At 36.1% G+C, this 482,500-nt stretch overlaps 5 protein-coding genes and 1 long non-coding RNA gene across 12 annotated transcripts in view; 2 read left to right on the forward strand and 4 right to left on the reverse strand.

Moving 5' to 3' along the window:
* Positions 1-14,782, reverse strand: part of LOC127967964 (transcriptional adapter 3) — a 16,352-nt gene extending 1,570 nt beyond the window's left edge. The window contains exon 1 of the mRNA XM_052568730.1: positions 14,742-14,782. Within this exon, the coding sequence (XP_052424690.1) occupies positions 14,742-14,782 (41 nt within the window). The remainder of the gene's footprint in view (positions 1-14,741) is intronic.
* A 43,820-nt stretch (positions 14,783-58,602) lies between these two features.
* LOC127968017 (F-box-like/WD repeat-containing protein TBL1XR1) lies at positions 58,603-112,789 on the forward strand. Of its 2 annotated transcripts, XM_052568852.1 has the most exons (17): positions 58,603-58,923; positions 78,705-78,761; positions 89,877-89,942; positions 101,363-101,465; positions 101,874-102,019; positions 102,729-102,948; positions 103,151-103,283; positions 104,616-104,757; positions 104,833-104,896; positions 104,980-105,077; positions 107,662-107,717; positions 107,828-107,954; positions 108,040-108,114; positions 108,242-108,369; positions 110,525-110,690; positions 110,778-110,879; positions 110,964-112,789. In XM_052568852.1, exons 4-17 carry the CDS (start codon positions 101,408-101,410, stop codon positions 110,988-110,990), a joined length of 1,542 nt encoding a protein of 513 aa, XP_052424812.1. In that variant the 5' UTR covers positions 58,603-58,923; positions 78,705-78,761; positions 89,877-89,942; positions 101,363-101,407; the 3' UTR covers positions 110,991-112,789. The 2 variants fall into 2 exon arrangements, with proteins under 2 accessions (XP_052424812.1, XP_052424813.1); XM_052568853.1 differs by lacking the exon at positions 78,705-78,761.
* si:ch211-51h4.2 (uncharacterized) lies at positions 90,116-200,147 on the reverse strand. 3 transcript variants are annotated; one of them, XM_052568849.1, is made up of 20 exons: positions 199,974-200,147; positions 192,737-192,778; positions 192,034-192,107; positions 190,795-190,863; positions 190,345-190,447; positions 178,072-178,207; positions 173,364-173,429; positions 168,746-168,869; positions 153,272-153,371; positions 151,085-151,143; positions 150,920-150,984; positions 140,419-140,559; positions 136,208-136,250; positions 121,517-121,631; positions 116,200-116,302; positions 115,952-116,021; positions 115,713-115,859; positions 114,341-114,444; positions 114,091-114,270; positions 90,116-95,218 (listed from the first exon to the last, which is right to left on the reverse strand). In XM_052568849.1, exons 1-19 carry the CDS (start codon positions 200,089-200,091, stop codon positions 114,108-114,110), a joined length of 1,842 nt encoding a protein of 613 aa, XP_052424809.1. In that variant the 5' UTR covers positions 200,092-200,147; the 3' UTR covers positions 90,116-95,218; positions 114,091-114,107. The 3 variants fall into 3 exon arrangements, with proteins under 3 accessions (XP_052424809.1, XP_052424810.1, XP_052424811.1); XM_052568850.1 differs by lacking the exon at positions 90,116-95,218 and having other exon boundaries at positions 113,583-114,270; XM_052568851.1 differs by lacking the exons at positions 90,116-95,218; positions 115,713-115,859 and having other exon boundaries at positions 113,583-114,270.
* A 1,072-nt stretch (positions 200,148-201,219) lies between these two features.
* Positions 201,220-415,485, reverse strand: LOC127968018 (inactive N-acetylated-alpha-linked acidic dipeptidase-like protein 2). Its single transcript, XM_052568855.1, has 14 exons — positions 415,290-415,485; positions 343,809-344,307; positions 308,550-308,811; positions 303,376-303,495; positions 296,841-296,979; positions 280,473-280,610; positions 266,196-266,288; positions 259,626-259,831; positions 258,447-258,575; positions 242,383-242,526; positions 232,327-232,422; positions 216,052-216,145; positions 212,907-213,105; positions 201,220-205,204 (listed from the first exon to the last, which is right to left on the reverse strand). The coding sequence occupies exons 1-14, from the start codon at positions 415,330-415,332 to the stop codon at positions 205,018-205,020; spliced, it is 2,349 nt and encodes a 782-aa protein (XP_052424815.1). The 5' UTR covers positions 415,333-415,485; the 3' UTR covers positions 201,220-205,017.
* Positions 372,753-374,950, forward strand: LOC127968019 (uncharacterized). 2 transcript variants are annotated; one of them, XR_008155876.1, is made up of 4 exons: positions 372,753-372,791; positions 372,907-372,984; positions 373,097-373,191; positions 374,828-374,950. It is a non-coding gene; the product is annotated as an uncharacterized LOC127968019 (long non-coding RNA). The 2 variants fall into 2 exon arrangements; XR_008155875.1 differs by having other exon boundaries at positions 372,770-372,984.
* Positions 415,486-455,877: 40,392 nt separating the features above from the next.
* The window catches only part of nlgn1 (neuroligin 1), a 258,323-nt gene continuing 231,700 nt past the window's right edge, over positions 455,878-482,500 (reverse strand). For all 3 annotated transcript variants that reach the window (XM_052568856.1, XM_052568858.1, XM_052568857.1), the window contains 3 exons: positions 463,373-463,585; positions 460,586-461,375; positions 455,878-459,881 (listed from right to left, as the gene is read on the reverse strand). In XM_052568856.1, the coding sequence (XP_052424816.1) occupies positions 459,047-459,881; positions 460,586-461,375; positions 463,373-463,585 (1,838 nt within the window). In that variant the 3' untranslated portion in view covers positions 455,878-459,046. The remainder of the gene's footprint in view (positions 459,882-460,585; positions 461,376-463,372; positions 463,586-482,500) is intronic.

Raw genomic sequence — 482,500 nt, forward strand, 5'->3', positions numbered from 1 at the left:
GCACAGTTTTTTTCTGTTTTTATTATTATACATATATTTTTATTAGTTTCATTTACAGTGAAATGTAACAAAAAAACAAAAAAAAAAAAACAAACAAAAAAAACTTTCATGAAAGTGTAGTAATGCAGACTACTGGTTAAGTTCAATTATCAATGTCAAAACAGGTTTGATTCTCAGCAAACAAACCACTAAAATGTGTGCATAAATATACCTAGAAAACTGCAATAAATGTAAGTGCATTACTGCCAGTTTCAGCTGCTACTGTTCTCTTAATGAATCAGTGGGAATCACAGATGGTACCATTTTCAACAGCCTTAAAGGGACACTGAATTTCCATTTTTGGGTGAACTATCCTTTTAAGTCTAAATAATGGTCCATTTTAATAGAAAAGTTATATTATTCATCTTAAGAGCACACCTTTTTTATATTTTTAGCCCCAAAATGATATTTAATTCTCTGATAGCTTTTAGCCAAAGATGGTGAAATGAAATACCTAAGTGCTCTTAACTTTTTTATGTTTTATAACTCTTAACGGAAAAATATTCAATATGTCATGAATTCCAATTGTGACCGAAATAATGATAATACCAGTCCAAATAGTAGAAAGGACAGTCAGATGTGTTTCCATTCTTCAGTTCCCATGGTGCCTAATGCTTTGTGTGCCTTAGTTACTGAGAGAGAGAGAAGAAGAAAAAAAAACCAGCAGGATCAATATCACTCAGAGCTCTTTTATGATAGCAGGAAAATGCCCTGGATCTGCCATGTGCAATTATATCAGATCTGGGGCCATGCATGCATGCAGATTCCCAGACACTCCATGCACCTGTCCCCCATCTCCATCCCTGAGGGCTGTTTCTGGATAAAAGCAACCGATGAATATCTGAATACTTGCAGTAATCTTACAGGTAAATGTCACATTTGGATGTCAGTCTACAAGTACTACGTTTCAATGTACACAACTCCAAAAAAATGTATTTACTTAAAATTTATTTAATTCATTTACTCACCCCAGGTCATTTTTTACCTGTATTATTATGTGAGAGTTTTTGCATAATTTAAATTCATTAAATCTCCAGTCCAATTGCCTCACAGATGAAAGAGCCCTTAGTAAGGTTCTTCATTGGCTGGATGGTGTTTGCACCTCTAACAGCTTGTGAAAATAGGAGCTACAGTATAAGGAATGAATTCTGCCTTCATTTCTTTTTACCCTCGGTGATAACAGATTCCTGCTAATTTTAGATCTTCCTCATCTCACTTGCCTCATTATATGTGTCATATTTTATCTGAAGCTGTGGCGTTTTCTCACATGTAATGAAATACGAGAGGTGGCAGCCGTTGAGGTAATATCCTGATGCCGTGCAGCGCTGAGCTAAAAATACTTTATTCATTTTCATTTGGTGATTGTAGCAAATGCAGCACTCAGATCAGTAAACATGTCAATCGAAAGCTAATATTAAGTTACTCCTGTCTTAATAAGGCTGACAGAACCCAGAAGAAAATGTCATTGTTTAAAGGTTGGTCCTTCATCTGTGAAGATGATCTCAGATGGTCTTTTCTTACTGATGTTTCTCTTATGTTTTGAGACATTAAAATAGATGATGTTTGAAATAAACTAAGTGTACTTCCTTTACCTATACAAAACTGGATTTTTAGTGTTGCAATGCAATTAATCAGGTCAAAGGAGCACATCACCAATTTGTTTAATGTGTTTATTGTGAATTGTCATTTCAGTGGTTTGGCATATTCCCAGATCAGAGCACAGTGTGTGGTTTTCAAATAAATTTAAAAGAATCCTTCTTAAAAGTTGAAGGTAAATATATACAGTACACTACCTTTCAAACATTTAGTGTGTGATCAAAATAGTCAAACAGTAACATTGTGAAATATTATTACAATTTAAAATAGCTTTTCTGTTTGGATATATTTTAAAATGTACATATATACATATATATGAATAATATATACATTTCCTATAATATATAAATTAAGTGACTATTATTATTATTATAAAAAAAGGAAAAAAAAAATTCCAGATGTTTTATAGTAATTATTTTAGTAAAAATAATGTTTTTTTTTAAATATATTTTATTACTTTTTATTATTTTTCCTCTTAAAACTATATACAAAATATTTGCTTGGTGTTAGATGCGAGTGCCAGTAGAATGAAATAGCTGTTCATTTATTATTTCTGATCTCATAAAATAATTTATAACCCAAGGAAGCAGAATAAAAATAGGTGCAAATTAACTTTGACAACTATAAAAGCACAATTTGTAAATTTAAACACTTCCATGCGAGCCTTGTTTAAAAAACCCTGCTAAAGACTCTAGTTGTTGTCTAGGAGAAACATCTGAGCTATCTAGAAAGATCTTGTGTGATTTGTCTGTCCTTTTGGGGGAATGTTTGACTTCAGCTGGCTGGTGTTTTGTGAATACCTCAACAGCAGGATGGCGAGCTCTGAGGTTGGAAAGACATCCTGGGAACGGTTAATCGTTAGGTGAGCACCTACCACCTGTCGGGGGTCGAACTTGAGAGAGGGATGAGAAAGAATGACCACCAGCAGACAGTTGTGCAGACTGTGTGTGAGTTAAAGTATATCAGTGCTGACCTGAAAAAAAAAGGCGTACTGACCCTAGAGGCGTACTATGTCTTAGATTGCTTGTGTGTGACGTTTAAACTCTGATCTGGAGTCACTCTGTGCTCTCTGCTCCTCTCAGGCATACATCTCAGCCCCCTGCAGAACTATCAATAACCCATTTGGCTGGAAATCAAGAGGTGTGGCTGATGTAATGCAATGAAACATCCTTTTTAGCCAAAGGTTATTGAGAAATTTGACTTTTAATGAGGTAAGACAATGTGGAGAGTCAGTATCTGAACTGTTTGTTTGCAGCACGTTGTTTACTACCAAACACACACGCACACATTTTCATTTAAATGAGCATTTAAACGTCCTGATTTCTAGATAAACGTCGTTTAAAAGATGCTTGTAATACATTAACAGTTTGTTAATGCTGAGAACTGGTGTAAAATAAAAAGTGTGACTGGATATTTTTTTTATAAAAATGTAATGCGAGTCTATTTTTTTGTTGTACTTTTTTTTTTTTCACTTGCTGTAAGCATTAACAATAAAAAGCAGGGGAAGACAATCTGCCAATAAAGTTTGCGGGTCTTTCAGTGTAGTTGGATTTTTCTTGGCTCCTGCTCTGAATGTCAAACTGAAGAATTTTAACACTGCAGAATATTTCAAACTTCTATTTAGCGGTATGTGGCCGCATAGTGAAACAAACAGGACACAGAACAGCTTGTTCAATGCAGTAATGTGCCTTTAAGTTAAAGTATGAGTAAAATGGAAGTGTTTTTTTTTAACTACAGAACAAATGTTATGGATTTTTGCACATCTTATTTTATTTATTTTTATTTTTACTTAAAATGTGCAACTAAACCTGAAGCGATCAAACAGCTTTGGTCTTTATAAGACCAACAGGGGTTCATATCTGAAATACTCAGACACAAAAGCATGCACTAATTTCCTCTCTAATATCTAGGATCTGGTCGCACAATCCACTTCATAACATTCATGGATTGAAACCCAGAGTAGCATATTTAACAGAGGCAGTCTACCAAAAAAAAAAAAAAAATGCATATGAACCCATATGTTCGTTTTTTTCCTTTACTCATTAAGCTCATGCTATAATTTTATATGAGGGTAACTCAATAACTATTCCTTTAACTTCTTTAACAGGAAAGAACTCACTGGTGATTATATAATCTCGCATTATAATCACTCAAACGTGAAGAGGGTCTAATGTGCTGTGTAATAACATCTTCTGGCCCTTTCTTGTTGTTTTTGGAGCTTGAATAAGAGTATCAGTCGGAGTAACAGACCTCAGCGGAGTCCTCTGTCCCTCAGATTTCACACACCTACTAACAAAATGAATATATTTGTGGGAATGACACTCAGCACACATTGCCATTACATTCCAAGAGCTGAAGATTTAGTTTTAAGACCCTGGCTCCACAAAATTAGCCTTGATATTTGGCAAAAACAAGGAGTCCAATTTTTATAAAAGATTTAACGAGGATGGAAAAAGGCCACAGTCAGCCAAACCACTGTGGCTTTTACTGAAGCGTGTGCTGCAGTAATGCAGGCTTGAGGAGGTATTCAGCTTTCACTGAATCACTTTTAATGCAGAGCAGTGGGAATGTAGCTCTCCTCAACGTTTGGCAACAGCCTCATCCTTGGCTCGATTGTTTTAGCAGAGCCTTGGGCTGGATTTTAATTGGGAGAGGACATTGAATAACCTTGTGGTGTCCACAGAATGCTCTTCAGGGACACAATACTTCAGCTTGACACTGGGGAAACCTTGATGGCTTTATCGAATGTTGCATTTCATATCAAATGCCATTTTAAATGGGATGTGAGGTCAAATGTCATCTATTTATGTATAAAGACCAATCATGTTTTGCTATGATTTATTGAATTATTCTTTAGCTTTTCTCTGTGGCCTAGACATATTGTTGAAAACTAAATATACAACATACTATTCTACTGATTAATTAAATTAATTGTTTTTCTAAAGGCATTTGAAACTGTTGTCATAGCAACAATTCCATAAGTTCAAAGTCATTTGATGTAAATAGGATTAGATCACAATGGAGGTGACCTCAGATGATGTCAACCCTGAAACTACATACAGAACTAAACAAATTAGGCTATAAGTTTGATTGTAACATATAATAATTGCTGTTAATATTGTTTGATAATCTGTTTGATTAAATTTTTTATAGATTTTTACTGATTCTTATATTTACTGACAGTCACTGCTGATAAGCTAATGCTAAATATTTTGTAGAAACATATATTGTACAGCTGCTTTGCAATGATTTGTGTCATGAAATGCGCTATACAAATAAACTTGAATTGAATTCTAATGTATAACAAAGGCCTCAATGTAATTATTGAATAAAAACAAAAAAGTAAAAAAATAATAATAATAATATTAAAAGCATTTATTTATATAAATATAAATATATATATATATATATATTTAGCATTATTAAATTCTTTATTTTAATCAATGTAATATGTCCTTGCTGAATAAAAGCATCTATATGATCTCAAATGTATTGGGTTATTATAATTTAGTCTGATACTTCATAAACCATAAAATAATAGGATAATAATATTAAATAGTGCAGAATTTTAAATATCACTTATTCTCAATTCAATTCAATTCAAGTTTATTTGTATAGCGCTTTTTACAAAACAAATCGTTACAAAGCAACTTTACAGAAAATTATGTTTCTACAATATTTAGTAGTAGCTAGTAGTTTGTGCACATTTGACAGGAAAAAAATAAAAATAATAATAATAATAATACAAGACGTAGTCAGCTAGACGATGAACTATCAATATTATTAATTAAGTTATTATATGATTCAGTCACACATATAGCAATAATTGTTAGTTCTGTTTGTTGATTCAAGGTTAGCATCATCTGAGGTCCTCTGAGGGTCAGCATCATCTCTTCTCAGGTGTTCTGGATCCAGACTGGAGCTTGTATAAATCCTAGTTACCATGGGATATAAATCCCGTGGCGAAACATAGAAACAAAATACAGACATCATTAGCATAGCTGCTGATCCAACAAAGTAAAATTAGTTTAACCCAAGCTAATGAATAAAAATGCACCTTTGATCAGATGCAACTACACTCACAATTAAAAAGATACATTATTCGAATGCTTGGCGAAAGAGATGTGTTTTTAATCTAGATTTAAACAGAAATTTTATTCTAAAACGGTTAAATGTATCAACTCTTTTGTGTGTGTGTGTATATATATATATATATAGTATTTTTTCTTATTTTTCAGAGTATATAACATTGTAACATAATGTGTCTCAGCTATGCATTGATATTCGTGGTTTGAGTAATGATACGTAGATGTTTCTGTAAGATCTCTTTCCTGAAAACACATTTAGCCCATAAAAAGGAGGGTAACTGCACTGAACAGTTTAAGAGGTAGTAAATAATCGGAGTGTTGGCTGGTTTGGGCAGACTTCTTATTCATTCCACTGACTGCACCTTTCATTTTCCCTGACGGTTATCCGGGCTCTACTCCTCTGGAGTCATATTTTATATGTTTAATATGGTAATGTTCTTTCTTCACCTTGCAGATGCTGAAAACCCCTCTGTGCATCAATGTCTTAAAACAGTCATTAGCCACCTACCATTTTAAAGCACATAAGCTCTCAATGATTCCCGTAGATCATTGTCGGTGCCTGGGGCTCAGAATAAAACCGGCAGGACATCTCTCAGGTACCAAGGACCTGTTAATCAGGACTGCTGATGTCTATAGGCCACGTGCAGTCTGGAATTACCTGGATTTCTTTTTAATGTATATTAACAACGAAATTACTGCATCAGGGAAAATGTATCTTTAGAAATTGTGATTATTAAGCAACACACAAAAAAAAAATCAACACTGCTAATCAGAAATGTTTCTTGAGCTCTAAATCAACATTTTGATTTCTGAAAGATCATGTGACACTGAAGATTGGGGTAATAATGCTGACAATTCAAAGGAAGAAATTACATTTTATATATATATATATATATATATATATATATATATATATATATATTTAATAGTATATAAAAGTATAAAAGTTATTTTAATCCTTCTAAACAAATTAAGCCAATAATGTCAAATTTTACATAAATGTGTTAAATAATTGTGATGTCATTAAACAAGTGTAATTAAATTATTTGATTTAATACAAAAAAAAGCAACCTGTTAATTCAATCCACTAGAACCACACTTTATGCATAAAATACCTATGATCACTCATTGTAATATGACACTACATTAACAGTGATGTACCCAAAAATCTGGTGAGGGAGTCAATGACAACTCTGTAGGAGCTACAGTGCAAGCCTCAGTGACTGAGACTGGAGAGACTGTGTGTGTGTAGAACATCTGTTGCCCGGTTTGCTTTACCAGTGACAGCTTCATGCCACAGTGGTAAAGAATAGCCAAAGTCAAAAAACAAAGGGAACACTAGCTACTGAAAAAAAGTAGAGTCTGCTAGAAGGCATGCGGGAGGCCAGCTGGAAGGACGTTCTATGATCTGATGAGACCAAAAATGAGTGTTTTGCCATCAGAGTAAATAACATGCTTGGTGAAAACCAAAGGCTGTGTATCATCAGAAACACATCATCCCTATAGTAAAGCATGGCGGCAGCATGCCATACGAAGGTTTTTGAGAGCAGAGGGCAAAATTAATTCAACAAAATCCCGATGAAATCTACAAGACACCAGATATTTGTAAGATTTGTTTTCTAGCATGACAATGACCCTCAACCAAAAGCTAAAGGTACCCTGAAAACAATTTTTTTTTCTCCATAAAGGAGTCCAGATCTCAACCGATTGAGAATTAATTTGACTTTTTAAAATCCTTTAAAGTCTGTGGTTGGTTGTTCATAAACATGTAAAGAATATATTTCTAAAGGTGGGGGTGAAAACTTTAGCACCATGAGTCTGTGTTTGTCATACCTGAGTCGATTTCGAGATGAATGATGATGCCACATCAGCTACAAAGCTTTCCCTCACAACCAATGTAAATCCCCCATGATTATAGCTTTTTCCATGTCATATTTGGAGCAGAATTTTTATCAGAATTTATAATTCTTCTATTTGTTTTGAGATCCGTCATTATATAAACACTGTACCCTCCCACTTACTGACACACAATCACTAACTAAACTCACATAAACACAAACGCTATAAACCAACCAATGCAAAAAAAATCTGGCTTAAACACCGTGTTTACACATATTCTTTTGCCAGACGCTTCCTTACCAAAGTGACATACAAGAATGTGCATGTGTGTCAGTCAGCAAAAAGAACGGGGTTTGGCTCTGTTTCCAGAAAATGTCTATTCAAATTTTTTTTAGCTTGCATATTTGGGTTTCAAAGCAGATAGGCTTGAATGCAAAGTCAGAATAATAAGTTCACTGTCTGCATATTCTTTGGCAGTAAGCATTTCTCTTTGGTCCATCTGAGTGTTTTTACATGTTGCTGCAGGGTCTGTCAATTAAATCACAGTTAATCAAATATATTATTTGACGAAAAAAGCCCCAAATTAAGATATCTGATAGACATTTTGCTATGGTGCAGACGAATAAATCATTGAACAGCATGACAAAAAGTGGCTTTAGAATCATGCATGAGTTTTCAAGTCTTGTGGGCAGAAGAGGTGTGGTCTTATTAACCTAATTTGCATACCGATTTGTGTCAATGAAAACAACTGTTTTGTTATAATTTCAATAGTATATCATTTTGCTTGAAGGGACAGTTCACCCACAAATAAGGAAATCTATAATTTTTCATATATATGTGACCCTGGAGCACAAAACCAGTCTTAAGTCGCTGGGGTATATTTTTTGCAATAGCCAAAAAAACATTGTATGTGTCAAAATTATAGATTTTTCTTTTAATGCCAAAAATTCTTTAGAATATTAAGTAAAGATCATGTTCCATGAAGATATTTTGTAAATTTCTTACTGTAAATATAAAGCTTATTTCAGCTTTCAGATGATGTATGAATCTCAGTTTTGAAAAATTGACACTTAAGACTGGTTTTGTGGTCCAGGGTCACATATATTCATTTCATGAGTCTTTTTATGTACATTTGAAATGGCTGATTAATTTTCCCTGGTGGTACTTTTTGCCCACTCTTCATGCCCACCTCACAAAGCCACTGATTCATGTTAGGTATGAGGCACACATGACATGTTATTGAGCTTCCTGAACAAATGTATTCTAGGAGGTGTGAGAATCAATGTGCTGCCTGTCATCTCCCTGCCACAAAGTCTCATCAATCAGCACAGATGTGACCGTCATCTCGGATAACACTTTTACTTTGACCTTTGGATCTGTCAGAGTCAGTCATTGTCAACTAGAAAAGGGTCATTTAAGGCTAAAATGATTGCAACAAAAATGCATGACTGCAAAGTTGGTATATAAAGCACATTTTATGAACAGTTTATTCGATAGTTTCTGTCGGCAATATTAGTGATTTAATGTAAATCCATTCCATTATACAGTACTGCTCAAAAGTTGGTCAAGTTTTTTTTGTTTGTTTTTTTTTCTGTAATATTGTGAAAATTAAATACTTGATTAAGTTTTAAATTGTATGTTATTCCCATGCTGCAAAGCTGCCATTAATTGTGTGTCACATGATCCTTCAGAAATCATTCTAATATACCAATTTGGTGCTCAAGAAACATTTCTTATTATTATCATTTTTAAAAACAGTTGTGCTGCTTAATATTTTTATAGAAACATTTTTTTTTTCTTAAGTTCAAAAGTACAAGATTTTTTTTATCTTTTTTTTGTAGCATTTGTAACATTCCTTAAAAAATTAAAAATAATAATAATAATGTTACTGACCCAAACTTTTTAACAGTAATGTATATTGTATCATACATATAACACAGCAAGCATTTAGGGTACTATTCTTCATCCTGATCATTAAAGTACCTCCTTGGGCCTCTTAAAATAAAGTACAACTTCTTTGTAGCATGAAATAAAGATGAAATATGTCCATGTTTGGTCCAAGCACTATACTTTTGGTGTTTTGAGACCCTGCGTGCTTAGAATTACAGTACATACACTTGTGTGGCAGCTGAACTGAAGAGCCCCTTTGGCTCAGTGGTCCCATAGAGAAGTACTGTTGGCCAAGTCAAACATGTGCTCCATATTCCCCAGCTGCAGGAAAGGTTTGAGAATTGAGCAGACAGTATGTGAAACAGCTCTTTAGTGGGCTCCTCGGAAACCTTTCTGACATTATGGTGTCAAGAGGGAGCAAAAAAGCGATTTTTCACACCCGCTAAGTGTTTGATTCTATTATGAGCACCTGTGTTCTGTGCGTTGTCAGTTAGTTCAGATTCGGTGGGAAATTAACTGGTTCTGCTCCATCTGTCTTTAAAATAGCATAACAAGAAACGACTGAAGGAAAAGGAATAGAGATAATGAATATACAGGTTCCTGCGTGGTTCCCTTGTAGCATGCTGATTTGGAAACATTTCGGGACTAAGGACCAAAAATAGAAGAAAGTATGATTCACAATATAGAGTCTATAGGAAGAAATTAATCGATTTGATTGATTCTGGTTCTGGAAATTGTTTCTGGTTCAATTATGACAGTGTGTTTTATTGCACCTGTTTTCGGTTGCATTGCATTGCAGCATAACACTCTTACGACCAATTCAAATGGTTGTCACATTTTATTTATTTTCTTAATTTTTTCCCCTTATACATGTTCTTGAAACATATGGAAATTTCAGTCTTTCCACCCATTCCTTCTCCCATATTTCTGAAGGTATTATTTATGGAGGAACTGGGCCAGCATGTTGCATTTGTCATGTTCAACAAATTAATGATGTATATCATAAAAATAATACTGATATATCTGTTCTTAAGAGTAAACTGTGTTTTGCAGTGGGAAGAAATGATTGAATTTTATGCCTACTCATGCTTTCTATTTCATTCTGTTGAGCGCCTTCCACCAGCATTTAATACCACATTATTAAGTTTTGATAGATTTATGGTTCTAGTTAGACTTTGTGTGGTGTCTATGCTAGATGAACAAGTAGAATTTTTACTGCCAAATTTGCACATTCTAGCTTGGTCTTTTTTTTTTTTCTTTCTTTTTTTTTTTTTTTTTTTTAAATTGAATTTCTCAAGAAGAGGTGTGTTTGATTTTACATAGAGTATAAATTACATAGTTATTATGCAAGAATATGAATTCTAATACAGTGAAATATCTGTTCAGTTTCAGAGGAAGAATTCTGGGATGCATTTTCTCATTAGATGCTTATGCAATGGTGATCTCATATTGCTGCAGTCCACACAGCTGCTAGATGTTGTAGCATCTGATTTTTGTACTCATGTATTGCCTTCCACAAGGCTTATGCAATGTAGTTTTAAGCAAGAAACACTGGCACAACAAATAAAACACAATTGACTTTCTATGCATAACAGACAGAATGGGGGAAGATAAATAAGAGAGGAGGGAAAGATAGAGTGATCTACATTCAGAAGGCAATCAGCCACATTGTAATGGCAGATTAGAGTTTATCTTTTTTTTTTTTTTTTTTTTTCTATGATGTCAGCAGTGTTCCTGCTTGACTTTTGCCCATTTCCTCAGCTAAAAATAGCCCTCCTGAGCACACACTTCAAATCTGCCGGTAAGTATGCTGAAGGTCTCTCTCTTCCTTTCCCTCTGTTCTTTTTCTTTCTATCAGGCCAACCCCCACCCTCATGATATAATCACATGCAGCAGGGGCTCTCAACATTTTGGGGTCTACAAAACATTTGTGTTGGATCTTACAGGCATGGATTTCATGCCTGTCTCAATGACTTTTTCCCCATTCAATGGAAGTCAATGGTAACTAAAACTGGTCCCCAACATTAAAAAATGTACAAAAGGGTGCAAAAAGATGTCACTGTAGAACTTTGTCCCTTACTTACCCCTAAATGGTGATATTGGTACCTTAAAGGTGCATATTAGTACCTGAATGGTACATATTTTTACCTTTTTTTCTGAAAGTTTAAATGATGACAGAATTTCTATTTTTGAACGACCTATCCCTGAATAATAACATACTGTATTTGGTCAAATGGGTTTGTGTGCCATACTGCAGCTTATCAAAGTCCAGCAAAATAGTTATTCATATTCTATTTTTATAAGCATATTATAAGCATTCATCTAATATTTTTGGCTGGTTAAATGAAATTAAGTGCAAACAAGTGCTAATATACCTTATTTTGTCGAATATATATATATATATATATATATATATATATATATATATATATATATATATATATATATATATATAGTTTAGATCAACAAGACAGCCACTATCTATGTATTGTATAAGTGCCAGTCCCTAGAAACATGGATCATTTCCTTGTTATGTTTTTTTTTTCTTTGTGCAATTTAACCAAGCAAGGATAAATAGAGGGATTGTTATGGCATTTTTTTATGTTCTGTGTAGTTATAAGATCCACATAACTACAAATTACAGCCTATTCTGCCTAAGAACATTAAAAAACACTCAAACGAAACTTCTGATTCTGTAACCCTTGGCTTCTCTGACACAATTTCCCGGCTATTTTAGGTGAATAAAAGTTTGCGGTCAAACCCACATTGTTATACACTCATTAACTGGTTTATATGTACAGAGCTGAATCTCAGAGGCTTTATAAAAGATGCATGCACTTTAATACATCTACTATATCAAGTGTGAAGCTCAGTTTATCATTGGAGGTTGCCAGGTCGATGTACAGGATTTAGTGCCCTAACATTATTGGTGTGCTGCCCATAGCGCTTGAAACTGCTCACAACTGGGATGCCAGGGATGAAAAAATTCTCATAAAATTTAATTATTACAATATCTAACATTAATTAGAAAACAGAAAATAATAAAATTACTTAACAACTCGACTAAACTTAACAACTAGCTATTAATAAGCACCAAAATAGGAGTTTATTGAGGTGAAAACTCTATCTGCTCCCTATTCTAAAGTGTTACCATTCACTTATTGAGGAAGAGCTGTTTTTGCAGACCTCTGATGTACTTGAGACTTAAGTGGACTCCAGACTATGTGTGTTTGTGCTCACAGGGGCCTCTTCCTGTTGTCATTTCAGCAGACATCTGAGAAGCACCACATTTCATGCTGACTCCACTTCAAGTTGCAGAGCGGTAAATCAGCACAATCTGTCTCCATTTGAAAATCATTGCCAGTAATATGTACAGTTATACTAAATCTAGAGCTCTCATTTGAGTGCTTTCATTATACAGCTCTTCTTTCAATCACTAACAGTCTACTGGAAGAGAGGAGGTGACATCACACAGATAGGAAAATAGTGCTTTATGATTTTGGCCATCGTTTTGACATCTGGGACAAATTTGCGGAATTGTAAATGATTTCTGTCTTCATCGGGCCAAACTGACAATCTTGGATCTGCTGTCACTCCCAATTCAAAGTGATTTCAATGGGTTTGACATTTCTTTACTTTTTTCTAGATTTGTGATCCATTTTTTGCCGTTCTTATTCTTTAAGTTAAGAGACTGTAATCACAGTTTCACATTCTGTATGCCATGTGCTTGATAGTGGGTCCGTGACATAAGAATTTCAAACATCAGTGGCGTGTCCCCCTTCTTCTCATCTCTGTTTCTCTCTCCACCTGTTTTGCTCTCTGAATTTCAATGTTGTGTTACAAATATCGATCTATCATGCCATTGCGAATTGATTTCTTTTACTCTCAGCGTTCAGTTAGCTTGAAGCTGCAATGACCTCCATGCCAAGGTCACTTCTGATCACTGCATCAGATACATGTAAAGAGAGACAATGTTTTGTATCTATTTTGGAATGAATATATCTTTACTTTTCAGCACTACATTGTAAAATGTTCGGAATGGATTGAAAGTAAATGTAAAATTATTATTAAATTAAAACGTTTTGAAAAAATGACGTTTGAAAGCGTCATTACAGTGTAAATTGATGGACAGACAGAGTCATACGTGAAACAGAAAAATAAAAAATACAGTAATATTCCCTCCTCACTGTGGGCTTCCACACAGACACATGCACACGTCCACGGATCTTCCGCCGGAGAAGAGTTTCTTTGACGCGGGAATGGTGTGGTCTCAAAATTAAAGGTGAACAATGCAACATAACGGCAGTTGGGTCACTCATACCTCATTCCATAAATAACAAACAGTTAATTTTGCATCAATGGGTTTGTTGCAATATTTTTGATTGTTTATGTTGCAAAGGGTGGTTGCTAAGGGTGCTACGCAGTGAACCGTTGGGTGAAGCAGTCATACCTGTGCTTTCTCGTGAATACATTAATTTAATTAAATAGTTATAAAACTGGCCTTAAGTAAAAATGCCCATATTGCCCATTAACAGAAAAGTTTTATGATTAAAAAAAACTAGCTACTCATTATTTGAGCATTTTGTACTCTTACTCAAGTAAATATTAAGATTATTACTTATACTATTATTTGTGTAATTACTTGTACTTTTACTTTTTTCGATACGCTACCCATGAAGAGAACATTCTGCCAGCTTATCCCAGCCATTTTGAGAGTCAATTATTTTGTCTATAAAGGAAGACATTTGTCAACGTTCACTTTTTTTTAGGTCCATGACAGGCCATTTTGGCTTCTAAATTGCAGGTCTCCTCCAACGGCTAAATATCAAGCCACTTCCACATTACCACAAAATGTATGTTCTAGGATATTTTTGGAGTGCGGCTCCAAAGTACAGAGCAAAGCTTTTAGGATAAAGCTGTAAATGGGGAAGGTAAGAATAGATCCTGCAAAGATAAATCCATTTTGTCTTCAACCATGTCTTCTCTAAAATGGAAATACTTTTGTGTCTGCAAAATTATGTTATTCTTATCTTTTTATAACACTTGAGAGAAATTTGTGCATATTCACCCATAAGCAAATGCTTGTTTATGATATCAACACTTGTGGGCGGGGCCACAAATGTGTAAGGCCCAAATGATGATTGATACTTTTTTTGTTTAAAAATACCTTTTAGATTAAAGGATCTTTTGAAAATAGCAACATTTTAATGATTTAGAACTGTGACTCACACTGTTTACCATTATTATACAAAGAGAAAATGTAATCTTTGTTTTAAGGCCGGGACACACCTAGCCGTCTTCGAAGAACTAGCGGCGATGAAAGCCGACATTGTCGCCTCGCGTCGGCAGCGTCGGACCAAAAAGCTGCGCTGGAACACATCGCACAGACTACAGTCGACGGCAAATTAACACATCCATTCTGCGTATGCCTGAGAGGAATGAGCTGTTCATATCAGCAGCTAGTATATTTTCGTCAATCAAAAGGAGAAACCGAAACAAAGATATTCGAGATAAACGCCAATATACGTAATGTAAACAAAGTAGCGCTTGCTTACCATTATGAATATCAGTAACGTTAATAACTTTAATCATTTTAAGCAGCTCATGTTATTATGAAAACATTCGCATATTAGAATGACTGGGAAAGATCACGTAACACTTAAACAGCCTGATGTCTGTACCGCCTTCATTGACATGCATGTTTTCATCACTTTTGCTCTAATTCTCTCTACTGACTAGTTCACTAAACTGAACATCCAATCAGAGCTCTAACTCTCGCCGATTCGTCGGCCCAACGATGACAAATGGCCAATTGTCGGCTTGGTGTCTCCTGGGCTTTAGGACTTAAAAAAAAAATCTGGTCTAAACATGAAAATCTGCTTGGCATGATAGAACATTTTTTTGCTTTCTCTGCCTGTCTGTTTTGCATTAAACATGGTCTGCTTTATTCGTGCAAATGGCAACAAGCAAATTACTTTAAGATGTGCTGAAATTTATTTCATTTTTTAAGCTTTTTAGAGCAGCGTGGCTTCGGTTTCAATTTAAAGCAGCTCAGGTCTTCTGTGGTTTCAGTGCTGATCTGCTCTCAGACATTATGTAGTGCATTTAGACTTTGAACAAATCTCTGAGTAGTATAATGGGGGTGTTTTATTTTGGTGGTGCGTGAAACCCGGGCTGTTATACAGTGTTTTAGACATTAAGGCTACTATAATCAAAGCAGACATTTTGGTTTTTACCATATGTCCACTGAAAATAAGAATGGAGAGATTTATGTTTGTCCTTTAAAAGGTTAATCATCTCATCTCTGCTGCTCATCTACCATATAATCGAACATCTAGCACTTTACTCTTCAGTGTAAGCCAATTATCTGCTTACAGGTAATATGTTCAACCTTTGCCCTGCTAAAAGTGTATGTGAGTAATGCTTTGTTTGTGTTTGTGTGTGGCCATTGTGAGTGTGTGTCTTCCTCAAACCTTTATTCTCTTTTCCCCATCATGAGCTCATGAAGTATTCATGCTCAGCACTGTTCTAATTCAGTTCTCTTTCGCTCCTGCGGTGGACAGTGGACAGTTCAATATCACCTCTCATCCATCTTTGTGTCGTTCGTCTGAATTGCTCTTATTTCACAGTGACTCTCACTCTCACGGGTACAAATCAAAGTGATTAAAATAATCTCTCGAAATTTCATGATTTCACTCTTGGGTTGATCTGAAGAGTGGCCATTTATTCAAGTTCTTGATATAAAATAGGCTGATATACCCAGTCTTGCTATTTATTAAAGGGAGAGTTCACCCAAAAATGAAAATTCTGTCCTTAATTATTCACCCTCAAGTCATAATCTGTTCATCTTTGGAACACACATTAAGATATTTTTGATGAAATCAGTACAGGGACAGTAACTCTACATTGGTACCCTATCGATACCTTAGACAACAAAAACATTTCTTAAGTGCACTGATGAAATGAGACTAGCTTTCAGTAGTTTCATTAATTGAAATTCAATTAACAAATCTAATGGGCAAGAATTGGTTTTTTTGGAAGTCATTTGACATATGATAGACATTGGATACTTATATTTTTGCTGCTGCAGCCATCTGATGGTCTTCTCATTAATATTTGTACAAAATGCAATATTTTTACTTCACTGATCATTATATTTCACCCAAAATAGTGATTATACTTTTGTTAAATATTCCATTTTGATATGTGTTTAATAGATGAATCACAGAATAAAACGTTTATCATATTCGCTGAACATATTGATAAATGTCATGCATGAATATAATAACTTTTGCTGTTTATCAGCACCACATTATCATCCAGGTTAACGGTTATCAACCGCTTATCAAAAGGTTATAAAATTTTTTATCATATATCCTACAGCATTATACTTTTTTAGTATCATCTGCACACCTCATAGGCAGATTGGATTTGTTAACACCTACTTTCATTAAATAATTTACTACTTGGCAAACTTATGCAATTTATATGAATGAGAAATATAGATTTATATTGTATGCTAATTTGCTTCTTTCACAAAAAAAGTGTTTGTCATATGACATGATTTTACAGCCCCATTGATTAAATAAATAAGGTTTTTTCAATAACTGATGCCATTAATTTAAACGGCTTCCTCTGGGTGGTCATTAAGGGTCCTCAGAGTACTAAGTGAGTGAGTATCAAATGAGGTCAAACAAACTGAAACTATCATGGGTTTTCTCCCTGCTTTGACCCTGTCCTCTAGCACTGCTGAGCTGAAGGGCAAACTCCCTGCCAACACTGTGTTTGCTGCAGTATTTAGCTCTGGGAGAAAATCCCAATCCAATCTTCTTTTTATTAGAGTCACGTTTCCTTCACTCTACCATAGTGCAGGCTGACACTGGCCACATGCGGTATATCCTCAAATACTGAACATTCATAGGAAGAAAATGGAGATTAAAGAAATATTTCAGGTCCAATACAAGTTAAACTTAATTGACAAAATAATAATTCTATCTTGTTCCTTGTTATCTTTAAAAAATAAATAAAAAGTCAAAATCAAGGTTACAGTGAGGCACTCACAATTTGAGTCATGTTTTGGAGAATTTAAATACAAAAATTTGAAACGTACAATATTGTAAAAACACTTTTATTAATGCTTTTGTCTAAACATTAATTAAGCTATGTGGCTGTTTGAGGCAGTTCGAATTTTTACAACCATGTAGTGGTTTTTAAACCAAGATTTTGTTAGACAGGTGCACTAACTGAAATGGTAATTTATGATATGTTAGTTCACGAATTGTTATCACTATATCATAAAATATAATAATGAAAAATATAATATACTGTATGTGTGTGTGTGTGTGTATATATATATATATATATATATATATATATATACATATACATATATGGTGCTAAGATATAATACATTGTATTACATTTTTCTGCTGATTTGGGGATTTATGGTATTATATTTTCATGGCAAAGTTGTTGTAAAATATAAATTAATAGAAAAGGTCAATAAGTCATTTTTCAGTTCTCAAACTGAAATCATGTTCACATGCTGTTTAGATCTTGTGGCTGTACTATTCCATTGCCAGTCCCACACTTCAACCCATGTTTCTACTTTCGTTAAGAAAAGAATGGAAATTTACTTTCACGGTAATCAACATTATTCCAACAAATGCTTCCGACTGAGCTTAACTTGTGTTGAATCTGGAACATGCCTTTTAACACGACCAGAAATTGGATTGAAAATGCCACAGTTCCAATTCATTCCTCTAATATGCAGCCAAAACAAATAAAAAACCTCTTCCTCCCTGAATCCGCCTCTCACTTTAATGGCTCATAGAAGAATCTTGTATAAAAAGCACACGTCTCACGGTGACCTGACTTACAAGAGCTTCGTACTGAGTTATTGCCGGTGCCATTTCACACAAAAAGCCTATAAGCAGCACTCAGAAAGGAAGAGGGGACATACAGAACTATCTGACTTATTTATGTAAGCATCCAATGGATGGTCATGCTGCATGCATAATACTGGCAAGCTAAGGTACCAGCCTATAGAGACAGAGTGCCCTCTGATAACCTCCACATAGTCACAATTCATTATTCCCCCTCACTGAGCACAAAGAGCTCATTCTTTCTCCCCTCCCCTCTCTCACTCTCTCTGTCTCTCTCTTTCTCTGTTGTGCTCTTTCTTTTCCTTTACTCTCTGTCTTGCTCTGTTGTTTGCTGTTTATCCCTCCTCCCCCTTAGTAACAGTTGCTACCTTGTGTATTTGTGAGCTCTGTCTCTGCCTGCTGTGTTGGTCATAATCATTCTAAGTGCATTTTCTCTGCCAAGTAATATCCATCGCCAGGGGCTCAAACTTAAGTGTTGCGTAAAATACTGGAATCAAGCCAAGATGTCAACAGTCAGTTTTCTTACAGTAAATCTCCATACAGCAGTGCTAAAACTCAGTCACTTTGGATAAAAGTGTATGCAAAATGACTGAATGTAAAATGTAAACGTAGAACATAAGAACTGGTTCCCTTTCAGTTCGTAAGTTTGAACCAGAATTCCAGTTTTTACACCCCACAGGGAGTTGAATTGGAATTTGAATTGGAATGACAGGAAGAGAAATGTACCGTATTGCAATACGAAGAAATTTAAGAAAGTCACTCTACAGAAGAATTTCATTAGTCACCTTCTGGCACATTGAAAAACATGCCTGTACACCTACCTTTTTTGAAGAAGTCCAAAAATGTACCTATACATGCAATTTCACGGCAGTTCCCAGTTGAAATCAACACTACAGGTGGTAAAACACCAACAACTTTTATTCCTTCTCACACAAATTATGATTACAGTGCACTAGTGCAGATTATCAATGAATAAAGATTTATTTTCACATGGTTAAATATTTCATACTATGAAATCAAAACTATTTTAACGTAGTGCATGATTTGTAAACTAAAACACTTTTATGTTTGCATCACATAACCATTTCCATATAAAAGGCTTTCCTATCAAGAGGAGAGTGAAATGTAAACTTGCTCGGTAGCTCACCTGATACAGATGCAGACACTCTGGGATTCCTGTGAATTGTGTCACAATAAAAGATTTGTAGAAGCAAATTGAAATGGCGTAGAAATGGTATCAGTTAGGTTTAGTGTAGGTGGTGCATTATTTGCAAATGCATTACACTTTTAATGCTGGACACTTCATTTCCAAAGTGGTGCAATACAACTGCCAGTGAATACAGAAAATATATAATATTGTATGTGTGCTACTCACATCATTGACGCTAAATAAATGAAAGCTTAAATAAATAAATAAAGTTACTAATCTCTGTTGCAAACTCGGTTGAGATGTTAATACACTAGAGGTTAGTCTACTGTCACAACTGTTGTGAGGTAGTGGTTAATTCTAATGATCTTATTGGTCAATTCAAATGTCTCGGGTTTTGCTGAGTCAGATGCTTCAAAGAAAGGATCGTAGGGTTTTAACTTATTCTAATCTCTTTGTTTTTTTCTGCTCCTCTTCTTCTTCTTCACCTAAACTTATTTATGACACTGTGTTTTGAGACAGGTAGTATTTCACATGCATACTGTTTCACAAATGGTTTGTATGTAATGACTTTGTCGTCTGTTTTGCAACTATTTCAAGTATGTGACCTTTAAATACGGTCAAATTGATAAAACCTCAGTTCTGTAGATTATGTAGAGATAAATGCCATTTGCTTTTCAATATGGAATTAATGAAATAGTTTCAGCAAAATATGTCAAGTGCTAATTTAACTCTAACCATCATTTTCCATAATGAGATTGATAACTGACAGCAAAACAATAACAGCATAGAAAATTCTTAAATCAGCGATATGAAGGGAAGAAAATCTAATCTTACTCTGAGACATGGAGCGTAACAGAGCAGTGGAGGGAGAGAGAGATTCTGCAGGTGTACGGAAAAAAAAAATGTCTGCCAGGAAAAACCGGAGTGTGGTTTGGACACATGCCGCAACTTTGTCACAGCAGCTGTTCTAGACAAACGGAGAAAGAGTAAAATCCTTCTTAAAGGCGCAGTGTGTGATTTGTTTGAATGTTTTCATTTGCACCAGATGTGTCTCACAAGGTTATACCATTAGAAGTTGTAGTCTTTCTTCAGCCATAATAACCGTTTGCAAATAATAAAGGAGCAAACAAACCATTTAAAGGCTCTGGATATGCTTCCACATGTAACTGACCATCAGCGATAATTGGCAAGAAGTATATACATATGAATTCAAAAGGGAGAGATGAGAATTCACCAACGGCCTCCCAGGAAAACAAATCAAGGGTTTAGAATCACAGTATGCCTCATTACCAAGACATTTTATGACTTAATATTGATGTAGCTCTGGAAATTACAGAGGCGAGAATTCTTTGAATCACGCTACAGCAGAACCATTGTGACATGTGCGGTGGTCTCGGCAGACCCGGCTAGCTGCCGGTTGTTTTGCGGCTATTTGGGTCTAGACAATAGAATGGGCCCCTGAGGGGGAATAAATGCTGACTCACACCATCCTTGTTAGTGTGTAGGGACACAGGCAGTGCCCTAATCTCTCCATCCATCACCCGCCCTGTGATTCCATAATGACCTGCTTTACCGCCTCTGTCAGGTCTGTGGAGCCATGGTCTCCATGCCAGGTCCTCCACACAGATGGCCAGAAATAACATGCTTTGTCATAGTCACTCAAGAAGTCCATTTTTCACAGGTTATTATGGTGCTTGTGGACCTACTCAAGGTTGATGATGAAATCTGCAGTCAATGGTTGCCTAACGCTTGCAGTATTTAAATGGCATTAACTGGGGAAACCCTTTTTAGGATACTGGTTGTGTGTTTATTGGTGTATGTGAAGGCAACTTATGTCAATATGCCATCAAATAAAAAAAATAAAATAAATAATAATGGCATTAGATATCAAGTTGTTGTATGTAATATATACACTGATAAAAGTAAACAGCCACTGGTGTTTTAGCTGATAGGTTTATAGTATTATTTAATTACATGTCTCTTTTGAATCTTTGAACAAACACTAATGGCGATGTGACTAGTGTGAATGTCAGCCTGTTGTGAGGTGCAACAAAACTAATCAGAACATTTGATTTTTAATATAAGCTGTTTATGTGAAGCAAGATTTTGGACCATTAAGATCTGACAGTGGGCGCTGCATAATGCTGCAGAAATAGAAACCAAGAAATCAAAGGAAATTTCCTATTATTATTATTATTGTAAACTACAAGAAACTAAACTAAACTAAAAATAATAATAATAATAATAATAATAATAATAACAAATAAATATTTGAAATAAAATAAACTTTAACTGAAAATATGTATAAAAATAATTTTATTTGTTTAAATTTGTACTATTTTTCTTTCATTTTTATTTAATGTTAAGTGCGGAAATGCTAAAACTGAAATACAGTTAAGAAAAACTGGACCCACTTTATATTAAGTGGCCTTAACTACTATGTACTTACATTTTAGTTAATAATTTAGTACAATGTACTTATTGTGTACATACATGTTTTTACATTGTACTTATATTTAAAAAAAAAACGACGTAATTAAATCTGTATTTAATTTCTGTAATTACATTTATAATTACACTGTTGACCCATACTTTACACCTTAACCCACCCTTAAACTTACCCATACCTCCAACCCTCTCCCTAACCTTACCCCTATCCCACCTCAATGGTAGCAAAAGTGTTTTACAATACAATATGAACACAATAAGTACATTGTACTTATTTTTTATGTAAGTACATAGTAGTTAAGGCCACATAATATAAAGTGGGACTGAAAAACTATAAACGCAGTTTAAAAAATAGTAAAAATGACAAAACACACAGCAACATTACCAAAACATTAAATCAATTTGAAAAGAAAATTGAAAATATAAAAACATAAACTAATCTAAATTATGAATGAAAATTGTAATAGGATCTCTATGATAGAGAGTCTAGTTGTTTTATATATATATATATATATAAAACAATATATTACAAATTTGAGAATAAACATTTTGTGTGACAGCATTATAAAACAGTAGATATATTTATGCAAACAACAAGTAAATCTAAAAAGCAACATTTATTTTTAATGTAGGCCTATATTTATATTTATTTATATTTTTAACTCATTTAGAAGAAATGCAATATTTATTAAAAATAAGTATTTAGTATTTTCTGCATAAAAAATATTAATTCATTGCAAGGCTTGAAACAAACCAATGAATCATTTATCACTTTATTTTGTTATGTAATTCCTAATATTTCTTACAAATAAACATCGTTAATTTCCAGTTGTCAGTTTAATAAATGATGAATAAATGCAAACAAACAAAACAAAGCATTTGGTAATATTGTTTTGTGTTGGCGCTTTCCTGTTAGTGGTTATATTAATGGAGAGATCTGGCTACTGCATCGACTCATCTCTCATGTACCGAAAAGTGGTTATGGTTTCCATGGCAACTGTTTATTTTGCTTCATAAATTAGGAGACTAGCTAATGCATAGCATTCGGAAGGGCACCTACTACACTATTAAAGCATATGAGAAAGTGATAAATCAAACATCAAAGAATAAATAGAGTGATCCTAGACTTTATTCAGACTTTTATGGACAGAGCAATGGCAATCACAGTGTTTTGAACCTTTTGGTTATTTTGAGGCAGGGTTCGACTGGACAGGCACGCATGTGTACGTGTTTTGAATAAGCAGCCCGCACAGATGGACGAGCAGTATGCGATTTACGAAGCACTCAAACATCACAGCGATCACGGCCCTGCTCCGCCTCATGCTGCACAGCCACATTAAGCAGGCTTAGCCGAATGTAGGTGAAAGGGCTTTCTGTCTCTTTCGCTTCCCGAAGCAGCTCCCCACAGAGGAAGGAAAGAGTGGGGGAGGGGAACATGTGGTATTCTGAGGAAAAGCGGGAAGAAAAGATCATGGTGATTTTAGTTCTTACTGAAGGCAACTTGACAGGTTTGTCTGCACAAGGTGAGTCACGGCGCACGGCCCGCGCTCCAACAAAGGAAATCACTCTTTCAGGAATCCCCACACATAAAACGGCAAAGTAAAATGTCACGCCGTTAATGTCAGACTACATTTAATATAAGGAACAAGCCCTGATAGAACAAGGAAGAAGAGATTGCGTCATCCGAAAGCTTGCCGATTAAAATCCACCCTTGGGTTGTGTAAACGGAACGAACGCCGGATTGCCTGTGTCTGCGATAGCAATGTAATCGATCAAACATTTGTGTTGCCTGTAACAGATCGTGACACCACAATCAAGAATGTTTATCCGTGTTGATCATAATGCAAACATCCCTCATGATTAATGACTGTCTACAATGTCCTAAAGCACTGCGCTTTTTTCCCACACTTTTCCATGAATCATCAAGCATCATATTAAAAGAATTTAAGCCGAATCCCTTCCTTGTAATTTAATCTTTTGTGTTAAGTTTCATAAATGTATAACGTCATAATGTGTGTGTCACTAATTTGCAATAATTAAACGTCATTATACATATGTTATGGAAATTCTAAAATATTTAGAATTTTGAGTAAAGGCCCGTTCATACCCAGTACAGTATAACTATATCAAAAACTATAATGACACGGAAGAACAATATTGTTGAACTATTTGTTTCCAGCTGATAAACAATAAAAACATTATAACCATTTAGAATCGACCTGACTTTAAAGAGCTGGAGTATGTTAAGTGGCAAGCATCATAAACAATATTTATAATATGCTCATAATGTAATAACAATGTGTGGCTGCTAATAAAGTCAATATAGTTATTGAGGACATAGTTTATAGAATGTTTGAAAAAAATGACAAAAATTAATGAAAATGACATTTCGCTAGCAAGTGCACCTTTAGTGTCGCCACCTATAGGTCTCGCCAATTAGTGCAGTCAATTCCATGCATATCTTGTTGATGACAAAAATTATGTAGCTGCCCCTAATTCTCTTTACTTTGACACCTCTTTACAGCAGTTAAGATCACCAAGTGCCATTTGCTCAGTAGAGCTAAAATCAGTTTGGCTCCATCCTTCACTTAAGTCAATTATTATTGCTTTTCACTGACAGCGTGTTTCAACAGGAACCAGTTTGAGACAGCACAAACATACCTGGCTTGTCATTTACTTCAATAGGCTAGGCCACTTCACAGCTTTTCATTTAATGGGTGTCCTGTCCACACTACTAGATGCGAGGGGAAAAACATGCTTTGTTCAGTCGCCTGCCAATTTTGATTGTTATTGTTGCATGCTGGGAGCTAATTAGATGTTTGGTTTAAGTTTTTTCCAGATTTGAGTGACATTTGGAAATGAACAATGAATGGTTTCTCTTTTTGCAAAACTTTCCTATGCTCCTGATTTTCACGAGAATGAATCATATTATTTAGAATGAGCTCTGACACTGTTGCTAAGGAAACCATGGCTCTGGTTTTGATTGGCTGAGCTGTATCTAGGCAGTGAGACACGATTGCTGCTCTTTACAACATCACAATGAGCAGAGTGCCGCACAGAGAGCCCAGCTCCTTTGATGTTTTCATTAGAATGTTTTGATGTTGTTGCTATTTATTGACTTTTTTATCACATATGGGACAGATGTGTAAGATTGGAGTTCGAATGATTTAAAGCAGTGGTTTTATTTCAGGGCCTATGTGGACCCTTTTCCCATTTCTGGCATCCTCTGAAGTTTAAGTCTTGATAGTTGGGTAAATCTCTATGGTGATGAACAAAAACTACAACAAATATATTCTTTGTGGTTTCATTTGCCTCAGTAGGAAAAAATAACATTACTATGACTTTCCATAAAATCATATAAATATAGAGACTGATTACGTTGGTCAGAAGTGGGGGAAATGTCAAATTTGCTGTTGCTTCTTCAGCCATTGAGAAACATTGGCTTTTTAGTTTTCTTTAATATATTCCCAAAGTAAATGTACATTAATTAAATTAAAATATATAAAAAACTGCTAGATTACCAATGCTATGATGTTTACAATAACATGTTAACAGAACAGACAGGTCACGACCCACCAGTTGAGAACCACTGATACAAATTGACAGCGTATGCCATCACCTCTCGATAAACATGATCCCTTTTCTATATTTACAGCATGGCCAAGAACAGAATATATGGATTTGTGGTCTCAACCAAGACTTTTCAGGGTAATGATCAGAGGATATTTCAGGACAGTCTTCACCTCACAGCACCTCCAGGCTTTCATATCTCTGTCCAAACAGAGCATCCAAGTAGTCTAGCATTGACGTATTATTTTTGCTCGTTTAGAAAGATCTCAAGTCCTCGCTCAAGGCTGCAATGTCGGGATTCATAGACATAAGAGCTAAGAGGAACTGAAATAGCTTTTCATGTCAACTTCTGCTTATGGACAGCACTGCACACAGCTTTGTGTAGCGTCTGTACATGGAGGAATGCTAACCAGTATGGCTTTGTTACTTCTGTAGGAAACAAATAAGGTACTTTGAAGAATGTTTGAATTGTTTTTGTCCAAAAACCTCTTGTCCAGCTGTGTCTCAATGAGTTAGTGAGTAAAGTTGCAGAGGAAAAAGCACTCCCACTCCGAGGTGCCTCACATCTTCTGCTCAGGGTCTCGCCACAGATTCAGGCGAATTTGAAGAGATGTTCTAACCCGTCCTCCATCCAGGTCTGGCAGCACACCCACGCTTTCTGTGGGCTGTCTGCGTGCATATTTATGTTCCAGTAATGCCTGAGAAGAAACATGAGTCAGGAGAGGGGGAGAAAGAATATAAATGTGGCACGGTAGCCCACACTATCAGTCTTGTTACAAAATAGAATACAGTACTTTGGATTATTTCAGTATTTGGGTAGACTCTGAAGGCATGGTTCACCCAAGACATTTTTCAGCCTCATGCCATTTCAAACCTGCATGACCTTCGTTCTTCTGCGGAAAACAAAAATATGATATTTTGAGGAATACTGGTAACCAAACAGTTATTGACTTTCAATGGGCCAAAAAAACTAAACAAAAAAACACTGAGGCATTTCTATTAGAAAAATAGCATTTAACTCAACTCATGACTGCATTAAGGACTAAATGAAAAATCCTTAATCCTACTGGTGCCTATTTACAATGTTATTAATATTCATGAGTGAAAGAGTTTTATGAATATACTGTACCTCCTAGATCATAGGTGAATACATACATAATATTAAGCAGCAACATATGGTTTTCAGTTTATTGTGCTGCAAACGGGTATTTAAAAGAAAGCAAAACTCTCTGAGAAAATGTAAAGAATGAAGAGTAAAAAGAGAGAACCTTGCACATATTGATGGTTTAGTCTCCAAATCTAATTCAACTAAAGTGATAAGATCCATCAGGAACCGATTCCTCACACTAGGCCCTCAGACAGAGGCTGTCAGCGGGCCGCCTGCAACCCTTAGCAGGAACTAAAAAAGGGTGACTTACCTACGGATTTCTACCACCTTTAAAAGTGTGTGAATGGGAGTCTCAGACTTGTTCACAATCTCAAGGTCAAGGATGAGAGGCGTGTGCTTTCTCCCCCCACTAGTGAGTCAGCCTCCATTAAACACACACACACCCACACACACTTCCTACAGGGTGACAGAGGCGTGTGTCATTTGCCAAAGCACGTAGTATGATGAGCCTGGCCAAACGCTTGTCTAAGTGCACCGAAAAACACAAGAGGATGTGCACTGAGGCAATTCTGCCTGTCTCAGCATAGCACCACGAATTGGACTAATAATTTTTTCACCGTTTTAACATTGCCATCATATTTTCTCTTCCCTTTGCTTTGAATCTCGTTTACACTTTTACTCTCACTTCATACCCAGACAATTTGTCCTCTATTTCCAAAAGACACCTCACCGTGAGATCAAAAATAAGCAGCGCTCGCTGATCTTCATTAGATTTCACCCCAAAATATTTTGATTCTGAGCGCCTGCTCTCATTTGATTAACCACGGTTCTGTGTTCCCACCTTCCAGTGGTCCGGAAAGATATCGTAGACTTGTTTTTCCAACAGAGTAACTAGGGAATGTGGGCTGCTGTTACTGTCTGACTAGATAGACTTTGTGCTCTGTTGCAGGAAAATGTGCTGATAAGTCTATTTTCCTTTTCCCCCCTTCAAGACAATACTCCCATTGAAGCCTGCCAGAGAAGATCCATATCATACATGGTTACTCAGAAAACAGAGCATAATTTTGCTGAAGGAAATGGCTGGGGAAGAGGTGGAGGTGGTTAGAGTGGTGGATGTAAAAACATTAGGGAGCGCAAAAACACGCGTCTTATTTGGGAAACCTCCAGCAACCCAAGGCGTGTATGTTTTCTATCGATCATAGCAGCAGTAATTCAACAAATGATGATCAAATGATGGGGGAAAGCATCATGGCTGGCCATATATCTGGATGTGAGATGTAGAGAACCATTTTTCACCTGGATAATTGTTGATTAGGAGTCTATTCAGGTCTGGATCAGAGAAGACAAATAAACCAATATCGATGTGCTAACAAAATAACTGAAGCAAAACAATCAAGAAACCACATCTATTAAATTAAGCACTTTTAAAAAAAGTGTACTTCATGTTCATTTTATTATGTAGCAAATATACCAACATCAATGTACTATATTAGTCTAGTAGTATAGTACAACTTGTATTTATAGTAGTATACTTTATCAATACTTCTTGGGATTTTTAGTTTTTAAAAGTAGTATACTTTTAAGTGTACTTTACATGTAACAATACATTTTAAGTTTAATAGGTTTCTCTTGGGAAACACTGTTTTATTTGCATTTCATACACAAAGGACTTCGCTAAGTACCATTTCCAGTTAGTGTTTGCTATCTGAAAGCTTTGGCACTAATAGATTAAATTGCCTGAGCTAGCTATCAGTCACTCACACTGATTTATTTCCAGGATGAAGCCTGATCTCTCAGTAGAGACGAACGGGGCTAAAACTCTTCTAAGGAGGCTAACATAAATGCCGACATATCAAAAACCTGTGTTTTTCCGGATTCGTTCCTCGCAGACAGACTGTTTCATCTTCCTTCTTTTCAGCTTTTGGGAACTATGAGAGGAATTTGGGTCAGCGAAAAGCCTGCTGTACCTTAAGATGGAGGTTCCCCCGCCTTTTCTCTAACGGGAGCTTTAAAATATAGATGATGTATTACCGTTGCGAGCTCCCGGAGGCTGCCAAGACTAGCGCTAGCGTGGGGGAGGGGAGATGGGGAAAAAAACCTTGTGCTTTGAAGCTTAGCTCTGTGTATTCACTGTTCATCTCAGTAATATACGGCTAAATGAGACGGTACAAAAACGATAACTAAATGGAGTCAAGCCCTTGGAGTCTGTGATATGGATGTTGTGTGAACCAGCTGCTTTATTGGCACAAAAACATCAGGGTGGATTGAGAATCCTGCAAGAGCATAGGGGATTTTAATTTGCTTATTAAACTTAATTTGCCGAGCTTATTAGCTACTGCTGTACACTGTAAAATCATAATTAGATGACTGATATCAATGTCTTGCTTGTCTTATATGGTTTACTTGGTGGAATTGTCTTGTGCAATGCAATATAAATTAGCTTTTTATGGGGTAAGTGTGTAATTTATCTGTCACTAATGTAAACCAAATGAAAAAGTAAATATAATGACTGTTTTCAAACTGGTTTCCAAGCAGTTCAAACTGGTTCCTATACTGAGTGTTCACACTTCTCTATGTAGCAGAAAGGGAGCTAAATGTGCTAACGCCAATAGCAACACATCAGGTACATTTGAATGATGATTTCTTGATATGTCAGCTTCAATGTTGTAAAATAAATAAAGTTCAGTGCTTTAATTATTACGTTTTTTTAAGCATTTTGTACCTGAAAACTGGTTTAAAGGGTTGGTTCACCCAAAAATGAAAATTAAGCCATAAATTACTCACCCTGAAGTCATCCTAGGTGAATGTGGCTTTATTCTTTCAGACGAATCCAGAGTTATTGAAAAAAAAATAGTCTTTGATCTTTTTAATGGATCCTCCTTTTATTAAACTTCTATTGGACTGATGCAGTGCAACACCCTCTGAGTGGCATCAAATAGCTTGAAATATCAAAGACTATTTTTTTAATAACTCAGACTTGATTCATCTAAAAGAAAAAAGTCCTAAACATATAGGATGACTTCAGGGTGAGTAATTTATGGCCTAATTAATTTTTTTTGGGTGAACTAACCCTTTAAGACAAACGTTTTGACTAAAACTGGCAAAAATGTTTTGAGAATTGTTTGTTTACTTTTTTATTTATAGTCATCTCAGCATATTAATGTAGTACACTACTGTTAAAAAAATTTGGGGTCAGTGCTTCTTTCTCTTTTTTGAAGAAATGAATACTTATATTCAGCAAGGATGCAATAAATTGTTCAAAAGTGTCAGTAAAGACAGTAATAAGTACAGGCCTGGTGAGCGTAAGAGACTTAAAAAAATAGTAAAAGCAAAAACAAATAATAATAATAATAATTACAACTTTTGAACAGTAGCGTACTGAATATAAATAAAGTATTTATTTAAAAAAATTTTTTATCAAATTACATTAAACTTTCAAACAAGTCTATGTGATTGATTTTTATAAGCTATTTGAGTAAAACTGAACAGTTTGCGCACACTGAATCATTTACTATACAGTGTTTGTGGTAATACACTACGATTGAATGGAAATACTCTTATATCTTTAAATGCCAAAACTTTCCCTGGGTTTTTGTTTTAAGAAAACATAACCTGTTTATCCTTCTGAATTCAACTGAACTGAGAGGAGACAGTTCAGGGAGGTCATTCAAGGAGCTCTGCCAGCTTATGACAGCAAAAATTCCATTGTGAATGGAAGAACGTCCAAATAAAACCTTCTGGATGGCTTCATCACTCACAACAGATAGAACAAGATATAAATTGTGCCAAAAAAAAAAAATACTAGCCTATTACCTTTTCTGAAGAGAATTTGTTAAACTCGTCACTTGATTCTCATGAGTTAACCAACTGTGGGCATCATATCCCCACACCAGCTCACTCCACTGTAACACAATACAGGATTTGCTTTCATAAGTCACTGATCAAGAATGTTCTTCATAGGGTCATTAGATTATGCCCTTAATTGGTAAAAGAAAAAGAGTCCTAAGTGCACTTGGTATCACTATAAAAGGCCTGCTTGTGAGTCATTGTCAGAGCTTGACTACTTAGTGTGGGTTTGAACTCCAAAAATTGGATAAAGCCTATATCAAATGTGAAATATAAGAAGGCTACATATTTCCATGTATATGTTAGTGTTTTGAAAACTTCTGACGTAAACAGCATACAAATAAATATACCTAATAATATTGATTTCTATTACAAAGTCTTGTGACTTTATCAGCTCTTCTCTGTGTCTTTGTAGTAGTTTGCATGTTTTATGTAATATTTATGTTAATTTATGGTGGTAAATTCATGGTTTTCAGCATAGGTGATTAGTTCATTTGTGGGTGGTGAAGTGCTTTGAGCACGCTCGGATGTGTTATTTGACTGAATGAGTAATCTAGTGCTGTATCTTGTATGCGATGTGCGCGTGGGTAGTTTTGGGAGATGATTTTATGTGTGTGTGTTTGTGTGTGTGTGTGTGTGTGTGTGTGTGTGTGTGTGTGCGTGTGTGTGTGTGTGTGTGTTTGTGTATCTGTGTGTCATACTGCAGTATTTTTTTATTTCTTCTTCTGGCTTCGTTTTGACTTTGTTTTTTTTTTCTCTCCCTGGGCATCAACACATGACTGCACTGTTAAAACTCCATCTTATGTGACATTTCCTCTCCTTGCAAGGTTTAAAAATAAATGAGCCACTGTGTGCAAGGAAGTTGATAAAGCTAAAAACAAACATGCTGTGAACTCTAGCCTTCTCATCATGAGATATTAATTCTATATTTACCATTCGATGTGTGAACCCATTTACACAGCCATTTACACACAGAGTGTGTGTGTTTCCACCAACCCATCAACATGGCATATGCTAGTATAGGGTGGATGCCAAGTACCTCACAGAGAGAAACATGCCTGCACAGGCAGAGAGAACACGATGCCTTGTGTAACCACATACACACACCCACAGACTTTCATTTCTATTTTGTTATTGATAAAACTTACTGGGATCTGCCTAGTGTAATTGCACTGTTACTGCTCACAGGCAATAATACCTACAGTGGCATGTGAAAGTTTGGGAAGCACCACCAGAATCTTTGAAAATGTGAATTTTAACAAAGAGAGATCATACAAAAAGGGTGTTTGTTTTTGTTTTGTTTTCTTTTTTAGTACTGTCCTTAATAAGATAGATGAAAAAGTAAAAGATCTACATCTACATCCGGTCCACAAGCTAAAAAAAAAAAAAAAAAATTGTTCAAACAACCCCCTTCAAAAGTCTTTTGCATATTTGAACCCTTTCCAGCAGTGACTGTATGATTTCGAGATCCATCTTTTCACACTGAGGACAATTGAAGGACTCAAACACAACTATTAAAAAAGGTTCAAACATTCACTGATGCTCCAGAAGGAACCAGAATGCATGACAATCCGGGGGTGAAAACTTTTGAAAAGGATGAAAATATATATATATATTTTTTTTTTTTTTGTACTGCCCTTTGGAAGCAACAGGAGATACTTGCATGTTTCCGGAAGACAAATTAAGTACAATTTACCTTGAAATTCAAATTCAAAAAGTTTTCACCCCTGGCTCATCATGTTTCCTTGTGGAGTATCAGTGAATGTTTGAACCTTTTCCAACAGTTGTGTTTGAGTCCCTCATTTGTCCTCAGTGTGAAAAGATGGAGCTCAAAATCATTCACTGCAAGAAAGGGTCAAATACAGTGATGTTCAGAACAAACAAGGAACTCATGAACAACCATGACAAAACAAAAAAACAGTCTTGGATAATCCAGTTAACCACACACAGTATTAAGAACCATTTTGAAGGGGGTTATTTTAAAAATTTCAGCATTGTTTGTTGTCTTGTGGACTATATGTGTACATCTTTTATTTAAAATAGCTTGCTCTACTCAGTTATAAATAAAAAATACACAGAGTTCCAATGAAACTTTCATGAAACTCTAGATGGCACAGTCCAATAGATCTAACTCAGTCTGACCTAATGACATCATCACATGGCACAGCTGATTTTCTGGTAACCGAAGAGCACACTACTCAGTATTCAAATATCTGGCTTTTGTTTGCTGTAGCAGTCCTCAGTGCACTTCAGAAAAAATCCACCTTCCCCAGCTCCACCTGTATAGATCTGCTATAAGGTGATTCATGTATGCTATAAAGGTTATTCATATGTATTATATGTGCAGCAGCAGTATTTATTACTTGCTTACAGCAGCATGTTGTGGATGTATTGGCAGTAGCAAGTCACTGTACTTAGCAGATCTATTCTGCCAAGACTAACTACATTAACATTGTCATGCATATTAACATCCTAATCCCTCCAACCTGCAAGGACATTTTGCTGTTAAAATTGTGTTTTATGTGTCCCATACCTAATTTATAACATTCATTTAGTGAATCAGATACTAAAACAATGCAGACAGTCTGTGCAAGTAAGTGTGAATCTTAGTGAATTCCCTGCTCAGTGAAATAATGTTTTGTCTTCCTCCATCCTCTTCCACTCCACCCCTATGAAACAGTCTTAAGGATTTCATCCAGCGAACTCAAAGCTCTTTTAGGAACTCGGGCTTTTCAAGGCAGCACAAACATCACACATCAACTGCCTTTGATGATTTGGAAGCAATAAGAGCTTCACTGAAATCCAGGAGGCCATAGAAGAATAGGAACATGAAACACCCCTACCAGCAACCAAACATGAAATTATAAACAGAAGCTACAGACGATAGTTAACTTGCACCTGAGAGCCTCATATAATGTAATATATTGTAGAAACTTAATTTTATGTAAAGTTGCTTTGCAATGATTTATATTGTAAAAAGCGCTATACAAATAAACTTGAACTGAATTGAACTGAATTGAATTGAATAGTTCCATGTATATAGTTTATAGTCAAGAACTATATAGGTTCCTGTCTGAACGGTTTCAGCTTCAGTATTTGAAATTTGTCAGACATGTATTATGTTGTTAAGGAATACACACCATTAAATGTATAACTCAACTCTAATAAAAAAAAAACCTCCCCAAAAGGAAGTAATATTATTTGACATGGATCATACTTAATAAAACCACATGTTTTGTCTGCACTCACTTATTATGATGATATAATGATTATGACTATGGATTATTTTTATATTCTTTCACAAAAAGGCTATGTGGTGCTGGTGAAACTCGGCCCTGTTAAAAAAAAATTATAATATATAATATATAATAATATATATAATAAAATTGTAGTTGTGCTTTGGACATTAAAATCAACCGTTTTTGACTTATCAGGATTTGGATCCATTTATACTTGTGGTCATTTGTCCTGATTTGCAGATAATGACACAAATAGTAAGTCCAAATGTAACCCTTGACCACAAAACCAGTCTTAAGTCTGGTTAAGGATCATGTTTCATGAAGATATTTCCGTAAATATATAAAAACATAATTTTTGATTAATAATATGCATTGCTAAGAACTTCATTTGGACAACTTTAAAGGCGATTTTCTCAGTATTTAGATTTTTTTTTTTTGCACCCTCAGATTACAGATATTAAAATAGTTGTATCTCGGCCAAATGTTGTCCTATCCGAACAAACCATACATCAATGGAAAGCCTATTTGTTCAGCTTTCTGGTTATTTATATATGTCAATTTAAAAAAAATGACACTTAAGACCACTTTTTGTGGTCCAGGGTCACAAATGGTTTTGGTCATTTTACGCTCAATTTGGAAGAAAAGCCAATCAAAAACTTTTCCAAGATGGTTTAAAAAAAAACAAAAACAAAAACGTACGTATAGCATATAAAAATATAAAACATGAACTCTCTTCACCATGCAAGTGTCCTTTATTTAGTCATTTCTCCGAAATCCTTGTGCAACATCAGAGCTCCTGTGGTGTACAAACAGAGTGCCAGTGCTTTTCATGTGTCTGTGCACAACATCTGAGGCACAAAACCCGATCTCCACAGCGCCTCGAGAAGACCTGGAGAGGAGCCGCCACCTTACCACAATCAAAATGGCGAGTCAAATGGATTTGTTGATTAGGCATTTGAAAGTGGCACAGATGAGGGCGGAGATAATTGCAAGGGAAGATCAAAGCCAGCGTGGTGAGCCCAGAGACGTTGAGCCCCATGCTGGATTTATCTTTGAGATGCCAGAGCGGAACACCCCTCTAAAGGCTGTGCATATTTTTTAGCAGGAAAGCACTTCCTCTGAACTGCTGCTGACTGTTAGGGCTCAGAGACATCTTCTGAAGCTATTTGATGCAAAGATATGACTGAAATTATCAATATTTTTTTTTACAACACTGCTTGAGATGCTTTTAATTTCATCACTGCTGTATTTTTAGTGAGTAAAAACATTCATTATGTTTTCTGAATTAATGCAGTCTTATTTTTTTATTTAATTTATGAATGTACACATTTAAATTGAAGCCATTGATTGTTGTAAAGCAAAATGGGGAAAAAGCTTTCCTTCAAACTATGAGAGTAAAATGAGAGCTTTTTAAAATTTTGATTCGTATCACCAGTGATGATAACACCACTGACAAACTATCAAAAAAAAAAAAAAAATTCTAAAACAGTTTTAATATAAACTCAAAACAAACAACACTGATCAGACCAAAAAAAAAAAAAAGTTATAAATAAAACAAATATTATTAGAGTACATTTTTACTATAAATACAAAAACGTTATTGCTAAATTACACCCCCACCCACCCCCCACCCCCCACCCCATTTCGTAGATTTAAATGATGCAATTATTGCATTGGTGCATATTTGTTCAATATTTCACTAAAACTTAACTGTGGAAAATATGGAAATGAAAAAAAAAATGATTCAATGTAACACATATTCAAACTATTTTTATTTATTTTTTTCAGTTCAGTTAGAAAGTTGTTTACCAGGTGAGAAGTTTAGCTTCTTTGGGAGTAACATTGCATCCAAATAATAAATTAGATATAAGTCGACTCATTGCTAACTTCCTCTCTTTTGAAAAGCACCAGCCGTCACTGGTTCCAGTTAAAAGACCCACAGATTGCGTACAGATAAATCAGATATAGTGTTATGGCAATATGGATAAATGTTTAGATAATGCTGATCCTGTAATTGCAGCGCTGAAATAAGTGATGTAGGATTTAGTCACTTTGTAAATGCTTATGTGTGATTGCGGAATATTGAAAGCTCTCGAGATAAATCAACAGATGAATGTGAATGATGCGGATTCCTATCCTCTCTTTCAATTTAGTCCTCCTTAATAGATACACTCAATATCCTCTCAGTGAGCCTCTTAAGAATTTACCTAAAAATCATAAAGTTGGTGGCTACTCTTTTGGAACTACTCAGGGAGCACAACCTGCACAAGTATCTCTTGTAATTACATTGTGTTTTAATGAATGATGTTATGGAAACAAAATGTATAATTAATAGTTTATCACATGGTTAAACTCTCACCTTGTGATTAATATATAATTACAAAAAACTTAACCCACTGTGATTTGGTCTCAGGAAACAGAGAATAGATGATTCAGTGCTCTTGTTTTCCTGTTGAATTCGGAGATGGAAGCACATTAAGGAGCTGGACCAAAATATTACATTTCTCGGGGACTGACTGAAATTTTTCTTTCTAAATTGTTCACGTTATTTATTTGGTTTTAAATGCTTCATGTTTTCTTAGATGGTATGGAAGCCCAAAAGATTTTCTCATTTTTCTTTGTGTTTTTTCTTTTCACATAACAAAAAACAAATGCTTTGGTAAATCATAGTTATGACATAAAAATATTTTTTATAATTATCTGATAAAAATAATGACATTATGAGATGATGTCATAACTCTGAGATAAAAGATCATGAATGTTTAAAAGAAAGGGCATAATTATTACATAAAAGGGCATGTAATCGCCATCAAAGGGCATAATTACATAAAATTGTCATAATTATGACAAAAGTCGAAAATGTCAAATCAAATTTATTTGTTAATTTTTCAGATTTTTGTCATTATTATGACTTTTTATCTCATAATTAAGATTGTTATGCCAGTTTTAGAGTGTTGTTATATGATTTATCAAAATATATATTTTTCCCTTATGTGTCAAAAGACAAACACACAAAGAAATATTAAATTTAGTTTAGTTTAGAAGCTATTGAAATGAACTACTATATATATATATATATATATATATATATTTGAACTTAAAATAAATGTGTCAGTCCAGCTCACCTGCTTGTTGGTTTGACCTAAATAAACAAGCTAAGAATAAATAAATAAATAATAAAAGTATTTTAGCTCTTGTGAGTTGCAAAAATGAAAACACAAAGAAATCTTAATGAAACCAAAAAAGAAAAGAAAAAAAAAAGGCTAAATTATACCGATTTTATAGAGTGAACACTAGCATCGACTTCAGGCTTCAACTCAGAGATAAACCTAGTTTGAAAAACTAGTTTGAAAAAAATATGACATTAACTTTTTTTTTTTCATAAAGACTGTCAGGTTTTCCACTTGTCAAGGCAGAAATCCCAGACTTTGAAACCTTAAGCTGCTGTGTTTGCTGAATACATCCACACATTGGAGGAAAACATTTCTGTTGAATCTCAAACTGGCTCTCAGCTGCTAGAGCAATTGAATCCGTATTGCATTATTTGAGTATATCCCATCAGACAAGAATGTATGCTGATGATAAAATGCTCCATATTTATACATCCCTTTTGTAAACCGAGACAAAACAGCAGATTGTGTCACTTACAGCCGCTAGTCTAACAGATCTCAAACTGCTCAACCGACAGTGGGCCAGACCCCACAAACTATTTCCCTCATCCTCCATGAGAGGCTTTATCAGGCTCATGTCAAGAGGGATTTTTTTCCTCTAATCACTGTAGTTAAAGCAAACCACCGCGATGTGAGCTTAGTACACACTTTCTCTTTCTAGAATCCCAGAGCTTTCGATTCCAGACCTTTCTCCCTGCGCCGCACTGCACAACGTATTTTTCTGTCAAAAGCATCAAGGATGGATTAGTAGGAAGACAACTGCTTAAATTAGAGTCACTGTCCCACTGCAGAATCGGGCGGCTTGTCATCATTCCCCTAATGAGCTCGTGTCTTTCTGGAAGCCGGCATTATCTGTTAAAGCCACACTCAGCTCCACTTACCAGAATTCAGATAATTTGACTTTTCATAAACAAAAAGCATTCGTGTGGGGAGAGCGATGACAGCTCTGAGAGAGCCACGGGACGCCCACACTGATTCAGCAAAACGATTGGTGCAATGTGCCGTGCCACCTGCTGTGAGCCGTACACATTCACAACATCTCTGCCGTCCGTTTGGGTCTTTGAGCGCTGGAGTGAATTAGCCTGTTGGATGTTCAGGATGGGAGTGAGTGTGCTGGGCAGTAAGTGTGAGTCACAGATGTTTCGGGCCGCAGGGACAGGCCTTGCCTGTGGTCGTTATCTCAGCTTAGGTCACTGAGTCAAAACCCTGCTGGTTGGGAGAACAACACACACACACACACAAAAACATCTCAGATTTAAACTTCTTTGAGTTTGCACACTGTTTTCATTTGTATAAATCTTATATTTATTTGAATAGGAACAAACTCTGTAAACAGTAGCCTTTGATATATATAGGCCTATATGTGTGTGTGTGTGTGTGTGTGTGTGTGTGTGTGTGTGTGTGTGTGTGTTTTGGATGGCTGATTTATCTTGCATATGCAGTTCATGTTTTAGCTAATTATCTCACTTGCAAAGCTTGTTCTGCTCAATCCCCAAATATAGCCTACTATAATTTGTTTATTTCCATAAAGACTTTCTTTCTATTTTTCTACTTCTAATCACTCATTTCCTGTGGGGATTGACTGAAAATAGTTCTCTGCATCACAGTAGACATGAAAAACTAAACAAAAAGCAAAAATACAGTACTAATCATGCTCTGGTAAATCATTGTTACATAAACTTTATTTAAACCTTATTAAATTATGACATAACTTAAGTTATTAAGTAATTACGGAAAAAGTCAAAGTTGACAACAAAAAAACATAACCTAACGATAAAGTATAAACATATTTTGAAGAATGTACAGAACAAACAGCTGACAGAAGCCACTGACTTACACAGTATATTTCCATACAATGGAAGTCAATGGCTATCATGAACTGTTTTGCTTCTTTTTCTTCTTTTGTGTTCAATTGAAGCAAGAAGCTCATACAGGTTTGGGACAACCTGATTGGTTCCTCCTGGTAGCTTCTCTACCACTGAGGTAATCTGATGGCAACAGATCTTGTTCCATTGGTAGCAGACAATTTAGTGCTGTAGGAAAGACTTAATTAGATTGAGGTTTCCTGATTTCACATCAAGTCAGAACAACTGGAAGAACTGGCTGAGAAGCTCTCGATGAGGCCGTCTCTCTGCTAGAGTGAATTAACACTAAACCACATGATCAGGATCTTTTCCCTTATTTCCTTTAATACTGTTGTTCTTCTTTATTTACTTCAAAAACATCTGCCGGAGTCTGGATGACATTTTAAAGTTAAAGAGGATCAGATGTCTAGCCCTTCTCAACCTTCTCCCACCAGATCTACACCATCACCCGCAATATATTAATTAAAAACAGTGCACTTACTCTTCTGTGTGCCTGTGTGTGTGTGTGTGTGTTGGGAGACTTTAGGGAGACATCAAAGACTCAATGACTGGAAAAGTCACGTCAGGTTTCCTCAGCTTGTCTCCAGACCCCTTACGAGACACAGATCCCAACCTGTCTCCAGCTCTCTTCTTGCAATAATGAAAAATTGACCTGTTAAGAGCATCTAACCACAGAGGTCTCTCTCCATTACAGTCAATTTATGTATCTCACAATAGCAGTAGCAGACCAGTGTAAGCTTTCTAAAGACAGTAATGAAGATCCATTAGATGCTAGGAATGTTCTGCAGGAGAAAGAGAAGAAGATGTGTATGGAGCATTAATACACTGCGTTTCATTCAACTTCTCCTTATCCTCTCCAGGGTCTTCTAACTTATTGAAATGATAATGCTGAGAAGTGCAAAGGAGACACAATGAGAACCAGCTGTAATCAGTGGAAAACACCGAACTTCAAGTGTGGAGCAATGCACATTCCATTTAAAGTCATTTTTACCATCTCCAAATTTAGAACTCACAAGCACTGCATTTTAAGTACCACGTAAAAATAAAATAAAGTGTCCAGTTATAATTTTACTAATAATTTCTAATAATTTAAGACATGAAAATCTAAATAAATGAAGTACTTTTCAAAATAGATAGACATATTTAAATCAGTTAAATGTCAAAATATAGTTGATTGTTATTAATGTATGAAAATATAGTTAATTGAATAAATAAATAATGAACTGGTGTGAACAAGAAAAATGCAGACTAAAACTTCAGTTATTAATTTATTATTTTATTTTTACATTAAAGTAACATTCTAAACATTAATTAAATGTCTATTTATTTACACTTGAAACATTCATTTATTGTCTATTTATTTGTCAATTTGTACAATTTTTTTATAAAAATCTATTTTGCGCTCTAACTGTATTTTATATATGCGAATTAAACAGGTTTGTGCTTACATATTTCAGTTCATTTTACGATTTTATTTATTAATAAATGTCAAATAAAATAAAATAGCATAAATAAAATTTACATGATATTAATTTATAATTAATTGATTATTAATTGATAAAATTATAAAGGATCTTTTTTTGTCTTATGTACAAATGTGGATGTATCAGGCAAAAATATGGCAAACATTAGTCCTGTAGTTGTTCGGTTCTCATTAAAAAAAAATAATAATAAAAAATAAACTTATTTGTGGAGCATAAACAACATATCCATGTTTGGGGGCGTTTTGACCGATAGTTTTCTAACATGGGAAATGGTTTATGTTGGTCATTAGGTGGTCCAAGCTGATCATTTGAACTTTCGGCTACCTAGCTGGCATTTTAAAGCATCAGTGTGTTTCTGAAGCAAACGTGTAAGTCCCATACACTCATAAAAACAAACACTCTTTATTGGCATCTATGGTTCAGTGAAGATCCTATAACATCCACTGGACCTTTCCATTGCACAAAAGGTTCTTCATAAAGGTTCTTTCATTTATTAAAATGTTCTTCACAATAAGAAAAAAAAATTCTGAAAGGGGGGAACTTAAAATTATTTTTTCTATTGCATCCCCCTTTTGCAACCTTTATATTTAAGAGTTTATAATGGAAGTTATGCTGCCTTGTTAGACACCCCAGTTTGACCAAATTCTAAGGCAACATTTCATATATATTTCACACATAAAGCAATCAGCGAATTGAATGCTCAGCGAGGAGGCAAATGTTTTGTTTGTTTGTTTTTGTTTTTCCCAGTAAGATGTGTTTAACATTCGTCTTTAATATTCCAAGATGAATTGAGCACAGAGTAAGGCTGAGATAATAAGCACACAATGTTAATTTTATGTTCTGAAGCACTTCTGTTTAAAGCATTTGACCCACATTCCTGCTCAAAGCCGGGCAGAACAATCTCAAAAGGCTTGTCATGTATTAAATTCCTATTTTCATGGCTAAATGTAAATCTCTTTGAAGTTCTATGAATCCTAATTCACCATAAATGTGCAATCTGCTTCTTTATTTCCTTTCATTTGCGTGTTGTGATCTATTTTTACAGTCTTGCTACTGCTTCCACGGTTGTGTTATGAAATATATATGCTGAAATCAGTTTTGGTGGAAGAATGCAGATGTTTATTGTTGCTGTATCTGATTCATTGTGACTTTTTTTTTTTTTTTTTACCTCCACCCATGTTCTATATTAAAAGCAAATGTTTTCTCTTTGCTATCTTGGGGCACTCCCATATTTTCCTTTTTTTTTCTTCTTTTTTTTCAATCTTGCATCAGGCCACAGGAAACTTGGCACATCTCTCAAAGTTCCACCCATCTCTTGTCAGACAAAAAAACGTCTCGCTGATGTTGAAACGAAGAAATGCTGCTTGATTTTCTCAAAGAAGGGGAAAACTGTTTTTTTTTTGTTGGCTAACATGCAGCTGAATTAAAGTCACCGCCTTTGCCTCAGAAATAAAAGCTTATGTCTGTGCTTGATTTCAGCTGTTTACTCATTAAAATCTGGAGGGAAAAAAATGTGGGCAAGGCAACCTGGAAAAATAGTTTAATGCTTGTTCTGCCAAAAACGTCTGTCTCCATTCTACTCAATCCAAGGCAAAACATGGTTGTGGAACATTTTACTCATCCATCCATTCCATCAGACAACAGACATGTGCATAGGCCAAAAATACTAAAGCGATGACACTGTAAGCATGTATACAGTCGTATTGCAATAAAATGCAATTAGCTGAAAATTCAGTGACCTGAGGGTTGTACCCCATTTTCTATCCCCCTGTGATTCTGTGTGCTCTGCTTTTAGCAGTAAGACATCTCACCTTTCTCACTTCTCCATTTGCCCCAGGGGTGCACTCAACATGTTTGCTTGTGACTGTGTCTCAACCCTGGATTCCTTCACGGTTCAGTGTCACCGCCTTTATTTTGAAAGTGCAGGGTTAATCCACCGAAAGGACTTTGATTTACCTCTGACCTAAATGTGATTTTCATGTTAACAGTGGCTTGTTTTGTCTGAGTCTTATACTTCTATATGTCGTGTATAAACATATTATCTTTGTTATGAATCCTGCAGCCTACTTAGACAACATTTTAAGCCATCACCTATGCGTTTCTTATGCAAAAGCATTCATTTATGTATAGAATTGTATAGAATGTTTTAAAAACATATAAAGCAGTCCAAAAACATCAGAGTAATAACTATTTTAATTATTTTTTTAATTTTTGTATTACTTGCACTAAATTAACTTGTTAAATTTACAACACTATTTTATGAGGTTAATATAATTTATTAGGTTTAGTTTTTTTTTTTTTTTATAACTAATTGCACTGAATTAACATCTTTAACAGCCAACTTAACTGAACTGAAAAATAAACTGAAAAAAAAATCAGATGTAGTATTTTGTTGTAATATGGTCACTGTTTGTTTTATTATTTATATTTATTTAATTTTTAATATTTTGATTAAATTTTTTTAAAATAACATAGATAAGAACAAAGATAATATGGTTTTATTATTTCATGTTTTAATGAGGTCATTGGGATTTTTTTGTTCTATTTTTTATAGCCCTGATAAAAACTGAAAAATAAACCTTTAAATTTTCTATTTCATGTTGGTGCAAGGTTTTTAATGATATATGTTTGAGCTGCTAAATATTACCTCTTTTATTTTTTTTCATGGGCTGCTTCTGTAATGATTGCCAATCAGTCTACTGTATCAGCCAGCACACATTACACTGTTTACATTGTGTAAATATCATCCCTTATGAATTGTTTACAAATGTTTGTGACAGTTGCATAACAGCGCATGGAGTCATGATTACATGAAGCATGGTTTGTTTCATAGAGTTTATATTAGCAGAGAAGGGAATTGAAGCTTGCCTAGACTCTTTTATGAACACGTGTTCAATATTGGTATTTCTTAACTTCTGTATAAAGCCTTGAATCTGCGCATTGGGTTTTTGTACTTTCCCCAGAGTGAAAAAATATGAGGTTATGTTGTTACCCAAGGCAATAATAATGCTGAGATACAATGTAGAGATTGAGAAAAATATGGCTTTAATTATTTTCCATTAACCCTGGTTTATTTCACAGCTAATTGAATGCAGATTCAGAAATAGAACATGCTGGAGGCTAAACTAAAGCCTCGCTATATCTCCTCAACACAAATAATTCAATACGCCTCACTGTGTTGTCTCCTACAAGCGTTCAGACAAGGCCAAGTAATAATGCAACCAAGAACCACTCTCACTTACAAGACTCATAACTTGCATCAGTGAAAACCAAATGTGTGCCAATTATTTCATAATGTGAGATGTAAAAAATAGAAGTATGCTCTTTTGGTGCATACTTTTCAAAAAGGTTGGCTTAGTAAATACCTCTCACAAAAATTAACCATGGTTTTATTATAGAAAAAGTGTAGTAACTGTTGTACCATTTATTTTTATTTTATTTTTTGGTAGTAAAACCATGGTTAATTTTTGTAAGGGACAAAGTAGTTTTATGTAACATCACACTTTCATTGAAAGTATACAGTTTGTGTATTTTCACTCTTATGGTGTGTGCACACATAAAGCAAATTTAATAGTTTGCGTATGTAGATTACAGCTGCAAAAACTTGAATAGACATGAATTTGCACTGGGCGACACAAATTGGGTGAAGCGAAAATTAAAGTTCACAAGAAGCATTGTCGCGCAAACTAATCAACCTGTTGTATCAGAAAATGGAGGAGAGCATTTCGCAATGTTTTTATTCACACAAGTGACACAAAAAACATCCTGCGAGTATTCAGAGTGATAACGCGATGCAAATATTTGCTTTTCGTGTGCACACACCAAAACATTGAAAATGCCTATGCATACACCATAACAATGAAATTCTCTTTGCGTTATATACTAAATATGAATGCCATTTAAAGAAATTTTGCACAAACACACCTTTAAGCAAAACATATATACTATATAATATAACTTTTAACTTTTTTTGCATTCACATATAGTTCCACCATCTACCACCAGGGGAAACATGACCCTCTTATTTTGTGTTTTTCTGTATTTGACATTTTAACTTTTTAACATTAAAACAATTACAAAACAATGTTACTTTTTATGTAAATGAATACCTTAAGAGTGCTTTTGAAAAAAAAATTTCCCTCACCAGTTGAACCTGTGAGCTCCAGGACAGAATTTTCTCCTCTACATAAAAACAAATACAACTAAGATTTATTCTCGTTTATCAGCAGCGTTTTGCAGCTTCGGAAGCAAAAACTAAAAAAAACTAAAAACTTGCAGTCTGTACGTTACTGATAATCATAAAACACGCACACACACACACACACTAGTCTAGCATTACCCATAATGCTTTGGAAACTTTAAATATACTCCTTTCTCTACCAACATTAGAAGATAGAGGTAACACTTTTGTTATTTGAAAAAGTTACTCTGACATTATGGTCTAAATCTAAAATGTTACTACTCATTACTCAATAATAGTTATCTGATTATGTAACATACTTCTGGATTGCAAACATCCGTGGATTCAGCTCCACCCTCTGCCCCTTAAAAGCCAGCAAATAAATACACACAAAGAGGCTCAATCTGCCAGGCTTTGCATATAGAGTCAATTATTCAGACTGAAAGGTCTGACATGGCGGCACATGCCTTCCCTTTTGTTTTTTCCTGCACGCAACATGAGACAAGTAGGGTATTTTTATCCTGCTTTGGATCTTTCCTCTGGAGCAGATGAGGCTCCATCTATAATTCATACACAGCCTGCAGATGAAACAGAATCATCCCTAGTTTTGAGGTCACACATTGTTCCTTCATGCACATTGTTGCAGAGGAGAAATCAAGACCTGGTCTAACAATATACCAGGGATAGTTTGACGTCCGGTTCGGTTCCGGACAATGTCACGAGCATAGATTTTTCATCGTTGCTTGCTTCGGCTTGCTTGTTTTTGTTTCTGACTTGAATACATTACTTTTGTCTATGGCTTTGGAGAGATGGTGCGGATAGAGTGTGGAGACATTGAAGACATGTGAAAGACCGTCAGTATATATTTGATGCTCCTGTCTCACAGCTCAACAGGGGTTCTGTCTATCTTCACATTCTCATCTCCTTTACACTCTCAAGATAAGTGATGCCCAGTTCCTCTCAGGGTGACATAAATCAACTTGAAGAAAGCACTCTGGGAGCTGGACGTGGTACACACTCTTTAGATGAGACTGCCTCCTGACAGTTGGTACCGCTACAGTTGGAAATGTTGACTATATTGTGTTTTTATTCGACTTGAAAGCTGTAAGAGAGCTTAAATGTGTCTCCTTGTTTAGCATGCAGACAGTGTGCAAATTATGCAATTTTCAGGGGAATAAACAAGGATGCTTATGTACAGTATATATGTGTGTGTGTGTGTGTGTGTGTGTGTGTACTGAATAAAAGTGTTTAAACTAGTCTGTCTATTCACCTAAGAGCTTCTGTATTGTTATTATAACCACAAAGCAACTTGTTGTAACACATTTGCATAACAAAAACTGTTACAAAGCAGCACAGTTTGAGGATTATGCAAATTAAAATTTATATTTAAGCCTATATACAAACACTCTATATAGTTTATCCTGTTCATATATAGTTTTGTCATTACATTCATTGCTGAAATGTAGTTCATAGTTGTCTAATTATTGTCTTTCCACAAGCTCTCTTTCACAAACACACACACACACAGAAAGTTACAGCCTTGGAAGGAAAGTAGTCAGAGGATGGTTTTTAATTGAGAAGCCACAAGGGAGCTCACACACACACTTTCAGATCCTGTTTAACTAGGTCAGTGCACAAATGCCATCTGTGGAGATTTCAGTTTGCATATGACGACTCGTAGCCCATTACAGTTCTGCTGTCATTGAGTAAAGAGTATAGGCTACTTTACATAACTGTGCAGGCTATGACCTGTTAAGCAAGAAAATGTTTGTTGTCCAGTGCATTCACACTGCAGAATCCATATTATGTATTCATATTGCCGTCTGAGGTTTCCTCCGCATTTGAAGCATGCCGTGCCGTCATCACGATGTCTTCGCAAATCCCTGCCAGAGCTGTTGCAGCAGTCAATGTTTATCTGGGCTTATTTTTGTGGCCTCCAAACCTAAGTATGCAAACAGCAAGTAGTCTGAATCCTTCAGCCATGAAATTACCAGCCTTTCCTCATGTAGCTTACTCAGCAGCTAACTGAAAATGGTCTCTGTAATATAAATGCTTCATTTTAAAGCCAGGCTGCCGTGGTCACTGTTGCGATAGATATTGTGTGAGCTGCTGCCAAGGCTTAATGAAAAATGAATGACAGTATGATCAAATAACAGGGCTTCAAACTGTATCATTATTAATATAGAGCAAGATGCAGTGGATCTTTCTCAGCAGCTTTGCCCCAAAAGCAATACAATGCAGAAACAAACATAATTTAAGAACTGAATCACTTTCAGATTATACGTTTGAATTTAAACTCAATTTTGTTACGCTTCACAGGATGTTGAAATGGAATTTGAAATGACTGGAAGGGGAATTTAGTGAATTGCTGAAATTCAAAGAATTTTAAATGTCGCACAACAGAGACATTTACCGTATTTTTCGGACTATAAGTCGCATCAGTCGAAAAATACGTCATGATGAGGAAAAAAGCATATATAAGTCGCACTGGACTATAAGTCGCATTTATTCAGAACCAAGAACCAAGAGAAAACATTACCGTCTACAGCCGCGAGAGGGCGCTCTATGTCTTCAATGTAGAATAAGTCGCACCTGACTATAAGTCGCAGCACCAGCCAAAGTATGAAAAAAAGTGTGACTTATAGTCCGGAAAATATGGTTATTGTTTTATTTGTTTGGTAATAAAACAAACACCTCTACTGCTAATTTTGTCTTCAGCACTGTCAAAAAATTTGCACAGTTAGAAATAGAAATAATATTGCAGTCAAACTGGCATTACACCAGTAGTTGACGACAAGTGCCTGTTTTTAGTATCTGATCCAATCATTCATTCAACCAATTCTTTCAAACACTGATTTCTTCAGAAATCACTCAAGTGATTGGCTGCATCTGAACATGCATACTTCCCTTCTATATTATAGTAGGCAAAAACATTATGCAAAAGCAAGATTCAGCAAGATTCTGAAGTGTGCATCCAATAGGCACTTTACTATCCCATGAGGGCATGGGAGAGGATTTGTGAATGGCAATATGGCACAACTAATGCTGGTTGGTCTTCATATAGATTACATTCATATTATTTTTTGAATCATTCACTCATCTGATTCAAAACACAGTTCATTGCTTGCTTGACATTTGCTGATGTTGCTTTGACTTTGATTGGAACTCTTTTTCTTGGCATAGCAAAAACTGACCAAATTAACTGTCAATGTTGTGTCTAAAATGTAAGTTACTTGATATTAACTCCTTGTTAGTTCAGCTGTTGTTTAAAACTATTATCACATATGCATTTGTGCCGATGGTATGAATATTAGCAAGTCTGTGTGAAATTATTTGTTTCACTCTCCAATTTAAATTCTCTTAAATTCCTGCATTTTACATCCTTTCAAATTCAAGAATTAAATTGTAATTTAAATGGCTTTCTCCAGCTTTCTCCATTCTATACTTAATCATTCACTGCTAAAATTTAAAGCTTTTCAGAGGACTATATGCACAGTTTACAATATGCTAGAAGGATATACGCACACACTGACCTACACAAGAAGTAGCCTCATCTCATTATGGCCAGAGCTGGCAGCCTGCCAGCAGAGTGCTCCTCTTCAATCTTCATCCTCCATCTCCTCTGTGATGGACAAGGAGGGCAAGACAAGAGATGATGGGAGCAGGGAGAATAAGAAGTGTTCCCCTTCTCTCCAAAACTCATGCATCACGCTTTCCCAACAATGCCCCATTCTGCATAATCGCAAGAAGCCCTTTGATAGATTTTGTTTGTGTAGCCACGCTTGGTGCTTTAGACAGGGATGCATGAAATCTGATCCACAAGTCAATGACATCCCCATCCCACCGAAAGTCCCCTCCGGGTTGCCCTGTTTAAACATGCAAAACAGGCTTCTTCCTGCCAAATGGCCTGTCACACAAATTTCTGCCTGTGTTTGTATTTTCATACCATTAAGTCTGGAAGTGTGCAACATTTGCTTGTTTAAGTTGCCGGTTCCCTCAGGGTGGGAAGTAGCAGTCCTCAAACAATACCAAGCGCTTTAGGGTCAGAGAATATGTTTTATAATGAGTAGAATGCGTATTTTAGTATTTTGTTGGAATGGATTTGAAAGCAACCCACTCATTTCTGTTCATGATGCATATTGAGATAATACTGGCAATTATCCAGTAGCTAAACAATATTGTCATTTCCTATACTCTCCAGTTAGTATGCACCATTTTCACTGCATAATGTGAAAACACGTGTGGGTCTAATGAAGGAGCTGGGCAAAAAAAGCATCTAGATGAGAAGACTCTTAACTATTGATTGGCTACTGCGACCTAATGAATCAATAGTTTGTTTCTTCACTGTACATTATGCAAAACAACTTCCTCATTCTTGATGAGTACCATTAGTATGGAAATCATTCAGCAGTTTGAAATTAACACATTGCTTGTCTAATATTAAGGTTAAAAGTAACACTGGCTATACAGTTCAAATTATTAAAATCAGCTAATGCAATAGGTATCCTTAACTAACTTTAACAACGCTTTTACTGCATTTTTCAATCAAAGTTAATATTAATGTTAATATATACATTTACAATCAATCATAAACTGGCATTAATGTATTATGTTCGGTGTCGAGAGTAATGCATTACAAGTAACACGAGTTACGCGAAGGCTTTTACATTTGTAAAATAATAACTTTACTATATTAAAAACAGACAATCAAGACCTTTTTAGTTTTAAAAAGTAACTAAAAAGTAAAGTAACACATTACTTTCCATAAAAAGTGACTAACATAATTAGTTTTTTAGGGAGTGACACAATATTGTTATTTCTTTTAAAAGCAACTTTTCCCAACACTGATTATGTACAACATGAATTAACAATAAACAATGTTTATATGTTAGCATTAACCTAAATTAATTTATTTAATGTTAATTTAATGTTTTTGAGAGTAGTCTCTTATCAAGCCTGATTTTATTTGATCAAGAATACAATGAAAAAAGTAATATTATGAAATATCATTACAATTTAAAATAACCGTTTTCTATTTGAATATATTTTAAAATGTAATTACCTCAGTTTTCAGTGACTTTTCCAGTGACTTTTTTTCAGAAAAATGTCTTATTATGTAATAGAAGTGTTAAAAACAGTTGTGCTTCTCAAATTTATTTGTGAAAACAATGATACATTTCTTCCAAGATATTTACTCTCACTTTTGAACAATTTAATCCATCTTTGCTGAATTAAATAAAAAGAAACAAAAATAAAAAAAGGAAGCTTTTATAAAGTTTTACCAAAGTTTCTAAATATTTTAAATGACGAGGTAAGAGAATCAAGAAAGAAAAAATATAATGAAAGAGTGCTTTCTTTCTTTTTTCATCTTCAAATGCATGCAATGCCTTTTTTAATTTCACAGCCATTTCTCATGCTTCCCAATGGTCAGCATCACATCACCGTTTCCAGATTAGCCCAGCCTGGTTTGACAGACTTTAAGGTGAGCTTTGAAAGACAATTAGCAATTGCAACCGCACCCTCACACAAAAAGAAATAAAAGGTGGTTTCCACAGGATTAAATATAGCTTTAAACAGGTGTTCCTGAGACTGGGGCCTCTTGATGTATTGGTGTCTGGCAGGTTTGAGAGGATAAGACTCCCCTGTTAGCTGCTGGAGTGAGAAAACAACCCCAAAAGACTGGAATGTTGAGCCCCACTGTGCCTAATTGATTGGAATTCTGTTGACCATGTGTGTCTACACTGGGCCGGCTGAAATAAGCTGTGTTAAATCACATTCCAGGGGCTATGTCAGCCCTCGGCTTTGTACAGGCAATAGCATCTGGAACCGAGCATTGACGATGCTCAAGAAGAGACTCCGTTTTAAAGATTCAGCTGGCATGAAGATGGATTGGATCAGCTGAACTGGTGATGTCAAAGAACACAGGAGACTACAGGTGAACTATTCATGCTGCCAGGGTAAATAGGCTGCTCATATTGGAAGGATTTCTATGTGTTTGTTTTTTTGTTTTTTTTTTAAATGCAGCTGCAGTTTTTTTTAAGGGAGAAGATTTGCTATTCTCTGGAGCCCCAGACTCAACCATTTCCTCTTTGTTTTCAGTACTATAATATATAAGCAAGTCAGTAGATAGATAGATAGATAGATAGATAGATAGATAGATAGATAGATAGATAGATAGATAGATAGATAGATAGATAGATAGATAGATAGATAGATAGATAGATGTACACAAAGAAAACAGTTGTGTATTCACAAAACCAGACTGTGGATTCAAGCCGACTTCCACAAAACATCTTTCACAAAGACTCCTCTGCTCATGCACATAGTAGATGTGTTGTAAAATTGTAAAGTATTAAAGCAGTGGGCACAAATGACCTTCTGTAGGGCTCCCTGTTGCACCTCGGTTAGATCAGCCTACAGCTAAACGTGCTCTTCATTCCAACAGACGTTATGGAGGAGGTAGGAGCAGGTCTGTTGTAATCAAATATTGTACATCCAAATGTAATGTAAGGAATACAGTATGGATGGAATGTATCTGAAGAGTGCATGGCATTAGTGTTGCACATATGTACACGTTTCACAATAGTACTTTATTTTGAATCTGAAAGCTAACAAAGGAGCTGTACATATTGATGAAGCAATCTCTTGCGTAAAATATTGCCTCAGATTGTCTTCTTCTTTAAACACAAGTCTCTTTGTGTTGTATCCTACCATAGCAGAATAAAATATAGAACAGGTAACCATGAAACAACTTTAAAATAATAAATCAGCTAGCCATGTTATTAGATAAAAAGTCACATTTGACCATTCTCAAATAGCTTGATTGACAGGCGTTCTGCCCAACAAATAAATCAGACAGGAGAGTAGATTAATTTCGGTGGACTTAAACTTGAAGAATTGTAATTAAAATAAAATATGTTATGATGTTCATTCATGTTTATTGTTTATTTATTAGTGCTTTAAGTAAATATGAAAAGACGATCGGTTCACATGCCTCTAGAACTAAGGCACTACAGTGATCTCTCATGACACATTAAAGAGCCAAAAAATTATATTTATTGTTTGAATTTCTTAAAAAAAGGACACAATTTTAAAACTGAGACTTTGTTTAATTTCACTATCTTGTCTGTTGGCATGTTGTCAGTTTTTTCTTTGCTCCGAGATGTATTTTTCACTGCGTGAGAACATGGTGTGTAGTGTGAGAGAGGCATGGCTTGTCAGACATTGCAACTGTAACTAAGGAGGGCAGGTTTTCGCAAAGTTTCGAAATGTTTTTTAAATACAATTGAATTTTTTTTAAGTCTCTTATGCTCGCCAAAGCTGTATTTATTTGATGGAAAAATGCAGTGATATTGAGAAATATTCAAATTTTAAACAATTGTTCTGTTTTAATTTATTTTAAGACGTAACTTATTTCTATGAAGGCAGAACTGAATTTCCAGCATCAGTATTCAGTGTCAGACGATTCTTCAGAAATCATTCTAATGTGCTGATTTCCTGCTGAAGAAACATTTCTTCTTCTTATTATTAATAGCGAAAATAGTTGTGGTGCTTAATATTTTTGTGAAATCCATGTTACATTAACTTTGACCTATGACTCCATGACCTATTTGTATTAGCCTCCAAACAGCGCCCCCTTTCCCATGGTGCCTTTTAAGTCTGCAAACATGCTTTTAGAATCAAAATCTCCACTGAGATGGTTACCTAACTGCCAAACTCTGTTCACTTTACACATAATATCATGTACATGTAACAAATATGGCCTTCAATATACTATTTGCTCTGCCAATCAAATTTGAGAACCGGAACTTACTGTTGTGTATTAAAATCATATGCTCAGTTCAATAATAAGAACATTAAAATTATTTAAACATTATGTTTTATCTGAAACTTTCAATACTACTGTACTGTAGAGGACATAAAACATAACCGAGAAGTCTGCTGTTTCATTAACATGTCTCGCAGCAAAATATACGTAAAACCCCCCTCCCCCATCCTGGCTGCTGTTACAGGAATTGAAAAACAAATGTAAAAGAAACTGTCATGGCTAAATAATTCACTAATCAGAAGTCTAGCCTTTGTTCATCCCAGCATTCTTTGCATTTAGGTTACAGCATTACATAAACAAGCTCGCCAATTCAATTCTGTCCACGATTATAAAAGTAGGTCAGTGACAATCTTGCTCTTGTTATGACACAACATATTTCCTGTGGCCATGATAATGCTAGTTCAAGCCAAGAATATATCACAGAAACATTGTTTATTGATGCAAACAGTTCCTTTATTCACAACGTCCCATCGTATTTCAAAGTGATGCAATGCACTTTTGTGAAACTTCAAGGTCTGTGTTTGTGTCCATAACTAAGCTGCATGTCACATGGGGGTTGATAAAACCTACTGACGTTTTTATCTTCAAATTATGGTTGCTATAAAGTAACTGATCTTGCACCCCAAGGCAATGCACCCGCCACAGGATTATTGGACCAGTCAAAATGATACCACATGTAAAATGTGAAGGTCAGGAATTAAGTCCACAGACAGCTCACTGAAACAAAAGCTTCACGCTTTTCCTGTTTCTGCTCATTTTTTTGCAGGAACTGTTCCTTAAACAAAGGTGATCTGCTTTTAGTAGATTGCTGGTCTGAGAGCACCAGAGTAATATACAAACCAATGATGATGTCAGCTTGTTATTGACTTTCCAAGTCTGAATGACTGAGCAAAGGAGAGGGGGGTGGGGTGGAATCTATTGCAGGCAATGCCCAGCCAGGCAAAAATGAGTTGACAAGCCAGTGTGGGGGATGGGTGGGATTCTGCAGAGTCTCACAGCCCCAGACATCATCTCTAACTGTAGCTGTGCTGCATTTCTCTAGTTTACAATGCTCTCACCCCATTTTTCTCATGTAAACTCAATTAGGACGGCAAAGAAAGGCTGCTATCGCCGTCGACAGGGGATAGGATTGCGTTTTCACTGTCAGAAGTACGTTTTGACTTCAAGAATGTGCAGTGTTTGAATTTGAAGGGCGATCATAAAGAAAGTAGGGGGGTAGAGGGGCCAAATCTGGATTTGAAAAGTGGTTTTTGAACAGGAAATACTTTTCAGTGTCTGCCAAAACCGCAGGCCTGCCTTAGACAGTATAAATAACAGGAGGGAAGGGGTGGGGAAGATTTTACATTTGTGCCCAGCCCCCACCACACACACACACACACACACAGAGAAATACGCATACACCTCAGCTAATGGTGCTCTGTAAAATATTACACACAGCAGCCATTATGAGGAACTTATGGCTGATGGGGGTGTAATTCTTACTGTAATATTAATGCGATATATCTGGGAAATGGGACATGTGAGTGTTTGAGTGGATTTTTTCTTTTTCTTTTTTTTATGACACTGTATTTGTGCTACTGCCATTTGGGGGGGGGGGGGGGGGACTGCAGTGGCTTTTGCAGGAACAGCATGTGTTAAAACATTGAAAATAACTATTATAGGGAATACAAAATTTAAATATGTAATTGTGTAGTTGATAGAAATAAAAATAGATTCATGCAAATAATTTTTATATTAATAATTTGCTTTTGTTTAGTGTGTTGACAGGAATTTATATATATATATATATATTTATATATATATCATTTACTCGCCCTCATGTCATTCCAAACCTGTATGAGTTGCTTTATTATGTTGAACATAAAATAAGATATTTTGAAGATTGCTGGCAATCAAACCATAGTATTTTTTTTCTGTAGAAGTCAATGGGAACCTCCAACTGTAAAGATGGGTTTTCAATGGGAATAAACAATGTTTGTAATGACCACACTGTGTTTTGTGTGATGAATTATCGGTTGCAGAGAGCATGAAGCCAAAATTTAACCTTTAGAAAGTAAATGTTTCTTTAAATTTCAGATTTTCATTTAAGATATTGTTAGATCTCACGCAGTTCATAGTATAATAATATTACTTAGACATTTTTGTTTACTTACGTGCAATAAATCAGTTTGGTACTGTCTGTGCTGAATCACCATTTGTCCTCTGTAAAATCTGGATCCTGAAACAAAACCGGTTTAACACCACTGAATTATGCTTTCATTAGTTTCATTAAAAGCTAATTGCCTTTAGAACTACTAGAGAATGGCTCTTGTAATCTTATCTCTGTTAGTGTTTTATTTTCCATGATAATAAACCATAATTTTCAAAACAACAGTGTATGCCATCTTATTCTCAGCATGTTCTTTTGTCTTAATGTGCTTACATGAGTTTATGCTATCTCCGTCGTACAATTTTGCAATGCCTTTTAGTATTTCAAAATTGTATATTTGCCTTTTTATATTTGCTAACCTTTTGATTAGCATGATCTTGGAAAAAAATTTGCTTTTTGTTTCATCCGGTGGATTTTAGCCATATAGAGTAGTATTTCTGTTGTGAAACCTTCAATAAACCTGTCAGGGTGCTTTTGAGACATTGACAGGCTACAAAATTGTCAAATTCTGACTTTTGGCACCTTCTCTAAACCCCTAATCGGGCTTGTGCGAGGAGCCTTTTTGTTCCAGTGTGACAAGCATTCATTGCTTTCATTGCATTTCCACTGAGCAGCAACTAGTTGGCGGGGGAGAGAACATACCACGCACACACCTTTAACCAAAACAGCCTTTCTGGTCCAAACATGCATTTTAATTATAGATGCTCCTGGGCAGCACACCCACACAAACAGATTTGTTTAATATTCACTAATCTCTCCTGCCTTTGCCTCCCACGTTGTATACACTAATGGCCACTGAAGCCTGCAGTCCCTGAGCCAGAGCCCTACACTAAACACTGACACCCATCCTCTCCCTGCTTTGTTTCCAACAGCTCACCGCGGATTTTCTTTTGTGCCATGCTCCGAACAATCGCGCTGGATCTGGCCTCCCTGTCTTTCTCTCTTCCTGGATCATGTGAAATTTATCAGTGTCCCTTGTGAGGGAGGACCAGATGGCTGCACTGCTCTTGATTTCAAGGCTTCGGATACAGCTTTGTTTGTTAGCACAGCCACTGAAACCTCAGCCATGGGAGAGAGTCCCAGTCTCCATCTTGCTGTCTGCAGTTCCACAGCTGGATCCATGATTGACTAATTAATTTTTATAATGGCGAAAATACATGCATTTCTTTAGAATTATTATTATTATTTTTTTACATCTGTATTGAAAAATTTACCACTATACTATGAATTGGAAGCCTTGCTTTCTTTTGGAAGACGAAACTTGTATTTTGTTCTCATTGTTTTAGTATTATTTATACTGTTGTTTTTTTAAATCACTATGAGATTTTGGTATTATCGCTTTGATATTATTTATTCAATTTTTTTATGTAATGTGAAATTACAAGGTATTTAATTAACTTTTTGGGAGACTAAATGATTTTGTTTTTATTGTTTTAGTATCATTATTAGTATTATTTATATCTTTTATACAGTGAAATTTTGATATTATTGCATTGGTGCTTTGGTATTATTTATACTATTGTCTTTTAATGAACAGTGAAATTACACTAAATTATTTAGTTTTTGTTGTTTCAGTATTATATTTAGTATTATTTATACAGTCATTTTTTTTCCTTTGGTATCATTGAAACTGAAATTGAAATTAAAAGGAATTTCATTTATTTTTCTGGAAGACTAAACTATTGTCTTATGTTTTAGTAATATTTATAATGTTGCTCTTTGAATTTTCTGTGAAATTACAAGAAATGTAATTTATTTTTGTGACCATTATTATTTTATTTTAGTATTATTTATTAATTGTTATTATTATGTTTTTGAATGTTGTGTAAAATTTTGCTATTCATTTTCTATTATTGTTTCTGTGAAATGACAACTAGTTTAAATTTTTTTTGCCATTTTTGGTCCATTTTTATATGATTTATTGAGTTATCAGTGTTTATTAATAAAAAAAGTTGGATTAAAGTAATGAATATCTCAAGTTGACGTGCACATTGATGGATGGATGGTTGAAGTGACCCCCAACCCTTTAAAATGAAAATGTGCTGGGTATTTAGTAGTGGTGTAGGGGGAAAATCAATGTTTTAAAGTATTGCAATATCTGTTAGTAGATAATTTATTTAAATAACCTAATTTCCCCATCTAGTGATTTATTTATTATTTATTTTGTGAGGCATAACCGAATAAACACTTCGAGGTTTGATAAGATTACAGCCAAACAGACACAAACCCTCCACCCTGAACACTGCGATTGTGAAGGAGAGTAAGAAACGAGTGTCAGCAGGGAAAAAGAATGTATCAAAATGTATTTTTGCCCATTAAAGGACTTAACAGACAGCGTGTTTGCGTATAAGTTCAGACACGCTTCTGTGGTACATATAGTAATCTCCAACAAATACAGTTAAGATGTCAAAAAAAAGTCTTTTTACATATATATTTATTACACACACATCACAAAACTGACTAGATGAAGGGAAATTCATTTTTCACATGATTAATCAAATAATTATATAATCATAATATTTAGCATTTATTTCGGAGGCAACAGTACCCCTCGCCCGCCCCATACCAAGAATTAATGCTGCGTTCATATCTTGAATTACTGTAATTACGAGATTCTACTCAGAGCTGTTCATGTCGTCAGATTCAGAAATCATTTGTTACTATGGCAACAGTCATAACGTTAAAATGGATCCATGTGCTTCTTTGTTGTTGATGGCAGCAAAATATTTATTCATTACATTAATTTGTTGTTCACCTCTAAATGTTTGTGTAACATGTTTTAGAATAAAAAAAATAACACGAGGTAATAGAGGCTATAATAAAATAGAATCAGACAGAAATATGTGTCGAGGTACCAAGCAATCCCTAACTGTTAAGACAGTCGCCATTTTACTAGATGTCACAATCCATGTAATTATATGAGTTCAGTGAAAACTGATTTATTTATTTTACATATAAATACAGTAATTCTGAAATGACGTGAACACACCATAATGCTGCCTTCACATGCTTGCAAGATTAATGCAAATTCAAGTTAACTACTGAAATTGTACATGAGCATCACCTCAGGACGTAATAATTTTGATATCACACTTACACAGTTGAGATGACACATAAACTTTTTACATAGTGAAGAAGAGGATAGTTTTTAGTATATATTTTTTTTTTCTAAATGAATACTTCTCTTGATACATGTTGCACTACTGTTGGGCAATATGCTCTATAGTCATATCATCTTATCGTTAGCATGTGAGATAACCGATACACAACATAATCAAGCTAATTTATTTAATTATATACTTAGTTTTTATTGCCAGGGAGTGTAAGCATAAGGCTAAAAGCAACCGAATGGTAGTGTAATTTATTAATTTATTACACTATATGATGATTGAATCTCTTAAACTTACATCGCATGTAGTTTATGATGAGAGAATTTGCGAGAGAGTATTATTCAGTCAGGGATCGCACTGAACTACAAAACTCTGGTGTTTTGACTCATCTGTCTGACTCTGATTGGCTATTGCATTCATAAACTCAACAGAATACTCTGTAAAAAAAAAAAATATAATAATAAATATATATATATATATATATATATATATATATATATATATATATATATATATATATATACATACATACATACAAACATAAAAAAGCCATATCTCTGACTATAGTCCATCAGCTATTTGCACTTTCATACAATGTAAATATGTAACCGACTGTTGCATACTGTGCTTTTTTACATTTTATTATTATATAACATTAACATATTATTACAAACTATAATTGTAACAAATACATGAAAACAAAGAATATTGTAATTACGACAAGCAAATTGGTACATTAAGGTGGAATAATATGTTAAAATATTTAAGTCAAATAATAAAAACCAAAGTATTCAGTTTTAAATATAAACAATTACATTTAGCAATGTTGTGCTTCTTTTAGCAAACAATAATCAAAATTTATGACCTTATAAAAAAAAATTCAAAAAGGTAAATCTTAACTTATCACAATAATGTTTGATAGAATCTCTTTTTAATGTAATTTTACAATATATAAATATCTCCATTTATGTGTCATAAACAGTCCCATAGTTTAAATTATACACCTGCGCCACAGTTTATGGTAAAACGCCGATTAAGATGAAACGAACAGGCATGTAATTGCGATATACCTCCTTCAGTTTTAACAAAGCTGCAGAGACAACCGCCCAGGCCTCCCCCATTTTCGCCTGGAAGGTCACCTCTCCAGTGTTTGAGTGTCTGAAGCCGTTGGCTGCTCCTGAACCGTTTGGCTCTTTCTCCACTAGCAAACAGCCCCACAATGTACCTCAATCGCTCTTAAATCTATTTTTAAACGGTTTTATTCCGCTTCACGCCGATGCGAACGGGACCGGACTCTTGTTTGGGAATTTAGCTGACGATCTGCCGCCTCAAAGCGGCTTTATAACGTTTGTTTGAGCACTATTTGACAAAATAATCGAGGTGGAGGAAATTCCACACAAGCAGTGAAAGGCAGCCCTCGCGCTCATCCGGGTATTAAAGTGAGTGTTTTCTTAATTTTACTCTTTATATCGATAATATATCATCTTATGTGCCTTGATGTACCTCTGTGTGTTTTTAATTACGATATATAGCGATGTATAATTTGGCAAGGGCATTTCTTTTGGAGGATCTGGCTGGGTGGGGGATGGGCAGCAGTGTGTGTGAGTGTGTGTATATGTGTGTGTGCACGCGCGACCGCGTAAATGCAGCACCACTTCAGATTGTTTGGTAGTTTAGGTGTGTGCAAAACATAATTTCATTAGACATTAGTATCTAATGCTGACACTGTTTTTAGTCAATTATGGATTAAATTGACTTCCTTGCACCTGATTGTATACTAATTATTGGTATTTTAATATTAGGAAGTTTATTTTAACATTTACTCTAATATGCATCATAAAATTTACTCAATTTGATGTTTTTACATAAATACTGTTCTTTTCTTTTATTCTATATAAATTATACACCTCTTGAAAACACTGGTGTTTATTTGAGTTGCACTCATTTATTCCTTATATAAGTAAATCTAATATTTTTTGGAACATTGTGTGAATTATAATCAGTGTTTATAATCATACTGTAAATGAAGATGAGCTGGAGCACATGACAGTGTTGTGGGCAATGCACTCAACTCTATGAGAGTGGGGGAGGGGAGCTCAACACACATTCAGTGTTTGGGCAAACAAGTGTGTGTGGAATGACAGGATCATGAATTTATAATTATTTACACCTGAAGTGATATTTCTTAGTATGCACACTAGTTATATACACTGCTATTGTCAGATCATGCAATGCATACGATTACATTTGACACTAACACAAACTACTACTACTGCTACTTGTGGCTTATTTTATATTTCACAGTCATTTAGAGAGTACAGTTGTATTATTAGTGTAAAATCTACTATATAAGATGAATGTGTGTGAGATATTTGGATTATAGTGCTTAGTCTACTGTGGGGGTGGGGAGCTCTGTACTGTGTGTGTGTGTGTGCGTAATTTGAAGGCCATGTGTGTTGGGAAACTCCCATTGTAATGGCTCACATGTAACCTATTTAGTTCACAATCCTTAAATTAATTTACTATTGGGGTTAGGTTAACCTAGCTCATTTTTACACAACTCCCCTCCGAAATTAGGCCTATAATAATACACCCTAAAAATACAAACAAAGCATTTTTAATTCTAAATACAGCCTGTCTTGGATTCTGTGAGTAGATGATTTGAGTCTCTGAGTCTTTGTTTGAAATCTGCATCTCTCTCTAAGTGGAAGAGTGGCACGGTTATGTAACTAGTGCCTGAGAGTGGATTGAAGCGAGATGTGGGGGATGGGACAGACAGATCCGATCCATTGCGCTTTTTCCCTCTTTTTGCTCCCCCTGCCACCCCTTTCCTTCATTGAGCAGAATCACAGCGAGCCAGTCGACATGTTGACGTTTGAGTATGTGCTCTGTTACGGTGCGGTGTCGTTTTTGTTGAGCCTCAAGGTTGAGATGAGATGGGCAGATGGTGGCGTGAGCTTGAAAATGCCTGCCATGGTCTATGCTTTCTTGAACAAGGCCTGTGTTATTTCCTGCAAGGTCATTCACGAACACTGTTGCTGTAACTTGTCTAGTTGTGCAATTCGATACAGTATAACACATGTAATATGTAAAGTAGATTTTTAGTCGTCCTCGGAAAGCAGCAATAATTTTTTTAAAGAAAGTAAACCTTTTTAAAATAACTGGACGCGAGTGATATCGGATGCCTTGCACATTCAGTTTAAAAATGGCATGTTTTTACATTAAAATTAAAGGTAGATACTGTAGAATGCAAACATTTTTGTAATGGTAAACAAATTAGTAGGTCATACGTGTATTACATGTGTACAGGACATTTGACCTTTTATTTACAGTGGAGTTGTCTTTTGGTAGTGGATAGTTTTTTTGTAGTGGGGGGAATTTTTGTGAAACCACCAAAACGTTTCAGGAATAAAAGGCCGTTTCGTCTTTAATGTCATACATTATATTTTCAAGAGAGCGAGAGAAAAAAGGTAGCTAATACTTGTCAGTTATAAAATTATTTCCACTTTGCTGAAAATATATTTAAATATAGGTTTTAAAAACACAATGGTTCAATGGTTTTAACATTCATCCCCTTTAAAGTGCTGTTTTTACATCCACACATTCAAATGAGTGTCGTGCTCTTGCATCTTGTCTCACAATGTTACAAATGGTATAAATAAAAAAATAATAAAAAAAACTAGTTGTTTGTAGTAGATGTGCTACATATAATACGTAGATAATGTCTAAAATGATTGCAAAAATGACTGTTTTCAAACAGGTTTCTGTATATTATCCCGTCTTTCACTGTTTGTACAAACAGAACTTCAGCCATCGAGTGGTGTATTTACAGTAAGAATATGGAGCTTGTATAGAAGGAAGTATTTTAGCATACAAAAAATGGCATCACTTTCAAATTAAGCTTGGCTTACTGTATGTGAAATTTGACACCTAATCAGATGAATCCTTTTTCAGCACCTCGTCTATCTGGGTTATCGTGGCTCATGTTATGGACCTGTGTGTGTGTGTTTGGGGTGGGGGGAGAGGCATCCCGCTGTAGATGAGCAGGACGATCCCTGGTGTAATTGACTTCACCATGGTCAGCTTCCCTCTGTGAATGATTCCCAGAAACTGCTAGCTGACTAAATTTAGGTATCAGTTGCAGCAAGGCCCCTTTCACACTGCCATTCCGGCAAATACAGTGGTAAAGTGTTCCTGTAATTGTTTCCTGGTCGCTAGATTTGGCACTTTCACACTGCCAGTGATGACCCGGTATATGTGCGTGCTTTCACACACAACCCTTGAAGATCCCGTAACGACACGTGACATCAGCGTGTGACGTGTAATGTACGAGTCGACAAAGCTTGGCACGTTATACTTTAACTGAAGCAAGCAAACGATCTCAGTGTCAGCGCGGAAAGTGAGGAACTAACTGATCTCTGCTTCATTACAGTTTGCACATATGTTTTCGTTGCGAATGTTGATCTTCCTTCAAAACAGCCGGTAAAAAAGTCGCGCGATAACGCGCGTCATCACTTCGATACCGAATTAGATCTGGCTTTTGTTCACACAGCGCTCGTTCCGGATCGATTACCGCAATGTTACTATGTCCCCGACCCGGGTTCGATTCGGTAATCAATTCCGGGACGTGGTTGCTTTCACACAGAAGGCGACCAGGCAATGTTACGGGAATATTGCGGGTCCGACGTGCAGTGTGAAAGGGGCTCAAGTTCAGATGTGCTGTTATACATAGTTTTGCAGTGTTGTGAAAGCATAAAAAATAGCACATCACTGTGTGGGGGACAAAATTCAGGTTGAGGAGAGATACGACCTGAAGTATAAATTTAATGGGGCTGCAACAAAAAAATCGATACAGAATCGATTCGTGGCTCAATTCTGAGATTTCCGAATGCATCGCTTATCTCTCTGGAATCGATTCTGAGTTTATATTTTAACAGCAGATGGCGCTCTTATCTAGTTTTTAATCTGTATACTCAAATGCTCATGAAGAAGTCTGTAATTTCACCCCGGCTCACAATGTTATTTTGACGCCAGTTGTAATAAACACAGGGTGTAATTCACTTAAACCTTTTCGAATTTTGTGAATGATTATTTTAGGTTCAGTTTGGGTAAGGATTTGGAAACGGCTAGTACGGCTGTTTTTAAAGCCTGCAGCGCCATCTGCTGTTCAAAACTATGCTTCGAATCGACTCGCAATGCTTTCGGGAAATTTCAAAATCGATGCTGAATAATTTTTCATTTCGCGATGCATCGATTTATTTTCACAGCCCTAAAAAGTAATAAATGACAAATATGGCTGTTTATTAAATATATAGTGAAAATCATTTACGGGCAAAATTGCATATGAATAGTAATATTATTAGAATGATTTTCAAGGTATTTCAAGATGCTGTACAAGAGATAGAATTAACAAAAAGAAAGTTTGGGCGGGACTATCAGTGTATGACCAATGGAATATCCTAGGGTTAAAGTATGGGAAACATGTTTGGACACAGTCAGTGTTTACACAATTGGTGGCACTGAAATTGCGCAACTTACCTTAAAGAAATCATAAATATCAGTCAACTATTTAGGAACTCTAAAATGATGACTCATTTATTAACCAGCACAAATATAAGGCAGTAAAGCAGATTCAAACTTTAAGGCATTGTTTTACCGAACTAGAATGCGAATCTTGTCTCATTATGTTGTCTGACCTCAGGCTGTTTACCTTTTGTCTATGTTGACTCGGGTTCTTTGAAACACAGATATGACCGTAAGTGGAAGAAAAACTTGAGAAAGCAACTTCCCCTTCTCTTTGCCAATGAGTAACACCGGTTACTGGTTTTCTCATAACAGATCTGTTTTTTAGATCATTTGAATGATCACCAGAATGTGTGATATACTGTGTGTTTATCATTCTTCAAACAGGTCCAAGGGGCAGTCATATATCACATCATGTTGGTTTTAATTCCCAGATTAAAGGTAATATACATGAGAGAGAGTTTAAACTTGCAGACTGGTTGTTCATGTGCTCCGCTGCAGTGGTTTTTGGGGGATGGGCAGATTTGTGACCTGTGCTTTAGCTGTTCGTTTGTCTCTTCCTGCTCTCTGACAGACTAATGAAACCCCTGTAGCGCCCCTCCCCCCATCCACGCGGTTGCATGCTTTTGTTTTGTGACCTGAAGGTCAAGTTCAACGTGTAAATCTACAGCGGTACCAAGTGCTCTAAAGGGCACATTTTGTTTGAGAAATAAGGAAATGTTTAAAGGCAGAGAGTTTTATGAGGAACTTGCAGTTCACCTTATGTGACATTGGTGGCTATTTGTGAATATTCAACAGTTTTCAGCAACATGATGTAATACATTTTTCGAATCAGCAATAAGAAAAATATATAAATTTGCAACCCTCTACAGACACCTTGGCAACTGAATCGCCATTGGCTTAGTTTACTCACCAGACTGGTGTGTGTGTATATGTATGTATGTATGTATGTATGCATGTATGTATATATAAATAAATAAATAAATATTAGGGCTGTACAAAAAATCGAATGCGATTTTCATGCACATCTAATCAGTGAATTAGAAGTATATCTCCAGCACGTGCGTTCAAATGCTCCCCAGCTGCTTCTCAAAACTAGCCCAATCACGTTTATAGGAGTTTCCCCGATAAAAATTGCTTCCCGGGGTTAAAATATAATTTTTTTGGCAGGGTTGCCATGGTAAAATTCTCATTTTAGGGCCAAATGTCACGTTATTTGTATTGTCGCTTCGACCTACAGACATGAAAAACAACTGCAGACTTAGCAACACCTGTTTTAAATACCTTTATATTTAATGGAGTGGAGGTGCGCTCAGCATATTGGTTATTAAGGTAGCCACTCAAAGCAGTCATGCATATGCTCTGGAACAGAGTAATATCACGTCCATGTCACAACGCGATTGTGATTCGATTTCGATTAACCACACAGCCCTGGTTTAAAACGCCACACAGTTATGAAATGACTGTCAAATGTTTAGTACGTAAAGTATGAAAAGTACATGGAGTGTCTCTCTTTCCCCCCACGCATGCACACACGATATTATTGTGAATAGGTGATCTCCTGGGCTGGCGATATGACGATTTGAAAAAATTACCATATCACCCAACACTAGTTGATTGATTATCATTAATGACAACAGCAGTATTTATTGGCTGCTGTCCCTTTATATCTATGCTGGGTTTGATGGCCCAGTATATTGAAAATAAAAGAAAAATACAGCCCTAATTTCAAACATTCGCCGCTCTCATACTCCTGACTTCAGAATGTGCAGGCACAGCTGGGCCAGCCGAAGAAAAGGAAACGACAAGATGTCCCAACTCGTTGGAACAGCACGTATTGTATGCTGTCAAGTCTTATGGAGCAGAAGCATGCTTTGGGGGCATATGCTGCAGACTACAAATTACCTGTAACCCTCACTTCGTACCAAATGTGTCTAATCGAGAACATATTGACTCTTCTTGCACCATTTGAGGAGCTTACAAAAGAGATCAGCTCTTCCACTGCGACTGCAACAGATGTCATTCCCTCATTCGTTGCACTGAAACGTCTCCTAAAAAAACGCAGAAATGGATCATGGCGTTAAAACTCAAATCCACTCTTTTATAAGAGATTGAGAAAAGGTTCAGGGACGTTGACATGGAGCCCTTGTACTGTCTGGGTATTGTCCTCGATCTAAGGTAATGGCAACAATATAATAATAATTATAATAAGGCTCGTAATAACAGGCTGCAATCTGTCATTTTTGTCTGTTTAATAAAAAGGTACAATGATCTATATTTCTCCAACGCAGTCTAACACACAGTACGAGAAATACTTCAAAAGGTGTTCCAAACAGAAACAGGAGAACTGAGGGAAGAGAAAAGATATGCTGATGGGAATGAAGAGTGCAGAAAAAATACCACGCAGAGCAAGCTCACTGTTGGTGATGCACAATGAGATATTGGAAGAAAAATCTAAAGTGATTAAGGATACGGCAACTGTATGCACTAGAAATGCAGAGCTACCTGTCTGAGGCACAGATACCAAAAAGCAAACAGCCGTTGTTGTACTGGCGCACAAATAAGCTGAGCTGCTTTCCTGTGCTCGCTGAAGTTGCGTGAGCGTACCTGTCCGTGCCCTGCACAAGCGTAGACGGTGAACATTTGTTCAGCTCAGCTTCGCGTGTACTAGATGAGAAACTAAACATACTAACTTGAGGCAAAGCTGAAAGAACTCACATGCACTTTTGAAAAGCCAGAAGTAAACGTCAGTTCTGTAGGCTATAGGATAAATATTTTTTTTATTTTACCTTAAAATTACATTGACTTAATTTGATTTAAAAAGCACCTGCTGTAGCATCTTTGTTTTACTCTGTGCTCTAAACATTTTTTGGAATAATTTTATTATATAGCCTACTGTGGTTTTATTCTTAAATAACTTTTTTCTTTACACCAAATTTAAAAACGAAACAAATGTTGAATGCTGATTAAGTAAAATCTTTGTATGGAGTGTTCCATGTGTTTTGATTGTGTTGTTTGGATTGTGGAACTGTGCAGTTGTTGACTTTAAAATTACATGGTTACAGTTAATGTTTTCATTTAACGTTTTTAAACCAATTTAAAAACAAAAGCTAAATGCTTTTGTCAGTAGGCCTACCTATGTTTGTATTGGATGTAGCCTACTTACTGCGCAGTTACTGCTGTTAATTTCAGATGGTTACAGTTACAGTTTTCAATAGCCAAAACTGTTAAATACCAAATAAACATCAAATATTTGTATCGGAATCAGCCAGTTAGCTTGGTTGGGAAGTCGTGGCTTAGTGGTTAGAGAGTTTGACTCCTAACCCTAAGTTTGTGGGTTCGAATCTCGGGCTGGCAATACCACGACTTAGGTGCCCTTGAGCAAGGCATCGAACCCCAAAAACTGCTCCCCTGATGCCTCAGCATAAATGGCTGCCCACTGCTCCGGGTGTGTGTTCACAGTGTGTGCGTGTGTGTTCACTGCTCTGTGTATGTGCACTTTGGATGGGTTAAATGCAGAGCACGAATTCTGAGTATGTGTCACCATACTTGGCTGAATGTCACTTTCACTTCACTTAAAAAATCGTTATCGGAGTCGGTCATAAAAAAATCATGATTGTGCACATGGCTCTAGACTAACATGTTGCACTGGTAACTTGGTAAGGTAACTTAACTGAAAAAGTGGTGGTGCTAAAAGTGCTTCACTGAGCTGAAATTTAAACTTAAAACATCTAAATATAAATTAAATAAAAAGAAAATCTAAATGAAGAGTTTTAAGGGCTTCAAACTATTCTACTAGCAAAGTGATCATATTTTGCTTAGTTTTTTAAAGTTTATTTAGAAAAACATTTGGAGCACTTTTTGTTTGTTAAATATAAGTTGTAGTTTTTTTTCTTAAAGTAACGACCAAGCTGCCAGCGGCAGACAGTGAGCCTATATTTGATAAATTTAGCCTTCTCAAATCATCACGACTTGCCTAAAATAAAATCTATATTTCAATATAAATATGAAACGGTTCAAGCATATAACAATGTTTAAATGTTAGACCTAGATAAATGTGCGCTATATGCAATAGTTTGTGTAGAGACGCTTTGCAGGACTGTAGCATTGTTTTTCAGATAAACATGTATGGTAACTTAGCATGTTTCTTAAATATCTGCAAAACTTTTCTTCAATGCCCATCGCAAACTCATCCAAGCCCATTTTTGCCTTAAAGCATTAGTTCTATACAGGACTTTATCAAATGTAGAAGTCCAGCAGTTGACACATTTCTATTTTTAGAGTGTCTGGCATGTGTGTTCATGCATGTTTTCAAGTAATACAGAAGTGCCCAACACTCTTGCGGTCCGAGGTGCTACTTACATTAGCTCTGGGAAACTTATGCATGCTTTTGCAGCCTAGGTGCTACAGAGGCCCCCCACCTCCCAATATTATTTTGAACTTTCAATGCCTCTGTGCATTTATATCGACTGTGACAATTAAAGATAAATTTCCCATTCTACAACCTGCAGAAAAGTTCATTATGGATACATTGTATAACAGCCAAAAAAGGGGTGTTCCAGATGTCGCGAGAACCAATACTATGGTACCCAGTTTGTATAAACATTTTAAAATCCTGTCGCTACTTGATTTTCTTCAGTAGAGTAAGTGCTGATCGACTGGAAGGAAGTGTTTCAGTTGGTCCTTGAAGGGTAGAGAAGAAAAAATGCCTTCAAGCACAAAAGAACTACATGTGGAAGACGGCGATGATATATTTTGAATGTGATTGTGTGAGATTTAAATGAAAGCAAGAAGCTCTGAAAGAACGGCTGCTGCGCATGGTCACCCACACACATGAGTTTACTGACGGTCTGACAGCTTACAGCTTCTTCATTCGTTCATTCACATAATTTATCTTTATTCCACACCACTCTGTCCCTTCTATGAAGTCCCTCCCTCAGAAATATGCAGTGGGCTCAGATTGGTTAGCTAGCCCAGTGTGTTGTGATTGGCTAAACCACCTCAAGTGGACGTCTAAATGTCCCACCCCTCGCCTCAGCAGCATGTTCTCAGGTTGTATTGTAAACAATGGCTTTGTCAATATTGCGTATCAGTTTTAGCCCGATTGAGACCTAGAGAATATTAGTGAAGAGGATCCACAGAACCTGTGCAAGCACGGCTCTTAATGGTGTGTTTTTTTGTTTGTTGTTGTCTCATACTTTTAGATATGCTGTTATAAATGTTGTAAATGCTACTGCTTCTGTTAGCTTTTAATATATGGTTTTATCCCGATTAAAGCTTTAATACAGTACGGCAGCCTGGTGCAGGTCCATGTATTACGCTTCTCATAGCTATGTGAAAATAAGCATATAAATGGAACAATTCATTGTTGGAGATGAGCTGATGATCTGAATGAGAGAGAGATGCATATGTGCAGAATAGAGACACGAGGAACTTGATTGACGACTACTGGTTTAGAACACTGATTTCGAGTAATCGAGTTTTCTACCAAAAATTACAATGATTAATCGAGTAATTGGATAAAATGTGTTTTTGCTAAAAGTGCAATATTAATTATGCAAGGGAAAATAAGACTTCTGGGTCTCTTAAAATAAACAACTATGGTTTTTTTTCTTTCTTTTTTTTTTTTTTTAAATGCATAGAATGCAATGCATACATCAAAAATAAACATGTAATTATTACCCATTGTTTCTCTGTCTGTACTTGTACTGTGAACAATGACAATAAAGTTCACAGATGAATTAAGTGCCATTGTGTAGGGGTTTTAAATAAAGCATTTTCTGAGATGCACATTAAACATTAAACACATAAAACATTAATTTAGTTTATTTTTTAATTATTGAAAATTAAGCAAACTTTACTTTTTGGTAAACAAAGGGGATTTACTATTAAAAATAAAACATGGAAGAAATGTTGTGTGATTAAACCTTAAAAAAAATAAGTTTTTTTTTTTTCTGTAGTAGGCTATGTACATTCTTCTGAACAATAGTATATCTGGCAAATACTTGTCTTACCGGACGTTTATTTTGACGGGTTGACGTACCTTTACAGTTCTGTGTATGTGATGTGATTAATTAATTCAAAATTTGGCAAATTCCATGCCATATCACGTTAAACTGTAAATTAAGTTTTTATGACTGGATTCCGCGATTCCCTCCGTGTTTTCTGCATCCCGGAAATCGCATCATAGACTGCAGTATCACATACACAGAACTGTAACGGTAAACCCGTCAAAATAAAAGTATTTGCCAGAAATCTATTACTATTGTTCAGCAGAATGTACATAGCCCACTACTACTACAATTAAAATGAAACGAACATAATTTAAGGAATAATCACACAAATTTTTTTCCATGTTTTATTTTTAATAGTAAATCCCCTTTGTTTACCAAAAAATAAGTTTGTTTAATTTTAAATAATAAAGAGATAAATTGAATGAATGTTTTATGCCTTCATTTGATAACCAGAAAAATCTTTAAAAACCAGCAGTTCAGTCCAGTAAGCTCAGACATCCCTTAAATGGTTCTGTAATTTATTGAAATCCTTTAGTGTGCAACCCAGCATTTTCCTCAAAGATTTCATCTGATACAACCTCAGTAAGGCGGTTCTTGCATGTGTTTTTATCATGTTAGGTTTTTATCAGTAAACATTATGAAAGGAGATTATTTTCTGGCACACACAGACAGACAGACTGACAAAAATGCTGTATTGTACGTCTGCTTCTTGTTTCAAGTAAACATTTTTTTATTTGCTTTTTCCACTGTCAAGATATTCCTTCCAGTAGATCACTCATGTTGGCTAGCCCATTATCTGTCGCAAAGCCATGTGGTCTAGACCACTGTCTTTTGGACTTGCAGATAATATGCATTTAACAGTTGTGAAGAAAGACCCCTGTCACTTAGCCTAATTACATTTGGCCATTACACCAATGCTTGGACAAAGAAGGCCAGGCTGTATAATAGGGTGTTTGTGATCGGTGTATGGAATGAGAAACCTAGCCTTACTAAGCTGAGATCATGGTATCTGTTGGCTGAGTGTAAAAGGGCCTAGTGCATCAGTCACTTGGCATTTGAATGGAGGAATTATATTTTTGCTGCTGAAGGTTAGAGAGCATGGTGTCAGGTTTTTCAAGGTTCTTCATTTTTTTAATTGTGAAATTGTATCTGTGGTTAGCAGTGATGCGCGGGTCAATGTATTAATAACCTGCACCCGACCGACATTTTCAACTAACCCGCCCGCAACTCGAACCATTAAAAAAAGGAAAAGAAAATATTATACCCTACTCGCTTCCTGACCAGCATTTTCTAGTAAATGCTCATCATAGCATTTGGCCATAGACGTAGGAACTAGGAAAAAAAAAATCCTTATATTCTAATTTTGTCAATAAGCTCATAATTTTTTTTCTAAAATAGTCTAGTCTGGCTATGTCTATTTTGATGTCTCTGTTCAGCAGACAGTGAGGTTTGGGTTTGTTCCGATCAGAGCTCGTGAGCAGAGAGTGCATTTCTCCATATATTATGCGCTCCGCTCACTCATTCCGTGGGGTCTCACTCAACCCAGAATGGTCTGCTGGTTCGAAAATATGCAAAGAGACATTTAATTGTTTAGTAATAAATTGGTGTTTTCTGTGTCGCCAGAGAGAAATGCACATTTCATATGGATTACATAATTAGAGAGTTATTTTGGTTTTATTATTTTCATTTAAAAGTAGACATTTCAAGCTTTATGTAATATATAGCCTATATTTCTCAAATCTGTGAGGCACAAGCTGAGTTTCGGCGCCCTGCAGTTTACATGCAATGCAAGTGATCCTGCCGGCACCTCATTACATTGTCTGCTATATATTTGCTTCTTATTGATAAAATACGGGCAATTGATTGATAAAACATTGATCAAAATTAAAATACAATTTATACAAAACGATTGTTTTCTATAAAACAAAACTTAATGAAGTCGTCAAAATCATGTTTTACCTAAAACAAAGGTCTTCACCTTTTTTCTTGCCGCCTCCATCTCTTCCTGCAGACTGAGCTCGAGCATAATCTTTGCACCAGTTATTCAGCCAATAAAGTGTAGGCCTATGTATTTCAAAATTGTGTCTAGTACTATATTAATTACAAAGGTTTGATTGGCATCTTCATTTCAAACGACCCGACCGTCCGCGACCCGAATATAATTAAAAATATTTTTGGATGACTCGTAACCGCAGGCAACTGCGGGTGACCGCAGGCACCCGCTCATTTTGGATCAACCCGCGCATCACTGGTGGTTAGGCCTACATAGTGAAGGTGTGGTCACATTAGAGAATTTTGACTAAGTTTTATATGCAGAAAGTCAATACTGTAGTGATGTACACTGTAAAATTTATTTTTGAGAAGTCATAAATAAAACAGGTTATTGGAGTTTCACAAGAAAATACTATTTCCATTTCCTACTTTTTTTGTTTGTTTAATTCAGTGCGTTACTTGCTGTTTCAGTGTAATTGTGTATGAAATTTACTTGCAATTTTCTGATTGAAAATTGTTTTATGTTGGAAGCACAGCTCATAACAGAAGTCAAATCCGCATGACCAATTGCTAAATCTGCATGGGCTGGGTATCAATTCACATGTCGCGAATCAATTCTTTTTTGATTTGAAAGCTCTCGATTCGATAAGATTCTAGGTTCGATTCTAGTTTTTATTTATGTATTTTTGATTACGATCAGTGAATATAATAAAAATGCTATTGATATTTGATAAAATGAACAGTAAACATCCCAATCAAATGATAAACCCTTTTATTTTTTGGGCAAACAAAGTGCTGCACAACAGGTTCATTAAAATAAATAAAAAAAGCAATAGGGCTGCACGATAAATCATATGCGCAAAACAATAATATTTTGCACATGTTTTGCGCAGCTTTTCAGTGAGCAATGGCTCTGTGTAGTAGATGCTGCTCCATGTGAAAGCACCCACATGATGGAGATTTACTGTTGATTATAGAACTGGCTTTACTGACAAGTAGTGCTGCAACGACGTGTCGACGTCATCAATTACGTTGACTACAAAAATACATCGACGTGCATGAAATGCGTCGACGCGTCACACTGTTTACATCTCGCCTAAAGGCGGCTTCTGCTCCTGGGAATGGAAAAAGTTGCATTCTATCACAAAAACAGAGACCATGGTTATCCAAAGTATGGAAATTCTTTAAACAGAGGCCAAATAAAATGGTCCTTTGTTCCCTTTGCAAAAACATATATGGTGTACCACAGCAGCACAAAAAAGCACTGAATGACTGACGAGATTACCGTGGTATAAACACTAATAAAAAGACTAATAAAAAGATTCATATTAATCAAATCTTGTTTTAAATTTTTTGCTGAAAAAATTAATGGAAAAGATCAATTTGCGGCTTTTGAATCTTTGAGAATCAAATCGCCCTCATTTAAAAAACAACAACAACAATTTAGATATTTTTGCCCAGCCCTAGTAACACTTTTGCCCACACAAATTTTCAGTCACAATTCACCTAACAACAGTAAGTGTGGCCATACTTCAAGAAAAAGAGCACTTTGATGTCAATTTACCGACAGCCTAACAGTTTTTGTAAATTATTGTCAAAAGTTGGTGAATGGTTTTTCAGAAATGGTGCTTTAGTGATGGGAAAAGTTGTTGAAATCTTTTAACTGATCATCTTGAAAGCTTCAACCACAAAAAAAATTTTCTACAAAAGTTAGATTAACTAACAGGGGTGTCCAATTCTGCTCTTGGTAGGACACCATCCAATAAATTCAATTTAATACACTTGAAACAGCAAATTGAGGTCTTTATGATTAGGCCATCCTTAAAAATATTCTTGTTTGCCGTAACCTGACCGACCCTGTCAATTAAGGACAGACTCAATTTTTTAAAATATTTTTTGCTTTAAGTCCGACCGACTTGCCGGTTGTAAATTTGGGTTTAGACCGACCAAGTTTTTTTTACTCTTCAAACAACTAATACAAAAGCAATACAATAATTATATTTTAGTAAGTACTGTAAATATATAAACTGGCTAGGCCTACATACAAACGAAGGTCTTTCTTAAAAAAACCTGTGACGTCATCTATGTTTACACGGATGTCACACTATGGCCTGTGCGTTCGCTTCGTCTCATACTCTCATTCATTGTCAGAGTCAATGGTTTACGCTTGGTAATGATTGCTGCGGCTGCAGTAAACAAAATGTTTGCGGTCACTGTTCAAAGTCATACGGTTTTGGGCACCATAATACATCTAAAAAATTATTTCAAACAGCTCGACACTGCTTTAACTGAAAAACTGTGCCCAGATCTTTGCCCATCCCTTCTCCCGTCTAGTCTAAAACCATGACCGTGTCGACTGTCACTTTATGTTCGAAAATCTATTGCACGAATCGATTGAACGAACCAACACAAGTTTCGAAACAAAAATAGAAAATAGATTTTAACAACCTTCTCTCGGAGCATGTCCAGGGTTTTTTTTTTTTTTTTTTTTGGAACACGCGTCACACAGCAACTGCAGCTTCGGACACACGCACAACAGCAAATAATACTTCTGCACAATGTTTCTCTTTTTACAACAGGAATGTGAAGTCTGCTGGTATTCAGACAGTCTCATGCATACAGAAACAGATTCGGGCTAGAATCACCAATGCGATTTTTTTTGTTGTTGTTGAAATTTTGAATCATAAACACAACCATATTAGTGCAACAAGCCTGCACTAAATGTTTTGCATTATGGCTGTCCACTTTGCTTATTGTTTATCAAGAATGTTGCACTCCTGTTTAACGTGTTAGTTTATGCCCAATATTAGTGTTAAACTGTTGGACTTTAAATGAAATTACTATTGATTTCACGGTTGACTGATTATGCAGAACATTTAGACTAATAACTTCCGTGCGCAGATGCGGCAAATTTGTCACAAATTTATCACTATGACAGTTGCATCCGACTATATATGAACTAGCTGTTTTAAATATAGTATTTTTATATTTAACGTTAGTTTATCAGTATGTTTTAAAGTATATTTTTTTGATTATTGGTGATTCCATACGCTCTATCGCGCACCTGCACAGTTTAAAACACCAGAACAAAGAGTCTTTCTCTTGCTCCACCCATGTACGATAAGATAGTGTATTGTCGATCTCATGGGCTGACGATATGACGATTTGAAAAATGACCATATCGCCCAACACTAGTTATGTGTTTTTGTTTGATTTACTTTCTGTGACAATGCCTACAAAATCCACAATTATTCTAGAATTAATTATTTCATTTTTGACTTGTTTTCATAATTTTGACTTGAATTTTGAAGTTTTTTAATGATACATTATTATAGATAAAAATGGATTAAAAAGAGAAACTTTTGATAAAAAAAAAAAAAAAGAGTATTTGGAGTACAGCCTGTATCAGTAAGAAAGAAGAAGTCCACATCCACATGAAGCCAGAGCTTTCACTCAGTGTTCATGTTTTTTGCCGTTACGTGATATAGCGGTGTCTGACTAGGTTTGAGAAGTGGGTTGATGACATCATTTCACAAAATGCTCCCAAAATGCATATTGGCATTTCTGGATGAAATGCCAATATGATACAATTATAAACGTGTCTCCTTTTGGACAGGGCCTTAAATTTTTATTATTATTATTATATATTTTTTTTTATAACAACTTATAGCTGGAAGAGCTTGTTTGTACTTCTCCAAAAAAAAAACACAAAAAAAAGACATGGGCTTTCAAGGACATCATTTGAATTTATGAAAAAAAAACAACCTCTTTAGTTTCAGTGCAAACGTACGGCTCATTCACAGACTAACAGCCATTATTCTGATCATGGTCTTTTGTTAAATGTGTAGGTGGACTAACACGTCTCTTCATCTCGAAACTAGCTTTATGTAGGGCAGCTATACTTCTGCCTCCCTGCTCTTGATAAATACCAACACGTGGTTTGGAGCTAAAACCATATATTCTCCGAATGGCTTCCTTAAACGTAACTTATCTCTCTCCAAGATTCAGCAGCTTCCTTAGGCTAATCCAAATGGCTCAGTTCCCTAGTAAACAAGGTATCTGATTGAGATCGACCATAGCTTGGTATTTCTCCACTGCATAATAGTTGCAAGCACACATTGGAGACAGGGTGTCAGTACAGGCTGCATGTTTTCAATCAAGTGTTTGTGTGTTGGTATAACATGGGAAATCAATAATCTTTAATCAGTAAAATGAAAGACTGCCATTAGTTGTAAATTCATAAAGTCTTTTGGCTTCATGCTGACAATTTTAATTGTGCAGGTTTATTCTGATGATGTTAGACATTCCCTGTTTTGCCTCTCAGGAAACATTTAAAAATGTTAAAAATAGTTGTGGTGCTTATTTTTGGGGAAACCTGTCACAATTTTGTTTTCAGCATTCTTTGTTAAATAGAAAGTTTAATGAATAGCATTTATTTAAATTTGTCATAGTTTGTAACATTTATAAATGTCTTTACAGACACTTTTGATAAATTTAAAATGTGTCCTTTCTGAATAAAGTTTTGTTTAAAACAAATCTTGCTCCAAACTTTGAATGATAGTGTATCATGGCTTCTACAAAAGAATATTAAACAGAAAAAAAACAGTTTTCAATATTTATAACAAAAATAAATGCTTCTTAAGCACCAAAACAGCAAATTAGAATGATTTCCGAAGGATCATGTGACACTGAAGACTAGAGCATGTGTAATCAAATAAATGCAGCCTCGGTATAAGAGTATAAGAGATTTTTCCAATACATACCAACAGTATAGTTTCATTTATTTGATTGGTATCACACTTTACTTACACATGTGCAGCTTAAAATGTTTAATATATAAAACATTTGGGAATCCTTATTTTCACACATAAAAACGAGCCAAACCCAAGAGGTGTCATGCAGTTTTGCATTGCAGCCCTCACGCTCTGATATATAATTTCACACGCTGAATCCAATTAGTTGCAATAATTATGTCCTCAGCTCTCTTTTCAGGCCTTTTGTTCGCTCCTGTCCAACCTTTCGACCATTGTGCCTTCTCTACTCTTTTTCCTTCTGATAAGCAGTTTTTAGCGTGTGCAACCTTATCGAGTTTTGCCTCCGTTGACCTTCATCAGTCCCACACGTCTTTTCTGCCGGTCTCAGATGACCCAATTAAACTCTTTCTCTAATTCTGCACCGTCGTTCTCACCGGATTCACTCTGGACCGCTAAAAGGGTGAGAGTCAAGGTTCAGGAAAGGGCATCTCCATGGTGAAACACTGATGTGTGAGAAAAATATGCTGTAATGATAGTCTAGCCAGAAAGTAAACGGAGACACTGCCTTATGAATCAGTCATACCGTTGTAAATGGGCAGCAGGAAGAGAATTTGATAGAGGATTCCTTTTAGATGCGTTTCTCCTCAATCCAGATCCCCCAGGATGAGGCTGAAAGAGATCCCTTTGTCTAATATTAATAAGACACTTGTGCTCCTCTTAGAGAAAATGTTTAAAATTAAAGTTTTGAAATGTTTAATTTGATAAGAATATAAGAGAGTTTTATATTCCTTTTGGAGCTCTGTATATGCTTAATAGTATCATTACTGCTTTTTGCAATGGATTCAAATGATTACGTTTTTCCAGAGGTGTTTTTCTGTTTTCAATTCACTGCTGAGACTGAATCAGAATGCAGGCAGTACATTTTGACAGCAGAATTGACAAGAAGTGTACAAAGAAAGAAATACATTTGGGCTACAGACCTGTCAATTCACAAATACAGGAGCAGTGGATTGTAAATGTATGTTTTTGACAGTTATAAAAAAACATTATCAATCAAAAGTAATTGCTTCTGTCATTCCTGTGAAGCCAGTAAGTTGTTAGAGAATCACAAGGTTATATTTTCATGTCATACTCTGCAAAAATACTTTTTGGTTTTGGACTTCCAAGTCAGCACTTCATTTTTCATTCAAGCAGCAGCAAAGCTTTAGGTGCACCAGAGTAAAATTAGCTTAAAAGATGGATTTAAATTTGCCTTGATGATAATTTTACAGTGCAGATCACCTTTAGCTATTGCTTTGGTATTCTTTTACCTTGATAAATAAAACTGGCAAGCTGATGGAAACTGGTTCACACTGACTTCCGGATGGCTGACCAGTCAAATTGGAATCAATGAGACTTGGACAAACATTCTGTAAGAGATCCACGAGTGGTTAAGTCTGATGCTGTACTTCAACAGTGAAACTGATGGCCCCTGAGCTTGTTTACTGATAGGTCCTGTTTCCACCTCTTTGTAGATGTATTTTTTTTGTGATTAGGTCAGGGGCGAGAATAGGCAGAGCTGTGCTGTGTTTCTGGACTCATTTGGGATTGATAGTGTTTTCACATCTGTTATTTAGTCACTTGCATTTTTGACTACCTTCATATGCTTTCAGTGATTTGATCGGAAAGGATGACAAAACAGATTTTGTATGTTTGCTTTATTTTTATAAAATCACACATCTTCTTTTTTTTATTGTGAGTGTGCAAAAATAGAAGTGATTTTTTTTGCGGATTATATCTTACTCCAAAAAAATTTAATAAAATAAAAAATAAAAAAATGATTCAGCTGTTCGATCGCACTAGCGCCTTGCGCGCACTGCCCCCGCCCCCCACATATTCTAGTAATTCAAACTTTCATTGCAGTCTGTTCATTATCAAAATAAAATAGTCAACCAAACATATAAAAGGTTACACTGGTCAGTTTAATTAGGCTGTAGTATAACGGTCCACTCTGCTGTGATGATCTTTACCGTCTATATGCAAATGCTTATGATGTACAAGCCTAGTTTACATTATAAATAGTAGTTTAAGATGCAAATACATTGGAAATATGAAAACATTTGGATTTGTGCCGAATAAGACGTGAGCAATAACCTCTAACTTCTATCCAAACCCGCGCCTGTTCCGTCTCGCACGCACATGTCACGATCTAATGCCAATTTTTTTTTTTATCAAATAGGCCTACCAGAACGCAAAAATGTACACGGGTCATAATACTCACATAAATATTTTTCATGTGAGCAACAGTTTGTTTTGCAGCAGTGCTGATGGAAGCCATAATGTCAATTAAAAACACTGCAATTGTGTTTTAAAATACTACGACGAGCACCACGAAGCCATTTAACAGGCATGTTTAGCAGTATCCATGATGGGATTGGAAAGTGTCAGCATAGTATCATTTTATCAAATGATCATAATAATAACATCTATTAATTTTATAATCCTGCTACTAACATTTTATTCATACTAAAACCCCTTTATTTCATGTGAGAGTGTTTGAGAGTAGCTTTTGCACATCCTCTCATGCCGGTGAATGCATGCCGCTGAAATAAACTTATTTAGCAGCATTAAGGTTAACGATTAATCGATTAATTAAACGTTAATTTAAATGACGATCGATCATGGAAATTAGCGAAAAATGACATTTAAAAAAAAAAAAGATTACTCTTTCCATTTTTATTTTAATAAACCTAAATGTCACCTTAACTCAACAGGATGATGATCTCATGATGAATTGAAACCAGTGTCTCATGTTATGCATTTGGACAAACAGTTGCTTATTTTTTCAGGAGAAATGGAAAGTTACTCACATGTTTACAATCCAAACATGATTTATTTATTGACCCTTCATTGCTACATGGCACCAAGTAACAGTTTTTGTTTCCTCTTTATGTCCAGACTGTAGAGACTCCTCCACTGCTAAGGGTTCACATTGGAGCAAGACCTGATCACATGGTAAGCCAAGAAAAGATCTCTTGTTCTTTTCTAGACTGCAGCTATTTGTTTTGGTCAACTTCAAGGCACCTTGAACCCATACACATGTAGTCTCGTGACCCATGGACGGCTGTGACTGAATTATGGAATGCCTGAGTGTTGAATTTGATAGTCATTCATCTTTTTATTTTATTTTAGAAGTAACAGACTGTGCAGAAATTTAGGTTGAGCACAGTGATGTTGTACCAAATACTGTACAGCAGCTTCAAAAAGCAGTTGCACAATATATATGGCCCCATGCACATTATTCCCATGTCCAATTAGATTCTATTTTCCATCACTCAAAACACTTAGTTTAATACTATTAAATATAATCATTAGCAAATGAGTAGTTATCTATTTTGTCATGTTGTCAAATCTAAATTCACTTGTTGCATTTAAAATTATTTACTTTAGTTTTCTTTTTTTCAAGTAGCATTTATGTATTTATGCATGTATTTTTTTTAAAAATAGGAATTTTATAAAATATTTTTTTAAATATTAAAATATTTATTTTTTAATTTGAAGTAGCATTTAAAATTGTTGTATTTTTTATTTTTTAAGTAGCATTTAAAATGCTTTATTTCAGTTTTGCATATTTGCATAATATTTTAAATGGTTGACTTTAGTTTTTATTTTAAATTAAAAATAGTATTTAAAATGTTTGACTTCAAGTTTATTTTATTTTAAAATTGATAATTTAGCTAGCTTTTTTTGATATATTTATGGGCCTTTTATTTTGAGAGGAGAGTGGAGAGATGACTGGAAAGTCAAAGGACCTTGAGGTTAGAGATGTTCCGATACCCTTTTTCTCTTCCCGATACCGATTCCGATACCTGGGCTCAGGGTATCGGCCGATACCGAGTACTGATCCGATACCTGGGTGTATATCTGTATATACAGCTGTATATACTACTAGCCCTGTGTAAATTGCTAGAATTTTTTTATGGTGTGCTTCAGACAGATCCCTCAATAAAACATGAACAAATACATGGTGAACTACTGTATTTATTACAGTATTTTTATTATCTAACATGAATTTGACAGTATTATTTATTTTCTTATGCAAAAAAGAACTTCAAATGCAGCCAAAAATCTAACACCGCAAACTAAAAAAGGTATTTAAGTTTTACAATATAACTGTATAAAAAAACTGCAACAAATAAGTCTAGGAATATAAAAAAAGATCTATTAATCAGATAATCTCTAACAAGTAAAAAACAAGTAAAAAACAAGCAACCATCTAGGCATAATTATTATTATTATAGAGATGTATTATTATTACTGTAGGCTACAACAGTAGCTTTATATATTGTCAATTTACTCATGTAAACCAAACATTTATTTTAATGGGCTGCCATGAAGATCTTTGAGTGTCTGTGTTTATGATATGACAGTATTCTCAAATGAAACGGTAAATTCTCATGAAGTGACGGTTTATGCGTTCGTGTGCTCATGACACACAGCAGAGACTACAAAACAGCGAGCTCTCGCGCATCTGTGCCAGTCACCCACAGAGATGTAGATTTTGCGGGAGTAATATTTAAATAGTATTTTGCAGTTTAATATTCACAGACACTAGTATATATTCGGCTACTGTCTGGAGCCCTGCGTTTTGACTTACACGGAAGCGACTGAACGCAGCTGCCGGTACTGAATATACTCGAGAGTCTGTAACTACCGGTACTACAGAGACATACTGCTAACCACTGATCTATAATATAGTAGCGGCTTCACTGTGTTTTGGCAGTTTAGAATGTGATGAGTGATCCAGTCATATATAGATAAGGGCTGCTAACGCGTTTTCATTTCTTCTTCGCTGCTCTAAACAGGGGTTGCTTGTGGCAACACAGCACAACTTCCTGTGTTTTCAATGCATTTTGAGCAGCGAAGAAGAACCGTGCAGCGGTTAGGCAAAGCTTGCGGTCATAACTAGGTCTTTTTTAAGAAAATGGTATCGGATCGGTATATGGGTTCATGTACTCGCCGATGCCGATGCCAGAATTTGTTGTGGTATCGGAGATATTTCCGATACTAGTATCGGAATCGGAACAACTCTACTTGAGGTGGGAATCGAACTCTGGTGCTCTGAGCGCAGTTGCACTATATGTCGGCGCAGGCAGCTTTTTTAAAGTACAATTTTATAATTTATTTTTACCCTAACGGTAATATTAAGATGATTGAGATTTTAGTAGCATTTATAAATGATTAACTTCCATTTTTATTTTTAATTTCAACAAAATACTATAAAATCGTGAAAAAAAAAAATCTCTTTGTGTCTTCTCTGTGCAACACAGTTGTAATATAAGGGCCTTTTGTACCGCCGGAATCTTTTTATAGTACCAGCACTAATCGTGGAACAAATGTGGAATAGTACCGCCGGAACTAGGTGTGATTTTAGTACTTGACTGCCTTTTTCGGGAACCAAATTAGCTCCTACTCCAGAGCAGGGTCTGACCTGCACAACTGGTACTACCTGTGACGTAAGTAGACATTGATTGGCCAGATGCATTCAAAAATGCCCTCACCCGCCATGATTTAAAACGCTGTGTAACATACTGTAAACATTGTGTCAACTTATTTTGCAAGTATGGTGATCAGCAATAAATAAGACCTCCTTTCCATTCATTCAGTGGCTTTATGTATACTTCGACATTCCATGTCTATTATTGTGAAACCCGCGAGACACAACATCCTCCTGTTGTTAATATTGTTTTTCTTTGTTTATGTTGTTGCTGTCACCGGCTTACGTCACATCCTAGTACACACTGTCAGGTGCCAATGCAACCCTTCAAGTTGGCGCAAAATCGTTCCAGTACTTTAGTGCTGTACATTTAGCTCTTTAGTTCTACATTTAGCATCCCTAGTTAAACTAACTCCCTAGGTGCTGTTGCGTAACCAAAAGTATGTCAAATTAACATGTTCATGTTCCATAGTTATTCATTTTGTTCAGTCAAGACAAATACAGGCTAATTATCTGTAAACATGGAGAATAGCCTTTTTGCATCATGCACTACATAAATAGCTCTACTCAAGCTCGCCTTTATATTGTTTCCGAAATGTTCTGCTTGAAATGTGTTTCTGTAACAAAGTGAGTTCGGAGCTTGTCATGCATAGTTTGAAAACTAATTATGAATGGTAATTAACGTGAGTTCTTGAGTGCTTGCCATTTAAGGGACAGCAGTTTTGACTGCCTCTTTTTGAAGCTGAAATTACCTGTAATTTACTCGAGTAGTGGCAGTTCAACCTGTCAATCTGAACCACTTCACAAACCCCCAGAGACCCCTAAACCCTTCACAAGAATTGCCTCTCAGTTTGCCTGTTGACTATTCTCTTGATAGTTCCTCTCCAACAGGGTGTATTGTTTCAGGTATCAAGGTGCGTGAGTTTTGAGCGCTTCATTGAATTGTAGCAGGATGGTTTGATCAAGTTTGATCAATCTCCGCTAAAGCAATTTTGGCAGTGAAATGGTTTATTCTTTTGGTCTTATTATGGTTGCTTCTGAAATCACTAAATTCTATATATAATTTTGAACCACTATAAATGCTATTTTTCACTCCAGATCTTTTTGTCACTTTCTTGAGAGTGTTGCCATAGAAACACTGAGAATAGAGCGGCTAGTATTGGGGCAGAGATTGGTTTGGCTCTAAGCTGGTGGAGACTGAAAGAAAATCGAGACCTAATAAACCTCTTAACTCCTGTATTGGTTACAGGCCTTTTACAACATCATGGGCTAAAATGACAACTTAAGGTCTGGCGATGCGGGTGAGTGAGATTCAGGGCTTTCATGTATAATCATACCCATTTTTGGACATGTTCATCATGTGGCTATCCAGAGCTTGTCTGAAAATATCTGAAATGTAACAAAAGCCAATATATTGCACTTAGAAAGAAAAGATACACATCTGTTGCGAGTTGTGAAGGTGCTGTGCAGGACTGGAGACAGGGGAGTTTGCTTTGGTGTAGCCTCAATCCATCATGTAATCTGTGGCCACAATTCCTTTACTAGAGCTGTATAAAAATATTGAATTTCCATGTTTTGGCTTCAGGCAAAAAAACGTACCTTGTATGGTTACGACACCAGCTTTAGAAAACAATGTCAGCCTTACCTCTGTCTAGGTTGTTTTTACGAGATCAATCTTTTAGAGATTTAACCGTGAAAGGGGTGCCTAGGTGATACTTTAAGACCCGCTGCTTTTATAGAAACACAGCCTTGCTCACTTTCATGAACTATTTATTATGTTTATTAAATGTGAAAATACCTACATTATTAAAATGCAGATGAAAGTTTATAGCTTAATCCAGTTTGGCACTTATCAATAAAACATCAACAAATCAATTTCAATCAAGTGCTAAGGGTGTTCTAGGGATAGAAAAATGTACGTTTATATTCAAACTCGACTAATGGAGGGCCGGGATTTTCTGAAAAACTATTTGACTAACTGACTTATTGATATTTACTGTATAATTAGGTCTGGGAACAGGGATTTTTCAGATGTGGTTTAACTGTTTTTATATTTTACATCCAGTCTTAAAGGTCCTATGATATGAAAATTTCACTTTCTGAGGTTTTTTAACATTAATATTAGTTCCCCTAGCCTGTATATGGTCCCCAAGTTTCTAGAAATTTGAATCGGTGTAAATCGAGATTTTTCCATCTTTCTCTGCCTTCTCAAACGGGCTGATCTTGAATCTCCTCGTTGTGACGTTGCAAGGAGAATTGTTACCTCCCCTTTCTCTGCTTTACCCGTCCAAATATTTACATATAATTCAGTCGCAATGTCAGCACAGGCGTTACAAACAGACTTTTATGATATGGATTCGACAGCACCGGCACAAACGGTGAGTAACAGTGTTCATTAATGCCTGATCTGTGATCAGTGATTTCTGATGTGTAGCTAATCATTCAAGTTCACACAGACTTTCTTTCTAAATCGTTTAATATTGTTTATGCATCAGTGAATCAAGCATTGACTAAACGATCAACTTCACGTTGTTTCTCTTAGTAGCATGAAACAAATCTGTTATTTAAATTGTGATTTAACTACAGAGAACGATCAAAGAAAGCTCACTTTTTTTCTGGAGCTGTTACACATCGCGAGTATATCTGCACACTTGCCCAAACTGCCGTTACAATGAATGACGCTATTATGCTGCACAACAAAGCTCTTACTGTATTCATGTGTTTGCTGTTAGCTGTGGTGAAAGCATTTTGTGAGATAATGTGTTGCAATAATGACGAGATCACTGCATCCGCGCGATAAACAGACTCTGTCTACTCAATACTCATCACTGCAGCCTTTCATGTGATGGGAAAAGATCGAAAAAATAATTATATAATCCACACTTCCACGATTCGTTAATCTCGACAGCTGTAATAGTAAAAAAAAAAAATACATATATATATATATATATTTGAGAGGGGTTCCACATGAACGCATTTCGAATGCAACGATGTCAGCCAATCACAACAGTTGTGGTCTCACAGCAGACCCGCCCCTTCAAACAGAGCATTCAAGCCAGAGGGCTAATACCAGGATCTAAAAATTCTAAATTTTAAATGTAAAAATCATACTAACAATATAAGTACACCTAAGGAAACATTAAAACGCATTTAAAGAAAAGGAAATAATCCATGTCATGGGACCTTTAAAGTATAGCGTGACGCATGATTAAAAAAAAATGCAATCCATAAACGAAAAGGGTTTCATAGTGACAGTGGTTTGCTATGCCAGATCGAATCAGTTCAGCATCGGTAAGCATAGCTTGATAAGATGCATCTTTCAAAAACATTTTACAGACCCCAAACTTTTAAATTGTAGTTTTGTCATACAGTCTTACAAGCATGACTGTTGATGTCACACAATCTGTCTTTGACTTGACGAAGATCTCATTGGGATCATATCGTACAAACTGACATGCAACTAACACAAAATAATTAAACCATGAGAACTGGCTAAAAAAAAGTCAGAAGAAATGTAGATCGTCTTGCCAACTGTTCTCATTACTCAACCATCTTGACCACCTCTAGTTTATCATTTTGCTTTTGCTTGCTTCATAAAGCCCAGTCCTTGATGCTATCACCTCCCCAGATTATTTGCCATTAATGTTAACGCAACTGTCATTTAGTGATGAATATGCAAAATGTAACCTTTGTGCCTGAGCTGCTGTAGCTCCATCTGAATCACACGATGGACTTTTTTATATCTGCCTGCTTCCTGTCTGATGTAAGATCCTCAGAACAATAGAGAAGGTGTTTTGCTTATCAAGCAGGTGCATCAACAGTTGTTAACGAACACCCCCCCCCCATTACCTTATTTCAACGCATGGGGGATGGGAAGCATCTGTTGGAGCCTATGTCTCTCTTTACGAGAGAGAGAGAGAGATGAGGAAACAGCCTCCCATACGCCACTGAATTGTGAATTGTCCCTTTGGTGTGTAGGAGGAAAGACTTACTGCTCTTTGAAAGGAAACAGTGACATCTGTTTCCTTTTAGCTAGGTAGCATTATGAAGATTGACAAAAATGTTGTGTGTGCTCAAGTACGTGAAGTTTCAGTTTCGCTAGGTAGACTTTCTGAAGAAAGGGGGGGGGGGTTCTTTTAGCTCATTTTCAGTGTGAATCTTGGTCCCCTGCTTACAACTGTATCACAGATAACAAACAGTTTCCTTTCACTTGGGAAAAAAAAAAGTTTTTATTATAGTGTGCACTTGAGTTATCAGGGCAAAGCAGATTGTATTGAGGTCTGTCGGTCGAAGGTTGCACTCAGTAAAGTATTGGACCCGGTATTGTTGGTTTAAACAAAGGACCCGCTTAAAAGCTTAGAATAAGACAATAATTGCTAACCTGAGCTAAACCCGAGAAGATAAGTTCAACAGCACAATGTAGATGTTGCCAAGATAATCATACAGTTGCACGATAACCTATTGTAATCTTCTTTGTAACTCTTGTTGATGCATTATCTGCTCTAACAATAGTTGACCTGAAAGACAAAACTTGATATTGTCACCACATCTTTATGGTGTCTCATAGTAGGATACCAGCTAAAGCATCATGAAACCTTGATAAATTGTGTGAAAAATAAAACGTGAGATATAATAGCAAAATCAGCATGAGAAGCTTCCGTACTGGTTGTGGTGGACTTCAGTGAAGGCCATTATTACAAGGGCTTTTGACATGAATGTGACACACAGCCAAGTATGGTGACCCATACTCAGAATATGTGCTCTGTATTTAACCCATCCAAAGCGCACACACACACACACTGTGAACACACGCACGGAGCAGTTGGCAGCCATTTATTCTGCGGTGCCCGAGGAGCAGCTGGGGGTTCGGTGCATTGCTCAAGGGCACCTCAGTTGTGGTATTGCCGGCCCAAGACTCGAACCCACAACCTTAGGGTTAGGAGTCAAACTTTCTAACCATTAAGTCATGACTTTCCAGACTTTCACAACTTTTAATTATTCAGAAATGGTGTAGTTTTAAATATATGTAGGAATTTTTGTCAGATAAAAATGGTGGATTAATGTTAAAAAAAACTGGTGTTTGGTGATATATCTGGATTTGGAAAAAAAAAATCTTTAATACAGTTTTTCTTGTTTTTTTTTTTTTTAAATGAAGAGAGACTTTGTAAATCCAAACATAGGCCTAACATTTGGATGACATTTGAAGTTTACCATAAAATTATTTCAGTTGCAAATCTTCAATAATGAATGTATTACAGAAGGTTCTAATGCTGCTGTTGATTTCGCCTTTATATAGTGTGCACTATTTTCAGTTGTTTTTATGTGGAGATGCACCAGATGGATGTTTTTTCCTGTTAAATGTCTGTGGTTTCGCTTTATAAGATGCCGTTAGATTAAAAATTAATCTTTCAATTTAATCGTTATTTAATTCTGTGACAGTTTGCCTTGCATCTTGTGTGAATGGCATTTGAAGAACTAGCATTAAATGTTGTGGTATTTTGAGGCTTGGACATTGCGATACTTCTGTAGCACCGGTACACTGTACAATCCTAATTAGTATTAGTTTTGCTTTACACTAATTTTTGTTATAGCGCTTGTGGCAGTGTGCTTGAGTTGTGTTATTAATTGCAAATCTCTTACACATTTTGTAACACAGCACAGTAAATTGAGATTGTGTACTTGGGTATGAGAATGTTTCTAATGGATTGGATGTGCTTCCCCAATTATTTTCACATTTTATATGAATTGGCAATTTAATTAAATTGATTTCAAACTAAATCAGTCCCCAAGTTGGTTTTTAACAAATCTTGGCCATCCCTTTTTTCACAGATCAGACATTCTTTGGCTTAACACCGTAATGACACCTGCTTCTTCGCTTAGCAAATGCAGGCCAATTATCTGAGTTATCTGGATCGTCGCTGCTCTGGAAAACAGATAGATTTAGCAGGTGCAACTGCACAAAGAAGTCTCAGAGACCCGCGAGACATGGGCTGGGAGCAGGCGGCCTGAAGGAAGTAGTTTCCACCCATCTCTGTTTAAGCTTAACCTTGGTAGACAAGAGACCACTGAAACCCGCCAATAGCTGTAACTTAACAGCCATGTCAATACATGCGTTTCATTACTCGGCTGTGGAAACTACCACATGCACACTCAGGGTGAGCCCAAGATGGTGATTTATGAATGCAGAAATTAATTCCAGACCTAGGCTTAATCTGCGCCTGGGAATACTGCCCTGGATGATATGATTTTTTATTTTATTAGTATTATTATTATTTTTTTTTAAATGTGGGTATATGGCAGGGCAAAATTGTAACTTAGGTTACTTTGTATAAATGCTTACTTAAAAGTGCCTGTTTAAAATTTTTATTTTTTTCCAGGCAAAACTATTTTACAAAACCATTTGACATTTCATTTTTTTCTGAGTTATGACATATTTTTTCTTTTGTTATTCTTTCAAGAAGCTGTTGGGTCATTAGAAAACCTCACCAATGATGTATGTAGGTTAAAAGCAATAAACAAAGTAGGTCAATCAGCTTTACCTGATGGTGGTGGAACCTGTTTTGTCTCTGTTGAAAGTTTAGCTAGGTATGCCCTTATCTTAAAATTTCCAAATGTATATATCATCTACATAGTAATTCTAGGGATGTAACAAGTCACCCAACTCATAATGCGAAACAAATCAGAATACTTATCTCACAATACGATTTTCTCAGTTTTTTTAAGCCATATTGTAAATCGAAAAGGTGTCCTTTTATTATTTCTCGGACAAAATGTTGCACTTTTCTTTGTGAAATTGAAATGTCAAATACAGAACTAAATCGAAATTTTACAACACAACTCAACTCATATTAATAAATAAAAATTAATGTTTTTATATGAACAAGGCTTTGAATGTGCTCTTTCCATTCATAAATTAGCGGCAACCACTGCATTTTTATCATGATAAAAAACAAATCATGCATGCAGTATGAGCAGTTTTTGATTTCCTTTAGGTTGTATGATTTCAATTTTTTTTTATCAAAAACAGAATGGTCCTAGTTTTGTGGAACTATACTATATCAAACTAACAAAAGGAAACAAAAACTGCAGATGGGCTGAATTAGAATGCTAATTTACTCTCTGACAGCAGGTGGCGTTTATGGAACAGCAGAAACACATTTTTGTCCTTGGTCACCACTGTAAACTAGGACGGGGCGATTTTTCAGATTTTATCGATTAATTTGAATTTAATGTTTTGACACAATTTTATATTTTAGAATTCGAGGAATCGTGATTTTTAATAGAAATATTACCAAACATTAGAATTAGACACTTTGACAATATGCCAATGATAACAGTAAAGAGAAAAGAACGATTCAACAGGATTTTGGTGCATGTGATTAACCGCTCATGTGTGACGCACTCAAATGGCTAGGCGACATTCACACAGAATGCCCTTTTGTGTTGACAAAAATGCGACGTGGCAGTGGAATAAGAAAAATATGCAAGGAGATGGGAGTGGACTTCTTTTAAATTGAGTGCCACATATTTAGAAGGCCATTTCATGCACGAGACACTGCAAGAGATACGAGTGCAGCAGTCAATGTGCAGTGTCCATGTTTACATAGAAAAAAAAACTATGGAAAAACAGGCTAAAGTGAACTGTAGGCTAACTATTACTGTATGCCTGATATTTCATGTTTGCATCGTGGTGACAGGCTATAAGCTGCTGTTGTTTTTACAGAACATTTATAGTTAATAATAGTCTACTGGTATTATACTTTCAGTTATTTAAAAATTACGATATTTTAGAGATTCGTTTTTTTTTTTTTAAAGCATTTTCTCTGTATTATTTCTGGGCATATATGTATAAGAAAAGTTTGTACAAGATGTAGTTTGTGCATCTTTTCTGCAAAGATATTTAACAAGTGATTTTTGTAACATTTACATCATGTTGACTACTTTGTGTGTGGTGCCCTGTTAGAAAGTTTTAAATCTAGTTAAAAAAAAATAGTAAAAAAAAAAATAGGTCAAAACGGCCAAACATTCTGAAAAAAATAGAGATCTACATTTTTTGCCATATCGCCCACAAGTGGCAATGCATTTAATATGAATTATACAGAGGCAAGGTGAACCGTTACATACAAGTAATGTTGACATTTTCACAAACATTAGTGAAATCCATTTTCTGTAATGTCAATTGACTTATGCTTTCAGCCATTTGTCCAAATACCACACATACAAGTCAGTGTGGAGGGTTTGTTTTCAAGAAATTGTGTCTGGTGTTTTTTTTGTTTTGTTTTTTTTTTTGCCATGAAAAATATAAGTGGCAACCTAAAGAAATTTATAGGGTGACATTAAGATTTATTGGACATTTTAAGAAAGTCCATAGAGACACTCATTCAGTCTGTTACCTTACCCAGGAGAGATAGAAAACAATAGAGAGAGAGGCTCTCAGCAGAACGATGGGGAAAGATAAGAAATTTTCCATCTAAACTGCAATATCCACAAAAAGGCTTTCTTTGACCTCAGATAGGTTGGTTTAATTGGGGCGTGCATAGCAGGTGTTTTTTTTTCTTCTTCTTTTTTGTTTTTCATGTCTAGATGCTTGAAAAATTCTGCTTCATTCACCCTTTTCTGTAATATTATTGCAGGTGCTGAGACACTTGGGTTGGATCCTTAAAAAGCGTTTGCCTGGTGAAAATAAAGCTGATAGTGTGGTGAGTATAAATGCATGTTGTTGCTAAGATGGCTTTTTTTTTCCTTTAATGAAATCTATATATATGTAGTGTGTGTGTGTGTCTATATATATATATATATATATATATATATATATATATATATATATATATATATATATATATATATATATATATATAAAAAAAAAGCTGGGCTCTGTTTTTTGAAAGGACAAGATTCAGAGTCTGTAGCACGAATATTCAAGGCAAACTGTTCCCTCTGATATATACACCATTGTTTTAACTAATTCATTTATTTATTTTTTGAATGTTGTATGAAATGTCCAGTGTCACTCTTTCATATGACAGGGAGGAGGGGAGTTCAGTGAGAATCCTGGAATCATTAAAGTGATTGATAATCTAGGCATTACAAGTAGTAAATACTGGTAGATGTAGAGACCGACAAAATAGACTTAAGGCTTAAGAACACTGTATACACCACTGTTCAAAAGGTTTGTGTCTGTAAGATACTTTTTTGTGAAAAATACAAGGAAAAAAATCAATTAAAAACCAATAGAATTGTGAAATATTAATGCAGTTTGAAATAACTGTTTTCTGTTTGAATGAATATATATACCAGATATATATAAAGACCAAAATTCTTTCACAACCACCAAACCTGTCCCTAACTTTACCCGTATTCCACCTCAATAGCAGCAAAAGTGTTTTACAATAAAATAAGAACACAATAAGTACATTTTTTTTATGTTAGTACATAGTAGGTTAAGGCCACCTAATATAAATTGGGAACAAAATAAATAAATCTGTCTAAATAGGACTGCCTTCATATTTCGAATATTCAAAATTTTTTACTTATTTCTATGTAGTTTTTTTATTGGTATGTTTAAGGGTGGGTTAGGGTGTAAGGGATGGGTTCAACATGTGATTCAACGTGTAATTCAATTCAGAGAAATTCAAAATTACGGTAATTAACTTCCATAAAGGTCAAGGGGTCATTATACACCTTGACAGTGACAGCACAACATTTTTTATAGTGTGTAATGTGATCATAAAGCTACTATCTTCAGACTTCCTACTCCAAATCATGATGGCATTACAATGTTTTAGGGTATAGTAGTAATCATGCATTGGAAAATTTGAAAACAATCCAAAGCAGGATAAATCATTGTGTGTCTCAGAGCAATACGGAGTGATACAGACTTAGCCATTCAAATTAAAAAGTCCTACTGCTAGTCATTTATTTTGTAAAAATGTAGTGTTTTGAAGTCAGTGTTCTCTACAAAAACATTTATTAGCTTCAAATTAGCTTCAGTCATGATTCATTAACTGATACACCACCAAACGCAGAGTTTCCCACTGATAATTACAGCATTGTAGTAGTGTTAATGTGAAAGCAACCATTATCGTATGCACCCGACTGTCATCAGATCACAAACTTAGATGGTGCTTAGGCTGTAATTTATAAATTTAACAATCTGCTATTTATAATTGGCCAGAGGTGACAACTTTATCCCAAGTTGCCTTTATTGGTAAATATTATGTTTAATGTATTCGCGAATGCTAATGCACTCCGATAAGAACAATGAATGAGTCTGTGTGTACTGGCGCTCTGGCTCTAGCTATAGTAAGTGATTTTGGCAGGTGGTGATATGATGTAACCCTTCTGAACAGCTCCAGCGAGATCATGTTCCAGCAGACCTTTAGGCAGTGCTTGTTCCACATGTTCCAGAAACACCCCATCCTAAGGGTTTACATGTGTAAAAAACACAGCAGCAGAACTGGGTCGAAGGGTAGTTACCTCTATAATTCCTTTATGGCTGTAGATAAGATGCCTTCCCTGTTAACCGGGTCTCAACAGACCTTGAATATGTTACTTATTAGTAATTTCTGCTGTCTGAGTTGCGTTATAGTGAGTTCCTGGAAACGCTGTCAGTGCACTCAGTTCACATGGAGATGAATAACTCTCCTAACTGACCGGGAGTGGTTAAACCAATCTGCTTTTAATTATTGAGCTCCAGCATTGAATATGGTCTTTTCTTTGCCTGGTCACATTAAACCAAACACATTTGAGGTTACATCATTGCTATTCTGACAATATGTCAGATCATATGTTACCCCAGTGTCAAAAGAGGGAAAATTATTTCTATAACTTATTACCTATACACTAGGGATGCACCGATCATGATTTTTCATGACCGATACCAATTTTGTTTACAAGCAAACTGGCTGATTCCAATACCGATTTCCTTTTTTTTTTTTTGTAAGCAACAAACAAGAAAGAAGGAAAGTATGCATAAAAAAGATGTTTATTTGGTATTTAATAGGGCAAACTGACTTTTGGCTATTGAGAACCATAACTGTAAACATCTGAAATGAATAGCAGTAACTGCACAGTAAGAAGCCTACATTCAATACAAACATAGATGGTACAAACATTAGCATTTAGCTTTTGTTTTTGAATTGGGTTGAAACTACATAGAACTGGCCTTTAATTTCACATGGTTACAGTTAAGTTTTCATTTAAGGCAACAACTGCATAAATTCAATAAGATGTTTCTTAATCAGCATGCAGTATTTGTTTCAGTTTTTAAGTTTGCTTTTACATTTAAAAAAGTTCTTTACCAGTGAAACTAAATAAGAGTATGCTGTATAAAAAATTATTCTAAAATGTTAAAATCAAATAATGTTGGTGCGAATAAAACAAAGATGCAATGTGTTTCATTCATCCAATTAAAAAAAAAGTAATGATAAATTCATATCTATATATATATTTTTTTACTTGAGCCAATGAATCGGCCCCTTTTTTCATTATGCTACAGCAGGTGATTTTTAAATGTATGCAAGTTCTTTACAAAAAAAAAAAAGTATTGTCACAGTTTAGTCCGTCTGTTCGCTTCCTGGTATCTGTGACTCAGACTTGTAGCTCCAGTTCCGGTCAACCAGTGCATCCCTACTATACACATTTTTTTTTTTTGCCATGAATACAGTAAATTGATCAAAAGTGAACTTTTTTTAATGTGTCTGACACTCCCTTTGAGTTAAAATAAACCAATATCCTGGAATATGAACTGCTGTGAAGAGAGAGCTGAAGATAAAATCCGAGCTGAGCCAGATAACGAATTAAAGATTGACTCGTTCTCGAGTCAAGAACCGGTTGCATCGGTTTTCGGATCACCGGTAGTGATGGGAAGTTCGGTTCTTTTCCGCAAACCGGTTCTTTCGGACAGTTCCATTCAATAAACTGGTTGAAGAAAACGGTTCACTGGTTCTTTTGCGCTCAATGTAATGACGTCATTGTCAATGATTGCCCTTGATTCAAGCCTTCGGTTTACCCGTGCTCATAACATTAGCACAGAATCACCAAAAGAATCAGTTCGGTTCAGACGCAATGTGTGTCAGTCTGCTTCACACTGAATCACGCATGCGCAGCATCATCAGCTCCTCGTTTCTCGAATCGGACGCGTCCGACAGAAACGGTTCTTGAATCGAGAACGAGTCAATCTTTTGTTCGTTATCTGGCTTGGCTCGGTGTTCATCTTCTGTTCTCTCTTCACAGCAGTTCAGTCAGTGTACTGTTTGAGTAAATGAATTACTCCCAGATATTCGTTTGTTTTAGCTCAGAGGGAGAGTCAGCCACATTAAAAAAGTTCACAGCTGAAGTCATTTGTGGATTAATGCTTATTGGAGACGCGGACCGTTTTAAACGATTCAGTTCGATTCTGTGAACTTATTCGTTCACGAACCTGATATCACTACACCACTTGAACGCGCTCACAACAGACCCAGAAGAGAAGACAATGCTGACTAAAGTCATATTTTTTGTTTATTTTTGAACCAAAATGTATTTTCGATGCTTCAACAAATTCTAACTGACATGGACCGTATACCGTACACACCGTATACCGGACAGAAAGCTCTCGGACTTAATCTAAAATATCTTAAACTGTGTTCCAAAGATTAACAGGGGTTTTACCGGTTTGGAACGACATGAGGGTGAGTCATTAATGACACAATTTTCATTTTGGGGTGAACTATCCCTTTAAACTAATTAGGACAAGCTGATTTGTTTATGCTGCATACGCAGCCAATGAGCTTGCTGCTTTACATTCAAATGGTTAGCTTTCACTAGAGCATTTCGCAGTGTACTTTCAGAGTTCCTTTGAAATCTTCTACCTCCCCAGCTCCACCTGTATAGATCTGCTTGTTTAGTCTTAAATACTCGCAACACCTTCCCCAGCTTAAATAGTATTAAATACTCACAGCACTGTGTAGGCGTATGTATTAGCAGTAGCAAATTCATGTACTTGATTTGCAGTAGCAATAACCAACAGCAGCAATTTAAGAGCAGCAGCATAGCAGATCTATTCCGCCATGACCAAATACTGTACATTAACATAGTCTTATCCATTACCGTGCTAAAATCTCCTGAGAGATGTCATGATAGAAATAACATAATTATTCAAATAATTCTAATTTCTTTTGTATTTATGGAAAAATATGTTCTGGAAAGGTTTTCTAAGATTCAAGCCTTGAGGTGCTGCAGTGCATTCTGCTTTTCACTTAGCTCATAACACATTTGTCCTTTGACCTACACTTCAATGCCTCACCTTCCAACATGGTGTTTAATTTAGTGATTCATACTACAGAAAAACTGTGTAGGCTGTAGGGTCAGCTTCAGCTGCTTTACTCATAGTTTAGCTCTTTAGCTGCTGGCAATCAAGCCACACTTAGTGTCACTCGTTAGCAGAGGCAAATAAGTTCATTAAACAAGCTCAGCAGGTCTGTGTCTGTGCTGCAGCACATGAAATAAGCTCCAGGATTGTTCAGTTACAGGATGGTTTCATTTTCACATAGATTCAAAGACAACAGGCTGTTGATTAATTAAGCAATAACAGAGGACTAATTAATGCTGAGTGGGTACATGTTGGTATGTTAATTAGCATAAAAATTATTTAGAAACAAACAGTCAATATTGATAATTATTCTTTTTTAGTAGAATCAATTCTAGAAAGGAGACTGTTTTTTTTTTTTGGTAACCCTTTTAAAAAAATTTTTTTTTTTTTTTTTTTTTAATGCTTCCTTTTTCTGTAAAAAACAAGTCACATTGTTGTTTTTCTAAATGACATGCATAGAGTTCTCAAAGAGCCGGAGGAAGGTAAAAACGTTATGCAATCCCCATGATCCTCCAGGAATCCAGGCAGTTTAGATCTTGTCCTCATGTTACCTCCCATTCTTGTTGTCCTCTGTCAAGTCCTGGTTTGGAGCAGCGCATCGCCTCCCTTTCCAGCGACTCCCACCTGTGAGCCAAAGATAAAATCGTTGATATGAGTCAACATTTCATTACAAAAATGCTGTGAACAGCCACCTCAGACAGAAAAGTGACAGCCGCGCTCACCCAGAAGCAGTGTCACAACATATGCAGATAACCTTCCCCGTCTCTGATATGTCCTTCTGTTACATCAGCCACAAGCTTGACTGTTTTCAGAAGTTGCCATGTGGTGTTTACTTTGAGCTGTTGGGCTCAGGATTTGACACCTTCAAAGATTTAAAATTAGGTTTACAAAAATTAGCCATGCAACAGCATAAAAATGGAGGTTTCAACATTGTATTTGTCAAAAGATGCAGGCTGTTTGTTTGTTAATGAAATGCCATCAGATCCACCTTAATCGTTGTGATATTTAATAATCACCAAAAAAATTACTTTTCAGTTTGTAAAATATAATTTCTTGTTTATTTCTTTAAAATATGACTTCTACATGATATATCTGCAATCATCTTTACTTTTGATTGTGAACGAGAGCCAACTTTCAAGCGTTCAATACATGTGCAAAGCAGCGTGTCTGTAAATGTGCAATTCTGTGGCATTTTCATACTGATTTGTAAGCTAGTTTAAGTTACAAACCATAGTAGCAAATTGATTCTGGTATGAGAGTTTAAAAAAAATGTTTTAATCACTTTACAAGTGAGCCATTGCAAACAATCTCAGAAAATCGAAAATATAAAAAAAACATTAATCAAGGATTTTTTTAAAACCGAGTGTATAGAGGTAATCTTTCATTTGCATTAAAATGTGTTTATTTAAAAGTCATACATTTCAACTCCATGATGTTCTTTTTTGTGATTTTGAAGAAGGCTGGCTGCTTAAACACTGTTGGAAATGCAATTGGCTTTAAATGCTTTAGAGTCTTTTGTCCTTTACAGAATGACTTAAACTCAACTTGGAACCGAAACAAGACTGTTTAATGATCCCATAGTGTCTGTGGTTACATGCTTTTATAGGAAATGAGCTGGATGTTAAAATACATTCTCTTGTGTGCAGAGATGACTATATTTAAGCTATACGATGACATACTGAAGAGTGCAAACACTGTGTTTGTAACTGATGGATCCATTATGGCAGAGCTGTCATCTGCAGGGCAGCGGTTAAAGGATTCTTAATAAAATGCACTTTGAGGCCTATGGTGGATGTATACGTTTTCGACCACAGCCAGTGTGATCCATTGACCTGCTTCTAGGACAATTCACACAAAAGAAGAAGAGTAGGGCGATCCATTTATGCTCCTGATGTGTCATATTTCCCCCACCCCTCCATGTTCAGACAGACACTGATGGATCCAGATCCTAAAGTAGGTCAGGTGAGGTTACGCGTTAATCTCGCTGGTCCAGTTTGATTTGATTTTTCGCCCTTCGGAGAGTAGGTTGCATCACAAGCAGTTTAGTCCATCATTTGTCCTAATCGCTTGTGACAGCATTCGCTAGCGTATGGCATCTAATAAGCAAAGGTCATGGTTCCTGCCGGATTGACTGGCTTGCTTTGCCTTTGGACTCGACCTGATTGTTAGATGCTGATGGAGGGATGCGAACCATATGCCGATTTCTCCAAAAGCGTCTGGTGGAAATGGTGTTGACATAATTGCCTTGAAAAGAGGAAGAAAAATGGTACTATTGTCTGGATGCAGGGTGACGTTAGCATGTCTGCTTCAGAGCTGCTCTGTTATTTGCTGTGACATTGCTTTGGTTTACAAGTGTTTGATGAGGAATATAATATAAACACAATTAAAATTGTATGAAATTATTATATAGTACGTTATATTGTATTTTATTTATATATATATATATATATATATATATATATATATATATATATATATATATATATATATATATATATATATATATATATATATCCCTAACGTGTGTGTTTGTGGGTGTATATGTATGTATGTATGCATATTTACACTACTGTTCAAAAGTTTAGGATCTGAACGATTTTGTTTGTTTCCAAAGGAGTTTCTTGTGCTCATCAAGTCTTCATTTATTTGATCAAAAATATAAGAAATTTTTTTGTGAAAATACTATTTTGATGTTTTTCATTCAAATATTAAAATGTAATTTATTCCTGAGAGGCAATGCTAAATTTTCATTATCATTACTCCAGTCTTCAGTGTCGAACAATCCTTTAGAAATCATTCTAATATGCTTTGTGTGTGTGTGTATATGTGCATACAGTGTAATTTATATAAGATAATAATAAGAATAGCATAGTTTTTTTAATTAATAAAGTAGTGTTTTATGACTTGCCCTATTATTACAATACATGGTTGCATTTAATATTTTTATTCATATATTAAATATTTTCTAATTTATTTTGTCGTTAACATCAACATCATTTTTATATATTTGTTGTTGTTATTCTTTAAATATGAAGCAATGTTTACAGAATTGATGCACAGTACTTTATGGCTACATACCATTTTGTGTAATTCATTTGTAAATACAGTTTCTAATATTAATAATTTCTAATAATCTTTTTAATATTTGTTGTTTCTTATTTTTTTTATGAAGTCATTCATATTTTAGCATATGTAACGGATGAATTAAATATAACTATATTTAAATGTTTATCTCAAGTGCTGACACTTTAGAATCAACTATAACGTAAAAGCAACTATAAGCGAAGGTGTGCACTGGAGTGCTTTTAAAACATTGCTCCGCGCTCGACCAGCCTGACACCAGAGTATAGGCACCAGCAATAATCTGAGATTGGGCCAGAACTATATGTTGGTCCTTTTTTCCTCCCACATCTACTTAAACATGCTTTGATTGTGTGAATTTTAGGAGTAATCATTTGTTCATTTGTAATCAGTTGTTTATCTGTCTGTATTATTGCTTGGAAAGCAGGTCAAACATAATCTCCTCAATTCATGGCACTCTTGAGACAGATTCTTAGTGCTTAGGCTTTGGGATATTTTCTTTTGTGCTTAATTGGTGGAAGTGGAACACTGACTGTGACGAGTGTCTTGAGGAATTTGCGTCCAACGGTCAGTGTTACACAAGAACACAAGCTCTCCAAGCTTCTCATTGTTCACTGAGGCCCTCAGAGGTTTGAGAGGATCAAGTTCACTGTTGTCAAGGGAGTCGTGTGAAAAGCCCAGAGTACCACTGCCACACATACCGAAAGGTGTAATCAGCCTCTTCTAAATAGTTAAGTGTGTAGGTTTTCAATGCTAAAATACTTTCTCCTTTCAGTTCAATGAGACTACTGTTAGTCATTCAGCTGGATGTTGACATAAGGAAGAGTGTAAACACTGGCTTTGTGGTGCTTTCAAAATATTACTGTTTGCATCATCAGCCTGACATTCTTCAGGCTGGTTTATACTTCTGCATCAGACCTATGCCTTAGCTTCTACGCCGTAGGCTGTGCATCAGTTTTCATTTATACTTCTGCATCATTGTCCACGTCAACGTGCAGATCACATGCAAACCGCTAGTCTGCCGTGACCATGGGCATGTTTCTTGTGTAACCTGCAGTACTACGGCAAAAGCAGAAAAAGAAGCTGCTTGTCGGAGAAGCATTATAGCCGTGACTGCTGCAAAAAAATATCAAAGAGCATGATTTAGAGATGATGACAGAACAGGAGATGGTGGCATTCTTTCAGTCTCCACAAGGACTTGTACCATGGCAGAACAACTGTTTGTTGTGGACAACAACGTGATGTAATGCTATGTTTCATAATAAATAAGGTTGTTCTTTGCGATGTTTTATTTTAAAATAAGATGCTGAAATACAGTTGGCTAAATTGGCACAGTGGGCGGGTTTTACAAACCAAAACAAAGACTGACATTCCGGCCCGGATCGCACTTTTTTTTAGATTAAATTAATTTTTACAAAAATATATTCATGCATTTAGACGCTTTCATCCAAAGCTACTTACAGTGCATTCAGGCTAACATTTTTTGCCTAACAGATAAACAAATACGTTAACCTTAGCATGTTTCTTAAATATCTGTAAACATATTAGGGTATTTTATGCTTTAGTAGAGTCATAATTTTACATACAGCACCTTTAAATTTACTTAAAACCCTTTTCTCTTGAAAAAGTAAGATGTGTACAAAACATTTATTTGGTTACAGTACCTGATAATGGATTTAATTACTTTTTTATTTTATATTAAAACCAAAATATATGTGTTAATTTAAAGAGTATTCTTTTATTATTTATATTATTTTATTTCGAAAGATACTCTTATTCGCCACTTGACCGCATTTAATCCGTCTGAAGCTGGAGGAAAATGACTTCATCACCGTTTCTGATTAGCAGACTCTATTCTGCATGGCCTTCTTTGACATTATGGCTATAAACTGGGCTGTTATCAGTCCGTAACTCGATAGCCATATGTTATACCTTTCACCCAAACCAGTTAAAAAGCATTTCCTCTCAGACTTCCCCACAGCCTTGAATAACAGTACAAACTCCTTCACCCCAAGTGCATGCGCTCCACTGTTATGCAACCCACGCCGCCTTTGATTATACAATGAAGATTACGCTACACACCAAGCATCCTCCAGCACACCAAAATGTCGTCCAAGGCAGAGATCTTATTGTGATATTTGCATTCCTGAAGGCGATTTATGAGGCTCACATGGCAATATATCTCATGGAGGTCCGTGACCCATTTCAATAAAAGCTCTTTCTTGTTTCATGTCTACAAGGGAATTTCCCCACCCGTGGTTTCTTTACTTGAACTAATGTTGCCCACTGTAAATGCCAGGAGTTCCCTGCTCTGTTTTACTAGCTAGGTGGTCCTGAATAGCAGGGGTGATTCATTGGAAGGTAGCGTTCCTCCTCAGTATCGACTCAAGCCACTCGATAATATAGATGAACACTCTGCACTTTTGCAGGGATTTAATTTGGCTATGCTGTGAGATAAAACGCATTGATCCAGTGGCACCGTTCTACCTGATTTGATTGGACGCCACAGTATCTCTGTTATCTGATTGGCGTGGACACACAGCCTTTTGATGATGTTCCTATTTGCATGCTTTTGCATATTTTATGAAGGGAACCCAAGACGAGCAACTCTAATGTTTGAGAAGTTCAGCCAGCTAATTAAGCATTCGTCGGCAGGCTAAGTGTTACTCAAAAACAAGCTGTAGTTGGTTAAGAAGAGAGCAGGTAGGTGTTATGTCACACGATGGCACAGTCTACAAACAGAACGAAACCCCATCGCTCAAAAAAACAATTTGCGAAAAAAACCTGAGGAGGCAGCTAAAACCATCCCTTTCGCAAGCAAACCACATCCTATGACTAAACGCAGGGCAATGGGGGAACACTTTCCACTTCACTGCTCTGTATAAATAAGGATGCGATCTGGAATGGCGGACACCAAGGTCATGAGGAAATGGGTCACTTTTCAGAATAAGCCCACTTGTGGTTCTGCAGCATCTCGATGTGGAACTGAAAATATGTTTGTGCTCGGAGATGCTCTTTTCTGGAGGAAGTCCAATGCTGAGCGGACGTCTTGAAATTGTGGCGAAATATAGAGCGAGCATGAAATATTATTTGAATAAACAACCCTAAACTGTATGTAAACAAAATACCTTAATAGTGTAATGTGTTGCTTGTCTGCTTTAAATCACAATTTAACCAGTATTTAGAGAGTGTCAAATCTAGGTCATGTTTAATTTCAAGTAAATGTTCCTGCGCTTAAAAAATCAACACATCTGTTAGAGCTAACGGACATTTTGGCAGCTCTGTAAAGCCAAAGTCACAATGAATCCATGTGTCAAACTCAAGTAAACAGAAGTATTTTGTAGTAGCCCTCATGTAAACACTTTCAGTGGCAGATGATTTTACTGCTCCGTAGTCTTGGTGCAACAGCGCCCCCACTATGCAATGTCCATTTTTGGTACTACAATCTGTTATTCAGCCATGCAGGGCTGTGAAGCCTTTGGTAACCTCTGGCAGCATAGTACACGCTCAGGTTTGGGCTGACAAAGAGAGCTTTTACCCCCTTATTGCACTGTAAAAGAGGCTTTTTATACACGCTATGAGTGGAAGGCAGAGAGCCTTGCAATATCCATATCTTTTCCGATGTCGTTTTTACCGTATATTATTTGAGCTGGATTTTTGATGTTGTTTTTGTCTTTTCTCTCTCAGGTTAGTGTCCTGTGTGCTGACCTCATGGTGTAAGCAGGTGTGAAGATGAGTATTAGCAGCGATGAGGTCAATTTCCTGGTGTATAGATACCTGCAGGAGTCAGGTAGGTGCTGCTTAATTCAAGACAGCCCAAATCAACACCCCAGAACTATAACTGTTTCGCAGCTTTTGCTTTTTAACAGTTATAATTAATAAAACCAAAAAACACAGTCTACATGTCTTCTGGATCCACATGAAAAAATGCCCATCAGATAATTACTTTCACTCTTTATTGGAAATAACTCACAGATATGTAAACATCTAATAATAGTAATATGTACTATTAACGTTGATTACAGTAAAACACTGTTCTCAGTCAGGTTGTTCTTTGAGTTAGCATGCACACACACACACACACACACACACACACACACACACACACACGATACCCTCCACATTGCTGTGAGCTTGGAGAGAAAGTTGATTCAGCAAGCGTCACACTAAAAGAAGTCTTTATCATTCCCTCTGGCAGGGTTTTCCCACTCGGCCTTCACATTCGGCATTGAGAGCCACATCAGTCAGTCTAACATCAACGGCGCCCTAGTGCCCCCTGCTGCCCTGATCTCCATCATCCAGAAGGGCCTGCAGTACGTGGAGGCTGAAGTCAGCATCAATGAGGTGAGAGAGCACAGCTTCATTTACAAAATCAGTCGTTACTTATCTGCAACAAGGATTTTTTTTAAATTAACAATCACATTTGCTAATTTAATACTTAAAATTAGAATAATAATTTAGTAACACATGCACACATATTTTTTGTCATTTTAAATTAAGTTTTTGTATTTTTTTTTAAATATCTGTGCAACATATATAATTAGTAAAGACACACACACACATATATATATATATATATATATAGTTTTTATGCATTTTCTTTCTCAGTGCAACAAGTTAAACTAAATAAAAAATGTTTCCTTGAAAACTAGCTGAAATTAAATTTAAGATATTTATATAATATTTAATTTCAGTTTAATAAAATATTGTTTGATTAGGTAATAAATATTGTAATTAAATATTTTACATTTAAATTATTGTAATTATGTGTTATTCTTAATATACATACACACGCGCACACACACACACATACATATATCATTTGCTTTGTGATATTATGGACAAATGTCTTAGTGGTTTCAAAAAAAATAGGCTTCATATTTTTTAAGCCAAATAATAATAATTTTTTTTATTCTTTTGATTATACTTGATGAAATGCATCCCCTTGAGATGTTTCAGTGAGATTGACCTAGATTGTGATATTTATTATGATGCACTAAATCCTGTCAACGTTAAATGAGAGACTGACTGATGCTTTGATTTCTGTCTGTAGGATGGCACACTGTTCGATGGGCGGCCAATTGAATCTCTGTCACTGATCGACGCGGTGATGCCTGATGTCGTACAGACTCGGCAGCAGGCGTACAGAGACAAACTGGCCCAGCAACAGGCCGCCGCAGCTCCTTCTACAACCAGTACCAACATGCAGGGGAACGCCAAAAACGGAGAAAGCACCGCAAACGGAGAGGAGAATGGAGCACACGCCTTACCTAGTGAGTCATCAAATGAATCTGAATCACCTTACGCTGTTCATCATTGTTTTCTTTCACATTTCACATAATGGTGTAAATGTTTTTGCTTTCGGTTATGTACTGCGGCTGTAAATCAGAGAGCTGTTGCATTTTCTCTCAGTGACGGATGTCATGTGATGTCTTCTGGGTCTATGTTAGTCCTCATGACCCTCTGTCTTTACAGATAACCATGCAGACATGATGGACGTGGACGTAGATGTGGAGATCCCTCAGAATAAAGCCATGGTGCTGAGAGGTCACGAATCAGAGGTCTTCATCTGTGCCTGGAACCCTGTCAGTGACCTGCTTGCCTCCGGGTCAGTTATTCAGTCTGCTTGTCTTCTGAATCTTTGCATCACACATTCAGTTGTTCATCCATGCTGAGTCCACAGTAGGGATGCACCAATCCGATACCTAGATCAGTAACTACGCTAATACTGGCATTTTAAAATGGATTGGTATCTTTCAATCATAGAGTTAGACATGGGCGTCACTGTCAATCTACAGAAAAAAGCACAGGAGTATCCGAAAATTTTCTGTGGCATTCAATGTAAATTTGTAAATACACATTGTAATTTTTATTATGAGTTAATTCCAAAGAGTGTGGTATAAGAATGTTTTGAAAATATCTCTTGTCTAAAAATGATTTGTGGCATGCTTCCCACCCAAATAATTGCAATAAACTTTGTGCTTTGTTACTTGTTTAATATCACTAACCATTTATTTTTGTTATTATAATACATATTGACTTGAGTGCAATATATTCGTATACAAGTCAGTTGTTAATTTTAAACTTTAAAAATAAAGTATCAACTGACAGTATAGTTTGAGGTTTTTTCCTCTTGAGAAAAATCTACCTGATATTTATCCAAATTAATTGACATAGAATCAAAATTAAGATCAAAGTTTAAAGGGATAATTCGCACAAAAATAACAATTTTGTCATTAATTACTCATCCTCATGTCATTCCAAACCCCTAAGACCTTGGTTCATAATTGGGACACAAATTTAGATATTTTTGATGAAATCCAAGAGCTTTCTGACCCTGCATAGACAGAAATGCAACTACCACATTCAAGGACCAGAAAATTGTCCATGTGACATCAGTGATTCAACTGTGATGTTGTAAACTTTTTGTGTGCAAAGAAAACTAAATAATGACTTTATTCAACAATTTTTGCTAGTTTTCGTAGCTTCTTAAAATTAAGGTTGAATTACTGATGTCACATGGATTATTTTAACAATGTCCTTACTTCCTTTCTGGGCCTTTAATATGGTAGTTGCATTGGAGTCAATGCAGGGATAGCTCTCGGATCTTATCAAAAATATCTAAATTTGTGTTCCAATTATGAACCAAGGTCTTAGGGGTTTGGAATGACATGAGGATGAGTAATTAATAACAGAATTTTCATTTTTGGGTTAACTATCCCTTTAATCTAATCACAAGCTTGTGAATAAAAATATAATCTTAAAATGAATGTAAATACCCAGCCTTAGTGTGGAATATGTATTATAAACAGATGAAGACCTAAAGCTGGCAGTGGATTGCTTAAGTATCGATATTCGGAAAGAAAGAGTGCGACTGGTGTATCTGTAGAAGTTAAAAGTCAGCGAATGCAGAGTTATTTGATCCTCTGGCTCTCTGTAGGTCTGGAGACTCAACGGCGCGCATCTGGAATCTGAGCGAGAACAGCAGTAGTAGCTCTACACAGCTTGTCCTGAGGCACTGCATACGGGAAGGTGGCCAAGACGTGCCCAGCAACAAAGACGTCACGTCGTTAGACTGGAATGTGAGTTCAGCTATGACTCTGTTCTAAAACTCTGTGCATTATGAAAGACTTACATTTCCTCTTTGTGTTTCTTAGAGTGAAGGTACACTGTTAGCCACAGGCTCCTATGACGGCTTTGCAAGAATATGGACTAAAGATGGTAAGCTGTTGACAGTTGCCTTCTGTGCCAACATGCTGTGTTCTTTCATTCCATTCAGCAGACTGATAACTGTTCATTCACAGGTAATTTGGCCAGTACCCTTGGTCAACATAAAGGTCCAATATTCGCATTAAAATGGAACAAAAAAGGAAACTTTATCCTTAGCGCTGGTGTTGATAAGGTAAGAACAGTAACTACATTTTGTAAAGTGTAGTAAGAAAGTGCCAAGAACGATAGCAACGTGCTAACATCCTGACAATCATCTAGAACAGGGCAGTGTTATTTTATGATCAGTGTTAATTTTGGCAGGCATTTTTGATTTAGTCTTGGTCTTAGTCTTGAGACGAAAATGCTTAATAGTCTTAGGGTGCTTTCACACCTGCCTCATTTAGTTCGGTTGAATCGTACCAGAGTTTGTTTCCCCGTTTGCTGCGGTTTGTTTGGGCAGGTGAGAAAGCAGCAATCGCACTCGGGTGCGCACCAAAAGCGGACCAAACAAGCGTACCGAGACCTGCTTGAAGAGGTGGTCTCGTTACGCTTTCAAGCGAACTCTGGAGCGGTTTGCTTGTGGTGAGAATGTGATCCGACCTCGAACAGACCCAACTGAAAAAAGTACTGATCATTTTTGGACTAAACCAGCTGCCGTAGTCAGCTGCCCTGTGCATTATAGGATGAGGAAGTGTTTGTTGACAGTTTGCACTTTAGCATGGCAGCTCCTGGACAAACTTGGAGTAGTGAGGAGGTGCGGAGCCTCATAGAAATTTGGTCAGATGACCATGAGCATGTCAGAGTTAAGAAGAATTAATGCATGCCTCCGCTTGAAGTTACGAGCGATTCCCGCTCGTCGTTTGCAGTGCATTAGAACGTTGGTTTCAAGCCATATCCGCGCTTCATTATAGAAATGTATTTTTTGCATATTGTAGTGTATACAAACAATGTAATAGATTATGGCCAGGGACAAAACCAGTCCGCGCAGTCGTCTCTCCATAGTTGTGTTGTCTCCGTGTTGTTTGCTGGCTTTTCCTCTTATGTTGGAATTTTCCTGCACGTAAATTCTGACCAATCGAAAAGCAGTTTAGGAAATACGTCATGGCCAATGAGTGATTGTGGATGTTGTCATGTGACTGCATTTTGGTTCGTTTCAACTGGTACGGACCAAAGCAATCAGTGTGGTGTCAAAAGAAACTAAAAAAGCTGAAAAATGCTACAATGTATAGTTGTTTGCCCTTGGTTAGGGCCAAATGAATCGAACTAGAGATGTGAAAGCACCCTGAGTCACATTTGAGTCATTTAAGTCTTTCATAGTTTTTGAAAAGTCATTGCATTTTTGTTAACTTTTAGTCACTACTTTTAGTCAATAGTTTTAGCTAAACTGTAGTTAGCAAAATGTATTTTGGTTGCTATTTTAAAAATAATCATTAATTCTTTTCTCTTTAGACCAAATCAATTAAGCTTATGAGAAATTTAAATTAAGGACTGAATTTGGAAAATCTTTAAAAAAAAAATGGACATTTATGACATAAATTATGCCAATTTTCATTTTTGGGTGAACTATCCCTTTAACCGAAGTGAAAAAGGAGCAACTTATATATATATATATATATATATATATATATATATATAATTATTTTTTATTTAAAGAAGCACAATAAGACAAATACAATAGACACACAAATTAAACTCATTTTCCAGGTACTGTAGGTTTTACTTAACATGTATACATTTAACATTTTTTGTTGGTTAAAATTAATGACAGATAGGTATTTATTTGGAATGCTGTCCTTTTAAGATGGAAGGCATGCATGAAATACTGACACACGTTCACTTAATCCATAACCTACTGTATTTACGTGAGATACTCTACACAATAAACGTTTTGACTGTTGTGTGTGTATTTGAGCGTTGAGAACTGATCATGCGCTGTTTATGAGAACGTAGGAAGTGGAGCGTGCGCTCGCGCGCGCGTGAGAGAGAGAGCACTTCTATCAGCAAGATTTCACCTATCCCGCCTTAACTAACTTTGTTAATCGACAATGAATTGGGACTCCCAGGAAAAACGGGATGTCTGGTTACCTTATCCCTACTCCTTCAGGTGCTGAGGCCATTGTTTCAGATTGCTAGTTCACGTTTTATTAGTCTATCCATCCACTGTGGCTGCAATACTGACTAGAAATGTGAATGGTTCTTATCCGATCGCAATCCAATGACAGGGATGTCTTGACGGACAATAGCCTATAGGATGCATTTTGAATGTCCAGTATTCCTCAAATAACATTATAGTCCAGTCTCATCTAGTTAACGAAGACGCAGCATTAATTTCGTCATCAGATATTATTTTTAGCTCGTCAACGTCTCGTCTTAGTCACAGAAAAAATTTAGTTAACTAATATTTTTCGTCGTCGTCTTCGTTACCGAAATTAACACGGTTTCTGACATATTAGTATTAAATAAAATATAAAAATAATGTTTAACTTTAATTTAAACTTTTTTTTCTTTTTGTAATTGTTCTTCATTTTTAAACAGCAACAACAAAAACTATATATATAAATTTTTATTTATTATAGTTTTAGTACTTTGTTAAACTAAATGAAATTGAGAACTATCTGATAATTAATAAATATCCTTATCAGTTAATACATGTTGCGAGTGGAACATAAATAATATAAATATAATGTATAATGTATATAATAATATAATGTAACCTTTAAATATAATGTATATTTTACCCCGTCACAGATTATTTAATATTTCCTTCTCTTCTTCAGACAACAATCATTTGGGATGCTCACACAGGGGAAGCCAAACAGCAGTTCCCGTTTCACTCAGGTTCACACAGATTCCAGTTTAAATTGAATTGTTCACCATATCAGAAATATTATTGACTGTTTTGGGGGAAAGAGCTCTTATGCTGTAGCCTTTTCTCCCTCTCACCTCAGCACCCGCTCTGGACGTGGACTGGCAGAGTAACAACACGTTTGCCTCCTGTAGCACAGACATGTGCATCCATGTGTGCAAACTAGGCCAGGACCGACCCATTAAGACATTCCAAGGACACACAGTAAGACCTGTCTGCTTGTCCTGTCTTTCCTACATGTCCAGTCTTCCAAAAGGATCAATATCAAACTCTTTCTCTCTGTCTCCAGAATGAAGTTAATGCAATCAAATGGGATCCGACTGGTAACCTGCTGGCGTCGTGTTCTGATGATATGACTCTTAAGGTAAGACTCCATCTAATGCTATTTATGAATTCAGATTCATTTTTTCATACTGTGCTACTAAGCCGTTGTTTTGATAATGCAAGTGCTGTCCTGGTGGTCTAAATAATTGCTTCTTCCATCATCCTAGATCTGGAGTATGAAACAGGACACTTGTGTTCATGATTTGCAAGCTCACAGCAAAGAAATCTACACTATCAAATGGAGCCCCACAGGTCCAGGAACCAACAACCCTAATGCCAATCTAATGCTGGCCAGGTAGAGTAGTACACACTCAGTAGTACACTTACAGTACACATTCAAAATTAAACCAGATCCAGTTCAGTTAAAGGAAACAGACTTTTAGAAAGATTTGCTTCGGAGATTTTCATATTAATTAAAGTTTGGGGAAAGCTATTGTTGCACATTTGCTACTGTGAGTAGTTATTGACTGGTATATTTTATATCAGACAATATTTTTTTTGGGTTATTTACCACACACACACACACACACCTGTTAATGAACATCATTTTCCAACCGTTTTCTTAAAAAAAAAAAAAAAAAAAGTGCATCGGCACCCCACTCTGTCGATCCTACTTCACTTACTGTATGTTCTACTATCATATACAGTATTGTTCAAAATAATAGCAGTACAATGTGACTAACCAGAATAATCAAGGTTTTTCGTATATTTTTTTATTGCTACGTGGCAAACAAGTTACCAGTAGGTTCAGTAGATTCTCAGAAAACAAATGAGACCCAGCATTCATGATATGCACGCTCTTAAGGCTGTGCAATTGGGCAATTAGTTGAATTAGTTGAAAGGGGTGTTCAAAAAAATAGCAGTGTGGCATTCAATCACTGAGGTCAGCAATTTTGTGAAGAAACAGGTGTGAATCAGGTGGCCCCTATTTAAGGATGAAGCCAACACTTGTTGAACATGCATTTGAAAGCTGAGGAAAATGGGTCGTTCAAGACATTGTTCAGAAGAACAGCGTACTTTGATTAAAAAGTTGATTAGAGAGGGGAAAACCTATAAAGAGGTGCAAAAAATGATAGGCTGTTCAGCTAAAATGATCTCCAATGCCTTAAAATGGAGAGCAAAACCAGAGAGACGTGGAAGAAAACGGAAGACAACCATCAAAATGGATAGAAGAATAACCAGAATGGCAAAGGCTCAGCCAATGATCACCTCCAGGATGATCAAAGACAGTCTGGAGTTACCTGTAAGTACTGTGACAGTTAGAAGACGTCTGTGTGAAGCTAATCTATTTTCAAGAATCCCCCGCAAAGTCCCTCTGTTAAAAAAAAGGCATGTGCAGAAGAGGTTACAATTTGCCAAAGAACACATCAACTGGCCTAAAGAGAAATGGAGGAACATTTTGTGGACTGATGAGAGTAAAATTGTTCTTTTTGGGTCCAAGGGCCACAGGCAGTTTGTGAGACGACCCCCAAACTCTGAATTCAAGCCACAGTACACAGTGAAGACAGTGAAGCATGGAGGTGCAAGCATCATGATATGGGCATGTTTCTCCTACTATGGTGTTGGGCCTATTTATCGCATACCAGGGATCATGGATCAGTTTGCATATGTTAAAATACTTGAAAAGGTCATGTTGCCCTATGCTGAAGAGGACATGCCCTTGAAATGGTTGTTTCAACAAGACAATGACCCAAAACACACTAGTAAACGGGCAAAGTCTTGGTTCCAAACCAACAAAATTAATGTTATGGAGTGGCCAGCCCAATCTCCAGACCTTAATCCAATTGAGAACTTGTGGGGTGATATCAAAAATGCTGTTTCTGAAGCAAAACCAAGAAATGTGAATGAATTGTGGAATGTTGTTAAAGAATCATGGAGTGGAATAACAGCTGAGAGGTGCCACAAGTTGGTTGACTCCATGCCACACAGATGTCAAGCAGTTTTAAAAAACTGTGGTCATACAACTAAATATTAGTTTAGTGATTCACAGGATTGCTAAATCCCAGAAAAAAAAAATGTTTGTACAAAATAGTTTTGAGTTTGTACAGTCAAAGGTAGACACTGCTATTTTTTTGAACACACCCCTTTCAACTAATTGCCCAATTGCACAGCCTTAAGAGCGTGCATATCATGAATGCTGGGTCTTGTTTGTTTTCTGACAATCTACTGAACCTACTGGTAACTTGTTTGCCACGTAGCAATAAAAAATATACTAAAAACCTTGATTATTCTGGTTAGTCACATTGTACTGCTATTATTTTGAACAATACTGTATATATATACACATACATACATACTCATTGACATGGCGGTAACAAGCTACTGTGGTTTTAAGTCATAAAATTATTAAAATAATATTTTCTGTATTTTTTGGTGTTACAGCCCTAATAAAATGTGTGGTGTTCAATAAAACTAATACATTTTATTTTTTTCTCCTCTGACACATCTAGTGCTTCCTTTGACTCCACTGTTCGGCTTTGGGATGTAGATCGAGGCATCTGCATCCACACACTAACCAAACACCAGGAGCCCGTGTACAGCGTGGCCTTCAGCCCTGACGGACGCCATCTAGCCAGCGGCTCTTTTGACAAATGTGTCCACATCTGGAACACACAGGTAAGACCAGAGGAGCTCTGATCCATCCCATCCAGAGAATGCCCAAATGCAGCTGGATCTGAACTCTTATTGCTCTCATTTCCACAGACTGGTGCTTTAGTCCATAGCTACAGGGGGACGGGGGGCATTTTTGAAGTTTGCTGGAATGCAGCAGGAGACAAAGTAGGAGCAAGTGCGTCGGACGGCTCTGTAAGTACAAGTTTAGTGCTCTGCACCACAAATAAAGGTAACTGATAATGCCTATACTAAATATTTTCCTGCTTTCATTTGTAGGTTTGTGTATTAGATCTGCGGAAATAGCGCTGCTTGCTGGAAGCCATGGACCGACTATGAATGTGTACATAGCCAAAATGACTGTCCCTGACCCTCAAACTGCTACAGTCCCTGAACCATGGCCAGCCACTACAGACAAACACAAGCACGCTGACGCCACAAGCCGAGCGGAGAGGATGTGATTCCAACCCGAGACATTCAAATGACTTTTGTAAGGTGAAAAAAAAAACAATATAACAGAGGAAGAAAGAAAGAAAGACAAGAAGACTGTATATGTACCAAATTTGGAAGATATTTTACTATTTGTTCTTCAAAACCAATCTCATCGAAATAAACGAACGAAAGGATTTTAATTTTTGTTGGTAGTTTCCGTTTCAGTGTGCAGACATACCGTTTTCTTTTCCTCCCCCCCCCCTCTTTCTTTCGCACATTTGATTTGACGTCACAGCTGCATGATTCCAAGACTCACGGTTTCCTCCGTTTAACACAAGTACAGATATTTAGTCTTTTTGGTACTGGATGTTTTGTGATTTCAACAGTGTGGGGACATGAGAAAAAAAAAAATCAATATTTTCCTTGTTCTTTGGTTTTCCTTTTTATGCTATTGTGTAACTGTAATCTTCTCTTCCCCTCGAACCCTGCTTTCCCCCCAAATGAGAGATACATTAACCACCACAACAACAAAAACAGGCATGCACATCACAGAAAATGCATCCGTTCACTCATACTACTGTATTTAGTTGGTAGACGTTCCCTTAAAAACACCAACAAATTTTGTTTGGCAATCGTAGACGTGGTGTTCGAATTACAGAAGTTTGACATACATGTGGGTTGAAAACAGAAAAACTTGCTTTAGATTTGAAATATTTTAAATTAAACCCATCAGCGTAATTTGTACTTTGTTTTAATAATTGGATTATTTACTCAATTCATTTTGTCTTTCAGTTCCAGTATTTTTTTTTGTTCTCTATTATGCTAAATATAAAATTTAAGCATTTTTTGTTGGAGAACCCAAAACCTATAGCAAGTCTGTTGACAGAACATTGAGCAAACGTTGGAGAGACATTATTTTAGTGCTTTTGGGGTTCTCTGCACTGACATTTAATGGGATGCTGATGTTCATTTACAGTAATGGCCTGCATGAGGACAGTCTGTACTAATGTGCTTTGTTTTTCTCCGTGTTTAGACATCCAGGGGGAAAAAAAAGTCACAGACCCCAAGAGTGCAAAAGTCTCTCTCTGAATTTTTTTTTTTGTCCCTCACAGAGATATTTTAGGCTATAACCTTGCATTTAAACCAAGGTGTCGTATTTAAAGATTTGAAACTGATTAAAAAAAAAAAGTGGAAAAACATCTGAACACTATTTATTACAGCCTATGACAACAGAAGGGTGTTTGAGTCGTCCCTTTGTCCCAGCGTCTGCCTGCTCACAACAACCTTCAGTTCCTCTGTCGTTTCGAATCATTATTCTTACTGCATCTGTGTCTCCTGGACTTTTTGTACTCTTTTAAAAAAAAAACTTTTGTAATGCATATTTCTTTGTAGCTATATATATATATATATAAAAATAAAATAAAAAGAGTAAATACGCAAAAAAAAAAAAAGAGGGAGAAAAAAGAAAACCCCGACAAACTACTGGAGGTGGGTTTGAGGGTGTACAGCTTAGACCTCAGTTCTGCTCACTCTTGAGTTCTCAGATGTCCCCACACCTGATCTTTGTTTCCCCAGTCTAATGTTTTTGGTTGCAAAAATTCCCCCTGCATTGCATTGATCTGTTGTCATTTAAATCAGATCTGGAGTCCAAAATAAAGTATATTTTGATATTATGGCTGTGTTTTTTTAATTCTCCTGGTCTGACTATTTAATATTAAGTGATGGTGCCAATTAAACAGCTATAGTTACTTAAAACGGAACCAGACTACCTAAAGAAAGAAAATCCATTATTTATGCCTACTAATGTCACTTGTGTTTTTGTCATTATTCCAGACTGTAACATCATTGGTTAATATTGCTTGATTTTGCTTTGCTTTGTCATTTAAAAGTCCATTTAATTAGGCAGATAAGACATTGCTATTGTTTTTCCACTGTAAGTTTAAAAACTTTTCTTATATACAACTTTGGGGTTCGGGGTTTTTTATATAAAGAAATCTCATGCTCTGCAAACCTGCATCAGAAATACAGTAAAAACAGTTACACAGTAAAATATTACAATTTAAAATATCTGTTTTATATTTTAATATATTAAAAAAAAAAATTATTTGCAAATCATTCAAGAAATATAATTTGTGTTCAAAACCGGGTAATATTTTTGCGGAAAGTTTTTTTTTTTTTTTTTTGAATTAATGAATAGAAAGTTGAAAAGAACGGCATTTATCTGAAATATAATCTTTTGTAACACGTTTTTACTCTCACTTTTGATAAATTTAATGCATCCGTGTTGAATAGAAGTATTATTTATAAAAAAAAAAAAAACAACAACTTCCAGACCTCAAGCTAAATATTATAATTTACGTTTTAGATTATTTTATGTATGTTCTTGTCAACATAATTCCCATTTTTTTGGTTGAACCATTTCCATAATTGAATAGCAGCCATATTAAACATAATCTTGCCAAGAAAGTATTTCAATCATTTATTACATAATATCAATCCGTGCAGTTTTAAAACCGAATGATGTGATCTAGACATACATAAACAACTCCAACCTCTTGAATCAAATCACTGTATTTCATGCTGTTGTCTTGTGGTTTCTTCCTCGTCAAAGCACTCCAGCCTGCTCGTTAAATCACTAATTATATACTGGATACAATAACAGCCCATGATTTACTTCAAGTTCTTTTTGTAGCAGCTCTTCTTGGAACGTTGCTGTGGTTTGATGACACGACTGCAGATTTAATCACCGAGTATTGTTGAGGAAATCAAAATATGTTTCCTAACTTAAATTGAACTGGGAGGATATCAAAATAGTCTTAGCTTGTGAGAACTAGGGGCCTTTTTTACCTGCGGTACTGTGAACGACGTTTGGGCTGGTTCTGTGATCAGTGTGTGTATCCTCCGGAGTTGTGTGTGTTGTGTGAGGTAATAACTGTCCGTTCCTGAGAGACCTCAGCAGCATATGTTGTCCCACCTGATATCCAGTCGTTCTCATCCAAGAGAAGAGTTGGTGTGGAGGACCAGCGCCATGTTCTCAGTGATCTCCAGGATGCTCTGGAAGACGTCGTAAGCTACGGCGAACAGGAAGTAGATGGGCAGCAGCCAGTGGAGCCTGAAGAGTCTCTCGCTCGCCGGCAGAGTCACCGTCAGATGCCTGGAAACAGAAGGGAGGAGTGAAACAGGAGGACGGATGGGGATATGGATGAACAAATGCTTTTACTCACTTGAAACGCTGGGATCTGGAGGCTCTCAGCATGAGGAAGATGAACAAGCCCACCTCCGTGTTCAAGGAGAAGGAGACCACTTTGTCAAGCATCACAACAAATCCCTACACAATGGATAACCAGATGGAAAACATAGCCTTTATACTCAATTAGTCTGTGATTTTTTAATATTTTCATTTTTAGTTTAGTAACTTTAACTTTTGCTTTAAAAATTATATATATTTTTTTAGTTTGCAATGTTATAATGTAATGTGATTTTAACCCCTTTTCTGAACATAATATATGCCTATATTCTTCCATTCACTTTATTTGTTTAATCCAAATACGATATATAGGCTATCGTATACCGCAAATCAGCCAAAAAATACAGAGATATTAATTTTTGCTCACATTGCCCAGCCCTATACAGAAGTGTCCTGGAGTTGTAAACAGTTTTTATTTTTTATTTTTTATAGCATAAATAATAAAAATAGCAAAAATTTACTAAACCGTTATGGTAAACAATAAAAAACTGTAAAAAGCAATCAAATGGATAATTAAAAAAATGTAAAATGAAACATTGACTAAAATAGGTTTATGCTAAAGTGATAAATAAAATATATACAAATAAATAATAATACTAAAATAACTCTGATAATTCAAGTGTTGTGATGCATTTTAAGCCTAATCTATTATTTTAATATCCCTATGCAACAGATAATTAGATGGGAAAACTTTAATAGTTTTTTTAATAATTAATATTTCTAATTATATCTATTAAACATTTTTGGTAGTAGAAATCAGTGTTATTTTAGTATCATTAATATTTTGAGTTTATATATATATGTGTGTGTGTGTGTGTGTGTATAATTTTCACTTTGTGTTTTTTGTCATTTTTTATTTGTCTAAATTGTTATTTAATTAATAAAATGATTTTTTTTATATATATTTAGATTTAGTTATTCCAGTTATTCAAGTTCAAATAAAAGAAAATGACAAATGTTATCTTAGCATCTAGCGAAAGTAAAACATTTTAACAGGTTATTTCATTTGAGTTAATGTTTATTTTGTTTATTACGTATTAAGGAATTTAGTTTTAGTATATATCTTTTTAGTTATTTATTTTAGTTTTCATTAACAATAATTAGATGGAAAATGAAGAACAGTTTTAATGAAAAAAAATCAACTGCCTAAAATAATTGTAAACTGAAACTAAAACTAAAATAGACTAAAGCTAAATATAATATACATATAATAATACAATACTAAAATAACACTGATAATTAAAGTGCTGCATGTTGCATTTTAAGCCTAATCTATAATTTATTTGAATACTGTATTTTTTGTTTAATGCATATTTGCACTTTTGGCAAAAGAATAACTGGCAGTCCACCTGTTGAAGCTTTTTATCAATGCAAAACCTTCCAGCAGTGGCTGAACCTGGGGAATCAATGCATTCTACTTCCTCTGTAATCACTAGTGGCTGCTCGATGTTATATTTATTCTGTGCACATCCTTCCTCTAATGAGATGTACTGCAGCTGTATAAAAGAAGAAATATGTGAACCTAATCCACATGAATCATCACATTATTAGCATAAACTCCAAACATCAGCTTCTAATGAGTACTGACCTTCGGATCACAAGCTGAAACGACAAAAATGAGGCCGAAAGCCAAAAAGGACATGAAAGTGCTGAAGAACCTGGAAGAAGGGAAAGCGGAAGTTATTGCGATTTATCAAAGCCAGTGTTTTTAATGCAGCAAAAGCCTTTCTTATTAGCAGGGTAAAGGAATGTGCTGGCTGTGTGTGCGCTGATGGGCTGTAAAGCTGTAAGAAATGGTGTGTGAAATGATCTGTCAGGGCTGAATCCAGAGTTTACCGTCTGCAGTGCTGGAAGCTCTGGCCTGATGTCCTCCACTGTGAGCTGATCCTGGCCATCCGTTCAGCGTTCTCCGTCCAGTGTGAGGAGACGAGGCCATCGACTGAAAGCAGAAGCACGTTAGCTCATGAAAATAGTGCTGCGGGAATCTGATGGCTACATTGTAAAGAGACAATCATGAAATGCCTTATTAGCGAGGTTTCTTTAAGGCCACAGATAGGAAAAAATATCACATTCATGTACACACACACAAACTATATATATATATACATACATACATACATACATATACACATATATACAGTATTGTTCAAAATAATAGCAGTACAATGTGACTAACCAGAATAATCAAGGTTTTTCGTATATTTTTTTATTGCTACGTGGCAAACAAGTTACCAGTAGGTTCAGTAGATTGTCAGAAAACAAATGAGACCCAGCAATCATGATATGCACGCTCTTAAGGCTGTGCAATTGGGCAATTAGTTGAATTAGTTGAAAGGGGTGTGTTCAAAAAAATAGCAGTGTGGCATTCAATCACTGAGGTCATCAATTTTGTGAAGAAACAGGTGTGAATCAGGTGGCCCCTATTTAAGGATGAAGCCAACACTTGTTGAACATGCATTTGAAAGCTGAGGAAAATGGGTCGTTCAAGACATTGTTCAGAAGAACAGCGTACTTTGATTAAAAAGTTGATTAGAGAGGGGAAAACCTATAAAGAGGTGCAAAAAATGATAGGCTGTTCAGCTAAAATGATCTCCAATGCCTTAAAATGGAGAGCAAAACCAGAGAGACGTGGAAGAAAACGGAAGACAACCATCAAAATGGATAGAAGAATAACCAGAATGGCAAAGGCTCAGCCAATGATCACCTCCAGGATGATCAAAGACAGTCTGGAGTTACCTGTAAGTACTGTGACAGTTAGAAGACGTCTGTGTGAAGCTAATCTATTTTCAAGAATCCCCCGCAAAGTCCCTCTGTTAAAAAAAAGGCATGTGCAGAAGAGGTTACAATTTGCCAAAAAGAGAAATGGAGGAACATTTTGTGGACTGATGAGAGTAAAATTGTTCTTTTTGGGTCCAAGGGCCACAGGCAGTTTGTGAGACGACCCCCAAACTCTGAATTCAAGCCACAGTACACAGTGAAGACAGTGAAGCATGGAGGTGCAAGCATCATGATATGGGCATGTTTCTCCTACTATGGTGTTGGGCCTATTTATCGCATACCAGGGATCATGGATCAGTTTGCATATGTTAAAATACTTGAAGAGGTCATGTTGCCCTATGCTGAAGAGGACATGCCCTTGAAATGGTTGTTTCAACAAGACAATGACCCAAAACACACTAGTAAACGGGCAAAGTCTTGGTTCCAAACCAACAAAATTAATGTTATGGAGTGGCCAGCCCAATCTCCAGACCTTAATCCAATTGAGAACTTGTGGGGTGATATCAAAAATGCTGTTTCTGAAGCAAAACCAAGAAATGTGAATGAATTGTGGAATGTTGTTAAAGAATCATGGAGTGGAATAACAGCTGAGAGGTGCCACAAGTTGGTTGACTCCATGCCACACAGATGTCAAGCAGTTTTAAAAAACTGTGGTCATACAACTAAATATTAGTTTAGTGATTCACAGGATTGCTAAATCCCAGAAAAAAAAAATGTTTGTACAAAATAGTTTTGAGTTTGTACAGTCAAAGGTAGACACTGCTATTTTTTTGAACACACCCCTTTCAACTAATTGCCCAATTGCACAGCCTTAAGAGCGTGCATATCATGAATGCTGGGTCTTGTTTGTTTTCTGAGAATCTACTGAACCTACTGGTAACTTGTTTGCCACGTAGCAATAAAAAATATACTAAAAACCTTGATTATTCTGGTTAGTCACATTGTACTGCTATTATTTTGAACAATACTGTACATATATACATACATACATACATATATACATATATACATACACACATATACATATATATATATATATATATATATATATATATATATATATATATATATATAAATATATATATATATATATATATAGTTTTTTTTTTGTTAACTGCAGTGAAAATCAGTGTTCACATTTTATATATTTTTACAAATATTTTTATATTCACTTAAATTTTTTACGCTTTTATTGATTTTTCGGTCAATATAGTTTTTTTTTTTTATAGTTCAATATAGACTTTTTTGTCTATATAGACCAATTGGTTTATATATAATATTAAATATATACAATATTTAACAATAATTATTTTTTTATGTATTTTTATTTACTTTAGTACTTCAAGTACTACACATGCACTGTTCAAAATTGACAGATTTATTATTATTATTTTTTGTAAAAGCATTAAAGTTATTATTTCAAATAACTTAAAAAAAAAAAAAAAAATCACCATTTCCACAAAAATACGTGACCCTGGAGCACAGAAGCAGTCTAGGGATGTATACACCATATGAAAACTTTCCATTGGAGTATGGTTTGTTATGACAGGACAAGATTTGGCTGAGAAACAACTATTTATACTATTTATACAACTATTCTGTACTGCGTTTAAGCTAACTGAGACTTGTTATAGCACTTATATCATTGCTCTTTTGTTGTTTTTGATTGCTTCCACTGTCCTCATTTGTAAGTCGCTTTGGATGAAAGCGTCTTCTAAATGAATAAATGTAAATGTAAATATTAGTAGAACCTGGAGTCTGAGGGTGCAAAACAATTCAAATACTGAGAAAATCACCTTTAAAGTTTCCATATGAAGTCCTTAGCAATGCATATCACTAATCAATAATTATGTTTTGATATATTTATGGTAGCAAATGTACAAAATATGGAACATGAACTTAACTTAATATCCTAATAAGTTTTGGTATAAAAGTGAAATCTAGAATTTTGAACCATACAGTGTATTTTTGCCTATTACTGTAAATATACCCATGCTACTTATGACTGATTTTGTGGTCCAGGGACACATATTAAGCTTTAGTTTCTGCTTCATCATTACATGAATAAATTACATTTTAAAATGTTTACATATTACATTTACATTATATATACATGTACATACTCTGTTCACCTTTAAAAGAAGACTGTTTGGAATATTTGTTCCGAGTTCTGACTATGGGATGTTTTGTGTCTGAAAACAAGATTCCAAGTAATAATTAATCCATGGCTATCTCTCTCTCTGACATTAATCTTCTTATTCAATTTAAGAATAATTAGTCTTTTCAATTAACCTGCTCTGCAGCATCATAGTAACTTCATACAGTCTCTTCCTACACAATACTGTTTCACACTAGCAACTAGCAGCCAGATGCGAGATCACACTCACTCAGCATTAACAGATGGAATGTGTCACATGCAACTCACTGTAATGTGTTACAGAGGCTATTTGAATTCATACGCTGGTGAGCCATGGGTTGGACATAATTCACACCGACACCCTCTGCTGAGAGCTTGGCTGGACTGGCTTCAGCCTCTGTGATAGATGCAGCAGGCAGTGTAAGAGAGCCAAGAGCAGTCAGAGTCAGAACCTCGGAGGAGGCCTTGATCATGTGTAGGACACACTGATGAGTCCACTGGCAGACCGGTGAGGAATACTCTTCGAAATCTGGGTTTGCTACTGCATGGCGACTGATCAACTCTTTTACAGTTTATTATATATATATTTTTTATCTTTATTTTCAATTTTTTTATATTAGGAGGAGATATTTCATATATATATATATATATATATATATTATATATATGAAGATTTCAGATGCAAAAGCCTCTAAATGTCATCTGAAATTTTCATAAAAAATTAGGACTTTTATCAGGCTCCTATATTTTATTTATGGTCAGTTATTTCACTTTAAAAGGACCTGTACATTGCCATTAAAGTAAAATGACTCAACCTAAGCATAGGAGCTTGATAAAAATCCTAATTTTAGATGAAAATCTCAGATGGCATTCAGAGGCTTTTGCATCTGAACTCTTCATATATATATAAAAATATAAAAACATATAAGACATAATAAAAAATTAAGACTATATATAAGGCTGAAAGTACACACACACAATATATACCTGATATATATATTATATATATATATATATATATATATATATATATATATTATATTATATATATATATATATATATATTATATATATATATATATATATATATATATATATATATATATATATATATATATATATATATATATATATATATATATTATATATATATATATATATATATATATATATATATATATCAGGTGTGTTTCAGGGGTGAGGCAAGGGAGGCAGTGTCTCCTCAAAAAATTTGATGAGAAAAAAATCAATATTACATAAATTAAACAATGCAAATATCACTAATAAATATGACATTTAAAAGCATGTTTTTTTTATAAAAGAAACACTGCCCAACAGCGACACCTGCAGCTAGGATACTTGCAGAGGCTTGCCTCCCTTCAGCCCATTGACTTACAACAGAGACCCCTTAGTGTGCTGTGGTTTTAGTGAGGGGTAACTGAGAATGAATGGGGGAAAGTCACGTGAGAGGAGGCAATGCCTCCATCATGATATAACTGGATATGATCGGTTATGATTGGATGTGATTGGTTCATGCTTTAAATGTTTTTGTGCCAGGTGTCGGCCTGAATGAAGAAAATGATGGCATTATTGACTAAGTGAACAACTGACCCACTTAGATATCATGGCTATGCATGGGCTTATATTGTCCCTATAAGGTGACATCCATTTAATAATTTGAATTAAAATTATATATGTTAGAATTGCAAACTGTTTTTGTGTTTTAAAATGTTCTACAATACAAGGTGCAGATAATTGCCACTATTTGAAATTAGTATATACAGCAGAAAATCCTGCTATTTTAACATCCTGTAGTTATTTTCACTTAGTGTAAATAGTATCTAAGATTCATAAATGCTGTAGAAGTGTTGTTCATTGTTAGTTCATGTTAACTAATGTTCAAACTGTTACTGCCTTTCATTATTATTTTGGAATAAATGTAAAAATGCATAAAAACACTATGAAATGTATAATTATTATTTAAAATAATAAATAAATGTTAATAAAATACCAAACTGAATTTATTTTTTATCTTTTTATGTAATGTTTTTTTAACCAAGAAAATGCCAAAACATTACGTATAATGGAATTTATATAAGATATATTAAAGTTTGTTTGATTAACATAGGCATCACATGGCCAACAGAGTGATGATGGGATATATATATATATTTTTTTACAAATTCTAATACATGCATGATGAAGCACTTAGAGCATAATAATAAAAAAAAAACTCACTGGTGTGCTTCATGGCTGTGCCCATCACGAGGAAGCTCACGGTTATACTGATGGTGGTGAAGATCTGGATCAGCTCTGCCACCCATGAGAAGCGGCTGTACTTCTGTGTTATGATCTGAGGAATAGCACACAGCCTCGTCAGATTACCAGCCAGCAGATTTCAGATTTGAAATAATGCACACAGTGAAGAATGTGTGTGTTGCAGCTGTTATACCACCAGGTCACCACTAGATGTCACCATTTGTCTTTCTGAGCACAACTGAACTGGTAAGTTGACTTCAAGGGACCGCATTGAGAATCTAGCAGCTCATCTGCACTATGAAGTTTGTATGTTTGACTAAAATAAAATATAGATAAAAAAATGTGGTCCACAATCCCACTAGAAACAACCATAGGTTAGATATATCTGATCAAGAGCAAAACTATTGCCATTTTAAAACCTCTGTCTTCTTCTCACCTTTCCAGAAGAATCAGTTCAGAGGAGCTGCTCATGTGCTGGAGGTCACACTTACTGTAGAGGTCAAGTTTTAAAGGCCAGCACTGCCTTAAACAGATCATTATGCCATATTTTTGGGCTAACAGAACACAACTGTTTTTATCCAGAAAAAAGATGAACTTTGAGCTCAAAAGGGCTTTGAGCTCCGGGCAAATGCACTGCACATTGAAAAATGCAACTTGTCAAAAACATTTTGATTTGAAAAGTCCTTTTCACCCCATCAATAAAACAGGATTTAACTCATAACACGCTGTGTGTGTGGGCTAGGAAATTTGGGTCTTTCCAAGTATAGCCTTTCTGTCTTCTGTTCTCATTCGTGTGCGAGTGCCATGATCTCTTTGTGGTTGGCGGGTCTGACTCATATCTGACATTTCAATCTTTCAGCCCTGTCTCTGGAATTTCAGCCCTGCACACCATCCCTGGGCTCTTTCATGCACTTTTCTCTCTCGCCTCTGCATGCCGAGAAATATTTTGGTATTTTTGCTCTGATATGCCAAATCTGGTTCTCCGGACTCATATGACTTTGATAATAATGAAACAGGCACAGCAGTAGGGCGGAGCAATAAAACATTTATTTTAAAAGCTGATTAAGCCTTTTATTCAATGCATGTATTGTTTAACAAATAACCAGACAGACAGACAGATAGATATATAGATAGAGGAACTGATTCATGAAAATTAATTTAATAAGTGCATTTTGTGTTATCTGCATGATATTCTAGGTCAGGACCCACTTTAACATCAAACATCTCCACTATGCCAGGAAATGCCAAAGGCCTGTCCATTCTTTAGAAGGGCTCTGCTGCCCTGGGTCAACTGCTCTGGAAAAGTTTTGAGTGGCTGGTCAGTAAAAAAAAAAAAAAAAAAAAGAGCAAATGGATTGGTATAGGGAGCCAAAAGTCCGCAGAGAGGAGACTCAACGCCTCACTGCCCCTAAATTAGATCACAAATTCTCGCTCATGGCACAGTCTCACCATTGGCCCCTGAGGCAAAAGACTGCACATTATTGTTTAATACTTTGCCTCTGTTCTGCTGCCACCGAATACTCAAACACACAGGAAATACAGCACATTCACAGCAGAATTAAAGGGCCATACGCTAATCACATCTGAAGTTAAGAATTACAACAGCAGACACTGAGTGACATCACAGCCATAATAATTCATGCATCCTCATGTTTTTTCAAACCTGCATGGCTTTGTTTCTTTAGTTAAACTCAAAAGGAGATATTTAGTAGCCGGTGTGAATAGGCAAATTACAAAATATTAGTATGGACTGCTTTAATATTGCTTTTTTGGTAACTCTCTGCTGTTGCTGTTTGGGCATTCTGCACAATATACTGATCAAAGAAATTAAGACTTCTATACAGCAAGAATGCACTAAATTTATTAATAGTGAGAGTAGAAACATTTATAAAGTTACAAAAGATTTCAATTTCAAATAACCTCTATTTATTAGAAAGAGAGAGTTGGGTGGCATCAGGAAAAGTCCCTTTAGCCGGGATTCGAACTTGGGATGTTTGCAATGCAACGCAGTAATATGTCAGCCCACTGCCCACTAGGCTATCGCCGACAAATTGCCATCATTAGACAAACCATTCAGTAAAGCCTGAATGGCTGCTGTTATTAGCTTCTTTGATTCAGATGAGCACCTGGTAACAGAACCAATGATGGATGGATGATCTGTTGGACGTTATCTTTGAATCCACGAATGTCGTAATCTAATATGTCAAAAACAGATGTAAATAAAACATGATCTACATTAAAAAAAAAAACATCCAGCTTAAGGCAATTTGCAAGCTTATCTAATTTAAAGAAAATTCTGAACCGCGTTAAAGAAATATAACATCACCGCATCATAAATTTGAGATGTTTCGATGCAAATTAGGATTCTAAAGTTCTCTTCATCTCGCTCCTTGGAGAAGAGACTTTATTTATATCTTCGCTGCATTGCATATGAAATTGTCAGCTTGATACACTCGGTCTCAGGCAACCCATGAAACGTGCTTATCTACATATAAATAGAAACAAGCAGCTACAAGACCGCTGGCACTGTGCTCCTCTGAACGTGATCACAACTTTTTCTCAAATTCTCTGTAAACTCTGCTGAAGTTTACAAACAACAGCCATGTCTTTCATCATGACTAAACTGTCGGGCTTCACAGAACACAGTTTGTGCTTATATACTGTATGTATTTCATATATTTTTAATTTGGGTGTTCTTTCATATTAAAGGGATAGTTCACCCAAAAATGAAAATTTGATGTTTATCTGCTTTCCCCAGAGCATCCAAGATGTAGGTGACATTGTTCCTTTTGTAGGGCCCTATGAAATCCATTTTATTTTTTCCCAAATTCAGTTTTATTTTTATTTTTTCAAAGTCCGTTTTTTCTGTTATTATTTTTCTGGATTCCATTTTTTTTCCATTTTAATTTTTCTCAACTCATTTTTAATGGTTAAATCTAATTTGTATTAATCAAACATCAAGTCTAATTAATAAAAATCATAACACTTATACATTTACACAACAATGTATTAACAGTTTAACTTTATTTTTTGGTAAACAAAGGGGATTTACTATTAAAAATGAAACATGAGGAAATGTTGTGTGTTTATTCCTTAAAAAAAAAAAAAAAAAAGTTTGTTTCATTTTAGTAGTAGTAGTAGGCTATGTGCAGTCTCCTGAACAATATTAATACATTTCTGGCAAATACTTGTCTTTAAATTAAACCAGACTTTTATTTTGACGGGTTACCGGGAATACCTTTACAGTTCTGTGTGATATGACAGTAGTTTTACGCAAATCAAACCGTCAAATGCTCATGAAGTATCTCTGTCAGAGCAGCTCTGGAGTTGTTCCTCATGTGTTTGCGTCCTTACCTAGTGAGACGACAGAAGCTGAAATCACGACGAGCGCCACGCGCGCTTCAGTGAGTGTAATAAACTAAGTCGCGCTTCCGCGTCTGCGCCATTCAACACAGACACGCAGGATCCATATTTAAATAGACTTTTCCGGTTTAATATTTACAGATATTAGTCCATATCGCGATTTGATGTAAGTGCTATGACCTAATTTTGATTAATTCATTCAAAATTGGACAAATTTCATGACATTCCATACATGTAAATTACGTTTTTATGACTGGATTCCGCGATTCCATCCGCATTTTCTGCATTGCGGAAATCATAGAGCCCTACTTCTGTAGATCACAAACTGAAAATTTTAAGAACTCTCCTAAGCACATTCTCAGCAGTAGGTGCGTGAGGCATCTTCTTTCTTTTTGGAGGATCGCAGACATATAAGTGCATTAGCGCCACCTATCTCTCAAATGTACCACTGACACTTTATCTACAATCTCAATTAGGTCCACTTGAGAGATTGGTAGCGGTAATGTACTTGTAATGCACTTGTGCACAATGTCTAACTGCTGTAAAGCAAGAAGAAGAAGAAGCCTCCTCCCGCGCCTGCTTGAGACGCGCTCAGGAGGATGTATTTAGAGTTCGAACAGTTTGCACATTGCGTGAATCAGAGGTAAAAAACTATATAAATACTGTTCAGTTTCTTGCACAGACTTATCGTTTTGTGTCTTTACACATCAATGTATCATCATGAGACGCAGGGTTTCATTTGATTTCGTTTGTGTTTGTTTTGTTTTAATGTATGTTTTAGATGTGATTCCCATCCACTTACATTATAAGACTGACAGACTGCAACAGTTTCAGTTAAAAATCTCAGTTTGTGTTCTACTGAAGAAACAAAGTCACCTACATCTTGGATGCCCTGGGGATAAGCAGATAAACATCAAATTTTCATTTTTGGTTGAACTATCCCTTTAACCTCATGTCTGGAGCTCAAATCCTCCAGTGAACTTTCTACTATAAACTTGTTAATTCCCCTCAAACTAGTCAGTACTGCCGATACCTTACATATGGTTTTAAAGGAATAGCTCATCTAAAAAATGATGAACTGACTCTCAAGTGATACACGAAAATGGTACATGGTTTTCAAAAAAGCTGCAGAGGCATCGAAAAGTGGTCTATACTGTATATGCCCTATATTTAAAGCCTTCTCAAGTCATGTGATAGTCATACTGTATTTACATGTATGAGGTACAGATTTGTAGGTTAATCATTTATACATTACTCAAGAGTTATTTGAACTTGACAACCTAATCGGTTTGATTAATGAATGAACTGGATCAATTCACTCATTAAAAGATTCAAATTTAAAATAATACATGGACAAAAATATTTTGCTACTTCTCTCAAGATCTCGAATGTAAGCATGCATATTTATGAGTGGGATGATTTTTATTAACAATTTTTGACTGTTTTTTACAGTCAAATATATTTGGAATATAATACTTAAGCTTTTTGGATTGTTACCACTATGCTTTTCTGTTCTTGTGAAGCTTGAATGCTTCAGTTTTTCTTTTATTTCAATTGCATATAAAACTGACTAATAAAATATTCAAATATTTTTCTTTTGTGTTGCATGGAAGAAAGTAAGTCACACAGGTTTGGAACGGCTTGAGTAAATACTGACCTTTTGCAGTACATGACCTTTTTATGAATGCAAGGAAGATTTCTTATTTAAGGGTCTGTAAAAATCTCAAGAGCCTCGTATGGATGCAGAAAAATGTAGCAAAAGCTCCGTTACAAATGTGCATAATAGTGAAGATAACATTTAAAATTAAATCAGCAATAGCAGAACACATTTTCACTGTTCCGGCGCAAATTTTTGAATTACAGAGAACTGAAGTGTATCTGATCTCTCCATGACTCAAAGGAAATGCCACCCTGTTGGGCTTCGGTGAAGAAAATTTTTACCAGCAGCTGCAGAAATCAACACCATTTCCTTAACAAGCATGAGATGACCTTTAGATTAAAAGAAGCATGTCCTGTTGACAGAAACCTTTATCATGAATCACTCTGTTTGAAATTTCCATTAAACAGTCATCATTTACATGCCATCCATCCTTATCACTTTTGTTTAAACACATTCAAACGACATCTTAAAGGTTTTAGTTCAGAACCAAACTCAAGGTCAACTCAAGCTTTGAAGTTGTGATTGATGGCAGCTGTGAGGTCAGAGCCAGCTCATCATTATGCTAATCATCTCTAAGACAAAAGATTCCCACCATTGATCCTCTGTTCAAACACAGCGGTGGACACTGATTGGACAAATTTACACTGTAGATGTAAATGACCTGGCGAGATATGTGCATGTATCTCAGCTACAGTACCCTACATTTTTATACCTCAGAACTAAAAAAAAATTAATAAATTGTGATAGACTTTTGTGCATACAGACAGAAAGACAGACAGATAGATGCTCTCAGTGGACACACAAGCCTGTCAGAAGCTCTCCGGCAGGTGCAGAGGAACAACGGAGCATGTGTCCCGACAGAGAACCTGGGAGCGCAGAGTTACAGCATAATGCTAAACAGCCCTGTGTGTCCCAAACGCCTGCAGCAGAGCCTGAATAATTGATGAAGTGCTGGGAATGTCAAGACCCAGCGAAATCTCTGTATTTGTTCCGTGATCAATGAGAGAGCCCATATTTCTTGACACCCAACTTATCATGTTTACATTAAGAGTCTCAACTACAGCTAATGCTGTTTGATGTTGCTCAGCAAAATCATCTGCTTCAATGGTTGCCTCAGACTTAAGGAGCTTCAGTTCCAGGATGTGAATGTAAAGTGGTCACAGCAAACCTTTTAAATGTATATTCCCCCAAGATTGCATGCCACAGGACCCGTAGCAGGGCGCACTGTCAACGCAAGCAAGAAAAAGCAGGATTATAAAGAATTGATGATATAGGTGATATACCCCTGGGATTTATTAGTCTATTTCATTTGATTAGACATTGCTGTATAAGCAAGCTATTCAATTAAGAAACAAAGATTCAGCACTGTAAAAAAATATTTTATCATTATGTTGTATAAGCAATGTTTTCTCTAAAGCAGTACATACCAATGCACTTCTAATGGGGCCCCATGCAGAGGAGTCCATCTGCATCCATTGTATTTTTATTTTTATTTTTATTAATTATACAACTGAAGATAAGAGAAAAGTTTGTAAATATGCAGCGCTGATTAATTTGCTACAAATAAGCATACTTGGACACTATGGAGATTTCAATTACATAGTGGCATTCACACAGAAGCCAACAGAGGAAATGTGTTATTATTTTTCTCTCTTGCTCTGTGATCTCTACAAAATGTACCTCACTGTCTGAAAAAATGCTTAGATTTTTGGGGGGGAAATCAAGACAGAAAACTGCACATAAAGTATATAAATAACTTATTTAAATATTCCATTACAACTGTATTCATGCGCCATAATTCATTTAATGTATTGATAAAAATTTGTTTATTATTAATGATCGAATAAACATTAATAAAAAAAGAATTCCTTTCAAAAATCCAAAATTACTTTGAAATATAAAGTAATCAAATATGAAATTAATTAATACAATTATTATTGCACACACACACACACACATATATATAATTATACACATTTAACTTTATTCAGTGTGTTTGTGGTAGTGTATAAAGCATGTCTCTGCTTTGTTTTCATCCTGATAAATCTGAAACAATACAGTATTTTTTTTAACTGTCCATGGTGCTGAAGTTGAGCAAATTTAATAATATTACTCTGCCTGCGAAACTGACTGCTGTGAGAGGTTATTTCATATACATAATTCTGGAAGATAAAAGCTTTAAAATAATTTCATTACATATTTGAAGATCCATGCCCAAATATAAAGAACCCCTGTTTGTGTTTTTGTGAAGAATATGTTCCAGGGGTAAATTCAGTCTTGTCAGCTTATACTGACCAGGTCTGACAACTTCCTTTCGAACATGTTCATCTGGCTGCCCTGTCAGCTGTTTTTTAAAAGGATGAAAAACGTGTTACAGCTCCCTCGCTTTCCTAATGCTATCATGTTTTGTTTTCTGTCAGTTTCTCCTCCACCTGTCTTGCCATACCCGGGCTGCCATAATTTTATTTCCAGATGCCTTCAGCTGTAGGGATTCATTGGCTCACCAGTCTCATCTGCATAATCCTTGCCCAAACCGTGCAGCTCGAGAAAGACGAGCTTCCCAAATTACATCAATCTCAAGCTGGCCGGCACTGGCTCAAAAACATTACCTGTTATGAGTCTGTGTGTTAACCAGTATGTAAATGAGCACATCAAAGCTTGCCCAACACGTCCGGTCCACAAAAACAGGGTTACAGGGAGGCTGACCTGCTGTCTCGTCTATACAGTTCCTTCTAACATCCCATGAGAAGGATCTAATATATTCCTTATGATGAATGCTGCTGAAGCAAATAGTGCTGAGTCAACCACCTGCTTCAAAAGACCGGTGCTCTGCAGATTCTTATTTGAATGAGGAACAAAAGTTCACGGGAAAGTACTTCAAAAGTTTCCTTTTCAGTTTTCCTAAGGTTGAAGATTTTGAAAGCCGTTTACACTTTAAATATAAAGATGGACGAAGCTGATTGAGAAGAGAGAATTTCATCAAGCCTGGAAAATGTATTCTAGGAAATTGTGAAAGATGAAGAAAATGGGTGATTTTTGTTATAGCAAAAAAATTCAGACGTATATTATGGCATAAATATCAAAATATGGGAGTGTTTTCAAAGCAGAAAATACAGACTGCACAGTCGATCACATGAAATGTCCAAGTGTTTCACCCAAGCATCTGCAATGGATCTGTGCTGTAACCAGTTTTATAACCCAAAACCTATAGAAAACATAATAAATAATGGACAGATAATTGTGAAAATAGATTTTCCTAGTGAACCACTTCTTTTTTCCCAATTGCACTAAGAACAGCCTCATCTTTGGTCTCAACTCTAATATGATTTATTTTCTACCCATGGTACTGGATTTAGACCATTTTTTCTTGGAAGAAACTCTTTTTTTTTCCCTACTCTGATCGATATCAGCATCGACTCATTCCCCCTCTTATAATGTGCATCCTCCCAAAATGTTCACCTTTTCTCCACTGTACAGTGGCGCCCGAGCTCTTTACCTCATCTCAAACCGAATCGGACTCGAAAGCAAAGGTGTCGCCGTATTGATATCTGGCTCCTCTCACATAGTTCATCTCCACCAATGTCTATTCATATTTCCTCTGCCTGTCACCTCAAACCCAATAATAAAGCAGGCAGGTCAGGTCTCACATATCCATCCACTTCAACAGACATCTCCCACTCGTCTACCCCTGGACTCTGGCATTCAACGTTACCTCTGAATAATAAATGGATCTCAGCTGTTTTAACCAGTGCTCAAATGGTTCTGACAAATATTGACCCAGAGTAATACATAGAGAATTCCTAATACATCCTGATTGGCAGACTCACGCCTTCCATCACAGTCAAGCCTCCAACGGCTGAATTACACCATCAGACAGAACGCTTGAAGAGGAAAAAATAACTCATGTCAGGTTATATATATTATCTCGACCTTTGAAATATGGAAAGATAAGATCAATGTTTTAAGCTAAAATTATGCTCAATGATATGTAATGAATGTTACACAGTCTCTGCAAACAGCACATGAATGCTCTCTACTGGATCTATTCAAAGATGTTGAACTACACTATAAGGCTTATTGGATTTTCCACTGTTGACATTTAGTTAGTCAGATAGAGGTAGCAATTAGAGCTTTAGATGAATAAACTGCTTGCTTCCTTCAGCACAAATGGAAGAATTCACTTGTTTCTGAACTGTTTTCATTGAAAGTGAAGGAACTTGTGATGATTGTTATTGACTTTTGCAAAGGCTCTTCTGGCAACCCAGCTCTTTTAAGCCAATATACAGTATAATGCAGAACAAAATAAAACAATTTAACAAAGCAGATAGAACTGTATTCAATTAAAAATTGTACAAATCGATGTTAAATTGTGCAATAGCACCATAAAGATTAGAAAAAGGCAACTGTATCTAAAATTGCTCACCATTTCATACACTGTATAATGTCCAATAAGAGATGTTTTCAGAGTGAATATCTTAATTCTTTACATTGTCTTGTATACCCATAATGCACTCTGATAACACTACATTTAAAAGTATTCAAAAGGGTTAGTACGATTTTTTTTGTCCCACTTTATTTTAAGGTCTTATTCTCGCTATTAACAAACCATAAACTACAACTTCTACCTCAATAAACTTCTAATTTGCTGCTAATTACAGTTCGTATAAGGCAGTCGATAAGTTAAGGTATTGGGTAGGATTAGGGATGTAGAATATGAATAGCCAATATGTGTATAACCGGCATGCTAATAAGCAGCTAGTTAATAGTGAGAATTGGTTCCTATAGTAAAGTGTATATATGAATTATATTGATGCATATTATTGACAATTTATTTTGAACATTACTGTACAATTACTACAAAGTAAAGTTGTTATCATAGTTAACTCTCTGATTAAGGATATTTATGTCAGCATCCAAATAGTTCCAGTAATTATGTTCACTCCACCTCTATTTAGTGCACAATGCACATTCACTATATTGGGATCAGTCAATGAGTGAGCAATTTTGGATGCAACAATTACAACTTCATTGTTGGTTAAACAAATCTCTCCGGTCCATTTCTATACAACGGACTGATGAATTAGTCTAATTCATGACCTGATGGAACGGCGTGTTCATTAAAACGACTGTGCAGGATAATTGTGTCGTTCCGTACCAGTGTTCGTGCTCTTGAATGTTGTTTTGGCCACGGAGACAACGTGCGACTGTCATCAGTTCTGACTCATTTTACCGTTCAAGCATACATAATATGTAACACGATTAAAAGTGAGAAAAATAATCTGAATATCTGTGCTGCGTTTTAAGTAACCACCTACACGACCACCTCCTCAATGAATGTGCTGCCATCGGCTGCTCTGATAAAAAAACTTTATCCAACCTAACAGCCATCACTAAATATTTGAGAATTTTTTTTCACTGAATAAAGAGCACTGAACTGTCATTGAACTGTTTGTATTTTGTTTATATATGTTTTTTGTTTTTATATATATATATATATATATATATATATATATATATATATATATATATATATATATATATGGCAGTCGTGGCCTGCAGGAACATTAGAAGTGGCCAAATCAACAGTTTGATACATTCTGAGAGAGAAAAAGAATGCACTGGTGAGCTCAGCAACATAAAAATGCCTAGATTTCCATGGAGGACAACAGTGGTGGATGATTGGAGGATCCTCTCCATAAAGAAACCTTTCACAACATCCAGCCAAGAGAAGAACACTCTCCAGGAGGCAGACGTGTCACTAAGACTACAAGCAAGAAAAGATTTCACAAGAGAAAATACAGAGGGTTCACCACAAGGTGCAAACGAAGCCAGATTAGACTTTGCCTAAACACATCTAAAATAGCCAGACCAGTTCTGGAAAAGCGTTCTTTGGACAGATGAAATTTAGGTCAAACTGTACCAGAAGTAAAAAGTATGGAGAAGGCTTGGATCCAAAGCATACAACATAATCTGTGATACATGGTGGAGCAGTGTGTCCGTGAGCATGCATGGCTTCCAGTGGCACTAGTTTACTGGTGTTTAGTATATAACTGTAAAATTAAATTGTAAAATGGTTGTAATATATATATATATATTTTGTAGTATTGTTATTAATTTCCAAACATTTTTTTTAAACTACTATCTCTTTGGGCAACATTGCTATCATATGCTTTCAGCGACAGTGCTGGGCTCCTGTTGGTGGCTTGCAGGTAAGCATCTGTTGCTAGTTGAGGAAGTGGAGAAACACCTGTCAATCATGTCACTATCTAGTGAGTACAGTGACTGACTCCCTGCGGTAGGGCACTTTTGTAGCAGCACACACACAAACACTCCGTGGTGTATAATAAATACACCGCATGAGAGGGATTAGAGGCAGGCTAATTATAGACTGTGTATAGCGCACTGGCACTCCTCTGGTAAAGTAGGCCCGCCGCAGGAGGGGAAGCCCACACTGGGTGTGTCAATCACCTGTCTGGATTGCTCACTGCTTCAAAACCTCCTCGCTTTACCTGTCTGGGTGACAAGTAAGCTGTTGTACAGAGATCACAATCATTCTTACATTACTGGCGGCTGCTTTCTCATAAAAAATGCTTGTTGTGTTGGTAATGATTACTTCAGCAGATTTAATATAAATTAAGTGTCATCTGAGACTGTAGATACTGAAATGCCATGCATTTGGTATCAGCAATATTTATGAACACCTGTTAAGTCTCCGTACTCCGTACAAGGGTGAAATGAATGTACAAACATGATTTTGTTTAAAAATAAAATGTATATAATAAAACTACACAAATTTGTTTCACTCTTTTTAAAAATTAGAAATTTTCACTCGTCGTCAGGTTTTGTGAAATCACAAAAAAATGCCCAAAATTTTAGAAAAATCGGTGCTCGTTCACACAAATGACAAATGATAAAGTGTGAATCATTAAAGACCTGATCTGAGAGAATAGTCTCAAAATCCAGCTGTGTGGAATGAGTTCTGATTGAAAAATACATAGTGATAATCTACAGTAGGGCTGGACGAGTCAAAATGTGCTGAAAAGGGCAAATAGGAAAAGTAAGGGTAAACACTGGCAGTGTTCTTATAAGATGAGAGGAATTTAACGCCAAAGTTGCTTCTCAAAAGCTAAGCTAAACACAAGTTCTTGCCACAAATGTTAGCTCTTAAATGTCAAGCCTCATATAAAACTGTAAGATACTGTGATGCACGAGTAGCACCGAAACTGCATACTTAACCTTTAAAGCATATTTTCACTGCAGTTAACCATTGTTAAATTAAACATGTGATGCATCTCACTGTCAATTTTTTTTTTTAAAGGCGACAAAACTACTTAGAAGGTATTCATGCTAATAAAAACAGAAGGTGCTTTGGAGGTGATATCCAGCACATGAACAGCCAGCCACTAGATCTTGTACATTTTCATAACAAGCAGAGCTGAAGTCTTTCCTCACAAAGCCTTCTTGTAATACAGCACATCTCTGTGAGGCGAAGCATGAAGGTTGCACCCTGTGCAATGCAAATGTCACAGGGAAAGCGGGGACGTCAGAGCTTGAAAACGTCCTCAAACGAGCGTGTGTTCTGCCTACCCAAACGTGACAGCATAAAAAGAGCAATGTTTACTAACTAGGGTGATGAACCCCCTGTTGGGCCCCCTCTCCTACTCAAACGGCAGGAGCTGATGACAAACACATTTCTGAACCCCGCTTTGTTTATTTCATTTTTTACCTACTGTTTTGAGAATGAATGATACGAATGAGGTAATCATTACAGTCATCATACTCCAAATAGGAAAGATTGATTGGAATGCAGCCAGTGAAGCGTATACAGCGTCGTGAGAGGTGGAAATGCAGTAACTACGCAAACAAACATCCAGCTCACGTACCTGTGAAAAACATCACAGCTGAATGCATTGGGCCAGAGACGCTTGTTATAGTTGTTATGACGTACGTGCACATTACTCAAAACACCACACGGGAAGCTTCTGAGAACGTCTTGAGCTCAGGCTGGGATCTTTGTATGCTAAAAGATTGGAATGGAAATATTTAGCCTCATTACAAGATTGGTAAGACTCAAGCAAACCAAGAGGAGCGCCAAGATACAAGAGTGCGCTTGAAAATATTTAGTCATGCATTATTCATTATTGTGATTCCTTTCCTGCCTCGAAGCTCATTTCCAGAGTACCGACCATAGTCACGAGACAAAGAAGAATGATTTTCACACTCGAGTTGCCACAGAATTGCCAAACACTGTTCACACAAAAAGGGTTTCTCCCAAATGGGAAGGGTTGAGTCTTTAAGTCGGTTGCAGTATTTAAAGAAGTAGTTCACCACGAAATTAAAATTCTGCCATTACTCATCCTTATGTTGTTTAGAACCTGCATGCATTTTCTTCAATGACATACAAAGGAATAGAATTTTAAGCTTTAATAGATTTTTAAGAGAGAGAGAGAGAGAGAGAGAGAGAGAGAGGGAGAGAGAGTGAGAGAGAAAATAAACAACTGAACATGTTTTTTTGCAGAATAAAAAATTAGAAAATATCAACTTTTGTTCCATAGACAAAATAAAAACATTTGGATTTCAAATAACAGGGTGATTTTAAATAGCAATTTGATAGAAAAATCATAGAAAGAAGAAGTGTGCTGGACATATTTTACCTCAAAAGTAAAAAAAAAAAAATGTAATTCCGCTTAATAGTCACTGCATTCTGATATTATTTTCAAGATAATTCCATTAATTTTTAAAATTACATTTTAAAGTATTTATTTATCAAGTTATATATTATATTGTGAAAATAATTATTATATTAATAAAACTCATTTAAAAAAATCTATATATGAATTATTATAAATACTAGTTAAATACAGACGCATCACAATAAAACGTGTGTATTTGATAATATCACAAACCGAAGAAATTCCTAATGCAACCTAAAAATAGATTACATTTCTTTATGCAAAATAGGACTTTTCTTTTGGTTTCTGGGCTGAAATGTGACACGTTTGATACGTTTGAACAATAACAGCATTTTAATATTTATGTGAAGCTGGATTATCCAGTTAATATTATATTAAACTGCTGTGGGTTTGTTTTTATGTTTTACGCTCCATACATATAGATGTTCAACAAGAAAATTGCCTTGGAGCTACTCTGTTTTAAAGTGACAGAATGATCCTGAAAAGGGAGTCCAAAACAAACAGCTTTAACAAATCAAGATGTCAGCTGCAGACGCAATAATGATCTGTGGTTCAGACATGGAGTCTTCACACACACACACACACACACACACACACACACACACACACACACACACACACACACACACACACACACACACACACACACACACACACACACACACACACACACACATCTGATTAGAGCATCTCAAGCCATGTACGAGCCTCTCGGAGTTGAAAAACACTTGACCTTTGAAAGTCAAAAAGCACTTTATAGTATACATTATATCAGAAACCCCTTGCACTCCAATGCTTAAACATAGGAGAAGCATCTTAATATTTACTTATTCTTGGTCTGTCACACATTCAAAGCACTACAGACATTCAAAGGCTCTCTCTGGAGACAATTTGCATTTGAGAAGCATTGGACACTGAGTAAAACATAAAAACATATAAACACATGGCATTTACCTTGGTTAGAGGTATTGTTGCTATCTCCCCTGCCTTTTCAGACCTGCAAAAAAATTAAAGAAAAAAAGAAATAAAAAACATGCATAAGTGACTACATGTGTAGTACAGCGTATTACTCTCAAATGAGAGATAGTTTAACTCTATGACACTAAAATCCAGTTCTTTTATTACTCCAGCCACACTGAAGAACATTCTAGTTAAGCGGTCAAAAGCCTAAAGGCAAGGCCAAAAGGTTGCTGCATGTGGAGCATGAATTGAATCTGTTACAAGCCTCCGTAAAAACTTTTCTAGGTTTGGTCCACAGGGTAAAATGTACCTCCGATCTTTCAAACAGTCACCCCTCTGGGAATGTGTGGACTGATTCTCCATTCCATTTTCATTCACTGTTGTGTCTTATAAAGTCCTTGCTTTTGGCTCAGTCCCTGCGTCTTTGAAATTCAAATAATTTTTTGTGGCTTTGTAGCTAGAGGGCTGTATTTCAGAGCTGCTAATCTGCTTTTGGAAAGAGGAAGCCTGCAGTAATACTTGATGTCTGGCCAGTTTCAAATCATCTAGGAGGTTATGTCTGAAAGCTAATCAACGGAGGAGATTTGACCACATACATGGCAAAAACTGGAGAACTAACCTTAAATACATTGTTTTGTTCCTCGTTGGCCAGAAAAGAATTTGAATTTGACTTTCATTTAATCTCAGTCATATTTTAACTTCAACCAAAGGGGTGATATAAGTCAACTAACACAGTAACTCACTGCTCTGTCCTTCCATACGTCACAACTAATGAGGTCTGGAATTTAATTTAAATTAAAATTAAATAAAATTTATGCATTTAGCAGACGCTTTTATCCAAAGCGACTTACACTGGATTCAGGCTAACAATTTTTACCTATCATGTGTTTCATGGGAATCGAACCCCCAACATTGCACTTGATAACACAATGCTCTACCAATTGAGCTACAGGAACACTTTTTAATGATATATAATAAAACTTAAACCTTTACCTTTACAAACCCCCTTCAAATAAATAAAAATCTTTGTCTATTCTATTATTAACATATTGGCTATTTATTAATACTTATAAAGCTCATATTCTACATCCCCAATCCTAACCAAAACCTAAACTTAACCACCTTACTATTATGCAGCTAATGAGCAGTTTGAGGCAAGAGTTGCAGTTAATGGTTTCTTAATGTCAAGAATTGGACCTTAAAATAATGTGTCCGTTTTAAAAGCAATTCAAAAATCAATGAATCAATCAATCTGGTATTGAATGGCTACAAATGGAGAAAGCTAATGGGTCGTGCTATCCAGCTAAACCTCATAAATAAATATTCTGTATTTGCGGATTTTATTAATACCCTTTTAATTACCCTACACACCCCATGTTCTTCGACTAAATAAACCGGCACACAAGCATCCAGAGTAAAGACAGCAGATCAATATCAACAATGGCATTATCAAATTCAGTCCAAAAATAATAAATAATTACAGAAAATACCTCTGCTCCAGTTGTAAAAAAGGCTTAACGATTGTAGACAAATCAGTCGCACGGCTGACAATATAATTGCCTGCGTGGAAGAAATATTGAATAGCTCCACTACAGTGCTTTAAATGAATAGAAAAAGCAAAGCTCTGAGTCAGTGCTTAGAATCCATCAGCTGTATATAATCAATGAATCCAGAGGTTATCAAACGCAAGGCAATGTCTGAAGCAGGCTGACCCTCTAGCTGTGGGGTAATGCCTCTGCCTGCTAAAGTATATCTCGTTTTCAATAATGGAGGCCGCCAGATGAGAGGCAGTCAGGCCTTTAAAATATTTAACCCTGGCTTTTGTAAAAGAGACGCATAATGCAGTGGAAATGACATTCTCTGTAACTGTGGCGCAAATGAATTTCTCTTGGCTTTAATTATTTCTTTCCTCCCACTCCCCTGGAGTCCTCCTCTCTGCAGCCAGAGGACTGTGCGCAACGTTTCGTGTCTGACCTCCATTTTTAAACATTTCAACAATTCTGCCGGGAGACCGAACGCCCTACATTTCCCACCGAATCCCTTGCGTCTGCACACCCAGGTGTGGACCGCATTGTCCCTAGGTCTTGATGGTGCAAGCAAAAAAAAACTAGAGAACTGTGTGCACATTTAAATAAGCCGACGGAGTCAAACTGCTGTTAGGGGAACACATGAAACGGCTAATTGAATTGAATGGGCAAATGAAAGCCTAAACTGAATGTAAAGCAAATTATGAGATGAAATCTACCACTACAGCGTTTGGAGAGCCTCTAGAGAGTCTCACTACACATGGCGGCCCTGAGGGGAGGTTTTTACTCATTAGCGAGTTGTAGATCTGATGCTGAGAGTGAGAATGACAGTGAGCAAGAGAGAAAGACGGCCACAGTAAAGAAAGACAGATGATGAATGAGGTGCTTATTCTGGGATCAACTCATAAACATGTACTTGAAACCTGTAAACAAACAGCAACATATTGATTTATATATAATTGCAAGTTTGATGACATGCATTCACGGATGCGGCTTGTACTACGTGCGTAACAATGCACTCACACGCAAACAGTGCTTTACGACCTCGAACACATTTGCAGTGAACCTCAGCAGATTTTATTTTCGAGGTGTTTATGCACCTGATAATGGAGTTAGGCTCATGCAGTTGGTCGTTTAACCTCCAGGGGTCCCTGTTGTTCTGCGGATCCCTCACTCAGAGTCTTATCATTCCCTCTCTTAACTACCTCCGACACCTGTCATCATCAAGAAAACATTCACATATTCAAAAAGCAGGGGTGTGCAGACAGCTAAATTAAATTATTGTCAAAATACTGACATGAAGATCTGTTTCACTGCGAATATAAAGGAAATATTTTGTGTAAAAAAAGAATTAATCAAGTGGAGGGCATTTAAGAGCAAGCCTTAAATTTTCCCCTCAATGTAGTATTTTCTAAATTAGTCCTGATACGGCACCTTTAGATACTGTTTGAATAGTTAGAACAGCATAAGTCTTCACCATTTATTCTTTTAAGAGCGCCAACAATGGCTTTCAAAGTAAATTACAGAGTAGAAGGGCCTTGGAGTAAAATTGGAGTCTAGTAAAGCTTTACTTAAAAAAAAAAATGATATGTAAAAAAAAAAAATCCACAGATGAGTGAACAGAGTTCACTGAATTCCCTTGTCAGAGTTACATCAAATGCGCACCCAAAACGCACTTTCATTTTATTCCAGAAATCCATTTCCCTAACTCCATCTTTCCGCTAGTTTGGAGCTGGCTGGATTACCTCGACAAACCCTGCTGATATAAACCGGATGAGAGGGAATGCAAACAGCAGAACTCTGCGATCTCCAGGTAGCAGAATCCATCCGCAGAGAGCTCGAGGTGGAGGGAGGGGCCTAAAACGAGACCGTTTCTGAGGGGAAAAGCTTATTTACAGGGTCCTCACCTGCTTAAGTGCTGCTTAGTCAATCATACAGCGCTCGAGTTGTGTACCGGGGTAAAAATGGCTGCGTGAGGAAGCATCTGGGACCGAAGAAACCGCTGACTGACGTGTCTAATCATGCTACACTATCCACAGTCACACAAACAACTCTGAATCATTAGGGCCAGAAATTTATCTGCTTGTATTACACATGACACTGATCCGAACGGAGCTCATTTAAATATTAACACAAGCCTCATACATAAACACGTACTGTAATGTATAAAGTCCTAAAAAAAGATTCCTGCCTAGGATGTTCTCCATTTCCCCCGTCACTGATAGAGCCAAGGAGACAACGATTGAAAGAGCCCGAGTGGTGTTCGGATTCAGTCTCACTTGCGTTGTCATTCATTGTGCGACTTGTTTCATTCAGCTGTAATTCTTTGTGACTAGAATCGAACGCGCTCTAATTCGTTATCTGTCATTATGCATTATAATATAGAATGAAGATATGGTTTAAACGCAGACGTATAACACCAGAATACAACAGTGCACAGAGCAAAACTAAAGTGGCACATCTAACCTCCCAGTTGTTTTTTCACACAAAAAAATAGAACCGGCATTTGTTAGAGAAGACTTTGGCCCATGAAAAACAACACCTGGTAGGCTACACTAAGGCAATCATGACAGCAACCTTCGACTATCATGTCTCCCGAGGCATCTTTACAATTGTTGTACAAGAACCTCAGTGCATGCTGATATAAATGTATATGTTCGCGTGCATGTATGCACTCACTCCTCTAGGGAGATGTTGGAGTAGATAAATGTGTGTGCTGTACGAGTCGTCTCTGTTTGTCCTGCGCTGCTATTTAAGAGTTTCTCCTCCAGCAGTGACTCCACGGCCATCTGGGGAACAATCTCTAAAACTGCCCAACACCTGCGAGAAGGAGAGAGAGAAAACAAAAGGTAGATTTTCAAATGATTCATATGGTACAAAACACAATAAATGTATTATACAACATAAATATATGATACAAAGGTATCACTACAGATATAAATACATAAAGCACATATATAATGTATTACTGTTAAATATATATAACATAAAATATTAAATGCCACATGCATAATTCATTGCATGTTACAGTACGTGATGAATTATGAAAAACATACATTGCTGTTCATGTTCATATACTACCAAAAAAAAAAAAAATCTACAAAATACATAAAAAAATAAATTACCCATCAAAAAAAAAAATTACAATTAATTTTTTTTACTGTTTGGGGTCAGTCAAAATCTATCATGATTTCCACAAAAATATTAAGCAGCACATCTGTTTTCCACATTGTTAATAATAAGAATGTTTATTGAGCAGCAAATTAGCACATTAGAATGAGAATGATTATAGAGATGATATTAGATGATTCTGAAGGATCATGTGATACTGAAGACTGGAGTAATGATGGTGCAAATTCAGTTTTGCCATAATAAATACAAATCTCACACACGCACACACACACACACACACACACACACACACACACACACACACACACATATATATATATATATATATATATATATATATATATATATATAAACACTGTAATATTACTTCATAATATTTTACTGTATTTTTGCTCAAGTTTGAAAACATTCAAAGACAATCAAATGAAATATATTTTTTTTCCCCAAAGGAGATATATTCATTTTGCATGTTTTCTTGCCTCATATACATATTACATGCTAGTGGGAGAAAACCAAGTCCAGACATCATGCAGGAAGACGTCTCTACAGCAGAAAGAACATCTTTCCCTCAAAGCTTTGATAATTAATGCTAAAGTACTTCAACACACTCTTCAGAAAAAGCTCTGTGCTGAAACAGTCTGTGCCTCCAGTGTGTTTCCACAATCTAACTGAAGGTTTGGGAGGCGCATGTTCATCTAACCCTGCCAATCATGACGCAGGTGTACGCATAAATTAATTGCTCGCACTTGTGAAAATTTATGCAGCATCCCTCCACCCCACCTGTAATACATTTTTAAGCATTCTTGAGCCCTCCATCATAGGCCACAAGCCAAATCTGTCTGTCCTTATTCCACTTAAAGATTATATTAACGTGAATATCTTGACACTTTACATATGCACCAAATCACACTGCACCCTCCATTCTTACAACCTGTGAATCTCATGAATACTATTGAAGTTCTGTTCCATCATGTGATGTCCTGCTATTGGCACATTTCCTATGCGGGCCACATTTGTTGCAGGGGGACCTGGTTTAAATGTGCAATGACTTCGGATTTTGTCGTTATCAGTTTTAGAGGACGGACAGACAAGTATTTCTGAACTCCTGTAGCTCTCCTAATCAAAAGTGTGCCGGACAAAGTGGAAGTTATTATCTCTAGATATGAGTGCTTGTGTTTTCAAGCAGACCCCCCTGTACCTGGGTGCTCCACGCAAAGCCGATTATGTGCAGGTCTGCGTCTCTCTCACACCGTGAACCTTGCGGTGATATTTCAGCGAGAAAATGGGTCAATGCCAAGCATCAGCAGGCTGCTGTTGCATATTAATGATGAAGCTTGGCTGTGACAGATGAGATTGGCCCACAAGAGTCCTCTCTCTCTCTCTTTCTTATACACACATGCACTCTCATTCTCTTTGACTACTCTGTTACGAAACCTAGTGAGCTGCCTCAATGTCTACTGCCTAGGCAGCAGTCTTATAAAGTGGCATACTAACTGACATGGAAACACATATGCAACTGATTTGAAACACTCTACATGCTGGTCACATAAATAATAAAAAAACACACGGGAGACGCGACTCACAATTGAAAGTGGAAACACTTCAGGAACTTTGAAGCCATCATCAGATTGGTTGAATTCTACAGGATTTCTGCGAGATGCATGTGTCGCGTTCTTTAACGTTCCACCGGGAAATAAAGATACCATGGCGCCAAACCCTCTCACGAAAGAAGAAAGCCGTCGTGTTTACAACTGTGACAACCAGGGCCGTGCAGAGACCTTTGGAGGGGCAGGTGTTCAAAGTATAAATACAGCAATATATTGTGATGCATTCCTTGCTGATTCACTGATATCAATATGGATGATTATGTATTGATATGGCAGCAAATGCTGTGATGCAGTTTTGAAAAATAAACAGATTAGAAAAGACAATTTTAAATTTAAAAGTAAAAAAATATATTTTCTTTCCACCTAAAAATAACTCTGGGATTAGAAACTGAAATGTGTTAAATTGTCCCAACCTGATGGCTTTTTCTTCTCTGTTCTACAGAATAATTAAGAACAGCGGTTATAGTAAAAACTATAGAAAACATTTTCCTCTTTCTCACCAGCCTCTGTCTCCTGGCTTGCTGTTCCCTGCTCTCTTTCTGTCACGTGTGCCTCTACATTTCCCTCTTTTTCTTCCTCTATCTCCATCTCCTAATCTGATCTATTACTTTCCACTCTCTGTCCATCTAGGAACAAGGCTCAATTTACTATTTCAGCATTAATCTATTATTTTAACCATCACTACTACTCTTGCACCTAATCAATAAGTCCACCTTAAATATTGATACAAAACATAAAAAAAGATTTTACAGAGAGTAAAGAACATTTACATTATCAAAGAACATTGTCATTCAGTCTAGCCAGAGTTCAGGCACTCTCAAAAACTCCCATTAAAATCACTGAAGCACTTTACATTACATTATGCACATCGTACTTTTTGTTGATTCTGGTGAGAGAATTCGCTAAATAATTCAGCCAACTAGCAAGTGAACAAAACACCGCGTTTCAGTGATGACTCTTCTGCACGTCTCTGATTGGCCATTGCATTCATAAGCGCAACAGAATAGTTTCTAGCCAGCGAACGCATATTTGAATTTAGAAGCTGATGTTGTGCACTGAACTATCTTATCACACCGCTGTGATTGCATAAAATATATTACAAATATTACTCGGTTTGGAAGCTGCATTTAAAATCCACTTGGCTCAGAAATCTGAGGGGGCACGTGCTCACTCACTTTGCATGGGCATGACGCCTCTGCCCTCGATGCCTGTGAAACGTTTCTCCCTCAAACAGCACTCTGACGTTACTTCTACACTACAGGCTACACACAGCAATATAAACAACCTATCTGCATGTTCTCACATCACATCGTTCTTTTAAAAAAATAATAATAAATAAATAAACATCAAAATCACTTCGCTGAGAATGAAACACCTCTTACCAGCTTGTTGAAAATATCCTCTGGCAATTAAAAATTGCGCGTGCGCGTGACGAATCGTCCACCAAGGCACCAAGGGTAAAAGGGGCACCTGTCCCCCAACACCCCCACACGTGCCTGGTGACAACGAGTGATTATCAGGATCAACTAAACGCTGGATTTTCAAAAGTATGTGAAATATTTAAAGTTTGCGGCATAGAATCTTCAAAATATGTCTTACACTACACACCGGTCTGTTTTTGTGGCGACATTTCCACGCTTAGTAACGTGACGATGAACGAAACGAACTGTGATTGGTTGTTTAACATGTCGGTCAAACGAGTTCATGGGCGGGCCTTGGCCAGTATGTGAATTCCAGACCTTGAGTCTGAAGTTCTGGCTACCCGAGACAAGTTAACTGCAACCCATTGTTAGTGTCACATTATTTATGTATATGCTAAAACACGGTATCTTCTTTAATTAGAAAAGACCTAAAATGTTGGGTCCAATAATATTTTTTTAAATAACTTTTTTAAAGCAAGGACACATCATTCAAAGGGTGACATGATGGTTTTTCTACGTTCATGCAAGCAATTATACTTAAAACAACAATGACATTTTTTGTTCTTTTAAACTTTCTATACATCAAAACTCATCATGTGACACTGAAGTCTGGGGAAATTGCTGTTGAAAATACAGTTTTGCCATCAAAGGAATTAAATGAATTTTCCCCCCATTATTTACATATTACAAAAATATTTTCCAATTTTACTGTTATTATTTAGTGTTAATCAAATAAATGCAGCCTTTTTCCACTTAATTATTTATTTTTTTTGCACAAAGCAAAAAAAAAAATAAACATTTAATTATAAATTTAGCCTAAATATATCTTAAGAAGCATGTAATGGAACACACTTGTCACCCAGGATGCCTTAAAATGCTGTCTACATAGGCAGCTCACAAGGATTTTGAAAAAAGAGTATACATTCCTTTATCTTGCTTTATATTTTCCTTTTGCTTGGGCTGTATTTATTCTCTTTTCCCTTTATTGTAGTCTTTTTTCCTCCTCCAAATCCATTTCTCATTTTATGTATGTCATACTGGCATTCCCTTTCTATCATCTGGTTCTCTTTCTGTCTCATTCTCCATTTCAGTTTCCTTCAACTCCATGCCTGCTCTTTCTTTCCCTCTCTGTCCCGCTCTTCTGGGGTCTCAAGAGAATAAACATAAGATCGACTCCGCTGGCTGAATGTACAGAGAGGCTTTTGGAGTCGGTTCAGAAGGAGACCTTGCTATGACTGAGAAGAATGATAGCACACAGTATAAAGCCATGGTGGCTGCTACGCTTTCAATCGTGCCAGCTTTACAGGACTATCCGCCTCTGTGCAGAGTTCAAGGATGGGGTCAGGCCATGGATCGATATCACCACACCGTCTGAAATAAACTATACCTTGTGTGTTTCAGTCAAGACCTGTGATGAGTAAAAACAGGTTAATGGAGTTTGAAATGTTAAAATGTAGTATTAAATATCACACATCTTTAATTATGTAAAGCCTTCCTGCTTCCGTTAATTTTCTTTGTAAGGAGAGGTTGTAGACTGATTTAGCTTGTATAAAGCATCAAAAGAAAACTAGTTGTTTAAGTATACCAGATTAGTATACTAAAAGTACAACTGCAGGATATTTTTATGTATTTGTAGTATTTTGAGCATTAAATAAATGTATTTCAAATACATTTTAGAATTTTTATTTTTCACTAGGGTGATATAAATTAGTATGATTGCATTCATACATTTTCATAAGATCTGCATACGGCCCAGTGATGGTTAGGTTTGACGTGGGGACCCTAATGCTTTCAGTTTTTCTATAAAATGTACATTTCTGTATGATCTGCATTGTATGAACTCATTCAAAATAGGTGCCTTGTAAAATAGTTATGTTTCTGATGATATCTGGTTGGTTTACACTCTTACTGCCACAGTTTCTAATCTGACATATTTGTATGTGGTGGGTTAAAAAAAAGTAACATAAACTTCTTAAAATTAGAAACAAAAATGTAAATCATTATTGAAAAAAATAAAATAATAATGATAAAAAAGTATATTTTTGTATACAACAGCCTAACCAATTTAATCATAATTCAGGACCAGCAAAAACTAGATTTAAAAATCCAAAATAGAATATGTAAAGGTTTTAATTTAATTTAATTGAACATTAAACTAAAAAAATAAAAAGAAAAAGAAAAAAAGAAAAGTACATTCTAAACCAGGTATAGGTGGTTTCTTCAGCAAGGTAGTCAGACAATTTTTTAAATAAATAAATAAAAGTGGTGGGGGAATGCACGAATATTCTTTTTTTTTTATTATTAGTAAAAACAAGAAATTAAGATGTAAAGAAAATGAGAACATGTATCAGCTTTCCCAAAGCAAAGTAAAACAATCTCTCGCTCTTTGAGACACTGTAACAGGCAGGTTTGTGATAAAGAAGAAACTCTGAGAAACTCACAGTATCTCATCTGGCCCTCTGAGAAAGACAGAGTGAGTGAGTAACCTGATAGTGAAGTAGTCTGTCAAACATGGAGTCTAGATTGCCAACACAGCCACTCAGGGTTAATGACACTCCATGAGTTTAGGATGATTTAGAAAGTCCTTACGCTCTACACGACCAGAAATGATTACAAGCCACGGCTTACTCTAACGAGCGTTAATAATGACACCGGCGTCATTCATCCCCCTCGTACTTCCATCAGGACTATGCTGGCGTTTACGTGGCAATGCATTCATATCAATCGCGTTGTCGCTTTTCAAACATCGTCCGATTTATGGCACTCCTCAGACGAGATGCGTCACAGCTTGATGGTTCTGAGCTTGTTTTGAAGACTCAATCATTTGACAAACAGGCTGCGTGACGTTCTTGATGCTCTGTCGTACAGGAGTCAGGATGGGGTGGGGATCTCATTTTGGTGACAAATCTAGCATGGCGGGATCCACCAGAAATCACTCATCAGTCACCGTCATCCTGGCCCAGAATGCACTGGCTGCAGGGTTCATTAATGCTGTGCCCGCAGGCCGCTCAGTCACTGATGACTCAATTACGATAGGACAGCAGCCACCCAAAGCAAACTAAATCAGAAGCAGGAGACATTAGCAGCGCAGTTCCTCAGAGATGACAATAGAGTGACTTGTTAAATGTCAGAATGGCGATATGTAACACATTGCCTGACAGGAGCGGCGCTGCGGTGGTGATGTATACCTTCAGTGGGTCTTATCGCAGAGAATGACATCAGCGGCTGAGTGAAACAACTGTTCCACGAGGAGATATCCGCTCTGAGGTTTAAATTGGGACTGTGGCATCCATGACTAGAGGTGAAAGTCAATTATTCTGTACTGTATGCGTTGACGTATACAACCTGTTATATAAATTAGCCTACAAAAATGAGAATGAAAAGATACTAATTGCATTTGCTGTACTTGTAAAACATCAGCTGCAATGCAAAACTCTATTCCAGACAAAATAATGGCATGAAGGCTGGGCACAGCAATGAACTGCAGATGATATAGATGGGTTGAAAGACAGCTTAAATGCCTAAAAAATACCCCGATTCATACTACCAAACAAATTTTGGGGTTGGTAAATGATTAAATGTTTTTTTTTTTTTTTTTTTTTGAAAAACGTCTTTTATGCTCACCTGCATTGATTAAAAATACACTAAAACAGTAATGTTTTGAAATATTACAACAATTTACACGTAAAAAAAAAAAAAAAAAACTAAATATCCCAAAGTTTAAAAGGTATTATTATATTATAGAATATTATATTATATTAGTATATTATTGTAATTATTATAAGATTAATTACAATTATTAATTTGAATTTAGTAGTAGTTTGAACCATTGCATCACTAGTTTTTATCTTTGAAAGACCCTCTTTCCCTGAAGTCTGCTAAAGTATCGCCTTGGGACAGATGGACTCTTGGTTATGAATCAGTGCTCTACAAAACTACATTTATAAGTCAAGTAAAACTAGGTTGATATTGTGATTGTAGATAAAAAGGGAACAGATAAAAGATTCTGAAACAAAGACTTGAAAAAAGTTGACAAAAATCAAAGGAAAAGCATCTGCTTTAAAAGGCAGCAGACAACTTCATAAAACTGTTTTCCTCACTCTGCAGCAGCCACCGGAGATTTATCTTCTAATCTGTACAAGCTACGCTTCAGAAGATCTCAATGCAAACCAGCGAAGCTCTCCTCCTCTGCTCTCTCAATAGAGGACATGAAATAAAATTATGCTCAGTTTGATAATTAGATATTAAAATTATGAGTTGGCAAACTAAAAAAAAAGAAAAGAAAAAAAGAAAATCACTCTGCAGTCGACAGGTCGAGTTGAGAGCACTGATGCAAAGTGCTTATAAAAGTACATTAAATATTGCATATTTCCCTGTCAATGAGTCTATGGGAGTTGCATTTCATTGGAAAATCTTGAAGATGCTACCGATATTAAGGTAAATTATGCTGAAATGGATCTACTTAGTGGAGGCCAAGTCATCTATTGTTTCACAATCAGATCAGAACAAAATCTGTACAATTGATTTACAATAGCAGTGCATGATAAACAATGGCAAAAGTGAATGCAATGTGCTAGTTGAAATTAGGATTAGCTAATTATTTATGCAGTCTAAAAAAAAACCATGTAGATTTATTGCATCATAACATCCCATTTAAAGATGAAGTCACTTATTTACTAATAACAACTAATGAAGTTTGGAATAAAAAACAAAGAAATAAATAATAAAGACTGTGAACAAGCAAATTTCCCAAACACTGTCATCTGCCATTGGTCAGTCAGACAAGATAGTCACGCCCCCCAAACTTATGATACTGGTTGAGCCAATGTGGCTTTCTTAGACTGGGCAGCATGGTTAAGAAATGAGAAATATTTTTCTTTGAGTAAAAATACCTAACCCTTAATACAAGATTTACTAAACTAATTCACAAAAAGACAAAATGTGTTAATGTGGTAAGAAAAGTATTAAGCGTGATTAAAGATTCTCTGAAAGAAATGGATATCATGCAATTCCACTTAAATCACAAATATTTATTTTTAAGAATATTTTAAGATATTTATTTCAGAATAAGTAATGTTTAGTTTGCACTATAGTTTAAAATCAATCAAAATAATAATACAATTCTAATAATAATAATATTTGCTTCTCAATATTTTTACACAAACAAGATTAAAAAAAAGTAACTGTCATTTACCATCTCACTGGAATCAGACTACAAATTAGTGTCTCTGCATATTAAACTGGGATAACAGAAAGTATTTTAACATCACAAATCACACACTTGAGCTTTAAGATACTAAACTATCCGTTCTTGATCTGACAGTTATATCAGCACCTGTTTAGAAAAAGAAACATCTAATGCTGATAGAAGGATGTTATGTTTGGTAGCTGTCTAATATCTCTAAAGAAAGACCACATGATGCCAAATTGAGCCATAAAGAAGGAGGGCTGCATCTGTCATGCTTTAGAAGAAAGTGGATATGACGGATAGCGAAAAAAAACAACAACATTCCCAGCAGATGCATGGTGCTGTAACATGGGCGTTAATCGTGTCTGGCCAGAAATTATGGCATAGAGTTCAGTTGGTTAAACTGGGTGAAACCAAATGCATTTACATACAATTTTTTTTTATATGGCTAGCTGTGAAACAAGTTAAAATATATTAATTAAAATATATTATATTAAAACAAACATGAATAAATACCCCTGGTTATTGTGCATTTAAAACACGTAGTTTATTAGTACTGTTACAGAAATCGTGCCTGTTTCATATGTCGAATATGTATCATATTGTATAGGTTAGTAGTTTGTTTATACTAAAACGGTGTAATCCAAATGTTTGACAAATTTATATGCAATTTAGATAAATAAATCTTACATTTAAGTGTAAATATTTTTCTGAGAGTCATGTCAACAAGAGCTAAATTATCAGTGATTCTTTATTAAGGCGATTAAGTGGACTGCCTTGTCTCTGATGTGTGATAATGTATCAACAAAAGTCTTCCGATAACAATCAATTCGACCGGAATGGAAAGCTGATGCGAGTCCATTGTCAAATACTGTCAGCCATTAGCGGAGCAGGGTAACCCGCAGTGACTTGAGGGAAAGACAGTGTTCTGCCATAGTGGCAGGGATGCAGCAGTGCATTCTGGGTCTCCGAAGAGGCTGGCATGAGATCTCATCTCCTGTAGCTGACTCCTTTCATCTCATCTGCTCCAACATAATTGCTTTGGGTCTCCTGAGTAACATAGTGCTGATTGGTAACTCAATAACTTCTTTACAGATGATTAGATGAAACGTCAGATTTTTTCAGGGTGTGCTAAAATCAGACAGACATCAGGGACAGATGACAATCGGGCAGCTCAGGAGGGAGACGGACAGCAGACGTCTCCGTCTTTCTCTGGCCTGCATGTACATCAGATGGAAGTCGTTCAGCTCAGCTCTTTCTGGGTCATTTTAAAAACAGCGAGTGCTTTTGCTGTGACAAATGAACAGGGAGGACTTTGCATTGTTAACTTTGAACTTGACATTAGTTTTACATTTATATTCAACTGAAGGACACCCAAGTAACAAATGATAACCTAGCTGACTCCATCTATTGTAGTTAATGTTCCTTACTCAGTTCCTCACACAAAATTATTGTATGACTTCAGATGAATTTGAATATAGTCCACAAATGTTTCTTTTGTTTTTGTTTTGGTATTTACATGCAAACATTTCTCCACTTTCAAAATCCATTTGTAGAATATAAAGGTTCCGTGAATGTTAAAGGTTCTTCATGGAACCAGATGCCAATAAAGAACTTTAATTTTTATGACTTACATCGAATGGAACAAATGTCAACATTCCTTTTGTGTAAAGAAATTAAGTCATAAATGTGTGCAATGACATGAGGGTGAACAAATGGTGAAATAATTTTCATTTTGGGTTTATCACTTCTTATATTATAAAAAAAGCAATTATTTTCCAAATTTAAAATTTCATATTCACCAAAATCATAATCTAAACATTTAAACTTACCATAATATATTTAAAATTGTGCATGTAGCAAGTCCTCCAAGTACAGCTCTTCTGAACCATAAAACCTGTCCAAAACAATTTTATTGCAACACAGAATTCTCATGACACATAGTTAATTGCACAAGAAAATAGTTTTGATTATGATATTAATTAAAGTAATGTTACCTGTGTTTTAACATGGGAGATTTCTGAAAATAAAAAAGGCATGACGTTGACAATCCCACCTGTTTGGAAGAAACAAATATTAGTCAAGATAATACTGTCAAGCTTACTCAACGACCTTTACTTGATCTTTCCCTTAAAAATGTTCTTTGATCGTGTTACCCAACCTATTGATCTAAGTTGATTCAGACATATTAATGATTCATTTGTATAAACACATGTTTAAAAAAAGGGTTAATTTTGATATCACACCATGAAACATTTGGTTATCTAACATACCATGTTTACAGTGATTTATCAAATTATTTTAATGGCTTAAACGTGTTAACATACAGTATCTAATAAAGTAGTCTCCCATCAACAATGTTCATTAGACTAACTAAAGGCTGTTTACAGTTGCCATACAGCAACTTGCTACATTAATATAAAAAGCGTGGTCACATTTGTCAGTTAACTGCCATTTTAAAACTGCTTCGAATGAGGCTCATACAATCAGAATTAGTCGGAGTCCATTTTACAAGTTTACTCTCAGTTTTAGCAATTGTTAATAAAAAAACTGGGAATTTAGTGCAGCTCTATAAATGTTCTCTTAAAAGTGCTGACAGTCACAATTGCATTTTCTCTTGGACCAAATGAAAATCATCAGTAAGATAAATACGAACGAGGAGCAGGGGACTAAACCCAGTACATTACAACAGATGGCGCACAGCGAAAGGTAAGAGCCCTTGTAATTGCAGATGCTCCCAAGAGCCCGGAGCTGGATTTCAAGTAAACCAAACGGTAGGCCCTTGTGAGATTGCTCCACTTTTTGCACCTTTTCTACAGCATCTGCATTAACCAAGCAGTAACTAACAACCTTGCGACTGCCGAGCAGTATGCTGACATGTGCATTATAAACACTTTGGCGGGTTTTTTTTTTTTGTTTTGTAATAAAATACACTTGTTTTGACACCGGGCCAGCTCATTCCCTTCTTGTCAGCTGGACCGGAGACAGATAGACTCCCCCTGCTGTCACTGTAAACAAAACCTGGCCTTGTGACTCCTTAAAAGCAGACGCCCATTAGGTGCCTGGAGGTTCCACAGGGGCGTATGCTAGGCCCTTTAAAAAAGCCGTCGAGCAAACAGCTGTCTATTCAAAGGTGTCACAGTGGCTTTGGCTGTAAATGATAGCAAGGCAATGTGTGAGACTCTTGCGGGCGGATTTTGTTTGTTCTGTTGACAGAAGCCTCCTGCGGGCCAGCGAGGTTTGGCTGCCTCAGGACCTTACAGCTCTGAGTGTGGCAGCCAATTAACAGGATTAGAAAAAGGGACAGAGAGAGAATTCCCTGGACTCCTGGCTAACATCTACATTGTCACAGTGATAAGGTTTGAGAGGTACTTTCATTAACTGCTCAGCACACCAGCTGCGATGAACACACACTGGTGTCTCTGTAGGGTCCAGATCTCTTCACTCCATTTCACTAAACCCAAACGTCACCGTAGCGCCATTTTGGAGAGTATCCACTGAACGCACAAAGAACAGCATACATTGTTTGCGTTCAGGAGATACTCTACCAAATGGCGCTACGGAGGATACAAATTGTTGAATTAAGTCATTTTTTTTTTGTTTTCTTCGTGTACAAAACGTATTCTCGTAGCTTGGTAAAATTACGGTTAAATCCCTGATGTCACATGGATTATTTTACTGACGTACTTTCTACGTTTCTGGATGTTGATCATGTTACTTACACTGCTGTCTATGGAGGGTCAGAGATCCCCTCAGAATGCATCAAAACTATCTTAATTTGTGTTCCAAAGAAGAACGACATGAAGGTGTGTAATTAATGACAAAACTGGGTGGAGGAACTCTTTAACGCACTAACATACTTTTTAAGCGAAATGTTTACTAAATTATGTGTGCTTGGTTTAAAAATTCAAAAACATTGTACATGCACAATGTAAAATATAAGATAAAATGTAGTGCCTTCATTCATGGCTTCTTGAACAAGAAAAGATGTAGGCCTCTGTCCATCAGTAATTCACAGAATTGTTGTCATTTGCTGCTATTCAGGGTTATTTTCATTAACTACAACTGTAAATGTAGTTTCTGATATAATGAAATTGCATTTTTGCCATAAGTGTCCAAATACTTTGTCGATAAAGCTCCCCCACCCACCAAAAAAATATAAAAAATTTGGAGGTTTGTCTTACCGAGAGCAACTGTTCCCATTAGAAAAGGCTTCCCGATTTGGGTGAAGTCATTTGTGGTCTCTTGGTGAACCTCTGAACCCACAACAAATGTCACGGCCACCTTGGGGCAAAGAAATTATGACAGGCTGTAAGACGCACGGCACAGAGCATCCGAAGCAATCCAGCCCACCAATAGATTCTCATTTCAAATGACATTTGCAGGGATATACAAAAGCAGAGAGAAAGTGCAATGACAAATGTCTTGGTCGTTTCTGTCAAGGGTTACTGGAAATGCCTTGGGGGAGCACAACCAAAAAGTGTTTTACCACAAATTGATAGCTTTTAATGTCATTTGAAACTGAGAAAGAGATGAGATACAATATGTGAGAGATGAGAGAGAGCGAGAGAGTGTGAAAGAGAACAACAGTCCTTGACCTGGATATTTGTGGTGCATGACTAGCTCACAGCTGAAATAATATTTGCAAGCACTATTTGATAAACATGCTGCATCATTGGGATAATTTTATTAGCTAAATGATTTGAAGTGACAAGGTCATGCCAGTGCAATTTTAATCCAGTGAAACTACATCTATTTGTTTTCTATTTGGGAATGCACAAAAAACGTGTTCACGTGGCCAAGTAATTTGGAAGGCTCTGCTTCCAACTTTGTCTAACAGCATTAAGGAACAACAATATTTCTAAAACGATTAAAAGAACCAGAGAGTTTGAACTGATTCACATGAATGAATCAACCCCTTCATTTTTCAACTGTAGATGTTATTAACCATGTATCAGTGAATTGGGATACTAGGAAGTGGGAAAAATAATAATAAGCTAATGGAATGCAAATTTCATCACAGCACCAAGTGTTGCTTAAGCAATAGGCTACTAAGCACTACTAAGTCTATTTTTGCTCCAACAAAAATAGCAAAACTAGCATTTCTGAAAGAACCCATGTTTACAAACAAATTACTTGAGGAATGATTCACTCATAATACACTTGTCGCCACCTACAGGCATAACGATATAACTTTCAGAAAGAGTAACACCGTCTGAATTTGCAGTAAAAAAAATAATAATAAAAAAAATAAGTAGCTAACAACACTGCAGCACCTTTGAAATAGGGCACTCATAATGCATCAAAAGCAGCATGTCCATTTTCAGTGATGAGCTGAATAAGATATTCCCATCTTATGTGGCGCTGTTATTATTGTGTTCCAGGAAGTCACAAGACCTTCCTGTTGTGTTAACCCCAATTCTCACTATTGTCGGACTGCTAGAATACACGGCTGCCCATGGGAGGACAGTAGTGCAGAACTCTTCTATCGGGAGATGACAGCCCACCTGTGCAGCCAGACGCAGTGTGTGGCCAAGCTGTGAGATTGTTAATGGAATTTTGCCGCACTACGTGCCCGCGAGAGAGCAATGAGAAGCTCCTCAGAAACAGCCTGCCTACATATCACTGCCCACACATGCAGAGCCATGAAATTACTCCCAGTGAAGGCGGACATCTCACTCCCTCTATAGCTCACTGTCTTGGAGAGAGAGAGAGAGAGAGAGAGAGAGAGAGAGAGAGAGAGAGAGAGAGAGAGAGAGAGAGAGAGAGTGAGAGCGACATAGACAGACAGACAGATAAAGCGGATGCCAGGTTACTATAGCTAGCTAAAACTAAAACTACAACGATGTTTTCGTTACTTGAAATACAAGAAATGTTAACTGAAGAAGGTAATCTCTCTCTTTTGTTTTTGCTACTCAATGTAATACATTCACTAAAATGAATACAAATTATAAATGCATATTTAAAAAAATCCCTACAAAATTACTGGACCCACTTTATATTAAGTGGCCTTAACTACTATGCACTTACATTTTAATTAATAATTTAGTACAATGTACTTATTGTGTACATACATGTTTTTACATTGTACTTACATTTAAAAAAAAAACTACATGTAATTACATCTGTATTTAATTTCTGTAATTACATTATAATTACACTGTTGACCCATACTTTACACCTTAACCCATCCTTAAACTTACCCATACCTCCAACCCTCTCCCTAACCTTACCCCGTCCCACCTCAATAGCAGCAAAAGTGTTTTACAATACAATATGAATACAATAAAAACATTGTACTTATTTTTTATGTTAGTACATAGTAGTTAAGGCCACCTAATATAAAGTGGGACCAAATTACTTATATTACTATATATTATAATAAAATGCTAAATGTAAATATATTAATTACTATAATCAATGATATATATATATATATATATATATATATATATATATATATATATATATATATATCATTGATTATAGTAATTAATATATTTACATTTAGCATTTTATTATAATAATATATATATATATATATATATATATATACATATAAAAACTATGGTGGGTACTTTAATGTACACAAATGTATTTTACAGACATGAATTTAAAATAGAATTTAATATAAAATATTAATTTATATTAATGAATTAATTTACATAAATTATATCAGTATAATATAATTTCACTTTTATGGAATTTATTTAGTCATTTAGTTTATTTAGTATAATGTAAAAAATATTTACACATTTCCGAATTTTTATTTTTTAAGAAGTATGCTCAGAAACGCTGCGTCAAAGTACAATAAATATAGTAATAGTGTGAAATATTATTATATAATTTCATTTATTTTATGTAATTTGTGGTATAATTACTTTATAACTTTTACAAAATGTATTTACTTATTTATTTTGTTTATTATATTTTGAATATTATTTCAATTTCATATACGGTGGTGTTGGCGCAGTGGATAAGACACATGCCTTAGGTGTGAGAGACCCGGATTCGAATCCACTGTGAGACACCAATGTGTCCCTGAGCAAGACACTTAACCCCTAGTTGCTCCAGAGGCGTGCGACCTCTGACATATATAGCAGTTGTAAGCATAAAATGCAAAATGAATAAATATAAATACAGTTCTATTTGACTGATTCTTCAGAAACAATTATAACATTTCTCATTATTATCAGTGTTGAAAACAGCTGTACTGCTTAATATTTTTTTTGTGGAGAACTTGATACATTGTTTCAGGTTTCTCTGAAAGAAAAAACAAACAATTATTTTAGCATTTATTTTTAAAAAATAAAACTTTTTAAAATATATTTTTTTTATTTTTTACAATATAATGCCCTTTCTGATAATGCATTCTCTTTTTTTTTTTTTTTGCAAAATATTTAGCAGAGTTAAATCTCAATTTAATGATAATAACATCTGTTGTGCAGCTGCAATGTGTACATGACCTTTGATTATCTGTATGCAACTTACACAAGACAAATTAATACAAATAATATTAATATTAAAAAAATGAGGCTCTGGTCTCTGACCTACACTAAAAAGCCTTGTTCTGTGAAACTGTAATTCAGAGCTTTCTTAAAAGAGCAGAAGAGGAAAGCTGAGAAGAGGAAGCTGGCATACAGAGTCTATTGTCTGTAAGTAAACATTGCACTTTAAGGACCAGAGAAGAGTGACCTGGATTACTGAGAAGACATTCCATTAGATGCACACGTGGCTTTTGAGCTCTAGCAGAAAAAAAAGATCACATAAAAGTGGCTTTCTGTTTCCTTTTAAAGGCAGGATGGTGAAGGGAGACCGAGCAAAGACTGTAATTAGCTTCTTTCTAACTTGACATTGTCAAAAATCTCAAGTGAGGTCTACGAAAATGAAGTGTAAAAGCACATATTACCCAACGGTGTCTGTTCGATCAAATCTCATGGCTTTGTCTGAAAGTGGCCATCTACCTGGCCCTTCAACATCTCTTCTCAGCTCTCCCTATTCTCTCTTTGCCTCAATTCCTGTAGTTTTGAGCATGGCTGGGGCTGAGGAAATGGAGGTGCGAGGTGCTCTATCCTGTCAGGACTGACCCATCTCAACAGATGTCATGCATTAGTGGTGGAGAAGAATGCAATTTCCTTCAACGTTTGAGATAGCATCCATAAATACACGCATTTGCTCTCACTCTATGATAATAAACACAAAGAACACAAACTGATAAAGTAAGACAACAAATGCACATCTGTCGACCAAACACCTTTAGCGCTTTCTAAGTAAAGCAAATCCTCTCTAAATGCATGAAGGCCTCTCCAGCGGCTCCAATCTTCTAATGCACACAGGGGACAAGATGATGGACTAAGTGAATCCATTTCACGGAGGATCAGACTGGAGGGAGAGATGGTAGAGGAACAGGACAGGTGGCTGGGGAAGCTGACATCCTAACCCTCTCGCCTGGTACATCGCAATCTTCTCTCACTCTTTTGTCTGCACGCTTTTTGAGCGAGAGAAAACATGACAGAAATTTGCTTTCGCTCTTCAGCTGCAGTGCAATATACAGAGTTTTTCATCTCGCAAGTCAAATGACGGTAGTTACACTCACTGAGGAGTTCAGCATTGCTTTGGAGTACTGACGGCTGAATGCAGCCTACTGTAAAATCATAATCCTCTGCATAAGAGTTTGATTCATGTATGTTTTAGCACAATCAATCTAAAGAATGCACTCGGGTTGTGTGTTTTACAGATAACTGGCCAGATGGGGAACACCTATATGAAATGGATAGCTCACTGTGACATAGAAGACATTTTACATTTTACATTTTTAATGTTTTAAAAGAACAAAATTTATTTGGAATATATATTTTTTTTGTAACAAGTCTTTACTGTGACTTTTGTTAAATGTAATGCATTATTGCTGAATAAACATATTCATTAATAAAAAATATATATATAAAAAAGAAAATGTTAAACTTTTGAACAGTAGTGTATATGACAGAACATGAGATTTGAGGGGAATATATATATATATATATATATATATATATATATATATATATATATATATATATATATATATATATATATATATATATATTTTTTTTTTTTTTTTTTACAAAATTAATGAGAATTGATAATTTATCTTATAAGCTGTAATGTGGAAACCTAACTGAATTAAGTAAACACAAATAAAATCAGACTCAACTGAATTAATTTCTTTTGGCAATCCCCAGTGAAAAATAGATATATTCATTTATTTAATGCTAAATATACTACAAATACATTAACATATTTATGTACTTAATAAAAATACCATGAAGTTGTACTTTTAGTATACTAAACTGGTATACCAACTTTTGTGATTAATGCACTTTAAGTGCGGAAGTACTGTAGTGCTGAAGTCCAACTAAAGATATACTGAAGTATATTTGATTGTGCTAAAGTGAAGCTATTGCAAGTATACTTCAGGCAAACTTTAAATATCTTGCATTTAAAGACTGATATTATTCATACAATCCTACATTATCATACATCAACAGTGACATTAAAACACATTTTATGCTTAAAATTAAGAAATGTGCAATGTGCACGGGTAGTACTCCAAATAAAGTTTCATTATAATTTTCATATCAGTACATCTCGAGCGATATGTCTGTAAATACAGTATGTAGATCTCAACTGTACTTAGCATTAAAGCTGCAGTTGGTAACTTTCGACGCTCTAGCGGTTATTAAACAGAACTGCTTGCGTGTTGCGGAAGAACATCGTAGCCGGAACTACTTCTCTCTGTTTATGTCTATGAAGAATCACAAAGGTACTGGGTTACTCCGCCGCGGTACCCCCGAAGCAATCTGAAATAGTCCGAATATAAACCCTTATTATAGGTGTACCCACTCCCGGTAAAAACAACCAATCAGAGCTGCGGTCCGTAACTTTTTTTTGTGTTCAAAATATACAAAATGTATTTAATAAGCGAGTACGCCATGAATCCATTTTCCAAACCGTGTTTTTAGCTTGTCCTGAATCACTAGGGTACACCTATAATAAGTGTTTATATTGGGACTATTTCAGATTGCTTCGGAGATACCGCGGCGGAGTAACCCAGTACCTTTGTGATTCTTCATAGACATAAACAGAGAGAAGTAGTTCCGGCTACGATGTTCTTCCGCAAGACGCAAGCAGTTCTGTTTATTAACCGCTAGAGCGTCAAAAGTTACCGACTGCAGCTTTAAATAAATGTAATGTAAATATACTTTTTTTTTTTTTTTTTTACCATTGCAAATTTTACAAAGTTAAATAGAAACTCCTCACTTCAGTATAAAAACTCAAGCTTACTACTAGTACTACTACTAACAACAATAATAAAAGAAAACTACAAACCTAGATTCAGTTGTCAACAAAAAATATACATTAGTCCCTACACAAACTTCTGAACTGAAGTGAATTGAATATAAAGAATTGATAACCTTAGCTGTAACCCTAATTGTAACCTTAGCTCATTAATAAAGCAAGCTGAGTAAGCAGCAAAAATATTTTTGATTCTTCATATATGCTCTTCCCCCCTGAAAATAAGTTAAAAAAGCGACATATTTATTGCAACATCAGAATCCCAGAGTGATTATTTCACAAATAGAAAAGTCACAGCTCTCCAGCGGTGGGATATTCTGACTGATTTGTAATATCAAGCTCGATTATATTCCACTAAACATAATCTGCTCATATTTGAGAGATAGAGCAGAAAAACCTGTTCCTAAAAGTAAAAAAAGAAAAAAAGAAGGGTCTGCCCGCTGAAGCATTGATGCGGTGTAAATGGCCTATTTTATCTATTCCTCTCAAAGGGTGAGGTATAAATACTCTCTTGACCATCTTGCAAAATGGGACACAAACCTCAGGTAAGAGAAAAAGAATGGCTGTTATTTTGAGTCTTTGAGTGAAGCAATACTAAAGAGCGTACAGCTCTCAGACAAAGAGGTCATTTCCGGTCCCTTCACACAATATAATACGCCATAAAAATGTAGTGAACTTTTCAGATGTCCATTTTGAAAGACAGCAATTCAGCTATTGCACATTGGAGGCTTTGATGTTTTATTAATAGAGCTGCACAGAGAGTGTCAAACACTAGGGGTGTACATCTACTCTACTGGGGCATGTGGGCTGAGCCAGACAGCTGACAGCACAGCGGAGAGTCTGGGCTCCTGACATTGATCTGTTTGCTTTGTGCAGTCCTCTCTGCAGGATCATATCAGTGCAGAGCTGGCTCCAAAACCAGTACAAATCAATAAGAATTTAACATGGGAGTTGTTACTTAGGCTATAAAAATAATACTGTTACAAGTGTTTTACTACACATTAATGGAATACTTGATTCTGATTGGTCAACTTTGACACTATCTGGTTGAATATATATGAAACTGAAAAGTTTCGGTTTCCATGCCAGTGCTACTTTCTTGGATCCATAAATCCTTGAAGGTGAAATATAAAACCCTTCACTTCATATTGATAAAAACTTGTAGACATTCTAATGCATTTACTATGGTTTTTAATGATATGTACGCTTCTGAAATAACATCATTTTAAGCTACTCTTTTATTAAGTCATACAGGAAATTCACTTAAACACAGGTAAAAATTATAATCAAGCTACCGTTCAAAAGTTTGGGCTCTGTACGATTTTTTTTTTTTTTGCATGCATGCATATATGTCTGCATTTGTTTGGTCAAGCATACAGTAAAACCTACAATATTGTGAATTATTATGACACAATTTAGTTTTAAGCTGATCTTTTAACAGCTGTTGCTGCAGTCTTCAGTGTCATGCCTCAGAAATCATTCTAATATGGTGATGTGATGCTCAAAAAAGATTAAATATTATATAAATATATATATATATATATATATATATATAAAACATAATTTAGGATACTTTCATTTAGTAAAAAAAAAACATTTGCATAATGCATCCTTGCCAAATACAAGTATTAATTTATATATATATATATATATATATATATATATATATATATGTATATATATATATATATATATATATATATATATATATATATAAATATATATATATATATATATATATATATATATATATATAAAAAGTAATTCCTGACCTCAAACCTTTGAATGATAGTGTACATTTACTGGGAACAACAATAAATGTAGAATAAAAAATCATTGACTTTATGTGGACATTCGCATAAAGTAATATTTGGTGCAAGTTTCTATGAAGTCAACTCAAGAATTCACAAAAAACGAACAAATAAATTATAATACAAAAAATGCCTGCAAATGGCCTTGCTTGTCTGAAATGAAAATCAATCAGAAATATTCACCTTGCCAGAATTCCATTGCATCTTTCTTCACTTTTAAATGCCAAAGAAAATGGTTCGATTATTTATTGATGCATCGTTCTTTGGTGTTAATGCGGAGCTTCATATAGTATGTTTGCTGACAGATGTCATGTATCACTGCTATGTATTAAGTGCTGCTGACAGTTCATGTGAGTGAAATGTGAGTCAGTGACGCAGTACACAGATGACACTAAAAATATTGCAACACTTGCTGAAAATGTCTCTATATTTTAAAATAGCCCTAATTAATAGTTTAGTTTAAAACAAGACAACATAGTAAAACTTAGGAAGTCAACATACTATAACAGAATGTATTAAAAAACTTATAAGTATCCAGCTTCACTCAACTGAAAAGACATGATGGGAATAAAAGGCAAGTACAACTTGAAAAGTCAATATAATTTCCTTTAAAATAAGTCACTCTCTAAGTAAGAGTAAACTTTATAAAAGGAAGGATGTAATTGAAGCGAACTGTGTGTGTTAGTCAGGGAAAAGTATCTGCGTCTCGCCGTGTCTGTCCTTCAAAATCACCTCAGTAATGAAAATGATCGATTTTAGATCGTCTCGACTGCGGCTACCCTTTTGTAAAGTTGAGTAGTGGACAGATCTATTGCTTCAGCTTTATTGTTTCTATTCTCATATTTGTCTGCAGCATGTAGGGCATAGCTGGGGTGAACGGAGAGTCTGCTAGTCGGAGGAATTATCACATCGCCCACAGTTGTCCATTGGCAAAGATCTCGCGTTCGGCTGCGAGACAGGCGGTAGTTGAACTTAATTGCCATGTCCTGAAACCCCGGGCCGTAAGCCGACAGGGTGACATTTACATCCTTTGAGAGGCACTTTTGATTGTGGTTTTATGAATTACATGATCAGAGGAGATTTTGTCAGCTATTCTAAGACACGCTCGAAGCAGACTGCACTGATTAGCTAGATAGTGCCTCCCAAAAGTCAGGCCTCACGCTAGATGCGACATTTAGGAGAAGTGATTTACCAGCTTCGCAGTGAATTGTTATGATGAGGTTACAACCTTATGGATTCCTGGAGTGTGTTTGTGATGGAGTAGTGGAGCTCTTCAACAGAGACAATAAATAAATCATCATGGAAGGAGAAAATTGATTTTTTCCCCCCTCTCTCTGTCTTTCCCTGACATATTGTGAAATCAAAAAATCGTTGGGAACTTTGAGGAAGAAAGAACCCAAGTAATCACCATCTCTGACATGAGACAAACTTGATTAACACTACTTCATAATGCATTCAAGTGCACAGAATGGCCAATCATAGACTATGCAGGCTCTGATACAAATCTATTCATTTTCAACATCTAAAAAAAGAGCAAATGGTCATGGCCTAATGCAGGGGGTGTGATGAAGTTACAATTTTGGGACTGAGTTTTAGTTATACTGAGAAAAAAAATATTGTGGTGATACAAACTGAATCCATATTTCTATATATTAGCATTAAGTTGATACTTTTGACAAGGCTTTTAATAAACCATTGTATTTCCATGAAAGATACAGTTCCAGCGTTCCACAGCGCGAAGTTGATGTATTTCCTCAGCGACCAGCACGGAACAGCTCTGGGCATAACGAATCAGATATCGTGCTCTTTTGGAAGGCCAAACGAAGTATTTTCGCTTAATGAAACACACAGCATCTACATAACATGGTTATCCTAATCTTAACACATTGTTACATGTGGGGGCGTGTTAGAATGAGCCGTTTTAGGTAGGTGTGGTTATCTCTTTACTTTTATAAAGATTATCTCTTTGGAATTGAGACTTTAGTCTTTGCAACTTTACAGATCTTCTTTATATGTATTTTCTGATCTTGTTGTAAATGATAGATGTCATTTAAATGCTTTTGGCATAGGCCTCTTACTAAAACTCATCTTGTAATTATTTTTAACTACTCAGCTGTACCAAAACAAACTAGACAAGGTCACTTATTTAAATTCAACTACAGTACATACACAGGACTTTCTGACATGTTTTATTCAACAGCCCTTCAGAAGAAAAAAAAACACAAAAGCTGTTTCCATTTGTAGGAGAAGCTACTGTAGTAAAATGTATCATGCCTGAGTGTGTGTGTGTGTGTGGCAATCCTTAAGGCGTCTCACCCAAACGGTCATTAGGGAGAGTGAAAGCATTAATGGATGGTGCGTCAGTGGAGTGTGATACTGCAATGCCATGTGCTCTTAACTTTGTTTACTAATGCCCCTGATACAAACGTTGGCGCAATGAATCAGTGACCTGTAAAAGGTTCACACGCAATGAGCTCCTGACCAAAATCCTCTATGCCTTCCCAGCACTCTTTGTGTCTGAAACCACACAACAGAGGCAAACTGATTAGATGTAGCAGCTATATCTTATCAACCAAAACAAGCGGACCAAATGCCTGCTCTACAAATAGTTTTTGGCAGTAATGTGTTGCTGTAATAATATTACTTTCCCCAGTAACTTCCAATCGTAATCTAAAATTGATTTTGGCCATATAATGTTCAAAAATATATTATTTGTAGAATTTTGGTATAAGCTAATTGCTACACCTGCTTGTATTGTGTTTATTAGTTTTTAGTATTTTCTCTCTGGGTTTGTTATGCACAGATGCAGAACAAGGAAGTTAAGTGAAACTTTGTCATTAAAAGAGGTTATGAAGATGTAACATGAGTGACATGTGAGCAGCGAATGAGTCATAACAGCATTAACAGAAAAGAAATCACAGGGAAACAACACTGTAAGATGCTAATGCTCATCAGATCGCATAATAGAAATTATGATTATGTCTAAAGAAAAAGTAAGTAAAAGTGTGTAAATATACCCCAACGTACGCAAAGAAGCACACATGTGAAGGCAGAATTCTGAAGAGAAAGGACATAGTTACCAATTTTGTGGCATGTAACAGAAAAGTAATATAACGAGAAGTGTAATAAATCACCATTGGCTGGGAGTAATAATAAGTAACTATAAAGGAGTAACAAGTAATGAGTAATAAATTGCATTTTTTGAGCCTAACACTGATTACAGTAGACTTCTCAGCAGCTTTTGTTGTGATTGATGGTTATGCATATTTTAGCGCCGGCAAATAAGGATCTTCTTCAAAGAGATGTAGCGAGAACAAATTGAACACGGTAAAACCCCTCTACAGCTAAAATGTCACGCTCTTCCAATACTGATTCTAGTCCACCTATGAATCATTTTAACAACAATTGTTCGTTCGCCAGCCATGAATTGTCTTCCAGATGAAATATTTCATGGGCCCATTTGAACAGCGTGCCATATGCATCCTTAATGAATCTATATTTCAGGTTATGATTCTCTCTCAGGAGTTAAAGGAGGTTGGTCCAACATTAACAATAAATCCTCAGCTAGTGGCAATTAGGGAACAGCATCTGACATCCTTCCGCGTAATGCCCACAATCCCAACACACACGGGCGCTACACCTGTTCTTAATTACTGCCGGTCTGCTTTTTAACTTTTATTCACATTGCACTGGAAGCTTGGCACACACTTCCTAAAACTATTTAACATCACTGCATCCACAGAAAGGAACCACTGGAAATTTTAAAGCCCAGATCAAAGGGTCAAAGTTTGGCTGATTAGCTTCCATGGTTAGACCCTTATAGCAGATGACTTATATGTGCATTTGCGTATGGCTCAGGTGATTGGCTCTGGAACATAATAACTAGGAAGTAAAGCAAATAATAGAGTCAGTGATGAATATATAAAAAAGTTGGATGCTTTTTGCATATTTGTTTTCTTTCTTTTCTTTTTTTTAAACGTATACAGCTCTTTAATAAATTTACATTTATGAATCTACGAATGTCATGTGGTGTAACTATCATACAGTACAGATAGTAACATATTTTCCTTACACCTTGACACACATGAATGTAGTATAGTCTTAACTGTTATTTAATTTATTTTTCATTTCCTACATTTCTTTAAGAAATATTTTTTTTTTTAGGTAATTTGTTTTACACCCATATATTAATACATTTTTGGGAAGTAGCTCTACATGAGGATTTTATAACCTTAAATTATGTAAAATTGTAAGTTATTGTTGATGTCGATACAGAGTAATGAAAATCATTTTTGTATATATATATATATATATATATATATATATATATATATATATATATATATATATATATAGCAGAGACTAAAAGTTTGCATATATATATATATAAAACACACACACATGTATATGAATTTCATTTTTAAATTCATTAATAAATCCAAAAAAAAAAAAACCAAAAAAAAAACAACATACTATATTGTACTTTCTTCAGCCTGGCACCCATCGAGGATTCAAGATTAATGGGTTGGCTAACAGTTCTCACTAGATATTTTTGGCCAAAACCAGTCCCACAATGAATCCACAACTAATGCTATCATGGAACATTACGAGCCAATGACATATTCCAGCAATGCCCCACAATTAGCACACAATCGATCCCTCCACACAAGAGACACGATCATTCCTGGCCTCATTTGAGCAGAAGAACAATTATCTGCTACTTACAGTAAAGTGCTAAATTACACCCACTTTAACTGGCAATTCGGCGGAGGGCATTTCATGGCTCATTGTTGCACTGGGAGTGTCATGAAAATATGTCGCCCGCTGTTAAATTGAAGAGCCAGTCACAGATGATATCTCATCAGGGGCTCTTCTTGGCCATCTAGGTGGCATGATTCACAGCGTGATGCAGGAGGGGCCGTCCACGCACCATAAAACCCTAACTCATAAATGATAACCTCCCAAATTATAGATAAGCATGGACATTTTGAACAGGGATAATACATCAGCGAGTGTGATTGATGGGCTGGAATTTGACCACTGATGAGACAGGGTTAAGAATTACTGTCAGCAAGCTTACTGACTAGAGCCTGAAGCAGTCATGGTGCTTGATGAATGGCTTGCTGTGATTATACAAAGCATTGCAGTGGAGTACCAGCCCAGCAGTACGACTTAAAGAGTGAAAGATAGAGTTTGAGGTAGAATTGACCCAAAGGCATGCCCACAGTTCAGTTACAGTCCACGCTCTGATCGTATGAAGAAGCATGCTGCTCTCAAAACTGGCAAAGGCTTGCTGAAAATCAGCAGTAGCAATCTGATTGGCTGTAGTCAAAAACACACTCTAAAAAAAGTGCAGTAAATACTTTAACACCAATACAAAATATTGTATTTCAAATAAATACTGTTCTTTTAAAATTTCTTCACACTGTGAAAACAACTCAGCACTTGGTAAAATATGGACAAACCCTGTGACCCAGTTCTTTAAGAGAAATGTTTAACCAGACCTTCTGGGTAGTTTTATTTAAATCAACTATTGCTTAAAAGTTACTACAGTGTATTTCATGCTTGAACCCAAAATAGTTTGGAAATAAATATTTATTAATTTATCAATATTCAATACATGCACATTTATTAATTAGTTAAATGAATAATAATTAAAAGCTTTTTAATAAATTGTCACCTTTTGATTATTGCTGATGCCTCTGTGTCTGATTTTTAATTTACAACCTGTTTTAATAATTTTAAGCCAGCCATATAGTAATTTTTGAACAGTAACTCCAGAAGGTTGGGCTTGAAGTGTAACAGGTTTGCTCTAACTTTTTACTTCATTGCTGGGTCAAATGTGCTCATTATAAAGGGAAAACTGAGAGTTCTTCCCTTCAGCTCAAAAGACTGCTGGGATCGTTTTCTGCTGTCCCGTGAGGTTGGTGTAAACAGGTCACCATCTCACTGAATAAGCATAGAACTCCTCGTCCTTAAGGACAACACATCCCTGGTGGAGAACTCTCATCACATTTCACAATATGATGTCAAGATAAAACCAACTCAGTATTAAAAATGATATTCATTAATATATTTTTTGTGTTTTAATAATCTCTCTCCCTGCCCTTCAAGACACTTCAGTGCACCTGTTTATTACAGTTCTACATTTGAATGAAACCTCGTGAAGTGTGAGGTGTCACTCATGGATCAAAGTCAGAATATTAGAGGTGACACTCTACTCTGGAGCGAAAGAACATGTGACGTCTCACACACACACACACACACACACACGCACGCACGCACACACGCACGCACGCACATCAACACTGTCATTGAAGTAGCTCATCAGAAACCATTATCATTTCATAATTATTGTTCATTACATCTACAATGTCACATCTTTCCACATTTTTCAGTTTATTAATTTCTGTCCTTTATGGCTCCTTCACAGATTTAGGAACACTCATTTTGTGGGCATAATTAACAATATAAACAACACAGAAAAATCTTAATAAACATTTGAAATTGTTTTTGTATAAAACATGAATATTTACAGATTTCTGTTACTCTTCTATATAAAAATGACATCTCAACGAGCTGGGAATCTACACTTATGTTTAAATGTTTGGGTTGAGTGAATTAGTTTACCTTTATTTAAAAAAAAAAAAAAGTTATTTAACAAGGATACATTAAATTGCATCCTCCTTGCAGTCCAAAAGTGACAGTAAAGACAAAAGTTCTGTTTCAAATAAATGGTTCCTTCGAACTTTCAAATAATCATCTAAGAATCCAGAGAAAAAAAGAGAATAGAAAATTGTGGAATTGTTGAATTCATCAAGTAATGTGGATAAAAAAAGATCTGATAATATAAATAACGTTTAACGGTATATAAATAGAAAAAAAAACATAGGATTAGATGTCATAAAAAATGAACTATATTATATCACTTTATTTGTTTTCCTATTATCACATTCTTATTATAACAATCTATTTGCATATATATATTTTTTTTAAAAGAACGGCGTTAGGTAACGACGTAATTTTTTCAGTAACAGGGTAATCTAACTAATTACTTTTCACGTCGTTATAACACCGTTAACATTACTGGACGTTAAATGCGGTGCGTTAATTTGCATTGATTTAATAAACTATATAATCCGAACGCACTCCTGCCTCACACAGCGAGTGAGCAGGTGAGTTAATAACAAGATAAGCGATTATTATTGGCTAAGGCAGAGTCATGTGTTTCATGGTAGCCAATCAGAGCCAGTGTTTATACGCCAGCGGCGTCACACACACACGCACGCACGCGAGATTCGCACTTACTTTTTGGAACAAGTAGTGAGTAACTTTAACTAATTACTTTTTAAAAATGTATTTACATATTTCTTTTTTTTTTTTTTTCTGCAGGTTTGGTCCTCCATATAAATCCTTTTTAGAAAGGAGCATAAAAACAATCAAATTGATGAAGCAAGCTAGCAAGCTACATAAAACAAGCAAGCTACATAAAAAGACTATTAAACTCACAGTAATAATCAGCAGGATTCCTTTGAGTAGCGTCAGCAGTGACGTGATGGGCTGAATGATGGTCTGGGCCAGAAGAATCCCCAATGAGAGCGTCCATGTAAATGCAGGGATCACGTAGACATGACTGCAGAAGCAAAATCAGGCAAACAGTCATCTTATCCCCCATTGTTTTAAATTACAGCTTCAGTAACTTCAAATAATACCAAACACCATCTCTCAAAATTACAGACTACAGCGAGAGGAAATGACAAAAGCACAACACAATTGTAAGACAAGTATTCTTTACAATTTCCCTGCAAAACATAGATTTAGTCTCTCTAAATCACACCCTGAATGAGGAGAGGCACATTTCTCCTCTCTAAAGGAAACAACAGGGGGCAGGTAATTGTTTTGAAGTGTCTGTCTCAATCTGATAGGAGTGCTTTCTGATCCAGTGCTCTGAAATAAAGTGAACTTCACAAATGCTTCCATTATTTTTTTATCGCAAATATATGCTCAGAAGAATAGCACTGTCAAAAAACATATGCATGATACACAACACATACACTCAAGGGCATGGGACAGTGCTTTTTAAAGGACTATGTGGTACACAGTTTTACATAATCAATTCATTTTTTATGTGTTTTCCCCCAAAATCTCTTTTCCTCATTGCAAAGTCTTCCCAGCATGCTTTCATATGATGAAATCTCAATGGTTCCATCAATACTCTCTTTTAAATCTGAGGTTTTGGGGCATTGCCAATTGCACAATATCATCTTAGTTTCCATAATATAATCAATTTTTATTAGGGTAAACACATTCTTTGCTACGTGAAGGCTTGACTATGGTGCCAAGGGCAATTTTGAACCTCATCCACTTTATTAGGTATTTTGAGAGTTTTCCGCCTGTATTCCTTTAACATTATTATCTATGTTTGTGGACAGAGGTCAAATTCTACTGTCCCAGAGCAAAGCAAACTTATTTATGAACTCAATTCAGCAAGACCACCATATCCCACAGATAAATATGAGTTTTATAATGGATTGAGAACTGCGAATACTCTTCCAAGGCTGAAATAACCTATTGATTTGTGCTTGCAGGATCACTTTACATTCACTGTCTCGCTCGCTGGTTCTCTCTCTCTCTCTTTTTTTCCACCCTTGGTCACAGGCATCTGCCTATGATGTGTTCTTAATGAAGCATTTAGCCATCGATGTGGTGCAGGCCACCTTGAGTGGATCATTTTTAGGTTAAGTATTTACTGGGGTGTTGCAAAATAAATTACTTTTGTGGCAATAAGTGCAATTACTAAGACATTCTGCAGGGAACAGTATAGATGTGAAAATCTCTGTGTTTTCTGCTGATTATCATCAATTCTCATAGTTACCTCCCTAGTGGAAAAAATATATACTAAAATGTTTTCAAAATACATTTATTTCATGCTAAGTATACTACAAATACATTTATGCATTTAATAAAAATACCATGCAATTGTACTTTTGCTATATTAAACTGGTATACTCAAAGTCTGCTAGATTGGAAGAACTAATTTTGTACTTATCTCGCATTTAAAGACCGATATTATTCAAAGATCACGCAATCTTCATCAATAGTGTCATTAAAACACATTTAAGGCTTAACATGTCTTTTGAATTCTCAGGCATTCGCATATATAATTTCTACAACCTGAGGTAAACAAAAACACTCCGAGAACTAAACACAACCTGAGATACGATTCAGTCAGAATTTGTAATTTTACTTTTGATGATTCGTAACCTTTAGTTCGGGCCGCAAAATGACTTCACAATCACAAGAGGAAAAAAATTAATTGTATCCAACTGCACATAAATATCTAATGCTTCAGGACATATCGATACTGCCCTCTGATATTTAAAATTCTAGGTTTTTACCGTTTTCTGACTGACCGAGTCCATTTTCATCAGTCTGTCACCTTTGCTGCCTACAGTTATCTGAATACTACAAAAACACCATCAACTGACCAATTGATAAACTTTATCTCTGCATTTTTCTAAAGTTTTTAGAACTTCATTAGCATGTTTACATGGGTGGATTTGCCACTGATGCGGGATTGGCTTCTTACTATACTACAAGTCGTAAAGCTGATCCATATCCCTTAAGAAATTGCAAGAGCTGTTTGACTTAAGTCCGTATTCTAGAATCTTATTTATGTTTGCATATTCAAATATGGTGTGTGACTTTACTTGACAGTGTCACTGGTTATAAGACACTTGAGAACCAATCAAAATGCACCAAGTTTGCATATGCACTTTTCATATAGCACAAACGAGAACTGCTAGAGAGTGTATTGTTATTATTATTATTTATTTTTGTTGTCGATTTCGGAGCTTGAAAAAGCACCCTGGTCACCATTTACTTTAACTGTATTGGTATGCAAGTATGAACAGCCTTTCCATTTTGAGTTCTGCTTATAAAAAAATCAAGGATTTTCATGAACCATCTAATGGACTGAGCTTTATCTCTATTGCCAGTATAAACTCTAGTCCTATGAGTCCTTTCAAAAGTTCACAGCATGATGACTGTAAAAGCTACATTTGTATCCTGATGATAATCTTTCTCAAAGCACCAAAAGGTAATTTAAGGTGATTTATTATTTATGTGTGTGGGAATTGAATGCACTAGGTTTAGAAATATGTATAAGATCAATTGATTTCCTTTCTCACATAAAGCACTGAATGATAAACCTATTTGCTACTGAATTTGTCTCAAGTGGGTGTTTTTTTTTCTCAAAGTGTGATGCGTTTTAATTAAAATGAAAAACTGGCAGGTTAAAAGGTTCAAATAGCTCAAGGGCAAAGAATACAGCAACAGCGGCTTCAAGGATCATTTCTGTATTGAAAATTTATGACTAGGATAGATGGTCTGTATCCAATAAATACTTGTTTCCAGCACAGTTTTTCAATGATTAATATTAATGATATTCTCATTATTTTCTTAAAGGTGTCTTAATTTTATTATTTTTCCCTGTGGTCCACTTACGACGTAATTAAACTTTTATCATACTAAACGCAATCATCATTTTTCAAGACCATTATCTGACCTTCAAGGATTTATCCTTAATAAATGGTCTTTTTGGGGAGGTTTTATACTTGATTCATCTCATTTGATTTATCTTTCCAAACCTTATTCCTTAATGCAATTTTTATTTTCACAAACTACATCAAACTTAAATGTTAGAGGCATCAGAAATAAAACCCACTGAGAAGCAAAACAGCAAAACTTGAGCAGGTTGTAATTATGACCATTCCTTAATTGAATCACGACACCGTATGCTGCGTTTGGAGAGGATCCTACTTCTGCTTATTCAATTTTTCATGTTTACTTCCTCTTCTCAAACAGAATACTAATGTGTGCATGAGGTTTCTTAGACCTTTTTCATCACTCAGTGAATAAGCCACCTGTATTAATGCAACAATAACAAAATGACACGAAATTTCACACACAGTTTATTTCATTAACTACAGAACTCTCTCTCTCTCTGTTGTCAAGCTATAGTGCATATCCCCCTCTCACTCAGGCTTTCTTATTCCCTCCTCAATATTATCTACTAAAATTGTAAAAAAAAAAAAAAAAAAAAATGAGTGATGCTAGGTTTAATAAAAGGCAGTCGCTATACAGGTTACTAAATTGAGAAAATTATAAACTGGTTGTCGAGGCTGGGTAATTAATATCTACTTGTTTTTTTTTTTTGTTTTTTTTTACAATCTTAATCGTCATAAGATCTCATTTAAATGAGAAGTGTCACATAAGTATTAAGTATGACATCTGTTGAATTTATTTCAACACTGAATAGCATAACAGCATATTAAAAATGATTTCTGAAAGATCATGTGACACTGAAGATGGGAGTAATGATGCTGAAAATTCAGCTTTGCCATTGCATTAATAAATGAACTTTTAATACATGTAAAAATAGAATATATTTATATTAAATTGTAATAACATTTTACAACATTGCTATTTTTACTTTATTTTTTTGATCAAATAAATACAGATTTAAACAAAAAGTCATACTGACCCCAAACAGTATTGAACATCCAAACACTAATTAATTTACATAAAATAATACTCCAGAGGTACACAATGCTATGTTGCTTACATGGTAATTTTGAATGCCATAACCTGGTCATTTTGGAAGCCAAAACAGATATGAAACAGCTGTTATTCAACAATCTTCTACATATCAAAAGTTGTTTAGTTTAGTTCTCTCACAATACATCACAGGGAAGAAAAATGCGCTTATGTTTTTGCCGTGAAAAGCTTTAGGAGATCAAACACCCCACAGGCACGAGCTAATGAGAGAATTTCCAGCCTTAACAGCGTTTCTAAACATTACTCACACTGAGGCCATGATTTGACTGACAAGCAGAGAGTAGGAAACATCTAGAGAATGAACAATATGATCGACTAGGTGTCTTTCTTTTAGAGAACTGAATAAAGAAATAAAAGCCCTAAGGTTTGATGAAGGCAAAAATGAAAAGTAAGCATATGCATTTATTTGATCTGGCTGAGCAGAAACAGGTTCTTGTTTAAATGCAAACCTACTCTTAACATTTAATATTTAACATTTAAAACTGTTACATTAAAGTTTGCAGCTCACCTGGTATGAAAAAGTGCAGCGTAGGCCTCACTTCCTGCCAGGACATAACTGATCCCGATAGACACACTGTTGAAGAAAGTTCATTATCAGCACTCGTTACAATAATGACAGTGTTTCATATTCATGAGGAGCTGTCACAAGAATCAAACAGGAACCTTTACTGCGCCAACTCAAAGATGGACAAAGCCAGAGGTTTCATCTTTCTTTTTTCTTTTTTTACTACGGAAAGTTATGACTTCTTCAAACTTTTAAACTTCAGGAATCCAGGAATAAAGATCAACCATAAAGTGGATTTTGGTATAATGTTTGATGGTTTAGATTTTTTTTATTTTGCGTGTGATGCAATGAAGTTTTTCACCGTTTGGAGGAAAAGTTGGATAAGCCTTGGGCTTGCTATTAAGAAAGTTATAACAAGAAACTGATAAAACTTAAATAATAATAATCATAAGAGGAAGAAAACTAACATATACAAGAGATGCCTATGCACCTTTGGTTTTTGGCCCCTAATAATAATAATAATAATGTATTTATTTAAAGTAAGAAATTCAAATAATGACTATGATAGATACAAACAAACAATAAATAAATAGCATGATGGAATTGAAAACAAAAATGAATTACTTTCTAGACTAACCCTAACCCAACAACAACAAAATGTTTATAATGAAGAATTTTAAAATATCTATATCTATATATATCTATATATATAGATAAAGATATATATACATAAAGATATATATACATATATATATATATATATAGTAAATTAGATGACAGCCATTAATAGGCTGATAAAACCTATAAAATAAGCCAAATTTCTCAATAAATAAATAATTAATTAAATATATGAAATAATGCCTAGCTTGGTAATGACATCTTGAAACAAACATTAAATCAATAAATAATAAATACACTGCATTCAAATAAATTAATATACTACATGATGGAACAGTAGTCATCAATAAATAAATTAATAAAATACTGTGACAAGTGTGGCGGGGCTGAGAGCCGTAGGAACAGAGTGAGGCCAGTGGAGTGATTGCAAATGAGCAACACCTGCACCACAAAATCAAACTTTAATAATCAAATAAACACAAAACAGCATTACAGCCCCTCACGGACGACTGCTGCGCACAAACAAAACTAAAACACAGAATAAAACCCAGGCCTGGTCCTCTCTTGTCCTTCACTGTCGTAACTCCTCTTTTATTCTTCCGGAGCTCCTCCGTGGGACTCGAGACCGATGAGTGGCGCAGGTGTCACTTATTTCCAATTACTCCACCGGCCTCGCTCCGTTCCCACGGCTCTTGACCCCGCCCCACTCGTCACAAATACATTGTACTCATAAATACAAAAGTAACAAAAAAAGGTACATTTTGTCATGAAGAGGAAAGAGTGATTTAATAGACATTTTAAACTAGAGTTATGGCAAGCTCTTTATTTTATTTTATTTATTTACTGTCTTTATTAAAGCAAACTCTCCAAATTAAAAAAAAAAAAAATCACAAATGATAACTTATCTGGGACTAATGTATCCTTGAATGTTGAAGCTCTGAGTGAGTCGGTCAATCAGTCAATGTACAAAAGGCAGTTGTGTGCCAGTATGAAAGAACTACAGAAGGAAATACATAGGAGAAGAGGGAAAGAGAAACCTTGACTTACACCATCATACAGGACAACACAGTGTGGATCTGTGGTCCTTGACTTTTTAAAGAACACAATCTGTCATGGAAGCACATTGATCGAGTGCTAAGCCTCTTGAACACAATGAGCAGAGAATCGATTGGATGTGTGTTAGCCAAACCTGTCTAAATGCTGATAACAAGCTCTTTCCCATTCGGCTGCATGACCGGGCATGCAGATCAGTGCAACAAATGATTCACTGTTAAATGTCAAAGGCATTTCACAGTAATGACCACTGATGCCTTTCAGTGCATTGCTACTTCCAAGCAAAACTCATGCATTTTGGATTCTGTATTTAGTTTTGCAATATCATCCATAGAGGACACAGGTACAGCAGTCGCAATGTCAGCGTGGGCAGAACAAATCAATTTGGCTTGAAAATCTATAAAAGAAATAGATTTATGCTGGTTAAAATTTACTTTAAAGCCCTTCAAAGTACTCAAAAACTTAAAATTGGGCTAAAGGATGAAAAATAACTGGGGAAAGGCTAACTATCTAACATCGGCTAATTAATAACGGCCCATTTAAAGCCGAACAGATGGGTAGCCATATTGGAGACTAGTAAAAAAAGCAGCTGACCCATTATTTCATTATTCTGCACCATTTTTCCAGAGGTGAAATGTTAAAACTGTTGTTCGGGGCAATACTGACATTTCACACATAAATAACACTGCATTTTATTGTGGTCTAGAGAGCATAACCTGGATTAAAACCTACTTAATGCTTAGATCCAGTGAGGATGTTAGCCAAGCGCCTTTGTGACACGTTTATGAGACTGTTCTTCACAGAATCTTGTTTTAATGGCGAATCCTGTAATAAATGCAAATACCTGAGAATAGCTGATGTCACGTGACACCCGTCTGTAGTTTCTTTTAGTGAGCAGAAAAGGAAATATTGTAAAACTGTAACACAATTGGGGTTTATTATGTTTTCTGTCATTGTTCGCAAGCCTTTTATGGAAACATCTATCATTGCCTCTATATATAAAAAAACAATGATAATAGGCAATGGGAAAAACAGATTTATGATGTTCAAAGCATTGTACTAACATAATTTGGCCAGTGAAAAGTTCACAATTTTGATGCTATTTCAGGAAGACATGTACCATGTGTCTAAACAAGCATTTTGCATTATATAAAGAATGATTTACATTTTTCCTTTCTGTAAATAAACACATTTTGCGGCATCTTGTGCATCTATTACAAGCAAAAGAATATTGATATTTATGTATACATAATATTTGTTCTGGATATTATTTTTATTTTTTAAATATGTGTATTTTTTATTATTTATATGATTTTGTGAATATATTTATCTAAGAAAACCTATATAATATAAATTAATATGTGTGGCACTTAAACAATGCTTTTGCTAATAAAGAGGACAGCAAATAAATTAAGGAAATGCATGCTGCTTCTTTTCACGCTAGCAGCTTCTCTTTGAGCTGATGATCTTATCTGTATACCTCAGGGCACTCTTATATAAAAAGAGCTTTTGACTCGGAGCCAGTTCAACATTAACGTGAGCTCACAATGCCAACATCATGTTAGAACGGAATTTAAGAGCCCAACAAAAGTACAATAAGTTTACAGTTCATGGCGAATTACAAGTCTTAGTATCAAAGCTTTATGTGAAATTTATGAATGCTGTCTCATGTTTCAAGGCTATAATTTTTCTCCTCTATACAGCTCGATGGTGTCAAACAGTGCATGACTCATCTTTGCATCACTGGGAATAATGTTGAAAGGTAAAAAATTAAATGAGATGGGCTAGATTGTATACCCAAAATGCCAAAGGCCGGAAACTGTGTAACACATAATGAAAACAATATTTTAGTTTAGTATCAAGGGTGCAAATTATGAGGTGAAGGGTGAAAGGTGGTTTTATTCCTTTTATTAAAGCTTGCACCAGGCTGGATGGGGGGCTTGGTAGTGCTCTAGCTGGGGGATACTCATGCTATTCACTTTCAAAACTCAAACAAAAAAATATAACTAACGGTAATCTAAGTGAACTTATTTTATTAAAACAAGCATCACTGAATGAGCCTAAATGCATGAATTTACACTTTACACCTACACTTGTGTGGGTTATATCAGCTAAAAATGATCTTTGAAGGAACAGTACACTTAAAAAAATGGCTGAAAATCTACTTATCCTCAGGCCATCATCAAAGATGTAGATTTGCAGAAATTTAGCATTACATCACTGCAATGAATGGGTGCAGTAAGAATGAGAGTCCAAACAGCTGATAAAAACATCACAATAATCCTCAAGTAATAATGCGCATGACTATCAATGAATGTCTTCTGATGTCAAAAGACATTTTAACCTTCAAATCGTCAATTCCAGCTAAAATACAAGTCCTCTAGCCATAAAATAGCTTTTTTTCCAACGAGAATATCGTCTCATCTAAATCAAAAAAGACATGTGCACAAATGAAGCACCGCTTTAAAGCGGAAATAATTCTAAACAAATATGTTGGTGTGTTTCAATGTGTAGACAGAGGATGGACTTTTTCACCAGACTAAGTGTTATTATGGATTATGGACTGGAATTTTGGCCAAAAGTGATGGTTTAATGTTAGCATGCCTTAATGAAGGATTTGTTTCATACAAACATGCAGCTTTTCGCTTCACAAGACAGACTGGAGTCTGGAGTTTTTGTTTGTTGTTGTTGTTGTTTGGAGTCTCATTTTGAAGACATTCACTGCAGATGATCAATTGGTGAGCAAGTGATGTAAGGCTACATTTCTCCAAATCTGTTCCAATGAAGTAACAAACTCAGCTACATCTTGGATGGCATGACGGTAAGTACATTTTCAGCAAATATTCATATTTGGGTGAACTATTTTTTTAAGTTAACAGTTAAAATTTCTAACTTTTTACAGTGTAGTTCAGCTAAAGCGTTGAAATACCGTAAGCATGAGACTAGCATCCAAAGCAACACCATGTGCTGGTGGTCAGCTATGCCAGTCTTTTCAGCAGGACATTTTAGCCCTAAAACGTTATGAATGAAACAGACTCACAATTGAAAGAGCAGAACAAAGTTGAATGCATGGCTGGTGTGTTTGCCCAGGAAGAAAACTCCCAGCACGTGAAGATTTGGCTGAAGGTCCTCATCTTGCCTCCGTGCTTTGACGTCACTTTGCAGAAGACCCGTATCTACAGAGAAAAACACACAAGGAATCACCAACCATCTCAAAGACATAACCATGGAAGAAACAGTAGTATAACTTCAGTTAGAATGAAACATCTCGCAAGTTACAATACAGGAAAATTTGACTTGGCCCTATAAGCGTTCCCTAAAGAACACCCATTTTTCCTATAGGAAACAGTCATTAGTTGCCAGCAATTGCTGCCCAGCGGCAGGAACATTGTTGCCTGAGCTCCCATGTCTGCCACAGATGAACAGAACCATCCTTCATCCCCTCCGAGGTGCCACACATCACTCCCGACCTGAAGTTCTGCCACAATATTATGCCACTTACAGAGCCGTATGAATTCCACACGCTAAATAATGAATTGATGGAGAGATAAATGTAAGAAAAGGAGGGAAAGCAGAGGTGAATGAATATGGCCAGAGATCAGAGAAGTTTGCAGCAGTGAGGAATCAAATTCAGAACAGCAGGAATAATTCATACTGCACAACACAGCAGGCTGCAGGAGCAGACACACTCCCAGCCAAACCCGTCAGCAACACACACACTCCCATTATGCTGCACACACCCAGGTTAGCATACATCACTCTCTTTCTAAAGCAGCTCTACTCTCTTCACTGGTAAACAACAGAGTCTCCATGCTGTCTAGAACAAGAGCAGCTTATGTCAAGTACAAGAGGAAAACACACATTTACCACTGTCAATATCCTCAACGTTTGTATGGAGAGCAATAAATAAATAAATATTTGAACATATATTTAATATTTCAAAAATAAATAGTTAGATTACATAATTAAATAATTATACAAAATAGAGCTGTAAATAACAAATATAAACAAACATGCATTTTTTTCATATCAATATATAATTGCTAAACTGAATGTATAGTGATACATCCAAATATGTAATAAATAAATAAATAGTAATTTTAGTAAATACATAGTTATATTAAATTGCAATTATATTAAAAAATATTACTGTTTTTTTAATTGTATTTTTGATCAAATAAATGACTAAATGAATGAATAAATGAGTCTTTTTTTCTGAAAACAATAAAATAATCTTACTGGTCCCAATTTTGAAAAGCAGTTTAAAATGTAAAACAGCAAAATAACAAAAAAAAAACACTGACATTTATTAAGAATAGCCTTGTCCCAACAACACAGTTCAACTTTTTGGTTAAACGTACCATCGTTAACAAATCTTGTTGTTTATTATATTGTTTTATTGTGTTTTTATTTACCAAATGTCTATTATAACAAAGATCTATATATGAATAGTCAAAATTAATCCTAATTTAAATATTACATATTTACTTAAATCTCTCTCTACATATATATTTATACTCTCCAGGATTTCTAGAAATACAACAAGACAGAGACAAACCGTATTTCTGAACGTAATAAATGGTGGTGCACTCAGTATTACTTCACATTCACCTGTCTGTGCTGATCTCCCGAGGGAAAAATAAACACAGACCCATAACAGATGTTGCAAATAATTCTGTTGACACAAGCGTCATCAATATTATTATATTTAGTCAGAAATAGATGTGAATTAAAAAAGATACATGGTGCAGAAAACATTCATCTGGATGCGTTTCTAACTCCATCTGAAAAACAGCGCGCTCGAAAGTATCGCAGAGTTTTCTACTTTTCATTAGGATGACGAATCACTCTCCAAATCGTTTATGTCAGTCAGCCCCCAATCTCCCTAATGATGCTTTGGCACGCAATCTGATTGGATTTTTTACATTAAGTTAAGACTACTGTACCTGTACGGCACAAATGACAAGGGAATGGGCTAGGAGAGTAGCCGGCTAGAACATTAATTTCTGAGAGGGAGCCATCTGCTTGCAGAAAGGGATGGCCAAGTAATTAGGATCGAGAGCTGCTAGAGCTCAACACCTGTCATAGATATGTTGTGGTTCTGAGTGTGTGTGTGTCAGAGAGAGAGAGAGAGAGAGAGAGAGATCAGCACAGAAACATCATTTAGGAAGGTGAATGTGCATCACAACGACGGTCTCCACTGCCGCCAGCTCGGTCAGAAGTCCACCTACTGTTGGATAATGATTAGAGATGCGCAGCACTCAGTCAGCCTCCACACAAACACTTTAATATGCCATTTCTCAAAGCAACTGTGCACTATGAAATCAAAACTGTTTTTTAAGGCTGTTAATATGCTAGACAATACAAAAAGCTCACAAAACAAACTTTTAAGAGATGCAGAGGCCTCAAAAAGCATTTGAGCTGTTTAGCCACACTTAAAGGGACAGTTCACCCAAAAATCAACATTTAGTCAGAAATAGATGTGAATTAACAAAAATACATGGTGCAGAAAACATTCATCTGGATGAGTTTCTAACTCCATCTGAAAAACAGCGCGCTCAAAAGTATCATGTCATTCCACACTTATGTGATTGGAATCAATGGTTCTTATGTGGCACATGACTTAATGCCAAACACCAAAGCACCAATGAGGTTTGATTAATGTGTCCCCATATTTCATTTGGGCTGTTTACCTGAGTTGATCAATGATTTGACAGTGACTTAAATATCATTTCATTCTGTTCAGGATTTTTACACTACCTATTAAGGGAAAACAAAAGACCACATACATTGCATTTTGTCAGAATGCATGGCTACTTTTGAATGGCTGTCAGTGAAGAAAGGCACTTTTTGTGGCCAGATGGTGTAGATACAGTGTCTAGCAGCATGAGCGAACTGTGTACTGATGTAACTAGGCTTTTGGCTATTAAAAGACAAGAACAAAGCCTTTGGTATGTTCCAATGTCCTGTTTCAATTGGAAACACTTCAACACAGGAAATTTGTCAAACCATTTAAAAGCTTGGATAGACAGGCATCTATCGTCCAAATGTCGTCCCCAACGTCTATTTACTGTCCACCAATCAAATCTGGAGTGTAATTTTGTTTTCAAGTTAGAAATGCAAGTTCTTCACCAATTAGCCCAAAATACCGAATCAATGTCCTGCTGTGAACTTGGAGCAAGACCTAACAATATTTCCCTTCTCAAAAACCTACTTGTACAAGATGGAAAGAGTAACATGCAAGTCACACCAAAAAGAAACATGAATATTTCAAAACAGTTGTCATCATGTCTGTCCCTGAAAATATAAGATGACAGCAAGTCTTGAGGGAAAGACTACGATAGGAAGAGTGAGAGAAAGAGTAGGAGAGAAAAAAAAGTTTGTCTGGCATAAAAAAAAAAAACTGTTGTAACTTGTATCTTGATATACTTCCTATCAGAGAAGTTGATGCTTTCTGTGGAATATAACACTGTGTGACAAATCTTACAGATCATCAGCAAAGCTCTCCCTGTCTAGGCGGCTTTTCCGTAAAGAGATTCTTAGAGGGAGCTTTTCCAAGAGGTCCAGTGGTCAGGATCATATGACCATAAATAGCACTGTGGACTAAACGGCTGTTCCTTTAAGATGCATTTAAAGCAGACATCTTAGCATTTAAAATGGACATAGAAAAGTGGCTTCTGATGAATCAATGCTGCAATAGAAACACATAAATTCTATTCAATTTTTGTTTTGTTTTATTTTAAATCTTTCAAATATATAGATATTTATCTTCATTTTAGAAAAGCAAAATGTTAACTATTTAAATAAATATTATGTACAGTACAGACCAAAAGTTTGGAAACATTACTATTTTTGATGTTTTTGAAAGAAGTTTCTTCTGCTCATCAAGCCTGCATTTATTTGATCAAAAATACAGAAAAAAACAGTAATATTGTGAAATATTATTACAACTTAAAAAAAAGTTTTCTATTTGAATATACTTTTAAAAAAAAATGTATTCCTGTGATGCAAAGCTGAATTTTCAGTATCATTACTCCAGCCTTCAGTGTCAGATGTAACATCCAGTCTATCACATGATCATTTAGAAATCATTCTAATATTGGGATTTATTATGAGTGTTGGAAACAGTTCTGCTGTCTATATTTGATGAATAAAAGGTTAAAAAGAACTGCATTTATTCAAAATAAAATAAAATTCTAATAATATATTTTCTAATAATATATTTTCCTTACTATCACTTTTTATCAATTCAACACATCCTTGCTGAAAAAAGTATTGATTTTATTTAAAAAAAAGAAAAAAAAATACTGACCCCAAATTACTGACCAGTAATGTATATTGTTATTACAATATATATATATATATATATATATATATATATTTTTTTTTTTTACTTTTTATTCATCAAAGTATCCTAAAAAAGTATCACATGTTCTGAAAAAATATTAAGCAGCAGAACGGTTTCCAACTTTAGAATAATTTCTAAAGGATCATGTGATAATGATCCTAAAAATTCAGCTTTGCATTACAGAAATAAATGATAATTTAAAGTATAATAAATGTAAAAACAATTATTTTAAATTGTAATAATATATCACAATATTACTTTTTTTTTCTGTATTTCTGATCAAATAAATGCAGGCTTGATGAGCAGAAGAAACTTCTTTCAAAACATTAAAAATAGTAATGTTTCCAAACTTTTGGTCTGTACTGTATATAAACCAGTCATTTAGTAAATTTCATGTTTTAGTATATATAAACAAAATATATTTTAAATAAACAACTAAAGAGAGTTTAAACTAACTAAACTTTAAAGAACTTTAAGGATAAAGTATTTTTCATAACACTCTAATTCTCTCAAGACAGTAATGTATGGCACACTAAACTTATCAGCAAAATCCATATAAATATGCAGGGAATATTAACTATATGACCCAGCTCTACTGCGTACTAGCTGATACATGGATAAAAATGAGTGGCGACTGCAATAAAGAGACCAGTGGGAGTGCTCAAACAAATTACCTTTTGGACACAGTCTGTTTGTCAGCACACAAGTCTAGCCAGGCACTGTGTCTTTAGTCTTTGCTGAACAGCTATAGTTTACTATTATAAAAAATAAATATATAGATTAGTATTGAGATTTCATGATTAAATTGTGTTGTGGAATTTTAAGCTATTATGTTTTCTTTTTAAATCTGAGCCACATCACCTCATTTATGCCACTGAACATCAATCAAATTTGCAAAAATGAAAGCCAGTGGCACAGCTGATCACACCAAACTAACCCTGCATGTCTGGCAGAGCACGCAGAAAATTGTCTGAAATGTTACTGTTAAATTTCCTCCGTGATGAATGCATATCGGCTCTCTATCGTGTTTTCTGGAACACACAGTCTCACATTCAGCACTAAGCAGATAGCGGTGTGGAATCATTTACAGTGCATTTCTATGCTCAGAGACATCTATCTTTTTAATGGGCTTCTTATCAAACACCAGCGAGCCAACCGTGCAGCCCGAGCATGAACGCCTAATTGAATCATAGAATGCTAGGGCATTGCAAAACCTATCTGATGACACTGTCAACCTGGCATATAAATTAAACAGGGCTCTAGGAGAAAATAGTGCTCTGCACGCCCTGCCTGCTGCAATAAAGCAAATCTTTAGCATTAATGCTTTATTTAAAAGTGCATTAACACAGATAGGTTATTAATTTCAAGCATTTTATGAGTATAATAGCGCAGATGACCATGAAAGGCACCTTGATCGTGTGGTAAAAGAATATACCGCTGGGCTCAGTGTGGGCCTTCTGGGGATTTGCTGGGATATAAGCAAAGTCTTTCTCTCTAAAAACTCACTCTTACTTACCAGACTTTACCAGTATCTGACCATCTAACACCAAAATGACAGATGCAAACTCCTTCTTATATACTGAGTAATAAAAATTTAACATTTCTGCTTCGTTCAATTCAGTATGTTATCTGTTGTTTCTTTGTAATTAAATTGTGAATTTTCTAAGCAATTTCACAATGAGAATTGTTTCTCTTCACACACACACAATATATTATTATCAAGCCTTTATCTATTTGATCAAAAATACAGAATATTTCTTCATAAAAAAAAAAAAAAACACTAAAACCTTACTGATCCTAGACTTTTGAATGGCAGTGTGTGTGTATATATATATATATATATATATTTTTTTTTTTTTTTTTCGAAGAAGAAGAAGAAGAAGAAGAAAACAATAAGTGGTGTACAGTTTTACAAGAAGAAATTCTGCTTTTACTTTGTTCAATTCAATAAACAACAATTTTACAAAAAATATTATTATCATTATTATTATTGACATGTCAATTAAATATTATTTCATTTGTAAATACATAAATGGTGTGCTTTACCAGATTAACACATGGGACAATCCCTGGGCCAAATATCGAATTTGCATTAATCCTATTTTCAAATACTGTACAGTTTGATTGGACTTTTGACATCAACAACAAAAGACTTGAATATATCTAACTATGCACAGGCCAGCTGTGTTTTAGTATTTGCATTTATCTTTTTTCTTCTTTGTTTTTCTGCTGAACAAATATGTGACCCCCCAGTGAAGAAGAACTGCTAGGTTCAGTCTTATAGAGTGAAATAAAGAAGCAAAGTGTTTCTGTTGATTCAGCTGTCTGCATTTTGAATAAAGTGCACAACAAATTGGCACAGTCTCGCTGACTTGCGTAAAATGCTTATCTTTCCTAAAAGATTTCCTTGATGGAACGCTGACTGCCTTATATTTGAAGTCATTCATTAAGCATAGTGAGAAATATTCCAAGCAACCAATTCATTTTAAATGATATTCCTCCAGTTAATTTCGCACACTGCGTCAAACTCTATTTAGCTGCTGATTTGAAAGCGGTTCAGCACAAACAAATGAAGCGCTATAATCGAGGTCTGCTTCTCTTCAAAGAAAACCACAAGAAGTCTAAAGGGAATTTTCATCACCTCGAAGCAAGCGGCTGTTTGGAGGATATCACAGACAAAGCATTTAACTCGGAGTTAACAGTGCAAAAACATGGAAAGTAATATTGCAGTATGCAAAGTCAAACTTTTCCCATAAAGAATGCATTGTCTTTTTTTTTTTTTTTTTTTCACAGGAGTGCAAATGAACAATAGGTGTGCAATAAAGCGGTTATCTACAAGGCACCAATTCACTGCATAGAATAGGCAATGTTTAGCTGTGTTTCCATTTTAACAAAAACATGGGACACATTGATGAAACATAAGCCAACAAACTTCTTTGTAAATTGTTTGTAAAATCCATTCTCACTCATGCAGTTGCAATCATTTACTTACTGTAAGAATGGCTTTATTCTTTTCACTTATGTTTAATGAATGAGGCCCAATGGTACTGTGTTCTTAATGTTGCTGATGTACAATATCAGAGTCATATATCTATAGAGCACGTTAGCACATATTGTTGTATTTAAATATAAATCACCAGCCAGAGAATGATGTCATCAAACTGTCAAAACAGGTTCATGGTGGTGGACATAAAGAATTACTTCATATTAATGATGTTGATGTTGTGTTGTCTAGAAATTGAAAGAAGACCAGACGATGAAAGCTAACAGCTGATATGAGGTGTCGGGCATCAAACAGAAAACTGAATAAATAAAAAGAAAAAGAAGCCTAAAGTATGTTATGGGTAGTTGACAAGTAAAGACAATTTATAAAGTGTACAAAACAGCACACTTCACTATATAGGACTTAAAATTCTCACTCATTTAATTTATTTTATTTTTCCCTCAGAAGGCCGATTGAAGAGGGCAAAGTTCACCAATTAAAAGGATGTTTTCTGATTTCTTAGTAGGTTGCATTGTTAGGTTACGATTTATTTAAAATTCTCAACATTTTAAAATGATTATCAATACTCCTGATAGTTTCATCAGCAGATTCTAGAAAAAATGACTTAGGAAGATTTTAGGCAAATTCTCCCATAACGAAAAGAAGATACTAACACATGATACAGTATAACTGCAATGTTATACTATATGTTATATGTTTGATTTTGCACACACACACACACACACACACACACACCGTGTATTGAGTATGATACACGTCTATGTTACTAAGAGGTAGGGATGCACGATAATATCGGCACAATATCGGTATCGGCCGATAAAAGCTTAAAATGACCATTATCGGTATCGGCCGATATGAATATTTCTGCCGATGAGCCAAACCGATATTCTCCAAGTGAAATAATTGACCTGTTTTTCAGATGTGAATGTCTGTCTACATTTGTAAAATAATAAATTTATGGTAGAATCAGTACAGAAGAGATACATGGATTTCTCTTCAGTAAAATTAAAGTTTAAATATATCAGTATATATTTGTATATATATCGATATCGGTATCGGCATCGGCCAAAATTATTTTGAAAATATCGGCATATCGAATATCGGCCAAAATCCAATATCGTGCATCCCTACTAAGAGGGTATGTGACTCTACACTGACCAAAGAAAGAAGTGTTTCTGGTCATTCTGAAGAAACAAAAATGAAATGCACAATTTTTATTCAAAGTCTTTTTTCATTATACAACTGAAAAAAATAATAATAATAAAAAAAAAAATTAATATGCCAAGTGGGGACCAAATGCTCTGAGCGACATCTACATTGACTTGCTGCGCACACACACACACACACACACACTAGATAGACAGATGTAAATATCTGCATCGGCCTGATATGATAAATTATGCCGATATGTCTTGCGGATAAGAGGAATACCTTAACTCACACGAGCTTAGGGTGTGCTACTGATTAGATCACGGCAGCAATGTGACTCATTCTTTAAGCAAATTTTTGTCTGAATGATGATTTGATTGACTGTTATGGATCGCTGCATTTAATCTGTGGAAGCACTTACAGAATGATGCCTTTGGTGTAAGAGAGAGAAAAACAGCTCACGTGCAGCGCAGCAGCGGCAGCCTCCCCCAGGTCCTAACGCCCGATCAGTAGAGCTTTAATCTGTAGGGGATGCTGTCGATCTACTTCTAATTAAATTAAGGTTACAATAATACACAAATAACATTTAGACTGTGTTTTTGATTAAATAAAGCAATAACTGATGTCACAAAATAATGAGTATGTTTTGATTTGAAGTTCAGAAGCTATACTGCCCTACAAAGCAAAAAGGCAGTAACTGCATTTTTGGTCAAAAATTAGTTATTGTCATTTTTATGACTTTCAATGCATCCTTTGTTATGTGACAAAACATCTTATCTGAAATGTGTGTCGTTTTGGAGAAAAATGGTAGTTGTTTGTACAGTAACTACTTAGGCTGGATGACAGGATAACTTTTAAGTCATTTTTCTCAGTTACTGCCTTTTTGCTTTGTAGGGCAGTATAGCTTACATAAATATGTATATATATATATATATATATATATATATATATATATATATATATATATATATATATATATATATATACACTTATTTATTCGTTAATGTGTAGTATATTTTATATTTTAAACAAACCATAAGATCTAAAAGATTTTCTGAATTTTTACAACTCTTTTGCTTTAGGTCATGTACAAATGTTAAATCTTAAAATAAAATGTTAGGATTAACCTTGCATCCTTCTGGGGGAAAAAAATGCAGCGATTGATACATAGTTTATTTAGTTATTTTCAAAGCTTCAATGTACTGTCCAAAAAACTTAATTGTTGTTTATTTACTTCTAACAAATAAATTATTGTTAAAAACTAACCAAATATAAAAATATTTTGCTCATGATTTCTGCACCGAGAGACTTGGTATTGTTTCCAAACAAAAGGAAATATAACAGTATCGACCAAAAGGAGTTGAAAAAATAATGGCATATCGGATATAGGCAAAAATCAAATATGGTGCATCCCTAATTTATGATGTAATTATTAAAAGCTCACTGTATCATGAATTGTATTATGAGAGAGAGATAGACTAAGTGAGTGTTATTACCTTAATCTGATACAGCATTCATTCTTCAACTCAAATTCATATTCAGCATAGTTTGAAAATCAGCTGAGGAAAGCGATAGGCTCTTTTTCATACTGTTCTTTCATAAAGGCGATTTACAATGACAGTGCTGCTCAGTGCATTTGTTGGTTGCGTCTTACAACTTGCTTTGTTTACAATTCTGTTTGAGTCTCTTTCAAAATAAAAGTCTGAATAAAGTGAATAATGTCAGAATAAAGTAACTAATCACCATCACAAACACACACAGTTACGCAATACTAAAAACTATTATTAAATACTTCTATTATTTGTTATTGAATAATAATAATAATAATATTTAATAAACAACAACATCCATCATAAAAGTTGCTAGGCAATTTGTTAAAAAATAAAAATGCAGCATTAAAATTATATAAAATGTGATGAGATTTTGCCCTCAGCCAAAATCATTTGCTCTGGAACAAATAATAGAATAATGAGACCAAAGACTGCCCATTAGATATAGACAAAACAGATGATATCTCATGTTTAAACACTATAGAGACATAAGAGCCAGTGGCAAATTCCAGAAGATCTGACATGTTCATGAGCGCTGAACGTCCGATGATGCCCTGGAGATTTTCAAATAAATGTTATCTTTATTAATAAACTTATCATTTTAAGTCTAAACAAATAGCTCCTCACCTAAAAACTCTTTAAACTAAATTTTGTTACACAAAACTATTGTTTATATTATTTATAAAATTATAGTGGTCTGGGTTTTAGCTCTGTTATCACTAGAATATTGCACTCCTCTCAGCCAATCGGATTTAAGGACCAGAAAGAACTGCTGTATAAAACTTGACAATAATGAGGATACACAACTTTAACCAAGTTCAGGATATTTACAGTAAGTTACTGTTTTTACTTCAGTACCATGTGGGTCAGTGACTTAGAGATGAGCCTTCAATTTGTGTGACTGTGATTCCCACCGACGTTCACAGGAAGTCTTCTTTTCTCTCCCATCATCCCCGCTGACAGGGCGGCCCCCTCTCTTTCCTCATTCATCTTCATTAGCTGTCCATTCCCTCCATCTCATGTCAAAAATACTTAATGTCTCTGTTGCGTGGGTCAAGATGAGCCCTGATTAGTTAGCGCTAATACTGACGCATTTCAGCGTAGCCTCTGCGTTCCTCCCCGATCCAGCAACGTTAACTGTCCCTGTAGTCCTTTTAGCAAAGAAACAATACAGCTGCCATCTGTTTCCTGCTATACTTCCTACTGTTTTACGTGGCCTAGCACCTCCCGCCTAACCAGTTAAACAGCAGGGAAAACAGCAAGACTGAAGGCAAATACAAATATGTTTACTTTAAATGAGTGCCAGCGCCAAATTTACCACTGAGCTTTGGCCTCTAAAAAATAATGGTAAAGTAATACCTAACGAGATGGGAAATCAAAGAGATATATAAATCCATGGATCAAGTCTTCATTAAAAACTTTAAGGCTATCGGAATATGAATAGACCATGTAATAATTCTAAAAATAAAACCAACCAATAAAACAGCATTTGATTTACTTACCATCGAACAAGCATGGTTCTGTGGTTCAGTTCCATTTTCCCTCTTCCCAGCATGGGGCATGCAAATTATAGTTGCCTTGTTTAATATTTCTATTCTATTCTAATTACAATATTGCTGATTTTTTAATAACCTCTTTTTATGTGTTTGGTACTATACTCAAAATGATCCGTTAGCTGATTGTTACCCTTTAAGTCAAGACATTTAGTAAAAAAAAAAAAAGTAGATTATTATGATAGCAGTTCAGCAGACACTTTTCTTTTACAGTGTGTTTCATATCAAAATATTGGCTTTGAGGATCATATCTCAATGTCTTCTAAAGACTTACAAGTCAAAGCTGCATTACAGGAAACTAGATCCTAAAATATTCTTCTCATTTCAATTGCACTAAAAAAAAAATCTAAAGACTAGCAAAATCCTATGAACTGGCAAAGCATGCAAATCTTCATTAGAAACTTTTCAGTCAATAATCTTCTTCAAACATTTGATTAGAAATGAAAAAAAAAAATGACATAAAATTAAAACAAACACTAAATAAATAGAGTCCGATGCCTCATTCCAGGCTACACCTGAAAACACATGGCCTTCCCCACAGCCACTGCATTCAGTAGATTTGGAGTATGCTGATAGGATTATGATCATTTCAGTGTGAGGATTTGTCACAAAGCAATGCACAACTCACCGACTGTACTACTCTAAATATTTATTCTGCACCAACAGTGGAGTGCTATTATGACATCTAACTTTTTATAATGTGTCATACCTGCCTCTTCCACTTCCTCTGCATCTTCTTCCTCTTCTGCATTTTGTGTCGGAGGATCTGCACAGCTGAATTCTTCCATTACGATCCTCTCAGTTTCTGCAGTCTGGAAAAGGAAACCAGAATACATTATCTACATCAACACAATTAACTGATTTGACATTATCATTCTACCGCTAAACTAGCTATTGTGCATTTGCCTCATTTGTGAACGCAATTACACTTTTAGAATTTTGTTCAGGGGTTGGGAGAGTTTTTGTTTTTAATGTTTTTGGAAGTCAAATATGCTCACTGATTTCATTTATCAAAATACAGTAAAAACAGTAGTATTTAAAACTATTATTACAGTTTCCTTTAATAATATTCATATACTGATAATATAATTTATTACGGTGACAGAAAAATAAAATGTTACTGTAACCAAACCTTTGGATTGTGGTGTCATTTTCTTACCTTCAGTGCCTCAAGTTGGGCTAAACGGCATCGCTGAAGCAAATCTACAAACAGGTAAATGAGCAGAGCCTAAAAGAGAATTAATCAACATTTATTGTAAATAACTTATTGCAGACACAGTGTTTTCAAATTTTGCAAGAATATCTATAAAATATGTTTGTTGAAAAAAAAGCAGTTTTAAAAACCATAATGATGCCAGGTAACTTTTGTAAAAACATATTTTTTTACATATTTGTTAAACCTGTCATTATGTCCTGACAGTAGAATATGAGACAGATAATCTGTGAAAAAAAAATCAAGCTCCTCTGGCTCCTCCCAGTGGTCCTATTGCCATTTGCAGATATTCATCCGCTCCCGGTAAGAAACAACCAATCAGAGCTGCTTCAAAATGTAGAAAAATGTATATAATAAGCGAGTACATCATGAATCCATTTTCCGAACCGTGTTTTTAGCTTGTCCTGAATCACTAGGGTGCACCTATAATTAGTGTTTTTTATTCGGACTATTTCTAGATTGCTTCGGGGGTACCGCGGCGGAGTAACCCAGTACCTTTGTGATTCTTCATAGACATAAACAGAGAGAAGTAGTTCCGGCTACGATGTTCTTCTGCAAGACGCAAGCAGTTCTGTTTATTAACCGCTAGAGCGTCAAAAGTTCCCTACCGCAGCTTTAAAGCTGACTGTTTTATTTAAATTTATATGCATTTGTGTTTTTTTTTTTTTTTAATCTGTGGAAATCTGCTGAACATCCTGTGGAGTTCTGTGGCTGATGGTTTGCGATCAGAGTAAATTGTCGAAGCATATTTCGTTGTTTAAATAAAACCGCTACCTAATTTTTTTTGTGCTTCAATAGAACAAAAGTTCTCAAAAAAAGGAGCTGAATTTCAAAGCTGGAAGATTCAGACATTTCTTACAATAAGTCTCTCTTAAATGTCAAACAAGACAAATGTCAGTCGCAATGTCATGTTATTATCAAACGCAAGGTCTGCTTTAGAACTGTAGATACTCTGAAGTCAAAATCAACTCCGTCAAATGTCAGAAAATGGTTCAATAAAAGAGGGAGATGAAAATATGAATTGAAGGAGAAGTCACCTCTTAATTACCAAAAGAAGCAGCTGTTTTGAAAAACCATGTCAGTTTTAAAACAATAAAGTCGTTTGAAATGAAACTAAGAATTCAAAACAATGTCAGAATAAATACAAGAAGAAAAAAAAAGAAAAGAAAAAGAAAAGTGTCTTACCTGCACTAGAAAGCCTACAAGGAAGGATATCAAGAAAGGCACCAGACCTGCCCGAGCGATAGTTACAGGCAGTCCTACATTAAAAAAACAAAACTAAACATTAATATGTCATGACAGAACCTGATGTATTCTGAATATATCTGCATGGGCTTATATTAAAGCAAACATATTCACATATTCAGCCACTCATATCAGATATTATCTCTAGACTGAACAATTTGATGGTGGTAATTTTATCATGGCTAGAAGAACACTTTAAAATGATTTTACTCAGATAGGAGGAAATGAAAAGAGACATTTCTTTTTTTAACAACTATTAAATCTCACTGAAAACAGAACAGTTAAATTCAATGCCCCATGTAATTGCGGTGTCTTATAAATATATATCTGCTACTGTTCAGACCATAAAGCCTGGGTATATCATTAACAAAACAGAATATAGTCTTGCTGAAAACCCATTGAGAAATTATGTTTAACTTCATTTTGCCTGCTAATGTTCTCATGCATGGATTTTATTCCTTCCTTTTCCATTCCAATAGTTAATTAAAGAAAATAAAATCTTCTGCAGTCTTTTCTTAACTGCTGTGGATCAGTGAGCATCTGTCTTATATATGCCGTGCAAAATAATAACAATGACTAAATGAGATAAATCAGCATAATGCTATTTGGTATATTTTTCATTGCATACTAAGATTTTACATACCCAGGATCCCAGTGCCCAGTATTGTAGCAATTGTTAAAAAATCTGTGGAGAGACAAGATTCAGTTCAGATGTTTAATATAACTGAACAAAATTAATGAATGTATTTCATGTATTGGTAATACACATCATCTGTGGTAACAGGGAAGCTGATTTGTGCACTGCATGAACACATGTACACAAACCTCTTGATCTAAGTTGACCACATAATTATAAATGAAAACTAGGGACAGTTCATCAGTAAAAAAAAAAAAAAAAAAAAAAAAATTTTTTTGATTTAACCTATTATTCATTTGGATTAGTGTATTTTGACAACAACGATGAACTATGATTTGATTAAAACTACAATATAAACAGCAATATTGTGAAATATTATTACATTTTAAATTGTACTGATCCAAAGCTGAATTTTCGGCATCATTACTCCAGTATTCAGTGTCACATGATCTTTCAAGAATCATTCTAATATGTTGACTGAATTCATTCAAATATTCTTATTCTAAATTCTTATTATCATCAATGTTAGAAAACAGTTGTGCTGCTTAATATGTCTGTGGAAAACCATGACACCTTTATTTCAGGATTCTCTAATGAATAGAAAAAAATATTTATTTGAAATTATTTTGTAACATTATAAATGGCTTTTATTTTAATTGAGATGTTGATAGCAATTTTTATTTTCAGTTCAGGGGCCGTGTTGAATGCACAATAAAAATAAAAAAGGTACATTCCTGGCCAAATGTATCAACAATGTCAAAATAAGTTAAATGAAGCTGAGAATAGTCCACTCTTATTGCTGTCTGAAACTATAATCAAAGTAGTCCAACTAACATACAAGAGAGAGAGGTGGATATTAATACTTATATTCTGCACAGATCCAATAAAATTAAAGATTCTCCAAATCAAACCATCACAATGTCACCTTGTCTTATCACAGCTCAACTCTATCAGCTCTAACCCGAGGTGGCAGTCAAGATTTACATGTGTGCTGGTAAGGATTGAAGAGCAGCTGTACAGTGTAATGAGAGAAGCAATGCAAGAATAACTGTGCTGCGTAGAGAGAGAGAGAGAGAGAGAGAGAGAAAAGAAAAAAAAACCTAAGCATAAACACGTCTCCTCTGGCCTAATTACAAAAATTACACCACGGCTCTTTGATGCATATTAATAAGATGCTTCTGATTAGCCTCTCGCAGAGAAATAACAGCGGCAGTCACGAATGAGAAGCCAGACTGAAAAGTTCAAATTGACTTTGCTGACACTACAGATAGCATTTGATTTTCCAATTACAGTGTAAATGTTTGGGCAGGATTAGTTACAGATGCACGAATATCATCGGGGAATAAACACTTATTGTTAAAATGGAAAAATGATCCTTGAGGTCTTTTTATCTGCCTCAAAGTACAACAAACCAGGTATTATCATCGGCAAGGAGTGATATTAGCATTTCATGTCTAAAAAATACCAGAAAAAAACCCAACAAAAATAAAACTTTTGTTATCTGTGAAAGCAGCATGACCCGTATCATCAGACCCCTAAATGAACTCTCAGCTCAGAGATATGAGTTTGTGTAATAATATGACATGCCAGGAAATGAAATTTAAGAGATGAAAGAGGATCGTCAATGCCGTAAGCTAGCAAATAACAGAAAGAACAAGTCTCGGTAAAGCTGGTAAATGGACAGATTTGATTAATTGACAGAACGCCTGAAATACTGTACACAATCTTTGCAAGCAGAATTATGGGGCAGCTATTTGCGGTTTTGAATTACGCCCACACTCACAGTCAAGATGATGGATGACAATAAGTAAGTACTGAAGTAGCAAAGTAACTATGATGGCATTTTAATGACGCCGATATCAGTCGCTCTGGCAACCAGCCAAGTCAAGAAACATCCTCGCACAGGCGTTTAATCTGAACATCACGCAAGTTTCGCTGCGGATTGCCTTTTCCTGCAGGTCTCTCATATTAGGTCTGATTAATGGATAGTTGTTGAATTTTTATGTACTTGCACTATAAACCTCATTTCTGGAAATCACAATGCAGACAGTAATTGTTTTATCGGCTTGCTAAAATCCACTTAGGGATATAAAACAGGAGAAAAATTGAAGACACAATGAAAATTATGCCTGATGCTGTTCAAACAACAGGAGCTGTCAGTATATACAGGCTTCTGCTTGATGGCCGGATCGAGCATCAAATCCAAGCAGTTTACACATAAAATAGGCCTAAAAGGTTTACACAGCTGTCACATAATGCAGCTACTCTGCCAATAACAACATCTGCAGGCTTTCTACTAAAACAACACCGCAGCACGTGCAGCTGTAACCAGAAACATAAAGCAGGGGTGCGCTCTATTGCCATTTAAAGGAATAGTTGATTTGCACTGAACCCAAAGGGAGATGTTTAGCAGAATATTAACTCTGCTTTTTCTTTCAATAAAAGTAAACAGATAACAGGTGCCGTTAAGCTCTGAAAATTACAATCAACAAGCAACATAAACGTGGTCCTCATGCACAATTTTCTGAATCTCCTGCTTTGGATGCTTTGTAGGTTGGATATCTCTGGTAACACTTCATTATAGGGACCAGTTCTCACTATGAACTAGTTGCTTATTACCATGCCTTAACATATTAGCTAGTTATTATTAAGACTACTTATAAAGCACATATTCTGCATTAGATTCCTGCACAGGTCCATTTTTGGAGACCTGCACCCGCCCGTACCTGCAAAGTTCAGCACCAGATCCGACCCGTCACCCGTAGGGATGGTTACCGAAACCCGGTATTAAATTGGCCACGGGGCTAAATTATGAAAGACCGTAGTATCAGTAAGATCTGACGGTATCGGTTCTGCTTTCGGTACTGGAGGAAAAAAAATAATGTACTATGTATTTTTGCTTAATAATGTTGTCGTGCACATTTAATCTCGCCACACATTTCTAATGTGCGATCATATTAAGAAGTTTGTCCGTGAGATCTGCGTGAACTCTCATTGACGTCTGTCAGTCACACACACACACACACACACACACACACCACAACGAGCGCACGCACATGCATTAACTGTACGTAAACTCCTGCCTAATAATAAAGAGTGATGATGGCGAAGAGATTTGCTTAATGTTATCGTGCACATTTTATCTTACCAAACATTTCTAATTTGCGATATTATTAAGACGTTTGTCTGTGAGATCTGCAAGAACTCGCATGCGCACCGCGGAGGCTGTCTGTCAGTCACACACACAAACACAACAAGAACGAGCGCGGTACACGCATAACAGTACGTAAACTCCTGCTTAATAATAAAGAGTGATGATGGCGAAGAGATTTGCTTAATGTTATCGTGCACATTTTATCTTACCAAACATTTCTAATTTGCGATATTATTAAGACGTTTGTCTGTGAGATCTGCAAGAACTCGCATGCGCACCGCGGAGGCTGTCTGTCAGTCACACACACAAACACAACAAGAACGAGCGCGGTACACGCATAACAGTACGAAAACTCCCGCTTAATACAAAGAGTGACGATGGCGGAGAGAGCAAAACGTTCCAAAGTGTGGTTATACTTCACTAGAGTTAATGCTGACAACCCTCGTTGTCATAAGTGCAACAACAATATTTGCATGTAAGGGCAGAAACACAAGCAATCTGTCAAAGCAAAAGTGCATTATGCGTATTGATTGCCTAGCTAGCTCGTCTCTAGTTGTTGCCCCATCTACGTCAGGTATGTACGCTAAAATTATGTTGAATCAACGTTGTTCATGTCATTTAAAATAAATGTAAAATCTCCCTGGTTTGCTAACCTTACATAGAATTTCTGTTGATTTCTTTTGGGAAAATGAGAATGAAATCAACATATTTTATACTTGTTTTTAAAATTCCAAATAAGGAAAAATCAGTATGTAAATGTAAACATTTATTTATTTATTTATTTATTTAACTTAAATGCACAGCACCTCAAGTTAGTTTACAAAATAGCCAATTGCAACATTTTGCAACCTTTTTATTATATATATATATATATTTTTTTTTAGCTGCAGCTACTATGAACCAACAAACTCCTCCTAACACCTCTGGTCCAAGACAAGCCCATTATTAATTTTACATAAAAAAATAAAGAAATGTTAATTCTGTTCTCAGCTTGTTCTTAAAAAAAAAAAACCACACACACACAACACAAAGTACTGATAAGAATACTGTTAAAGTACCGGACCGTTAAGCACTATCGGTAAGAGTAGTAATACCGTTAAAACCTTAACGATACCCATCCCTAGTCACCCGTGATAATATAAACATTTAATCCGCACCCGCCCAGACCCGTTAATATTTGGCCAGTTACCCGATCCACATCAACGATAAATCACACACGCTAAAATCATTCCAATTAAAGTGCTTTATTTTTTATCTCACACCTCTCTCAACGACAGTGTCATTAATGTGCTAATGAAACTAAAGTGCACTTTGCTTTGCGCCATTCAAGTAGCCTACCATCGGCACCTAAATAGGCTATGGAACCTGATAACTATACACAAATAGACCTATTAATAAAAATTAAAAAAATAACAAGATCAAGAAAAAATACAACCTGAGGCTGTCGGTCACAAACTATGCATTTACTTTCCCTTAAGGTTACTGTGCAGGAAAATGATATCGTCCACAGTCCCAGGTATAAGTTGCGTTCTCCGTTCTTGAATTACAAATCCAGCTGTGGAAAAGTTCTCTCTCTCGCAGCGCTGTCGCAGTGGTGATGACATGATGAGTCAAATGTCATATTTTTGTTGCGTATGTGTAATGGTAATTTAGACATACAAATATTGCACATATTTTTCATCTGTGCTACTACCCGCCCGCAAGGAGTTAATTATCCGCCCGCATCCCCGCCCGTGAATTTTAGGAATTTCAAAATCCACCCGTTTCAGCCACTTTTATGCGGGTATCCGTGGGTACGACCCATTGCAGGAGTCTATTCTGCATGACCGTATACATCACTAATCCTACCCAATACTTGAACTTAAAGGGGCCTTACAATGCGATTTCAAGATTTTCTTTCTCTTTGGAGTGTTACAAGCTTATTGTGCACCGATACGATTCCTGAAGTTGCAAAGACTATGGCCTCAAAACCAAAGAGATATTTTTTTTCAAAGTTAAGATTCTGCCACACACCCCCTAAAAAGGCTCATTCAAACATGCCCCACGTGTTTACGTCACGATGTGGAAATATTTGCGAAATGCCGCCCAAATGGTTTCAGTAACCACAGTTAGTGTTAAAGCAGCTCTGTCTGGGAGATGCAGTGTGTATCTAGGCAAAATCTAGCACTTTATTTGGCCTTCCAAAAGTAGATGCATTTAGGAATCTTTAAGATTACTTACAACAGAACAGCAATGCATTTTATGGATGACCGTTTCGTGAACCTAGGAGAGGAGGTAATTCTTCAAAACTACTTTGCTTCCGACAGTTTGGCGCTTCTGAATCAGGTACTTTAAGTATAGAAGTTTAAATATTTGCTATTGACTGTTCAAATGCAGAGTTTAGCACATTGTGTGTATGTGTGTGTGTGAGAAAGAGAGAGAGGGAGGGTCATATCACAGTGGAGTCAGCTGTCTGAACTGTGGCTTGGTTACAGCAAACACATAGAAACTCCATCACTGTGTCTGTCACGCAACTCTGTTCCACTTTCGAGCTTGAACTGATGGTAAAACTAAGAACAGTATTAACTGTCTTTACATTTATTTTGAAAGATGAAGCTCGTGATTATGGAAAGAGGCGTTACATTTCCGACAAGTGCTTGCAGTGTTCAGCCAATCACAATGCACTGGGTCAGTTGGCCAATCAGAGCAGACTATGCTTCTCAGAAGGACGGACTTTGTAGAAAACGACACTTTTGACAGAGGCGGGGCATAGAGGACCTACAATAATGCATTTTAAAAAATAATGTGTTTTTTGAACACTAAAACATGGCAACATATTCTTTTACAACAAATACACAAAATAATGATCCTTAAAAAAGCATCATATGACCCCTTTAACCACTACCTTATACTAACTATAAGCATACAATTAGGAGTAGTTAATAGTTTGATAATAGCGAGAATTAAACTTTACAATAAAGTGTGACCTTGTACGGTATACATTTTCCCTACATGAACAACATGTTTTACATTTATCTGTTAATATTTTATTAATAAGAAATTATGTATTGTTAAACTTAGTCATTTTAACAGAATTTTGAACATCATAATACTCTATTTTTATTGTCCATATACAGTTTTGATTGAACTATCATACTGTCATCCACTACTAAATCTTTTCCTTGGTGCATTTATGATAGATGATGTCCAATTAATGAAAAATGGGAGTGGGAGGAATGGTGTAGGATTTACTTTGAAACAATTTTCACTCTGCTATTAAACACTGCTATTAAATCTTTCAAACACTAGAAACGACAGGAATAATGAAAAGTGAAATTTTGATGCAGAAAAACAGAGATGTGATTTTCTTGTAAAACATGCTCCATTCATCTTTGTTTTATTACTGTAAGAGATGTAGTGTTTTCGGATATCTCGGACGAGACCGTACAAGAAACCGATCTGAATTATTGGATAATGAACAGAACTGATCCGGTTCTTGAGATCAACTCACTAACTCACTGATCTGTTTACAGCTGTGTCTCCTTTTCTGTTCTTTGGAGGAAACCAAATCATACGGGTTTAGAACAAAAGGGTGAGTAAATGACCACAGAATTGTTATTTCGGATAAAGTAGTCTTTTAACTTATATTTTGAAATGGCTCAATATAAATCCAATCAGATGCTGGTTGGCCTTGGGCAAGTCTTTGACGAAACGGTTACATTTCTCAACTCACACTTTGACAATAAACAAAAACATAACACATAAAAATAACATCGGAAAAGATCAAATAACAACTCCCCTCAAGGAAACAACCAGAATATATATATTTTTTATAAATAAAATAATAATATGAATAATAATGCTTCTCCCATGCATACATGCGTGTGAAGTGCACATTAATGGAACATTCAACGGCGGAGAATGACGTCATGGTATTGTATCTCTGAACTGGACATGAAGGCGGTATATCAGGAGAGATATAAAGATGAAACGTGCTCTGTCCGTTAATATATAGTGTTAAACGTTCAATTCAATGATATAGTGCGGGGTGGGTATTTTAGACCTCTGCATTGCTATCACACATCAGTCTCTCTCTCCTCTGATACTCACAGCACTGCAGATAAATAAAGCTCAGTTTCCAGGGTCTATCCTGGTTTTTCCTTGCGCTTTTGAAAGACACTGATGTCTCAGTGTTTTCTGAGATCTCCTCTGCTGCTGTCGCCATCATTGCATTTATATATTCCGTCTCTCGCGTGCATTCCTACTGGAAGCGCGTGATGCTGCGCGTGCGCGTCGAGTTGCAAGTGCGCGCTTTGTAATGTCACTGCAGCAACTGATACTGTAATTTGAAGGGGAATAAAATAACAACAGGAGGCGAAACTATAATAAAGCAAACCTATTCAGCAATTGTTTTAAATTGAATTGCTCTAAAATACTGATAAATGGAATATTACCTCAAAACAGCCAGAATGTTTTTTCCGTGAAAGGCCTATGATGCAGTTGCTGTGGAATGACTAACAAAAATATATGAATTCAAATATATTGAAAAAGCTATTCAATATATATATATATATATATATATATATATATATATATATATATATATATATATATATATATATATTCAATAAACCTTTCAATAAATAGTTTGCATACAAGTAGTTACTATAACTATCAACTATTCAAATATATTGAAAACAAAAATCAGATTTTAATGTGCAGTTTTGATTAAAATGTGATTGTAATTAGCATTTTCTTGATAATAAACTGTACCCTTTTATCAGAGCAATTGGATGTTAAATCAAAGAGCTTTACAAGTCAGCATTAGTGTTATAATACTCTCCCCATACAGTTTTTAGAGAAGGCGATGACCTTTTCCCTTTTCTGTTTACGACTGATTAAAGACATTTATAACAACAGATTTGAAGTCCCCATGGGATTGTCAAATAACAAAAGTGATCATCACATGCTTGGGAACAAATATAATGGAATGGCAGAACAGCTGTGTGGAAAGAAATACAACATTTTGCAAAAAAAAAAAAAATAGTGTTTATTTAAATGGCTGTAAGCCAACATTTCAAAACAGATATATCGAGACAGATTTCATCATTAAGCTCATTAAGGGAATTTTTGTTCAGAGACTTGTTCCTAAGAGAAAACAACTGAACTCTGGAGGATAATTTCACTAATTTAGCCTAAACACTTATAAAGACAACATAGGTGTTTGAGTGCACTAGAACCCAAGTGCCGCTTCCTAGGGTCGGTATTATTATATTAACACTGGCCATCAGAATCACTTGTAATGCATCTATACTTGACAGAAAAGGGCAGGTTATCATTATATGGGTTGTGAAACAGTCTTTCAGTTAAAAATTAAATGAGATTGATGATCCAACAGATGTTTTTCCAGCACTGGTATTTATTGCCTTAGGATCAGTTTATGTTCAGTCGCATACAAATCAAGCAGAAGAAAAAAATCACATGCATCTGAAATCCTCTCTACCCTTATTACAGTTAAGTGCATTTTGAATATCACATTATATCGCTTCTCATTTTAAATATTCCTTTCTCCAACATACCGTGAATTAAATAAAACCTTCCACCCGTTTAAACGGCGACAGCGTGTTCACATTGTCCATCCATTAGGTGTTTTCTGACCCATGTGGGTCCACGAGACATCAAACTAAAGACAACACAATTATATTTAATGCCCCACTGGCTATACAAAATGTCTGGATTCAACCTCTGTGGACCATTGAGACTAAACATAAATGTCATTTAGTATCGGACATTAAATGCACTAAAATGTCATTTAGTATGTGTCACCAAACACACTGTATGAATTATGTTCAGGAGTGATGCTCTCCACACCGGGTGTTCTCAAGCTTCGACATCCAATTTACAAGAGTGATTTAGCATGCACTGCATTTACAACAATACTTATATAACGTTATGCCATGGAAAAAAAAATACTGGAAAAAACTGTTTACAGATCTACTCTACATATGTATTCAGTACATGGCTTTCTAAAATACTCGTTTCTGATTGGTCAGTTGGGGCATTTAGCGGTTTAGATATTTTGTTGTCGCCTATATAAGAACTCTCTATGTTTATTAAACCGCTCATTCAAGTAAAAGTGACAATTTACCATTGCTTGGCAAATTTTCATGTCTTTTCAATCAGAATCCACATGATCTAGAATTTTTTTTTGTGTGTGTGGGAAGGCGAAAATGTTCTCCACTTTACGAATATGAATGAAAAACTGCAAAATTTACTGTTTGTGGAGAAACATTCCCCCCCAACACAAAATTCCAAGTCGGACGGATTCCTATGGAATTGATTAGATTTCACTCCCAAGCATTTGTCAAACAACGATATGTGACTACACCTTAACTGAAACCAGTGTTACTTTCTTGTTCTATGAAAGCACAACTCCACCATCTTGTCTCAGTTATCAATTGTAGTGAAAATGACATCAGATTACTTCGTTATTGTTAAAAATAGACAAATTAATTAATTTATTTGGTGAGCGGCAGCATAATAAGTGAGATAACACATAGTCCAATGGCTGTTTTTGCAAAATAAACCCCTTCTGATTTGTGTAGGAGTCCTGATCACCCTATCTGGGTTTACTTAATGAAAAAAGGTACAAAACTTGTCACTAGGGTTGTAGTACTAGGATGTACTTATATGCACCATTTAGGGCTAAATAAGGTTTTTTACTTTACTTTATGGTACCATCCCAATAACAGCTTTGTGTCTTGTATATGTTTGCTTGAGTTGTTACACTGAGAAAAAATTACTGTGCAATTTCATTGCCTGACACTTTATTCTAGCGATGAGAATGAATAGCCTACTATTCTAAATCTAAACTCTTGTCTGACTTCTTTATCCTAATCTGCATAAAAACACTTCATGCATCTTTGCAGCTGCAGTTTTAGAGAGATTTCACATGATATAAAATTCATACAAATGACTGCAATGCACAACACAACTGAACCTGAAAATTCTCTGGGGTCAACAGAAAAAAATATGCCAGGTTAAATTAAATGTATTTACATAATTATTTAGAAAATAAAATAAATACAACGGCACACATACTGTACAAACACACAGGCAGGGTGACAGTTTAACAGTTCATTTTAGTGCAGTGCAAATGAGCTGGACTGGGTTGTTTAGCGTAGTAAACCAGCAGTAGATGGGTCCACTGCATTTCTCCATGTGCAAATGCAGTATCTGTTTAAAAGGCTTGTCATAATTATCAAGGAAACGCTGACTCTGGAAAAATAAAACACAGTTTTAAATGGGTGCTCTCTAAAAAATGTTTCAGGGGGTTAGTAAACAGATAAGAAACAATAAAATGGCAGAAAGAAAACAGCAAAAGTTCTTCAAATGATTACTTGACAAATGAAACATTTTAAATAAAAACAACCACAGTACAAGATATTTTGTTAAATGTTTGGTATTTAAATATCTGAGTGCAAATTGCTGCTCTAAAAGTATGTGTGACTCATTCGAAGGCACGTCAATAAATTAAAGCTGGGTCAAACTAGATTCCCTGAATTTTGTGTTTCTAATTAAGCTGTTTTTCTAGCTTAGGAATTGTTCACCAAAAAAAGGAAAAACATGCTGAAAATATACTAACCCTCAGGCCTCAGTTTGTTTTATCATCTAAGCATTTGGAGAAATTTAGCATTGCATCACTTGCTCACCAATGGATCCTCTACAGTGAATGGGTGCTATGATCTGAAGTAAAAAAAAATGTCTGTAAAGAACACAGCCTATCACTTCACAAGACTGAATTGTTGACTGAATTGTTGGACTGTAGCTGTGTGGATTACTGTGTTTTTATCAGCTGTTTGGACTCTCATTCTGACGGCACCCATTCACTGGAGACAATCCATTGGTGAGCAAGTGATGCAATGCTAAATTTCTCCGAATGTATTCTGATAAAGAAACAAACTCATCTACATCTTGGATGGCATGAGGGCGAGTAGATTTTCATCAAATGTTCATTTTTGGGCGAACTACTACTGTAAAAGTTAAGTATCTAAAGTAAAAGGGAAGATATTAGTTTTATCCTAATTCCCCCCAAATAGTTGCCAGAGGAAAACAACATTAGTGCAAATGCTGAGAACAAATACACTGGCCTCCAGAATATAAAAGACGTTAACTTGACATTACCATGACAGTCCATTACGACATCATACACCTGCACTGTTTGTGTAGCTTATATATTTGCCATCATGGCTCCTCATTGGTCTAATGTCACCCAATCAAATTGCAAACTCAATTCAGCCCTCTTAAAGACTTGCCTCTGTTCACCTTGAATTTATGACCTATAAACTAAAATACTATGACTACTTTCATATACAAAGCTATTAGTACATTACAAACTATACCACTACTGTATTGCCTAAATGCTTTTTTTTTTGTATCAGAACAATCATTACCCTGAATTCTTGGTTTGTTGACTCAAGCTCTCTTAGCTCAACTTTAAATTGGTTTACCTGCAGTTCCTATTTTTTCTACAGATTCTGAAACAAACACCCCTGAGAGACTGTCACAGTAACTTCCTTTCAGCTTTCTCTTTTCAATCAGACAGTATCAGTATTAGTACATTAGCATATTCTGCATTATCACATCTGACTCGTTGATTTCGAGTCACAGCATTTCTCCTTATTCAAAGGCCATTGCTTGCCATTTGAAAAAAATGGTGGACTAGTCTTAGTATTATTAACCAAAAAACATATATCCTAAAAACATTTTGAAATGTGTTTCAAACATCAAGTTGAACCTGCTTTGAGTCCTGACCTCCAGTCGTCCTCTTGGGTTTGTGTGATTGGAAATATAAGTGATAAACCTGCTGGTATTTTTCCTCAGAACAAAAAGTCTCGACCCTGCGAGCTCCCTGACTCTTTTGTCATCAATCTTTCTAGATCCATTTTTGAACATCATTAGAGGAACAAAAACAATAACTTAGTATTGGCCTGAAGAAACTCCTCAAGTGAACCTCAGGTTAATAGTGCACTTAATAACGATACCCTCTATTTCTCAAAGTGTCTTCAGATCCCTTTGAAACCTCTGTGTCGACCAGGGGATCTCAGGATTGTGTCATATTCTGACGCCGTAAGGTGTGTTCTCTTTTCAGATGTCATTGCGGGATGTCATTTTCATTCTCAAACAGGTCAAGTCCACTTTCTATGAGTTTGTCTGCTGAACTGATGGCACTGGTTACCAGAGTCAGGGACTGGTTGACGCTGTTGTGCCAGGGGACTTCCAGGGCATCCTTCAGGATTGAGAAGCGTGGAGATTGTCTGCTCAAGCAATAGAGAATGTTCCTGTGTGAGAGAGAAACCAAAGAGAGTGGGCTCTTCAAATAGAACACGCAAAGTTAAAATTCAAATAACATTATTAATAAAATTAAAATAATAATACACTCAAATAAACCACAAAAAGAATAGTAAAAATACAAAAACGTATATTATTGATATTCATATTGATGTTCATAAAAATACAGTTAATAAACAGTTAATCCAAAATATAAATAAAAACATGAATAACAAAAAATACAATTATTAATAAACAAATTAAAATAATAAAGTAACATAAATACTAATAATACAGCTAATTCAAACAATAGCAATATTTCATTAAAACATAAAACAACATTAAAAATGAATTAATAAAAAGTACTACATGACAGTATTACTGACATATCTCTCGATACTAACTGATATAAAATTAAATATATTTATGTATATTTATTTTTCACCATTCGGCTAAATTGTTAAGCGGCTAAGATTACCATTTCAGTAAAATTAACTACATTCAATTAACTATTCTGATGTGATATTTAATTTGATCACAATGGATTGTTATTTCTTAGTATAGAAATGATAGTATAGAAATAAATATATTTTAAATTTTTTGATATTTAATTATATCAAAATGGATAGTTATTTCTTTTAAACTCATAAAATTGTCAGCAGATGCACCCATGTTTTTATACACACATTGAATAAAACATTGCTGCCAAAAAGGAGAAAATTACTTCATCCATGTGTATACACTTTTCAATTATAAAAGACTGAAATCAGTACACAAAATAAAATCAAACTATAGTAAATTTTTGTTTTGGCTCTCCTGTAAAATTGATGACCATCTGGTTCTCACCCCTTGAAATATTAACATTTATTAATGCAACAAAAATCACAATGTGAAAAAGTTCAAATATCTCAGGGTTTGTGAACCCCAGTTTGAGAAATGTAATTTTTGGAGACAACTGAACTGAATCATTATTTGTTTCTTCAGGCTGGGGCTCTGTTCTCTTTCTAGATGGTTGCCAATGCTAATCTACCCTATCTTTGCTTTAAGATTAAAATAATCTAGATTTAGGATATGCCACATATGCCTTTCATCATGCATTCAGTTCACATGACTGTCCAAGGAAATGAGAGGTGCTACAGTAAGAGGAAAATACGTAACGACTTGTATGTTTTCATGTACTGTACCTATGTTCAGATATAACACAGAGCATAAATACTAAATAAAATCAATACCAACGTGTCTTAAAACAACCTTGGAGCAACCACATAGAAATCAACCGAACTCTTGCATGACAATATTAACAGACTTACAGTATATGGGCTATTTTCTTCACGGTTCAGGGTCACGCATTGATTTCTGTTTTTAGAGTGTTTTAACCAGCTTCACACATCTGACCGTAATAAACGAGGCAATTCTTTACCTGTTAACAGATCGACTGAAGTTGAGAAAGAGCCTGTGACCTTCAGAATGCAAACTTTATAATGAATTGCTAACTGGAATATATATATATATATATATATATATATATATATATATATATATATATATATATATATATATATATATTCCTCATATTTTTGTTAGAAGCACATACTGTACTTACTACAATTATTATGAGTTGTAAAGTATATATAACTGCACATGCACATAATATTTATTAAATAAAAAGCCATTTAAGTGTACAAAGAGCATACTCTAAATGCATTTATTATAATCTAAACTATAGTTCATTTTTATTTAATTGCTGTTGATAACAGTCAAGGGTCCACTGAAATACTGTTCTGTGTGAACAGCTGTGAGTTATTCTACAACACCTCCCCTCTTTGAACAGTCATTAAAGTTACCAGGTTTAAAGGTTTTCAACATTACATTACAAAGTTAAAACACCTTTGCCAAAAGCACAAGTTCCACAATCCAGATCTTTAGAAGCAACATAAGACCAATTAAACTACTGACCCACAATGACAAGTAGTGCAGGTTGTTCATTTTTCAAGTCTTGTCCCTTTTTTATAATTTCAGTCATATCTTTTTTGCAGCAATTTTTGCTAGAGGTCTTCCTATATAACTCTGCATGAAATCTTTGAGATATTGATCTGGGCTCCCAGGTAACACCATATACTTTGTTTTTAATGGAGAAAGAGTTTTCCTACACAGCAGCTACAAATTGAGTTTAACGTACACAGCGGTGTCCCCTGCATGGGTCCAGATACTATCTTTTCCATATCTACTGCATATTGGCGTTTGTTTTATCTGCAGGAACAAACCCTCCAGAGGGTCTGTGAGTGCTAGTGAGGTCAAACTCTTAACTGCACCCTGACACCGAAGGAACACTAATGTTTGACAAGCGTGCTCAATAATAACACAACAAAAAGTTGACAAAAGTTAACTTTTTGTTTTACGATTTATTTACCATTTCAAACCAATATAAATTTACTTTTGGGATTGATGTCATAAAAAGGATGTCCATGGACCATCACACCTTGACGAAAAATGTACGTGTGGGATCTTTTTTGCAAGATTCACAATACGTAACATCACGTACATTTCGTGACGCATTCAATGTGAAATGTCCACGCTAAGTGGTGCTATGTGTTTTTTTCGCCATAATAGATGAATGTAAATATGACGTATATTTTATACAATGACCGTTTTCTCCACAGTTCGGTCTTGAAATGTCTGTTGAGTGGTGCTATAACTCTAATGCTCATTGACGTTTTAAAATAAAGTACCGTCTGCACTACACCTAAACATACCTGATAGTAGAAATAATAGCGAATGCAACAAAAACACAATAGCAAGCACAACATTTTTGCTTGTTTTTTGATCTGTCATCTTTGAGCTCATTCCTTGTGAGGAGGCGGCAAGGAAGTCGACCAGAAGTTGAAGTCGGCCGCGTGCCGCCATCTTGTAGCAGAACTTCACTTGCGTTAGCATTCCCATTGACTCCCATTCATTTTGGCGTCACTTTGACAGCGAATAACTTTACATGTGAGGCATTTAAAGACTCCGTTTGTCCATTATTTATTTCTAAAGATACACGACAATGTATAAAGGGCTCCATTACCTTCTATATTACATTATGGCCCCGTTTTTGTAAAAATAGGTTAACGATTGCCTCATAACCACTCGACTCTCTGTCGCATTACCGTACAGACAGGAGCAGAAGCTTGCAGGCAATTAACTTAATATGGCATACTGGCGTTACATTTTAAAATACTATACAAAATAATTAATCAGAATACTTACTCCTGCTCACTCATGCCAAAGAACTCCCCGCTCAAGCTCGCCGTCTCTGCAAGATTAACGATGGCAGTTTGCACGCACAGCTACTAGAAGATCTACATCTGTCAGACAGGTTGCTGACGCCATCAAGCTTAGTTTGAGTCTGCGCGTCAGAAACGGAAGTGCTAAAAACGCTAAAAATGGGCTTCACTTGTCTCAATTGAGTTCCAATGGGGTCGCTGTGTCCATTTCTTTTACTGTCTATGCTTGTGAGTCATGTTTTCACTGGATTCATACCCAAGGATTCAACATCAAATTCCATGCTGGCTGAGCTACCAATCAAGCTTGTTATGACCAGAAAGCAAAACATGGTGCTGTAATTATAACTGCGTATGAAAACGATTAAAAGTACTCACTGTTTTATGCCTCTAGAGTTAATTACTGTTGGAATCCGCATTGATGTGTACTTATCAGTATGTAAAAAGTTCCCACAGGTATGTTTGCGTCATGCGATCAGGTTGCACTGTCAAGTTCTAAAAAAAAAGTTCCATAAAATACATTGATAACCTGTGTGCTACAATCCACATATCCTGAAGGCATCTGATAACTTTATATGAGATAACTACTGAAATGTAGGCCGTAGCATTCAAACATCAATTGTTTATTTGAATATGAGCACATTTCAATTTGACACACCGTGACTGATTATAAAATGCTCAAGGGCATCAGTGATGCCAAAATGATATGGCATGACACAGTCAGACAACGTATTTTGAAAGATATTAGAGAGTTACATAAGCGGAGAAGATTTGTTTTAGTGAATAATGACTTACATTTTAATCTGTAATATAAAAGCTTTCATATGGTTTCAGAAGATGTGGAATATAGTCATATGGGTCACTTTTATGATACTGTGAGAGTGTTTTTTGTTACTGTAAATTATACTGAAGCTTACCAGCCCTTAGTCACTATGCACTCCTTATATGGAACAGAACAGCATGAACCTGCTGCTAAACGTCTGCTGTTGTGTTCCACAGGAGAAAGTCATAGGTTTTGCAATGACATGAGAATGTGTACATCAACAAAATTGTAATTTTGGGGGAACTGGGATTGCCTGTATCGTAAAAAGCAAAACATATTTTCAATTCTTCAATTCACTGGATAAAACTGATTAATAAACAGAGAGACAAGTGTATAAAACACAGGGGGTGAAACAGTGAAGATCGGTGAGAGGGTGTTAATTCTCACAGGCCAGAACCCAAAGAGAGATAATGAGCAGGTACCCTGACGAGTCTCCCCGCACTTCATCTTCTGTTAATTTAATAAAAACCACTCCAGGACACACTGATTGCCGCTGATTACAATTGCATGTTGCTTTGATAATAACAGGGCCCTCCTTCAGTCCAGATTAGCAAAACCAACGACAGCGACAGCAGTGTCAAGAAAAAAAAGTCAGAGCAGAAATGCAGCACCCAGGGTGTGTCATGGACCTCGAGGATCTATGGAAGATCAAACAAGCATTCACCCAAACACAAAAAGTAGAAATAATCAGAACGTCTATTATGGATCGCCGGCCACTCCATTATGGCTCAAGCTGCAACACAGTTCCTATCAACAACAGAGATGCATTGGTAAATCCCTGTTGAATCTTATCAAAGCAAATCGCTTTTATTGTCACATCACCAACAGCCAACGCCGTGGTGAGTGGAGATCTGAAAAGGAGTGTTTGAGGACACTGGCTGAAGATCAGCATTTTATTCTGCTGAGCTGAGGAGTGAATCACAGTTGACTGAGGGATTTACTTCTATTCCCTGCGAGTTGATTTGTGTGCGTACCTGCAATAGTGTTTTACCATGTATTTCTGGCAAAAGTCCTGTTGTTTTGAGATCCATATCTCTTCCACTGAGAAGGTCTAAAGAAACCATTAACTCCGTAATGCAGGCCTACATTGTGCTTGACCCTTTGTTCACTCCTCTTTATATTTTCAAGCACCTAATCATGGCTCAAGAACAACCAGGACAACAACAACCATAACATTGGATTTAATAAAGGACACACTACACACTTAGATGCTTTTGTATATATAAATATTCTTGACTTATTGACCTGCATTGTTGAATCGTGGAATCCCAGCGACGGCAGAAACTGAAGACATCAGCACAATGGCTAAATGATGGTTACTTCAGTTCATCGACCCACAAATCCCCCTTAGGGGTATCATGGGACTATAAAGGCTAATAAATTCCCATAGACTTCTACTATAATCTTGTGCTAATTATGGTCTTTCACGATGAACAACTAATAATCTTTACGATCATTCATTTTTTATGAACCTGGAGGCAGTTCTTTATAAACTGTATCTGTACCATACAAATATAAAATAAAGAGCCAGTACAGCTTTTTGCAAATGCAATATAATTGTCATACTACGAAATGAGCATTTCTACACTGTAGCTCAATATTACAGCAGCTCTGAGAGGAAGCAGGCAATTTTATTTTACTTATTCTTTTTTTTTTTTATCGTTTCATTTTCAAGATGAGGCAGTGTTTCCGACACTCATGTCTGTGGTAACAAAATTTGGCAGAGATGCAAATTGCACGTCTCTCAACAGCATCTGCCCCACTAGACCATGTGGAAGTGATGTCATCATTCATTCCCCAACAAAAACACAAGCAGGTTCCTTTTGGAATAGTTGATCCAAACAACTTTTATTTTTGAGTAAACTTTTTCTTTAAGTAATTAGGGTTATTTCAGATAAACAGTCCACCACTCTGCCAGGTGCATGGTGATTACAAATTCAGCTCAACGTGCAACACTTTTCAAAGCAAGATGCTGCAGTTGCTTAGTCCAACCAACAACGCAACATAGCACTCAATTGCATAGAGCCTTTGTTCTTAATTCTAAAATTAGCTGTAATATCAAGTACAAAATAGCAGATTTTAAGGGTAAGTAATAACTGGAACTTTAGATTACTTGTTCATCAATATATTAAATGTATACCAAATCCATCCATTTCATCATGAATTTCAACATGAATGTTACTATCCTGTCAAAAGTTTAAATACTGTCAAACTTAACAGATCATTTTTGGTTCCTTGTCTGAATGCAAACACTTTTCAAAAGCTTTCGAAGATGAAGGCATAGAAAAAATATATTACATCTTTATTTAATTTATGCTTTCTACAAGATGCTTCAAGTCTTTAAAGCATGATCACACTCATAGATTGTAAAGACACAGACTTCTTGGTAAACCTGTGTGAGAGGTCTTGAGCAATATTTGCTATTTTTTTTGTTTTCCGTAAAGTCTTTGACAAAAAGTTTGCAGGTTTTGCACGTACCAACTCTCTTTATCTGTTCTCACAAGAAACTTTTTCAGCTTTCACTCACCCCAAACACTCAATAATTAATACCGCTCTGTTGTCAGGTACATCAAAGTTTCCACCACGTTTCACCTCTTTTCGCTTCCTCTGAAACTTATATGATACAGTATATCACGTGAGTTTTGCATGAAAGATCATCTCAGTTACATATGGTAACCTTCGTTCCCTGAAGGAGGGAATGAAGATGTCACGTCGGTGACCGACGAGTTGGGATATCGCTTCGATACACCAATCTACTTAAGAGTGTAAACTAAACGAGCCAATGCACACTGGCATGCAATTATTGCATCCAGCTACCGCTGATCACAGCGTGAGTATAATATAATAAGATATATAATATGCGGCCATCTCCCGTGTGCCTCAGCACTAAGAGAGCATTTCCTAAAATTCATGTTTCTCTAAAAGAGCTCCACTGGTGCGTCTTTATAAAGACGACTCCTCCAGCACCTTCAATCGATCTCTGCAGCGGTGGGAGAGCTCTCTGATAAAGATTCGCCCAAGATGCCACCCTCCAGGATGGTAAGAAAGCCTGAATCGGATCCGGAGATGACAGCTTATGCTTTCCCGGGCCATCGAGAGGTTAGGGCTCGAGTGGAATCCTCCACCGCGTCCGAGCCCTCGAGGATGGATGATTGGTAGCTTGGGGTGGCCTGATGCAATAATTGCATGCCAGTGTGCATTGGCTCGTTTAGTTTACACTCGAAGTAGATTGGTCTATCGAAGCGATATCCCAATTTGGGATAACACTCAGAAATGCACGGGTGAAACGGCATCCTTTAAGGACGATACATCGTCTTTATAAAGCCACACCCGCGGATCTCTTTTAGAGAAATATGCTCTTTAGGAAATGCTCTCTTATTGCTGAGGTGCACAGGGGAGATGGCCACTTGCAACACAACAGGAAGTAGTAATAACTGCATGCCAATGTGCATTGGCTCATTTAGTTTACACTCAAAGTAGATTGGTTTATCAAGCATTATCCCAATTCATCAGTCACCGACATGAAATTGAGTGTGACAAACTGAAAGGGAATTCATGTTATGAAAATGTTTGGATTCTTTAAAGCGTCGTTTATGTTCCACGTATGCAATATTGTAAGCCAACAGTTACCTGTAAAAGCCAAGAGGTGGGTTTGGGATAAGGAAGCTTTTTTCCAGGTCTCGTAGGACGTCGTTGAGCATGCGTACGTGGGCGGGATCTCTCTCTTTGGGGTCATTGGCAGGACGCATGACCTCAGATTGGAAGAATGCTGAGTTGTCTCTCAAAGATGCAGCCACATTTAGCAGGTCCTGCCGGCACAGTGGGTCATCTGAAAAATATAAGACAAGTATTATGGATATTCAAGTATGTCTGAAACAATATTTCCTTGCAAAATATGCTCCGGTTCATTAACAACAATAACCTTGATTGGATGACTTTCCATTTTTAACTCAACATCAAATTTAGCACAATAGCTCCAGGCACCAAAAATCATAATTCTTGTCATTTTTATGCAGAATAACATGGATGGACAAATTGGGCTTAATGCATTGCAGTAGCTATTAAATACACCTCCCTGTCACTCAAAACAGCTTTTATCTCATTTCACTTCATCGTCATGCTCCTAAATCGTCTCAGACGCACCCTTCGGCTCTGCACTTGACTTCACTTCTTGTTAGCAGCAACTGTTATGACAGCTTAAGTGCAACCCTCAAAACTCCAGCAGAGCACTGGCCCTCAAAATTAAACAGCATAGTATTTAACGCCAAATCTGTGCTAAACAAAGATGCACCCCTGGCATACCTCCATTTGCCCGGAAACAAAAGCTAACAAATGAGTCGAAAACATGCATATTCATCCAGTTTAACAAGGTATGTGTTAAAAAAATGTGATGTGACTGCAAATATAGTATAGTGTCAGTATAGCATTTAGGGCTGGAATTCAAAAGAATACATTTAAAAACTGACACATTTCTTATATATATCTTTCAACTTGCTTACTCAAGCATGCTTCTATCATGTGCTAAGAAGAAGCTGTTAAGAACTGTTCAACCTCTCAAAGATAATGCCAGGTCTGTGGCGGGTGGGTGTGCATATTAACATGCTTGTTCATAATGTTGCTTAGTTGAAGATTATTTCACTTTTTCAAGCGGAAGTGGCATTTACTAAAATCTAAATTTTGTTGTTAATAAAACTGTTAAATCAAATTCTACAAAATCATATTTCACAGGGATTTCACAAAGTTTCAAATCTGACTCAACAATGATGAGTTCTAGGTAATTCTAGCAGTTCAAATCCCAACTTGATTGAGTGATGGGTATCATTGGAGAATATGAATATATTTCGATTCTTTGGAGGATATGCAAAACTTTTAAGTAAACAGAAGGAAAAAAATCTACAAACTTGAACACACACACTGTCTCCTTCTTTCTGTCTTTCTCTGCAGAATGAAAAGCACTCCCTGCAGTAGGACTGCTGTAACTCATCACTCACTGTAACACAGACAGCAGAACACCCAGTGAAACTGTCACCAACTCAACCGAGGTTTACAATTTCACAAATGACGAAATGCATATCACTTCAAAGTTCCATATTTGTGCCAAAGGCTTCAGAAAAGACAGATGTGGGAAAGCAACTATAGTAATATCATACCAGACACCCACAAGACACACATGCAAACATGAAATTAACACATAGCTTGTTACTCTATTTTTAATTTATACATTTACATATTATTTGATACATCAATATCTGTGTGTGTGTGTGTGTGTGTGTGTGTGTGTGTTTGCATAATGCAAATGCATTTCACAGCGAGTTGTACAGCGAGACGGAGCACAAAGGGATGCAGCGTTCCCAAGATTCTTTCTGGACTATTGACACACTTTAAAAATGCAATGTTTGTGGCAAAAGCTTAAAAAAGCTTGACACCCCCCCAAAACATCTGCCTGTACCAGTGGGGTTTCAAACAAGATGCATTCAAAGACAACTTTTTCCAGAAAGGATTTTATTGTGAAAGTTTATAAAACAGCTAAAGCAGGCTGTCAGTAAATTGGAAGAAAAAAACTAAACATAAAAATCTAAAAAGAATAGTTCACTCAAAAATTACCACCAGGTCATCCAAGATCTTGATGAGGTTATCCTGCCATATATATATATATATATATATATATATATATATATAATTCCAGTTATGCTTCTAGCCACTTGAATGTGCTTTTATACCTGACAAAGGTACAATGAGATCACAAGGTTTAACTCAACATCTGGAGGAGACTTCATTCCTTCAGCCTCCAAATTACGCAGAACAGACTTCAGATTAGGGTATATCTGTCAGGAAACCGCTGGAAGTGCCAGTACGTAATAAAATGTGGGATCAAAAATATTTTGGATGTCTTCTATCCCAAACAGTGACAGTGAAAATGCCTTGATGAAGCATCTGTGGGATTTTCTCAGGCGTGCAATGCGTCAGTCCTTCAGCCCCGCTGCAGCCGAGACAGTAAAACAAAAGATTGGACACGAGTGTTTGGCACGGGTCTGGTGAAATGTCAATACTGCACAGCATTAAGGGCTTTGCAGTCTGTCTTCATGTGGCAGGATTATGTGGCAATTACATTTCTCACCTGTCCTCTTCTCAGTGTTCATGAATATTTAAACACAAAGGAGCATCGCTCCAGCAGAGAGCCAGAACAGATTCAGAGGAGAAGCCCTCAATGTCTCTCTGCAGAGGTGAAAAACGGCATACCTGCGAGCCACTGTATAATCATTTAATGTTATTTGAATCTCTGAAATCCAATTCTGCAAGACTTTGAAAATGTAGAGAACATTTGGAAATAAAAGCCTGTCAAAAGCTCATTACTACCTCTGGGTTTCTTTGGCTCTGATGAAGTAGAAAGTATAAAGCGTTTTCCGCTTCTGGGAATTTTCTCCCTTTTTGTTCCCCATCTAAGGTAAAGCTCTTTATTAAAAAAAAGTGCCAGAGCGATGGCCAATCAGGTCTAAAGCTTATAAACCCATTTGATCCGAGCACTTAGAAATGGCTGGCACCAGTTTGAATTTAACAAATGCAGAAATCAACTGTGAATGGAAGATCGATAGGTTCACCCAAACAGATGATTTCTGCATTACTCATCTTTATGGGAGGAGTCAGGACTGACACAGAGCAGATCCAGCTTGTAACAGCCTTAAACTTCCAGAAGTTCTGCCAACATACTGTAATTGTGTTATAAATTCATTAGGAAAGTAAATTGTAAAATAAGTTTTCAAAGGTGCAATCTTACCTTTGAGTTTGTTCTGAACATCAAGAGCGATATCCAAAGGGTAAAATGGAAGAACGGGATCCGTAGCAAGTCGCAGGATGGCCTCGGCTGTGATCTAAATCAATAAAAGACAAAAAGCTCAACCAAAACTCTGCCAAGTCAATTTATTGATTATTTATCGATTGACTGACTGATTTTATTATGTTAATATTGTCTTTAAAATAACCAACATCACAAAAAAAATATTCAAGCATTGTCACTACACTATCACCAAAACCAAACGTCTAAATATTTATTTTTATTATTCTTTATTAATGTTTTATTTATCTTTTTATTTGTTTTGTATTCAGGGTTTCAGCAAATGGATTATGCAGCACAACTTTTCAACATTAATAATAATAAGAAATGTTTCTTGAGCAGCAAAATCACATATCAAAATGATCATGTGACACTGAAGACACACTTTTAAATAGACTGTTTTACTTTAAATTGCAATATTTCAATTTCATACTATTTTATGGGAAACTGCTTATAATATTTCAAAAGAAATATCACTCAATTTTTAAGTTCAATTATGCAACTATTGTAAAACTACTATTGATTTATTAATTTGGCTCAAAATCTGAGACGCTTTAGATGAACATTCTTCTTCCATTCTTTTAGCAATGGATTGTACAACACCGATATTTATGTTTTAATTCCCACAGTGCTTCTTTCTAATGGGCTTAGATAACAAGAGCATTTTTATGCTTCCAGTCTTTCAGCGCTGAAGCATAATTATTGGTTACATTCCATCTTATCTTTCTGACACTCTTCTATTGATTTCGATTGGATTCTGTTGCTTTCTGCAGTGGCTTCTGATGGCTAATTGTAATTGTGCAGTCAGTAAGATCTGTACTAAGCTTTTCCTGCATCCACAGTGCCCACTGATCAAACGTTATTGATTCTCCTACCATCCCTTCACATCATGTATGAGGTTAACACACAGGCAGGGAAACTGCACAGCTTAAACATGTATCGACTGTGGTTTTATCATATGGTAAGTGTCCCCTCTGTCTGACCTCTGTGAAAGCTACATCTCATTCAACCATTAAATATACAGTGAACACAGGTCAGCTCTTGTATAATACAATATTTCTATATCACCATGGATGAATTTATTTGATTAAAAATACAGTACAAGTACTTTTGTATAGTATAATAATATTGTATTTTAAAACTATGGTACTTTACTTTCTATTTTTATGCGTTTTAAAATGTTATTGATTTCTGTGATGGCAAAGCTGAATTTTCAGCATCATTAAACCAGTCTTCAGTGTCACATGATCATTTATAATATGTCACATGATCATTCTAACATGCTAATCTCATGTTGAAAATATTCTTTTTATTATCATCAGTACTCAAAACAGCTACTTTTGTGTAAACCGTAATACACTTATATTCAAAACATTGGTGTAAATAAAAAATAAAAAAAATAATACATTTACTCAGCAAGGCCGCAATTTATTGATGAAAAGCAACAGTAAAGACATTTATATATTATAAAAATGTTCTATTACTTTAAAAAAAAAAAATTGTTTTAAAGATCAAGATACTGAGAGCTGAGCTTAAACTTATATCACCCATATGAGGACCATGGCTCAGTGGGTAACCCCAAAATAAATGCCCTTTAAACATCATAAGTACATTAAAATTAATTTATTATTTTACTGTGTAGAATAAACAAGAGCAACCTGCATCCCTACACAGGATAAGCTGTTTGGAAAAAGTGGGCAGATGGTTTGGTGAATGGATGTACAAGAGCAAGAACCAGGATTTTTAAATAAAATTATGGTAACACTTTACCTAAAAACTTTACGTATAGTGGATTATAAAAGGAGTTTTAATGCATTCATTAATTATGCCTTGTAATGCACCTTATAATGCATTTTACAATCTCATTAATAATTGTAACATCTCTGTTACATATGGTAACCCTCGTTCCCTGAAGGAGGGAACTGAGACATCACGTCGATGACTGTCGAAACTGGGATATCGCTTCGATAGACTAATCTACTTCCACTGTAAACTAAATGAGCCAATGCACATTGGCATGCAATAATTGCATCCAGCTGCCGCTGATCACAGTGTGAGTATAAGGCGGCAGCAGGTACAATGCATACCAGGCTTTCGCTGAGGAGCCGAGCCGGAGACCTTGCAGCTCAGCGGCGGTACAGCAACCGTGGCGACGGGACGTGACGTCTCTGTTCCCTCCTTCAGGGAACGAGGGTTACCATATGTAACCGAGACGTAAATTAAAAAAAGTTAACAGTTAAAAAAGTTAACAGTTTAAGTCATTTGTGGATTAATGTGTATTAGAGATGCGAACAGTTTAAAACGATTCAGTTTGATTTGGTGAACTGAATGATTCGTTCGCTAACCGGATATCCAGCTGCTTTGATTTAAACTCTCTCTCACAACACACACGGAAGAGAAGACAATGCTGAATAAAGTTGTTGTTTTTGCTATTTTTGGACCAAAAAGTATTTTCGATGCTTCAAAAAATTCTAACTGACCCTCTCTGATGTCACATGGACTACTTTGATGATGTTTTTCTTACCTTTCTGGACATGGACAGTATACTGTACACAGAGCTTCAATGGAGGGACTGAGAGCTCTCGGACTAAATCTAAAATATCTTAAACTGTGTTCCAAAGATAAACGGAGGTTTTTACGGGTTTGAAACAACATGAGGGTAAGTTATTAATTACATAATTTTGCTATCTGGGTGAACCAACCCTTTAATGTAAAGTGTTACCAATATTATATTAAGTACATATTGCTGAGGCATTTTCATTAGATGTGTAGAAAACTCTTTTTAAAATGTTCCTGATAATGTAAAAGCCAAAAAATGATGCTGAAACACCTGACATTTTCCGTAACTGCAATACATCAAAATCATACATTTTCTTGTTCTCCTATTTATTTATGTTTTTTCTTTCTTATTAAAGCCCTTAAGTGTAAGTTGGTTTGACGTGGAATCCATCATGGACAGAGAGATTCCAGCATTGATTTCAGCAGAGAGAGCATTAATCTACAGAATGTGCCTGAACCCAAAAGCTGAATTTTTATTTATAGCATCATTCCTGGAGATGCTCTTTAGTTCTTCTCTTCTGTCTTTCTATTGGGTGGCAGAAACCTACAACCTACAAGAAAAAGGCAGTAGAGATGAGGACTATCACACATTCAACTGGTTCTAATATTACTGCATAACTACATTCGCATCATCTACATTCTGCGGTTGGATTCCTTCACTCCAGACTTTCACAAAGTTGTTTAGAAATGTGTTGGCAAATTTCATCATCTACGACATCAGTTGCCATCTGCAGACACTTTATGGTGGTGAACAGATGCACATGTTAAGAAGTGGCTGCTGTCAGCGTCTTTAAATGACAAAAGACGAATATATACTGTATATATATATATATATATAGAGAGAGAGAGAGAGAGAGAGAGAGAGACAGAGAGAGACAGAGAGAGAGAGAGATTCAAATTGTGCTATTAGCAGGAAAGAAATATACATTTTATGTTATTACTGTCTCGAAGGTAAAAATATTATTATTATTAATGTCTCTATACCACAGATGTCACAAAAACATTTAATTTTATCATTATAATTTTATAAAAAAAAAATTGTATTATTATTAATGTCCCTACAGGACCCCAGATACCACTAAACATTTGATATTTTATTATTATGTCTCTAAAGTACCACATATATCACAAAAATATTCCATTCCACTATTAAAGTCCCTACAAAACCACAGATAACACCTATATATATTTGTTTTATGTTTGGTAAAACCAACAGTTAAGCAAACCTGATTGGCACACACACGTTTTTGTACATTGGCCCAATTTTCCTCTGCATGTAAACAACTCATCAGGAATTACGACAGCTAATTCAGTCTGCACATTTTGACATCAAACCCCAATGAGTCCACATTTTTATAAGCATGCTCATTTTTGATAGATATCAGCACTTTCCTATTTACATTCAACTGTTATTTTTAGCATTAAGCCTTTTTGTCCTTTGTAATCTCTTGTGGCATTTACAAAGACTGTCAGTATGTATTTGTGTGAGCGAGCACACGTGCACACCCTTGTTTTTCAATCTTCAGCTTGCCTTTTGCTCTAGGACATATTGGTACTGCAGGGCTTTGCAGGGGAATATATTTGTGTACATTAGAGACAGGCGGGAGCAGTGGAGGCGGGGGATTATTGACAGCAGAGGGCTCCCTCTGAGCGCCTCAGCCTGACTGATGAATGGCTGAACACTGATTCACAGCACAGAGACAGGCCTGTGTCTGATCTCAAAACCAGACTGAAGGGTGTTTGTTTCCCGTGTCTCATTGTTCTGTTAATACTCGGGGCGAGTATTAACAATGAGGTCAGGCATGTTGTGATTTGTAAGTGCACATGTACTGTGGGATTTACCCATCAGATGTGACAGACTAGAAGAAGATAAATTATTCTGTTGCAGGGTTGAGTTAGTTAAGAACTATTATTTTAGCATACAAAGGGTCTAATAATAAATAATCGAATCAAAAGTGGTGTGTTGATCTTTACATCTGTAATTTGCTGGAAGATCTACATTATTTTTAATAGCACCAGACTCTAATGAATGCCAGGAAATTATATAATTTAGGGTCTCAAAAAGTATTAAAAATAATGGTTACAAAGTCACTAGATTTAAAACTAAAAAAATATGAGTCCTGTGAATATTATTATTATTATTATTATTATTTTTAAGAATTCCATTAAATATTCATACCGTGCAAATCAGTTTGGTTGATTTTTTTTTGTTTTGTTTTTTTGATCTACGATAACAAAAACCAGATTAAAAAAATGCACTTTATGATGAAAATGAATGAGGGTAATTAAAACATACTAAAATAAAAGTTAAAAAACTTCACTGCTCAACTAACTTAAATGCAGCATAAACAGGGGTTGGATGAATAAATGTGATATATGTATATAATATATTTATTTTTTTGTTGGTTACAGTGAGATTTTTTTTTGTGATTATTTAATATTTATGTTTTTAATGTCTATATTCTGAAGTTCACATATGAGTGTAGTATAAGTTGTGCTCAGCAATGTGTTGTACAAGCATTTGGAGAAATGGGCAACTTGTTAGATTTCCAAAAATATCATCAGAACATTATTACAAAACCTCATGACATTTTTGTTATATGTAGACAACAATACATGATAAAATTTATATATAATATGCACTTCCATTTAAACTAAAATGTTGTAAAATTAATATACAAAAACCGTCTGAACAAAGATCCAGCATGACAGATGCTTCTTATAAAAGAACTGATTCAATGATCCTCACAATTCAAGCAGCTTTTAAAGATTTGCACAGCAATGAAGTACTAAAACTCAGAGCTGACCACATGGCATTTAATGAATCAATGCCTTAATGACCACTGTCAGTCAAATTTATTCCTGCAATATGTAAGGGGAAGACAAATCTCTCATCAAGTGGCCTTCTGCTTCTGTCATTAAGCTTCCAGATGGTACCGTGTGTCAAGAGTTAACAATGAACGAAAAAAACAACAACCCAACAACTAAATATGCAGGTAGAAAAGGTTTTGTGAACATAAAAGATGCTTTTTTTGTGGTGTGAGCGTATTGTCTTGGAATGCATACCAGTTATTCAACAGAGACTTGCATTATTGTGTATCATGGGTCTTAGGGGCTTATGTGACAACTGATTTACATTACATTAAATTCTCAATGAGCGACATGACCGTCAAGCTGTAAACAGAGAAAGCATGTTTGTGTTGTGTCTGTTGTACTGGTGGGTCATTCATCCATGATGTTGTGCATGAATTCAGCCTTTAAACCTTCTGTTTTTGCTAGGAACTGGCAGATTATGAAAATTGTCAACTATGAATTGAAGCTCTGTGATTTTATATGTAAATGGGTAATTAGAGGGCATTGAAAAGGAGCTTAAGTAATGTTTTATTCAGCCAGGCAAAATTTCAACAAACACACATACTAAAAAAGTGTAGCAATGACCAGCGGAAAATGGGAAAACCATTGAGCAAAAAGAGTAATGTGCGAGTGCTTATTGAACAGTAAACTGGGGAGAGATTAATTCATGACAAACATCTGCCAGATGCTGAAACCAATTATGCTTCCTGCTATAGCAAAGATTCATTTCAACTTAGAAGCTTGCAGTTTTCCCATTCCGCAAGCATATTTTTCATTATTAAAAGCTAATTAGAGTGCCGCATATGTTGAACAGAGTTCTGTGTTTGGATTCAAAGACAAAGAATGGATTTAACGGTTAATAATTGTTTATTTCAAACCAGATTAACAGATTTATGAGACATAAAAATTATATACCATTATTTAAACTTAAATCATTATATTCTTCAATTTATTTCAAAATGTTATATAACTAGATTGTGTATAATTATGTATAATTAATTTGTAATATGTAAATTGGTTAATTATAATTTCCCTTTCTATATATGGCAAAAAATGGTAATAAATCGCACAGGACATTTAATGTAGTTTTACAGTAAAATACTGCTAAATTTACAGTTTGTAGAAGTGACACTTTTTTTGTAATTTACAGTGAAAAATTTAAAGTGACATTCCCAGAATTCCTTGAGTGACACTTCAGATTTGATGTTGTTTATTGTGTTACCTATTTTTTTCTTTTCATATGTTTTCTTTGTGTTACCATGACATTTTTGTGTGTGTGTGTGTGTATGTGTTTGTGTTTGTGTGTGTGTGTGTTGCTTGTGCATGATGCTGTGTGCCCTGTCTATATATTACTATTTAGCTCAGCTTATAGAAAAGCTACATGTAATGAACTTAGATTCTTATTCAAATTTCTCATTTTCACCTGTCAGTATATTATAAAGTAATATAATAATAAAAAATAAATAAAAAATGAATAAATAATAATTCTGTAGGTTGGTACTTTAACATTATAGCAGTTAATTACATTTTTACTGTTAATTTAAATTAAAGCTGTAAAACCTAAAATGTTGCTATTAAATTTCACTTTCAACTTTAATTTCTAAAGTGTTACAGTGTTTAAATACATTAAATCAGACATTAAATCTCTAATTAGAGACTAAACATTCAAATGTGACATCTTGTACTGAAGCATTGTGAGCACACATCAATGGAGGGTGATGTTAAAACAACAGTAAGAGTTTTCTAAGAATTCAAGCACTTAATGACTTTTCGGTGATAAATGTTTAGGTGGTTAAAAGCCAGAGCTGCAATACAGCTTTTTGCAATTAGAAAATTAAAGGATAAAAGTTAACTTTGAGGTTTCACTTATCAGAAATAAATTGTACTCAGATTTGTGACTTATTTTTTTTGCTTTCCAAGCAATTCCAATCTTGTTTTTTGAATGTTTAAATATTTTTCCTGAAAAGCTAGATTGACACTGATTTGTATTTTTTTTTCAGTGTAGCCATGATCTGATCGCTATTATTTTTTGTAAACATGTTTTCTATCCATCATTAAATTAATTTAGTGTTTATTTGCTACAAATAATTTTTTTTCTCTAAAAGTTAAAGTGCGACTAAACCATCATTTTATGACTGCTGTGACCCTGCTCAGAACATTTCAATCAGCCTGTAATGTATTCATAGTACACAGATGGAGCCTGCTTATTAATGGGGGAAATAGTAGACTCAAGTTTATGCTATGTTACAAATGCACAGATTAGCTGGCTTGGTGTGTTATGATGTGTTAATTTTTAATTACTGATGTTCTCAGAAACTTTGCATGCCTCAGAGCTGTGAAGACAGTGAGAAACCGCGGTCCCTATGGAATACACGGATAGCACACACCCATGTCTGCATTTTAGATTTGCATTTGTTTTCTAACTGCTTCAAATTACATGCCATTTTGCATCATTATAGATGCACTTAATTGGCTTTTGTGGGACTTCAAAAACAAAATGACTAACAAAGTAAAAAAATAAAAATAATAAAGAAAAAGCGACAGAATATATTTGTGTGAAAGAAAAGAGAAGTGATCGTTTGCTTCAAAGGGCTTCTGTGCTCAGAAATTATTTATACAGAATAAAAAAGTCTATCGGTAGACCTGACAAAATACAAGATGCAATGCTACGTGGTTCCATTCAAAACAAAGTCAAAAAAGTTGAAAATGACATTTGAAACCAAAACTATTCAGTACGAAGGTCAGGTGAGGTTTCCTGAGTTTCTTCTTGTAAACAGCATTGAAACTGAACTTGATTGTCAACAGGAATAAAATTACTATGCTGACAATTGTTAGAGTCCCTCTGGCCAAAATTGTACATCAGATCTGCTTGTATTGTTTCAGTTTCTATCTCTCTCTCTCTCTCTCTCTCTCTCTCTCTCTCTCTATATATATATATTGCTAATATATATATTATGTATATTTGCATATTTATGTATATTTACACACATTACATATACTTTATTCCAGTGTTCAGTTCAGTGTCACGTTATCCTTGAGAAATCATTCTAATATGCTGTTTCACTGTTCAAAAAACATTTTATTATGATTATTATTAATATTTAAAACAATTGAGAATTTTTTTCAGGATTCTTTGATGAATAGAAAGATCCAAAGATCAGCTTTTATCTGAAATAGAAAGCTTTTTCAACATTATACACTATACCTTTCAAAATCTTGAAGTTAGTATTCTTTTTTATATAGAAAGTATTATTTTTATTCAGCAAAAATGCATTAAATTGATCAAAAGTGATGATAAAGACATTTATAATGTTGCAAAAGTTTTCTTTCAAAATTTTTCTGAACTTTCTATTCATCAAAGAAACCTGAAAAAAAAAAATCTACTTAGCTGTTCTCAACATAATAATAATAAAAATAATGATGATGATGATGATGATGATAAATGTTTTTTTGAGCAACAAATCAGGCTATTAGAATGATTTCTGAAGGATCATGACTGGAGTAATGAATCTAAAAATTCAGCTTTAAAAATCACAGGAATAAATTCCATTTTAAAATTTATTCAATTAGAAAAAAAGTTATTTTAAATAGTAACAATGTTTCACTATATTAATGCTTTTGCTGTATTTTTGATCAAATAAATGCAGGCTTGGTGAGCAGAAGTGAATTCTTTAAAAACATTAAAACTCTTTCTGTTCAAAATCTTTTAAATGGTAGTTTGAACTGAATTGAGATCAATGTCAGTATATCACTTAGAAAATTATATTAAAATAATAGTATATAATATCTGTAATATTATTTTAAGGTAAAAAATATGCAACTTAATTTTAATTACATCGGCATTGCTCCATTTGGGATTTAAAATGTTTAATTCATAAAAAAGGGGGAAAAATGTTTTTTAATATGCATGAACCTTCTTTTCATAAAGGAAATAAGGTCAAATGGGGGCAGTCAAAGCAATAACATGTTTTGAAAGGATTTGTCCTCAGAAACTGCCAGGCAGGCTCCCAGTGTCATATTGTATCTCTATTTTAGTTTTCAACTTTTCAGCAAAAAGGCCTCAAAAGTACAGAGGGCTTTTTAATCAGCAGCAGTGATGGATGAGCCATGAGTCTTCACCACGCTTGGGACAAACCAGTGAACATGAAGAGAACATCCAAACACTGGGTTAAGCCCAGGAGTGTCTGGGAAAATGACTTGACTTGACATCTCGTCATTTTATGTATTAGGGGGCGATAAACTCCTCCTGATATGCTGCCAGTGCTGGGGTGCAGAGGAGGTGGAGGGAACCAATCACACTCCTTGTTTGGGGAGATAACATGAAAATTTCAGCATTTTGTTAATCTGCCAATGACTCGAAAAATCTGATTTCTCCAACTGGTCAAGATTATCTACTGTAAAACATCCATATCAAAACATTCAAAAGTGGGATACAAACAAAAGAAGCAAATCTGGAGAAGTGCAGTAATTTGCTCTTTCATAAACATCCAATGAAGACATCGTTCGTGTTCCTAGATGGAATGATTTACACATCCAGTTCATCTACAGGTAAATGAAGAGGGAAAAGCACAGCCATGTGCCAAATTTAGCCTTTGTGTGTCTAACTATTCAGACTCATCTTGACTGAGAAACCAATAAATGACTATCAGCAAAAGTAATCTAGACAGAACAGACAGAAAAACCAGATTGAAAGACTTTGTGGCTGTCTAAACGAGAGACTGATGTAGAGGGTTTACAGATCGACAGCGTCTAGGAGTTATTAAACAGACTGATGGGAACTTCTGATTAATCTTTTGCAAATTTTGTCATACAAGAATCTAAATGGCAACCCAGAAGAAACTCATTTCTTAGAAGCAGCTCTTTAAAAGATCAAGAGACCTTTTCAGCAAAGAAACCGTTTTAAAATTGAAAAATCTGTCATCATTAGTTGATTTTTAATAAGCTGCTTCTTTTGCACTTTGTGCACTTCAATATTCCGAGTTTAGATTTTTATTAAAACTAGATTTTATTATTTATTTTTTGTTAAAAATGTAATTTCCACCGCTGTAATTACATGACAGAATGTTATTAAATATAACAAATATAACACACATATTTGCACATGAACTTTGAAAAGAAAATGTCATGCTGAAATTATGAAAAAAACAACAACAAGAACATTTTATTTAATTGTGTGCATTTAGTATACATAAAATTCTTGAATTTAGCTCTAATGAGCCAAAGAGTCTCTAATTTTATACTATAAAAGTTAATATAGAACTTAAATAACAGTAATTTACACTATCATTCCATCCACAAAAAAGAAGCTTTTTATTTAAAACTCCAAAAGTGCTCATACTTGAACAAACAATAGTAACCTCTTCATGCCTTGAAACAGAGAAGAAAGATATTTTACAAATCATCCAGCATGCTTTTCATAATGGCGACTGAGGGTGTACTCACGCCCGAGTGTGTTTCACCCCCAAAGCCTGGTTTGTTTGACTAGCGTGAGCGTTCTTTGCCGCGCTTCAGCGTGGTTTGTTTAGCCGGCCCTAGTCTGGTTGGTAGAGGTCGGCCAGGGCACCGCTCGGTTGGGTTTGGGTGTGGTATACATGCAGTGTGAGTGATATACAGGCCAGTGTGGGGAGGGTGAGGGGTTAATCACACTCGGTTCAAGGCAACTGTGCCTAGTGCAAGTACACCCTGACTCAAACTATTATTTTCAGCAAACTTCGAATGTCGGCTGAGGTCTCTTTGGTGATTTGTCTCTGCTGTGGGAAATAATACAATGCCAGTTCAGAGCAAAGCAAATCATCACAACAGATACTTCATGAGATCCTCTGCATGGCTGACTGAGGTGTTAAGCAGTGTTGAGAATCTTTCCATTACCTCATCATCTCATCTCTTTATCATCTCTCAGTCTTCTCACTCCCTGTCTCCCATCCCAGCGGACAAAAGCCACATCTGTTACACACACAGTGAGTGCAGCTATACAGGGACAGCACCGCTGAGGCTGGAGGCAGTAGACTCGAGTTGGCACATTGTCTTTCATGATTAAATCACTTCAATGAGCTTTGACATGTCCTGTGCTGCAATCTTTCCATATGTAATTCATCAACTTACGGTGCTCTTTTCTAAAGAACCAAATTATCTTCCATCTCTTTGTGTTCCCACCATTGCTATTTAAAGGAATAGTTCACACAAAAATGAAAACTGTGTCATTTGCCTGCCCTCAGGTGGCTCCCGCAGTGCCGTTCCCGATACGCATAGTATGTGGTTTGTATAAATGCGCTTCCTCCAGTCACCGTGCATATGTTTCTCCTGATTTAGATTATATATCTTTATAATAGAGAAAGCAATATTGTGGATGGAGTACTGGCATTTTACCTGGAAACAACTATTTGAAATTAAGAATGTCTTGATGGATTTGTTTATTACAAACAAATAACTTTTCACATCAGTATTAGTTAATTGATGGACTGGAGTCATGTGGATTATGTGTGGATTATTGTGATGTTTTTATCAGCTTTTTGGACTCTCATTCTGATGGCACCCATTTACTGCAAAGGATCCATTTGTGAACAAGTAATGTAATTCTACATTTCTCCAAATCGGGTTCCAGTGATTAAAAAACTCACCTACATTTTCGTTGGCCTCACTGTGAAAACCCCCTTTTAGAACCTTTATTTTTAGGGGTCAGTGAGTAAAAGATGACAATTTCAAGACTTAATAATTCCACTTTTTCCTTCCGGATCTTTTTCCTTTGTAAAGCTAGTGATTTAAAATCCCAGCATTCTCCATTGTACGGCTTAATTGAAGTTCAATTTAAAATCTTTTTCTACTCTAATTCTATAAGATACACCAAAGCCAATAATTTCTGGGAAATTGGTGATATCTTATCATTTCAGAACTTATATTACAAAACAGGAAGAACGATCTCGGGCAATTCTTCTGCAATTCTTTATCTTCCAAATAGTGATTTGCATAAAGCAGATGGTCCATTTAAGCAATTAAGAACCAGGCTAAGACATTAAGAAGCAGAATGAGGTTGAGTTGTACAATGGGCAGCTGATGATCCTGTGCCACTGCATTAGCACTGATGGACTCAGAACAATGCGATCCGAACGTCATGTCCAAATGAAACACCCTCACCCTCATTTTTCTGGAGGTCTCCGGAGAGAGATCTCTAGATGCCCTTTAACAGCCGAGTTGATTCAGGGACAGAGAATATAAATTGAGATGCTTCTCAGGTTGACGTTCCCCACAGAGTCCATCAGCAGATTCCTGCCCCTTCCAGGTGCCATGTAAGCAAAGCTGGCAGAATCTTCCGTTCACCCTTCTTCCCCTGCCCGGCTAGTGTCACTCAGGCTGTCAGAGCACAATACCAAGCCTTCAGTCTTCACCACCGCTACTGTTTCCATCTGACACATAACAATGTCTGTCCTGGGATGTTCAATCACACCAGCAGCTGCTCTCAACCTCACAGCTTCCTCTCGCTGGCAGCTTGGGTTCTCTCAGGCTTCCTACTCCGCCGCCATTTCTGGCTCGCTGATTCCCAGGGCAAGCGCTGCATGGCAGGTTAATTTTGAAAGAATCTCTGGATAGCACTGGGAATCTTACTCTATTCTGGAAAACTTTACGTGAGACATTTGCAGTTGAATAGTGAACTGTCAAGAATAAGATCCAATGAATATACAGGGCTTTAATTGTTCTCCCGCTAGACTAAGGCTTTATTTAATGTCTCATATTTTTAAGTTTGAGGTTGGTAATTGTTTAGATTTAGGTTAGGTTAGGGTTAGGGTTAGGCTGCATTTGTTTGATTAAAATACAGTACAAACAGCTATTTTATGAAAAAATATTACAATTTAAAATAAATGCTTTTAAAGTGCAAAAAAGAGTGTAGAGTCTCTTCAACTTGCATAGCCAGACTCGGCATTGACTTGAAAGAAAGGGAAGAAAGGGAACCACAGCAAATAATTCACAGGGCTATGATATTGCAAACGGAGTTGAAATTTTAAAAGGAGGGCAAACTACCCTATTAAGGGAATGAGTGACTTTAGATGTAGATCTTTAAAGCAGTACTCTAGGTAGTCAGCACAGAGGTTTCGAGCTCCAGGGAGTTGGTTTGCCGCATGTGGGCCCTGTGAGGGTGATGGAGTGTGTGCATACCTGCGGCTCAAATGATCGATTCCAGGCTTCCGTGCCAGGCTGAGTGGAACTGACTCAAACACACCCAACACTACTCAGCCCCTCTGTCCTCCCCGTCAACCCGGCCCAGCTGTGGTTTTAAAGGTGGGGTTGAAAAATGAGCAGAGAATGTGATAGTCTTCGCTGAAAGAACTCCCAAGGCTCCTCAGCCTGCAGAAAAAGAGAGTTTGGCCCGGGCCCGAGGTCCTGCGGGACCTGGAGGCGTAGAGAAGCGTGACACCACAGATACAACAGCACTGGCCTTACAGAGGAACCTGGGGATTTCAAGTGCGCTTGTACTGCAGCTGGAGACTATCAGACAGCGGCGAGACCCAACTCTCATACCCCATCAATTCATGTCTGCCTCCACCAATTTAAACTGGCATCAGGGGGCTACTTGAGTTTAGTTTCCATATGAAATCTGGATCACCAAACTAACGACGTCCATGGCTGTTATTTCGGAGGAACGGCATACTGGGAAAGGCCGGCAGGTGACTACAGGTCACATGATATTAAGGAAACTCTCAAGAGGCATTAGCATTCATTAATATTGGTTTTAGAGTCTCCCCGAACTCGTGGCAGGCAGAAAACGGCAACCCTTACGGCATCATTACAGGGCCAATGTGACTAAGAACTCGTGCTGTTTGGAAAGTAGGGCATATTTATACAAGACGCCCTCTAGAGGATTGGGTTTGGACTGTGAGCGTGAAAGTATTGCATGTTGGAAGAATGAATCCCATTTGTGTGCTTAAATTGTCAAAATTACATTGAATGAATCATGTCGACTTGAAATGTTATGTGTCTTAGTGAAGTACTGAACAGAAGTTCCTGCAGATTAAATAAATCTGTTGAGAGAGTTGAGAAACATTGCTTGCCAAACATTTTCTACTAACAATTTCAATAAGGTTGCATATGTTAACAGTAAGGAATATTCTAGGTTCACTGCAAGTTGACAGCATTTGTAATATAATGTTCATTACCATCAAAAATACACTTGAATCCTCTGGTTTCTTAAAACATTTGTTTTAAGTGCTACTTTGTAAAAGTGACAATAATAAATTTGCATATAACTTTGCTCAGAAGTGTTTATTAAGTGATTTTATTTGTCACTGAAAAAAAAAAAAAAACGTTTTATGCCACAAATCATTAGAATATTAAGTAAAGATCACGTTCCATTAAGAAATGTAGTCAATTTCCTACTGTAAATAGATCAACACTTACTTTTTGATTAGTAATATGCATTGCTAAGGACTTCATTTGGACAAATTTAAAGGCAAAAGTAGTGCATTTTTACTTAATGCATTATATGATAATGATTGAATCTTACTGTAAAGTGTTATCATTTCTCTGTCCCTGTGTGTCTTTGTATGCTTTTAACAGGCTAGAAGATCTTACCCTTTCTGTCCTGTTTTGTTATTCAGGTAAGTTTCCCAAGCTTTCTGCCTGTTGTTCTGAGGAATATGATATTTTGAAACCTCTAAATCAGCTCGCTGAATTCAATACCACACTAAATATTTATCTTCTCAGATTCTGCAGATGCTTTATCTAATGTTCCTGTATATACTGTTTTGAATACATAGTTGGAGGAGACACGACAACGAATGGACACTTTGAGAGCCTTTCATCTATTCTAGCATGCGATGTTGTCCCACAACTCTTTGTGTCATTGCCAGTGTGTCTTCAAGCGGCCTGAATAATTCATGGCGCAGAACAGTATCTCCTTGACTGTGATGAGGAACTTTAATGATGCTCATATTTCTTGTTGCCATTAATGCTGCGGCCATAACTGGCAGAGAGAGAGAGAGCGAGAGAGAAAATTGTTTATAAAATCCCCAGCCTGTTTCATCTATATTTCATAACATTTTCACAGGGTTTGTTGTTGAGTCTAAGCATGCACGCTGTTCCTCTACAGACTGCCAGGATGGGGAACAAGCTGTCAGAAGCCAAACAATCAGTGTCTGTGGACTAAAACACTGCGGTGGTTTCATAACGTGACCCAGGAGAGCACCGGACACTGTCACTTGACACTTGGTCAATGCATTTTTGTCCTGTCTGGAAGACACACTTTATGAAATGATGACTGGGCAGGCTCTCAAATGGCCAAAAATGTAACACAAATAAAAATGGACTCTTTTGTATTTCCTTATACATATTCCTCATCTCATTGTGAATGATGCATCATTTAGCATTACATGTTTGCCAAAGAAATAGAAAAAAGAAACACAAAATACCACAGAAACTCTTAAATTACTAAACAAATTCAAACTTTCAATGCAGGCATTTATCGAGAGAAGAGAGTTTGGAGAAGACAAAATGTTCAGGTTAAAAATTCATTAAAGTAGAGATTAAGAAAAGGTTTGTTTATCAGTATTAACTTGAAAAAAATAAAAATGCAAATGGTTTTGAATAAACACTTTTGAAGTTATTTGCTTAATTTTCCATCTGTCTCTTGAGTTATGATTTGTGTAGCTGCACAATTAGCACTTTAAAGTTGAGCAAGAAAGAGTTCCACTCAAAATATAATCCTAATGACAACTTTAGGCATACAACACTGCGGTGCCTGGCAAACCAGCCAGCAACAAACAAACAAACAAAATTATCACTATTGGACTTTTGTAGTGAAAGGAGGAGCACTCTTACCTTGGCAATAGTCTCATGGAGTTTGAAGGCTGGATCCAAGGTCTCTCTTAATAAAGACTCGGGAGGGAAAAAGGCCTCAGTGAGAAAAAACGCTCTCTAGGTTTGAAGAAAAGGAGAAAAAAACATGAAGAATGAAAAATTAAAACACACCCATGCAAGGTTGTCAACATAGGCTAGGCAATTTTAACTGTCATGATGCACATCTGAAATAGATGAATTGGAGAAGTAGATCCCTGAATATGTCTTTTAAAGTCACGTTTCCTGATTGTTTAACTCACAGATGATGTTATACTACATTGCTTCTAGTTTGAAGGTCACAGTAACTTTTTTAGCACTGAAAATATATATTTTCAAACAGCACTGACCATTTTCAGTGTGAAACGACTGAACACTTTTCAGTCATCTCTGACTGATTTCTTTTTGTGAATAGAAATGGTTTCCTCAATCTTCTCAGCATGGATATTTGCAGTGAAAACTGACGAGCCTTAGGAAATTAGTTGCAAGACCCCATAAAATAAACACAAGGCTTTTTTGTGAAGTTCACAAAAAAAAAAGCCTTGTGTTTATTTTATATATATATATATATATATATATACCATAACAGCATAACTAAAAATATAATAATAAGCCTGCAGAAATTTCTGTCTTCCTTCAATCAGCTTCCTCTTCCAAAACTGTGTTAAGCCGATCAGGAAGCATTGAAATCTTTAATTACTATCCAAGAGATATGTGATGCAATCATAAGCTTTCCTATTGCAAAGGCCCCTGCTCCTGATGACTCTAGAATAATAATAAATTTTTTTTTATATATATATATATATATATATATATATATATATATATATATATATATATATATATATATATATATATATATATAGATTGCACCTCTTATGCTAAAGATCTGACAAACAGTAACTGGCTTTATCAATGCACTTTGCCAGTATTTCCTTACTGTTAAAGAAAGACAAAAAAATGACCGCTCTAACGCTCTCTTGAAAAATAACTGCCTAATAAATTACAATACAATTTTTAGTTTTAAGTTTTTTTGACAGATTCCTAGAAGATTTGTGTTTTCTTGTAAAACTTTTAATTCATAAAGTAATGGATAACACCCCAGCCTCTAGTTAGCCACATGGGTAACAAACACATGCAGTGTTTTTGTCCACTAAAGTGAGCATGTCATGAGCAACAATAGTCTACAAGTTGATGGCCACTATTTGTGTCTTTCTCTTTGTAGTGGCTGCACAGAGAGGCACAACAAAGTCTGATTTGCATTGAAAATTAGAGGCATTACACCCGTGCCCATCTTCCCACACAGCTTTTCATCTCACTTGAGGGCGGACAGTGCTGTTTTGAAGCACGGTAGCCTCGCCAGGGGATATTACTTCACAGATTGTTCTGCAACATCTGCAATACGTTGGTTTGGGGTGATCTCGGACAAGTTAAATGTGAATGCAGATCATTTTCATCTGTATCCCACCACTCTGCACTAGCCTGATGAACAGAAGTCATTTTCTGCACAAAGCGGGTGCTCTAATATGGGTATTCGGTTACAAGAAGACAATCAGAGGTTTTCATGGAGCTGTATGAATGGAACCCAGTGATTCTTCACAGAGAGCTGTTGCTCTTCATAGATAAACACATGGCTCTCAGGATAGTCGCCAAAGCTCTAGACCTTGGCTACATGTGAATAGGGCTGTGCTTGGGTTACTGGGAATGATATCTCAGGCAGGTGAATTGGTTTCTCTTGACTGAGCAAGCAGGAAACCGCAAGGCTCACCTCGGGAAGGAAGGGTCTACAGGTTTAAATGTGATCTGACAGTCAAACCGCAACCAGCGGAGGATACTGAACTCCAGGGAAACCGTTCCCGTTTATTCTACAAACACAAAACGGCCTTGTTACGACTGGAGTGGCCAGTCCACAGGCAATTCTGCAGCGAGCAATTAAAATTCAACAGCCGCATATTACTGTTTAGAGACCCAATAAAATGTCATTTGCAATACAAAATGCTTTTCTCACAAATAAGATAATAAAAATTCCTGGATATCTTTATTCAGTCATTAAACCTAAGCTGCAATGAATATGTAAACATCTATTTTAATCCCTATAAAAATACCCAATCTTTATAAATAATTAGCTTAGTTTGTGCTGGATATCTTAGTTTCTTAAATTAAATCTTATAGCTTAAATTGTAAATCTTACTTTTTCATATTTATTATTATTATTATTATTATTATTATTATATTTTAATTAGCATGGATGTGATTTAATTGTAGGGTATAGTCAAATTTTGGAATGGATTTTCATTGAAAATATTTTAAAAACCTTGATTTTAAGATTTTAAATATAAACAACTTAAAACAAGTAAAATAATCATACAAAACGCTTATATTCAAGAAACAATTAATCATAATTAATCTCAGCCTGGACTTGTGAATGTGTGGATGAAGAAATAAATCAACTCTCTCTCTCTCTCTCTATATATATATAATACATTTACAGTATATGTACACAACTATGACAGATGACAGAGACATTGTATTTTTATTTATCCATTTTCATAGTTTGTGAGTCAACCTGTGTAACATTTACACTCCTATTTAAAAGTTTGGAGACTGTGATTTTTTTTTAAAGAAATTAAAACACAATGATTCATTAAATTGATCAAATGTAACAGTAAAACATTAATAATATTGTGTGAAGTAAAATTTCAAGACACGTATCAAAATCACATAAGCATCACAACAGTTTTTAACATTGACAATAAGCAATGCATGGAGCACTAGCTCGGCATATCAGAATGATTTCTGAAGGATCATATGAAACTGAAGACTGGAGTAATGATGCTGAAAATTCAACTTTGCCCTCACTGATTTCATTTCTATAAATAACTATATTCATTACAACCATTTTACTCAGACGTAGTATCCACCATTTTATCCAGCATTTAAATGATTATGGATATGTAACAAACAACCAAAACGTGTGTACTTGTGTGTGTGTTTGAAAGAGAGAAATGGATAGAAAGGACTAGTTTGGCAGAAAGCAAGAGCTGAAAAAAATAATTACTGTCTCACTGTCATGGCAAGCGGGACACACGCTGTTTATGTAAGCTGGAAAATGAGGCTTTGAATGCAGTAATCAGCGTGTGGCTGGATATCTGCCTGCTCTGAAAAGCCCAGCCCTGATGCGCGGGACAGTCTCTCCGAAAGCGTTCAGAGCTATTTGGTGTGCCATCATCTCCCAGTAACCAGAACTAATGGTCTATTGTTGGCAGGGAGCGATATGAATATTCATTGACGATGAGCGAGTGATAATAAGACACAGTAAAACGCAGTGACAGGCTGAGGGCTGACAGAGGACGATCTCAGCTGCGGTTTCGCACATCTATCACTGACTTAATCAGCCATGTACCTCTGAGGAAGCTCAGATGATGGAAGGATTTCACTATAGAGGACACAATAGAAATGCCAGTTAGGCTATTGTACAGCTACTTCCCCAATATACTCATTCAGAAATTATTTCAGGTTGAACAAATAAAAGACGATTATATGAGCGATGCGAGAATGAGAGGACTAAACCAAAAAAGTCAATCAAATCACTGCAGGCAACATAAAATTCACTGCTGCCAAATGCATGTGTTTGTATGTGCTTTTCACAGCAATGAAGGATAAATGGATGATCTGGCAACGCTGAATGATGAAATGCCCCTATTTGATGAGGAAAAGCACTAGATCAAACCAACAAACTGTGCTGTCTGTCACCCGCTCGGTATACTGAAACTAACAGCAAGCTGAAGTCAGTCGAAGATATTTGAACATTTGCATTTTAACCAAAACTAGCTTCATAAACATTTTTAATATCTGATTCTTAATACGACAATGTTTAACTTTTCTGATACAGATATTTGGTCTTTTTTTTAATCTGAACTCAGCTGAAATTATATTAGCTTCTCATAAATACTAATGAATCATAATTAATTAAAAGCTTGTTAGCGCGATCACACCCAGGAGTCGTGAACGTGGGTGTGAAGAATTCTGAAATATATCAGCTCTCTTTGATTTCGCTCGTCTTCGCGGAAGATGTGCTGTGTCCGTGCTTCAGTGTTTTAGACAAGTGATAAAACAGAAAGTAGACAAAGAAATTGAAATCATTAACTGATTCGAACTCAGAGAGCCATCAAAGAAGACTATTAACTGTTTATTATCTGATCAATACAAGTGAGAGTGTAGCATTTCAAATGATTTTCTATTGGAAAAGATTAAAGAGCCTCGTTATCGAATAAGCCAGAGCGGGACTTCTGATTTCCGATAAAATGGTGGTAATGTGTCAAAGTGCTACATAGAATACTTCATAAGAACAAGCTGCTAAATCAATGCTTTCTCACTATTATTTGTATGCAGGTAGTGGTTTTACAGAACATACCACATTATATACGAATGCTACTGAATCCTTTGATTTGATGTTTTTGATTGAGACTTGGTGCTGTTTTCTCTCTGTTTTTTTACATACTGCTACATCATGGATGAGTGGATTTTTCTTTCCGTCGATGAAGGACTCAGTCGAGCTGAAATAGTTCTTTCTGTGAGTGACAGACACTTCCAAATTAGTCCCCAACACTAGAGATGGAGGATACAACTTTATCAGTGCAGACACTATAGTGACTCTGAACGTGGTTAATTTAATTGGCAGCCAACTCGAGGGACCAAGGACATCTGTGTGGTAAAAGAATGATGTTTGACAGATGTTGGTTAAATGGTTTGCAGCTGTGTCTATTCATATAAACAAAAAAGAATGGGATGACCCTGGCTACACTGGATTTGTAAAGGCAGAGTTAACCTGAGAGCTCTCAGGAGATAGAGACTCTCACTTGGGTGCTGTGGGTTATCATTGGTATTGCCAAAACGATTAGCATCCAAAGGAGCACTTTTTTTCCCCAGCAGAAGTCCAGGCTGAAAAAGGAAACAGCATCTTTGCTCTTGAAACAGATGCTACATCTGTCTGGCTCAGTTTCTAGCACCTCATGAGCTCACCAACAGGGTAACACATCCACTCGTGATCGGATTATCTTCTTACTTATATGTTTATATTCAGATCCTGTGGTTTATGCAACTTCAGTGTCAGGTTTAATATATTGTGTCATCACGTTGAGTAAGTTCTCACTTTCCAAGTACCCTCTGTCAAGAAACGAAGGAGAACATATAACTTTCAGTCTGACTTATTCAACGGAATCATTTTCCAAATACTTTATTTTCTGTCAGCTATAAGTCAAGACATGTTTATTTCTAGCACTTTTTATAATACAGATTGTGTCAAAGCAGCTTCACAGAGATAATCAGGAAATAGCCGAACCAATGATGAAAACCCAATCAGTGACTCAGTCAAGCTTTTACAGAATGATTGCAACTTAAATCTCCCAAACTAGCCTCTCAAACTTCAATGCCCTCTTTGTATGTGCTTGCTGATGGGACCAGCAGATCACTGGAGTCATTTTAGTTAAATGGCCTCAATTTAAAAAAAAAAGAGAGAAAATATGAATGGAAGGCATTTTCAGATGAGAAAATTGTAGCGTTATTGAAAGGATCACACTAACATGAGTACTCACCTATAAAAAAGACAAAAAAAGGGTTTTCCTCCAGTCGCCAGTGTAGAAATGCAGACACAGTTTATCTCATTACTGCATCCAGAGAAATATAGTTTTAATATATAAATATGTAATTTATTTCTGTGATGGAACTGGATTCTCCAGCCTTCAGTGTTACATGATTCTTCAGAAATCATTCTAATATGTTGATTATATGCTTTTTATAATAACGCAGAAATATGGCAAGTACAGATCTCTAGTAATAATTAATTATTTCTCAATGGCAACTATTAATCTCTGTCAACTCCCATATGACTTTTTCTTAGACACTATGTAATACAGATACTAATGTATTATTGCATCCTCATTGGTAGACAGAGTAGGCTACATATATAGATGTCATGTTGATGCGATATATACTATATCGTACTAAAGCACATGTGCATGTTACACCCAATATTTTTTATCACACAGTCACTGCCAGCGGCAGAAACCAGATGGTAGGCTAAGACAAGCCTAGCATAGCTGTCAGCTGTGCGCAGCGAGCTAGCTAGCAAAGGGAACTGCCATATGATTTTGAAGCGCAGAGACCCTACGGATCTACCACATCCAGCTGCTGCTGCTTCACACTGCTAATTAGATTAGTTGTGCAGACACTAATACAGCACTTCGGGCCAAGAAACTCTGTTCACAGCCAACAAACCTCTGACTTTCCAGGAAAAGAGCCGGATGGTAACCCTGGGTGGGGAAGGCTCCCAGTAAACAACTGGTGACAGATTTTTGCATGGTCAGGCAGATTTCTGAGTTAGCGATCAGTTCTGACCCTCAGCCGCAGGCATGAAGGCCATCTGGAGAGGGAGTTACATTAGCATGGGGGGAGATATACTTCCTGATCTGTCACTCTGCATTAGACTACTGTCTTTAGTGCCCTGAACCAGAGGAGGTTAATCAAAGCGTTTTGTAAAAAATAAAATAAAAAAAAATAAAAAAAAGCTTGATTCAGGAAGACTGTCATTTCTGCTAGAATCCTTATTGCTTTAGTTTAGTTCCCAATACTGCTTGGTCTGGTTTGATGTTCAAACACAATAAGGCAAAAACAAGGCTGTTTTTTGTTTGTTTGTTTTATCTCAGGCTAATAATAGAAACGTTCTATGCAACAATTCTAAATAAATTAATTAATTAATTTAAATAAATTTAAATAAATTATACAGTTTAATATGAATCCATCAGGTGCTTTTTTACGGAAAACATTTGTTTGTTTTTTTATATTTATTTTGTGCATAGTTTGTCCAAGCCTTCTTATTTGAAGTATATTTTATTTTTATTGTTTAAAATAGAATAAGAATGACGGTTTTGCCGTCATGGTTCAGTATTTTAACAGTGGTTTACTGAACAAATGGCTCTTTCTTTAAATAAATTAATTTATATTCAACATTTTCTTAAGGATAAAAATCTACCTCAGCTTCTGCTCTACTATAGAGAGCACTTTTACATTACTATAAAGTTACAATTAACAACAGAGCCCAAACTTAAATTAAATTACTATTAATTTTTAACTATATTAATCAACACTCACATAAAAAATTGCATGCATTGGACAACTCTTCTGATAATTTTTTCACTCCTCTGTCAGAAACTTGTGAGGTGCATCTGGTCGTGGCCGGTTTATGGATGGTGTCCTTTCCACCTCCAGATTAATGCCCCAACAGTGCTTAAAGAATTATAGAATTCTTTCTGTAACATATATATATATATATATATATATAAACACACATACATGTTAATAGCCAGAAAGAGTGAGAATCCAAGGGGGATAGTACATTTTACAGGCACTGTAAGTATTGTTAGCATATGAAGCCCAAGTATGTCATTTTGATTTTGCTAGCTGGGAGAGCGATGGCTCCTGGGGTGGAGGCACGTGGCAGAGAACAGAATCAGGGATGCTGGGAGCTGGATGTCACAGCACAGATCGTGTTGTTCCCAAACACACCAGCCACCCCCAGCGCTAATGCAGCCTGATGGCTTGAATGCCAGGAAAAGGTTAGACTCACAGTTTAAAGCACACCAGCATTGCACTGCAAATGCTTAGCCAGGCATGTGTGCCGATGAGACAGATGTACAAGTCAGCATGCAGAAAGTGTCAACCACCACAGCGTGAGAGAAAGGCAGAAATATGTACTGTACAGAAAGAGGAAAGGACCCACTCCATGTGTGAAATGCTTAACTCCTACACTGCGTTTATGAAAACAGGAAGCAGAAAAGAACAACTTGAAGTGGATCTAACCACCTACGTTGTGGTTAGGAAGTATAAAGATACATCATAAAGTCATTGAGATGCAAGATGCGTTCAGATAAAGTTCAAGAGCAATGAAAATGAGGGAACATGTGTATGCAATTTACAAGGCATGCTTCCTGAGTGTTTATTTTAAAGGAAGAGAGAGCTCGTTGCTCCTGGGATACGCTTGCATGTGCCATCCGAAAGGATATAACAGATAAAGCACAGACATCAGGGCCGTGACAGATGGAACGCAATATTGATGCCGCCTGTGAAGGAGTCCTGGGGTTTGACCGTGCTGCTGTGTGGAAGATCATTTTACACATCAGGAAGCAGTTCCTCACATATCATAACGAGGCAATGAGGTTGCAGGGGAATGACGTGACAGTCTGTGCTGAACCAGAAGATTCCACATTAAAGTGTATGAAAGCATTAGGAGCGCAGTTTCACAGGTTTCTGGAATGCATGCTAACTGCAGACGAATTCCAAAGTCAATCCTATTTGAATTTTAGAATTCACTGTTGGTTTGGATCTGTCAAGTTAAAAGCAAAAAATGTACCACTGGCCCATACTTAACATAGGTGTGCATATATACATCCAAATATCCAATTATATATTTATGTATGTTCTTTTTTAAAAATTTTATATATAAATCACTTTTTTGTGCTTTTTCTTATCTACCCTAGTGAAAAATAAATATACTAAAATGTATTTGAAAGACATTTATTTCACACATTTACATACTGTATGTATGTAGTTGATAAAAATACCCTGTAATTGTACTGCCATATTAAACTGGCATACTTAAACTCATAAATCACATAATACGTAAATCAGAACAACTAATTTTGTATTTAATGCACTTTAACTTTGTGGGAGTAGAGCTGAAGTCCAACCGAAGATATACTGAAGTATATTTGATTGTGATAAAGTAGAACTATTGCAAGCATACTTTAGGTACTAAATTTAAATATCTTGCACTTAAAGACTGATATACAGAGATCACAAAATCCTCATAAATAGTGAAATGAAACACATTTTAGGCTTAATATGAAAAAAACTTTTTTCCTAGGCTAGTCAACTTTATAACACAAAACTACAGAACCATGCTAAATATCCTTGTTTTTTTATACACGTGGAAATTTGGCTGATCCTTGACACTATCCTGTTGATATAGCATCTCCTGTTTTCAAATGTTAAAAGAATAATTTAACAATTTTCAGTTTAAAAGTAATCAAATTGCTTAAAGTAATTAAGTAATCAGTTTTTCAATATATATAAGAAAATGTTATGAGTCATTTAGTCATGTTAGTCATTTAAAGCCATATGTCACATAAAGTTATTACTACTCCCAATTAGTGATTTTTCTGCTTTTAAAAATTATTTATTTTTCTGTATTTTTAAAATAATCATTTTAATGACACTTGTAAAACATCTGTTACTTGTATTATTGTTATTATTATCTATTAATTAAAACACACACACACACACACACACACACACACACACACACACACACACACACACACACACGCGCACAAACACACACAAGTTTGTTTTTGTGAAAAGTGGGGACATCCCATAGGCGTAATGGTTTTTATACTGTACAAACTGTATATTCTATCGCCCTTCACCAACCCTACCCCTAACCCTAACCCTCACAGGAAACATTGTGCATTTTTACTTTCTCAAAAAAACTCATTCTGTATGATTTGTAAGCATTTTGAAAAATGGGGACCTGGGTTATGTCCTCATAAGTCACCCTCTCCTTGTAATACCTGTGTCATACCCATGTCATTATTCAGAGTTGTGTCCTGATATGTCACAAAAACAAGAGCACAGACACACACACACACACACACACACACACACCAATATACTGTAAACACATAATGAGTGTCCTGACTGGGGATTCTGGGTCTTAAACTGCACCTCTAAATAACAAGACATGAATAAGAGACATCTCCTTATGGTGTCTTTACAAGCTAGTGCTAGTATGGGAAATTGTTTAGCATCTGAAATGTATGATGTGCATTAGTCTCATATGTGTCTGCCTCTTGAAAACATTTTCCCCATCTGTGGACAGGGTTGCAAAAACAGCTGTTCATTGTAAACATCTTCTGCAATTACAGTGCATTTAATGAAGGACTGGGTTACTGACACTGATACATTTGCATGAGTATGTTAACGCACCTCTGTTTTAGGGTACTCTGAGTATGTGAACTCCACTGTGGGGACAGCAAGACTGGAGAAAAAGCTCAAATCTCCAGATGTCTGCAGCGAGCTGACATTCGGACCAGGACAACCACTTCCTCTGCTGCAGCTCGTCGAATGTCTCTGAAAGAAGAACACATGTGCATCATCACAATTTGTGAGAATATACACCAATCTGCAATGCAGTCTTAACACACTATAGTTATCCTGGTCAAGGCTAGGCTTCTCTCTAGTGAGCAGAATAACTCGATTAGACTTTCTACAATGACCTTAACAGATTAATACAGTAATATGCGGGGAATGCAGGAAAAGTCAATGATAAAAAGTTTTTATTTTTTTATGTGGAATGTGAGTTGAGGGTGTTCAAGTATTTCTAATATGAGACGTTCATGAAATATTTGCATTATTGTTTCTAAATACGCTTTTTATTGAATACCTGCAGGACTGTCCTTGTTTTCAAGAATATTACTTTATTTCCGTTTGAGTTCATTAAAGTTTGTATAATTTGTAGCTTCTTTCCACAAAATAATAATATGCGTTTAAATCTAATTTGTAGCTGCATATAATGCCCACCATTACAGCCCTGCCTAAACCCTGAACTGCTATTGATTTCTCATTGAGAGCTGGTTTAGGATTAATCTGTTTTGGTAGAAACTGGCCCTCAGCTATTTAATATCCTAAAGGTTTAACTGCATTGATCACAAAACTGCTGCTAAATGAACAGATTCTGTTCTGCTGTACAGCAACTGACATGAGCCATAATATATATTTTACTGTTTGTCAACATTCAGAAATACATGCGCAGCTACTGTACGTAAGCCTCAAACAAGTGCAAATGATGAGTGGCAGGGCCAAAATCAATGTTAATCTATACAAACATTGTTTGAAAGCATAACGCAAGAAAAATACAGATTGCTGTTACAATCAACTGTAACCAGAAACAGTCTTCAGAATAATTCAAATCAGACAGGCTCTGAAAAACAAACATAACAGCTGCAGCTGGACCCAAGGCATGGTTTACGTCTTTTTCTGTTCCACACTGTAGACTAAAATAAAACTAATCTAATATATTTGTGTGTGTATTTTTTCCTCTCCTGTAACTTTTTCTTTTCTGAAAGAAAGAGGCCAGACTTCTTGAGTTCTGGGTGCAGAAGTAAAAACTTCATATTTATGATAAATCTTTAAACGCAAAAATGGAAGATGACTAAAATATTAGCAAATATTTCAAATATTTCAAATAAAAATTAAAAAAAACATTTGATTAATGTATGCATTTATTAATTTCTAAAACAATAAATATTTATTTGGACAAAATGTTTATAAGTAAAGGAATCCGATAAAAAAAAAAGGATATTTATAACTGATCCAAAGAAGTTGTTTCTTCTTCTAAAAGCGTAACAGAATTAAGTTTATTTGGTTTTCTTATCATTATTATTATTATTCAAACCGTTACCAATTTTTAGGCCATAAGACAAAACATTTTAATGCACTACTGATATTTTATGCAGCACTGTCACATTTTGCCCTTGTCCAGTCAGTACAGACATTGGTGTTCATTCATGTTTACACACATTCGGTGAGTGTGACTGACATATTCTGATGAAGCACTTAGCCCATTAGTTTAGCATGCCTCATTAATATGCAACCATCCAAAAACAAAACAAACAAAAATATACTCACAATAAAGATATAAAAAATTCACTGAAGCAATCAAATAACATAACTATAGCTCAAAAAAAAAAAAAAAAAACAAACAAAGAAAGAAAAGCTCTCAGTATAAGGCAGGGAATACATTGTTCAAATACTTTTTATTTTATTTTGTTAAGTGAAGTGACATACAGCCAAGTATGGTGCCCATACTCAGAATTCGTGCTCTGCATTTATCCCATCCAAAGTGCACACACACAAACCGTGAACACACACCCGGAGCAGTGGGCAGCCATTTATGCTGCAGCGCCCAGGGAGCAGCCTTGCTCGCTTGAAGTCATGGTATTGCAGGCCCAAGACTCGAACCCACAACCCTAGGGTTAGGAATCAAACTCTCTAACAACTAGGCCACAACTTCCCCAACTTTGTCTTGTTTCTATTTTTATTACACACACACAGACACACTTGTTGTAGCCTAAATCACAGGTAGAGACTCGTGTGTGTGGGATGTGGGAAAATAATCAGGGTGTACTCACACTAGGCAATCTTAATCTTAACCCCCAAAAGCCTGGTTCATTTGACTAATGTGATCACTCCGTTTAGCAGTCCCTGGCTCGGTTGGAAGAGGAGGCCAAGAGCGCGGTTCAGTTCAGTATATATATAGATCAGTGAGTGTGAGCGCTAACCGCACCGGAGCACAGATATTCAGATATGAGCTGCATAATTGAATGAATATATCTGAGCGGCAAAAGTGATAGATCTATAAAGCAACAGAGGGATGTGTGTTACTGCATCCCATACGACTCAAAGTAATAAACCACAAAGTTAACAAAACGATTCACTTCACTGTGTTGAGCGAGAGCGCTTCTCTGCTATCTTCACTTGTTATCAGAAACTTCCTATTTCTAATTTATTAAGTCATGAATATGAGCTCGGTGCATTCTTTACTGTTAAAAATAACACTGGGCAGTGGTTTGTGAATGCTGATGCTAAGCCTAAATAATTTGATCGGGAGCATCCCCTCCTGTGACCCATGATTTGTCTGTATGTGTATTCAGTGCCAGTGAGCAAAGGACTTTCATAATAATAATAAAAACTGCGTTTACAAGCTATAAAATAATTGCTGGCATTAATCAGTTAATGTGTTAATGCGATAATAACTTGCCCAGCCCTCATTTTAAATCTATCAAGCTTGCAATGATACTTTTATAATGACATGTACCTTATAATTATTTAAATTAGTTCATAAACATACTTTAGTCTACCTCAATGTTAATGTGGTTAATTTGTCTGCTATTTTTTTCATTTATAAATGATTTGGACCACAGGAACTGAAAAGTAGGGGAGGTGGGCACACAATAAACTGCATTATCAGCTTGACTCGTTAATATTAATTATGTGACAAGATGATTTACAAAACAGTTGTATATGCCCCAGAGAGCATATAAGACATATTCACCCTTGTGTGTCTATTTTTGCGCTGTGCAAGGATTACTGTAACATTCTGTGCTTCATTCTGGAAAAAAGTGGACTCCTTCATCTTCATAGGCAGCAAAAGCCATTAAAGTCAAAATTAGCCACAAATTCCTGAGGTAAAATGTGACAGCAGAAACAGCTTGGGAGCGGTGCGAAAGAGGCCGAATTGGTAATTCCTGCACAGCAATTCTTTTTCCCCGTGAGGAGAATCAATATTTAATTTCTCTGTCTGCAATGATAACGAGATGGCAAAATCATTGTTTATATATTTGAGCTTGAATAGACCTGTGGGTAGTGAGGAGAGAGAGGGAGTCGCACTGGCAGACAGCCACAGCAAATGAAGCTGCTCGTCCACTCAGCTGATGGGAAGCAAACAGCATTGCCTGCTAATGACCATTAGCAAATGAGCAGGCTTTTACCAAGCCATTGTGATCACAGTGATCCAGTGACTGACAACTTCCACATCTAAACACAAACCAACCACACATAATCACAGACAGCCAAAGGAAAGGCGCACAGCAATTTGGGAAGGACGGTTAGTGGCATAAACAGTGCCTCTTTAACTACAGGCACCTGTCCTGGGGGCTAAATTAGTTGAATTTGTTGTATGCCTTCATAAACAATAATTGTAAATGCAGTAATTATACCAAATTATTCTTATTCATACACAAGCTTTAGTTTACCTCAACGGAAAAGTTGTTAATTTGCCTGACTATATAAAGCGGCCATTTATTTTCCTTAAAGAAATTATTTGGGCCACAGGATCAAAAAAGCATGTGGGGGGTTGATTTTTATTTTATTTTTTTTTATTAAAACTAACAGATTTTATATAACCGTTTGTTATGTGAAGGACCAGTCACATAACAATAAATAAATAATCATGCCTTCATTATTTTGTTTAAGCCACTATTTTATAAATCTTTATACAGTGTTGTTGAAAAGTTTGGGATCAGTAAGATTTTTAATGAAGTGTCTTGTGCTCATCAAGGCTGTATCTATTTGATTACAAATAAAAGAAAAAAAAGAGCAATTTTTGTGAAATATTATTGAAATTTAAAATAACATTTTTCTATTTTAACACTTTCAAATACAACTTATTTCTGTGACGCAGTGCTGATTTTTTCAGCATCAATACTTTAGTCCTCAGTGTCACATGACCCTTCAGAAATCATTCTATAATCAATGTTAATATTTTTTCGGGATTCTTTGATGAATAAAATGTTAAAAAGAACAGTGTTTATTCAAAATAGGAAACCAATATTAGAAATTGCAATACTATTTCACTATTTTTTTTTTTTTTTTTTTTTTAAATTTTGACCAAATTAATACAGCCTGATGAGCATACGAGATTCCATTAACAAACATTAATATTACTGAATGACAGTGTATATGTAAATATATGGATGGATGAATGGACGGATCGGGGAAAAATTACTAATGTATGTATGTTGCAGGCCATTATTAGTGGAGAATTTAACTAGTGCAAGTGTCAAATTTATTATTATTTATTTTTATTTTTTTTAGGAGAGTTTATTGTATAAAATTGACAGGGGCCAAAGCTGTTAAAGAAAAAGTCGAGGAAAAACCCAGAATAGCCAGATCCTTTTCTAAATGCTTCCGACTGTTCACTGTACACCATTATTTCCGTCAAGCTGTGTGCGCTAAAACTGCTTTGGAATGAATGGAAAAATCACTGCATTCAGTAAGAGGTACCTGAGATAATTTATCTATTCACAGCTGTAACATTACTATTTGTATTTGACAAAATAAGTCATCAAACTAAAATTTCTTACAGCACAAAAACAAAATGACAGCAAGAATTGGGGTGGGGGGATGGGGGGAATGGGTGTTGAGAGAGAGAAATATGCACAAAAAAAAAAACGTAAAAGAAAACTGTTATCTCGTTTTGAATGTGCTGGAGACGGAGAATGACCTTGCATTGTGGAGATAATTTATTCTCAGAAAAGGTGACCTTTGGAAATTACATTTGCAGAGAAGCGGAATTGGAACCACTGATACATTTATAAAAAGAAGAGAAAAAAAATGAATGAATAAGACTGTGATCATTTAAAAAAACAACAAGAAGGGTGTCACTGTATAATGTGAGAGGTCTGCCATCACCGTACAGATGGTGGCGCACTGGAGCCTTTTAAAATGAGAGGACAAATAAAGCTTCTTTTTTTTTTGCCTGATACATCCATTTAAAATGAAAGAATATTATGGAAATCATTTGAAAGTGTCTTCAGTGGCAGTTGCATATGAAAAAGACCTTTCGAAATGTGATGCTACGAAGCTCAGTGAAAAAGTTTTTCCTGTTTTATGGCAACTAGTTATTAGATAGAAATTGACATGACTGCTTTCTGAATGAAACCTAGTAATTAACAGCTTTTAGCGTCTGCTCTGTTTTCGTGCCCATCATTCATTCCTCTATGTGACACTTTTTAAACAGGAACATCCATTTGTCTAGTACCGAAAGAGCTTGAACATTTGTTCATAAAATATTTGTTTAATTAAACACCTGGATACACGTGGCAAAACTTCAAGCTTAAGCTGCTAGCAGAGCGGGTTAGATTCCCAAAGAAAAACAAGTTCCAGGGATAAACAAGTGTAGTGCGAGCGGCGAGAGGCTGCTAATTTGTTGCCTGTTGGCCAGCGAGAGGCTATTGATTGGGAACTAATTGATTGCCAGCTGAAGTGATAAACCATGTGCTTGTGCAGACAGCATCACTAATACAGGAAGGGAGCATCTGAAATCACATCTCGTGGCCTCCAGTGTGAGAGAAGAGCCTAGCCGTTCCGCACATGCTACAGTGATGAATGATCTCCAACATCTGTGATCAGGCCCTGTGCTGCACTCTTTATTCAATCGATGAGATCTCTGTGTGGTTAAGCACAAATCTTAGATAGTTAATGCAAGGAAATGATTTAATCTAGTGCTAGGCACTGCAGTGTTTCATATGCAATGCATTTGGCTGGAAAATGGTCCACAAATTGCTACAAAACTCATAGAAGTAAAACATGTCATGTTTTTGCATAGTCATGATTGCAGTGAATGTAAGCAATCAGATCTTAGTGAATGCATGACTGATGTAACACAATGTAAGCAGTATTTACTACAGAAGGAATTTTATTTCATTTAATTCTGTGAGGGGAAAAAACTCTGTTTAATGACGACATTTTAATGTTTAGTGCTTGCAAGTCATATAAGAGACAAACAGGGCAGGAGCTCTTTTTATTACTGTGAAATGGGCATTGGATTGAAGTTAGACATAAAAGTGAAATTCTTACATAAAATATTTTTTTTATGTTTCTGCCAGTGGTGAAGTGGGGGTGAGGAATCACAGTTCTGCTCCCAAACTACTAAAAAGTGCTGAAAAAATTAAAGATAAACAAAATGTTCATCATCAACTACTATATTTCTGAGTACTAAATCTCAGAGTTATTATTACTTTATCACAAGTGCCACCCATTTACGAGTTCAACCAATCATACAAAGAGGTCAGGCTTTGATGTTCACTAAACACACACAAATAAATGGTTTCCACAAAATTACTAATAAGCCCAACTGTTGTCAACACTTGCTATGCTTACATCCACCTATTTTATGCGCATTTTGGGATATCACATAAAAAAACGCTGGATGGAAACGCCAAGTTGCGCTAAATTCTAAAATTGTATAAAAATTCTATATTCCATGTTATAAATTATACAAATTCTAAAAAACGTATGCGCTCAACTAAGTCAAATAAATTTCTTATCCGGTTAGAAAACATGCACATAAATTAGGATGGAAACACTTTCCCCGAATAAATTCACATCAAATGCACATCAAAAAAACAAGTGACATTTGCGATGGGACTGCATAACTGGATGAACCAATGGACTATTCTCATTGCACGGCCCAGGAACAGTTTCTTCCCTCAAGCAATTCATTTAATATTATAAACACTTGACAATAAACGTGGAAAACTCAACAGTATTATACATTTATTTAACAATTCAAAAATTTGCACCTAACATAACTAAATTGTATATTCTGTACATTGTATTTTTGCTATTTTGCACAATGTCTATTTTGTATACTTGTATATTATTCTTTTTATTATCCGTGTCTTGTCTTGTCACTGTCCTTCTGTCACACTGTGAAGCTTCTGTCATTAAACCAAATTCCTTGTATGGGTAAATATACCTGGCAATAAAGTTTTTGAAATCAGTCTCTCACCAAGGCTTTATTTGATCGAAAATACAGTAAAACAGTAGTATTAAGAAATATTATTGCACTGCATACAGTAAGTGTTTTGTATTATAGTATTTTGTTTTGTGGTTACTAATATTTTAAAATATAATTGATTCCTGGGTTGGCAAAGCATTATTACTCCAGTTTTCAGTGTCACATGAACCTTTACAGATCACTCTAATATATTTGTTATTATTATACACTTTACAGTGAGACACACAAAAAGAAAAAAAGAAAGAAAAAAAAAGGAAATCTGACATGATGTCCTTTATTAATCACAAAGAGGTAATTATCTGCCTTTCATCGAAAAACTAATACAGGAAGAGACAATTGTGGGTAACAGAAAGCTCCATTTGTGTTGAATAGAGCTGGGTGACAATGAACTCACGGTTACAGAAATCTAAGACTTTATGCATAAGACGCCTTCCTGCGAAGCCTGCCAAATGCTTTCACTAATGGCTTGCAATTAGCGTGTCATGGCACACACACAAAACATGCATTATCTTGATGAAATCCCAGCAAAAGGGTCTAATCGAATGGCGGATGATGTTATCGTGCTGGGGACCCGACTGGGCTTTTATGAAGTGTTGAGTGACAGGACCACAGCGTCACAGAATGAAGAGTTACAGCTCAACAGACAGCTGGGGGCAGCTGCGCATCCTGTCACATGTCCATGGAAGAGTCTCCCCTCAGTGGCCTTGCCTTCTGTTTGTGTCATTGGCTATACTGGCAGAATAATTCAAGTGTGATCAGTGGCTCATGATGCACAAGAAGGAATTCAGGTAACAGTGACAAAAGCATGCCGAGCTGCATTATCAAATGCAGGTGAGTCAGAAACGCAATCCTTGGTGGTTTTTTACAGTATTGATCACGGGTCTGTTAAGGTCAGTTATCTATCATTCACAGGCTGCTGTTTTCCAGCTCCTCTTATTTTGTTGTAGTCCATCACTGAGATGTTTTGACTAGCACTTGAATTGAGTCTAAGGCAAAGCCAAGCTTTTTAGACCGTTTCAAAGAGCGTAAATGCTTAGAATGTTTTTCATTTTGAGAGAAAGTCTCTTTCAAAGAGTATTTCGTCTTCTTTTCAAGACATGAAAAGAAAGCCAGTGTGCACTGATAGAAAATGAAATGCAATGCGTATAGGTGGCCTGAATTCCAATTCTGCAGAGGTAAAATGCTGAGATAATACGGTTGGTGTGATATGTGCAGAGGAAGATGATTACTCTTGAGAACAGAAATTCACATTAAGCTAGATTATGTTTTTATTACAAAAGCCTGAAAAATAAAACAGAATGCACTTGGTGAACTCCGCGAGAAACAGCAGGCATCTACACCGTAGATACAATCTCAGCCTCAAACGTCATGCCCACGGACCATTGCTTGAACGTCTGATGCAGAAGGCAAACAAAATAGAAACATTTAGGGAGTTTCAAAGTTGTCATCTGCTTGGTTGAATTAGATTTCAAGGAGATGCGTGTATCGTGTTATTTGACGGTCCACATGAAAACAAAGCTGCCATGATGGCATACAGACTCATGAAGGAAATGAGCTGTTGTATGTATAACTGATACATCAGGGCTGACTAAGAAAAATATAGTATGTTAAAGTCTCAAATCCAAAGAGATATTCTTTATCAAAGTTAAGACTGCCATGCCCCCCTAAAACGGTTTATTCAAACATGACCCCACAATGTCCATGTCACTATGTGGAAATATTTGATTAATGCAGCCCAAATGTAAAAAAAAGTGAGGTGACATTCAGCCAAGTACATGCACTCCCCCCCACCCACAATTCCTGCCAGCCCGAGACTTGAACTTACAACCCTTCGATTGCGAGTCCGATTCTCTAACCATTAGGCCACGACTTCCCCTAAATTTATGCCTTTAGCAGATGCTTTTATCCAAAGTGACATACATAGCATTCAAGCTAACAATTTACTACTATCATGTGTTCCCTGGGATTTGAACCCCCAACCTTGCGCTTACTAAAGTCAATGCTCTACCAGTTGAGCTACAGGAACACTTCACGCAAAGAAAGAAGGCATGGTTTCAGTAACCGCAGTAAGTGTTGAAGCAGTCATGTCAGGGAGATAGTGTGTGTATCTAGGCAAAAGCACTTTATTTGTCCTTCCGAAAGTAGATGCATTTAGGAATATATTAGATTACTTACAACAGAACAGCAACGCATTTTATGGATGACCGTTTCGTGAACCTAGGAGAGGAGGTAATTCTGACTTTGCTTCGACAGTCTGGTGCTTCTGAATCAGCTACTTTAAGTATGTTTTGTTGTAAGTTTAAGTATTTGCTATTGAATGTACAAATGCAGAGTTTTGTGCATTGCGCGTGTGTGTGTGTGTCCACATGAGTGAGAGAGAGAGAGAGAGAGAGAGAGAGAGAGAGAGAGAGAGAGAGAGAGAGAGAGAGAAAGAGGGTCACACAGTGGAGTCGGCTGTCTTAAATGTCCATGGCTTGTGCACTGGAAACACATGCTGTACGAGCTTCATCACTGTGTCTGTCATGCCACTCTGTTCCCATTTCCCATGATGGTAAAACTAAGGACATTATTAACTGTCTTTCCATTTATTTTGAAAGATGAAGCTCGCGATTATGGAAAGGAGCGTTACATTACTGATAAGATTGCGCTTTTGATGGAAGGGGGGACTTTGTAGAAAACTACGCGTTTGAGAAAGGCGGGGCATAGAGGATCTACAATAATGTACAGTATTTTAAAAATAATGTTTTTTAAACATTAAAGCATGTCAACACATTCTATTATACCAAATACACAAAATAATGATCTTTAAGTAAATTTGCACAACTTTCTTTTATGAATGATTTATCAGTTGCGTGCAAGTCTGTTATTGTAGGGACATTGACATTACATTTTCACACCCTACACTTGATGCAGAACAAACTTAACCGTTATTGGTTGATTTACATGTTTCTGGATTAACATGGATGTTGATCCTGGAACAACATTCTGATTAACAGATCAGAATTGGGCGATACGTTTACAAGAAATGTCAATTTTAGCCTTACCAGTTAGGTGCTTCTACACCCTTGTTATTCAACCATCATTTCCCCCTGATTTTAGAGATAATGGGTAGCGTTAGGTTTAGGGTTAGGGATAGGGTTAGGGTCTATATTTTTGGACAATAATGTTGATCCAGGATTAACAAACAATGTTGATCCAGGAACATGTCTTACTTGGCAAAATCACTGTGATCATTATTGGTTGAATTACATCTCTGTCAGACAGCCTTTTGGCCCATGAAAGATGAGATCCAATCCAAATATTTGTCGTCAGTTTGATGTTTTGGCTACATGAGACTGCTACAGATGAAGCTCTGATCAGAGACCGTATATAACAGAAATTGGAACGTTCAATACCCAATATGGCTGCTATGGTGAAGTAAGTCTACTTCCAAATTTAAAACACGATCAGAAACTGACAAAGTCATCATCTGGATTTTAGGAATCCATCTTGAAGCTTGAGATATTATAGAAGCAGCTGTCCCAGCTAACAGGGAACATTCTCAGAAGTTTAGTCAAAGTTCTGGCAAAGTTCTATCAAAAAGTTTTGCTTCTAAAATTAATAGAACATTCATTCAAAGTTATCTGCTCCTTAATAATGTTCTCAAAACATTAGCACAAATGCATTGTGTTAACATTTTTCATGGAACTATTTTTTTTACATTCTCCTTTTCTTTTTAGTTGGAAATTTTTAAATGCTAGCATTCTGCTGTTTCTTCTTTAGTTCTGTAAAAACACAGCAAAATATTTTTTTAACAACATTTTGTTAGCTGGGGCAAAATGATTGGCATTGTGAAACATTGTGAGACCAACTTTTATTCATTAATTTTTTTTGTTTAATTTATGACACCATCAATTAACTTAGAAATGAGCTACACTTGCATGACTAAAAATAGCTACCATAGTGCCTTCCCAAGCATTTAAAGGACTTTGTCTCTGAAATTGTGCTTGAAGGTTAACTGAAATCAAGTGGAAATTGAGCTTCACCATTGCAAAAATGTTTTTGTCCATGTGACGCATCATCCATTGTAAACTCTAGTGTGTAGGCATTCTAAATACACAAAAGCAAAAATAATCAGCATTTCTCTGTAATCAAAATGGACTGACTTTCTTTCTTTTTTAAGAGGATTACATGTTATACTGATGTTCTCTAAACATTTCACATCTGAAAACAATTGTACTGTCAGATTTTATTTAGGTCAGATGTATGTATACCACTATGAGGTTGGAGGTAATACGAGGTGAGCCAAAACAAATCTCAAGGTTATTACTAAAAGCACGAGATGCAATGTCCTTTATCTGCTTAGGACACATAAATAAGGAAACAAACTCACCTTGATCATTATTTAGTGCAGCTCACCTAAGGATCAAAGTGGAATCAGATAAAAAAATAAAATAAAAATTATTAAAAACATAACGTAGTATTTGTGGCAAAAGTTGTGTACATGTGAATGTGACATACTGTATATTCTGCTGTCTGAAAAAATAAAAATAAATAATACTCCATGAAAGAGACTACTGTCTTTTACTTCGGTGCAAGAGACATGGATTTTAGAGAGGTTTAACTAAATCGTAACAGGTTTTAAAATACCTAATCCCGATAATCAATAAGTAATTCACAAGACTTTACCCAATCAATTAAAGCTTTGTGAAGCAAAAAACTGCATGTCTGTAGGAAACAAATCCATCATTAAGGTATTTTAACTGTAAACTGTCGCTTCTGGCCAAAGTCTATAATCCATAATTCAGTGAAAAATTCCTCTCACATCAAAATCGTGAGCTGTTCTTGATCTTTGCATATTTCTCTCCTGATTCAGACAAGATGTCATTTTCACCGGAGAAAGCAATTTTGTAGATAGAGAACTCAGATCTTAGCCAGAAGTAATGGTTTGAAGTAAAAAAAATAATAATAATAAAGATGTCTTGATGGATTTGTTTATTACCCACACAGAGCTTTTCGCTTCACAAAATACTAACTGATGGACTGGAGTGGTGCGGTTCATTTTGGATTATTATGATGTTTTTATCATCTGTTTGGACATTCTGGCACACATTCATTGAAGAGGATCCATTGGTGTGCAAGTGATGAAATGGTCATGTAATTTTTTTTCTTTTACTGTACAGCAGGATTGACCCACTGTGTTTAATGAATTGAACCATTCATAGAAATTTAAGACGGCTGAGAAAGACTTGCTTCCTTCCAAATCAAATTACACCATTCCATGTCACATCAAAACTTATGGGTTTTTCCACCCAAAACATTATACCTCATCGTTTGCTCTTCTACCTATGTTATTTCAGTTTAAAATAGACAGACAGACATACACACACACACACACACAGCTACAACAACACCCAATTAAACAATAAAAAGTCTCTCACTTTACTTTGTGTTTTTGCTCTGTAATCCCAATAGAAATACTTCCTTTATTATAATTGGTTCCAGAGCACCCATTCAAAATATCACCGCAATAGCATCTCTATTCCAAAGACAGCTGCAAAGCAAGATAAGTGGAAAGTATTACTTCTATAGCTCTAACATGATTTATAGTGTTGTTACACCGTCTCAAAATATTGAAAGTGTTGTGTATACCTGATGCCTCCAAAAGAACGTCTTCGAAAGATAAATTGCGCAATTGCTACAAACCAAGATGTCTGGAAAAACTGCAAGTACAATTAGAGGCAAGAGGTCACATAACAAAGTAAGCGCAGGCAAGAGATTTTAATGCCACCAAGGGACAAACCGATGGCTGAAATGAAAAACCTCACATGTGATGCATCTGGTTAATAATATAGCACTGGGACACCGGGATAAAGGCCTGTGATATTGATTTAAGCAGAATAAAAGAATAACAATCACTTCATAAACGCAAAAATGAACCTTTGTTTTATCGCACCTGACAACTGGAAGCCATTCATCCATGTCATCCTCAAACAGTCCCTGTGCATCTTTGATTGGATGGTATTCCATTCAATTAGCATGCTAATGAGGGCATCTTGTGTCTCATTGCGTCGAAGGCTCTGACAGGACAACAGCAATTAGCATAAGCCATTATCAATTTACTAAGAGACAGAGAGTGATTGGTGGAGAGGAGGCATAGGGCCATGGAGCTGGACTTTTAGACAAAGGAAAGTGCTGATGCTAAACGGTTTTCCTTCTTGGTGTGATCACACTACAGCACAGCAGTTGGAATTTGCATATTGGATAAACGAGCAGTTGCACATTCACATTCAGGGTTGATTTTATTTGATTTATTTATTTATTTTTTCTGGACATTTAAGTTTAGGCTTTTCAAGTTATGTATCTCAAACTTCAAAAGAGACCTTGAATAGCATCTTGATGGAGCTGAATGAACTATGACTATCTCCATTCAAAGAATTTAGAGCCTTCAAAAAGTTCACTGAAGCTAAAAAAAACAATAATGAACCAATGGAATCATTGAATGGGACACATATTTTTGCTACTTTTAAAAATATTAATTCATGAGTTTTTAAGAACCACTTCAACAATGCAGAAAGAATCTGAAAACACTATTGAGTCCAAATCTGTGACTCAGAAGGTATGTCAATGAAACGCACAAAACATTTGCAAAAAGTATTCGCAGGCCTGTTTTGCATTCTACAAATTAAAGAAAACAAACTGTGCACGATGCATATTTTTGCTCTTATGACACATTGCTATTTTTTCTCGTACGTACTTGAGTTAAAGTACAGAAACACTAACAAAATATTACTCCTGTAAAAGTATAAGCACTTATCCTTTCATTTATACTTAAGGAAAGGTACTACATTTTAATGTACTATAGTAAAAATATTGAGTATTTTATTACAGTATAACATCAGTTTAGGTTGCTGATCATTTTCAACGTAAGTGACATAGTACAAACATATAATATAAATATAAAACTAGTTTTATAACATTTGAAATTGCTTAGTCAGCAGAGAAGATTATTGTGCATTCATGTGAACTATTTTTAAACATTATTAATCATTATTACCTAAAGTATCCACAATGTGTATTGGGTCTTGAAACATTTTTAAATAAAATATAATGGTGCAAAAGGTATAAGCTCTGGCTCTTCTTTTGTTAAATTTATGACAAATAACCCAAAGCCTACCATTTCATAAGAAAGAAGCTATAAGCACATACTGTATATGCACACAATTCCATCTCTAGCTGCTTTTCCAACAGATGCTTAGTGTTATGCAAAGGATACCAAAGTCATATTACAAAACTTTATCCTGAGTCCTCTCTTCCTATTCACATCGAATCACAGTCTCATCAATTCCTTTTCCCCTAGTGAACTACTTTACAAATATTATGGCCAGACTGCTGATGATAAGTGAAATAATTATTCCACTGAACTCATGCCATTTCATTCTTAGAAGTTTTGTAGGAGAAATTTCGATAATGGCAGTGGTGAAGATCAGAGCATACTTCATTAGGTTGAAATGTCACAGGTGGACTGGCATTTAGGTTAATGAAGAAAAGTATTGTCTGGTTTAAAATAATAGGGCATGCTGTCATTGGATCAGGGCCTCTGACCTACAGCACGCTATACAAAGCAACTGATACATCGGCAATATTAAAATGTATTAACCTTTTCTATTGCTCTGTTCACATCTGATGCTAAAGAGGCTGTCATTATAAGTTCAAATTCACTGAAGCCGCCATAAAGTTACACAGAGTTAATAACCAAGGTGATACTAAAGGTTTTTAAAGAGTTTAGTCATAATTTCCAACAAACTACAATATATTCACACCACAAATCATAAATGAACCTGTCAGAGTGAGTAAGATGCTCCATATATCTGGAAACTTGAGCAGAATACAAGAGCTACATTAAGGTTAGATAAGTTAGATGAGTTATATATCACATTATTGGAAATGCCATCTGAATGTATAACTCAGACCTCAGTGTTCACTGTAAATGAGATACAGCTAAATGGTTTTATGCAAGAAGTTGGGTGCACACTGTTCAAATACCAAGACCTTGTTGAGTTAAGTTGAGATTCAAAATCTAATTCCCCTTAACTTTAAAATGTTCAGTCAATCACATGCCACATTAAATTTAAACAAAATAAGATGGTGCCCTTTGCCAAGACAATTTAGTTTTCTTTCCTACTACAAATATAATAACCAAAATGATTGTATTTGCACTAAAAAATAGCAGACAGCAAGAAGAAAAGGTAATATTACATATAAACAACTAAATTAAATGTAACACACTCTCAAAAATAGACTGCACGTACACATTCTAACAATACCTCCAGATTACATTTTTCTTTGACCAACCCTATTTATTTTTTTAGCAAGTCTAGGCTATGTGCACATATTTGTAGTAAAGAGGTTACATGCAGTAAAAATGTACAGTACAGTGTGTAGATTTATAGTTAAGTAAGATCCAAATCAATAAAGGTGTGTGTGTGTGTGGGGGGGGGGGGGTCTAAGCCATGTGCACAGACTTGTTGTAGTGCAAGAATATATAAGAGGAAGGCCAAACAGCTACAGCAAGATATTGCATCAGCTATTAATAATAGTGATGGGTAGGGTTTTCTCTAAGCTTCTGGAACACATGCATCGCCTCTATTTAAAGTGCTGTTTGCAAGTTTCTTGTCCAAGTGGATATAAATGAATATTTATAAAGTACCTTTTGGGTTTCAGCTGCCAGTTGCTGAAGGGAAGGTGACGCTGTGGCCTGCAGGGATCCAGAGGCTCTGACGGGATTGTGCAGGCTGACATAAGCCACTGCCCGGCTCTGAAGAACCACTGCATTCTCCTGTACAGACATACAAAACACAGCCGTCTACTGCCAACTGATGAAATGTCAGGGCCTTGACTGGTATTTTCAAAGCCTGAGTAACCCCCATTGAGACACTACAATTTTATTAAATGTGCATTGTGAATAATATTAACCATTACTGTCTTTCTCAGTAATGGTTAATATTTCTTCAAAAGCTATCATTTTATTGTGACATTATTAGCGTCTTCTTCAGATTAATGATGACGTTTGCATTGTTCTGATTAGAACAAACTCCTTTGCCGAGCAGAATAATTTCATTAACACTCCAAAATCATCCATCTGTCTGATTGAATCTTCATGGCTTGCTGATCATGTTAGCAAGCGTTTGAATGGCTGCTCAAGGCTAATCTGTACTATTTTTGTTTTACCTCCATCGGTTTAGTTGTCAAACTGAGGAAGAGAAAAAAGGAAGTGCTTTTGACCTCCTACTAAACTTAACTTCGAGGTTGCGACCCTACACACCGTTGACAGAGATTTCTATAAACTAATATGTATGATGTATTAGACAAATTCAATCCACATCTAAAATAAGCAGCTTATATATGTAAATTGTAGGCTATAATGTGACCTGGATGCCATAAACGTGTCATAAAGTTCACATGCTCATTTGTCTTGCTCATATATGAATTCCATGTTGAAATTTAAGGATGGTTAAATAAGAAATAGTCCAACTCCAAAAACAAACTTGTGCATACATTTCACTACAGTGTCTAGCTGGAATTACCACTTGAGGCAGTAAAAGAAAGTTTTTACTTTTCACACAAATTATGATTACAGTGGCATTGGCAAACTATTGATTAAGAAATACTTATTTGGCAAGGTTCCTCGCACATTTAACACTTTTACCTAAAAATGCTTTTTGCATCATATACAAGACTTTTTTGACATAGTAAACATGCCCAGAAGCTCACCCGGTACAGCATTGGACTTGTTAAACGAAGCAGTTTCGTCAAGACCAGTGAAACACAAGTCTCAATAAAAGAGCTCAAAGACTAAAGTGGCAAAATGGGAATAGTCAAACATTACCCTCCCCCACTCAAAGGAGCCGATGTTGCCCAGTGAGGTTCCCCCCCAGGAGCAGAAGACGACGGTGCGGTCAGGCTGCCAGCCCGCACGGGTTTGAGCCGTCATGGAGGCAATGATCTGAGTCATGACTGCAGAGCCTTTCCCCCAGTCCGCCAACGCACCCTCGTACCAGCTGCCATGACGACTGCCAACCAGTACATATCGATCTACAAGGGAAAACAGAGCGGGAACACTTAAGACACAAAACAAGAAATAAACACTCACACACCAACAAACATGTTTATGCAGGTGAGGGGGTCAATCATCTGCAGAGTAAAGCTACTGTATGAAAACTAGGAGGATCTTTGTCTTCTTAAATTCATATTTTAATCAGATTTCCTGCCATCTGGACATACAGAATAAATACACATTTTATTAGAAAACTGTTAATTCGTTAACTTTACCACACTGTAAAAAGAATGTAGTAATATTCAATTTAGTTGCATTTTCTACCTAATCCGACTATTAAATTGAGTTTTGCTTGTGTAACCTAATGTATTTGTGACAGCATGTATGACTCGAATAAATCCAATTAAATTATTGGAAAAAATGTACAGCAGTAAAAATTAAAAAGCTTGAGTTACGTATTATATATTATTACTAACAAAGTAATATTTATTATTTTACTGTAAAATATATATAAAAACTTAAAATAAAAAAGCATGAATTATGAAAATTTATCGAGAAAGGGTTAGCTTTCCCTGAAATTCCCACATCAACAATTACAACAACATGTTTTTGCCTAAAACCCTGTAAACCTTGTAACATCATCACTGTATTTTTATGATAAAGTTCTGGTAAGGGCTATTGATATATATATATAACGATAACGCGTGTTCGTATTGAACCATTCGGTATGAGGCTTTCGGTTCGGTACGCGGTACGCATTATGTATACCGAACGGTTCATTGGACTAATTATCAGTGTTGAGTACTCGAGACTCGGACTCGGTCTTGGACTCGGTCTCGAGACCGTATTTTAATGGTCTCGGTCTTGTCATGGACTCGTGTGTATTTTGACTCGGTATTGACTCGGACTCGAACATATTAGGAATCGGACTTATGCCCGAGTCCACTCGAGTCCCAATCAAAATATTTCATGATTATTACTGTATGTTAATGTTTCTTTAAATTGATGTATGATTGATACATCCAATGACTGGTGATTTTCTTTAGACGTTAGGCCAGCGACACACTGGATGCATGGCGCAAGCGTCTCAGCTGCGTGGCGTGTCTGTTTTTAATTCGGCTCCCATGTTAACAGGTTAGAGCTTACAGACTGCCTGCGTGAGACGCGCATCCCAGGCGCAGCTCGAGCCGCGCGGAAAACGCGTGCATGCTAGAAATAGAACCGACGCCTATTTTCACGCGAACACGCGCGTGTTGGAAGCGTTTCCAGGCAAAATAAACTAGGAAAATATGTTTATATGTCACTTGTGTCATTATGTACACAAATACATATTAATTCATGACATTTTGATATTTTAAAGTCTATAGGTTGGCATAAATTCTGATATAAATGTAATTTAAAAAAATAAATAAATAATTATCGATTTTCAAATATTGCACCTGTCAAACATACTCTATTTTGCAAGAGCCTGGTTTTTCGGCGGCCTCTCTCTATGTCACCTATAGCAGAAGCAGCGCGCCAGCGCCGCATCAGGCACGCTTCTGGTGTGTAAAGACACCTAAAACGCGAAGCAGCCACCACGCTTCTAGCACGCAGCAGAGACGCCACGCAGCCAGTGTGTCACCGGCCTTAAGTTACCCTCCTGCCATCCGCCTGTAGTGATCCCGCTTTCCAGGAAGCCACATTGCTACATTATTTCTCTCAACTGTGTTATTTTTACAAAGTAGGACACAATGGTCACAGAAAAAAACAAATATTGTTTAATTAAATTATATAATGAATACAGACACAGACTGACTGTCTCAACACTAAACATCTCCCCCCAAAAAAATGTCTGACAGAAGGCATTGAACTTATATGGCATTTCAACCAGCTTTCTTCCCCTGGCACATACACACTTTTGCATGAAATTTTCCTGGACAGTCAGTCGGCTCTTGTGTGTATGCCTTCCGTAACTAAAAAAAACTTTGACTAGTGTGTATTTTACCCTGCATTAAAACCCACCATCCAGTGAAATTAGCATTAGATTATCCGTTGCTGTTACAGAAAGGGATGAAATGGTAACTTTTGTCAGTCCCTGCTTCCTCTGCACCAGTAGAGAGTGTTTTTAGTCGGGGTGGATTGATCATGAGACCACATCGTGCTTGGTTGGGTAGCAGGATGGTCTCCTCACTTATTTTTTTGAAAAGTAATTATGCCCATCTTTAATCTTCACAACATCTAAAGTGCACATAATCCAAGACATTTTCAGGATATTAGCAGTCATTAGTTAAGCTTCAGGGTTAAAAGTTATGTAAAAGCTGTTACAGTTGAACATTTACAGGTATAGTGGTACAGTAATGTTAAATGGATGTGTATAGTGGTACAACGATGTTATGTGAAAATGAGCACTTAATATTGACAAGTAACACTTCATAATTCTAATAAAATTACCTTTACACCACATACTATGTGGCCCTTTTACCCTTTATTGTTTCCATTATACATTTTACATACTCTTGAAGATTTCTTTAGGTCTTGTCTCAGACCCAATCTCTCTGGTCTCGGTCTTGACTCGGACTCGACCCTTTCTGAACTCGGTCTTGACTCGGACTCGACCCTTTCTGAACTCGGTCTTGACTCGGACTCGACCCTTTCTGAACTCGGTCTTGACTCGGACTCGACCCTTTCTGAACTCGGTCTTGACTCGGACTCGAACATCTCTGGACTCGATCTGGACTCGGACTCGAATGAACTGGTCTCGACTACAACACTGCTAATTATATTATATTTTTTTTTAAAAAGAGAGAAATATAATGATATGCGTTCAACAAGGTAGCCCAATAACCCAAACAACGTAACAGGCAATGCCCCTGACACTCGCGAAGAAGAAAAAAACACCAACTTATATGTTTATGTTAGGCTATTCAGTCAGGCGCTCGCTCACTCAGTACGCGCTGAAGGCTCGTTGCAAAATAGCCAATGCGTTTAACAGACTAGAAATGAGAAGATCCTCCAATAACCAACAGGTCTGGTGTTTGGGTGCACTTTGGATTCCCTTTAAGCTATAATGGAGATGGTGATCGCTTTTAAGTCTCTGCACGGCCTTGCTCCCCCCTACCTCTGTAACCTGCTTCTCCCCTACACCCCTACTCGTTCTTTACGATCCGCTGATTCCAGCCTTCTCGTTGTCCCTCTGCATCGCCTTGCTTCAATGGGGGGCAGATCATTCAGTGTTGTTGTACCCAAAATGTGGAACTCTCTCCCCCCATCACTCCATTTTGTTAACACTATCTCTGAATTCAAATCCATGCTCAAAGCACACCTATTTTCTGAATGTTATAGTTCTTAGTGTGTTTTTTTTTTTTTCTTCCTCTGCTGGTTGCTGCCTCATCTACCCAACTCTCACTTACTGTACTTGTATTCTCATTTGCCTATTGTTGTTCTGTCTGCTCTCTTTGTCAATTGCCTTAATTGTTGTTTGTTTATTGTAACGTGTCCTTGAGCTCTGGAAAGGCGCTATATAAATAAAACATATTATATATATATATATATATATATATATATATATATATATATATATATATATATATATATATATATATATATATATTAGTGCTGCTGTCAAAATTAGCGCGTTAACGCATTCGATTAATTTGAAATATTTAACGCGTTAAAAAAATAACGCAATTAACGCGGTTGCAGTTTTTTTTATTTCTGGTTGTGGCCTATGTGTGTTCAACGTGCAAAGAAATATGGATAAGACCAAGGAAGGACTTTTAGACGGAAAGTTTCAGTATAAAACTCTGCCGGATTACTCTTCAGTCTGCCACAAGAAACAGCAACATTAAAATCATGAACTCAAATGTCATTGTTTAAAAAAAACAAACAATGACTGTTGTAACAGTGCGTAAATCAGACCTTTCTGTAACGCTAACGTTAATAAGCTTAAACGAAATAAACGAAATAATTGTGTAGCGGAGTATTTTTTGTACACAGTGCCGCGACCTGTCAATCACTCCTGTGCGCGTGCACCACTGTCCTCCTCAGCTGCAGCAACTTGCGCTCTCTCTCTTCATCAAGCTTTAAAACAAAAAGGGGACAAAAAGATCATATTGTCTTTGTGCATAGGCTATAGATTAATTAGATAAATGAATATCTAAATTTGTGCCTTGCCGTCTACGGTATTTTTTTAGAACTTAGAAAAAAGATGCTGCAGCCAATGAGCAGCCAGCGGGGGCTGCAGGACGACTCAACCTCCGCGGACAGTTTTTAATGTTTATCAGACAATAAATACTCAAGATTTTGCTTTAGTATAACTTCCGGGACAATTAGGGCCAGATTCGGGAGTCGGGACAACAGTTTAGATTTCGGGACTGTCCCGAATTTTTCGGGACGTCTGGTCACCCTTCCTGAAAGAGCTACATTACTTCATTAGCTTGAGTCTGACCTGCAGTGATACGATTCGGATTTGGTGAGATGTCAGTCAGCGAATCTTCAGACTCTGGTCTTGTTCTTACAGTATTCAGAGTCTGAAGCCAAGAAAACATATTAAGTGTTGTTGTTAACTGTATTTGAGTTTTAACCGAACCGAGCGTTGTGTACACTCATAACGAGTTTCACACACCTTCTCCGGCCACGTTGAGTTGTTGACACTTAACAGTGGGAAAAGCGACACATGCGCTATTCACTTGTATAACTTAAGGGTGAATGGGTAATGTAGTTTCTGCTCTGGGTGGGATGAATTAGGAAGCTTGCATTGTGAAGGGCGCTCTGAAAATCGACAGTGCAGGTAAAAGATTAAAACCTCTATTAAAACAGATGTCCAGATGAGCGTACCGGTACGCTACAAGCACGTTCTGGGCGCACGGAGAGGTGGCGGTAAGCTCAAGAGCTATATTTGGAAGTGGCGGTACTGAGTACTGGTGCATACTGGCCCACTTAAAGCACTGGCAATGACTATACTTTGGAATTTTTTTGCAGTCCACTTAGAATTCAACATGGAAATCATTTTTGTTTTTTATTGACATTGATTGTTTTGAAATTCAAATGGTACTTACATGCCTGTGTTTTTATTTCTGTAATAAATATGGCTTTCAAGCCAACAGTTAATTTGGAAGATATTGATGGTTTATTGCAGGGATGTTGTTTACATGAGAAAATCTGTGTTACAAGTTAAATAAAAATTCCGATTAATCGCGATTAATTTTTAAAAATTGTGCGATTAATTAGTTAATTTTTTTAATCGATTGACAGCACTAATATATATATATATATATATATATATATATATATATATATATATATATATATATATATATATGTGTGTGTGTGTGTGTGTGTGGGGGGGGGGGGGGGGTGTGCGTGATTTCCTTGGTGAGTATGAGAGACTTGTTTTAAAAACATAAAATCTGTGTGTATTGTACTGTGTGTTATACTCTCTCTAGGTTTGCACACACTCTGCTTTCATGTACACCAACATACAGACCAGAAAAGATACTATTTCTAATGCAGTTAGCTGCGGGCTATAAGCGGCACTGGGCCACCTCTGACTGACAGCTTGTAAGGGTAGAAACAGACTCATCGAGTTGACAAGAGCAAAGAACTAAGGAATACTATAACTAACCTGTGCTCAGGAGTATACCTCTGCGGTCTTAAGGGAAGTTATTAAAATGACATCAAAATGATAGATAAACAAGACAGTCAACTGCCAGATTAATGAAAGGTAAACATGTTATAAAAAGACAAAAGTCAAGGAGAAGAACACCGCTGCATGATTTGCGATACATAATTAGAGACTGGGCGACCAATTATGACAGGAAAAGAGTGTCGTAAATCTGGAAAGTAAATCACGGAGGGCTTAAATGCATAGACACAGTGACTTTTACAGTCATAGGGGCGGGGGTGAAAGATTAAACACTTTCATTACATCAGACGTACAATTAAATCATCCTGAAGGTGAAAATAGTGGTCTGTAATTAGAAGCCTATTTTCGGCAGCCAAGTGACCTGCATTTGGACAGTGGCGGCAGACGTTGTTTTAAGAGATTAGTTTGTCATGGCTCTGCGAGGAAAACTGGCTGCTTCAGCACGTGGGCTCAGATTCTGCTTTAGTCGCCCCCTGGACTCACGCTTTTTCAGAGGATGAAGGAAAGAATGCTTAGATTGCACTCTTGTTTCGCTCTAGTATCACAAATACAATAAAGCACTGTGACAAAGCACTGTGTCTTTGTTATGTCAGACCAAAGAGCGCAGCAGTTTAGGACCATGCCTGGGATACGCTGGCAATGTCATGCTGTTAAAATGAGAGTGATTTGTTATTTAAATGAAATAATCTTGCAATAACTTTGAGAAAAAGCCCTTTGGGTTTGTAAAATGATAATTTGGGTTATAAAAGCGGCGTCTTGGTTTTGTGCTGACCTACCTGGATTGGTCTTGCCTTTGAGATATCCAATAACATTGTGCACAGTCTTGAAGGATGCCTGGTTTTCAATGGTGAGATTTATGAGTTTTCTTGCTGAGGAACAAACAGAAGTTCCAAACAAATTAGTCAGGGTTATGGGACACTGACAGATCCAAAAGTTCAAATCCAGCTACAAATAAAAAAGTAAAAATGAGTTAAGTCTTCAATCAATCAAAAAGGACAGATTTTTATTTATTTATTTTTATCCACTAAATCCAACAATATATACATTTTAGAATTAAAATGTATATATTGTTGGATTTAGTGGATAAAAAATTAATTAATCAATGGACCATTTAAGTATTATTTAATATTAAACAACAACAACGACAAAATAATAATAACAATAATAATAATAAAATGCAATTTCAATTATTCAATTAAATTGTCAGAGTTTCAAATATATTATTAAATTATTCTTAATATTAACATTATTATTAAACTTCAATTATTTCAATGACCAACATTTCACATATTTTTTTAACAAAAATTAAAATAACTATTCAACTAAATTCTCAAAAACAATGTATTAGATTGATAGAATATTGAAAATGTTTCTATTTATTTCTATACATTTATTTGTATATGCTAAAAAAAAAAAAAAAAAAAAAAAAAAAAAAAAAAAAAAAAAAGGTTAAACATACCATGCTTATTGTTCCTGAAGTTCACTAGTAAATGCCTATTTTTCGATTTTTCTCTTTTAATTATTCATTAATTTCCACTGACAGCTTTCCATTGACTCCAGGCCCTGCCTTCCCATTGGAATGTCACTTACAAAATATTGGCACATCCTTCCCTATTAAATCCCCTCCTATTATATGTACAGAAACTGTAAGACAAAGAGCAGATAGCCTTTGCTTCCATCATTCGTTTGCATGTTGCAGAGGAAATTTACACCATCAGAGCAGCTTAAAAAGCTGCCGTCACTGTTCGGCTCACATCCTTACCAATTAATTACACATAAAGGGTCGGTGTGATGGAGTGAATATCAATGAGGCTGATATCCCAGCAGATAAAAAGAAGAAACACCTGGTCCTGGTACACATCCCAAGCCACTCTGTCCCCCACTCGCTCTGTCTCACTCTTACAGCGACATCGTTGAGCCAACATGAAGATCTAAAAATCCTTCTGCAGCCAAGCTTCTGGTTTACGATAGAGATGGAATTGAAAATTCCTTTTCATGAAAGCCTCGGGATCCCAGGCAGATGTGTGTGCGATGTACACAGTAAGAGTTTTTTTTTTTTAGTAGTTCCTGGATATGTGAATATCAAGAAATAAAGATGAAGTTTGATACCTCAGACGTAAGATGTAAATGCCACTGATGTATACAGATGTGTTTTTTTGAGAGTAAACAAATTGACTCAAAAAATTCAGTGGGCTTCACACAGCCCCACAAACCCCATTTATCACCCCTGACAACAGCACAAATGACTTTGGGTAAAGAGTAGAAGATGTATATGCAGTTATAAGGGAGTGTTTAAAAGTGCTGGCATGCACACGGGTCGCAGTGTGACAGATTTGCCCATTAATCATCAATAGGTATGAGAGGTTACCGGCTATTGAGAGAGGTGAGTGCCTCTGCGTGAGCAAAGTGAAAAAGTGATCTTGTAGGAAAAGAATGAAGAAGCCTTCAGCTGCAGGGGCTCATGTTTTATAAACGACCCTGAATAAGATGTTCCTTAGAAGTATATACTGTATAAGATATAGGAGCACATATGCGATGAAGAAAACGATCCACAGACCAGAGAAGAAGCTGATTCACAACCAAGGTGAACACGCACACCAGGGGCTACTTAAACGCGTATTTAGAAAATATTTCAAATATGTTAAACTTAAAAGCCAGAAATTAGGATTTAAGAACATTAAATTACATGTGTGTAGAATATCATTTAGGCTTTTATTCACATGTAAAAACTTCCGCTCAAATCCATACGCTTGCCCATTTTTTTTGCTTCTAACACATCAGCTTTGAGGACAAAAATGTTCACTTGCTGCCAGATACTGTTTATCCCACTCACTAACAAGTGCTGTGATGAAGAGATAATCAGTTATATTAACTACACCTGTCAGTGGTCATAATGTCATGCCTGATCGGTGTGTACAGTATGTGTGTGTGTGCATTTATTTTAGTGGTAACACAGCACCGACAGGGCAAAGATCAAGCACCAGTTTTACAAACTAGTGCAAAAGCACAATTCCAAAGCAGCACAGTTGGATGTGAAAATTTCTGGGGGTGATTTAATAGTGCAAAAATAAAGAACACCGATGCAACTTCTCATTTACAAATCAACCAACGCAATATACCATGCACAGCGCAAGCACAGACTGTAGACTATAGAATACCCAAGACGTGTCTCTTGTAGTTTTGAATTGGGGAAAAATGCAACACTCAATATGGCTGCTCAGTCAAACAAAGCCCCGCCTTCTCAGCAAAAGAGACAATTGCTAATCAATAAAAAGTCAGCACATCACTGCACATGCCGTTAGAAGTCCCAGTTGCTATAGAAAGAGTCAACGTTCTGAGACGTGCATTTAAGACTGAACATGCACACAGGCTGATCTAGCATGAAAATACACTTTTTTTAATGCTATTTGAGGAAAATAAACGTCATTTATGATACAATTGTTCTCAAATTTCATTGGTGATTTCAAATATGAAATTTAATCCTAAACTTGGCAGTTTTGGAGAATTTAATGTTTCCCCATTCAAAGAGATAGGAGCTGCACTTGCATGCTCGAAAGGTGTTTCAAAGATGGCCGCCGAGTGGCATGACTTGCCTTAAAAGGACTTTGGCGCAAATAAGCATAGTCGCATGTAGGGTCGCGAGAAGTTTTGATAGACCTGGTATTGCATGTATCCTAGCTGAGGGTTCATCAAGTCATCATTCGTCAAGTCATCTTTTATTTCCTGAAGCAAATAAAAAAATAACATGGCTGGGCAAACAATATGTTTGGATAATATGTTCTTGATAATGTGTTAATTTAATTCCAAATAAATTAATACGTGGAAAAAATCCACATCATGTGCTCTCTTATCTCTGCGGTGCCCCCTTCTATCAAAAACATTGCAACCATTTCAAGCACAACATAGGTCATTTAAGACACAATAAATAATGACACAAATACCAGTAATCTGATGAGCGCAAAGTAAATAAGTAAATAAACACAAGTAAATAAATTGTAATACTCTACGCCCATATATTCATTCATCTGAATAGTAAACTCCAACAAACTGTCCATGCCTTTTCAGCACTAATTCGTCACTGAGCTTCTTTAGTACTGACAGTACTATTTTATGCCAAAAGACAGTTTGCAACATTGCAAACTGTTAGTAAAACTTGCCTCAAATCTGTTAACTAGCCCATCAGCCCCCTATCACTAGCCCTAAAGCTAACATAAATCTAACAATAAGACCTTCTATCAAAACCAGCAAACAAAAGGTGAATAATTATTATTAAGGCGCAAAATTGTTTTACCATTATTTCATGCCATATTTCACACCATAAAGTCATTATTCAGAGTTCAGAGCTCTGCATGAGCGTGTTTTATTTCTCTTGAGGTGGGAAATGGAGAGAGCAAAACCGATATGGGACGGGTTACCTACGCACTGCAATCAATAGCGTCATAATTAAAGGAGCGGGTGTGTTTCGATAAAGCTTTTCCACACAGTTTTCTGCCAGTGAGCTATAATTGCATAGAAATTTATTATACTATGAGTTTTCATCTGGAACGCAGCGAGGAGGGGAACACGAGCCCACAGACATTCATAGAAAGTACTAATGTATTTGGACCCCATCTCAATTTGATTTCTTTATGGTGAATAAATGGATGATGGATCTAGCCGCCTGATCCACTGGAACAAAACACACACTCACACACAATAACGAATGAATGAAATTCAGGACTATGTCGAAACATTTAAGATCTTTTCAAAAGCCATTGACAATGAAATACCAGTCTCCTAAACACAGGCAGTTAAAATGCAAGGAGAAGTGGGAAAGTTTGCCGCTCACATACAGTATGTACTTTTGTGGCTAATGTCTCATTTCCCTGGCAGGGAGACGCTGGCGCAATTAGAGCAAATTTTAGTGATACAGTGAGCCTTAATTGAATGGAATGAAAGAGGGGAGACAGATGGAAACAAATGATTTGAAACCTCTGGAGTGGTCAAAGCTTGGCCCAATCAATAGAGCACAGATTACTAGCTTCAGAGCGTTTGATCCGGTTAATGGAAGAGAGCTGCAGGCCTGGAGCGGGTCACGGCTGGGAGCTTTCAGACTGTGAAGAGTACGGGAGGGGTGGGAGAGTGCCGGGGGACAGGCGTCCCTTCCTCTCCACAGGATCAATGGCGCTCATGTTGCCGCTGCAGGTTTTGGGCAGACATTGATCGCTGGACATTGGTCTGGTGACAGAAGACAGGTTGTAGCGGTTCATGTTCCAGCCAAAGCTGGAGAGTGACACACACACACATGTTTGTTTTTGTGAAAAGTGGGGACATCCCATAGGCATAATGCTTTTTGTACTGTACAAACTGTATATTCTATGGCCCTACACCAACCCTACACCTAACCCAAACCCTCACAGGAAACTTTGTGCATTTTTACTTTCTCAAAAAAACTCATTCTGTATGGTTTATTAGCATTTTGAAAAATGGGGACATGGGTTATGTCCTCATAAGTCACCCTCTCCTTGTAATACCTGTATCATACCCTTGTCATTATACAGAGTTGTGTCCTGATATGTCACAAAAACAAGAGCACACACACACACACACACACAAAGAACACAGATAAAAAGGAAAAAGGAACATTAAGTATCCTAAAGGTACCAACATGCCATCAGGACAGCCTGGGCACAAAAGCAAACAAAATCTAAATATACTAAATGTGAAGTCCAAATACACACAAATGTAAAAACAAAAAAAACAAAAAACCATTAGCCGGAACAATACCTGCACAGCACAAAGAGAATACATCCGAAACTCTAAGATATGAGCTCATGACATTTTAATAAATTAAAGGGATAGTTCACCCAAAAATTAAAATTCTGTCATTAATTACTCGCCCTCATGTTGTTCCAAATCTGCAAGACCTTTGTTCATAATTGGAACACAAATTAAGATATTTCTGATGAAATACAAGAGCTTTCTAACCATGCATAGACAGGCCCAGGACTTTTGTAATGACATTGTTAAAATAGTCCATGTGACATCAATGGTTCAACCTAAATGGTATGACGCTACGAGAATACCTTTTGAGTGCAAAAAACAAACAAAAATAATGACTTTATTCAACAATTTCCTCTCTTCCATGTCAGTTTTCGACACGTGTTCACAAGAGTACCATAATGCATATGTATGGTGCTGCTGATGCAGGAGCATACTGTTCATAACACAAAGCTGATATGAAAAATATGAATATGACAAGAATTCTGAAGCCATTGTGTATGTACATGTACAGCAATTTCATGATGCTTTTATGTTGTTTTTCCATTTATTTGTAAGCTTAAAAGTCCTAATTCATTGTGAAGAAAAACAGAAAAAAAAAACAGACCACAGCTGTGTTTGACAAAAGCATTGTAAGATTAAGTACATCAAACACCCATTGAAACCAATGGAGCTACGATCAACTTAGGCTTACAATGCTTTTAAGAACAGCAGCCCAGAACTTTCTTAAAATTTCTTCTCAAGTTCCAAAGAAGAAAGAAAGTCATACTGGTTGGTAAGGATCTGAGGGTGAGTAAATGATGAGTAATTTGAATTTATTGTTGAACTATTATTTTTTTTTATGACTGTTTTGGAGCTTGAAGATTTGTCTCTAAGCCCATTTCCTTTCTTTTTGTCACTGGGACCGTAAATCCTTTACTTTCTATCAAGCCAAGACAACGGCTCAGCCACAGCGACGTGGTCTCCTGGGCGACCATGCAAAGATAAGAAGCGATTTTCACTCAATAGTAGGAATTAGAGACTAATAACCCCTATTAAAATCTGTAGCAAAAGTCTCCCTTCACACACATGCAGCCGGAGGGAGAGACTGAGAGCTGACTCAGAGCTCAGCATATTTCTGTCTGCGTATGTGGGGGTGGACGCCTGTGTGCACGTGCGTATGCATGTTTCATATGGACAGAATGGCAGGTTCTGACACCTGTTAGGATGCGATGAAGCTTACATGTAGATGTACACACACATCATGAAACATCACAAGCCCTTGCTGGTGTAGTGCCAATAATTGTCATGCTGGTATCTCATAACTCAGAACACCAACGGTGAGAAAACTTTTTCTGTTTTTTTCTGACAGCGCAGACAGAGAGACATCTCCTGCCACATGGCAATGTGTTGTACAGTGTGATTAATCATTTCATCTGAAATAGAAACTGATGTGTAAAAAACACTTTTTATGTCTTAAAGCCCTTGAAATAATTGGATGTTTTAGGTTACTATTGTTACTATTCGTGCTGTCAAAATTAACGTGTTAATGCATGCGTTTAATTTTTTCTTTCTATTATATTTTTTTTATAGACAGGACAGTAGAGAGAGATGACAGGAAAGCACTGAGATGAGAGAGGGTGTGGAATCTCAAAGGCCCTTGAGACGGGAAACGAACTCGGCTTGCCGTGAGAGCATTTGCGTTGCATGTCAACACACTAACCATGAGGCTATTGTTGCCGACGCATTTAAAATTAATTTACACAATTAACAGTGCTGGGGTTGGCAATCCCAGTTACAACTGATGATTCTATCTTTTTTCTTGACAAGAATTGCATGTATTTAGACACAGAATGTCTTTACGACCACATCAAATGGGAGTCTTTTCAAGTCAAGTGAGTATGGAAACGGTACTGGTGACAAGAAGCTTCAGTAGGCCATATGTCAGTAAAAACTATTTTTTCCTGTCCTGTCTGCTGTTATACTGCACTCATAGTGCCAGCTCTTTAAACTGCATGCACTATTGCAGTGGCGCTTACTGCATATAATTTCCCATTAAAGCGCATAAGAAACTACAAGCATGCATTGTCATAGTTATGTCATCAAGTCGAGAAGTTACCAAAAAGGTGATTAAAGATGCCTCAAAACTGTGCATGCATATAAGTATTTGTCACGTTTAATAACATATCTCTGAAATGCAGTGGTTTAAAAAATTGTCCTGAATCACCCCAGCACTGTTTTCCTCATTTAACACACCCGATTCAACTTGTAGGCTCATTAGTAGTGACTTTAAGACCTGAAGTAGGTCAAAAACTGTAAAAAGTGTTAGATCTTCATCATGTTCAACAGTGGTACCTCTAAAAGTAATAGCAGCCAAAAACCCTAACAACCCAGCTGCTGTGATGTCTTTTAATCAAAAAATGAAATAAAGAAAAGAGAAAATCAATCACTTTCGACGCTTTAAGGAACAATCTAAATATAAAGTAGCATTAAGTGTTTGATGCCTTTATTCTATTTCTGTATACGTCCTACTTGCTAAAGGGCAAAGGTAAATATTACATGTATTATAAAGAGTTTAAAGGAGACATATTATGCAAATTTTTACAATATGTAATATAAGTCTCCGGTGTCCCCAGGTGGTGTCTGAAGTTGCAGCTCAAAATACCCCACAGATCATTTATTATATCATTCTAAAAGTGACTATTTAGAATGGAAGCAGAAACACACTGTTTTTCTTGCCTGTCTCTTTAAATGCAAATGAGTGACTGCTCCCAGCCCACTTTTCCAGAACAGAGCTGTGCCATTACAGCTGCTACATCCTAAAATAATGTGAACATATTTTAGTTTGCCAAAAGTAGGACCAACTCTTTTGATTTGCCTAAAAGTATACGTAGCAAGGTTTATTTTATTTTTATTTATTTATTTTTGCTTGTTTTGTTTTTATAATAAATAAAAAGAACAAGTAGATAGAATAGAAAATGAATAGGGAATGCTAGTGTTAGATGGTAATTTTTTTATAAAAATAAAACAAGACAACTGAACAGAAAAATAATAGATCGTGCTTGTATTAGAAGGTCATTATTCATAATAAATAATTTCAAGTTTTATTTATTTGTATAGCGCTTTTTTTTTACAAAATAAAAATAAAATAAGTAGAAAGAATAGAGAATGCTAGTGTTAAAGGCTCTTTTTTAAATAAAACAAGTAGTTAGAATAGAAATAGAATACAGAGTGCAAATGTTAGATGGTCAAATGTATTTAATAATAATAATAATAAAACCAAGCAGATCAAATTTGAATGAGCATTAATAGAGAGTGCTAGAGTTAGAGGGTCAAATGAACATGAAAGAAATGTGTTTTCAGCTTTTTACTGAAACTGATCAAGAACTGCTTAGATTGAGTTGGGCAGGTCATTCCATCAGGATGGAACAGTTAATATAAAAGTCCATTAAAGTTTTATCATAGGTAGAATGCAAAATGTTTCAATACAAGCATTTCAGTCCAATGTAATTTATGCAATATATTTTAAACCTTTAACAAGGACTTAAAAAACATGGACTTGGCAACACTGAACTGAACAGATCCTGAACTCATTGACAAATATTTGATCTTGTAAGATTTGCTCTCTTTACTCAGAGTGTGTGTTATCATGAAATTGAAAGTGAAAGTAAACTGGACATTTTGGGCAATTAAGAAATCCCGGCCGGACATTTTTTTTTTAGGTCCAAAAAGAGGACATGTCCGGGGAAAAGAGGACGTATGGTCACCCTATGCTGATCTGTTTTGGTTCTGTTTACCATGTTTATTGTGCTGAAATCATGCGTTTTAAATCATATTAGTTTAAACTTCTGATATAGGGTTTTCTGAGTACAAACATCTGAAGGACACAGAAAGAAAGTCCATCACAGCATGTGAGTGCTAAACTAAGTTCTCATTCACAATCAAGTTTAAATTAAAAACACACGAGTTACAAAAGCAATCGGTCATACCTGTCAAGGTAAACAGCTGGGAAATAAATCTCACTTTTATTTTAGATCTGTGTAGCAGAAGCAATATACAGTAAATAAATCAATAATTCCACTGCTCTCTTGTCTCCTCTGAGGCTGGGACTCGAAATAGTGTTCTGTTACTAGTATTTGCAGTTACTATATGTTTTGCTCAAACTTTAGCCATGACATTAGAACTGGTACACCGCTGTCGCTTGTGAAATCAAAATTATGGCGCTGTGGGTGGAAACTTACAGATTAAGGGGCGGTAATATTATAATGAGATCCATTTGCAACATCACTAGCGAAATCAAATGCACTGGGGACCTGATTACAGCACTTAAAACCTGGAAAAGTCAGATTTTCATGATATGTCACCTTAAGTCTAATAACTGTTAAAATGAATAGCACTCAATTACACTGTAATGTTCAATAGTACTGGTATCAGTAATACTGGCCTTCAGCCATAAAAACATGCCACTGAACAAATATAAAAAACAAAATACTGTCTTTATGTTGCCATGTTGTGAGACTGATTGCAAAATTATTGCAATATGAAAGTTTATTTAAAAACTTTAATTTGTAGGTGATATTAATTACGATTAATCACAATTATTTTTAGAAAATAAAATGTTCAAATAGTTATTTTTTAACCAGTTGACACCTCTAATTGCTATACACTTTAAATGCTATAAAACAAGTTTCAAAATACACATACCTTTTTGCATATATGATTAAAGACAAATATTTAATTCAATACACATGTTAGATATATTAAATTTGACCATGTAATTATCTTCAACTAAACTTTTACTGCCAGGGAGTATTTATTTAAATGGTGTGTCATCATTTTGAAAAGTATATCTGTTGTTTTATTATTTTAACTTTATTTATTTATTTTATTGGTCTGAAAAACAATCAAACAAACATACAAAAAAAAACTTCTATGCTACTTCTTTACAGCTTATTTTGTTACATAATGTGAGACATTCATACACAAAGAATGGCTTAATTTTGAGAATGCATTCAGGCATAAACAATTTTTTTTTAATATATATTAGGGAAAAAAAGCAACATGTTTACAACAGGCTGTGCATGTCAAATGCTCACTTGTTTCAAGTATCCGGAAAAAAATTTGATAGTTATATAAAGGTTGTGTAACAAATAGGGATGGGTACCGAAACTCGGCATGCCGCGGAGGCTGTCTGTCAGTCACACACACACACACCACAACGAGCGCGGCGCACGCACAGACATAACAGTATGAAAACTCCCCTTAATAATAAAGAGTGACGATGGTGAAGAGATTTGCTTAATAATGTTATCGTGCACATTTTATCTTACCAAACATTTCTAATTTGCAATATTATTAAGACGTTTGTCTGTGAAATCTGCGAGATCTCTCATGTGCACCGCGGAGGCTGTCTGTCAGTCACACACACACACACACACACCCATAAGGGGCCGTTCACATATCGCGTCTTTTGTGCGCTCAAGTTCGTTATTTCAAATGTAGGCGCCTCCCTCTATGTCACTTACAGCAGCAGCAGCGCACCAGCGCCGCGTGCAGGCACGCTTCTGGTGTGTAAAGACACAGAAAACGCAAAGCAGCCACCACGCTTCTGGCACGCAGCAGAGACGGCACGCAGCCAGTGTGTCACCGGCCTCATAATAGAAGCGACGCGATCGCGATGCACACGCGGTGCGACGAGCTCATTTTTTCCAGGCGCGTCCGCACCGCATCGAGTTGTAAACATCTCAACATTTTCAGCATGCCGCAAGCGCACCGCAGGTCATGTAACTTCCTCACCTTTTCCGTAACAACGTTGAAAGCTCAGCCAAGATGAAGGAACAGCTGATAGCTGTATGTGGATTTTTAACTTAATTTAGTAGCAGAGCTACTGCAAGCAGTTTTTAGTGCTGCAATTCCATTTATTCATTGCTGAAATTTCCGCGTTTTCATGGAGAGAGCAGGTCATGGTTGCTTAGCAACAGCAGACTCCTCAGGAGCGCAAGTGCCTGAAGGCTTTGGTGAAAAAAAATCAGAAAGCGGCGTGCATTGCGTTTTCCACGCGTTTTTAGACGCGACATGTGAACGGCCCCTTACAGTACGAAAACTCCTGCTTAATACAAAGAGTGACGATGGCGGAGACAGCAATACTTCACTAGAGTTCATAACTTCACTGGTTGTCATAAGTGCAACAAAAATGTTGCATGTAAGGACGGAAACACAAGCAATCTGTCAAAGCATCTTTCAAAAGTGCATTATGTGGAGACAGAGAAATGCCAAGTTTTCGACTGCCTAACACAACACAAAGTAACACAACACAAAGTACCGATAAGAATACCGTTAAAGTACCGGACCGTTTAGCAATATTGGTAAGAGTAGTAATACCGTTAAAGGGGGGGTGAAATGCTCGTTTTCACTCAATATCATGTTAATCTTGAGTACCTATAGAGTAGTACTGCATCCTTCATAACTCCAAAAAGTATTTAGTTTTATTATATTCATAAGAGAAAGATAGTCTGTACCGATTTTTCCCGGAAAAACACGAGCGCCTGGAGGCGTGACGTGTGGGCGGAGCTAAATCACGAGCGCCAGTTGCTTTGAGAGCGTTTGGAAGCTGTGACAGCTGTGAAGGCTGAAACTGAACGAGAGCAGCAGCAGCAAGGACTCGCTCCGAGCGGGGCTCGAACCCGGGTCTCCGATGGGAGGCGGACGCACTAACAAGGAGGCAGAGATATTTTAAGCAGTTTTACTCACCGCCTGTGGTTCCAACACACAATCGTGACCCTTTTTCGTTGGGATTGCATCATCCTTAAGAAATAAACGATACGCAAATCCGTCGTCAAACTGGGCTTTGTTTGTAAAACAAGCATCTTCGAAATGCAGGGAACAAACACAAACACTTGCACAACTCCGTTGATGCTCTGTAAAAATAAACTCCATCCACTGGTCCCTTAATGCTGTTTTCTTTGGTAATCTGTGCAGGGTTGTCTTGCCCTGGCAACCAAAAACACACTCCTTTTTTGTGAGATTTCGCGACGCTCTCGCTCTGATCAGTGAATGTCTGTTGTGCTCTCATTGCTCTGCTATACGGGAGCGTGTGCTCTTCCGGCAAACGTGCCCTCCGGACCCATATAAGGAAATTCCGCTCCATCTAACGTCACACAGAGCCATACTCGAAAAAAACTTTCCGAAACTTGTGACAAACCGGAAGGAGTATTTTTGGAACAGAAATACTCCTTCAAACGTACAACTTAATTTTTGAAACTTTGTCCATGTTTAGCATGGGAATCCAACTCTTTAAGAGTGTAAAAAACTCAGTATGCATGAAATAGCATTTCACCCCCCCTTTAAAACCTTAACGATACCCATCCCTAGTAACAAAGTTGCATAAAAACTTTGGGGATCTTCATATATTGCAGTGTGCCAAAGACTTTTACTCACAGAGGAAGGTCAATGTGCAAAAGGACATCTGTCCATTCATCGTTGGTCGATGAAAAGCATCATCACACGTCAAAGACCATTCCCTGGAGGTTTGTTCACTTAAATTCAATTATGTCCCGATACATGTCATCTCCTCCATCAGTCATTTTTATTTAGCCCGCAGCACATCTACCGCTGCTCCTGTGACCACATTCACCATTACATTTGACCTCCCTGGAAGCTCTACATGAGAGAGGGCTGTAAGATGGCTGACCAGCCACTCTCATGGTTTCAATTAGGTCCCATGGGCACCTGCTGACTGATGTGGGTAATGGCCTTGGATATGGGCGGCCACAGCGAGGGCGACTTTAAGATGATGTGTAAAGCCTGTGTAATTTACCACACTCAGGAGTTACACTCGCACAGCTGAGCATAAATCAACAAGCCTTGGCTTTCCGAGCACACAACCTCTCTCATCTGGAGCTAAAGAGTGTCATACCATCTGCCGCCAGCAGGTGGAACACTGACGTCATGTGCTCGCAGCTGCTTTTGATGGTTAAATCCCCAGCAAAAGCATGAGACTGAGAAGACTAATGAATATCTCAGGCACAAAAGATTGTGTTTCAGAGCTTAGTGGAGACATAAGGATTAACACACATAAGGAAGAAATCACAAAGCATGAGAGACCCTAACAGGATGGCAGTATAATCGGTTTCTGAAATAGTGAAAAAAGACAATCACATGAATGTCATTAAAGATCATATGGTGAGAACCTAAACCCTATAAGTCAGTAAAACTTCATAATAGCATTAAACAATACTTAAAGAGATGGTTTGCTCAAAAATACATTTCTGTCATCACTTAAACTTGTGTCTTTCCAAACCTTTATGATCTTTCTTTCTTTTGTGGAATATACAAGATAATTTGAATAATGTCCAGAGAGTATTTTTCCCCCAACCCAATAATTTTTTTTTTTTATATATATGTTTTTTAATTTGTATTTGAGTTGTGTTTATTTAGTTAGTAGGTTAGTTAGAACTGTTTCTGTTTCTTTAACACATCAGTATATCATATATATTATTTCCCTGTCATTTAAGTATGTGTAATAACTAAAGGTCTCTTTTGCATTTTAATGGAGACCAAAAATAGGTGCCATATTTTTTTACTCTAATGCATAAATTTGAGTTACAAACACACCCACACACACATATTTCTATGGTTTGTGAGGACTTTCCATAAACTTTCGACTTCTATTACTTTTATACTTTTTATATGTTCAGTCCCCACAATGTATCATTAACAAGTACACACAATGGGAACCTTCCAAAAAATTTAATTTAAAAATCTAATTATTTATGAAAGTTGAACATTGTAAAAGGCAATATGGGAACCTGACAAAACTCTACTTCAGGAAAAATATGACGTTAAATAGAAAATAAAATATTCAAGCATTATTTTTGAAAATATATATGCAAAAACAATATATAATACAAATAAATGTAATGAATAATAAAACAAAAAGGTATTTTTTAATACTTTTTTTTTTTACATTTTTTATTTTTTTAATAATTGTATTCAATTAAATGCATACTAGAGCACAATTTTTCTGCTCAATAAAAAAAAACAAAAAAAAACATAGCATCTAAAAAAAGAAAGTAAATTATATACTACTACTACTACTACTGATACATTATTTACTTCCCAGTATAATGGATTAACATTTGAATGTTATTATTGCTAATATTATTGAGAGGGATTCTAATGGCAGAAAGTCTCTCTCCTTCAGGTTACGCGAGTGATTTGAAGGCTGTAAGCAGTGATATTGTGTGAGGCTGAAGAAGGCTGTCTGTTGACAGATACAGTAATGCAGCAGGCGTTGTTTCTGGCCCAGGGCTTACCTGAGGCTGAGGGCATGGCCATGGGGACGCAGGGTCTTCCCTGCCCCATGGCGGGGGCAGAGAGCAGCAGTTTCGCTAAGGAGGCAGAGATGGGCTGAACCAGCAATGATGTCAGGTTGTGGCGACTGTCTCTTCTGGCTGTGAACAGAAAAAAACAACAACAACTGTAGTTCTTATTTTTTTAAAAAGCTTTTACACAGCTTTATCAAAATGAAAACACTAATAACAGCATTCCATCCTCAGAATTTCACCCTCAGCATGCCATTTGCATTGATCATGACTTTGTGAGCATTTAGAGCGTGTCATGGGGCTCTTAACACCACACATGAGCAAACCAATTACCCAATCAAAGAGCTTTTCTATTGGTTAACACCTCCGCTGAGTCTTCTCACACATCTTCTTCTAGGAGGGCAGATGAACAGCATTAGTCTGTTACGTGCTGCATAAATATAGCTGCAGTGGGGCCAGGCAAAGATGCGTTTAGTGATGTGGGGTGAGCGGGAAGGGGCGGGCGAGGAGGTTCGTAATGTGCCGTAAATCAGACAGAAAAGAGAAAGGAGCGCTGAGAGGAACCTGCACAGCCAGGCAGGGACGTATCAAAGCTTTTCCTCGCTGCTGATTGCAGCTCACGGGCGGCAAACTAATAAGCCTGGAGATTTTAAGTTTGAAGAAACGGTTTCTAGCAGGCCATTGGGGATTTATATGGACGAAATGCTCCATTGATTCAGGCTCATTAAAACAGCGAAACGGTGAGCCTAATCCTGCTTTAGGAGCAAATTTATTTAGGAGCTTCAATTTTCCAGCAGAGCTTCCGCACCGGTGGGATGGGGTACAGTCATCCACGAATAACAATCAGTAGACCTTTCTGTTACACAACACTCTATTACCTTCCACAGATAAATGTATTCAGAGGCAGCAATTATTTTACAGCAGTTACGCGGGAATGAACGCAGAGGAAGTTCCCCTCGAAATCAGCTTAATATGTTCTTGGTCATAGGGGAATACAGGAAGTGATTATTGGGTTCTGAGGGGGGCTTTTGAAGTAACACTGCACTGTAAGTGCAATTATCTGCCCAAAGGTCACAAGGGTCAAAGCTGTGTTTAGAGAGACTCATTATCTTTAACCTTCTAAATGTGATTTAATGTTAATGAATGTGTTTATAAATATGATGAAATATATTCAATTTAAAAATATTTTTATACCTATCCATCCATCCTGTAGATTTTAAACCCGGAAGACGAACATAGCGCAAAAAAAGCTCAAAATTAAGTGGTTTTCGCTATAAATAAAATTAAAGCTTGCTAACATTGTCTTCTATAAAGCACAACTCAAACACCCCTGTTAAAATCTCAGAAATTGTAGTTTAGTGTTTCTTAATTCAAATCAAATCGTGGTACATATCCAGACACACCTGAACCCAATAACAGCTGCAGAATGAACTAAATAAAATGGAGGCTTTGAGAGACAGAAAGTGAGAACATTTTGTTGTTTAATACTTTAGGGACATGTCTAGGGCACTCATTGATGTACCCTCTAAATTCTTTTTTACCAGCCTAAAAGAATACTTTCATTCGTCTTGATAAATAAAACACAGACAAGGTTATGGTGAAGAGCTTTCATCCTTTCCTGTTAGTTCTATCTGCAGCGCAGCTAAAAACGAACAAAAACAAGTTTAAAAGTACAAGATGCCCTCAAAACCCATTAGGTCGCACTCCAGCTGGAGATATTAGAGCTTTGGAAATAAAGTAGCTATGACCTTGATGAACTCAGAGAGTGTGTGCACTCAGTCTGTAGATACCGCACAAAGGAGAGAAGGCTACTACAGTAGATCCGTACCACTGGGGTGCATGAGAGGAACGTTCAATACTACACTTGTCAACTAACATGTTGGTGTCTCAATAAGAATGATTCATGATGCCAGTGAAATACGCACAAGATCTCCTTTCCATCTCCGGATGAGAGATGTGCGCTGCATGCAGAAGTTATGAGGGGCCGTGTGTCTTTTACATTTCCATACTTTATTCTATTCTAGTTTGAAATGAACCGAAGGCTGATAAAAACCAAACATTTGCTCACCAATGGATCCTCTACAGTGAATGGCTTCCGCCAGAATAAGTCCAAACTGATAAAAACATCACAATAATCCACAAGTAATCCACATGACTCCAGTACATCACTTAATGTTGTATTTGTAAGAAATCCATCATTAAGATGTTTTTTTACCTCAAACAAGTCCTCTATCCGTAACATTGCTTTGTCCAGTGAAAAAGTTGTTCTGTCTGAACCAGGAGAGATTCATGCACAAATTAAGCACAGAGGGAAACAGCTCGGTTATAACGGTTTTAAATAAATACTGTATATCAGTGGGTTTTGATGTGAGAGGGATGGACTTTTAAACTGGAGGAAGTGTTATTATGGATCATGGCCTCTTATGGTATTTTGGCCAAAGTTAAAAATGCACTGATGAACTTTTTGCTTCAAAGAATGTTAATAGATGGATTGGAGTCATGTGGATTACTTGTGGATTAATAAGAGGTTTTATTATCAGCTGTTTAAACTCATTTTCACCCAGATCCACTGGTGATGTCATGCTAAATTTCTCTGAATCTGTTCTAAAGGAGAAACAGACTTACCTTCATCTTTCATGGCCTGAGGGTAATTTTCATTTTATGGGTGAACTTTCTTTAATATAAGCATTACATAACATTTCAGCATCCACTAACTGTAAAATGCAGGGCTTTTTGAAGAAGAAGAAATATAAACATTCAAATAACTCTTCCTGGGAGGCTTGTTTGCTCAAAAAACTGGATGTTCTTGGATCATAATTACAGTATATATATAATTTCAGCGATGATATAAAACTCTAAAATATGCATGCAAAGTGACACACTGGGCCTTTCCAACATTTTGACATGCTACACTGTACTTTACACTACCATTCAATGCTGCTGCTTCATTTCAATCACACAAACTAAGCTCCCTTATTCCACACAGAATTACTCACCTGAGCTCCATGTGAACTCTGCAGTACACAGATTCATATCACAAATCAATTAGACACGCCATGTCTGTTGCCATAGATGCCTCCCTGCTGATGCAACGGGCTGTGTATGTGTAATTTCAGTATGTTGATTTCATTTAGGTAAGCAAGATTCATTTAGACAAAGATTAACTAATGTCATTATGATGAAATTAAACGTCAAGGTAGCACTAACTCACAATTGTACTTCACTTTACAGTACAAACATCAGCACTTCCACACACAAACACAAAAAAAGAAGAAGAAAAAAACACTAAAGATGATCCAAAATAACTGCGAGAACATCCATTTTTTTGTTGAGCAAACAAGCCTCCCAGGAAGAGTTATTTGCTGAAGTACGATTACCCACAGGGCTTAGACTCATTCCCTCCACACAGAGATGCTCATGAGATATATATTACACGCCTGCGGTGGGGCCATATGTGCAGTGTTCAGATTACAAACACTGCAGTAGTTCACATACAAACTTACTCATTCAGTCCTGATGTGTTACAAATCAAATCTGTGAGAATGACAAGCTCATGTCGATAAACAGCTGGGTCTGCTTTCATCCTTAAGGGTGAAGAGTAAGAACTTGTAAGTTTAACATATTACTGGAACTACACTTGACAGAAGTTCAGTGTGCAGTACATTGTCCATGCACATTTATTCACTATAAATGAAAAGGTAGCCAGGAAAGCCTGTTTTGCTATGTGTCTGTTTAATCAGTGTATTGAGATTTTTAAATAATCATCATATAGCATTTTTTACTGTTTAAACAAACATCTACTGTATGTAGTCCTGCAATATTTTGTTTACAATACAGACACTTGCTATGAGAGTCATTTAAAGCGAATTAAATAGATCTCTCCTTATTTTTTTTTTCTTTGCTTTAAGAAATGACACGCAGATTTACATGCAAATTGAATTTCAAAAAAGCAGGTCATTCATTTCCATAAGAACAATGGCAGCAGTTTTCACGCAGAGACCTACTCATCTCTCTTGAGTTCAAGTGATTGTACAGACTTGCTTACATCCCTTCAAGTCTTTCATGTGCGAAACCTGAGGTCACGCAACCATACATTTGTTTATTGTTATAAACAGCTTCTTGCAGCGACTAAAGCAACTTGACACTTAAAAAAAAAAGACTAGCATTCGATCATGGGCAAAATTAAATTGTATAATGCTTTCCTGGAAACTGAATGATGCATTAATGGTGATACTTCTCATCAATTAACATCCTCTTTTTGCCTATGTCTTGATTATATTTTCTTTCTGAGAAGATGAAAAGATATTTTATGATAATGAAAGAGGCTTGAGCTACTTGTGGCATATTTGATTATGTTTGAATATATTATAAAAACCGCTGCACAATTACAAAAATCTGTAGTCAAACATGATGTTAAAAACATGGAATAAATTACTTTTTAAAAATTTCCAATGGAAATAATTATTCTAGGAATCTTCTAGGAAGAATCTGTCATAGAATATGTGCCCCATATGTGGGCAGCAAGGCAGCTCAATAGATCTGGACAACAGAGCTCCTGAATGGGACAAGATGTACAGTGACAACAATTCAGATTGTTGTCACTGTCCTCTATTTTGTTTGTGAGAATAGTCAGTACTTCTCAGTACAACTCAAAGTAAAAACTGTCATTGAGGAAGAGAAAAACAGATAGAGGAAGAGTGAGTGTGAGAGAGAAACCGTAGTTGAATTGTAAATAAGCTACACACTCTAACATCGCATTAGTCACGTCAAACGCCGCTGTCTCTGTCCCCTTTTAACAACCATTCGCAAATCAACAGAAGAGCCTCTGACCTAACCATGATCAAAGCAAAGTAAAGGATGTTGGATTTAAGTGAACATGAGGGGAAAAAAAAGGTTGGTTAGTGAGCATACCATCACATGAAGGCACAAAAATCTATTTCCAGAACATTAGCATTCACTGTTCCTTGCTGTTGGAATGATCATCCAACCCTCATCTGGCATGCCAAATATTCAAGACACAGCTGAAAACTCGTCTCTTCAGTGAGCTTAACTGCCACCTACTTAAAAATAAATACATACAATGTTTTCACCTTCCCTTAATCTCTCCATGTTGTAACTTGTACTATTCTATACAATGTTTGAAATTGTGTATTACTTGCACAAATTAATGATTCACTTATTGTATGGATAAAATGGATAAAAGTGTATGCTAAATGAACAAATAAGAAAGAAAGAAAGAAAGAAAGAATCAGTGTTTCAATGAAACAGAGATGTGGGAAAACAATGTTATGGCAATATATATATAATTCAATATATATAATATATATAATATATACAAATAATAAAAAATAAATAATTTTGTTGTTTTGTTGTTGAAATGACATGGCCACTAAGATAAACATTCTTGGTTTAGATGGGGTCCTTTAACTTCGATGGAGATTCAGGGCTCATTTTGATTTCTCACAGACAGCAGTTTGAGTGTCCAAGCCAACCTTATGTTGTTTGCATTATTGCCATGTGTGTGGGTTTGTGAGTGACGTTTGGATTTATGCAACTCAAGACAGTCCTTGATGCTCAGTTCTACAGCTGAAATAGAAAGCTGGAAACTGCAAATATCATAACATTCTTCACCGAAAGAAACCTGTTATGAGGTGACATTGTTCCAATCTCTCTGGACCTGCTCGTCAGAGGAAAAGGGCCGATCTGACACAACGATACATTATAGAAAAAAGCCACGTTTCGAAATAACCACAAACCTTCTGTGGCTGAAACCATGTTTAATTTATTAGATGAATGTATTTGAGTGTATTTGTTCAGATCATCCTTCAGATATTTCCACTGCTACAAAATCACACTCTAGATATGACCGAACCAATCTATCATCTGGTATCCATTAGGCAGTATTCAGTGAATCTGTGTAGCTCCATTGCTCTACATCAGATGAAAAATTCACAGACGGCATCCATACAGATGAAAATGACAAAAGAACTCAGCAGTTAACCACCACAGATGTGTGGGCCAAGAAACAGACGAGGGCTCCTGGTACTCACTGTGGCAGCCAGGGTTTTCAAAACGACACTACTTTCTTAATTGACCTTTATTATGTTTTTATGATTAGTTGCTGGAGTATCAGGAGACCTGAGGAACGGCAAATTCTCGTTTAATGATGATTAGGATTTAATGACAGAATAATAGCTTCTCTCTTTGGATTCTCACCTGCAGGAGCCTTACACAGCACACAGATCATTGCATGCCCTCTATGTCACACATTTCTACTTATTTTCAAGCAACAGAAGTTTGGTACACTGAAATAAATAAATAAACCTTTTGAAATAATTTTCTCAGTAGGGTATGGTTTCTAGCTGGTTAACTACAGAAAAATAAAACTTTTAAGAGCTAAATTGATCCTAAGTAGCAGAAAAAGCCTTGCATCTGTGATTTCTCTTATTTTCTACTCAGTTATGACATCAGTAAAGCAATGCCTCTTAAGGGTCTGACCACAAACAACATTCTCGCAAAGTTACAATACTTTTGAATAGAAATATCAACAAAATAGTAGTTAAATGAATTAAAGGATCCATTTATTTGACCAAAAATACTCAAAACAGTAATTTTATGAAATTATTATAACTACTGTTATTCTATTTTATTTTCAATTTCATTTCTATAACTGTTTCTATTTTAAAACATACAATACAAGTTGAGATTTGTTATGTTTTTGAAGTAATCTCTTTCTCATCAAGTCTGCATTTCTATGGTCCAAAATACAGTGAAAACAAAAAAAACTGCTTTCTATTTGAATATATTTTGAAATGTAAATTATTCCTGTGACGTCAAAGCAGAATTTTCGGCATAATTTCTCCAGTCTTCAGTGTCGCATATTTCTTCAGAAATCATACTAATATGCTGATTTGCTGCTCAGACAACATTTCTTATTTTTCTTCTTATTATTATTATTGTTGATAAATGTTTTGTTGTGAACATGATTTGATTGTGAAAATGTATTGTTATGAACATGATTTGATATGATGAACATTAAAAAATATTACGCTATTGCCAATATTATATATTCAAAAAGATGAATGCATAATACATTTAAAAATGTTAATTTTTTAACTTGTTTTAAAACATACTATGCACTAGAAATAACTCATAATATTGCATCGCTTGCACATGTTTATGGATATACACTCTAACTTCTATCAATTCTGGTGAATGCAGCTTCTCTTGAGGAGCAAAAAAAATAAAAAAAAATAAATAAATAAAAAATTGGAAGAAGCTGTTCCAGTTTGAATTGAAAGCATGTTTTTAGACCACAGGGCATCAAAGCAGAAGGCACATCTCACACCACGGTTGTTAAAAACACACTATCCAGCTCCTTTGCTTCCTGTAAACACACACACACATCCTTGCTTAGAGCGAGTGTCCTGGCTTCTTCATTACTGCCCATTTGCAAGGTACAGGCATGTGTAAATTCTGCTTCTGGCTAAAGCCATAATCGCCTCACACTCAGCATGCTAAGAGAGGAATGGATTCAGAGCCAGAGGGCTTGAAGAGAGGCACAACTGTAAATTCTTGTCTGGTGAAATGATTCCCTATTTGCAGAGGCTAAACTGTGGCCATGTCTCTCAGGATATATGGCACGGACCGGGCCCTGCAAGGGAGGTTCCTGAGAAAGAGAGGTGGCTCAACAGCAGGAGCGCTGGACAAAGTAAATAACATTAGGACTAGGTGATTCTATAAACACCGGTCTGGATTTCACAGGACACTAAAAACAAAGAAACAAGAGGCTATTCTAACTTATTTATAACACTAAAGCAGTGTTCCTCAAACTTTCAGACCATGTATCTATTTCTGTACTCTGATTAGCCAGAGTCAAACGCAACTATAAAAAGATAGAATAAATTAAATCATAAAATAAATTGGCCTGAATGCTTAACAAAATTCAAGGAGTAATGAAATCATTTTTATTAATCATCAAGAAACTGTCAGCTCACAGAAATTAGAAACTACTTGACGTGTTTGTAACTGTGAGAACAAAGGAACAAATTAAATGGTGGAGCTTGAATGGCTCCTATCTGTATTACTTTTGGATAAACTGAAATTCTCATTACAAAGTCACAAACACTTCTGTGTAATTAGTTTTAACATTAAAACACTGAATACTAATGTATCACTGAAATATTTGACATCAAGTAGCGTATGTCAAGGAGGTTAATTAATAATTATATTAACCCTTGTGTTGGTTGAACCTGGTTTTATGTTCTTTATGTTAACCCAACCCAAATGCTGCTTGTTTACAAATACTTCTACTTTCAAAATAATCTTTTTAGTTCCACTCATCTCTTCCACAAGCACTTAACTCATCCAAACCCATAGGCACTTACAGTATCAAAGGTATTTACTTTGACAATGTGAACAAACAAGAGTTCATAACGTTCATAACAGACTGATTGTGATACTCCCATTTTTAACATGTTTTGGATAAAAGGATCTTTAAAATGAACGTTTTGATGAATCGTAAAACACATGTACAAATAAATAAATAAATGAATAAAATTCAAGTATACAACTGGAAGGCATGTACTGATGCTGCATGCAAATGAATCAGAGCATGTGAGTTTTATACCTGGGGTCTCGAAGACCTCATATATACATTATGTAACATTTGTAATGTAGCATTTTTAAGTGTGGTTAAATTATGTTCATAACCAGTTCTAACAAGTTTAGGAAAAATAATGAAAAAATCTGATACTTAGTGCAAGTGACTTCTAACCCTAAGGTTTTGGGTTTGAGTCTCGGGCCGGCAATACCACAACTGAGGTGCCCTTGAGCAAGGCACCGGACCCCCAACTGCTCCCCGGGCGCCCCAGCATAAATGGCTGCCCACTGCTCCAGGTGTGTGTTCATGATGTGTGTGTGCTCACTGCTGTGTGTGTACACTTTGGATGGGTTAAATGCAGACCACAAATTCTGAGCATGGGTCACCATACTTGGCTCTATTTCACGTCACTCGCTCACTCGCTCACTCACTCACTCAAGTGTGTTTTTGAGCTAGTAAAAGAAGTCTCTCAAAGTCCAAACAGAACTCTAGAGATATTTTTCTCTCATTACCAATGTTTGTAATGTACCCTACAACACATCTGCAGCACTAGAGAATCTAGCCTTATGTAAAGCCCTCGTGTGTGTTAAATACAGCTCTTCGGGCTTCATCACGTTCCTTTCTTGATTCAGTAAAGGCAGACCTAGAGTCATTTGACGGGCCCGCATTTCAGGCACAGTGGGGGTCCGAGCAACAGGACAAACCAAGCAGCCCTCCTACCCTCTGCAGATGAGATAAGATGGTCCTAGCCGGCCCAGGCAGGAGGCAGCGCTGACTTTCTGAACAAGATGACAGGAAGCTTATGGCTTGCAGGGCTGCTGTCCGCCCACCCTCCATCAAATACACATCTAAACCTCCAAAATGTCATTCTCATATTCCCAAATGCTGTGAGAGACGGTCTTTTACTTCAGTAGAAATCCTATAAAAACATTCTTTCTCATGATACGTTGAAATTTTCACTGCTTTCATGCTTGAAATACATAATAAAAAGACTCAAAAATGCATTAGGCCTACATCGGCGATGACGGGGGGGGGACACATGGTTCAACATAAGACTGACATATTAATCACGCCAAATGGACAGAAGTGCAGCTACTGAGAAAATGTAGCCAGCAGAGTAATTTCCTCAGCTTAAGGCGCTTGTGCACTTTGGCAAAGGCCTATTGCTCTCATACAAAGAGCTGAAGAAGTAGAAGCAACATTTCCATAATGTTATTGACCAAGTGCCACATTTCTGTCTTGAGTGCAATGCACCCTCTGTTTTATTTGCATGTCTATTAGCTGGAATACCAATCAAATGATAGCGATGGTAGAAAAGGCAATTTTCAGCCTGAGTGCATTCCAAATGCTCATTGGTTTAAGGGCAGAAAGTAAAGAGAACACATGAGGATCAACTCTTGAGATGCGGGAAAGGGCGTCACTGCGGTAAAGCATTCCTTTAATGAACGCTGTATTAAAAAGCGCCTGGAGCCCAAGTAATCAAGCCACTCATCAAGTAAATGAACCACCATTTGAAGTATAATTATGATACAGAAAAGTTCTTCAAAAGTAATCATACATTATGGTTCTTTATTCTCATTCTGTTATGATGCTCTGTGTCGTTTCTTGGGAAAAAGGGACCTAATAAGAGCAAAATAATGAATGGAAAAAATTAAAAGAAGTTTGAGTTAAGTTAAGGACTTAACAACTGTAACAATTAGTTGTTAGCGATAACTTTAATGAATAAAAATCTAATTATGTTATGTTAGACAATAAAAAAATGGTCTGGCTCTAAACTGTAACATGCTCCACTCAGACTGTCATTCTGTGCATTAGTGAGGTTTCCCAGTGAATCTTTTTGACTGCATTATTACACCGGTAACTAGTGACAAGTGACTGTCTTTATGAGTCAATCACTGAATCTTCCACTCAATCCTACTGGTTCAAAACAGATTGATTCAGGCAACTGTATTTTGGGGAATTATGCTGTCTTTTCCAAGTAACCTTGTCGGTTTCTCTTCGAACAGATCAACTGCTCTTTGTGTAGAACAGTGTTCACTGTTTACATCTTTTCATTTTTTTTTTTTTTTTTTTACTCTTGGTTTGACTCCTGCATGAACAGAAGCAGTGGGACATGACAAAATGAAAAGAGGAAGAAAAGGGGCATGAAATGGAGATACCCACAGGATAAGTCAGACCGAGGGGAGAGATGGGACACATTGTGATGGTTTTGACTGACATTGCACAGAGGACGTTTCTTTTCCCAACAGCAGTGGTAAGCATTTCTTCATTAAAGACTCCTACATGTGTCCCATAGCTGCGGTGCATTTAAATAAATATGCAAATGACTACATTTCTATTCAAAGACTTCTTTTCACTTCAACAAGGTTTCTAAATAACCCAGGAGACACAATTCGTTCCATGTGAATAAAACCACCTGTCAGCAACTTGAAATTAACATTTAAAAATGGTTTGAAGTTCCCCACATATTTCACATTTCTCCTCCTCAGATATGTGCCTGGCTTTAAAGGTTAACAAAATTAAGTAATCAAAAAAGAAAACGCAATGAGCCAGCAGAGCAGAAGGCTAATAAAGAAAGCGATGCTTTTTTTACACCAGTGCTCCGTTTATGTCCTCAAGCACCTTATTGACTAATTTCCCAACCAGGAGGATGGGAGAATATATCCAAAATAAACTAAATAAATAAGATAGAGTCATGGCTCAATAAAACCACACAACATTGTTCTCCAGAGGCCACAATTCAGATACACAAAACAGTTCCTCTGATTGAATCAATGCGCTTGGCCTTATCTTTTGGTTCTAGAGACAAATGTTTCCACGTGAGCCTTAAAGGCATCATGTTAATTTGTTTCGTTACATTCACAGATCATAACCAATTCATCAATGCTAGTAGTGTTCCTGTGGCTCAGTGGTAGAGCATTGTGTTAGCAGCGCAAAAGGTCATGGGTTCAATTCCCAGAGAACACACAAACTGGTTAAAAAGAAAATTATATCCTGAATGCACTGGAAGTTGCTTTGGATAAAAGCATCTGCTAAATGCATAAATGTAAATGTAGTAGGATATACACTCTCAGGAAAGCAAAAAAAAAATGTCACTCAGAACCCTTTCAAAAGGTACTAATATGTACTTTCAAAGTACTAATTATAATAAATAAATAAAGTATTAATTATAACTAATAAAGTACCCATTTTTTTAATGCGTAATGTCTGCTTTATTTAAATGAACGATAATAATAATAATAATAATAATAATAATAATAATAATAATAATAATAATAATAATAGTTTATGTTTAAGTTTTTCACTGAATATTTATATTCAATTTCTGTTTTATATAAATGAACAAAAACAAATTGTAATTGTTTTTTGTTAATAATAACATCACTGTGAAGTTTAGGTTTTTCCAAATAAATTGCATAATTGGACTTTTAAAACTTGTATTATTTGAACTGCAAATCTGTTTAAAAATCTTCATTTTTACATTCATTCTAATGTTTGCTGAAATGTATTTATTATTATTTATTATGAAACTCCACAAAACTTTAAAAGGTCACAAAGCAAAGAGTTTCATAGTTTAATGAGTGGCTCTTTTCTATTCCATCCAGCATTTGGGAAGGGCCTCACTGTAACCTAGATTTTTGTGGTACAGCATTTGTAACACATTAAAAACACTGCAATGGGCTTAAGTTATACTGAACTAGGAATATTTCTTTAACATTTTATAAATGGATCAGAACAGGAGTGAGAAATTAAAAATTGCATTTGTGATAAATCAACAAGGAAAACTATTATTGAAAACGTCTGACTTGCTAATTTGTGCAGATGCATCACATTCATTCCAAATTAAATATTATTTGAAATGTGGCTAAAACTTTATTATCTAGCAGGAGAATAAGCAAGCATGTGTTATCAAAGATGTCTGCTTAGATTTAACAATCTGTTTCTAACAATGAGTGTTTTAAAATGCCAATAACACAACCATTACTGTACAGCTGATAAATAAAACTATAGAGGAGCTCTCACAAACAAAACTTCTACCACACTCTTCATCAACCAGGTCTGATCGATGCATGCTTAGCAGTAGGGAGTTTGAATTACTACTTTTTATAATTAATTTATATTGGAAAAGCAAGAAAACCATATTTCGGAACAAATATTTTCCAACATCTAAATCAATAGTACATCCCTCTTTGTTTTTGAAATCCTTGTTTTTGATTGAACAATGTCATATAGTCAAATCTACAGCATGTCATTTAATAAGCACACATAATTTTGTCCATGTGATCTTATATCATGGATCATAAAGACAGCATTAAAATAACTAAAGGTCTGACCTCTGGTATTCTGTGTATGGGTTCACCAGAGCACATTGCTTATACTCACTCATTGCCAAACAAAACAGTCACAAGGACAATAGTCCTGCTAAATTATTCATGCTCCCCTGAACTACCACAGAGTATTCGGCAACTCCACCATGCACTCGTTTCCTGCCGAGTGCTCTGACAAAGGGCTTTGCTGAAGAGAAAACAGGCACGAAACATCTGCTAAGACATCTGTTTGCAGGCTCCATCGTGCCCTGACTCTGCGGCCTGCTATAAGCCACACTATCACTCCAGTAATGACACGTCCCAGTGATCCTGCACTGCAGAGAGCCAGGGTCAGCTAGGGCTGTGCTGAGGTCTTCTGTCATGGGCAGCACTCTTAAATACAGTAGTTTTGGTTTCAGCATCACGGACAGCAATATTGCTGAACCTACACGGCTGACTTTCAGCACCATGGACAGCAAACAATTCATGCTTCAGACTTACAGTATATGATGCCATAGTCATCAGTAGATGCTTAAATACAGCACAACAAGGGTTAAGTAAAATTTATTTGGTGTTAGGGACATGGTGTTAGGGAAACACAGGGTTCTTCTCAAACTAAATCTAAACTGCATCCTCAATAGTCCAGTCCTTCTGAGGCTTCAAGGCTACACTGTTAAAAATATTAAGAATAGTAAAAATAAATAAATAAATAAATAAATAAATAAATAAGGAAATTATACTTGTAATATTTTACCAGGACATTATCCAGTAGTTATTCAGACATTTCATTTAACCCTAAAGCACAACGCACAAAAGTACAAAATTCAAGAAAAAAAATCAGCATTAAATGCTACAATGAGATGGTCTAGTAAGTGCAAATGGATACAGTCATGGTAAGAAAATCAGTGGTGATTCTTTCTTTATTTTAGGGAGCTCAGCCCCCAACGAGGGTATAATACATATAAATATATAATTATGTGTGACTAATAGGGGTGGTATACTAAACGTATTGCAGTAGATGAGTAGGCCTGTGACACTGACATCACTCTCTCTCTTTCTCCCTCTCTCTCTCACACACACACACACTTACTGTACAAACAGTACATTTTACTGTTAACTCTCTTTCTTTGGTTCAAAAATGCAAACCTCTATACCACGTGCACTGGAATATGTGTAAAATTGAAAGTTAAATTTTCAAATTAAAATGGCAACACGATCGCTTAATAAAGTTTGTGTTTATATATATCCTTCATTTTCACTGGAGGAAACAACTGTGGTGTGATGAGGGGTAAACGCAGTGAAAAATTAGGTTACAGTTGATGGGGAATCGATTGCTCCCCATTTTGTAGATGCAGATATTCTAAAAATCTATGGTTAAACACACACCTTGTCCTCTTTTTTTTCCCTCTCCAGCATTATGGTCTGCAAATTGAAAAATGACACACTGAAAGATGGGGAGGAGCCGATCGAAGTCTGCTGCAATTTCCATATAAGATTTAAAGGGGACAAAGGCGATCACAAATTCTTGGGTTTATGGAGCTTATCGCAAAATTTTTGGGGGGCTGAGTTGTCATTTTAGGGGCCTACCGATGCCCATGAAGAAAATACTACTCAAATTCTAATTTAACTAATATTTTATATGAAAAAATATTTATATTAAGTGACTTAATCAGTGTAGTAGAGGTAATGGCAACTGTCTATGATCTCCCAGGGGTTTACACAATGCACAATTCAGCATTACATAATTAATTTACAACAAAACTGAAGAAAACCTAATGCCATCATCTCCAATATATATATATATACATATATATATATATATATATATATACATATATATATATATATATATATATATATACATATATATATATATATATATATATATATATATATATATATATATATATATATATATACACACACACACACACAGTACAGACCAAAAGTTTGGACACACCTTCTCATTCAAAGAGTTTTCTTTATTTTCATGACTATGAAAATTGTAGATTCACACTGAAGGCATCAAAACTATGAATTAACACATGTGGAATTATAAATGGAATTATATACATAACAAACAAGTGTGAAACAAGTGAAAATATGTCATATTGTAGGTTCTTCAAAGTAGCCACCTTTTGCTTTGATTACTGCTTTGCACACTCTTGGCGTTCTCTTGATGAGCTTCAAAAGGTTGTCACCTGAAATGGTCTTCAACAGTCTTGAAGGAGTTCCCCGAGAGCTGCTTAGCACTTGTTGGCCCTTTTGCCTTCTGTCTGCGGTCCAGCTCACCCCTAAACCATCTGGATTAGGTTCAGGTCCGGTGACTGTGGAGGCCAGGTCATCTGGTGCAGCACCCCATCACTCTCCTTCTTCGTCAAATAGCCCTTGATGCCTTCAGTGTGACTCTACAATTTTCATAGTCATGAAAATAAAGAGAACTCTTTGAATGAGAAGGTGTGTCCAAACTTTTGGTCTGTACTGTATATAGACTGTCTTCAATAAATAACTAAATTGAATGAGATCAGTGCTGATTTATTTTCAGAGAATTAGAAAGCCTGCAAATGACTATGGATGATAAAAGGATGCAAAAGACACGTCTTATGCATCCTTCAAAACCGGATGAATGAAGGATTCAAAACCGAAGACTGCCTTCAAAGGATCCTTCAAACTGAGTTGTCCTTGTGGAGTGTTGGGCTAGGGGAACTTCCGGACAGGTTTATAAAACCCATGCTGTTGGACATTTGATTACAGACATTAGACACCAGCACACATACAACTGAATCTTGGCACTACGGACAGCATACACTGTAGGTTTTAGAATTGCATGATGCTACAGCAAATTGTAGATATTTAAATACAGCCAGCATAACTTCTTTAAACATTAAGTCATTTAACTTTAGCACCATGGACAGCTGCACACACATAGCGGAATTTCAGAACCACGGACAGTGCACAATATAGGGTTTAGACTTGGTTTTAGACGTCCTTTTTTATTTTAATATGCATATACTTTAAGTTAGTCTAGATTTCATTACAGTGATGTAAATTTCTTTCATCATTAAAAATAATAGTCTGAAATGGAATGCGTTTAATTAGTGAAGAGGTAGTTTAAGTGCGCAGGCATCACAGATATCCAAAAGCATTAATTATCTTCCTCTCACTCACTTTTGCTTAATGTGACTTATTTTCACTGTGAACATTATCAGCATAATTGCAAGCATTTGCCTTGAAAGTAAAGCCAAACCACGTGAGATATGTTTTTTGTTTGTTTGTTTGCTTTATAATAATTATAATTACATTCATGTGTATCAAGTCATTGCAGCAACTCTTTTTATTTATTATGTTATTTTTCTTTTCTCAAAATAGGGAGTTTGTGATGAAGGTATAACATGTTAAAACAATTTCAAGAAGGCTACAGTGCCTTGGAGTGTGAGCGCAGATACTTACCAGTACTGGTGTCTTCTCGAAAAAACGGGTTCCCTCCTGGGTTCAGCGTTACCCCAAATGTCTTGTTCCCAAATGGGGCATCACATGGATCTACATAGAGAAGACAGCCACCAAATCCCACCTCTGCCAGGAGAGAGAGCTGTGAAGAGAGGACAGAATTGAACTCTAAAAACAAGATATACTACTTTTAAAAAGTTTAAGGTCTGTTTTTTTATTCTTATTATTCTTATTGAAAGCAGTTTCTTATACTCAACATTTATTGGATCAAAGCTACAAAACATTTTTAGACAGACAGACAACCACCAGAGGTGCCATGCCCACTCAAAATGCACTATATATATATATATATATATATATATATATATATATATATATATATATATATATATATATATATATATATATATATATATATATATATATATATCATACAATCACACTGGTGATATTAGAACGTCCAGTGTGGCACAGCATCGGCTGCTAAATTCAAATCAGCACTCGCACTTTGGCTGGCCCTGTGCAAGACCCGTTTTTACAGCTGCATGTTCGAACAAACCACGCACAATTCTGTTGAGCTGGCAATGCAATGACCAATCTCAGATGAGTCATTGCAGAAATGTTTTGTTCAGTGCGCGTGATTGGTGAAGGAATTCTGCTCTCTGACGATTCTCTCATCAGAAACAACAAAGTGCAGATGTACATACAATGTAATTATATTTATTTCACAGATTAAACAGCGTCAATGATTATAATGAGAGTTTTTTACAGTGCTTAAAATGTTCTTTGACAATGTAAATGTTCTTTGCTTTCTGTACAATTAAAGAGTTATAATTAGTAAATTACAATGTTTCTAATTAATTCACATTAAATACAAAGTCAGTCGTATTAAAATATTTTATGGCATGAAACACATATCTGGTAGGCTACTTAAGTAAAAAGATGGGTTTTTGTGCGTAATGAATAGATTACATTATTAGACTAATTTGCCCATCAACCATTATCAACTAACATAATATATAAAGGTGCAAAATGCATCTACTGCACTTGCAATTATTTGAGAATTAAGATATTTCATGTTATAGTTAACACGTTTGGGAATATATATATATATATATATATATATATATATATATATATATATATATATATATATATATATATATATATATATATATATATATATATATATATATATATATATATATATATATATATATATATATATATATATATATATATATATATATATATATATATATATATATATATATATATATATATATACCTGTACCTATATATATATATATACACATGGCTGCTGTGTGTCATGACAAGCATGGCGAGCAACCAAAACCTCCCCACACTCCCCGCCTTCACTTGTGCACACTCAAAAAAAAAAAAAAAAAAAAAAAACCTGTGCATGTCATCGCTGAGGTATCAATCACAGCGACTTAACTTGACATGGATGGAGGAAAATGAATGTCTCTTTTATATAGTTACAAAAACCACAATATATCATGATATATTTAAGTGTACTTGGTGTTTTTTTAGATAGATTTTTTCTCTCTTTTTTCTGTGATGTTTGTGTGTCTGCTGTTAGCAGACAAATGAAATAAACAAGCCAGAGTGAAAAGTGTGTCTAAAGATAGTTTATTTTCTAAAAGTCCACAGGGCCGAAAGTGCCCATAGCTGAAGAAACTCCCACATAAAAATCAATGATCTCAAAGTAGAGCAAATCATTCCCAACTTGACTGAATTTGAACTTCAAATTCACTTCTCCAGGGGTAAAGAATGAGGATGTTGCCACCTCACATGGCAGTAGACATTTATATAATCTGAGTCACTGTTCAAAGGTCCCTGTTTGACTTGAAAATCTAGTCGACAATCTTGCTGCGACCGCTAATGGCAGCATATACCATATACACAGCGGCACATCATTTATGCTGATGGTGCCAGTCATGTCAGCAGTTAGACTGTGTGTCAAACAGACGGCCACATTTGGTGTGAAGGCAGATGCACCACTGGGTGTTGTGCAAATGAAACTCTCTAGCACCTGACATCCGTATGAGAAGCCAACCAGAAGCCACTCTCCATGCAAGATAAAGATAAAGAGGCTTGTAATAGGCTTGGAAATCTTTTCTTTTTCAATACGGGAGTTGTTCACAGATAGCAATCATCACCTTGTAGGCATTTCAATTGCTTGGGATCATGCCACCTTGGATCAAGCCTCTTGCTAAATGCCAACAAGAGCCAACAACTTGTCCTTCACGGGAATACAAAGGAGCACAACTAAACACACAGCACTTGACATTTACTTACAGTCTCCAATACACACGGCAGCTCATAGAGGATGAGAGGAAATGCATTGCTTAGCCAAAAATCTTCCTGCTACTAATTTTTTAATTACTTTCGTAGGAGTGGCATTATTAAATGCACTGAAATAAAATATGCTCATGTTCATTTGTTCCATTATTGCTCTTCACAAATTTCATATGAAAATTAATCACCAATTACTTCAACACAAACTACTTTTTAGAGATATACACAAAAAACAAATCACATACAATAAACTAAAAGTTGAACAGCTACAACAATTTTCTAAGCATGACTCGTCTTATTTTCATACACACACATATATATATATATATATATATATATATATATATATATATATATATATATATATATATATATACACACACACTGTATCTAGTTTTCTTTGTTGCATTCAATACAAAGTTATTGTATTTATTAAATTTATTTATTAAAACCCACATTTTTGTGTGCCAGAAAATTGCTTGTCCTACATGTATCTACATGTACTTTCCAGCCTTTCTTCAAGAGCTACTTTTAAGTGTGATATTAGCGTTATTTCAGAAAAAGACATTCTCTTCATATCTATTGATTTACTCAGGGGAAGCATTTACAAACATACAGTAAATGTGTATACTCCTAAACTATTTTCCATTTCAGCACCTTCAGGGAAGGACAGGAACTGTTGTGCACCCTAGGGAAATCTGCTGGGTAAAGTAAGAAAAAAACAAAACAGAAAAGCAAATACAACAACACCAACATAACCAAGACAGCCAGTTTGTTCTCTGCTACATGTACCCATGTTCATTATATTTCATTAATGACACATACACTATCATTCAAAGAGAACAGCCTATTTATATGCTACCCATGATTTTGAGACTATATTCTAAGGTTAAGGCTTTTGGAGTTACCTGAAATATTGCTATACTATGCTGTGTGTTATGAATGTTGCTTGCTGCCAAGCATAACATCATGAGCCATTAGTCTTGTTTTACTATGAAGAGAGACACAAAAAATGTCCATAAACCTTTTAAAAAATCTTTTAAAAAATTTGCTTTATTATCTGCATTTGGACTGTGAGAGAGTGAGTCGTGCCAGCACAGGAATGTGTATAGCGACAGAGATGGTAGATTAAGGTCTTGGATCAAAAGTGCCATCATTCTCTAGGCTAATTGTCTGAGGAGGAGCAGTCAAAACGCTTGATCCTCGCAGACTGAGCATAAGCACTCACTTTAAAGAAAATCAATAACTCTTCCCAAACAAATGACAAATGAGTGCCTGGTACAGGGCTAGAATTCCAATCAAGAGTCTAGTGCTCCCAAAGGTCTCTATAACCTGCATCATACAGTCCTAACAATGGAATCTATGCTGATGAAATGCACATGTGCAAACTCAGAGACGATTTCTGTCAATACTCAATGAGTATTATTGCATTTTTTAAAATCGTTTTTTAAGGTTTCTTTTGTTCCACGGACAAATTAGTTAAATGGTTTTAACAAAATGAAAAGTTCTCTCTTTTACTACCTTGGATTACATCATTTCTGTTTCTTTTCAGGAATTTTCTTGAATTTTGATGTTTAATTATGTTCTGTAGGAGATAAAATATTGTAGCTAGTACTTTTTTTGATGACCCAGTCATTTCTACACTAATATCAAAAGGCTTTTATCTGATTTCTGCTTCTAAATGTTCTTATTTGTGCATCCTTGAAGATGGAAGGCACAATTGACATTGAGTACAGTTGCAATGTGAAGAGACTGTGAAGTAATCACGAAGCTACTGAATAGCTGAACTCTTATGAAATATGAAAACATGCTTATACATTATAATCCATCTAGCTTTATTTAATAATTTATTTAGCATTTAGGAAAAGACATTAATTTCTTTGAGATTAAAACGAATACATGCATGTTAATATGTTAGAAAGCACATGCTTTTTTGCACCGGAGAAAGCAATGTTTTCAATGCGCTAACTAACTAAAACCATGTAAATTACTTATTATCGTGAAGATTTTATCTGTTTTTTTATACTCTCATTGTGCCAGAACTGGGGCTGGGAAAAACGATTACTTTTAAACGATTAATCTAGCGATTATTTTTTTCGATGCATCGATTAATCTAATGATTTTTTCAGACCGATTCGATTTCGATTATCTCCTCATTAATTGACTACTAACAATTTATACATGTTGATTTACATATCTGAATGAAAAAAAACATGAATTCCTTAAAATTGCAATATATGTTTATTGCTCTTAAAATTACAAAATAAAAGACTGACTAAGAATGCATTACTTTGCACTTGTATAGAGATAGCATTCAATAAAACCTTGAAGCCTTGAAAACACATAGCTTACTGAAACCAGCTTTCAGATGAAAATAACAACAACTTGATGTCTAGCATTCAATAAAAAAGTTCACCCAAAATACTTGTTTAGAGCAATTGAAAGAATACAGTAACCGATGTAAACCTGAGGGCTTTAAGCTAATACAGAGAGTGCTTTTCCAAAAAAAAAAAAAAAAAAAAAAAGCTCCACGTGAAACTTTGGCGTTCCGCCCTTTTTCTATCATGTCTAATGATTTTGGTTAATATGCACGAGGGAGAGAGAGGGAGAGAGAGAGAGAGAGAGAGAGAGCAAGCAAGACAGCGCTCGTGTAGTTCGAAGACTGTGAGTGCGCGAGCGCGCCTGGAACTTTGGTGTTTCGCACTTTTTCTATCGTGTTTAATGATTTTGATTAATATGCACAAGAGAGAGAGAGAGCAAGAAGCGCTCGTGTTGTTTGTAGACTGTGAGTGCGCGCGCGCAGCCGGGGCTCTCTCTCGTCAGGCGCAGCAGTCATTCTATTCTACATCACTCCCCGATCAAATAAGGCTTTGACAGCCACCAAAAAAAAGATCAATGCAGAAAAACCCCTGGATTGGTTATTTAACGTTGGACAGAATGTTGATCCGGCCATCGCGTATATTCAGCACACATAAGGTAAACGTTTTGCAAACGTTCTTTAGAGAAATAAAAACAGGTCGACGAATCGATGCACATATTTTGCGTTGACGTATTTTTTGTGTCGCCGTCATTGATGACCTCGACGCGCTATCCCAGCCCTAGCCAGAACCCATTCAATGCAGATGATCCATTGGTGAACAAGTGATAAAATACTAATCAAAAAGATACAATCTTCAATGAATAAAAATAATAAATAAAATAAATAAATGAATAAAAAGTGATACTGCTGATATAAAAATAACTGTTTTCACAAAGTTAAATTCTGAACAACTGAAGCTCCAAAAAGCACATAAACTACCATAATCTAACTCATCTGTGCAGTGTGTTCCAATTCAGTTAATTGATTTATTTCTAAAATTGGACAAAATTAAAATCTGTATTCACTCAATGTTGTGTTAAATTCTGGCACAAACTATGTGCAACAACGTGTCTGCACAGTGTGTAAAAGTGTATGTGCACCCAACACCAAATAAGCACATGAAAGCAGGGAAGAGATGAAAACACATTGATCCTTGCATGTATAATATACAAAGTATGAAAATTAATGAGATCTGAGAACACATTTATAATACCTGCTTTGAGAACACATGCTTGAATGTGCAATAATCATGGATTAGGTTTGAAAATGATTCAAACATTCTAGAGATATTATGTAAAACAAAGACAGCAAAACCAACAAGTGTCTTTCATCAAGTCACCAAATTATAAGATATCACCTGCGCTTTACCCACTAATAAATACCAATTACAATGATCATATTACTCTAATGAAAATATGACTATAATTACACAAAGACCTGAGTTTGAAGTAATTGTCTTGGTCAAGGTTTTCAGAGATGGTTTACATCGTTAAGTAATGGTTAAATATATGACTTGAGCTGTATCATAATTGGTATGCATTAATCACATATAATTATTTCCCAAACAGCTGCCAGTGATTCAATTAGATGAAATAACTTGCTTAAAACTCTAGTCATGATTAAATGCAACTTTAATAATCACGGTTATTTGTTGGTCTAATGAGACTAAGTCAATCTAATTTAGTCAATAATGAGTTACTAGCATCTCTTTGAAGGGATTAAATGCATCCACTTATAATTTTGATTGTTTTAATCATTTTAAGTTAATTCCTTTGTCCTTAACAGTTCAGTGATTCTTTTGTCAGATAGATAGAAAATAAAATGGCACATTAGGGGCACTTTAATATAACAACATACCTTGTAAAGTAAAGGTGATTGTCCAAGTTTCAGCAGTGCTATTTTATTGGTCACATTTGCACTGGCTTGGACCCGTCTCAAATCATCTGGACTCCCGTACTGTATGTCCACCACCTCTGCCTGAAAAAAAGAAACATTTTTTTTAAACATTTACAATTTTGAAATGGTTCAGGGTAGAGTCTGACCTCTCTCGCTGTGTGTGTGTGTGAGGAATAACAAGCCTCTGATTTGCAATGTTGTGACTCACATAACTCACGCCATAAAGCTAGTTGTCACATTCATTACAGATAGCAAAGCATGAGTGAAAACAAAGTGAACATCTCAGGCTGTGTATAATGGGGGACAAGTATATATATTAGCCTCCGCACTATAAATCACGCACAGATGCGACATAGATGTCACAGCTCTGAAAGAATTCAAGGCAGATTCATGTCTTTTTTTCGATTCAACATCCTTTTTTTTTTTCATTTAGTCTGCACTAGTAAACCAGAAACCAATTTGTGAGTTTAAGAAAAGCGAGTGCCTCTGACTGAAGAGAGTTGATGAGGTGGGGTCAAACTTAATGCTATTTAAGGCCCAGAGACACAAAGTGGAAATGCATTACCTGAGTTTGATTCATTTTTCTTTGGGCCTAGGGGGAAATGAAACATGACTCCAGACAGAAGAGTACATCTAGTCAGTATCACGAAACCTCAGGACCATTGAAAGATGGGATTTATCACTAATGTCTGCATTTGCATTAGACAAGCGTTCCGTCTAACCCCAAAGAAGAGGCAGAAAATTGGAAATGGATGAGATTTGCACTGAGAGGCTGTCATTAAGGTAATGAAATTAACGAGGGCACGCATCACGGTGAACAAATCGCTTTTCTAGACGAGCGACGGCTCCTTTCACGAGTCATCTCACCCCCAGCGACTCGAAGCAGTTAGAGGAAAATAACAATTGTTTTCACATCTACGTGACTGAGGAGCGGAAAGAAATCCCCAACCCGTAATTAAACATTATTTTGAGGAAAATGTTAAATACCACCACAATCACGCGGCACCATTAGAGGCCAGACTGCCTGCCCTCTATGAATAAAAATATGTTACTTCTTCAATGCTCAGTTCATTTTTCATTTTGCAAGAGGCCGCGAAGCATTATTACAGTGAGAAGCTCTTGAAATTTCAAAGGCATTCAAATAGGCCTTCTTGTGTCCATCTGATTGAACCTTTTGCAAATATCCATGTAAGATTACAATTCGAACTATGTTAACACAGCGGCTTTTGTCTAGGTGTTGCAGAAACGTTTCATCATTTCACCGCTTTACTTTTTAAATAACACTATCAATGTTAAATGAATACAAATGACCACTCCCAACAGTATAGCTCACGTATCAAAGGAAACACTCAGAATAAGGTGTTTCACGGCGCGCATACAGAGCAGGGTTTTTTTTGTCTCTCTCTTCACTTCTTCATACATCAGCTACAACATCAAATATTCTGTGCAGCTCATATGTTCTAAAACAATTACCAATTTTAGAGAGAGATATGCAATTCTTCATTTATCAAAAACAAAAAGGCTTAATGGAGGGTGTGTGACAATGCAGCGGTGGGGGGAGGGGGGATCACATATATCAGCTCTTCTATAGTCAAGAAGATGAAGTCCCCTGTTCAAAAAACGTTTTAAGTAGAATTAAAAGTTAATGTACAAGTATATGACTCATCAATAATTATAACTTTAATGCAGTGGTTCTCATTTAAATGGCCGAGGCCCACAAGGAGGCATCAGCAAGGGGGCCACAAGATTACTTTTTGTTTACTTTTCATTGAATTTATTGAAATAGTTAATGAATGAATGAATGAATACATATAATGCTATCCTGTGAATCATAAATAACTAGAGATGTCCTGTAAAATAATTTGTTGTATGAATGTAAACTTCTGAAATCCTGCATTTAATTTACAGAAAGGTTGTTGTGCCATTTGAATATTACTGTAGGCAATTATGGGGAGCCAAAAATATTAAGAACCACTGTTCTAATGGCTTTGCATTGTAAGCATTAAAGGGAAGCAAAATGCATTAACATAAAACATCTTAATATAGGTCAAAGATAAAACTGCAAAACATTTTTTTTTTATATATAAAATGGGTGTTTGGCAAAAAGAAAAAGTAGAAGACCCATGTCCGTGAGTAGGCCAGAAACACAAAAGAAAAGAAGAGGAACTTTCATTCTCACTACCTGACCTCACATTCTTCGTAGAGAAATTAAAGGCAGTAATTGCCCAGTGCCTGCACCTGATCATCACTAATATGGTGTGGAGAGAAATAGCCAGGGAGCATGGAGGATTTAACTCATCAAAACTAATTACCCTCGGGAGCCCCCTCAAACTTATTACTGACCAGAGGTAAAGCCTCCACTCAAATTACCACAAGCCATCAAATTACCTGCAGTTTTCGGTGTTCGTTTCTTGTTTAGACTTCAAATGATTTGCCACTTTGAATTAAGCAAAATGCTGGGGACAAAGTGACGTTTATAGATTCCTTGAAAAAAAAAAATGCACAATAGGATTTCTTTGCTGATTGCAATGTGGTATTAAAAAGGGCATTTTTTGTTGGTACAAGTGAACATCATTTCAGCATAATTTGATTGATAATTATCTGTTTCCACATGGCTGATGCAATGAACATGTCGATATCTGTGCTAATGCACAAGTAATTTGTTTTGGGAGAGAAAAAAATAGAAGTTGTGCATTAGTAGAAATTAAACACATTATAGTGCATGCTATTCCAAGTAAGATAAAATAAAATAATAAAATAAGTGCAATTAATAGCAGAATAATAAGTGTAGAAGACTCAGATTAACCAATTTTATTCACAACTCAACTATTATACCTTTTATTTAATGCTTCCATTTTACTCAGTTTACTGGGAATTTTTTTTCTTTTTATTTAAATGAAATCTATCATGGCATTCCTAAAAAAAAAGGGACGTGACATGTGGCCAACTATGGTGACCCATACATGGAATTAGTGCTCTGCATTTATCCCATCCTAAGTGCACATCCTAAAACAGGGCTTGACTATATGTATTTTTTCAGTGCTTTATTATTACCTTATAATTGACATAATTAGTTATACTGCTTTGCAGGTCAGAGCTGTCTGTGGAAATGTGACTGTGGTGATGCTGTGCATCTCTATGTTTTCAATGGGAAAGTGGGTGAATTTTTTAGCCCAGCTGTGGAGCTGGGAGTTGCTAAAAGTACATAATGTGAAATGGCCAGTGACCCATGAGTGGCTCAGGATAGCTGGATGAATCTCTAACACCTCGGCACGAGATCCCCGAGCAATTCACCCATCAAGCCAGTCATATTTGTTTTTCCCTGCTGATTTTTAGACATTGCAAATGCAGTTTAATTTACATCAGAGCCTTGAGTATTTGCAGCGTTTTGATGGATGACTTTGACCTCCTCTTGTAGAGGACAACATGAAAGACTGACTGCGACCGACTCCAAGAACTTTCTACTGAAGCTTATCCCTGTTAGATGCAGTGTGTCTGTCTTGAAACGGATAATGGCAATGCATCTTCCTTAGACATTTCCTGTTCCCTTTAGAGACAGAAAACATAACCTCTAAAAATAGCTGGAGAATATATCACACACATGTGTGAAATGGGTTCAGTCTTGCATAATGGATTTGTTTTAACCTTCCAACAGGATGAAGCGTTCAGGGCTGTGAAAGTGAGAGTGTGAAAGCAGAACGCTAATTCAGCGGCAACTGGAAATGCAATGCATTTATTGTGCAGAACAGTCAATAATAGAAAAGGTCAACAAGCAACTTTGTGTTCCATGATTCTTGTTACTCTTTTAACAATTATAAAACCGTTAGTTCAAGTCCTCAAAATTGATTGGCTGAGTGGCATTCCAGTGCTGATATTTATTGAGACTAGCATTTAGTTTCAGATCAGAGTATGTGAGTTGTGTGAAGTGGAATAGAGCAGGGATATTTACATAGCATGAAGATCAAAAAGGTGGAAGTTTAACTTGTAGTGTGGGGTGGTGCTTGGATCAGGGTTTTATTTACCAATGAGTGGGAAATTGAAAACCAGGAATGAAGCAGAAAATTTAAACATATTGAAACATACATACCTTATGCTCTGTAAGGATGCATTTATTCGATCAAAAATATAGTCAAATGTTCAAACTGTGAAATATTATTACCATTTTAAATCTTAAAAAAAAAAAAATTGTCTTCTGATGAAAAGCTGAAATTTCAGCATCATTACTCCAGTCTTCAAAGTCACACGATCCTTCGGAAATCATTCTATTTAAGTAGATCCTTTCTAAATTAAAATGTTAACTTTCTAAACAAAATTCAGGCCAATTAGGTTACACAGTAAAAAACTAACAAACAAACAAAAATATTTAAGGGTTAGATCATAAATAAAGCTTTGAAGTAATTTCTGCAAATGTACCATTTTAGGTTTGGTTTGTATAATCTAATGCACTTAAGGGTGTGTTTACATTTGGCAGGTGCAGTTTGTTTGCAAGTTTGCAAGTCAAGTGTGAACGCTGCCATTCAAACCTTAGTGTGCACCAAACAAGCAGCCTGAGACCCACTGTTTTGAACCAAAGACATCTAAACGAAACAGTATGTGACCCAAAATGACAGATTGCCCAAGCACACCTAGTTCTTCTTGTCATGGAAATGATGCTGCTCATTACAGTTTGGTACCGGCATCAGAACCGCCGCTTCCTTGCAGAAAATCTTGTTTTGTGTTTGCAACTCCTGGTGTTGTTTTGACTCCCTTACATATTTTATAAGCTCTTTGTGAGTTATAAGCTGGTAAAAATAACACATGCATACACACAACAAGCACATTTATCAAACAACAAAATCCACATAAAAGGTTCTGATCCTTATGTGTTTTGTTTAGTATCTTAAGTTCAGTATTAAAAATGACAGTGTGAATGCTAAACGAATCAGGACTTAATGTGTCATTTAATTTTTTGGTCCAAAAGAACCAATAGAGAGCCAAACTACAAGCTTTCTACCACATGAAGGGTTAGCATTATCATATTACACCTTTTTTTTCATTGTTCTGGACCCATAGCTGATTTTTCAAGCGCAATTGTGACCGTGTGTTATTAATCGATTGAGTATACACTTGAGTACAATGGTATACCTGTAACTTACCACTAGATTTCCCACAGCCGAATAGGCTGCAAAGGCAAACGGTTCAGTCGTGGATGTGAATGGCTGGTCACACCTCGCTCCGCTGGACAGGTAACACTGGTTTCCACCTATATCGGTGATCGTGCTGAGGGCTGGTCCGGGATAGCTCAGGAGAGCCGTGTGATTGGTCAACTGGACGTCTTTTAATCCGAGCTCCTCCCACCGCTGAGCGATGTACCTGACCTTGGACTCTTCCGTGAGATCAGAAAAGCTGTCAAAGTCCCTGTGTCGAAGCAGACAAAACAGCAAGGAAACATCAATAAATACATCAAGGATTCTGAAGGCTCCTCTCACGACCCAACGGCAAGACGACACTTAACAAAGCATTGATGAATACGCGCGAGCCTCATTATCATTAACGTAATTAGCACATTGTTGACTTTAGGTTAACATTTGTTTTCCTCAAAAGGTATTTACATGGTCTGTTGACATGAAGCTAGAAACCAGGGACAGAAACAGAGAGACGGCCTCCATAATTCATATTCCGGACAAGCTTCAGTTAATGTAACTGATGAATATGGCAGTGCAGGGAATCAATTGTCTGCTGAACAAACGGATGCACTATTAAAAAAGGATTGCCAGGAGAGAAAGTAAATTAGCAACAGACGGTTAAACATGAGAGAGAGAAATGAAGCGCTGCTAAGGTGCTCTGGCAGCTCGGCTTCGCTTATTTCTTACCCGTCACGGCACGTGGAAGGCACAAAGAGAAACACATCGTTATCTTGTAACGTGGAAACTTTAAGAGCTCTCAGGCCCATCAGCATGCCAAAGCTCACTCTGTGATGTTCTAGGAGAAACACAGCAGGCCTGCCCATTCTCTCAATCTTCAAAACAAAATTAATTGAAGTGTAAAAGTGAGCAAAGAGCCTCCAGAGACTATAAATCATTTAACTGCACTTTTTCCTCCTTATCCACCATGATGAAGTTGATCATTGCCACATCACACCTTCAGTATCCTCTACCCAGACGCAAACTGGAACAGATTGTTCCTATTTTACGCTAACAAACAGTCCTCTCATTATTTAGCTTTTTTGTAAAAAAAAACAAATCAACACAGAAAGCGAAAACATCCTGCCATATTTGTACTACCTCTTATGAAAAATACAGACTAAATCAACAATGTCTGGTCTGCTTACTGCTGAGAGATGTTTTATACACAACAAATATTCTTAATTAAACTCTAATCTGTGTTGTGATGCTGTCTTGCAAAGTGTTCTGTGTAAAAAGGAGGCTAAAGCTATTTACATATTAGATATTGCATATTAGACAGTATTGTTTGAGACAAAATTGTGTAATTAGACAATGTTTCCTATCAGAAATATTGTAGGGTCACACAGAATTCAATAAAAACACAATTTATCACAAGATCAGAATACGAGAAGCTGCTAAACTTGACCAGAAAATCAAGTAAATAATTTTAAATAAATCGCACAAATATTCAAATGTCTATAAAAATTCATGCCAATATTGGGTGCAAAACAACACAAGACACACACACAAAAAAAAACATCACTAAACAAAGACAAACACACTAAAATAAAATAAAATAATTTAGAATTTTTATTTAGAATCCTAAAGTTATTTGGCGCATATATATATATATATATATATATATATATATATATATATATATATATATATATATATATATATATATATATATATATATATATATATATGTGTGTGTGTGTGTGTGTGTGTCCATATAAGAAAAACAAACAAACAAAAAAACTTATTTTAGCATAAATATGTTTGTTTTTGTAAACTATGTATATATATATCATTTTTAATTCTCATATGGACAGAAAAGTTTTAAATTCCTTCACGTAGGTATTCCTGCTTAAAAATGCACCACCGTTATGGAAGCAAGCAGTTTTGCAAGTTTCCTTCTAGCTTCTCAAGCATAAGACTCCTCCAGTGATTCAAGAGAGCGGACAAGCAGTCCAGCCCCACACTGAGCCACTGTGACCTGACAGAGTGTGTCCAATCCCTCACGGCTGTGCATGGGTGCCTGGGTAATCTAATTAAAAGCGTGCTCTGCATGAGTGGAGAGGATGATTCCTAACCTCTCTCAGGTAATGCTTCTCCAACCTCCACCCCCACTGCAGCTGGCACAAGACTTAAATAGTAACCCAGGACATTATTTATGGAGGAATCGCTCCCCCGAATGATCGTGTGACCAATTTTAGAGCGACCAGTTAGAAACGAATTACAAAGAAATGTCACTTCTTGGTGAATTAGAATGGGTCTACAGTTAAAAGTCTGGGATCAGTATGGAATAACGTTTGTTTTTTTGGAAATAACATTGACTAATTTGTAATTAAAAATACTTAGCAAATTAATGAAAAATTATAACTGATCAGTTAACATTCATGGAGGAATGCATATTAAAATACACAGTCCACGTTTAACTGTATTTCTGTTTGCAATTAAACATTTTGTTATCTTTGAATGAATGAATACATGATAGAACGAATGAATTAATGAATTAATAAGTATATAAATAAATAAATGTTCAAAAAGATTTCCCTTTTTTAATCAAAGAATTCACAGTTTCAAAGTTTTCATAAAAATATTAGGGTTTTTTTACATTCATAATATAATATTATTTAACATTAATAATAATAATAAAGGTTTCTTGAGCAGCAAATCAGCATATAGAATGATTTCTGAAGGATCATGTGACACTGAAGATGATGGGAATTTAAATGAACAAATCCAACAACAAGGGGATTTTATTCCTAATTTATTCCCGGAGATAAAATTAAATAAAATTAAATTAAATGAGATTAAAAAAGAGCTGTATCTGAGGTAAGAGCCCATAACATATTTTTTTTGTATGCAGAAGAAAAGTTTGAATGAGGGGAAGATTAATACTTAGAGTTACCAGTAGAGAATGATTGAGAAATATCAATACAGCAATGCCTTGTAGCCAGTATAATTGATGTAGAAAAATGGACAACCACACTTTAATTAGTGTTAACATGAAACTAACCAAGTTCACCATAAATCTATATCGCCATGGTTGCACAGCTCCCATTTATTCCATCAAACCAAATCCACTTATAGCAATAAAAAAAAGAAAAATAGTGGGATGGCTTTGTATGTTAATTAAATGCTCAAAAGACAAGTACATTAACTTCTTTATTAAACTCTTCAGAGTTGTGCTATACTGTCGGGATTGAAATAAAAACTGGAATTCATCAGAACTGTCCTCACATTCATTCTTGCATCAAAACACCTGACTTAAAGTGAAACAAATCAGCCAAATGAATCGGGTAACACGTGGTGACGTACATTAACTCATTACTCAGTCGCTCAATACGTTCAATAAAAGGTCAAATCAGTTAACTCTGGGTCCATTTATAACAAAGACATTGTCCTCGGCCTCCACAGTCTCTCCACTGACCGATCCCAAAAGAGATCAGAGCAGAAGACGGCGAAAATAATCAGCAACCCTTCTGGTCACAGCTTGACCAAATCCAGCCTCTTGTGGAGCTGCGTTTGTGGAGGTGCTCTCCACAGCATGACCTGATGATTGATGCTTTCTCCTCCGCCTGGAGAAAAGATCAGTCAATACCTTGCACAAGCCTGGCTCACGGCTGACGCCGCTGGCTAGAAACAAGAGGAGTCTGCAAACCCTCGCGACGGCAGATCCTTAACTCAGCACCATCTGTTACTGAGACTAATACAGACATCAGGAGAGGAGCCCTGCTCTCCTGTCAAGCAACAAAAATCAGCCATTTTCGCACAGTGAGCCTGTCAACAAAGCATTCAGATGAGGTTTTATTTCTCCAAGTTTCAAAGCAATTATGCTATCAGAATGAATATGTCGATGTCAAACTGCTATAATTCCCTTTGTTAGAAGCATACCTCGAAATTGTGCTTTTGTGCGAGAAGATTCTCCATTTTTTTCTTGAGCAAAAACACATCCCTGGCCTCTTTAATTAAATACGGTTGAGCGGAGATGATTGACAGCTGATGTATCTTGCAGGTGGTCGCCTGGGTTTTGCTTGGGTGAGGCTAGCATGTCTTCCGGGTGGCTATTGAACTGTGGCGGTGCTATTATTGGTTGATAACACTGGCGGTACTGAGTCCCACACCATATAAAAGCACTTGGCTTTTTTTGTCCCCAGGGTCCTTGAAGAGGCCATAGTGTGTTAGAGGGGCGAACAAAGAGAAAGATAGGAGATATCTGTGGAAGCTTTCACTCCGCTAAAAATGTGTGACCCTCCTGTCCTTCAAAGGAACATTTCAAAAGTGGTGATTCAGGGGGGAAAAAAAGATTCAAATCAATTTAATATCTTGCTATTTTTTATTTATTTATTTTTCAGCAAAGACTTATCATCTTTTGAGCTTTCTGTTCATCAAAAAGGCCTGAAAATGTGTCATGGTTTCCACAAACATATATTAACATATAATCGGCATATTAGAATGACTTCTGAAATGTTCAAGACTGGAGTAATGGCTGATGAAAATTCACCTTTGCCATCAGAGGAATAAATGTCATTTTTAAATAATTAGAAATATTTTTGATTTCTGAATATATAAATGCAGCTCTGGTGAGCATAAAAGATGTCTTTTAAAAGCATAAAAACAATATTATCATCCAAAAACATGTTAAAGGAGGGGGGGGGGGGGAGTGCTCGTTTTCACTCAATATCCTGTTAATCTTGAGTACCTATAGAGTAGTTCTGCATCCTTCATAACTCCAAAAAGTCTTTAGTTTTATTATATTCATAAGAGAAAGATAGTCTGTACCGATTTTTCCCGGAAAAACACGACCGACTGGAGGCGTGACGTGTGGGCGGAGCTAAAGAATCACAGGCGCCAGTAAGCTTTTGCGTAGAGAGCGTTTGGAAGCTGTGACATTACCTTGAGGAAAAAACCAGCATCCAAAAAAAAAAATGGCTTACAGTTAGATTCAGCCGTTTATTTATGATCCAGAATCAGATCCCGAGGCTGAAACTGAACGAGAGCAGCATCAGCAACGATTCGCTCCGAGCGGGGCTCGAACCCGGGTCTCCGATGGGAGGCAGACGCACTAACAAGGAGGCAGAGATATTTGAAGAAGTTTTACTCACCGCCTGCGGTTCCAACACACAATCGTGACCCTTTTTCTTTGGGATTGCATCATCCTTAAGAAATAAACGATACGCAAATCCATCGTCAAACTGGGCCTTGTTTGTAAAACAAGCATCTTCAAACAAACACTTGCCCAACTCCGTTGATGCTCTGTAAAAATAAACTCCATCCACTGGTCCCTTAATGCTGTTTTTTCTTTGGTAATCTGTGCAGGGTTGTCTTGCCCTGGCAACCAAAAACACACTTCTTTTGTGACATTTCGCGACGCTCTCGCTCTGATCAGTGAATGATTGTCTGTGCTCAGCCTCTCAGTGCTCTGCTATACGGGAGCGCGCGATCTTCCGGCAGACGCGCCCTCAGGACCCATATAAGGAAATTCCGCTCCATCTAACATCACACAGAGCCATACTCGAAAAAAAACTTTCCTAAACTTGTGACAAACCGGAAGGAGTATTTTTGGAACAGAAATACTCCTTCAAACGTACAACTTAATTTTTGAAACTTTGTCCATGTTTAGCATGGGAATCCAACTCTTTAACAGTGTAAAAAACTCAGTATGCATGGAATAGCATTTCACCCCCCCTTTAAGTACAGAAGACTGTGTTATGTTTTGTGATGTTAAAGCAAATTAGTTTTGCATGGCTGGGAAATTGCCTCACCTGTAGCATTGCAGCAAAAAAAAAAAAAAAAAAAAGTGAAATGGAAAAATAAAATCACAATACTATGAATATGCACAAACAGCATTCGCAAATGCATTTAGGTCAACGACTCTATAACAAACCATGTAACACAAGCTCTCATCTAAAACACCAAAAATGAACCATGGCATCTAAACAACCCCCGAAATACACTGTTGTTGACTTTCCGGCAGTCAGGAAGGAAGAAAACAAAAGATGCTGAACTTTCCTTGAACTTATAAAGGAGATAAAAAGAGACGCTTGTCTGGCAAGCTGGAAGCCCTGAACGGATTTCTGATACAGAGAAGACATCTGCATCAGTAATGCAAAGAGATGCTCAAGTACATCTGCGATCACTCCCCTCTCTGAGCGGATTCATCCTAAAGAAAGCAGCCATATAGAACTGGGTTTGCGACAATAAAGCAGCAGCCCGGGGAGGAGGAAGCATGGAAGATGTGTTTAAAAAATTACAACCAAGGCCTTCAAAGCACTGCAGGACAAAGGGAGAGTGTGATGAATAAACATGGGATATTAGTGAGTTTTAGTTAGGAGTGTGCAGTATTCAACCAATGAGAATATACATTTTGAGTCACTGTTTTTAAACAACTTATTCATATCTCTACTGCCTTTGATTATTTCCACAGCCAACAAATGCACAGAAGACGGAACTTACAGTAAGACTGTGTTTACTACAAACAGTAAACATAGCTAATGTGCAAATAATGTAAAATGGCTTACTGGTTGTTGGCTTTTGCTCATTAACTCCAATTACACAGAGTATTTTTCGACATTTGTAACCCTGGACCACAAAACCAGTCCTAAGTGTCAATTTTTCTAAATTGAGATTTATACATCATCTGAAAGCAATATCTGGCTGAGATACAACTATTTGAAAACCTGGAATCTGAGGGTTCAAAAAAATACATAAAATATAAATACTGAAAAAAATCTATCTTTAAAGTTGTCCAAATGAAGTTCATAGCAATGCATATTACTAATCAAAATTACATTTTTATTATATTTACGATTGGAAATTTACTAAATATCTTCATGGAACATAATCTTTAGTCAATATACTAATGATTTTTATAAATTTGACCCATACAATGTTTTTTTTGCCTATTAATAAAAAAAAAATAAAAGAAATACCCAAGCGACTTAAGACTGGTTTTGTGGTCCAGGGTCACATTTATGGATTTCATTGCCTTTGTATCAAGCAGGGTTTATTAATCTAGGGCTTGTGAGCTGAAGAAAAGCTAACAGTTAATTAAATCATAAAAATTATAAATGATTAACTCAAATCAAATCAAGTACACTGAAGTAAAGGCTGCTGAAAATTCAGCTTTGCCATTACAGTAATAAACAGCATTTTAAAATATACTGAAATGGAAAACAGCTATTGAAAATGTTAAATCACAATAAATAATTAAAAAATAAAAGCGACCAAAATCAAACACTTGAATTGTATTTCTTTTTCATTTGTTTTCCATGTAACTGAAAACTGTGAACACACAAATGCTCTGTTAAATTATTGCAAAATTAACTTCAAATCTCAGGAGGTACTTCAGGTATAAATCAGGGTTTGACTGTCAAAATAAATATAAATAAAGTGTTGCCATTTTTATAAGTACATTTTTACAGAACAGTTACATGAACACCATCACTTTGACTACATTTCCAAGAAAGAAGCTAAAAGAACAAGAATTTAAGAAAACTATACAAAAATAAAAATAAATCATAAAAAAATAATAGATTAACTAAATGACAATCAACTTGCTTAATAATAAGAATAAATTAAAATAAAGTAAAATAAATAATGCATCCTTCACTACCATGCATTTAGAATTCTCTCTCTCCCTGTGTGTGTGTGTGTGTGTGTGTGTGCATGCATCTTTTACAGAATTATTATTTGAATCATTACATAGTGAAAACACAGACAGAGTGCAAATAAACACTACCAGCAGATGTAATTCATTCTTAGTGAATCCCTTTATATCAGCTGAGTTGACCTATTCATTTATCTGGAGTGTCTTGGTAAGCAGTGGGGAATAAACTGACAGATAAAACTCACAAAAACAACTTAACACAAGCACAAACAAGAGTACAATGGAGAAAAAGAGATTAGATGTTGAGTAAAGGACAGTAAAAGAGAGCGGGAAAGACGTGAAATAAAAAGTCGGAGTCTGTATGTGTCCAGGATAATGTACCAGACTCTTTTAAAGACTCAACGCTCTCTTGGCAGTTGACAGTTAATAGTTTTACTCTGACCTTCTTCTATCCGATACCACCATTACACAGCTGCTGAACTGCATATGTCTTTAAATTACATCTAACCCTCTGAACATGACAGCGAGGCCATGCTAAAAACACAACAAGGCCACTGTGAGAGTGTTCCCGACCGTGGCCTCTTCACCTGGCAGAGTCTCACTCTACCTGGCCTTCTTAACAAACTCCTTTTGGCACAGCTATCCTTTTTCAGTGAGACGATGGTGCCCTTTGACACAGATCTCCCTGCTCAAAGAACAGCTTGTACGGGCATCCAGACGAGCCAGTGTGTGAAAGGAAGAGCTGTTTCAGACCCAGATCCAAGGATTACTGGAGCTTCTGCCCTTCGGCCAAGCTTTGGCTCGAAGCTTTACTCTCTCATTCTCCGGATTTCTCCCACTTTTTTGTGGGGCCACAAATACAAATTGAGAATGACAACAAATACTTTTAGCTGTAATAAACTGATCTACCGTATGAGAGAGGGGAAAAACACATTTACTTTCCTGTTGAAATTAGGTGGGAATTGTTGCAAAACAGCTTTATGATATTTATGATAGCATACATTTTATGTTCGGAAATTTGAGGTTTGTAGGTTTTTCAATGATTTTGAAAAAAGTCTTGTGTTGATTAAGGCTGAATTTATATGATAAAAAAACAAGAAAAAAAGAATACAATCTGAATACTTTAAAATATAATTTATTCTGGTAATAGCAAAGCTGCCATCATCTCAGCATTCGTTAGTGTTACATGGTCGATTAGGACATATTGCATATTGCTTGAAAGACAGAGTAAGCTACTTTTTTTCAAGTATCAAGAAAAGGAGTTTCTTTCCTACTTTCTTCCCATTTTATCATTCGCCACAGCTGAGAACAGAAATTCATGTTTTTGCTTGCAGTTTTTACTTACACTGTGAAACTCGTGGAAGCTTTTGAATCCAGTCAACTGTGTCTCAGTATATGGGCTAGTAAAACTGGGTCTCTGATTCAGTGTCCTTGAGTAACGCTTTATCCGTCTAGCTGTAACATTTTGTGTCCGGCCATCCATAACACCAACAGTAAGAGCGGGTTATGGAAAAGTAAAAACCACATCTTGAGACATAGAATATTACGGAATATAGAACATATTTATAATGCTATGGTTGGAAAAACTAAGAGGTCATATTATTTCAGAGGTCACAGTAGGAAAACAATTTTTTTAGGGACATTATGGATATTTTGAAGAACATATTACCTGTTCTTTTCCATAATATTAAAGTCAATATCATATTTTTAATGCTAAATTATTTTCATTTTACTCTATCCAGGCAAACATTTACAGCTCAGATGTTAGTTTCTTATTTTAGAACAGATATCCGACATACCTTTAGCCACAGCAACAACCAATGCATACAAATCAATAAAACAACTGTCAAACCTGCAAAACTTTGGGCCTCTAATTACTATTATAAATCAATAGTTTGTAAGCACGCCCGGCCCTTCCTATGTCTCCATTCATCTTTATGAGAACACAGTAATTGGCTTAATTTTGGAACAACTTTGCAGTAGTTTCAGGCAGTGATCACAGAGAACTGTACTGCATATATAACAAGGGTCTTGCAGGAGCAAAGGAGGACAAAATCAATGAAAAATCCCCCATGCAAGATTAGATCTTTATAGATAACGTAAGTATTGCTTCAGCGTGTCTACAACAGCAGGCTAACGTTTCGGTGGCACTATATGTTACTACTTCCTTTAATAACGGTCATAAATAATAAAAAGGTTATCAGAAGTGTGCCATCGAGAACTATAACAAACTTCATCATCATGAAATCCATGAGAGCGCCACATGCACAGGACGTGTTACACCATCAAACCCTCCGAGAGCTGAAGCGCTGATGAGAATCCAATGCACAGACTCGCAAACAATGTTATAAATCATTGTGCACGTTCTTAATCACGTGTATTTCCTTGGGAATAAGCAGTGTGATCGATTGTAGAGTTAATGAGAAAAAAAAGTTTCTATTAATGTTATGATTACATCTTAATTGCGCCAACAAAATGGAAGGAAACACTGAAAATTGACTGTGGTAAGAGGAGTCACGACTGGTGCATGTTGATGCCTCTATGGGCTCCACACTGCATGTTAATGTGCTAGAGGAGTGTGTGTGTGTGTGTGTGTGTTTAAGAGTGTGTGTGCGTGGGTGATTGATGGTCTCAAAACCATAGCCCTGTGTGCGATGCCCTGGGGACCCAGCCATAAACACACAGCCTCGGCTCAGCAATGTATCTGAGCCTCTGACAACCTTCCTTCCCTCTTTCCCAGAACTCTTTCTAACCCTCCCTTTCTTAGCCACCATCTCCTTTTTCTCTTTTCCAAGCTTAAGTTCAGGTCTCCACTGCAAATACACAGTAATTGTCCTCGATTTCCCGCATTTTGCAACATTAGCATCAAGGGCCACATTAAACCCTGGTGTGTGTAACAGAGAACACATTATGGATCAATAAATGCAAAAGGGGATTCGTGAGACTATTAGCACTTCTAAGAGGCAAACAGAAGAGCCACGATGCGGCACAGTGTAAACACAAAATGGCGGTGGAGATTAGACGGCCAGGTGAGGAAATTCCCATTTGAGGGGTTGTTGTTATCGTTTACCGACACACGTCGGCGGTCTTTGTGATCAGTGCAAGATCGTTCAATGACTAAGAACTGATTGAGAGAGGAACTGTTTATTTTTTACTGAAACAGACAGAGAGGGAAGGGAATGGAGCTTTTCAGACTCTGGAGGATGAAGAGGTCTTCAGTTTTCTCCCAGACCTCACAGCTGGTCTTCCCAAGGGCCTTAAAGTGTCAAAAAGTGACACTTCATTTAAACTCTACTAGGGGTGTAACGGTACGTGTATTCTTACCGGACCATTTCGGTAATGGGCTTTCGGTACGGGTCACGTGTGCACCGAATAATCGAATGTAATATTTTGTGCGCTGAACATAGGTACATTTTCGTGTTTCCACACAAACATATTAAATGGCGGAAGTCTTTCCTATTCTTTTTTTTTTCATTATATAACGTAATATATTTTATTCAATTTTATTAAAAAGAGTTAAAAAAAGTGTAAACAAATTGTTAAAAAAAGTTTATAGTAATAAACAACCTGCAGTTTAATGTTTGCATTTCTTTCCCTTACTGTACCGAAAATAAACCGAACCGTGGCTTTAAAACCGAGGTACGTACCGAACCGTGATTTTTGTGTACCGTTACACCCCTAAACTCTACAGTATGAGAGTGTGAGTCTGTGGTCACTCAGTCTCTGTAGATAAGGCTAAATATTATTTAAAGTGAGTACAAAAAACAATGGGTAAGGATTCTGAACCCTGATGCAGTTCAAAATAAAAGAGAGATTTGGAGATGTAATTAGTACGATAACTTGGCTGAAGATTAGGCTAAATATTGTTTAATGTGAGTACAGAACACAGAGCACTAGGACGGTAAAATGAGTAAATAAATGAACAGTTTGTAAATTTAGGTATCACAACATTACACGGTAAAATCAATATGCATTTTGAGATTTGCTAAAGTGAGATTTGAGATTTAAAATGTAATCTAAAATGTTAGAATACAGGACACATAGGTATGCAGAAGTAAATATTTGATATCAGAAAATATCCAGATTCATAACTATCGCCGTTTGCAGGGTGCTAAAAGGATGAATCGCCCAAAAATGAAGATTTGGTCATCAATTACTCATGTCATCTCAAACGCATATGACTTTCATCTTCAAAACATGACTGAAGATATTTTAATGAAACCTAAGAGATTTGTTTCTCCATTGAAGGTCCATACAGTCAAAACTTTAATAAGTTCTTAAAGACACTATAAAAGGAATCCATATGGAATAGAGTGACTTAATCCAGTCTTCTGAAAAGACACAATCACATTACAGTATAATATGAAAAGAGTAGGATTTTACCAAATTAAGGTTTGTTCTTGCACATCGAGCAACCATGTTTAAGCTTCCAATGACCATTTTTATACACTATATTGAATATTATCCAAAGGTTAAGCACATTACGAAGAGCTAATATGTTTATGTTGTTGTCCAAATTTATGCCATTTGAAGTATTATTTAACAGACATAACTCAGAACAAGATATTATTGTGCATATTCCGTGCTGCTTGGGTTATTCAAACAAAAGTCTGAATGTCTTCTCAAGAAATGATGCTACTGTTCTGACAAACATTGGTAAATCCACTGATTATTTTTTAATCAAAAGGGCTCATTGTTTCAAACTAGTATGTTGTAAGCACACTCGACTGGTGCTCCCTGAGTGCCAGAAAACACAGTCAATGTGGACTGAAACTTCTCATTTTTGGATAGGGCTTGCCAGTATTGTGTGAAATATACACACAGTGAGTAATGAACAACTGTGGGTGGTCTGTGGTATGAGGAACCTTGAACACTGAACCTTGGTAGCAGCAAATGCAAATATAACATCTAGACCTAACCCTAGGTCACAGCTCTGAAATAGATAAAACTTTGTAATGGTATCCTATTATGTTTACTGATATGCATTATTATTTCATTAAAAGCATAAACAATAGCCAGTACACTTTGCTCTATTAAAAGAATCACACTTTCTTGATAAATGAGCATTTGATATAGCCTCGAATTTGTTCAGTGTTTGTTTTCTTATGCTCAAACACCTCTATTAGTTCCAGATATTGTGTGCTAATCTCTTCATCATTTTAAGGGAACTCATTTGGCTGGGTTTGCGGCACACTACAATTGCTCAGAACCCTCTGGGAACCAGTTTCAGCATTGCAGAAGATAAATCAATGTCATCATCAGGGGGACGCAATTAAAACCTAGGGCTAGGAAAGGTAGATGTGTAGCCCAGATGGAGAGATATAGGGAATGAAAGAGAGAGAGTTCACTATGGTTAGTTATGGATACAACTGCCTCTGTAAGCAGCATTTTAAGGCAATAAAGGCAGGTTCCCAGCACAAAGGGTTATACGAAAAGTTTCAATACACCTTCTTTAATCCAAAATCTAAATTTTAAGTGAATTTTTTATTTTTTATTTTTATCCGTGAAGGTGAAGGCAATTACAGAATGCAAACAGTAAATAATATAAATATCATAATAAATCCATAAATTATTGTTTCAATAAATATTTGTCTTTTTACAGCATTATAATAGCATGGTTAGCTTAGCTAGCAACAAACCATTGAAATCAGAGTTATTTAATTATTTATACTATCGTTGATATATGTGTGTGTGTGTGTGTGTGTGTGACCCTGGTCCACAAAACTAATCTGAAGTGTCAATTTTTCTGAAATTGAGATTTATACATCATTTGAAAGCTGAATAAATAAGCTTTCCATTGATTGAAAATCTAGAATCTGAGGGTGCAAAAAAAAATCTAAATACTAAGAAAAATCACCTTTGAAGTTGTCCAAATGAATTCTTAGCAACGTGTATTACTAATCAAAAATTACGTATTGATACATTTACAGTAGGAAATTAAAAACATATTTTCATGGAAGATGATCTTTTCTTAATATCCTAATGATTTTTGGCATAAAAATAGTTTTCACCTATATAACGTTTTTTTGGCAATTGCTAAAAGTATACCCCAGTGACTTAAGTCTGGCTTTGTGGTCCAGGGTAACATAAATATAATAGTATATATATATATATATATATAGCCTATATATATATATATATATATATATATATGAGTAGGATTGGGTATCGTTGGAATTTTATCGATTCCGATTCTTAACAATTTCTAGTTTAGATTACAATGATATAAAAATCCAATCAGTCCCTCCAGAAAAACGCGATTATGCGATCGCCTGATTTAATGCATAATCAGCCAAAGGCTGCATATTTATGCGGGGTCGCATTTTTTCAAATACGCCACTCTTTTGCCGCATAAATTGCCAATTTCAGAAAGCAAAATATGCGGGGCTAGCATGATTTCATAATCCCTGTTTTTTAATTGTAAAAAACTCACATAGATATTAGCAGAAAGTTAAAAAGCGCCATTTTCCCCCTATTGCCATGGGAACCTTATGAAGTGACGTAATTACGTGACGTGAACATCAAGTTTCACCCTGGTTTCACCGCGAGGTTTGCAGATGAAGCGCGCAAATCATTCTTATTTGCCAACAAAAATAAGTGCAAAAAAATGTTCAACATAAATATTCTGTGATTTAGTATGCTCGCTTATCATAGGAAGTAATAAGAAATTACTCTTTACATTGAGGTAGTAGCCTAGTGAGAAAAAGGTGTTGGGGAATCACCTTTTTTTCTCTTTTTTTTAATCAAACCGCAGTTTTTGCAAGTTCACGCAATTTCATTGCATAAAATTGCAAATATCCCGCATATTCCATCGCATTTTTTAAGAAAACGTGCCGCAAAATCAAGGATTTTTGCCCGCAACAATCACAAAAAAAATCTTTTTCTGGAGGGACTGTCCAATATATATAAAAAAAAATAAGTCATTTAGATGTCAAACATTTATTACATCTTTTTACAAAGCATTCTGTTGCAGCTGAATAACATGAGCAAAATTCAACAGTCTAGAGAACACTGCAAGAGGAATTTTGCCTATGTTTTTTAAAAACACAGCAAAAACAACTAGATTAATATACATTTTAAATATGAAAGTGTTAAAGACAAGTAAACAGTAAGTAATACAATAGGAACAAACAAATAAATTAAGCATAAATAAATCCAACTCAACCAAATTTCAGCTACACAAACTGCAATTAAAATTGTAAAAACACTGCATAGTTTTCATTTCATACTGTAAATAAAATATAGAATATTTAAAGTTATTAAATATATTCAGTCAAGATCAGTGAATGATTTTCATTATTTACAGGCAGCATGTTTATTGGCTGATGTCTCTTTAACAGCGTACACACGCAGCGCTAAAAATACTGTACATCCATTTTCTTTCTCATCTGTTTACGTTCACTTAAGACAAAAACACGTGTGTTTATGATGATATACTGACATAGTTTTCTTCATACTAATCGATAAATATGAAAGAAGTCAGTTTTGGCCCAGAACAACCTTTTATACAGTGGAAATACATGGAACGGTCCGAGAACGGACACAAACCAGGAACCCACAACGTGTCCACCGACTGCTGTTCTCTGTGCACCCGCTTGCGCTTCATGTACGCTGCATGCAAACAGGGCACATGTTCTTTCCATTCCTGCAATTAAATAATTTTATAATCACATTCAAATGTGAATGCAGGAATGGTTAAGCAGAATCGATATGCACGCTTCTTATCGAATGTCGAACCCATTCTAAAATTGAACCGGTTTTCGATACCCAACCATATATATGAGTGACACATGGATCACAGCTTATAGAGAAGTCAGTTTTAAGCCAAGCACCTTTCTGTTTGTCAAAGCAGCAAATTCATGACAACAAGTGTGAAATCTGTGAATTGGACTACTTAGCATAAAAAACAGTAATCCCAATAATGCAGATTCCTATTGAAATAACTAGATTTTGCCTATAAAATTTTGCAGAGAATGTGGCCATCACTTAGTTTTAAAATCAACTGTGAACTGAACCCTCCATGCAGTTTTCTATTTGTTCCTCCCTTTAACATTCAAAACCAATCACTTGTAAGGCTCCATGACAGTCAAGATGCTGCCTTAGAAGGCAGTTGCCTATATATGCAGCATGCAAGCTTTTCAGAATAGAGCAAATTATTCGCCTGCTTTAAAAAAAAAAAAAAAAAAAAGAATCTCTAATGATACTATGTCAGCATCAGGGATGACCAAAACCACAGAGAGAGCTGAAGGAAGGACGCTTATTATAACCTCGCCTAGCCATTGAAATAGCACCTATGTGCTAATGAGGTCAGTTATGGAGTGCCTCTCCACGCACTTTCATCTTCAGCCTCTTTCGCATTCATAGACGTATGCATTCCTGCTCAAGCCCTGCTCTTACTCTCTCCATCATAAATATGTTTTTCCCATTGAAAAAAAGGTCAGATGGTCTCTAAGAAGACGTAACTCATTCCTATGTTTTAAAGGGAGGGGACACATCTGGATAACATAAGTGGAAACACTGTGTTCTCTTGTGTGCACGTCGCTGTAGAATCAGAAAACATGTGGAAGGTGCTGTCCAACAACACAACAAGGGTATCAGAATGTCTCCTTAGTGATGTAACAAAAGCTGTTGGTGCGCAAGTCTTGTTCAAATGGCACTGAGAGGTACAGTCTCGACCTCATTATGCCTTTTGGACGTGATCACTCACACCCTGATTCATACAAGGCTGGATGAAAGCATGCTTCTTTGGGCTAATTATAACAAGGAGAACACTTCATAGTCTGGAAGTGTACCGAAAGTGTGACTTTGATTAAAGGACTTTGAGTAAATCTGGGCTGCTGAGGGAACAAGTACCAACTTGTCTGTAGTTTTAAATAATCAAATTAACTGTCAACACTAATCTACAAGCCACAATTTAAAGTTGGATTCCATTTACATCCTCTTTCACTAAGAGTGAAAAAATAAGTCTAAAATGGCGGACAAGGAAAAACTACACCATATGTCTAACAAACAGGTTTCAAAATACTCTCCTTCTCACCCAAATGAGCAATGCTGCCCTTTATTTGACAAGATAAGTCAGAGAATACTTCCTGCCTTGATGGCCTAGATAGATATTTTTGTGTGTGGCAATCGCTATCAATCTCCACAGCCCTTAAGCCATGCACACTTCAAACGAGAGCGCTACATGGGGTTTGACATTGTAGGAGCACAGAGGATATTTAGGCCCTGGGGTGAAGGTTGCCTCTCTAGAAGTAAGAGAACAACCAAGATGCTCATTCGCTTAAGGCACCTTAACAACATTTTCTGCGGATCCAAAGATCCCAAACTTTAACGCCCATACATGATGTGGGCGAGTTGTTGTTTGTTTGTTGTGTTTTTTTTTACATCCTTGGTGAGTCTTTGCACTTAAGGAGACATTATTAAGCACATTTTAAATCAGTAAATGCCATCTTGTGGGAAGCAACTCCAATGTTAAAAATGCAAAATCAATTCCTCCTGTTTTCTTCCCAAAATCAGATTCAGGCTGCCTGCTACTGTCTTAAACCTACTATAAAACAATACATTTCTGCCTTTATCTTTCCAGACCGGAACCACATTAAATCTTCAGGATGTGCCACTCACTCTTTTCCATGCTTTTACAATGAATGGAAACTTGACCTTTCGAATTTCAAAATGGATTTAAAAGCAACATAAAAGTGCTACATATGGGATGTGTTTTTCTATACCAAGTTTTCTGAAGTCCTTTAATAAGACTGAAAATGTATTCATTATTCATTAAATCATTTTTATTATTATTTAACAAAGCTCCCTTACTAACCACTGTAACCAGATCAGTAACCTAAACAACATCAGTCAGATTCTTAAATATACACACACACACACACACACACACACATCAGATCAACCAATTATTTGAAAAGATCTAAATAAAAAGTGGAATTTGTTTACAAATCCGACTTCACTACTTGATTTTTCAGCTAAAGAGGTCCTGTCCCTATTTATTGTATTACATGGAAAAGAGCAAACAGCAAATTTTTCTAAATATCTCCTTTTGATTTCTACAGAAGAAAGTCAGCCACAAGGGTTTGGAACAATATAAGGGTAAATGCTGATAAAAATATAACTATTTATTTAAATCCCTCAAGAAACCATTCCTACTTTTGCCTACATTACAGATTTGTTCGAATTGGCTTGAGAGTTTTGTCCATGTGAGAAAAAGGCAAAAATAACCTCACGTGCAGCATTCTACCTCCTTCAGGCTCAGATATAAGACTGCATCTTCTAAAGACGATGCCTATACTCTCCCTCGCGTCTCTCAGGTACTGACACAATCAAACTCAGTTCTGCTGTAGCTCACATCAGTGGCTCTAGGGATATCCCAACATCTCTCTCCAAATTTCCATTTCAACACAGCATACATAAAAAACATGCTCCAAACTCACCATATCTACCTCTTTCCTTTCAATAACCAAGTACTGATGACGAGCCCGACTCCTAAAAACATGAATTACACACGTGTCACTTAAAAGCATATGCCTGAATAGCACACATCTAAAATTAAAAAAAGGACACCTGCAGTGCAAAACTATTCTCCAGACCCTGGCAGGATTCACCATAGTGCCCTCTAGTGAGTTTACCACATAATACATTTCAAATTTAAGATAATTTTGTTTTATGTAGGGCACAAGAGACACTGCATACACAAGCAACACCAGCTTAAACAACACCTTTTATGAGAAGAACATGTATATTTAAATGCAACACCTCTAGGTGCCACCACATGTTCAGTCAGATTTCTGTGCTGACTAAATCCGTGTAGGATAACTAAGCATTAATCAGATCCTAAGAAGGTGACATTGAGAGCCGCTACAATCCTTTAAAATATAGCATTCTTGCAAAGAAAAAATAAACCATCTACTCCATCTTTGTAAGTTAAAAATGATTAACAAATGCACACTGCCATGAGATGGTAAATATACAGTTGTCTGGTAAATAAACAGCATACCGGAGATTTCTCTGTAGAACAACTCTTCCATAACTATATTTAGTGTAGAAAGTTCAAATTGGCAAATGGTCTGCGCTTTCCCCTTTTTGAAGTAATAAGGAAAACAAGAAATATAAAACAATTTTCATGAAAAATAACAGAAATCAAATCATCTTGTTGTAGTAAATATTTCATGAATGTACTAGGAAATAGAGCACATTTCTCACCCCACATGCAGAGCATTTCAACTAGAATAGCTAAAGAAAAGGACGATTAACATCTGTGAATTAAAAAGGAAGAAAAAAACGTGAAAGCAGCTTTAATCTGTTAATACCAGCGGACTGGTGTCATGTGGATGTACTTAATGCACGTTGGCCTGGAGCACGTTGGCTGGGTGCAGTGGCTCGGCAACTGTTAATATGACAAGCCAGCGACTCGGCTGACATAGAGGAGCAATGAAAAATGGATACACAATCTGTTTGTCACTGGCAGAGTTCCACCAGTCCCTTGTTTCCCTCATCAACATAAGAACACCTACATCCTGCTCTTTTTGGCATGATAGGAATTTTGTTTGATAATGACAATAATAATGAAGAAGAAGAAGAAGAAGAAGTGAATACAGCTATATTGTATATAACTTATCAAAGGTTTCCACCAGAATCATGTAGTTGACTCACTGGGGACAAGGATGAGAGATGATTCTATTAGGATGACCTTTGACCTGTGTTCCCCACAGCCAGCTGGAATCCCTGAGAGGATAATCAGCAGCAAACTGTGAATCTGACGTATCCATTTCCTGAAGCAAGCATCTCTCAATCACACAGTGTGGATTTAATGAGGTGACACGAGTTGGATTGCCAACAAGGAACGTAATGGACACATATTCAGAAGGGACGGGTCATTGTATTGACCTACATCTTGGAAAACCAAAATACTGCTCTGTGACATCTTCACAATGGAGGCTTCTGTCAAAGTATTGGCAATCTTTGGAAATTATCATGCTTGAAAAAAGGGTTAGTTGCAAAAAAACGATTGGAATCATTTACTCACACTTAAATCTTTCTGTATCCACTTATATCTTTTCCAACTCCATAAAACAAAAATTAGGATATTTTTTTTAGTATTCTCTCATATTTTTTTCCACTGTTTAATCTAGATTAAAGACATAGGCCAAACTCTTCAGCCAAGCATTGACATAATGCTTCTCATAAGCTTGTACTAAATTATATCTGAAAGAAATGGTTACATGATGATCGTTTCCTGCTAGGAACTAACATATTCTTTGTATCTGCTTTCCTGAAAACACAACGTTTACTAATCACATTTCATGTGTTATATCATAACTGTATATTACTGCAATATGGATATGGACTTTGATGCAAGCATCTCTGGCTGATGACACATACTTCCTAATGTTAATACTGAAACTTATTTCCATTAAAAGTCAAAAAAAAAGAAAGAAAAGAAAAACATTACCAAATCTAACAAATATAGCTTGACTGCATTAGCTGCTAAAATGCATTTACAAATAAATAAAACCTTGAGTAAAGTCCAGTTCTCTAAGATATGTTGAATATGGCAAAATATGCACATTGCAACATGCAACATGACACAAAAACTATGTTTTGGTGGTACAGTTTCCTCAGGAGGACATTTAGTGGTTGCAGATTTAAGCAAAGCATTGCATAATATAACTGACCACACTGCACACACACACACACACACACACAAAAGCTAAGCAGTAACACTGTAGCCTACATCTAATTGTACTATCCTAAAAACGGATAGTCAATGTTGACAGCATTTTTACTATTAAAATTGCTTTAATATACATTTACAAATCTCACTGTTATTATTGCATTCTTATTTCGTATTCCTTATCATTTCTCTTAAGTCTATTGTTACTTAACTGCATGGACTGATGTGCTCATGTGGCAGCTTTGAATAAACACATGTTTAGGTCATCGGTTATTGATTAATGATGACATTTCACATATTTCATTTTAACCCGAAATTGGCAGATTTGTAGACAAGCTGTTAACGCTGCATAGTATAATGAACTGATTTTGTTTACAAATGTGATTACTTATCAAAGAAAAAGTCCAGATTTTAACTGAAAGGCAATCAAACAATCAGTAGCATAGTATATATATATATATATATATATATATATATATATATATATATATATATATATATATATATATATATATATATATGTTTGTGTGTGTGTGTGTGTGTGTGTGTGTAGTACAATGAGAGAATTAAAAGAAAAACCCAGTCTTTTTTTTTTTTTTTTTTTTTGCTGGAAATCCATTTTAAGCTGGTAAGTCAACCTAGTTTATGGAATATGGTGGCTGATCAAATTACTAAACTAGTTACCACCTTGAGCCAGATAATTTTATATACATTTCTATAGTGTTCTGTTTTATTATTGCCTGTTCTGCTGATTCATTTTGAGTGTGAGAAATTAAGCTGCAGATTTTACGTCAGTGTCTCCCCTCCCAGATACTGTATAAAGTCAAATTCCGGAAGCCAATTACACACACACACACACACACACACACACACACACAAGCACACGTACAAGTCTTCGTTTCCGTCAGGTCAAACCATACATAGCCTCTGTTCTCTAACACTGTTACAACTTGACAAGACAGACAGGCATCAGACAAAAGGTCAGAGCCGTGGGCCAGCAGACAGCTGAGTGGAAGTGATGTGTCCCGCAGGTGGCTTTGAAAGAAACTCCCCCACAGAATTTCTTAAACAGCATAAGACCAACTGCTCACACTGGTCCACAAACAGACCGGTCAACAACACTGAAGCAGGCTCCCTGCAGGTCCCAAACTATACAGAGGAGCTTGAGAATACCTGGAGAAACTTTTTCATTAGCATTTCTGTGCCTCTCAATGGCAGTTGCTCAGCTGTTGTGTGACCCCTCAGAACTACTAAACCTGCCTGCTGCCATCTTTCATCATGAACGGTGAAGAAATGTGAGTATCGCTTGCCACCAAGGTGCTAGGATGCTGTGACCGCTGGGGCTTAGTTAGACAATTAGTTTAAAGGGGTCATATGATGCAATTTTAACTTTTCCTTTCTCTTTGGCTGTTTGTGAATAGTTAAGATCCCAAAAGTTGCAAAGACTAAAGTCTCAAACCCAAAGAGATATTCTTTATAAAAGTTAAGACTCATCCACCTCCTAAAACACCTTGTTTAAACGTTCTTGCTGTTGTATTGTTGCTGCCGCCATATTGTATTTACAATACTGTTCCAGAATAATTCAACCCAAATATTCAGATGTGTGCTGCACATTTTACAGAGGACTATGTTATGAACCTGGGAGAGTAAAGTGAGCACACAATGCCATCTGTTCTGACTCACAGTCTGTAAGTATATTTTCATATTTAAAGGATTTGCCACTGATGATTCAAACGCGAGTTTTGAGCAGTGTAGAACAGGTGGTTGTTGGTCGTTTCTCCGATTACAAATGCAAACATGGTTTTATGTTTATGGGGCATAAACTACACTATGCTACGCAATGTGTAAAAACACAGCAGAAGTCATTATAATCAGTAATTAGGTCCCAAATTGTAATGGGTTTTATTGGTTTTGGCTCTTCGTGCTGGGAGACGGCATCACAGTATGTTAAAGGGCATAATATTTCCACCACACGTGGAAAATAATGTGTTATTTGAACCTTAAACGCATAAACACATTTTATTACAAAATCCACAAAATAATGTTCTTTTTTTAGCAACATCATATGACCCCTTTAAGGTATTATGTGAGGGACTAAGCTTTTTAGCATCATGTTTTAAAATAACACATTTACAAATAATCTTACAAATAATTGTGTGCATATACATATATTTAATGTAATTTCTTATTATACAGTATAACATCTCTTATTATATAAAAGTTAATTTATAAACTTAAATGTAAATGTAAATTTAGTAAAAAAAGATTTGTATATTTAATAGTTATAAATTATAATAATTTGTAAAAAAAAATACAGTATTATTTTGAACAGTGTGTGTGTGTGTGTGTGTCTGTCTGTGTTGATTTTCAATGTAATAATTATATTTTGTCTACATTATATTTAACTTTTTTAGAAATATGGCTCTTTCGATGTAAGAATACAGATGGCTTTTTAATTATTTTTTTTTTTTTACCCATTCTATTGTCCATCATGGAAATTGTACATTCAGAACCTTAAAAAAAGATCAATAAGGTAAGACCACAACCAAATTAATAGCCAGTTACTAGATCATATGTTTGATCCACTGGGGAAATGGCATCTGGGAGTCAAACAGCTCTTATTATGCATGTCTGATTCAAACAAACTCTAAAGCAGAACCAGGCAGAATGTCTGTCTAGTGCTCAGCTATGGTCTGTCATTACATATGCTGGCAAATGCTACACTCTTTGACCAAGATTTATACCCTAACTCACATTACACAGACACACACATTCAAACCCCCCCTCCCCCCCACACACACACACAAATGAACACCTGCGTAAACAGATGTTTCACAGCTAGAGAACTGGTTCAATTCCAAAAAGTTATTTTAGAAAATTCCACTCACAAAAATCAACATTTAGCCAAGGACAATTGAATGGCTCTCACTCAACAAACCGCAATTACCACAAAAATGTGTAATCACAGTAAGATCAAAAAAGATTTCAGTGAATTCATTTCCATTACGCTTTGAGGAACCCCAGGGTCAAGGTGATAGCTGAAATTGGTTTAATTCACCTAAATAACAAAACATTTATTGAGAAATGTCAATGATTCATAAAAGAAACATTCCAAACATCCGCTTCTGCCACAATCATTTGGAATAGTAGGGAAATGTTGCATCAAACTGACATTAATTTTGCTATGAAGGTCGTAAAAGGGAAAGAGATAACTTCATGATGCTGAAAACATTATACTGTTATCTGGGTGCTGTATCCTGTGCACTTCTCTTTATCTGAAATCTGTGGCCACGGCTAAATAAAGAGGTAAGTATACTGATGACATTGCCCCGGGCTGATCTGGGGAGGCTCTCCTTATCAGAACACTGCATATCTGATCGCGTTTCTGGCTGCTGGAAAAGCTATATATATATATGTATGTGTGTGTGTAATTTCAGATATTCTTTTCTTAGATATTCTCATCAGTGGATGAGTTGTACAACAGGAAATACATTTACTGTATGCAGGATAACACTGTGTTTGGATCTTCTATATGTTAATTTAAAGAAATTATTCAGATAAACCTACAACACTAGGAATGACCTTTAAGTTGTTATTAACATGCCTTATTGTTAAAAGCCATATTTTTAATGCCAAAAAAACCAACAACAATTATTATTAATATCAATAATATTAACGCACTAATAGTTGCAAACAGCACTGATTATTGGGAATAATGCACAACCCATAAAGAATCTAATTTGCATACAAAAAAAGAGATGTTCGGGCTGAAAATAGTGACAATGACTATGATTTAAATAGTCATGGCACATAGTTAGACCTGTGTAGATAACGTCTGCTCAAGTTGGATTTCAGGTGGTAAGTGAATGTGATAAATTAATGGATACGGAAGGGACGCAAGTATTTAGTGAATTTACCTCTCAGACTTCACTAATTTAAACCTATGTCGCATAATAATGAAGCAGTTGCACATTGTCAGGGTCAGTGCAGAACTAGTGGAGGCCAGCATGAATTATGGAACGTTTGCCTGCATGTGGCATGCATTCGGAGCCTATATGTCACCTTCCTCCTTAATAACTCCCACGACCTAGAGAGTCACTTTGGTAATCCTCTGATAAATCAGTGTTAAATGTCACACGCCTTACGAGCGGAGGGTGGTTGAGAGTGTCTGTGACTTCTAATGGCCCACAATGCACTGTAACACACTCCAGACATGTCATGAAAATTAACTTTAAACGTTTTTTGGGAGGCTGCAAATGCTTTGGTTCAGTGCTCATGCTGAGGCTCATTCGTGCTGCTGCTCCAGAGATAAAGATTTGAAAAAGTTCATTACTTAAAATAGCTGTTCCCCTGCCAGGCTGCCAGCCATCAAGATATGAAGGAAATCAGCTGCACTGTTGGGCCAGACATGTGAGGAAATGTGAGAGTGTGGGCTTATTATCTAATTTAATAAGTGCAGAAAGGCACTAACCAATCATTTCGGTTTTCTTGGGTTATTTGTGTATCAATTTAAAAGATTTTGATTCTTTCAGAGCAATTTAACAAATTGGTCCAAATGGTCCATCCCTCACAAAAAAACAGACTTTTCCTATTAACATAGCACTTTCAGTCTTGTTGTTTCTGTCCATTAAATATACTTTTTTGATTAGTTTTAAAAATGAAAAACCTTTCTGTTGCTGTGGTTAATACTCCCCTGAACTCACACCAACAGCACACTGTCTCAACCCACAGTTCATCTAAAAGAGAGGGAGAGACAGCGAGAGAGAGAGAGAGAGAGAGAGAGAGAGAGAGAGAGAGAGAGAGAGAGAGAGAGAGAGAGAGAATGCTGTGCTGACTTGCTAGCTTGAAAATTGCTGGTTCTGAGGTGGGTTTCCCAAAAACTTTCGACAATGTTCCTATGTTTTTGGGAAACACCTCATGACTTACTAGTTAGTTTCTCTAAAAAAGCATCAAACTAGGGTAGTTAAGCAGGAAGTCACATCATTGTTTGGGTAACACTTGTGTATATATATATATATATATATATATATGTGTATGTATGTATGTAATTATGTATGTATGTATGTATGTATATATATATATATATATATATATATATATATATATATATATATATATATATATATATATATATATATATATATATATATATGGCAATATCAAAATCTTGGGTTTGATTCCCAAGAACTGCATGAACTGATAAAAATGGAGTTACGTTGGTGTCTGCCACATGCATAGATATTAATGTCAGGTGGTCTCTTCCTGTCAAAGTGGGCAATTTGTGGTTAGAATGAATTGCAATGAGAACCTATGAGACAATCATGGTCCTGGAACAACACAGCGACTGTTAACCCAACCTTTTTTGGCCAAGTCATAGAACTTTGGGTTGCACTTCAATATCCAAATCTGAATGTTACTTTATGTCTCGGCCTGTTACATTAGCCATGTCCCAAATGCTCACGATTGGTTGATCTGGAATTTTTGTTGGTTTCAAAAGTTTTGTTGGTGCCTGGGAGGCTCAGTGACTTTGTTTACATTCATTCTCATAATGCCATTATAATGAGATTTCTGCAATATTGCAATTAAACTTTACCTCATGCAAACGCAATACACCAAACATAATCATAATTGTTTTAGAATATGCCGATCACAATAAACATGCATATAAAAACCTTTATTGCATTTTCTTTGCTCTGACCAAAATGCACAGGGTTTCCCTCCATTCAGAATCACTAAACTGTATCACAACTCGCCGTCACCAGTCTTTGCACCTAATAGGATACACATAACCATGAACTGCATACATTTAATAGTCAACAATAAGCTGGGCTGAGTGCATATTTAAAATCAAATTGTTTAATTGGAATGTTGTTCTACAACCAATAAACCAATCCTTGTCCAATGGAAACCATGTAGTGGTCAGGAAATCTTGGACAGTCATCAAGACAAAATTTGTTTGCCTTCGCAAGAACCCCAAAAGCATCAGAAAGCACCCAGAAGGTCATGTTCACCACCAAGACAAGAGAACGTCGCAGACCGCTGTTATTTCACAGCTGACTACACTTAAGAAAGGATCAAACCTGCCAGGTGAAAACGAGCGAAAGCCACAACCATGAAGCATAATTCAGCTGTCCATTTGAGTTTAACTCCTCCTTTAACTCGAGGAGACCAGCATCCTATTTTCCCGGGAACTGACAATGGGAAGGGGCTACTGTGCTACTTGTTAGATGGCTGTTGTAGCACGCAGTTATTAATATTGATTTCCTCCTCAGGGAATATCAATTTTGTTCTGCTGCTGCATACGTATCGTAATGATGGGACTATAGCCTTCAGAGAAAGGCTCTTTGCGGAGTCAGCAAACTGCAAGAAAACAAAGACGTACTCTTATATAAACAAGATAATGTAGCAGCACAATCATCTAGCCCGATACACACACACATACATACACACCAGTTGTGACAAATTCACACCGGCCATATCTGAGTGTTTCCTTATTGCATTTCCTCTTCACACGCAATCATTTGCAACAGCAAACATGCAATTATTGATACTTCTGTCACACAATAATAGCATTGTTCTGTCTCGAGAACGGGACATGTTGACATCCAATTGTATCATTATTCAATTCCCACGGTGTTTCCCGACAGAAGTAATGCAGGCAGCAGCAATTCTTAAAGTTGGGTGCAATATTCCCAGGATGGTGTGCGGTGCTATTTATTCAAAATCATTCAATCATAATGTCATGGGTGTTATAGTATGCGTTATATCTCGAGGTTTCCAGTCTGTGTTAGAATGAGAGGTATTCCATATTTTCCTTACAGATGAGGACAGTTTATCTCACTTTATGTAAGTCATTCCGAGGGGAGAATTTTATCATATGGAAGAAAGGTGATAACAGCTCTGGGGAGACTGGAGGTTATGATTGTGGTATTTTTTTTTTTATTACTTATAGCTATATATGTACCTGCATGTATTCTATTTTAAAAGTGATGATAAAGTGAGATTATATTCCATTTTTATTTTAATTGCACATGGGTAGCATACTCAGAAATGCCAAAAACCTGCTTTTGATTTGCATCTGCGAGCCAGACAGAACAGTCAAGCTAAGGGCTGAATTCAGTCAAATTTCACTTTCTTATTCATTCATCCCGCACAATCCAGTTAATCTTAACTTTAACAGGCTCATGGGTGGTCATAGATCAGTTCAGTTATAGTGCTTTTTTCATTCTTCTTGCTTCAAAGATAATAAAATTATATATATATAAAGATTGTGCAAAAAAAGTAATTCAAGCTTGAGTTTTCCTTGTGGTCGGAACACTTCCAAAATAATGGTTTGGTGGTTTACAGTTTGAAGATTATATTATAAATTAAAATGGTAATCATATTGTTACAATATATTCATTATTTTTTATATTATTATATTAATCATTTACAGAACATTATTACACAGTGAATATCAAAAATTATGAAAACTCAAGTGGAAAGAAATTTATTTACTCTGTTAGTGGCTATTTAAAGAGAATTAAGTAGGTTCTTGATTTTCCAAATTGTTCAACCATGTGCACTTAGCCCTAGAACTCAGGAACTAACAGTAAAAAAAAAAAAAAAAAAGAAAAAAAACATGTAGTGAATAAAATGCTAGAACACAAATAAGCTGTTCTTTCAGCAGGTGTAATAACATTGATTACAAGAATGAAAAGAAATGCAGAAATTTTCTAGATAAGTGAAGTGCGACTCGAGGGTGCATAACGGCCGCAAAGAGGGAGCTTGCGTTCACTCTTCTGAAAGGGTTAAATGAAAATGACGAATGGGACACTCTACAGTCTCATGGACTTAACAGACATGCGTACATGGAGGCCATCGTAAGTCCACAAGACCGAAAGTGCATATGAAGTGTTCCATTAGGGACAAGGCCTTATAAGCCCAAGAGGCGAGACTCTGATGCTTTTTTGTTAACAGCCTCTTTTTAGTTTAGCAGTAAACCTAATTCCTTTTAGGAACAGCAGATCCAAGCCATAGCATCCATAGTAGCCATAATAACCATAATAAAGATTTACATGGATGTGACACTAAGTAATGAGCTTATGCAACTTCACACATTTACTCTAACTATTATTAGTTATTACTACACCAGGTTTGAATATTGTACGTTTTAATCCTATGGTAACACACAGTACAAACATCTTATTGAACATGATGCATTGCTGTGTAAATAATTTTGGAAACAGTGGCTGTGTGTGTGTTTAACATAACTTGTTGTTGTTTTTTTTACATAAAAGTTTTTTGTTTACAGTCTTCCTTTAAAGGACATTAATATACTGTAAGACAATGCAGAAACTGTTTACCATCAAGCTGTTATCCTGTTATACATGTAATATCCAGCATTCCTAATTTTTCTGATGTATTTCATACCAACATATACTTTTTATATGTTGGTATTATTTCAGTGGTCATAATTCTAATACCTGAATTTTAAAACAAAATTCTTATCAGGACTCAGTCAACCATTTGGAATACAGCAGACTTTTCAAAAAATCTCTTTGAAAAGGAAATACAATACAATGCTGCACATTCAAAAGGAGATCAGATGGTTATTTTAGCTCACAAAAACAACTTCTCAAGGTTTCTGTATGAATTTGATTAAGATGTGGAACACCCGTTTAACATGCCCTCATGACCTCACCCATAGTTTCTATTATGAGTGACTGTATGCCTCATTTTAGAGCGATATAATTATTTCTAAAAGCAGCCCTTTGTTCTGTATCATCAATGACTGGCACCCCACCAGCAACGCTAATATGACTTGAGTTGCATTGATTAATGGATGATTGCGTATATAAATTCAATTTGGCTGAGACCCAAAACAGATTCTATTCCCTAGTGTCTGTATTGGGTTTGCCACTGTCCTCCAACAAGAGAAAAATTGGCTTCTACATGGAAGCTCGATATAAATTCAAGGGTCAGTGATTAAAATGTGTGAAGAAAAAAACAAAACAAAACAAAACAAATAAGTTGCTGCACATTTTAATGGTACAGAGATTGTGTAATTTGTAAAACATTTGCAACTACATAAATATAAGCACCACAAATAAATATAGTCTTGTCTTTTATGCAAGGACTACGCTAAAAACTATTTGGTGTAGATGCAGTTTCTCTAATCCCACTGGATGATCAAAACTTTTCAAGACTAACAGGAATTGTGTCAAGTGCAAAGACTACAAGTGTGGATATTGGGACAGGCCCGGAGTCTCAACCCACAATGCTCTGGCTTTTAAATCAGTATGCTTTTTTCCTAATGACTGGGGTCGGGATTAAAATGAAGAATCTGATCCAAGATCATCACTGTCTTCACTTAGCTGGACTCCTCCTTTAGCACGCTCCTTAATCCGACCTCAGGACCCTACATCTAAGCGGTCCTGGATCAAGAATGCATATCCAGAGCCCAGCTCCATCACTTTTGTCCAGTAATTAAGAGTGTGTGTCAACAGGAGATAAAGAGCACCATTAGAGCGACCCGAACAGTGGGAGACACACTTCTTCTTCATGGGATTTTAGGCTTATCTCGTTTTACTGGAACAGTTCTTCCCCCGCATTCACCTTTGATGTGTAAATAAGGCCAGAATCGAAGAAATAAACACGGTCACAAGCCAAAAGAAAATGGAGGCTTTGGCGAAGCAGACATCTTTTGGAACAACAAATGGCATGGATACAGAATTTCTGCTTCATCATGATTTAATGTTGCTTAAAAGAGATTTTCAGCACTAGGACAATGCAGTATGAGTGTGTCTACAAGTATCCAGGAAATGTTTTATGGGCCGGCCAGATGAGGCTTATGTCACACAATGAAAGCATTGTTCTGTCTTAACAATGAAACATGTTGACATGCAATTACAGGTGGTGTTGATCTAAAAATGGAATTTACACAAATTTATATGACACCATACTTTGTTTACTGTACATTATCAATTGATTAACTACTATACTTTTAACTACTTTTATATGTAAAAAAAAAAAATTGTTCTGATTAGTTAATTTTGTCTGTATATTATCATATATGAACAATGAAAACTTTGCTGGTGCCCAACATTTTTATTTTCTCAAATAGCTTTATTTATTTACACTACATAAATGGTTAGAGAGAATCTACACAGATTGATTGGTTGACGTGACTTTTTCTAAAGAGCTTATTAGCGTGTGTATTAAAACAGTGAAAGGCTTTTCCCAGGACTCTATCCAAACATCTCAGACATGCTGAAGAAATACCTCTACCTAACATGAGGGACAAAGAGATTTACAGAGAGATTTGGAGTTTAAGTCAACCATCTTTGCATGCCACTGAGCTTCCTCCTACCGGGCAACTATTTTCTAAAGTCAATTGTAACCATTTCTGCTGCGTCTATATAGAAATTATTATTTCACACGTACTCTTATTTCCTCAAGCTGCAGTTTGAATATTAAGAAGCTGAATGAATGTAGGGTAAATCAAGTCATCAAAATGTTTTGACTTCTCGCCTTTGCAGTCTCGCCGCATTGTAATATCGCCTGCTCTTCCCCGCTCGAAAACAGGATCTGAAACGAGCTGTTGGCGCTGCAGCCTGAAATATAAATGTGACAAAATAAATTATAAATTGACACTACCGCAAAGCCTGTTTCAGGAGTCAGGCGGTTTCGGTTCAGAAGAAACAGAGTTATCTTTTTTGACACGAATATACATGCTCGCCATGATCCGCGCTCCAAAAACAATGTGTTATCGCTTGAGGTTTGTCTGCATTTAATTTTAACATCAGTACCTGCTTGCGACTTTAGTCTGCCTGTCAGAGACTACACAGCTGGGCTCAGAGCGAACACGGCAGCTTTGTGACTAGTGGGAATAAGCTGTGCACAACTTTGGCTGTAGGACTGCTTTTTTCAAAGATGAAGGTCCCAAAGAGCCTGTCCCAGGAAACACTGTCCCTGCATCTGCTTCCTCAGTATGGTTTGCTACTTCTTACTGGCTGGAACACCCTTGAAGTTACTTCTGACACTGTTTCCTCTCCTCACACTCTGAATGTCTTTTAGATGATTGATACTGATCCCCATGTATGGCTTGATAGTATTGAAAGCTCATTGACATCCTTGAGATATATATATATATATATATATATATATATATATTTATATTAGGGGTGTAACGGTTCACAAAATTCACGGTTCGGTTCGATACGATTCACTGGTGTCACGGTTCGGTACGGTACGGTTCGGTACGTTTTAGATACAGCAAAAAAAAAAATGGCAGATAAATTTCCTTGATTTTTAAAAAATGTTTTATTTATTAATTATTTATTAATTATAATTTTATTTTAAAAATTATAATATAATTTTTTTTACATTGAACAATGATGGAGCTATTCTTTACCCATCTTCTATGGTGTTTTCTTAGCAGCACACTGTATAAAACAAAAAGCTCTTTATAAAAAAAAAGAAAAAAGAAATGTTATATTGTTGTAGTAGTTATGAACAAATAAAAAGATGTAACTTTTTATATGGAACTCTATAACTCTTTATATTGAGTGTGTTTTTACTCAATTGGTTCTCTACAGGGCTTATGTTTTTTGGAACAAAGCAGGAATTATGGTCTGGCTGAAATGTTCTCGTGAAGGAATATTGTAACGGGGCTCAATTACATTAAGCATGTTCTTAAAACCTGCGTTTTCCACTATAGGCGCTTGCTCACTCAGTACGCGCTGAAGGCTCGTTGCACATGGCTAAAGGGTTTTTCACACAGGACGCGGTATGCGCTGCGCTGGACCCTGGGCTCAGCGTTGCCCTTCAGATACAACGCGATTTGTGCTGCACTATGCCAAGAGCAAACTAGCTGGAGTTTTCAAAACTGCCCTGCATACGTTCTATTTTTAACAGTTCTTCTATCTCATAATGTGCAGGCCTGTTAATTGTATCGTACTGCTCAGGAAATTCTGACACAGTACAGTACTAGTCAATTTTTATTTCCGTGTTTGTTCGGATGCCCCGATCGATTGGTAAAGTGCACCCAAACACCAGACCTGTTGGTTACTGGAGGATCTTCTATTTCTGGTCTGTTAAACGCATTGGCCATTTTCCAACGAGCCTTTAGCGCGTACTGAGTGAGTGAGCGCCTGACTGAGTAGCCTAACATTAACATATAATTTGGTGTTTTTTTTTCTTCTTAGGGGGTGTCAGGGGCATTGCCTGTTACGTCGTTTGGGTTATTGGGCTACCTTGTTGAACGCATATCATTATATTTCAAAAAAAAAATTTATTTTCCAAATATAATTAATTAGTCCAACGAACCGTTCGGTACATAATGCGTACCGCGTACCGAACCGAAAGCCTCGTACCGAACGGTTCAATACGAATACGCATATCGTTACACCCCTAATACTGTATATATATATATATATATATATATATATATATATATATATATATATATACACACATATATATATATACACACACATATACAGTCTTGTTCAAAATAATAGCAGTACAATGTGACTAACCAGAATAATCAAGGTTTTTCGTATATTTTTTTATTGCTACGTGGCAAACAAGTTACCAGTAGGTTCAGTAGATTCTCAGAAAACAAATGAGACCCAGCATTCATGATATGCACGCTCTTAAGGCTGTGCAATTGGGCAATTAGTTGAATTAGTTGAAAGGGGTGTGTTCAAAAAAATAGCAGTGTGGCATTAAATCTCTGAGGTCATCAATTTTGTGAAGAAACAGGTGTGAATCAGGTGGCCCCTATTTAAGGATGAAGCCAACACTTGTTGAACATGCATTTGAAAGCTGAGGAAAATGGGTCGTTCAAGACATTGTTCAGAAGAACAGCGTACTTTGATTAAAAAGTTGATTAGAGAGGGGAAAACCTATAAAGAGGTGCAAAAAATGATAGGCTGTTCAGCTAAAATGATCTCCAATGCCTTAAAATGGAGAGCAAAACCAGAGAGACGTGGAAGAAAACGGAAGACAACCATCAAAATGGATAGAAGAATAACCAGAATGGCAAAGGCTCAGCCAATGATCACCTCCAGGATGATCAAAGACAGTCTGGAGTTACCTGTAAGTACTGTGACAGTTAGAAGACGTCTGTGTGAAGCTAATCTATTTTCAAGAATCCCCCGCAAAGTCCCTCTGTTAAAAAAAAGGCATGTGCAGAAGAGGTTACAATTTGCCAAAGAACACATCAACTGGCCTAAAGAGAAATGGAGGAACATTTTGTGGACTGATGAGAGTAAAATTGTTCTTTTTGGGTCCAAGGGCCACAGGCAGTTTGTGAGACGACCCCCAAACTCTGAATTCAAGCCACAGTACACAGTGAAGCATGGAGGTGCAAGCATCATGATATGGGCATGTTTCTCCTACTATGGTGTTGGGCCTATTTATCGCATACCAGGGATCATGGATCAGTTTGCATATGTTAAAATACTTGAAGAGGTCATGTTGCCCTATGCTGAAGAGGACATGCCCTTGAAATGGTTGTTTCAACAAGACAATGACCCAAAACACACTAGTAAACGGGCAAAGTCTTGGTTCCAAACCAACAAAATTAATGTTATGGAGTGGCCAGCCCAATCTCCAGACCTTAATCCAATTGAGAACTTGTGGGGTGATATCAAAAATGCTGTTTCTGAAGCAAAACCAAGAAATGTGAATGAATTGTGGAATGTTGTTAAAGAATCATGGAGTGGAATAACAGCTGAGAGGTGCCACAAGTTGGTTGACTCCATGCCACACAGATGTCAAGCAGTTTTAAAAAACTGTGGTCATACAACTAAATATTAGTTTAGTGATTCACAGGATTGCTAAATCCCAGAAAAAAATGTTTGTACAAAATAGTTTTGAGTTTGTACAGTCAAAGGTAGACACTGCTATTTTTTTGAACACACCCCTTTCAACTAATTGCCCAATTGCACAGCCTTAAGAGCGTGCATATCATGAATGCTGGGTCTTGTTTGTTTTCTGACAATCTACTGAACCTACTGGTAACTTGTTTGCCACGTAGCAATAAAAAATATACTAAAAACCTTGATTATTCTGGTTAGTCACATTGTACTGCTATTATTTTGAACAAGACTGTATATACACACACACACACATACATATATATATATATATATATATATATATATATATATATATATATATATATACATATACATATACATATATACACACATACACAGTACTGTGCAAGAGTCTTAGGCCACTAGTATTTTCATTAACAAAAAATGGTTTTAAGTCAGTTATTTCTATGTTTTGCTGTAGTGTGTCAATAGAAAACATCAGCTACATTTCTAAACATTATGTTTGCCATTAAATGTAATAATACAGTGAGATTTTTGTTTTGTTTTTTGCACAAGGAGTCTGACAGCAGCCAGTGCCCCATACAGAGATATGATCTCACAATCATCCATACTGTCTGGAATAACACGAAGAAACAGAACAAACTGAGACAGACTCAATCCAGAAGAACTGTGGCAATGTCTCCAAAATGCTCCAAGAATCTTGCAAAGCTACAGTGCTGTGCAAAGTTTAAGCCACTTGTGTAAAAATGCTGTAAAGTGAGGATGCTGTCAAAAATAATGCCTTAAATAGATTTGATTAACTTCTACTAATTGAACTAAATTAAATCAGTTAAATAGTCTGAGTCTGTCAACAATCTAATTGCCAAATCACCAACAAATTAAAATAAATAAATAAAAAGTTAATATATTCACATATTGTAATGTTGCAATATCCCTTAAGAGCATCCGGTAGGTAAAAACCATTTCTAACACTCAGACAGCACTTTTTGTCAAACTATGGTGCAAACCCTTTCCTACTTTCCATTATTTATTCATTACTATAATAGATCCACTGCATTTTCCCCGTCATTCTGGGGAAAACACAGTGAATGTACAATGGATGAAAAGGATAATGCATTTACCTCTGCAGTGCTTGTATCTTCTCAGCTGTGATTCCCTGAACAATCTTCTCCAGCACGTCTGTGTCTGCACTTGGCTCTACCTTCACTTGCTCCTTGCTGAAGGCGTATCGTCCAATGAGCAGCCCCAGAGCAAACACTCCCACCCCGGCTAACAAGTATTTGGCGAGGCAGGTCCCGTTCCTTCTCTGGCCCTTGGGTACCGACCGGCTGAAACGAGAAACGTAATTAGGGTCCTCCTGCAGACGCTCAAAACGTCCGTGGGGGGAGACGGAAGGTTGGATTGGTTCCAGGTCTGGGTCCATGCCTACACCGGAAGAGCTGCTCACAGGTTGATGCTCCACACACTCCAGCTGGAAGCGGTCCAGACCCGGTTCCTCCAGCTCTTTCTCCATGTCCCATTCTAGTTCCAGGGAAGCAGTGTGAAGCTCCTCGTTCTCCAGATCTCGCACACGGAGAGAACTGCGGCCAGCACGTACTTTCCTATACGCCATGTCCGTCACTTAAAAAAAAAAAAACAGAAAAAAATACATTAAATGATTATCTTACATTGAGTAACTTAATAATAATAAAATAATGAAAATGAATGACATTGATCATCAAGTAATCACGCCTGTGCACTATGACAGAAATGAAAGAAAGCATGCACTTAATGAAAGAAAGCATGCATTTATTTTAAAAAGCTTTTTTTTTTTTTGTAACAATGTCTTTACTGTCATCGATTTAAGGCATCTTGCTATATATGCACGTATTGTCTTTATATAAAAACACAAATTCCCCACACTTTCAAAACACAAACTCTCCATCATCACGGTTGTTGTTAGCCAGTGTTTTGTGCCAGTTGGACACACATCACTCTCTACACACACAACGAACACTCTCAGGGAGAGATGTACAAGCTCACAGTTTGACTGTTGCTGCTAAAAAAGGTCATTAAAGGTGATGACTTGGTTGGTTCAGATTCATAAAAGAGAAGCCAGTGTCTCAGCATACCATCAAATTTAACTATCCCTTTAACAGACACCGCTATCAAACTCAAAACAGCCCAATCGATAATGACAAAACTCCAAACCGCCCAGAAATTCCAGACCGCACACGGGGCCATTATCCAGTCAAACTGAGTCCCTGAAATAGGTCGCCTTATAAAAATTACAGAGAGAAATATCTGCTGTCGGCACTAGGCACAGCGAAGGGAGCTGAAGAAACCTTTGATAGTCACACTTAAAATAGTCATTTAGAGGTGGAGAGAAATCTGCTCTGATAGAGGGAAATAACTTTGCAACTACTAAACATTACCATTCGACACACGTTTCATCGAAAATGGCACCGCAGAGGATTTCGCATCACATTTTGCACATTCATTCTAAGCACTTTCACTCCTCCTGTCTCTTTATACAATTTGGAGTACAGAATTGTTCTGTTCTCACTCTTTTATAGGAATGAAGGGACATGAATGATTTTTATGCTTTCACTTTTAAATAGGTCCCACAGAATGTGAGAAAGGCAGAAATGATGTGCTGTTGTCTCTCAACATTAATCTTCAGTGCCTCACAAAACTTCCATTATTGTGGGCCGCTATTCCAGAGGAGCGATCAGCTTCATTTACACTCTGACCCCAGCAATGATATGGGTTGTCAAACTCTCAGGACAGAGCTAACCCTCATCTCCTCTCCGCTCCTCCTACACCCGTGCCTTCAGCTCTTTGCTCACAGACTGACAGCTGACGTTCAATCACCAGAAACATCAGTAATTTAACGCCTTTCGACCACCCAACAGAGCCATCAATTAAAGTAGAGGGAAATGCACCATTTTGGCTTTTCCCCAGTGATTGATGTTACCGTGAAAGTGGGTAAGATGATTCTTCCCATGCTGTGCTTCAACTCTAAACCTGCACCACATCTGTCAATAAAATGATGCTCATTTTCTAGATGTGTTAATCAATTCCATTACATGGATTATAAGGATGGAACCAAAGCACACAAAACAAAAGGCAATATATATATAGGGTGCTCGACAAAGAAAATAATAAAAAAACAAAAGTCTGAACATCCTAGGCTCCAAAAAAAAAAAAAAAATTATATATATATATATATAAACTGAATAATGAACTTAAGGGGGGGGGGGTGAAATGCTATTTCATGCATACTGAGTTTTTTACACTGTTAAAGAGTTGGATTCCCATGCTAAACATGGACAAAGTTTCAAAAATTAGGGTTAGGGTTATTTCTGTTCCAAAAATACTCCTTCCGGTTTGTCACAAGTTTCGGAAAGTTTTTTTTCGAGTATGGGTCTGTGTGACATTAGATGGAGCGGAATTTCCTTATATGGGTCCTGAGGGCGCGTCTGCCGGAAGATCGCGCGCTCCCGTAGAGCAGAGCACTGAGAGGCTGAGCACAGACAATCATTCACTGATCAGAGTGAGAGCGTCGCGAAATGTCACAAAAGGAGTGTGTTTTTGGTTGCCAGGGCAAGACAACCCTGCACAGATTACCAAAGAAAAAACAGCATTAAGGGACCAGTGGATGGAGTTTATTTTTACAGAGCATCAACGGATTTGTGCAAGTGTTTGTGTTTGTTCCCTGCATTTCGAAAATGCTTGTTTTACAAACAAGGCCCAGTTTGACGACGGATTTGCATATCGTTTATTTCTTAAGGATGATGCAATCCCAACGAAAAGGTGTCACGATCGTGTTCTGGAACCGCAGGCGGTGAGTAAAACTGCTTCAAATATCTCTGCCTCCTTGTTAGTGCGTCCGCCTCCCATCGGAGACCCGGGTTCGAGCCCCGCTCGGAGCGAGTCGTTGCTGCTGCTGCTCTCGTTCAGTTTCAGCCTCGGGATCTGATTCTGGATCATAAATAAACGGCTGAATCTGACTGTTAGCCATGGTTTGTTTTGGATGATGTTGTTTCCCTCACGGTCACAGCTTCCAAACGCTCTCAACGCAAAAGCCTACTCGCGCTTGTGATTCTTGAGCCCCGCCCACACATCACGCCTCCAGTCGGTCGTGTTTTTCCGGGAAAAATCGGTACAGACTATCTTTCTCTAATGAATATAATAAAACTAAAGACTTTTTTGAGTTATGAAGGATGCAGTACTACTCTATAGGTACTCAAGATTAACAGGATATTGAGTGAAAACGAGCATTTCACCCCCCCCCCTTTAACACAAGGCAAAATGTCGAACTCACAGGCACAATTAAAAATAGTTTCATATATTCTCATTACAACCTAGACACAAAAACAAGGCAACTAAAAAAAAAAAAATCTATATTTTAACAAAATTGTGTCTTAATATGTGAAAATCTTTCATCTGACAAATTAAAGTTATGTGGTGTGACTAACTTTTATGTTTATAAATTAATTCTTTGTTTAAAAAATAAAAAATAAACTTGCTACATAAACTCAATTAAGCTAACTGAGACTTTTTATAACACTTGCGTATTATTGCACTTTTGATGATTTTGATCGCTTCAATTGTCCTTTATTGTAAATTGCTTTGGATAAAATTGTGTGCTAAATGACTAAATGTAAATGATATCACTTTTCTTATTTGTTAATAATATTTTAAGATTTTAAGCCTGATTTTCCTCTCCCGAGAATCGGAACAAAAATCTTGTTGAGCACCTTGATTGGTCGCGTTGGAGATGGAGGAAACTGCTTCTTGACGTTTTGTAGTAACACGATTCTCTGAATAATGTGTCGAAAACATATCACAACCGATCATGTGAAGCGCTACCTCTGGCATGATAATCTTTCAAATCGTGTAGTGTGTGCATGTTTAAGATCCGAGGGAAGATAATCTGCAAAGATTCTCCTTTTAAGTGTGCCGCAACCAGATTTCATAATCGATTAGGATTTTAAAACTCCTGTAGTGCGAGTCCGGCTTTAAGTTGACAGAGAAGATTCTGATCAAACTTTTCAGCTGGATTCCCAAAAGAATCATAACCACATTATTTTTTTCTATTTGTTAGAGTCTGATTTACGCTAGGACCAATACGGTTACTCTGTAAACTAAAACCAGTGGATAGAAAACACCTTGTGTTTCTGGATTTATCCCATCAATATTTATGAAACCCGTCAAAACAGCATTTATGTTCCCCTGGAATAGGTATAGACAGGCTGAGTAGATCATGTCACCCCCAGTGGTGGAAGGCCCAGGCACTGCTTGGGGCAGCTGAGAGAGCATGCAGGGGAAAGAAAGAGTAATGGCACCTATCACAAGTTGCCAGAAGTTTCTTGGCCTTACTCCCACAAGAATCCTCCAGCATGGATGGTGTCCTCTCCATAACATCCCCTAATATACCATGGGCACCTCATGGATGTCACAAGCTGTTAGACGTACAGCAAATTGCCTGTACAGAGCACACTACTTCAAGTTAAAATTATCTGCTGCAGTGGGAGAGAGAAACAACCAAAAACTCATATACAGCATCTGTCAAATATGATTTCAAATCTATTCACTATTCATTCAAAATCAATGACAGATTAAAACTATACAATTATTTGAGATCTGAAGTAATGTTTTACACCACTTTATATGTGCATATGCAGATAATGTTCTCAGAGGCAAGGGTTATAAATCAAACATGATTATAAATTATATTAAATCATTAATCAAACTTTTAATGAAAACATTCCCTCTTGAATTCTGGTTGTATTTGACCTAATTGCCAAAACTTTGTAAGATATTAAGGCCTATTTTCAGATGTGTATTTTGTCAATTTTTCATTTCTTTCTCACCTGTTTATTCTTAAAAGAAGTGATGTAATTAAAAAGAAATAGATTGTATCCGTATTAATTGAACACAAAAAAATGTAATGCCATGGTGCAGTGAAAATAAAAATAAAAGAATACAGACGTCTTTGTGCTCAGAGCTGATTTTCTTGTTCTTTTGTCTACGCAGGGGATGAAGATGAGGGAAAGTACAGAAACACCTTTACAGGAAATAAGAAGAGAGACATCTCAGTGTTGTCCCACTTACCCGTCAACACTTCTGACATGACCTTGTCAGTTACCCTAGTTAGAAGGCATAAAACTAGCTGTCAATCATGTTGCACAGAGCCAACAAGCATAGGTCCAAAAGAATATGTTTGCAGCTAATAAAAACAGATATCTTATACAGCACTTCACAAATCACTTCAGTAAAGAAAAAAAAAATGGATATCATCATAATTTGCACAGAGAATCCCCAGATTTCAAATACTAACAGTTCTATAAAGACGACAGGTTTTACAATGTCAATGCTGATGGATCTGAATTTTGAAGCTTCCCAGAGTTAGACACTAGCAAAACAATTCTGAATTCATACAAGGTGAAACACGACCTAAACCCGAGGCAGAAATAGGCCATGCCACAGAAAGCATCACTGGGCCCAAGACACCATAAAAAAAGCACTATTTTCATATGACATATGAATAAAATATGCTTCCTCAGGGGTACATGCTACATGACTAGCAGGTCTCATTCACATTAAATTCTAAAATATACAGGCATTTCCAGGAGGTCAGACAAGTCCATAGTGATACGGGGCAGATGTGTTTTTTTTTTCTCTGAACCGCAAGGTGAATGTTAGGGTTTAAATATTGCTTTACTGGCGACTCCCTCCAGCAATTTCTGTTAAGACAACACTTATGCATGTTTTATGTTTGTCCCATAAGGGGAAATTTAAAGAAAAGGAAGAAGAAAACATTGAGCTAAATTAGATATTATTTGAAGTACTAAGGGGAATTGTCTAATACATACCAGAACAGACAGCTGACCAAAACAGCTCCTTCTGGCAGTTATTCATAAATATTCATAACTAAAGATGGTTCCAGAACACATTATTATATTATTATTATATTTCACATGGACACTTGAAACAGAAAACTGTTGTACATATTTGTACAACTTCAGAAATGCAAACACTTTATTGATGTACAAATCCTCTGAGAATAATTAAGTATTGGAAAAGATTTGTATTTTGATGGTATTTATAGTAAATTAGCATAATTAAATATGCTCAACTGCATCCATTTGTTAAATGCATTTAATATGTGTTCTTGATTTAATTTTATAAACGTTGCATTCAGTTGAAAAAAGAAAAACACCATTTTCATAAGTGTTTCACTTCAATAACCCATAATTATTGCAGAGATATAGTGATAATTAAATTATAGAAAAAGTCAAAGTACTCTACTGACATTTAGTAGTTCTTTTATTAGAACTGGATTTAATTTATGAACAGGCTTTTTAATAAGGTCTTAAAAAGTCCATCTTTTTAAAATAATTATTTGCTTGATTAGTTTCCCAGGAAACAACTGCATTTTATTATTCTGTAAAAATGTAATTAAATGTTCAATTTATTATTATTATTTTAGTTTTTTTACCTAATGTAGTCAGAATGATTTATTATTTCATTGCATAAAACCTTTAGACATTTCACATGAAGCGCTTTTATTATCATTTTTTAGCTTACCAGACAAAACACCTTTGCTTTACTGAACTTTTCCTATAGTTACTAAAAATGACCTGCATCGGTTGGCATTTGTATCGTGATGCATCATTTCATATTTGTTCCAATGCATTATATTGCATTGAATCACATTGTGTTGAATCAAATCAAAATCAGGGATGAATCGTATTGCATTGGTAGATGCTTTATTTGTATCTTTAATACGGTATATTGCATCATTATGCATCGATATGAAAATGGCATCTGCCTCAGTTTTGGGGAGGCACATCCTTAATACATACATATATATAGTTACAGTCCTTGATTCTAATTGGATAAAAGCGGTGTTGTATTTAGGATAAAGCATGGTTATGACCGCTTCACCCAATGGTTCGGTGTGTCACAGCGCAACACCCTTAGCAACATAATCAATATAGCGTCAACACTATTACATGTATTATGTATTTCACCTAAAATAACGGTTTAATCATTTTAGTCATTCACCAGTAAACAGCCTTCCCTCATCAAAGAAACTTTTCTCATGCGGGAGATACACGTGTATGCTTCTATGTCCTTCAATTTACACTTTAATATGCTTGCAAACTTGTCTGTTTTAAACTAAAAGATGGAAAACAGATGTCTTCTCATACTGAGAGATAAGCAAACTTGTACGTGTGTGAAATCATATATGGTGTTAAAAAAAATGACACAGCATATGAGAAAAGTTCTTACTGTCTGTTTTTACTTGAGCTCCATCAGATAAGGCACTTTACACGTAAATGTAACATGAATAAATAGAAATAGTAATGGGATCACTCTGAAAAGGTGCACTAAAAGATAAAACTTGTGCTGTTGCATTACTCTGTTCACCATTCTTTAAAATGAGGGAAAGCACCAGTGAAACTAATGCTGCCCACCAGTAAGTCTGTGAACAAGGCATCATTTGTGCATTAAGATCAATGTGCACAGGTAAGACGGATACCAAATCAATGAAGATAAAGCCAAATCAAAAAGACAAATCACTTGTTGCAAAAACACATCGGCCCCCAGCATCCAATCAATTACCCATGTCCATTTCGTTCTCCACGAAGAAAGAGGAAACAGACAGGGAGCATTCTTTTGAATGGCTCCAAAGCAGAATCAGGGTTATTGAGGACATCTATCACACTAAACTACACACAGAGAAATTGTATCTGCCTGTATTGGCTGAAAATCTGGATTGCATGCATTTGCTAAAAAGGCAGGCAATCCAGCTTGTACTATTTCAAATGGATTATGGCTAGCACTCAGATCATTACAGCCAGAATTAGTCTGACAATCGTTCATTAAAATTCTATGAAATGCAGAAAAAGAAGGAAGCACTGTGCAGCTAATGGCAGTGGCGGAAACGAACAAACATCCTGTTTTCTGGGTGTAAATCAATAGCACAGTAAACTGGAGCACACACAACCTTTTATCTAAGACCAGGTGATCCAGAGACTCAACGTTTTTCCACTTTCTCCCATAGGTCCCTATTATAAACAGAGATTTAAACTGGGAATTTAAGAAGATGCACTTATGGGCTTAGGGTTTTATAGGATTTTGTCAACCCAAGAGTTTCTTGAAAAACAAACCATAAAAATCCATTGTTTAGCTAATTAGTATCACGGGGCACAAAAGTTTTGAAACACCTCATCCGGCTAGAGCCAAGAATTCGCCCTTAGAAATGACAACTTCAAAGAAAAGATTAAAAGTATTTAGTCTGTGTTTATCTGGTACGCTAAACAGAATAATTTATCAAGGCAAAGAAATGAACAATGTAAACATACGGCAGGTCTACAATCAAGTAAAGTGATCTCTGGATGCAAGCAGTATGTCTAGCTATCGGAAAGAACACACTGCCACTGCCAATTTGCGGAATGACAAACTCAAGCATGTTTGACCAAACAATGAAACGGCGACCTTGAATCCCATTTAATCTGAAGGTCATATTCCCGGCTCAGTCATCCGCCGAAGAACACACTGCCTCTCACCGTGATTTAGAGAGGGTTTGATCTTTGTCATTTGTGACAAATTGACACTGGTACATTAAATGGCAATACAAAACATGAACATGAATTGTATCATCTCTGAGGAGAAGCTAGTCCACACCACATCTACTGTTTGGTATTTTCAGTACCTTCATTAAGTCAATATCAGCCTGTTATCAGACTGCACAATAACAAAAGCTGGATGTCTAATGGATTGGTCTAGTTTATCACACAAATTTTATTTAAATGTTGATTCATATAACCAGAAGGCAAAGATGAAAACAAACAGAAGGGGCTTCCAAAGTTTAGCCCATTCCAGTCCAATTCAGAAACTGATATCATATCTCTGAATATTTAATGATTATACACCAGTGATCAAAGAGGACAGCACATGCATATATCCTACATTCCCCAAGGTCTCACATCTCATCAAGGTCCTTTTTCTTTAAAGTCACTCAGAGCCAAGGAGATAGTATCTATATATATAGAAAAACCATGCTGCTCTTCCTGTGTACACAGATCAGTCATTATCTTCCCATCCTGTCACAAACAGAAGTCACCTTTTGGTGCAAATGAGGTCCTTCCTATCTGTAACACACTGATGGATGGACACAGAGCCTGTCAGACATCACTGGCAAACACAAAAAGAAATAATGAAGGAGCTTTTTGATTCAGCAAGACCAACCTCTCTTACAACAAAAAGATACCTTACTCTCTGGCAATCAAGCACAAAGACAGAAGTACACACACACACAACGAACATGACACACAGGCTGTTGACTCTGCTGTGATGTGTTGGGCAGGTGTAATTGGCCGTCATCTCATGGTGCTCACTGGTGACTGGAGTTTCAGGGGTCTGATGAAGAGATCGGGTGAGCTCATGTGTCTTCTAGTCAGAGCATACAGTACGTGTCCCAGAATTGTCTGAGGCTAACCAGAGGAGGTGAGACAGCCTGGCCCAACTCAGTGTCTTTCAAACATCTTATGAAACTTTATGCCCATGTCATTAGTTTATTTTCTTTTAATTATGTAAATAAATGTACTTAAACACAGCTACTTGCAAAATAAACATCTGAACATGAAATATGGATTTGAGGTCAAAATATCTTATTTTAATTTAAATTCTGTTTCTCCATTTTAATAGTTCAGGATTGTGTTTTTTGTTGTTGTTGTTTTAGACTCTGCATTTTATTGGTTTCATTCAAATAAAAAAAAAAAAAAAAAACATGACATTTTTAAAGGGGGGGGGTGAAATGCTCGTTTTCACTCAATATCATGTTAATCTTGAGTACCTATAGAGTAGTACTGCATCCTTCATATCTCCAAAAAGTCTTTAGTTTTATTATATTTATAAGAGAAAGATAGTCTGTACCGATTTTTCCCGGAAAAACACGAGCGCCTAGAGGCGTGACGTGTGGGCGGAGCTAAAGAATCATGAGCGCGAGAAGGCTTTTGCGTTGAGAGCGTTTGGAAGCTGTGACATTACCGTGAGGAAAAAAACATCCAAAACAAACCATGGCTAACAGTCAGATTCAGCGTATATTTATGATCCAGAATCAGATGGAGAGGCTGAAATTTAACAAGAGCAGCATCAGCAACGACGTCTCTATATGGTATGTACTGAAACTGTATATATTTGCTTAGCGGTTTTGGAAAATGACTAAGTTCCACTTTATGTCGTCTTTTTTTTTTTAAGCTGTACATGTGGAAAGTGCAGTTGGATGACAACATCGCATGTTGTTTACTTGATATGCTTACGCACCAATAGCTAAGTTAACAACACAGAGATATTTGAAGCAGTTTTACTCACCGCATGCGGTTCCAACACACGATCGTGACCCTTTTTCATTGGGGCTGCATTATCCTTAAGAAATAAACGATGTGCAAATCCAGCGTCAAACTGGGCCTTGTTTGTAAAGCAAGCATCTTCGAAATGCAGGAAACAAACAAAAACACTTGCACAGCTCCATTGATGCTCTGTAAAAATAAACTCCATCCACTGGTCCCTTAATGCTGTTTTTTTTTTTTGGTAATCTGTGCAGGGTTGTCTTGCCCTGGCAACCAAAAACACACTTCTTCTGTGACATTTCGCGACGCTCTCGCTCTGATCAGTGAATGTCTGTTGTGCTCTCAGTGCTCTGCTATACGGGAGCGCGCGCTCTTCCGGCAGAAGTGCCCTTAGGACCCATATAAGGAAATTCCGCTCCATCTAACGTCACACAGACCCATACTCTAAAAAAACTTTCCGAAACTTGTTACAAACCGGAAACGTACAACTTAATTTTTAAAACTTTGTCCATGTTTAGCATGGGAATCCAACTCTTTAACAGTGTAAAAAACTCAGTATGCATGAAATCGCATTTCATCCCCCCCTTTAAGTATTCCTTACATTTTTTTTTTAATTACTAATTATTTTAATTGCTAATCACTTAATTACTATATATATGTTTTTAATTAACTGTTCAGCACTTCTTGTGCAAAATTATTTTGCTGCTCATTGTCACACTTGACCAGTCAGAATAAAATATTTTGGAAAACTACATGCTCAGAAAGGGGAAAAAAATATAAAAAGTTAGATTTTTACCTTTAGGTGCTAAACAGGTCACTGGGGCAGTACACTTAAATTTACACTTGCTATACCCTTTAATGGTCTAAAATGTATTGTTACCAGTGTTTTCATACTTGAGGAGATGATGAGACCAGACTCAAGCCTAAGTCTAAACATATTTTAATGTTCTTGGTCTTTTGTGATATTAGATAAATCAACTAATCGCACGATAAAATAAAATGAGCTCAATAATTTTTTTTTCGCCCACGATCATTTCTTTTCTCAATAAAAAAAAAAGAAAAAAAAAGTACCATGTCATGATGTGGGGTTAGTCTGGAGCGCAGCCTGTGGACAGCCGTGGTAGAAAACATCCTCTCCGATGGCACAGATGTCCCGGGAATAAAGAGATAACGTCTTGCTACGATGACCAGCTTTGGGAAGTGCCTTTCATTTGCTTGTTGATGTTTGCGTCTCAAGTGATATTGCATTGTACTTGCACACACTTGTTTATTTTTGTAACTTCGTAACTTCATTGCCCTTTCTGTCCTCACTCACTTCATTTAGCTTACTCAGATACATATGTCTGTAGGCATGTGGTTGCACGTGTCAACGTGCCCAGTGAGTTAACACATACACACACGCACTATTATTATTACCATGCAGCAAAAAAAATAAAAATAAACACTTTTAACTGATAGTACTAGGGGCCATTCACATGTCCTGCCTAAAAACGCGTGGAAAATGCTAGGCTCATCGTTTAATTTTTCCTTTCCAAAGCGCTTGGGCAGTTGCGTTCCTGAGAGCGCTTGTGTCATTCTGAAAAGCTGAGATGGTTTTAACTAGATGTGGTGCAGACGGGCCTGGAAGAAATGAGCGCATCGCAACACGTGTGCGTTGCGACCGAGTCTCTTCCATTATCAGCGTGCATACCACATTTGAAATAAATAACTTGGAGCCCAAAAAACGCAATATGTGAACGGCTCCTTCATTGGTCAAAATGTTTACTTTCGGTTTATGGTTAAGCAGTCAATATGAGCATCCCTAACTAGCAAATAAACAATGTAACATACAAACATACAAAATCAATTAATTTTAAGCCACACAAAGTCAACATGTTGGTATTTCTTGCTCGAAATCTGCCATAAAATTAAAGTTTATTGATCTTTTAAAAGGTGTACCTGCGTTATTATGCCATTATCATTATATTAGTTGAAACTGGTCTTGGAATTGGTCTTGGGCCTTGGCCAATGAAAGCTGCCATGGATTCGCTATGCAAGACAAGGCACATATAGACTCAATCTTGACCCTGTATCTGCTCTCTGCTATCATGCCATGACTGCAGTGGTTCATGTTACATGGATGCAAAAAAAATAATAATTTGTTAACCTCAAAGGAAAGCATACTTACTGAATTGTTTAGATGCTATTCATGTATCTGTATTGACTCTGACTCAACCTACTCAGGTATTGACTGCAATGCTGATTTGTGCCTTATCTCTCTCTCAAGGTTGATATTAGTACTTTAGTGATGGTATGAAGTGTGTCATTTCAAATGTTCCAACACTAGTACAACACAGCATTTGCTCTGAAAATTCCCCTTGAAAGTGGCATTTTCACCCCAGGAGTTGCATCCTATCACTAAAAAAGCTCCTACTTAAATAGACTGAACGGTTTATTTATATTTCGAGAATGTACTCTTAAACATGTTCAAGGCCATTTGGCAATGTGAGAAGACTGGCGTCCCTGGCCATCTGGTTAGTGGGCACCCTCCCCCGACCCCTTCTACTCTTGCCACGCGTTACAGACCCCTCCATTTCAATCCACTTCAGTGCTCCAGCTACCTGGCAGCAGTCTCCCTCAGACCTTGCCAACAGATGGCTCTGCAGCAGGTAATAATGACCCAAGACAAACTCTTAAATTGATTAAGCCATCGTTAGGGCATAAATACAAAGTATTGGCCTTGCAGAGTGGAAAGATGGCTCAGAGTCAACAGGCACTCACATCAGAGACAGATACAAACTCTGAAGTGCACAAAATGAGGGGGGGGGGGGGGGGGGTGAGTTCAGACTGATTGGCCTAGCTGCGATGGACACACTGAGTAACCCATTAAGGGAATATTTAGTAATCAAAATTTTAAACTTCTGGTTACAAATCTGGGCTGGTAGCCAAAGGTCTAATGGATTGAACCCAACAAGGTGCAACCCAAGGTTTCTCCAGGGGACTGAACTGTAGGTCACATTGGGGACAAAGTCAGTTACCATGACCTTTTCAGGGATGTCCAATCCTGCTCGTGGAGTGCCACTATGTAACCTGCAGGAATTAGCTCCTATCCTAAGTAAACACAATGGAACCAGCAAGGTCTTCAGACTATTCTGCAAGACACTGGCCTTCAAGAAACAAGATTGGACACCCCTGGAGTACTTGGAGCTAGCAAAAGACTGGTTTAGTTGCTGCAAAGCAACCAAATAACCACTATTCTCACACCATTTCCTAGCAGAGAGGCTCACTTGCTAAAATGTCACTTAAAAAAAAGGCATACAGCTCTCCACTCCAAAGAATCATCAGTAGGGTTCTGTATTTGCATAACTACTCTGTATTACGAAACAGTGACAAATACTTTGTGGTATGAGAAGGCCCTGTAGGGAACAGACAGCTTTTCTTTATCACTCCACTAAAGCCTCTCGTGTCACAGCTCTCTCACTATTCATACTCTTAGAGATTGAGAACGATACAGGACACGGTCATATTTCAGAGCACTAAACATGTCTTTAATCACGGGGAGAGTCCTTCTGCTTGGAAAGCCATGATTTGAAGCTCCAATGTCAGGTGCAGTGAGAGCTGATAGCTCCTCTCTGGGTGAAGAGTGTTGGATCATTTAGAGAAATCTATATTCTCTGGCCATTCATTTTGCTGCAGGAATAAAGCATTTCCCAAGAGGGAGAAAGAGAGAGCTCTCTCAGCAAATAGTCCCCTTGCAGCCACTACCTGCGTATGAAACACTTGAAGTATTTATCTCCTCCTGAAGGGAATGTTTGCATGAGTGTCATACTTAACCTGACAACATAACCTTTAGCACATATTTCTTTTCCACCTCTAAAATATTTGTTAGTCTAGTGAAAAATGTAAAATTTAAGATGTGCTGGTCAATATGGCTTTTGGACGTATACTGACACCTAGTGCAGTGGATGTAGCATCATGAAAATCCAATTGCTTTCAAATGGCTTTGTACTGTAGATATCCGCTACGTGCAACTAGCCAAAATTAATCTAATTAGCCATCCTCACGAGGAGAACCACTCCACGTAACATAAAACCGTTTGTATTAAGCTGCTGATCTGATTCAACTGTTGAATGCATATTAATTAAAAAAATATTTGTCAAGTGATACTATTGTTGTCATGGTTGTGAGGGAGTGAAGGAGCGCAGAGATGAAGGAGATTCAGGATAACGGACTTCAATAAACGTCTAAGAGTTACACAGGTTATGTAGAAACACACGTAACATAAGGCAAACAACATTTTAAATACAGGACTAAATGAGGGTAATTGACAAAAAAACATCTGAATCAAATGACTAATCAACAAGAGGGGGAAAAAAATGGGTCACAGGGAGCACATGGGAGAAAACACAACAAAACAGGTCCATATCCCTGACAATTGTTATGTAAAAAGTTTTTTTTTTTAGTGAGGACAAAATTACTGAGTGCACCTTTTGAAAAGAAAACCGAAAACTCAAAAGGACATATCCTGAAGATATAAAAAGCTTTTTGTGAGTATCTTTAGAGAGAAAATCTCTTATTTCCTTCAATCCTGAGCAGAGGGATGTTCTCCTATCTGTTCCAAGGTACTCTTTGAAATGCAGTGGTCGGGGTCATCTTAACTGGCCTTTCCCACTACAGGCTCTGTGTCTGTAAAATACAGTTTCTTATTTAACTTAGACTTTCTCTAACTACAAAACTTTGAGTCTTGGCGAGATTCTCACTTTCACACTAGAAATATTCAACAACAACAACAAAAAAAATCAGTGAGGCACCATGTCCTTTTTATTAATTAATCCTGACAAACACTTAATCTCTATATTTTTTCTTAATTCCCCCAAGGTCTAAACACGATACTGGGGTGGCAATGAACCCATGTTGCGCAAATGAAAGACGGCAGTGGGAATAAAGAGCTGCCATGGGGCTCCACTGACCTTGCGTTTATTCAGAACTACATAATGCAATAATCACCTCCACACGTGTGATGGATTTTAGCCACCTTGCTCCATTAATCATCAGCCGCGAATGGGAATAAATTGAATTAACGCTACGAAAAGCTTACTTCTCTAAACTGTAAGCAATAAAAAACAATTAGCGAGTTTGAAAATGAGCTTGAATCTAATGCATTTGATTAACAGAATAATACATTTTTGATCTCAGCAACCAACAGCTTCTTGTTAGATGTATCAGCACAGCTGTTTTATAATTAACCTCTATGCTGTGATTAATGTGGATGTGATGAATAACATGTCTTTTACATTGTTCTAATGTACAGTTATGGTGTAATTAGAGATGACTTGTGTCTACTTCTAAAAAAAAATGTATAGCATGAAATAATTTCTGTTCTATGAAAAAGGTGCAGACATTACTGCATGACTGTTGAGTTAAATACAGTATGAGAGTTCAAAGGTAATCCCATAAGCTACGAGATAAATGAGACACAAGAACAAGAGCCGTAATTACTTGATAGTTATTACATAATAATTACAAAAAAAAAAAAGTGTAAAACCGATGGTTGTAAACATTGAATGGACATCACCTTACAGTGTTTATGTCATTTCAGACCCAAAGCTTTTGCATTAGAAAATAGAGAGCATCCGTCTCAATGAGCTGTGAACAAACCAGAGTATTTAATTTCATGGCTCCTTAACTTTCATAGTTAATTTTTCCAGCACCTTGCCATGTATATTCCTACTCTTTGTGTGGAATTTCAAAAGAAATTATGAGAAATGTAAGGCACAGCAAGACAACAAGTTATTTTTGCAGCAGACGAGAAAAGTGGGATTTGCTTCTCAGAGCATACATTTACATCACAATGCAATCCCTCAAACTGTCAATGGGAAAAATGACTAATAAATAATGAATTACTAAGAAATGACTAATAACTAATAAAGAAATGACTTGTGCCCAAACCCAGGCATCCAAAGAGTGAAAAACCAAAAGAAATCTATGCTGCAATACTTGAGGTAGGACAAATACAATGAACAGTGCTAAATTACTGCTAAAGTTTTGCAGTGCAGAGTTTAGGTTAGTCAAATTGTCTCTGAATCTGAAACTAAGATGACTACAGATTGCTTAATCTATTTGTGACCATATCATCATAAGTGAAACAAAGTTGGAACTGCAAGCTGTACATCTTCAGATGTGATAATGAGATCCCAGATGCAGGAGAAAGAAATGACCGTACTATAAAGACTGTTTCAGCGAGAAAATTATAGAAAAAGGAACTATAAAGAGGGTACAGAATAAAAGCAATAAATACCACAGTCATGCACACTATATCTTCCAGCCGCAACCCACATGCACTACAGAGTTCAATCTTATGATATTAAAATGTTTTGCAGACGGTCAGTTGAGCTATTACTCTCTTTCTGTCAGCCATACCAATCAGAGCATGTCAATTTCTCCATGAAGAAATGAAAATAAAACATTAGGACAGTTATAACTATTTATTTTTATGGAGAGCATTTAATTCAAAAAGCATTTCAAAAAACGTTTTCTTTTTTTTGAATACCAAACTACTGGCAGATAAAAATAAATAAATAATTATAATAATGTTTACATTACAACCTTAATTTTTTGAAGCTACAAAGAATACTTTTGTGTGCAAAGAAAAACAATCACAACTAAAGAAGAAAAGTATAAATAGGTAGCAGCAAGCAACAATCTAAACAACAGAAAATGAGCAAAAAATTAAGCACTTGCGGGATGCCGCCTTCTCTGTTGCTTTGAGTCCAGATACTGCAAATGAAGCATAGATGTTCAATGTAGAGGACAGTCTAGGAATTGTGGATCTATATATGTGTGAAAAAAAAAAACTTTAGAATGTACTTTTAAGGGGAATCTAAGTCTCAAAAGAGGTGCTGTGTTGTCGCAGGAGGGGGCTTATAAACTGGTTCGCTATCACCAGGCTGCAATGCTCAAATGGGTCCCTGAAAGAGACCAGAGCTCAGCATGGCAGCAGTTGGAGGTTTGAAATGGTGAACATGCCAGTCGACAGCAAAAAGGCCAGCGTATACTGTACTGTAGCGCTGCGGTCTGGGGGTAGATTGCGATCTGAGGTGCACGCCTCAGGTATGGGAAAAGTGGAGCATGATGTTTATAATATCTGACTGAAGCAGCCGTGGCTAAGAGACTTTCACGGTTGTCTGCCTACAGCTGAGACCTCACGTCTGATATTCAACCACAGCCTGATGCTGAGAAGCTGAGAAGTAAAAAAGAAAAAATAGTTGGCTTACTTAAAGGGATAGTTCGACAAAATAAATGTCTTGAAATTACTTTTATTGCATGGGACAAAACAGGATTTTCTAGTGTCATACTGGCTTGGATCCATGGTTTGTAGCCAGCTATGAGATCACCGAGGTCTGGACCTGTACATTTTACATGTTTAAAAATAAAATGCGTTGAGTTGCAGTTTTAAAAGATTTTAACTGATTTCGGTTAAGCTCTGATTTTTCAGTTGTTGTTTTTTTTTTCACGTCTTCATAGCAAAATCTGGCAACACTGCACACTAGACAAAACTCAAATCTACTGTATATAGCAAAGGTTATTCATGAAAACTGTAAGTGTAATAGGCCTATTTATTTTTGCATGAATAATAAACAACTTATCAAATGATACACCCCTAACCTGATGGTCCAATATGATATCTTTTAACAATGCCCATTTCTCCAAAACAGAGAAATCATCTTTCACAAACACAAACAACGTCTGTCTCTTTCGAAGTGTTTTAGTATCGCTTATATAATGAGTTGTATGTGGGGTTATCGTAGCATTATCTTGGTTATCTTAACCAACGGCCATGTTTGGAAATACATGAAGCTGAAAAAAAGATGTTAGAATTTTCATTTTTAGATGATAAATCCTTTTAACGGCGTAGTTTTTGGACAGTTTTTGTCTTTTGTGGTTTGGATGATATTTTTTATGCTTTCTGATAAGCGTCAAACAACTGCATCTAGCGATACCTACAGCTCTGCTTGATCAGATAAAAATCTTTAAGTCCTATATCTCATTCCTCAGGTCTAGTAGTGGCATGTACTTGACATTTAGCGGTGATAAGTCAAGTGCAGCATTTACGAGAGCTCAAAAAAGTGGATCTAACCGGCTTCAGTGGTCGTTTATGTCTTGTAATACAGCCGCCATTAAATACGTTGTTAATCACGCACCACCACCACACTCTGATAATTACCACTCACAAACAAATATCTTGGCACCTCCACTTTTGTGATTTAAATATTCCCCTTATTAACTTTATAGACAAAAGTAGTTGCTTACTTGACAGCGTTTTGCTGACTCATGCAGAAGACAGGGACCACTGGTTCACACCAGGGAACTCCTAACTGCAAACAATCAATTAACTGTCCAGGGGATGTAAAGAGAACTGGGGGGAAAGATGGGCTGTTTGAGAAACTTTTCCATGTTGGTATATCTGCCTGTTGCTGGAGTTTGCTTTTAAAGAGTAAGACCTAAAATTATGTGTAGGAAATTCAATTAAAAGATATCAGATGTGTATTGGAGATTGTAGCTAGGAATGAGGCAGCACTCTAAAATGGTGTAAATACACACTGACTGAAGATGGAACAAATAAGATTGAAAGGAAATAGGGGTGTGACGGTTAGTATATAACCGTGAGACCGGCGGTCATAGTTGAACACCGTCATTAGAACTTTATAACCGCCAAAACCGTGTCACTAAAATATTTTTTACAAACATTTTTTATCAAAAATTATTTTCATTTTTTAGATAGGATCATCAGATGCGCAATATATCGGGAGACATGGTTTTTACCACTTAATGAAGTTTTGTAAATCGTCAGACATGATATTTACCACTTCATTAAATTTTGCTTTGTAGAAAACCTTTCTTAAAAACGAATTTCGTTTTGAACAAATTTTATCTTAATTTTAATAGATGTTTCATCAACCAATTGCATGTATTTTAATAAATAAAAAGCAAATATAGCAGACAATGATAACCGTGACATGGAAGCACCAGTGCGCCGCGTTCACTTTCACTGCACTGTGAACTAGAGCGCATCTCATTGTAAATGAAACTCAGCGTAGGCCTATGCCTCATACTCTAGCATTAAATATTTTTGCTGCATCCTTTCCAGAACAGACAATGGCTTTTTTTTTTTTTTTGCGGCTCGCATCAGCAAAGCATAGACCGCAAAACAATCAGCGGATGGCGGGCGGGTGCGGCTTTGAAATTTGCTCAAAAAACTTTGGCGCGGATGATGAGTTTTGTGACAGATCTCCTTAATAAACGGAGGTCTGAAATCTCTGCCCCTTTACCGATCAGAGCGCGCGCTGAAACGGAGTTAACCCGCTATCTCCAAGATCAACCAATTGACTCTACGGCAGATCCACTAGCATGGTGGCGAGACAATATGAAACAAAATGAAACACGCTATCCGCCGTCACCGTCACATTTGACTCACGTCATAACCGTCATCACCAATTCTAAAACCGGCACACCCCTAATAGGAAAATGATTGAGCTTGGCATATACAAGCATGTTTATGGAGATAATATAATTCACGGTCCAGCTAGGGCTGTGCAAAAAAATCGAATGCGATTTTCATGCACATCTCATCAGTAAAGACGCTCCTTTTATTAGAAGTATTATCTCCAGCATGTGTGTTCAGATCAGGGTTGCCAGGTTTTCACAACAGATCATGCCCTGTTGCTTCTCAAAACTAGTCCAAAACTAATCGCGATTCCAGGAGGTTCCCAGATAAAAAAAAAATTTGCTTGCCCGGGGTTAAAGTATAAGTTTTTTTTTGGCATGGTTGTCTTGGTAAAATTCGCATTTTAGGGGCTAAATATCACGTTATTGCTATTGGGGTTACTTCGAACCGCGCACATGAAAAACAATCGCAAACTTGGCAACACTGGTTCAGGTGGAGCGGCAGTTACTCCACAGAGCCGTAGTCTACCGACAGCTAACACAAAATTGTTTTCAAAATCGACAAAGAATCGCCACCGATTTTAAAATCGATTTTGTGTAGATTGCCAGTGAATTACGGCCAATGTTGCCAAGTCTGTGGTTGTTTTTCCATGTCCGCGGGTCGAAGCGACAATACCAATAACGTGATATTTAGCCCCTAAAATGCGAATTTTACCAAGGCAACCATGCCATAAAACTTAAATTTTAACCCCGGAAAGCAATTTTTTATCAGGGAACCTCATGGAAACGCGATTGGGTTAGCTTTGGACTAGTTTTGAGAAGCAACTGGGCCGGATTTGTTGTGAAAACCTGGCCACCATGATCTGAATGCATGTGCTGGAGATATACTTCTAATTACAGGAGCGTCTTTACTGATGAGATGTGCATGAAAATCGCATTCGATTTTTTGCACAGCCCTAGGTCAAGCATACAAACAGAAAAAAGAAAAGAAAAGAAAAAAACATTTTCAAGGACATACAGTAATTTAATGTTGAGCAGAAGGGTTTATTTACTCTGAATGCTGTTTCTCATTTAATAAGCTGAAGACACACAGCAGTAAAATGAAAAGCATTTTTAAGAAGCATTTCTGAACTTGAGTGTCACACAGTGGTTAAAAACGTCTAGTGTGTGTTTACTTAGAAAAACAATAGAAAACCAGCACAGTTCCGTGCGAATGTAAAGAACTTGATTGGTCTTGAATTACATTAACATGATTTTCAGAACCTGATTAGTCCTGTTGCTTTTTTTTTTTTTTTTTTGTTGAATCAGCACATCAGAATGATTTCTGAAGGATCATGAAACACTGAAGACTGGAGAAATGATGCTGAATATTCAGATTTGCTTTCAAAGGAATAAATTACATTTTAAAATATACACTCTAATATCTTAAATATGTTTGATTTATAGTTATCAAGAACAAAAGCAGATAAACAGTTCAAATAAAATGAGCAGTTTGCATATATTCTCTTTCCTTCCTTCAAGAGGAGATTGTATCCTATTTCAGAGAACCACAGTGTCCAGGCTATTTAGGCAAGTCTCTAAATCATTCTTGGTCTTTGTCAATTGCCTCACATTTTATTCTCAATTCCACAGCAATGAGAGAACCGCAGTGCATCATGGGAGCTCGCCTGTGTTTACCATCTCTTTAGACAGACCATTACTTGGCAACCATCAGTCACTGTTAAACTCCACTGACTTTATTCACAGAAGACTACCTGCACCAAAAGACACAATACAGCAAGATTGAGACCTCTCTTCAGCGAATACGGGGGAATAATGAGCGGTCTGTGGCATTTGATGGCAGTGAGAAACATTGTGAGGCTGGAGCTGTTGATAGATGGTGCGTGTGAAAGGGAAGTGTTGCTGCAGCTATACAAAGACACTGTAGCTAAGTTCTGTTTCATGTTAACGTGTTACCTATGAGGCACTGGAGTCTGTCAGGAGATTATTATAAGTGTTAGAGAGTGTCACTTCGGCTATGTTCACACTGTCAGTGTTTGGGACTGACAAGCGTATTTGCTAACAAATGTGAGTCAGATGTGAACTGTCCCATTTATACAGCAACATCCAGAAGTGAACTGAATGTGGTACATATCAATGACAGTGACTTTGGCATGCAAGTCTATTAATTTCTTAAAAAGTGCATGAAAAAAGCCATTTCATACATGCATTGATTTCAAATTATACTTCATTTTTATGTTTTTGGTGAGGGTGGGCATAAAAAAAAAAAAAAAACATCAGGGTGATTATGATATCATAACGAAGAAAATAAATGAATAATTGACAAGAAAACCGTAAGTGTTTGGACAAGGTTATTATTTGGTGATTCATTATTGTCCACCAAATCAATCTGTTGTGACCAACATTCAGAAATATGAAAAACACAAAATAAAAAACGAAACAGTAAATTGTCATACAACAGACCCTTGTATAACCTAAAATAATAACTGTCAATCAAAAAAGTATCAAAGCAAGATAAAGACTACTTCAGATGTGACTTGTATATTTATTAATAATGAATTTACAACAGTGCTACCAAATGAGCCACCATTTTAACCTGAATTATTCATATCTGTAAAAAAAATTTAAAATAATAATAATAAAATCTGCTAAAATTCATGTGTAAATAAACGAATAAACACAATTAACTTTAATTTTTAAAACAAGATTATTACACTAAGATATGCACACCCCATATTTTGACTCATTAAATGTTAAATATTCTAGAAAGAAATATAAAATCCTTATAAAACATTAATAAAAAGTTTAAATTTCTAAAAACTTAGAACATGTTTTTTAAACTACATTTGGATATATTTTCTAGTTCTTTATCCTGGACACAAACTTCATTTATCCATAAATAAATAACTGAAGTCAAGTAGTTATGAAAGATGGCTATTACTGCTAGATGCAGAATTTCCTTAACTTTATTTATTTATTCAGAAACAAAAATAATATAATATAATATATAATATAATATTTTTTTTATTGGTCTCTTAGGCCCTGTTATCTTTTAGTCTGCATGCCACACATTCAGTTTGACCCAAACAGATTAAATCATCTTCTTATTTATCATATTATCCATAGTTTCGATGTTTAACCTAGAGCTTCAAAAATCCAACCAGAGTTTCTGCTGATCAAAAAAAGCCAAAACACACACACACACACACACACACACACACACACACACACACACACACACACACACACACACACACACACACACACACACACAGCACAAGTGTTTAGGGAAGGTAAATGATGTTGACTGGAAACAAATACCTTATCAGGAACTGAATTCATCCATCATGATGGGCAGACAATACACAATGGGACACGACTGAGACAACAAAATTATACGGAAGGAAAAAGAGGCCAAACTGAAAAAGAGACAGACAAAGGACAAACGCAATCCTGCTTTAAATCAATGTAAGACGTCATTGAAGTCAGGAGCAGAGAAAGGAGAAAGTGTTTATGAAATGGCTCCGGAAGAAAGTGTTTTGGGGGCTGAGGGGAGGATCAGATCTTTTCTAGCTTTAATATTTCACTGTGCTGATAAGGAACCTGTCATATCTCCTTTTTTGCCTTTCAGCAGCTGTTGCCATGACAATGGGTAGACGGCTGAGCCATGTGTGTGTGCGTATGTGTGTATTTCTGAAGTATTAGCCAAATGATGACTGGCAAAGACAATGACATCTGTGCAATATGGTGGAATGAGATACCAATTAATGTGAGATGAAAATGGATATAGAGGGAGAAATGTTATATTTGGGATGAAGCTCACATCAAATAACATATTCCAGTATCTCACTTATTTCCTGGACAGATGTTCTGTCTGGCTATAAAAACAAGTCCATAATCTTAATGTCATGCCAATATTTCACAGCCACAATCTCCAAAAATCACATTAGCTCTATTGGCCGTGTTTTATAAAGCAGAAGATAATAGTTTAATATCCTACTTAGAAGATATAAAGAGCTAAAGCAATACCTGAAAGAAGTCGTCTTCAAAACCTCAGGCCTTGTTCTGTAAATCAGGTGCCGTTCTTTTAAAAGAGCATTCAAAACAAATTAAGCTCAGTCAAAATAACTATTAAACAAAATGAAATAAATAAATACATTTACGGTAAAAAAAAAAAAAAAAATACTTAAAGGGGTAATATGATAAGATTTCAATTTTTCCTTTCTCTTTTGAGTGTTACAAGGTCTTGGTGCATAAAGAATATCTGGAAAGTTGCAAAGACTAAAGTCTAAAGTCAATGCAAAGACTAAAGTCAATAGATTAAAATGTTTAATTGTGATTATTTACATGAGTTAACTCATGATTAATCACAACTTAATCACAAATTTTGAAATGAGTACTTTTCAAGTTTTAAAATCTCTGATCTTCATGGGGATGGACAAATATAAATGCTTATTGCAAATGTATGTTTATTATTAGTGAAACCACACTCAACATACGGCATGAAGGCTAGACATGTTTCAAAGGTCATTGATGTTTTTTCAAATAGCTTGTTCATGTCTACGAGACACATGAAAAAAGAACATACAAACACCAGGTTTCCATTACTTCTCTTTCTTTGCACTAAGCAATTTACTAACACAAGCCTGTTTACATCATAATCAGGACAGGGCAGCTCACTTCTTCTGAATATGCACATTGTACATTTATTATTTATTATTTGTTTGCCCCTCTCTGCGCACATACTGTAATTTGATGGAGGCAAATTCTCAATAGATCTGTTTGTATTGTTTTATTTTACTGTTTTTCGTTTTAATAGATTTATAATCGAGCCGTCATCTGAAGAAATCAAATATACAAAACATAAAAGACAATAGCTGTGCTGTGATTTTGGCTAAACTAGCATGTAAAATTAGAGAAGCAACATAATATCTGGTTTAACTAAAAATTAGGTACTCTCACTATAAATATAAAAACACTTAATACTCAACCCCAAAATAAATAAATAAAGCTATTATTTAATGACAAAAAAATTCAACCTCAAAACACAAAAGACATTTTGTTGAGCATGCTGGGTTGCCAATTTATATTGAATGTAAAATCTAAGCCCTAAAGCTGTACTATACAAGAACCACTGCTGTAAAACATTGTGTTCAATACCAGTCCACCTTCTTTTCATCTATAGGCCTTAAGCTTAACATCATTTACACAAATAGGACATGTTCCTGGATCAACCACTTCTGCTGGAGAAAAGCTTTTCATGATTGGCTATGACTGGATGACAACAACAATATTCCAGGAATGATACTGTGCAAAGTTCTGTTTGTGTAAATCACATTATTATACCACTTAACCAAAAAGAATGCAAACCTGCAGTGACACATTGCCACATGAAGTAAATCTCAATAGTTCTGATTGTGTTGTTTAAATCTTAACATTAGAGCATTATTGCCTTTAGAGCCAAATAGACTAAAGTACTTTACAAAAGAGGAAACAGTAGTTACCCGTCAGCAATCTGAGTTGGCTAGATTACCGCTGTTAATCTGAATTGACAGGCCGTTGACTCCTGTGTTTAGCACATTGCTGCCCTGCTTATGAATTTTGCATTGATTCCAATTTGTTTAAATTATATGCCAGAAGATCAACAGTTACCATATGAGATTCCCATGCACAATGAATATTAAGCAGTGCTTGTGATCTTGATGCATTCCAAAAACTATGACTATAGCATGCTTATTAACATGTGTACTGTATGCTTTGCGTTCATCATCTTATTCCACTCGTCTGTGTTTTTACAACCTACTTTAGCGGTTTCATTACTCACTATCATTATAGCCAGTTAGAAAGAGAGTTTGACACGTTTATGGTGTGTGGATGTGTTTGTGTGTTTCAAAGCATTCTTGCGAACGCATTATGACATGACACAGTATACGGCAACACTGGAGGATCTCAACTCGTTTGCTACTCCAGTGGCCAATCAAGGAGCTCGTTTACTGGAATGATGCTGCATAATTAAGAGAAATCGTCAAGTTTGCATGACTTTTCTAATATTTCCCAGTCCGTCCTTTAATGATGCAGACCTAATGAGTCCATTAGTCTCCTCTGGGGGGCACGGAAGGGTTTGCCAGATGTTCCTTGACATGAATAAACAGCATCTGCTCTGCCTTAAAGCTTTCTGATCTTTTGGCTAGAATTGGACTGTATTATAATAAACCCCATTCATACCAGAGAGGGTCGGGGGGGGGGGGGGGGGGGGAGCAATATAGAAGAATTTTTGTAAATACTCCTTAAAATATATTTGCAATCTTCATCCTTGTTTTAAAAAGTGACAAAAAAAGTTTTTTACTCCACAGTTCATGTTCAGTTCAAAGCCACTGCACCCTCTTTCTCTCTGAATACAAATGCTCAGCGTGTTAAACAAAGTCACACGCATTTAAATCCCTCTAGACCAGCTGCTTAAGAAAGAAGAGCTTTGTGTTCTCATCATGTAGATGAAAATGGAGAACTGACATTCCTGTGCGGAGGAGAATGGCTAAGACCGTGGACAAAAAGAAGTACTGCAGTTATATTCAGATGCCACTGAGCAAGATATTACAAAACACCTGACCCCAACTCTATAGAGCAGAACATGAAATTAAACAAAAGATGAAAGACAAACTACAATGCAGCAATGAAAAACCAACTGGAGCATGGCAGTATTGTATTTGTAGAGCATTAAGATATCAGTGTTGTCTTAAACATTTTTGCTTTCTATTTTCAGTTTATGCTACCTAAAACTTACGAGAACACAATGCACCACGGTTTTAGTCTCAGAAACTTGACATTTACAGTTCAGTCAAGACATTTATGGTACTTCAAATAATTACTTGAATTTAAGCAACAAGGCCATGCAAACTTAGTGTCACCTTTTTCAGTGCAAGGTTTGTTTTCGATTCTTAAACACTCGGACAAACCTTTCTTTTCTATTCTGGGTTTCAGTATGTCTGTGCTTCATTCTATGCTAGTGGTGATGTGCACTGATGACTGAAAATCTCCACCCATTACTCAAATCCATCCAACACTCAATTAACAGTCTATTTGCATTCTGGCAGCGTCTAGCTCTTGATAAATAACTCTTTTCCTCTCATGCTAGTCAATCATGAATCATCCCTTCATCTGCGGCGTGGCAGCCGAAGCCCCACTGGGTGCGACGGACGACTGATCTTAGCATCAGCATCTCCGATAGAAGGCAACTTCCATGATCTGAATGAAACGCTTCAGAATCACACTGCAAAGAGCCCAGTGAGTTGTGACCAGGGTATTTTTGCAGTCACTGAACCACACTCTATATCAGCATAATGACAATATGTAAAACATATACAACATACACATAAATACATTTATGAATACAAATCTTTTGACACATTCCTGGCTAAATCAAAATTAGGTAAATGTTTATAATGCCACTAAAAAAAATCAAATTTATTATAAAATTACTTACACAATGCTTGTGTAGAATCTATCAATACTAAATTAATTAATTTTCAATGCGTACAGTAAAAAAATTCATTAAAAGAATGACATCTTTTAGCTGAACATTTTATGCATCCTTTGAGAATATTTTATTATTATGTCTTAAACAAAATACTTACACAATAACAATATTAATAACAATGCCTCATTGCAAGTTAAAATAACTGTTCACGATTTTATAATATTCTTAAAATATTCAATATTAAAATATATTCTGACAAGGTAAAATTAGTTCAGACTTTCATTTGCAATGTGATGCTCTTTATTGAATTTGTATTTATTTAATTCATACTACTGGAATAATAATAATAATAATAATAATAATAATAATTAAAAATTACCTTGCAATATCGATTGATTGACTGACTGATTGACTAAATTATTGATTAACTGACTAAAAATAATGTCTACATGCTTTAAAGTGTTAAAATGTACAACTTAAAAAAAAGGGTATACATCTTTTGAGAACATATGATTTCAAAAATGATTACAAACTATTTTCTAAGAACCATGCATTGACAATGGCATTGACTGAATAGAGTCCAAACAAACTCCATGAAATTAATATTCTATTCTGACAAATTCATAAACATTTGAATGTTTCTATAGTTTTTTTGTACATAAAAGATTTTGTTCCAGAAGCACAGAATTAAGCTTTCCAACATAAATACATTCAAAATTCATTTATATATATTGAATATACCAGTATCCATTCAAGTTTTGAAAATAAGATGTATGTGTTAGAACAACACTTTATATAAGAACACGTATGATCAACTATTACACAGGTGTTATGGGTGGTAAAAGGAGGGAATGGAACAAGATGAAAATCAAAAACAAGATTAATGGCATACAGCGCATAAACAAAGCATTCTGAGAGCAAAACAAGAACACAAAGCTCCCAAGGATATGTTTTTATTTCATATAGCTTGTATGTCACGACCCATATGTCTGAATTAAATGATTCGAGCAGTACATTAAAGATGATTACACAAATGCGTTCAGATATAACATATGTTGTTGTTGTTTTCCGTTCAGAACAGCTGATGTTGGAGAAATGTCATAAAAAAAACTATTACAAACTCTCTATTAACAGATCCCTGGCCAATCACTCCCACCCTATTTCCTACATTTGCCATCTTGTGAATTTTTATCAGTCCTACGTCTATGGCCTGAGCACTGCCAGGTGGAAAACCCCGAGACCCTGCGACAAATGCATCTGCCTCACACACTTGAGTGTATAAGGCCCAGATCACACCATATGCACTTTTTAGGTCTGAAAACGTGAGGCGCACCACAATGCCTTTTTTTTTTGTGACTTTTAAAAAAAGAGAAGTGCGCTGATTTTTTAATGTTCCTATACACAGTAAAAAATAATTCAGTGGCTTAGTAAATTTCACAAAAATAAAGAGATATATTAACTTAATAAAATCTTTTGAAATCATTTAAGTGATATTTTGAGTGGGTCAGATTAAAAAGAATAATTAAAAATCCAACAAATAATTTCTCTAAAATTTACATATATTATTTAAGTTTATGTAATGAAAATAAATAAGTATTTAACTAACTAATTATATTTTTAATATACCTTCAATATTTCTGGTGAATTCTAATAGAAATATTTGATAATTATTTACTTGTACTGATCTGTTTTAGAAACTAAAATTATTAAGTATTTCCAACCAATTTTCCTAAATAAAGTTCCAGCTTAATAAATTGAGTAAATTTCGCGGCTAAAGTGATCACGTGTGCAGCTCCGCAGGAAAAAAAAATCAGCTTTCCTCAGCAGCGACGTCGACTAGCCATACCTCACAGCTCCTGGTAAGTAACGTTAGTCAGCTAATCCTACTTACGTTTGTAACACTTTATTAAAAAGTTAATAATTATTAAGCATTTTCTAACAATTGTCTTTGTATTTTACGTCATATTCAACAAGTTTCGTAGCTTAATCGAAGTCACCTGAAGGACGGCTTTCCTCAGCAACGGCAAGACCCGCACTCCTCTCATAATCGTGGTACGTTATGTAATTTAGCCTGCTAATACTAATTATGTTTGTAATGTTTAATTCAGAAGTTAATTATTAAGGATTTCCTAACAATTGTGTTTGTATTTTGCGTTATCTTAAGAAGTTTAACAAGTTTCGCGGCTCAAACAAGAGGCACCTGTCACTGAAGGACTGCTTTTCTCAGCAACGACGTGAACAGCATTACTCGAATTTCCTGTAAGTAACGTAGTCCTTTTATAACTATGTATATTTGCAAAAATGTTTTCAAAAGTTGATTAAACATTGACCGTGTGTACGTGTACATAACAGTGTAGTTTTCGAAGTTAGTTAGTGGGGCAGCCATATGTATGTTAGTTTTTTTTTTTTTTTTTTGGAGTGGGTTAACGTTCGTACTATTTGGATCACCGTTTATTTCAACCGCCATTTGAAAGTCTAACGATAAGTGTACCGTGGTCCAGCAACTATAACTATACATGCCCAATGGAAAACGATTTTGTACAGGTTCCCCATTGGGGTCAGTGGCTTGTCAAAAGGGAACACATCATTTATGAACTTTCAAATGACAACATTCTTTCTTGTAAAAAGCTGTCACGTTGTTGTAAAACATCATAATTACTACACGATTTCAAGTATGAGCTCTTAAATCACCACTACAAATACGCCATGCAAAAGTATTTAAAATGGCGTGGACATAACATAGACTGGTGCGTTTTAATCAGCTCCCACTATAGGGAGTCGGACAGTTTAAGGCCTGCTCCATTGTAAAATCATTCTAGTGCACTGAAACCTAGATCACATACAATATCGGTCAAAAGTTTGAAAACCGTAAGCTTTTTAATGTAACAAATCCAGACCTGGTGGGTATTGAAGGACAGCGGAGGCTGGGGGAGGGGTACGTTGTTTTAATTGAGTAAACTTACTAAATTTCTTAAGAGCGTGTTTAAATATATTCATTTTGATTTGAAATTATTTGTAATATTTTTGTTCCCTGAAACAGATCAGTTTAATTTTCCATCCTTAAATAAATTGATAGAAATTTCACAAATATATTATGTGTATTATAAATAAACAATTTGTTAGTCTAATACTAAATTGTTTTAGTGGAAAAAATAAAATATAACTGTACATTTTAGATAAAATAAACTGTTGTATTTTTAGTCCATTAATGTTTACATTTATGCATTTGGCAGACACTTTTATCCAAAGTAACTTACATTGCATTTCAAGGTACACATTTACAATTTAATCAATTTTTGCTAGTGCCGACGCTCTACTGTTTGAGCTACAGGAAAGCCATCTTTTGTATAATCAAGTGAACTATATTCAGAGATTTTATTAAGTTAATAAAGTTAAATATTACTGTAATATTTACTAAGCCACAGAATTATTTAGAGGGTTAAGGGTTGAGTGTGAGGGTTAATGCAATGCATATTTTTTTCAAGTAGTGCAATTAAACAAGCTTTTTTGTTTCAAAACCATTAGTCATTTTACTTAAATATTAAACATGTTTATAAAGAAATTGGTTGAAATAATGCAGACCTCAATAAAAGCCTATAGCATTGATTTACAGCATAGAAGCTCGCAGTTGGTCTCTTTTCGTTTTTCTTTTAGGTTTATTGTTAAAAATAAATGTCCCTATGTAGAAAATTAACCTGTCCTCTTGTTAAGAAGAATGCTGTTAATTTTTGCAACTCCTCCCCCTAGTAAACTTTGTTTGAGATTTTACCTATCATATGGTCCAACAGAATGTTTGCTTCTTCAGGTGCTATTTGTGTTGTGTATTTGTCACTTTCTTGTAACATTCAGTTTTGAATGTTAGCTCTAACAAGTTATCTTTAAAATTTGCCTGTAGGGTTCAGCTGATCTACCCGTCTTCGTACAAGCAGAGTTGGCAGAGGAGGTTATAAAAATCTACATCCTTCGGAACAATAATGGGGCAGTCAGCGACGTAATCTTGGGAATCTCAGCAGAGCCTGCTACCATCTTTCAGGAGTCACATTGGATTTGAGATATCCCAAGACCCACAAATACAGGTCCTTCTCCAAAAATTAGCATATTGTGATAAAGTTCATTATTTTCCATAATGTAATGATAAAAATTAAACTTTCATATATTTTAGATTCATTGCACACCAACTGAAATATTTCAGGTCTTTTATTGTTTAAATACTGATGCTTTTGGCATACAGCTCATGAAAACCATAAATTCCTATCTCAAAAAAATAGCTTATTTCATCTGACCAATAAAAGAAAAGTGTTTTTAATACAAAAAAGTCAACCTTCAAATAATTGTTCAGTTATGCACTCAATACTTGGTGGGGAATCCTTTTGCAGAAATGACTGCTTCAATGCGGCGTGGCATGGAGGCAATCAGCCTGTGGCGCTGCTTCGATAGCGGCCTTAAGCTCATCCAGAGTGTTTTGTCTTGCGTCTCTTAACTTTCTCTTCACAATATCCCAGAGATTCTCTATGGGGTTCAGGTCAGGAGAGTTGGTAGGCCAATTGAGCACAGTAATACCATGGTCAGTAAACCATTTACCAGTGTGAGCAGGTGCCAGGTCGTGCTGAAAAGCGAAATCTTCATCTCCATAAAGCTTTTCAACAGATGGAAACATGAAGTGCTCCCAAATCTCCTGATAACTAGCTGCATTGACCCTGCCCTTGATAAAACACAGTGGACCAACACCAGCAGCTGACATGGCACCCCAGACCATCACTGACTGTGGGTACTTGATACTGGACTTCAGGCATTTTGGCATTTCCTTCTCCCCAGTCTTCCTCCAGACTCTGGCACCTTGATTTCCAAATGACATGCAAAATTAGCTTTCATCCGAAAAAAGTACTTTGGACCACTGATCAACAGTCCAGTGCTGCTTCTCTGTAGCCCATTTCCTGCACACGCCTGTGCACGGTGGCTCTGGATGTTTCTACTCCAGACTCAGTCCACAATCTTCCTCGGGGTCCGGTCACCTCTTCTCGTTGTGAAGCGTTTTTTGCCACACTTTTTCCTTCCCAGAGACTTCCCACTGAGGTGCCTTGATACAGCACTCTGGGAACAGCCTATTTGTTCAGAAATTTCTTTCTGTGTCTTACCCTCTCGCTTGAGGGTGTCAATGATGGCCTTCTGGACAGCAGTCAGGTCGGCAGTCTTACCCATGATTGCGGTTTTGAGTAATGAACCAGGCTGGGAGTTTTTAAAAGCCTCAGGAATCTTTTGCAGGTGTTTAGAGTTAATTAGTTGATTCAGATGATTAGGTTAATAGCTCGTTTAGAGAACCTTTTCATGATATGCTAATTTTTTGAGATAGGAATTTTGGGTTTTCATGAGCTGTATGCCAAAATCATCAGTATTAAAACAATAAAATACCTGAAATATTTCAGGTGGTGTGCAATGAATCTAGAATATATGAAAGTAAAATTTTTATCATTACATTACGGAAAATAATGAACTTCATCACAATATGCTAATATTTTGAGAAGGACCCTGTACTCACTTGAGTTGTTCCAAAAACTGTTTCTTGAGCTGGATCCTCCAAAACTCTGTTAATGTTCAGAGGTTAAAAAATTATCTTCTTGCACAGTAGTGGTTCATGGTCATCCCACAGAATGGGTATTCCTGATGGAAGTGTTTCTGTTATCTGATTAATTCTGTTGAAGACATAGTTCACCCCAAAAGATGATGTTGTCATAATTTACTCTCCCTCAATTTGTCCCAAACCTGTTCGAGTTTCTTTCTTCTGTTGAACACAAAAGATATTTTAAGTGAAGTGACGTGACATTCAGCCAAGTATTAAAGAGTGTTGGTTAACGCAGTTAAAGGTTGCCATTGACTTTGCATAGTATACTTCTTTTTTTTTTTTTTTTTCCTATCATGGAAGTCAATGGCAACTTTCAACTATCTGTTAACCAACATTCATTAAAATATATTTTGTGTTCAACAGAAGAAAGAAATTCGTACAGATTTGGGACAACCCGGGGGGGCGAGTACATTATGACAACATCATCTTTTTGGGTGAACTATCCCTTTAATATTGATGTAAGTGTTGCTTTTATATTTTTTTATGGTTTAATGTTGAGTGTGAATGCAAATGGCTGGTATGCACCAGGAACAAAGATGTCATTTCTCTTACGGCTATCGTATTTTACATGTAATCTACTTGAATACTAAGATGGATGAAATGTTTCATAAGGTTTAATCATTTCCCTTATGGCTACTTTACAGTTTTTAATTTTTGCAATCTACTGGAATATTAAAATGGATACAATGTTTCAAAGGTTGATTTTAGACTTTGTCTTATGTTTAATTGACAAATAAATTTTCAATAAAAAATGTGTTTCTTTCTTTATTTGGTTTTATTATATTAATTATAAAGGGTAAATGGTGTAAAAAAAAAAAAAAAAAGTGAATGCAGCATTTTGATAATTTATAGTCCAATATTAAGTTAAATTCACTTTTACATGTAGTAAACGTAGCACATTTTTTTTGGTAAAATTTCATCCAATATTTCAATTATATCTACTCAATATTTTTTGTTTATTTTACATTGAATTACAGTTGTGGTGTTTTATAATTTTGATTATATCCAATTAATTTTATTTCTCATATAAAGTAATTCAGTTACTCAGATTTACTTAATTTTTTTACTGACAATTACTCAATTTAAACAGTATATTTCATTGATTTCACAGCTTTAAAATTTACTAAATTTTTTTGAGTGTAAAAATGTTTCACCAAAAAAATTGAGTAAATAATAGTTAAACTTTTTACAGTGTAGGCAACCACCAAATTAGCTGTCTTGTCAGTCTAATCGAAGGATTATAGCTAGAGTGCTCAAAAACCTTTGGGTTCTGCTGTTAAGTAAACTGCCATATTAGCAGAAACCTTAAAAAATATACCTCCGGGTAACCCGCGACAGACATCAAATGTTTCTCCTCCATCATTGCAATCTCCGGACTTTCTAAGCAATGGTAAACTTTCGTCACCACAATGGAAGTCCCTTTCTGTTAATTTGATTGGACAATGGAAAAAAAATATGCTAATTACATTGGGCTTTTTGTTTGTTTCAGACTGCCATAGCAAATTGCCTTCAAAAGCACCTAGCAACAAATTTTGCCATTTCTTAAAATTTTTAGGCAACTTTTAATAAATGACTCAGACTATAAAATTGCACGCATTTTCTTTACAAATTACACAAAAAAAAGAGGAAACCAAAAATGCCTAGCAATACACATATCACATTTTTTGAGTTAGCAGCTATTTGCAATTGTTGAATTTAATAATAATAATAATAATAATAATAATACAATTTAACAATTTTTGATACTCTTTCTCAGTAGCTTGGACCTGTCATTGTTCATAAGGTAGTATACTTATAAGGAAAATGGAAAAGATACTAGTAATTTCAGGACATTAACCATTATCCATTGTAACCCTGTAACCCGAGAAAAAAACGAGTAATTTTAAATGCAGGTTAAAAAAAACAATCTGGATATTTATTTTATATCAACATAGCAGATTTTGCCCTGTTTTTACAGACTTTTTTCAGAGAGTGTAGCATATTAACTACTTAAAACATTGCTTAAAGCAAAACAGTTTCAAATGTGTAGAATTTCTAGTTTACTATCTATGAAAAAAAATTTGTTGTAATCATTCAAAAATGTGTAAGTATTTAATTATTCAATGTATTAAAAAATACAGTTATTTATATGTTATATTATTTTACAAAGAATCTAAATTAACATATATAAAATATATATTTAGCTGAGATTTGATGTTTAAACAATTTTGCATTGTGATTATGCAAGCGGCTAAAACGTGAGCGTGCAAAATGCTCACTGCCAACAGCAAACAATTAAAAAAAGGCACCTATCACTGCAAAAAAATGCATTTTGTCTGATCAGGGCCTTACTCATCTTGGCTTCCCCACTCAAAACTTGCCGCAGTGACATGGTAATGTGCATCAAAAAGAAGACACTGGTCTTTAAAATCTCTTAAAGTGTCTTCCAAAAAATGCTATTACATATAATGCACTAGTATGGCCAGATATCAGAAGAGCAGAGGGGAAACTTAAGACTGTAAATGAATTAAATAGCCTAGTATTTTAATTGCTTTGAGCATTTGAGCCTTACATCTACTTTACTTGTTGGGGATTTTCAATCGTATATGTTTTCAATGGTAGGGTGCTGAAGCAGACTTTTTGTGACAAGTAGTAAATTACAAACATTAATCATGCAGAGTCATTAACAGGATTTGCAAGAGAAAAAAAATCTACAAAAACTGTTTATTTCGCAAAACCCTGCCACCCCTCCCTACTTTGGGACGGTCTGAAAATTTATGTTATGATGCCAGAGATTGGGACAGAATTTAATGGACCTGATTCATATGTTTTTCAGTGTCACTATAGTCTGAGTCTTTTTTTAATAACCAATAAGCAAATGCAAGCGAGTTCACATATTGTGGTGTAAAGTCAGTAACTCGTGTCCTAATGACTTGCTGAGTCTGATTATTTGCCCTGAAAACCCACTGTGTATATCACTGGGCTCTGCAGCCTTGTGGGAAACTGCCATTATGATTTTATAATATAATTGACAGGTGTGCAAACATTAGTACGACATTTAAAATACTTGTTTTATTAATTAGAAATTAAGGTGCGATTAACCACTGCCTTAGGTATAGTATTTCCAAAACAACAACAACAAAAACAATACATCTCCAAATGTAGCACATTTAAAAAACAATACATAAGATACCTTTAAGCAAGAAAGAAAATCCAAGCCCTATTGACATACCAGCCAGAAGCCCTCATAGAATCAACTTTAAAAAGATGAGGAAATGATTCTTTGCACAAAATCTAAACATTTCATTGGATGTCGTACCTTATTTATTATAGCTGTAGTTTTGAAAGGTCTGTGGCACATTTCATGAGCACTTACTTGTAATTTGATTGCATTCCTCAACTCATTCGGCATGCCAGTGGGGAGGGGAATTGATTCTGGATAGGGAATCTATCTAAAGTGGAACTGACAATGATTGTAAGTGAGATGCAGAGCAATTCGATTCCTAGTCATTTTATGTGATATTCTACACGTTTCATCATGACATGATAAAACTTTCACAAATAATCTTTTGCTCCACCCTCTCCCCAGATACAAAATGTCAGTGGAAGACAGGTATACCTCTATAAGTTTGTGTTGTTGGGGAGAGAGATGTTTAATTTAGTTAGGATAACTGACCCCAAAGTTCCCCTAAAAATGTTAGCAGGGAGTGCAAAGGTCAACATCAGGAGCACAGGAACTGCTTTTAACTGCCTCCATTTTTAGCCCACTTAACCAAACTTCCTCTGTTCACCTGTAGTATAAGCCCATTTCTGATACAGGCTACACTTAGAATAAGATTATCAGTTTTAGCCAGGGTTTTTAAACTGATTCCATGCAAGGAAACAATTACATCATTATTTTTTTGCGAGTTTATATCCCACTATTCTGACTTTATAACTCACAACTGTGAGTTTATATCATGCAATTCTGTGAAAAAGAAATGCGAGTTTGTACTGCACATTTTATTATTTTATTCGGTGGCAAAAACAGGCTTCCATATAGAAATAGGTAATAACTACACTATTGACACAGTTCAATCAAACTTCAATAAGTCAATAAGTTCAAACTTCAATAAGTCCCAATGATTTATGGCAATGCAGAAAACACAGGCAGAATCATAGAATCGAGAAGTTGGTAATAAAATGTTTTGAATTTGATTACAAATTTAATTATTTCACGTATCTCATGTGGCCCTAAAATTCTATTTTTGTACAACTTTTAATAAACTGTTGTTAAATTGTGTAAATTTCATGATTTTAATTTATGAGACATTTAGACATATTTAGACTTTATTTATAAAATTGCATTTAACCATTAAAATGGTGTAGAAAAAAAATTCTATTTGGAAAACAAAACAGGATTTAGGAAAAATTGAATGGATTTCATAGGGACCTTATTAATAAGTACATTTTATTTCTAATTTCTTGATGTTCAACTGCTCTGAAGACTTGATATCCAGAATTAAGCATTAATTAAGAATTAAAAGTAGTGTAACAATAACTGTGAGAGTATAAAACTGGCTTGATATTATTTCTTAATGCCAAATGAGTGTGAAACATCTGCAGCATCATAAACAAATTATTATTCATGAGTTCAGTCTCCCCCATGCAGTGACATCACAATCTTCTGCCCCCTCCATACAAGAACTTGTTTCGGTGCAACTGGCCAACATGTTTTAGGTCTATAGTCACCATCACTCCAAGCCTCACTAATGAATACAAACCAGTTAGAGGAAGAAATTAAAATTTTAATTGCTGTCCTCGAGATACCAATATGTTGCCTCTCACCCAGGGGTCTGCGATTAAGTGGGTAAACTGTATTCTGTATTGATGGCTCTGTGCTCTCGTGGATATTAATCCTTGCCATGTGCAAATCACTCCCATATTGTCATTTTGATGGCTCCACAAGGTGGATTATGATGCGTCTCCATATGGCTCGGCTTTGCCACATATCCATGAATATGGGCTTGAGAATTATAAATATTGTGGGCGAAATCAGGGTGATTCAGTGCACCCTCGACAAAAGATACATTCAGGGTGCTAATTATTGCATTTAACGTACATGAGTATGTCCTGCGGGATGGAGCGCCATGCGAAATTCATGGTCCCTGCAGAATTATGCTAATGATAAGCATGACATTGGGGACAATGAGACTATCATTACACAGATGTATGGCTTCAGATTAGTCTGTCACACACATAGCACTTTCTTAGTAATGTGAGATCCGTAAAATACATCCTGCACTAGAGTGACTTCACTGTCTCATGCAGAATTAGATGGTTAGCATGGCTCTGTTAGCATCAGGTTCTAAAAGCAACGTTTTCCATTGAAGACCATCAGCCATGTATTCTCAGCAAGTGCGTTTTATGCATGCAACTTATTATATGAACACCAATATATTGTCATAGTATAAATGTTTTATCAGTGAAACCTCAAGTACATGAGTGTGGACATCTTGATAATTATTAGTGTTATTTTTGTATCACTTATACACTGTCATAGTCAGTTATTTTAGTATAATTGACATACAATTATAGTTTTTGTTATCATATTTAATTAGATTTTAGAGCAGATTTCATAGTTTTTAGTAAAAGTAAAAGGTTTATATATATATATATTTTTTAAAATATAAATAATAATAAAATATATATATATATATATATATATATATATATTTTTTTTTTAATTATTATTATTATTTTTTTTTTACAATATCAAGAAAATGATACGGATCATATCAAGAAAGTTTGTCAGGATTTAAGATAAAACATTTTTTTCACATTAATTATTAATTCATAAAAATCATTGTTTTTGTCGAGTCGCATCACACAGAATGTTACAACCTAATTTAATCTTGCCTTTTCATAAAAAGGTCAAGTGACCTTACTTTTTAGAGTCATACTAACCTTGACACACAGTCATTAGAGTCTGCAGGGGTCCTCTCTATGATATCATTTTCAGTTTTCTGTTTTCTCCTCTCTCTCATAGGTATCATTGAAAGGTCTGATTCATTCCTGCTTCATGCATTCCACTCTTACTTCCTGTCAACAGCCCAGGAAGCTCTTTGGTTATATGACAGGCTTAGGAATAATGCCCACAGAAGGAGTAAGACTGATGTAGGTTTGTGTCGGGCTGTCAAACAGTGTCCTCCTGCTGAGAAGTGGACACAGCGGAGTCGAGGCTTAACAGAAGGGGGCAAGGAAAAAGAAATCAATTTACCATCATTTTAGTGGCCCGCACAGAGACAACACGCCAAAAAAACACAAGCAAGCAAACTTCCTCCCCAACGGCAAAACAAGATCTGTCATCCCCAGTGAGTGCATAATTCCAGATCAACACTTGACCTGACAAGGAAACATGCCAGAGTGCATCCTCCAAAATAAAAACAGCAGCTTTTGCTTTTGGAGGGAAACCAAGTAGATCTTTTACAGATCCCTCACAGCCCTCAGTGTTAAATTTGCCCACCACTGAAGGGCATCTTGAATCATTTCTGGTTTTCAGATGGACCACCCGTACTCTTCATGCTTTACTGGCTGCAAGTTCTATGCTCAATGCATCTTCAAGCTTTAAAAAATTACACACACTTGTGAGTTTATGTGTGATAGACAGTATGAATAAGTAAGCAGGGTGGATGGGTGACCTCAGAAACGAACACGACTCTACAGACACAATCTGATCATAATACTTGACTGAGTTGAAAGTATGTCTGAAGTACATGGCGGCGCGGATTTCGTCTTGGCTAAAGGTCAGCGTGACCCATAAATAAAAGGGCTACAATTACTGCCATCCATGTGGAAGACACTCGAGAGCAAATCTCATGTTATGCTGCACTCCAGTCAAGTGTTTCCTTGTTTTGCATATAACCATGAGCGATGCTAGGGGTGGGATTTGAATGCTTTTAGCAAAGGTCTGAATCTTTATGTTTGTTTCATTTTGTTTTGCTTTATTCCCCTGTGTCAGTATTTATAACTATATTTGCATGCCTGGTAATTTTGAGATATTATAAGCTGAAATTCTGCTTTATACTTCAGATATTCTAAAGCAACTAAGGCATATTTTGTCAATCAGCATTAAATCTGGTGCATTTTATAGCTTATAAAACACACTGAATCACTGGGTGAGCTTGTAGTGTGCTTGTAATAAGCAACAACAATTGGATAAAAAAAAGGTTAAAAAACTAAATATATTGCATTTCAAGGATTTTGCTAATTTTCAGACACATGCCTGAACATTTGCAATTATATTATTCCTTATTTAATTCCAAAATGCCAAAAAAATAAGTCAAGTGACATTAAACAGCTAGTCAATTTATAAATGAACAAATAACAATGTGTCAGTGTGTGTGTGTGTACAACAGATATATATATATATATATATATATATATATATATATATATATATATATATATATATATATATATATATATATATATATATATATATATATATATATATATATATTAGGGGTGTAACGATATCACAAATCGAACCGAAAGATCGCGATACACCACCCACGATACGAATCGCGGAACTTATGTGGTGTACCGCGGTACTTTCACGCCTCCTGCTGCCCATTGTTGATGTTAATGTCACTTATCTCTTACTTACTAATCTATTAATTTATTCAATTTTATTTCCATACATTTGATTAAATTGCATTGGTAACAACTAATACGAGCTTTTTAAACGCTGTTCTAAATATTATATTCCAAAGTTACTGTTTTCCAAGTGCATGTCATGTCACGTGACTTGGGAGTGAGCGTCACACTCGGTTACTACTGCATACGCAGGATGGCTGCTCCGCCTGAGATTGCAGATCCCACAGACACATTTAAGTCTTTTGTGTGGGAACATTTTGGTTTTCCAGTGGAGTACAGGAATGGAATTTGTGTCGTAGACAAAGCACACACAATCTGTCGTAACTGTTTCTCAAAACTTACTTATACGACAGGAAACACGTCTAATATGCAAGCGCATCGGAGACATCACCCCAACATTAATATTAGCGACACACGTAAGAAGCCTCAAAAACAGGAAACTTTTCCCACTGCCTTCATAATGAAGCTACAAGCTAACTCGGACCGTGCTCAAACAATTACATAGGTAATAGGTGTTTTCATGGCACTAGATATGCAGCCGTTTTCCGCTGTTTAGAATGACGGATTTTATTCATAACTCATACAAAAATGAGCCGACACTCAGTGAAAACGTAACATGCCTCACAGACATAATAAATATATCTATAGAAAGCTGTAAATGACTACTTAACGAAATAAAACAAATCTAAAACAAAAACTCATTGTAATCATAATCTGTGAAGATCTCGGCGCATCTAATGAGGAAATCGCGAGACAGGCAACTTCATCCTTGCAACACAGACTTAGAAAACACTAGTTTATTAGTAAATAATTCAAATATCTCCCTAATATTTACCAGTCACATTTATGGTAATTACTTTTGCCGGTGCTTTGCGGCAAGCTTGAGCCTATTGCGTGTATTTGAACGCAGAACTGTTCAGCTGCGCTGCTGCTGCGGGACACTAAACTCCGTCGAGTCGCTCTTCACAGTCGCAGTAGCGCGGTCTCGCGTTGTTTCCACCAGCGCGGCAATTTTGTTTTATCACTTATTAATGGATGTCTAAAATATAAAAGTAAGGAGAAGTATAAAACAGGCGGTAGGCCTGGCCCGCGTCTGAACTTTGACGTGAAAATTGGTCTCAGAGGAGCAGTTAGATGTGGCATCCAGCAGTGATGATCCTCCAGCAAAACAGGCACCAATCTCTGAACTGTTTGGAAAGTTAGTTCCAGTGGAGCCAGGCACTCCTGCACCTTGTAATGTTTGTCATATCAAATGTATCCATATCAATGGTGAAAGATATACATTTTATTTATAATATATTTAATTTTAGTTTACTCGGATAAGCTGACTGCACTACAGAGATAAATGTTTTATTCTGACTAGTCTACATTGGAAGTATTTATTAAAATTTTGTTTACTCAGGTATGCTGACTGCACTAAAAATGTGAAGCCAAAGTTAATAAAGAAAAAGACAAGTTATTTTGTTGCTATAATTAAGTTAAGTGAATCTATTGTCCTTTTACCAGCAATGCTAAAGAACATGAACCCTGCCACCACAGCAAACCGAACCGAACCGGACCGAACCGTGGCTCCAAAATCGTAAACCGAACCGAACCGTGCCATTGGTGTATCGTTACACCCCTAATATATATATATATATATATATACACACACGATGCAACACATTATAATTTTGATAATCTAAGCCCAAGACATACTCTAGCCCTAGAATGACCATTACATGTAATGAAAGATTTTTACACTAGTTGTAATAAATTCAGCTCAATTTCTGGTCCTGCATAATAACATGCACTTCACTTATAACAACGAGAGTGCCTTTTAACTACAGCATGAGCTGAACCCAGCTCTGAGAATATACCCTCCTACTCTCATCATGAGAGCTTGAACAAACCTCAGCATTGGAAGCCGGGGCTGGTAGGCATGTAATTGTACTTGGCATAACTGTGAAATAGCACTTAAACTTCTGCCTCGAAGTCGACACAATAAGTTCATTACTCCCTTTCTTTCTCCCTCTATCTTTCTCTTTTCCTTCCACCCCCTCCTTTCCCACCTGACAGACAAATCAGTTTAATGAACATCCAACATTAACAGGGGAAAGAGTCAAGAGGATGGTGGGAGCTTGGTTTCAGGGCTGGATTCACATACAGACAGCCAGTGCTAGTGCTAGCGGTGATAACACACACTGACAGCATCGGAGGCAGAGGGAAACCTCTACATGAACATGTGAAGCTTTTAGAACCACAGTAAAGTGTCAGTTATGCGTAACAAGGAATGTTGGGGAACTTACTCAACTTAAGTATGGTTAAATATTATATTTACACACAAAAATACACTACAAAATGGTAATTTTGTTAAATATATTAAAATATATTTATTTTAAAAATCATTATAATAAGCTGATTTGGTGCTCAATTTCTTATCAGTGCTGAAAATAGTGCTGCTTAATATTTTCAAAAGAACTAAATTAATTTTATTTTTCAAAAAAAATATATATATGTTTTACTGACCCCAAAGGGCCTATTTGCTTTCCATTATGTGAAAAACAGAATTGCAAAATCTGGTCATAAAAAAATGGAGTTTACTGTACAACACAAAATTGGGCAACATTTAAATAAATAAATCCAAAAAGTATGGCCATACACTAAATCTTTGCAATGCTGACTAGTGTCTGACAATATAAAACTGCAAAAATATTAAGTATGCATGCATGAATGAGGCACAAAGTTTTGTCTACTGTAGACACACAGAAGCAAATGCGGCTCTTGAGGTGTTTTCAGAAATTATGACAGAAATGTATTACTATGGTACAGTAACATAACAATAATTATAATAAAGATTTTATAAAAAAATTATTAAATAAATACTTTGATTACCAGGTAACATTATCAAACAGAATCCAGCATGGTTAAAGATACGGCACAGATTTTCTAAAAAAGAATAATACAAAAAAATTAAATAAAGAGGGAAAAAAATAAAAAATGCATGTGTAGAACTGTTACTGTTAAGATTTTAAAGTGATTAAACCTGTTAGCCAGCAAGAGGCGTCCTAAACGTCCCTAAACTCGCACGTGTCAGTGTTTATGAATAGATTAAATGAAACGGGACAAATTTAATCTTGACAAACTATGTATCATTATAAAGATCTAAGCCTCAAGCATCGACGACAGATCGCTGTTTTTCAATGGAAAGCTTATAAAGACTGTATTTGCTACATTTGTGTAAGCAGTAACATGAACAATGGAAACGCTGTACATACCAGATTCATCCTAATAAGGAGTCATAAACACATCCTCAGCTGTAAATCCCAGTTTAGTTAGAAAGGTAAGGGTCCACTGAACGACATCTCATGGAGAACGATAAGTCCAACGAAGCAATATGGATCATAATTCCTTTGTTTACGTTTCAGTTCTTCAGCGACAGAATTGTTTGCGTCTGTTATGGAATAACTCACGGTCATAAACTGCGTCTTGTTAGTATAAAAACGGCATGGTTTTGCAGCGTACAGTGTCACAAACAGAATGAGTTGATCCACCAGAAAATAGAATGAATGAAAGATAGGCGAAAGATAGTTTATTTGAATTTTGGCGCTCCCTTGTGACGCACCTGTCAGCTGATGGAGGCGGAACTTACAGCGATCGCCTTTTTCTTTCTTTGTTTTATTTTTCAACAGTTTTTATATTTGTGAGAGGGTGTTTTATGTTGAATGTGAATGTATCTGCATGATTACCATCTGTTTGAGTGCAAATCAGCCCAAATCAGCTCGCTATTACTGAATGATCACGGCTATCAAAGTGAACGCATCTATATGAACAGAGAGAGAGGATTTACTTTATGGCACATTTGTGTTACTACCATATACCATAATTACTCAAAAAGTATTTTTGTAACACACTGAAGTAGGAAACTGTTATTTTATTTATAAGTTTAATAATTTGTTATATAGTTATATGTTAAATTATAAGTTAGGTAGAGCACTTTCAGCTGTGAGTTCCATGGGGGGTGCTGGCTTACAGGTTAAAAACCATTTGTTTATTATTAAAAATCAATGCATCCACTCAAATGAAAATAAACATGAACAATATTTATTATAATAAGGATTTAAAAGTATTTTTTTTACATTTTTAGAGCCATGGTTTAGTAAAATACTTTTCAAATGCTTTCAATACATTAACAGTTTCACACAGACACACACACACACACACACATACATACATGCACACAAACACACACAAAAATTTACACATTTCATACAAATACTTAAGAAATCGGTTTTACCACATTATAACATACTTTCCTGATAAGCCTTAAAACACTGTGAACTATTTTAAACCAAACTCAGATGTCATTCTGTTTTGAGAGAAACAACTAAAGAATCCCTTCAGAGCTGAGATTCACAGCCGCAAACACTGCTATTGAAATTCGATAAACATGCCATCACCACCACAAACTAAATTGTTCCCCAACGGCAGCCTGACAGTCACAGGAAGTGGATTAAAAACTGTGTTGCCTGTCATAACATCCACAAACTTTCTGGAGGTTTACACAATATCTCAGCACATAACCCTGCTCTGTAAATGATATTTAACCATCATAAGGCAAAGAAAGATGGGGGACAGTGTGCTACACCTCAACATGTCACCAGCAATTTAATTATCTAGGCAACAGCTGCTATAACCAGGCTACCACAGCTCTTATCGGCTCCTCGCATGCGTTCGGTATCCATAATGCCAGCAGCGACAACTGACGACGTTTACTATACTGGATGTTGCTTCACATAAGAGATTACAGCAATTACAGAACCATTAAAACAATGAGCACTACACTGTCCAAATTAGCACAAGCGCCACAGTCACATGATGCAACCGCTGTAAAACAGCCTTTGCTTATTTGCCGATGACAGTTTAATTTTGATCATTAATTTTGGGTTACATGGACTGACATGCATTGTGTGTTGTCTTTATGGCATTTTCCTCATTGTAGGAAGTAATCAGAGATATTGAGCACAAAACTATTACAATGCAATGGTTATCCTGTGAAGCCAATATAATTATTATATTATATTATATTATATTATATTATATTATATTATATTATATTATATTATATTATATTATATTATATTATATTATATTATATTATATGTGAAGTAATAAGTGAGAAAAAAAAAGTGTTTATTACGTTTGAAATCTGGATATTTATCTTATAAAAATGCATGGATTCACTACAAGGGGCCTTTATTCAACCCCCGGAGCCTTGTGAGGGACGTTTTATTACAGATGCACGCACTTTATTTCACATCTAATGAAATGTTGACAACAAACACCCGCTTATCCCCGTTGAAAGGTTTGGAAGAGCAAGGACAATATTGGATTATTCTGAAAGAAGAATGTCACATACACTTAGGATGCTTCGAGGGTGAGTAGAAGATGGACACATTTTCATTCTCGGGTGAACTAACCCTTTAACAATTTAAACGGTTTTATAATTTAATATATTTTAAAATGCAATCTATTCCTTAAATAGCAAAGCTGAATTTTTTGCATTATTACTCCAGTATTCAGTGTAACATGATCCTTCAGAATGTATTCTAATACGCTGATTTCATGTCCAAGAAACATTTCTTATTAATATCAGTGTTGAAAAATTATTTGATGAATATAAAGTTCAAAAGAACAGTATTTATATCAAATATAAATATTTTATTTCCCATTTTTATCATTTTAATTTAATGCATAAATTCATCCCTTTAAGGAAATCCGATGAGTTCCTGAGTATGCGTGGCCCCTACAGAATACAGCGGACTGACACCTGATGCACTGAAGCTGTCGACTACACATAACCATGTGCAATGTGCTGACACCTCTTAATACAGAGCCCTATGTGCAGGCCACAGCAGAGTAATCTAATCTCAGGGAGCTTTGCATCTCCGGCCAGGCCGTTATTGACTGTATTGGGGTCCATAAATCATGGTGGAGACACATAGTGTACAGCCCTGTAACTCAGCCGATGTGAGCCTTCACAAACTGCTTTCAGGACACAGACGCAGTGGAGCATGCTCAGATCAGATGCTAAAGTAACCATCATGAACTCAACATACACACACACACATATGCAGATGCTCTCGGACAACTCACCAATCTCTCCCAAGCACTCTAATTCCACCTCCCTGTCAAACACTGGAGGTGTGGTGGGGTGGAGGGAGAGAAATGGAGTCATTTTACCGGAAGCCATTGACACTTCTGTGCATTACAATCAAGCCTCAAGCAGGTCGCCCACTGTAGACTCTGCAATGTGGCCTACCAAGAGACTGTCCAAACATCTCAGCCATCTCCCTGGTTTGTTAAAGCATCAAAATGAATTGCAGCAGATTGTCGGAACATGAGCATCCTGTGCATGAAAACTTGACGAAATGAATCGAATGTCAAAATGATGAAATGTGAAACACTTGAATGAGTCAAGACATTGTCTCCTGTAGACCACTAGCATAAATTCTGGTCCACATTTCAGCTTTTCCTGGTAAAAAAATAAATAAAAAATTTAATAATATTAAACATTAAAAGTAGTGTTCCATGAATACTGGAAAAATTGCAGAAAATGTGTACAACTTTGCTATTAGAATCTTAGATAATTTAAAAGTACAAATTATTTCACAGCCAAAAACAAATACAGTTCTTCTTGTGGATATCTACTTCACTTGTGCCTACTGTATATCTGAGTATCTTTAAAAGATTTGGCTATTCAACTACAACTCACACACACGACACAACTCTGCTTGTGTTCAGAAGTTGAATAAGGTCAGCCAGTCAGAATAGAACTTGCCAGATGGGAAAGCAGTGTCTGGTTTGGGGTCAGTTAGTGATCAGACTGTGGGTGGGCAGTGGGTGTGCCGTCTGAGTCTGAGACTAATAGCATGACAAGTCAAATATGATATATGTTACAGTTTATTAGAACAGAGTGATTCACTAAATGATCAAGCTAATTACATCACGTACAATCAAGTTGAAAGCAGAAAGTCAGGCATACTGTTCTCACATTACATCCCCAGGGGGAACGTCTCAGAAGTCTTAACCATGGTCTTGCCCATTACTGATAATAACCGCTGCTGCAGGACGTGTTTGCTATGGTGTTATTTGTTTTAAAGCATCCGTAGTACTAATGACTGACTCTCCGAGCCCTGCAGCAACCAAACAACTCTTCTAAAATACGCAGGTGAAAGTTCACTGAATAGGCTACATTTACTGGCCTAAATATTTCTGAAAGTAGCATTTGGACAAGTAGAGAAAAAAGGGGGTATTTGTAAAAATCCTCTTATATATATATATATATATATATATATATATATATATATATATATATATATATATATATATATATATATATATATATATATATATATATATAAAATGCTGAAACCTTTGAAACCAAGCAAGTCACATATCTGAAAAAAAAAAACAAAAAGAAAAAACAGACAACATCACTCTTGCTCTCCATTTCTCTTTGTTTCTTGTCTGATGGTCTCTTGGTCTCTCTTGTACACACTCACAACCACTCTCCAACGCATATCCATCTTGGAGTGTGTCTATACCTCTGAGACACAAAATGGAGAACTATTAAATATTGATATAGAATATTGTGAGGCTGTCTCTGGCTATGCCCCCCTTCCAACCACTCTTCACAATAAGGCACAGTTTCTACTCATGAGAGGTGAGAGAGAATGAGAACCAGAGGGTCATGCACTGACTCTAAAAATAAAGTAGTTATCTTTGCAAAGGTGACATAAGTTGAAATTTGAAATTTGTTTACTTAGGAATTAAAAATCATGTTTTGATAAACCAAAACAAACTAGAAATGAAAACTATGTGCTATAATTTATTTATCCTCATATTGCTCCAAACACAAAAGTAGAAACTTTACACTGTTTACAGTGTTTATATTGTTTATACTGTCCACAGTTTATGAGAAATTTAGAAAATCTCCTTCACCATTGTGTTCAAATCCAAAAATTGTATGAATACAATTATTTATACAGAACTGTAACAATTTTTGTAGGCAATAAGAGTTTTATGTTTTTGAAAGTCTCTTATGCTCACCAAGGCAGCATTTATTTGATCAAAAATACAGTAAAAACAGTAACATTTTGAAATATAATTATCATTTAAAATAAACTTAAAATGAAATTTATTTCTGTGAAATCAAAGCTTAATTTTCCAGTCAGCAGTGTAATATTTCATTGACACTCACCACTGATAAGCTACTACTAAAAAGTGTAGAAACTTAATTTTCTGTAAAGTTGCTTTACACTATTTTTATCATAAAAAGCGCTATTCAAATAAACCTGAATTTAATTGAATTTCTTATTGTTAAAACAGTTATGCTTCTTAATTGTTTTTTTCTTTTTTTATTAGTTTTAAATATAAATCTTTTGCATCACTTTTGTATTTAATTTTAATGCATCTTCAAAAATCAATAAGATTTTAGTAAACTAGTGTTCTTTTGAAGAGACAGGATTTCAGCACAAACTTATTTCAAAGCTTTCCTGAAGTCTTTTATCCATCAAGCTGTAAATCGAATTCCCATAATGTTAATACCAGAACTGAAAATTTGAAATGATGGAAGTTGTGAGATATTGTGTTATGTAGGTTATTATTTTAATGGTTATTATGTAGTTTGATATGATATACTGATATGAGAGCTCTATAAAAACAAGACGGCCTGATTGGTCAGGAAGTGACTCATTATTGGAGTAATAATGTGGAGGTGCAGTAACATTTCACTGTAGCTGTGTTGTAAGAAACATAGCAACAGTTCTTAAGTGTTGCCTAGCATTTGATCCCCTTGAACAGCATCGTCAGCTCGTCTCAGAGCGAGTTGCCTGGTAATTTTTGCAGCCATGTGCCTGCAGTTTTAACGATGCCACCTCTGTCTGATTCATGAAGGTCATTATGTGGGTTGACTTCCTCTAACGTGCACAAGGGCAGTGCACCTGCTGTGCATGAAACATGCTTGTGGCAGAACCAAAGTCACTGGAAGTAATTAATGAGCTTGACTAAACTTAATATGTAAATGCTATGCATGAGCTACATGTGAATACCTAATATGGTGTGCCTGCTTATGCACCACAAAAAGTAAAGTCTGCACTTACAAAGGCCACAAAAAGCAAAATTTTGGACACAGAATTTGGAAATTCTGTTCTTTTCTTATGGCACTTGGTATGATATCACAGAGGACCTCTCCTGGACTGAAAACACCGCAGCACTGGCCAATAAATCACAACACTGTCTCTATATCCTCCGCAAACTGAGGAGAGCCAGAGCCCCACCCCCCATCATGTACACCTTCTACAGAGGCACCATCAAGAACATTCTGTTGAGCTGCATCACTTTGTGGTATGGCGCCTGCAATGCGTCCTGCTGAAAGACTCTGCAACGCATAGTGAGAGCAGCTGAGAAGATCATTGGTGTCTCTCTCCCCTCCCTCCAGGACATTTATGGAACACGTCTCACCCGCAAAGCCCTCTGCATCACAGGTGATCCCACCCACCCATCAAACAGCTTTTTCAGCCTGCTACCATCAAGGAGGAGACTGCGGAGTCTTCTGGCTAGGACCAGCAGACTGAAGGACAGCTTCATCCACCAGGCTGTCAGAAAGCTGAACTCCCTTCGATTCTCTGTATGTATGTTCTGTACATGTGGAAATTGACAATAAAGCAGACGTGATATAGTTTGTTATATAATGCAAATTTTCATGCATTTTTTTGTGTGTCTAAATACTTTCTGAAACCCCTCTGTGTACAAACACAATAGTCTGCATACTAGAAATTAGGCAACCAGTAGGATACCATTACCAGACTGATACATTAGAGAAATAAAGGGGACGGACGGTGCATAAATGTGGGTTCCACAATTTCAATAAACCGTGGACCATCCCAATAAACGGCTGAGGAGAGTGAGAATATTTTATCTTTTACAAGCAGCCACCACATCCTCTGAATGTTAAATCAAACCTACAACCTCAGCGTCTAATTCAGAATCATAAATTGTACACTATGATCTCCTTCTTAATCAACCTAAGCACAAGCTTCTAATAAAAGATGATAGTGCCACAGTTTTGCAAAGTCAAGGTAAAATATTTTGCCTGTGAAGCAAGTGGGCAGGACACTTTGCATGTCATATAAAAATTTGTACCGTGCTGAAATAAATATTGCACAAACAATAAAGCCATTCACTCAGTCACAAAGGTACACAGAGTTCTCCATCATTTCCTTCCCCGATGCAATAGTAAATTGCCCTGATGCGGTATATATGGCAGAAGAAGCAGCGAAAAAGATTGGAACATATTGTGCCTACAGGAAAAGAGCCAATTTCCTTGCGTGGCATATGCGCAAATGAGCATCACTTGCAAGATAAGAAACATAAAAGAAAAATACTGACACACACGCACTTGTGCACAGAGTTATGGCGGACACACACAAGTCATTGTGAGGTAAATCTGTCTTCTGCTCCCTCTCTTCTACACTACTGTTCCTTTAAGCAGTGTTAGGCAAAAAGCATACATTTTACAGCAGTAGCTCAGCTATTTTCAAAACAGTGTAGCTTTACCAGTCACAAGCTACTTTTTAACAAACAGTCCATCACTGTCCAGTCCCTTATACAGTATAGCACTCTTCAAATCTTTCAAGTGAATCAATTCATCCTAAATGGTCCTTTTTAATATAAGGTCCTTTCTAAGTGTCTAAATAGAATTTATGTCTTAATTCAAAGTTGCCATGTCCATTTATTATGAGCAATTCTTAGAGTCTTTGCTCTTTGTATGGACAAATTTTCATATTGCCATTTAGAATTTTGAATTCACAGTGGTGTGGGGCTGTTCTATTATGGCAAAAATCATAATATTGATTATTTTGCTTGATACTGTAGTCAAGATTACAATTTAACACAATTATGAGTGGGCCACGTGACCAAAACTTAGTTATTTATTAAAATATTTAGATGAATATCAAATATACATTTTCTATATAATATATATTCTATTTATATACACATTTTCAAACATATAGCAAAATTGCACACTTATCTATACCACTGCAGAATGGTATAATACAACAATATAATACAAATAATAAAAGTGGAACAAAGTGCTTTAAGTTTTTTTTTTTTTTTTCAAGTCTAAAGTATTCAGTTAACAGCCTACTAGAGAAAATATAAAACAAAACTGCATTAACTTCCTTTGTTTCTTTTGTAAAGCTACAAAATTCCTTCAGACAAGAGCAGTGAGTGATTTTTTTTTTCTTTGTCTTTTTTTGATTAATACAGCACACAGTCGGCATCAGGAACATAGCCTGCTGTCACTTTAAGAGTCACACGAATCCAATTTACTGCACATATTTTAATTCTCAACTGTTTACATTCACTTATTACATAACTGAGGAGGGTTTACATGAATAATCACCAAGTGACACATTTTGACATTTTTACATGGATTTGACCACTCAGACAGGTACCATAAGCTGAAAGTTCACTTTAAGCCAAGTTCAGACTACACCACTTTATGCTTCGGAAGATTGCTGTGCTGTTCAGATTACATGACTTGCTTTCTGTCTTGAAGTTGTTGTGGTGGTCACACTATGTGACTCTAGGTAAATGATCCGCAACAAGGGGTCACACACTACATGAGCTGACGACAACTCTGTCGCCCACCAACTTTCCAAGCCACGTTTTGTCCATTAAAAAAAAAGCGAGAAGTAGAATGGGAATGACACCAAACAACAAGTAAAACAGGAGTTGATTATCTGAAAATGGACGTCGAGAAGAAATTAGTGCTGCAAGATGTTTGCATGACGAATGTGGTGTCCAAACTTTTCTTAAAGGTGTGTTGCCACTGCTGTTTTTCTGTTTTTCTGTCCTCAGCCCATGCCTTGCTCTCTCAGTGGCTGTAGCCCTTCACAGCACCTGACACTGCATCATATTGAGTCAACTGTCTAGATATTTGGCATGCTAAATATTTGTTTGGCGTCAGTGACAAGTCAGCAAGCCTCTTTAATGCGTTGTTGAGTCACATGAGTTGCATCAAACATATAAATATTGCAGAGTGCTGATCACCTGCTGATTTTCCCGCAATCACAACCCAACCTGTCCGCAAGCTCATTGACTTGGAAAATCCTTAAAATCCTGTATTCTGAACTTGGCTTTTCTTGTCCGTGTTCTGTTCCTTCTCTGAGCGCATGCACAGAAAACCTCTTGAGGAACAGCGCAATTTCTCATTCACACTATTAAAACAAATAAATCTAATCTTTTTAATAAAAACTTTACTAAATCAAGCATGTCACATTTAGCAAGTCGCAATACATGATTTCACTGATTTGCATGTGCAATTGGGCTTTTTTCCACCATTGGAAATTGGTGGAACGGGTCCAATAGTCATTTTATCTTGGTTATTGTATTTTCATATTCACTGGAGGCCGAAATCGAAACTGTATTTCGATTAATTGCACAGCTCTACAATGGTGTTTATCAAATTGCACTAAATACAAGAGCACAGAGCTGGTTCTGAAGTTCTCTTTTGCCTTTCACTATCACTTAGCAACATACTCACCACCAAGTGATGGTTTCATGTAACTGGAGTGGACCTGGGGTGTGACCAAATGCTCAAAACATGCAAGTTGGCCAGATTTCTCCACAGTGAGATTGTTGTATCGATGCACACAAATGTTTGGGTGCCATTAATGTCACGTCAAATCTTCCAACCAAACATTTAACGCTACATTATGATTATCCTTCAAGCTTGACCATTTCAAAATACTGTAGCTTGGCCAACACTTTTTCAAATGCGGCTTTCCCAATTCTCTGGCCCAACTCAACAGCCAAAACAAGAAGTCACCTAAGCCAAGCTTCAGTAATTACCTCCACAGTTCACCACAGGGGTCTAATATCCATTGCCTCTTGACTATTTTTGGAGTGGCGGCCACGCGTGAATGATGATTTATAAAAAAAAACCTTTTTTACAGTTCTGACATTTCGGTGAAACAAGCAAGGGTCTGAACTTTCCATCTGGTGCTACCTGCCTCCTGTTCCCACCCTCCCTCAAAGTCCTCCACTGTCCTTGAGCCCGGCTTCACGCTTTGATCAGAGCTCTTTAGGGAAAGGGCAGCAACCCACAAGATTAATGCTTTCCCAGGGCATATTACAGCCCAGCGCCAGCTAGCCTAATCACTATCAACAGCTTATTGTTGATGCAGAGAGTGTGCGAAGCTGCTTACCAACACGACTGCCACCAATGTCATATTCGCAGCGCTCCCCGCAGGGCACTTAGCAGCACGGTTCCTTGGTGCATTAATGTTTGCGAGTCTGATGAAAGGAGGATGAAAGCAGAGAGGAAGAGAAGTTCTATCGCTCCACCTCATCGTGAATCGCTCTTCTGTAACTGAAGTAGTGTGATGTGTACATATTGCCCGAAATTATGCAAGTGATGAAACCGTGAAGGTTTTCACACATTTATTTTTTAGATCCTCTTCCGAGTAATTAAGTAATTACACTCTTTGTTCTTTGTTTATAAAAGTAATAACTAATTTACATAGAGATTTTGATGATTTACGGGTAGCAAACGAAAGACTTTACATTGATTCTTGAGTGCTGGGACTAAAGCAACTGCTCAAATAATTAATGAATCATAGTTTGGGTGCAACTTCCTTTTAATCTTAAGAATTAACAAATCTAAGATTGACTTTAATAAATGATTGAAGACCACAGGATGGTTTCAACTGATTTTTGGTTCATAGATGAATCGCCACCAAACTGAGATGTTTAACATATTTTGCATATCACGTGTATTAAAGGTGCTGTAGGGAACTTTTGTAAAAAAGTATTTTTTTTACATATTTATTAAACCTGTCATTATGTCCTGACAGTAGAATATGAGACAGTTAATCTGTGAAAAAAATCAAGCTCCTCTGGCTCCTCCCAGTGGTCCTATTGCCATTTGCAGAAAGTCATGCGCTCCCGGTAAAAAATAACCAATCAGAGCTGCGGTCCGTAACTTTGTTTGTGTTCAAAATGTAGAAAAATGAACATAATAAGCGAGTACACCATGAATCCATTTTCTAAACTGTGTTTTTAGCTTGTCCTGAATCACTAGGGTGCACCTATAATAAGTGTTTATATTCGTACTATTTTAGATTGCTTCGGGGGTACCGCGGTGGAGTAACCCAGTACCTTTGTGATTCTTCATAGACATAAACAGATAGAAGTAGATCCGGCTACAATGTTCTTCCGCAAGACGCATGCAGTTCTGTTTATTAACCGCTAGAGCGTCAAAAGTTCCCTACTGCAGCTTTAAATATATGCTATTAGTTAGTGCTATTTTCTTGTGTTGGCATTTACTAAAAGGGGCATAAAATGACAAATTAACTAAGACTTTTGACAAATACACAACCCTTTAAAAATCTGGAATAAGTAAGATTTTTTTAAACTATCTCTTATGCTCACCAAGGCTGCATTTTTTAAAGCATATAATATAGAAAAACAGTAATATTATAACGATTTAAAATAACTGCTTTCTATTTTAAGGTATTTACAAATTTATTCCTGTGATGGGAAAGCTGAATTTTCAGTGTCTTCAGTGTGACGTGTTCCTTCAGAAATCATTTATCTGAAATATATTTGTAATATTGTAATTGTCCATAGTCACTTATGATCAAATGAATGTCCTTGCTTAAGAAATGTCACTTGATCCTTCAGATAAAATCCCTATATAACAATTTAATGTCATCATTTTCATACAAAAGAGAAAATCTCTGAAATCTAGAAATCTCAGAAATTTAGCCTGATTCAAAAAGTTTAGCTCATAATAATATTTTCTGTTTTGAGTGGTACGGGTAGGTTTTCATGGGAAATTAGAGTATGCTGCCGCGTCACGTCTGTAAACATAAAAACATTGTCCTGGCTAGGCTATCGCATGTGAGGATCCTGCAGGATCCTGCATGTCTTTTATAGCCTTTTTACACAGCAGCTAGAATAATTAAATGTATTATTTTGGTGGCGGATTATAATCCAGAAAGAATGATGTATTTATGAAACATGTGAATTAAAGTCCAGTTTAAAATGTGCTTCTGATCAGAGATAGCCTGGGATTCGCAAGATTTATATTTTAAAGACAACCAGTTCAAATGGAGCATAATTTGCTTTATTGTTTAAAATACTTAATATGAAATTCGAATGGTGTGACAATTAGACTGTACAGAAATTGATATCTACATGCTAAATGCTAATGTTGTTAACATTAATAATTTGAGAATAAAGTGTAACAATTACAATCATTTGCATGGTTTGATGTGATATGAGCTAACCGATCTTTAGATTAAATTGGTAGCAGGATATACTGTAATGCTTTTTTCCTTAGTTGGTCAGAACAAACGTGGCAGACTTGTGTTCAGATGAAAATATTAGTGGAAAATTCTTATTTGGGTCACATATTCCAAGATGTAGGCAAGAATCTGTGATTGCAAAGTGCAGTAAATATCCACACTGGTATGGTGACTGACTGCTACACATACTCCTCAAAACTTTAGATTCATCCGCACCACTCACGCAAGGAAGATAATTCCACAAACAGCTGCAATTTCATGTTTTCAGACTGAGATGGCGACAAAGAGGCAAAACTTACAGACTGCAGCTTTAAGTAGACAAAGTAGAAAACCAATGGCACTGATTCTTAAAACCCATCAGTGCTGAGAAACTGTGTTGACAGTTTGGTTGATACCAGTGAAAACAGTAATTTATTATTAGGAGGAATCATTTGACAGATGATGCGCACAGGCTGGATAACACTGAGCAGCGAGTAATAGAGTGCAAAATAATATTCTGAGTGCGTCTCTGTCTGCGGTACCTCCCCCTGCCCTTGTTTAAGGTTACTGCTGCTAATTTGCACCTGCGCAGGAGTTATAAACCAATTACATGACTGAGTGCTGTGGGAAGCCAGTAGGTGCTAACCCTTGAGCAAGGGTCAATACCGTATCTATTTACAAGGTATAAGGAATATTGGACTCAGATATATTAGGCTGGTATTGGAAGAGTATACAATTACTCCAACACAAAGTTTTAATCAAAAGGTTTACAAATGTTAAGAAACCTTATTGTCATTTATTTTTCTCTTAAAGGGGTACAGTATGAGATGCAATTTTAAGTTTTCCTTTGTCTTTGGAGTGTTACAACCTGTTTTTGCATAGATAAGATCCTTAAAGTTGCACGGTCTAAAATCTCAAACCCAAATAGTTATTCTTTATAAAAGGTAAGACTTGTCCATGCCCTCCTAAAATGCCTCATTTAAACACGCTCCCACATCTATGTCACTGTGTGGGAATATTTGCATAACACCACCCGAATGTTAACACAAAGAAAGAAGGAATAGCTTATCTTCTCACTGTAGTATTGTTGCCACCGCTGCCATGTTATGGAGATGCAGTTTCATTCCAAAAGACACAACTAGAAATCAGTGGTTAAGTTGTATTTACAACACTGTCCAAGTTGACTGCCTCCCCCCTAATTATCATTGTCACCCCGTCCCTTAATCACCGCCCTTGACCAGGCTCCCGACAGGAGTGGGCATGTGAGAGAGGAGGGGTGCTGGAAGAGCCAGGGCTGGCGGCGTGTGATGGGGCAAACCTGATATAATTGAAGCCTCATCACCGCCGCTGTTTAAATGCCGAGCGCACCTCTCCTTGAGAGACCGGTCCCTTCCCTCTGCATGCACTCTGGTGTCCTCGTGGGTCCAGGAAGGGTGCCTGTTGTGTGCTCCTCCCGCCACACCCAGAACAGTTCAACCCAAATATTTGAGTATATGTAGCTCAGTTTACGGAGGGCTGTTTCCTGAACTTGAAAGAGTACAATGCCGGCTGTGCACAAACTGTTTCTATAAAGTAGGGCAATTCTAAATTTGCAAGGGCAGTCTGGCACTTCTGACTCACATCCAGTAAGTATGTTTTCATATTTAAAGAATTTGCCACTGACTATTCAAATGCAAATTTTGAGGAGTTTAGAGAAGCACTTGTTGTTTGTTATTTCTCCGATCACGAGTGCAGATATGGTTTTATTTTTGCGCAGTACAATGCAACGCAAAGCCTAAAAAGACGTAATTATGAATGGAGTAATGATGCTGAAAATTCAGCTTTGCCAACACAAGAAAGCAATAATAAATTATATTTTACTAGCCCATATATTAAAGTAATTGTTTTAAAAAAATATTGCAAAAATATTTCTAAATATCACAGTTTTTACTGTATTTGTTATAATAATGTCCCCACTGGATGCAACAAATGCTTCATTTATAATAGGTTTTATTGTTTTTGTCTTGCATGCTGGGACAGTATGTTAAAGGGGCGTAACATTTCTGTCACATGCTTGAGGTATTCGGCCAATGACAATGCAGTGGATAGCTGGCCATTCAGCGTACATCTCGCTTTTCAGAATGATGAACTTTCAAAAAATTTATGCATTTCAGAAAGGTGGGGCATAGAAGAGCAACAATAATGTACAGTACATGGAAAATAATTTACATTAAAAATATTTTGATGTGTTTTTTGCACCTTAAACTGCATGAAACATTATATTACACCAAATACACAAAATTATTTTCTTTTTAGCAACATCGTATGACCCCTTTAAGAAGCTCTGATGCATACATGCAATAATTTCAGCACAATAAAGCCATTTGCATGGAGCCTTTTCTCCTAGCTGTAAATTTATTATTAGCAGAAACAATTTCCTCTAGATAGCAGCATGAGTCTGCAATGAGTTACACCACTCCAATTTTTTCCATAATCCTATTTTCAGTTATCAAAAAGATCCTGCTAGGTGATGCAATGCCTTCTACCAGCCAAAATGATCAAAACCGGATAACTGTTTTTCTAGGGTGTATATTGAATTAATTTCTATGAATACACTCTGAAGCATCTGAAATAAGTGATTAAAATGACAGGATTTAAAAAAATCTCCTGAACGGTAGTTCAAAGTATTTCCATAATTTTTTTTTACCATTTTTTTATTCCACAACAACACATTAAACTGTTCAAATGTAGCAAAAAAGACATTACATGTTAGATGATTTCCGATTCAAATAAATGCCATTTCTATTCACCACAGAATCCTGACTGGGAAAATGTTTTCAACATTTAAAGTGATAAATATTTCTTAAATTAAGATGTTTTTTGAGCACCAAATCAGCATATTACAATCATTTCTGAAGGATCATCTGACACTGAAGAATGGAGTAATTATGCTGAAAATTCAGCTTTGCCAACACAAGAATAAATTATATTTTACTAGCTCATATATTAAAAAAGTAGCTGTTTTCAATTGCAAAATAATTTCTAAATATCATTGTTTTTACTGTATTTTTTTTAAAATCAAATGCACCACTGATGAGCAAAAAAAAAAGACTTGTTTTGAAAACATTTAAAAAAAATGTATGTATAGTTATTCCAGAAGTACTTTAACACCAAAGCCATTTTTGCATTACATAACAAAATATCAGTGCTAACAATGCTAAAGCAAATAATAATGCTAGACCTTTTCTTGGAATCAACTTTACTTTACTTATTCCTTTTAATAGACATAAATGTTATACTACTTTTGACAAACTGCAAGTGTCCAAATATGTTTGTTTTCAATTTAAATCTCCTTTGCTTAAAATAAGTGCCACTTAATTTTTTACCCTCTCGATTTGAAATGCTGCAACATCTACACTTCCTCTCTATCCTGGAGAGAAATATCTGGTAAGTATATAGACCGTCCTGCCAACGGCCATTAAAAGGAGAAAAACGTATTACTTTTTACTGTCATTTTGTACACATCAACGCTTGAATTATCCCCAGATAGCATTTAATGTCAGATATCCAAGTCAAACTCATAAAACCATGTTCTAACATGACGTTTTAAAAGTTAAAGGCCCATGTAACAGCTTCCCACAAGGAGCTGCCAAGCCTGAGCAGAGAGTTTTAACCCCTTTCGTTTGCCAAAGAGCAACACACCAGAAAGAGCAAGAGATCACGGAACAGCGATAAACAGTTTGTGCAAATGTGGAACAAGTGAATGAACATGCCATTTTTGGCAGAGCCGGGGTTTGATACAAGGGCAATGACTGAAAGGAAAGCGAAGCGAGAGAGCGGCCAAGGATGAGAGGCCTATATTCTTCCCCCCTCCTCCCATGCGATAATCTTCAACTGTGATGGAGTGAATTAAATTTAGATTAGACCTCATGCTTGACCTAGTCACTTTCAAGCCATAAAAAGAGACTGTGGTAACCCGACAAGGGAGAGAGAGAGATGGAAAGAGTGAGAGGGCTGATGTTGAGAGGAAAAAAGGTTTTCGGAAAGAGAAAGATGCCTGTCCCAACACAAATCACCCCAGAGACAGACCTCCTGCCAGGGCTTTGCATCAAGCCAGTGTGTTAGACACTACTGAAATCATAGCCAATATGCTAAGGTCTTAAAGAGCTAATTCAGTCTGTTTTGTTTGCATAAACTGTTTTACCAACTGGGTCTTTCTGTTTCTTCACTCGGTAATCGTGTAAAATTGTTTGCTAGACACCTGTGTAATGAATAATTAGACTTACCGGTGCTAGTTAAATCAGACATTTGTAGTCTTAAATTACCCAGACATTTGTAGTCATTTCTATTTCTCTAAAGGTTCCCAGTAGCAGGGAGCTAAATTCCTCAAAAGTTTTTCATGAAAAATTATGCACCAGACAGTTCGAAATAGACCTTGTGTTTGACGTGCTGCCCTTAATTTAAGGACATATTCAGATGTATTACACCAGGCGCTGTGACCCTCAACCCAACCTGCACTGCATTTAAGAAGCGGTGTGCCAGAAGAGGAGGTGATGCATAATGTGTGTAAAAGCCAGTGGGTTAGATAAGCAGTCTTCTTTCAGGAGAGGAAAAGGTTTACAAATAAAATGATTTTTTTTTTTTTTTATTATTTTTTTTTTTTTATAAATAAATAAAAAACCTGACACCATGCCAAAACAGGGTTTGTATCTGACCTCTTTAGCAAGCTCTTAAAGCACAACGAATAGCATTGTCACAAATTTAGGTGTGAAATCCTGAATGCTTAAGTAGGCCACGCACAGGTGTTGGCGAAGATAAGCCCTGTCCTTTCCCAGCATTTTAAACGATCCTGCTCAAAATATGAGGGGAGACACATTTTCCCACGCAGACATTGTCAATCATCCCCCGCCCAGATGGAAAATTTGCGTGGGGTTGACATTTCAAAGCTTCTATTGCTCAAGACTAAATAAAGAATAAAGATACCTGACAACCGGCAGATTCGAGTCAGAGGTCACCTGTGATTCCTCAAGGACCTGCCATCTTCACTCCTTACACCACTTTCACATTAAACCTTTGGTATGCCGTTTCTCTAATAGTATCACCTAGCCGAACTACAAAAATAAAGGTAGTTTTCAAACAACCTTTGCAAACCTTTAGCCTCCCTCAACTCAAACATCACAAACACATCTCTCACAGTTTTATAAAAGCGAAGCTATGTCTCAATAAGTAAAGTAGGTTACTTTCAATTACATGTCCAACACCTTTGGAATAATTTTAACTTGGGGTTTAGCTAGTCAAGACACTTGACAAGAAACAAGTTTGTCATATTAATTGAAACTCAATCTAGTAAAACGTCTGCCAGTGTTTATCCTAGTTTTACTTTGTTGTCTGTCTCTGAATGTTTTAGCAAGTCTTCAAATTTTGGCTTGCTGTAATATAATCAGATTTTCTCCTTCCACACTGAATAAACACCCTCTGGTTTACTCTGCTATAAAAAATATATATAAAAAAATCAATGTTTTGTCATTCATAGTAAAAGCTTTAGACTTTTTGGCCTTTCAGTTCAATGCACACATCCAAAGGCAGCGTTCACCACTCAATGAAGCTCTAAGACTAGGGATCATTGACAATCTGGCTGAAGTTTTGGGGACCATCAACAAATTCCATGTAAAAATGCTTCTGAAAATCCATGTCGTCTTTAATTATGGGCTGATGTCTGTTCTCCGTGCCAGACAATACAATCAGCTGGCTTTTAGTGAAGTGTACAAGGCGCACAAAAACAATAACAGCTGACAGCTCAGGAATCATCACATGACAGTAAACCGTTAAGTTCAATAAGTTACTTTAAATAAAAAATGCAAGCAGGAGCTGAGCAATTTAGCATGAGCCAGTGTCTTTAATATCTACATGACATCCATGCCAAGTTATATGATCAATTATTGAGCAAGAAAAGAGCTTGTGGAGGAATAGAACATTGGATATTTAAATTGTTAGGACAATTAAAACAGCTGTAGTTAAAGGCCTTGTCTATTCTTAAGCAAGAATATTCCTAATATAAAATTGTTGAAGATTTGTACAACAGACATACAGTAAATATTCACAGAAGGGTTTGTACTGAAACTAAATATGAAAGTTATATATATAAAATAATTTTCATTACTTGAAATAAAATAAACAGTAACTGAAATAAAAGAAAATAAATTTTCATTTAGTTGAACTTAATTCACTAAAATAACTCAAATCAAAACTGAGAAAAAAAAGATTAATAAAAAAAAAATCAACATATTAATGCAAATTATAATAGCATGTCAATATAACTTACAAAGATGGTGTTTTTGTGCATGTGAAGCAGCAGAGTGAGAATGTGTTGTTTTTTTTTTTGTTTTTTTTAAACAAAAATTTCAATACAGCATTGGTTAACATACAACCCAACGCCTTAAAATGCTTTCTATGAATGCAGCTCACTGGGTTTTTGCACTCAACAAATTCGGTTAAAATTTTGGCCTGTTGAGCTCCACATGACATATTTTTCCCAATGCCCTTCAAGACTACAGTTTGAAAACACATTTCAGAGAGACTAGAACATTGAGTGAGATGACCCATATTTCTATTAAACAGGCTGATATGAGAAAAGACTTTGGCTATAATGGTCACCTTCATTTATTTGTGCCAAGGCCATAGCCTTCCTCACTCCAATAAAATATTAGCTACACTCCATCTTTGAAGATCACACATTATATTATATATATATATATATATATATATATATATATATATATATATATATATATATATATTAATTACTTAATAAACCATTAATGTTTGTCATTACATTATACAACAGATCCAAACAGGGCTTTATTATATATATTTAGATCCCATGTATGCTCTTAGAAGTTCCTTTCTTACGAAAGCAGCTTACAGGGGGAAAAAAACTGACATTATTTATGCACATTATATAAAAGCCTTCCACAACAGCTTAAATCTAATCATTTGGACTATTCATGCTGGATGGCAGGGGATAATCACGTCTGATAATGTCAGACTGTGAACAAAGATCTGATAAAAGCAAAGGTAAAGCCCCAGAGGAATTAGTGAACATTTAAAGTCTTTTCTACCAGCATTAATATAGGTCAGTCATGTTTGTTCTGTGCTTTACGGAATTCGTATTTATCTCTCTCTCTCTTTTTTTTTTTTTTTTTTTTTCAAAACATCAACCATAAATCTGGGTGTATTGGTGGTGGTGAACTTCATTTCTTAAGAAATTAATTTAATGCATTTTTGAATAATATATACTGTATAAGGTTCATCAATTTACAGGTATTATATTAAAATTAATAGAACATTTACTGTGTACATGTAATATAAAACAATTTCACACCTTAATGGGAAAATGTTTACATTTTTAATAAACTGGATGAATATGCATAAGTATGCAAGGGTTAAAAATGCAAGGGAACTAGAAATCAATTTGCAAAATTAATACTTAAAAAAAACCCACATTGAACTAATTAAATGGTTCTGTTGTGTTTTGAATTTCATTGAATAAGAATTCTGCACATTTCTCTTCCCGTCGTTCCAATCCAAATTCCAATCCAACATCCTGGAGGGTGTGAATAATTCAACTCAAATTCACACTTACGAATTGAAAAGCATCCAGTTCCTACATTTTAACTCTGACCAACCTGCTCAGTGCTGTAATACAGTAGCCTAAATACAAAGCAGTGTCACATCCAGTTGTGTATTTCTCTGCTAATGCCTCGTCATTGATCTCAGAGTACATTTATATTGAACTGTTGTTTCACTATTTACAGGCAAACAACTGAAAGACAAATATTCATGAATTACTGTAATTACAAAGAAAATGGGCTATTTTAATTGTATGTGTTCTGAAGATGTGATCTCAAATATAAGGTGCACCAATAGCTCAGAACAAAAAACAACAATAAAAAAAAAAACACAGATATAATTATAATTCGGTCTGAAAAAGCTGTCTGGGATGATAATTATAGGCTGAAGGTGGGTTTCTGGGAAGACGGCTGTAAATTCACCAAACAAGAGCACATCCACTACAGAAGGGATAAATAAGAGCGTCTGGTTGATGCTTTCTTCTCATAACAGAGCTGCACGAGAAATGGTCACCTAAAACCAGAGCATTAGGCCGAGTGTGTGTCTGGTATTTCCTGCACTAATGGAGGGATTTTTTTTTTTTTCATTGAATATAAATAAATAAATACATAAAATGGTACACTATATCTCCTCATTATTTCTCCTCTAAATAATTTTTTTTGTCATACATAAAAGGCTTTTTTTCCCAGGTTTCTGACAGATCTAAGGACAAAGTGATGCTAAAGTGTGCCACCAATCCATGGTTCATCCATGCTCAGGAATTGAGTGAAAAAAAAACAACAAAAAAACATTGCGACTGATTAATTTACACTGGCTAATGGACTAATTGTGAAATGGACAATTATAGCACATATGACAGAATGGCATTACCATAGCTTTATACATTTTATTATAACTGAATCTTAAATGTTAACATGTTAAAATATCAGTTTCCACAATTTAGGTCTACATCAGGGATAGGCAACTCCGTTCCTGGAGGGCCACTATCCTGCAGTGTTTAATTAGGGTTGGAGCTAAACTCTTCAGGATAGTGGCCCTCCAGGACCGAAGTTGCCTATCCCTGGTCTACAGATTAGACTGTCTGGATTTATTATTAATAAATACTAAAAAACCAATGCAAATATATCTGAGTAAAAGGTAAAACTAGCTTGATACTGGATGTCAAACTTCAAAATGTTTACAAGGATAAAGAATTCAAGAACATCAGCACAAGCCATCAATTTATAACATTTGGATCATGAATATTAATGAGGTAACGTTACTGGAAAAGACCCATGTCATGACAGGATCATTCATCTTTTCTTTTGAGATCATATAAAAATACTGAGCTCTAGGGTTGCACAATTAGTTTCATTTCTAATTGCGATTACAATTATGGATGCCACGATTACATAAACGTTCAAAACCACAATTACCAAAATAAATAAACAATTAAAAATGCCTACTTGCATTATTCTGTGTGCTTAAGAGGTGTTTTCAGTGCGGGGTTTAACAAACTCAAACACACTGGATAAATGACATTTTGTCTAACTGATAGTCTCGTAGCAACTTGACGGTGTTTGTTCCTGAATGAATTAACCAAAATAATTTGGTTCAGTCGCAATTACTCACTTATTAAGAGTGACTTGCTGCCACCTACTGGTGGTTTAAATGTAACATTTAATATAATTTTTTTTTGGTTTATTATTTCACATAGTAGTATTCAAAGTTTTATGTCTTTAGTTTTATTATATTTATAAGAGAAAGATAGTCTGTACCGTTTTTTTTTCTTTCTGAAAAACACGACAGGCTGGAGGCGTGACGTGTGGGCGGAGCTAAAGAATCACGAGCGCGAGTAGGCTTCTGCATTGAGGGCGTCTGGAAGCTGTGACATTACTGTGAGGAAAAAAACATCTTCCAAAACAAACCATGGCTAACAGTCAGATTCAACCGTTTATTTATGATCCAGAATCAGATCCCGAGGATGAAATTGAACAAGAGAAGCAGCAGCAACGACTACAGCAGGACGTCTCTATGTGGTATGTATTGAAACTGTATATATTTGCTTAGCGGTTTTGGAAAATGACTAAGTTCCACTTTATGTCGTCTTTTTTTTTTTAAAGCTGTACATGTGGAAAGTGCAGCTTGATGACAACATCGCATGTTGTTTACTTGATGTGCTTACGCGCCGATAGCTAAGTTAACAACACAGAGATATTTGAAGCAGTTTTACTCACCGCCTGCGGTTCCAACACACGATCGTGACCCTTTTTCGTTGGGATTGCATCATCCTTAAGAAATAAACGATACGCAAATCCGGCGTCAAACTGGTCCTTGTTTGTAAAAAAAGCATCTTCGAAATGCAGGGAACAAACACAAACACTTGCACAACTCCGTTGATGCTCTGTAAAAATAAACTCCATCCACTGGTCCCTTAATGCTGTTTTTTTTTTTTTTTTGGTAATCTGTGCAGGGTTGTCTTGCCCTGGCAACCAAAAACACACTTCTTTTGTGACAATTCGGTCTCGCTCTGATCAGTGAATTGCTCTGCTCTATGGGAGCGTGCGCTCTTCCGGCAGAAGTGCCCTTAGGACCCATATAAGGAAATTAAGCTCCATCTTTTTCAAACTTTCCGAAACTTGTGACAAACCGGAAGGAGTATTTTTGGAACAGAAATACTCCTTCAAACGTACAACTTAATTTTTGAAACTTTGTCCATGTTTAGCATGGGAATCCAACTCTTTAACAGTGTAAAAAATTCAGTATGCATGAAATAGCATTTCACCCCCCCCCCCCCCCCCTTTAATGTCAAGCGCTGTATGTAAATAAGTTCCTACCTAAAAAAAAAGAGTTTGTGCTTAGTTGTGTTATTCAGCCGGGATGCAGAAGCTCTTCTTAAAATAGAAATCTTGTTTAATTCTAAGATTAAAGGCACAATCACTTTCCCAAATATTCTACAGTACTGTAATAATGCTAAAATGTGGGGTTTTAATAATGTTAGTGGTCTTACACAATTTTAAGATGTAGGCTAGAATATTAAACACCTGTTTGTATTGAATAAACAAAAGTTTGTGAATGGTAGTATATATATATATATATATATATATATATATATATATATATATATATATATATATATATATATTTTTTTTTTTTTTTTTTTTCTTTTTTTTTTTTTATATCCCAGAACAGCTTCATATTTAAATAATTTAGTCTTCAATCAGATGAGAATATGGCTATTATATATACTACTTGTGTTAAGTGAGAGTTTTGTTTATTTTTAGACAGAATTGTGTGTGTGTGGGGGGCAATACTTTCAGCAATACTTTCAAGGTTTTTTCAAGAAGAAATCATGCATGTCAAAGACAGGTAGATGCAGTACACCAGTCAGGGCCAAGTTGGCCAGCAAATTAGCCCTGAACAACACACAGTCTGTTTGGACAATAAAATAACTTGATGACAATCATTGTCTGTTTAATGGTTTTTATTTATAAAAAGAAAGATGCATTGTCCAGGCACTTGTGCAGTGCCATTTTTATGTCATCCAACTTGTGTTGGGTCAATTGAATTAAATTAACAAAAAATCTCACTGTTCCTTTTTCTTTTCCAGTTCTGATATTAGTAGGTTCTGAAAGATTTTCTAACATCATCCTACAGCTTCAACTTAGAGTCTGACGTATGGCCGCTTCAAAATGCTGAGATTTGCCGAGAAAAAAGCATCATAATAAAGATACATGGTGTGCTTGTACTATCCGTGCAGCTTCAGACATAAAATCTCCTCATTATGACATACTTAATGTGGGCTCCTTCTGTTTTGTTAGGAGCCGAATCTTTTTCAAGGTCTGTTCCGAAACCAATGGCAAACCTGCTTTCTGACAACCCCAACACCCCCAGCACTATTAGCAACCAAGCATGTCATAGCCGGTGATGCAGTCTCTACTGACACATTCATAAATCTGCTAGTGGAAAGCCAAGACTTCACTTCCATCTCAAGCATTTTACAATCCAGGCAGAAGCACATCCACAAATTTATGCATGCCATGAATTTGTGTAACAGCAGTGAACCGGCAAGGTTTTCTTTTTCTTTTTTTTTCTTTTTTTTTTGGGCGTGCATTAAATGGGTGTTTGTGAAGTATAAGTCCCTGCTACACTAGCATGCTTAATTGTCATAACATCATTTTTCTGTCACATGGCATTCATGGCACAGGTGAGTGGCTCAAAAGAGAGCCAATAAGCAAAGATAGCTGCTTGAAAAATCTAATATTTCCAGGAGGCAAGCGGATTATTCTCAAAATAGGGTGACAAAAATGTCTAGATTTTTTTTTTAGCCATGAAAAAAGATTTCAACCAGTTGCTCCATTCAAAGCCAAAATTCAGCACAACACGCATACACTTTGCTTATTACACATAAAGGGAAATGCAGCAGCACACAAATATTTAAAAAAATTACATTCCGCCATGTAAATAGTGAACACACCATGGTGCGAACACAACTGTCTTTTAAAGGGGATAGGATATAAGACTTTGGTTTATTGCACGTTACGCCCAAAAAACACTCATTACTCATTAAGAGAATAGGGACAACCTGTTTAGGCCATGCGCCCGGGCACGCCGAACATTTTCCTCTTCGTTAAACTAGCAAAAGTGTATTTGGACACGCCCTGAGTGCACTTGTGTTTTATACCATGCACTTAGATCGTTAAAATAGGGCCCTTAGTCTGAGGGCACCTATTGTTGAGCAAGTAATGTAAATCCAAATTTCTCTAAATCTGTTCCAATGAAATCTAAATGTTGGATGGTTCAGAGTAAGTCAATTTTCATCAAAGTTTTATTTATGGATGATCTATTTATGTTTATTTTATAGAATTAAGTATAATTTATTGATTTCAGTCTGATCAGTCATGCATTTTGAGATTATATTTACAGCATTTCAGTAAATTTAACTGCCACTTAGGTGAACCACAAATGCAAAAATAAAAGACTCTAGAAATGAAATGTTAAGGATAACTCATGAACACCCTGAACCACCTGTGACTCACTTCTACACTTGCATCACATTGACCAGTTGATGCATGTGGATGAACCGGGTCACCCAGAGTGAGAAAGCAAATCAAATAAAGTAGTAATGATGAATGAATTGAATCTGCCAAAGGAAAAAATTACTTTGTTCAACAGCCAGAGATGGAGAGCACAGTCTACCTTCTGTACAGTCAAAACACAGAGATTTTTTTTTAGTGGAATGCTCTCGGTTACATTTATTTAGCTTACAAATTGAGCAGGGCCAAACCGTTCTTTGCCTTCCTCTGAACAGGTGAGCTCAGGCATTTAAATGTCTATTCATTAAAACATCTTTGAGCTCTTCACTGACACCTAAACAAGGAAAATGACCTCCATGCCTCAGATGTTAAAACAGTGCAGGTAGGTTCTACGAATACACAGATTAGTTCTGAGCAGATTATTCCAACTGAAGCACTCTTCACTTGTCATATCTACCGGTACTTAAATTTATGTACTGTGAACAGAGTTGCTAGAAAAATAGGAAGAATGCAGCTAAAAGCAGTTTAACGTTTCTTTTATGGATGGGGGATACGTTCCTCACACTCGCATGGCTGAAAGATTGTTTGCGTTTCATCTCCACGTCTCGTGGTAACTTCTTTTGGTTTCAAAATCCATTACAGACCTGACAAATCCGTTACGAACCCTTGGAGAATTTTTCATCTGCAAAAAAAAGTTTGAGAGACACATTATTTCTCCTTCTGACGGTTGAAGGATTATCATCAGGCGCTCAAAACGACAGTTGGGAAGTGTCACGCCGCAGATTCATGCAAAGAGCTTAACTGAAATGTAACAAACAACCATTTACAGCAGCTCTATTGAAATAGTAGACACCATCGCATTTGTCCTGCCAAGACCTGTCCCAACTACAACTGGTCTGAAGGGAATGTTTCTCCCTGTTTGATCCCCCGCAGGAGAGCGGAGCGAGAAAATGTGCGGTGACATGGTGGGAATTGAGTCAGGTTGTTTTGGGCGCCTATTGTGGTGATAATGCACAGCCCCGAAAAATGATCTCCAATGGAGACGGACGCACTGAGCCAAACAAGACAGGACAAATACTGGGCTAAATACACATCAGATGACAAAATAAGAGATATGTCCTGAAGAAAGGAAGTGACAAATGGAAAATTTCAGCCAAGTCCAACGTAAAACTGAAGATTAAGTAATTTCACAAAAGGAGAAGCATTTACTGACAAGAACTAAACAAACATCTGCTATTAGATGGCTTGTAGTAACGTTAATAGTGAATAAATTATAAATGTATTACATATATTTTTTTAAGTATATGGAGTATATGATATGCATTTAACATTCATAATTTGCTTTTTAATGCTATAAAGAAAATTAAATATAAACTATAACACTGCATTGTAAACCCTGAATGCCAAATGCAATAATTGATTCAAATTTAAGCTATTTTAATACATAAATGATTATGTTGAAACATTATATGTTATACATTTATATAAAAAGTAATTCATAAGGTTAATAAAACTATTTTTAAACTAGCATTACAGTAACTTGCATTACAGTACTAACTAATAAGTAATATACATTAGTATATTAAACTGGAATATTTAAAGTGTGCTAAATTGTAACAACAAATTTTGTACTTAATGCACTTTAAGTCTGACGGAAGATATACTTAAGTATATTTGATTGTGGAACTATTGCATGTATACTTCAGGGACACTTCAAAGTTCAAAGATCAAAGTTCAAAGATCATACAATCCTCATCAACAGTAACATTAAACACATTAAGAAATGTGCATTGTGAACAAGTAGTACTCTAAATTAAGTTTAACTAGAATATTTACACCAGTAAGTCTCAAGCAATATGTCAGTAAATATGCAGATTTAAACTATACTTAGTACGAATAAACGCATTTAAAAATATAACTTTTTTTTACTATGGAGGAAAGTCTCTTTCTGTGGAACTAAGAAGGTCAGCATGTAAGCCTCCATCCTTTTTTGCCATGTGCTGACCGAGTTGAATCCATTGCACACAAGTGAGGTATATTTCTGCACGCCTTTGTAAACCAAAGGTGTTCTGAGCTGTGCTTATCAATGGCCAATGAACAACAGTTCTGAGGACAGATAACAAAGGATGTCCCACCAGGGTTTAGATACAAGGATGGAGCATTGGTTTCCTCTCTGCTTTTGAAATTCAAAAGATCACATTTCAAAAGGAAGGGGTGAACAAAAGGGTAGGATGAGGTGGTCTTTAAAGCAGTGTGTCAGCAGGTGGAATGCAAGGGCAAGGATGGGTCATCGCTTCGCCACCACCGGCTATATGTCTGTTCCTGATCACAAAAAAGAGGACTAAATATAGATACGCAGATGATTCAAAACAGAAGAGTCATCCTCATGGCATACACCTTCACACAGGGAATTCATATTCTTGCTAAAACTGATCAGGCGTACACCTTATGACCTCTGACCTTTAGGGCTGGACAGGAAGACGAGTGTGTTTCATCAAAATAACAAGTGTGGACAAGGTGACCTGACTTTTAAACAGCAAAAGACACACACACATTTCCACTATTGTCCACCTTTGAGGTTAAGAGGCCTGAATTAATGAGCTACCTGGTTTGAATGCAAGCAATGGAGAGAGAGGTAATAAAAACTGGCCTACTGGTTTTCAAAATCCACAAAAGCAAGCAGTAAGTTTTTATTTGCTTTTAGCCCTGGTATCCACGTGTTGCTCTCATAAATGTATTTAGCAGCCACAAGTACATATACAACCACCAACATGAGGTTTGTGTTGACAGAACCCTTATGGAGACATAAAGCAAATAAAAAGATATTTGCTTTCCACATCAAACCCAAGATGGTAAGCTGAATCACATTATGTTATAATTTAAACAATGAGCAAACATGCCAACACCATCCAGCTATGATGCTTCTGCAGCATAAGAGAAACTGAAATACAACTGCTCTCTTGATTCATGTCCTGTAACAACTCACCTAATGAACAACACCTAAGAAAACCCAAGAGAATCCCTCAACAAAGCCACTGGAAGTGGTTCTCTGCGTGAGGCTAACAGACAAGCACCTGCGGAAGCGCCCATTCAAAAAGGGCAGTGAGAAAACCAACCTCCACGCTCATTACAAAGAGGGGTGGCAATATAAACATTTACCTTGCAGGGCTGGGTTCGAATGGAATCCCTGTGTGTCCACCATCGCAGCTACACACTCTCCCTCGTTCTCTCCCCCAGTGAGGTGGCTGACAGGAGAATTGGATATCTAATAGGTTCCCATGTAGCTCCGTCTCCCTCTCACGAGTTCGGCTCTAAGGAGGATTTCCTCTCATGTTGACAAATTAGCATAAGCTGCTTCCTGGCTCACCTGTACTCATCCTACTTGTTTGGCACCTCCTCCACCCCGCTGCGCTGCCTGCACCTGAAACTGGACACACCAGCTCCAAAATGTACTCTGTGGCATGTTGGAGCAATTACTTAATGTGAAAAACGATTTAATTACACCTCCTGGGATGCTACAACGCCCAAGCTCTTTATTGTTGAGATTTTAGACTGCCTGTGAAGTAATTGCAACTTTTAAATGGCAATTTTAAGACACGAAGACAAGAAATAACCATAAAACTAGAGCTTTTTGTCCCCTAAGGGGAATAGAAACCCCATTCTGACTTTATCTTTGCCTTGTAAGCAGATACGACAATGAAGCCAATGTGGAGTGGAACCCGATGGCATGAATCATCGACGTTCTGCTTTGTTTAGTCTTCAAATTTACTTTCATAAGGCTGATACAGTACAAATGATGACAAATGGCTCCGAGAGAACAATGACAATTAGAAAACAATCGTTTTGTTTATTTTTGTCATCATAAAAAATGTATGCGATTTTATGAATGATTAATGGATAAGACCAACAAATGACGTGATAGAACCGCAGTTGCTGTACTAAAAAAATAAATAAAACAAAGAAGAAAGAAGCTAGACCACTTAATTAATGTGATGCTCATTTGTTTGCTGAAAAAGGCAAACAAAACACACCATTATCAATCCTGTAATCTGTTACGATTACCTAAAAGAGATACAAACAATGCTCTACATGTCATTTCCCGCATTTCTAATTCTTAAATTGTCATGTAGTCTTGTATTTCCGTCTGTACATTGGAAGTCAATGGGGTCCAATGTTATTTGTGGACAATAATATGTATTTATTTTATTTTCCACAGAATAAAGAAAGTCTTTTTGGAACGACATGACGGTGAGTAAATATTCAGTATAATCCTAACAGACCAATCAGATAATTGGATCGAGTCAGTTAGAAATAACAAGGGTTCACAAAAAACAACGGGAGTCCAGTTTTAGTCATTATGTTGATTGCAGTTGAAATCAGCTTTCAGAAGAGATCAGATGTGCTAAAACATTAGCCACCATTTAAATCCAGACTCAAAACTCATCTGTTTAGCTGCGCATTTATTGAATGAGCACTGTGCTATGTCCAAAACTAATTGCTCTGTATTTTATATATAATCATTTTCTATTTTTAAGTTAATTTTAAATAAATATTTAAATCATTTTAAAGTTTTTGATTATTTTGTATGATTATTTTACTTCCTTTTAAGTAAAGCACTTTGAATTACCATTGTGTATGGAATGTGCTATGCTTTGCCTAACCTGACCAGGGTCTATGATGACAGGATTTTTATTTTAGGCCGAACCATCCCTTTAAGGCTGTGTGTTTAAATCAATGTCCATGGTTAAGTAGTAGACACTCACAAAAGTGTGACTCTTTGAAGACAACTCTTCCGATTGTCTTCGGTGGGCAGCCACAATTATGAATTGCAAAGTTGACATTCTGGTCCAGGCATGGCACAGCTCATTAGAGAGCAAGAAAGATGAATAGAAGACGTTCACCTCGAGTATCTGAGTCTAAACTGCATTTTGAGAGAAATATGGAAATCTTTTCATCTGCAGAATGCAAATCTTCTCGCCACCCAAATAAACAAGCCAGGCGTGAAGACTTTAACAAGAAGGTCCAAAGAGCGACCCCTGGGTCTAATGAGTGTGCAATGGCACCAGCTTCTTTCCTCAGCCCATCCGATAACTGCTCAGCCTCTGGAACATGCATCAGACCGATTGGTTACTCCAATCCATTATTTAATAAAGTGAAGAGGTTTCGGTTTACAAAACTGCTCGTTTTCAATATCCATCAGATTCCCAGGATAAATGTCCTTGCTCACTGCACATACACCTACAAGATGTTCTCAACATGAATAACATAACTGAATTACCACAGCAACATCCCAACTTACATGCATACCACTATTATGTTACACATTCAGAGAGTGCTGAGTAAAAAAAAAAAAAAAGACCAGCAAGCCCAACATTCAGGGCAATTGTTGTGGCTCCATTGTTCAAAACCTGATGGGAATCTCAGGGGCTGGCTGAATAGAGATGCTACTGCGGTCTCCTGTTACTTCCCATGGTTTCTAAGTGATGGGGTCTTGGCTCATGTTCACTGGCTTCTTCTTAATGTTTAGATGCACCTGATAATAACATCACCTGGACCTCCTCCTCGTCCTCATCCTCTAGGTCTTTGTATAACCCTAACTCATTGAAAATAAATCAATGGAAGCTTAGAGACTGCGACTCTTATTTCTGGCTGTGTCTGTAGTCCACTGAAAGAACACAAAAAGTGAATTCACCAAAGCCCAGTAATTATGATTAAGAGCTTACCAAACAAAATGGAGCAGGGGAAGAATGTTTTCTGCTAACTCATCCTTGCAACAGAGGATACTAAGTAGACAGTAGAAAAGGGTAATGCAACAGTTGTCGTGTGGCGCTGCGCCGCGTCAACTAAAGACTGTCTACAGTGGACGCGACAAAGAGACCATTGAAAATCATGTGAAATTTTCTTAGTATGCCATAAATAGAACGCAGAAGCATTTACTATCAGGGATTTGTGGTGTCACTCCGCATCACATCCTGTGTAAACAGAATCACTGATTATACTGAGTTCTATTGAGTGATCTATATATAATGAATCTTGTTTATAGATCAATGGTTCTATAGTATTTGTTTTTACACCAAGCCACGCCATTCACATCCAGTGTTAGGAATCATTAGTTGTTTTTCCTAATAAGGATTAACACTTCAGGCACACCCCCTATGCGCAAACTTTTGTCTAACTAACCCGAACTTTTGTCTCATATTTATATCATGCAATAAGCAATATCGCACGATCAGCGAGAGCAATATCAGACAAGTGCGGTTTCTGTCCTGAATATCTCAAGTTTAAAATGAACATTTCATTAAATAAAAAGTTAATATTGTTATATTTTAAACACAAAGTTTTGCATAGAAACACATTACCTTTAAAGCCACAGCAGAATTTTTCTGCATCTCCGAGCAGCACAGCATTGTTTAGTTTCTGAATGAATCAGAGTTTTGAACAAATCGTGTGAATCAATGATTCAAAGCCCTATTCACAAATAGGGCCCTTTACTTCATTCCTGAATGAATCAGCAATTCTTACCACCACCAGCTGGCAGATTTAGTTTCTTATTTACAGTATAATTTAATTCAGTGGTTCTCAAAACTGTCCTGGAGTACCCCCTGTCCTTCACATTTTGTATGTCTCCCTCAATTATCACACCTGATTCAACTAATCGGCTCATTAGTGGAAACAGCCAGACCTGTGACTAGGTGTTTCTCAATGTCAAGGAAGGATCCTCGGAAGCCAGTATTTCGAGGATGCTACGTCATCGACATCCGTCGAAGGACTGTTCCAATGTCGAGGATCCTCAGAATTTCAACCAAGGACTGAGTCCTTCGTTTGAAGAATATCCCATACACACGAAAGGATGCATATGGATCCTTCGTGCTCTTAAATCATCCACAATCCTATGCAGGCAGCTTTGCTATCTAATGTTATTTCGAAAATGCAAAAATGTCGGAGCGTTAACGTCTTTTATTTACGTTACCAAACATTTGTTACAGTATAACTGTAGTAAATATAAATAAAGTTTGACATTTAAATGCCAGTACAAATTACTACCGTATTGATATTGTAAATTATACAATTACAAATGGTTAACTGAACCGGACCTGTCATTTAACAATTGGTTGCGTCATCGGCATTTCTTTTATAAATAACTAGTTAAGTTGTCCAAAGTAATTTAATGATACCATTCACAGCGTTATTCAAACGGACCTTTTCACTGACGTAACAACGCAATTACGTGCACTTACTAGGCTGTTCCATTTACGTGTTCTCCGAATGTGAAGAGGAGTCTCGCCTAGCCTCTGAAGGAAGTGACTTGGAAGGATCAGTCCTGCCAAGGAAGTATCCTTGACATTGAGAAACGCCTATTGCTGGAAGTACTTCACTGAGAGGTTTTAGAACCCCTGATTTTTTTAAATAAAAATAATTATAATGATAATAATAAACACATTCAAGGGATAGTTCACCCCAATTTTTTTTAATTTTTTTTATTTTTTATTCTGACATCATTTACCCAAATCTGAATGATGTACTTTCTTTGGTGGAACATAAAAGAAGGTATTTTGACATGTCCCATATAAATGACACATATGGCCACCCTATTTATATGTGAACCTTGTTTGTTTTTGACAGTGTTAATGCAATCAGATGCAAAAGATAACTAAGTGTGTGTGTGTGCACTTCAAGTGTGCATTGTACAGTGCAGTGAGACGGAGGCACCAGAACTGCACCTGTGATAATATGATATTACCTCAAAAGCAGATCATGGAGACATTGCAATTTTCAACAAAATTAGCTAAAGCTGGTTTAACTGTTTTTGTTGTTGCTGTTGTTGTTTTCAGCATTAAATTCAAGAAGGCCTTCATTCCCACTTGTAAAGGTGGCGAATACATAGCTCTATAATTTTGTTATACCTGCACTATCACCTACATTCACATCAGGTGTTAAGGCAGCACATGGTTTTCTCTAGTATTTACCTCAAGCTGCTGCCATTAGCATGTTTGTTTTATGGCTAATGCTCTCAGCAGGAAGAGCAGGCGGGAAGCAGCACATCACCACCACAGTCACTTGTTACTCTGATAATCTGCTGTGATGGAATCACAGCACCAATCGATGTTTCAAGATGCTTACACTTAAAGACATGTGGACAATTAGGCCAGCAAGATTAGCATCTGCCATAACACTAACTTCACACATGAAGAGCCAGAGACACAAGAAAATGTCAATAAAGCAGGTTTGATTGTGATATATTATAAACAAAACCAAAAAACGCATTATAGAATTTCACTAAGAGAAAGAATAACTTGTTAGTGTACTTGATGTTCACTGGAGACTTTACAGATGCGCACTCCACCTCGGTGCCACCTCAGCAGCTGCGCTTGCTGTTTTCGTGTAGTGTTGCTTGCACTATTCTTTTTAAATATCCTGGTATTGCCGTCATTCATATACTTTTAATGATAGTCAACATTACAGCCCTGTGTGCAATGCAGCTCGCGGTCGCTGAACGTGTATGGGTTGATAATATAGAACTCTGAACAACTATGAGTATGTCAGATTGTATGGTGTTATTTTTTTGTCAAAAGTTATGAGCGTGTAAGACATGCTCACGATCACATAATGTTATTTCACACGCGCAAAAATGAACCTTCAGCTGGCATGATAAAAGTACTCGCACACAAATTCAACAACCGAGAGGTGTACATGTAGCTGCGAGCGAGCGCCTAGCATACTCTCATAGGTTAACTCTGCTTGTGCAGTGGAATCCTGCTCGCACGCAGCGGGCTTCTGCTCGCGGAGTGCTGTTTTTCTCGCGCAGTGGATTTCTGCTTGCTCAGCTGATTTCTGCTCCCTTGAGTCTACATGACTTTTGACAATTTGGGGCCGGAAAACCAAGGAGGGCACTGACCCTCTTATGATTGGTCACGTTCACACAGGGACATCCTTGTACCTTAATTGACAGCTCTTATTACAGGAAGCACAGAGTTGGGTTAAGTTACCACCGAAGAAGATTGGGAATTAATTAGAATGAGTTTCTAATATACATAAAATGTCTCTGCACGTATAAAATGCTGCGCAGATCATAGTTAAATCAATTACCATCGATGTATATATTTGCGAACAATGAAGCCTACATTTTATTAAGTAAGTTAACATTAACATTAACGTGCTTGAGTACTTTTATCATGCCAGCTGAAGGTTCATTTTTGCGCGTGTGAAATAACATAATGTGCTCGTGATCATGTCTTACACACTCATAACTTTTGACTAAAAAATAACGCCATAAGATGGTGTCACGTTCAGCAGTGGCAGCTCTTAAAGTAATAGCAGCCAAATAACCTAATAGCCCTGCTTTGATGTTCAGAGATGTGTCTGTTATTCAAAGAACAAAAGAAAAATTAGGAAATCAATAACTTTTTTAGCTTCAAGGATAAGTTAGAAGTCTAATAAATGTTAGTTCTCAATTATACTGTATATGTTTATATGTTGAATAGCTATAGTCAAGGGTTTAATATTAGTTTTTTTTTTCTCTCTCTCGCAGAGACATTACTAGTATTGGTATTAGTGTTACTTGCCTTCAGTCATAATGATGCCACTAAACTAATATTAAAATATTAACGGTAATGTTAGATGGGATTAATCACATTTAATCACGTATTAATTTCAGAAACCTGTGGGATTATTAGTTCATTTATTAATCGATTGACAGCACTAGTTTATATATAAATTGAGATTAATTAATGCAGTCAAGGATTATTGTCCATTGTCAGTTCACCCATAAAATAATAAATGCAACTGTTTGGTAAAGCGCTTCCACACATAGTGAGTCTTTGCTAACCATGCTTTGTCCACACAGTCATTTCCTATAGTGCAATTAAAGCTTGGTGAATTTAGTAATTTTTTTGTGATTTGTTAAATTACATGTTGCTTTGCCTGACTGGTAAAAAAAAAAGGAAGAAATCACATCAACTGACTATATCTTGCATTATATGATGGCAGACTGGTTCAGCATCACTGATTACAGTCTACAGAACTGCATAAAACATGTTTTCATGGCAGACTATCTGTAGATTTTTTTTGTTGTTGTTGCACAGTTCACTCTATATCCACCTTATTTTGCAGTGCAGACGTACTTAAAGCCTCATACATTCAAGTCACAGATGGCCACAACCACTCTTAAGTCAAAAATAAGGAGGAAAGATATATTTCAGACAAAAAATAAATAAACCATCTGTGATGGCTGCTATCTGCGATTGCTATGCGTTTAGATTTTTACACTAGTAGCCACATTTTGTACACATTAAACAACTGTTTTGCATTTAAGGTAGTGAAGAAGAAAAAAAAGAGACAAGACTGCAGTACTTCTCCTGATCACACATGATCTCTAACAGGGCTGAATGAGTAAAAGCCTCTAGTAAATCGACCTTTCACTGTCTCCAATAGAACTTAGTTAAGGTAGTGCCATTTTTAATATTTGACAGGAATGAAAACTAGGCTGTGAGGATAGAAGTACAGTGCGTTCAGTACAGTTGACAGTTTGTACCATTTGTTCAGCTAATAAAAGTTCTTTCAGAATAGTTGACAAAAACTCCATATCAGTTTTGTAAGTTGTGAGCTGTAAAATTACACAATCCAGAATCTTTATTTATATAGTGAGTGCCACTGTAAATACTTTTAATCTAACCCTCACAGCCTCATTTTCATTCATGTTAAATTAAAAAGTGCATATTCTAACCTATACTGTAATTAAGATCTACTCACATACAAATAGGACCATTTCATCCCCCAAGATCATATGATAAATTCAACCAAAACAATGCCTGAAGATTAAAATTTGAATGGAAAAAATACTTATCATTTGTATTTAGGCCCCGTTTGACACAAATTTGGTACCAATCAAATGAGCTGTAATGTAAACGAAAGCTAGCTATTTAAAAGAAGGTACAATCTCTCAATATTTCCTGCCTAAATATACAGTTTCAATGGGAAATATGTCAACCAAGGAATGAAATTTGCATTCATTTAACAGCAGGCAAAAGTAGTCTCTCTCCTTCACCCACTGTCGATGCCTCCATCTGAGGTTCTGCATTTGCATGACTGGGGTTATTGCACTTGACTCACCCCATTGATTAATATATCTATCAATCTAATCTATTTCCAGTATTTCCATAATGTTTGCAGAGAACTTAACATGATGTCCAAATCCAGGGTTACCATAATGTATTAATCTGAACAGGAAAAAAACATAACCATGACAACAATCCCCCATCAAATAAATTACAAGCAAACAGTACAAATATATCCTTTACATGACTATACATAGTAAATAAACTTTACAAGTATAACAGATTATTAACAGGAGGCTTGTACAGTAGCAAAAAAAAAATAATATTAAAAAGTAAACACTACAAATATGAGTATTTCTGTCTTGTTTTCCATAACAAAAATAATAATAATAATAATATATATATATATATATATATATATATATATATATATATATATATATATATATATATATATATATATATATATATATTAGTCTTAAATCAAATACATTTACATAAGAAGTAATATGACACATTAAGACATATTAAGTCTTGTTTTCTTAAAAATGTATAAGAATAAAATGTGTTCGTCTTTAAACAAATATCTGTCAATGGAGTAAAATAATTTTGTTTAACCTTTGAATTGTTTATATTTGTATTTTAAACAAATGTAATTCTCATAAAAAAAAAATTGCAAGAAAACAAGACTTAACATTTTGTCAGTTTGTTTCAAAAGGACATTTATTCTGATTTAAGAATGTTTGCATTGGAAAACTAAGACACTAAAACTTGGAAAAATTAAGACACTAAAACTGTTTTTGTTGCAGTGTAGATAGATGTTGTCTAGAATATGATGGAATGAGCACTGGGCTCTTTATTTAAAAAAAAAAAACAGAGAAACCTGACCTCTCCAATTGTATTTTGAATACAAAATGACAAAAAAATATGTTTTTCATACACTACATCCACAACTCTTCTCCCTACCCAGAACCCCCAGAGTAAACTCTGTTTCTATTTGAGTAACAGGACCTACTTTCGAAGTATCAGGAGCCCTGTTTGACAGCACATTAAAAACAGAATTTCTACAACTGAACCTAACAGAACAGCTAAAAGACTCAAAGTAACAAGAACATGAGTGCTTGAAAAATAAGTTGGAACCACCAGCACGCTTTTCTCCTGACAAATGTGTCTTATCCAAAATTCTAGAGAGGAATATAGAGCCGGTGCATTCTTTTCTGAGGTAGCCTTCCGTTTCAGCGATGGCTTGAAGATAAGAAGGATGGCATGAATTCAGAGCAGTATGGATTCACTTTGTAGTTCAGTGGTGACTGTAGAGGTAACTTAAAACAGCAGCCTGCCCTGTCACCTCAGTCCTTTCCCTTCTATCCTCTGCTCACAGATCTTGCTTTCACGCTACAGTAGACTGCCTGCCCCCTCAAAACTAATATCAAAACCCTCTGAATTAATCACTTCTCTCAGTCTTGGCTTTATAATGAGTCTCAGTGGGAATTATAAACGGAGTTGTATTGGGTCTCTGAAATGTTCTTGACGTCCATTGTGTTTTTCTGCAACAATCGACAGCAGCGCTCAAATATCACCAAACTCCTCAGCACTCTTGTAAATGTCAATAACAATTCATATATTTAGGATACCTGACATTTCATAACAGTGGGGTAATACAAACTAAATAACTAATTGTAATGACCAAACACTAGATCAATTTCGCAATCAATTTGTCCAGGTTTGCCAAGGCACTAGCTAAAAATTAGTGCGAAATTAAACGTGTTTGTAAAATATCCACTTTCAAATTACTTTACATTCATTTAAAACTTTATCTTGGGTTGGTCAGCTAAGTACCACTAACTACATTTATCCTAGGGTTGGCCAATTTATGGGTAGACATGATAAACTGCTAGAAATCTGCAACCCGTAGAGATTTTGGACTATTGTCTCTATTGTGGTTACACACTCACATGACATTGCTATGTTTTGCTATCTTTGTGTTATGTGGTCACGAAAACGTATATTTTGCTTGCATTTCTAAGCATTGTGGGTTAAAAAATTACTTCAAGCCATAATAACTCATTTTAATATATGCAGAGAGAGTTATTTTTGCCGCTTTATAGTACTTGAAAGATTAAATAGACACACTTTTTTGTCAAAATTACCCTCTTTGCAGTTATCCTTGTAAAGATAGTAATTTATATCTTAAGTGAAAGCAAACAGCTGAGAAAGAAAACATGTTACAGTATATTTGATCCGAGCAGCTCTTAAAGTGACAGCAGTCTAATCTTCCTGCTGTCTATCATTCATGTTAATCAAACATAAGAAGATTTACATAGTAATTCACATAGTGAGGAATATGTAACGTTTTTGTAAATTGATTACTTTATGCAATGCATGTCGCATTTCTTATTTATTGGTTCAACTGTAGTTTTGTTGTCATATTGTTTGTAGTTATTATAATTTTTTTCTAAATCACTGACTATTTATGTACTTGTTTTCAGTGAGATTGAGCTTGAGTTTTTTTTTTTTTTTTGTGATATCGATATTTTTGTGATTTAACCACTGTTTCCTGTGAGAGTAGCCTACAATGCCGTTGTCTGTTTCTATAAAGTGGGGCAGTTACAACTTTGCAAAGACACTCTGGCGCTTCTGACTCTCTGAGTATAAAGTACATTTACATATTTAAAGAATTTGCCACAGATGATTCAAACACTAGTTTTAAGCAGTGTATAGAAGCACTTGTTGTTTGTCCTTTCTCCAATCACAAATGTAGACATGGTTTTATGTTTATGAGGCGTGATACGCAACACAAAATGTAAAAAGACATTATAAGTCATTATAATTAATAATTATGTCCCCACTGGATGCAATAAAATGCCTCATTTAGAATTGTCATCACAGTATGTTAAGGCAGCGTTTCCCAATTCCAGTCCTCTTATCATGTACGATGTTTCTTCTATTCGACTGCAGTGTTAATTTTGACACGAAATTTTAATTTAGTTTTAGTCTTAGTCTTTTGACTATAATTCTTTTTAGTTTTAGTCAAGTTTTAGTCATCTGATTTGTTTTAATTTTAGTCTTATTTTAGTCGACTAATATTGCTTGGTATTTTAGTCGACTAAAATAAGACTAAAATCAATAACAGATTTACTAGACAATTTTTTACAGCTGGTATAGGAAACAAACTTAACCAAAATATATAAAACACAAATTCAACTTTATTTCAACACAACTGTGTCTTTATTTCGATTCAAAAGCTTTTATGCAGCAACAAACACTGTCATAATAATGTAAACAATAACTAGCTGCCAATTGACCATCAATAAAAGAAAAATAAAGTTAGGTCCAGGACCTTAAAGCTTACAGCTGAGCTGGACAATAAGTGCATACATTTAAAATAAATATTTAATAAGTTGGGTGGATAAAAAAAGTAACAAGATTTTATAAGGTATTCATTTGTCTTGCAATATTGTATGTTTTAAATACTACAATATTGCTAGATTAGTATGTATAATGATAGGATGTGAACATTCACGTTTCACATGACTAATATAGAAATATTTGTGATATTGTCGACAAGTAGAACATTATAAAATATACTAAACATTAGTATTAATCAAATGTATGTATCATAATAATACGTATTAGTATTGTGCTCTCATCTAACTTGAAGAAGGGGCTATATTACAGTACTTTTCAGTTCATAATATTTAAAGCTACAACATCTATGCACTGCAGTCTTCCAATTTTGCTTAGCTCAATAAACAAAAGAACATCGTTGTGAAATTACATTTGAGAAAATGTCCAGGTGGCTCGTCTGTAAATGTCTTTTCAAATTGGTTGTGTTCTTGCCACGAATGATCGCTCCGCGTGCTTTGTTTTGTTTTGTTCGTCGTCAAACGTGAAGTGAGCTGTGGACATTTTGTCGCTCTTTTAGACATCACCTCTTCGAATGCCGACTTCCCGGGAGCTCATTTAAAAACTGAAAACCTTCGCTTCACGTCTCAATAAGTCAGGCTCGGATTGGTTCTCTTCTCTCATGCAGTCTCGCCTGTTGCGTTTTGCCGGTTCTTATGTTCATTCCTCGCATCTCTCCCGTCTGCAGATTTGATTTTCGTCACAGTCTATTTTCGTCTCGTCCTTTATTCGTTGACGATAATGTCAATCAATTTAGTCATAGTTTTAGTCTCCATCAGTGCCTTCTATTTTAGTTTTCGTTTCGTTTTCGTCCGCAAAAATATATTTGTGACGAAAATAATGACGAAAATATTTAGTCAACGAAATTAACACTGTTCGACTGTAAGTGCCCTTCAAATTGGACATTACCGGATTTCTGCCATGATTTTAGTTCAAAACGAGTGACTAGTTTTGAACTGGAATCATGGCAGAAATCCGGTAATGTCCACTTTTCAGGGTACTTATGGTCAAATGTCATTTAAAGGTCATTAAAGTGTGCAAGGTGTGAATTCAAATAGTATTTATTTACAGAGGTATATGATGTGACACACGTCTGTGTGTGAAGACGCTGCAGGCAGCAGTGCAGCGCAAATCCATGATTAAATGTTTGGAAGTGAAGTAAACTTCAACAGATTTTACCTGCTCAGGGAGAAGGAAGCAAGGAACACGATTCAGGGATCATATCAATTGGAACACAGTTCATGCATGTAGATCTCTTCTACTGAGCTGGTTAAATGAATCAAGTGTGTTAACTAAGAGAGACATGCAAAATATGTAGAGCAAGGGGGCGCGAGGACTGGGATTGGGAACCGCTGTGGAAAGTGGCGTAACATTTGCGTCCCACACTTGAGGCATTCTGCCAATCGCAACGCACTGGATAGCTGGCCAATCAGAGCACACCTCACTTTTCAGAATGATGAGCTTTGTAAAAATCAAAAGTTTCAGAAAGGCAGGGCATAGAGGAGAAACAATAATGTACAGTTTGTTGGAAATAATGTGTTTTTTTTTTTACCTTAAACTGCATTAACACATTGCATTAACACAAAATAATGTTCTTTTTAGCAATGTCATATGACCCCCTTTAAGACTTGACCTTTACTGTTTAGTAAATCCTGTTATCAGTTTTATTATGCACAATATGTCTCTACTTTTTCTTTGCACCTGCACATCCCTCAGCTTAGAAAATACATTTTCATGACCTTATTTTTAAAAATGATCACATCCTATCATCTGCTCCAACAGAAACAACAAAACAGACCTCAAACCAATTTGATAAAATACATCTGCAAATGTCTAAATGACGAAACAAATCTGAAACAACGACAACAAAAACACGTTCATAATTCTATGTTATCTACAGTATATATATATATCCCTTTAACCTATTGACGTCAATAACACGTATTTTCACTTGTTTTCTCCCTTTCTGAGGAGAAAGGATGTGCAATACTTGATTAATCCTGGATGCTATCTGGGGAGAATGACTTGTAAATGGTAAGCAACATTATCAATCCTGAGATGGAAGCTTGTGATTTATCACAATGTGTTTCCATTAAAAAGCCCCACGAGAGCAGCTCTTGTGTCCAGCATTTTTTCGATCAATACCTGTGGCATGGATAGCCTTCTGTGCAGCTCTGCAAAGATGCATTAAGGCATGCTTAGATGTAAAATAAAAGAGTAAAAATAAAACTAACTCAAACAGAGCTTCATTGAAAAGTAGCCACAAAGACAGAAACACTGACCAACAGGATACTTTTGTACGAGTTAAATAAACCAACACCAGTCAGGAATGCATCAGAACCATTTAGAAGTTAGTTTAGTTAAAATAGTGAGGGTCATTTCTGCATATTACTTTGCTGGACATCTTTATGAGTGACTCACTGATTCATACACTCAACCAGTTCAAAATGAGGGAATTGATTTTCTCATCCGATTTGTTCAAAAACTCTGATTCACTCAAGCTTGTGATTGTGCGAGAACCAACGACTGATTGTTCTTTGTTTGGAAAAATTTCCGTTGGTGAAGCAAAGTACACAAAGTAATCAACAATAATGGGTCTCAAACATAAGTTACATTAAAGTTACCTGTTGTACAAAACCAATGTCACATGACTGCTTATGCCAGAAAAAGTGATATTTTTAAAATTTGATTGGTAAAAATATTTGGAGTCTGTTTTTTTCTTTGTCTTTCAGTTCCAGTATGAGAAATAACAAGCTATTTGTAGGAGAGAATATTTTAGTTAAAAAAAGAAGGGGAAAAGCTCTGCTCTGACTCATAACTATTTTAGATCTCTCTTAGACCTCATTATTAATAAAGAACATTTCCTAACAATATACTAGTCAAAAATGCAGACAATCCCCGGAAAGCTTATTGCATATATTCGGAGGCACAAATGTATAACATAAAATAATAATTGTTATTAGGGTAGGGAGTTGCTTATTGGATTACTGATATAGCTTAAAGTGTTCGTCTAAAACAAAAGGAGTTTTTAGAGAGCAGGGTTCGGGGTGACACAATAAAAAGTGCCAGAAGATAATCTCTTTAATCATAGTCTAAACAGCCCCAGTGGCTGCACAGTTTCTTATTCTCCTTTATCTTACACTTATTTTCCCCTGAATAGTGGTTGCTTGTCCTACATAACAGTCATGGGCAGCAAATCCTCTTAGCATCTAATCATTGGCTTTATTCATAAAGGAAGCTCTTGATGTATTGACAGAACTGAATGCCCCAATCTCACTTGTGCTACCAGCTGGACTCCTCATTCTTATATCTCCAGCCTACAGAATGATGCTTCAGCAGGACAATACAATTCATGCCATTCAAACACCAGTATAGAGAGTTATTGGTTATGAAACACAACAAAGAGGAAACACACATACTAAACATTACATTTTCTTCATAAGAAATGGGGCAACTGGATAGTGTAGGATGGGTGCTATGGCCATATCAGTCGATATCAATAATTATCACAATGAATTTCAAATCTTTATTTCTTCTTTATTGCAAGTTTAATGGCAGGTTTGATTTTTTTTTCTTTACACATTTCCAGTTGTATAACTGGATATCTAAACTATTGAATTAATTAATATATTTCTAATGAGTGATATTGTTTAAAATCATAAAACAGGTTTGTTTTGCCTGACTGACACATTTTGCAGTGCAGGCTGCAATGCTAATACTATTATTTTCTTAGAAATGCACATTAGTAGCTTTTGACAGTATACATTTAGTACAAATGCAAATACACTGTAGCTTAATCACAAAAATACTGCAATTATCCATTACTCTTTTAATACATATCTACAGTGTTTTAATCATATAATAAAGTTCAATATAAATATATCCCACATTTGTGCTAAAATAGCATGGTGCAGTTAGTGTTACAACAGTAAATCCATTGTAAATGATAGTATCGTGTCATACAGTGTTTGTCAGCACTGTTTCATCTAAATCACAGAGCAATTTCTGTTCTTTGCTGAACTGAAGTGCTTCAGACTGGATCCCAGTGCTGTTTAGGGCTCACGTGACTGAGACTCATCACTGAGTAAATGCAGCTGCGTTGGCTGCATCTGAAAACTTAGGCAGGTGACTTGCTGTCTTGATGTCTAATCAGGCAATATCTTTGCAGGCAGTGTTTTTTCCCCCGAAGCCACCTCATGAAACGGATTTCGTGTAATGGTTTAATGATCGAGAGCAAAATATAAAGAGCTTTGGTGATAACTAAGTGGATATTTAATTACTGCAATATTAATTTCTCACTAGAAATGACATAAAAAGTGTAAAACGTTGACCAGAAACATACATTTACATACAAACTGACCACCGACTGCAACTTTCAGACGCCATTTTTTATTTTCTGGCTGAACAGTCAGAGAATGGAACGCACAGGATTGTGGGATATCAAATGCAGCGAAGGATACATCTATGCTGTTTTCAAATCCGGCCAGATGAAGGCATCTCAGGAGACAGGAAATAAAGCTAACATTGAATTCGGACATGCCTTGATGCCTTCCTATCTTGGAATGCGTTCTTAGAAGGCATACTTTTTTCAGTTTTCGGATGCAGCCTCTGCCGAGTGTAAAAATAGTCTGTGTGGCACGGTTCAAATGAGTAGCACTGTTTCGTTCCCTTTTTGGTGCATAAACATTATATTGAACATTAATCGAAGTGTTCATATTGTGGAAGAATCCTCGTTTTATCGATTTTCTTCTTTATCGAGTTTTACTATTTTTGTTAGTGAAATGGCAAAAACGTAATGGTGCTACTGTTTTGTAATTAAGACATTAACATATGTGCAAAAAATCCAACAGCATAAACTATGTTTGAAAAAAAATTGTTTAGTTACTATTTTTCATTCACAAATTTATTTCAGTCATTTCATTGTCATTGACAGCAGGGCTTTATTGCGATATTGGAAAAATAAGTTGCTGTCACATTAATTACCCCTTGTTAGTCTATCATCAGACTGTGCTCATTAATTAAGTGATCAGTCTCTGAACAGGTTGCAATGCAACAGTCTAATGTGGAAGTGAGCCATTATTAACAGCTGCAGCACACAAACGTGCGCTATCTCTAAGGGATTTTCAAGGTTGCAACTCAAACACTAGAGCTTTGAGCCCTGCTTATCAGGCACTTTTGCTCAAAACCAACTATATATGAGGACAAGCATTTGTTTAAATGAGAAACCCCACATCATCTTTTTAACAGAACAGCTTCAGTATGCTTTTTTTGTACAGCTATTTTTAAGTCTACTCAAGGGATGCATCTAATCACCGGTGTCCCTCAACAGTCTGTATCTAATCTGAGGAGCTAAATATAAAAGACTGTTATATAGACTGGGGACTGTTGAAACACTATCAGTTTAACCAATTGGAAATTAACATCACAATCATTCATTTGGGAAAGTGAGGTGACAAATTATAGAAACAAAAAACAATTACTAAGCAAGTAAGACAAGACTTTTTTTGTGTGTGTATGTGTGCTCGTGTTAATTGATTTTTAGAACAATTAGTTTCTGTTTTTAAATTGGATTGGCTTCAGATTAGGAATTACTTTTTAAAAATTCCATCCCGTCCCAAAACTAGAAGAATGATTGCCGTTCCCGCCCACTCAAGGATTGTATATTTTTTGGCTGGAATCTGTCAGTTACAGTAAAAGAAAGAAAATGCAGTAAGCTACAGATCACAGCATGCCAACTTTAGTAAAATAAAACATTTTAAAATGTGTATATATATATATAAAAGCAGATTATAGAGACATTTTTATTATCCATTATCAAAAATCTTCATATCGCACACGCCTATTTTATAGTTTATTATATAAAAGGCAGGCTATATTTGTGTATAAAGTTGGGGATCCAAGTGTATTCCTGGTCCCGCCCACTCCCGCTGACATTTTTTCCCATCCCGACCCATTCCCGTGATTAATAGTGATTTTGTTCCCAATCCCGTGGGATTGAAAAAATGTCAGCCTCTAACGCAGAAGCAGCTAACCAAAATTTTATGAAAATTATATTTCTACCAAGTAACATTTGTGACCCTGGAACACAAAACCAGTCATAAGGGACATTTCTACATCACCTGACTGAATAAATTATCTTTCCATACATGTATGGTTTGTAAAGATCTGACAATATTTGGCCGAGATACAACTTTTTGAAAATCTGGAATCTGATGATGTTCTAACATTTTAAGAACATTATTAAAACCAGATCACTTTAAATGAATGGTATTACTGCAACTGGAAAACATTCATTCATAACAACCTAGCCAGAATGTTAGCCTAGGTTTTTAGAGCATTGCCGTTAACTGGGATAAATAAGTGGCAAACTTGTATATATAAATATATATAGACTTTTGAGACACACAGCACAAAAAGACTCTGAGTTACGGTGAAACCTAATATGTTACACTTGTTCAGGCATCCAGTTAAGAAATCTAAGCAAGGAGGCAGTAAAAAGTCACTTCTGTCACCTATGTCAGAAGCTGCTGTATTATTTGTGTGCTAGGCCTGATAAGGGGCTGCAGGAGTGGTGTCTGGCGATCCCACCTGTAGACTGATGCTCTCTGTTCATCACTTGAAATGTCATGTGAATTATAATGCAAAGCTAGCATTTGTCACAAAGACCACTGAGCAGATAACTCAGCTTGTCATATATAAAGGGAAAAAAAGTAAGCTTTGAGAGAATATCTCCCCATGGTGCGCTACAGTTGTCCTGATACCTGGAGAATAAATTCTGAAAAAGTTCATTGTCCATGTCAGTATTTTATGAGACAGGACAATAACATCAGGACACCACGTGTCTCTGCCAATGACTCAAACTCTATCCAAAATTAATTCTACAGCATGACAGTACTAAATCAAGACCAAACAAGCATACTGATGAGTTCTTAAGGTTATTGGTGAAGAATGTATTTTAATTTAAAAAATAATTTGATACCAAAGAGCTGTGAAAGCTGCAAGACTTGGATCACTGTTACTGCCACAGTATACTTTCATTTACTACACCATTGAAAATATGAACTTTAAGAAGTGTTGTTTCAACATGCAGACTGTAAAAGCAGGTGTTACAGTATGTTAAATGTTACTTAACTGTTAATTAATTAATGCATTTACATTGTTGTTGATATAGCACAACAAACTAGATTTACATTTCCTGAACGAAGTGACTGAAAGGCAGCACAAGATAAAAGAACAGATGTAAAAAAGAAAAATTCCAACCACAATTCAGAATGCAAATACTGCCAAACTGAATGGCAGATGCTCTATCAATATTTGATTTAATTTGCACTTTTACATTTATTTTGTTTTGTTCATAAAATCCAATAATTACGGAGCCCCACACATGACATGCAGAAAAAAAATAGTGGGCTAAATCATGCTCACGATTTACCAAGTCATTCCCTCAATGTACTAAAACGTGCACAGGATTATAATTGCGTTCCCTCGTTTTACTATTTCGTTCACTAGATTTATAAATCGTGCGCACAATTTAGCAAATTCGAGGGAACGCAATAGTAATTGTGCGCACGTTTTAGTACATTGAGGAAACGAATTAGTAAAACGCAAGCATGATTGATTTATTTTTTCTTGCATGTCATGTGCGGGGCTCCGTAAATAATACATATTCCTTAAATTAAATTATCTTATTCAATTATCTGAATAATAGTTGCATGGTGCCAAAAAAAAGGGAAGCAGAAATAGCATTACCGTCAGTTTATAACTTTGACTCTAGCATAAAGTCATTTTACTTAAGTCAGACAGTTCAAAAACATTTTACAAAATCTTACCGACCTCAAACTTGTGATTGCTTATAAAAATTATGTGGAAAACAGAAATAATAAACTAATATACTGATATCAGTTTATTGCTATATACTAGAAAATATAAATGTGTACTTGACCCTCAGACCCTCAGTAAAGTGGTTTAGTTACTACAAAGCTACTAATGCATTGTATCAGCAGAACAAAATGAAAGATTGTTCCCTAACCATCAGCACCCAAAAGAGCTTAACCAGTCTTAACCAGTGGCACAAGTTTGGTGTGGGACAGGGGAGTGTTTGTGCTTTACTATACAATTACATGCAATTACAGACTTTAAGAAAAGAATATAAATGCATTATAACATTATCAAAAATAAAATTATTTTATATGACCTGTGCGCTATATTTCAAGCATTTTGAAGCCATATTCAAGTTTTGTATGAGGATCAAACAAAATTGACATTGTTATTCATTCATACATTTTCTCCTCCAGTTGACTATTAACCACTACAACGGGATAATAAAGTCAGTGAGCTGAAGATGTGAATCAGAGCCTTCCATTTTTGGAATAAACCATTGAAAAGGTCTGAATCAAAGAGTGATTCATTTATGAAATTGACAACAGTACTTTTCTCATGAACCCCACAACTATGCCAAGGACAGCTTGGTAAGATTTTTAGCAAATAATAACATACATTTTGCTCTTTTATGGAACATAAGATTTTTTATGTTTTGTGTCTTTTTTTAAGCCTGAAAGCTTCAAGTCACCATTCATTGTAACTGCATGCATGAAAGAGCAGGAAAAACTTTGCATTTTCTCTTTGCATTCCACAGTAGAAAGGAGCATATTTGGTTTTGGATCAACATAAAGAGGTGAAATAATAATACTAATAATAATAATAATAATAATAAAATGTTATTTAAAACCATTTGATTAATTATCAAAATAATTTAATCCATATAAGGTATCTCATGCAACAAAGAAAATCGGTTACATCTTAAACTTTTAGAGTATCTCAAGTATGACTTTTATAAAACAGAACAGAGGAACTGAAGTTCAAAGTAGCTAATTTTTAAGGGAGTTATTACCTCCAGAGCCACAGCTGTCAATAATCAATCAAGAGCTTCAGAATGGCTTCTACATGCATCTTAAAATCTCTCCAAACAAGCTGTGAAATGCACCTTTAACAAAGGAACAGTCAGACTAATGGAACTTTATATGGACCCTCTATTTATCGAGCGAGTCAAGCTGTTGTAAAGGGCTCCATGATGGACCCAATTTTGGTGAAAAACCTCTTGAGACAAACTTCCACAAACCCAAGCTTTGAAATGCTTTTGTTGTGTGATCTATGGAACAGACCATGCCAAGCTGGCTCTGGGGAGAACAGATTGGGCGTCCATGTTCGAACAATGTCTAGAGGAGATGGAATTAGTCTCTAATTCACTCTACCCCATTCAACCTTCTGCTCCAGCTCGGCAGGCGGGGAAAGGTCACAACAGGTGTCCTGTGCCGTCCCCTTTTAAGAGTGCTTGGCTGTGTTCCATGGTTACCCAAGTGAATGCCACGCACCATTTCAACTCTTTGAGCAAACACTGCAGGTCTTTTTCTTTACAGCTTTTGTCCAGTTCCCCTGTCCAACCAGGGTCAGAGCAGGGCAGTAAGTGTCCCGAGTGGCCACTATTTTTCACACTAAGGAACTTTGTGCCTGGTGGTCCTGGTTTGGACATACAGGTACGTGACAATATATTACTATCTGTATATGACTGCAGTCAACTGGAATTTAGTTAGTTATACTGTAGCTTTTACAATTTGAATGTACAGAATTTACCATTATTCTGTGTAACGTTTTAAGGGATGGTTGGAATATTTTCAGAGCTCTGTCTTAGATTAAAAGGGAAGAAGATTGTCTCTGTGTGATGTGTTGCTCTTGATGTCTTGTGACAAGCATTGAATTGAGTATTAAGTCCTGACCACACTAACGTCTCAAATTTGTATCATTTCATGTCAAGTGGTTTTATTGCCTGTCATCTCATTAATTGCAGGATTGAAATACAGTTTATCTAGAGCCACAGTGCAAAATGTAACAATGACAGCTAGTTATAAGATGCTACAATAAAGGCAAAAAAACATATACACAAGGGATAATAATGAAGAATAATAAACAAAATGCTTTCGGTCGACGAAAATGGATAGTGTTGTTGTCGATTGGCTGCAAGCTCATTGTGTGCTGTAAAATGTTTGGTGCTGATATGTGTGTCATGAATTATTTTTTCGGTTACATTTAAAACCATGCATACCAGTTATTTGCCAGAATATTTTAAAATGGCGACTGCAGGCAGTACGCAATATAAAAGAAATTCGAAGCCAAATAATATTTTATTAAGGACATCGCAGTTATATCATTATAGCATCATAATCATTTCAAATGTTCGCTTATTTTGCTGTTGTTCCGTTACGCAAAAAATATCACAACAAAAATATATACAGCACACCGGAATGAAAAACCCCGAAAACCGCCGTTTTCTTATTTAATGATTTGAATGTTATGAGAGACGTATATCAGGAGTATATGAATAGTAAACATTATCTATATGTGCAAATCTTTTAAAATTGTGTCGAACTAACATGTTTTGTGATAAGATTGCCTTGCAGAAGATGTTATCGATTGGTCGTCAGGAGCTGCGTGAGAATTTAATACGCATGGATTGACGGAAAAGCTTAGCAATCATATCGCATGTTGGCACAAAGGGAAAATATCACCACTCACTACAGCAGTGTGATCCTCTGCAACCAGCAGGTACCGACACGGCCATTCAAGAAATCCGTCATCCAAAGGAAGATAGCAAGGATTTTTAGGATATTAGGGTTAAATGGTGCTCCTAACAGCGAGCAACATTGCTTCAACATTTCCGAAGACGCGATTCACCGCAAGGGTTAAAAACCGTACTACGCTTACACTCCTATCAGCATGCCACGCCATTTTCCTGCTTTATTTCCCCCCGCTTCCATGCTTCCTGCTCCGCCGTCCCCTCCTGAACGCTGATCAGGGAGGTATTTTCAGCCAGAAGATGAGATGCAGAACACATAAAAGCAACACAAATAAAAGGTCATTGTCTGAGGGCTTACCGGAGCCGAGGCAGGAAAGGGCCCGAACCAGTCAGTAACTATCGACCACGTGCTGGTGCTGGACCTGGAAGACAGAGAACAACAAAGACAGTTTGTGACAAAGCTGACACGCTGTAGTCTTGGAAGAGTAAAATCAATTGTGACATTTTTCATTTATTTGTAAATGCCTCTTTGGCGGCAGACTCACTCGAAACGACAGTCTGGCTCTTACGGAATAGGAGAGGTGAGAGTAAAATAGAAGAATCCTGACAGTTGCCTTAATGAGATTCCGCATTAGGGCCGCGCTCACACACTTTTCTCCCAGCCAGGAGCACGCCCTTCACTTTCAATCTCACACACAAGTAATTTGGAAAACATTAACCCTATAAAAAACTAAATCCAGACAGCGTTGCTGACACTTTTCTCACCGTCCCGGATTTAATGTGAGACAAGAGCCTTAAACAGTTTGCATCCATGTTGATGAACAGAAATAGATGCATGTGTGGATATCAAATCAAACATTTGCAAAGTATATTTGATTTTAAAAGTTGATGTAAAAGTCAGGCATATTTCTGACAGAATTGGGTTTGTTATTCCAGGCATACAGACACAGAATAACTTTAATATTAGTATGTATTATTACCTTCCCGCAAATACAAAAGCTGTATACTGAATTTCTTCATGTGAAACTTTATATATAAAAACTTTTTTATAGGAACTTTACAATAAAAGCTTACATATACAAATACTCTACCAAATCTGCTCACAGCATAACTGACCTATTTTACTAAAGTAGTTTATTGTTAACAGGTATAAGGTTTAACAAGCACTACACTTTTTATGTCAAAAAACTATATAGGATTGGTGGCAGTATGTAGTAAATATAATCAGCAATAATAAACACTGTAAATCTATTAATGAAAAATATCGATTCTTAGAATTCAAATGATAGATATCTATCATTTGTGTAAATAAAAATATTGGCATTCACCAAATAAACAAATAACACCTCCTGCCGCAGATGAGGTGAAGTACACAGGGAATGAGACAAGTTCATTGAGTTAACTCAGACTATTCACCCCTGTACTCCACAAAGGAAATTTCATATACAGATGTGTAATCTTTTAGCTCAACTATTTCTATTTCACAGTAATACATAATCAAAAGTATGATGAGTTGATCTTAAAGGAACAGCTCACTTAAAAATTATTCTGCCAAATAATTTTATTTCAAACACTGAACAGAAGAAATAACTGGTTATTTCTGTCCATGCAGTTACGTACATTTGAGCTTATGAGCTTCAGAAAAGTAGCAAACCCAGTGCAAAAATATCATGTAAGCAGTCCACATGACTGATACACTACCTTTAAAATGGGTATAGGTCTGAATTATCATTAATGTTAGTTTAAGATAAAAATGCTGCTAGTTGGATGTACTATAGTTGGTATAAGGGGAAGGGGCATTATTATCTTAATCTAGAAATTTGTTTGCACAAAAATCTGTGTAGTTAAAATGGAGAATACAATGGAGAAAATCTTAAATAGTAATTTTACACACACACACACACACACATAAAATATAGGGTTCACTTTTATTTAATGCATCATTGTTGAATTAAAGTATAAATTTCTTTCGAGAAATTAAATAAATCAAATTAAATCTCGCCTTCTCCTAAATTCGTAATGGTAGTGGATCTTCTTAAAGTTCATTTTCTCAACATATAGAGTGCACTAGCATACAGATATTAGCATATTAGCTTTTAGCATGGAAGACGAAACATTTTTAATGCAAATCACTAGTGCTTAAAAGTTTAGAACTTTTTTTAAATTACTTTTCACACTTCATTGGAGCTTACTCAAAAAAAGGACTAAAGGGCATACTAGATCTTTTAGAAACAATATCCCTTGTTCTCTTAAATCGCTGAGATGTGCTGGCATAAATAAAAACAGATGGCTATTATGTGAAAGTCCTGGAGCTGAGCGCAGTAGCACTACGCCAAAGACCCCGTCACATTTACTATCCATCTCTATCTGATTAGCATTTCAACTCACTTGTCAGGTTTACTTGATATGTGTTGTAATCTGATTTGTGGGTCAGGAGGAGAGCATCTCTTATAATAAGTAACATAAGTAGACACAACGTTATTTATTACTTAGGGCCACAGTGTGGTGGTTAGTGTTACAGCAATTCATTTCATCCTCCCTTTCCACTTCTGGAATTTAAAAATGAAAGATTAAAATAAATAATTTAAAGTATTCTACTTTTTTATGAGAAAATAAAAAAGCATTAATGAATATATGCACCCACACATTTGATAGATAGCACAGGGTTTAATCAGTTTGTTTTCAGCATCTCTCTGGACAGCGGTAAACACTTTGCTCCTCTTTACCTTTGCAGTCCTGGTTGAACGTGAAGTGGATTTACTTGCAGGCAGCATGCAGCGTGAGTGTCGGAGGTCAGCTCTCTCCCACTGCCCCTCTGGCGAGGTTGCAGCGGCCAGACTCCCGTACTGATACACCCGATCTCTTGGAGCAACCATCCATAATCTGAAGAACTTGGGGAAGAGGCCAAAAACCTGTCAGCATTACACTGTGGGTCAGGCTGTGGTACTGAGGACACTGTGGGGAACAAACTGAGAGAGTGTAACAGAGTAAACAAGATATTTGTCTAACCTTTGAGATTAAGAACAAGATTTGAGTAAGATTTTTGGTTTTACATTCTGCATCTTAGATTTATGTCTGGTGAAGTCTAAAGTCTCTTCTAAAGTCCCCAGAAATTAAAATATGGTCTTACGTATATGGGAAAGCAACTAAGTTTGCGTCACCATTTTTATAACGTATAAAGAAAAATAACAGTGAAGGAAATTATAGGTTTAATTCTAGTTGCAAAGTCATTTTGAAGAACTTGCAAATAACATTTTAAAATATGCAGTTGCACACACTCACTCTTATTGGTATGCTCAATATATTTAAAATGCAAAACATTTCATGTCTTCTCACATTCAGTTAGGAATTACATGAATCACTTAAATGATACCATATTTTCTAGGGCTGGGTTTTGACACAAATTTCATGATTCAATTTTAAATCACAAGCTTTCAATTCGATTATTCTGGATATAGGCTATAGTACATGCCAAATTTTCTCAAGGAAAAACAAATCTCTTGAGTAGTGCTGCTAGGTCTACATGGGAGTCAGTTGGAACTACATTATTATAATACTGAAGGTTAAAATCTAAATTATTTTTTTGTTTTATTATTTGTGTGTGTGTGTATGTGTGTCACAAAATGTGTATGTTTGGATACGCACATTGAAATGGTGGCTGTCATAAAAACTTGACAGATTTATTCAAGCATAAATTAAACATTGAAGAGCAGATTATAATGAATGTGTTATATGGGTCATTCATATTTAGTCAAATCCTCTCTAAAGTAATTTTTTCTAGCTGATTAACTATATGTTTGTTTCTGAGGTAAATGTGATATTACCTTACATTGTTTACAAGCTGTTAGGCTTTATCTTTCCGTGGTTGAAACACTAATTGAGCGAATACACAAGACTTTTGTAAGTTATACTCTTTCTTTTAAATTTCCTTCGGATGTTTATTAATTTCTTTCGTAATGAAACTGGTATATGAAAGCAGAGGAGATGTTTCGCCAAAGTCCCTGCCGCTTCTTTTGAACTGATCTATCGTTAAACAGCACCAAAATGTCATAATAAGTACTGTAATAAAATGTACAGAATTTTAAATCCAAGACTTTTTTTCATATCAAAAGTAACAAAGTGCAAACGATTGCAATTTATTGGTTGGACGTTGCGCACCAGTGTTCCCGGTTCTTTTAACCTTTATCATTGTAGTTGATTGTTTCTGTTTAAAAGTCCAAAACACATTAAATAAAGTGTGCACATCCATAATAAAATGTGCCTCACAGCTCGGGCGGTGAATAAGAAGAACTCTCTTAGAAGAGCCTGGACACATTTTCATTTTTAATATAGCTCCGATTGGATTCATCTGAAAGGTGAAAGTCATATACACCTAAGATGGCTTGAGGGTGAGTAAAACACAGGCTAATTTTCATTTTTGGGTGAACTTACCCTTTAATCATTTGACAACATTTTCAAATAAATACATTTAGTAGTCTATACATTTAAATAGCACATCTTACATCATACTTCAGCTTCTCATTAAATCTTCTGACCAAATGCTCTGTAGAATCTGAAGCGCCCGCCTCCTGCACATAACTATATAGATGCTGATGCGCCGGCTGAGACCAGTCACAGTTAAGTTCACACTGTAGTATTTCTTGAACAGTGAATGCCTCAAAGTGCACAGTGTAGGTGATAGGGAATGATTCAGACAGTGTTAATATGGTTTCAATTGGTGCATATAAGGTCTGGTTTCACGGAAACCACGGCAGTGCACAGAGTCTGATCCAGACTTTGGCTACGGTCCAGAGACAAGATCGCACAGAGCGGATCATATATGCAAGTCTGGATTTATTCAAAACTTTTACAACTACACAGCCTCAGCATGATTATGACCACTATGTCGTTTTACTAAGAGTTTCATATTGAATCTAGGAGATAATCGAATAGACTGTGGCTGTCAAATGTGGTGAGTGCCATTTCACCAAGTAAAGCATGTACTTGGATCAACATCATTCCAATCAACCAATCAGAATTGAGAGATAACTTTTCAGGAAATGTCAGTTTTAGGCTTACAATCAGGATTAGGTGCTTCTAACACCTTTGTTAATCAGCTATCATTTTCCTCCAATTTTAAGAATAAATTATAGGTAAGGTTATGTTTAGGGGTAGGGATTGGGTTAAGTCTGCATTTTTGCAAAGTAATGTTGATCCAGGATCGACAAAAGATGTTGATCCAGGTACATGTCTTACTTGGCAAAATTATGCCGACTGTCAGATGCGGCTTTACCAAGCTCAATGTCTCTGGCCCGAGCAGACATAATCAAAACGCTATTGGCTATATTAAAAAGGGGGAAGGGCTGCTCTATATCTCCACCACTCTCTTCCTCTTTCAGTTGAAATTACGTCAACACATGGAATAACGCTGCTTGTTTCAAGGCAAGCGTTCTGTTGTGAATAGTAAACACTGCCAACTTTGATTCAGTTGGCCATAATTTTGACATTGTCAGACCGCAGCCCAGCCAAATCATATAACTTTCTGTCATAATAAAACAAAAACAAACAGAGGAATGCGTAATGGAGTTCAGACGAGCTGTGCAAGAATATCAAATAGCAGAATTACAACATACTATACCTTTACTGAGTCTGTGAAACAAAGCCAGTGTTACTCACGTATCCAGTACAAACAAACCTCTGCGTCCGTTTTGAACACTGTGTTTATGGCCTCTCCTGTGCTTAAAAGCTTTTGAAATATTGATGCGGGTCCTACCTCCTGCCTGATCGTAACCATTATTTTTCCAGTGATGTCTCCGCCATCTTTCTTTTGGCAGTCTTTCGACAAACCTCCCGCTCCTATCATGAACTCCTGATTGCTGATTGGCTACGAATGTTGTGGTACTCAGTCTGATCAGTCCAATCAGTTTGTGATAATACATTGTTTTAAAGTGAGTAACATTTTTATGACTTTTTTTATGATCAAACCTGTCAAAGACTTAAAGTTGGAATTCTTCTGAGATTCTGTTATTGATTCACTATTTAATCCACAATGAGACAGATTAAATGATGCTCCATTGTCTCTGAAATATGTGGGTAAAACACGTTCAAGCTAGTCTAGTGTCTCTCTTGAGACTGCTGCTCTGACCCCTATCTCTCTCTTTTTACCTCACTGTCACAACTGACAGGCTTCTCCTCTCTCCAAGCAGCAAAACAGTGACACTGACTCTGTCCTGTCAATTATTTATGTCTAAGTGCCCAGCCTTGAGTCGTATGCCCTCTCCTCTCACTGCACACAGTCCGGGCTTCAGTCTCAGAGAGACCCCTTCAGCCTTCTGCACTTTGGCTGATAAAATCCAATCTTTATTTCTGAGATGCTTTTACTTATTCAATAAGCCACGAGATGCTGTTTTGAATTTACCATATATAAAGGCAGATGTCAGACATAACCTGAACCTGAGTTCCTAAAACGTCCTCAACTGATATTGAAGTGGCATTTTAAATGTGTTTAAAATCATGTAAGGTAACCTGAGATGATGATCTATCTATCTGTCTATCTATCTAACTGTCTGTCTTTCTGTCTGCCTCTCTCTCTCTCTCTCTCTCTCTGTGTGTGTGTGTGTGTTTGTGTGTGACCCTGTACCACAAAACCAGTCACAAGGGTAATTTGTTTTTGTTTTTAATTGAGATTTATGCAACATCCATTGATGCATGGTTTGTTAGGATAGGACAATATTTGGATGAGATACAGCTATTTAAAAATTAGGAATCTGAGGGTGCAAAAAAAAAAAAAAAAAATCAATTCCAAATACTGAGAAAATTGACTTTACATTTGTCTAAATAAAGTTCTTAGCAATGCATATTACTGATCAAAATTGCGTTTTGATATATTTACGGCAGGTATTACAGATATTACAGGTATTACAGTAGTAATTTACAAAATATCTTCACCAAACACGGTCTTTACTTAATATCCTAATGATTTTTGGCATAAAAAAAAAAAGTAAATCTATCATTTTGACCCATAATGTATTGTTGGCTGTTGCTACAAATATGCCCCTGGTAATTATGCTGGTTTTGTGGTCCAGGGTGACACACACACACACGCGCGCACACACACACACACACATGTTGTTATTGTTTTTGTATCGTAAAAAGCGATATTCAATTAAACTTGAATTGAATTAAATTGAATTTTGAAACATTTGTGTTTTGAAGAACACAGTATTCCTTGCCAGACATTTGCTTTTTGCAGCCTTCACTACTACTTATTGCTTATTAATATCTCATAAATGTAGCTTATGAATAATGTAAAAAATTGAAATCTAAATAAATAAATAAACTTACCACATACTGTAACTGGTCAGTCACACTGGGTGATCTTTTCTCACACCTGTAAGAGTTGTAATGGCCTTGTCATGGTATTATAAAGGCAAAAGCATTTCTGAGGATGGAGGACAGTGTTCTGGCTGGTACTCAAGCATCTGACTCAGCATCTATACAAGATACTCCTACATTATAATCTTTTAAAATAAAGTGTAGAACCATTGTGCCTGAAAATGACAATTTTTTTTCAGCACAGAACATTACATTACTTTTCTTTTTTTCACTCAACAGACATGCCAGGGAGAAAAGTACTGACAATGATTGAGGAAAAGTATGTGTGCCAAATATCTGATCTTTTTTGGCACACTGTAAATCTTCCCTTAAAAGCCATTATACTGAAATATTTCCATCAAGGACTTGCACCGGCCCATTAACTTCCGCCCTTTTTCAGAAAAAGTACATTCAGTTGAGTATAACGGCTTTTAGCATCATGAAAACACCATAGGCTTGGATTAGAGATATAAATAATACCCTGTTGGTGACTAAAAATTAAACTTTTTTGGGGGAAATTGTTATACCCTATGTAAACAATTCAGTAAGTTATATTACAATGTTATAACATTTAAAGCATTTTTAGGAAAAACATGAGGGTTAAATAACCTTAAAGGTAAAGCTGTTGAACATGTCCTATTGACTTTCATGGTATTTTTTGTACTATGGAAGTCAATCGGACCCAAAATCATTAGATTACCAATATTCTTCAAAATATCTCAGTTTGGGTTCCACAGAAAACAGAAAGTCATACAGGTTTGGACTGGGTGAGTAAATAATCACAAAACGTTCATATTTGGGTGAACTATCAGTTGCACTTTATTTTACAGTATGTGTACATACATGTACTTACAATGTACTTACAGTGTAATAACCTAAGAAAGTTCTGGTAATACAAGGTAACTACATGGGGTAGGGTTAGGTTCAGGGTTAGTACCTACACTAGTTATTACATAGTTATTGTAATTACTATAATAAGTACATAGTATGTACAGTACATGAAGAACAGGACTGCAAAATAAAGTGCTTACCGAACTATCCCTTTAATCTTAAATCTAAAGTATTACACTGTGCATTTCCTGCCAAAACTAGCAAAAAAATAAAATAAATAAATAAATAAATTCTTCAGCTCAAAACGTGTGTAAAAAAGTAATTTTTTTTAGTAGGTCCAACTGTCTCACTTTCATCAAAGTCGAGCCTAAAACTGTTTTTGAATAGCTCTCATAAAAGCATTCATTTCATCTCTAGACAGGATTCACAATGTCACACTTGACGATTTGTCAGAGGTTAGAGAACATTGGGAGTTTGCGGAGCGGCCTTTTCTCGTTCAGCTCGACCTTAACAAGGTGAGCAGAAAGCCTCCACATGGGTGCTTTACAGCCTCTGTGTCATTTCATCTGTCAGGCCACACAAGATCACAACACAATAAACTTGTCAACTTTCAAGAAATTACTGCAACCAAACTCATTCCCTCTCACTCAGTGAAAGAGCGGGTGACATTGGGTCTTTTATAAGACCATGTGGAGGTCAGAGAATCTACTGCTTCTACGTGTGGAATTTAGGTTCCCGGTGGCTCCTGATTTATGGCTGGAGGGGCCCAAGGTTCTAGTTAAACTGCTGATTAAGGTGGCTTGAGAGAGACTGATTGAGATGCACTTGCAATGCAACGTGTCATAATTCCTATCCTCAAGAGGGAAGTACTTTATTTTACAGTCCTGTTCCTCATGTACATACTATGTACATATTATAGTAATTACAATAACTATGTAATAACTAGGTACTAACCCTGAACCTACCCCTAAACCTAACCCTACCCCATGTAGTTACTTTGTGCTATCAGAACGTTCTTAGATAAATACACTGTAAGTACACTATAAGTACATGTTAGTACACGTACTGTAAAATAAAGTGCAACCCTCAAGAGTTACACTGACAAATCCTATAATAATTATTTACTGATTGCATATAAGTGCAAGGTAATGTGCTTTGAAGTGATCAGTTTTTGGGATGGAAAGTTCAGAACATATTGGTATATTGAGATGTAGATAATAAAATACATAAAAGGGAGATTAGGGCTAGTTTTCACACATCAAACAACCATTAAACAGACTATTATATTCTATTGGCCATTCATACAGTTTAAATAGTAAAGCTAAAGTATGACGCAAAGAACAACACATGAATAAAAAAATAAAATATTATAATTTTAATAAAAAAAGGTTTGGCCGCCATTGCAATTAGTAAATGTTTACCATTAAAACATATAATAAATGTTTATGGTTGGTATGGTTTTTAAAAGAAGTCTGCTCACCAAGATAACAGTATTCAGTTTTAATATATTTAAAAATATATATTTCATTTATTTCTGTAATGGCAAAGGTACATTTTCAGCATCATTACTCCTGTCTTCAGTGTCACATTATGTTTCAGAAATCATTTTAATCTTGATTTTGTGCTTAAGAAATATTTCTTATTATTATAATGTTGAAAACAGTTGTGCTGCTTAATATTTTAATGGAAACTATAATATACGTCAAGGGTTCTTTGTGAATAGAAAGAAAAGTATTCATTTTAAATAAAATTATTGTGTAACAAACATCTTTAAATTTTATTCATACTCACTGAGTAAAAATGCTAATCGACCTCAAACTAGTGTATACAGAGTTATATCTTGCCCTTGTAAAATAATAATAATAATAATAATAATAATAATAATAATAATAATAATAATAATAATAAATCAGTCTGAATGAAAGGATGTCCTAAGCCTTTACATTGGAATAGGAAGTGCTGTTCTCGATCAGCCATTTTACAATAAAGCCAATGCTTTAAAATGTTTACCATTCATTAAAGCTTGGCACTGTGCAAGTGCGTTTCCAAATTTTCTAACTGCCCCATAAAGGTTTTATTCACTCATGTTCCCTTTGCCCTCCATCTGTCTCTATTAATACAAATATTTTCTATAATATGTCCAGGCTTGTCAAGAGTTGAGAACAAAACATTGGCTTTCATGCAGAGAAAATTGCTGATGTATCAGCATGCTGGCTTACGTTCAAGCATCAGGGCAGGATGCATCACACTGTTTTGTTCACAGCTTAACCTCAAATACACATTTCCCATCAGCCCAGGTGAACACACTCTAATCCCCGATCAACTCAATGGTATTACGGTATTAACAAAGACAAACAGCTAAGAGGACCCAATGCTAGATTACTGATGTATGTGGATTTTAGTCATTAAATGTCCATCCATCCATCCATCCATCCATCCATCCATCCATCTATCTATCCATCTATCTATCTACAGTATCTATCTATCTATCTATCTATCTAGAAAAAGGTACAAAAGCTGTCAATGGGGCAGTATACTTTCTAAATATACTAAAATGTACGAATTAGATACTAATATGTACCTTTTTTGAAGTTAAATAAGTCACAAAGTGTTCCTTTTGAAAAGGTACTGCCCCAGTTAACCTTATTTCTAAAAGTGTATTGTTTTACTATACTTAACACTTTATTCTGATAGTTACTCAGCTAACTTTGCAACTACAGTACATGTCAACTACCAATCATTAAAGTATTAGAAGACTATCTGCTTACTGACTAGAAGCAAATTTGCAAGTACATATCAACTTATTCTACTAACTCTAACCCTAAACTAATAGTCTATCAATGCTCTAATGTAAGTTAGTTGGCATGCAGCTGCAAATTAATGAGTTGAGTTGACAAGTAGTTGCAAAGTTACTTACTGTATAGGTCGTAAAATAAAATCTAAAGAAGACTATCAATGTAAAATGTAGTCCTGTCATGCTTCATATTACACTAGTCCACTTGCATTTTATATTATACAGTCTATTACAATGGCATTGTAGAATATGTTGTCAGACCACCTGTAAAAGCATAACTGTGAATCCTGTCCTGTCAATATCCCAATAAATGTGTACATTTGTCCTGCTGAAAATGATATATGACATACAGAAAAAGTGCAGGCCTGTGCATTTTCAATCAGTGTTATCCATACCATTGTTACCATAGTTTACATCAGGAAATCAGATGTTTACAGCATGATTGTGTTTTTTTTTTTCTGTGGTGCTCTAAAAGAGGAAGTTGTGGCCTAGTGGTTAGAGAGTTTGACTCCGAACCCTAAGGTTGTGGGTTTAATTCTCGGGCCGGCAATACTTGGCTGTATGTCACGTCACTAAAAGAATAAGTATTATAAACTATTGAACAGGAAGACTATTGAACTACAGTACATGCCCTTACTGAGTGTAAGTATTGAATGAAGCTCTTTGCAATAAATTTACTTAAATGACATGTAATATGTTTAAAACGGACAATGTAAAATTGCTGGAAAGTCTACAGCCATACAAGTATACAAAGTAAACAGTGCAGAAATCTCATTTTTACATGTTAAACTGAAACTTCCATTGCTTCTGTTCTCCATTGCACCGCTCACTTTTCTCTACCCTTTTGTCAAAGAAATTTGCTGGTGCACTATACTGGCAATAAATATCGCCTTCCTCCAAAAGCACAGGCTCACCTCAATAAACGTATTGCCCCAGTCAAGTGTAAATCATCTCTTATCCCCTCACTGATACCTGATCTTTCAGCCTTCGGTCTATCAGAACGATAGGATGTCCTCAGCATTCCTGCTCCGAGGAAGAGCCGTAATGGATGGCATCTGAGATTAAATTTATAGTGAAGGATAGAGCTTGTCTTGTTACCCTGTTTAATGGAAAACAATGAGTCTTCCAGTGGAGTCTCTAGGCTGACACATTGACCTGGATAGACTATTACGTATTTTATTGTCCCCAGAGCAGTAGCTTCTTCTTTTGGTGTCCAATGAATGAATGCCACAATCCAATACAGACAAGACAAATAAATAAAAAAAAAGACCTGTTACACATTCCTGAAACTAATGGACTTCAGAGTTAAGAAACCAGGAGATATTAATGATTTGTTTCAGTGTATCATATTTTCATAGATAGATAGATAGATAGATAACCTTTGCTATTATCCAGTGCTCACTTCTTTAAAAAACACTAATAATTTAATAAAATTGTTAATTGTACTGTAATCTTTTTCATATAGTATAATATTGTGATGCATAAATTAACATTAATTTGTTATTGAGGGGAGCATTACATATGGCAGTAGCCTTATTTTTAGCAGTATTTTGCACCAAAAAAAGTAATTCTGACCTTTTTAAATTATTATTTTCTCACAACTGACTTTTTTTCTGAGAATCCTGAATTGTGAGATATAAATGTTTCAAGTGCGAGTGAGATGAAAAGTTGCAATTTGGCACAAAAAGAAAGAAAGAAAGAAAGAAAGAGAGAGAGAGAGAAAAAGAAAGAAATTGTGTTATGTAAAAAAGGTAAAATCTAAGATATAAAGTCAGAATTGTGAGGGGGAAAGAAGTAATTATGAGATGTAAATTCGCAATTATGAGTTTATAATTTGAAACTGTGGAATATAAACCACATAATTTGGCGAAGAAAAGTCTGAATTCTGAGATATAAACTGACAGTTACCTATTTTATTCAGTGGTGAAATTAATTCTGATTATATCAGGATTACAAGTTTATAACTTGCAATAAACTTGCACTTTTGAGAAAGAGGGAAAACAAACCTGAATTGTGTGATAAAATTGGAATTTTGAGAAAAAAAAAAACAAAACAAAAAAAAAACAATCTGGATTATGAGATCAAGTCCAAATACCTGTTTTATTATGTGGTGGAAACAAGCTTCAATATGATGCTGTATAACTTCTATATTTTAAAATGATTATCTTGGTTTACAGTGTTATTTTAATTTATTTAGACTTTAATGTGAGTTCTATTTAAGTATATAATAGCTTATCTGTGCTTCGCAATAGAAAAAATATATTTGAGATAGAAAGAGACACCTGAGCAAAAAGAGAATGAAAAATGCATGGGGGAAAAGATGAGACATTTCCATTTGGAAACACATCCTGATGGAAGCAGTCCATCATGTAGTGCAGCGCAGAACAAAACAGAAGAGAACAGGAGTAATACTGTGCTGCAGGGGAGGCGAAGGGTGAGGGTGGATTTAACCTGACAGCACATACCCCTGAAGACCCCCCGAACTCTAGGTGACAAGATGACATGCTTTATCTGAATATCTGATGGGCTGGCCAATCATCTGCTCCTCTCAAATTACAGCTCTGAAGACAGGAAGTGCCAGAGGTAGACACATCCAGCTGATTAGTTATGGTTCCAGCCGTGTAATACAGTTCCTGTTGAAGCAGGTAAATTATTAAATTAATAATTATAATATGCTGCTGTCAGATTCCTAGGCAGTCTGACACATTTGGGAGTAATATTAAGACTTGACAGCTAGATCTTGGACTAGTATGAAACAGGAACACGCTGGAGAGAAACACTGTACATTTGAGGAAATGTTAAGTCAGTACAGTTGATCTGTCTTTAAAGAGACAGTTCAACCAAAAATGACATTATTTGCACACTCGTGTCAGTCCAAACCCATGTGTTGCATGTTTTCAGTATGTTTTATTTGATATTTGAGAGCCGGAGAAGAAGATTATTATTATTATTATTATTATTTATTTTTTACTTTTGGATCTTGACAGCCTGTGAGCTCAAGTTGTAACTTTGAGATGATTTTTTTTTTTTCTAACCTAGGATAGTTTATTCAGTCAAAACAGAAATTAGGATTTAAATTTGAATTATTTTAATAAATCGATAACTTATTACTTTACTGTAAACATTTTTAAATCATCCTGCCGTCACCTTGGAAGTTTGCTGAGGCCCCCTAGTGGGCCCTGGGCCCTAGGTTAATAATATGCTGCTAATATATGGAGATATGACCACAAGAAGCATATTTAAATCTGACAAAACTTTTTGTAAATAAACAACAAGCAATAAACAAGCAAGAATATGTCTTCCTTATTTTAAAAAGTAATTTAAATAAATGCTGACAAGCAAGCATATGGTTTGGCAGTGACAAAAGGGTGTGAAAAATTACAGCAAAACAGCTCCCCTATATATTTTAATATAATGTAAATCACAGATGTTATACATTAAATTATGCAGCAGTTTGACCTCTGTGTTTCCACACTATAAAATTCGAACTGTATTATGAAATTACAATCATTTAAATACCAGATTAATAAATCAATAAATACAAAATGGACATACACCGGCATTTTTGCCAGCTGTGCGGTTTATTTCATCTCACCAACAGTATTTAGTGTTCTGCCAAAGGAAGTAATGTAAAGACGTCACAACCGTCAATACTCATGCTAGCATGCACCTCAAGAGCTCTCTTTGATCACTGAGAACTGTCATGTTTGTGCTCTTAAACAATTTTAGATGAAATACCTGTACTCCAGAAAAAAAAGAAAAAAAAATTATATATATATATATATATATATATATATATATATATAATTTGCTCTTTGCTTTAATTTCCTTTCCTTAATTCTGCGGGAGATTATAGAGAGCATGTAAATTCTAATAAAATTTAACAAACTGCGGACGAACAGAGGCTCTAATGAATGATTCAGAAGCACTTGGTTGGCATTTTCTAATCAGAGACAGATACTATTGTGTGCATTCATCACTGTACTCTATAATTTACCACTCATACTTCTTATTTTGGGTAACAAACATGTCCTTTTGGTTTAGTTATTTATGCTTGTGGTCTATTCACAATGGACATGAAAGACGATGATTTATTTACAAACATACGAGACTTGGACAGATGAGACTCCATTCAATAAACTCCTACTTTTACTGCTTATAAATAGTTAGGAACATAGCTGTTAGTGATGCCAAAATATTGAATAATCAATTAGTTAATAGCTAGATTTGGTCCCTATAGAAAGTGTTACTTTTTAGATTTTACATGGAATTTTACTTTCACTTTACAGAGAAGTTAAATTTAATCTAATGAGCTAATTAAATTAAATATGTATCTGATTATTGTTTTCTACATTTTGTAGAAAAATGACATTTTCCTGGTTTGAAGTGACTTATCATCAAGGTCCTCTAAGCAAAGACTAGATGAACACAGAAGAGGAAGAAGTAAAAAATATGATCATGTTTATTATTGGAATGAGAAATGCCGGTGTCCAAACACACAAGGGCCACACAGTAATTGATTAATACTTTAAGCGGGATCAGTCTTATTCAGAAAACTGTTGCAGAACAAACCAGAAATAGAGTAAAATCCTTTTTGATCTCCAATAACAACACTGCTAGCTCAACTAAACATGTCTGTTGCAACAAAACCTTTTGTGTGTGAGACAGAGAGAGGCACAGAGACTTTGGTTAACGTTTTGGGTTTTTGTCTTAGAAAGACTTACAAGAAGTTCTTCAATCTGCCCATTAGTTGAAGTTGTTCAAATGACATTCCAACATACCAGGATTGGAATACTGAACACCCTCCACTGAACTTTTGTAATTATACCCTCACAAAACAACGCGACGATGTGTTAATCAGAAGAGAGTCATCCAGACAACCTTGTTTAAATACACTGTGATTATCAAAGGTCAGAAAACACTCGGAGACAGAAAAATGAGAGAAACGGCTGATCAAACAGATCGAGGAAATGAAAGCGGTTATCAGAGGTAAACTGTTTGATGTTTGAGAAGTACATCATAATGGGAAACGGCAAAGTGCTGTCGAACAAGGCTTGAAATTACACTAAAAGGTTCTGTGAGTGCCCTTCCGGTTAAAGTCGTTTGTGGCTTGATGAACTCATTCCTATCTTAATCGTACTTCAAATTTTCAAGGCTATCATCTGTTAATAATTCAAATTTAATATATACCAACCAGAGATAATTTTACGAATGTAAAAATGCCTCTGGAAGAGTCTCTCATTCGTTTTGTTGAAATTGTCCGATGGGTTGATTGGTGGACTGATGCAACACTGCATAAACGAACTGTAAAAACGAAAAGCAAATTAGTTCATCCTTTTATTCCGAATGTTCCTAAAATACCAACTACCAAATTTCTCTTTGAACTTCAATTATCAAGGCTGCAAATCTCATTCAATTAGCAAATTCATTAAGATGCTCAGTGTTAATGTCCAGGTTGATCTCATGATATATCACGTGTATCTGTTTCATTCTGAACTGAGTAACTTTTAGAGTTTTAAATAAAACTTGAAACTTAAAAAATAATAAATCTCAAGACCCCGTGTTACTCAAAGAAATGCTTATATACATTCATTTAAATAACGTTTAAATAAATCCCTCTTTAAAATATTTAAAAGTCCATATATTTTCACTCATTTGACAATGAGAGTTTTGCAGTTTGGATGTCCTTATAGTGCCTTTAATTTTCAGCACGGTACAACTGCGTTTCAGGATCACACAATTGCTAATGAGAAAAAGACATCCTATCGTTACACCAGAGATCTGAACATGAAATACAGAAATGAAAAAATTAATCACCTTGATATAGTGTCCTGAATTCCCAAACCAAGATACATTCAAACAGAATAAAAGCGATAAATGCAAGATTTCTAAAGTACCAGGACCACTGACGGTAATTTATGTGTTAGGCTACATTAACTCTACAGGGCCACTGTTCCGGTGTGCCAGCTCTGTAGTGGGTGCCTGTCTTATTTGGTTGTGTTTGCATGGGGTGAATACACCTGTGTATTATTTAATAATAACCATTCACAATGCAGGCGATAAATGTGCTGGAAAAGTGCTGCATCATTATTCTCATTTGGTTGCACACAAACACTCCTCTTTTCTATGCAAATTATACTCAGCATTTATTGCACCTTATTCATAAAACTCAACTGTTATTGGCACCAGTAACAATCCCATTGGTAAAGTACAGTATGTCTGATTGAAACTCACAAGATGGTGAATTTATCAGTTTAAATGGGTCATGAACTGAAAAGTAAAAATTACCTTAGTCTTTTGACATATAACAGCTCAGTGTACTCTATATATAAAACAAAACAGTCTCATTATTTTAAAAACAGATGTTACAGAAACTTCTTTTGGAATGTGCCACTTTATGGTGTAATAGTCCAACGAAAGCCCGCCTCCGCAGGAGAAAGTCAACGCCTACTTTTGCATCACTGCCTCTTTAGTTGCGTTTGCAGTAGGAGAAGAAATACTAGAGAGATACAAACACAGGGTTGCTCTATCAACAGAACCTTTTAGAAGTCATTACAAGTTTACCAGACACTGTGAAGTGTTAAGTTGTGAAAATTGTTTGCTGTCGGGGATTTGTTCTATCAATCCGTGCATCAATCAATATTTATCTAGTGTAAATCAGAATCGCTGATTATAATGGGTTCTGTAAGTCACAGCAACATCCATCTATTATTTTAATAAGAAAAACTGTTAGCCAATCATAGCAGTGGGGCGTTTACTTGCGAGTCCTGAATGCGCCCGCCTATTCATAGTTTTCACGTGACGTCACACCCCTGCAGGAATGTCCACCTGTAGGGCAAAACACAGCCCTCCGCCACTGACTGACAGTTATTTTTTACAAAGTAGTAATATACGTACTAAGACACTGCTATTAAAAGGCCAAATTCAGAATACACCTTATTGATGATGAATACATTGTACGACAGGCAGATGAACCCTGAATATACACACAATGCATGGTTTCATATTCAATTTAAGATTTTCTGTAAAGAAAACACAACCATTTAGCACATCGTGTTCATATTCCGGGCTTACCTAAAGTATGTTCCATCAATAATATGCACACTGAATTTGATCTTTTAAAGCACTGTTCTGAGCCCCTTTACTTTAATACTTTTTTTTTACATTAAACATATTATTATGTCCCACATAAATAATGTGTTTTTAGTGATGGAACTATTGTAGCAGGTGCTTTATGGATTGCAAATGACCAAAAAGTGTATTTTGTTCACATTTCATTTGGTTTGCTTGCACAGTTTTTTTTTTTTTTTTTTTTAGCAAGTCAAACGTAAAAAAAAAAAGTAAAAGGTGTGTGCAGATAAATGGCACTTTATACCATGCAAGCTTTTATACATAGATGTTTAGTTACAAAATGGATGTTTACATAATTTAAAGATTTCTCCTTTATGTGAACTACTGTGATGGCAGAGCAACTGCTTAATGAGAATATTACTAAGCAAGTTGGTTTGTTTATAGAAATTTACCTGAATAATACCACACTTGGTTTAATAACAGATACATTTGACAGTAACCATCAACCCCTGGAGTACTGGAGGTTTGTTACCACATTCACCAAGTACTCGCGTCCGTTATCACATTTTAGTAAATTAACCCAAGACGTGTCGACATGTGGAGTGGCAAAAGTCTGGATATCATAAAAACCCTTTTGGCAAACCGGTGGCAAAGAAAGACTGATGTAAGTTGAGCTTGATAAAATCATTTATTGTGCTCCAGAAGATTAAATCCTATTTAACCAGAAAGAAAGACAAAATGACAAATAATCTACATCACAACAACCCTCTGTAGTTCCCAACAGCCATTTTGATCTTCTTTCAAGGTCAGCCAGTAGAAAATAAACACATAATGAAATTTGGTTGCTGTTTGTAAGAAAATGACCCTCAGTCTTGCATTACATTCAGTTACAAGGCTTGTCCTGGCATGTGTGTATGCAAGTGTATGTGCATATGTGTGAAGAAACATACTGAGCTGTGGAGATCTTTGCAAATACAGATGAATCCCATCTTTCTCCTTGACACATGTGCATGCGCAAGTTGAATCCTCTTAGCGCCCCACTGGTGTATGGTTCATTAAATTTTAATATTGTTCAAAGGAGCTTCCTTTGCAGGGGGACACATGGGCAGGCTGACTTTGCATATGCATACCTGCAGATGGGGACTGGCATACAGAGCAGCGACGCTCTCTCTGGCCTGTTTGTACTGTGCTGAGTTGTCACAGGTGAAGACAGAGCAGAGAGGAAAAGCCCACAGGAGATTGTGTTCTGATCAGGAACATGTTGTTGGGAACAGTGTGTGTCACGAGTTGGCTGATCAGGAGAAGAGTAGCATGATTCTTTCAATCTTGTTCCCTTCCTTGGCTTCCCTCATCCCTCATTAGTTCTTTGCCACTAGCTATTCACCAGGGCTCAAGTATTCACTCCCAAAAGCCTGTGTTTGACCTCAGTGTTTTTCCACACCAACTGTTAATTAATTACCTTGAGATGTGGAAGGCTGTACTGCTAGTTAAATGGCTTCTAATGTCTCTAAAGCAATTCTGTGCGAATGAAGCCAATTGAAACCTATTTGATGTTTAAGACCAGGATTTTGGAAATGTTAAAATGCCCTGGCTAGGAAAAATTCACTACTACAGTAAAGACAATAGATAGCTTTTCCTTTATCATGTCTGGTTAGGAAACAGAATTAGCATGGGGTTGTTGACCAAGAAAGTTTGCACCAAGAGAGTTTGTTCTAAGAGAACCAAATCACCAATCTTTTGCTGTTTTTCTATAATCATACGTTACATGCTGGGTGGAAAAAATGTGGATATTTATGTAGAAGTTTCGCTTTCACTGGTGTTCGCGTTCAATCAAATTTCCTTGGAGTAAAAAAAAGGATTTACAAGAAATCTAAATTGTAACCACAGGAACTGATGCCCTGAAGTGACTATATAGTGACTGTATAAAAAGGGAACAATGGGTAAGCATCCCAGGACTTTAGCATGTAGTATGTAATGCAACACGGCTCTGAGAAAACTAAACCCAATTGTTTCTCAATTCTCTTTGTCTAGTTAGCTTAAATGTCCTCTTAAGATCAGAAGGCCAATAATGAGGGTCTCATCAGGGTCCTCCTGTCTTTAGCCTGGGATTCGCTGGCATCGATCATTAGCATGTAGGATGTTATGTAACAAGGCTTTGAGAAAAGTAAAATAATCAAGGATGGATAAAACCAGCAATTACTAAGAGATTTGCAGGTGAACCTGCTTTTAGTACTCTGTGTAAGAAGTGACAAAAGTTTCCCTTTCAACTTCTCCATTGGTCTCTCTGTATTCTTTCTCTCGATAGCTAGCTTTAAGCGGTATGATCAAGGGATTCTAACTTCAGAAGCCCCCACTAATACACTCTTTCATCAGGGGCCCTCCTGTCTCCAGTGTCGGATTCATTCATGATGATCGTTCAGGAGAATCACCGAAAAATTCTGCACCAACGATAGTCTCCAAGTCATACTGCGTTGGTCACTGGTTGTTCAAAGCTGCGTGGGGTCTGCCTCATAAAGTACCGAAAACAAATAAATGAGAATCAAACATTACAGATAAGAAATTTTCTAAGGTAGGGTGGTTTGACTATTAGCAAGAAGTGAACATGAACTTAAAAATAATAAAGCAATGTATTATAACTGAGACCGATGAGCAAATCAAAAAGTACATTAATGTCCCACACATGGGAGCGCAAACAACAAGTGATTCACCACTATTAAAAAGTTTTACCAACACACATGTACAAAACTAGTCCTTATAACCAGGTTCAGTCAAGCTATTTGTGAACCCAATCTAGTTAGTGTATCCTCACCCGTTCCCATCACTGTCTTCAGACATGTCAGCATATTCCAATTCCTCCCGTGAGCCAATCAGAGCAGTATTTCCTTGAATCCAAATGGGGAGGAAAATGTATTTTTTATTTTTTTTTAATAATGACTAAATCAGCAGAACAGCCACCAAGCAGATAAATTGTCATGCGCGTCGTGCTAAAAATATCCAGCCTCCCTTTGAGTCCTCCAGTTTCAGTATAGACAGCACTTGTGTGATGAAGCTGTATCTGCCAGGAAGCCAATATATTCCCCGTTACGCTCTTGAGGCAGACTCCTCAGTATCAATGCCCCCAGCAAGGGCTTAAAGAGCATGGGTGCTTTGTGTACATATCTAGATATGTAAATACGTCCTATACAATGAAACTGTTCCCCCAAAAATAAATTGACAAAAAGGATTCAAAGACATTCAGTGAATGTCTCTATTGTGCATGTTCTTGAGGATTTTTCATTCTCGCCTTTTTCCCGTAGTATTCCACATTCTCCACCAGGAGAACACATGCCTAAATTAGGTAAGCAGCATCCCTTGTCTGCTCTGAAGAGGGTAATCTACAATCCACCGCCCCGGGAAAACAATATGTTTCCTTTTGTTTACAAAGGGCCTCCCACACGTCATCTCTTCTGTGCTTCTGTCATTTCCTCTCTGGGTAACCAAATCAAACCATTCCTCAAAGAATCCCAGACTGATAGTTGTCCCCAGTAAATGGTTCTGGTTTTGTCACAATATAAGGGTAAAAAATCATCTCTGTTTTTCCTTAAATCAGAAATAGTTTTTATTTTCTATTTTTTTTTTTTACTTTTATTGTTTTTCACCTTTAATAGAAAACGATAGTCTTGCTCTCGAGGAACAAAAACCAGCATTGTTATTCCCTGTTCCTCTGAGCACCGGGAGTAAAGATATTTTTCACCCCAGTGCCATAACCTTCATTCGCCACCACACCTGTACTCCACATCTGTGGGAGTGTATGTGTGTGTATGTCCGTGTTTGTGTGTGAGAACTTGTGTTTGTTTGGCTATACTCTAGTAGTGGAGTGTGAATGAGGGTGTGGATGGGGCAGGGTGTTATTCTGTCCACTGGAGTAACTGTTGAAGGGGTGTAAGGAGGTCAGGCCTGGCATGCTGTTGGGTATCATAGTGATGGTGTTCGGCGTCATGAGAGGGATGTCGTCCGGTGAACGGCGCATGGCGAGCGTGTAATCGGGCGGGCAGGCAGTTCTCATGGTCACCTCGTGCTGGTGCAAGGTTCGCTCCAAGTCGCTGTGTTTCATTTGTAGAGACATGATCTCCTCCTCTTGTGTATGGGGCAACTCGTTAGCTGTGGTCCTCTGTGGGCTACAACGCCTGTGGACCTCGTGCCTTCGCTTATCCTTCTTGTAGTAGAGTGCGGCGAACGCCAATATGTTGAGGAAGAGCAACGAGGCACCGACAGCAATGGTGACGCTCAGTTCGGTCGAATAGTCCCGCTGGTTCTCTAGGAAGGGTTGGTTCTGGTTCTGATTCTGGTTCTGGTTGTGGCTTTCCTGTGTTTCAGTGGGAAATGGAGTAGGGTAGGGCCTCTTGGTGTTGACTGGGATCTTCTTTGGTGTACGGGGAGTGACCTCGGGTGGAGGCAGCTTTGTGGTGGTGGAAATTATCTGGGTGACCTCGTTGAGGCTGTGGAGATGAGGTACCAGCTCCAACCACAAGTTGACCTTATTGGCACGGTAATGTTCCTTGACACGGGGCTTCAAGCCGATGTGCAAGTATAGCTGGTCCTTTTGGTTGTAACGCGTCCAGGCCACCTCCTCGAAACGGTTAGGCTTGGTGTGGATGAACTTGGTGTCCTGTGGAACTGGCTGGTTGGGGTCACTGAAAGGAAATGGAAAGATTTCATTACTTTTTACAAAAAAGACTATTTCTATGATTGCACATGGTAACTCCAAAACTGAGCACTCAAAAAGACATATATCGCACAACCCATTACAGACAAGTCTTAGGCGAGTGCTCAAAGACCCCTAATATTCTCTCAGCGCTCATTAGGGTCTCCTGACAACTGCACCTGCTTTTAAAATGAACAAGAATTAGTCTGAGAGAAGAAATTACACGTTTGCACACAAATTGATTTGTTGTCCTCCCGTGAGATGATTACATGTCTAGGCAGCAATGTCATATAAACACTAAACTCACTCTAAGTGATCATCAGCATTACTTTATTCACTACATTACACCTAAATTGAAGCAAACAAAATTGGTGTAAAAAGCAGTTACGTAAATTTAATGTTGCATAACCTTGGGATTCTTAACAAGTATTTGCGAGAGAGAATGCATTAACAAATAATTAAGTATTGATTAAACCTCAGGAACCTTGTCGCAGTGTTTCCTGGCAACAACTGGTTATTGTACGGTAATCAATAGCATATTCAACTCTTAAATTATGAGATGGTTGCCACATTGGTGGGCTTACAACAAAACAAAGCCATTTTCAAAATCACTTCTGAATCCTAATTAATGGCTGTATTGTTTGCCTCAATTCTAATGGATTAGAAACATTGCCCTGTTGCCTAGAGACTTACCCAGTCTTGGCAAAGTTGGTCCAGTAGGTCATTACCACTGCACTAAGCATTACATCATTTTTGGAGAAGTTGCATGGGAAAAGCTCAGTTGGACCAATCATGGGCAGCCCAAACACATATGGGATCTCATCGCCATGTGCTGCATCAGCCCAGGGTGGTACCTGTTCCGTCTGGCAGTGATGGTAGAAGGCATAGAAATAAGTAGGAGAGCCAAAGCTGGAGTGGAGGTCTGCTGTGGCCACCGCTGGTGCCACCCACTGATGATCCGTGAAGAGTGCCAGCAGGGTCTTTCTTCTGGTCTCTGGATTGTGGCGGTCAGCCCAGTCTGTGTACATAAACTTAATGGTCTCTCGCAGGATGTCTTTCCCCTCGGGGTAACCGTATAAATCATCCACAAAACTTGAAACGGCATAGTCAAAATCGTTGGCTTGAACTCCGTTCTCGTTGTCTACGATGAGTTCCACAAACTTCAGCCCCTCGCCTTGGTTGACACCCAGCATGATATCATAGTTGAGGAACTCCCCTTGCTCCATGAGGATCTGAGGATCATCGGGGATGACATCACCATCAATGACGGGTCCAAAGGCGATGTGGTAGCGAGCAGGCTGGATGTCCTGCTCCACTAGTTCTTTGTAGTGTTTTTTCTGTAGGCACTCCACCATCTCCACTGTATCTTTGAGGTTGCACCCCACCTTTTTGGCCAGCATGCGGGCATACTTGGCCGGTTGAAAGCTGACAGCCCAGCTGGACAAGGCCGTGCCACTTTGGGCTATGGCCCTTTGGAAAAGACCTGTATAGGAAAAACAAGGCAGAATCACCAAGAGCACATCCAGAACATGCTGCAGTACAGCCCAAAAGTCTGAGACCAGTAGGGACTGCTAGCTTCTATTTGTTTAATACATTTTTTATTACAAATTATATTAGAGGCATAATTTATGTGAATTTTGTGTAAAATGGATATAATTTTACAAGGCCAAAAGCAGTGCAAAATTAAAAAATAATATTAAACTGAATATTAAATTAAATTTAAAATAGTTAATAAATTAATACAATTTAATATAAATTCAAATAAAGCAAATATTTTAAATTAAATTGCTTCTGAAAAGTTCGGAAAAGGCAGATTTTTTATGTGCACTCAGACTTTTGGACCCCACCGTAGGCTATTTACACAGAAAGTGCTCCCTCAGTATGCAAGCTGGAGCAAATGAAGACATATCGGTTTAGCTGTTTTTATGCAAATCTTAAATGGTTTGGGAAAAGAGGGCATGCAAGTCAACATACGAATACTGATGAACTTGAATTTTACACAGAGCTGATCAACATTTCAGTTTTTTGTGTAATTTTAGGGGGGAAAATATGACTTGTAATGTATTTCTTGAATTTCATTATACTGCATTAACAGTGATTAGCTGTTTGCACTCTGTAAACCCCTTTCAAGAAAATTGACCCACACCATATAAGAGAAGCAAACATCATGCACAAACATCAAGACAAAACAGCAAGTGAGTGAGCAGGACAGAAAGTGTGTGTGTGTGTGTGAGAGGGAGAGAGAGAGAGAGAGAGAGAGAGAGAGAGGGTGGGGGGGAAAGAAAGACAGAAAGAGCAGGAGAAAGGAAAATTGAGTTACTCTGTTACCATGACAACCCCTGGGATCTCAGTCTTAGCAGTGCAGTTATGAGTAAAACATGTTCATACTAGAGGAGAAAAAAAACTATAAAAACACACATGGAAATGAAATGGAGATAAGGGGATGTTTCAGTTCGCAATTCAACGAAACGGTGACAATTTTGTATGAACAGAAGAATATGTTTGAGAATTAAGAATATACTGCTAAAATTAAAAAGAAAAAGATCTGAAATATATGAAAATTATTCCAGATTAAGCAGTGCACGGTTTGCCTCAGGGCAAAGCCATCGCATGGCACACTAAAGTCTCTTCCAAAGGTGTCTCACTGGTTCATTTGAATGATAGTGACAACCTTAAAGCAGGTCTGTGCCAGGAGACCTCTTCACAAAGCAATCTTCCAAGCAGAGAGACTCAAAATGAAATTAATGTATTTACCCTTTTTGTGCCAGTGGAAGGTGAATGCTGTATTTGGACAGTGTGCTCATGGCTTGCCTGGTGATGAGTATGGACTCAACTAAATAAAGATGGGAACATGAAACGACCTAGGGAGATTCAATTTCCATAAACAAGTGATATAAGTTCAAACAGAGTGAGTTAGTAGCTTAAAGCATGGTGAAAAATGAGCTTGGCAAATGCTGGACAGATGAAGCAACTTTCTTGGCAACGTAGTTGGTTTTGAGATTTTTGTATAACACACTTAAGCTCTGTGAACTGAGCACTCTTCTAAACTAATTTATAGGGTATAAGGGAGTGATTTTTTAACCACGGGTCTACAGACCCCTAGTGGTTGTTAAGAGTGTAATCATTTGGTATGGGCAATATCATTCTTTTATACTATTATTATTCATTTAGAGGATTTTTTATTTATTTATTTTTATTAAAACAATTTCAAAATCTGAAAGATTCAAAATGTCAAAAGGTATATAAAATGGAAAAAACATTTAAAAATAACCGTTAACCTGTACTGCAGTACACTGAATAAATGTCACAGGTTTTTCATAACTAAGATTGCAATCTGATTTTTCTAATGCAAATACAGATAACTGCAAAAAAAAAAAAAAAAAAAAAAGCACAGAGACTGAACTTTAAAATGGGCTCATAACACAAACAGCTATAGCATGCAGACAAAAACTGTCAAAAGTTAAAACCTCTGCATTGTACCTTTGGTTGAATTGCTCCAACGGTTACCTTCAGAATAATGGGAAAGAGTCAGCAGGTTGACACACGAGGCCCCGGCCCCAGACCCAAAAACAGTAATGCGTAAAGGGTCACCCCCAAAGAAAGCAATGTTTTCACTTGTCCAGCGCAGGGCCTGGATTTGATCAAGAAGTCCATAGTTTCCCTTGGCTGCCTGGTCTCCTGTGCTCAAAAAACCTGCAGACAGAAGAAAGAATCAAATGAGTGTTTGTGTGCATTGCAGTGCAATTTTAAATGGCTAACAAAGATTGAAAGCTATTGAAAAGTTTGATAGCAAACTGCAGATGAAAGTACGTCAGAGAAAGTGACAAGTTTCTGAAATGAGGGGAAACATTCTCCTCCCTCCCTGCCTCCATTTTTTTAACATCCATGAAATAGATGTTCACCTTAAGAGAACATATTTTTAATAGTTGTTATGTCTTGGATCTCACGGCTGGCCTCTCCTCCCCGGTAGACAACAAAGAGTCTGTAACTTTTGGCTCAATGCAGACTATTTTAGCAGGCCTACTATTATTAATTAATAAATAAATTCATATAAACTAAACTAAATCAACCACACATACAGAGTTCAAGAAGTTCTTCAGCACGGTTACGAAACATAGAGAGCACGCTTTGTAGACTTCCTTTTAAGGCATTACATGGTCAAATTTTAAGTCAGCATCACATGTTTTCTTTGCAAGATCTAGAAAAAAATCTATTTAAGATCAAGTGAGATGGACACATTCAAAACAAGAGTAGTAAAACCCAGTATTTCTGTTTGCAATAGCTTAGCAACAAGCTAACAACAAACTACTGAAATCAGTAGCGATAACTGTGCTTCATGTGAGGAAAGCTATTAGTGTTACAAACAGAGAACACTGTTATATGCAAAACCTGCCAAATCATGTCAGTTTATTTTGGTGTTATCTTAGCAACATGCTAACAGCAAAATACTGAAATCAGTGTCGATTAGAGACTCTTATGTGCCTCGTGAGTTTTGAAACAGATCCTTTATTATTATATGTTAACAGTGGTTCTTAACTCTAAACTACATTAAAAATATGAACCCTGCATGCTTAAAAAAAAAAAAGAGAAAAGTTTGCTTTGGTTTGCTCGTCTTTGGTTTCGTTAGCCAACCGCAGCTCTCTGGAGTCAGCGGAGCATGCAGCTGTTGTTTTACCCCCTGACTTCCACTTCAGTGCACTCAAATTAACACCAAAGTTTGTGGCAATATATTACAAGTGTCAGTGAAACAGAAGTAACGCAGTGTTGCGCTTTAATGAAAAACTAGTCAGTAACTACTTGACTAAAGTAACTTATCCTGGGAATATACATCCTGGGGGTGCTTGTGGAATAATGATTGTGTACATGTTCAGTGAATAGATGACCATGTGGGTTTAGTAATTGCCCTCATAGTCCCAGAACACATGAAAAATAATAAAGCAACACAAGTGTTTCACAGTAAGCTCATTTAGAAATATAGACAACAAGAAACAAAAGACTCTGAAATCACTGCGGTTCTGTACACAAAGCACACACACAAATCCATCTGACCCTGCTTCCGCTCCCTTCCTTTTGTTAATTGAGTTCTTTATTGGATTTAATTAATCTAGTTGGGTTGGTACATCAAGAAGTTGATCTCCTGGAAGTGGCCGTCGAATACAAGCACGCATTTAATTGATTCCATTTAGCCAAGGCAGTGTGCAGAGCAAATCAAAAAACCAGGCACAGGCTCGAAAATGATTAGCAATCAAATGGTAGGCTGTCAGGTGCTCGTGCCTGCGGCGCAGAGCCTTGAGCACATTTGGCGGTTAACACAGGAAGGCAGCGGCCCGCTTTCCATCCTCATGCATGCAGAGAGAGGTGCAATCCAATCACAAGGGAATAAAAGGGCCTCCCTCTGCTCGGACAGTGAATAGCCCGGGCTTGTGAATGGAAACGTATTTGGTACAATGTGGAGAAAACAGAGTCACAACAATGCACTTTAATGAGACAGGCAATAATTGTGGATTTTTATCACAGTAGTCAAGGAGAGGATTTGCTTTGTAAGCGGCATTGGCTCATTGGGTCAGCGGGACACTGTCCAATGCACTTCGGATGACAACAAGGGATGCACATTTCATCAAATTTCACCATTAGCACTGTAAATGTAATCTTTAGCCAATCTCAAAATGAATATCCATTTCTTTCATACTGCATACATCCACTTTACTTGTAAAAAATTTAGTTTTCAGTATTCTATTTGACATTTAATTAATTTTTATATCATCCATATCTCTCTGTGACCAAGACAATATTTCTGATGTATGACTTCAGGCCTTCAGAGTCCCTTCTTCAGATGATTATTAAATTTAAACTGCAAAAGTTAAACTCATAAATAGGAACATTTCATTGCAAGCCATTCCTGTACAAGGTTACCAAGACTCAAATACAGACTGTTAAACCTTGAATGTTGTCAGACTAAGATAACAAACCTCACCTTTGTGAGGTGTAATCCACTTGCTGAATCATAACAGATATCAGGAAATCGGGAAACTGTCAAATAACATCTACAAAACTTAAATCACACTAGTAAAAAGCGGGTCGTTTCTACAAGTTTTCATACACGTCAAGGCACCCATTTCTGTAACCTGAAGCCCTACAGTGCAAGTTATATTGGGAACGGTCCAAACAGATAAATAAAAATGGAATCAGATTTCAATCTTTTGGCCCCCAAACTGAAATTCACCACTAGATGAAAATACCACAGAGAGGCTTAGCTCCAAGTGCCATGTACTTAAATCAATTTCTGTCAGAACCCAAGCAGATGGTTTGAGATGTTAAATTAATCCCGGTTTTGACTGGAGAGGGCCAGAAAAGGTACAAAAGAACGGGACCAACAAAAGAAAAGAAGAAAAACTGGAAGCAAGAAGAGGCAGAAAAAGAAACAGGCATTATTGTATGTTCTTTCAGGGTTACAGATGAAGAGAGGTGGCGGCAGCAGCAGGTTCAGTCTCAGACATGTCGCATTAGAACATTTGCCAGTTCGGTCTCCCTTCAAAAAAGAAATGTTGCAGCCAGACCGTTGGCGCTTTATTTGTCAGTTCTTTCTCTACTCACCCGGCAGTAAGACAAATTGGCCCTCCTGTTGTATCCGTGTCCCTAAAAATATTTACAGTGTGACAACACCTTCGTACTTTCAATTCCCAACACAGAATTATCATCCATTTCAGGGACTTCAAGAATAAAAGCAGATGCCATCTGTTCCCATACCACAGACTGGCACCGGAGAACGCAAGTTTCAAAACTGCAAGAGGTGACAAAATGAACTGCCAGAAGTTGGTTTGAAAAGGTTACAATCACTAAAACGCTGGCTAGATGAGTCACTGCGTCAAGTTGAAAAGAGCTGTACTGCATGCTGATAATTAAGAAATACAGTGACCACAGATGGTATGAATTACTGGCTCGGAGCATTGTCTCCATCAAAGGAGATTAATACACAAGAGGTTGGCAGAGGCTAACGACAGGATCCACTACGGGATCCCGACTGATTTTGACTTGACAGACCTTTTCCTGTCTTTGCTGCTTTGATTTGCAGAATCCAGAACCTAAAAACTGCTGCTCCGGGCAAAATAGACAGAATTTTATTCAAACATTTTTTTTCGTAAGGGATATTACATTAAAGTAACCCACTTTCTTCTAGAAAAAAACTCAAATGAATTCCATCTCCTTCTATTTCCCTTCTGTCCAAGAATGATGGATCAGTGATATCCTGAATGCCTTTCATCTAAATATTTTGTGAAAAATAAACAATTAAAAATAAATGTCTGTAGAGTTTGCAATATTACTATGGAAAAAAATGCATTCCAAACAAATGATACAGTTCGACAGGGTAAGCTTCCCAGTGTAAATATAGGTAATGAAAGTTAAATGTACATTTATTTAACTGAACGGATTATTCTATAACATCTAGAGACTGGATGTTGCATTATTTAGCATATATTTCAGCAGTCAGATTCTTATCAGGTTAACATCCTTGTCAAATCCCATTTCAGTGGACTGTGCAAATAAAATTAAGTCTTTGCTGACTTGGATAAAAATGCTGCAATAGCTGTTGAATACACATTTTAGTCACATAATGTAGTGTAACATAACCTAACATATAAAAAAATTTAATAAAACAAACTTGCAGAACAGACCATAACAAAGGCAAAACACAAAACAAACATAGCCCAGACATAACGAACCCAGAAGTAGCACATAAACAAAATAACAAAACATAACACAAATGTATCACACACTTTACATAAAGTAACATTTCTTAACTTAGACATACTGTAACATAATCCAGATACAGATCACAACCAAGCGTAAAGTAACATTTCATACCATATTGCAACATAACCCAGATGTAATGGTGATGCACATAAAGTAACATATCATAATTGGACAACAAATTACAAACACAACCCAGACATAACATAATCCAGATATAGATCAAAATTTAGCGTAAAGTTACAACATATCATACCATAATGTAACATAACCCAGATGTAATGGTGTAGCAAATAAAGTAACATACCATAAATAGACAACAAAACACAAAAATAACTCAAACATAACATAATAAAGATGTAGATTACAACCTAGCATAAAGTAACAACATAACATAGCACATTCACAACATACCATAATATATATATATATAACCCAGACATAATAGTGTAGCACATAAAGTCCCAAACGTAACATACCATAATAGAGCATAACAATACACAGATATATCTACACAAGACATAAGCAGATGTAGCATATGAAGTTATTTTCAAGGCAACCAGATACATTGCATAGCTGGTGCATTAAAAAGTTGAAAATAATGCACAAAGATGTTTGTCAACACAATCTCTACGGAGGCTTTTATGAAGCAAATCAAAGAGTGAATTACTAATCGACTGTTTTAAAACAGACATCTTTTGGGCTTGATTCAAGTTAATGTACAATGGCAGAGGCACAATAACTTTGCGTTTACTTAATGAAAATAAATTAATAAACATTTAATATTTTAAAATCTATTTTTGAATAAATGTAGAACACTGAGCCGCTAAACAGTTGCTTCCTATGGACCACCTTTATCTGATTTTCTGGGTCCGGAGTCATCAAGCACAGCATCTGAATCCTCATCTTACCTTTTCTGCTATTTCCAGATTTCACTGCAGTTTGTGTATACAAAAAAATAATATGAATATCTTTTTATGCCTATATAATAGGCTTTCAGCCAAAATGCAGATTCTTCGCGCTTCAACTTCTTATGCAAATGAGATTGGGGGATCTATTATTAAGTTTCATGATTTATTTAATTTACTAACAAAAACTATTTAAATGTATTTAAATGTATTATTAACCACATCATATGTATAATTACGTCATAGTTAAAAACATAATGCAACATAACATATAACAACATAGGCAAGTGGAGCCGATGGCCTGATGTGGATGTGCCGTTTAAAGGTTCAGTAATGTGTTAATTACATTAGGTGCTTTCTGAGTAGCATGGGGGGCTTAATGAAGGCTAATGTAAATACTTGCTCTTCACTTATTCCACCTCGCTAACTTTGCTTAAGGGATGCACAGCATCTTCTGACAGGGCCAAAGAACTGCTGTGAATCTCCAGCAAACACCACAAATAGCTGTCAACCTGCAGTCCATATGGTTTGAGCTGCTAGACACAGATTTATTTCATGTATACACATGTGAATCTACAGAACTGACTGGTAAAATATGGCTTTGAATATATAACCTCATCAGTTCTACATTTTCATAATAAAATCTTTACAAGCAAGAAAAAAAAAAAACCCTCTTTAAAACAAATTCAGGTTTAGGAGGCATTAGAGGCACTCCCTCTGGAGTCTAGGGGTATGTATATTTGGAGCCTGGAGAAGTTTTGACGTGCTCTGACATTTGTGCTTTTTTCAGTTTCTTATAAACATCGAAACGGTGTCTAATCTCACTGTAATCAGCACAAACTGGCCTATAGTAATATGTGAACAGCATGTATGTGCATGATTGTGTTTTTGAGAAGAAAAAAAATGTAAACAACCCTCATGCAGGTAGAGAGAATAGGAATACAAATTATGGGGCTTTTTATTAGGATTTTAAAGTCTCTAGTACTGTTGTGAGGCAGTGTTGCCAGGTGCTCAAACCTTGTTGAACCCCACACTATTAAGGACACCTTTCTTCAATAGCAAGACAAAGCGTTAGAGCTTGTTTGAATTAAATTATAGAAGAAAAACAAGGAGAGTTTAATGACAGTCCCACAAGCACACAACACGTTTTTCAACTGTTACATTATCCGCCAAGCCGTTGTTTACTCTTTTCAGTAATTGGAAGGCTTTAAAGAGGTTTTACTTGTGATGTGCTACTGCATCTCGGACTAGTCATCTCAGCAAGAGACTTGAGCACTCTACTGTCACCACTGAAGATGATGCTAATGATAACTGACAAAACAAACCATGCATTTGATTTTTTTCATTGAACAGGATTAAATGTTTTACATTTGGAATAAATAATTCAATCCATTTTTTTTCCCCCATCGGACTGTGGACACAAATGCTGTTATTACCATGTTTCGTTTTTTTTTTTGTATGGAAAAAGACTTTTCAGAGATTCCTGTGTGTTCCACTGAACATGAAGAAAGAAAATAACAGCACTGAGTAAATAATAACAGAATTTTCATTTCCTTTAATATAATCCATCTTTATAGTGGATATTTTGAATCTGAATATCATTTAAATGCCTGACAAAACAAAGCAGCTCTGTGTATGTACTGCAGAGCACAATCTCCAAGTTCAAACATCAACAGGACGCAATAATTGTTCTTAAAATACTGCCATGCAACATACATAAAAGCACCAAACTGCAGCACAGCTTTCTTTGAAATGTGCTTCTTGGTAGTTGCATTGCTTCAAAACCTGATCTGAATTGTTAACCAGCTCCCTTTCCATAGAAAAGAACAACATTTGCATACAGATAACAGCCTTCACACACATGCACACACACACACACACACACTCTCCGAGCAGGATGGGGAAAGAGAGTGAGCGCGAGAGGGAGAATAAAACCTTTTCATAAGAAGTGAGAGTCTAAAGATAGCCCTCCATCTTTTTTCCACTCTTGCTCCTCTCCAGTGAACATCCTGGAAATATTCCTCTCCTCTGACGTGTGAGGGCAAGAGAATGCAGTTGAGTGCCGTCTTCCAGGTTCTGGTGGCCCTATCGCTACAAAAAACACTGAACCAGAAAGTACTCTTATCTAACGGAGTACATCCAGATATTACAGACTTTATGTTGATAATGACACAAAGCTTTTCCAGGGACCGCAGGGAACACAGGCCTCCCCTATTCGGCAAGACTTGCTCTCCTATTGCCATTTTTGGAAACTCCTTTCAAACACACTTTTTAAACTTCACTGTTTCTGCTAGCTAACAGTGCAAACATATGAACCAAAAGAGAGTTGTGTAATTTCTCTTCCTGAACTTTCATAAATAGATGTCATTTATTTTATGGTTTGAAAAAACTCTTCATTAGTAATCTTTTTAAATATCATTTTATAATTTTATGATGTTTTTTTTTTTAAATATTGGAACTTCTATACATAAAATACATTTTTAAAAAGTAAAATAAATGAAAGCATGAAGAAAAGTTTTCACATCTTCACATATCAAAACAAAAGAAGCTGAAATATGTTGTAAATCAAATCTATCCTTGGGACATAAAAGTGACTGTAACTGAAGAAACACCCATGTATGACCCCAGAAACCTGCGTGGAACCTGGAGGCAAGGTCTTACTAATGAGGCCAGAGGAAGGGGGGGATGACGTGGAGACGAGGCCCACTGCCCGCCCCTCCTGTAACAAAAACACACAGCTTTGAAAGTGTCAGCAGGTGAACGTGCCGCCTACAGTCAAGCGGCCTATCGCTGAGCTAGACACCATATGTTTGAAAAACTAAATTTGTGATGATCGTTGTCTGTCAACACAACAAATCACTTAAGAGAAAAACTACACACACACGAAAAAAAATTCTTACAGCAGTGAAGTTAGAGAAATGTGCTCCGATATATTGCATGTGTTTGAGCCTGGCTTGCCTCTAGAGTCCAAAATTAACATACAAACAAAAGCACAATCTGGCTTTTCCAACCATTTTGGATACAAAAAATAAAAATAAAGGGGAGGAAGTTAAAAGGACTCTTTAGGCATTTGCAGGTACAGTTGCTGTTCAACTGAGAGGCAGAGGCTAATTTGAATGTGATGTAAATGTGTGCACAGTGGTCTGTATTGCTACTAAATATACAAGAGAAAAACAATAGTCCTGCAATTCTCAAGTTTATAAGTAATACGTTTACTGGAGTTTCTTTTTTCTGCTGAACATAAAAGAAGGTATTATAAAGAATGTGGGAAACCAAACAGTTCCTGGTTGCCATTGACTGATTTCACCCCAACGTCAATTGGGAACAGCAACTATTTGGTTAACAACATTCTTGAAACATCTTCTTAAAAAAGAAGTTCACACAGGTTTGTATCTACTTGAGGGTGAGTAAATGAAAGCATTTGACATTTTTCGGTGAACAGGCCTTTAAACATAGCTTTTTCATATCATCTGTAATGATAATTGTAACCAACAATCAGAAATGTTTAGTTTTGAATCAAACAAACCTTTCCATCTCAGAGTGCTCTGAAAGAGTTGTTGTAGAACCCCAAAACTCCTCTCCTCACTTTTAGCTGTAAACCTCGAGTTATTTCTCTTATTATCCTGACTTGATCATTTTGCTAGACTGTAGTGAAACCAAACACAACAAGCTTTGATCTCAGATTACACTGGAATTATTTTTTATAATAATGGGAAAATCAAGTTTCAAGAGACTCTGTTTGCATCCTAAAGTTTAAGGTCTTTGCAGAATCAGAACTAAAAAAAAAAAAAAACTGCAGCAACAAACAAAGCAATGGTTGTCAAGGCTTCAATATGGTGGTGCTGGAAGGCAAAACACAATGTTACCAGCAAAATAAACAAAATGTGACATCATAATATTAACCAACAAAATATCAAGTTGCTTTTACAGAAGTTCTCCGGACCACCAGGGGGAGGCCAAGAGCAGCTGCATTTCCAGCGGAACTGAATGATCTAAGGACCGCCATAACTTTTTCACCCTTGAAACTTCACCCTTGAATTGTGAAAATCACAATTGCTCAAAATTATTAGTGGAATGACAGAATTTCACCCACAAAATTGTGCAGAGCAAATTCTGGAAAATACAATACTACATACTTTCAAGTACAATTAACCAACCAGTCATTACTACAAAACACCAACCGAAAGAATATTTTAACGATCTAAGCACATGGTCTAAAGTGCTTGGCACAATCCACTTTTGCTAGTTTAACAAAGGGAAAGCGGTTGGCGCGCCCGGGCGCATGGTCTAAACGGGTTGTCCCAATTCTCTTAACGAGTAATGGGTGTTTTTTGGGCATAACATGCAATAAACAAATCAGAGTGTCATCCTACCATTCCTTTTAAGAGGCAGTTGTGGTTGTACCATGACGGATTTGATATTTATACAGTGGACTTTGCAAGAGCAAAAAGACAGAACCTCTCCAGAGAGGGAACGGAGCTGATCATGCGTGAGCAAATTCTGATACATGCGATGACAATCCATTATGACATGTAAGCATTTCAATTTTTATGTAGCCTACACAATTACATTATTTTACATTGTAATCTTTTACTTTTTTATATTTGGCATGTTTGTGTGCTGCTGTTGGGTGTATGTGCCTTGTGGACCAGCCTATGATAACGCACTCTTTAAATATCAAAGAAAAAACTTTGCAACAGACTTTAGAGCAGGTTTGAGTTGGTTTAAAGAGCAGTCTATTTTCAGTTCCTCAAAATAGCAATATGTCAACAATTCGCCTCGTTTTCAGACCAGCACGCCCCTGAGTGCACAAATGGGAACGAATGCATTTGTTATTTAAACAACATGGCGCAGGACGGGGAAATGAGAACCGCGTCTGGCTGAAACTAGCAAAAACACTTACGCCACATTGTGCCAGGTGTATGATAGGGCCCTATGGCCCCTAAGTCCTTGCTCTATCATTTTGTAACTGTTTTACTTTTTTAACCTCATATTTTACACTGAAGTTATTAAAACATGCAAAGACTAATAAATGAGTGGATTGCATCAGCATGAAAAGACCAGCAGACCAGATCTGTCTGGAGATCGGAGAGATGATCCCTTATTATTTGTACACAACCATGCAAGCCGTGCCAGAGCTCCAAACTTCCACCCCCACTGTTTGGCAAAGCCAAGTTTGCAGAGAGGCTCCTGTCTGTCAGTTCTGTCAGATGCTTTTGGTGAAAGAGCAGAAAAACATGAGATGAGGTGTCAGAGAGGGCATGCAAGACGTTAAAGGAACAGTATTGAATGCTATCTCAGGGGCCACTGCGGTTAACCATGTTTGACAGCTGCAGTGGCTCAAGCCTGTACCTGAGTCGCTCCAGCCAATCAGAGCTCCCATGTCCGTGTCTGAACCTGCGGCCAGTGAAGCGCCAAAAAAGAGTGGAAGTGCATTCTGACACCCACCCAGATTAAATGTCACAGAGTGTCACTGGGTCCTAATGCCCCACAGTCCTTCACTCATGGGTTGGATATGACTATCGACCCATCACTGCTGTCCCACAGATGCCTCATTTTTGTCTTTGTTTATTTGGCCTCCTGTCTCAGGAGAATCCAATGAAGAGGAAGTCTTATCTACCCCAAAGATGTGAAAAATCTTTTCAAAATCTAATAAAAAACAAATTTACAAGTTCTTGAAAATGTCGTTATTTAGCGTGTTGTTAAGTTTAGGAAAACATGCTTTTTCTGAAAAAAGATTAATTTAATTTCATACTCTAAAAATGTCATGTGGTATACCCACAAAGGAAAAATTACTAACATTTTTTCAAAAGTTTTTAAATATATTTTGACTAATTTTTCTTTTTTTTTCTATTTTGAAAATAAGTAACCTGAACTAACCTTGCTTTATCATATAAAAGTCAAATGATCTGATATTTTACATAATGTCCTGACCTTGACACACACACACACACACACACACACACACTCACTGCTTTCTTTATGACATTTAATATAAAATGTTTGACATTTCTGAATTTATTCTCCCCAAAATATATTTAAAACAATTTAAATAAATTAAAAAATATATTATATATGATGTGTATAGTGCATTCAAGCTATTGTATATATATATATATATATATATATATATATATATATATATATATATATATATATATATTTTTTTTTTTTTTTTTTTTTTTATTATTATTATTATCTTTTACATGTATATTTTTAGATTCTTTATGCTCACCAAGCTGCATCTATTTGAAAAGACAGTTAAACAGTCAGATATTCTTACAAATTTAACATGATTATTTTCAATTTTATTATGATTTGGTGCTCAAGAAACATTGTATTATTGACAAAACTGTGATACATCAAGAATCTTTGATGAATATAAAGTTCCAAAGAACAGCATTTACAGCATATGAAATAGAAATCTTCATAAATTATAAAAACTTTACTCCAAAATGATGACAACTGCCCCCAAATTTGAACGGCAGTGTAGCTCTAGACTTACAGTATTTCAATAACTGTTACACTTTCCTTTAGTATTTTTTCCCTAAGGAACTGCAAGAGAAACACCTGAGGCTCAAATGAGGAAATTGATACTTCAGTGAAACAACTGAAAACTCCATTAGATCTGATAGTCTGAAAGAAGTGTACCTCAGTGCAGTTTTCCTCTAGGTAAGAAGCACTTTGATACACAGCAGGACGCTGTCAATGTATTTACCATTATAACAATGGAAATGGTTGTTCAACAGCACCTAAGACATCTCGATTCGTAACAAAACTAACAATCAATAAACGGGTAACAGACACAAAAAGATGACTGGTAAATGAAAAATGTCTTCTGTATTGCACATCTAGAGTCATTAACGTAATGGATGCTGAATTACAACACCCATAACCGATAAAACCTCTTCACAAATGCGTTCTGTGGCTCTAACTCACTCTCTCTTCTGTCTGTCACCACACGTAAGGAACAGAGACAGTTTGTCCATAGATCTGGAACTGATAAGGGCAAAATAAAAGCAAATCACTGCCAAAACAAATCTGTATCAGAAAACACTGTCAACGGACGATTTATTCATGCCAAACAAGTATCACTCGGTATCGTCGGTGAATACCTAAACAGTCAAAGTCACAAGTTGCCATCCGGTTGATAGAGACTTTGACAAGTGAACTACTTCGGTCTGTCAATCAAACGCCTCTACAAAGAAAAATGTTCTTTTTAATAAATGTTTATATTCTGATCTCAACAGCTGAGTGAAGTCATCTGAAATGGCTGGAAACCATCTTTCAAGCGATCCAGAGCGAACACAAACCCGAAAACGGTCGATAGTAACATACAGTATAAAGATAGAAACAACACATCGACACACTACAAAATGAGCCCCTGAAAGAACAGCCGAATAGTAAGAAACAACATCTATCAATTAAGCATGCTTTCTCCTGCCACTCTTTGAAGATGCACCACAAATTCACATTTGTGTTGCACTTGCATCATAAATGAATCATAAGGCAGCCATTCCCGTTTGATTGTATTAGTATTGCAAAAATCCTGATGGATTCTGTTGCTTCAAAGGCGCCCATCTAAAAGACTTCAGGCGGGCTTTGGAAATGCACAAATCTAGCAGGCTCTTAAAAATTTAACAGAGACAGAGACCTTCTTCTGGGACCGCCTGTCAAACCTGTCCTAATATGTGAGATACACAAACAACTCGCATTGCAGCATATAGTAAAGGCTCGTCTCTCAGACCCTGACAACTGCGGGTCTGGGCTTTGTTACCTCAGACAACAAACTCTCGTATGCATCATTTGTTTACATACACACCTGTGCACATCATACAGACGCACACACAGAACGGCACAGTTGGTCTGATCCTTATAACTTACTAAGAAACAGAATTCATTTTTGATTTAGAAATGCAACATTTGAGTGATATACTATTTGAGAGCTTGGGAATTCAGGCAAACTATTCTTTGGATCATTTGACATTTGATGTATTTTAGTGTTTCATTTGATGAAAAGATAAACTTTTGAATTGGCTCCCCTTTTAGTCAAAGATTTGGAATTTAATTTGAAATGACAGGAAATAAAATTTAGAAAATTTCAATTCAAAGAAATTCAGAAGTTTGTTGGTCCAAAAAGTAGGCATATACATCAATAAAAGTGATTTACTTATTCCCCATATAATGTATGTGTGACATGTACAGTAAATAAAATAAAAATATTTTATTTTAAATAAAAACTAAAGTATAACCAAAATAAAATCAAATGTATTATTTAGTTTTACTTAAAAAAACTAAATATTTTGTAGCAATTTCAAGAATTTTGATTAGTCAAAATACTATAATACATGCACAGTGCATCTAAATGAGGCAAATGGTTTAATATAATCATAATTCTAATAATGTATGACTAATAACTTCTATTATTTCAGCAAACACCCCATATATATTTTGTAATATGTTACCTAGGATCACAAAAATGTATTTATACATATTTTTAATAGATATGATATTTAATAGAGCTGAACAAATAAACTTTCTGTTCATGTATGGTTTGTTAGAATAGGACAATATTTTGATGAGATACAATTATTTGAAAATCTGGAATCTGAGAGTGAAAAAAAATAAAAATAAATGTGTATATATATATATATATATATATATATATATATATATATATATATATATATATATATTAGGGGTGCTCCGATCACGATCGGCCGATCGTTAATGCGTATCTCGTCAGTAAAGCCGGTTTTCTAATCAGCGATTAATTCCATCAGGTGCGTGATTTCACATAGAGCAGCTGTTACTACACAGAGCCGTTGTTAACGGAGAAGATGGGCCAATAAACGCTGAAAATTAACGTTATTTGCGCATCTTCTCTATTAACAACGGCTCTGTGTAGTAACAGCTGCTCTATGTAAAATCACGCACCTGATGGAATTAATCGCTGATTAGAAAACCGGCTTTACTGACGAGATACGCATAACGATCGGCCGATCGTGATCGGAGCACCCCTAATATATATATATATATATATATATATATATATATATATATATAATTGCCTTTAAAGTTGCCCAAATTAAGTTCTTAGCAGTGAGTATAAGCAATCAAAAATTACTTTTTGATATATTTATGGTAGGAATTTACAAAATATCTTCATGGTACATGATCTTGACTTAATATCCTAATGATTTTGGAATAAAAGTAAAAAAATGTATCATGTCGCTTTGGATAAAAGCGTCTGCTAAATGACTAAATGTAAATCATTTTGACCTATACAATGTATTGTTGACTATTGCTCCAAATATACTCATGCTACTTATGACTGGTTTCGTGGTCCAGGGTCACATACTGAAATAAAATAATAAATAAAAATGAAATTATAAAAATGCATACATTTTCTAACATTCAAGATCTCTGATAATTAATCAAAATGTTTGTGCATATTAAAAGACATGCTCTTTTTTTCCTGAATAAGACGAGTGGATAAACTGCTTTTATCTTTATCCACACAAAGTCATTAAAAAGAATACAAACATAAAATCCTAAACCAAAGAGACATCATTTTACAAAAGCAGATGCCTCATTAGTTGGCCTGTATTTTTACTGGTGCTGTAAAACAGCAGGCTGACCGGGTGAATGTGTGCTGGGGTGGGTCACGAGGGGACCATTAACATTGACTGTTAGATTCAGCTCACGGCTTTCATTGAGCGTGACCAAATCTCTGTCAGAATAAGAATGCTGAAAGTCGAACGGCGAGCTGATACGACACATACGGCTGGGAGACTGGCATCTTTCAATGATGTGGCACTTCTGAGTGCCCACAGGAGACTCCTCACCAAACAAGCACCACGCCACATGCCTATAAACAAATCTCACTCTCCCGGAGAACTGCCAAATGCATAGATTAAACCGGGAGAGATGCAAAATCTGCTGTGGGGAATAGACGACGTCACCTTAAAATGTCTTGATGGATAAAAAAAAAACCACACATAATAAAAGGTCAGTAATTTTCACAGATTCAGGGGTGAATTTTCAAGGTTTTGAGATGAGATGAAAGGTCTGAGGACAGGATTTATTCCTGGGGCACCTTTTCAGACTCACAAGTAAACAACACGATCTACAGTAGAGACGGAAATGGGCAAATCAGTCCTCCGAGCAGCCAGAAGATCTATCAACCCCCTTGCCTGGCCTTCACTGGCACCCTTCTGGCCATTAACTTCCTCTGCGTGTGAAAAAAAAGGCCAAATTGCCAAGTTCAAGCTTCTACCTACTTTCAGAGGCTTCCTGGGACGACCTGCTTGGTTTTGATCAGCCTCAAAAGAACAGAGACTGGGTGTTTAGCCAAAGTGACGAGGATGCCAGCACATCTCGCAAAACAATTACCCATATTTACTGCGGGCAAGGCTTTGAATTTCCTTCAATTAACTTTTCCCGCTAAAAGATTTAGAAACCTTTTATTTTTTCTCCAGAGAAAGGGGAAAGGGCAGATAGCAAATAGCTCCAAGGTAAACTCAAGTCCCTCCAGACTATATGTGAAAAGATTACTGTGTTTATGAGGAAATAAAATGCAATCCAAGGGCAGGCTGAATCCATGACAGATAAAGGTGGGTTCAAAGAGCTAACATTCCTATTCATGGAAGAAAAGCTTTGAGATCGGGAGCACTGCTTTTTATTCTATATGATTTTATGATTTATATGAGTGATAGAAACAGAGAAGTGAAAATGACATATTCGGTGTCGAGGGTTAAATGCGTGGAGGTTGATGATGAAAAGGCTTTTATGCTTGGAGAGAGATTTCTGCCATAGACATAAAGGAACTGAATCATTTCATTACACTTCATGCTGAAGAATAAACAATATGGAGTGCAGAAAAATCACTTATAAATATTAGTTGTGTTTCGCTTGTGAGTGTGTTACTTAAAGGAATATTGTAAACGAATAATTCTTTACTTCTGTGCAGACCGCAGCTGAGCGACCATTGAATGAATCTTATTCATTAATCATTCTTGTTAATGGTTTAAGCTTGTAATGGTGTAACCATTGTTGGGGAATGTTATTTTTTAAATTAATGAATTACAACAACCACTTGCGTTACTTTTTATGGAAAGTAATGCATTACAGTACCTTTCCTGGGCTTGCTTAATAACAAAAAAGTAAAAAAAGTAATGCGCTACTTTTAGGGGTGTAACGGTACGTGTATTCATACCGTACCATTTCGGTACAGGGCTTGAAATTTAAAAAGTATTTAAAAAAAGTGTAAACAAATTGTTAAAAAAAGTTTATAGTAATAAACAACCTGCAGTTTAATGTTTGCATTTCTTTACCTTACTGTACCGAAAATTAACCGAACCGTGACTTTAAAACCGAGGTACATACCGAACCGTGATTTTTGCGTACCGTTACCCCCCTAGTTACTTTATTACTACCTGTAATGCATTACCCCCAACACTGCGTGTAACCTACAGAAAGTGCTACCTACAGAAAGTGCTCTGAATGAATCAAATTAGAATAAATACTTTCAGTAAATAGAAAACGTTAAACCACTGGAATGGGTTAAATTCCACCACTAATAAGCATAAAAATGCTGTAATGTCCGCTAGCAAATATTTCAGTCCTAATTGAACTGTTCTGAATGAGCGCATTGAGAAATGAACAGCGGTTGCTGAATTGTTCGTGCTTATGGCCTTAGAAAAGCACGCTGACCTCCCCTTTATTCAAGTTCACAGAATGGATGCCGAGTGACTATGGCGACCGCGGCTTTGAATGGTGGCCTGGGAGGCTCAGTGCCAGTCAAAGTTTTGTGTAGAGGAAACGCCACAGCATGTTGATTTAGAGGTGTAGAGGAAAGAGAGAGAGAGAGTGAAAGAGAACACTAGTGAGATAATTGTCTCCTGTATGCACTTACAAACTGGCAGGCCAGCAGTGACTTGGCCTCCCTCAACCCATACAATCTCACATCCTGTTCTGATGTGCAAATATGGAAATGTGCAAAGTGCTGATTCTAGCCAATATCACACGGAATGTTCAGACTAGAGGAAAGGTCAGAGGCAGTGACCGAGTAGACTGACTGTCAATCTATGGATGAGTCAGTGTTAAGTACACAGACAAGTTAATTATGTTTTGCGTCCAATAAAAAAGAGCCATAAGAGCCTGTGAAGGTGAGACACACACAAAATAATGATTAATCCAGTGCTGAAAAAGAATGAGCTTTATATGGAACTCAATATATATTTCTGAACTATATATATATATATATATATATATATATATATATATATATATATATATATATATATATATATATATATATATAAAACCGCAAAAGAGTCAGGAGCCCAGTAAAAGAAAAATTAATTTAATTCAGAAAAAAAAGAGTAAGATGTATAATTCAAATATAATATAAAAAAATATGAGCTAAATAGTAATTTTTGTTCTTAACCTGGTAAAATTTAGGATTTCATTCACTTGATTTAGAGAAAAAAAATTTAAAGAAATGTATATAACCAAAATAATGTCAAAACAATAATAATCTAATCTAATCTAATCTAATCTAATCTAATCTAATCTAATATAATATAATATAATATAATATACATTTAATGAATATTGTTGATTAACATACGTTTTACTTCATAATTTCTGAACACACGTTTTTTTGTTGTTATTATTGCTTTTATAAACTCGATGTACAATTTTTTTATATATATACAAATATATATAATGCCAATTTTAAAAAGTCTAGTACCAGTATGCCGTGCAACTCTTGCGGCCTTTTAAAAATATTCCGGGCTACAAAATAAATTCTGATGGGCCTAATGCACCGGTCGAGAGCCTAGGACACAAAACGAACACTGTTTCAGATATATCATAAACAAACAGGAAGCTGCTAAAAACGGGCTTTTAGTCCCAGGAACAAACAGCACAGATGCATCTTAACCATTCAAGCAACCCAGGAGAGATGTCCTTCACCTCACCAGCTGACCAACAGCATGACGCTTTCACAGCAAAACTATTCCAATTTACAAGCCTGCTGTAACGCCCAGTGCTCCCATTGGCCACGTCTCCATTAGTTGGCTACTTTAGTTCATGCTTCACAACTGCACTTCCTGTGAGGGAACATGGCAACAAGCAAACACAGCGGACGGATACTGAATCACACTCACACGCACAGCAAGACGGCAGCTTTAAATTCTTCCGCTAAACACCTGCTGCTGTTGAAGGTGACAAATTTGTGGCAGAGCGTCCAAACCATTACATTTTCGTGACAACCTCCGCTTGGTAACAAAACACAGCCAGGTGGGAATGCCTTACTGCTGCGAATAAACATTATTATCCATTTTGCAAAGTAGAAAATGCTCAGTCTACTGTGGTCAGCTTAATTGAAATTTTGTACCACGGGGACATAAAAAACATTTGACATCTAAATAAAAAAAAAAAAACAGTACAGAGAACAAAAATGGTGCAGTATGCCTCCACAAAAACAGGCAATGAATAGCAAGCCAAAATAAAATGCTCTATTGTGTAATATCTCAAATCCCAGTTGGAGTTTCTTTGCAAATTGTGTCTCTCCATATGATCCTTCCTCGGAGGTCATACGTTCAATACGCAGCTAAAATATTCTAATTGAGTAATTACGTCCAGCTGTGGCCAAACTATCTGGTCTGTTCATTTAATGGTACTAAACAAAAGACATAAAACATGCAAGGCAGCGTGCTGAGTTTCCTGCCATCACATCGAAACTTCCAACCATCTAATAGAACCATTTCAGACGTTTAAGCAGCGCTTCACCCATTAACATGAATAGATTCTAATGGCTAGACAAATTGTGTTCACATTTGACAACTTTGATGCAGGATCCTGACAATGATATTTTGAGTGCAATATTTCCACAATATTACCCACAATTAAGTGGAAGTGGTCTAATCGGCAGCGCTTGGCG

Source organism: Carassius gibelio, chromosome B11 (assembly GCF_023724105.1).
Source record: "Carassius gibelio isolate Cgi1373 ecotype wild population from Czech Republic chromosome B11, carGib1.2-hapl.c, whole genome shotgun sequence".
NCBI classification, from domain to species: Eukaryota; Metazoa; Chordata; class Actinopteri; order Cypriniformes; family Cyprinidae; genus Carassius; species Carassius gibelio.

Coding starts and splice junctions, on each gene's coding strand:
- LOC127968017 (XM_052568852.1), top strand. CDS start 101,408: ATGAGTATTAGCAGCGATGAGGTCAATTTCCTGGTGTATAGATACCTG. Junction 104,758..104,832: donor TCACGTCGTTAGACTGGAAT/GTGAGTTCAGCT, acceptor TGTGTTTCTTAG/AGTGAAGGTACACTGTTAGC. Junction 108,115..108,241: donor CTGATGATATGACTCTTAAG/GTAAGACTCCAT, acceptor CCATCATCCTAG/ATCTGGAGTATGAAACAGGA.
- LOC127968018 (XM_052568855.1), bottom strand. CDS start 415,332: ATGGTGGACACACAGGGATTCCATTCGAACCCAGCCCTGCAAG. Junction 258,576..259,625: donor GCTCCTTTGAGTGGGGGAGG/GTAATGTTTGAC, acceptor ATGTCTGTACAG/GAGAATGCAGTGGTTCTTCA. Junction 205,205..212,906: donor CCACCTCTTGGCTTTTACAG/GTAACTGTTGGC, acceptor TCTCTCACACAG/GAACATTCTCTATTGCTTGA.
- si:ch211-51h4.2 (XM_052568849.1), bottom strand. CDS start 200,091: ATGATGGCGACAGCAGCAGAGGAGATCTCAGAAAACACTGAGACATCA. Junction 192,779..199,973: donor CTTTATTTATCTGCAGTGCT/GTGAGTATCAGA, acceptor GTCTCTCCACAG/ATTTTTTAACAATTGCTACA. Junction 190,448..190,794: donor CCCAACTTGAGGCACTGAAG/GTAAGAAAATGA, acceptor TTCCTTTTCCAG/ACTGCAGAAACTGAGAGGAT.